At 41.7% G+C, this 507161-nt stretch overlaps 5 protein-coding genes, 3 long non-coding RNA genes and 2 pseudogenes across 21 annotated transcripts; 6 read left to right on the forward strand and 4 right to left on the reverse strand.

The window, feature by feature from the left end:
• Nucleotides 1-20333: 20333 nt before the first annotated feature.
• On the forward strand, nucleotides 20334-42397 carry INO80C (INO80 complex subunit C). Its single transcript, XM_067699337.1, has 5 exons — nucleotides 20334-20628; nucleotides 35128-35238; nucleotides 36193-36304; nucleotides 37052-37119; nucleotides 42049-42397. Exons 1-5 carry the CDS (start codon nucleotides 20473-20475, stop codon nucleotides 42178-42180), a joined length of 579 nt encoding a protein of 192 aa, XP_067555438.1. The 5' UTR covers nucleotides 20334-20472; the 3' UTR covers nucleotides 42181-42397.
• Nucleotides 42398-58928: 16531 nt separating this feature from the next.
• LOC137204115 (uncharacterized) lies at nucleotides 58929-61453 on the forward strand. Its single transcript, XR_010933427.1, has 3 exons — nucleotides 58929-59049; nucleotides 59547-59678; nucleotides 60584-61453. It is a non-coding gene; the product is annotated as an uncharacterized lncRNA (long non-coding RNA).
• A 59835-nt stretch (nucleotides 61454-121288) lies between these two features.
• LOC137203355 (zinc finger protein 396-like) lies at nucleotides 121289-128722 on the forward strand. Of its 4 annotated transcripts, none has more exons than XR_010933056.1 (5): nucleotides 121289-121400; nucleotides 123591-124081; nucleotides 124352-124496; nucleotides 125401-126550; nucleotides 128249-128722. XR_010933056.1 is itself a non-coding variant. In XM_067699335.1 (5 exons), exons 2-5 carry the CDS (start codon nucleotides 123662-123664, stop codon nucleotides 126515-126517), a joined length of 969 nt encoding a protein of 322 aa, XP_067555436.1. In that variant the 5' UTR covers nucleotides 121289-121400; nucleotides 123591-123661; the 3' UTR covers nucleotides 126518-127842. The 4 variants fall into 4 exon arrangements, 3 of the variants coding, with proteins under 3 accessions (XP_067555436.1, XP_067555434.1, XP_067555435.1); XM_067699335.1 differs by lacking the exon at nucleotides 128249-128722 and having other exon boundaries at nucleotides 125401-125742; nucleotides 126456-127842; XM_067699333.1 differs by lacking the exon at nucleotides 128249-128722 and having other exon boundaries at nucleotides 125401-127842.
• On the reverse strand, nucleotides 125333-143519 carry LOC137203358 (uncharacterized). Of its 2 annotated transcripts, XR_010933059.1 has the most exons (4): nucleotides 143383-143519; nucleotides 140121-140221; nucleotides 138362-138402; nucleotides 125333-125530 (listed from the first exon to the last, which is right to left on the reverse strand). It is a non-coding gene; the product is annotated as an uncharacterized lncRNA (long non-coding RNA). The 2 variants fall into 2 exon arrangements; XR_010933058.1 differs by lacking the exon at nucleotides 138362-138402.
• A 1149-nt stretch (nucleotides 143520-144668) lies between these two features.
• ZNF24 (zinc finger protein 24) lies at nucleotides 144669-155113 on the forward strand. Of its 3 annotated transcripts, XM_067699332.1 has the most exons (5): nucleotides 144669-144801; nucleotides 146682-147184; nucleotides 147434-147581; nucleotides 148816-148874; nucleotides 149651-149778. In XM_067699332.1, exons 2-4 carry the CDS (start codon nucleotides 146765-146767, stop codon nucleotides 148842-148844), a joined length of 597 nt encoding a protein of 198 aa, XP_067555433.1. In that variant the 5' UTR covers nucleotides 144669-144801; nucleotides 146682-146764; the 3' UTR covers nucleotides 148845-148874; nucleotides 149651-149778. The 3 variants fall into 3 exon arrangements, with proteins under 3 accessions (XP_067555433.1, XP_067555431.1, XP_067555432.1); XM_067699330.1 differs by lacking the exon at nucleotides 148816-148874 and having other exon boundaries at nucleotides 149651-155113; XM_067699331.1 differs by lacking the exons at nucleotides 144669-144801; nucleotides 148816-148874 and adding an exon at nucleotides 144854-145474 and having other exon boundaries at nucleotides 149651-155113.
• Nucleotides 155114-162486: 7373 nt separating this feature from the next.
• On the reverse strand, nucleotides 162487-163462 carry LOC137203356 (small ribosomal subunit protein uS2-like; annotated as a pseudogene).
• Nucleotides 163463-172618: 9156 nt separating this feature from the next.
• LOC137203350 (zinc finger protein 271) lies at nucleotides 172619-223816 on the reverse strand. Of its 2 annotated transcripts, XM_067699324.1 has the most exons (5): nucleotides 223716-223816; nucleotides 221909-222402; nucleotides 221492-221633; nucleotides 217845-218836; nucleotides 172619-175316 (listed from the first exon to the last, which is right to left on the reverse strand). In XM_067699324.1, the coding sequence occupies exons 2-5, from the start codon at nucleotides 222314-222316 to the stop codon at nucleotides 173598-173600; spliced, it is 3261 nt and encodes a 1086-aa protein (XP_067555425.1). In that variant the 5' UTR covers nucleotides 222317-222402; nucleotides 223716-223816; the 3' UTR covers nucleotides 172619-173597. The 2 variants fall into 2 exon arrangements, with proteins under 2 accessions (XP_067555425.1, XP_067555424.1); XM_067699323.1 differs by lacking the exons at nucleotides 217845-218836; nucleotides 221492-221633; nucleotides 221909-222402; nucleotides 223716-223816 and adding exons at nucleotides 183508-183739; nucleotides 184388-184510 and having other exon boundaries at nucleotides 172619-175609.
• Nucleotides 223817-223901: 85 nt separating this feature from the next.
• On the forward strand, nucleotides 223902-318159 carry LOC137203361 (uncharacterized). 2 transcript variants are annotated; one of them, XR_010933062.1, is made up of 5 exons: nucleotides 223902-224126; nucleotides 233519-233605; nucleotides 291703-291889; nucleotides 314525-314603; nucleotides 315044-318159. It is a non-coding gene; the product is annotated as an uncharacterized lncRNA (long non-coding RNA). The 2 variants fall into 2 exon arrangements; XR_010933063.1 differs by lacking the exons at nucleotides 314525-314603; nucleotides 315044-318159 and adding an exon at nucleotides 299206-299510.
• MAPRE2 (microtubule associated protein RP/EB family member 2) lies at nucleotides 317878-480242 on the reverse strand. 6 transcript variants are annotated; one of them, XM_067699342.1, is made up of 8 exons: nucleotides 480134-480242; nucleotides 452913-452974; nucleotides 387509-387636; nucleotides 356237-356382; nucleotides 353166-353379; nucleotides 331704-331843; nucleotides 326712-326876; nucleotides 317878-318544 (listed from the first exon to the last, which is right to left on the reverse strand). In XM_067699342.1, exons 3-8 carry the CDS (start codon nucleotides 387627-387629, stop codon nucleotides 318470-318472), a joined length of 861 nt encoding a protein of 286 aa, XP_067555443.1. In that variant the 5' UTR covers nucleotides 387630-387636; nucleotides 452913-452974; nucleotides 480134-480242; the 3' UTR covers nucleotides 317878-318469. The 6 variants fall into 6 exon arrangements, with proteins under 6 accessions (XP_067555443.1, XP_067555441.1, XP_067555442.1 ...); XM_067699340.1 differs by lacking the exon at nucleotides 480134-480242 and adding an exon at nucleotides 478636-478784; XM_067699341.1 differs by lacking the exons at nucleotides 452913-452974; nucleotides 480134-480242 and adding an exon at nucleotides 435336-435359.
• A 23024-nt stretch (nucleotides 480243-503266) lies between these two features.
• LOC137204038 (transcription factor IIIA-like) lies at nucleotides 503267-504472 on the forward strand (annotated as a pseudogene).
• Nucleotides 504473-507161: the final 2689 nt, after the last annotated feature.

Below are 507161 nucleotides of genomic sequence, written 5' to 3' on the forward strand. Positions count from 1 at the left end.
GAATTGTCTCACTTTCTGTCCTTACTTTTTGTGCAATCCATTGCTTTCTTGGATCCTTCCCAATCACCCCCAAAGCCCAAATTCTATAATAGGTTCTTGCTATTCTTACAGAGATGCTCCACAGTTCCCCACAGTGAATGTTCTCCCTCAGTGTGATGCTGGTCACCCACAGGTGTGTTCCTGGGGGCCGTTGGTTGAAGGGCACTGACATCCTGTTCATCGTTATGGGCACTTTCAATCCTAACTGCACTTTTTTTGGATAGACGGGGTGCATTAGTTACAGTTCTCCAGAGAAACAGAACCAATAGGAGATTTTATATATATATATATATATATATATATATATATGTGTGTGTAAAAATATAAATACATATAAAACAAAGGCTTTTTTAAGATTGATACATAGGTAGGTAGGTAGGTAGATAGACAGATAGTAGAAATTTATTATAAGGAATTAGCTCATGAGATTATGGAGGCTAAGTCCCACAGTCTGCAGTCAATAGCTGGAGACCCAGGAGAGCTGGTGGTGGAAGCTCCAGTCCCCAAGCAAGCAGTTTCCATACCCAAGAAGAGCCAACATTTCAGTTTGAGTCCAAAGGCGGGAGACCGATGTCCCAGCTCAAGGGAATCAGGCAGGGTGTGTGTTTTCCCCTTAGTCTTGAGAGGGTCAGCCTTTTTGTTCTATTCAGGCCTTCGACTGATTGGACGATGCCCACCCATACTGGGGAGGGCAATCTGCTTCACTTAGCCTGCTGATTCCAATGTGAATCTCATCCAAAAACACCCTCACAGACACACTCAGAATAACGTTTGACCAAATATCTGGGCATCCCGTGGCCCAGTCGAGTTGACACATAAAATTAACCATCACAGTGGGGCTTAATGTTGGCTAAAAACCTAAAGAAAGGCCTGGGTGCAGCCAGCATGCTGAAGTGTAGACCAGTGAACACGTAGATGCAGAAACAGGAAGAACCCAGTGTGACCCCTGCAGCCATGTCTGTTGCCTTTGTCCCGGGGTGCTGTGTTCCTATTTTTGAAAGTTTGTCATAGAGGAAGTTTTGTGCAGGCACAGTGTGAGATGGAAAGTGTGTGCTGGTTTAGAGACTGTCTGCTTAGCCAAATAGTTGTAAGACCCTGGAGACAGAGGGCGTCTCTGAGGCCAGGACCCAGAGGTGCCTTTCTTAGGGGCCCTTGGCATGGTCCACACAATGGAGGGAGGCTAAACGAAGGCACCTGGGAAATATGGACAGGAAATGAGACATGACCCAGGAGGGTCAAGGCTGTCCAGCAGGTGGATGCCACGTTCAGGGCCGGCGTCATGAACGTGTGGCCTGTGCAGTAACACAGTAGGGTCGCTCCATGCTTGATTTAATGCTCTGTTCCTCTGGGTTAGAACCTGGCAACTGAGGACCTGCTACTTTCCTTTTTTGCAGTTAAAGTATCTTAGTAAATTTAAAAGTAGAAATGTCAACCCCTCTGCCCCCTAAATCGTAACACCTTGTGTGTGGCCCTCATCTTTGCTAGAGGAAGATGGGGAGGCGTGTTAAGGGTGGGGTGGAGCCAGGAAGTGGTCGGTGGACACAGACGGTGGAGGAAGCCTAGCTCCGGGAAGTTCTAGAGGAGAAATGTGTGGGTTGCTCTGACTTGCTAGGAATTCCATCACAATTTTCCACCTCCCCTCCTTGTCTGCTTTATGCCCAGCACAAGGCTTCAGGATACAGGAAACAGCAGCATTCAAGCATATTAGTGGAGAATTTTAAAGTACCTGGATTTAAGCTAGTCAGTGTACCATTCCCTTGGTCAGTTTTAATAGAATATTTTTTCCATTTGGCTTCATTACCGCATTGTAACAGTATTGTTTTCTACTAGCTTGACTGCACATGAATCATAGATTTTGTTTTAGCACAGTTTTCATGTGAAACTGAATTCTGAGAGCCAACTAACCAACCTGCAAAGCTACTTTTGGAACACAACTTGTTTGTAAGCTGAGACTATGCATATTTAAAATTAGTTGAATACTGTATTGCAAAATCCCAAAGACAGTTACAAAGCAAGAATGCCCAAAATACATCCTTCGGAGAATTACAGAGGTAACCAGTCTCCATAAGGGCCTCAGTAATTGGCAATGGTGACAACAGGGAATATTTTGGGTTCAGGGTGGCTTCCTGCAGTTTTCAGAGTTCCTCCTTCATGTAAGGCCATGAAATTGTATTTGACTTCATGCTACTTGGTGAGGTCACTGGAACCAGCTTTTGGTGTCTATTTTGACAGTGGGGAAAACCGAGGTCCCTGAGAGAAAGATTCGCTGGCTGGTCCACAGGCCAAGGGCGTGCATGAGCTGAAGGAGCCATCAGATCCCCGCCCCTTAAGGATGTCAGGAAGCCAAGGATGCCTCCTTGTTCGAGCAGCCCTCGCCCTGATCTCCGAGTACTTTTTGCTTTTGACCGGTGCGTCTGGGCTAAGGGTTTTTTTTTGAGTAATCTCGACACATTTTTTGCTTCCTACATTTTCCCTCTTCCCAGCTTCTCGTCTGAGCTGGGGCTGGCCCTGTCCTCATTCCCTTTGGGAAGGATGCAGTGGGCAGGCGAGTACAGTAACCTCTAAGTCAGACTAGCTCTGTCTTCCAAAGATCTATGTTCTCAGGTCAGACCCAGATCGTCTAGAATAAACACAAAATGAGAAGGCTTTTCCCCAGGGTAGACAGTGTCTCCCGGGGCTGGAGGAAGTTGATCTATTTAGTAGCTGAACCTGCTAGGACATAAACAGGAAATGGCTTTACTTTACCTTCTTTCTCTTTCTTTAAACATATTTAGTTGAATTTCCATTCCTGACGTCTTGACATCTCAAGATTACTTTTACTTGGAGGGTGATAAATACCTAAGGCCACTTAATTTAAGATGCCAACCCCTCTCCCCCATCTAATCCTTCATCTCTCTGCTCAGGGCCGACCTCCCAGCACCATAGGGAGAAAGGAGAGTGGGCCGTCTTCACTCTCCCTCCTCCACCTCTCAGTGTGCTCCAGGGCAAGCAAAGGCCACTTCCCTCTCTGGTCACTGACAATTCTTCTCCTTCAATAGACTCTCCCATTTGAATGTCTGTCCTTCTCTTTCATCTGGACATGGGGCTGAAGGTGTATGGCCAGTTTACCTCTCTAGGCGGTTCTAGGGGGATGCCCTTGAGGATGTGAATGTGTGGAAGGGAAGGCAGGAGAGATGCACACACAGCACTCTGTGGAGGCCTGAAACTAGAGGGAGCTGTGCTGAAATGCTTGGCCCCTCTGGAGATGAGGGTGTGTCCTAAATACATCCTTAGGAGAATTACAGAGGGAACTAGTCTGTGTAGGGCTTGAATCTTTCCTCCAGAGAAAAAGCTGGCAACTGGAGGCCACAAGGCAGACTTAGTTTTAGATAGAGATGTCTTGTTTAGCACGGTGCTGTGAACAACTTGAATGTCTTTCCAGTTTGTCCTCAACCCCGAGCTCTTTAGAGTTTGGCCCAGTGGGCCTGGCTCACGTCCACTCACAGCCTGGATCCTGGAGGCCTAGAGCATGTGACCCCGCTTGGGAAACAGGGCCACAGGCTGCCACGGCCCAGATGCCCACTCCCCGAGGCACCCCGGAACAGATGCTGCAAAGGAACCCAGGTCCTGAAGAGGCCATTTGGGGACAGAGGACAAGAACTGGTTCTCCCCCACTACACATGCCCTGCTGCTGTGTAACGTGGGACAAGGACATTTAACATGGATAGCTCATGTTCTCCACCAGCCAGGAAGCTCTGGGACCAGGAGCCAGCAACTAATTTATCACTAAAAAAATCAAATGACTTTTCTTTGCAGACTTGAGTTAGTGAGAGAAAAAAATTAGAAGGTAACAATTTATCAGGTTATCTTATTCCTCATGCCATCCCTCACCCATCCTTTCAAACATCTAGTTTTTGTGGTCATCTTCACCATTAATCACAGTCATTGCTTTTAATGAATGGATTTGTTGATCCATTCGTTCTTTCATCCATTCATTAAAACCAGGCACCCACCACCTGCCTGTGATAAGGACTTAGGATAAAAACAAGCGAACCATCAAAAAATAAAAATAAAAAAGTCAGAAAGCATCCCTGCCCTGGATGAGTCCACAGCTGGAAAGAGGAGAAGGTATGATCCTCAGAAACGTGCTCGCCTCGGTCACAAGCAGACACATCCTAAATCATGGCCATTCTGCTTCTTAATCTAAAAGTTACTTATTTAATAGCACCTCGGTGTGATGGGGATGAACTGGTCCAATGGCCACTATCCCCTACCCCCAACTTCCCATCAAAGGGAGGTGGTGGGTGGAAAGGATTGAACCAGAACTGGTGCCACTCTGCCTGGGCAACAGAGAGCCACTGTTAACGGTTGGTTGTGTAGTTTGTGAGAGTATATATATATATATGTGTGTGTGTGTGTGATGTATGTGTACGTGTGTAAGATGGAATATGTGCACATTCTGTGTACACGTGTGCATAAGTGTGCATGAACCTGTAAGTATTATGTGTATAGAGGTGTATATGTATTTTGTGCATGTATGCGTGTGTGTGTGTAAGATACGATGCCAAACCTTGGGATGAGGTGGGTCATGGAGCGTTAAATGCTTCTTAGTGCACAGAAATGCAACCTGGGGCGGGGCTGCAGGGTCGGGTGAGGGTTAGGAAGGGCTGGGGTTGGCCAAGACTGGAGCTGCCAATAGGAGCCACTTTTTCCCTCCTGCTGTGGGGTCAGCCCAGTGGCCTCTGAGAGCACGATTACTTCTCTCTGTGCAGCTCCTGTCTCTGATGCTCCGAGGCCCGGCTTGCAGCTCTCCTGGAGGCCTAGCCGAGCCGAGCCTGAGTGCTCTGTGCTCCAGAGGGCGCTGTTGGGAACCTGGGGTGGGCACCCTGGCTGAGGGGGGCTGCCTGTTCCAGAGGCGACAGAGGCGCTCCTGTGCGTGGGGTCACGATCCCAGGGCAGGAAGGGGTCAGAGGGCAGGGCAGGCCTCGAAAGGCGGCCTCCTGATGCGGCTGCTGGAACCTCCAACTTCCCTCTTCCTTCACTGGGACAGCAAAGTAAATAACACTCACACAAAAACACGTGCCATAATGCGACGGGGGGAAGGGGGCTCTCCAAAATTCAGGGCTGTGAAACGCAGGGTGAAGTTAAGAGAAAATAACCAGGGAATCGGGGTGGCCTGTGAAACCACCTGACATGGGTTGACCTGGCTCAGGTCTGCAGGTGCAGTCCTGGGCTGGGGAGGGGCTGGGGCTGGGGACAGCGTGGCCCGGGAGGGGCAGAGGGCTCAGGTCTGCACAGTGGCTCCTGTGGCATTGCCATGATGACAGTTGGGGGGTGATGGGGGGTGCCTGGAGCCACACCAATGCCTCTGTGTAGGAGAGACAGCAAGATCCTACTTCCTGTTTGCTCCCTGAACTATAAAGTCACCCTGTGAGCAGTGAGAAAGAGGAACACTCATCTCTCCAGACACCATTTTCCCTCCATGAGACTCAACAGACGGGGCACTGTGCCTCTGAGAGGCCTATCACATGCTGGCAGGGAGCGAGTCACCGGATATCGTGTGGCAATCCTAGGCTCATAACTTGGTCACCTTGGCAGGTGAGGTAACCCGTGGGAAGGCCTGCATGAGTGATTAGTGGCATCTCCTGCATGTCCCCTTCCAAGTGAGGGGCTGTCTGCTGGCCTTGACAGCCTGCGGGGACACCATGGAACCAGGGAGCCCAAAGCATAGCAGGTCTGGGGGCAGGTGAAGGAGAAAGACCAGCAGCCCCATCACAGGACTGAGCTGAGGATGGATGGGACCCTGCACGTGACACGCTGGGCGCAGGGCCTGGCATGCGGGAGGTCCTCAGGACACACAACACCTGGGGACTTGCAGGTTAGGTTCTCAGGCTGAACCCCCACCTTCCCTAAATTTCACCAACTGGCTGAGCAGAGGGGAATGGAGTTGCTTATACTGGTGGCATAAAACCACAACCTGACTTCTCCCTACACGGAGAAGCAGGGAAGAGTTTAAGATTGCCATGATTCCAAATCCCAGGGGTGATTTAAAACACGTTTCGAAACAACTTTTATGGTATTTACTCATTTCCCAGTAATTCTGCAATCAAAGCCATTAATCAGTCCCAACACAGGATTTGCAGTAATAGAACACTGAGTTTTATGGTCATTACAGGACGGTTGCATTAAAAAAATGCTGTATTTGAGATGCAACTGCCTTGAGTGAAATCAAAGGGTTTCTCACCCAGGCTCCCATTTGAGTCAGTCGCTCTCCTCTGTTATGAGATGTCTAGGTGTCTGCACCCAAATGTGGTTTGACATTGTCAACGTGCCACTACCTCTGAATGAGGATTTCAAACACTTTTTGAAATCTGTCAGCAGGAAATCAATGGCACAGAGTTAGGAAAACTCATGAAGGATTCAATAAAGGAAGAATTTAAAGAGGTGCGGTTGGGTGTCAGGAAACCAGAAGGGAGAGTGCAGCTCCGGGGGTTGCTACAGAAGGAGAAAGCTTCACAGAGAAGTCTTCCTTGAGAGGACCTGGGTCCTCCAGTTGAGAGCTGTGACCTTGCCCTGAGGGAGCTGGGGGAATAAATACCCTACGTCCCTCTCCGCCACCCATCTCCTGCTCTGGTTCCCAGTTGGCTAAACCCACCTGGGCAGCAGAGGGCTAGAGAGCCCTTGATCTGCCCTTGATCTGGGTCAGCCGCCCAGGGAAGAAAGCAGGAGGAACGAGAGCAGAAGAGGGGCCTGGAAGATCATCTGTCAGAGGAAGGTGTGTTTTTCAATTTTAGATACACATATTTGGGATGTAACATATAAAGGGGTTAACACGTAAAGAAAAACTAAAAAATAACCTGAGTGGCTGGTAAGCTGAAGAGTTGCAAAAGTGCAACATGGAACTTTAAAGGCTAAAGTGTTATTTTAACTCAAACGAAACTTCAATCTAATGGGAACAAAAATATAATCACATAAAATTCGCATGAACATAATGTCAGTTAATCAACACTGTGATCTGGTACCCACTGGGCCTGGGTGTGTGCGAGCTAAGTGGCTCTGACACTCAGGATCCAGGGGTCCAAGGCACCTGCTGTGTGTTACTCAGTCTTAGGCTGACAGCTGGTCTCCAGGGATTAGGTAGGAAGGGAATAACTACGCAGACACGTTGCTGTGCTGGATTTCTCTGAGGCAAGACGTGAAGATGTGGTGCCTATCACAACACCCTCACTAGGGCTGGGCTCTGTGGCTAGGAAAGTTTCTGAGAGTCACTGTCATTCTTGACTCCTGATTGCCAAGACCTGCTGTGACCTAATGTCCAGCCAGCCCAAGTTATGACAACAATAAAAGAATGAGGAAGGCAACAAAGGCAAGAAAAGGGAAGAATAAACAAATAGCCAGGAGCCCTGGGCCAAGGCAGAGCCACAAGCAGATACAAAGAGACACTTGAGACTATAGCCAGGGAGAAACAAGGGTCAGAAGAATGGGGAACTGGAAAACAGTGAGACAAGACAGCACTTAGAGACTTCCTGGTTTTGGTAGTAGACGTGTTTATTTTAACAGTTGCTAATAGCTTGGGTTTGGGCCTTCAGAATCAATGCTCACTGCCCTTGGAAATACTGACAAACTCTCCAATGATGGAAATGACTATCAACCTATTTATTTTTGAAATGAAGGCATATTTTATCAATGAGTTTGATTAACGAGTTCTACAGATTTTAAAAAATAGAATGTGATGAAGCAGATAAAAAGGCGGGTTTTTAGAAATTTACACTTGACTAATTAATTCTGCTTGGGGGTGGGAGTGGATAGTATTCACTTGAGGATATGTTTGAATTAGACCCCGGTGGATTTCCAGGCCCAGTGCACAACGCGAGGCCTGGGGCACCGAACAGCACATGGGTGTGGGGCTCAGGGAGTGAGTGGCAAGGCCAAGTTCAGAGGAGGCAGGACAGGGCCAGGGCTGGAAAGACAGGCCTCTTAAAATATGAGCATGAGAGTTGCTCTTTCCACCTCATGGGAGAGTGTAATGAAATGTAGGCAGAAACGCTTCCGATATTGAGACACTAACTTGTCATCCATGCTTCTAGGGTTTTCATGAAGAGAAAAAACTCAGGCCCGCCATTTTGCCAATAGGAAAACCGAGTAATGTTTAGGAGATATGCAGAACTGACGTAGAACATATGCAGTCATTTATGAGACAAAGTTGTATATGAAAAGATGTTCTGCCTCGTATTTGTTTCCTAGCAGAACCACTGCTGGATGAGCAGACATCGTGAAGTTAGAAATTCATATGCCATATGCTAGGATGACTAGCCCTAAATCAGTCAACCTTCCATCAGATGTTTGAGGCAATAGAAGACACGTAACTTATAATCTAGTTAGAGGGAAACATATAGAAGAATCAACAAGAAAATAACACAAGGCAGAATTTCACAAAGAGCTTAACTGGGTAGTTCTGGCTGTCAGGGTGACAGGAATTCAAAGACAGGCCCGGGTGGGGTGTTGGCAGATTCTCAGGGAAGTCAAAAGAGATGCCAGCTAAGCCTGGAAGGATGGAAAGAATCTGAACAGTGCAAAAGAGGTCAGGGTCTGGAAGAGTTAGTACTAATTCTCAGAAGCCATTGGTTTCTGAAATGTTTGGGTCGAATGAGAAAGAAGCTCTCGGTGACTTCAGCCCCATAAAGTACCACTAGAGCATCATTCAGATGCCAGCTTCATTCCTCCTGGGAGTTGTCAGGGATGATAAACAATAATGATGCCGTCTGTTGCTGGTGAGGATGCTGATGCCAACAATAGCCATTGGGATTTCCTGATGTTGACATTTTCTGGATTATGTCTTTTTTTTTAAATCACAACCAAAAAGTATCAAAACAGCCACAGATAACTCAACAAAACATTTATGGAATAAATAATACAAAAAGTCTTCTAGAAAATTGAAGAGAAGGGAATACCTCTAAACCCAATCTATGAGGTCAGTGTTACCCTAATACCAAAACCAAACAAAGAAATGACAAGAAAAGAAACTGCAGACAAATTATGAACACAGAGGCAAAAATTCTTAACAAAATTTTAGCAAATCAAATCCAACGATATACTAAAAGGATAACACATCCTAACCAAGTGGGATTTAACCCAGGAATTCAAGATCGGTTTAACGTTCAAAAAGTACTCAATCTAATCCCTCATATTGACAGCTTAAAAAGAAAAACTATATGATGACCTCAGTAGATGCAGAACAAGCATTTAACAAAATCCTACTTCTGTTCCTGATTAAAAACTCTCAGCGAACTAGGAATGGAAGACCACTTCCTCAACTGATAAATGGCAGCTATGAAAACCCCACAGCTAACATCAAACCTAATGATCAAAGATGAACACTTTCCCCCTGTGATCAGAAAAAAGACAAGGGCGTCTGTTCTCATTCCTTCTGTTCAACATTGCACTGGAGATTCTGGCCAGTGCAATAAGCAAGAAAGAAGGATCAAAGCTTTGAGTGGCTCAGACCTGACACTGGAAGAGGGACCGGGTCCTCCAGGAATGCCTCTGATGTCCTCCAGCACCCGACCAGACATCTGATAAGTTGTTGACTCAAACCAGCTTGGCCACTATGTAGCTGTGAGACCTTAAAACATCCCCTCCCTGCCCTCCCTCTGCCTTTGGATATTATTTCATTTTATTTTTAATTCTCTTAGAGCTTCAGGTTCCTAAGTGATGGGGTGGGCATAACAGCCACCCACTGCAGATTTGTTGTGAAGACTAAATGGAATAAGCATATGCATAAACTGCAAAGGGCCACTCCAGCATCTGGTTTTGCTACATTCATGCTGAGTAGCAACGGGAACTATGTGATCTGCTAAGAATGCAGGCTGGTAGGTGTGAGGGTTTGGGACTTGAGGAGCAAAGTGTAGAGTAGGAAGGGCTGGGGCTAGAGGTGTGGGCCCAGACAGGAGCAGGCTCTGGGGCAGCCAGCTGGAGCTGTGCCTCTTCTTCTCCTGGGAGGTGGGGGTGGGGTGGGGCATGGCGGCCAGTGGGAGGAAGGGATGGGGACTCCGGAGCCGTGGATCAGATCTGTTAGCAGGTCTCCTCCTTACTCCTCGGCTCCCTTTGCTGACCTTTAGAAGCTCCCTCCACCCCTAGAGACTCCTCCTAATTCAGAGGAAAGTGATCTGATGAAAATAACCCACAGTAGGACACCAAGGGTGATGATTCAACATTTGACCTCTTCTGGGAGCATCTGCTTTTGAAAAGAGCCCCAGGACGAAGGCAGTGCCTAAAGTGACTCACCAGGAGCGTGGGGAGGGCGAGGGCTGGGCTCCTGCCCATGAGATATTTTAGGTCGTATTCTTCTGCACCGAGTCCCCTCCTCTCAGACTGAGTTGACTGCCTGCCTGCCCTGTAGCAGGAGCCAGGGGAGAAGACCTCAGGAGAGGATGAGGCAACTTAGCCAGAGGAAGCAGCATGAGGGGCAAAGGTCAGGATGCGGAGAGGAAGATGTGTCTGTTTCACCGTCCATAACTGGTCGGGTGAGGGGGACTCAGTGATACAAAGGCCAGCCAGGCTGCCCAGCCACAGGGGAGTGGCCAGGAGGGCCGGGGGCTAAGGAGGGTGACACTGGCGTGTTTACGGTATGTGTGCCTTTGTCAGTGCGCAGCTGCGCATCTGGGCAGGTGGGAGGAAGCAGATTTCCATCGCTCTTAGAATGAGCTCCCGAGGTCTTTGTGTGAAGGAGACAAACCTTTAATCGAGGAATCATGAACCATTGTGCTCCAGATCTGGGAACAAACACTTGCCCTGTTAGACAGCTGCTTCCAACAGTGGGGAGCTGCAAGGCCTTGATCTGTCCACCACTCAGCTCGGCCAGTCCCCCTGCATACCTTACGTGGTTTTGAGAAGCTGTATCACTTCTGAACATGTGACAGTTGTGGCGTGGATCTAAGGTGTGGATCCTGGGAGCTTTAACTGTAGAAAACAAGGAGGAATAAAAGAGTGTTTTAATCCTCTTTGGCTGTGATCTTTTTTAAAACTCCAGGAAGGATGATAACTGATAACTGCTTCAGCTCTTGTTACCATCAGTAACCATAGTTCTAGTGGTCCAATATCCAAACCCCTTCCTGAGCTTGGGGGCCCCTACCCTCTACAGAAACTGAAAATGCCAGGTCCTCATTCTCCAAGTCTCTCGTGCAGCTCAGGCCTGAGTACAGCCACAGGCTCCATCCACTCAAAGACAGAGCTTAGACTTTGATGCAGTGGAGCGTCAAAGGCAGGAGGCTGACCGAGGTGACAGCAGCCACCTGCCTTGCGTGGGCATAGAGGAGGTTGGTGTGTGTTGCCAAGCAGTGAGCTGACTCGCCCACAGTGGCCCCAGCATTGCCTCGTCCTTGGCTCATTTTGGACTCGGACCGTTTGTTCTGGTAGCTCAGCCGTGCTGCCTGGAACAAAATAACACCACTCTGGGCCCAAGAACTCTTCTTGCAAATGTCTCTTGCTCATTTGCCACCCGCCCTTCCTAAACCCTTCAGCGGTCAGCGTCCTTGCTCCAGTTTAACCTGTGCACGTGAAGCCGGGCATCGATGGCCCACGTGTATACATCTGTTGTTTAGCGTCCACCCAGAGCTGGTCCTGGGCCTGGCACAGGGAGACACCAGAAAGTACATGACGAATGAAGCACTTCTTATGAGAATCACAAAATGAGCCAAGTGTTAAAGGTGAAAGTGGTCTTAGAGGTCAGCTCTGCTTCAGAAATGAGGACTTCATGGTCCAGAACGATTTCACGCTTCACCTGAGGTTTCCCTTTAGCATGATTTCTGCCACACTCCACTGCTTCCTACTAGGGGCATTTATTTGGCAAACACAGTAATTCATTATAAAGTTCAATGAAAAGTTCCTTGATCATTTGGAGTAATTGGAACTCTTATTTGCTGCTGGTGGGAAGGTAAATTGGTACAATCACATGCCACAACTATTGGCAGGATTTATTAAGCCATAGCCTATGATCCAGCAATTCCATTCTTGGGATTAACAACAGAAATGTGTACATGAGTGCATCAAAAGTTATGTACAATGTTCATAGCAGTGTAATCCAACAGAACCCCCAAATCCTGGAAACCACTTAAATGTCCAGCAGAGGAATGGATACATTGTAGTGTGTTCTCACACTGGAAAACTATACAGCAATGAAAATGAAGCATGGCTACATGACTCAAAGATGAATCTTTGAGTAGTGGGGAGTAGAGAGGATTGGCAATGGGCATAGAACAGGCGGCTTTAGAGGCACTGATGATGTTCTATTTCTTGAAGGATTACCAGGTGTTTACTCTGTAAAAATTCATCTCACTGTACACTTACGATTTGTGTACTTTTTTATGTGAGTTATGCTTTAATAAAAATGTTTATTTTCTAAAAATCTCTGAAAACCCAGGTAAACAAGATTGGTTAACCCATTTTAGAGATGAAGCCAAAAGAATTTATAAGATTAAAAAAAAGAAAAAAGGTGTTTGATTCACCAAACTAAATCAAAGTCCATACACTGAAGCACATGGCCCTGGTCCCTGAATGCTCACGCAAGACCTCACTCACGGGCATCTGTGATGATTTTAGACATACTTCTAACACCTTTGGGGATCTGTCACTTTAGTCCACGGCATATTGAAAACAGAAAATCTGCTAAGTGTATGGCTGTGCTAGGAGAGAAGTCTAAAGCCAACACTTTAATGGCAGAAATGAACATCAGGAGGCAAGAACTCCAAGTGCATATTGGTCAGGGCCATTTAGTATAGGGCAAATGCCTTATACACCAGCTACAATTCATGAGAAGTTCCTTGTCTTAGAGAAGAGTACAAATGTTCAGATGTTCAATTCATACTGACGATTCCCAATCCTTACAAAAAGTTCAGATCCTTAGTGTAGTAGGTGGAGAACCAAATAGATCATTTCAGAAATTGCTCCACAACAGGATCAGAGAATTGCAGAGGTGAACACGGGCTAAGGCAAGAGGCCAGGAGCCATTCTGCACTCAGGTCCAGGGATGGGCTCAGAGCAGCTATGGCAGAGCTGGGGGGTGTGGGGTGAGGGCGTCCAGGAGCCCTGAGAGAAGCGAGATGGAGGCCAGGGCAGCTGGACTTGGTCAGGATCCATTCAACATTCAAGGGTGCCCCAGTAAGAGTTAAAAACAAAAGATAACGAGACCGGTCATAGGGCATCATAGGTAGTTTGAGATTTTATAGAATGTATAGTTTTCTAAAAAATTGTGAGCGCCATCACACATTCCATTTCTTGCTCTTCTAAACGATGGCAGGTGGAGGCCTCATCAGCTGGCCAGGCTTCCTTGGACAAGGCTGGGGTGGAGGCTTCTGTGCCCTACAGGCCTCTGGGCCTCCCCAGTGTTCCACCGATGAGGAAGGTGGCCGATGCTATTCCTTTGCCTGGAATGGGTTTCCCTCCCTCCGCAGCCCATGCGCTTTTCTGGCCCTGCCCCTGTCCCCAGAGCTAGGTACACTCTGGGACCTGGGCTGGCTGGTTCACCTGCCTTGGGGCAGGAGCAGCAATGACTCGTGAAGACGTGGAACAAAAGGCACCTGAGAGGAGGCCTCAGCTCCTCAGTCTTTTGAGGATTTCTTTGCAAGCTTAGAAAATGAACATCCCCGAGTCTCCACATCATCACTGTTTTATTCCACAACCAACTGTCCCCGAAGCTTTTGGACTGTCTCCACTACTATCTCAAAGTACAAGTACAGCTGACGGAAAAGAAAATGTCATGTGTGAATGAAAGCAAACAAAACTCAACAACGTGGCAGAAATAGGAACAATGACACGAGGGGAAGAATTGAAGCAGGCTGCCAGTTTAAGAAGGGAGGTGTTGTCACAGCCTGGGGATTAGCAAATTTGAGGTTTGCAGAGAGCAAAATAGGGAGGCAACCTCAGAGATGGCAGAATTATAGTAATTACAATTGTTTTCTTTCTCTATAATATGCACAAAGAGTAAATGCTAAAATAATAATTCATTTTAAGTAATGGGTGGGGCCTCGAGAGACAAGAGAAGGACCAGTGCTCAGAGGGGGTTTACAGGGGCAACAAGGATGAGGAAAACACCATCCCGGGAGCATGATCCTGGCTCTCAGAATTAAAGGGAAGTACTCCACTATTCGGGGAGAACTTTGTCAGCGTTTGGGGGCCACATTTGTAATGTTAAATTAGTGCTTATAGAATAGGCATGGCTTTACGGAGTAATTCCAGTAAGCATGGGGGCCCTTAAAACTATTTTCTCTCATTCAGACTCTGCAAAGCAATATTAACAGTTGAGGTCAAAATTCAGAGAGGAGATTGCGTGAGCCTGGAGCTGCCAGGTGTGACTGTGCGGGAGGTGCAATGCCTGACTCAGCGCCCGACTCGAGGGGTCGCCATCACATTGTCGTCGATGTAGAAGGTGCATCTGGAGTTGAGCTGTGCACACCCCGCCCACGGATACCTGGCAGCCACAGCAGGCCCGTGGCGCGGCCAGTTTCTTCTGAAAGTTTCCTTATCTGTCCTTTCTCATGATACTATCGAACGTAGCCTTTTCCAAACTTTCCTATGACCCTTCTCCAAGCCTCCGGCCCCCACCCGCCACCGAGCAGAAGATGTCACCTCCCCCTTCCCGGGGAAACCCTGGCTAAAGGATGGAAATCATGTTAACTTCCTGCCACCTCATCTGAATACGGCTCTCCACCTGGACCCACCTCTGCCTGTCGTTCCCCCCACCCCCCTAGCTTCAGGGGCAGCAGCCGCCTGCCCCTCACTCATGTTCCTCATAGAGGCCTTCTCAGGACTCAGACCGCAGTAGCAGGCGAGTCCCTGGCCTGCACAAGAGGGCCCTCTCCTGGCCATGCCCTTCTGCTCCCAGTGGAGGGAGGGACACACGTCCACCCTGGTTCTCGCCACCCCCCTTCCTGAACGTGCTCTGGATACCAGGGACCCCAGGACCTCCTGCCCAAATGGCCCCAGATGGCCTCTGTGGGCCTCGTCCCTGGGCTCCACGTGTACACCCCCAGGCCCAGGCGTGGTAAAGAGGAGGCTGTTTGTGAGGGTCGGGGAGAAGGTGGGCAGGTTTCCAAACATGTGCACACGTGTGGCCTCATGATGCCCAGTGCAGCAAGGGGTGAAAGGGAGGGGGCCCGGCGCTGGCATGGCTGTCCCCATGCCACAACATCTGCAGCAGAACTCCACGGAATCTGAGAATTCTAGATTGAGCTCTGGTCCTCTGAGTTGTGAAGGTGTGTTTGCTGAGGTAGAAGGTATTTTATCTTACAGTTCATCAGCTTGACTTGTGCATGTAAATAGCAAGACACGTGCTAAGTAGGCCTCCATTTGTACTCTTGCCCTGGACGCTGCAAATGTTAGCGTCAGGCCTATTTTCAATTTCTCTCTCTTTCCTGCCTTTAAATATTTCCATGCATCTGTCAGGTGAAAAATTAGCAAACAACTATGTGAACCAGGGCCCCTGCCCACCCCTCTCTGGCCTGAGCTCTCTCCTAGATAAGGTTCGTTTAAACAATAAGGCCCTCCGCAATCATCACTAGGGACTGCAAGTCTCAGGAAAACAGTGATGGACCAGAAACTGCCTCTGCCCAAGTGAGCTTGTAATCCGCGTGACATAATGTGTCCTGTGATGGAGGAAACAGGCCCCTGGGAGCGCCTCCTTGAGGGACATCGCACTCGGTTTAAAGGTGGGAACGGAGATCAGAGAAGGTCCCTGAGAGGTGATGTCCACAGAACAAATCCAGACAAGACTGTGATCATCTCTGAGGGGCTCTGTCAGCTTCTGGTTGTAGTGGGGCTAATTCGGCCTGCACATCCCTATGAACAGGCACTGCACGCTCTGCTCCTGCTCCTCTCGTGGCGGCTGTGGGTTGGGGATTTTGAGGGTCTCGACTGCAGCTTCAAGGTTACTTCGCATCATCAAGGAGTCCCATACCAACTGGAGCAGCCATCGTTCATACAGTGAGCAACGCCCATTGTACTTCACACAAGTTATCAAGAGAAGGCGGCAGCGTGTCTTCCATCCAATGATGGAAGATGATCCCAATACCCACTACTTTTCCTGAAATTGATGAGACAGTTGAGTAGATGCTTTACATCTCAGGTGAGATGGGGTAGCTTAACAAGCACATTAGAACAACATGGGGGTTGGGGGCCCACCCACGTAAAACTGAAAATCTGCGTATAACTTTACAGTCAGCCCTCCAGTTGCACGGTTCCACATTCGTTGATTCAACCAGCCGAGGACTGTATAGTACTGTAGTATGTATTTATTGAAAAAACTCCTTGTGTAAGTGGACCCACGCTGTTAATTTATCTCCAGCAATAGATATGGAAGCATGTGAGCTACACCTGAGGCAGCGCGTGTGGAGTCCCTGCCTGTGTCACGGTGTGCAGTGATGGTACCACCAAGGTGGATGTGGAACATGTTTCTCCCCAGCCCAAAGCTTCTCCTCCTTGAGTGGATGTGCTCCCGCATTTCTCTCACCCTCTTCATTGCTAATCATCTGTCACTGCTCTGCCACTCAATCCTTGATGACTCCGGCAACTGCCCACAGGGAGTTTCTGTCCAGTGGAAAAGAAAAATCTATTGTCTCTCTTCCCCTGCTAGATGGGGGGCTTCCTGAGAGCAGGGACTATTCTGTTTTGTTTGTCCTTGTCTCTATCCTCGGGGCTGGGCATACTACAACTGCTTAATTGACAGCAGATGACTAAGAGTGATGGGAGCACGGAACAGGAGTTTTAACCAAACCAGAGGGATGGGGAAGGCTAAAATAATAGCATGTCAGCCAAGACAGGAAAAGTGGGTGGAAATAAATGAGACCCCAGGAGGGTGGTTTGGGGAGAAAAGCAGCTTCCAGGCAGAAGCAGTAGCAACATGGGTAAAGGCCCTGAGGGAGGAGGGAACACAGCTGGTTGGTGGAACTGACAAAAGTGAAAACTGGACTGGAGTCCAGAGAGCTGGGTGAGAGGCGAGGTTGGAGAGGTGGGCAGCTCTCTGAAGGCCTGTAAATCCATGTTGTGGACATTGGACTTCATTCCAGGGAACATGGGAAGCCACTGAAGGGTTTCAAGTAGAGGGCACATCTGTATTGTTGAAGAGGTCATATGGAATTGTATGTGGGAACTGGGTTGGAGGGACCAGAGGTGAACCAGAAAGATAAAAAGGCAACGTAGGAGTCCTCAAGGGAGATGATGGTGGCTGGAGTGGGGTTATAGTGCGGAGGTGACCGAAGGGGAGGAGTCAAGGATGACACCCAGGTTTCCAGTTTGAACAACTGGTGAATAATGGTGGCATTTGCTGAGATAGGAAGTGCTGAAGGAGGAGTCTGTTTGGAGGAGCAAGGAGGATGAATTCTGCCTTTGCCAAGCTGAGTGTGAGATGCTGAGTGTGATAAGCATCTGAATTTATATCTAGGCAGGGAATTTTATATCTGGCTATGCATCTTTGGAGAAAGATCCAGATAAGGGATGCAAATCTGAAAGTGATCTGCATTTATATATATATTTTTTTAATTTTTGGCTGCCTCAGGTCTTTGTTGATGCGCACAGGCTTTCTCTAGTTGTGGCGAGCGGGAGCTACTCTTCGTTGCAGTGTGCAGGCTTCTCATTGCGGTGGCTTCTCTTGTTGCGGAGCGTGGGCTCTTGGCACGCGGGCTTCAGAAGTTGCAGCAGGTGGGCTCAGTAGTTGCGGCACGCGGGCCCTAGAGCACACGGGCTCAGTAGTTGTGGCTCGTGGGCTCCAGAGCACAGGCTCAGTAGTTGTGGTGTGTGGGCTTAGTTGCTCCACGGCATGTGGGATCTTCCTGGACCAGGGGTTGAACCTGTGTCCCCTGCATTGGCAGGTGTATTCTTAACCACTGCGCCACCAGGGAAGTCCCTGATCTGCATTTAGATGGTACCTGAGGCCCCATGAGTTGGTAAAATGTCTGGGGAAAGTATAAACTGAGGAGGGCAGAGGGCATTTGACCAAGCAACAAGGAACCCTCGATATGTAAGGACTGAGAAGGAAGAGCTGGTTCCAAGCCTGGCTGATCATTAGAATCACCTGGGAAACTTAAACAATGTATATCTGCTGGGGATATATATGGGGAAATGTATATCTGCTGGGGTTATGTGTCTACATAACCTATATATTTTTTTTTAATTTTATTCATTATTTTTTTAAACTATTTATTTATTTGGTTGTGCTGGGTCTTCATTGCGACATGCAAACTCTTAATTGCAGCATGCATGTGGGATCTAGTTCCCTGACTAGGCATTGAACCCGGGCCCCCTGCATTGGGAGCATGGAGTCTTAACCTCTGTGCCACCAGGGAAGTCCCACATAACCAATATTTTGAAAAAACTATAGTATGATTAGAAACCATTTGGTAGAAGGAAAAAACTGTCAAAGAAAGGATCAATGGTTAGGAAAAAGGAAAATAAAAGAATGGTGATGTTCTAGATCCCAAGGGAAGGAGTTCGGGAAGAAAGGGATTAGGCAAAATCAGGACTGAAGTTTGCACTGGGAAGCCAGATGGTGAGACACCCACTTGTCAGATTCCTCCGTAGTAGGGGACTGGTGTTTGAACTCAGAAAAATTTACTAAGGGATTATGGAAAGGTGCCCAGCAGAACACCCTGTGTTCAATGCCCTCATACACGCATGCACAGGGTAGGTGCAGGGGAAGGGGAGGGAAAGGAAGGTGCATCAGGTGGCAGGGAGCTTTTCACTGGAAGTAGCATCTGAACTGCAGCATTCCTAGGAGAGGAAATAATGGGAAAAAAACTATGATGAGTTAAGAGAATGATGTACACTCTAGGCAAGAGGTAGTCCCTGGCTGCAGGGACTTAAGTGTTGGGAATGGAGCAAGAAAAGGGGGCAGAGCCCAGTTATTAAGGATCTTATATGCCAAGGTAAAAGAGCCCTGAAGAACGTAAGAAAGTAAGTGGCACGATTAGATTTGTGATTTAGTTAGCCCATTCTGGCAGCCAATGTGAAGAATGGCCTGGGGTCAGGGAGGATTAGGAAAAGATGGAGGCTCAAACTTCCATCAAGAGGCTATGACACAATATTGTAAATCAACTATACTCCAATATAAAATAAAAATTAAAGTAAAAAAAAGAAATGAAACAAAACGAGGCTGCAAGAGGTGTCTTGCAAGGACCCAGATGAGGGGTGATGGATTCACCAGGATAGGAAGAGAAGTGAGTGGGGAGCTGACTGGAATGAGAAGAGAGTAGGCCCAAGAAGCCAGGATCAACACCTAGTTTCTGGCTAGGTGAGTAGTTGGTGGGAGATGTCAGTCTGAGATAAGGAATAAGGAAGACTAGATTTAGGGGAAGATAGGGGTGGAGACTGGAGTACAGGAGGGAACATTTCAACACTGGTAGCTTACTCCTTTCTCCAAAGGAGAAAAGATGTCAGTAACATCACTACTGGTTTCCTATTCTCTTTCTCTCACCTGTAAGTCATTCTGCAGCCTATTTCCTTCAAGTACCCAGATTCATAAATACTACTTTCCTGTATCAGAACACAGAAGCTTCACCCAATTAATGCAAGGGGTTTTCATTTTTTAATTACTTCATTTAAAAAACACTTATAATGTACCAACGACTTGCAAGGTACTCGTGAACCTGGAAAAGAAAAGTAAGCAAAACATAACTGGCCTTCCCCTTTTAGAGCTTACTTCTAGCAGAAACCAAATGAGAAAGGAACCAACCAATTATAAACCATGTAATTTATGTCACGAAGATTTGAAGAAGTACAGAGTATCATGTGGCAAATAACAAGAGGGAGGGGTGTTCCACTGAAGTTCATAAATAGGTTTTAGCAGATCTGTGAACTGCTGAAATCTGTATGTAAGATTTTGTCTGTGCCTGTATAATTTGGGGGGGGGCAGAAAGGGGAGCTGAGATGCTCAAAGGGGTCCGTGACCCCTTCAAGGTTAAGAACCACTCTACCGTTCAAATCCATCTGGGCACCAGCGTACACAAACTTGTGCGCGACAAGGCCGCGACTAAGGGGAATGCTGGCAGTCTGGCGGTCTGTCTAGTCCACAGAGAATGACCTTACCTTTACACTTAGAGACATCAAAAGCGATCAATCTTCTGACTTAACGTGAGAAGAGACAACGTGGTGATTAACTTTTTAAAAATCCAGTTGTTTTAAAAAGATCACGGGATGTTCTAATCCTCAATCCCTGGGGACGTCCAAGCACGTGCCCGGGCCCGAGCTTGTGAACAGCAGCACTCCGCCCGCCAGACACCCTCCCGCCCGGAAGGAAGAGACAGCTCCGAGCTCCGCCTTTTACATTTGGCCGAGAGAAGTCAACGAAAGCTTTCGGAGTCCAGGCCGGGTTTTCAAAAGCATTAAGACGGAAGTAACGGCGGGCCGGAAGTTCCAGGGCCTGCACTGGGACCAAGTCGGGAGGGGGTAGGAGGAAGACTCGGGGTAGGAATGGCGGCTCAAATTCCAATTGTGGCCACCACTTCCACTCCGGGGATAGCCCGGAACAGCAAGAAGAGGCCGGCCAGTCCTTTCCACAACGGCAGCAGCGCCGGGGGCTATACCGCCAGTAAGAAGAAAAAAGTGTCCGCCTCTGGCTTTGCGCAGGTACGCTGTCACTCCCCTAGTCTGCGCGTTGCCGGGGCGGAGAGCGCGTGCGCCGGGCTGCGGGGCGGGGCACTGGGAGGCGGGGCGCCTCGCGTGGGCGGGGCCCTGCAGTCGTACCTCTTGGGTAAACGCAGGTGCCTGGTGCAAATGAAACATTTTTTCCCCTTAGTTTGCATACGTGGAGTTTGGTTAAAGAATGACCCGCGTTGCATTGTCCATGAGGAGAACTGGGGAGGTGGGGAGGTTGTTATTGCCTTACTAGTAGGGACGCCCCTTCCCGTCGGGGTCGCGATTAGAGCGAGGCTCGGGACTTCTCTTTATGTGAGTTTCAGTCAACCAGAGGTTCTCCTGTCTCACCTTCGTCCATTCTGCAGACATTTACCGAGTGCCTGTGAGGTGCAGAGCGCCCTAATAAACGGTGTGGAGGAACACAAAGATGTATTGATACAGATGATTTCCCTCATCCTCAGAAAAGTGCTTTTTTGACCCTCAGTTTCCCTGTCCCAAAGTGGATTTGGTCTTACCTCATGCGGTTGTTATGAGGATTCAATGAGATCATGGTCCTAAGCTCTGAGCACAGCGCCTGGCACAGACTTCACAGCATCTGGGAGATCGGGGCTCTGCAATTGCTTCATTTTATTTAAAGCAATGAGAAAGCAAAGATGGAGTGTGTTATTTTGTGCTCTCCAACACATGGCGTGGCATCCTAAACCCAGAACGACATTCTAGAGATATTAACTGTCTATGGCTTCCTCCGTCGATAATTGGTAGTGCATTTTTTTCCTTTTAAAATACTTTATTGATGTATGATTTGCATACAGTACAATGCCCAAATCTTAAGAATAGTGATCAATGACTTTACATATGTATCCACCGATGTGGCCACCATCCAGATTAAGATAGAGAGCATTTCCAAGAGCCCCAGAATATTCCCTGGTGACCCTTTCCAGTTAGTACTCTCTTCCCTCCCTGCCAGAGGTAACCAGTACTCTGACATCTCTCACCATAGATTGACTTTGCGTTTTTGAGCAGAATATAAATGGAATCATACAGCATATTCTCTTGTGTCTGTTTGGACTTCTCTGTGAAAAAAATGTTTGTGAGAGTTATTCATTCATTCATGTTATTACCTGTATCAGTACATAGAGTATATTGTGTAAATATACCACAACTGATGGACATTTGAGTTGTTTACAGTTTTTGCTCTTATGCATAAGCTGTTCTGAACATTCCTAAAAATCTGGGTAGATACATGCTTTCATTTCTCTTGGGTAAATGGATAGTAGTGGAATTGCTGGATCATGAGGTAGACACACATTGAACTTAGAAATTGTTAAACAGTATTTCCCAAGGTAGTTGCACTATTGTGCATTCTCAGCAGCAGAGTATGAGAGTTCCAGTTGCTCTACATCCTCAACAATACTTGGCATCAAGTCTTTAATTTTAGCCATTCTGATGGTTGTGTCATGGTATTTCTTTGTTTGAATTTTTGTGTCTCAGATTACTAATGATGTCATCACTATTTAATTTGCTTTTGACCATTCCGATACCTTCTGTGAGGTGCCTGATTTTTTTCTCAATTGTGTTGTTGTTTTTTGGGGTTTTTTTTAATTGTTAATGTATAGGAGTTCTTTATATATTATTGGTTGGGGTCCTTTGCCAGATATATGCATTGCGAGTACTTTCTCCCAGTATGTGCACGGTGCATGTTGATATCCAGCTGTGCTGAGACCAAGGAATGTAGTCAGTACATATTGGGAGGAATGATTGTTTTGACCCTAAAGGTAGCATTGATCATCAGCTCCTCCACAGCAGGCTTCAGAGAGTGGACGAATGCCTTCAGGATGCTGGGAATTCCCAGTAACCCGGCTTGGTGGAAATCACAACTCTGGTGGCCTTAGAGCTCTCAGTGAGGGGACGAGCTGCCTAGGTACTCCCTGTGGGTCTTCTCCATCTCATCAGCCTCAGCGAGTCCTCAGGCTAGAAAGAGAAGGGCATTCCCTGGAAAGGTGAATTCTTTTCTTTGTTCTCCTCTTCCCAGCTGGCATTTAACTAATGAGGTATACAGTTACCTGACTCCCACCCTCAGCATCTCATGAAGAAGGAAAAAAACTTGACTTCTATCTCCAGAAAGGAGTCTTAGCTGTTTTTGTTTTTTTTTTTTCCTGCTCTAACATAGCATTCCATCCTAGTTCCCTTGTCCACAGCAAATGCAGGCATTTGCGCAATGCTGCCCTTAGGGCTGTCTGGAGTCTTCCTGAATCGACCCTTATCTGTGTTCCCTCCTCAGCCTTTCTGTCCCATTTCAATTGAGCTCAGTCAGCAAGAATTTATTTCTGTTATGTCTCCAGCAGTATGCTTAAGACATTTCAAGGGATTATAGCTTGTCCCTGCCATCCCAAAATCCTTCCAGGAGGAGAGAATGACCTACACATATTGTATTAGTTTTCTATTGCTGTCGTAACAAATGACCACAAATTTAGTAGCTTAAGTAACACCTATGAGTTCCTGGTTCTGTAGGTCAGAAGTCCTGGCACAACAAGAGTGGTTTGGTTCCCTGCTCAGGGTGTCACCAAGCTGAAATCAAAGAGTTGGCTGGGCTAGTTTGTTGCCTGGATGCTCTGGGGGAAAATCTTTTTTTGAGGCTCACTCAGGTTGTTGGCAGAATTCAGTTCTTTGCAGTGGTAGGGCTGAGGTCCCTGTCTCCTTGCTGTCGATTTGTCACTGTCCACATTCCTAGCCACATGGCCTCCTCCATCTTTATTTATTTATTTATTCATTATTATTGGGGTCTAGTTGCTTTACAATGTTGTGTTAGTTTCTGCTGTACAATGAAGTGAATCAGCTATATGTATACCTATATCCCCTCCCTCTTGGACCTCCCTCCCACCCTCTCCCCTTCCCACCCATCTAGGTCACCACAGAGCACCCGGCTGAGCTCCCTGAGCTATACAGTAGGTTCCCACTAGCTATCTATTTTACACATGGTAGTGTATATATGTCAATCCCAATCTCCCAACTCATCCCACCCCACTTCTCCCCACCCCGTGTCCACACTTCCATTTTCTACGTCTGCATCTCTATTCCTGCCCCACAAATAGGCTCCTCTGTACCCTTTTTCTAGATTCCACATATATGCCTTAATATACGATATTTGTTTTTCTCTTTATGACTTACTTCACTCTGTATGACAGACTCTGGGTCCATCCACGTCGCTACAAATGACCCAGTCTCGTTCCTTTTTATGGCTGAGTAATATTCCATTGTATATATGTACCACATCTTCTTTATCTGTGAAGCCAGCTGTGGAGAATCTCTTTTGTGTCTAATCTCTCTCACACCTCAAATGTCTCTGACTTCTCTTGTCTCTGACTCTTTAGAGAGCTTGTGTGATTAGGGCAGGCCCACCAGGATAGTCTCTTGTTTAAGATCAGCTGACTTGAGACCTTAATTATATGTCAAATATAAGATATATATTGCAAATCCCTTAAATATATCTCAGATCCCTTCACAGTGGTACGTACATTAGTGGTGCATTTGCTTAAAAATGGGGAGAAGGTGTGTGTACACCAGAGGCCGGGAATCTTAAGGGCCATCTCTGAATTCTACCTATCACATATCTGAAACAGTTAGGAAAATCTCGTCATTTCTAACCATGTCCCAAAGCCGATTATAGGTCTTCTCTTAGTGGTGGGACACAGGAAGATGAGGATTCAGCATAGGTGATGTCCATCAGAGAAGGAGAGGTGGGGAGGGAGAAGCGGGACTCGAGGTGGCCTTTGAGGGGTGGTGGGTTTGGATGGGGAAGGCCTTCCAGAGTCGGCACCGTGTACATGTATGAGTTTGCTCAAGTTTTCATCAGTGAGAAATGAGTGGGTTTTTTAATATAAATGATTGTAGTTCTTGAGTTAAAAGGGACTTTAGAGATCTTTCAGTATCGAAATTTCAGTAGTTTCTGCTATTTTGTGTCTTACAAAAAAGCAGTGTCTGTAAAACTTTCATGGGATTTAAAAATTTATAAAGGACATTTACATAGACATTAGAGTGCTTTTTGAAATTGGTGAAGATAACTCGATGGATTCTTAAGGTGGGTTTTACTTTCCAGAATGTGCATGCTATTTCTAAAGAAAATTGAGTGACTAGATGAAATTTAGAGGGCTTTCTGCTTGGAAGTCCTCAGGGGTTGAAGGGAATATTTTTGATCTAAAAGTATTCTGAGCAAAGCATTTATAGACGTCTCCTTTATGTCAACCCTAGAAAATGGTATTAAATAGTTTAACAGGACTAAAACAATATTGTTTTATTATTCCATCAAGATGAATCTTTAGTTCAACAGAAATTATTGGTGTTTATGCTTGCTAAGTTGTACACATTGTCACAGAATTACAATTCTGTGTTTGGATTTATATTTTCAGTATAAGTAATATAGTTATTGATTAATTACATCATAATCTGGAAAGTGCCATCTCCCATCCATTCTGGTCACGATATTTTGAAAATGATTAGTGTTAACTTGGGCTGGAGAACAGATACACTGTGCTGTGCTAAAGTGAAAGAAGTCATGATAAATAATAATAATATTTAGTGGGCATTTAGTGTGTACCAAATGTTGTTCTAGGCACCTTCTAAGTACTATCTCATTTAATTCTCTGTGAATTGTTATTCTGCAGGTAAAAAGACAGGAGCATAGAGAAGTTAAGTAACTTTTCCATGGTCACACAGCTAACAGGTTCGTAGGGTCAGTATTGGGACCCAGACAGACCGTCCAGAGTCCACATTTTTTTCTCTTGACTGCCTCTCTTAATATCACTCTTACCAGTCTCTACCTTAGAAGATGTAATTGGATCTCTAATGTAACCAAATCCAAGGTGCAGAGAAAAGCTTTGTGGGGGATTTTATTAGCTCAATACAGGGCATTTTAGACTTTGCAAGTGCCTATTCAAGTTAATAAAATCTACAGAGAAACCTAATTGACCTATAGACCGAGTGTTACCTAACAGGCTGATTTGTGATGGTGAAGCAGTTAGCAAAGCATCTAAATAAGTTGAGAGGCAGCAGTTGCTTCTTTAGAAGGTTAGTGCAGAGTGCAGGTGATGGTACAATCTTCTGTAATTGGAGGCATCCAGAGAACACTGGACTGATTTGATGTATTCATCTAAAAAATAATCATTCTACCCCACCTTTTAAAAAAATCATGATAATGTTAGTTTTCTTTTTTCTATTTTTAAAGTGGACACAAAACGTCAGCCAGTCTTCTTCCCCCACAATTATTATAATTTGTGTTTTCTACGTGTTGATATAGTTTTCCAGAAACTGTATTTGGTGTATAACATTGCATGCCCTGCTTTTCACTTAGCACTGTTTTCTTTTTGTTTGTTTTTGGTTGCACCACACAACATATGGGATGTGGGATCTTAGTTCCACGACCAGGGATCGAACCTGTGCCCCCTACCCTGGAAGTGCAGAGTCTTAACCACTGGACCGCCAGGGAAGTCCCACTTAGCACTGTTTCTTGACCCTTTCTCTATGTTGATAGTCTTCTCAAGGAATTAAGTGCTTTTAATTGACTTGATCGAATGTTAGGTTGCATCTCACTTTTTTGGTGTTTCAAGTAACCCTACAGTAACCCTGCAGTTTTAGACTAGGGTCAGGTATTTGAATCTAGACTACTATTAGATAGATGTAACGGGGCATTGGATTCATGAATGATAAGACAGAGGACATTTGTCTCCCTTCTGTGTAACCACAGACAGAAGGCCCCCTTTCAGTCTGAGTCAGGGCCCTGCAGGCTGCCAAGGAGACACGAAGTGGTGCATTTGGGCCTGGTCGGGCGAGCTGAGGCCTTGCTGACTCTGGAGCAGTCCTTTGATGGCGGGCCGGGTTCCTCTTCCTTGGGGCTTAATCAGTTCTTTTCGTGCTGCAAAGAGGGGACAGCCCTTAGGGCCGGGCCTCATTCCTTTCCTCTGATCTCAGGGCTTTTGTGTCTTGGGGCGGGACAGTTCAGCTCCTAAAGTCTCTTAGTGTGAATAATGGTTTAGTAACATGGAAACTATACATCATTTCAGATTGTACTTCACTGCAGCCCAGCCTCACAGACTTGAACCTCCCCTTGACAGTACGTCTCTCCCTCTCATCCCATCACTAACAGACCCGAGCGTCCAGCTTGGCTGAAGCCCAGGGGAGGGGAAGAACGAGGGCGCAGTACCATGGAGGGTGGGTTTAAAGAGGAAAGAAAAGCAGAAAACCCCGCTCAGGGCCCGGAGTCGGGTGTTCTTTTGCATCTGGTCAGAGAGGGAAGCAAGCCTTCACTGTTGCAGAGGGAGCAAGTGGCCCCAGGTTGACGTGGCCTAGCTGGTGTCAGGATGGCATCCTTTCCTGTCCCATCCTCAGCGTGACTCCTCAGCGGGGGTTTGGCCTGCTGATGAGGGAGGAGATAAGGATGGGGTGACCAGACGAACAGGAGGGTTCGGTTGTGGAAGTCAGCGCTTGAGCGCATCACCCTCACCCGCTTCTTGCTGCTGGAGCGGCTGATGCGGACTCCCGACCCTCTCTTCCCATTGCCTCCCGTCCTCTGTCCGCTGGCATGTCCTCTCCCGGGGGCGGGCGCCCAGACCTGCCAACCCATGTGGGCTGCAAGGCACCTACTTTCCTCCGCTGCCTCTGGGGCCGCACCCCTGCCCAAGTCCAGCGAGGTGTTCCTGTTGCATCCCCCTGGGTCTCCCGGGACCTGGGAGCAAACAGCCGACCTCAAAGGATGCCCTTGTTCCCTCCCGGGATTTCACTGTGCACCCGGCGCCTTTGAGCCCCCCACTAGGAGTCAGGGAAGAAGCAGACGGAGAGAGGGAGGAACGCAGGCTGTTCTGGCCCACGAGAAAAAGCCGACGTCCCTGCTGAGGACGGTGGCCTGCAACCCAGGCGTGTTCCATGGGTAGTTCTGGAATCACCATAGGAGGCCTTGGGGCCTGGTTCTTCGTTTCCCTCTAGTATCTCCTCTTTGCTTCTGAACACTTCCTTTTGTTTATTTTCTCCCAGATGGAAACAACATTATGTAAGCAGTGATTTTCTTTATGAAAAACTCAAATGAAGTTGAAACTTACAGTGGATCTGGCCCTGGGAAACCTCTTTCACATTCCACCTGTTTTTCCTGAGTTGGCCCTGGCTGGCTTGGCTTTTCTGCTCTGACGTGATGCTCACTGCATAGTTAGCAGGGTTGTTTTTCCCTCTCTCCCTTAACTTAGGCTGCCCTGGAGGCCCAGCCTCCTGGCAGCCCCCACCCACCGGACTGCTCCTCGCCGGTGTCTTGCTGTGCCCTTGTGAATTGTCAGATTCCTGGGGAAAACAGCCCCTATCCTTCTTCTGACACTGGCAGGTGGCCTGCTCACCTCACAGGCCTTCCAGCTAGTGGGCACCTCTTTTTTTTTTTTTTTTTTTTTTGTGGTACGCGGGCCTCTCACTGCTGTGGCCTCTCCCGTTGCGGGGCACAGGCTCCGGACGCGCAGGCTCAGCGGCCATGGCTCACGGGCCTAGCCGCTCCGTGGCACGTGGGATCTTCCCGGACCGGGGCACGAACCAATGTCCCCTGCATCGGCAGGCGGACTCTCAACCACTGCGCCACCAGGGAAGCCCGCCACCACCTCCTGACAGAGCAGGTCCCTGTCACTCTTCTCCATCTGCATGCCAGCCATTGCTTCCTCCCCAGGGCCCGTGGCTCATTCGCTGTTAGGTTGGCAGCTGGCTGTGTGCAGGGGAGGGTCTCACGTGGCCACTGTATTTTTTTAATCCTCTAAATATTTTAGTGTGGATTTCCTAAAACCAAAGGCATTCTCTTACATATATAACAGCAGTACAGTGGTCAAATTTAGGGAATGAACGTTGAAGCGACACTGATACCTCATATACAGACCTTATTCTCGTCCTTTGTCTGGTCCAGGATCCAGCCTAGGCTCACACTTTGCACTTGGTTGTCATGTCTTTTTAGCCTCCTGTCATGTGGAACAGTCTTTATCTTTCATGACCATGACACTTCTGAAGAGCACCGCTCATTGTTTCATAGACTCTTCCTCAGTTCGGGCTTGTCTGATATTTCCTCGTGATTAGATTTGGGTGATACATTTTGGCAGGAGCAGAGAAGGATGCTGTTCCCTTCTCCGCGCTTCATGTCGTGGAACTTGATGTCGATCCATCCCGTTGCGGGTGATGTGTCTGTGAGCACTTAGTAAGTCAGTGTCTGCCAGTTTTCTCCACTATGAGGTTATTGTGTTCCTGTTTGTATTAAAGTATCAGTGTCTTGAGACTGTGTATATCCTGTTTCTCTTCACACTTTTGCCAACCACTTTTAGTGTCTGTTGATGGTTCCTGCCTGCAACAGTTATTATAGTGGTGGTTGCCAAACGGTGATTTTCTAATTCCTTCTTTCCTTCTACAGTTATTAGAATCCTGCTGTGAGCAAGAGCTTTCTCTTCTCTCCCATTTCCTTTGCATTCTTACAATCAGTGTTTGTATTCGTCCATTCTCATTTTGTTCTCTGGGTCACAATCCATTACTAGCCTTCTTCATTCAGTCTTTCATACATTTATTTGTTTGTTTATTTGTAACAGCTTTATTGAGATATAATTTGTATACCGTAAAATTCACGCCTTTAGAAGGTACAGTTCAGTGGTTTATAATAAATTTACTGAGTTGTGCTACCATCACTACTATCTTATTGTCGAATATTTCCATGACCGCCCAAAGCAACCCCCTCCCCATTACCAGTCACTCCCCATTCCCCTGTCCTGCCAGCTCCTGATAAACCCCTCATCTACTTTCTACCTCTATGAATTTGACTACTTTAGGTACCTCAGATAAGTGGAATCATACAATATGTGGCTTTTTGTGTCTGGCTTCTTTCAGTTAGCATAATATATTCAAGGTTTATCCATGTTGTAGCATGTGTCAGTACTTCATTCCTTCTTACAGTTGAATAATACTCCATTGTATGGACAAGCCACAGTTTGTTTATGCATTCATTAGTTGATGGACATTTAGGTTGTTTATGCTTTTGAGCTATTATGAATAACGCTTCTATGACTATTTATATATGGATTTTTGCATAGACATATGTTTTCATTTCTCTTGGGTATATACCTAGGAGTTGAATTTGGGGGTCATATGATAATTCTATGTTTAACATTTTGAGGACCCAGCAGACTGTTGTTTTTTTTATTACATCTTTATTGGAGTATAATTGCTTTACAATGTTGTGTTAGTTTCTGCTTTATAACAAAGTGAATCAGCTATATGTATACATATATCCCCATATTCCCTCCCTCTTGCGTCTCCCTCCCACCTTCCCTATCCCACCCCTCTAGGTGGTCACAAAGCACCAAGCTGATCTCCCTGTGCTATGCAGCTGCTTCCCACTAGCTATCTATTTTACGTTTGGTAGTGTATATATGTCCATGCCACTCTCTCACTTCATCCCAGCTTACCCTCTACCCGCCTGCCCCCCCACCCCGTGTCCTCAAGTCCATTCTCTACGTCTGTGTCTTTATTTCTGTCCTGCCCCTAGTTTCATCAGAACCAATTTTTTTTAGATTCCATATATATGTGTTAGCACACAGTTTCTGTTTTTCTCTTTCTGACTTACGTCACTCTGTATGACAGACTCTAGGTCCATCCACCTCACTACAAATAACTCAATTTCATATCTTTTTATGGCTGAGTAATATTCCATTGTATATATGTGCCACATCTTCTTTATCCATTCATCTCTCGATGGACACTTAGGTTGCTTCCATGCCCTGGCTATTGTAAATAGTGCCAGGAGACTGTTTTTCAAAGTGATTGCACCCTTTTACATTCTCACAAGCAATGTATGAGGGTTCTAGTTTCTCCACATCCTCACCAACACATTATTATGTCCTTGAGTGTAGCCATCCTAGTGGGTGTGAAGTGATATCTCATTGTGGTTTTGATTTCTATTTCCCTACTGACTCATGATGTTGAGCAAATTGTCCAGATTTGGCCAGTGGGAACCTCTTCAAACTGACTCCTATGTCCTTTAATTTACGCCCATCACTTTTCGAGTGCTGTAATGGACTTGAACTGTGTCCCTTCAAGGTTCATATGTTAAAGTCCTAACCCCCAGTATGCCTCAGAATGTTACTGTATTTAGAAATAATGCCATTAAGGAGGTAATTAAGGTTAAATGAGGTCATAAGGGTGGAGCCCTAATTCAGTATGACTGGTATCCTTATAAGAAGAGGGAAAGGGATGGGGTGGGGAGGGCGTGTATACAGAGAAAAGACCATGTGAGGACACAGTGAGAAGATGGCCATCCACAAGCCAAAGAGATAGATCTCATAGAGAACAGACTTGTGGTTGCCAGGGGACGGGGTGGGGGGAGGATGGGTTGGGAGTTTGGGGTTAGCAGGTGCAAACTATTATATATAGAATGGATAAACAACAAGGTCCTACTGTATAGCACAGAGAACTATACTCAATATCCTGTGATAAACTGTAGTGGAAAAGAATATGAAAAAGAATGTATATATATGTATAATTGAGTCACTTTGTTGTACTGCAGAAATTAATACAACATTGTAAATCAACTATACTTCAATAAGATAAAATTTTAAAAAACAATTTTAAAAAAAGAGAGAGAGAGACAGGTCTCAGGAAAACCCAACCCTGCTGACACCTTGATCTTGAACTTCTAGTCTCCAGAACTGTAAGAAAATAAGTTTCTGTTATTTAAACCACCCAGTCTGTGGTATTTTGTTAGGCAGCTCTAGCAAACTGATACAAGTGTTTTCTTACTTTCTGGCGCCACAAGGCTCATCTTGTACTTCCCTGCCCCAGCCCTGGAATCAGCCATTTCTTCAAAGATTACTAGTTCTTGGAGAACAATATTTAGAAACCAGGATCTATACCTGGTGTCCCTATTGTTTATTGTTCCCAGCCATCTCCATGGAAGAGCTAGGAAATGTAGGGGTGTGTGTGTGTGTGTGTGTGTGTGTGTGTGTGTGTGTGTGTGTAAGCACCCCCCATGCTTTGACATCATATAGAATTTAAGAAACTCATGAGGCTAATGATAGTCTATTATATTTACCCCAGTTTTTTTCACTCATTCCATTGTTCCCCTTTTCTTTCTGAAGTTCCCAGTCTTCTGTTATTGTTTTTTTATGTTTTCATAACAGTAGGTGATATCTGGACTTTCCAGTGCCATTGGATATGAGTTTCAGGAAACACTGAGCCTGGATCACTTAATGCCTCTGTATCCATTTCTGTGTTTATCTGTCTGTATATATGTTAGAAACCATGAATTCCTATTGCTGACCTGTGATTTCCATCCAATAGCACAAGGTTCATTATAGCCGCCCCTCATTCCTTATTTGCCTCATCTTAGAAGATGTGTAGTTTCAGAATTATTAACCGGTACCCTTGTGAGAAACAAACCTACCAATTGTTCCTGGTTCTTTTTGCCTCTAACCTTAGGTTATATGGTAAGAATACTATGTTCACATCACTAACGTTATTTCTCCCTTCCTCCCCTTCAGTGTGGTTGAGTTATTCATTCAAACCTCAGTTAAATTGGTTTTTGTTTGTATTCCATTTTCTCTATCTGCTGCCCGATGCTTGCTGGTTGGTTTTATTTATTTATTTGTTTGTATGTGAAACTTTAACATGGTTCAAAAGGTCAAAACTTTACAAATAACTATACTTGGAGAAGTTTACTCCTCTCTTATCCTTTCCCATCTCCCCTTCCTCCCACCCTGTTCCCTTGTGCCCTATAGGTAACCAAGCCCAGTCGTTTCTGAATTATCCTTCCTGTGTTTCTTTGGGTTTGGCCACTGCATCCCATCCAGAGACGATTCCTTACAGTGAACTCCGGAGCATACACATCTCAAATACTGATGCTGGCATGGAGTGACGCTGCGTTGTCTTATTCCTTAACTCCAGTCAGTTAATCAGTCAGTGATTATTTGGGGCTTACTCTGTGCCAGGCACTGGGTTAGATGCAGGGCACGGAAGCCTGGGCCAGATGGTGAAGCAGGTTGTTCTGACCCCCTGTGCCTTCTCACCCTTGGAATCTGTCCCTTCCCTCATCTGCTCACCTCTCTCCTTTGTCTCTCCTTCTTCTGGTCTGTTGTTCCCTGCCTGTTTCACAAAGCTGTTGTTATTTCAGTGACTAACCAAGACTTAAATACTAACTATCAGTCATGTATCCAATTTATGATATTACTCTTACAAATAGTCAACACTAAATAACATTGACAACTGGCCAGAACTACTCAAGCTAACGTTGGTTACTGATTAAATGTGATGGGAAAAATCAAATCTTCCTCATCAGATTGGGTCTCTCAGGACACATGTATGTGCAGAAATACTATGACCATGAAGGAAAAATCCCAAGGGCAATAAAAAGTTGGTTATGTACAAAATGCTAAATCTAATCTTTGTTGCAAAAGTAAAACTGGCATGGACTAATCCCAATGGAAATTTTAGTGGAGCATAAATAAAAATGGAAAAAAATGGAAACTCTTTATGCTTACAGAAAATGACTCCATGGATTCTGGACCAGAAAATACAAAATACAGGAGGGAGGGGTGCAAGAGGGGAGGCTGGAGAGGAGGCCAGGGGGCCAGACTTGTGCCCCAGGGCAGTGGGAAGCACTGATGAGCTGTAATAGGGGAGTTACGTCAAGTTTACATTTAGAAGTGTGTCGCTGAGTGTGCTGTAGAAAACGGAGAGGGCAAGATGTGTGCTTCTGAGGCCCTCCCCTGAACCCCAGAGCTGAGGAAGGGCCAGATAAAGGCAAAGGACTGGGGAGGGAGGGGAGGATAGGAAAAGAAAGAGAGAGGGAACTGTAGCTATAGATGGTGGGAAAAGGTTGCGAAATTGGAGGCGTCTTAGTTCTTAGAGAGCTAGGCCTTGGAGGGGAGAAAAGTTAGGAAAGACCGTGAATAGGGGGAGGATAAGGTGAGGGGCAGTCCAGATAGAAGAAGGGTTGTGGGCAGAGGAGAGGGAGCACATACCCACAGGAGAGACCCTGGAGAGGAGTCTCGGAAGGTGTGTGAGAAGAAACTGTTCGGGGAACTATTGCAGCAGGGTGGGTGGTCCCTGTCTCCCCCACCCCCCAGAACTCTCATACACTCCTGCTGGGAGTGTCAAAGAGTGCAGCCGTTTAGGGAAATGATCTGTCAGTTTCTCATAAAGTTTATTCACCCTATAACCCTTTCCACTAGTAGGTATTTACCCAGGAGAAGTAAAGACACATGTCCACATAAAGACTTGTACAGAATGTTCACAGCAGCTTTGTTTATAATAGCTGAAGACTGAAAATGACCCACATTTCATCAACAAGAAAATGGACAGACACATTGTGGTACATCCATACAGCGGAATACCGCTCTGCTGAATGGTATACAAATTCTGTGAGACAATCTACCAATCTATGCAGCGACATGGACAAACCTCAGAAACTTTATGCTGAGCTAAAGAAGCCAAACACAGCAAACAGTACATGCTGTCGGATTCCACTCATATAAATTTCTAGAACAGGCCAAAGTAACGTGGTGGAAATAGAACAGTGGCTGCCTGACGTTGGAAGGTATTGACTAGGAAGGGGCATGAGGGCACTTTCTGAGATGATGGAAATATTCTGCCTCGTTAGGGACCTGGATTACACAAGTGGAAGCATTTGGCAAAACTCATGAAACGTACACTTAAGATCTGCACATTTCACTGTATATAAATTATATATCAATTATAAAACAGTCTATTGCGGTCTGGGAAGATTGGAAGTAGCATTACAAATCAGAAGTGATGTCTTCCTTTGGCTTGTATTTTCTTCCTGATTCTTGGCTTCAAAGGTTTTTTGTTTTAAAGTGCATTAGCCTGCTTGTCAGGGCGCTCTCTGCCGCAGCCAGGTGACCGTGGCCCCCAGCCTGCTCTCCCTTTATTCTCCGTGCTCAGAATGCCCACAACCTGTTGTGCCCTTACGCGTACCAGCTCCATCCTGGGTTCTCCAGCCAATGAGACCCTTAAAGGGGCTGGACCTTTTTTGTCTTAATGTTTCAAGACACAATTTGACAAGATGGGCAGGAATAGGGGCCATGTGGTGTCACGGAGATGGTGGGGCCTTTTGGAATTGCCTCCACCTGGGTTTGAATCCAGAGGTAATCCCTGTGTGGCCTTGAACCCGTATACCTGAGCCTCAGTTTTCTTCTGTGTAAACTGGGGATAATAGCACCCATCTTGTAGTAGTGAGACACCTGTGCTTGGCACTCAGGGGACAGGAAGCCTGGCGGCTGGGGTCCTGGCTGCCTCTGCTGTGGCTTCTGCACAGCGGGTGCTGCTTCCAGGCTCTCCCCCGGTGCAGGCCGCCCGCTGGGGCTCTGGGCGCACCGTCTCCCCTCGCGTGTCCGGTACTGTCATCTTACGTCTTGTTGAGAGCTGAGTTAGGAAGCTCAGCTAAAGGACGCTGACCTCGTACTATTCTTATTATGTTTTAAGGGTATCAGCATGGAAGGCGTGAGTGAGAATAAAATGGTGCCCTCCGATTTTAGCACAGGACCTCTTGAAAAAGCTGCCAAACCTTTGCCATTTAAGGATCCCAACTTTGTGGTAAGCATCTAAGGTGTTTTAGAAATAAAAACCCAAGCAACTGTACCTCGGCCCCTGATCTTGCTGGGCCTGCAGCCCAGGCAGCACTGGTGCCCCGTCTCCATCAGCCCAAGTCACCGCCTCCTCCACTGTGGGCTGTTGTAGGAGACGTAGGGGCAGGAGAAGAAGGCCCTTCCTGTTGACCTCCCAGTGTGCCAGCTCCCAAGGATTTTGGTGTCCTTTGTGGAACTCATTAAAGGATACCATCTTGAGAGTGGGTCACTTCCACGATGATTGCTCACCTTCCTTCTTCATAAGATTTAGATGAGGCTTGAAATAATTAACTGAAAGAGGAGTGCTTGAGGGGTAGGATAAATTACATGATTCAGATTATACCATTGAAGTTTATTTTTCATTAATTAGCTTTGAAAATACAGCGTTAACAGTTGTAACAGATTTTTGTATTCCTTCCATTTTATTTTGTCATCGTCATAAGACAACAAAGAAAAAAAAATTCCAGAAGGCTTGCTGTGCCATGATTGAGGCCTCCTTGGGTTTTCCTGGAGCACCAGTAATTTACAAGGTGGAGACTGGCCCTCAGAAAGGAGTTTGGAGATGTGGTCATGAGTTTAAATCTAACCCTGTAGTAAATTTAAAGTAGTGGGAAATTCATGAGTGAACTCCATAAAGTAAGACCCAACAAAGGATGTGATTTTCTATGTGCATATAAAAAAATAACCTTTTGTTTCTACTCCGTCACCAACTAACTCATATGTTTTGACAATCCAAAAGCTGTGTTTTTTTATAAGTAAGATTAAAGTGTACGGTGTAATACTTTTTTAAAAAGCCTTAGGGTACACTGACTGCTGATGGAATGAGGGGTTTATTACAGTTATGAATATGCATAAATGTCAGATACTGAAGTGATCATCTCCCCTGATTTCTGTTTCTTCCAATCCGTGTTTTCGCCTCGAGCACTCTGGCCACGGTGGCGCAGCGGCTGGCAAGAAGAATAGAACCTGGAAGAACCTGAAACAGATTCTGGCTTCTGAAAGGGCACTGCCATGGCAACTGAATGATCCTAACTGTGAGCTGACTGGAACCTCCGATGTGTTTATAATGTCAGACTAGGAACTTTCTTATAACAAACCCACATTATTGTGTTTGCATTCACGTAGAAACAATTTTTAGCTTGGGAATTTTACAGTGGCATCCACATAGGGAGATTATGTGTGTATTTCCTCATAGCTGTATTCTGTGTTGAACCTGTGTGTTTGCGTTGTCATGGACGTGTGGGTTTTAGTGTCACTGTTAACATTTCGATCTGCAGCGGTAGTATGTTGCAGTATTTCCAAATCTGTGTTAACATGTTCTGCTCAACTTCCATGGAAAGTACAGGTTCGAACTTCCTTCCATCTCTTGCCCCACTGCACGTCTTTCATGGGGGTGACTCAGACGGGTGACAACTGAACTAGTCAGTTGCCTGGGTGTGGACATTCCGGTGTCTGGATGCTCAGATCCAATTAGCGGGTTGTTTGGCATCTCATCACATCAGTCCGTGTAACTGGAGACAGTGAAAGTAGCTTGTGGGCAGATGAGCTTTCCCGTGGTTCTGCTGGAGGGGAGGGTCCCTGGGGACAGGGCAGAGCAGGATCTGGAGCCTGCACTTGGTCTATGACATCCTGCATTATTTCCCCAGAGAATTCTCTGAGTACTGAATCGCAAAGTAAAAAGTTCAGGAATATTATCAAGCAGTATTTTAGGGAAAAAGAAAGGGAAAGGGTCTGAACTTTTTAAAGCCAGTTTAGTTATTTTCTTTTTTTTTTTTCCCCAGACTTCAGTATTGATGCTCCTCCGTCCTTTAAACCAGCTAAGAAGTATTCTGATGTTTCAGGTCTTCTTGTGAGTATAATTACATCTCTGTGTCTTACAACATTGAACTGAGAAGGAGATTTCACGGTACTGTCTATTTAGAAGGTGTTGGATATTGACACTGGTCCTGCCGGAGCCCGTGTACTCTGAACAGGTAATGGGTTTGTGCGGAAGCATTCACTCAGTTATTTAAGAGTGGCTGCAACCTGGGGCACCCATGTGGGCAGCCTGGAGCGAGGGTTGCTCCCGAAAGCAGGAGACCTGAGTGTTAGTTTCCCATCCTCTGCTTGTTAACTATATGAGAGAACGTGAAAGAAACAACCATTTCCCATTTTTATTGCTGAAGTTTAAAAAAAAAATCCTGCAATTTAGAGATGATTGTATTGGGTTGGCCAAAAAGTTCGTTTGGGTTTTTCCGTAAGATCTTATGGACAAACCTGAACAAATTTTTTGGCCAACCCAATACTTAAAAAAAAAAAATTAACCTTCTTTAAAGAGGCACTATGGTAGAGATAGTGATTGTCAAATTATTTTTAAGCATCAGAATCCCTTTTCCAAACGAAATCTTTTACAGAATCCCCTGGAGCCCACCTGCCCACTGTGACCCCGTGTGGATCTGGTCCTCTGCCCTTCCCCCCACTCCCCACCCCAGGGACCCCTACGGTGCTTCTAGGGAAAACAGTTTGAAAACCAGCAGTGCAGTTGGACAAGTGGGACTTGGGTAAGTCCCCGAACCTCAGTGACCCCAGAGAACCTCGTTTCCTTGTTTGCAGAATGTGGATGAAGTGTGGAATTTTCTGCTCGCTTTCTTCATCCTTTTTCATTATTATTAAATTTGGAAGATGGGCTTCTTTTCATAACTGTAGAAATAATGAGACACCTCACTTTTTGAAGCTCATATACATCATTTAAATGCTTTACCTTTTTATGAAAATGTGTGCCTCCAACTTCTGTAGCACACTAAATTAATGATATTGGGAAAGATTTTTTATTATATTTTTGAAAATAATGTTAGTTTTCCTCTCTGAGTTAGTCATATGTTTTAGCTTTTCCTCCAAAGAGCACACACTCTTCAGAGTACTACAGACTTTTTAACATAGACCTTAAATATAATGATTCTAAAAAACAGGGAGAGCAGAAGCACTATAAAGTGATGTCTGTGTGTGTATGTGTGTGTCTGTGTCTGTGTGTCTGTGTTGGGTTCTTCTTTCTGCATCCATTCATGGGCATGTATCTTTTTCGAAAGGTCCCCTGAGGGGACTTCCATTTGAGAAAAATATTGTAGTCTTATGCTATCTCTTGTCTACTGCCTGAAAATAGTTGCCTCATATATTTGACCCATTTTAACAGTTGTTTATGGAAGGAGGGCTCATCTGGCACAAGTTATTCTGTTATGGCCCAAAGTGGAAATTTCTCCCTGTACCATTTTGTGCTGAGCTTGTAGAAGCCATGGTTTATGGCCAGACTTGGAGGGTGGCCCCTTAGAATGTAGCTTTATCCTCACCACTATCAGGCAGCTCATCTGCTAGTGGAGTGGTTTTCACACACTAGGAGGCATGAACATCATTTTGAGAAGCATTGTTCCAGGCCCATTTATGCCATTGGCAAAGGACTTGTCACGTTATACATAACTAACCTATTGCCCCACTGTGTGTAAGAATTAAGACATTCTGAATAAACAAAGAACTCTACCAAATCATTGAAAGACAATCCCATAGAAGAATCAGCTACAAGAATATGAACAGACAATTACAAGGAGGAAATACAGATGACCAATGAGCAGATGTTCAATGATAATTAGGAAAAAGACTCATCAGGTAGGAAAGAAATGAAGACATTTGGTTATATGCCTTGTCACCAACATAGACAATGGACATCCTCCTACATGGCTGTCTTGAGGTGGGAGCCACACTGGTACACATTCTCGGGAAAACGATTGGCACTACCTATCGAGACAAAAAGGTAGAGGCCTACGACCTAGCAATTTGCCTTCCAGCCAGCTCCCTAGAGAAATATTGTGTACAAGGAGCTTCATGCAGAAGTGCTTATGAGAAAATGTGTTAGCAAAATATTGGAAACAACATAAAGTTCAACCAGTGGGGTAGGGCTGGGGGGTTCATACTATTCTGTGAGTTTGATGTATAGGTAACAACATGGGTAAACTTCCAAGATGTGGTGCAAAGCAGGATAAGTAGCATGGTACCACTTCAGTAAAACTCAATACACAGTCACAAAAAATACTGGGCACTTCTCTGGTGTGTTTGTATGTGTGTGTGAGGGTATATTTATAAACAAGGTCTGGAAGGGTGCCCACCAAGCAGCACTTTCCTCAGGGGAAGACAAAGGACTTCTGGATGGTAGATGGTAGTAAAAGGACACTTTAGTCTTATTTGCAGTGTTTTCTTTTTTTTAGAGGAGAATATGTTCACCTGTTACTTGTATAAATTAAACTTACGTAATTAAAAAGTAAAGCCGGGGGCTTCCCTGGTAGTGCAGTGGTTGAGAGTCCGCCTGCCGATGCAGGGGACACGGGTTCGTGCCCCGGTCCGGGAGGATCCCACATGCCGCGGAGCGGCTGGGCCCGTGAGCCATGGCCGCTGAGCCTGCGCGTCCGGGGCCTGTGCTCCTCGACGGGAGAGGCCACAACAGTGAGAGGCCCGCGTACCGCAAAAAAATTAAAAAATAAAATAAAGCCGGGCTCATGTTTACACTGACCCATCTGTTCCAGCCAGTGGCCATTTCCCCTGTGTTGGGGCCTGGCTGGAAGGGATGCAGGGTCACACCTGTGTTTAGCCCTTGTTACCAGGCTCTGGGTGAGATGGGGGAGCAGCATATACTGCCTGTCCCCCTGTAACAAGGGAGGCGTGAAAAGCCGTGTGCTGCCTGCCCTCTGGGCAGGGGGCCTTTGCTTCATTCAGGCTGGTGGGACGGAGCCCAGAGGAGGGCAGACCGCAGGAGTCCAGTTCTTTACTTGTTCATCTCTGAGGTGTCACCCAGCCTCCTTCCCTCTGTTCAGAATACTAGGTCAGGTCTGGTCCGTGCAAGTTTTTGTTTGACCTCTTTGTTGGTGCAACAGTTCTCTGTATTCCACATTATTTGTTCAGCAGCCTTCTTGGCAGTGAGGCCTGAACTTGGGCTGGCGGGCTTGGCACAGTTTGGTGGTGGGAGTGAGGCAGCCACAGAGATGGAACCGGGCCAGGGCTGGTTCATCCATGGAGGCCAGATAATCAAAGCCAGATGCACATGCCTGCACCCCTGCTCGGAACTGCAGGGCAGCTCCCCTGCCAGATAGTACATCTAACTGCCTCATGGCCAGGAGCCCTCAGAAGGGACCTGCTGCTGTTTTTCCAGTTAAGCCTTCCTTTATATGAGTGGCATGAAAGGAAATGTGGTACAGAAACGCAATATCTAGATTAAGCCAAAGGATCAAAGTTCTGTTTTAGATAGAACTTTAATTAATCTTAGCTTTTTAGGAATAATCTCATTTTCCTAACACACAGACCTCAGATACCTTAGGGAGATCCCCAGTGATGGAACTGAAGACTTTTCAGAGCATGAGAAACCCATGACTAAGTTCCCTTCAGCTTGTTGCTTCTTCACCAAGCCTCCCTCCCTCCTTAGATCCCAGCGCGTCTGGGTCCATGCAGAGACGACCAGCACTGGTGCAAACAGTCCACACCTGAGTAATTGGCTGTTACCGGTCTAGATGTTAATGGCATCTTTTATAATTTTTTAAAGGAGCTCCAAATGACTCACCCTCATGTTTTCTGTTTCAAAATCTGTAGGAGCCATGTGCCTTGAGGTAGATAGTAAGTGAATATTGTCTCCACTCTGCACGTGGGGAGAACAGACCAAAAGAGAATTTTGATATATCAGTGGGAAACAAGTTCTCTTTTCTGTGTCTCCCCATCGTTCATTGGTTTGTTCATTCACTCATCCCTCATTCATGGTAGCTGAAGGCCCACTGTGCGCTCTGCATCGCACTAGGACTCAGTACAGCCAGGATCCAGTGATAAGCAAGCCACGGGGTTCTTGCCTCGTGGAGACTCACAGCCTAGACTTCAGGCAGAGTCCCACAGATGATAAACGTAAGAGCAACAGAGGTAAGCATTCCACCGGAGACAGGGGTACTGAGGTGAACGTGAGGATAGGGTCCTGACTGCCTGTGGGCAGATAAAGCGTCCCCGATGATGCGACTTCGGGATGAGCGGGCGGTCACTGGGCAAGGAAAGGGCAAATGGGCAGGACGGGAGGGAGGCGCTTAGAGCCGGGGTGGTTGGAACCGGACGGTGGGGACACGTGGCCGAGGCAGAGGCTCGGAAGGGGGGGCCCAGGCAGGGCCTGAGGAGCTGTGCTGCGGACTTGGGCCCTTGAAAGGTTTCACGAGGAAAGACATGATCGGAGCTGCAGGTTGTAAAGATGCCCCTGGCTGCAGGTGTCAGATGGCAGCCCTTTCCAGTGGAGGAGCGTGGGTGGCCATTCCGGCACTGCAGGGTAGCCCAGGGAGCCATGGAAGTGACCTGGGGGCGGTGAGGGGGAGCAAGAGAGCAGCGCACTGGGAGTAGGTGGTGTGGGGACGGGGTGCCCCCCTGCCCCGGCCTTGGGTGACAGAGCCGGAGCATTTGTTTGAAGCAGGTGGCGTCTGAAGGCGGGGATCAGGGAAGGATGAATTCGGTTTGGACCTGTTGCTGGTAGCCCTGAGGCACCAACCACAGGAGTCCCGGTGTCTGATGTGGTTATTCACCCTTCCTCCTGTCCATACCCTGAAGCCTTTCTCAGTTCTGGGAAGACTAATGTGTCTTTGCCAAACTGAGCGATTTAGCATTCTTGGTGACAGAGTCAGACGTGATGAAGACATTTTTCAGTTTCAGTAAAACAGAAAAATAATGTTTATCTTGATCTGAAATCTCAACTCTGACAACAACTTTCTGCCCTTCTCTGTGCCTGTCTCTCACCCAGGCCAGCTACACTGACCCCCAGAGCAAGCTGCGCTTCAGCACCATCGAGGAGTTTTCCTACATTCGGCGGCTGCCGTCCGACGTGGTCACGGGCTACCTGGCCCTGAGGAAGGCCACGAGCATCGTTCCCTGAGCCCGGAGAAACGGAGCATGAAGTGGAAAACTGTCTCAAAGGCAGACTTTGGACTCAAGATTTTGTTTTATGGAAACAAACTCATTCTGTCAATCTGGAAATGTCAGTGTTGGGCCTTGGAAAGCATGTTTGGCTTTAATTTAAGGAGGTTTTTGTGTTTTCCCTCCAAGTGTGATATATCCTGTTGAATTAAATTATACTTCAGTTGTTGCCCCAAGTGAAGTTGTTTGACAAGAAAATATAAAATTGTGCTTTTAATTTAACCCAAGTAAGTCCTCAAACTTTTGCTTCAAAGCTGTGGACTCTTGTAACATGTTTAAAGACACGACAGTGGGTCCTGACAATGAGGCTGAATTATTCCTGATCCCGGGGACTCCCTCTCTGAGCATGTTCCAATTTGTCCCTGATCGGAATGCTTGGAGGAGGTCCAGAATTGGGGCTGGAGAAGAGAGAACTGAGGAGCTCACCCTGTCACACTGGGTCAGTCCTCGTTCTAGGCCTTGGCCTCTGAATCAGCCTCTCTTCCCTTCCCGGCCTCCAGAACCGAGAGAGATACATCTGTTAGTTAAGCCACTGAGTGGTCTGTGGCATTTACAGCAGCCTGAGCTGACTAAACCAGCAGCCCCGGCCCCTTTCTGGAGGTGTGGGGTACGACCATCGTCACCCCTCCCAAGCAGGATGTCTGTCCTGGTACAGGATGCTGTCTGCTCCAGAACAGGGCCTGCCTCTGAGAAGAGGAGGCGCTCATGGGCCGGGAGAAGGAGACGGTACTCCAAGCTTCCCTGAGCCTCATTCCCAAAGGTCTCTGGGGGGCGACAGTGGAACCAGACCCTGGGGCTTCTGGGCCAGAGCTGCCTGTGCTTTGGGTGGCTTAGGCCCCCAGGTGCCTTTGCTTTCTGAGGGAGAGCCCCTCCTGCACCCCTCTGGGCACAGAGAAAGGAAAAACAGCTGAGAGTCAGCTGGGGGCAGCCTGCTGGGCGGGGGGCAGCTGCCGGGAACTTGGCTTTTCCTTTCCTCCGGGTGGGCGCAGCAGCCCCTGTGTCATTCAGCCCCTTCCCAGCTGGTGGGGAGAGTGGGAGGGGTGTGGTATGGCTTCTCCCTCCGCCACGGAAAGGGACTGAGGTGATGGCCAGGAGAGCGAGGACCTTCTCTAAGCCCGTGAGCACTGAAGCACTGGAGCCTGCAGCGCGGGGTCCTCAAGCCTCAGCGCTAACAGAACCACCTGAGGCCCCGCTGTAACACAGACAGGGGCCCGTCTCCCAAGGGTCTGATCCAGAGATTGGGGGTGGGGCCTGAGACTCTGCATTTCTAACAAATGATTCTGATGTTGCTGGCCCCAGAAACCGTACTTTGAAACCCACTGCTGACACGGAAGTTCTCTGCAGGACCAGAGGCTGCTTCCTGGGTTCTCGCTCCTGCGTCCCCTGCCTGCACTCAGCCTAGGAAACCCCCATGGGGCAGGTAAGTCAAGGGCCCTTCTTGCCTTGCTTCCACCTTCTATGACACAAAGAACATGTGGGGCGGGTGCACCTCTCTTCCGTGAAGACCCCCCGTTTGGACCATGCCCCACGATCCTGACCATTTCTAGAAATGGAAATTCTAATCATTTCTAACACTGCTTGCTGGCCGCTACCTCAGTCCTGATTTCAGACTCCCCTGGGCCAGGGCCAGGAGGACAAAGGATCCCTGCCTGGCACACAGCCACCGGGGGTTCCCACAGACCCCTGCAGGCCTCTCAGGGTTTGAGGGGGGTGGGTGTGCACCAGAGCCCTCCGTCAGAGTCACCTGGGACCTGTTAAAATGCAGATTACTGGGCCACACCCTACACCTTCTAATCAATGCAGGGAGTGGGGCCCAGGCATCTGCATTTGACAAGTATCCCAGCGTGCCTGTGACGCACAGGAGGTTGAGACCACTGCCTTCCGCAGGCAGAGGGGAAGCACGTGTGCTGGACACCTGGCTCCCTTCTTTCCTTTTCCCCTGCCAGGCCTTCCTTGCCAGCCCTTATTTTGGCCAGAGAGCTGAGTTCTGAAGGTCAGGTCACTTCTCTCACCCCAAGCAACAGGGATCCAGGCTGAGCCAAGCTAAGCTTCGAGCTGTGAGCAGCTCCAAGGAGTCCTCCCACAGGTTCTGAACAGGCAGGTAATTTGGTGCTGAAACAGCCCTCGCTGTGCATGCCTGGTCCAGTGGTTCTCAGCCCCGCTGTACATCAGCATCACCTCTGCAGGGAGACAGAGGGGTGTAGAAGGAGGTGTCAAAATACACAGGGATTCGGACTCAACTGGCCTGAGCTGGGAGGGGGCGGGGGTGTGCTGCCGGGCATAGTGTTTCTTAAACTCCCCAGATGATGGTGATGTGCAGCCAGTGTTGAGACCCTTGTTGCAACTACAAAGAGAATATTTCCCGTGGGGTATGGGGTATGTTTTCTTTTCTTTTTTTTTTTTTGCGGTACACGGGCCTCTCACTGTTGTGGCCTCACCTGTTGCAGAGCACAGGCTCCGGACGCGCAGGCTCAGCGGCCATGGCTCACGGGCCCAGCCTCTCCACAGCATGTGGGATCTTCCCGGACTGGGGCACGAACCCGTGTCCCCTGCATCAGCAGGCAGACTCTCAACCACTGCGCCACCGGGGAAGCCCAGGGGGGTATGTTTTCTAATTCACAGGTCAGCTGGCTCTGTACACCCAGGCTCATGGGCAGTTTGGAAGGGGGTTCTTCTGTGTGTGTGTGTGTGTGTGTGTGTGTGTGTGTGTGTGTGTGTGTGTGTGTGTGTGCAGGCCTGTGTGTGTGTCTATTTAGGATTCCTTTTTACGCAGCTCCCCAGCACTGGAGTCAGAAACACAAATGTCACTGAAGATTCCTCCCTGCTCCATATTCATCCCTCATGTTCAATCCGACCCAAGCCCCCTTTTTCTCACACTGATACTTTCTCTTCTTTCAGCTCTGTTCCTGCCTGACCTCACTTCCTGTCTGGATGTTTTCAGTGTCCTCTTAGGTGCTCTTTCCAACAGTCTGACCCCCACCCCTCTGCTTTCCCCTCTGCTGTCAGAGGGCCTTTCCACAACTTTGGATGAACTTGACTTTGCCCATCACGGCACATCCACTGGTTATTTGTCTGAGATACCTTGTCATTTCTGGCACTGACCTGTAGTATCCAAAGGATGAACTTGGTCCTTTAGAAGGGAAAACATTTGAAAAACCAGATTGTTTTCTTAAGACGAAACTGAGGTCCAATCTGCTCTGAGTGGAGTTTGGCTCTTTCCCAATATCTGATACTTGTCTTTAATAGGAAGAAAGCAATCTACTATTGGGAACAGTTTAGAACTAACTACCTGTAATGTTGGACAAATGCTTTCGAGAGCTGAGGGCAGTCTGTGTGGATGAGAAGGACCCATTTTGTCCCCATCTCCCAAGTTAAAGCACGCATCCATCTGGATTTTGAATGTGTTTTGTAATTGCGCTAAAAGTATTTTCAATGAGAAATGTCTCACTTCTGAATCCATGGCCATCATAAAGCAATACCAGATACTTGGTGCTGTTTCCAGCGACCTATAACTGTGAGTTGGGAATGCTTAACTTAGCAAAAACAAAAGGTAAGGAAAGAAACTGCTTGAGTACAGAGTAAAGAAACCAGAGCAAAGAGGACAGATACCTTGGGAAGAGACTGAAAATGATGTCCTCTTGCAAATGCATGAAATGATTAGTGATATTTAAAATAATGTTCTATCTGGTAGGAATGTGCAAGCCTTATTTGGATCCTGATTCAAACAAAAAGAAATTAAAACATTTTTGAAACAATTGGAAATTTGATATTTGATGATATTTAGGAACTCTTATGAATACTTTTAGTTGTGATAATGGTCTTGTCATGTTAAAAGAAAGGATTCATATCTTTTAGAAACACATACGGAAATATTTATGGATGGAATGATGTGTTATCTGGGATTTGCTTCAGGATAATATGGGAAAGAGGAAGTTGGTGTGAGTAGTGCTGAAACAAGATTGGCCAGTAACTGTTGAAGCTGAGTGATGGGTACACAGAGGTTCATTACACTATTCTACTTTCATAGGTGTTTGAATTTCTTCATAATAAAAAGGTTTTTTTTTAGAGTATGATGTTTTTATTACTAAAAATTGTGATGAATTTTTACCTAAAATTGGTGGTCTGCATGAGCGTAAAGGGGTTTATGGAAGCTGAAAGTTTGAGAAATGCTGCTGAATGGTACATGGTCTTAAGTAGAGGGAATACCCAATTCCCAAAGCATTTCACAAAGAATAGGTTGGAAGAAAAGAACAACACGTCAGGTGAAGTTGTCCTCAAGACATTGGTTAATAGAGGTCTTCGTTGTGAGTTCCATTGTCCTGGAGGCTATAAGAGTATTTCCCATGTAGGGGTAGGCGTGGGAGTAGAGAGACTAAAGACATCAGCTTCTAGTTCCTTCTGAGGAATAAATAAAACGTACTAGAGTGGGTTTGGGATGCATTAAAATGACTGTGGTTTGAGAAAATACCTGTTGATCTACTTCCTGATAGAATCTGCAATGTTTATACATCTATACAGAGAAGAAAATTAGATCTTCAAAGAACTAAGCACCTGGACAAGCTGTTTTAGTTGAAGGAAGTGCTTTCGCAGAATTTTAACTACATTTATGCTTCTGTGCCTATATTTAGGAATTGTATTGAAAGAAGTGAGGAGACACAGTCCTACAGAAATCCCTGTTGCATCTGTTGCAGAAATAGCCCTGAGGGCCCCCCACTGCCCTGCAAGGTTAGCCTCCTAGCTTGGCACCCAGACATGGAGCCTGATAGCCTAGGTTTGAATCTCATTTCTACAACTGACTAACTCTCTGGTCTTGGGCAAACTACTAACTTACTCTTAAATTCTCAGTTTCCTTATCTGTAAAATGAGTGTCATAATAGTATCCACCTGACATGATTGCCAGGATCAAATGAGAAAATGTCAGAAGAGCCTTTAACGCAGTCCCTGGCCCACATGCAAACTGTGAACTGTGATTCCTCACCTCTCCCTGGTCTCTACATTAAAAAGGCAGATCTTTTTCTGACTTGCCGATATGCACCTTCTGCCTGATTATTCTGGTTCTTTTCTTTGGCTTCTAGGACTCTTAGGCCCAAATTTGCAGCCCACTTGTAGTAACTGAACAGCATCGTCTGACAGACATTCCCGTGTGCTCATCGTGCAGCTCATTGCTGCTCTGTCAGCTGTTTTCCTTGTCTTCTTCCTTACTTATCGTGGTCATTTAGTCCATCCTTTATTCTGTGTATTTTTATAAGCTGTCTCAACATTTTTATGGAGCAAGGGAAGGGGTAAATTACTAGCTAAGTAAATAAGTGATCCATGGCTGAGGCCAGGGGAAGAGAGGAGTCGTGGCGGGGTTGGGGAGGACTCTGATGAACGAGGTCCTCCAGATGAGGAGGGGGCAATAGAAACCACTCACTGGACCTCTTCCAAACCATTCTTGCTTTATGCCTTCCTTGGTATCCACCATGTCTGCTACCACTTTTTGTTGTAATAATGGGCCGGGAAACCCTCAAGAACAAAAGTAGGCCAAGTTGCCTACTTGTTTTGGTGACAGGATTCGGTGGGAAAATGGGGGCATCTCTCTTCCCACTACAAACACGGAGCCCCTGGATTCAACCTGGTTTTCTTCCATGACTCCGTGGCCTCTGTCCACGGGTGCTTGTGTTCCAACTGCAGACAAAGGCTTTCCCGGGAAGGGGCAGCGTTTTCCTGGCCAACAGGATGCTGAGTGCTGACAGGCTCACAGTACGCACCAAACACGCCGCTCTCCTCTGCTGGGGTCAGGAAGATGAGTCACCTCCACCAGCCGCGGGGACTCAGAGCCTCGGATCTTCCCAGCAATGTCCTGGGCTTTTGCAATGTGGAATACTGCAAGGGCTTTTTTCAGGGATCCAGCTGAGGCCTCGGTGACCGATTTCTCCCCTAATAACAACTGGGGAGGAAACTGCTAACTAGAGATAAAGATAAGAGAGTTTCTGGTCTTTTCAGTACCAGACCTTGAAAGTGAGGTGTCCCCAAAGCACACACTAGCACAATTCCCCCAAACTCCATGCTTGCCTGCCTGGAAGGTTTTGTTAAAGAAACAATACCCTAAGTGTGCCCACTCATTACCATTCTCTCTGAAATTCGACACCGCTATTTCTTTGCTTATGGAGTGGCGGAGGGCCAACCTGTGGCTCAGCCTCAGAGGCACACAGGCTACAGGGGCAGAAGGCAAGGCAGAACTCCAGGGAGGGAAGGCGTCAGTGGGTCTGGGGGCAAAGGCAGCCCTCGCGGTAGCACTGCCTGGCCAGGGCCCTCCGCAGAGAACACTGTGGGCGCTCTCTCAGAAAGCTGATGTCCTAGGTCTACAGTGAGGTTCATCTTTTAATTTGTAAGAAGCCTTTTTATTTACCTTTTTTTTCTTCTTTAACCTTTTTTCTCTAATTTAGTGAATAGGGAAAAAAAATCCAGTATACAAAAAGTCAGATATAGACACGAAAAAGCACATATGGTATATTGCTAAGTGAATTTTAAAAATCACAAAACCATAGGCAAACCCCATTTTTTGTAGTGACAAAAGAAATCAGTGAGAAGGGGTGTGAAATGATTCATGCCAGGGAGTTAACAGTTGCCTCCTTTGGAGAAGGGTGTGGATTTAGGGAAGGAGTGATGAAGGAGGGGAAGTTTTTACCCTGAAATTTTGGAATTTTTGGAAAGAACATATAGTAATTTTAAAAGAGCAAAAAGCTCAATTTAGGAGCTCTGGGTTGGGAGTATTTCCCGCAGGCAGAGCTCAGGCTCGTCCTTGAGGGTGGACGCTCCTCCCCATGTTGCCTCGGTCCATGAGGGAAGTCCCCACCTCCCCACCCCACCCATCAGCATGCGGGACCCTCTCTGCCCCGCTCCAAGTCAGGAATGCTGGCTCCTCCTGACAGCGCAACGACTGCACTTAACGGAATGCAAACGGTATTTCCATTTAATGCTCACGTCGCTCCTGTGAGGCGGGTAGAGCGGCATGTCCACTTTACGCCCACGGAACCTGAAGTCCAAGAGGAGAAACGGCATGGCTACCAGCAGGCAGTGAGGGCAGTGAGCCAGGCCCCTCCATCCAGGCCCAGGGCTCCTTTCAGCCCCTGCTTCCTCTGGCAGAAGGCTGGCCTGGAGCTACCTGAGGAGGGTGAGAAGGAGCACAGGGTCTCTGCCTGGATGTACCACGAGAACGCCGAAATGACCATGCCAGGACTGTTCCGTGGCGGTTAACTCTGTGTGCAACCTGGTGGCCACAGTGCCCAGATATCTAGTCAAACAGCAGTCTAGAAGTCACTGTGAGAGTATTTTTTAGATGAGATTAACATTTAAACCAGTGAACTTTGAGTAAAGCACTTTACTCTCCATAATATGGGTGGGACTCATCCAGTCAGTTGAAGGCCTTCAGAGAAAAAGATGGAGGGCCCTGGAAGAGAAATTCTGCCTTCAGGCTGCCTTTGGACTCCAGCTGCAACCTCAGCTCTTCCCTGGCTCTCCAGCCTGCTGGCCTGCCCTTCACACTGCAGTCTTGCCAGCCCCACAATCACGTGAGCCAATTCCCTAAAATGAATCTCTCTCTTTCTACATCTACAGGTATACACACATCCAACTGGTTCTGTGTCTCTGGAGAACCCTGAGCAATACACTTTCTCTAAAGGAGAAGACTGGGTGGACACATTTCTTCTAAACCACCTTTCACTGCCATCACCACACCCAGCAGTGAGGCTTGCGCGACTTACACGCTTCACAAGTAATTGAGTGAGAACCAACAACTAGGCGGAAAATGCTTCATGGCTTTGCCAGATATGATATTTATTTAAACTACTGCTTTGTTCCCGTCTAAGTCATTGGATCTAATGGAAAAGAACAGAAATTGACTGGACTGAATCAAGGGTGGGAGTGATGAGTGGTGAGGTACCTTCCATTTCTGAAGAGTCTGTGACCCAGGATCATTCCAGAAACTATAGCTTCTGTTTTGTCTTTTAAATCAGAGTAAACGGGGACTGGCGGGGCCAGAAGCAAAGCTCTAAGCCAGGCACTGCTTCCTCTCCCTCCCACCCCATGCGCAGGTCCCTCTGTAAGGAAGGGCCCAACCCCATTCTGTCTACACACACCCTCACCATGGGCAAACACTTCCTGTTACCTATACACAATGCTGAGACCAGCATGAACTCATTTAGGTGCCTAGCAGTATCTGCATTTTACAAGAGCTGGGCCAAGAACTCAGAGAAACAGCTCCTAACTGGGGAGCATCACTGCTCCAAGTTTAACCATGAAGGAGACTGAGGCCCAGGGATATTGGGCTGTCTGCCCAGGGCTGCACAGGAGTCATGGTCCAAGCTGGTCATGAGGCTGCCGGGAAGGAGAAAGGTGTCTGGGAGGATGTGCCCTGGCTTCTCTGGAATCCTCATTCACCAAGCCTCACCACTTCTTGAGGAGCAGATCCTGATGAAGGGATGGAGACTTGGCATCCTGGTTTTACCGCAGAGCTATGTCCTGGATATGGAAGACTGCTTCTTAATTCCCATTTAAATTTCTGGCCTAATGTCTCCTTTCAAATAAGTTGTGTCCAACACAACATTTCATTTCCCACAACGTGGCGAGCTCGTTCCTTGTCTGCTACAGCTTGGAGAGTTCCCTTATCCCTCAGCACTCAGCTTAGCAGTTACCTCCTCCAGAAAGCTTCCCTGTCCCTTCCCTGTCACACACACACACACACCCGCTAGCTCTGGTGGTCCACAGGCTCCATGCTAGATGCCTTGCATGGTCGCCAGGCTGAGCCCTTTAAGGGCAGGGAGCCTGGCACTGAGAGCATCTGGCACATGGTAGAGCTTGGTAAACATTTGATGACTAAACCACGGAGAGAGTAGAAGTGAGTACACTAGGGAATATTTCCTCTTTTAGGGAAAAATGACTAGAAATTACTAATCATCTTGCGTGATACATAATGGGCATTCAATGTTTAGAGAATAATTCTTAAAAGTAAGAGGGTTGTGCTCAGAATAAATACCCCCTGACTTAAGTTATGCTGTGGGGATACTAGGCAGTCTCACTGTAATTTCTGGGTAAAAATGTCAATGGCCATGAAGAGAATGTTTTCAATTTTAAGTTTTCCTTCCATACCTTTTCCAAAACCACCATAATGTCTTGTTGCTTATCTAGAATCAAGTAATTAGCACAAAATTTAGCCCCAAATTATGTATTAGAGGTATTTTAAACTTGAAATTGAATATGACAGGATTCCAGGGGCCTGCCAGTTATCTACGAAAAATAAGATCCACCTGGTGTCAAATTTTCCAGTTAATTCAACAAATTCAAAATCACTTGCTTTAGACATTAGGCAACATTGTGTTTGTTCCCTTTCATTCATTCATCCATTCATGTGGGGAATGGAAGCCTTCTGCCATAGGAGGGTTAGTAAGGTGCTCTAGGGGATAAGACATCAACAAGCAGGAAGGTGGAGGTCAGAAGTCCACCAGTGGGTGGATGGGCGTGCACGGGCTAAACCTAAAAACATAGCTTAGACTTTTGATCAAATGGTGTTATAACCATCAAGGAAACCTAAGTTAAAAAGTATACAGATAATGCTGTGATTAGGAGTAGGGCCCAGTAGGGATGAGATAGGCTAGATCTTGATGAGAAGGATGCTGAAAAGGAAAGGGAAGAACTTAACGTATGGAAAATTTTCTTTGGCTAATAGCTGCCATTCCATGCAGGCGACAAAAATAAATCTGTAGCATTCTTGACAATAAAGGGACAAGCAACGAGATGGGCCGCACAGGGGCTGGCCCCACGCCAAGCTGGAGGAAAGGCAGCCTGGGGCCTGGGGCAATGACTCAGGCAGGAGGAATGTGGCTCAGGCCGCCTGCAGCTGTGATAAGGAGGACAGGATGGGGCACAGCGGAGGACATCCTGGAGCAGCCCAGCGACTTTCCACATAGGAGCTCATGTAGAAACCCCGGGCCTGAAAGAATTCCAGCCCCCATGCCAGGCGGAGTCCTGGAATGCGAACAAGGGGAAACGAGTAGAGATGTAACCTCCATCCCCGAGGCCTGGTGGAGAGAGGGAGCGGAGCACAGCTGAGGTCCAGTGTGCTGTGCAGACAGCCTCGTTACAGACCCAGCTGGCTGCTGCCTTCCAGCCTTGCAGCCCTGAGCCGTGCTGAACACTTTTCAGCCTAGCCTGGGATGTCCCCATGCTCTGCGCCTTCTAACACTTGGATTCAAACCTCAGGCGTGTTTCTCCTACCAGCTGGTTTTGTGCCATATCTGTATAATGCTTGTGCCTTAATTTACTTAGGATGCTCCCTTCAGGGGGCTTACATTTTATACATAGCCTCTGCCCGCTAAGCAAATATCCTTGTTCATAAATTACTCTCACCTGAACCCCCATACCCCTCCCCACCCCCCCGCAGACACAGAGGGTCCCTGGGCTTCCTTGCAGCACTGTCAAAACCCTTCCTGAGCATCGAAAGGCATCCACTCACCAGGCCCCCGATGGGACCAGGCACAGGGCACGCTTTCCCGCTTTGGAAGCAATCTCATTACTAGGCAGTGTAAACCACCGGGATTTCCCAAGAGGAACAGGTCCCTGCTTCGTCAGGTTTCTGTTCTCTGGAGCTCAGGCCCCTCCCCTACAACCTCTCCTACACACGCTTGGGGGCTGGGGTTCTGGCCCATCCTTCAGCAAGCTCCCTGCTTCCCAGTAAAGTAAAACATCATCCTATTAACATCCTGGTGGTAAGTCATGTTGCTCGCATGTACCTTGATAGGATGTGATGAGAATTACACTTCACCTCTGTGGTCTTCCTTCCAAAACCCAACAGGCCCACTCCAATTATGAGAAAAACCTCAGACAAATCCCACCTGAACAACACTCTACAAAATAACTTACCAGTACTCCTCGAAACTGTCAAGGCCATCAAAAACAAGGAAAGTCTGAGAAATCATCATAATCAGGAGGAACTTAAGGAGACATAATGATGAAATGTAATGTGATGTCCTAAATGGGATCCTGCAGCAGAAAATGACATCAAGCAAAAACTAAGGAAACCTGAAATAAGGTATGGAGTTTAGTTAATAACAATGTAACGATATTGGTTCATTAATTCTAGCAAATGTAACCTAAAAAGTTAATTATCAGGGAAACTGGGTGTGGGCTATGTGGGAACTCTGTACTATCTTTGCACCTTTTCTGTAAATCTAAAACTGTTCTAAGAGAAAAAGTTGGCTTTAAAAAAAAACGGCTTTTTTTGAAAAGTCATTCTACAACCCCCAATAGAGCAGCAACTGCTGAATCCCATATCACTGAAGAAAATCTTACTTGTGGATCCTAAATGCTGCCTTTCAAACTATAGACATGATAAAGTATCATTGGTTACCAAGTGAAAACTCACCCACTTTAACCTTCTTTACTGCTATTTTAAATATCTATTATCTATTCAAGATATAATAATTAAGAACCACTATTACTATGTCCTTTAAAAATTCTGGTTTGGGGACTTCCCTGGTGGCACAGAGGTTAAGAATCTGCCTGCCAAGGTAGGGGACACGGGTTTGAGCCCCAGTCCGGGAAGATCCCACATGCCGCGGAGCAACTAAGCCCGTGTGCCACAACTACTGAGCCTGTGCTCTAGAGCCTGTGAGCCACAACTACTGAGCCTGCTCACCTAGAGCCCGTGCTCTGCAATAAGAGAAGCCACCGCAATAAGAAGCCCACGTGCCACAACGAAGAGTAGCCCCCGCTTGCTGCAACTAGAGAAAGCCCGTGCACAGCAACGAAGACCCAACGCAGCCAAAAATAAATAATTGATTTTTTTAAAAAATTGTGGTTTGACTTATTTCTGATTCAGAAAGTAATATGTTACATGGTATGACTTGGAAAGAAGACATTGTTGCCAAAATTATTTCTCCCATAAGAAATAGTATTATTTGCAGACTTCCCATAAAAGCATTTTTGCTGACTCCACCACATTCTACCTTGTAGGAATTGTGATAACGAAGCAGTAATTTCCGGTAGTAGTGAGGTGCCGTACACCCCAAGCAAGAAGATTCCATATATTATTGTGCGTATGTGAAGTCTGGTCCATTCTTTCTTGGAGTAATTTGTGAAGTTATAAATACTTGTTACTCTGATTTCATCCCTCATTTATTTCTTGTGCTGTTGTTGTTTTATGGGGAATGGGAGGATTTGAGAAGGGGAGAGATGTTATCCGGGGGAAATTTGGGGAGAAGCTTTTCTTGTTCTCGGAAGAAATATCTCAAATATAATGCTAGTGCCTTGGCTTGCCTATGTGTGGCACAGAACACATTATGACACCATCATGGAATCAACTTATGGCAGACTCGGTTGAATGGAAAATCAACGGGCTGGCAAGTGCCTTTGAAAGACTGAAATACGCACCACGAACCCTGTCGCGCAGTCCTGCCCCGCCGCTAAAATCCGAACACCTCCCTGTTTTGTTTTACCTGCCATCTAGTCTTTTGGGCTTCCTCACACCTCAGTCCTGGCACCCATTTTCCCCCCTTTGCCAGCTGCTCCCTGGTTTCATACCCTTCCACTCTGTGTGGGTTGGGACAGAAAACTTGGCCCAAAAGGGTTAGGGCAGGGGGCTGCTGGCACAACTTCCACTGAGTCCCCTACGTGCCCAGTCCTCTGTCAAGTGATCCTCCCCGTCTGTTTCGTTTTGTTAGCAAGGGCTTTGGCATTTCAAAACGAATCAACGATTAGAAGGCTCACGATACAATCAGCCAATCAAAAAGCTGCGGAGCAACTGAGTGACTTCAACATCTTAAAGCTCGTTTCTGAGCACTGCCCACACCCAGAGCCTGCTGAGTTGGTCTCTTTAGGCAGTTTGCTCACTTCCCTTCCACTGGTAACTGGTGCTCAAAGGATCCCCAGTTTAAACAAAATCTGACTGGTCTGCTCATACTTGGAGGTCCTAGCGCTGCTTACTTTCATGAAACAAAACCTTCAGTTGCCCAGAGCCTTCGGCGGTTCCACGTTGGCTACTCACAGGGCACAAGCTCATGTTGAGACAGGCACATTGTCTGGTTGGTTCCATCACCATTCTGTAAATTCTGCCAAATGTTGTTTGCACACAGATTCACCCCCATGCTGACGAAGGAGAGTTAGTGACTGAGACTATTTGTACCATGTCCCAGGGCCAGGCCTGACAGGGAGGTGAGAAGTCTGGATCTGGAGGCCGAGGATCTGGGTTTGCACTCCACACCTCTGCTTACTAGATAGGTAAAGGATAGGTTAACAGGAATGCTCAGAAATCTTAATGTGCTCATCTGAAAATGAAGGTAATAATCCCTGTGTGTTGTGGAGCTTATGTGAAATTTCATGTCAATGTGCTTTGCGAGATATGAAGTGCTTTAGTATTCACGGTGTAAAGTTTACAGAGATGCTTCCGAGCAGGCTGAGGTAATATGCAGGCAGTTTCAGAACTGTCAATTTCATTACGATGTTAAAAATGTGACTCTTAAGGCCTTTCGTGCCACTTGGCTACCAATTGAATAGTAAAAAGGAAGTTGAGAAAACCATGGCCGATTGGTATTTGCAGAAATGTTAGTAGAGGTGTAGGCTTTGTTGTTAGACAAAAAAGCTCTTAAATTGGTCAGGGCCAAATGCAACCTTCACAACCTGTCAATCTATCAATCTAAGCGAGAGAAAAGATGGGTAGGACTTGATAAGGACTTTGCAAAGCTCCAAGCCTTTGAAGCAGGTGAGTGGGAAGCCAGCAACAGTGCTGAGGCCCTCTGCCGCTAATCAGGCTGTGATCGTCATCAGTGCTGTTCAGCCTTTTCATTCTCTGAATGGTATCTTTTGATGAACTGAATTTTAATTTTGCTGCCCTTTTATTGATCACTGTATTTCTTGTACAGTTAATGGGGTTTTTTTGTGTGTTCTAAGCAATCTTTGCCTACCTCAAGGTCATGAAGATATTCTCCCATGCTCTCTGCTAAAAGCATTTTGGTTCCCTTTTCTATTTAAGTTTGTTATTCATCTTGAATTATTTTGAGTATGATGTCAGGGTTTAGATAAATGTATTATGACATCCATCCATCATTATGGTATCATACAGAGTATCTTCATGCCCTAAAAATCCTCTGTGCTCTGCCTATTCATCTCTCCCCTCCCCCAACCCCTGGCAACTACTGGTCTTTTTACTGTCTCCATAGTTTTGCCTCTTCTAGAATGTCATACAGTTGGACTCATACACATGAGGTAGCCTTTCCAGACTGGCTTCTTTCACTTACTAATATGCATTTAATTTTCCTCCACATCTTTGTATGGCTTACTATCTCATATGACCTTAGCCCTGAATAATATTCCATTGCCTGAATGTGCCACAATTTATCTTCTCACCTACTGAAGGTCATCTTGGTTGCTTCCAAGTCTAGGCAATTATGGACAGAGCTGCTGTTATCATCCATAGGCAGGTTTTTGTGTAGACGTAAGTTTTCAACTCCTTTGGGTAAATACCAAGGAGCGTGGTTTCTGGATCATATAGTAAGAGTACGCTTAGTTTTGTAAGAAATTGTCAAACTGTCTTCGGGAGTGGCCGTACCATATTGCATTCTCCCCCATGAATGAGAGTTCTATTGTTCCTCATCCTTGTCAGCTTTTGGTGTTGTCAGTGCTCTGGATTTGGGCCATTCTAATAGGTGTATAGTGACAGTATTCACTTTTTGGTGTATAGTCCTATGTTGCATAGAATTTTTTTGACATATAATTTACATAGTGTAAAAACCTTTTTAATGTGTACAATTCAGTTGTTGTGCAACAATCACTACTATCTAATTTTAGAGCATTTTCATCATCCCCCAGAAGAAACCTGTGTCCATTAACAGTCTCCATTTCTACCTCTCCTGGCAACCACTGTGCTGCTTTCTGTCTCTACAGCTTTACCTATTCTGGATATTGTATACAAATGGAATCATGTAATGTGTGGTCTTTTGCATCTGGCTTCTTTCACTTAGCATGTTTTTGAGGTTCATCCATGTTGTAGCATGTATCAGTACTTCATTCCTTTTTATGGCTGATATATTCCATTGTGTGGATAAACCACATTTTATTTATCCATTCATCAGTTGGTGGACATTTGGGTTGTTTCACCTTATGGCTAGTGTGAATAGTGCTGCTATGAACACTCATTTACAAGTTTTTGTTAGAATAGTTTTCAGTTCTTTGGGGTATATATCTAGGAGTAGACTTGCTGCGTCATTTGGTAATTCTGTGTTTAACTTTTTCAGGTACCATCAAAATGTTTTCCACAGTGGCTGTACAGTTTATATTCCTACCAGCAATGTATGAGGGTTCCAATATTTCCATATTCTCCCCAACACTTGTTTATTTTCTGGTCTTTTTTTTTTTTTTTAGCCATCCTAGTGGGTGTGAAGTGATACCTCATTGTGGTTTTGGTTTGCGTTGCTCTAATGACTAATGATGTTGAGCATCTTTTCATTGGCTATTTGTATATATTTGTTGGAAAATGTCTGTTCAAGTCCTTTGCCCATTTTTTAAATTAGCCTCTTGTCTTTTTGTTGTTGAGTTATAAAGTTCTTTAGATATTCTGATTGCTAGACCCTTATCAGATATATGAATTGCAAATATTTTCTCCCGTTCTGTAGGTGGTCTTTTTACTTACTCTCTTGATAGTGTTCTTTCGTGCACAGAACTTATAAAATTTTGATGAAGTCCAATTTATCTATTTTTTGTTGTTGTTGCCTGTACTTTTGGTGTCATATCCAATAAATCACTGCCAAATCCAATATCATGAAACATTTCCTATATGTTTTCTTCTAAGAGTTTTATAGTTTTGGCTCTTACGCTTAGGTCGTTAATCCATTTTGAGTTAATTTTTGTATATGGTGTAAGGTAAAGGCCCAACTTCATTCCTTTGCATATGGATATACAGTTTTTCTATTACTAATTGTTAAAAAGCCTGTCCTTTCCACATTAAAGTGTCTTGACCCTTGTTGAAAATCAACTGATCATATATGTAAGGGTTTATTTCTGGGCTCTCTACTCCATTTTATTGGTGTTATATCTGTTCTCATGCCAGTACAACAGTTTTGATACCATAGGTTTTTAGTAAGTTTTGAAATCAGGAAGTGTGAGTCCAGAAACTTTGTTCTTTTCAAGATTATTTTAGTGATTTGGAATTCCTTAAGATTCCATCTGAATATAAGGCTGCGTTTCTATTTCTGTAAAAAAAATGCCATCGGGATTTTGATAGGAATTGCATTGAATCTATATGTTGCTTTTGGGAAGTATTGTCATCTTAACAATATTAAGTCTTCCAATACATGAAAATGAGATGTCTTTCCACTTATTTAGGTCTTTAATTTCTTTCAACAACGTTTTCAGCCTGCAAGTCTTTTGCCTCCTTGGTTAAATTTATTCCTAAGTATGTTATTCTATTTTATGCTACTTATGCTACTGTAATGGAATTATTTCTTCATTTTATTTTCAGATCATTCATTACTACCATCATATGCATAATTCCAACACGCCATAAACATAATTCCAACATCCCTCAATCTGACCCATTTTTTCAAATGGTATTTTTTAAATTTAATTTTTTAATTTTTGCTGCTAGTGTATAGAAATACAATTTATATTTGTATATTGTCCTTGTATTCCGAGACCTTGCTGAATTCACTTATTAGCTCTAGACAGTTTTAATTCTTTCTTTCCAATTTATATGCCTATTTTTTTTTTTGCCCTATTGTCCCAGTGAATAGTGAGCTCCAGTGCAATGTTGAAGAGAAGTAATGAGAGTGAACAGTGTTGCCTTGCTCTCCATATTAAGGTGAAAATTCCAATATTTCATCATTATATATGATGTTACGTATAGGTTTTTTTTTTTTAATTACCTCTGTCAGGTTGAGAAAGTTTCCTTTTATTCCTAGCATGCTGAGAGTTTTTATTATGAATAGGTGCTGAATTTTGTAGACTGCTTTTCCTGTATCTACTGAGATGGTCATATGATTTTTCCATTTTATTTTGATAATATGATGAATTATGTTAATATTTTTAAATAAAACAACCTCACATTCCTGAGGAAAAAAACGCTAGTTTTTGGTCATAAAAAAAAATGCTAGGCTCAGTTTGCTAGCATTTTGTTAAGGATGTTTGTGTCTATGTTCAAAAGGGATATTGGTCTGTGGTTTTCTTTTCTTGTAATGTCTTTGTCTGGTTTTGGTCTTAGGGTTGGGGCTGGCCAAAAGTTTTAAAAATTGGGAAATGATTTTCTCCTCTATTCTCTGAAACAGTTTGTGTATAGTTGGTATAATTTCTTCCTTGCAGGTTGGATAGAATTTACCAGTGAAACTATCTTTGACAGAAGTTTTCTTTGCAAAAGGTTTTTCATTGCACAGTCAATTTTTAAAATCAACATGAGGATCTTCAGATTCTCTATTTCTTCCTGTGTCAGTTTTGGTAAGTGTGTTTTTCAAGGAATTTGTCCTTCTTATCTGACTTAGTACTTTTTAGCATAAAATTGTTCAAAAACCCTTTATTCACCTTTATTAATCCTTTATCTCTGCAGAATTGCTAACAATAACCCCCTTTTAATCCTTATGTTTGAAATGTGTGTTTTCTCTCTTGTTAACTTACTCAATCTGATGTTATTTTCTATCAGCCTCAAGGAACTTGTTTAGCATTTCTTGTAGTGTGAATTTGCTAGGGATGACTCTCAGCTTTTGTTTATCAAAAAATGCCTTTATTTTGCCTTAATTTTTATAATATATTTTGGTAGTTTATAGATTCTAAGTTGCAGACATTTTTTTTCTTTCAGCACTTAAAGATTGTCTCTGGCCTTATTGTTTCCGATGAGATGTCAGCTTAATTTTGTATGCATATAATATGTCTTTTTTCTTCTGGCTCCTTTTTAGATTTTTTTATTTAACTTTGTTGTCAGCATTTTGATTACAAAGTGACTGGGTGTGATTTTCTTTATGTTCACTCTGCTTATGAGTTGCTCAGCTTCTTGGGTCTGGGGGTTTATATTTGTTTTCTTTTGTTCAACCATGTAAATCTTGGCTGCCTCCTGCCCACACTGTCTTCCTCTAGAGCAGGCCTGCTCTTCTATCTACCTATACCAGACTAGGTGTTTGCCTCAGCTGGGGCTTTTGGCTCAACCATGGGGGGCTCATTCCTACCTGAAATTCAGTTAATCAGGGCTTCCTCGCATCTACAACCTATTCACCAAATAGAAAAGTATGATTCTTCGTTCATGTAGATTTATTTTGTTGTTACCATGGTAGTGAAGGCCTTTTGCATTCTCCTTCATCCTAATCCTGAAGAAGAATTCAGGGTGTTTATTCTTATTCCCTTCATTCTAGATACATGAGAGATTGTACTTCCTGCCTCATAAAAGTTAGGTGTGGCCATGTGACTTGATTGACCAATGAAAAGTGAAGTGTGACTATTTCTGGGTGGAATATTTAAGCCTGCGTGTGATTGGACACCATCACCTCCCTCTGTGTGGTAAGCTGAATAATGGCCCCCCCAAAGACGTCCTCTTAACCCCTGGAACCTGTGAATATGTTACCTCACAGGACAGAAAGGATCTCGCAAGTGTGATTAAGGATCTTGAGATAAGGAGATGATCCCGGCTTCTCCAGGTGGGCCCAGTGTAATCACAAGGACCCTCACAAGAGGGAGGCAGGAGAGGCAGAGTGGAAGAAGATGTGACGATGGAGCAGAGGCAACAGAGAGAATTGAAAATGTTCCACTTCTGGCTGTGAAGATGGAGGAAGGCACACAGGCAGCCTCCAGAAGCTGGAAAGGGAGGGAAACAGATTCTCCCCGAGAGCCTCCAGGAGGAAAACAGTCCTGCCGACACCTTGATCTTAGCCCAATGAGACCCATTTCAGACTGTGACCTTCATAACTGGAAGACAGTAAATTTGCATTGTTTTCAGGCACTTAAGTTTGTGGTAACTGGTTACAGCAGCAATAGGAAACGAATACAGTCTGTCCCAACAACGGCAATGCTCCAAGTTGGGGAGCCTGTCAGCCTGCATTCCTGAGTGAGTGACACAGAGCAAAGCAGAGCCCCCAGCTGACCATGGCACACCTGGAGTATGAGCAAGAAGTAAAACTTTGTCCTTTTAAGCCACAGAGGTTCTGCAGGTATCTGCTTTTACAGCAAAGCTACGTGTCAGTACAAATCCCACACAAAGAATGTAACTCTATACAACTCTGCTGTGGGACTTGAACATGTTTTTCAGTGGGGCCTGAGAGTTCAGGCCCCTAGAAGTGATGAAATATTTGGGCTATTCTGACAGGAACATCAGGAATGGTTTAGAGTTAGTTCAGCTAGTCTGTTGAGGACCTGGTATGTCATAGCTCCTCAGTGCCACAGAGGACACACACAGAGATTCAGGATGTTCTGCTCTTTCACGAAAGGAGAGTAATTGGAAGGAGAATCTCTGTAGGCAGGAAGCCCAGAAGACAATACAAGGTGTGAATTCAAGTGTACTTCAGAGAGTTTTGGTAACAGTGAAGAAAAGTTACTATGGGGAAGAAAATTTGTTGAGAGAAAACAGCCTCTTTAAATGAGTAATGAGTTTTGCTAGATAATGTTGTTCAGAGGGACAGAGAACTGAGGTCGTCACTCTACTTTTGTGAGAACAAGTCAAATGACAAGAACAAAAACAGAAAAAACAAGCTGAACGCATAGGCTTCTGCAAGCAGGTATGTGTCGGGGTCTCTCCTGGGACCAGGACACATATAATCCTATAACCTCTTGGTCTGTCTGTAGAAGAGGACAACAAATGTTCCCAAAGAGCGATTCTACACTGTATAATGTAATTATGACTGCATTTTGAAGAAAGGATAAAATGTGTCTACTACATCAGTTTCTAAGGCAGTAAGGAGTGCATTACACTTTTAGAGATTTCTCTTAGGATTGAGGAGTACTAGCCCATGATAAGATCTAATGAATCATCTAATCTAATGCCCTGTGAGGGCTGGATGGGTTTTTTTCCTTTCTTTTTTTTTTTTTTTTTTTTTTTGGCAGTACACGGGCCTCTCACTATTGTGGCCTCTCCCATTGCAGAGCACAGGCTCCGGACGCGCAGGCTCAGCGGCCATGGCTCACAGGCCCAGCCGCTCCGCGGCACGTGGGATCTTCCCGGACCGGGACACGAACCCGTGTCCCCTGCATCGGCAGGCAGACTCTCAACCACTGCGCCACCAGGGAAGCCCGGCTGGATGGTTTTGACCCTGACTCTGGGTCCAGGAAGAACCCAGGGGTGGGAGTGTGTTTTCTAGGTTCTGAAGTGCAAGATTCTAGGACCGAGTCTGGAGACCTTTTCTAGGGTGGGGTTGAAGGCAGCCAAGCAGGGTGTAACTAGAGGAAGAGTGTGAACCATGATCCTCAACGGGAGAGAAGGGTAAAGCAGACACAAAGGAAGAGCACCACAGCGACAGAGACGGGAGGAGCCACTGAGAAGCAGAATGCTCAGGACTGAAATTAGGGCGCTGGAATCCATTCCAGAGACTAAGTGGGATGCCCAGTGTGATAAAGCCTGTCTTCATGAAGTGCTGGCCTCATGGTCTGGGGTAGACCTGGGGCTCAGAGAACCGGGAGGTGACGGGACTTCCTGAAGATGACATGGAGGAGGACCCTGATCCTCGTGGGCATCCATCCGCTCTCCACTCTGCCTATGGGTCCACGAAAACTTTATCCATGAACTCTTGCTTATCTTATCTACCTCAGGGCCTTTGCACTGGCTCTTCTTTCTGGCTAGAAGGCTCTTACCCCACATATCTACTTGACCCACCCTGCTCTTCTGTCTTTTCTCAATGTCACTTCCCCCATGAGGCCTTCTCTGACTGCAGTTCTAACCTGCTCCACCCATCCTGTTACTGCCCATCCCTCTTTTTCTTTTTCTTTCTTTTTTTCTTCTGTGACACCCATCTGACCTTTGGTACACAGTGCATTTTACTGATTTACTCTGTTACTGGCTCATGGTCTATTTCCTCCTGCTTAAGTGCAAGCTCCACAGGACAGGACTCTGGTTTGCTTACTGATGCATCTCTAGTGCTGTACTGGTCCAGCACAGCCGAGGAGTTCTATACAAACCTGTTACATGGGTGAAATGGACATTTCCAAATATTATCCCATTGACAACAGCATATTCCATGACCAATTCAGGTAACTGAGGGCCTAGCTATACCTTATATAACATAAATTAGGGCTGCCAGCACTATATGGGAGAATCTTGACACCTATTTGTGGCCTCCAGCTAAGTAATATTTATCTTCTTTTAAAATACTGTGACCTGGGACTTCCCTGGTGGCGCAGTGGTTAAGAACCCGCCTGCCAATGCAGGGGTCATGGGTTTGATCCCTGGTCCGCGAAGATCCCGCAAGCTGCGGAGCAACTAAGCCTGTTCGCCACAACTACCGAGCCTGCGCTCTAGAGCCCGCCAGTCATAACTACTGAGCCCTCGTGCCACAACTACTGAAGCCCACCCGCCTAGAGCCTGTGCTCCACAACAAGAGAAGCCACCGCAATGAGAAGCCCACATACTGCAATGAAGACTAGCCCCTGCTCGCTGCAACTAGAGAAAGCCCACGCGCAGCAACGAAGACCCGATGCAGCCAAAAATAAAATATAAAACAATATATATAGCCTAGAGGGGAAGATGGCAGAAGAGTAAGACGCAGAGATCACCTTCCGCCCCACAGTTACACCAGAAATACATCTACACGTGGAACAACTCCTACAGAACACCTACTGAACGCTGGCAGAAGACCTCAGACCTCCCAAAAGGCAAGAAAGTCCCCACGTACCTGGGTAGGGCAAAAGAAAAAAGAATAAATAGAGACAAAAGGATAGGGACGGGACCTGCACCAGTGGGAGGGAGCCGTGAAGGAGGAAAGGTTTCCACACACTAGGAGGCCCCTTCGCGGGCGGAGACGGCGGGTGGTGGAGGGGGGAAGCTTTGGAGCTGCGGAGGAGAGCACAGCAACAGGGGTGCGGAGGGCAAAGCGGGGAGATTCCAGCACAGAGGATCGGTGCCGACCAGCACTCACCAGCCCAAGAGGCTTGTCTGCTCACCTGCCAGGGTGGGCAGAGCTGGGAGCTGAGGCTCGGGCTTCGGTCGGAGCGCAGGGAGAGAACTGGGGTTGGCGGGGTGAACACAGCCTTCAGGGGGTTAGTGCACCACATCTAGCTGGGAGGGAGTCCAGGGAAAAGTCTGGACCTGCGGAAGAGGCAAGAGACTTTTTCTTCCCTATTTGTTTCCTGGTGCGCGAGGAGAGGGGATTAAGAGCGCTGCTTGAAGGAGCTCGAGACGGGCGCGAACCGCTGCTAAAAGCGCGGACGCCAGAGACGGGCATGAGACGCTAAGGCTGCTGCTGCCGCCACCAGGAAGCCTGTGTGCGAGCACAGGTCACTATCCACACCACGCTTCCGGGGAGCCTGTGCAGCCCGCCACTGCCAGGGTCCCGGGATCCAGGGACAACTTCCCCGGGAGAACGCACGGCGTGCCTCAGGCTGGTGTGACGTCACGCTGGCCTCTGCCGCCGCAGGCTCGCCCCGCAGTCCGTGCCCCTCCCTCCCCCCAGTCTGAGTGAGCCAGAGCCCCCGAATCAGCGGCTCCTTTAACCCCGTCCTGTCTGAGCTAAGAACAGACGCCCTCCGGCGACCTACACGCAGAGGCGGGACCAAATCCAAAGCTGAGCCCCGGGAGCTGTGAGAACAAAGAAGAGAAAGGGAAATCTCTCCCAGCAGCCTCAGAAGCAGCGGATTAAAACTCCACAATCAACTTGATGTACCCAGCATCGGTGGAATACCTGAATAGACAAGGAATGATCCCAAATTGAGGAGGTGGACTTTGAGAGCAAGATTTATGATTTTTGCCCCTTTTCCTCTTTTTGAGAGTGTGTATGTGTATGCTTCTGTGTGACATTTTGTCTGTATAGCTTTGCTTTCACCATTTGTCCTAGGGTTCTATCTGTCCGTTTTTGGATTTTTTTTTTCTTTAAAAAATTTTTAAAATTTTTCTTAATAATTATTTTTTATTTTAATAACTTTATTTTATTTTATCTTATTTTATTTTATCTTCTTTCTTTCTTTCTTTCTTTCCTTCCTTCCCTCCTTCCTCCCTCCCTCCCTCCCTCCCTTCTTCCTTCCTTCCTTCCTTTCTTTTTCTACTTTTTCTCCCTTTTATCCTGAGCCGTGTGGATGAAAGGCTCTTGGTACTGCAGCCAGGAGTCAGTGCTGTGCCTCTGAGGTGGGAGAGCCAACTTCAGGAAACTCGTCCACAAGAGACCTCTCAGCTCCACATAATATCAAACAGCGAAAATCTCCGAGAGATCTCCATCTCAACACCAGCACCCAGTTTCACTCAACGACCAGTAAGCTACAATTCTGGACACCCTATGCCAAACAACTAGCAAGACAGGAACACAACCCCACCCATTAGCAGAGGCGGCCTAAAATCATAATAAGTCCACAGACACCCCCAAAACACACCACCAGACGTGGACCTGCCCACCAGAAAGACAAGATCCAGCCTCATCCACCAGAACACAGGCACTAGTCCCCTCCACCAGGAAGCCTACACAACCCACTGAACCAAATTTAGCCACTGGGGACAGACATCAAAAACAACGGGAACTAAGAACCTGCAGCCTGCAAAAAGGAGACCCCAAACACAGGAAGATAAGCAAAATGAGAAGACAGAAAAACACACAGCAGATGAAGGAGCAAGATAAAAACCCAACAGACCTAACAAATGAAGGGGAAGTAGGCAGTCTACCTGAAAAAGAATTCAGAATAATGATAGTAAAGATGATCCAAAATCTTGGAAATAGAATAAACAAAATGCAAGAAACATTTAACAAGGACCTAGAAGAACTAAAGATGAAACAAGCAACGATGAACAACACAATAAATGAAATTAAAAATACTCTAGAAGGGATCAATAGCAGAATAACTGAGGCAGAAGAACGGATAAGTGACCTGGAAGATAAAATAGTGGAAATAACTACTGCAGAGCAGAATAAAGAAAAAAGAATGAAAATAACTGAAGACAGTCTCAGAGACCACTGGGACAACATTAAATGCAACAACATTCGAATTATAGGGGTTCCAGAAGAAGAAGAGAAAACGAAAGGGACTGAGAAAATATTTGAAGAGATTATAGTTGAAAACTTCCCTAATATGGGAAAGAAATAGTTAATCAAGTCCAGGAAGCACAGAGAGTCCCATACAGGAAAAATCCAAGGAGAAATATGCCAAGACACATATTAATCAAACTGTCAAAAATTAAATACAAAGAAAACATATTAAAAGCAGCAAGGGAAAAACAACAAATAACACACAGGGGAATCCCCATAAGGTTAACAGCTGATCTTTCAGCAGAAACTCTGCAAGCCAGAAGGGACTGGCAGGACATATTTAAAGTGATGAAGGAGAAGAACCTGCAACCAAGATTACTCTACCCAGCAAGGATCTCATTCAGATTTGATGGAGAAATTAAAACCTTTACAGACAAGCAAAAGCTGAGAGGGTTCAGTACCACCAAACCAGCTTTACAACAAATGCTAAAGGAACTTCTCTAGGCAAGAAACACAAGAGAAGGAAAAGACCTACAAGAACGAACCCAAAACAATTAACAAAATGGGAATAAGAACATACATATCGATAATTACTTTAAGTGTAAATGGACTAAACGCTCCCACCAAAGACACAGATTGGCTGAATGGACACAAAAACAAGACCCATATATATACTGTTTACAAGAGACCCACTTCAGACCTAGAGACACATACAGACTGATAGTAAGGGGATGGAAAAAGATATTCCATGCAAATGGAAACCAAAAGAAAGCTGGAGTAGCAATTCTCATATCAGACAAAATACACTTTAAAATAAAGACTATTAGAAGAGACAAAGAAGGACATTACATAATGATCAAGGGATCGATCCAAGAAGAAGATATAACCATTGTAAATATTTATGTACTCAATATAGGAGCACCTCAATACATAAGGCAAATACTAACAGCCATAAAAGGGGAAATCGACAGTAACACATTCATATTAGGGGACTTTAACACCCCACTTTCACCAATGGACAGATCATCCAAAATGAAAATAAATAAGGAAACACAAGCTTTAAATGACACATTAAACAAGATGGACTTAATTGATATTTATAGGACATTCCATCCAAAAACAACAGAATACACATTTCTCTCAAGTGCTCATGGAACATTCTCCAGGATAGATCATATCTTGGGTCACAAATCAAGCCTTGGTAAATTTAAGAAAATTGAAATCGTATCAAGTATCTTTTCCGACCACAACCCTATGAGACTAGATATCAATTACAGGAAAAGATCTGTAAAAAATACAAACACATGGAGGCTAAACAATACACTACTTAATAACGAAGTGATCACTGAAGAAATCAAAACGGAAATTAAAAAATACCTAGAAACAAATGACAATGGAGACATGACAACCCAAAACCTATGGGATGCAGCAAAAGCAATTCTAAGAGGGAAGTTTATAGCAATACAACCCTACCTTAAGAAACAGGAAACATCTCAAATAGACAACCTAACCTTCCACCTAAAGCAGTTAGAGAAAGAAGACCAAAAAAAGCCCAAAGTTAGCGGAAGGAAAGAAATCATAAAGATCAGATCAGAAATAAATGAAAAAGAAATGAAGGAAATGATAGCAAAGATCAATAAAACTAAAAGCTGGTTCTTTGAGAAGATAAAATTGATAAACCATTAGCCAGACTCATCAAGAAAAAAAGGGAGAAGACTCAAATCAATAGAATTAGAAATGAAAAAAGAGAAGTAACAACTGACACTGCAGAAATACAAAAGATCATGAGAGATTACTACAAGCAACTCTATGCCAATAAAATGGACAACCTGGAAGAAATGGACAAATTCTTAGAAATGCACAATGTGCCAAGACTGAATCAGGAAGAAATAATGAACAGACGAATCACAAACACTGAAATTGAAACTGTGATTAAAAATCTTCCAACAAACAAAAGCCCAGGACCAGATGGCTTCACAGGCGAATTCTATCAAACATTTAGAGAAGACCTAACACCTATCCTTCTCAAACTCTTCCAAAATATGACAGAGGGAGGAACACTCCCAAACTCATTCTACGAGGCCACCATCACCTTGATACCAAAACCAGACAAGGATGTCACAAAGAAAGAAAACTACAGGCCAATATCACTGATGAAAATAGATGCAAAAATCCTCAACGAAATACTAGCAAACAGAATCCAACAGCACTTTAAAGGGATCATACACAATGATCAAGTGCGGTTTATTCCAGGAACGCAAGGATTCTTCAATATACGCAAATCAAGCAACGTGATACACCATATTAACAAAGTGAAGGAGAAAAACCATATGAACATCTCAATAGATGCAGAGAAAGCATTTGACAAAATTCAACACCCATTTATGATAAAAACCCCGCAGAAAGTAGGCATAGAGGGAACTTTCCTCAACATAATAAAGGCCATATATGACAAACCCACAGGCAAAATCATCCTCAATGGTGAAAAACTGAAAGCATTTCCACTAAGAGCAGGAACAAGACAAGGTTGCCCACTCTCACCACTCTTATTCAACGTAGTTTTGGAAGTTTTAGCCACAGCAATCAGAGAAGAAAAGGAAATAAAAGGAATCCAAATTGGAAAAGAAGAGGTAAAGCTGTCACTGTTTGCAGATGACATGATGCTATACATAGAGAATCCTAAAGATGCTACCAGAAAACTACTAGAGCTAATCAATGAATTTGGTAAAGTAGCAGGATACAAAATTAATACACAGAAATCTCTGGCATTCCTATACACTAATGATGAAAAATCTGAAAGAGTAATCAAGAAAACACTCCCATTTACCACTGCAACAAAAAGAATAAAATGTCTAGGAATAAACCTACCTGAGGAGACAAAAGACCTGTATGCAGAAAATTATAAGACACTGATGAAAGAAATTAAAGATGATACAAATAGATGGAGAGATATACCATGTTCTTGGATTGGAAGAATCAACATTGTGAAAATGACTCTACTACCCAAAGCAATCTACAGATTCAATGCAATCCCTATCAAACTACCACTGGCATTTTTCACAGAACTAGAACAAAAAATTTCACAATTTGTATGGAAACACAAAAGACCCCGAATAGCCAAAGCAATCTTGAGAACGAAAAATGGAGCTGGAGGAATCAGGCTCCCTGACTTCAGACTATACTACAAAGCTACATAATCAAGACAGTATGGTACTGGCACAAAAACAGAAAGATACATCAATGGAACAGGATAGAAAGCCCAGAGAGAAACCCATGCACATATGGTCACCTTATCTTTGATAAAGGAGGCAGCAATGTACAGTGGAGAAAGGACAGCCTCTTCAATAAGTGGTGCTGGGAAAACTGGACAGCTACATGTAAAAGTATGAGATTAGATCACTCCCTAACACCATACACAAAAATAAACTCAAAATGGTTAAAGACCTAAATGTAAGGCCAGAAACTATCAAATTCTTAGAGGAAAACATAGGCAGAACACTCTATGACATACATCACAGCAAGATCCTTTTTGACCCACCTCCTAATGAAATGGAAATAAAAACAAAAATAAACAAATGGGAGCTAATGAAACTTCAAAGCTTTTGCACAGCAAAGGAAACCATAAACAAGACCAAGAGACAACCTCAGAATGGGAGAAAGTATTTGCAAATGAAGCAACTGACAAAGGATTAATCTCCAAAATTTACGAGCAGCTCATGCAGCTCAATAACAAAAAAACAAACAACCCAATCCAAAAATGGGCAGAAGACCTAAATAGACATTTCTCCAAAGAAGATATACAAACTGCCAACAAACACATGAAAGAATGCTCAACATCATTAATCATTAGAGAAATGCAAATCAAAACTACCATGAGATATCAACTCACACCAGTCAGAATGGCCATCATCAAAAAAATCTAGAAACAGTAAATGCTGGAGAGGGTGTGGAGAAAAGGGAACACTCTTTCACTGCTGGTGGGAATGTGAATTGGTATAGCCACTATGAAGAACAGTATGGAGGTTCCTTAAAAAACTACAAATAGAACTTCCATATGACCCAGCAATCCCACTACTGGGCATATATCCCGAGAAAACCATAATTCAAAAAGAGTCATGTACCAAAATGTTCATTGCTGCTCTATTTACAATAGCCCGGAGATGGAAACAACCTAAGTGTCCATCATCAGATGAATCGATAAAGAAGATGTGGCACATATATACAATGGAATATTACTCAGCCATAAAAAGAAACGAAGTTGAGCTGTTTGTAATGAGTTGGATAGACCTAGAGTGTGTCATATAGAGTGAAGTAAGTCAGTAAGAGAAAGACAAATACCATATGCTAACACATATATATGGAATTTAAGGGAAAAACATGTCATGAAGAACCTAGGGGTAAGACAGGAATAAAGACACAGACCTACTAGAGAATGAACTTGAGGAAATGGGGAGTGGGAAGGGTAAGCTGTGACAAAGTGAGAGAGAGGCATGGACATATATACACTACCAAATGTAAGGTAGATAGCTAGTGGGAAGCAGCCGCATAGCACAGGGAGATCAGCTCGGTGCTTTGTGACCACCTAGAGGGGTGGGATAGGGAGGGTGGGAGGGAGGGAGACGCAAGAGGGAAGAGTATGGGAACATATGTATATGTATAACTGATTCACTTTGTTATAAAGCAGAAACTAACACACCATTGTAAAGCAATTATACTCCAATAAAGATGTAAAATATATATAGTGATCTTTTCCAAGAGCATGAGTTCTCTTGCCCCTGTCCTGCCAGGGGTGGAAGCAGAGGTCCACTCCGATGGCTGGGAGAGCTGTCTGCAGAGAAGCCGGGCTGCCATCCCCACCCCACGTGAGTGAGGGTCACAAGTCTCTGTTTCAGCTTCTTGGGTTATCCCTTCCCAGGAGGACAGGAGAGAAAGGAGATCAGTGTTACTGCACCAAGCAAACTCTCCTTCTGCCCCACCCTAACATGCACACTCCTATGTGTGTGTACTTCCATGGAGGGCCTTGGTCTCTGGTGACATGCTGCTCAGACCCTGCTGCAGTGCATGTCACCCCCACATGGCTCCCCCAGTCTCTTAGGGGCCTTGTTCTAGACCAGGACTACAGGCTTTGGGGATAGTAGGACCCAACATGCTGGATCACAGATTCAGCTTGGGCCATGTTTCCAGCCCTTCAGAATCATAGCCAATTGCTAGAAGAACTCATGGCCATGACCCTTATCTCCAGTGGGTGTGCGCAGACAAACACACACACACACATACACACACAAACACGTGTGTGCACACTTCACACTCTTTTTTGAGGCAGGTGGCTCTCCCTCTGGTCCATGACAGCTGTGAGGTTCACCAAGCTGCCTTGCACTTTCAGGCCACATTCTGGTTTGCTCTTCAACAGCAGCAAGGGCAGAAGGCCTCTAATGTTTGTCACAAGACACATGGTGGCTCTCTCAGAGCCTAGTTTAGAGACGGATACCAGGGAGGCATAGTACCAGAGAGGGAGATGGCACTTGGGGCGGCCAACCCGGGGGCCGGCTTCCCATGACTCCACGAAAAGGTGAGGAGGTCAGTCTCCTCCTGCCTCTGCCTCCTGAGATCTCCCCTCTCCACTTCTCAGGGCTCCACCCACGTGAGCGCGTGCAAACACCACACAACCCTGTGGGTGCGCAGCATTCACCATGTATCCTCACTGCACAGGTGAGGGAAGTGGGGAGGGGATGCCTGGCTTCTCACATGCAGGCCAGTGGGCTGTCTGTGATGTACCATGGCCTACCCCTCTTCCTGTCCAGCTCTCGAGACTGAGCGCCAGCACATAGCTCCTGCGTTTGCACTTTAGCTTAATTTGGAAGGAACTCATATGTCATAATGTTCTCCATCATCAGCTGAGCTTCTGCCAGGACAGGGTCACTCAGGGCACGCTGATCCCTTTAGGGTCCCAGCCCCCACCCAGAGCAGTAGACATCCTTCATGAGCAAACCTGAACCAAACTGATGCTGGGGAATCCTGGCCTTCTTCCAGTTAGGGAAGTGGGACACCCGTTCCTAGGGAGCTGCTATGGACTGAATTGTGTCCCCCTAAATTCATATGTTGAAGCCCTAACCCACCATGTGACTGTATTGAGATATGGGGCCTATCAGAAGGTAATTAAGGTTACATGAGGTCAGAGGGTGGGGCCCCGATCCCATAGGATTAATGTCCCATTACGAAGACACACTAGAGAGTGCTCTCTGTGTGTATGCACCAAGGAAGGGCCATGTGAGGACACAGCAAGAAAGAGGTTGTCTGCAAGCCAGGAAGAGAGGCCCCCCAGAAACTGGCCCTGTTGGACTTTGATCTTGGACATCTGGCCTCCAGAATTGTGAGAAAATAAATTTCTTTTTTTTAAGCCATCCAGACTATGGGCGTCTGTTATGGCAGCCTGAGCAGATTAATACAGGAGCCACCATGAGATCGGCCAGTGTGGCCTGGTCCAGGGATCCAGGCTCTGGGGCCTCTGATTCTGAGGACAGTGGTCCCTACTGTGGTTCCTTGACCTAGAGCTGCAGGCCTGGGCAGGCACCTGCCTGTTCTCCCATCCATGGCTTGCAGTGCTCACTGAGCATTTATAGTTTAGCCTTTGAAGGCTCCCTGGGAATGGGTTTTGCTTTTCTCCCACAAGTTGCTAATCTTCCCTAGAGATCATGTTGAAGCCTGCAATAAAGCCTCCTTCCTCAGAACCCTCTCTTCACCCCAGGACACTGTTAGGAGACCACAGTGGTTGTCTCCTGTGGTTCCCATGGTCCCTCTGGGGCCCTGAGGAAGCCCAGGGTGGCCAGGTGGAACTTGCATGGAGTGGGCTTGGGCAGAGGCAGACTGGTCTGCTTGGAGGGGAACACTGAGGACTGCCCCCTGGCCCAAGCCATGCCCTGGGCCTCGACACCTCCTTCCAGTTGCCCAGGGCAACTGGGAAGTTGCAGTTCCCAGGTGAGGATGGCAGTTTACCCGCAGCTGTATTTCTATTATAGACACGGATGCTTCAGGGCTGAGGCCTAGTTGAGTTAGTGGGTTAACTGAGTTGGTTGAGCCTAGGGTTGGGGGGAGGAAAGGGAAGAAGAGGAAGGATAAAGTGGAGGAGAACAAAGGGTCAGGAAGAAAAGTGGGGAGTAGAAGTCACAGGATCGAAGCACAGAGACGTCAGATCCCACAGAGCCAGGCTGAGAGGGGACACAGGCAGCACTGATCCACAGTGACACCTGAGTCACCTCTCCAGGTGACACTTCGGATGACGAGACATATGAGTTCCCAACACTCAGAGCCACGGTGCTCCCAACAGCCTCCCAGGCCAAATCGCACAGGAGGGTATTTACGGAGGAAAAGCCTTTGAGAGCCTTGACTCATTTTGGATAGTTTGTGAGGGTTTTTTCAGCCCTGTGTGTTTTTGAGAAAGCAGCACACTAGTCAGGCTGACATCATCTGGTGTTAATGAGAACACTACAAACATTTCCACGTCGAGTCAGGCCAAAGCATTATTTTACGACATTATTTAATCATTTCTTCCGGCATTCACCTAATCAGTACAAATGTCAAGCAAATGTTCAAAATGAAAGACACCAATGTATTAAGAATAAATGAATTTATGGTAATGATAATAATAACAACAACCCCCCCAGTCAGGCTAAGTACACAAGGTTCTGGATTTCGTCCAGGGGCTTCCACAGGGCAGAGGAATGTTTTTGCTGTTCACTTACACAGCTGAGCTGGCCAGCTGCCATCACAGGCAGCTTTGTTTATTTGGTTTTCACTTTTCAGCATGAAATACAGTCCTGTCTTGCTTCTCCTCCCTCTGGGGCTCTCTGAATGTTTCTAACTAGAATCCTTTCTGCTAATTTGCAAAAAAGACTCCCTCCCCTGGAACTGGTGATGCCGAGAAACACTGCTGGGGGTGTGAGGGTCTGTGTGGACTGCAGCTCTGCTTGGTCAGGTCATAAATCAAGAGAGTTTCTAAGTTCAAACTTTCCTGCTCAGTAAGTTTTATGTCGGGATAGCGCTAATTTGTTTTTTGAGCTCAGTGTGATTTGCTTGTAAACCTAGCGGACTGCTTTAGCTGGGGAATTCGTGCACAGTCTGCCTCGTCATCACAGCCACATTAGGAGGTTCGTGGGCACATCGGCGTTTCTGTGCACTCAAGGTGTCAGCAAGCTTTGCCCTGTGCAGGGCGCCGGTCAGAGGGCCGACTCCAGGCCTGTGCCTACACAGGGGCTCCTTATGCCCACCCTGGCCCAGCACGACCCTGGGGGGGATGGGGAAGACAGATCAAATGCAATACACCTAATAAATGAATAAGCCCATTATATACTACATTAGAAAGTGAACTGCTGAGGAAAAGATGAAAGTAAAGCAGGGATAAAAGGTGTTGGATGTTTTTGGGTGTGGGGAGGGACTTTATAGATCAGGATAGAACGGCCAGAGTTTCTTTAAAAATTAAACATGCAACCAGTATGCAACCCAGCAATTGTACTCTCAGGCATTTCTCTTAGAGAAATGAACACTTGTGTCCACACAAAAACCTGTACATGCATTTCCACAGTAGCTCTTCTTGTAATAGTCCCAAACTGGAAATAACCCAGCTGTCCTTCATCGGGTGAATGATCAAATGAACTGGCACCCTCTCGCCATGGAACTACTACTCAGCAAAGAAAAGGAACAACCCATTGATATCCCCAACGACCTGGAGGAGTCTCCAGAGAATTATTCTGGGTGAAAAAGTCAATCCCGAAAGGTTACATACTGTATGATTCCGTTTAAAGAACATTATTGAAATGACAAAGTTATAGAAATGGAGCACAGATGAGTGGTTGCCGGGGATCTGGAGGGGATGGGACTGGAGGGGAGTGTGTGTGGCTATGAAAGCGACAGTAGGAGGGTCGTTGTGGGGATGGAAATGTTCTGTATCTTGACTGTGTCGATGTCTGCGTCCTGGTTGTGCTATTGTGTTGTAGGTTTGTAAGATGTCACCATTGCAGGTGAACAGTGTAAAGGACACAGGACATCTTTCTGTATTATTTCTTGTACCTATGGGTGAATCTGCAGTTGTCTCACAATAAAAAGTTTAATTTAAAAAATAGGGTGGTCCAGGTGGGCCCACTGAGAAGTTGACATTTGAGCTAGGACTTGACTGGAGAGATGCATTTATCTGGGTGGACACTGTCGCCAGCAGAGGCCCTACTGTAGAAGAGCACGCAGCATGCTCAAGGGGGGCCGCACCAAGGGACAGGATGAGCGTGGAGGAGGGCACAGGAGGTGAGTCCGAGGGGGAGCTGGGGCCTGCTGGGCACGGTGAGGTCCCGGGCTTTCGCTCTTGGTGGTCAGGAGAGGTACAGATGGTTCTGAGCAGCAGAGTGATACGGGCCAACTTCCCTTGTAACAGACCTCTCTGGCTGCTGAGTGGAGCCAGACTGTAGGGGCCCAGGCAGGAGCAAGGAGGTGGTGAGGGGGCTGCTGCAGGCACTCCGGATGACCCCTGGTGTCTCCCCAACCCTGGCAGGCCCTGTCTGTGACTCTCCTGGGTATGTGTGCACGCAGATCTTTGGTAACGTGCGCAGGAGCTTCTTAGTCCCCCAAACCCCCAGTCTACACTGGGGACCCACAGAGAGCACATCACACAGCTGAGGATGAGGGTCACGAAGGTAAAGATGAGGGGCTGCCTAAGGACAGGAACCTCAAGCTGCAACCTACTCATTGAGCCTCGGGGCCTGCGGGAGGCAGCTCTGGAGCCTAGTGGTTTAGAACAGTCAAAACAAAAACGCCCTTGGTGGTGTCCAGTTGTCTGCATGTATGTCACTATTCCTTCCAAGTAGGAATGCATTCCACAGGAGGTTTTGAGCACCTAATATGTGCTGGGGACCGGTGCCCAGTACCAGGGGTGCAGTGGGGGATAAAGCTGGCATAGCTTTTATACTCACCATGGCAAAAAACAAGTGAGCAGATGAATAAGTAAGATAGTGACAAATCATATTGAAGGTTATGAAGCAAGAAAAGAATGTGGGAGGATGTGTATTGTATGGGGAGGGGGACAATAGTGCCCCCTTAGGTAAGAAGGTGACACTTGAGTTGAGACATACAGTAGGATTAGGAGCCCAGTTAGAGTCCCCAGCAGAGGGAGCAGCCTGTGTGAAGGCCCTGAACCAGGGAGGTGGGACAGGGTCCAGAGATGCAGTCATGCCCCAGCATCACAACATTCAGCCCAGTCCCTGCTTGGCCTCCCCCAAGGACAGCACTCTGTATCCCGGACACCAGCCTCACACTCCTGCCATTTCTCTACGCAGGCTGTCAACTAGGCCTGGCTTCAATAGTGCCCAAGAAACAGCTGTGATTTCACAGTGAGCATGAAGATACTCTCCTCTGTAACATACCAGATGCTGGTAAGTGTGAGAAATTGTGGGAATAATAAAAAGACAGTCTTTTTAAAAATCTAAGTCTATAAAATGAGCCTGCTTCCCAAAGCCACTGACCCACACGTGGCATGACCATGTGGCCCAGAAGAGGACCTGGCAGCTGGGCTGGTGTCCCAGGCTGGGAACAGAGGTGGGAACTGTGAAGACAGAGAGAAGCAAATTTGACAAAGTACACATACCATGCTTATCAGTTTCCTAGGGCTGCTGTAACGAAGTACCCAAACTGGGTGGCTTAAAACAACAGAACGTCCTTTTCTCACAGTTCTGGAGGCTAGAAGTCTGGAATCAAGTTGTCAGCATGGGCCTGTTCTCTCTGAAGTCTCTAGGGGCGGATCTCCCCTTGCTTCTCCCAGATTCTCATAGCCCCAAGCGTTCCTTGGCTCACGGTAGCTTCACTCTGCCTCCATCTTCACGTGGCTGTCTTCCCTCTGTGTGTCTGTGTGTCCTGTGCCTTCACATGGTGTTCTCCCTGTGTGTCTGTCTTCACATCGTCTTCCAGTCATATTTGGATTAGGGCCCACCTTAATGACCTCATCCTAACTAATTACTTCCACAATGACTCTACTTCCAAATAAGGTCACATTCTGAGGTACTTGGAGTTAGGACTTTAACATAACTTTGGGGGGCACACATTTAACCCACAATGCAATGCTATGCCAGGAAAGGAAGAGAGCTTAGAAAGGACTGGGCAGCCATAGAACTGAGTCGCAGATCTTGCACCATAGATGCCGTTCTGAGCTAACGTCCACACCCTGGATCTGCTGACTCTGAATCACTCCCACTAATATCCTTAAAAATACGCTTTACTCTGAGTGCTTCTGTTGCATGATTTCAAGTGAAAAGAATTTTTATGCTCCTAAGGCTAGGGCATTTTTGTTAGTGGTGCAGTCATGGTCATGCAGGCCTGAATGACTGGTCTTCTCCCTGTCCCTCACCCCATGGCAATCACACTGGCCAACTGGGCAGTCAGTGGGGTAGATAAGGCCAGGCCAGGTCATGGAAGACCCAGGACCTGGACTAGCTTGGGTAGGCAGTAGGGAGCCATCCAGCCCTGAGCAGATGTCCCCTTACCCTCCTCATGGATGACTCTTTGCCCTGCTTCCAGGATCCTGGAATGTCTCAGTCCCCTCTGGGGACCATGTGGCCTCTGAGACCAGGGCTGGATGTCCTCCAGATCCTGCAGCCCCTCTTCCCATGTCCCCATCCAGAGCAGGGGCAAGAGGAATGGGCTGAAAAGGAGGAGAGCTAGAAGGTGGTCTGGCTGAGCACCTGAAATGGCCAAAATCCTGGTCTACAGGCAGACTTCTACATTCTCCTGATGCCATAGACATTGTAGCTGAATCCATTTAAAAGAGGGTGGCAAGTATGTAAATCGTGACCGCCCTGCCCCCACAAGACACCAGGAAAATATTTATATTATGCCTCAACCAAGACAGGAATACACTTGGAATTCTTCAATTTAGACTCCAGTTCATTCATATGCTAGTTGCTAAATTAAAAGTTTGAAATAATTTCCTCCTGTAAAAATATGAGACTCTTGCTATTCAGATAGAATTTTTAATCCAAGACTTGAAAACTTAGGAATTATTTCAAAATGCCTTTTGAAAAGTTTTTCTGTTCCTGATCATAAAATGTCAAAGTCACATTATTGTGAACTACAATTTTTCTACATTTGATCTTAGCCAAAAGGCTGAGAAATGATTCCATTGTTCTAAATTTAGCTTTACGTATTAGTACTCATTTATAGCTAAAATGATAATATAACATGCTTAAAATAATAAAATGCATTTCTTTAAAAATATATTGTATGTGGCTGGACTTGCAGCTATAAAGGAGTAGAGATCAACAAATCCTCCCCACTAAAATCAACCATAAAACTAGACATAGTTGCAAAAAAAACAATCATTTCAGGGCTCTGGAAATTGACCACAGGCAAACAACAAATTGAGAAACATGTAATCATGAAAAACTGTGGGGATACAGGTAAAAATAGTGGGGATATGTGGCTTTCTTGGCTGGGACTGACTCCATCCTCCATCTCAGCCCAGTCAACCTGTTCATCCAGGATAGGACTGGCCTTCACTTGATCTAGAGTGAAGAGTGGAAACCCACAGCCAGCAGCAAATGGGAAAAGTCTGCAGATCTCCTAGCCTGAAGTTGCAATTCTGGTTGGGATGAGCAGTATAAGACTGGCCAGAAATTGAATAGGGGGATCCTGGAAATGAGATAGCCACTGAGATCTTGATAAACATTTGACATAACCCTGGCTGTCTGGGAGCCTGTGCGCATGCACAGTGGAGACCCGAGAGGGCCTGGTGTTAAAGTAACAGCTAGGGCAGAGTTGAAAACTGCCAAATTTGAATACATCCCCCAATTCAAACACAGATCCACCAACAGAGGGTGGTGTTTAAGCACAACTTCTGACTGATCACTGAGTGACTTAAGCTATGCAAACACAGAGATGACCGCAAAGAAGCCAGGCCCCCACAGAAAAAATACAAATAAGAATTGAAAAAGAAAAAAAAAAAACTGAGCAGCAGGTGCATGCTTCAGGGTGACTGATTCTGCAGATCAAGTCCAGGCAAGTTACAAACAAACAAAAATCAGTAACAGCTAAGAATTTCAGAAGATAAAAGGAAAACAGAATCTAGATTTGTTATATTATCTATAATATCCAATATTGAACAAAAATTTACATGTCATGCAAAATAACAAGAAAGTGTGACATACTTGGGGTCGGGAAGAATGTCAATGGAAACTGTCTTTGAGTGGCACAGATGTTGGATTTAACAGACAAACACTTCAAAGCTATTTGAAATATTTCAAAAAACTAAAGAAAACCATGTTTTAGAAATTTCAGGAAAATATTATTAAAATGACTCAACAAGTAGGAATATCAACAAAAAATAGAATTTTTTTTAAAAAAAGGGCCAAAATGGAAATGCTAGAGTTGAAAAATACAATAACAAAATGAAAACTTTATTATATGGGATCAGCAGTAGATTCGAAACATCAGAAGAAACCAGTGAATTTGAAGACAGATCAATAGAATGTTATCCAATCTGAAAAACAAAGAGAAAAAAGACTGAAGAAAAGAGAACAATCTCAGAGACCTGTGGGACAACATCAAGCATACCAACTGCAAAATGGGAGTCCTGGAATAAGAGGAGAAAGAAAAAGAGCAGAAAAAAAAAATTGAAGAAATAAAGGCTGAAAACCTCTCAAATTTGAGGAAAGCATTAATTCATAGATCCCAAAATACCAATGAACCCCAAGTAGGAAAAACACAAAGAGATCTTCACTTAGTCATATCAAACTCTTCAAAGCAAAAAACAAAGAGGAAATCTTGAAAATAGCAAAAGAAAAACTAATCATATGTAAGGGAACAACAATACAAATAATGGCTAAATCTCATCAGAAACAATGCAGGCCAGAAAGCAGTGGAATGACATATTCAAAGCGCTGAAAGAAAAAACTGTTAGCCAAGAATTCCATATCCAGCAAAACTACCCTTCAAAAGTGAAAGTGAAATAAAGATATTCTTAGGTATGCAAAGACTGCTATAAAGTGCTGCTAACAGACATACCTCACAAAAAATACTAAAAGTCCTTCGAGAGGAAAGAAACTTACTTCAGTTGGTAACTTGAATCCACAAGAAGAAATGGAGACTAGAAATGGTAAAAATATGGGTAATTATAAAAGACTTAATGAATATATATTTTTCTCCTATTATTTCTTTAAATGGTGTAAGATTATATAAAGCAAGTGTATTTTGGAATTTATAACATATATAGTTGTAGTAATATACATGACACTAACAGCACAAAAGTGACATAGGAATAAAATGAAACTATATTGAAACAAAGTTGCTATATTTTACTAGATTAAAATATGAGATACGTTGTAATATGTTAAAATGCACATTGTGTTTCCTAGAGCAAACACTAAGACAATAACTCAAAAGTATACTTTAAAAAATCAACCAAGGAATTAAAATACTATACAAAATTATTTGTTTAACACAAAAGAAGGGAGTAAGAAGGAATAAAAAAGACATGAGGCATATAGAAAACAAATAGCAAAATAACACATATAAATCCAACCATATTAATAATTACATTAAAAATAAATATTCCTGTCAAAAGTCAGAGATAGTTAGACTGAATAAAAAAATGAAATCCAATCATATGTTGTCTACAACAGAGTTTCCCAACCCCTGGGCCATGGACCGGTACGGGTCCGTGGCCGGTTAGGAACCGGGCCACACAGCAGGAGGTGAGGGGCGGGTGAGTGAGTGAAGCTTCATCTGTATTTGCAGCTGCTCCCCATCGCTCGCATTACTGCCTGAGCTCCACCTCCTGTCAGATCAGCGGCAGCATTAGATTCTCATAGGAGCGCGAACCCTACTGTGAACTGCGCATGCCAGGGATCTAGGTTGCATGCTCCTTATGAGAATCTAATGCCTGGTGATCTGAGGTGGAGCTGAGGCGGTGATGCTAGCGCTGGGGAGCGGCTGCAAATACAGATTATCATTAGCAGAGAGGTTTGACTGCACAGAGACCATAATAAATCAACTGCTTGCAGACTCATATCAAAACCCTATCAGTGAGTGGCAAGTGACAATTAAGCTGCATCTTACGGAGAAGACTGGACATAAGCAACACACTTAGGGTATCACTGTCTCCCATCACCCCCACATGGGACCATCTAGTTGCAGGAAAACAAGCTCAGGGCTCCCACTGATTCTGCATTATGGTGAGTTGTATAATTATTTCATTATATATTACAATGTAATAATAATAGAAATAAAGTGCACAATAAAGGTAATGTGCTTGAATCATCCCAAAACCATCCCCCCGGCCCCAGTCCATCGAAAAACTGTCTTCCACAAAACGGTCCCTGGTGCCAAAAAGGTTGGGGACCACTGGTCTACAAGACACACGCTTTCAATTCAAAGACACAAATAGATTGAAAGCAAAAGGATATCTGTTCTCACCTATTCAGCATAATACTGAAGGTTCTAGCCAGTACAACGAAACAAGAAAGATCAACCAAATGCATTATATGCAAATTGGAAAAGAAAAACTGTTTTTATCCACAGACAGCACAACCCAGCATGTAGAAAATCTCAGGGTAAAAGATCGATATAAAATATATCAATTTTTCCTACAAACTCACAATGAAAAGTCCAAAAACACAGTTAAGGAAATCCCATTCACAATAGCATCCAAAAGAATAAAATACTTAGGAGTAAATTTAACTCGAGAAGTGCAAGCCTTGTAAACTAAAAAGAGAATTTTAAGAGAATACAGGACAATTTAAAGATATAAATAGAGATATATTCCATCTTCATGGATTGAAAGAAACAGTATTATTAAGATGGCAGTTCTCCCCAGATTGGCCAACAGAATCATTATCTAAATCTCAGCAGAATTTCTTATAGCAACTGACAAGCCAATCAGTTGGCTTGTATATGAGAATGCAAAGGACATAGAATAATCAAAACAATTTTTTAAAAGGAGAACAAACTTGAAGGACTCACACTACCTGATTTCAAAACTTACTACAGGGCTTCCCTGGTGGCGCAGTGGTTGAGAGTCCGCCTGCCGATGCAGGGGACACGGGTTTGTGCCCCGGTCCGGGAAGATCCCACATGCCGCGGAGCGGCTGGGCCCGTGAGCCATGGCCGCTGAGCCTGCGCGTCCGGAGCCTGTGCTCCGCAACAGGAGAGGCCACAACAGTGAGAGGCCCGCGTACCGCAAAAAAACCAAACCAAAACAAAAAACTTACTACAAAACCACAGTAATCAAGAAAATGTGGTATTGGCATAAAGATAGATATATAGATAATTGGAATAGAACAGAGAGTTCAGAAATGAACGCTTATATTTATAGTCAGTTGATTTTCAACAAAGGTTCCACAGCAGTTCTGTTGAGAAACAATGTTCTTCAACAAATGTTACTGAGACAACTGGATATCCATATGGAGAAACATGAACTTAGATCCTTACTTCATGACACATACAAAAATTAACTCCCCAAATTAATTACAGGCTTAAAGTAAAAGCAAAAACTATAAGACTTCTAGAAGAAAATGTTCTATGAAATCTTTGTGACCTTGGGTTAGGTAAAGAGTTCTTAGATGCTATTGTACAAAAAGCACAGTATGATACAAAAAGAAATAATTAATAAATTGGACTTCATCAAAATTTAAAACTTTTGCTCTTCAAAAGATACAATTCAGAAAATAAAAAGACAAACTACAGTCTGTGAGAAAGTATTTTCAATCTATGTCTAATAAAAGATTTTTATCTAGAATATATAAGGAACTCTTACAATTCAATAAGTCAAAAAACTCAATTAAAAAATGAGCAATATAAAGCAGAAACTAACACACCATTGTAAAACAATTATACTCCAATAAAGATGTTAAAAATAAATACATAAAAATTAAAAATGGTCCAAAGATTTTAATAGATATTTCACCAAAGAAGATATTCACATAATTACTAAGTACGCAAAAACATATATCTACCCAAAGACTTGTACGTGGATGTCTATAACAGCTGGGCACCAGGACAGCTGACTCTGCCCCTGTTCTTGCTTCTAGAGCTTCCAGTTAGGAGAAGAGTGTTGAGACACCCTGTGGTGCCTGAATGGATCCGAGCTACACAGACCAAATCTGTCATGAGTCGCTGTGGTAACAATGATAAGAACAACACTGTTATGTAATCTATTTATTCCTGGCAACCATGGCATTCTGTTCCAGTACAGGCTCTGCCATTTTCACGGCACTCTGATGACCACCATGTTATCTGAGCCTCACTCACCCATGGGTAAGATTCTCCCCAAGACTGGCCTACCCGGTCACCTAGTAAGCTCCTCCCCTGTCCTCCGTAACCAAGCCACTTTCTCACAGCCTGACAACAACCCAGGTGGCAACAGCCTGAGCTACCTAGTCTGTCATTCCTGAGAGAGTGCATCTTGGTTGGTTAAGACTAAGAGCTCCCGGGCTTCCCTGGTGGCGCAGTGGTTGAGAGTCCGCCTGCCGATGCAGGGGACGCGGGTTCGTGCCCTGGTCCGGGAAGATTCCACAAGCCGCGGAGCGGCTGGGCCCGTGAGCCATGGCCACTGGGCCTGCGCATCCAGAGCCTGTGCTCCGCAACGGGAGAGGTCACAACAGTGAGAGGCCCGCGTACTGCAAAAAAAAAAAAAAAAAAAAAAAAAAGACTAAGAGCTCCTACTCTCCTGATCTCTGTCTTTGAAACAAAACTCTATGTCTTATCACCCTGATGTGTCTCACAGAGAGCAGAAAGGAAGAAGAAATGAAGCATTTACTATGACTGAAGCTCCATTGCTTGGACTTTTAAAAATCAGTGCAAAACCACAGTAGCCAAAGAGGAGGGAGAAATGTGGTTTACTGAGCTTTGCTGAAAAGAAGGAATTTCTCTCATGGGACAACTTGCTTGGAAATAGGAGCTGAAGCTTAGACATGTGATTCTCATTACCAGCTACATCCTTTCAGACAAGAGGCAGATATAATTGGATCCATTTCTATTTTAATTATAATTCTTTGGCTTTAAAGAAATTGCCAGTGGAAATCTGCAAGGCACCACAAACGCCGCCATTTCAAATTCCCTGGATTCTAATGTGGCCTGGACCGCCTTCTTTAGGGCTGAGGCCGCCCGCCACAATTGGTGTTTGTTGTTGTTACAGACCTAAAGTTCTTCCCAAACAAAAGATGAACTGATCCCTTCTCTCTCTTGCTCCTTCTCTCCCTCCCTTGTTCTATTTTTTCTTTTGAAGCAAAGAGAGAGATCTTTCAGATTTTGCCAACCCTTCCCCTTAGGCAAAATAGGAGACAGAAGGGAGCCTCTTGTGATGAATGACAGCAGAGGCGGAGCACAGGGCTTCCTTTTGTTCCTCTCCGGGCTGCAGGGGCTCTCCCTCCTCCCTAGAGTCCCAGATTCAGGAGTGGCCACAAGTACTCAAGTATTGAGCAGTGCTTGAAGCTGGAGGACAGGCCCCTTCTAAAGTCAAACAGCACAACCAACACTGTGGGACTCCTGGAGTGAAAGCTCAGTTGAGCTTCTTCCCACTCACTTTCTTTCCATCAGCCTCTGTCTCAAAAACGTTCTTGGCAGAGTTGGAAGGGAAGCATGGCAAGATGGGTTCTGAGGGTAGTAAGTGCTGAGGGCAGTGCTGAGGTGCCCGTGCAGCCTCCAAGAGGGACCCTCCTCCCACATCCCTGAGAGAGGAGCCTGCGAGTGTCTGGGGTCCCTGTGTCTGTCTTCTGACACTAGCCCCAAGGAGGGTTGGTGGCTCGTTGAACATGGCCTGCGTGTGACAAAGGCGGGACTAGCCTTTCTTTTGAAGCTGAACAAATAAATAAAAGGAGCACGATCCACAACCGTGCTGGTAGCCACAGCTTTGTTTTACACTAAAATTCAGATAAAACACTTAGAAGTCTGCTCCAACGTTTTGCTTGCTCTAACTTGCCCTGCACTCAAATGTCTTACCCAACAAGCCTTTAAAAGTCACTTTAGTGTGGAAGTAGAACAGTATTTGTTTGTTTTTTTGGCTCGTTGTTTCCTTTATGCCCATGCACAAGTAAAAGTGTGTGGTGTGTACAGACACACGCACACACACACACACACACCAATACAAAGAACAAAGTGCTGCTAGTTTAATAAAACTAAACATGAGAGTTGCGCCATATTAATAATACAATTTTAGAAAACAGAAAATATGAGTGAGAAACACCAAAGTGATAGTATTTGGAAATGGTTTCTGAATTAAGCTCACAATCAAGAGGTTTTACAAATGAACAGTAAGCAGTAAGCAGCAGTGTGTATCAGTGTGAGTGTGCACGCGTCAGCAATTTCTGACGATCAGCTATTCCTGCAAGGAAGGTTTGCAGGTAAACCCTGGTTTACAAAAATGCAGTTCATGCCTAGAAACAATGCCCAAGAGACGGGTGTGGGCCAAACAACAAATTTTTGATCTTGTTTTGTTTTTTAGTTTTTCCCTCTTCCATGCAACCTGTAATGAATCTGAACAAACTAAGCCTGACGTTTCTTAACGTTTTGAAAGAAGAGATAAGAGGAAGTCATAAATCACCTCATCCAACAATATTTTTTCTTTGGTTTGTGTTCTTGTTCAGACCAGTGTGATTCACACCCAAGTCAATGTGGCCTGTTTGGAAGCTGACTCCCAGAGCGGGATGCTGGGGTCCCTCCTCTCACCCTGACGCTGTTTTCTCTCCGGGACCCTGGGCCTTCCTGACAAAGGCACGTCGGCGGCAAGTGGCAGCCACCTCACCAGTGGGCCAAAGGCTCATCATCATCATTGGTTTACATTCCTATCACTTTTAAAAGTTCTACAGTGACTTTTCCTATCACAACTAAATCCCTGTGTAGAGAGAGAAAGGAAGGACCTTACAACCACCCTTCTTCTGCAAACACACACAGCCAGGGCTGGCAAATCATGCAAAGGAGTTTCTCAGTTTTCCTTGCATCTTTTGTACCTTTTTCTCATGATTAGGGATACTGGAAGCCTTTTCCCTGAAGCTTCCTGTGTAGAACTTGAATTTCTTCTCTCATGGTTTTCCAGATACGGTTATTATTTGCTTCTCCTGGCTGCTGTCCCCAACCATACACCTAATTGAGGAGGGAGCTTGTGGCAGGCCAAATAATGGTCCCCTAAAGATGTCCACATCCCAATCCCTGGAACCTGTGACTATGTTAGGTTAGATGGCAAAGCAGAATTAGGCTTGCAGATGAAACTAAGGTTAACAGTCAGCTGACCTTAAAATAGGGAGATTACCCTGGATTATCCTGGAGGGTCCAATGTAATCTATAGGTCCTTAAAAGTAGAAGAGAGAAGCAGAAGAGACAGACAGAGAGGAAGATGTAACCACCAAATAAAAAATGGTCAGAGCCATGCAACATTTCTGACTTTGAAGATGGAGGAAAGGGGGCCATGAGCCAAGGAATGTGGGTGGCCTCTAGGAACTGGATAAGTCAGAGAAACAGATTCTCCCCCAGAGCCCCAGAAAGGAATGAAGGTTTACAAACACCTTTACTGTAGCCCACAGACACTGATTTTTGGACTTTTGACCTCCAAAACTGCAAGACAAGGTAATGAATTTGTATTAAGACACTAAAGTTGTAGTATTTGTTACAGCAGCAACAGGAAGCTAATACAGATTTGAACAGTTTACTCCTAGCCTTTCCCCTCTAATTCCACCTTATGTCTTCATGCCTAATGGTCCATCTCAAATGCTTATTAATTTTGTGAGGTGTAATAATGCCAAAGGAATAGTTTCTTTTAAAATTCCTTTAATATCCTCCTCTGGTGGTGAAATTACATGGTGGCTAGAATTTGCTTTAAAATACTCCCATGCAAAAACCAAGCTGTGAAGAAAGAGATGAAACTAGATTATTGTTGATGATGAAGCTGGTTGATGGGTACATTGACGCTCATTATGTTAGTCTCTCTATTTTTTGTACATGTTTGAATATTTCCATAATATAAAGTTGAAAATATGTAGATGGAACAAAATTTAAAATGTCCACCTTCATAGGTAGATATTTTATTCTAAGTAAGCTGGAGGGTTATTCAATTGTTTTCACTTACAGTTTAATTCATGGGACTCTTTTATTATTAGCTTCACCTGCACTAGAGAGGCTGGCCATGGCTCTGGGCTCTTGATTTTGACCTTCTTCCTGAGCAAAAAGAGAAGAAGATATTGGGGCTTCCCTGGTGGCACAGTGGTTGAGAGTCTGCCTGCCGATGCAGGGGACACGGGTTCGTGCCCCGGTCCAGGAAGATCCCACAGGCCACGGAGCAGCTGGGCCCATGAGCCATGGCCGCTGAGCCTGTGCGTCCAGAGCCTGTGCTCCGCAATGGGAGAGGCCACAACAGTGAAAGGCCCGCGTACCGCAAAAAAAAAAAAAAACAGAGTAGATATTAAACCTAAGGCACACAACAGATGCAGTGTTACTCCCTGGCACCACATTTGTTTTCACATTTTAATATCCATAAAGTAAGGGTGCATTTTATAATTAATGGAATATATATATGTTCCTGCTCCCTGAGATCAGTATCTGGGAACGTAGTAATGCCCAAGGTTGCGTACATCAAGGTCACCTTCCCACAGGATTTACAGTCATCTCAATTTGTTGACTGTTTTTTGACATTTGTGTAAGGCTCTGTGGTAGCCTTGTATTGCTGCTGTAACAAATTATCACAAACTTCATGGTGTAAAACAACACAAATACATTATCTTATGGTTCTGGAAGTCAGAAGTCTGATATATGCATCATCTTCCTAGGCTAAAAATCAAGGAGTCAGCAGGTTGCATTCTTTTTTTGGAAGTGCTAGGGAAGAATCCACTTCCTGCTCATTTGGGTCGTTGGCAGAATTCTGCAGTTGTAGACCTGAGGCCCCTGTTTGCTTTCTGGCCGTAAGCTGAGGGTTGTTGTCGACTCCTATGGGCCACCACTTTCCTCCACTGGGGGCCCCTTCTTCTGTCTTCATCTTCAGCAATGATAGGTTGAATTCTTCTCACACATTGAATCTCTCCTTTTTCTCCCCTCTCATCTCTCTGATCCAGCTGAAAGGATCTCTGCTTTTAAAGACTCATGTGATTAGGTCGGGTCCACCCAGATAATCCAGAATAATATCACCGTCTCAAGGCCTATATTTAATCACACCTGCAAAGTTCCTTTTGCCGCGTAATGTAACATATTCATGGGCTCCAGGGATTAGAGCATGAACATCTTTGGTTGAGGGGGGAGGCATTATCCTGCCTACCACAGCCTTCCTTACACAACACCTTGCCTATTAGGACAATCAATCCCAATACCTTAACCAGGAGAGAGCTTCCCCACAGATGGGGAAAACTGAACTAAAACCATATGTATGCTCCATTTTTTTTTTTTTTTTTTTTTTTTTGCGGTACGCGGGCCTCTCACTGTTGTGACCTCTCCCGTTGCGGAGCACAGGCTCCGGACGCGCAGGCCCAGCGGCCATGGCTCACGGGCCCAGCCGCTCCACGGCATGTGGGATCCTCCCGGACCGGGGCACGAACCCGTGTCCCCTGCATCGGCAGGCGGACTCTCAACGACTGCGCCACCAGGGAAGCCCTATGCTCCATATTTTGAATAAACTTTGGCCAGTAGGACACACAAGTAGGTGTACTGGGGATGGCAGAGGCTGGTGAATTTCCTGGGCGACCTCATGAAGAATGGAAATCCATAGGTCCTACTGTACCTATCTGAGCTTGGTAAGAATAAGAATGAGCAAAATTCATCAAGTTTACTTCCAAGAGGGAAACCTTGACTGAACCATATCTTTTCATCTGAAGAATGTGTTTGTGTATACACACATACACACACACACATACACTGTCCAGCATGGTGTTCTTCCATCACTTCTTTCCCAAAGACTCCTGCCAGCATCACTGTGTTCCATAGACAGCACAAGCACATTATCTCACTCCTGAGACCCATTCCTCCTGTCCCAAGCCAAACATCCCTTCAAGCAGTCTTGAGTGGAAGCCTTGGAGAGGGACGCAGTGGCAGGAATTCCATTCCAACTAAACAGATCCCAGATGTACCTGGAACCCAGAGTGGGCATGGCCCCATGCCCACCCCCCATTGGCCTTGCCACTGGGAATTTATACTTGATGATAAGTTCTCTGAGAGTAAACTGATAAAGGACTTTGAATTTTCCATGAGTCTGTGGTTGGCTGTTTCCCTTAGCTGCAGAATCGATTATGCAGGGTGGTCAGTGGCTGGCCTCACAGATCTTATGGTGGGAATTTCAGCCCCAGCTGCAGATAGGGTTTAATTACATGCAGTCATCACCCTTCTCTTGAGAGGTATCTGGCCTCCTGGTTTCATTAAGGATATTTGGAAAAGAAAAAAGATGCACTCCATGTGAGACAGAGAATCCAAGGACAACCCAGAACCAGACAGACATCAAACTTGTCAACAGCAACTACTGATGTGAGGGGATCATGGAATGCTGATTTTGAAAGTGTTACAGAAAAAGAGCTTTGAACTAGAATTTTATATCCAGCTATATTACTATTTATTTATTTTTAAAAAACCAAACTCACAGACTCACTTTATAGAAGCTTTTTTTTCGGCCATGCTGCACAGTTTGTGGGCTATTAGCTCTCTCTGACCAGGGATTGAACCCAGGCCATGGCAGTGAAAGGGCCGAGTCCTAATCACTTGACCCCTAAGGAATTCCCTATATTACTATTTAAATGTGAGGATGAAACAAAGATATCCTCAGGCACACAAAGTCTAGAGTTTTAGTAGTCAAAAAAACAAAAACAAAAAACCTTCTTGAGAGAAATCTTGGAGGAAAACTTCTAGCAAAAGACAAATAAATAGGGCTTCCCTGGTGGCGCAGTGGTTGAGAGTCCGCCTGCCGATGCAGGGGACACGGGTTCGTGCCCCGGTCCGGGAAGATCCCACATGCCGCGGAGGGACTGGGCCCGTGAGCCATGGCTGCTGAGCCTGCGCGTCCAGAGCCTGTGCTCTGCAACGGGAGAGGCCACAACAGTGAGAGGCCCGTGAACCACACAAAAAAAATATATAAATAAATAAATAAATAAATAAATAAAGAGAGGAAATTTGGAATAAGGGATATAAGGGTGAGTGCATAATTTGGTGAAGTTAACTGTGATGTAAATATAAAATTTACTACTGCGTAAGTAGGCAAGAGTTTCCACTTTTGTTTTAAAGGAATATCCTCTTAAATATGAAAGACAAACCAGAAATCACCTGACAATTTAATTTGACAGTCACCTGACACAAAATCTGGAAATCAAATAAACAGATAAAAAAATAAAATTTGGAAACAAAGACAATGAAGAGAACAGAAAAATATGTTTCAGAAGGAAGGAACAGAGAAAACTGAGGGAAAAGAACTATCAAAGAAATAATTCAGGAATGTACAAGATATTTATGGAGACTATTTAAAATCTCAAATTAAGAAAATAAAGGAAGGAATATTTGCTTCCACTCAAGAAGGAGTAACAGGGACTAGATTCTATACTCCTGTCTCAAACCAACCAACCAAGACACAATGCATGAAACAACAGGTTTAAAGACTCCAATTGGACATCAGGCAACAAGAAACATTAACCTGCAAGACAAGAAACAAATGAGGTGAGTCCTGTGGCTGTCCAGCTTCCTGCCTTGAGAGAGTTTCCAGGCTGCAGTGCAGGGAGAGGGAACCCAGGCAGCAACTAGCAGTCTCCCTGAGTTGGGGAGCTGAGAGTCACAGGCAAATCAAGGTGGCTAAAGTGCTTAGGACAGAGAGGGAATCCCAGAGATCTGCAGAGGGTCACCCTTGGGTATTCAGGAGAGAAATGACCAGCACAGGACTCAGAAAACTACCTAAAGCTAGGGGAACAAACGTATTTGAAAGGATTGGAGAACAGCATCTGGCACTAGCACCGAGCTGGGAACAGTGCCTATTCCCACCAGCCAGACTGGAAAAATTCATAATTCACAGGACATTGAATGGAATACTCAGGAAGGCCTTGCCTCAGTAAGGGGAAAAAGTTAGCCCTAAACTAAGCACTACTCTGGACCCAAAATATCGTAAAAGTAAGAATTTAAAAAATCAGACTTTTTCTAAGAAACGTAACTGTATCCCAGACAAACATGAAGAACATTCACAGATGGATAAAGAAGATGTGGCACATATATACAATGGAATATTACTCGGCCATAAAAAGGAACGAAACTGAGTTATTTGTAGTGAGGTGGATGGACCTAGAGTCTGTCATACAGAGTGAAGCAAGTCAGAAAGAGAAAAACAAATACTGTATGCTAACACATATATATGGAATCTAAAAAAAAAAAATTGGTTATGAAGAACCTAGGGTCAGGGCAGGAATAAAGATGCAGACGTTGAGAAAGGACTTGAGGACAGGGAGAGGGGGAAGGGTAAGCTGGGACGAAGTGAGAGAGTGGCATGGACATATATACACTACCAAATGTAAAATAGCTAGTGGGAAGCAGCCACATACCACAGGGAGATCAGCTCAGTACTTTGTGACCACCTAGCGGGGTGGGATAGGGATGGTGGGAGGGAGACGCAAGAGGGAGGAGATATGGGGATATATGTATATATACAGCTGAGTCACTTTGTTATAAAGCAGAAACTAACACACCATTGTAAAGCAATTATACTCCAATAAAGATGTTAAAAAAATTCACAGAACAACAAAAATAATATATCTAGCACCTGATAAGGTAAAATCCACAATGTCTCAGAAACAAAGGTCACCAGGTGATGAAAAGAAGCAGGAAACTATAATTCAAAATAAGGACAATAATCTATCAATTGAAACCAATCCAGAACTGACAGTTGTTAGAATAAGCAGACAAAGATATTAAGACAATTAAAATTGTATTGTATATATTCAAAAACTTAAATAGAAGTATGATATGTACTGATATTTTTTAAAAGACCTAAATCAAACTTCTAGAATAAAAGTTACAATGTATGAAATGAAAAATTCACTGGATGGTATTAACGGCAGGTTAGATTTGACAGAAGAAAAGAAGAAAAAAAAGACCCTCAGTGAACAGTGGGGCAATTTCAAGAAACCTAACATATATATTAATGGAGTCTTCACAGCAGAGAAGAGAATGCAAGGTCAAAAAGGCATTTAACTAAATCATGGCTGAAATTTTTTCTAATGTTTTTCAAACTATAAATCCAAAGATCCAAGGAACTCAATAAATCCCAAACATTAAAAAAAAAAAATGAAGAAGAAGAAGAAAACTATACCAAGTCACAAAATATTAGGAAAAAAAAACAACAGTGATGAGAAAATCTTAAAGGTAGCTGGGGCAGGAGGTGGAGGGATGTTAATAAAACAGAGATAAGAACCACAGAATTCTCACTGAAAACAACATAAGCAAGAAGACATGGAGCAATATCTTTAAAGGACTGAAAGGAGAAACTGTTGACCTTAAATACTACACCCAATATCTTTCAAAAAATGAAGGCAAAATATAAATATTTATAGACATACAAAAGCTGAAAGAATTCATCATCATCAGACTTTCACTTTAAAAAAATGTTAAAGGACATCCTTCGGGCAGAACTAAAAATGATGTCAGAGGTAAATCTGGATCTACACAAAGGAATTAAGGCACCAGAAATGGTAACTACATGGGTAATTATATAAGATTTTTTATTATTATTTAAATTTCTTTAAAAAACAATTGACAGTTTAACAAAAGTAATAACATTGTATTGTGGGGTTTATAACAGATGTATAAAATGAATGACATAAATGCTAGGAAGGGAGAAACATAAGTAAAGTATTGTATGTGAAGTGATATAATATCACCTGAAGATAGATTGTAATAAGTTAAAGATATACAATATAAACCCTAAAGCAACTACTCAGATATTAGAGAAGAAAAGATTCATGAATTTGAAGATATACCAATAGAAACTATCCAATATATATACATAAAACACAGAGAAAAAAGACAAAATAAATGAAGAGAGCATCAGTAAAATGTGGGATAACTTCAAGTGGTCAAATATACACACAACTGGAGTCTCTGAAGAAGAGGGGATAGAGAGGATTGGCAGGGAAAAAAATCTGTAAAAATAATGGCCAAAAACTTTCTAAAAGTGATGAAAATTATAGGCCTACAGAACTAAGAAACTCAATAAAACCCAAGCACACAAAGAAATAAGTTACACCAAGGCACATCATAATTAAATTTCTCAAAATCCATGATAAAGAGAAAATCTTAAAAATAGCTAGCAGCAGGAAAAAGACACATTACATCGAGACAAAGGACAACAGCAGATTTCCCATTGGAAAAAAATCAAGATAGAAGACAATGTAGCAACGCTTTAAAGTATTGGGGGGAAAAATCCGTCAACCTAAAATTCTTTACTCAACAAAAACACCTTTCAAAAAAGAAGGCAAAATAAAGCCTTTTTCAGACAAACAAAAGCTGAAAGAATCTGTCTCCAGTGATCTGTACTAAAGAAATATTTATGGAAGTCCTTCAGGCAGAAGGACAAAGATACCAGATGGAAACTGAATTTATTCAAAGGAATGAAGAACATCAGAAACAGTGACTGTATGGGTAAATATAAAAAAGTTTTTCATCCTTTAAATCACATTATAAGATAATTGACTGCTTAAGCAAAAATAATAACCATATATTGTGAAGTTTAGAAGTAAAATATATGACAACAATAGCACAAAGGCTGGAGGGAAGATATGGCAGTATATTGTTGTAAGGTTCCTATAATATGTATGAATTAGTATAATATCACCTGATACATTAAAATGTATACTATAAACCCTAAAGCAAGCACTAAAATAACATGACAAAGAGTTATACTCAGTAAGGCAACAAATGAGATAAGATGGAATCATAAAAAAAAAAAATCCTCATTCAATCCCAAAGAAGGCAGAATAAGAGGAAAAAGGAACAAAGAACGAATGGGACAAATAGAAAACAAATATCGAGATGAGAGACTTAAACATAACCATACCAATAATCACATAAAATGGAAATGCTCAGATTGTCAGTTTGCATAAAAAAGCAAGACCCAACCATATGCTGCTTATAAGAAATGGAATTATATTAGAAATCAATTAGAGAAAGATCTCGGGAAAACCCCAAATATTTAGACACTAAATAACACACTCCTAAATGACTCATGAATCAAAAAGAAGTCAAACAGAAAATTAGAAAGTATTTTGAAGAGAATGAAAATGAAAGCATAACATATAATTTGTGGGATGCTGCAATAGGAGTAATTAAAAGCACTAAATATCAGTATTAGAAAAGAAGAAACGTCTCAAATCAGTTATGTCAGCTTCCAACTTAAGCAGCTACAAAAAGTATGTTAGATCCCCAAACTTGTTTATCTTATAACTGGAAGTTTATACCCTTTACCCAATATCTCTCCTTTCCCCCAACTCCCCAACCCCTGGTAACTACCACTCTACTCTGTTTCTCTGAGTTTGACTTTTTTAGATTCCACATATAAGTGATACCATACAGTATTTGTCTTACTCTGTCTGATTTATTTCACTTAGCACAGTGCATTCAAGGTTCATCCAAATTGCCAAAATGGCAGGGTTTTCTTCTTTCTTATCGCTGAAACATATTCCATTGTAACTTTTTTTGGTCACTGCTTAATATAAGACTTTATTTTTCCATCTCCGTGTTTAATATGGGAATAAAAATAAAATCAGATGAAAAAATATCAGTTCATCCATTGATGGACACTTAGATGTTTCCATATCTTGGCTATTGTGAATAATGCTGCAATGAACATGGAAGAGCAGATATCTCTACAAGATCTTTATTTCAATTCCTTTGGATATATACCCAAAAGTGGAATTGCTGGATCATATGTGGAAGCTCCATACTGTTTTCCATAGTGGCTGCACCAATTTGTATTTTTACAAACAGTGCACCAGGGTTCCCTTTTCTTCACACCTTCTTCTACACTTGTTACCTCTTGTCACCTCTTGTCTTTTTGACAATAGCCATTCTAGGCATGAGGTGATATCTCATTGTGTTTTTTAAAAAATATTTATTTATTTGGCCACCCTGGGTATTAGTTGTGGCATGTGGGACATAGTTCCCTGACCAGGGATCGAACCTGGGACCCCTGCATTGGGAGCTCGGAGTCTTAGCCACTGGATCACCAAGGAAGTCCCTCATTGTGGTTTTGATTTGCATTTTCCTGATATTTATCATGCTGAGCACCTTGAGGAATCTTAAAGGAAATAGATAAAAACAGAAAATTCCAAGAGATGCAAATGAAAGAGAATGGACTAGAAAATTAAGAGTTTAGTGCAGTAGGTCAAATTATAGGGTCCTAAAAGCAAGTGCCATTGATGTAATTAAAATAAACATAAAAGAACACCGTCGTTTTCAAAGATTAATGAATTATGCAAGTATGTACACCAAACATATCAGAGTTGGACTCTGGGTTGGGGGGCAAGTGGGAGTGGCACTCAGAGGTGAGGAATACACAGTTAAAGCAAAACAGAGCTCACATGGACTGATTAAGACAGTATGGGTTTATAAGGAGTATCTCTGACCTTCTGAAGACAGAAAGGGAAAGTTAGGACTAAAAGGAATGTGGTGCTTAAAAAATGAGAAAATAATTCAAAAGGTCAGCCATGTGGAAACAACTTTGAAAGGGAACTTCTTTATTTTCGCTTCCCTCTCTGCTTTACTGTCTCACTCTGGCTCCAGAGGAACAAATCAAAGGGGAAATAAGATTCATTGCAATTGGATTATTTTAAAATGGTAATTTACTATTTCCTCTCAGGGGAGTAAAAGTATAGTGCAGGCTGAAGCTGGTACTTATCTAAATTTCATTTCACTCATAGTAAAGTAGCAAGAGACAGCATGATTTACACCTATACCAGGAAATTGTGAGAAAGAATTTTAGCAGCAGTATTCTACCAAGAAACAAGGCAAGGATGCCATAAAAACACCTTCAGTATTTCCCATCACCTGTAGGATGAGATCATTCACCATCTTGCTCCTACTGACTATTTCCAGGCTCAACTTCTATCCCAACCCTAGTGATCGTTGCCCAACTTCACCCAAACAGACTGATTCATTGTTCCACCGACAGACCTTAAGATTTCCTGACCACCTGCCTAGGAAACATCCCTTGTCAATGCCTCTTTAGTGGCCTGCTCAATCCTTATCCATCTTCTGTAATCTGTCATCTTTCTCTTGTCTTAAGTTAATGTCCCATTTATGAACTGCTGGAGCATTTGTTTTCTACACCATCCTTTGGCAGATATATTTTTTTTAGCATTTTGAAGATATCATTCCATTGTCTTCCAGATTCCACTGTTTAGAAGTCAGCTATAAATATATGGCTTAATATCTTTCATCAATTTTTGAAAATTCTCAACTATTAGTATTCTCATACTACTCCGTCCCCCTCATCCTCTCCCCTCCTTATGAGACTCCTTTCTGTAACTTCTTTGTCTTACCTTCACTTCTCAATATTGTATTCTGGATATTGTCTTCCAGGTCATTAAAAATTCATTACTTCTCTCTTCAGCTCTCTATTCCACTGTTAAACCCATTCACTGATTTACTCATTTGATTGTTGTACCTACAGTTCTAGAATTTCTCTTTTTTTTTTTTGAAGATGCTCAGTAAATGTTTATCGAATGAGTTGAATGAAGATAACTAGTTAAACTCCACAGTGCCTCAGATTAAAAACGTGTAGAAAAACACCCACAAATGAACATTTACAATGTCTTTTACACATACTTCTTTCACTAATATACTTGATGTTTTGAAAACTTTATATTTGTTTTCATTTATTTTCTAACAGCTTTGGCACTTTTATGGAATAAAATGGATTTCCCAAAACTTTATAAAAGTACACATACAAGGGTATGACCTCTAATGGTTTAACTTGTGATTATTTCCTGGGAACCAATCAGGTCCAAGATCAGAGACCCTGAGCATAGAGATGAACATGGTATACTGGACAACAAAACACTCTCTCTATTTTTTTTTTTACAGTTTATATTTCTCTGTCAAAATACTCAGTTTCATCTTTCATCTCTTAATGAACACAGCAAGCATAATTATTTTCAAGTCTGAGTTTTATAACTTCATTCTCTAGATCTTCTGTGGGTCTCTGGTTTCTGCTGGTTGTTTTGTTCCCTTGTATGCCTGGTTAGTTGGTTTTTTGTTTTTGTTTTTGTTTTGTTTTGTTGTTTTCAGGTGAAATTCACATAACAGGGACTTCTCTGGTGGTGCAGTGGTTAAGAATCCGTCTGCCAATGCAGGGAAGATGGGTTCGAGCCCTGGTCGGGAAAGATCCCACATGCCGTGAGCAGCTAAGCCCATGTGCCACAACTACTGAGCCTGAGCTCTAGAGCCCGCAAGCCACAACTATGGAAGCCCATGTGCAGCAACGAAGACCCAATGCAGCCATAAATAAATAAATAAATAAACTACCAAAAAAAAATTTCACATAACATCAAAATAACCACTTTAATGTGTGCAATTCAGTGGCATTTAGTGCATTCACAATGTTGTGCAATCACTTCCTCTATTTAGTTCCAAAATGTTTTCATCACCCCAACAGAAAACCCTGGACCTATTAAGCAGTTGCTTCTCATTTCCCCTTCCCCACCCCCTGGCAACTACCAATTTGCTTTCTGTCTCTATTTATGTCCTTATATTAAATGGATTTCTTACAGGCACCATGCAGCTGGGTCTTGCTGTGCTTGGGTCCCTTTCCCGGTACTGTCACCTGAAAATTCTCAAAGCAATAAGCTGGGGCAACCATTTGTTTCCTTTATCTCAGGGATCACTGTCCTCTATTGCCTGATGTCTAGGATCTTGAAAACCCTGTTTCATATATTTCATCCATTTTTTTTCTTTTCTTTTTTTTTTTTTTGGTTGTTTCAGGTAGGAGGGTAAACACTGTCTCTGCTACTTCACCTTGGCTAGGAGTAGAATTCTGCTACCTTTTAAAAACATAATTTATGTGCCTTGGTTTAGCAGTTAAATTCATTCTACTCAATTTTAATTTTAATTAATTAATTCAATTTTAATTTTGTTCTTTTGAGGCATGATGTCATTTGATCACATTTTAACCAATCCTGACATTTACCATCCTGAAGTCCTTCCCTGGTAGCTTGTATTGTTATAAAGTAAGCCCATTTCTTCCAAGTTAACCTCCCTTGCCTGCAACCTGAAAATGCCAGTCTCCACACCCTGTTTTCCCTGGGAGCTGGAACAAACAGCATGGGTTTATGCACTGCTGAAGGTGTCCCTAGTCATCAGATACACTCTGACTTTAGCTGGCCTCTCTCCTAAAATTGGGATCATCACCCCCACCAACGCTTGGATGTCCATAGACCCCGTGGGCTCTAGGCAAGCCTCTTAGAGCTCTGGGGAGGTTTGATACTCGTTTTTAAATCCAACATAGTTAACTTTCAGGTGTTGGTAGATTTTTAAAAATAATTTCCATTTACACGCAGATTTTTCTGAGTTTTCCTTCTCCTCTTTCCTCATCCTTGAACTTTTTTCCCATCAGCCTGTAGTGCTTCTAAATAATCCAGATGCTGTCCAATCCCACCCACACTGTCCCCGGGTGGAGCTTCATGTCAGAGCCACGGTGCTGTAATATACATGTGATCAGTTGCCGTCACGGTCTTACGGTCTTGTCAGAGGCAGACTTCCATGAGCGTCCCTACTTACAGGCTGACTAGATAATCACATCGGCTTTAACATGCTCCCACCAAGGAGCATTTAAACAGAAAGCAGGCTTTTTGTCATGCTCAAACCTTACACAACCTTCCCTGCTGTTATTGCCCCATCCCTCCCTGCCCTTTCTTAGCCAAAGTTCTTGAAAGAACTGTCTGAATTTTCTCCTTCCATTTCCTCACGCATGACCCAGTTGTCATCCACCATCTATACCACACCCCTGCCTTCCTGAGCGTATCTCGCCAGCTCCTGCAACCACCCTTCAGGTCTCGTCCTGCTTGCACCCGCACACCACACCCTTCTCTTCCCCTGCTGTCTGCCACCCCTCCACTCCTTCTGCCCCTCCCTTCATTCCCTCCCTGTTTTGTTGATGGTCTTGGGCGCTTATTCCCCAACGCTTCTCTCCTTCCTAGAGAATGGGGTCCTGCGGCTTTGATGACCCCACTCCTGGTAGAGGGTTAGGGATGAAGAATAAAGACTTTGTAGACCAGGGGAGTGTGCCAGGCCTCCTCCCCAGCAATTTGCCAGCTAATGACCTAGGCCCTGGTCAGCTCAGGCTGTGTGTGTGTGTGTGTGTGTGTGTGTGTAAGGACCAGAGCTTAATAACTGGATATCACACTGCAGCATTCCAGTCATTCCAAACATCCAAGTCCATTTCTAATCCATTTCTCTTCCCTTGAAGTTGAGCTCATGCCCTGAAGACTTTACCACTCATGACTCTCCTTGTGGCCAACTTCCACTCACCTTATTCTGCAGCAACTGCAGCACCTGACTGACTGACCTGGTCCTCTTACTGTTGCAGGAAGGGGGGCGCCTTCCAGGACCTGAGAGTGGGCTCTTGTCTAACACTTGGAAATGAATTGTCTGAGGAGACACATGTGCTGACAAAGCAAGAGACTTTACTGGGAAGGGGCGCCCGGGTGGAGAGCAGCAGGGTAAGGAACCCAGGAGGACTGCTCTGCCACGTGGCTCGCAGTCTCAGGTTTTATGGTGATGGGATCAGTTTCCAGGTTGTCTCTGGCCAATCATTCTGACTCAGAGTCCTTCCTGTTGGTGCACGCATCACTCAGCCAAGATGGATTCCAGCGAGGAAGATTCTGGGAGGTGGGTAGGACATATGGACTGACGTCTCCTTTTGACCTTTCTGGAATTCTCCTGGTCGGTGGTAGCTTTTAGTTCCATGTTCCTTACAGGACCTCCTGTTGTAAAATAACTCATGCAAATGGTTACTGTGGTGCCTGGCCAGGGTGGGCGGTTTCAGTCAGTGTTTCCCCTAACATGACCTGTCCCCTGTCAATTCCCTACAATGGATGAACCACCACACTCTGGTTTCTCAGTCCTTCCCCATCTCTACAGTCATCCTCTCCTCACACCTCAGCACCGACAGCCTAAGCCCAGGTCTTATTTTCACAAGTAGCTGCCCCACTTCAGAAGCTTGCTGGGGTGCCTGCTGTCCCGGCACCTCCAGCTCCACCCCGCTCTCTACAGACCCCAGCTCCAACACCTGGACCCACGGGGCATGGTCTGCAGTGCCAGTGTCTCCCTTTCTTCCTCATCCGATCCAGACTACCTGTGGTCCAGCATGTCACCACCTGCCGTCTAATGCCCTTCTTGCAGCCTTTCTCTACACTGTGGTGAAACCCCAATGCTTGTTAACCTTAATCATCCAGCCATCGGACCCAAGAAGCAGGTATCAAAGGGACAGAGATGTCACAAATCTCAAATGAGCAGCAGCCCTGCCCACCAGGGTCTCTGCACTCCTTGGTCACGGTCACATCCGCTCCCTCTGAATAGTCTATTTCACACCCTCCCTTCTCCTCTACCCCCCATCCTATCCAGCTCAGCAGAGATCCCCTGCTTCTGGGAGATGTGAAAAGCCCTTTGCTCGTCTTGGGGCTCAGCAGCCTGCACTAGAATAGAGCCGACAGCCACTGTCACTCCTTATGGCCACTCCATTGAGCTCCTAGCTCTGGCGTGGATTGCCAGCCTGGCCTCTATAAGAAGCAAATGGGCTTCATGGAGATGGGCTCAGACAGCATCATTCATTTCCCCTGAGGTGGGGCTAAGTTCTCCCCTGCCCCAAGGAGAAGCACTCCAGCAGCTCTGAAGATTTTTCTGGTTACTTATGAGTAACCAAAGATCCTCTAGTCACTGCAAGGCTACTAATTAAAGTATGGTGTCAGTAATAATAATAATAATAATAAAACTAAATTTCATGTTTGGGCTGGGTTTCCCATCACACCTGCAGGGGAAAAGGTCCTGATACTTCTCTCTTTTCTTGTCAACCTCCTTTATGACTTTTGCCCCACCTTTGCTGCGGTTTCTGACCCCACCCAGGATGGAGCTGAAGGTGGGGCAGGGAGTCCTCGTACAACTTGGAATTCCGTGATGCTCTGGCATCAGCTCTCTCCATGAAGCAAGCACTTTCCTGCCTGAAGTACTTTTGTGGGTTTTTCGAACACCTAGTCTCTGGGGATCTCTTTCCAGCTTGTCACTTAAGACTCCTTCCTTAGCCTTTAGGTGTCTGATGGAGCCTCTGAACTTACTCTGCTGTGGGGCTCTGCTCATCAGGCAGCCTCCTTGGTTGGGATATAAGTTGACCCCAGGCCAGCTTTCTCATTTGAGTGGCCTGAGCCTGGTCCTTGGGAAACACTCCTGCCTTCCGTCGGTCACTTGGGAAAGTAGAACCTGTCACTCAGCCTGAACTGGGCTGACGCAAGCCCCGCTTCTCAGTCCTGCCACGCTGATTTGCACGTGCAACGTGTGAAGAGTTTACTCATGGCTGCTGTTGTTCTAAAGCAGGAAGACAGCAAAATGCCAGGAAACAGAAATGTCATAAGGGGAATGGACAGTCTGACCAGTCTGACACATCAGTGAAGGTTCAGCCTCCCCTCAGGCCTGGAAACACTGTCCCATTGCAGGCTGTGTGAGATTTTGTTCCAGAATAGAAATGAAAACATTTATATACGCCGGGTGGTTTGTCATGGCAACCAATACGGTATCCTTTGACCCATATTCATATCTAGAAACCAGATTATGAGCAGAGGTGGTGATGACTCCTCTGGTTTGTCCTGTGGATGCCACTTGCCTGGAGCTGACTCCCCGGATGGTGAAGCCACTGCACCCAGAACTGAAACCACTCGCTCTTTCGAACAGCGAGGAATTTAGCGCGGAGAGCTGTTGACTGAGGTGTCCCAGGGCTGGGGTGGCATGGGGGTTACCAGAGGAGACAGACAGAGGAGGGAAGCTATAAGGATTGAGTCGCAAAACCCGTGCAGCATGTATGGCGAGTCATATTTGACAAACTCAGAGGAAAGAGCTTGAAGGAGCCTCTTGGAGATCATTCAGTCTGCCCTCGGCAATCCCACCTGAGTGTCACAGATGAAGAAATAATAATAATAGCTACATTTTTTAGCACTTCCTTTTAGTGTAAAGGATTTCCTAGATGCTTAGGAAACACTGCCTCATTTATTGTTACCTCATTTACTTCTCAGGACAATCCTATGAGGTAATTGCTCTCATTGGCTTCATTTTACAGGTGAGGAAACTGAGACTCCCAGAGTACCTTCATTTGCCTGAGTACCCTGGCCGGGAAGGTCAGCACCAGGAGGCGGGCCTGTGCATCATGACCCCTGTGATATCCATCACATCATCACACCACACGACAGACAAGCTCACTTGGAACCAGGTTTAAGAACTGAAAGGGCGGTGCAGAACTTTCTCACGTTTCAAGTTCAGAGTCCATAAGCAGTGCTACTGCTTTGGAAATATCAGACTAAAATGCCGAGGATACAGCGTGAACACCTGGCCACAAAAGGAAAAGCAGAGGTGTGAAAAGAGCGTCAGCCATATTCACCGGAGCCCCAGGGGTCCTGAGGGTCAGTCCCTTTCCAGTCCTCCAGAAAGGGAGCTGACTGGGCGACAGGTGAGAGACCAGGGGGAAGAAGGACAGGAATCCTAGTGTTGGGGAGGAAGGTCCAGGAGAGGAGAAGAGGCCTAGAGACCAGAGAGCAAACCCTCAGATAAGTGGGGAAGGCCTGAAAGAATAAGAGGAAATGGCCCTGGATAAGGAAAGGCCTCTGTGAGGAAAGGGTGAAGTGCATCTGAAGAAGGTCATGGGGGTGGGGCAGAGCGGGCAGGGGTGGTGTCTGTGTGAAAGTCATGGGCCCTTAAGGGAACAGAGCAGACTGCAAGGGACAAAGAAGGGAGAACAGACCTCAGAAACTGCCCAGTGTTTGCAGGCAGAGTGTTGGTTAAGAAACCTTCGCCTCTTTCATCATTGCCCCCGAGTTTGCTGGTGAAGGATTCCTGCGTTCCCACAGCAGCCCTGGGCCCTCAGTGCTCCCACAGTTGATCTCTCCATGTGCAGTCTATTCCATCGCTCTGCCTCATCCAATGCATCACCCCCAACCATGCCAACCTCTCAGAAGGAACACCCCAACTCATTATCTGCGGGACTCCTGGGGCCCTTAGCACGCCCTCCAAATGTATGATTTTTGTTCCCTCTGGGACCCCACTAGATTGTGAGTGCTTAAATCATGACTTCTTCATCTGGGTATCCCTTCAACAGCTCCCGGACCTCAAAGACAGTTGTTTAGATGTTAACAATAGTAGTTTGTTAACTCTACCAAAATGGAGGTAAGTGGCAGTCCGTGGTCACAGCCGAAGGCCCTGGATGAAACAATGGACTTGAAAATCGTATTCACCTTGCGCCCTCTTGTGGAGAAGAAGGCAAAGAACACTGTATTACTACTTGGAAGATGCGGATTTAGTTCTTTCCCTACCCCCACCTCCTCCTCCTCCTCTAATTATACTGGTAATACAATATTAATAAATTAAAATATATTTAACTACAAATATATCTTTCAATATTAATTTTAACTTAATATTAGTCTGTATATATAACTATTCTAAATATAGTTATAATAGGATATTAATAAATCATCTTTACCATATTATGATTTATGATTTTGTAAGTATTATTCACAGATGAACTAGAAAGTATTATATAATTATATTTTTCTCCTGGTAATATCCTTGTATGTTTTTGCTCCTGGAAGGTCATTACATTGCTTCATTTTTTTATTTGCTTAGTCTTCTAGGTATTGTCAAAATTAATGTCCACACTCTCTGATGAAGCTGTAAGGTCCGCTCAATATGGTTAAACAAATCTGGAACCTTCAAAAATGCTATTAAAAATTACTGGAACTGAGTAAGATGATGGGGGGAAATAGGTGAAGGGGATTAAGAGGCACAAACCTCCAGTTATAAAATAAATAAGCTATGGGATATAATATACAGTGTAAGGAATATGGTCAATAATATTGTAATAACTTTGTATGGAGACAGATGGTTACTAGATATATTGTGGTAACCATTTCATAATGTATACAAAAGTCTAATCACTATGTAGTACACCTAAAACTAACATAATATGATACATTAACCATATTTCAATAAAAAATTAAAAATTTAAATTGTTTATTGAAGTATACTTGATTTATAATATCGTGTTAGTTTCAGGTGTACAGCATAGTGATTCAGTATTTTTGCACATTATATTCCATTATAGGTTATCACAAGATAATGAGTATAATGGGTATAACCTATGCTATACAGTATATCCTTTAAATTAAATTTCTTTTAAATAAAAATGACTGGAGCTATCTTCAGTGCTACCACTTAAAATGAGACTAGTTATTTACCCCCTCATTTGGTGCACAGCTAAAATCCTGAGATCCCACACTTGCTTGCCTTTTCAATCTTTTGATGAATAGCAGTTCTGAATTTTAATAAGACAAATCTGTCATTTTTTTCCTTTTTTGGTTAGTGCTTTTAATGTCCTATTTTTTAAATCTCTCTCATCCCGATACCTTGAAGATGTTTTCCTACGTTATATGCCAAAATCTTTATTGTTTGCTTTGCACATTTAGGCCTAAAATTGACTTGAAAATTATTTTTGTGTATGGTGTGAGGTAGGGATAAAATTTTACTTTACTTTTTCTACATAGATAATGAATTGATCCAACATCACTTATTGAAAAGACCACCTTTCACCCACTATTCTGCAGTGCTACTTGTGTCACTCATCAACTAACGATGTATGTGTGAATCTATTCCTGGTACCTTTAATCTCTTCCATTGGTATGTTTATTCATTCTTACATTAATATCACATTTTTTAGCTACTGCAGAGTTTTAATATATCTTTATAGCCAACAGAGCAAGTCCCACCACCTCATTCTTCTCCTTTAAGAGTGTCTTGGCTCTTCTTCATACAACTCAACATCAAAAACCAACCAACCCAATTAAAAAATGGGCACAAGACCTGAACAGACATTTTTCCAAAAAGGACATTCAGATGGCCAACAAGCACATAAAAAGATGCTCAACATTGCTAATCATCAAGGAAATGCAAATCAAAACCACAGTGAGATATCACCTCATACCTATCAGAATGGCTATCATCAAAAAGAACACAAATAACATATGTTGAGCAGGATGTGGAGAAAACAGAACCCTTGTACACACTGTTGGTGGGAATGTAAATTGGTGCAGCCACTGTTGAAAGTAGTATGGAGGTTTCTCATAAAACTAAAAATAGAACTACCATGTGACCCAGCAATTCCACTCCTGGGTATATATCTGAAAAAAAAAAACCAAACCCACTAATTTGAAAAGATACATGCATCCCGATGTTCATGGCAGCATTATTTACAACTGCCAAGATACAGAAGCAACCTAAGTGTCCATCAACAATTGAATGGATAAAGAAGATGTGGTATATACATATACAATGGAATACTATTCAGCCATAAACAAGAATGAAATTTTGACATTTGCAACAACATGGATGGACTTGGAGGATATTATGCTAAGTTAAGTAAGTCAGACAGAGAAAGACAAATACTGTATGATATCACTTATATATGGAATCTAAAAAATACAACAAACTAGTGGATATAACAAGAAAGAAACAGACTCACAGATATGGAGAACAAACTAGTGGTTACCAGCTGGGAGAGGGAAGGGGAGAGGGGAAATATAGGGTTTAGGGATTAAGAAGTACAAACTATTAAGTATCAAACAGGTTACAAGGATATATTGTACAACATGGGGAATATAGCCAATATTTTATAATAACTATAAAAGGAATATAGCCTTTAAAAATTATGAATCACTATATTGTACACCTGTAACTTATATAGTATTGTACATCAACTATACTTCAATTGAAAAAAAGAAGAGTGTCTTGGTTCTTCTTAAGTCTTTGCATTTCCATATAAATGTTAGTTTCAGTTTTTTAATTTACAGAAAAAGTGTTGAAATTTTTATTGGGATTGCATGAAATCTACAGATAATTTTAGAAAGAACTGTCATTTTTACTATGTCAGGTCTTCTAATCCATGAACACAGGATGTCACTCCATTTATTTCAGTCTTTAATTTCTCTCAATAATTTTTCCACTGGTTCCTAAACAATCTCATCTATAAATTTTTTTATGGACTCTGTTAGATTTTTTAAAAGATATCAGATTATCTGTAAAAGATACACAACAAAATTTACCATCTTAACCATTTTTAAGTGTACTGTGCAGTAGTGTTAAGTATACTCATGTTACTATGCAACCAATCTCCAGAACTCTTTCCATATTGTAAAACTGAAACTTTGTATCAAACAACTACTCCCCATACCCCTTCCCCCAGCCCCTGGAAACCACCATTCTACTTTCTGTCTCTATGAATTTGACTATTCTATTGATTACACTCATATAAGTGGAATCATACAGTATTTGTCTTTTTGTGACTGGCTTATTTCACTTAGCATTATATCCTCAAGATTCATCCATGTTGTAGCATGTGTCAGAATTCCCTTCCTTTTTCAGGCTGACTAACATTCCATTGCATGTTTATGCCACATTTTGCTTATCTATTCATCTGTTGATGGACACTTGTTGGCTTCCATCTTCTGTGAATAATGCTGCTATAAACATGGATGTACAAATATCTTTTTAAGACTCTGTTTTCAATTCTTTGGGGTATATACCCAGAAGTGGAATTGCTGTATCATATAGTAATTTTAGTTTTTAATTTCTTTGGAAATACAGTATGTCATTTTAATTCTTATATAATTATTTTTAAGTAGTGGAGGAAAGTCATGTTATGATACAATGTACTAATCCAGAATAAAATATTTTCCATAAATCCCTGCTCTATAGCAAGCAAACCTTGATGAATTTTTTTAAATTTCCAAGTAATTTTGAGTAAGTTTGACATATTAATGTCAAAGGCAATCTCTAGTCAGATTAGGTTGGGAAACACTGTATTAGCTGAAACACTAAATTTGGAGCAAGAAGCAGAAAATCAGTGCGGCAAGCAAGGGCAGTTAATTAAGAGATGTTCATTGTGTGTGTATTCATGTGTGTATTTTTGGTGGATGAGGCAAAAGAGGAATGAGACATTGTCCTAAAAGAGCTGAAGATCAAATGGACTGGGGCTGGTGGAGGAGCAGTGTAATGTACCAAATAATGAGAGGAGAATTATATTCCGAGTACAATTAGATGCTATATGTGTGACATAGTCAAGTTCTTCAGGGTCATGAGAAGAACAAAATCACTATAGAATAGGGAAATTGGAAGAACCTTCATGGTGATACAAGCTGTGTCTCAAATTGGAGAGGACACGAAGAGACACTTAAAGGTTCCAAGAATAGCTGGAGCAGTAGCACAGCAGTACCAGTGAGGAGAGCCCTCTGGCTCCTCAGCCTCCACGTGCAGCCTTCTACACCGCTTCGAACTTCTGTACATCAATAAAACACTTCTAATTGTTCCCGTAACAAAATACAACTTTCTGTATTAAAAGTAAAGTTCTCACCTCTTCTTCAAAATGTAGAGGCACACAGTTCCAACAGGCACCATATCCATCAGTGGTTATATGAATCACTCCTCAAATTCAGGTGGAGTCCCACTGAATATTCTGTCATATCCATCAGTGGTTATATGACTCACTCCTCAAATTCAGGTGAAGTCCCACTGAATATTCTGTCACCTAAAGAATAAATTGTAAAGTTAATTTTCAACTACATGTATGTAACATAAAAATAGAAAGGAGATAGAAGAAGAAAATGTTTAGTACATTCAATAAACACACATGTATGTAATGAGAATATACACGAAGCTACTACTGCCATTATTTCTGTGCTTTGTTATGAGGCTGTCAATGGTACCCATCTCTTCCTTCTCCCACCGCCCAGTCCAGAAATTCAGCTGGTTGGAGTTCATTACTCACCAGAGTGACCCAAACCTTCACTCTCAAGAGGGTTTGAGTCTTCAGTCCTGCCTTTCCTGGTTTCTGTAGTTTTCCATTAACTTTCGCTATTAGGCATGGAAGTACTAAGAAGCACACCCACATAACTCCCTGGGTTTCAGACATAGTCCTCCTTGCCTGCACTGTGTAGTAGCAGCCCAAGTTCAAGTACCTCATTTAGAGTAACCCCCTCCCCTTTTTTTCTGGCCAGTTGGTGAATAGTATAAGAGGTCCAGGAGGCATTCTCACTTTCCAATTCAATTGAACCATTGTGTCGGCTGGTGGAAACATTCTTCCCCTGGGGACTATGAATTCCAAACCAGCATTGCTCAAAGTTTCTGGGGAAGGAAGAATATTTCTTCTTAGTGAGTTTAAGAGTGAAAGGAGCCACTCCCACTTCCTCCCCTTGATGCCCAGATCCATGTGTTCTGGCTACAGGAGAGAGAACATCATATAACAATCACTGATTCAAAACCTATACTCTACCCTGTAAGACAGAATCCCATGGTTCTGGGGGGGTTGTCTCCCAACTGGCACCACAACTGAATCATCCATTCCGACTTTCAATTAGGCCAACGGCTCCAGGTGATGGGGTATGTGGTAGGACCAGTTGATTCCATGGGCATAAGCCGATTGCTCTATTTCCTTTGCTGTGAAATGAGCTCTTTGATGAGAAGCAGTGCTGCGCAGAATACCAAGATGATGGATAAAGCATTCCATAAGTACACAGATGGTGGGGCTGAAGTGTTATGTTCAGGGAAGGCAAATCCATGTTCAGAGTCATGAATATTCCAGTGAGGATGAATCTCTGCTCCCTCTATGAAGAAAGAGGTCCAATGTAATCAATGTGCCCCAGGTGGCCGGTTGGTCCCCATGGGGAGTGGTGCCATTTGAGAGGCTTAGCTTTGGCCTCTGCTGTTGACAAGTTAGACACTCAGCAGTAATGCTTGTCAGGCCAGTCTTGGGTAGGTAAAGTCCGTGTTTTTAGCCCACACATAGCCTCCATCCCTGCCACTGTGGCCACTTTGTTTATGGCCCGTAGAGCAAGCACTGGGGTTACTGGGGTAAGGGACTGACTTACGTACACCGAGTCTGTCATTTTGTTTACTTGCTTAGGAGCCTCCTCTGCAGTGCAGTCATGGCTCACTGGATAGAAAGGAGTCAACTGTTGTGTCATGGTAGTGGATCTTGCTGGAAGTCTTCCCTCTAGAGGGCAAGGGAGTATCTCACTAGAGGCAGTGTGCTACTAAACTGCCTGAGAGGGTGCAGGAGAAAACTGCTGCAGGGAGAGCTGCTGCTGGATTCTGGAGAGCCACAAGCTGAGCCAGCACACCAGAACGGGGAAGGGAAACCCCTTCCTCCCGCAACGTTTCTCCAGCGACCCCAACTGACAAATTGTAACATCATGTTTGTGGGTAAAGAGAAAAAATTTAGGAGGCCAATTTCAGGTTTACAGAGCAGGCAAAGAAAGGTGAATTGCAATAAACTGCTAGAAGGCAAAGGCACTGAATTGGGTTGAATAGTGTCCTTCCAAAATTCATGTCCACCTGAAAGCTCAGAATGTGACGTTATTTAGAAATGGACATTTTTTGCAGATGTAATTAGTTAAGATGAGGTCATACTGGATTAGGGTGGGCCCTAAATCCAATGAATCCTTTAAAAGGAGCTGAGACAAGAAGCCACACTTAGACACAGAAGGAAAAAGGCCATAAGATGACAGAGGCAGAGATTGGAGTGATGCAGGATTGCCAGCAAGCATCAGAAATTAGGAAGCGGCAAAGACCCTTCAGAGGGAGTATGGCCCCGCCAACACCTTCATTTCAGACTTCTAGCCTCCAGAACCACGAGATACCAAATTCTTGTTGTTTGAAGGCACTGTTTGTGGTAATTTGTTATGGCAGCTCTAAGATACTAATACAGCACCAAATGTTCAGTTGCAGTTTGTAGAGAACCAACTCATAAATGAATACCTGGAGCCCCATGTTTCGGGAGAGAGGCAAGAAGCAAGACTCCATGTAGGCAGTGTGCTAAACACCCAAGGTTACAGCAGACTGCGAAACTCTACCATTTATCTCCCTCTCATTGGGTTTTACTGTCTTCCCAGACATGGCTGCTCAGTACTGTATGAAATGTATTATCTTCATCTCTTCACATGAAACTGTCATGAAGCCATTATGCTTTTATTGCAGTATTTGTACCCGTAGCAGCTCTCTGACCCACTGCGCTCTCCTTGTGGATTATCTGTCTTCTCTGGTAACTACACCTTTAAATCCACCGGAACACTCTTCGCTAAATTTCAGATCTAACATTTTGACTTTGTCCTTCATCACCTTCAGACCTTACCCTGGACTCCCACTACCAGTATACATCAAATTTTATATCGTTTCCAGTCCACTCCCATAATCCCATTGCTAGTGGGAAACTGACTCTTTTATCAATTTGATCCTCCTCTTTTTTATTCCTGCATTTATGGAGCATGAATTAAGTAGAGATCAATGTGCCAGCCACCATAAAGGGAATAAAGGACACAGAGAGCCCAAGGATGAATGGGACACAGACACTGCCTGACATGTACAGGAGTGAAATAGACATATCTGGAGGATTCCAGATTTCTACTGGGGGGGAATGAGTGGATGGTGGTGCTAGCTCAAGAGATAAGGAGGAAAAAGAGGTGAGTGTGGGAGAAGTGAGGAATAACTCATGTTTAGTTTAAGGTTGTCAGTAAAACAAACAAGTGGTAATTTTTTTTTTGGTTTTTTAAAATTTTTCTAACTCATTTTATATTGGCGTATAGCCAATTAACAATGTTGTGATAGTCTCAGGTGCACAGCAAAGGCACTCAGCCATACATAAACATGTATCCATTCTCCCCTAAACTCCCCTCCCATCCAGGCTGCCACATAACATTGAACAGAGTTCCCTGTGCTATACAGTAGGTTCTTGTTAGTTGTCCATTTAAAATACAGCAGTGTGTACATGTCGATCCCAAACTCCCTAACTATCCCCGGCCCTCCTCCCTTCCCCCCAGTAACCATAAGTTCATTCTCTAAGTCTGTGAGTCTGTTTCTGTTTTGTAAATAAGTTCATTTGTATCATTTCTTTTTAGATTACACATATAAGGGATATCACACGGTATTTCTCTTTCTCTGTCTGACTTAACAAGTGGTAATGTCTGATAAGCACTCAGCTCTGTGGGGAGAAGCCTCAAGGAGAATATCAGGCTCAAGATGTAAATTGGAACTGATTAGTTTAGAGATGGTTGGTGAAGAGTTACAGGTGGAAATAGATGAGCTGGCCCACAGAGAGCCTACAACATGAAAAGTGCAGGAACCAAAGGCAGAACAATGGGGAACACTCAATATGTGGGATTGCAGAGCAAGAGGAACCACTGTACAGAGCAAGAGGAACCACTGTAAAGAGTGTTCAGAAGAAGGAAGAGAACCTGAAGACGGAAGAGTAGTGAAAATGAAGGACAAAGAGTTCTAAGTGGCAGAAGTACCATAGTTAATAATGCGAAATTCTGAGAAGATGAGAACTAAAACAAGTGAATTAGATTTGGCAACAGGGAAGACTAGTAAGGGGGTGAGGGTGGAAGCCTCAATACAGAAGGCTTAAAGAGGACGGGAGGTGCAATTATAGTTTATTCTCTATAACTGATGTCATAATACATATAATTGAAAAGTCAAATTGGTCTATAAGACCTAGAATGGACAAGGGCAGTCCATTCTGCCCTTCCCCATCCCCTGCTCCCCAGGACTGCATCTACCTTCAACTCTTACAGCTGTTTCTATGGGGATTTACTTACACTTTAAAAATAACTTGTTAATACAGCTACTTCTTCTTGATATTTCATTTTAACTACTATTGACTAAGCTCATATTATGGAAGATAAGGACTTAGCTCTCTTATAAATCCACAGGCATCTTCATCACACAGGATTCTCCTCCCTGCAACCCCAATCCTCCCAATATACTTCTAACATATTTTGGTTAGATCAGAATTCAGTGTTTACATTATTATGACTATATAAATATTATCCATAGCTAAGCCTTATGATATACTATAATTAAATTTCTTATATAATATTTTGCTTACCTGGATCTAATGATAAATGATAACATTGTTTTCCCCCTTTGTTTAGTCTTCTATCCATCTACCACTAATTTTTCCACTGACTTTCAGCCAGAGTATAAATCTCCTCTCAACACTGGAACATAACAAAACAAACACACCCAGTACTCCATTGCACCATTTTTTTCCCCCTTGAAGTCATGTTCCTTGAGCTCTCCATCCCTCTGCTGCTTAACTCCGACTGCCACCTGGGACCTCCTTTCATCACCCTCTTGGGAATTTTCTTAATTATCTCCTGTGTTGAATCCTCTATTCATATCTTCTTACTTGGTTTACTCTCTTTTTGGTAGACATCCAATAGTCTCCTGAAAAAGGCTGCATGGAAGGTAACTTTTTTTTAATACTTCGCATGCCTGAAAATGTCCTTTTTCTCACTTTGCATAATGATCCAGCAGGGTTTTATTTTTTATTTTATTTTTAAATTTTTTAATTAATTTATTTATTTTTCTGGCCATGCCATATGACTTGCAGGATCTTATTTCCCCGACTAGGGACTGAACCTGGCCACGGCAGTGAAAGTGCTAAGTCCTGACCACTGGACCACCAGGGAACTTCCCAGCAGGATTTTAATTGGAAATAATTTTTCTCAAGATTTTGATGGCACTGTTTATCACCTTCTAAACTGAGAAGTCTAATACCATCTTGTTTTTCAAGTTTTAGTTTGTGGCCTGTTAGATTCTGGAAGCTTTTAGGATCTTAAATTTCTCCCAAATTTTGAGAAATTCCATAATGATATAGGTCTTCATCCCATGTGTTGAGTACACAAAGGGCTGGCCCTTTTGATCTGTGAATTCTTGTCTTTCAGTCCTGGGACATTTTCTTGAAAAACCTTTACTTAAAGCTCAACCTTTATTCAGCCTCAGAGCATACACACTGGGGACAAGTTCTGTCCTCTTAATTGATCATCAAAGAATCCACACTGGGGAGATGTGTATCATTTTCAGGTTGTTTGATCATCTTCAGATTTTTTTTTTTTTTTTTTTTGGCTGCACCTTGAGGCTTGAGGGATCTTAGTTTCCCCAACCAGCGATCCAACCCGGGACCTCAGCAGTGAAAGCACTGAGTCCTAACCACTGGACTGCCAGGGAATCCCCTCTTCAGATGTTTTGGTTAAATGATTTATGCTAAGTATCTTGGCAGCCTTTACCTCAAAAATAGTTGCTGAGTGGGCAATTAAAAACATCTCCACTCATATCTGTGAATAATTAAACTGGGTTTTAACTGGTACAAATTCACTATTAAATACCAAAGAAGCCATTTTAAAGATGGGGGAAGAAGCCTCATTTACCAATTGTTCAGTACTGCTACTAGTGCTGTGACTTCTCCAATATTCAGAACATGTCTCTGGCAGCTTGAATTTGGCTCTCCACTAAGTTATTCTATTGATAGAAAATAGATTCTAGATTCCATCAGAGCCTTGCTATTCAAACATTACCATCACCTGGGAATGTATTAGAAATGCAGAAACTCGGGCCCCACCTCAAACTTACTGAATCAGAATCTGCATTTCAGCAAGATCCCCAAGTGATCTGTATGTATTGATACATTCAAGTTTGAGAAGCGATAATCTTGGACATCTTTGAGAATCAGAAGATGAAGATTAGAAGCCTCAAACTCCACTAACCTGTAGGGGCTAGACTAGCGATAGAAATAGCAGTGGGTAGGTGGGGACAATGGCAACTGGGGAAAGCATGATCTGTCTAAAGCAGGTAGCAGATACTTTGTCCAGGAAATGTTTGCTCTGAGGGAATGCGGGATCAGTATTCCTAGATTTTTCAGTTTTTCAAAAGAAGTAGTGTGATTTTTTTTTTTTTTTTTTTTTTTTTTTTTTTTGCGGTACGCGGGCCTCTCACTGTTGTGGCCTCTCCCGTTGCAGAGTACAGGCTCCAGACGCACAGGCTCAGCGGCCATGGCTCACGGGACTAGCCGCTCCACCACACGTGGGATCTTCCCAGACAGGGGCACGAACCCATGTCCCCTGCATCGGCAGGCAGACGCTCAACCACTGCGCCACCAGGGAAGCCCGATTTTTTTTTTTTTAATGTATTGAATCAAAATGTCCATGTTAGGAACCAATTCAATTTTAAAACAGTGAGCCAATAAAACACATCAACAGGCTGGTCTTTGTCAGTGTTGGTAACTTGTGTCTTCTGTTAGACCCTGTCCCCAGAAAAGTGAACATATGCATCTAGAAACATATTCCAGGGGTGAGAAATGATGTCCATTAAAGCTTTCTACGATTGTGGACATGTTCTGTATTTGTGCTGTCCAATATGGTAGCCCGTGAGACACATGAGGCTACGAGCATTTGAAACTGGCAGATGTGACCAAGGAATTGGATTTCTAATTTTATTTAATTTTAATTAGTTTAAAATTAAACTTAACTAGCCACAGGTATTTAGTGGTTACCACATCAGGCACACAGATAGAGAGCCCATAGACCATGAGTTAGAACTCTCCTCTTAAATGCTTGTTTTTCCAAAGCTTTCCTTTTGAGGCAGCTCCTTATCTACCTAATATAGAGATTCTCAACCTTGTCTGTTGTGGCAGACCCCCCAAAAATGGCCCCCAAAGATATCAGATCCTAATTCCTGGAACCTGTAAATGTTACCTCATTTGGAAAAGGTGTCTTTGCAGGGGTGATTAAATTAAGAATCTTGAGATAGGGAAATTATCCTTGATTTTGTGGGTAGGTAGACCCTAAATGCAATCACATTTAACCTTACAAGAGAGAGGAAGAAGGAGACTTGAAGATACTGGCCTTGAAAATTGAAGTGATGCAGCCACATGCCAAGGAATGCTGGCAGCCACCAGGAGCTGGAAGAGGAAAGAAATGGATTTTCCCCTAGAGCTTCCAGAGGCAGTGCTGCCCTGCTGATACCTTGATTTCAGCCCGGTGAAACGGATTTTGGATGTCTGGCCTCCAGAACTGGGAGGGAATAAATTTCTGCTGTTGTAAGGCACCAATTCTGTAGTACTTTGTTCCAGAAGCCCCAGGAAACTGATACAGCTGTCCACTGGAATCACCTGTGGAACTTTACCTACGTACATTATCTTATTTAATCTTCACCCAATGAGATGACTACTATGATCCCTATTTTATAAATGAGGAGATGAGGAGCAGAGGATTGCAGGAACTTGCCCACAGCTAGCTTGTGGCAGAGTCAGGGCATGAACCAGGTCCCTCTGCTGACTTCTGCACCCACTGGGGGTAGTAGAATGAGGGAGAGGGAAATGTCCAAGATGAATTCTAAGATTTTTGCCTGGAGCATGGAGTTAACAGTAGTTTTCACTATCAAAGCAAGGAATTGGGGGAGCGGGGCCAGTTGAGGGTATAAAGGGAAGAACATGAACTCAGTTTGGGATGCCTCCTTAGTTGTTTCCCTAACTTGTATCTTAGTTGTTTCCCTAATTCGTATCTTCCTTAGTTGTTTCCCTAATTCGTATCTTCCACAAAGGGACACATCCAAACTCTCATAGCCATTCAGTGTGTATCCACACTTGGACTTGCTACACACACTCTATCCACCACTCTCTGGAAACTGTAGTTCAACTGCAGGCAAATTGCTTTTTATTTCTAAAGCTAAATTTCTTGACTTTCTAACCTATTATCCTTATAGAAATATGGCAGCTTGTCTCTTAACACATCTGCTTCACATACCCTGGGCAAGGAAAAAAATGGTTCTATGCACAGATGGAAACAGAGTCACACCACTAAAAGCCTTTAACTAGGTGGAAAGCAAATATGCTGGGATGAGGAATGTCGTGAGGAACGTGAATAGAAAGTTGAGGAGTGAACGTCTCTATAATGTCATTACGGCAATCAGAGAAGAAAAAGAAATAAAAGGAATACAAATTGGAAAAGAAGAAGTAAAAGTGTCACTGTTTGCAGATGACATGATACTATACATAGAGAATCCTAAAGATGCCACCAGAACACTACTAGAGCTAATCAATGAATTTGGTAAAGTTGCAGGATACAAAATTAATGCACAGAAATCCTTTGCATTCCTATACACTAATGATGAAAAAGCTGAAAGAAAATTTAAGGAAATACTCCCATTTACCATTGCAACAAAAAGAATAAAATACCTAGGAATAAACCTACCTAGGGAGACAAAAGACCTGTATGCAGAAAACTATAAGACACTGATGAAAGAAATTAAAGATGATACCAACAGATGGAGAGATATACCATGTTCTTGGATTGGAAGAATCAATATTGTGAAAATGACTATACTACCCAAAGCAATCTACAGATTCAATGCAATCCCTATCAAATTACCAATGGCATTCTGTATGGAACTAGAACAAAAAATCTTAAAATTTGTATGGAGACACAAAAGACCCCGAATAGCCAAAGCTGTCTTGAGGGGGAAAAAAAAGGAGCTGGAGGAATCAGACTCCCTGACTTCAGACTATACTACAAAGCTACAGTAATCAAGACAATATGGTACTGACACAAAAACATAAACATAGATCAATGGATAGATAGAAAGCCCAGAGATAAACCCACACACCTATAGTCAACTAATCTATGACAAAGGAGGCAAAGATATACAATGGAGAAAAGACAGCCTCTTCAATAAGTGGTGCTGGGAAAACTGGACAGCTACATGTAAAAGAATGAAATTAGAACACTCCCTAACACCATACACAAAAATAAACTCAAAACGGATTCGAGACCTAAATGTAAGGCCGGACACTATAAAATTCTTAGAGGAAAACATAGGAAGAACACGCTTTGACATAAATCACAGCAAGATCTTTTTTGATCCACCTCCTGCAGTAATGGAAATAAAAACAAAAATAAACAAATGGGAACTAATGAAACTTCAAAGTTTTTGCACAGCAAAGGAAACCATAAACAAGATGAAAAGACAACCCTCAGAATGGGAAAAAATATTTGCAAACGAATCAATGGACAAAGGATTAATCTCTAAAATATATAAACAGCTCATGCAGCTCAATATTAAAGAAACAAACAACCCAATCCAAAAATGGGCAGAAGACCTAAATAAACGTTTCTCTGAAGAAGACATAGAGATGGCCAAGAAGTACATGAAAAGCTGCTCAACATCACTAATTATTAGAGAAATGCAAATCAAAACTGCAATGAGGTATCACCTCACACCAGTTAGAATGGGCATCATCAGAAAATCTACAAACAACAAATGCTGGAGAGGCTGTGGAGAAAAGGGAACCCTCTTGCACTGTTGGTGGGAATGTAAATTGATACAGACAGCCACTATGGAGAACAGTATGGAGGTTCCTTAAAAAACTAAAAATTGAATTACCATATGATCCAGCAATCCCACTATTGGGCATATACCCAGAGAAAACCATAATTCAAAAAGACACATGCACCCCAATATTCATTGCAGCAATATTTACAATAGCCAGGTCATGGAAGCAATCTAAATGCCCATCGACAGACAAATGGATAAAGATGATGTGGTACATATATACAATGGAATATTACTCAGCCATAAAAAGGAACAAAACTGGGTCATTTGTAGAGACGTGGATGGATCTAGAGACTGTCATACAGAGTGAAGTAAGTCAGAAAGAGAAAAACAAATATCGTATATTAACGTATATATGTGGAACCTAGAAAAATGGTACAGATGAACTGGTTTGCAGGGCAGAAATTGAGACACAGATGTAGAGAACAAATGTATGGCCACCAAGGGGGGAAAGCGGTGGGGGGTGGTGGTGTGATGAACTGGGCAATTGGGATTGACATGTATACACTGATGTGTATAAAATTGATGACTAATAAGGACCTGCTGTATACAAAAATAAATAATATAAAATTCAAAAATTAAAAAAATAAATAAAGTGATTGCCCTCTTCCTTCACTGTGTTTATAAGTAGCTTATAAAATTTACAGGGAGGGAATTCCCTGGCAGTCCAGTGGTTAGGGCTCAAAGCTTTCACTGCCAAGGGCGTGGGTTCAATCCCTGGTTAGGGAACTAAGATCCCGCAAGCTGTGCCACGCAGGGAAAAAAAAAAAAAGAAAAAATTTACAAGGAGGTTAATATACAGGAGAAGCATTCAGATATAGAGTACATTTGATATTTACTTTCACATAATCTCACAAAGTGTCCAATTTTGTGTTGTGTGATTGTATGGTATTGCTTTCATCTCATTCAGACTCAGATTCAGGCTACCGAAAACTCCCCTCAAAAGTCCACATAAGCCACTGTCAAACCTACTCATACTGGTTTTTTTTTTTAAACTTCTTTAATGATGCACTATCCATCCAATGGTCAGCCTACCATCCAACAAACACCAGCCTCCCAAATATTCCCTGAATCTGCCTCCACTAGTTCAGACCTCCATCAGTTGCAGCCTGGAACCTTGAAATAGCTTCAGAGCTGGTCACCCTACCTTTAGTTTTGTCTCCACTCAAACCCATCTTTCACGTTGCCATCAGAATTTTATCTGAATTGCAGATATGCTTGAGCCAGTCGCTCAAGACCCTGCTTAAAATTTTAGTTCACAGCCTTTTACTTGGCCTGCCAAATCTTTCAAAACTAGACCCCTGCTTACTTCTTCACCCTCATCCTCAGCCACTCATGTTTTGACATCCTTCAATCCAACAAATGTAAACTTTCTGCTCTGGTCCCTCAGTCTGAAATGTATCAACACTCAGCTCTCCCCAACACCTCCCTTTCTTTGTGCTTTTGTAGTGTCCTGTAGGTAGCTCCATCAGAACATCTGCCACTTTGTTTGGAATAGTCAGTTTATATACTCTTCTCCTTAAGTAGTCTATCAGTTCCTAAAGAGCAAGAATATGTATCTCAGGACTTCCCTGGTGGTCCAGTGGTTAAGAATCCACCTTGCAATGCAGGGGACATGGGTTCGATCTCTGGTCAGGGAACTAAGATCCCACATGCCACGGGGCAACTAACCCAGAGCACCACAACTACTGAGCCCACATACTCTGGAGCCTGCGAGCCACAACTAGAGAGAAGCCTGCATGGCGCAACGAAGATCCCGCATGCCTGCAACTAAGACTAACAACTAAGACGCAGCCAAATTAAAAAAAAAAAAAAAAAGAATCTGTATCTCAGATCTGAATTCCCACTGTTTACCATGCATCTGGTATACAGCTAGATGCTTGCTCTACTAGGAGCTTGTTCCTGTTAATTGCTTTCCACCCAAACATTAAAAAAATAAAAACAAACAAACAAAAGCCTGCCCTTTATCAAGCTTACTGTGAACTATTTATTACAACCAATCTTTTACATTTGCTCCCTTTATTTTTTCTTTTCTTTTTTTGGCTGCGTTGGGTCTTCGTTGCTGCACGCGCGCACTTTCTCTAGTTGTGGCGATCAGGCGCTACTCTTCATTGCGATGCGCAGGCTTCTCACTGTGGTGGTTTCTCTTGTTGTGGAGCTCTAGGAGCACAGGCTTCAGTAGTTGTGGCACACAGGCTCAGCAGTTGTGGCTCGCGGGCTCTAGAGCGCAGGCTCAGTAGTGTGGCGCACGGGCTTAGTTGCTCCGTGGCACGTGGGATCTTCCTGGACCAGGGCTCAAACCCATGTCCCCTGCATTAGCAGGCGGATTCTTAACCACTGCGCCACCAGGGAAGCCCAGAAGCCTCCCTTTTTTAAAAGAAACTTTAGGTTCTTGGGTCCAGCTATTTGGTAGAATCCTAGCTGATGTACTCACTTCTGACTTCCTGCCAAATCACATGGCTTTTCACAGTTCCTTATTCTCCTTGCAGCTTTTGACTGCTGTCCATTTTTTCCTTAAACCACCTTCTATGACTTCACACCACTGCCAAGATTGCCCTTGAGGATCTGTTTCAGATTCCTCATTGCCTTGAGTCATTTAACCTACCCACCATCACCATAAATACATTCCCTTGTACAATTTTGGGTTGTCTTGCTATTTGTGTTAGCAATTAACTCAACAAAAAATCTTATCCCATGAAATACCGCTGTAGAAGCAAGAATTTCTTCAAAAAAATAAATTCTTCAAATTTAATAACATTGTAGGTTAATTAAGATGCAAGTTTCTCCACTAATCCCCTAGGTCTGGCATAGACTGAGTAAACCAGCCTTTTCTCTCATCACTTCAGACTTCATTACTAATATACCTTTCTTTTTTATTTGTTTGCTCATACCAAAAGGGTTTTTTTCTTCTTATTGTCGTTTATTAATTTTCAAGCATTGCTGTCCTCTCCCTGATTCCCTACTTCCCTCTATATTTCCAAGAGTCCCTAGGGAAAGTGGGTGGAGGAGGGAGCCAATATGTGGGGCTGTGGCCTTGTAGCTCAGTTAGCCTCAAATTTATTTTTAAATTTACTCAAGATTATCTGAGGACATATATATGTATATATTAGTGCCAAAATATGTGCGTGCGCGGGTTCACACCTTTTCAAGGGCCATTAGGTTCTCGTGAAAACATGGGGTGAGGATGGGAGGGTCAAACACATTTCTTACGACGATACTTGGAGCGTAGCCAGCCTCAGGAGCGCAGATGGTATTACAGAAAGTTGTGCGTAGCGGTGGAAAGCCCGGGAGTCTCCTCCGTGACCTTGGCCAAGTCACAGAAACTTTGGGTTTATTCCCTGTAAAATGGGGATAACCGTACTGGCTTATCGAAAGAGTAAACGAAATAATGTAAGTAAAAGTACTCTGAGAAAAATAATGCTGGTTTCTTTGAACGGGGATCCCAAGCAGCTGGATTCCCATCCGTCGGTATTTCGCTCTTCCCCGCAGTCCAAGAGCTACCTCTCTGGAAGCCTGAGGCGCGGGCCTCGGCTCGTCTCCATGGCAACGTCTCCGGCATCCCGAGCCCCGCCCCCCCCCACCCGCCGCGAGGACCGGAAGCGTCCTGTTGGGCGCTTCCCCGGCTTCTCCCCCAAAACGCGGGGTCGTCCTTCCTAGGCCGGAGGTGAGAGTTGAGGTCTCTTCGCTCTGCTAGGCCTCTGGGAGAAGCGACCGGCACACGGGGGGATGGGGAAGGGATGGCCGCCGGCCTGGGGCCACCTCACGGGAGCCCCACCACCACTACTAGCACGCGCCCGCGCACCCCCTCTTCATACCCCTCCCCGCCCCCACCCCGGCTACCTCTTCCTCACGCCCCCGGCGCTTCCCCGCGGCCTCCACCTTGTCCCCGCACCTCCTGGCCTCTTACAACGCGTGCGTGCACCCCCTCTCCTTGTCCGGGTACCCTGCGGCGCCTGACCCCCGCCCCCGAATCCGACCTCCTCCCATCACCCTCCGCGCGCTTACCTGACCTCCCGCGCACCCTCCCCCCGCGCCCATTCTCCTCGTGTGGTCTCGCGGAGTCGGGTCCCCGTCCGGGAGCGGCGCCGTGTGGTGGAGGAAGGTGTCCCGGGACCGTCGGGAGCAGGCTCAGCAGAGGAGGTATTTCCAAGGGAGAGTCGGTCCCCTTGGGAAAGACCCCCGGATCTGGGACTCTGGGCGAAACCTCCCCTCCAGGGACCGGGTTCGATACGGACCCTCGCGCGGTGTTGGGGGTTTGGTCTCTTGCGTGGAACTGAGAGCAATTGTGGACCCGGCACAGACTCCGCTCTTGGTGCGGGAGACGCAAAGTGCGTCCCGGTGGCCACTCCTGCGACTTCCAGAGGATGCTTTAGCTTAGGGGCCCTCTGTGTAACTCCCTTAGACGGCTCCAGACACGTGGCCTCAAACCCCACCTGTCGCTCCGGTCTCGATCCCAGATTCGGTTCCGGCTCAGGATCATATGAGTCTGCTGCCTTTCTTTGCGCTGGGACCCCGGCCACCGGCTCTGGACCGCGCAGCACCGTAGAAGGTGTGGATGGCCTGAACTCAGACCCCAGCCCTGCTCCTTTGCCTTTGGTCTCGTTACCTGAGCTTGCCCTGGCGGGTTCCTCAACGTGGGGATGAAAAGAACCTTACAGGGCTTTTGTGGGGATTTAAATGAGTTTATATTTATTAAGATCCCTAAACGAGTGCTTAGCACATAGTAAATTCTCTGCGTTTCAGTTGTGGAGCACTGTATAAAGTTGTGTCATTTATTTGGTAACCTTGTCTTTCCCGGGCTACAATATAAGCTTTATGCAGCCGCAGGCTTTGTTCGGGTCACCGCCATATCTTCAGTGCCTAGAAGAGTTCTCGGTGAAGTGGGGAAAAAAATGGTAGAGAGGAAAAATAGGGGCACATATAACAGTTTAAATTAGCTGTCAGTTACTAGTGATACATATACTAAAATGCTACTAAGGAAAACGTCTTCCCACCCCCTTCCTGCTAACAAGCTAGCGATACTTGGAGAAATTGTTGCCCCCATACATCACTATGTTGCTGGTGACACTGTGATTTGATACAGCGTTTTCTATAATCTATTTGATAATACATAGCAAGATATTTGTCCCTTTTGCTTTGACCCCAGTAAGTCAAGTCCTTGGGACATCTTTGAAGGAAATAATTTGAAAGGAGAAAAATAGTATATTTTCTGAAAATGTGCTTCCTAGCATTGTTTATAATAGTAAAAATTAGAAACAGCCTAAATATTCTACAGTAAAGAGATAATTAAGTAAATAATATGGATGTCACAGATGAGCAGTAGACATGGACATGAAAAAATGGAAATACATTAAGATGGAGGAATATGCTTTTTTCTTTTGAATGGTCCCTTTAATGCCAAAGTAATATTGTTTTAAAAATTAGTAAGCATCGAAAAAAAAATCTATGCAAAAGTACTTCTCTCGTGAGACTGTTCCTTAGAGCTCCTTGCAGCAGTCTAGAAAAAATTAACTGGCTCTTCGAGGCTGACCCAGAGTCATAACTTTCCTCAGCCTTCCCTTATTTCTGTTCTCCAGGAGCTCCTCTGCAACACTGGCTGAACTCTTATTGTGATATTTAGTCAGCCTCACGTGCATGATTTTCAGAATAAATTGCAAATTACTCATGTATATAAATTAATGCCTCTGAGCTCTTTGATTCTCTTAGAGAAGGAAGTGTTCTTTGAAAGCATGGTTTATGTTAAGATTAAGGGCAGCACTTTCTGTACAGTCTTTATGTTTCTAATCTTAGTTGTATCCTTCTAAGAAGCATTTGTCTCTGTCTTGTTTCCACTTGTCTCTTTAATCATATTTAGGAGTGTCCATAAGGAGAGTTTCACCTTCTTGAAGATTAAAGCCCAGCAGTTCTGAGCTATTCCTAGTCCAAATGTCTGCAAAATTGAGAGAGACATCAAAACTCCTTCCACAAACTTCAGGGGACCCTGACTGCATTCTGGTAATGAAGGTGGAAGAGGGAGGGCAGGCCTCTAATATGGTCTCCAGCCGCCACTGGAGCAGCTACTACAGCTCAGAGACCTACCGCCAGCGGTTCAGGCAGTTTGACTACCAAGAGTCATCTGGGCCCCGAGAGGCTCTGAGCCGGCTCCGCGAGCTGTGCTGTCAGTGGCTGAGGCCAGAGGTGCATAGCAAGGAGCAGATCCTGGAGCTGCTGGTGCTGGAGCAGTTCCTAGCCATGTTGCCTGAGGAGCTGCAGGCCTGGTTTGAAGAGAACCGACCAGAGAGTGGAGAGGAAGCCGTGGTGATGCTGGAGGAGCTGGAGAAAGAGCATGACAGGGCGGCTGAACAGGTGAGAAGGGGCTGTGGGCATGAGGGACAAGGCTGAGTCAGGAGCTCTGGCACATCACTGGGGTTAGAGCTCCCAAATTGTACTCCCACTCAGCACAACTAAATGTAGAGTGTGGTGAGTGGACTCCCAGCTGTGCCAGAAAACAGAATGCGCCTCTGCCTTTTTCCTCCCTTTTCCTGTGTCCCAGGATAGTTTCTTCTCTGTTATTTTATCTTCAAGTTCCAACCTGATTCCCTTCTTCAGCCTCAGTTAGTACCAAACTGTTTCTAGGTCTCTCTTGGACGAAATGAGGACATGCTTGCAAAGAAGCTATCAACTTGTGAAATCACTCAGGAGACACCACGTAGCCAGCTTAAGCCCACAAAAAAGCAACTGCAGTGGGCATCGAAGGAGCATCACACCTTAAGACAAAATGGTGAGGGGCAGGGTTCAGGTCATGGTTGGGGGGTGGGAAGGTGGCCTCTCAGCCCACCCATCACACACATCTAGGCTGCTTTCTGTAAGAGGTCTCCAATCTCCCCTCCTGCCTCCTGTTCCTGTGGGAACTTCCACCATTATATATCCTGCCAGTGCACTTTCTCAGTATTTTGTCCTCATTTCCTTCTCAGAGATTCTTATAATATCGTTCAGATTTTTGAATCCTTGACATCATCTCCATCCGGATTTTCAAACCTTTTTTTAAGCAGCATGGCCCTCTTCTCAATGAAATTTTATGCGGAGTTGCAATATATTAAACAGATGAAAACACAGCTACTCTGACTAAAGCAGGAACAAGCAGTGTCGTCCCACCTCTTCCGCCATCAGGCAGTCCCTGAGGCCCTTTTGAGGGACCCCCAAGGTCACAGTCTAAAGACTGATTCATTTATTTTTATAACTTTTGTTTATTGATACTCTTGTACTAAATCTTGCTTATTGCTACCCACTACCACATTTAATTCCTCTCCTTCAGTTGCTCCTCTGCTTCTCCAATAATTCCTCATCTTAGGCCCTTTCTTTTCTTCCAGACTTTTCTCAGTTTCTAATGTATCTTTTTACCCCTACCCACCATTCTACCTTTTGCACAGAGCTTTTCATCTTTTTTTTTTTAGAGCTTTTCATCTTTATAGTTGCCCGCCTCATCAGTATATAAATCTCTTTCACCTTTTGATCTTCTCAGTGTTTTCTGCCTTACCCTCTCCATCCTCCACATTGTGATGCTATATTTCAAACATGCCAGCTAAAAAATAGTCTATATATATTTCATTTGGATCATTCTATTTCGTTTTCCTTCCTTCTGGACAGAGAACTGGTTACATTTGCTTTTCCATGTATTATTTCAGATAGAGACACCGGAACTATAAATGTGAAATCAGCTTCAAGGCGAAAGACTTCTTCAGGCAAAGAACTGCATCACAAAGTTTCTAACACTCTTCAAATGAATGCTTCCCAGAGTTTCACATTTAGAGGAACCTGTGAACAAGATAGAAAGTTTGAAAGAAGACAGGGAAACCGTACTCGAAAAAAACAACACAAGTGTAATGAATGTGGGAAAGTCTTTACTCAGAGCTCAGCCCTTAATCTACATCAGAGGATCCACAGTGGAGAGAAACCTTATACATGTGACGTGTGTGCAAAGGCTTTCAGCCGAAGTGCAATCCTGATTCAACATCGAAGAACCCACACTGGGGAGAAACCCTTCAAATGTCATGATTGTGGGAAAGCCTTTAGTCAGAGCTCGAATCTTTTCAGACATAGGAAAAAACATACTAGAGAGAAAGTCCCATCAGTGCTGTGAGGGAGTCAAACCATTTATTGAGAACTTTTTCAACAGGGGAGCAGACACAAGGCACCAATACTCCTTTAGCATAAATCGGTAGTTTCAGTGGGCACCAATTTCCTTTGAAAGGTTGTAAAAGCCACAGGAGAGAATGTAGAATATTTTCTGTCAGCATTGTTTGCTTTTCTGTACAGTGTCAGTTCAGACGATTGAGATTCTAAAGCTTAAATCGGATTTCCATCCCTAGTGCAACTCTTGAAAAGATACTCTCAGACATGTTCTACTGTTTCCGTTATTAACACAAATAATGAACTAGTATGTTCCTTTTTAGACAAGTACATTTTCCCTGTTGAGAAGGAGTGTGTGAGTTAGTATATAAGTGGGTATTCTCCATTTCATTATTTGCACATTGGAGTTACTAGACCAAAGATTAAATCAGTTTTTTAAAAAAATTTCCTGGAAATTCTCTGGCAGTCCAGTGGTTAGGACTCCACACTTTCACTGCTGCAGGCCTGGATTCAGTCCCTCATCAGGGAACTAATATCCTCCAAGTCACGTGGCGTGGCCAAAAATAATAATAATAAAATATAATAAATTTCCTGTTTTATTTTCTGTTACCAGATTCAAAATATGAGAATAAGATTGAGGAGACCCAAAAGAATATGTACCTCAAGACCTAAGCTGAAATGTCCAGGGTCGTTGTTAGGAAGCAGGTGAGTAAAGGGACTTTACTCGTCTCTTACAAAAACCTGAGAACGTACATACTGTTTTGTTTCAATTTTTAAAATTGAGGTTTAGTTGATGTATAATATCATCTATACGTACTGTTGATGATACTAAGTAATTTCCTGTGTAGGAAAAAAAAAATTATCTCCTTTACAATTTATATTGGAAATATCTCAGTGAAAGCATTAAGATTTGCTCTACGTGTCTTTAGGAAGTGGCCTAAACATGATGAGTGTTCTAATAATGAACAGTTATCTGTGGGTGCTTATATAAAGTTGATGATCACCTTAACATAAAGTAATAAGGAAGATGAAGAAAAGATTGTCCAAATGAGACTGATGTTACCTGGTAAGTGCAGCACATAATGGAGAACTGTACTTACCTGGAAATGGGAACCCTTAACAGCTGGTGACTATCCTTCAGAGTTCTTCATGGCCTCTGTTCTGGCATAAATCAGCTGTGAACATGTTTCAGGCATCCCAGGACAACCTTTTCAGGGTCTTATGCATTCTTAGTAAATGAGTTTCTAGACAATTTATCATGATGTTAAGACCTTGGATTTTGATACTCTTGTACAAATGAGAAAATCACTAAAGTTCAATTTAAAGAGTCCATTGAGTTTAACCCACATTTAATTCAATCAGATTCTCTTGTTTAAAAAGTAAATGACTGGTATTTTTTTTAAGTATTCTGACAATATATAACATAATGTCCCCCTTTCCAGGGATTCTTAATAAAACTCTGTATGTATTACAAGAATACATGGATTGTCGTGTCTCCCATGGTGCCACCGTTACCCAATATGGAGGCAACCATGAGAAATGAAAGTCCTTAGAAGAAGGGAGGATAGGCCTCATGGTGAACTTTGTACCTCATGAAGGGTAAACATTTCATTATCAGAAAATCCAGTCATATCTAGTGCTTGGAGTAACTCCTGAGACAAATGTGGGATTACATGCTCTGCTTAGTTAGAATATTGATAAATATTAGATTAGTAAGGGGAGAGGAGAATACAAATTTTAATTTTAGAATTTTCTGATAGTGATTATACTTTGTAGCTCTAGTAAATATGAATGAGTATTGAGTTTTGTACATTTTCATTTATTAAAAATGTAGGAGTCTTTTTATTTGGGTCTCATTCTTTTTGTAATTAAAGAGAGGAACAAGCCATCTATTAAAGCAGCAAATGCCTCAAAAGATACATGTATTGTGAATTACTGCTTAATCATGGAAAGTTTTTTGGGTGCTATGTGAATAAAATGACAGAATCTAAATCAAGTATTCTGAGGGAAGCGTCTTTCTTCACTTGCTTCTGCCATAAACTTTGCAAGATTACATTGTCTTCAGTGTGAATAATCTGAACTTCTCCACCAGACAGTGATGTGAATCATATCATCTTAGAATAACGAATCATTAAAGGGTGTCGCTGAGTACTCTAAGTTATCTTGCACTTACACAGGTCTCCTAATAAGTAGAAGGTGCTAGTTTATCTAACTAGAGAATTAATATGACTTGGTATAACCTTGATAAAATTAGCATATTAGCACCCCATCAAACTGATTAATTTCCACAGATAGTAAATACTCCAAAATGAAATTGGTGTTTTTTAAATGAATTTCACTTCATCTGAGCCTTTATTATTATCTCTAATCCTATGTTCCCTCTTTTTCTCCCATTCTCTTCAGAGACCAGGTCAGATGTTTGTCACTGTCCTTGAAACTTCCTGTATCAGGAATGCTTCTGGATACAAAATCCACCTTTGGTGGCTTAAACAAATTAGACTTTGCAACCAGAAATCTGGAGGCGAGTGGCTGCTGGCTGTCAATCGGCAGCTGAACAATGACTTGTCTGGCTGCTGTCTCTGCACTTCTTTGGGCCTTTCCTTCATACTTATTTTCTCAGATATGCAAGAGAGCTGTCTCAGCTCTGGGAATGGCATTTGGGGTCAAGTCAGAGAGGAAGAGGGACTCCAGCCATGGCCATGTCCTCTACTAGGAAAAGGGAAAGCTTTCCAAGAAACCCTAGCAAAATTCTGCTTATGTTTCCTTGTTGCAGGTGTGTCTAGTAAAGCCAGTGTTTTCAACTCCTAGAGGGAAAGCAGCAGGGCAGATGGGGATTGGGAACCACACTGAGTCAGCCAACAGTGTTTGCCATACTCCTTCTTGGCCACTTTCCTTTTCATGAGCAGATGGCTATGATTTTGCCTCCTTCATTATCAATAAAAAAAAAAAAAAGATGAGAACTCCACCAAGTTTGTCAACTTACCTACATCTCACCCATCATTTCCTCTCCCCTTCCTTTCAGAATGAAAGAGGGGTCTCTCTTCTCTGGTCCCTCAGCATTCCTTCCCACCTCTGGAGGATGTTGGCTGCCATCAGTTATTCTCTTTTTTATTCATCCTTTTGCTTTCCTTCAGGATCCATCTCTTCAACATTCAAATATGCTGATGTGACTTTTCTAGCATATTCTTAAAAATTCAAGATGGTGGCTAATCCCTGAGTCGGGGGGAGCAAAATGGCCCTTAGTTTTGCCTCCTTCATATGCATCCATCTCTTTCAAACACAGTGATCTTTCTAAAACATAAATTTGATCATGTACCCTCCTTGCTTAAAACACAAGCCACCCATTGCTTTTTTTCCCCCCTTTGGCCAAGCCGCAAGTCTTGCAGTATCTTAGTTCCCCCACCGGGATTGAACCTGGGCCCTCAGCAGTGAAAGCATGGAGTCCTAACCACTGGACCGCCAGGGATTTCCCCCCATTGCTTTTAATATAAAATCAGAACTCCTAAACAAGGTTTTTGAGGCTTTTCATGATGTGACCACAGTTTACCATTTCAGCTTTCTCTTTTGTTACTGCCTCCTTAATACTCTATGCCAAGGACATTCTGAATTAGAAGTCCTCCTGCCTCTGGGCCTTTGTATGTGTTCCTTTTAAACTCTTATCCAGCTTCTGCACTTTATCTTAACTCCTGTGTATTCTTCAGGTTTTAGCTTAAATGCCACTTCTTCCAGGAAGCCTACTGTAACATCCTAAGAATAGGTTGGGACCACCTCCACACCTTTCTGTTGATTCCATAGTAATCTGTTCTCACCCTGGCATTACATTTATCACATGAAATACGGTATTTTTAAAATATCAAACTACAGTCGGCCATAAAAAAGAACAAAATAATGTCATTTGCAGCAACATGGATGGACCTGGAGATTGTCATAGTGAAGTAAGTCAGACAGAGAAAGGCAAATATCATATGCTGCTTATATGTGGAATCTAAAAAAAAAAAAAATGGTACAGTTGAATTTATTTACAGAAGTAGAGTCACAGATGTAGAACTTATGGTTACCAGGGGGGAAGTGTCAGGGGAGGGATAAATTGGGAGATTGGGACTGACATATACACACTACTATATATAAAATAGATAACTAATAAGGACTTACTGTATAGCACAGGGAACTCTACTCAGGACTCTGTAATGACCTATACGGGAAAAGAATCTAAAAAAGAGTAGATATATGTATATGTATAACTGATTCACTTTGCTGTACAGCTGAAACTAACACAGCATTGTGAATCAACTATACTCCGATAATTTTTTTTTTTTTTTTTTTTTTGTGGTACACGGGCCTCTCACTGTTGTGGCCTCTCCCGTTGCGGAGCACAGGCTCCGGACGTGCAGGCTCAGTGGCCATAGGCTCACGGGCCTAGCCGCTCTGCAGCATGTGGGATCTTCCTGGACCAGGGCACGAACCCGTGTCCCCTGCATCGGCAGGCAGACTCTCAACCACTGCGCCACCAGGGAAAACCGCTCCAATAATTTTTAAAAGATAAAATATCAAACTGCAAATATGGCCCAAGGAAGAGGAGGAATGATACTTTGAGAAGAAAGAAGTCACGGAATAGTAAAAGAAAAAAAAAGCCCTCCTGATCCTGGGAATGGTGAGACAAAGAGAAGGTCAGACACAGGTGACGTTTCACCTCTGCAGAAATGCTGGAGGGGGTTGGGAGAGAACTTGAAAGGGGAGAAAGCTGGGCTTACTTGTCATTGAGTGCATTGGGGTGCATTGGGAAACAATTGCTCAACAGACTTCCTGTGCTCCAACACTGGACTATTGTAAAAATGGCAATACAGAGTTAGTGAAGAGTCTACCAGCTACCATGTGATTTCGAAAATATGTAGCCGTTCCCCCTACCTGATGGGGACCTTGGAAAGGAGCTGGTTGAACCACCTGGAGAATTGGGATCATTGGACAAAGTAACTTTGTGGAACTTGTGGCCAGAACTGTGAGTCTCAGCTACACCTTAGAGGGGTGGCTAGAGCCAAGGTGGAGGCAAATCATGAAGGAAGGGATACTGGCCTCCTGCCTCACCAGAACAGATCACTTAACTGCTGCAGGTTTGGTGAGCAAGCACCTCAGACTAGCTGCCCAGAATAGAAACCAGAGAGGCTCAGGAGGATGGCAAGGCCATCTGAGACCCAATCCACAGCACCACCTCACCACAGGGAATAGAAACTCTCTTCCCAGACATCTAGATGGCAGAGAAGGGCAGAGGGAGAAATAGCCGTGATAGGGAGTTGAACTTAAAATGGACTGAATAATTTAATTCAACTCTTTCATCACTACCACTCCCCACTCAATGGGGTGGGAATTCAAGAAGCAAAAACATCAGTTATAAAAAATAAGCTCCACTTTTCTTTTCAATGTGGTAGCTTTTTATCCACTAAATTGATACTATATCTACTCCTGTATTGACCTCACTATGCTATGTTTCTCCAGAGCATGAGCTGCTTCATTCACATGTTTCTCAAGCATCAGGCACAGTACATGCCCATAACAGGCACTCAAATATTTGTGAAATGAAAATATTTGCAAATCTTAAATGTGATGATATCCAGAATATGTAAAGAACACCTATAATTCAACAGGAAAAACAACAAAACTCAACCCATTTCAAAAATGGGCAAAAGACATGAATAGACATTTCTCCAAAGAAAATATATAAATGGCCAGTAAGTACAGGAAAAGATGTTCAGTATCACTAATCATTTGGGAAATGCAAATCAACACCTCAGTGATATACCACCTCACACCCATCATGCTGGCTGATTAAAAATACAAAAAATAACAAGTGTTGGCAAGGATGTGGAGAAACTGGAACCCTTGTGCACTGCTGATGGGAATGTAAAATGGTACAGCCACTGTGGAAAACAGTTTGGTGGTTCCTCAAAAAGCTAAACATAGAATTACCACATGGTATGGCAATTCCACTCCTGGTATATACCCCAAAGAATTGAAAGCATGGACTCAAACCAATACTTGTACACTCATGTTCATAGCAGCATTATTTACAACAGCCAAAAAGTGGAAACAACCCATCTGTTCATCAATAAATAAATGGGTAAGCAAAAATATGGTATACACATACAATTGGAATATCATTTAACGTTAAAAAGCAATGAAATTCTGATACGGGTATCCCCCGCTTTTCAAAAGTTCACTTTACACCACTTCGCTTTTACGAAAGACCTACATTAGTACAGGTTTTTCCCACTATCTGAAAGTAGAGTGTTCCTATGAAACTTTTCATAAGCCGAAATGGTGTAAAGCAAAGAAGCAGTTACCGTAGACACAGCTCTAAGCTATGGCGGTTTCATGCTGAGATGCTGAGAGTCGTTCTCCAGGAAGGAGCTTGGCAGTGCCACTCTAGCTGCTTGGGCTGCTTGCTGCCTCTGTAACAGCTTGCCACCAAAACAAAGGCTGAATGCTATCATTGCTTTTTGCCTTTTTCCTTAAAAGTGAAAATCCTCCTCAGATTTATTTCAGTTAGTGAAAACAGGTACAGGTATCCTCTGCTTTTTGAAAGTTTGCTTTCCATCACTTCACTTTTATGAAAGACCTACATTAGTACCTATTTAACGGTCTGTAATAGAGGCAGTATGCTCCCCAAACGGCAAGACTGGCACAGCCAAGCTCCTTCCCTGGAACTACACCAAGCATCTCAGCATCAAGCTGCCATAGCTTTGAACTGTGTCTGTGAGCATATGTGCTTTATCTTGATTTATTTCACGTATCCGTCAGCAAGATGTAAAGTAATCGATTCTTTGCTTTACACCATTTCGGCTTCCGAAAGGTTTCATAGAAACTCCCTGCTATGGGATAGCAGAGGAAACTTGTACATGCTACAACATGAATGAACCTTGAAAACATGCTAAGTGAAATAAGCCAGACAAAAAAGGATGAATATTGTATGATTCTACTTACATGAGGTATCTAGAATAGGCAGATTCATAGAGACAAAGTAGAATAGTGGTTACCAGGGCTGGGGGGAGAGAGGAATGAGGAGTTGTTTAATGGGTACAGAGATTCTGTTTAGGGTGATAAAAAAGTTCTGGAAATGGATAATTGTGATGGCTGTACAACATTATAAATGTACTTAATGCCACTGAATTGTACACTTAAAAATGGTTAAAATGGTAAACTTTATGTATATTTTACCACAAGAGCATTGGAGGAAACAAAAAGGAAATCACTTTTCTATAATCCTGTCCTAATAACATTTATATTCTAGTAAAAAAAAAAAGGAATAATAATAATAAGAAACTCTATGGAATGCTGAAAAGCAGAAGATCTGGAAGATAAAATCCAGACGAGTGTTTGGTGAAGGGACTAACAAATAATTTTCTCTTTGCCACTAACACTTAGGACAGGCAATGATGAGACTATCCCAGCAGCCCTAAAAGAAGATTTGAATGGACTATATGGGCTACGAATCCTGGATGGCTAGTAAATAATATTAAAATTAGTTATAATTTCCATCTTGGATTCAATGTATTTCCTTATATAAAGCCATATGCTAAGTTAATTACTTTATTGATTCCTGAAATTTTAAGCTAATGGATGTATCTTACTAGCTGGCTCTTTTAATCATACTTGTGTTTGAACTTAGCTCAGATTAACTGGTTTGTCTTCAAATGAAGGATTATTTTTATTCAAAGACTACAAAGACATTGAGTGGCAGCTAAACTAAGGAACTCTACTGTCAGAGCTAATGATCAGCCAGGTAGACATCTGCAGTCTTTTCCTATGCAGCTTTGCTGGCTCCAGTCTTTTGAAGAAGGAGTTGTCAGGATTCTAGGTAGAATATCTCCAGCTGGACATGTCAGTGAGGCTGCATCAGAACTGAGTTAGTCCATTAAATTTTACTTTTGATTCATTGCCTATTAGCAGTCTTGTCACCTAGGTGTTTTACAGTTTGATTTTTTAAAATATTCATTCAACCCCAAATGATTACTCTAAGCCAATTATGATAATCCGATTCCACTTGCAAGTAATTTTGATTTAGGAACAGGCATATCACTCAATTTGGACCAATGAGACATTAGGGGAAGCCCGCTGCATGGCTTCTGGAAAAGTTTGCTTTCTTCTAAAAAAGAGACATAGGGACTTCCCTGGCAGTCCAGTGGTTAAGGCTCTGCACTTCCACTGCAGGGGGCGAGGGTTTAATCCCTGGTTGGAGAACCAAAATCCCACATGCTGCGCAGCGCGGTCAAAAAAAAAAAGAGAGACATGAAGAAGAGATGATGCTTTTCTATCTCCAGATGTTGTTGTGACTGGTTATGACAGCAGGCAGTGCTGCAACAGCTGGAAGATGAAGCAGACCCATGTGGAGGAAGGAGCCAAGAGTACTACAGACAAACAGGACTGAAGCCCTGAGGTAACAAGTTTTTTTTTTTTTTCCTGAGGTACCATTCCTTTAAATACTTATATTAGAAGAGACAAAAGACTTAAAATCAGTGATCTGATTATCTACCTTAAGAAGCCAGGAAATGGGACTTCCCTGATGGCGCAGTGGTTAGGAGTCTGCCTGCCAATGCAGGGGACAGAGGTTTGATCCCTGGTCCAGGAAGATCCCACATGCCAAGAGGCAAATAGGCCCGTGCGCCACAACTGCTGAGCCTGTGCTCTATAGCCCGTGAGCCACAACTACTGAGGCCCTGACACCTGGAGCCCGTGCTCTGCAACAAGAGAGGAAACTGCAATGAGAAGACCGCGCACCACAATGAAGAGGGGCCCCCGCTCACCGCAACTAGAGAAAGCCCGTGCACAGCAACAAAGACCCAACGCAGCCAAAAATTAATTAAAGAAAAAAAAAAGTAGAAGAAGTCAGGGAAAAAACAAAAGAGCAATTTAAAACTAAAGTAAGCCAAAGGGGGAAAATGATCAGAATAAAAACAGAGGCTCTGGTTCTAGGCAAGATGGAGTAAGTACACTCCAACCTGTCTCTCTCTAAAGAGAGATTCCCACAGAATCCTGGACAGAAAGCATGGAACTTTCATGCTGAGGACTCCTCAATGTAAATAATAGCAAGCAGACTGGGGAAGAGGACTAGAATTTCAAGTTCCACTGAATTTACCCTTTTTCCCTTTTGGTATCACCTGGCCTGGACTCAAAGGGAGCCTGAAACCCTGAAGTGCACACAGAGAAGAACTCCAAGAGAGGTGTTCTGTGTCTGGCCCAAGGGATGGGAAAGGGGCTTCTAAGGGTCCAGAAAATAGGGGAAATCCCGCATCTTTTTTTTTCCTTCAACTTCTCTCCCTATGGCAGTGGCAGTGGCAGCAGCAGCAGCACAGCAATGGCAGGGGTAACAGGGAAGTCACCTTCAACTAAGAGAGAGGGGAACCCTTCACTCTGATCAGAGGAGCTTTGGTCCCAAGAGCATGGTGCCAATCCCCATTACTTTTATTCTCTTGGTGTCCTATCACTCCTTTGACCAGGATGCAGATGTAGTTGAGAGGAGTAAATATCAGAGCAAGGAAAATAAAACCCCAGCTTTCTAGCTGGAAGACTAGTAAGGGAGGCCTCAAGGAGTGAGAAAGTGTTGCATTTGTTGCAGAGACTAGAGAGATAAAGAGTAATTCCCACAAGTAGTGTATGAACTCCTCTGCTCACCTCTAAACTATGCATGCATGGATCTGACCCTAAACATCAGAGCACAGGCATTGCGAACTGAGCTACGGGGCAGACTACCGCCCAGAATCCAGACTGGCCACTGAGTGGCATACACATAGGACTAGAAATGTTTGGAAACTGAACTGACTTTGGAAAGCCCAAACAATGCAGATCAGACCTTGTAACCTGACCCTAACAAGGGCAGCTCCTTGCTAAAACAAACAAACAAGTCAACCTTCAACTTAGGGTTTAAATGATACCCAGAATCTGATAACATAATATTCAAAATATGCAGTATACAATGCAAAATTGTTAAGCACAGGAAGAACCAGACTATCTCAATTTGCAAAGAGAAAGAAAATCAAATTATATCAAGGCCTAGATGACATAGATTTTAGAGTTATCAGAAAAAGACCTTAATCAGATATTATAACCCTGCTTAGGAAGTAAGGGTGAATGAATGGAAAGACAGGAAACATCAGCAAAGAAACAGAAGGTATAAAGAAGACCCAAATGGAAATTTTAGTGCTGAAAAATACAACCAAAATAAAATATTCACTTGATGAGCTTAATGGAACAATGTAGATGACAGAGGAAATAGCTATAGATCAGTAAAAATCATCCAATTTAAACAACACAGAGAATAAAAGATTGAAAAACAGGAAAAAAAACCAGACAGTATAAAAAAAGAAAACCACAATCCAAAATCCTTAAGGAACACAGGCACAAAATTCCTCAACAAAATATTATCAAACTGAATCCAGCAATGTGTAAAAAGAATAAAACACCTGGACCAAGTGGGGTTTATCCCAGGACTATAAGGTTGACTCAGTATTCAAAATCAAAGAAACACACCAGATTAGTAGTTGCAAAGAGAAAACACCACATGGCCATATCAATTAATGCAGAAAGAGTGTTTGACAAAATTCACCACCCACTGATAAGAAAAAATAGGAACTTCCTCAAACTCATAAAGGACATCTATTAAAAAGCTAGAATTCACTACAAACCTATTAGAATGGCCAAAACCTGGAACACCAACAACACCAAATGCTGATGAGGATATGGAGCAACAGGAACTCTCACTCATTGGTGGTGGGAATGCAAAATTGTACAGATACATTGGAAGACAGTTCGGTAGTTTCTTACAGAACTAAACATACTCTCTTGCAAATGATATGACCGATAAGGGGTAAATATCCAAAATACATAAACAACTCATAGAACTCAACATCAAAAAAACAAACAACCCATTTTAAAAATGGGCAGAAGACCTGAACAGACATTTTCCCGAAGAGGACATTCAGTTGGCCAACAGGCACATGAAAAAAATGCTCAATATCGTTAATCATCAGGGAAATGCAAATTAAAACCACAATGAGATATCACCTCACACCTGTCAGAATGGCTATCATCAAATAGAACACAAATAACAAATGCTGGCCAGGAGGTGGATAAAAGGGGAACCTTGTACACTATTGATGGGAGTGCAAATTGGTGCAGCCACTGTGGAAAACAGTATGGAGATTTCTCAAAAAACTAAAAATAGAACTACCATATGACCCAGCAATTCCAGTTGTGGGTATGTATCCAAAAAAAAGAAAATATTAATTCGAAAAGATAATTGCAGTATATCCAGACAATGGAATACTATTTGGGGCTAAAAAAGAGATGAGCTGTCAAGACAAGAAAAGGCATGGAGAAACGTTAAATACATATTACTAAGTGAAAGAAGCCAACCTGAAAAGACTATATACAGTATGGTTCCAACTGTATGACATTCTGGAAAAGGCAAAACTATGGAGACAGTAAAAAGTTGCCAGGGGTGGAGGAGAGTAGAGAGATGAATAGCCAGAGCACAGAGGATTTCAGGGCAATGAAAATACTCTTTATGATATTATAATGATGGTTATATGACATTATACATTTGTCCAAACCCATAGAATGTACAACACCAAGCGTGAACCCTAAGGTAGACTATGGACTTTGGGAGATTATGATGTGTCAATGTAGGTTCATCCTTGGTTTAAATATATATATATATATATATATATATATATATATATATATATATATATATACCATTCTGGTGAGTGATGTTGGTAATGAGAGAGGCTATGCATGTGTAGGGGCAGGGGATATCTTTTTCTCAATTTTGTTGTAAACCTAAAACTGCTCCAAAAATAGTCTTTACATAAAGCAAAAAAACGAAACCAAACAAACAAAAACCTCTAGAATTAAGATCATACTTAATTGTGAAAGACTGAATACTTTTTCCCCTAAGAGATATCTACTCTCTCCTCTCCTACTCAGTATTGAATTGGAAGTCCTAGACAGTACAATAAGGCAAAGGAAAAGAAATCAAAATAATACAGATTGGAAATTAAATAAATTTTCCCTATTCACAGATAACATGATTATCTCCATAGGAAATTTCACTGACTCTATAAAAACTCTTCAAAATGCTAATGATGGAGTTATGATGGTTAATTTTATGTGTCAGCTTGATTGAGCTAAGGGATGCCCAGATACCTGGTAAAACCTTATTTCTGGGTGTTCCTGTGAAGGTATTTCCAGAAGAGATTAGCATTTGAATCAGTAGATTAAGTAAAGAAGTTCACCCTTGTATTGGGAGTTTGGGATCAGCAGAGGCAAACTATTATATATGGAATGGATAAACAACAAGGTCCTCCTGTACATCACAGGGAAATATTCAAAATCCTGTGATAAACCATAATGGAAAAGAACATGAAAAAGAATGTACCTATGTAATTGAATCACTTTGCTGTACAACAGAAATTAACACAACATTGTAAGTCAACTACACTTCAATAAAATAAAAAAGAAGTTCACCTTCACCAGTATGGGTGGGCATCATCCAATCTCTTGAGGACCTGAAAAGGCAAAGGATGGGCATATTTGCTCTCTCTGCTTGAACTGAGACATCCATTTTTTCCTGCCTCTCAGACATCAGCCAGAATGAATTACATCTCCAACTTTCCGGATTCCCCAGTTTACAGATAGAAGATTGTGGAACTTCTTAGCCTTCATAACTGTAAGGCAACTTCTAGAACATATCTTAGATAGATAGATACAGATATATGGATATATATCCTGTTGGTTCTGTTTCTCTGGAGAACCTTGACTAATACAGGAATTTATCAAGGTTCTAGGATACAAGTCAATACACAAAAATCAATGATATTTATAAATACAGCTGTGAATAACTGGATATTTTAAAATATCATTTTAAATAGCTCCAAAAATCAGTTAATGCTCACAAATAAATTGAATAAAACATGGGCAGGATCTACACACTGAAATATACAAAATGCTGATGAATAAAATCAAAGAAAATTTAAATGGAGAGATATAATGTGTATCCATGGATTGATAGACTCAATATGATTAACATGCCAGTTGTCCATAAAATTGATCAATAGATTTAAAGCAATTCTGACAGAATTCAGTAGGATATTTTGTGTAGATATAGGCAAGCTAATTCTAAAAGTTTTATGGAATGCTAAATATATATATATATATACCTAAAATAATTTTGAAAAGAAAAACAAAGTTGGAGGACTCACACTACCAGATTTTAAACAATTATTATAAAGTTATAGTAATCAAAGATGTGGTATTGAGATAGACACAGAGATCAATGTAACATATTAGAGAGTTCAGAAAAAGATCCACACAAATATGGCTAACTGATTTTTTTTTTTTATAAAGATGGAGGGCTTCCTTGGTGGTGCAGTGGTTAAGAATCCACCTGCCAATGCAGGGGACACGGGTTCAAGCCCTGGTCCGGGAAGATTCCATATGCCATGGAGCAACTGAGCCTGTGCGCCACAGCTACTGAGCCTGCCTTCTAGAGCCCTCGAGCCAAAACTACTGAGCCCGTGTGCCACAACTACTGAAGCCTGCATGCCTGGAGCCCGTGCTCCACAACAAGAGAAGCCACCACAATGAGAAGCCTGAGCACTGCAATGAAGAGTAGCCCCTCCTCGCCGCACTAGAGAAAGCCCACGCACAGCAACGAAAACCCAATGCAGCCAAAAATAAATTTTAAAAAAAAAGATGGAAATGCAATGCAATAAAAACAAAACCTTTTTATCAAATAGAACAACTGGACATCTATATGGAAACAGACATATACACAAACTCTCAACCTATAATTCATACCTTATATAAAAATTAATGTAATATAAATCATACATCTAATATTAAATGTAAAAATATAAAACTTTTAGAAGAAAACATGAGAGAATCTTCAGGTCCTGGTGTTAGGAATTCTTAGCTATGGCACCAAAAGGACTAGCCATAAAATTTTAAAATGGATAAATTGGAGTTCATCAAAATTAAACATTTTTCTCTGTGAAACACACTATTAAAAGAATATAGAGATAGATATAATTTTTAATAGTGCTTTTCCAGATTCATACTTTATGTACCAAATATTGATTTTGGCTCAATATTTCTTTCTTTTTTTCACTTTTTAAAATTCAATGTATTCAAACTAAAAAAAGCAAAAATCATATATATTAGCTCCAGCTTCTATAACAAAATACTATAAACCGGGTGGCTTAAATAACAGGAATTTAGTTCTTACAGTTCTGGAGGTTGGGAAATCCAAGGTCAAGGTGCCAGCTGATTTGGTTCCCAGGTGAGGGCTCTCTTCCTGTCTTGCAGGTGGCCATCTTCTTGCCTTGTCTTCACATGGTGGAGAGACAGAGGAAGCAAACTCTCTACATCTCTTTTTATAAGGGAACTAATCCCATTGTGGAGGCCCCACTCTCATGACCATATCTAACCTAATTACCTCCCAAAGGGCCCATCTTCAAATACCATCACACTGTGGGTTAAGGCTTCAACGTGTGAGTTTGGGAGGCGGGCACAAATATTCAGTCCATAATACTATATGACCCAGCAATTCCACTTCTAGATATTTACTCTAGAGAGATAAAAACTATGGTCACACAAAAGCATGTCCATTAGTATTTATAGTAGCTCTATTCAAAATCGCCCAAATCTGGAATCAACCCAAAAGTCCTTCGATGGATGAATGGATAAACAAACTGACATCTACAGTAAAATACTACTCAGCAATAAAATGAAATGCACTATTGAGACATGCAACAACATAGATGAATCTCAAAGGTAGTATGTTTGATGAAAGTTATGTAAAAGGTTAAATACTTTATGATTCCATTTGTATTACATCGTGTAAAAGTCATTGATGGATTATAAATCAGTGGTTGCCATGGGTTAGGGAGTAGGAAAGTTGTGAGTACATCTTGAGGGAGTTTTGTGGAATGATAGAACTATCCTGTATCATGATTTTGGTGGTAGTTTTACAATCTGTACATGTTTTAAAACTCCTGGAGCTATCTGCTAAAACAGAACTAATTTTACCGTATATTAATTTCTTTTAAAAGGAGCAGAACTCTATGAAATAGAAAACAAAAGTAATAGAGCAAATGAACCCAAAAGTTGTTACTTTGAAAGATTAATAAAATTGATAAACTTCAAGCAAAACTGAAAAAGAAACAAGAGTATCAATTTCAGGAATGAAAAAGGGGACATCACTACTGATCCTGTAGACAGGATATTAAGGAAATATTATGAACAACTTTATGCTAATACATCTGACAACTTACATGAATTAGATAAATTTCTTGAAATACACAAACTACTGCCCCTTACATCTCATTGACCAGAACAGAATCATTTGGCCATTCCTAGCCATTAGGAAGGCAAAGTGAATACATGGCAAAGAGAAACAGAGAAGTCATGGATGGCTTAGCTCAATCACAACTTATTGTCTATGGGCTGGGCACAGTGTTGGGCCCCCAAAATCAAAAAAATGAGGGGCGTATTAGAAGTAAGGGGGAGTGCTTTATGTAGGAAGCTAACAGTGCCTGCCACAGTTACCTTTTTAGTCACTTGCAATGAAAAGATTCCTGGTGCAGTGCATTTATTAGCTAAAATGGAATATTTAACCAGTGTACTTTAAGTGCCCAGAGGGAGATACTTTTGAGCTGAGGAGAAGGTATGAGAGCTCCAAAATAATTGTTAGAGAAAATCCTAGAAAAGATAATTTTGGGATGAAATATGGTAACACCAAATCTGAAGGTCTGTGTTTTTGTTCAGCATGAAAACTTTTCTTACTCCACTTCCTCGCTCTCGGGGTGCCTCCGTTCCCCTTCAGCATACTAATTCATTTAGGTGCCCCTGCTGGTATTCTTTTTTTTTTTTCCTGCTGGTATTCTTAAGCGCTTTTACTGTAGCACTTCTACATTGTCTTGTAAATTCTTGTTTTCTATGTCTATCTCCTTGTTTTCTATGTCTATCTCCTGAACGAGACGGTAATGTTAAAAGAGGGAATCATGACTTCATTTTAATCATTTCTAGGTCTCTGGAACTCAGCCAGGTAGCATCTGTCTGCTTTTGTTTGTTTGTTTGCTTTTAATTTTTACCATTAATTAATGGATGAGATGCTTTCAAGGCAAGGTTAAAAGATTTGGCTGGTAAAGAAACAACAAGCCGTTTTTAGATTTAGATTATTACTTACAGAGACAAAGCAAGAGTAGCCAAAGGTTTCAGCTCCCCATGAGCTTTTGTCTCACACACCAAAAGGATGACACCAAAACAACAGTTGGGTGACTGCAACCTGAGATGTGGGACCCCTTGTTGCTGAGGGGCTAATGCCATACTGCGTATCTAAACCTGTGTATAATCTGCAGCTGTACTCTAGGCTGGTGAGGCAGAAAGCCTCATCACAACCTGGGAAGCCTGGAGAAACTTCCCTGACAGCCTCCTGGGAGGACAGGGAGCTGAGTGGCAAGTGGCCTATAGCAGCTCCTCATGAGCCTCTCATGTTCCAGGGGGATCACAAGGTGTTCTGCCAAGACTCAGGTCAGCTGCAGCACAAGCCTCGTCTCTGTGGCCTCTGTAGCTATGTGCAAGGTCGTCAGGCACTGGCACGGAGCTATTCCCTACACTCAGGTTGCCCAGAGGATCATGATGCTCTATCTTTTTTGTTTTAAATAAATTTATTTATTTTTGGCTGCATTGGGTCTTTGTTGCTGCGCATGGTCTTTTCTCTAGTTGTGGAGAGTGGTGGCTTCTCTTGTGGAGCACGGGCTCTAGGTGCGCGGGCTTCAGTAGTTGTGGCCCTAGGGCTCTACAGCACAGGCTCAGTAGTCGTGGTGCACGGGCTCAGTTGCTCTGTGGCATGTGGGATGTGGGATCTTCCTAAACCAGGGCTTGAACCCGTGTCCCCTGCATTGGCAGGCGGATTCTTAACCACTGCACCATCAGGGAAGTCCTAGATCTTTAAGACTAGATCTTTAAGATAGCAACAGGGTCCACCATTCAGGAAAGAGCTCACATAGTGGGGCTCAGAAGGATGGTGTTTCAAAACCGGGGTTGGTAGTCCCTGCCCTCAAACGAGTAAATTAGAGAGGAAAACTTCATCGTGGTTACCATTTATTCTCTCAGAATTAGGAATGATAGAACGAATCCCAGGCAAAGGGTTTTGTAAAATTTTGCAACATTTTTAATCTCCCCAAGTATTTCTGTTTGATGTGTATCCTTTTAGTTTTCCAACATTAATTAGATGTAAAAAAAAAAGAACTCTTAAAGCAAAACAAAAATGCCTTGAGCTAGCTTTTAGAGTCACAGAAGAGAGAAAGGTTGGGAAGAGCAGCCAGGTAGGTTGGTGGCAGTAGGCAAGCAGGAGAGAAAAAAGTCTGGATTTCGGAAACTGCCTAAATGAAGAGAGAAGAGGCATCAGAAGTCGCAGGGGTTCTGGGGAGGCAAAGCTCTAGTCAGAGAGTAGAGTAATGCTATACCATCAGCTTCTAACTCACTTGCTCTCTCATTCATGAATCCAGCAGAGACTTGAGGGCTCTTTGCAAAGGACACTTTCCTGAAGGAGGCAGAAAGCTGAAGCCTGAGGATCTTGGAATGCTTCTGGAAGGCTGGACCTGCACTTCTAACACAGAACTTAAACAACAGGGCTCTTTTGTGTGGTTTCTGAGGCCTGACATGTGATCTAGCAAAGGCAGCAATCTGAGCAGCCCATGCTTCATTCATTTATTCAATAAATATTTATTGGGTTCTCTATGTACCAGGCAGTCAGCATCCTGGGACTACTAGGTGGGGATACTGTGGTGAACAAGACAGGCAAGGTCCCTGCCCTTAGGAGACTTATGGAGAAAAACAAAAGAAAACAAAAACCAGAGAAATGAATAAGTGGGCTCACTTCTACCCAGTGCTTGAGAGTGGGGAGGCTTCTGGGAGGAAAGGTGGTCAGGGAGGCTGAGGATCCTGGGTCACAATGAGCCTAAGAGCTGGGGAGTGGGGTGGGGTGGAGATGGGATTGGGGGCAAGGAACAGATTACAGGAGGCCTTACAGACAAACGTCAGGAGTTTTTATGTCATAATTAAGGCAGTAGGGATCCACTGAAGGCCTTTAAATAGGGGATGAAATGATCTGATTTATGTTTTTAAACGATCACTTTGGCAGCTGTTTTGTAGTATAAAATGTCAAGCCTGAAGTCAGAAGGTGACCACGCATTCTGCAAATTCAATGTGCGATCATTGCCAAAGCTCTTGGTTAAGAGTCTCATTTTGTTTCCCTGACACATAAATTGGTCATACTAAAGCTCTATAGCACAGCAAGTGGGGAGGCAAAGGTTAGAGTCATGCCTTGGTTTTAAATCTTGCTTCCCACTTACTAGTTATGAGCTCTGGGCAAGCTATTTACTTGTGCCGCGATTATCTCAGCTGTGAAATGGGGATAATAAAAGTTCTTACCATCTTAGGGTTGTTGTGAAAATTAAATTACAATACATGTAAAGCATGGTGACTGTGCCTGGTACGATGTAGTTAGCATTCATAAATATTAGCTTTTGTTACTTCTGTCAGAGGATTACTGTGAGGATCACATGAGATAATGCATGCGAAAAGGCTTATGAAACCGTAAGACTATCTTAGTGGCTGAATTCTTTCTTTTCCTTGTCTTCTAAGCGGAACACAGAAGGCTGGGCTATCCGGAGGAAAGAGGCGCGAGGCCAAGCGTAGCCTCAAAGCAGTCATTGTCGTCGGACAGCCCTTCCCCCTGCCCGGAGCGCATCTCCATGGTAACGCGGTGCTTCGCCTCCCCCCGCCTCCTGGGGCCCGCAGACCGGAAGCAGTCTGCGCCGGGGGCTGCTGGGAAACCGCTCGTGAGTGGCGTTTGTGCGTCCGCCGTGCACAGCGAAGCGGCTGCGGTTCCCGAGCCCGAGGTTTGCGCGAGAGTGGGGGGAAGTGCGTGAGGGAGACTCTGGGCTACGGGCTGCGGACCGCTTTGGCAAGAGTCAGCGAAGAAGCCTGGCGGGGACCTTTCTCGGCTTCCCGGGAGGCGCGGGGGGGCAGGCCGCGGACTCCATGCCCGGCAGTTGGGGGACGGCGAGGGGTACACGGAAAGCCAGATTCGGCTTTCAGCACCTTCGGAGACTCCTCCATCCCTTGTGTCCTCCGCGACCCTTGCCTTCCCCTCCCCCATCGGGCGGTTTTGTTCTATTTCGAGGCCCTGGCATCTCGCGGAGAGTTCTGGGATTCTTTTCGGGCGGAGGTGGGAGTGGGCGGACCTCGCGCGGGGCCTGCCGGGACTTGTAGTTCAGCCGGTCGCGGGCGGAAGTACCGTGGCTTCGACGCTGTTGTGGCAGGGTGGCTTTTGGTCTAACGAAAGCCGCCGCCGCGAGTGCGGGGAAGAAGGCTGGAATCGCTGCGGTGGGGGCGGGGTTCGCAGCGGCAGTCTGCAGGAGTGAGTGGGGAACTGAGCTCCCCGCCCACGCGCCGTCGGGACAGCGAGGCTGCCCTCCCCGCACCTCCTCACGTCCCACGGGCAGGGTGCTGTATGAGAACGTAAAAGTAAGAGAAATTTATTTTCTGTAGACTGTTTGAGCCGTCGATAAGGTAGGGTCTTGGAATAGGAACAAACGAATCTGTAGGCCAAACCTACGTGTTTGTAGGGCCGCCACACTCCAGAGTGTTTAATTACACCTGTATGTATATTACCTGATAAGATATTTTCCGATTCCTAGTCTCATGGGGTTACGGGAAGTTGTTTGGAAATTACTGGCTTTCACATTCCGGGTCCTGAATAGGTACATTGAGTAGCTGCATGGCTCATTCCTAATGGGTATTGTAAACAATGGCATGGGCATGACTGTGCAAATACTAAGGAAAGGATCAGAAATAGTACAAGGTTTCCCTGAAGGTAGAAGCCGGGGAGCCTGTGAGTCACCCAGTGTAAGGACAAGAGTCTACACCACTGCACGAAGTTACGGTGTTATGAGAGTGCCTTTTCTTTGAAAAATTTTACTGTGATTAATGCCTGTCATTACAAATGTAAAGGTACTTACGGCGCGGTGGGTGACTGAATAATACTTAAGTTTTATGGCACATAGTGGTTAATTTTTGTCAACATTATGTATCTGTTACTGAGCAAGTGAATGTTTTTTTCACGTATATTTTAACTCCAGGGAGTTCTTAAACATTTTGAAAATATTTCTTAGCCCTTAAAAAACATTTGTCAAAAGAAATTTTTTAAGCGGATAATGAAAAAGCAGTCCCTGCTTTTGAGGTGACCTAAGTGTGTCAGGGAACACCAGTTATGAATTGCAAATAATGTATTCAAGGGTCAGATGCATTTAAATAACACTGAAGTGGTCTGGTGCTTACTTGGATTCTTTTGATTGTTGAAATAGGTTTTGTAGGTCACAGATAGGCAAACTTTTTCTCTAAAGGGCCAGAGTAAATACTAGGTTTTTCATGCCCTATAGTGTCTATTGCAACTACTCAATTCTGCTATTGTAGTGTGAACAAATAAAATTTATGGAGACAACTTAATTTCGTATCATTTTCACATGTCATGGAGTGTTCTTTTGATTTCTTTCAACCATGTCAAAATGTGAAAACTCTTCTTAGTACAAGCACTGTACAAAAATGGGCACCAGGCTAGATTTGGCCATGAGCTGTAGTTTGCCAACTTCTGGTTTTAGGTTATTGATTGGAATTTTTAACCTAGTAAAAGAATACATTTTTATTTCCTTTAATCGGTATGTGTCCAAATTCTTAGACTATTTGGTCATTTATATATTTTTCATTTCTTGTGCCTCAGGAGTGCCTGTGAAGAAAACGGGGTATTTCCCTGAGGCCTGTATCCTACCTTGATTGTCTTTTCTTGAAGTATTATAAATCAGGATGTCTGCACAGTCAGTGGAAGAGGATTCAATACTTATCATCCCAACTCCAGATGAAGAGGAAAAAATTCTGAGAGTGAAGTTGGAGGAGGATCCTGATGGCGAAGAGGGGTCAAGTATCCCCTGGAACCATCTCCCTGGCCCGGAGGTTTTCCGGCAGCGATTCAGGCAGTTTGGATACCAGGATTCACCTGGGCCCCGTGAAGCTGTGAGCCAGCTTCGGGAACTTTGCCGTCTATGGCTCAGGCCAGAGACACACACAAAAGAACAAATCTTGGAGCTGGTAGTACTGGAGCAGTTTGTTGCCATCCTACCCAAGGAGCTACAGACTTGGGTTCGAGAGCATCATCCAGAGAATGGAGAGGAGGCAGTGACGGTGCTGGAGGATTTAGAGAGTGAACTGGACGACCCTGGACAGCCGGTAAGCCTGCTGCGTCACGTTCCTGGGTCAGGAGCATTGGCATGGCAGTAGGCGCAGCTGCTGAATTAATTCCACTCAACTAAGTTAAAATTATGTTTCTGTGTCGTTCCCCCCCCCCCCCCGCATTATCTATGCTTGTTTGCCATCTAGGCCTCTGCAGCATATGTTTTGTATGGTTTCTTTTGTGTGCATTTAGGTTTGATTCTCATCACGTTCGTTCTCAACTGAACCAAACCCTTTCATTTCCAGGTTTCTCTTCGACGACGAAAACGGGAAGTGTTAGTAGAGGAGATGGTATCTCAAGAAGAAGCTCAGGGATTACCAAGTTCTGAGCTCGATGCAGTGGAAAACCAGCTCAAGTGGGCATCCTGGGAGCTCCATTCCCTAAGGCACTGTGGTGAGGACCCCATGTGGGCAGGAGGATGAAAGAGGGTGTGGACCTTTTGTCCGGAACTCTTTGCTTATTTTTACTGTGAGGGAGGGGGGGGATAATCACCTTAACTTGATTGCTTAGACATAGACACACTGTAGGGTTTCGATTCTTTTCTAATAACAGTTGGTTTGCTAACCTCAGGTCTTTTATTCCTCAACATTAACATCATCAGCCTTTTCTTCTCTTTTACTTCGTTCTTTGAAGGCCTATCCATTTCAGGCTGGATTTGCCTTACTCTGAGCCAGCACCCACCTGTAGACCGGGTCGCTCTGTTTCACCTTGCCATATTGCTTATTTGCCATCTGTTTCACATCCTTTTAGTCTCTTGCCTAGTGTTCCTGGTACAATAAGCTTACCTGATACCTCTTCAAATCTAGTTTTTTTGTTTATAGTTTATTACTGAAGCCTCTTCTGAATTTTTAGCTTTTTGTATGTGTTTTTTTCTTCAAACATCCTACCTAAAGTCATTTTTGTTTCCTAAGAAGCTTCTTTTGTAGAAATGATATTTAGAGAAAATTCTTCACCTTTTCTAAGTATTTATGGAAAAATATGGCTCCTAGCTATAATAAATACAAGTATAGAAAAATTAAGTAGAAAGCTCATAATTCACTAAGGCTGTTCTTTCCCAGTATCTTGGCAGTTAATGCCACATACTTACTTATTTTGATACAACCCCATATATTCCTAAAACCGCTACATTTCTTTTTCATATTTATATGAATTAAAATGAAATTTTGTTTGAGACTGCTTTGGGAATCATTCCTTGAGGTAGTTGGAGGTAATGCTAGTGTAATGAGCTCTGAGCAGGCTTCCCCTCTGAATTATGGGGCATTCTTTTGTGCAATAAAGTTTGAGAACCACTGTCTTTGGTTGTTGGAGGTGGTATCTTCCTAGGAACTTCTCCCCTGCCTGAACTTTAGGATAATTCTCGCCTCTTTTTAAGTAGCCTCATTTTAGCAGTCTGGTCTCTACCACACTTGGGAGCTCAATTCTTTGTGTGCCATTTGTCACCTTCACACTCACTTCTCTGTTCTTCAAGTCTCCAGACCTCACTGATCCCCTCTAACTCTTCAGCATCTCTTTGTCAGCCTTTTTTCTGACTATCCCTTTCTTAATCATTTGTTACAGATTTGCTCACTGTTTATAACTTTTTTGAGCAGTGCTGTTCACCCTTTAGTAACTGTGTTTATTCTTTAAGGCTTGAAGTTTCAGGAAGGTCTGAAATGAGACTCGCTCATAATCACTGCCTGCCTACAGGTGGGTCATGGTACCTCATGTTGGTAATTTGGGCCGTTCTTTCACTGAACACATCTTACTGAGGCCTGGAAGTAACAACTCGTCTAAAAACCATGACAAATACCAAATACATGAGGCTGCTTTTAAAGGAAAACTTTCAGTTATTAAAGGTGCATTGAATTTGTAAGTGTCACGTCCCAAATTAACACAGGACACTCTCGGCTTACCTTCAGCTTTTTGTCAGGACTCCTATATTCTCCTTTTAGTCTGATCTTGGCTGTGACCTGCCTTGTCCTGCTCATTTTAGAAATAGTCACTTTCTGACAGATTGGTGGTTATTTGCACATTGTATTTTGATATAATTTCTCCCTTTTTCAAAGTAAAAGAATATTAAAATGATTTAGAACGGCCAATTTTATTTTATTTTTCTCCAGACCTAGCTGCATCACTTTGACTGTCTGTAACAAACTTAGACTCTCTAAAAAATCTGCCATTTTTCTGCCCTTTGGTTTTTGACTACTACTGTATAACCCACTCCCTTATGTTACCACTTTTATTAGGATACAACCTTTTAATTTCTCATGTTCCCATGCTCTCACTTCATTAACCTCATAATCAGCCATTTCATTTTTTTTCTTTTTTGAGAGTAGGTAACCTTATCACCAGTTTTCATAGTGCTGTTTATAGACATATGCAAGCTATTTACTTTTAGTTCATTTTTTAAAAAATTTTTTCTTCAAGTTTCTTTCCTCTCAGAATAGGAAATGAGTGATATTTACATTTTCTGTTTATTTCAGATGATGATGCTAGGACTGAAAATGGAGCGCTAGCTCCAAAGCAGGAGATTCCTTCAGCAGTAGAATCTCATGAAGTTCCTGGCACTCTCAATATAGGTGTTCCTCAAATTTTTAAATATGGAGAAACCTGTTTTCCCAAGGGCAGGTTTGAAAGAAAGAGAAATCCCTCCCGAAAGAAACAACATATATGCGATGAATGTGGAAAACACTTCAGTCAGGGCTCAGCCCTTATTCTTCATCAAAGAATCCACAGTGGGGAGAAACCCTATGGATGTGTTGAGTGTGGGAAAGCATTCAGCAGGAGTTCTATCCTTGTGCAACACCAGAGAGTCCATACTGGAGAAAAACCTTACAAATGTCTTGAATGTGGAAAAGCCTTTAGCCAGAATTCTGGGCTTATTAATCATCAGAGAATCCATACTGGGGAGAAACCTTATGAATGCGTTCAGTGTGGGAAATCCTATAGTCAAAGCTCAAATCTTTTTAGACATCAACGAAGACACAATGCAGAGAAACTTCTCAATGTTGTGAAAGTTTAAGAAATGAAAAAAAAAAATCAGCACTCAGGTCTTTTTCTTCTGAAATGAAGACAAAATTAAAAACATGAAATGATACATAATAGTTTTCCTATAGACTTAGAAAATCCACTGGGAAGTGTAGAAAATTTTCACCCACTATTATTATCTTATCTTGAAAGAAATGGTGTCATACCTGCCTAGAAACTGAAATTTTAAACTTAATTCAGGTGTTAATGCCTAAATCTTCCATGTGATGTTTATATTCTTATTATTTTTCCAAATGATAAACTACCTGATTCTTTGTCCCTTTGTTAAAACTTTCCTTCTTAGACAGATATGTTATTTGTGTTGATCATTGAAATGTTCTTTACAAGGATACATTCCTTTCTACATTGAAAAGCAATGTAGGAATTGTAAAATCTGAAAACTGAAACCATTTTTTCCAAATTTACCAGTTTTCTTTTACCTAATTTGAATATGCATTTCAGAAAATAGAAGATAAAGGATGACCAAAAACCTCAAAGTGAAATGAGCCTTAAAACTCAGATAAGAAGTGATGGTGATGAAACATCAAAAAGTGAATGGGACACCTAGATTGGGGAAGATTGACAAATACTTTGATCCAAGAATTGAAGTATATCAAGAATTTATCTAGGTGTAGTTAGTTTCCTGCCTGCAGGAAAACTCAAAAATAGCTCATCTTACCTGTAATTGGGAAGCATCCCACTAATGAAAATAATGTCCTCTCATGTATCATTAGAAAGTGGACAGTCTAAACAATAAACAGTTATAAAACTATGAAGGTAGAAATTATAACACTAGGGAAAGATTTGTAGTGAATGGCAGTGTTGAAGGGCAAATGTAAATAAGAGTGATGGTCTTTCTTGGCTTTTAGAAAACAAAAGACTTGAAGATCTAAGTCATTATTTTTCCTTCATTTTTAAGGACAGAAAAATCCATGACAGGTGGGCAATGAGTATCAGGTTTGCGATTTTACTCCTTTGGTACAAAAGGATTGAACACCAGGCTAACAAAGCAGCCATGCATTTATTAAATTTTCTACCGACAAGGCACTGTGCTAGGTACTGTAACCCTGCCATAATTAGGTAGGTATTTCTTCCACTGTAAATCATTGGGGGTTGGTACAAAGCTGTTGCATGTGAGTTAGCCTCTTCCCCCACCTCTGAGATTCCTAGAGCCATAGTTGTCTTACCAGGGTGTTGTATTTGGGTAAAGGAAGACTCAGCTCAAAGAGCTAGCCAGCTCTTCAGCAATCTTCAGAGGTGAGTCCAAGATAACTATCACAGTTTGGAGGTTTGTGGGTCTTTTATAAAAAAAAAAAAAAAAACTAATCAATCTCTAGTAGCATTGAGGTTATACTTACATGTTAAGTTGAATGGGTTCTATTTAAAAAAAAAAAAAACTAGGTTATAACTAGTTTAACTGTCAGAGTTTGTGGAACTTTTTTTTTTTTCATTTTAAGTCTTAACACATTTTTTTAATGTATAAAAATAATACACATTGTAGTAGTAGGATCATATACTCCTTGTCTGAGAATCCCAAGTACTGTGGTTCTGTTTAATGGAAAACTCTGAAAGTTAAAATATAGATATGAGAAAAGGCTTTTTTATAGTGGGCATAATTGTGTGGAAAATGACCCATGTGAATAAAAATATTTCATAGTTCCAGAGGTTTTGGTTACATCTGGTACTTGGATCAAATTAAAAAATGGAAGGTGAGATTTGCATGAGCCTGTTAAAAAGCATACTAATGCGAGGCCAGCTGGTGGAGAAGTGAGGCAGAATGGAGCTTGTCTATAGATTTTCTGATAACAATTATAAGAAATGTGCTTTATAGATTAAGATTTATTGAAGTATAAATATGTAGTAATGATATAATGTATTTTAAGTTATACAAGAATATGTAGGGACTTTTGTTTGGGTCTTCTCTTTGTGGCTGAGAGGAAACAAGTCAATGTCCAATAAAGCTATAAATTCCTCCACTCTAAGATAAAACGGTCTTGGGTTGATTGATTTATTTATTTATAACTGGCTTCTTTCCAAGTAGGTTTTGAGGTGGCATATTTGGAATACTGCTGGGATGACAGAATTCTTTTATCAGAGTAGGTAAGAAGGGAATAACCTCTTGGTGGCTAGAATTTCATGGGTTTTTTTAGATCTTATTTTTCCTATATACAAAGAAGCTTCCCTGTGGTACATTTTTCATAAATGCCAAAGATGTTTGGTATAATGTGAGAGCTTAGAGAAAGTATTTGAGTTGGCAAATATGAGGTTGTCTTGCCATCTCCGATACCTGTACGTTGTTTAGAAAGGATTCTGAAACTAAGGCAAGGCTCTGGGGAAAATGGGTTGGACCCAAAAAAACTGTGTGACAATACACATGAAAAGGAAGTGATGGTCTGTGTACTCGCCATCTCTGGTTAGTCTAAGTTCCTGCTAGACAATTTGATTTTAAATAACTATTTGGTGATTTAAGATTTCATCCAGACATTCATATACGTTAACACAGATAATCATATTGGCGATTCTGGGGGGGTGCCCAGCCTCTGATGAAGTGGTGATCTGGCAGTTGCCAAGCAGTGGCATCTGTTGGGTTATCAAATGAGCAGTCATTGTTAACAGCATGCAGACTGCTGATGCCTGTCCAGTAGCCACTGAGCATTTATTTGCTCATTACTGCTAAATTTTCTTTTGGTTTTCTTGGAGGTTGAACTCCCCACATTCACACCCAGTTGGCACTTGATCATTTAGCAATATGTCTAATACATTTGTGTAAGTTCAAGGGAGAGTTCTATGTACTGAAGTAATCTGCATGCCAGACATTGGATTAGACACTTTACCTATCTCACTTAGATTTGTAGACTAGGAAAGCAAGATTTAGAGAGTGTGTGACTTGCATGTGGCCAATTAGAGCTAAAACTCAAAATCTAGTTCTGTGAATTCCAGGGATGTATATTTTTTCACAATGCAATGAATGATGGCTATTAAACCTTGATTGATAAATTTTATGCTTTTATCTTATGGTTAACAAATGTAAAAGCTATTAAAACATGCTCGTTTGAGTTTTCTACAGCACAGAAATGTAAAATGAAAAAGGACATTCCTTTTCATGGTCTGCACACAGAAGTAATAATTATTTGGTTTGCTGTTCTTCCAGACTTAGACATATACATAATTAAGCAAAAATGTGTTAATAGCTGACACTTGTCACTGTATACAAGCACTGTTGGAAGTGCTTTACCATGGATTAACTCTTAATCCTCACAGCGATCATATGAGTGTGGTAGGTACATATCCCTATTTTACGTGAACTGCACTGAGACTTGCCTCCTCCCTCCCACTTTGATGTAGATTTTTTTTATAGCTACATACTAATCCATTGCATCAATACACTGTAACTTATTTAGCCAACCCCTATTGGTAGGTAATTTGGTTATTTCTGATTCTTTATTATAGGTAAAGGTAGAGTTAACCTCCGTATATATTTTGCTGCCTGTGTTGGTATTTCTGTGGGATAAATAGCTAGAAGTGGAATTACTGGGTCAGAAAACATGCACATTTAACATTTTGAGAAATACCATCAAAAAGATTGTACCACTTTACAACTCCATCAGTAGTCAGAGTGCCTCTTTGCCTACACTCCCAACCAACACTGAATCCTTCAATATTTTTGCCACTCTGATAGGCAAAAATTTATCTTTCTTTTCTTTGTTAATAAGAAGGAACATCTTTTCATATGTTTATTGGCCATTTTCATTTCCTATTGTGAATTGCATTTCCCCATTTTTTTTAATTATGGAAGTATAAATGACTACCATCTCAGTGTACTTAACTCTTACACAAGACTGAAGAGAGACCCTTTTCTGCAGCGTTTCCTATCACATTCCACTGCCCACAGTTTAGTATACGTTCTTCTGATCTCCTTTCCATAATTTCCATGTGAATATACACATATAAATGCTGTTTTTACATAAATAGGATCATATATATGTATTCTGCAGCTTGCTTTTTTTTTTTTTTTGTCTCAGATCCTGAGGTCTTTAAATTTCTTTAATGGTTGAATAGTATTCAGTACTATGAAAATACCATTATTTAACTATTCCCTTATTTTTTCTTTTGCTATTACATTGCCGAAGTAAAGATCTCTTTCATATCTCTTTGTGCACGCGTGTGAATATGTCTTTAGAATGGAGTATAAGGTAGATTGTTGGGACAAAGGGTGCGCTCTGGTAGACCCACCTTAGCCTTCCCAAAGGCCCTCATAACTTTCTATTTTCACCAACTGTATAGAAAGTGCTCATTTCCCCATATAGCCTTACCTACACTTGATAATTTTCATCTGATGGGCAAAAAAAAAAAGGATCATTTTGCATTTCCCTGGTTAATGGTGAGGTTGATTACATATGTTTATTGGCCGTTTATAGTTTTATCATGGATTGTTTGTATCCTTTACCTGCTCTTCTGTTGGGTTATGTGTGGATATATGTTGTTTTTGTTCAGCATCTCTTTCCCCATCTTGTGATAACAGAATCCTTATTTATTGTGGGGAACCCATTCCCTGTGGCTTAGGTGAGTACATAACCAGGCCTGGCCCTCCTGAGTCCCACAGCTCCTTAGCCACAGTGATTAAAGAATGGGCATGTAACTCAAGCCAGGCTAAAGAAAGTCCTCAACAGAACTTCTGCTGGAACTCTTGGAAAGAACGCTCGACAGAGATCTCACGAACTAATGACTGTGTAAGCCTGAAAATTTGTACCATGTGAAGAGAGTCTGAGGGGAAACTCAGAGGCTAGCAGAAAGGAATGAGAACTAAGTTCTGATGTCAATTTTCTGGAGGCCCTAGATCCAGCTGTGCCTAAAGCCTGCCCTACCTCTGGACTTTAACGTTTTGTGAGCCAATAAAGTCCCTTTCTTGTTTAAGATAATTGAATTGGATTTCTGTCCTGATTAATATAGGTTATTTGTATTTTCATATCAATTTTTAGAAAACCTTTGTAATTTTAAATTCTAGACTTATACTTAATGCACCACATAGGTTAATAAAATTAGCATGGCGTTCCATGATTTGACCTCTGTCAACCTCTGCCATTTGTTACTCTACACCACACACCACACACATATACTTTAAATTCCGATAATAACTGAACATTGGTGTTGGCATTGTCTGTAGATGAAAAACTTCACACAATCAGGTCTTTGGCATTTCTCTTCTGTACTTCCTACAGATTCATTAACTTGGGACTCAGACGGGATTACACTGCTGAGTCTATGCTGTACCCACCTCCAACCATTGCTCCTGGGATGTTTCCCTGAAGCATCCCCTGTATGTGACCCTTGGACTTCCTCCCCATGGCCTCCACTCCCCTGCCTCCCCCCCAACAAGGCTCTCCGGAGTTCTCTTTTTTAAATTTTCAGGCCTGTGGATTTGAAGTTGCTCAGGTCCAAGAGTGTTCTGGGGTTTACATCTATTGATTTTGGAAACTATAGATGGCAGTGGAAAAAAAGGAAAGCATATTGTTCGACGTGATGAATGGTAAAGAGAAAATATATTGGGAAAGAAAGGATCACAAAACATCAAGGAGGAAGAGTATTGCAGTTTAGATAGGTTGTCCAGGGAAGATTTCACTGATAGTGAAATTTGAGAAAAGATACGAATGAGTATAAGGAAGTCCACGAGACTCTGGAGGAAAGATGTTCTAGGCATGGGAACAGCAAGTGCGAAGAACTTGATGTAGGAGCAATGCCTGATTTGTTCAAGAGACAGCAAGAAGGCCAGTGTGGCTGGAGCAGAATGAAAAGGGGGAAAGTAGTGGATGAAGCCAGAGAAATGAGTTAAGGGTGGAGGGTAGGGCCAGATCATGGAAGACCTGGTTAGCCATTGGTAAGGACTATGACTTTTACTTTGAATGAGATGGGAAACTATTAGAGGTTTTGGGCAAAGGAGTGTAATGAGTAGGTGCTGAGAATAGAACAAAGCAGTGTCTAGCTATCTCGTTTCTTTAAATTCTTAAAAAATATAATTCTATAATATAACTATTAATATATAAACTAATATAGGAAAAGTTTAGAAATAGAAATCACCCCAAAAGTCACCCATGAGTCCACATAGTAACAGCACATTAACATTTTTATGTTCTCTCTATGCCTATATTATTCTCTATATACCTATCCCCATCTATACCTATTATACCATGTTTAAAACAGAAAGAAAAATCTAGAAAACAGTAAACAAAATGTCCGTATCTTGGTTTGCTAATCTTAGTGCTTCTTTCCTCTTAACTTTGGATCAACTGTGCTTCTGCCTGAGGCTAGCATCTTCATTGGATCTAAGCCACCCTCTCACACCTACTCAAAGACATACCCCAATAATCCTCACCTCTTGCATTATCAAATTTTCCTCTCCTGAATTTTTTAATTAGCATGCAAACATACTTTTTAAAAGTCACTCACATAGCCTTCGGACCAAGATGACTAACCTGCCTGAACAAGTACAATACCAGACAAAATATATCAGAAGCAAAGGATGGGAGAGACGTGATCCCTGAAATGGGAAACATGAAGCAAACTTGGGTTCCCTCAGTTTACTGCCTGGAGAGAGTTTCTAGGCTACAGCACAGGGAGGGAGAACTCAAGCAGAGCTTGACCGTATCCCTAAGTTGAGATGACGGAGCAAGGCGCCCTGAGAGGCCAAGTGACTAGATTGGCAGGGCAGAGTACCAAAGAGGAGAGACCTAAACGCTGGAGGTCTGCAGAGGGTCCCTCACAAGTATTCAGTTGATTGCTGATGAACACCTGTGTAAAGAAACTACCTGAGGTGGGGGAAAGAATCATCCAGAAGAATTAGGGGGAAAAAAATCACTGGAACTCACAAAGTGCCAGTAATAGTACCATCGGCGAGGGCAGAAAACCTCCTAAGTCACAGGACGTCAGAGCAATGGCTCTCAAACGACGGCAGTTTTATGCCCCGCCCCACCCCCGCCAAGAGACAATTGGTAGTATCTGGAGACATTTTTGGTTTTCATAACCAGAGAAGATGGGCTCTACTGGCATCTACTGGGTAGAGGCCAGAGATGCTGCTAAACATCCTACAATGAATTATCCAGCCTTAAATATCAATAGTGCTGAGGTTGAGAAACTCTGGGTTCGAATAGTAGAGTCTTGCCTGCATAGGAGAAAAAAATGAACCCTAGACTAAACACTGCCTGAAAGATACTTAATAGCAAGACCTAAGAGGGTAAAACTGCCCAAGCAATTTAAACACATCCCAGAACAAAGCTCAAGAATATATATATTAAAAATATTCAGTACCCAACAACATACAATACAAAATGACTGGCATCCAATCAAAAATTGGATAACTCATAAGTCATGCAAAGAAACAGGAAAATACAACCCATAATAAGAAAAACCACTCAATCAAATTGACCCAGAAATGACAAAGAATTAGACAAGCTCATTAAGACAATTATTAAACTATTCCATGTGATCAAGAAGCTAGTGGAAGTATTGAACATGCTCAGTAGCAACATGAAAGCTATAAAAAAATCAACCAAATTAAGCTTTTAGAGATAAAAACTGCAATGTCTGAGATTTAAAAAAAAATGCACAGATGGGATTAACTGTGGATTAAACATAATAGAAGAAAAGAATAAAAAAAATCATGGTAGATAAGACATAACAAAAGAAACCATCCAAAATGAAAAACAGGCAAATAAAACACTAAGAAAAATTGAACAGAGCTGTAGTACAACTTCAAGCAGCCTAATATGTGTAAGAGTAATTAGAGTTCCTGAAGGTGAGGGGAGGGAAGAGGAATAGCGAAATATTTGAAAAAAGTAATCTCTGGGACGCAGCTCTTATTGGTAAACTTTTAGTAATGAAATACTTATAATAGAAAAAAAAAAGTCTCAATTTTTTGAGACTTCAGCTTCCACCTTAAGAAACCAGAAAAAGAATAAATTAAACCCAAAGTAAAGAGAAGAAAGATTAGATTGGAAATCAACAAAATAGAAAACAGAAAAACAGGAGAAAAATCAATTTCTGTACTCTGTTTAAACCAAAAGCTAACTTTTAAAAAAGATTAATAAAATTGATAAACTTCCAGCCAGACTGATCAGGAAAGAAAAAAAGTTGAAGATACAAATTATAACAGGAATGAGAGGTGTGACATTACTGTATATTACACAAATTCTTCTCCACATAAAGAGTGATAATCAATGGGAATTCCCTGGCGGTCCAGTGCTTAGGACTCAGCGCTTTCACTGCCGTGTCCCAGGTTCAGTCCCTGGTTAGGGAACTGAGATCCCGCACGCAAGCTGCATGGTGTGGCCAAACAAGACAAAACAAAAGAAGAGTGCTAATCAACTTTGCTAACCTCCATATTGCTAATTTCAATATTCATTTATTACTTATATTGCTTGAGCCATCAGCAGTATTTTGCATAATTGATGTATTTTCATTTGGCTTCAAGAAACAACATGCTTGGTTTTTCTCTACCTCATGGGACATTTCTTTTCAGTCTCGATGCTGGTATTTCCTCACCTCTCTGGACTTCAGTATGTTGGAGTGTCTGAGGGCTCAGTGTTCAAATCTCTTCTTTTTTCTACCTATGTTCACTTCCTAGGTAATCTCATCTGGTCTTAGATCTTTATTACCTAGGACTCCAAAATCTATATTTCAGCCTAGATCTCTTCTCTGAACTACAGGCTCATATATCGCTTTGCCTACCAGACATCTCCACTTTGATACCTGCTTTAATCTGGGTTCCTAAGAAAACAGCATAAAATTAAACCTTATTGTTAATACTTTATTGGGGTGATGCAATCCCAGAACAGGATGACTGAAGGTAAATGGGCGGTGAAGCAGGGAAAAGAGAGAACAAACACAGGTGGGTGTTACTGAGTGTCTACAGCTTGGGCACAGCTGTTTGCTTAGTCTCACTGACTATCTTCAGAGGGCAAATGGCATGAACTATGTCATCTCACCTCACCATGGGGTAGGAGGAGGGAGAAGAATTTTCTGCAGGCTCCCCTCGCTCGCCCTCTGGTCAGTTTCCACCACAGAACATCAATTCCACACTTCCAGGTGCACCATTCAGCCTCTCCAGCAGTCAGGTTCCAAGACAGTGCCATAGCACAGGAGGAGTGGCAGGCAAGAGATCCAGCGGGAGTCAGTTGCTCCCTCTGCCTGCAGCCTGGTGGGCCTGCAACCTCAAGGGTTGGTGCAGGCAGTCTTCTTAGAGGGTCGTCAGTATCACAGAGCAGAAACTCTGGCCCTGCAAATAGGAGGAGGCTTATAAACTGGGCTTGGTACAGTGACTAATTAGGCATCTTAAACCCAACATGCCCCCATCAAAATTTAATTTCTCCCCAAACATGTTCTTCTTGTAGTCTTCTTCATCTTAGAAAGTGGCAATTTTGTCCTCCCAGTTGGTCAGGCCATAGCCTCCCTGATTTCCTGCTTGCTCTGCTTCACTCAGCTCTCCCCACAGCATCCAGATCATGTTCAGACTGTGTCACTTCTCTGCTCAAAATCCTCTTCCTCCTCGCTCTGTTTGAATGTCAACGGGGCATTGTGTCTGTAACTTAAACAATTCAGGGAAAACTTAACATAGCTATAGATATAGATATATCTGGGCATATAGCATAAGTAGATAGAGAATTATAAAGCAAATGTGATAAAATAATACTTGGGGAATCTGGGTGAAGCAAATATAGGAATTCTTTGTTCTGTTCTTGCAATTTTTCTATAAGTTTGAAATTATCTCAAAATTCAAAGTTAAAGAAAACTTAATGGCCCCGAAAGGGAGAGAGTGAATTACTAAAGGAAAATCAGGTAAGGTGCTGTTATCGAGAAAGCTTGGGGCAGGGAGAGGGAGAAGGGAATATTGAGAAAGCAGTTATAAATATCCCCTACAGCCATATTTAAAAAGAAGATGAAGAGCTATGTTTATGGATGTGTAAAATATTTATGATAGGGCTTCCCTGGTGGCGCATGGTTAAGAATCTGCCTGCCAATGCAGGGGACACGGGTTCGAGCCCTGGCCCGGGAAGATCCCACATGCTGCAGAGCAACTAAGCCTGTGAGCCACAACTACTGAAGCCCACGCGCCTAGAGCCCATGCTGTGCAACAAGAGAAGCCACCGCAATGAGAAGCCAGCGCACCGCAACGAAGAGTAGCCCCCGCTTGCCGCAACCAGAGAAACCCCGCACGCAGCAATAAAGACCCAACACGGCCAAAAATAAAACAAATAAATAAATTTATTTTAAAAATGTTTATGATACAACAATGGGAAAATTTTCATTTGCCATCATCAATATCATTTTTGGAAAAAAGTACACAAATATATATATGTAGAATGGCACTCATCAAAATACTAAGTTTGCTAAGTAGGCTTCCGGAGATAAATGACTTTTATCTTTATTCTTTTACATAGTATCTTTTTTTTTTTTTTAACAGCAAGCTAGCAGCACATTTATAATCAGCAAAAAGAAAAAAAAATCAATAAAAGTTAAAAAAAATTTTCATTTAGATCATGGGTCAGCAAACATTTTCTGTAAAGGGCCAGATAGCAAATATTTTCAGCTTTGAGGGCCACACAGTTTCTGCTGCAACTATGCAACTCTGCCTTTGTAGCAGAAAGCAGTCTTAGATAACTCACAAACAAATGGGTGAGGCTGTGTTCTATTAAAACAGTGGCTGGCTGGTCTTCCTGCAGTAGTTTGTAGACCCCTGATTTAGAAGAATACTTTTTCCCTAAAGCATGGCTTACAGGAAAGGAATATTCTCATTCTTCTGGAGTTTTCTATAGGGCCCCCTTGACCAACTGACAGTCTGGGAATTCCACTGGCTCCATGTAATTAGTTATATCATTGAGTAAGCTGACTAAATAAAATTTAATGAAAGCATTTAAACAGAACCACATTTATAAACAAATAACAAACACCTTGTCTGGAGAAGTGTAGTGTAAGTGATAAATATGCATTGTATGATATTGTAGATAATTAGATTCAGTCTGCCTGCCACTGGATCCCAACTGTGAGAAAGAGATTCCTTTTAATGTGCCCTGGAGGCTCGGATGCAGCTGCCTGACAGCTGGAGTGATCAAAGGCCTGAAAGGCATCCTAGGGAGATGCGGAGAAATGCGTGTGCCAAAATCCTTGGGAAAGCCATGCCTCTTGGTCTAGTTCCAGGAAGGAAATCTTCTTCTGTAAGGAACATAATCCACAGCTTCCATAAAATTAGTTGGGTAGTGTATTGTCTTTTTCTTTTACCTTGAAGAGATTGTGTAAGATTGCTTTATTTCTTCCTTTAATGTCTGGAACTTTTCTCTGCTGAGATATCTGGCTTGGACTATTCTTTTTTTTTTTGGACTATTCTTGATGGGAAAAATTTAAGTTACAGATAATTTCCTTTTTTTTTTTTCTTTTTGGCCACCCCGGCAGTGAAAATGCCACATACTAACCACTGGGCCACCAGGGAATTCCCAATAATTTCCTTAATAGACACAGAGCTATTTAGATTTTATATTTCTTTTCTTTTCTTTCTTTTTTTTTTTTTAAAGCCATTGAGCTGGACATTTTATTTAAATTTAATTAATTAATTAATTGAGTTTTGGGCTGTGTTGGGTTTTTGTTGCTGCACACTGGCTTTCTCTAGTTGCGGTGAGCAGGGGCTGCTCTTCGTTGAGATGAGCAGGCCTCTCATTGCGGTGGCTTCTCTTGTTGTGGAGCACAGGCTGTAGGAGCGTGGGCTTCAGTAGTTGTGGCTCTCGTGCTCAGCAGTTGTGGCTTGCGGGCTCTAGAGTGCAGGCTCAGTAGTTGTGGTGCACGGGCTTAGTTGCTCTATGGCATGTGGGATCTTCCCTGACCAGGGATCGAACCCGTGTCCCCTGCATTGGCAAGTGGATTCTTAACCACTGTGCTACTGGGGAAGTCCCAGATTTTATATTTCTTATTGTGTTAATTTTGGGTAAATTTTATAATTTTTTAGGTGAAATTATGAATCATATCCTTTATATTACACTTGTAGTGGCTGTAGATCTGTGCTGATGGCCACTTTTGCATTCCTTACGTTGACAAACGGGACTTCTCTCTGTTTCTTGATCAGTTTTGCTGGGGGATTGTCAATTTAATTCTTTCTCAAAAATGAGCTTTTGGCTTTTCTTTTTTAAAATGTGTGTTTTCTATTTCAGTAATTCATGCTCTACTATTTCCTTCCTTCTATTTTCTTTTTTTTAAAGAAACTGTTGCTTTTTCATCAACTTCATTTCCATTTTCTCTTTAAGGGCTATGGGAGAACAGCTTAAAGCCAATCAGTGGTCGTCCCTCCCCATTCAGTGTCCTGAGCAGTGGGAGCTGCAGACCAGTCTTCAGGAGGGAACCGCTGAATAGGCACACAGGGGACCTACACGTCTGCAGACCAGTCTGGGATCTCAGGTTGAGTAGCAGTAAACTCAGGAGTTAGAGCCGTCCATTCGCACTGAAATTCCTCCTTGGTCACAACCTTTTCAGCAGTGGCCTGCTCTTCCTTTTCAGTCTCTTCCAGGTGTGTGTGGAAGTAGAGATCAGGCATGACCTCCCGTGGGTGTCCACGGGCGATGGTGCCACGCATGTGCAGAACTTCCAGGGTCAGCACCCACCACCTCGGACCCCCTGAGTGAGCTCCCTTGTTGCTGTAGGGAATGGCAATGCCCGCAGAACACAGAGTTGAGTCTGTGTTACACAGAGCAATGGTGGGCAGGTCAACATAAGACACCTGTGTGAGAGGCTGGTGGGCAGCCCTGGGGTCAGTAAACACCAGAAGTCTCTGCTCCTGGAAGGCTGCCTGGATCTGGTGAGTAAAGCTTCCAGGAGTGACACAGTCAGCAGTAGGAGTGGCTCCAGCGGCAGCAGCAAACTTCAGCACAGCTTGCCGGCCGGTACTTCTGGAGGACACTGATATCAGTTGAGTTTTCAGTGGCATCAATGGCACAAGCTCCCAGCAGAACCCTCTCCCAGATTCTCTTCAGATTTATGAGGCAGATGCCATCACTTTTCCTTTTGTAGAGGCACTGCTCCATTTGGAAGTCAAGGCTGGTGTCACCCTAAGTGGGTTCCTTATGTAAGGAATTTGAGGACCTCCTCTTCCTTCATTTGCAGGACATCAAGGGCTCTGGACATTGTGAATATTTCTCTTTAAGTTATGATGAGAAACCAGAACAACGCTTATGGACCTCATCCTACTTCCTTTAGATTTACTTGCTATTCTTTTTCTAACTTCTTGTGATGGATACGCAAATCATTGAATTTTAGCCTTTTTTTCCCCTAATAATATCACTATTATCCAGATAAAAATATATTCTAATTTCTATTGTGCTTTCTTCCTTTACCCATGGGTAAGTTAAATTGTTTTTCTTAATTTCCAAACATTTGGGAATTTTTTTAAGTGTGTGTGTTATTGATTTCTAGCTAATTTCATTGTTATGTGAAAACATGTGCTAAGTCTGTGCTGTCCAATATGTAGTCACTAACCAGATGTGGCTATATAAATTAATTAGAATGAATAAAATGTAGTTCATCAGGCACACATTTTAAGTGTTCAGTAGCCACATGTGGCTAGTGACCACTGTGTTGACTATGGTGTCTACTGTATTGTACAATGCAGGTAGAACACAGAAAATTCAATTGCACAGCCCTACTCTAAACAATTTCAATCTGATGAAATTTGTTGAGGCTTGTTGAATATACAAACCCGCATATGCTCAGTTTTGGAAAATGTTCTCTGTGCACCTAAAAAGAATCAAGGTTTCTGTCATTGTTGGTTGTACTGTTATCTAATAGGTCCATTAGGTCATTTTGTTAATCATATTGTCCACATATACTATATTCTTAGACATTTTTTCTGCTTGTCCTCTTTTACTAAGGGAGTTGTGTAAAAGTCTCCTACTAGGATTGTAGATTTATCTCTTTCTCATTTTAGTTTTGTCAATTTTAGTTTTATATACTTTGAAGCAAAATTATTAGATGTATACACTTTTAGAATATTTCTATTTTCTTGGTAAATTGACTCATCAATAGAAATGTCCCATTTTATCTCTAGTAAGACTTTTGCTTTAAAGTCTACTTCTTGTTTGATATTGGTACAGCGATTAGCACCTTTCTTTTGGTTAGTGTTTGAATGCAGTATCTTTTTTCCATACTTGTATTTTAAATTTCCTGGATTCTGGTAGTTGTATCTCAAGTAAGTATTACATGATTAATTTTAAAAATTCTAGTCAAGAATCTTTGTGTTGTGTCCACTTGCATGTAATATAATTACTGGTGTATTTGGGCTTACATCTGTCATGATCCTATGTGTTATCTATTTGTCTTGCCTATTTATATTCTTTTTCCCTTGCCTTCTTTGAGATTAATCAACAATTTTATTTATTTATTTATTTATTTATTTGCGGTACGCGGGCCTCTCACTGTTGTGGCCTCTCCCGTTGCAGAGCACAGGCTCCGGACGCGCTGGCTCAGCGGCCATGGCTCACGGGCCCAGCCGCTCCGCGACGTGTGGGATTTTCCCGGACCGGGGCACGTACCCGCGTCCCCTGCATCGGCAGGCGGACTCTTAACCACTGCGCCACCAGGGAAGCCCTAATCAACAATTTTTATTTCTCCATTTTACTTTTTGTTAATTTGTTAGTTATATTCCTCTTTTACTCTAGCGATTACAACATGCACCCTTGGTTTATTAGAACCTAATATAAATTAGTACTTCTACAATCTCTCTGAGAATGTATTTAGTTCCTAACTTTAGGCATTATTATCTTTTCTTACAGTTAATATTCATTTACATTTACCTTCAGATTTACACTTTCCATGGCTCTTCATTTCTTCCTAAACTGTTTTTTCCTTGTGCCTGAAGAACTCCTTTTAGTATTTTTTGTTTGAGTATGTGGGCAATGAATTCTCTCATTTTTGTTTGTCTGGAAATGTCTTCATATTGTCTTTGCTTTTGAAAGTTATACTTCCAAGATATTTCATTATCTTCTGACTTTATGTTGAGAAGTTAAACCTCAGTCTATTTGTTGTTTATTTGAATATAATGTTTTTTCCCCTTTTTTCGATTTTTCTCTTTTTCTTTGCTTTTGTTAGGTACTATGATGTCCCCAGGTATACTTTTCTTTGTAGTTTTTGTTGTCTGTGGTGCTCCTTTAATGCATGATTTGATTATTCATGAGAGTTGGAAAATTCTTGACCACTCTTTCTTTAAATATAGCCTTTGTTCCATCATCTCTTATTTCATTTTGAGACTCAGATATGTGTATGTTAGGCCTTTTTTTCCGTATCAGATATGATTCCTAGGCTCTTTGCTGTATCTTCTTCTATAATTTTGTTTCCCTCCATGTTTCAGCCTTCATGTTTTCTACTTACGTAGCTTTCACTAACTCCCATTTCAGTGTATCCAAGCTGCTAGGTACTTCATGTAAGTGGGATCATAAGATATTTGTCCTGTGCCTGGTTTATCTCACTTAGCATGATGTCTTCAGTGCTCCTCCATGATGTAGTGTATGTCAACATTTCTTTTCTCTGTAATGCTGAGTAATATTCTATTGTATGTATACACCACATTTTGTTTATCCATTTATCTGTCAATGGACATTTAGGTTGCTTTCAGCTTTTGGCTATTGTGAATAATGCTGCTATGAACATCAGTGTACACATATTTGAGTCCCTTCTTTCAATTATTTTGGGTATACACCCAGAAGTGGAATTGCTGGATCATATTGTAATTCAATGTTTACTTTTTTTTTTTTTTTTTTTTTTGTGGTACGCGGACCTCTCACTGTTGTGGCCTCTCCCGTTGCGGAGCACAGGCTCCGGACATGCAGGCTCTGCGGCCATGGCTCGTGGGCCCGGCCGCTCCGCGGCATGTGGGATCTTCCCGGACTGGGGCACGAACCCGCGTCCCCTGCATCGGCAGGCGGACTCTCAACCACCGCACCACCAGGGAAGCCCTCAATGTTTACTTTTTAAAAAATAATTAATTAATTAATTTTTGGCTGTGTTGGGTCTTCGTTTCTGTGCGAGGGCTCTCGAGCGAAAGCGGCAAGTGGGGGCCACTCTTCATCGCGGTGCGCGGGCCTCTCACTGCCGCGGCCTCTCTTGTTGCAGAGCACAGGCTCCGGACGCGCAGGCTCAGTAGTTGTGGCTCACGGGCCCAGTTGCTCCGCGGCATGTGGGATCCTCCCTGGACCAGGGCTCGAACCCGTGTCCCCTGCATTTGCAGGCAGAGTCTCAACCACTGCGCCACCAGGGAAACCCTATGTTCACTTTTTTGAGGAACCACCATACTGTTTCCTACAGTGGCTGCAACATTTTACATTCCCATCAGCATTGTGCAAGTGTTCCAACTTCTCCACTTCCTCACCAACAATATTATTTCCTTACTTCCTTCCATCCCTCCTTCCTTTCTTTCTTAAATAATGGCTATCCTGGGCTTCCCTGGTGGTGCAGTGGTTGAGAGTCCACCTGCTGATGCAGGGGACACGGGTTCGCGCCCCAGTCCAGGAAGATCCCACATGCCGCGGAGCGGCTGGGCCCGTGAGCCATGGCCGCTGAGCCTGCGCGTCTGGAGCCTGTGCTCTGCAACGGGAGAGGCCACAACAGTGAGAGGCCCGCGTACCGCAAAAAAATATAATAATAATAATAATAATAATAATGGCTATCCTAATGATTAGTGATGTTGAACATCTTTTTATGTGCTTTTTGACTATCTATATACCATCTCTGGAGAAATGTCTATTCAAACCATTTGACCAATTAAAAAATCTGGTTAGTTTTTGCTGTTGTTGAGTTGTAGGGGTTCTTTATATATTCTGGATATCAATCCCTTATCTGATATCCGATTTTCAAATATTTTCTCCCATTCCATTGATTGCATTTTCATTCTGTTAATAGTGTCCTTTGATGCACAAAAGTTTTTAATTTTGATGAAGTCCAATTTATCTATTTTTTCTTTTGTTTCCTATGCTTATGTTGTCATATCCAAGAAATCACTGACAAATCCAATTGCATGAAGATTTCTTTAATGTTTTCTTCTAAGAGTTTTGTAGTTTTCCTCTTATGTTTAGGGAAGTCCCCTTTGATCCACTTTGAGTTAATTTTTGTATATGATGTAAGGCAATGGTCAACCTTCATTCTTTTGTATGTTGATATACAGTTTTCCCGATACCATTTACTGAGAAAACTGTCTTTTACCCATTGAATGGTCTTGACACCCTTGTTGAAAATCATTTGACCGTTTATGGGTGGGTTTATTTCTGGGCTCTCTATACTATTCCATTGGTTTATACATTTGTCTTTATGCAAGTATCACACTGTTTCTATTACTGTAGCTTTGTAAGTTTTGAAATCAGGAAGTGTGAGATTTCCAACTTTGTTCTTTCTCAAGATTGTTTTGACTATTGAGGGTCCCTTGATATTCCATATCAGTTTAAGGACGGATTTTTCTGTTTCTGAAAAAAATTGTGGGGGTTTTGATAGGGATTTCACTGAATCTGTAGATTTCTTTGGGTAATATTAAACATGGGATATCTTTTCACTTATTGGTGTCTAATTTCTTCCAGAATGTTTTGTAGTTTTTAGTGTTGTTGCCTTGGTTAAATTTATTCTTAAGTATTTTATTATTTTTGATGCTATTTTAAATGGAATTGCTTTCTTAATTTATTTTTCAGGTTGTTTATTGTTAGTGTATTAAAACACAACTGATTTCTGCCTATTAATTTTGTATCCTACAACTTTGCTGAATTGATTTATTAGTTCTAAGAAGTTGTGTGTGTGTGTGTGTGTAATTTTAAGGATTTTCTACATATAAGATCATGTTATCTACAAAGAGAGATAATTTTACTTCCTGTTTTCCAATTTCAAGGCCTTTTATTTATTTTTCTTGCCAGTTGCTCTGGCTAGGAATTCCAGTACTACGTTAAAGTGGCAAAAGCAGGCATTCTTGTGAGGAAAAGTTTTCAGTATTTCACCTCTGAGTAGATGTTAACTGTGAGTTTTATTTATATGGACTTTATTATGTTGAGGTACTTTCCTTTACTATGTTGAAGTACTGTTCCTAGATTGTTGAGTGTGTTTTTAACTTTTTAATCATGAAAAGGTGTTGAATTTTGTCAAAAAAAATTTTTTTTCTGCACCAATTGGGATGATCATGTGGTTTTTATCCTTTACTCTGTTAATATGATGTATTACATTGATTGACCCATCCTTGAATTTCAGAAATAAATCCCACTTGGTCATGGTGTATAATCCTGTTAATATGTTGTTGAATTCTGTTTGGTAATTTTTTTTTTTTTTTTTTTTTTTTTTACTGCTGTGGCCTCTCCCGTTGCGGAGCACAGGCTCCGGACGCGCAGGCTCAGCGCCCATGGCTCACAGGCCCAGCCGCTCCGCGGCATGTAGGGTCTTCCTGGACCGGGGCGCGAACCCGTGTCCCCTGCATCGGCAGGCGGACTCTCAACCACTGTGCCACCAGGGAAGCCCTGTTTGGTAATATTTTGCTGAGGGTTTTTGCATCAATATTTATAGGAGATACTGGTGTGTAGATTTCTTCTCTTGTAGTGTCTTTGTCTGGCTTTGGTGTCAGGTTAATTCTGGCCTCATCAAATGAGTTTGAAAACATTCCCGCCTCTTTAATTTTTTGAAGTAGTTTGAGAAGGATTGGTGTTTCTTCTTTAAATGTTTGGTAGAATTCACCAGTGGAGCCATCTGGTCCTGGGCTTTTCTTTGTTGGGAATCTCGTTACTAGCTATAGTTCTATTCAGGTTTCCTATTTTTTGATGATTCACTTGGTAGGTTGCATGATTCTAGGAATTTGTCCAGTTTATCCAATTTGTTGGTGTACAACTGTTCCTAGTGCTCTCTTATAATCCTTTTTAATTCTATAATATTCACAATAATGTGCCCTCTTTCATTTCTGACTTTAGTTATTTTGAGATTATACGTTTTTGGAAAGAATATACAGAGCTGAAGTGACCTTATTACATCATACCAAGTGGTTCATGATATCCACACATCACTGGTGCTGTTAAACTTTAAGCAGTGCTTCTCTGGCAGGTGTAATTTTTGCCCTCAGGGGACATTTAGCAATGTCCATTTTTGGTTGTTGTAACTGGTGGGGCAGGGGGAGGATTGCTACTGGTATTTAGCGGAGAAAGGCCAGGAATGATACTTAAAATCCTATAAGCAGAAAAAATAGCCCCCATCCCCAGCAAAGAATTATCTGGCCCCAAATGTCAATAGTACTGAGGTTAAGAAAACTTAGGTTAAAGTAGTTTTTGCCAGGTTTCTCCACTGTGGTTACTATTTTTCCCTTCCCATACTCTATTCCTTGGAAGCAAGTCAACAGGTCCAGCCTCTTCTAGGAGTGGGAGGTGGGGATTAAACTTCACATCCTGAGGGGGGAAAATCTACATATATTATTTGAAATTTTTCCATAAGGAAGATTTGTCTCTTCTGCCATATTTATTTATATCAGTATGGACCCATGTATATTTATTTGGCCTTGGGAACACTTTCACGTTGGCTCCTATGCTCCTTTGACCTGCTCCCAGTGTTTTGTTTCTTGAGTTCTTGCTTACTTTCTGATGCTATAACATGCTCCTGGCTCATCTTGTATTTTCCCTGCCCTAGCCCTAGAATCAGCCATTTCTCAAAGGAGCACTGGTTCCTTTTATTTGTAGAATGCTATCTACAAACCATGATCTAGGTATGCCTATTGATACTGGAGTATCATTGCCCTGGATCCTCTCAGAGAACAGAGCTATGTTATATATGTATGTATATGTGAGATATATATATATATATATATATATATATGTTTACTAATCCATGTATACACACATTCTATAACTGTTTCTGGTCTATCCATCTGTGTGGGTGTGTAAGTGTATATTAATGTCTATGACTCTAATGATTCTGGTAGTTTTTGATTTGAACACTGGACATTGTGCATGAAAAGTTATAGTCTCTGGATGAGGTTGTCATTCTCCAGACAGGATTCACCCTCTTCTCTTCTTGTTGGCAGCTAGATTAGGAGTAGATAACTTAATTCACTAAAAGGCTGACCTGACTTGAGATTGCATTTCAGACTTTTTTTAGACTTGGTTCACACATATTTCATTCTTATTCTGAGGGTATATATAGCCTTTTAATGTTTATCCTGAAATTGTGGGGTGTTTATAAGAACACCTCCTACTTGGCATGTCTTGTATTCCCAATTTTTATCCACTATCAAAGTGAGTCTGCTGAATTCCACTTAACCTTCCAGTGTCCTTTGGTTAGATTTCTTGGCCTTTTGCCCTGCCAGTTTGAGAATCAGCAAATAAATGCCTGGGGGAAATCAACTGGCATAAAATGTCAGGTCCAATTCTCTGTGTTTCTCTTCCCATTTTACTCTGTATATTTCACTACTGTTTAAATTTTTACAGTAGGTAGTGTTATTTTTTTAACTCAGAAATGACCTAGTGAGCAAGTAGATTTAGAAAACAGGAGGAGAGTGAGGAGTGTAGGATAGCAACCAGTTATTTTATCTGGATGGCAAGGTGTTTAGTAGGGGATTCAGGAGGAAGATATCATGGGTGTGTGTCCACTTCATGAATTTGAGTTTACCTGTAGGACACTAGATAGTAACGTGTAGTAAGCAGTTGGCTCTTAACGTTTATTCTCAGGAAAGATGGCTAACCTTCAGATATAAATTTGATCATCTTATTTTTTCTTCTTCACTTTTAAAATTCCCTGGGCTTCCCTGGTGGCGCAGTGGTTGAGAGTCCGCCTGCCGATGCAGGGGACACGGGTTCATGCCCCGGTCTGGGAAGATCCCACATGCCGCGGAGCGGCTGGGCCCGTGAGCCATGGCCGCTGAGCCTGCGTGTCCGGAGCCTGTGCTCCACAACGGGAGAGGCCACAACAGTGAGAGGCCTGCGTAACGCAAAAAAAAAAAAAAAAAAAAAAAAAAAAATTCCCTAAGGAACAGACGATAATTGATTGTACGCTTTTTTTCCCTACTCACTTCTCAACCTATCATCATGTCTATGCATTTTAGCTCCTGTACTTCTGGACCTTGTGATTTTATTTCCAGACTTCCCAAATAGTTTTCCTTTCTGCTCCTCCTTTTAATTTTAGACTCTTCTGAAAGCAGGAAGATGATCATGCCATTCCCTGGTTGAGAGATCTTAATGGCTTCTCATTACCTTGAGAATAAAATGCAGAAATATGAAATCTATTCCAACCATACCTAGTACTTCTCTGTTTTACACATAACACTAAACCCCAGAAAGTTGAAGTGTCTGCTTGTTTAGCATCACATTTCTTATATTTTTAATTTTTAAAAAAATTTATTTATTTTTGTCTGCGTTGGGTCCTCGTTACTGTGTGTGGACTTTCTCTAGCTGTGGCGAGCGGGGCCTACTCTTCGCTGCGATGTATGGGCTTCTCATTGCAGTGGCTTCTCGTTGTGGAGCACAGGCTCTAGGTGCACGGGCTCTAAGCGCACGAGCTTCAGTAGTTGTGACACACCACAGGCTCAGTAGTTGTGGCTTGAGAGCTCTAGAGTGCAGCCTCAGTAGCTGTGGCACATGGGCTTAGTTGCTTCCCAGCATGTGGGATCTTCCCGGACCAGGGCTCAAACCCATGTCCCCTGCATTGGCAGGCGGATTCTTAACCACTGAGCCACCAGGGAAGCCCTAGCATCACATTTCTTAACTGTCTTTTCTCCTTCATTTTAATTTCCACTTTATTCTTACTCTTTTAAGTACATGCTTCAGTCATTATTTTCCTAAACACTTAAGCATGAGGGCAGGAATCATTTTTTCTTCAGCAGCACTCAGTACAGTGCCTGACACTGAATATTTATTGAATTAATGACTAAGCACCATACTCTACATCACTTCTTATATTTTCTTGCTTCTGTGCCTTTGTTGATTATTCCCTCTGCCTTTATGCCTCTACTCCCATCCTTCAAAACTCAAATCTCAGGAGCTCCACAAAGCTTTTCCTTTTCTTTCCAATCAGAATTGAACCCTACCTCCTGTGAGCTCTTATAAGCGTCTTGCCTAACTTTATGATTATATTGAGCCATATATTTTCTGTATACATCAGCCTTTATCACTGTACAGTACATGTTTTTTGGGGACAGTATATTCTTCGTGTATACTACAAAACCTAAAAAAATGCCTTGCACATAATAATTTAACAATGTATGTTAAATTAAAATATTAATTGGATAATTATGGGGGATAGTCAAAGTAAATGACAGTAGCAGGATTTTAACAAATGGTTAATACCACAAAGACAATTTTTCTTATTTTTAAAAACGATTTGTTTTTCAGTTGAAAACATTGTGTACACATGGCATATTATCAACATATATGTCAGAAATCAACAAACAAAACAAAGTCTGATGAATGTTGCCATTAAAAAAAAGATCAATAGGTCTTTTTATTTTTAGACAGAATATGCAATATCAATTAGTCATGTGGGTGTTACTTTAGCTAACATTTTTGTTCAATCTATAGATGACAGACAGGATAAACATAGTAGTAGAGAAATATTCACACTTTAACATATGGAATTATTTTTTAAAAAATTGTTTCACATATTTAGAAACTGTAATTAAATGGTAGTGTTGAAGAAGTAATTCCAAACCACTAAAGTTTATGGATGGGCTACATTATTAAGAGCAAAATAAATTCATGTTTGCTGTGAACACCACAGGAACTTGAAAACTCATGCTCACTAGGAAGACCAAAACTTGGCCACCCCCACAAAAAAAAGGATATTTCAGAAAATGGGGCACTAGAGTTATGCAGTTAATAAGTTTAATTCCAGAATAGCATAGCATGTTCACACAGAGGGAATTTAATAACTAATGTTTGCATAAGGTAGGATTCTCCAGCTTTCAGGAGATAAGTGGTATGCGAATTATCAGAGTGAATGCCAATTAAGATATGGGAAGGGTTTAAATTTCCCCTACATTCGCTAAAATAACTTCTGTGATATGCAATAGGTGATCTGGGCTCACAAAAGGTTTGAGATTATAACACTAATACATTTCCTTCTGATTGCACACAACACCACACTGGTTTTTACAATATCTGATAAGGTTCTGCATTAATTTGGTTAGACATTTCTTATAATGATAAAACTTTCCTCTTGTGCAGTGTTTGAATAAAAGACTAGAGCTTTTCTTACATTACAGCAGATAGAATTTTTTTCCATTGTTTCTGACATTCAGTAAAAATTTTTTCACATTGAGGGTTTTTCCAACAACTCACAGGATTCCTCCTCAGAATTTTTCTTTAGTAATGTCTGAGCTCTGAGTTAAACTTTCATTATAAAAATTGAATTAATATGTTTTCTCTCTAGTGTGTGTGGTCTTTTTTAATGTAGCACAAGAGTTGAGCATTGATTAAAACCTTTTTCATAATCATCCATAGCGTTCATAAGATTTTTTTCTGGCAGAGTGTCTCTGGTACTGAATAAAGTTGGTGTATACACTGAAGGTTTTCCCATATTCATCACATTTAGAGTGTCTTCCCCAGAATGGACTTTCTCATGATTAATAAGATCAGAGAGTTGGCTAAAATTTCTGCTGCACTGAACACACCTGTGGGGTTTCTCTCCAATGTGGATTCCCTGGTGTTCAGTAAGATCAGTGCATGCGCTAAAGGCTTTCCCAGACACATCACATTTATATGGATTTTCATTAGTGTGGATTCTTTGATGGTTAATAAGATCAGAGCGTCGACTAAAGCTTTTGCCACATTGATCACATGGATATGGTTTCTCCCCAGTGTGGATCCTCTTATGTAGGACAAGAGCTGAGCACTGACTGAAAGCCTTCCCACATTCATTACATTTATATGGTTTTTCCCCAGTGTGGATCCTCTGGTGCTTGATAAGGTCAGAGTTCTGACTGAAACTTTTGCTGCACTGTGTGCATGGATATGGTTTTTCTCCAGTGTGAATTCTCTGATGAAGAATAAGGTCAGAACTCTGACTGAAGGCTTTCTCACAACAATCACAATGATAGGGTTTTTCCCCAGAGTGTACTCTCTGATGTTTAGTGAGGTCTGAGCTTTGACTAAAACTTTTATTGCACTGATTACATGCATACGGTTTCTCTCCAGTGTGTATTCTCTGATGTTTCACAAGGTCTGAACGACGACTAAAACTTTTAGTACAATCGCTACATGGATAGGGTTTCTCTCCAGTGTGGATTCTCTGATGCAGAATAAGGTTTGAGCTTTGACTAAAGGTTTTCCCACACTCATCACATTCATAGGGTTTCTCACCTGTATGAATTCTATGATGTTTAATAAGGTCTGATCTTCGACTAAACATTTTATTGCACTGGTTACATGGGTAAGGCTTCTCTCCAGTGTGAATTCGTTGATGATTAACAAGATCTGAAAGTCTACTGAAGGTTTTGCTACACTGATTACATGGATAGGGTTTCTCTCCAGTGTGAATTCTCTGATGCAGAATAAGGACTGAGCTCTGATTAAAAGCTTTCCCACATTCATTACATTTATAGGGTTTCTCTCCAGTGTGGATCCTTCGATGTTTAATAAGGTCTGAGTTCTGACTGAAACTTTTGCTACACTGATTACATGGATATGGTTTCTCTCCAGTGTGGATTCTCTGATGTAGAATAAGATCTGAGCTCTGACTGAAGGCTTTTCCACACACATCACATTTATATGGTTTCTCACCAGTATGGATTCTTTGATGTTTTATAACATCAGAACTCTGACTAAAATGTTTGTTACACTGGTTACATGTATAAGGCTTCTCTCCAGTATGTATTCTTTGATGTTTAACCAGGTCTGAGCGCTGGCTAAAACTTTTACTACAATGACTGCACTGATAGGGTTTTTCTCCTGTATGTATTCTCTGATGTATAATAAGATCAGAGCTCTGACTGAAGGCTTTCCCACATTCATCACATTTGTAAGGTTTTTCACCAGTGTGGACTCTTTGATGTTTAATAAGGTCTGAGCTCCGACGGAAACTTTTAATACACCAATTACAAGGATAGGGTTTCTCCCCAGTATGGATTCTCTGATGCAGAACCAGGGCTGAGCTCACATTAAAGGCCTTTCCACACTTATCACATTCATAGGGTTTCTCCCAATGGGTTCTTTGATGCCTAATAAGGCCTGTACTACAAGCAAAGTTTTGCCCACATTCATCACAGTTATATTGTCTTCTTTTGAAGAGGTTCTGATCCTTTTCATTGAATTTATCCCCAAATCCACAGAATTCCCTGCATTCAGAATCCTGGAGAACATCATCTCTGGGGTTACCAGACTCTTCAGTCAATGGTTCAATTTTTGCTGTAATTTCCTCCTCGGAAGCCAGCTCTCCAACCTTGGCCTTAGTCTCACCATCTAGAACAATAAAATATAAATGGAATATGTTCTCCATACTGTAAGAAAGTTTCAGGTGAAATATATTAGTATTTTCCTATGAAAATACTGAAAATTATCTTCTGAGAGGGAAACTAAGAAGAATCAACAAGTAATGGATAATCGTCTATTGAAGTGGCTTATCAGATATGTTCTGTATATGTCTGTCACAGGAGATCTGGGAATACTGAAACCTAATTACAGTGATTAGGAAAGTTTGACTATATTAGAGCTAATACATAAACAACTTACTGACATATATAAAGTAGGCAGTATGAATGAATACTTGGGTGAAGGAGTGGGGGAGGAGGTGAAAGGGAGGGAGAGGAGGAGGAGGCAGTGGCAGCCAGGCTGTCACTGTGAGTGTATACCAACCAGGCTGGTCACATGTTGTCATTAGTGGAAAGAAAGAAGCATCAAGCTCAGGAATGGTTAGAAAAGAAGCCTGAATTTTCAAAAAGAGGTCTACATAGTCCTCCACCTCTTTTGCCCTGATTATTAGAAAGAAGTGGCCTAGAAAACATGATCCTTTTGGGAACAGCCATATTCAGTGACCAAACTTCCTTACTAAGGTATGTGGACCAGAAAAAGGTTAGGGAGGTAGGATCAGAAATCTCTTTTGAGTTGATTTTTGAGGAGATTATTCCTCTGCTCAACAATACCAGAGGCCTGTAATGGTAGAGAACATGGGCGCTCCATTGAAATTCTTGAGACTATCAGTCCATTATTAAGTGGTGTTTACTATAAAAGGCACACCATTCTCAGACTGCAAATGGTCTAGAGAGCTGAAAACATGACAAAGATTAATTTCAAGGGCTAGAGTCCAAAATCCCAAGCCTCCAAGTGGAGGCTTATCCTCTTTGCCAAAGGCAAAGGGTACTGGAAAAAGTAAAGTATTGCGGTAAATCTAAATGTGTATGTACTGAATGATATAAGCAATATGAATGTCTCATGGATTTTACAATATATACGTAGAGTTAAAATATATGGCAAAAATAGCACAAGAGGAGGGAGGTAAATAGAACTATAATATTACAAGGTCTTTGGGTTATCCTAGAAATAATAAATTAAGATAAACTGTAATAAATCAAATGTGTATGTTGTAACTTCTAAGGCAGCCTTTTTCAACTAGGGTTCCACAAGAAAATAAAAAGAAAATAATTTGCCTGACTATTTTCTTAATTCTCCCAAAGATGGTAGATAGCAAGTAAATCAATAGATGTACAGAAGAAACATTAACATGTAACTTACAGTGGATGCCTCAGAGCATTTTGGCTTAATTCTCTCACAGAATCACATTTGAGAAAGGCTGCTATTAGGTGACAATTAAATAACAATAAAAGGATGTATAAACAATAAGCTAATAGAGAAAAAAACAGAAAAATAAAAAACTTGATAACATAATTAAATTAGGCACAAGGGGAGAAAAAAGAAAAACAAAAAAGAAACAAAATATGGGAAAATAACAAAAAATAAGATGGCACATTTAAATCCAAACATCAACTATGTTACATGTAAATTAACTACTTCAATAAAAAGCAAAGAAAGACCAACAGCTAACATCATACTTAATGGTTAAACATTAAATGCTTTTGTCCTAGGAACAAGGGAGGAAAATAAGGATGCCCTCTCTTAACTACATTTATTCAATATTGTACAACTTTTACTCAATATTCATAGTAAATGCAATACGACATGAAAAATAAATGAGGCATACAAGAAGTCAAACAGTCTTATAGACTATGCAGTCACGTATACAGAAAATACTAAAGTGTCTTTAAAAAGTTATTAGAACTCGTAAATGGTTTTATTAGTGCAATACACAAAACCTGATTGTATTTCTGTATACTAGCAATGAACAATTAGAACCTAAAATTAAAAACAATTTTTTTCAATTGCACCAAAAAAATGAAATAATTAGAAACAAATTCAATGAAATATGTGCAGTATCTGCATAATGAAAACTACAAAATGTTGCTGAGAGAAATTAAAGATCTAATAAATAGAAATATATGCCATCATTTACGTATAGGAAGATTTAATATTGTTAAAGTGATGAAATTCTCCCCAAACTGATCTATGGATTCAATGCAACCCCAATCAAAATCTCAGCAGGGCTCTTCATAGAAACTGACAAACCGATTCTAAACTTTGTGTAGAAAGGCAGAGAAGGGTCTAAACAATTTTGAAAAAGAAGAACAAAATTAGAGAGCTTATACTCCCTGATTTCAAGCTTTACTACAAAGCTACAGTAATCAAGGCAGCGAGGTACTGGCATAGGATAGACATATCCATTAATGGAACAGAACAGAGTCTATAAATAGATCCAAACATATATGTACAACTGACCTTCAACAAAGTTGCCCATATAATTCAAGGGTGAAAGGGTAGTCTCTTTTCAAAAAAAGTGTTACAACTGGATATCATAATAACAAAAATTAACTCTGACTCTTTCTTTATGCTATACACAAAAATTAACTAGAAATGTAATATAAACCTAAATATAAAAGCTAAAACTATAATACTTCTAGAAGAAAGCAAAGCATAGATGACTAAAATTAATGCACAGAACTGAGAAAACAAATTTGTGTTGTTTAAGCCACCTAGTCTGTGGTTTTGTTATAGCCCTAGCAGGCAAATACAGCATGTTTTTTAACTTTATACATTTATGGAATCATACCACACGTATTCTGTGACTTGTTTTTTTACTCAACATTATGTTTGGAAGATTCATCCACAGTCATGTGTGTAGCTGTAGTCCATTCATGTTCACTATTATAGTGTGACATACACCACAAGTGATTTATCCATTCTTCTTCAATGGATAAGAACATTTTGCTATTTCAAACAATGCTGATATGAATATGCTGGTACGTCTATCTTGATACACATATCCAAATGTTTCTCTACGTTATATAAATTTAGGATCAGAACTGTTAGGTCTTCAACTAGACTTTTCCAAAGTGGTTAAGCCAATTCACACTTCCATCAGGTGTATATAGTTCACATTGCTCTATATTCTAACCAACATCAAGTCTATTCTCTTTTTAACCCAGTGCAATCAGGCTTTTATCTCCGTAACTCCATCAAAACTGCACTTATTAAAGTCCCTAATATGCTTTATCTTGACAAATCCAGTGGTCAATTTTCAATCTTATTCTTGATTTGTTTGACATAGTTGACTACTCTCTTAAATCATTTGCTTTCTTCCTGCTAACTTACCTTTCTCCTGCTCTCCATACAACAGTCAGAGTGATCTTTACATGTTATCCTGTGTAAAGAGTTCCAATGGTTTCCCATTTCACTGGGAATAAATTCTAAGTCCTTACCGTGACTTAGAAGGTTCCATATGATCTGGTCCCTTTCTTTCTCTCTGCCCTCATTTCATTCTAAACCACCCCTATCACATGTCTACCCCAGGCTTATTACTCTGTTCCTGCTATATCTATGGGCCTCTGACTTTTGCTATTCCCTCCACCTGGAAGACTCTTCTCTCAGATGGTTACATGGCTTATGCTTTCACTTTGGTTATCTCTCTAACCAACTGTTACCACCTCAGAAAGGCACAATGTTGGTGGGCCCTGCATTTTTGAGGCAACAGATACCACAGTAAATGTGCTGAAATGACCAATTTGAGTAACTTGCACAGTTGCTACTTTTGAGTGAGGCTTAGAGTAAAAAAACGTTCTGCAGTAGGACCATGTTGCAATGCAAGCTGTCCTGTCACATGACCCTTATTAACCAGGATAACCAATGGTATTGGAAGTGTCTGCAGCAGTCACGGTTGCTGTATGGAGCCTCTTGCAAGCCTCTATAAGAGAACCACACTGGAGTAAGGCCATACTGTCTTCTGCCAACAATTTTCTAAGTGAAAAGCAGATCCTGGCTTGCTTTTGGGCACTAACAGAAACTTAATGCTTGACCACAGGGCACCAAATAACTATTGCAAACTGACCACTATGTATTAGTTGTTATTTGACCCATCAATTCATAAAACTGAACATACAAACCAGTATTCCATTATAAAAGCATATCTGGAAGACAAGTATATTCCATGTGCTAGTGACTCAGATTCCCATGGTACTTGTTCCTACTGCTCCACTACCTCTCCCCCTCAACCTATATTCATGGCCCTATGGGAATTCCCTATTACCAGTTAACAGAGGAGGAAAATGTACAGAACTGGTTTGTAGATGGGCCTGCCCAGTGTGTGGGCACCACCTGAAAGTGAGTACCTTTCACTTACACCCCTACTCAGGGGTGGCCTTAAACATGCTGGTAAAGGCAAATCCTTCCAGTGGGCAGAATTTCAGGTATACACCTGGTGGTCTACTTTCCATGGAAGGCAATATAGTCTAAGACACATGTATATACTGATCCATGGATAGTGACTAATGGGTTATTTGATTAGTTAGGTACCTGGAAAGAACAAGATTGGAAGACAAGAAATAAGAATTCTGGAGGAAAAGTATGAGGATAAACCAAAGAATGACTATGTTTGTGGCCCATGTGAATCCTCACCAAAGGGCATCCACTGTGGAGAAGACTCTCAATCAGAAGGATGGACTTGGTGATCTATATTATGAATGTTAATCAGCCTTTTTACCAATGTTTGCCCAATGGACTCATGTACAAAGAGGTCATGGCAGCAGGGATGGAGGCTATATATGGGCTCAACAATACGGACCTCCACTTATCAAGATTGATATGCCTATAATCATTGCTATGTGCCCAAGTAGCCAACTGCTAAGGCCCTAATAAGGTACCATTCCCTAGAGAGGAAACAGCTAGCCACTTGGGGACAGATTTATTACATCTGACCCCTTTTATTATGGAAAGGGCAGCAACTTCAAAGGACTAAATACATAGTCTAGATACAAATTTGCATTGACTTAAGAGAATGCCGTATATATTATCATGGTACTCTCTATAATATTACCTCCAAAGGAGTCATTTTACAGGGAAGGAAGTTAAGCAATGATCTAATACACATATAATTCATGGGTCTTACCACATGTCCCATCATCCAGAAGTAAGTGGATTATGATAATGGTGGAATGATTAAATGTAGGCTTAGTTACAGTACAAGCTAGACAAGAACACCTTGATAAGTTTGGGGTGCTGTCATACAGGATGCAATATACGCATTAAACTAAAGGGTGATAAACAGTGTTGTCTCCCCCATGGCCATAATACATGGGTATAGGAACGAAGGGTGGTAGAGAAAATAATAATGTCTCTTCTTACTATATACCTCATAATCCACTTATATTATTTTTGCTTCCTATCCCTATGATCTTGGGCTTGGTGAGTTCAGGGTTCTGATTCTCAAAGGAAAAATACTTCTACCATGAGACAAAGTCATAATTTTGTTAAATTTGAAGTTGAGACTGCTTCCTGCTTCAGCATTTTGGGCTCCTCAAACTGCCAAACCAGCCCGCAGAGATGGGGTCCCTCTACCGGCCAGAATGACTGATACCAATCACCAGTGGGGAAATGGTTGCTGCTACTGGAACTCAGAGGACTCAGTGGGGGTGCCTCGTAGTTCTCTCATGTCTAATAGGCCCAGTCAATGGTTCACGGAAGTAACCTGAAAGAGACAGGATCACCAAGGACTCAGGTCATCTAGAAAAGGTTTATTTTATTTGACTAGATAAAGAACTCTGTGCCACTGAGATTCTGGCAGAAGGTAAGGGCAATATGGAGTGGGTGATGGGAGAGGATAGTTACGACTATCAGCTTAGGCTTTGCGTATGCTGTTCTCCATCCCTTGTTGATTTCTGTAATCCTTCCCATCCTCTTTATGAAACTTTGAATTACCCAATTTGAATGAGCCATCTGTTTCCTGCCAGAATCCTGACTGATACATCTTATATAACCATTATCACTATCTGACACTACACTGTATACTTATATATTTCCTATTTCCCCTACTAGAATGTAAAGTCCTTGAGGGCAAAGGCTTCTCTGATTAGTTCACTGCTACATCCCCAGAACTTAGAACAGTGGCTGATACAAAGTAAACCCTCAGTAACTAATAATATTATTATTAATGGTTAATAATCATTAATAAGCTATGATCTTATGAACTAATAAAATTTATCAACAATAAATATTTGTTGAACAGTTAATTAAATGATTTGAAGGATACATTAATGTATTAATGTATCCAGTGACTACCTCTAAATGGTGGAGTTGTAGGTTATTAAAATTTCTATTTTGTGCCTTTCTATATTTTATAAATGCACTTTAATATAATTATATTTCTTTATCATAAAAAAAGTATTTTATACACATTCTAAGAGACACAAACACATATAGTATGTATGTCAATTTAAGTAAAACAACAAGGAGGAGGCAGTGATTCTCAGGAAAGAAGACAGCTAGATGCCTTAGAATAGACTCTTAAGGAAAAACAAATTCTAAATACAGGAGAGAGAAACTAAATAAAATAAAATAAAAGATACTCCAGCGCTTCCCTGGTGGCGCAGTGGTTGAGAGTCCACTTGACGATGCGGGGGACGCGGGTTCGTACCCTGGTCCGGGAGGATCCCACATGCTGTGGAGCGGCTGGGCGCGTGAGCCATGGCCGCTGAGCCTGCACGTCCGGAGCCTGTGCTCCGCAACGGGAGAGGTCACAACAGTGAGAGGCCCGCGTACGAAAAAAAAAAAGATACTCCAAAACTAAAGACAGGCAAAAGATTTAGAGTAAAAGAAAAGAACAACAGGTTAATTTCATAGGCAAAACAGCAGTAATGGAAAGACCAAAATCAAAAAGCAGCAAAATATGATGTGGAAATGAGAGCCTGCAGAACATCTGAACAAAGTCAGCACCAAGATTATCTTACTAAAAATAACAGTGACTACCATTCGTAAAGAATTTACTACCAGCCAGGTATCTGCTCAGAGCCGTATATATGGAATCTTATCTAGTGCTTGTGGTATCTGTTATAATAGTAATGGACCCCAATGATCCTATCTCCTAATATCTATATCCTTGTGTGGTTTTCTCCCACAATGACTCTGGAATTGGTTATGTGACTTGCTTTGGTCAATGAGATAATAACAAATGTAACGCAAACACAGGTTAGAAAAGTGCTTAGCATCCCTCTCTCTTTTTAAAGACTAGCTGCCCCGTGAAGAAGTCTAGGCTAGCCTGCCGGAGATACATGACCCAAGCTATAGCCAGCACCAACAGCTGGACATGTTATGATTGATACCAACATAGACCCTGGCCCTAGTTGAGCATGAGTGATTCCAGAAGAAAACTGCCCAGCTGAACCCAGCCCAAGCCAATGACCTACAGAACCATAAGAAAATAACATGGTTGAAAAATGTCTTAGTGTTTTAGGTCACTAAGTTTTGGGGTCCTTTATTATGGAGTAATAGATAGACACAACCCTCAAAATAACTTCCAAGGTATGAGTTATTATACACTTAAAAAGTGAGGAAACAGGATTATTTTTAAAAAATGTAAGTAACTTACTGAAGCTAGTAAATGACAAAGCTAGTATTTGAATCCAGGTGTCAGATTCCAAAACTTTTAACTATGCCCCAACAGTACATGAGAAAGATGACTTGAAAAGATTTTAAAGGGCAAATACCAAACACTGACAGATTGGTAATAAGGTGATTATAATGGGAAAAATGGATGACACTGGGTACTTAAGGAGAGGAAGGAAAACCAAGAGAATTTGATTGACAGAATGTACAATAAAGCCATGGGCTTGGAGCACAAAAGAAATGGTACTGCATAATACAGTGAGGGGTAGGCAATGAGGCATACCAATAGCACTTGAAGACACTAACATAGCAAGGTAACACGGCGCCCACCCCCCAACCCACCCAAACCACTAAGAAAGATACACACTGCTTCTCACCTGACAGAAGGTAGTGTTCTTGAGCTTCATAATTGAATTGGATCTCCATAGACTGCTACTGGACACTTGACACCTCAGGGAGCAACTGGAGATTTACCATTTCCTCACTAAGCTTTTCTTGTCCACGTAGGAGTCTGAGACCTGGAGGCAACTGGGCACCACTGGACTTGGAAGGGAATCATTGCGGAGACTGGAGATATAAGTCCTGAGACTAGACCACCAGGAGCATCCTCTAGATATAAAAGAAGTTAAAGAGAAAACAAAATCTCATTTAACTTTCAAGCGCTTTTCTTTCAAATTTACTACGCTTCTTTCCCTATCATTCAGGAGTCACGCATCACCCCTCTTGGACATACATTCTCCATTCCAAACCTAGAGATCTTCAAAGATAATCAGGGGGTTAATGCTACCAAAATCAGGATATAACTGTAAAGATAAGGCAGGGGAGGGAATTTCAGAATTTTGCCCTAGCGATTAGCTAGCTCTATGTTATTCGCTGCCCCTTCTACACCGAAATGACACTACTGATCCATCATCATGATCTGTCTCTCCCTCCTTCCGTTCTTATCACACTCACGCATTCGTCCGCTGATTCGTGTGAATGCATCCAAGCTCTGGATTCCACCCGCCCCCAAAGTTTCTGGTGTTCATTCAGCTGAACCCAACGCTAGTCAAGGGCTGACCGCGTACCAAAAGCACACCAGGCCGAGAACCGACCAGCTCGCAGTGCCCAGGAGCAGCGCCTGGGGGCCACGTCGGCAGCCTCGACCCCCCACGGACTCAAGAAACAGCATACGGTTCCCCGGTGGCGCTGCAAGGCCGCTGGGGAGGGCAGATCACCCGAGTTCCTCCGCCTTCCGTGAGCCGACATCACCCATACCTCGATGTATTCTCTAAGTCACCGTCAAGCCTCACACCCTGTAAACCGGCCATCACCGCCGACCGCTCTAGGAATCTGGGAGGATTGCTCAGCTCTATGGCGCGTAGCTTCGCACGTGCGCACGCGCGGGGCGGGGGGCGGCGAGGTGAGCTGGGGGCCGGGAGTTGCCGAGATTTAACCCTGAACAGCTGCGGATCTGGCCCTAGCGGAGCCGTAGCGAGGGGCCTGGCTGGCACTATCTTCTAATTCCTTTTTTTTTTTTTTTAAATACGTGTGTGTGTGTGTGTATATACATGCACACACATAACTTAATCACTTCGGATTTTTAAAAATGAATTATTTTGGCTGCGTTGGGTCTTCGTTACTGTGAGCGGGCTTTGTCGCGGGCGAGCGGGGGCTACTCTTCCTTGCGGTGCGCAGGCTTCTCATCGCGGTGGCTTCTCTTGTTGCGGAGCACGGGCTCTAGGCATGAAGGCTTCAGTAGTTGTGGCTCGCGGGCTTTAGAGCACAGGCTCAGTAGTTGTGGTGCACGAGCTTAGTTGCTCCGCGGCATGTGGGATCTTCCCAGACCACGGATCGAACCTGTGTTCCCTGCATTGGCAGGCGGATTCTTAACCACCGCGCCACCAGGGAAGTCCCCCTATCTGCCAATTCTTGACGTGAATGTCAGAAAACATCTTTCTAGAAAGCTCCCTGGGGGCAGGGTAGGTTTTCTGACTACAAAATGAGTTCTTCCTTAATTATCTCTCTCTTTTTTTTTTAATCCCTTCCCCCACCCACCCAACCCCAAACCTGTCAATCAGATTCGCTGGTGTGCTTCCATTCTAACTTTCTTCCTGTCCTCTCTGGTTTTCCCCCCAGCACAGTGGCATGCCTCTAATAAAATACTGATTTCTGGGCCCCACGCCGGTTTAGAATCAGTAAGTCTGTCATGAGAGCCCAGGTTCTCAGGTGATCCTGATGCTGCTGGTCCTGGGACCACACTTTGAGAACCACTGCCTTAAAAATAAACAATGCTCAGGAATTAATCCCTAAATTGCTGCGAAGCTGGATTTTCACCTACTTTGCTATCAAGAAAGGCCATGGGGTCTCCTAAAATGTTTGCTTGCCAATACAATCCTCATTGTGGCTAAAGGATCAGGGTGAGAAGGACCTGAAAGGGGGTGGGGGAGGGCATCAGGGTAGGAAAGGATATTGCTGTTTCCTTGGCAATATCTTGGGAAATAAGGGCGGGGGGCAGGGGGGGAAGATATAGAAATAAGAAATAATAGAAGTATTGAGACCGGTGAGACATGTGACTTGGGTTAAGATGTCGGAGGAAAAGGTATAGGTTTGAGAAAATGGTGACTGGCTGAAGTAATGATTGAGGTAGAGGAAGAGGGTTTTCTGTTCCAGCCTAAGACCCTGTTCTGATTTATGAAATCTTAGGGATGTGTGAATGAGACCCTGATAAAATGTAAGGAGCTCGTTTGTGTCCAGCCCTCCCAAGTAGGGAGTACAGATGCTTTTTAAAAAATAGCTTTACTGATGTATAACAGGCATACAATAATCAGCAAATATTTAAAGTATACAATTTGGTAAATTTTGTCATATGTATACAACTGTGAAACCATCACCACAATGAAAATTGTGACCACATCCCCAAAAGTTTCCTCCTTCCCTTGATAATCCCTCCCTTTCCTACCACAGCCCCCAACCACTGTTCTGCTTTCTGTTACTATAGATTAATTAGCATTTTCTAGAGAGTTATTTAAATGGAATCAAACAGAATGCACTCTGTTTTGAACTCAGACTTCTTTCTAAGCATTATTATTTTGTGATTTGTCTATCTTGCTGTGTGTATCAATAGTCCACTCCTCCTTTTTGTTGCTGAATAATATTCCATTGGATGTACACACCACAATTTGTTTATCCATTCACCAGCTGATGGGCATTTGGGTTATTTATAGTTTTTTCACTATTACGAATAAAGGTGTTATGAACATTTGTGTACAAGTCTTTATATGGACATATGCTTTTTTCTCTTTCCTGGTTAAGTGTATGTTTAACATTTTAAGAAACTGCTACACTGCTTTTCAGAGTGGCTGAATCATTGTGCATTCCCACCAACAGTGTATGAGAATGCCACAGCTGACATACTTGTAATAGGTTTCCAGTAAAAGAGAATGGGAAAGTCAACCAAAGGTTAATTCTCACGTACAAATGTAAGGGTTTTGTTAATCTTTTACCCAGAAGTGATGAAGTGAACATAAATTTTCTGGGTGTTTAACCAAGAAAACCAAACTGTTCTTTCAGATTATGCTAGATTTGTTGCTTTGTGGAGTCCTACCAGAGATGTTACATTCTGTGAGTGAGTCTGAGAAACCAGCTTGGAGTTCAACAGTTCGATGGATTGGCCAGAACAAACCTAGACCCAACTGTGGTCCACTCCAGCTGACACTGAAGAGGCTCATCTCAGTAAGGTAAAAGACATTCAGAGGTTTCCAGAGAGATCGGGGTGGTAATACAGGCATGAAAATGATATCAGAGCCTCAAGAATGAAACTGATATGTTACCCCCGACCCCCAATATTCTACCTGATTTCTATTTCCTATTCCATTTCCTCTTGGGAGAAACTAGGCCAAACTAACATATGTCTGATTTAGGCATGGTTTGTAGAGTAGTGGTTCTTAATCTTTGAGATAATATAATTCCTTTGAGAATATGATGAAAACTATGGACCTCTTCCTCAGAAAGTTGAACATGAAGACCTACATGAGAACTTTTGCTTACCATGTATTACATTGCATTGGAAATTAATTTCCTTCGATACTTAGACTATATAAGCAATCTTCACAAAGAATGAACCTCAACTTAAAACTCAATCTCTAGGTTTAGGTAAAAAAGGGATATAAATCCAAATTGTGAAGGCAAATTTAAAAAAATTAACTTTCGTTTTGATCAAGTATGTATTAATGAGTAGGCTGCTGCTGTTTGTTTTGAATAAGACACCTGAATTACAACAATACAACACCTTTGAAATGTTAATGTGCGTGTCCAATTGACTTTGACTTTTCAAAAACAGAACAAGTGCTGAAAACTCAGATTCAGAAGGGGAAATAATGGCCAATATAATCAGAGTTCCCTAGGTTCACTTTGCAGAGATGGGTAGGCTTGTATCAGAAACACTAGAATTCTCCAAGACCTTTAGTGTTGAATTCAGATCAAATCATTTCTTTTGTCTTCAATCAAATGAGGTCATTGGCAACAATTTGAAGTCTTCAACTTCAAAACCAAGTCACAGTGGTTTAAACAACTCTTAGTTTGTACTTACCACACTGTTGTGTTGAATTGTGTCCCCCCCCCCTTAAAAGATATGTTCAACTCCTAACCTCTGTTACCTGAGAATGTGACTTTATTTGAAAATAGGGTCTTTGCAGATGTAATCAAGTAAAGATGAAGTCATACTGGTTTAAGGTGGGCCCTAATCCAATGACTGGTATCCATATACGAAGAGATGAATTCAGACACAGAGGGGACTCACAGAGAGAGGAGGATGCTATGTGAATGTGGAGGCAGAGACTGAAGTGATGCGTCCATAAGGGAAAGAACGCCAAGGACGGCAGCAACCACCTGAAGTTAGGAGACAGGCATGGAACCAGTCCTTCCCCAGAGCCTTCAGAGGAGCATGGCCCTTGCCAGCACCTTTGATTTTGGATTTCTAACCTCCAGACTGTGACAGAATCAATTTTTGTTGTATTAAACCACTCTGTCTGTGGTACCAGAAATGGGGTGCTGCTTTAACAAATACCTAAAAATGTAGATGTGGCTTTAGAATTGGGTAATGGCTAGAAGTTAGAAGAGTTTTGAGGCTCATGATACAAAAAGTCTAGGTTGCCTTGAAGAGATTGTTGGTAGAAATACGGACATTAAAGGTGACTTTGGCAGGGTCTCAGAAGGAAGTGAAAAGGACAGTAGAGGAATCCTCTGTCATCTTAGAGAATACATATATTGTCATGAACAGAATTTTGCTAGAAATAATGAGCATTAAAAAAATACTTCTATACAGAGTGAAGTCAGAAAGAGAAAAACAAATATCGTATATTACTGCATATATGTGGAATCTAGAAAAATGGTATAGATGAACTTATTTGCAAAGCAGAACTAGAGACACAGATGTAGAGAACAAATGTATGGATACCAAGGGGGAAGGGGGGATGGGAGGAACTGGGAGATTGGGACTGACACATATACACTACTGATACTATGTATAAAATAGAGAACTAATGAGAACATACTGTATAGCACAGGGAACTCTGCTTAATGCACTGTGGTGACCTAAATGGGAGGGAAGTCCAAAAGGGAGGGTATATATGTGTATGTATGGCTGATTCATTTTGCTGTGCAGTAGAAGCTATTACAACATTGTGAAGCAACTATACTCCAATAAAAATTAAAAAAAAAAAAACTTCTGGTGGGGGGAATTCCCTGGCAATCTAGTAGTTAGAACTCAGCATTTTCACAGCTGGGGCCCAGGTTCAACCCCTGGTCTGGGAACTAAGATCCCACAAGCCACGCGGCGTGGCCAAAAAAGAGGTCTTAGGCAGAAATGAAGAAAACATTACTGGAAACTGGAGAAAGGTGATAGATGTTAGAAAGTAGCAGAAACTTTGCTGAATCATATTCTGCTGTTGGACAGAAAACAGAACTTGTGATGACCTTGGGTAATTAACTGAGGATATTTCCAAGCAAAATGTGTAAAGTGGGGCTTGATGTTTTTTCCTTGCTGATTATAGTAAAATGTGAGAGGAAGAGATAAATTGAGGAAGGAACTGTTAAGCAAAAAGGAATCAGTACTTGATGATTAGGAAAATCCTCAGCCTACACAGATAGCATGCTCTGGAGACAAGGCCATAAGTGTAGCTGGACAACCTTTTGGTGAAGAGGTTGGATGTGTGATTCATGGATCCAATCAACCATCTCAACAGAAACCAGGAATAGAAATGGGGTTATCCATAGGAAGGATCTGTGGAGGACCCTTGTATCCAATTGTGTGGATCCCCTGATATCCATGGAAGACCAACGTGGCTCTTGAGAATGTTATAGCACCAGAAACAACACCGCCATCTTGGACCGAATTTTTTTTTTTTTTTGGCTGTGCTGCAGGGCATGCAGGATTCTAGCTCCCTGACCAGGGATTGAACCCACGCCCCCTGCAGTGGAAGCGCAGGGTCTTAAGCACTGGACAACCAGGGAAATTCCTGACAGAGACAGGACAAAATAAAGGAAAGCTGTCAGACTTCTGGGATTCTACATCCAGGGAATGGACTACCCAGAGGGTGGGTCCACTACTGAGGGCTGAGACACCAAGGCCACCTCAGCTGAGAGTGGCTCAGGGGCCAATGGGACCTATGTGGCCCAGAGACTGGGGTTGATAGTGTTTTCACTGACCCAGAGGGCATATCAAGCCACAGAGTAATTTGGGAACTCTAAAATATTTAGAAATTAAACAACCCATATCTAAATAACCTACGGTTCAAAGAAGAAATCACAAGGGAAATTAGAAAATGTTTTATGCTGAATGAAAATGAAATGCAACATATAAAATTTTATAGGGTGCAGCTACAGCAGTGCTTAGAGGAAATTTTTTAGCTTTGAAATGCCTATATTAGAAAAGAAAATCTCGTATCAGTAACCTAAGTTTCCACGTTAAGAAACTTAAAAATGAAGAGCAAACTTAACAACAACCAAAACAAGCAGGAGGAAGGAAGTAATAATGATTTGAGTAGTAATTAATGAAATAAAAAGCAGAAAAACAATTTTAAAAAAACAAACCAAAATTTGGTTCTTTGAAAATACCAACAAAAATTGACAAGCCTTTACTAGACTGACCGAAGAAAAAAGAGAGATTAACAAAATCCGAAAAGAGGGGACATCACTACCAACCCTATAGAGATTTAAAGGGATTATTGTTATGCCAACACATTACACAACATAAGTGAAATGGGCAAATTACTAGAAATATACAAATTACTAAAACTGACTGGAAAAGAAATAGAAACTGTGAATAAATATATGAAAAGTAAAGAAATTGAGTTAGTGATAAAAATTTTTCTATCAAAGTAAAGCACAAAAGCACAGGCTCAGATGACTTCACTAGTGAATTCTATCAAACAGTTTAAGAATAATACCAATCCTTCACAATCTCTCCCAGAAAATAAGTGGGGCCAGTAATTACTCTGATACCAAAGCCAGCAAAGATATCATAGGAAAAGAAAACTACAGACCAATACCTCTAACAATATGGACACAAATATCTCAAACAATAGTAAATTAAATTCCTTAATATATTAATAAATTATACACCATAATCAAGTAGAATTTATCTTAGTAATACAAGGTTGGTTTAATATTCAAAAATAAATTAATGTACTTAGAGACTTAAATACTTCACTCTGAATAATGTTCACCAATAATAAAATGTCTGAGTGTTGGCATAATCACACAATATAATATTATTAGAAGTGAAAATGTACAGTGTATATCTATAAAACAATATGAACAAATTTCACAAACAATGTTGAAGTCTGACTTAAAAGAGTGCATATTGAGTTCCATTTATATAAAATACAAAAATAGGCAAGGCCAACCTATCGTGCTCAATGTTCAGTGTAGTCTATCTTTCAGGGCTAGAGGAGGGTAGCGGCTTGAGGAGAGCACAAGGGGGTTTTCTAAGGACTGATAATATTCTGTTTTTTTATCTGAGTGCTAGTAACATGAGTGTGTTCAGTTTGTGACAATTCAACAAACGGTACATGCACATATTTACTGGTAAAATCAGCATTACTAACTGATACTACTTGGCTGGTCTGCACTCAAAGCATGACAACATAGACCAAATGCACCATTTTTTATTATAATGCTTCATCTTATTTTCTGAGACCTATCCAGTCTTATTCTCGCCCTGTCAGCTATTCCTCTTTTCTTTTATCTTCAATTTTTCTCCCCATTCACACTTTACCTTTTTTCTACAAATATAATTAGGTCTCTACCCTCCTCAGAAAACAAAGAAACACCTTTCAATCCTGTTGCCTAGACCAACCAGTGTCCTCTCTTTTTCCTTCCTGCATTATCACATTTCTTAAAAGGAATTATTATCTATTCTCAGGGCCTTACCATACACTTCTTAACCCCTGGCAAGGACATTCCTCAGGTAACATCTCTCTCTGACCCTTCTTCTGCCCTTCGCCTTAATTCCAGCATCACCTTAGTTCTCATCATCTCCAGCTCTCTGGCACAACTCCTAGTCACCTGTTCCCTCTCCTGAGATGCTCTCCTGGCTTTGATGTTTGAACCAGCTGGGCCCAACTTCCCTGAGAAGCCCCTCTTCTTTACCAACTCTTCCTCTTCCCACCCCCAGGTACTAGTATTTCATAATTCCCTGTTTATTTTCCATAAGATCTCCCTTGGTAATGTCATTCCCTTCCCCATCTTCAATCATATTTTCAGATACTAGCAAATCTTGCTAAGTTCACATTTTTAACCGCCTCTCCTCTTTTTTGCCCTTTAATCCTTTCTACAAAGTACTGTCAGATACTGCCCTGAAGTACAGTTCTGGCCATCTCACATATAAATGGTCTGCACCGTTCCTAAATGCTTTCCTAATTCCTTAGCCTGGCATTTGAAACTCTCCAAACTTGACCCCAACCCATCCCTTAGCCTAGGTTCCGGCCAACCAAGATGCTGGGCTAACTCCCCAGCGTGCCCTGTACGTCCCACCGCTGGGCTCTCGCTCCTGCCGCTCCCTACCTGGGAAACCTGCGCTCCTCCAAATCTCCGTTTTAGCCGGTCGGCAAGGCTCAGCTTGGGTACCGCATTCTACGGGAAATTACTGACCTTCTTTGGCTCGGCCCGGGTCCCCACGCCCTTGCAGTCGACGGTAGGGTTGATCTCCGCCTTGTCCCCTCGCCATGCCAGGGTACAGCCTCTTCCCCTACAGTCATCCCCGTAACTTCTAGAACTGTCATTGCAGACAGTCAACGTGTTTGTGGTGTGTGAATGTGATCTGGTCCTCCTCCCCAAATTTACAGATGATGGGTTCTATTTTTATCTCCTCGATGCTATACTAACCTCTATCTCTATTTCTTTTTTCCTCTTTCAGTCGCCTGTCAACCGTTTTCGACCTGGTGCTCTCCCCACCAGCTCCCACCCAGAGACGCGCTGCTTCTCCCGGACCCCGCACCGGTTCTCCGAACCCTGCCGTGCCCCGCCACAGAGCTGCAGTCCTCCGGGCGGCCTAGAGGGGCGCGCCGCTCTCACTTCCGGCGCGCGCGGCCAGAGGCCGATCTGCTCCCCGCCTGGGGTCGGTCCCCGCAGCCCGCGGAGCGAAGGGTGAGTGTGGTGATCCGACAGCACGGCCCTTGGGTGTTTCCCAAACCGCCCTTGACCGGCCTCGGCCTTCCTCGGCCCCGGGCAGAGCCTGCGGCTGCACCAGGTGGCCGCCCCTCGATGCTACCGTCCGTCCGCCCATCTGTCCATCAGCCCATCAGTCCGTCCGTCCATCTTTCATGCATTTGTCCGTTTGCCGGTTCATCTACCCGCCCTCGCGTCGACTGACTCCACAAGCACTTACCGGGCGCCTCCTGTGTGCCAGGCCGCTAGCAGAGGAGTCGGAGAGGCACTAATGGAATCTCTCCTCCCACTTCACGCGCCCAGAGATCGGTTTTGAGTCCGCTCTCAGACGTCCTTATTGACTTCCCAGTCTAGGTTAGATTTTTTACCACTTTCAGAGCACTTTCTGCTCTCCCTTTTGTAGTTCTTATCACGATTAAATCAGGTAGTTCCGTGCGATTTTTGTTTGACATCTGCTTCTCCTTACTATTTTTAAGTTCTGTAATGCAGGGACACTGTTTATAACTCTTTGCTCAGTGCCTAGCACAGTGCCTGCACAAAGTAGACACTCAATAAATATTGTTAGAGAAATGTGCGAAAACCACAGGCTGTCCTTAGAAGTGCTCTTGGTTTGGTGGGGGAAGGCAGATGTGAAAGGGCAGTTCAGCAGAACACATCCAAGAGTATGGACTCTGGAGTCAGACCATGTGGTTTCAAAACAGTCCAGACTACATCACTTACTAGCCATGTGACCTGAGACAAATTACATAACTTCTCTGTTTCTCTTCTGTAAAACTGTAGAGCATAGAGTGCTATGAAGGTGAAATGAAGACACTTAAAACAGGTAGACAGCACTTGACTATAATAAAAGCTCAATTAGTGTTTAAGTAAGCAGACAATGCAGATACATTATACTGCAGTAAGCAGGATTGTCCAAAAGTGCCGTGGAGGTTCTTGGGTTGAATGGACTAAGAGGTAACTGGAACCAGGATCTTATCTCCCAGAGGTGCTTCCAGCCCCCCAACTGGGTTCCCTAGACAACTCCATAAACAACTGACACTTAAATCCACACTTCTGGTCCAAAGCAGTCAACTTATGCCACACATTGGATTGGGTGTATACCACATATTGGATTGGGTGATGGTGATACAGTGGTGAGCAAAAATGTTGGTGTAGCTTACAATCTAATCATGGAGAAGATATATATTACCCCAATAGTCCTACTGAAGTATATATACTGACAAAATGAGAGAGGTGCTCTGAGGGAAAGGAATGCAATTCTCTTTCATTGTGTCTCTCATGACTCCTTGACTGGCCCAGGGTTCTCAAGCCTGCCTACACAACAGAATCACTTGTGGAATGTTTTACAGATCTAAAACCCCACCCACAAGTTTCTAGCTCAGGCTGGGATGAGGCCCAGGCATCTGCAAAGTGAGGTGACTGCAGTCAAAGAAAGCCTCACCTTGGCTAAAGGATTTTGTTTTGTTTGTCTTTTATAATTTTTATTTTATACTGGAGTATAGTTGATTAACGATGTTTTGTTAATTTCAGGTGTACAGCAAAGTGATTCAGTTATACATATACCTGTATCCTTTATTTTTTTTTGGCTATCAGATTTTTTCACACACACACACACACACACACACACACACTGTATTTTATTTTTACAAGAGATAAATAAACAGACACCAAGCATTGTAAATGGATGACCACAACAAAATCAACAATGATTCCAATTACCAAACACGAAACACTCATACTATGTCATAATATTGACATTCAGTCCAGTAATCCTCCACTGTAACAGCTCCTTTACTTTGCAGTGAAAATTGATTTGTATATTTTTTGCTTCTGAGTCCTTGTGGAATTTTTTTTTTAATATTCAAACAGAAAGTCACAAAAATTATAATCATCCTCATCAGTTCACTCGGTCCCATGTAATTAATTTTTTTTATCTTGATCTTTTGTTAGCACTTTTATGAATTCATCAATTTTCTATTAGAGTTCTGAAAATGCTTATTCATTCAGTTCAGCAATATAGTCAGTTACCAGAAACCTGTACTTGTCAGAGTCTTTTCCATGAATTCCTTGAACATGAAACCCTCTTATAGGAACATTTTTGCAAAAGCATCAGAGTACACCCAGAACTGTCTGTAAATGACAAAAGACTTAAGAATGACCACGGTTAAAGATTTGATGAAAGTTCATAATAATGCAATTGACAAGGAAATTTAGTTATTTCTGAGATATACATTTTAAAGTAATAACTAGAATTATGACATAAAATTATACTAGAACATATAAGATTTTTAGAATTTTCACGTAATGTCTGAAACAGTTATATTAACATATTTCCATACAAATAACCCAAAGAAAGTTTAGTATTAGTTGCTTTTTCTGTTTGTTTGTTTCTTTGTTTATACTGCAGTTTCTTATTAGTCATCAATTTTATACACATCAGTGTATACATGTCAATCCCAATCGCCCAATTCAGCACACCACCATCCCCACCCCACCGTGGTTTCCCCCCCTTGGTGTCTATATGTTTGTTCTCTACATCTCAACTTCTGCCCTACAAACTGGTTCATCTGTACCATTTTTCTAGGTTCCACATACATGCGTTAATATACGATATTTGTTTTACTCTTTCTGACTTACTTCACTCTGTATGACAGTCTCTAGATCCATCCACATCTCTACAAATGACTCAGTTTTGTTCCTTTTGATGGCTGAGTAATATTCCATTGTATATATGTACCACATCGTCTTTATCCATTCATCTGTCGATGGGCATTTAGGTTGATTCCATGACCTGGCTATTGTAAATAGTGCTGCAATGAACATTGGGGTGCATGTGTCTTTTTGAATTATGGTTTTCTCTGGGTATATGCCCAATAGTGGGATTGCTGGATCATATGGTAATTCTACGTTTAGTTTTTTAAGGAACTTCCATACTGTTCTCTATAGTGGCTATCTGTATCAATTTATATTCCCACCAACAGTGCAAGAGGGTTCCCTTTTCTCCACACCCTCTCCAGCATTTGTTGTTTGTAGATTTTCTGATGATGCCCATTCTAACTGGTGTGAGGTGATACCTCATTGTAGTTTTGATTTGCATTTCTCTAATGATTAGTGATGTTGAGCATCTTTTCATGTGTTTATTGGCAATCCATATATCTTCTTTGGAGAAATGTCTATTTAGGTCTTTTGCCCATTTTTGGATTGGGTTGTTTGTTTTTATTAATATTGAGCTGCTTGAGCTGTTTATATATTTTGGAGGTTAGTCCTTTGTCAGTTGCTTCGTTTGCAAATATTTTCTCCCATTCTGAGGGTTGTCTTTTCATCTTGTTTATAGTTTCCTTTGCTGTGCAAAAGCTTTTAAGTTTCATTAGGTCCCATTTGTTCATTTTTGTTTTTATTTCCCTAGGAGGTGGGTCAAAAAGGATCTTGCTGTGATGTATGTCATAGAGTGTTCTGCCTATGTTTTCCTGTAAGAGTTTTGTAGTGTCTGGCCTTACATTTAGGTCTTTAACCCATTTTGAATTTCTTTTTGTATACAGTGTTAGAGAGTATTCTAATTTCATTCTTTTACATGTAGCTATCCAGTTTTCCCAGCACCACTTATTGAAGAGGCTGTCTTTTCTCCACTGTATATTCTTGCCTCCTTTATCAAAGATAAGGTGACCATATGTGCGTGGGTTTATCTCTGGGCTTTCTATCCTGTTCCATTGATCTATCTTTCTGTTTTTGTGCCAGTACCATACTGTCTTGATTACTGTAGCTTTGCAGTATAGTCTGAAGTCAGGGAGCCTGATTCCTCCAGCTCCGTTTTTCGTTCTCAAGATTGCTTTGACTATTCGGGGTCTTTTGTGTTTCCATACAAATTGTGAAATTTTTTGTTCAGGTTCTGTTAAAAAGGCCAGTGGTAGTTTGATAGGGATTGCGTTGAATCTGTAGATTGCTTTGGGTAGTAGAGTCATTTTCACAATGTTGATTCTTCCAATCCAAGAACATGGTATATCTCGCCATCTGTTGGTATCATCTTTAATTTCTTTCATCAGTGTCATAGTTTTCTGCATACAGGTCTTTTGTCTCCCTAGGTAGGTTTATTCCTAGGTATTTTATTCTTTTTGTGGCAATGGTAAATGGGAGTGTTTTCCATAATTTCTCTTTCAGATTTTTCATCATTAGTGTACAGGAATGCAAGAGATTTCTGTGCATTAATTTTGTATCCTGCAACTTTATCAGATTCATTGATTAGCTCTAGTAGTTTTCTGGTGGCATTTTTAGGATTCTTTATGTATAGTATCATGTCATCTGCAAACAGTGACAAGTTTTACTTCTTCTTTTCCCACTTCGATTCCTTTTATCTCTTTTTCTTCTCTGATTGCCATGGCTAGGACTTCCAAAACTATGTTGAATAGTAGTGGTGAGAATGGACATCCTTGTCTTGGTCCTGATCTTAGAGGAAATGGTTTCAGTTTTTCACCATTGAGAATGGTGTTTGCTGTGGGTTTTTCATATATGGCCTTTATTATGTTGAGGTAGGTTCCCTCTGTGCCCACTTTCTGGAGAATTTTTATCATAAATGGGTATTGAATTTTGTCAGAAGCTTTTTCTGCATCTATTGAGATGATCATATGGCTTTTATTCTTCAATTTGTTAATATGGTGTATCACATTGATTGATTTGCGTATATTGAAGAATCCTTGTATCCCTGGGATAAATCCCACTTGATCATGGTGTATGATCATTTTAATGTGTTGTTGGATTGTGTTTGCTAGTATTTCGTTGAGGATTTTTGCATCTATATTCATCAATGCTATTGGTCTGTAATTTTCTTTTTTTGTAGTATCTTTCTCTCGTTTTGGTATCAGGGTGATGGTGGCCTCATAGAATGAGTTTGGGAGTGTTCCTTCCTCTGCAATTTTTTGGAAGAGTTTGAGAAGAATGGGTGTTAACTCTTCTCTAAATGTTTGATAGAATTCACCTGTGAAGCCATCTGGTCCTGGACTTTTGTTTGTAGGAAGATTTTTAATCACAGTTTCAATTTCCTTACTTGTGATTGGTCTGTTCATATTTTCTATTTCTTCCTGCTTCAGTCTTGGAAGGTTATACCTTTCTAAGAATTTGTCCATTTCTTCCAGGTTGTCCGTTTTATTGGCATAGAGTTGCTTGTAGTAGTCTCTTAGGATGCTTAGTATTTCTGCGGTGTCTATTGTAACTTCTCCGTTTTCATTTCTAATTTTATTGATTTGAGTCCTCTCCTCTTTTTCTTGATGAGTCTGGCTAATGGTTTGTCAATTTTGTTTATCTTCTCAAAGAACCAGATTTTAGTTTTATTGATCTTTGCTATTGTTTTCTTTGTTTCTATTTCATTTGTTTCTGCTGTGATTTTTATGATTTTTTTCCTTCTGCTAACTTTGGGTTTTGTTTGTTCTTCTTTCTCTACTTCCTTTATGTGTAAGGTTAGATTGTTTACTTGAGATTTTTCTTGTTTCTTTAGGTAGGCTTGTATAGCTATAAACTTCCCTCTTAGAACTGCTTTTGCTACATGCCATAGGTTTTGGATCATCGTGTTTTCATTGTCATTTGTCTGTAGGTATTTTTTGATTTCCTCTTTGATTTCTTTAGTGATCTCTTGGTTATTTAGTAATGTATTGTTTAACCTCCATGTGTTTGTGCTTTTTATGTTTTTTTCCCTGTAATTCATTTCTAATCTCATAGCATTGTGGTCAAAAAAGATGCTTGATATGATTTCAATTTTCTTAGATTTACTGAGGCTTGATTTGTGACCCAAGTTGTGTTCTATCCTGGAGAATGTTCCATGTGCACTTGAGAAGAAAGTGTAATCTGCTGTTTTTGGATAGAATGTCCTATAAATATCAATTGAATCTACCTGGTCTATTGTGTCATTTAAAGCTTCTGTTTCCTTATTTATTTTCATTTTGGATGATCTGTCCATTGGTGTAAGTGAGGTGTTAAAGTCCCCCACTATTATTGTGTTACTGTCGATTTCCTCTTTTATAGCTGTTAGCAGTTGCCTTATGTATTGAAGTGCTCTTATGTTGGGTGCATATATATTTTTAATTGTTATATTTTCTTCTTGGATTGATCCCCTGATCATTATGTAGTGTCCTTCCTTGTCTCTTGTAACATTCTTTATTTTAAAGTCTATTTTATCTGATATGAGTATAGCTACTCCAGCTTTCTTTTGATTTCCATTTGCATGGAATATCTTTTTCCATCCCCTCACTTTCAGTCTGTATGTGTCCCTAGGTCTGAAGTGGGTCTCTTGTAAACAGCATATATATGGGTCTTGTTTTTGTATCCATTCTGCGAGCTCGTGTCTTTTGGTTGGAGCATTTAATCCATTCACGTTTAAGGTAATTATCGATATGTATGTTCCTATGACCATTTTCTTAATTGTTTTGGGTTTGTTTTTGTAGGTCCTTTTCTTCTCTTGTGTTCCCCACTTAGAGAAGTTACTTTAGCATTTGTTGTGGAGCTACTTTGGTGGTGCTGAATTCTCTTAGCTTTTGCTTGTCTGTTAAGCTTTTGATTTCTCCATCGAATCTGAATGAGATCCTTGCCAGGTAGAGTAATCTTGGTTGTAGGTGCTTCCCTTTCATCACTTTATATCATTCCACTCCCTTATGGCTTGTAGAGTTTCTGCTGAGAAATCAGCTGTTAACCTTATGGGAGTTCCCTTGTATGTTATTTGTCGTTTTTCCCTTGCTGCTTTCAATAATTTTTCTTTGTGTTTCATTTTTGCCAATTTGATTACTATGTGTCTTGGCATGTTTCTCCTTGGGTTTATCCTGTATGGGACTCACTGCACTTTCTGGACTTGGGTGGCTATTTCCTTTCCCATGTTAGGGAGGTTTCGACTATAATCTCTTTAAATATTTCTTGTGTCCTTTCTAGCTCTCTTCTCCTTCTGGCACCCTAATAATGTGAATGTTGGTGCATTTAATATTGTCCCAGAAGAGTCTTAGGCTGTCTTCATTTCTTTTCTTTCTTTTTTCTTTAGTCTGTTCCGCAGCAGTGAATTACACCATTCTCTCTTCCAGGTTACTTATCTGTTCTTCTGCCTCAGTTATTCTGCTATTGATTCCTTCTAGTGTAGTTTTCATTTCAGTTATTGTATTGTTCATCTCTGTTTGTTCTTTAATTCTTCTAGGTCTTTGTTAAATATTTCTTGCATCTTCTCTATCTTTGCCTGCATTATTTTTCCGAGGTCCTAGATCATCTTCACTATCATTATTCTGAATTCTTTTTCTGGTAGGTTGCCTATCTCCACTTCATTTAGTTGTTTTTCTGGGGTTTTATCTTGTTCCTTCATCTGGTATATAGCCCTCTGCCTTTTCATCTTGTCTATCTTTCTGTGAATGTGGTTTTTGTTCCACAGGCTGCAGGATTGTAGTTCTTCTTGCTTCTGCTGTCTGCCCTCTGGTGGATGAGCTATCTAAGAGGCTTGATGGGAGGGACTTGTGGTGGGTAGAGCTGACTGTTGCTCTGGTAGGCAGAGCTCAGTAAAACTTTAATCCACTTGACTGTTGATGGGTGGGGCTGGGTTCCCTCCCTGTTGGTTGTTTGGCCTGAGGCAACCCAAAACTGGAGCGTAAGTGGGCTCTTTGGTGGGGCTAATGACAGACTCTGGGAGGGCTGACACCAAGTTGTCCTTCCCAGAACTTCTGCTGCCAGTGTCCTTGTCCCCACGGTGAAACAGAGCCACCCCCCGCCTCTGCAGGAGACCTTCCAACACTAGCAGGTAGGTCTGGGTCACTCTCCCCCGGGGTCACTGCTCCTTCCCCTGGGTCCCGATGTGCACACTACTTTATGTGTACCCTCCAAGAGTGGAGTCTCTGTTTCCCCCAGTCCTGTCGAAGTCCTGCAATCAATTCTCACTAGTGTTCAAAGTCTGATTCTCTAGGAATTCCTGCTCCCGTTGCCGGACCCCCAGTTGGGAAGCCTGACGTGGGACTCAGAACCTTAACTCTAGTGGGTGGACTTCTGTGGTATAAGTGTTTGCCAGTCTGTGAGTCACCCACCCACCAGTTATGGGATTTGATTTTACTGTGATTGCACCCCTCCTACCGTCTCACTGTGGCTTCTCCGTTGTCCTTGGATGTGGGGTATCTTTTTTGGTGAGTTCCAGTGTCTTCCTGTCGATGATTGTCCAGCAGCTAGTTGTGATTCTGGTGTTCTCACAAGAGGGAGTGAGAGCACGTCCTTCTACTCCACCGTCTTGGTTCCTCCTCCCCTGTATCTATTCTTTTTAAAATGCTTTTCCCATTAGGTTATTATAGAATATGGAGCAGAGTTCCCTGTGCTATACAGTAGGTCCTTGTTGGTTATCTATTGTTTTTGTTTTTGTTTTTGCTTTTGCTTTTTTAAAACTAGTCAGAGGAACAGGATGAGATTTGCAATTTGAAGAAGTCACTGTGGTTACACTATAAATAGACTGTGGGTTATTGTACAGTGTAACAGGAAGGATAGTTGCTGGAATGAAGAAGGTGGTGGCAGAGATGGGAAAGAGCAGATTCTGGAAATAGGAAATAAAATCAATAGGACTTAATTTGCATTAAATACAGGAAGGAGGTATTAGGAATGCTTCCAGGTTTCTGGCAGTGCAGCCGTATTGTTGTTCCTACTTCCGAGAGGGGAATCACTGGGAGAGGAGCAGGTTGGGGTGGGAGGAATCATCAGTTGATCATGGATGTGCTGAGTTTGAGGTCCTTTTGAGAAATTCAAAAAGAGTTATGATGAGGCTTCCATGGTGGCACAGTGGTTAAGAATCCGCCTGCCAATGCAGGGGACACGGGTTCAAGCCCTGGTCCAGGAAGATCCCACATGCCACAGAGCAACTAAGCCCATGTGCCACGACTACTGAGCCTGAGCTCCAGAACCTGTGAGCCAGAACTGCTGAAGCCCGCACGCCTAGAGCCCATGCTTCGCAACAAGAGAAGCCACTGCAATGAGTAGCTCGTGCACCGCAACGAAGAGTAGCCCCCACTTGCTGCAACTAGAGAAAGCCCGCGCGCAGCAACAGAGACCCAACGCAGCCAATAAATAAATAAATAAATAAATTTTAACAAAAAGAAAAAGAGTTGTGATGGATGTGAGTCACAATGGATAAATAGGGCTGGAGCTCAGATGAGAGGTCCAGACTAGAGATCGATGGTAACCGAGGGTAAGGATGAGATTGCCTGGGAGAGCATGAGAACAGTGGTGGACTAAGGGCTAACCTGTGGACCTCTGATGTAAAGGAGGATGGACTTGCGAAGGAGATGGAGAAGGAACACCGATAATTCCTCAGCCCCCCAATGGAGGACAAGTTGCTGAGGCATAGTATTTATACTGATGCATAGATCTGACAATGCATCATCATGGGATTTCTTAAATGTCAATTGTTGTAATAAGAACTAAAGAAATGTATTTAGTATTTTCCAAATACTACAAAATTAAGCAGAAAAATGTCCCCAAGTTTCTCTGTGTTTAGGTTCCTCCTCTCATTATTCCTTAACTCTGCCAAGGCTCTGGCCCAGGGTTTTTACCCTGGCCGCACATCGGAAGCATTTGTGGCACTTATTGAAGCCCCACCCATGGAGATTCTGATTCAACAAGTCTGAGGGCCATGCATGGCTGTTTCTGAGCCATAGCCATGAGCCTGGCCTTTCTGAATCACCTGCAGTTTCCTCAGTGGGCCACATCCTCTCATACCTACTGCTCCTTGCCTGAATGACCTCCCTCTACAGCTCCACCCAGCTCACTCATACCAGACTCTGCTGAGATGGTTCCCCCAGGCAGTCAGTTCTTCCTGGTCTTAGTCATCTTACCCGGCTACCTTGTCTGCTTCCCTCCATCCTTGGATGTATTGCACTGTGTTTCCCTGTTTCCCTGTCACTTTCCCTTATTAAACTAGGAGTCCTTGAAGACAGACCTCTGAATCCTGAGAGTCCTGTTCAGTACACTGCCTAGCACATAGCTCAAATATTGTTGAGATAGTGGATGAAGGAATCCATTCCTCTTTCCTTTGTGCTGTCTCAGAACCTTGTGACTTAAAGTCAGGAAAAATTCTTCCGGGCTTCCCTGGTGGCACAGTGGTTAAGAATCCGCCTGCCAATGCAGTGGTCACAGGTTCGAGCCCTGGTCTGGGAAGTTCCCACATGCAGGTGGAGCAATTAAGCCCATGTGCCACAACTACTGAAGCCTGCACACCTAGAGCCCATGCTCTGCAATGAGAGAAGCCACTGCAATGAGAAACCTGCGCACCACAACGAAGAGTAGCCCCTGCTCTCCGCAACTAGAGAAAGCCCGTGCACAGCAACGAAGACCCAACACAGCCAAAAATAAATAAAGTAAATAAATTAAAATTAATAAATAAAGAACTAAACATTTTAAAAAAACAGAAAAATTCTTCCTTTTTTTGTACATTCACCCTGGCCATTCTCCATGACCTTTTCCTAACATTTTCACCCTTATTTTTTTATTTTTATTTTTTTTAGAAAGCAGATTTTTTTTTTTTTTTTTTTTTTTTTGTGGTACGCGGGCCTTTCACTGTTGTGGCCTCTCCCGCTGCGGAGCACAGGCTCCGGATGCGCAGGCTCAGCAGCCATGGCTCACCGGCCTAGCCCCTCCGCGGCATGTGGGATCTTCCTGGACTGGGGCACGAACCCGCGTCCCCTGCATCGGCAGGCGGCCTCTCAACCACTGCGCCACCAGGGAAGCCCTAGAAAGCAGATTTTTAAAATTTTTATATATTTATTTATTTATTTTTGGCTGCGTTGGGTCTTCGTTGCTGTGCGTGGGCTTTTTCTAGTTGTGGCGAGTGGGGGCTACTCTTCGTTACAGTGCGCGGGCTTCTCATTGCAGTGGCTTCTCTTGTTGCAGAGCACGGGCTCTAGGCGCACAGGCTTCAGTAGTTGTGGCACATGGGCTCTAGGGTGCAGGCTCAGTAGTTGTGGCACACGGGCTTAGTTGCTCCGCGGCATGTGAGATCTTCCTGGACCAGGGCTTGAACCTGTCTCCTGTATTGGCAGGTGGATTCTTAACCACTGTGCCACCAGGGAAGTCCTTCACCCTCATTCTTTTTTTTTCTTTCTTTTTTTTTTTTTTTTGCGGTATGCGGGCCTCTCACTGTTGTGGCCTCTCCCGTTGCGGAGCACAGGCTCCGGACGCGCAGGCTCAGTGGCCATGGCTCACGGGCCCAGCCGCTCCGCGGCATGTGGGATCTTCCCAGACCGGGGCACGAACCTGTGTCCCCTGCATCGGCAGGCGGACTCTCAACCACTGCGCCACCAGGGAAGCCCCACCCTCATTCTTAATTTATAGTAGCAACCAAGATTGTCCTGGGCATTAACCCATTCTGTAATTTAAAAAAACAAGTGCTTTAGAGTTGGGCTACTCTAGGTTCATGTCTTGACTTTGCCATATACCAGTTTGGGGCCTTGGGCAAATTACTTAACTTTCAAGAACCTCAGTTTCCTCATCTGTAAAGTGGAGCTGATAATACATACCTATTAGTGTTATTTACAAGTGTCAAAAAATTGTATTTGTAAAGTGCCTGGCCCATAGTAGGTTTATTAAGTGCAAATTCCCTTCTTTGGGGAGACCCTATGGCTTAATAGAAAGAGCTAATAAGTCCTCTGGTTGCAGAGAGCCATTCTGCTGCTTACTGGCTGTGTGTCTTTGGTCCCCTTGTGATTCTCAGTAGCCTCATTTGGAAAATGGGCATAATTATGATTATCCTTATAGAATTATTAGGGAAATTATATTAAATTTATGTCAAGTATCTAGCTAGTGCTTGGCATCTAGTAGGTGCTCAGTAAAATGGTGGTTATTATTCTGAGAGCTGATAATATACTATAGTATTTTTCCTGATTTCCATGATTTATAAGCATTAGTTATTATCCCTAATGTTGTCTCTAACATTGTTACCAAAAATTGAATTTATTTCGGTGGTACTTTAACTTTTCCGTTTTACATCCTGAGAAAAATCCTGAATCATCTATAAATGTATTATTTACACGGAAGCTCCCTTTTAGTCAGTTTTCTTTACAGTGCTACACTTGGTGGCAACTGGTTTTCAAACACCTGAATTTATATTCTAAACACATTTTTTTCCCTGTGTGATATTAGCATTGTCCACCTCAGGAGCTCTTTGGAGAACTGGAATTCAGAAAGAATCTCTCAGACACTAGACGTCCATCCCCTCCCCGCTTCAACTAGGCAGCCTCTTCAGACTATCTCTGCCCAGAATGGCAGGAAAGTCGGCAGCCTTGGTCTACCATGCTCCAAAAGAGCAGGAAGGACTCATAATTGTGAAGGTCGAAGAAGAAAATTATGTTTGGGGGCAGGACTTTGGCCTTCAGGGCAATGCCTATAGTCAGGAGGCCTTCCGCCAGCGGTTCAGGCAGTTCGGTTACTCTGACTCCACGGGGCCCCGGGAGGCTCTGAACCGGCTCCGTGAGCTGTGCTGTCAGTGGCTGAGGCCAGAGGTGCATAGCAAGGAGCAGATCCTGGAGCTGCTGGTGCTGGAGCAGTTCCTGAGCATCCTGCCAGAGGAGCTGCAGACCTGGCTTCGAGAGAACCAACCAAGGAGTGGAGAGGAAGCCGTGGTGATGCTGGAGGAGTTGGAGAAAGAGCTTGACGAACCAAGGCAACAGGTAAGTAGGTGTTTTATTTGCTTGTTTTACTGACTGTAAGTTAATGAGGAAGCCATTCTGAGCGGCCTTGACTGGGCTCCCCGAGAATTATAAAATTTTTGTCCTTTGGGTTATTATTTGTGCACTGGGATCAAGTCACTAGAGCTTTTCGTCTTGTTGTTTTCTATCTAATCATCTGAATGAGTTTCTGATTCTGGCTGCCCTGCCCTGTTAATCTAGGGGTTTTCCTCTTGTATGTCCTCAGGATCATAGTGTTGGTACTTGATTACTCCTAGGACACAGCTCATGGCCAAGGAATGATCTGGAAGGAAATGACATCTGTGGAAGCACTGAAGTCGCTGAGTATCCAGCTCGAGCCCTTGGAGAACCAGGGCAAGAATGAGATTCAGGAGCCCCAGGGTTACTGTGAGAGAGGTGAGGCGCCACAGTCCATTGGGGGTTGAGGGCGGAGGTGAGGGCTTAAATCCGTGGCGTGGGTCATTTTCTTAATAACTGCCTCTTATGACTGTCATTAAGTGCTGTGAAAAAGCCCCCTTGCCTAGTATTCTTCCATTGGCTCTGCCTAGAACCTGAAATTCCAATATAATTTCTAATTTGGGGTTAAGAATTAAGGTCTCTAATAAAATTCTCTAATAACCTCCATAATATTCAAAGAGCAGTATTCTGGTTTTTTAATATTATGGTCCTACTGACAAGGCAGTCCCTAAGATGGAGATGCATAATGTATCAATAAGAGAAACCACATAGTAACTTGAAAAGGGAAAATTTAATGTTAAGAATTATTAATTATGACAGAGGATTACTTACTAATTAGTTTTTAAAACCCCCATAAAGTATGCAGAAATAACACATACAGGGAGTCTCTAGGGTTGAGGCAGAGCGCCCAAGAAAGGAACAAATCTGCAAGAGGGTGCTGCATCTTCCCCCTCCCTTGGCAGAACTGAGATCCAGATCTCGTTGGAGAGGACACAGCTATGGCCCACTGGATGGAGATGTTCCCTGAGTGCTTGCTGGCAGATTTGCTGGGAAACTGCTCTTTGGGGTATGAAGGAAAGCCATTCATGGGTGGGGGGAAAGTGTGTGTTCTAGAGGGCAGAACTCACTGAGAAGCTACCCTCTGGGGTGCCAGGAGCGCCCCCCCACCATGGGGAGGTGCCATGACACAGAACTTGCTGCAAAGCCACCCTCAGGGATGGTGCCCCTGAAACTGATTGGCACTGCTGGGTGCCCCACACGTTGCAGGGAAAAAGAGAGCACACCAGCACCAGGAAGAAAAGCCCCTTCCTCCTCCAGGGTCTGTTCAGCCCCTACTGTTAAAGTTCACATCGTTGTCAGCTGGCCAGGGAGAAGTGTAGCACAGGCAGGGCACTGAAGGGTGGATTTGAAGCTGACCAAAAGGGCTTCGATTATGTTATTGGCAAAATCATCCCTATGGGCAGCATGTACATCAGGCCTATTAACTTGTTCTCATTAACAAGTTTGTTACAGCCAACTACCCTTCTGATTTCATCTTTACCAAGCAATCTTATTAAATTCCTATGAAGCTTAGCTATAATAAAAACGTACATTAGTCTAGTCTGGTCTGTGTGACAGTTAAATTACTCATTGATTTTTGTTATGGTTTTATTGCTCAGTTTCATGAGCTTGGCTAATGAGAGTTAACCCCAAGAGGTAAATCTATGCATTGTATGATGATAAAGTTAGGTTTATGAGGCCACAAGGTCAAGGGCTAGATCTTGGACCTTGGCATTCACCAAAGGTATCCATGCATCTGTACACTGAGACCTCCTAGGAAACTCCCTCCCAGCCCCCCCCCCCCCACATCATTAGCCAAGTAAGCCCACTTAAATATTTTCCGCGTCAAGCAAAAACTACATTCAAGTGGATTTAAAAAAATCATCTCCTCAAGTCCCCTGCCTTAAAGTAGGTAAATATCTAAATCAGTTAGGGTCGATTACTTCTATTTCCTTCTTTTAAGGTCTTGAGGAACAGAGACTGTGCTGTAATTTTTTAAGTCGTTCTTGAGCTTTTCATACTGATATTTGTTGTGGCCTGAATTATGTCCCCCCAATTTCTATGTTGAAGCCCTACCCCCACCCAGTACCCCAAAATGTGACTGTATTTGAGATAGGGCCTTTAAAGAAGTAAATAAGTTAACCTGCGATTGTTAGGGTGAGCCCTAATCCAATATGACGGTGTCCTTGTAAGAAGCGGAGATTGGACCATAACACAAATCGAGGGACAACCGTATAAGGACACAGTGGGAAGGAGCCACTGCAAGCCAAGGAGGGATAGACCTCAAATGATACCAAACCTGCCAACACCTTGATCTTGGACTTCCAGCCTCCAGAATTGTGAGAAAATAAATTTCTGTTGTTTAAGCCATCCAGTGTATGGTATTTTGTTACAGCAGGCAGACTGGCAAACTAAAACGGTATTAAACTTCTTCTCTGTGTCCATATGAACTACTTCCAGTTTTAATTTAATTCCATTTTATTTTATTTGTTTAGCAGAATCCTCATAAAACACACCTGTTCTTGAAGGTAATGAGTACACTGCCCTTTGACTTTGTTTTAACTAAGCATCTCACTGCCTCTGATTCCATCTGTGTTCCATCTCTCTGGTCATCACAGCTCATTCCTCTGGATGTGCTTCAGTTTCTCCACATTCATTTGAAGTACAGGGATAAAAAAATAAAGTACTCTAATGAAGATCTGGTCAATTTACAAGGTAGATTCACACACAGCCCCAACTCTTATTTGTTGCACTCTATATATGTTTATTTGTTTGCCCCTTCACAGTGGTATTATGTTGTTGACTCAATCAACTTATGGCCACAGTGATTCCATCTTCCAGCCTTCCTTGGCCTTAGCAAAATGTCCTCATCCTCCGTTTATGCCTGACTCCTAAGTATATGATCTTGAATGGCCTTGACTGGGTTTCTGATAAATCTCATTATGCTGATCTTTTTTTAGTCTTGAGGGTCTTAGCTCCACCTCTGAAGAATTAATGTGGATCATTTCATATCTTTTACCTAGGTCAATAAGGATTAAATCATTGGAGGAATCCACCTTGATAGGATTGTAAGAGTTGCCATGTCATTTTTATAACCTTACACTCTTGGTTATATAATATAATATATAATTTTCCTTAGCTTCTTCACTAGCCTAGCAGTATGTTTTGCTAGAAGAAGAGCCTGAGATGGAGATTTGAGTGCAGGTGGTTTACTGAGGGCATGCTCCTCAGGAGAACTCTGTGATGGAGTGAGAGAGGTAGGGTTAGGAAGGGAAAAGATCAAGCAATGATATGGTCTCGGGTAAAACCTAGCCTTGGCTTAATCCATGAGGTGGGGCTTTGGGAGGACCCCCTGGAGCATAATTGTACTGCTGAGCTGTTCCTTCTTGAGGCGGGGTTGGGGGGCAGTGAGGGTGGAAGTAATTCCCTAGGCCAGGTGGCTTTCATCAGCCAGGGCAACGCTCCAGAGAAGAGGGAAGCTGTGGGTCGTTAGGAGCCAACACTCACAGCAGCTGGGGGAAGGAGGCACTGTGTTGGTGAAGGGGATCTGAGTGGGTAGTGGAGCATCATCTATATAGTATTAAGGCTGAATCATATTTGTCCATGTGCAATTAAAGGCCAAGTTTGAGTTAAGATGATTTTAGACCATACAGGTCACTGAAAAGGTAGGGAAGTAGTGGGATGGGGTGAGGGGATGTTATATAGAAGAGCTCTTCTACAGAGGAACCTGTGGCTTATTTCTCTTCCAAAGAGCTTCCTATAATCTGTACTCTGCCCTCCAGCATCTGGACTTTGGGCTTGATTGTAAATTATCATTCACTCTTGGAAGATATCAATTAGATTATTTGGATTATTTTTGTACCAATATTTCTAAATATTCAAGTAATCATCTCATATTCTACTTTTAATCTCTGTCATTTCCAGGAATTACTCTAGTTAACTGTTTATCCTAATTTTTAAAAATGTAATATACATATATAGTTGAAAGAATAAGAGTCTTGGTATTTTCCTGATCGATACATCTAAGGTCAAGATTTTTCTCTGGTCTCATAATTTGTCCTCATGTGATTATAGAATTTGAAGAAGTATTTTAAATCCTATAAATTACATTGCTTTTCTAATTTTCACAGCCCTAAATTTGTCCCTACACAATTTTATTGCCACTTTATACCCTTTATAAGGTATACTCTTTATAATTTGACCTATTTACTACTTTCACAAGATTTCTCATTAGGTTGTCAGGTCTCTGACTTTAACCAAGTTGGTGCTTATTATTCTTCTGCCTTTTTTTATATATTATGCTTTTATTCATAAATTTTCCCTTTTTGAACGAGCATAGCCTTGAGTAATTTAAATTTCTATTTAAGATCCAAGAACAGTGTGAATTTTAGTGTTCTGTCCTGATCTAAGAGGCAGTGTTGTCCATCTGTGATTTCTGGTAAGGAGTGAGGAAAAGGAAAGCTGGATAGCCCCCTGCTTTGGTCAGGTAATCATTGTGAGCCTTTATTGTTGTGTTTGAAGTGTGATGAACTCCAAGAATATCAAAAAGAAGTATTTGTTTTCATAGAAAAACATGACTTTTCTGAAGCTAAATAAAAATGGTTTTTAAATTAATTTTTTTTCTTAGTGCAACTACAGCCCTGCTTCCTTCCAGTAGGGAAAGCAGATGACATAGGGGGAAAGTGCAAGCCTTGATGTTAAGCATCTTTGTTAGAATCCTGACTCTATACCTCAGTGATATAGGCTATACCTCAGTGATATAGCCTCTCTGAGCCTTCATTTCCTGATCTGTAAAATGCATATAAGTTTAGAGGGCTTTGGGGGGGACGAAAGTAACTTAACAGTTCTTCAGATTTTCTTCACTCAAAATAATTGAAGTTACCTCAGCCATCATCCAGTAGTCTCCTATTCTGAGTTACTAGAAATCTAGAAATGAGAGGGGCGTGTCATGTGAGAGCGGAAGGTTTGGCACCAGGCAGTCACATCTGCCTCTTGTTTCCATCCACCATCTTTGACCATTTATACATAAAAAAGTGAACATAGAAGACTCCCACCTGGCCCCAGAATGAGTCAGGAACTCACAATATTACTTTTCTTATGCTCTGCATGTCTTATTCTATTTGCTTATAATCATTTGATCAACTTAGAACCTGCCAGAATCTGCAATTTACCTTTGTACCACCTACCTCTGTCCAATTCTAACTTCTAAAGCATTTCCTAATTGTATCTCCTGCTCTCCTATTTTTGTAGAAGCACTGCTGATTCAAGACTCTTAGACATCTGTCTTTATTCTAATTACTCTTTATCTCCTCATTTCCTTTCCCTCACTACCTAAAAGCACATCTTCTCCTCTAACCCAAGATTGTCTCCCAGCTTCCTGGTCTCTCACTGCTACTCCTGTTTATCACTATCTCCTTTAACTAATTTCTTGCCCTGTTCACCATCCCTCCTTTCCAATGCTGACTCTCATTCTAGTCTATATTACTCTCTGAGGGTGCCAACTCTCCCTACCACAGGCCACTTTTCTAAATTCTAGGTTGGGAAGCTAGTTTTTAAGAGTTTTCCTTCTAATAGGTAAATACCTATTTCATTTGGTTTATTTTCTGTTTCTGCTACAGTAAGTTCTTTTCTTACAACATGGGAAGCAAATGACACTTGCATTTTCTGTTCACATTTTTAGATGGCAAGCTGGTGGCTGACAAATTGTTGACAGCAAAGCAAGAAATTATTGAATGTGTGGCATCAGCAGCCATGATATCCTCAAGACGACTCCCTGGGGAAACTCCTTCAGGACAGGTAGTTGAAGAAGCTTTGGGAGGTCTGGACAATTTTGAGAAGCCAAAAGGAAGTGCTTCAGGGGACAAAATGAGTCAGCTCCCTTCCCAGGAAAGACATTTTAGCCTGACAAGCTTCAACAAGGAAATCTCCACAGAAGAGAGTGTCCTGGAATGTAATGAAGGTGAAGGAAGTCTCAGTCTGAACTCAAATGTTATAACACAACCGAGAATTCACGCTGGGGGAAAGCTCTATGAGTGCTTCGACTGTGGGAAAGCCTTTTGCCAGAGCTCAAAGCTGATTAGACATCAGAGAACTCATACTGGAGAGAGACCTTATGCATGTAAAGAATGTGGCAAAGCCTTTAGTCTGAGCTCAGACCTTGTTAGACATCAGAGAATTCATAGTGGTGAAAAACCCTACGAATGTTGTGAATGTAGAAAAGCTTTCAGGGGCAGCTCAGAGCTCATCCGGCATCGGAGAATTCACACTGGAGAGAAACCTTATGAATGTGGTGAATGTGGGAGAGCTTTCAGCCGGAGCTCAGCCCTTATTCAGCATAAGAAAATTCACACTGGAGACAAAGGCTATGAATGTATTGAATGTGGTAAGGCTTTTGGTAGAAGCTCTGTCCTTACTGAACATCAAAGAATTCACACTGGAGAGAAACCTTATGAATGTAATGAATGTGGAAAATCCTTCAATCAGAGCTCAGCCCTCACCCAGCACCAGAGAATCCACACTGGAGAAAAGCCTTATGAATGTAGTGAATGTAAGAAAACATTTAGGCATAGATCAGGCCTTATGCAGCATCAGAGAACTCACACCAGAGTTTAACTCTTTGGGTAAGAGTTGTACAACTATGAAATACTAGGAATTCACTTTGGGGGTGAATAATGGGATATGTATATATGATATATATGTGATATATGATATATATATATATATCATATATATATATGATATATATCATATATATATATATATATATATATATATATATATATATATATATATATATATATATATATATATATATATATATATATATATATATGGTTCTGTTGAAATGCATGTATGGCAGGGGAGTACCTAGCCTGGTCCATGAGTCACTAAAGGCTTCCTGGATGTGATGAAATCTCAGTTGAGGCATAAAAGGTGGGTAGAAGTTAGCCAGACCAAGGCAAGAAGGAAGAGAAGAATGTTACAGGCGGAGGTTATAGCACATGCAATGGCATGAACAGAGGATCTGGAGACATCCCTTCCTCTGAACTCTTCTCTCTGGCAGGAATTTTTTCTTGGGGGCCCCTGGTTCAGAAGCCAGGGTAGGTGTTTGTTCCTCTCTTCCTATTTAGTCACTGAGTTGGGTGGCCTATCCCAGTTCTCTTGGAGTACTTAGGAGAATTAGTGATGGAAGACTTTGCTGCGTTGTATGGAAAAAGGCATATTTGTACACCAAGGAAAGAATACATGTTGGAGGCTAGAGGGACAGTGGGGACTGAAGTGCTTGTGTCCCATGACCCTGGGGCCCAGGAAATGGCAAGCTGACAGGAACACGGGAATGGGAGGTCTGCCTTCCTCATTCCCTGTTCCCTCCTCTCATCACCAGACTCACAGATGCTAAGCTACGTGAGGGCAATGAATATTTGTTGAATATTCCTCAAAACTCTACTTCTCCAATTTTTATTTTGGCAGTTTTAATTAACTCACAATTGCTGAGGGCAGTTAATACCTAAGAGGAAGTTTGAGTCCTCTTCTAAGATGTCCTGATTTCCCTTCCTGATACTGTCACTTCTGAAGAAGATGTGATAATCAAAGCTGTTGTGGGTAATAGGAGAAGTGAAATTAGGGAGACAGTTTTTGTGTCCAGAGGTTGTAGGATTATTAGTGAGGCCAGTCAGAAGTCTTAAAAGATCCTTCAAATGGATAGAGAGTTGCCTTTTCCTATGGGTGACAATCAAATGATTTCATGTTTTTAATACCACTTAATGTTTTTTTAACTGATTGTGAATTAATTGTAAATGTTGATAGTACAGAAAATGAGAAAGTATAAATCACCCACGATCCCACCATCCATAGAAACTTTCTTAACATTTTGGAGTACTTCTAGATTTTTTTTTTACCCCCCATCCCTAATATACGTGTACTTTTTTTGGTGAAAATCTTGTTTGGTAAATCATTTTTAGTAACTGATTTTAACACTTATACTTTTGATTATATACTTCAACTGTTTGTTTAAAAAAATTTTTTGAAGTATAGTTGATCTACAATGTGGCGTTAATTTCTTCTGTACAGCAAAGTGATTCAGTTATATATATATATATATATATATATATATATATATACACACATATATATATACACATTCTTTTTTAATATTCTTTTCCATTATGATTTATCTCAGGATATTGAATATAGTTCCCTGTGCTATACAGTAGGACCTCATTGTTTATACTTTAACTATTTAGTATTAGAATGTAATACAAGACGTCTTCTAATAAATTTGAGTTTTAAGTTTTGCTTTGAAATTAATCATTCAGTAATAGGGAACACCGTAACACGAATGGAGATGTGCTGGGAGAATGGGGGAAGGAGTTGTGGGAAGAAGGCAGGGAATTGGTGGTCTTAGCTTTGATTCCTGGGCCAAAACATGTCTGGAAACGATGCCTAGTCCCTGGGGCTGCAGTTCACCAGTTGAAGTCACAAAATTGAGGGGGCATCTGGAGCTGCACTGTGGTTGAAAGAACATGGGAACGAGAGCAAGTAGCCTCTACAAACAGAAGCATCATCCACAAGAATCAGGACGCTTCCCCACCTTGGGAGCAAGAGCCTGGGAGAATGCCACAGCTTTCCCCTCCCCTCTCAGCAGGTCCTTAATAGACACACATGTGCAGGAACACCCCATGACCCTTTAGATCTATCATCGTTTGTGTCTGCCAACAAGAGACCTGTGAACGATAAAGTTACTGAGCAGCAACATCTGGTTTTGGGCCATCAGAGAGCAGGGGGTAGGTCTGCCTACCCCGCTCACCCTTCCTCTTGACTTTGCAGAAATGCTCTTCAGGTCAGTTCCTTCTGCATGGAAATGATTGGCAATCCTCCTTGCTCTGAGGATTCACTTTACGGGGCAAAAGAAGCAAAGTTGTTCACAGGGGGGCTTGGAGAGACCAAGGTCAGACTTGCTTAAATTTCTAATCCTCTCATCTGGACAGTGTTAACTGCAGCCTGTGGAAGTGAGGAGGGAGGAGTGGAGAGGTAGGAAACTGATATTAAGCACTTTACCTAAATTCCACATCTTTTTAAATCCATGAATCTGCACAGGACCCATTTAAGGTAAACAGTGGACTGCCTCTACGCCAAGAGAAATGAGGGCTCTGAGCAGAAAGGAAAGGGATGGATTACTTTTCCTCAGGCAACTCTGGTGAAGGAAAAAACAATTACCTTTGACATCCACCTACTTGGTGCCCCCTCTGTTTCATATAGACTGTTGAAGCTTTAACTGTAAGAGATCACCTACTTCAGCTTTCTTAAACTGAGGGTCCAGAGTTGTCAGGTGACTTCCTTATGGCTGCAGAATTCACGGAGAAGCACTAATGAGAACAGAAGTCTTCACTTCAAGGCTATTGCTTTTCTCAACTATAATCACTTTCATGCAAATAACTTATATTTGCACAGAGATTTATAATTTGCACTTTTTTTTTGTTGTTGTTGTACACTAGTCAGATGAGTATATCTGCCATTGTCACTTACCAGTTAGGAAGTCACAGATCAGTTAACGAGTTAGCTAACTGCCTAGGACTTGGAAGGCACAAAGATGCCATAGAAAGCACATGCTTTTCTTGATAACTTCTCAGCTATCCTGGGCTTCCATTCCCTTTTAAACCTTTTTTTCTCTAACTTTAGAAATTTTAGGTATTTATTGTAGAAAAAATTGGAAGACACAAACACAAGAAAAAATTAAATCTCCTATAATCTTATTATTCAGATATAACCAGTATAGCATTAAGATTATATATATTTCCAATATTTTTAATGCATAAATATATTTTTACACAAATCGTATTGTACATATCGTCTTATATTTTTACTTAAGATATGAACGCTTTCTTATTTAATATTAATCAACATCACTTTTAACAGCTTTTAAGACTTTGTATACATTCATGATGGTTTCTGAAGCATACATTTCCAGGTAGAATTTTAAAGTCAAAAGGCAATGTTTAAGGCTTCTGGTATTGATTGCCACAGACAGCATCTACTCACATCTCACCAGCAGCATTAGAGCCCCAATTTCCCTGAATCTTTGTTAATTTTATGAGGGAAAAAAAGCGCCATCTCAACTCTTGCTTTAATATACATTTTTAATTCTAGCAAGGCTAATATTTACTGTCCATTGGCATTTATTCTTTTGTGATTTGCCTATCTAAGTACTACTTTTTTCTACTGGGACTTTTTCATGGGGAGATAGTAGAGTAGTGGCTCCCCAGACACGTTCTGGATTCCTACTGCCTGGGTCTAAAGTCTGAGCTCACCACTTTGTAGCTACATGACCTTGAGTAAGCCATGACCTCAAGCCTTCATTTCTTCATCTGCAAACTATGGGCTAAGAAGTAATACATATACACAAAGCCCTTTGCAAGTACCTATTGTTTCTTACCGATATATGTAAGAGCTCTCTACATAAAGAATATTTGCCTTTTGTAATATATGTTGTATCAATTCCTACTTAACATTTGTTCTGCCCTTTTCAGTTTGATTGGATCTTCCTCTGTGGAAGAGGAATATGAGTTGAATAGCTTTACCACACTATTTTGTTATTTAACCTAGCCCTTTCTTTTCTCACATTCTCTCCAAGCTTGGGCATCTAGTCCTCCTGCCATTCTTACTGGTTAGTACATGCTCATGCCCCAACAGAAGCATTACTTCTCTATTTATCCTCATGAAAACTCTTCCTATGTGCAGGACTCGAGATTCCCAAAGGCTTGAATTTTTGGTAAGGTGTGTTGTAACTCTGACCTATTAGGTATTTTAAATAACATGTCTTTCTGTTGCTGACTAACCTATACACCTTTCTGCATTGCACTGAGAAGCACCAGTCTAGGGATCCTTTTCCTGCTGGGTCCCTCAGAAGAGGGCAGTCTCTCTGGATGGACCGTGACTATTACTGTTATTTCCCTTTAGCATGGTCTTTAACAAAGTTCACAAGACTGAAATACTGCTGATATGACAAAACTGAACACATGTGAGGCGCCTGGAGAGTAACAGACCCAGCAGTGGAGGAAGTTTTTAGTGCCTGAGCCTAGGGGTGTGCACTAGGAACTGTGGGAGTACAGACCCAGAAACCAATGATACGGCAGCCGGCAGCCGTAGCGGCTTCCGACCCGGAGCCTGGGGAGTTAGGAGGAAGCCGACAGAAGCACTGGTCACGTCTCAAGAACCAAAGGAGTCCTTATGTCTGCGAGGGTGAGATTTGGAACTCTTAAGACTCTTAACTTCTAGACTGGGCTCTGCCCTCACCCACATGGAAGGCCTAGCCTCCAGGTTGGACAAGGAAGCTACGTTTTAACCCTTCCCCTGGGGTCATACAAACCAAGACAAAGCTCCTCACCACGCCATGCTCCAAGGACTCCAGGTTTTGTCTATTTACAAATTTCTCCACTGGCTCACGTTTCACTATAGGCACTGTAGTAGAGATTCTGGCCACATGCATGCTTTTCCTACAGACAGGAATCCACTTCAAAAGGAACTCATAAAGGAATACTCCAGGCAAAATGGCCTTTTCCTTTCCTCAGATGTGCCAGACTTTCTTCCTGGCCGGCCTACCTTCCTGGCCACTCATCCTTCAGATAATTTTTCTCAGAAGCCTCCCCTGATCCAAGGTTGGGCCAGGTACTCCTTAACATCACACAGCACTGATTGTACCATAGTGTCACTCCCTATTTGTGTTGTCCGTGAAACTGAAGGTATGGTCTTATTTTCCACTGTATCCCTAGTGCCTGGCACAAAGCAGCCACTCAAAAAATAACTGTTGGATAACTTAATTTGTATTTCCTTTTCACTATCTCACTTCTGGTCTGCCATGGGCTCAATAAGTCATCGATGAAACTGTTTCCCCATATCTCGCTGCCCTGCCACTGTTCTTAACTGGTCAGTACAATTTTTGCATTCCTGAGACAAAACGTCCCTCATACTCTCCACACCACCCTCCAAATCTGGCCCACTGACAATTAGATGCAGTGACAGAGTTGCTGTGCCCTTTGTGACATTCTCATGGAAAAAGATGTTTCAATGCTATAGTCCCATCTTTCACAGTTCCTGAGTATTCTTACTGGTAAGAGAAAGGTGGAAGCAATGATTCTTCTGTCTGCTCTTCTAATTAGTCACAGGAAAAGCTTTCAGGGGACAATGTGCATGAGCACTGGCAAGTGCTGTATAAAGTCAGATTGATTCGAGACCTAGTACTGTACAACCACCTCCATGGAGTCTTACTCCAAATTAAATTAAACCCTTTTGACTAACAAAGATAGAAGCCTGACTGAAGTATGTACAGTATTCATTGTATTCATAAGTCACTTTACAGTGTGGACTCTCTGATGGCGCATGAGGACTGATCTGTGCCTGAAAGCCTTCCCACATTCACTACATATGTAAGCCTCATCCCCAGAGTGGATTCTCTGATGTTGAACAAGGGCTGAGCTCCTTTTGAAGGTTTTGCCGCATTCATTACACTGATAAGGTTCCTCTCCACTGTGAATTCTCTGGTGTCTGATGAGGTTTGAGCTCAGACTGAAGGCTTTTCCACACTCACTACATTCATAGGGTTTCTCCCCACTATGTATTCTCTGATGGGTTATCAGCTCTGAGCTCTGCCTGAAAGCTTTTCCACACTCATTACATTCATAAGGTCTTTCTCCTGTATGAATTCGCTGGTGTCTAATAAGCTTTGAGCTTTGGCTAAAGGTTTTCCCACACTCATTACACTCGTAGGGTTTCTCACCAGTGTGAATTCTTTGATGGATAATGAGATATGAACTTTGACTGAATGCTTTGCCACATTCATTACATTTACAAGCTTTCTCACCAGTATGGATTTTCCGATGTCTAATGAGGGCTGAGCTCTGGTTGAAGGCCTTCCCACATTCACTACATTCATATGCTTTCTCACCACTATGAATTCTCTGATGAATAATAAGATAGGACCTCAAACTAAAGGCCTTCCCACACTGGCTACATTTGTACGGCTTTTCTCCAGTATGGATTCTCTGATGTTGTGTTAGAGCAGAATGCTGTTTGAAGCTGTGCCCGCATACATCACACCTGTAAGGTCTCTCTTCTGCAGGAACTTTCTGATACGTTATAGAGTTTGTATTTAGAATCAACCTTCTCTGGGGCTCAGGATGGTCTTTGTTTCCTAGAGATTTGTGTGTGAAGATTACTTGACTAAAACTGCCCCCTTGGGAAGGGGATCTTCTTAACTTCTCCCCTGTAGCACTTCCTTGCTGCCACTCTGAACTGCTTTCATGTTCACTAATTCCTCCAAATGAAGGCTCCTGGGGAAGTCTTTGCGATTTCTCTCCTGAAATGTCCTTCTTTGTTGCTGATCCATTGTTCTCACAATCTGAAATGATAACAGCAAAAAAACAATTTTTTATTTCTCCACTTTCAATACTCTCTTTCTATGTGAGAGAAAATAGATGCTTCTACTTACAAACATAAAGCCATCTGCATGTATCTTTTCTTTAACTGGTCAAAATAGGGTCCCTCCTCCTTTCTAATACTAAGGCCTATATCTACAGTTTGAAATTTATCCTTTCCTGCTTCCTCTGAGACTTCAGTTGATCAGTTACCCACTATTCCTTTCCTATTGTTTTCAATCTCTTTCTCTGCTGACTCCTGTTCGTCAGCATTTAAATAAATTCAAGTCTCTCTCATTTTTTTAAATCAAGCTCCTTGCCTACACATCTCCCTCATGCAACATCACTCCCACTGAGAATAAACTTCTTCAAACGGTTGTCGGTACTCGTTCCCATTCTGCCATACCTGTGCACCTCCCACCCCCCAAACTACTCTCATCAAAATCAACTTCATAGCTGCTAAATCCAATGGCTTCTTTCTGGATCTTACTTAGTTGGCCTCTCTGTAGCACTGACACTGGGGACCACATCTTCCTTCCAGAGCCATTCTCTTCCAAATACATTAGCCTGATTTCTGTGGTTGTTCCTTCTTAGATTCAAGGTCAATCACTCGAACACGAGTTCCTCAGGGTTCTGTTCTGAGCTCTCATATATCCTCACTCCACCAACTCTCTATGTCCTAAGCTTCAATCACTACTTATGTTATAAGCTAATATCTCCCCAGATCCCCAATTCTATCCCAGTTCTATGAAGCTCTAGACTCTCGTATCCAATGCTAATTGGCCATATTACTTGTAAATATTTGACAAGCACCAAAATGTCCCAAACTAAACGCATCATCACATGTATTTTTTTCCCTTATGTTTTCCCACTTATATGAATAGCACCGCCATTAACCAAGTTGTTCAAGACCGAAACCTGAGTATCACCCTCAACTCCTCTCCCACATGCTCCACGTTTAACAATGACCAGCTACTGCAATTCAAGTTAAATGCAGAAGAACAGGAGTCAGCCGTGATCTTTCCCACCTCTCACCACAATACATCTTGATTTATTCACTGTGGCCACTTGGATTACAACTGTCTCTAACCAGACTCTACTCTTGCCTTCCTCAAATCCATTCCCGCTCTGCAACTGAGTCCTAAAACACAAATCTGATCATGTCACTCACTCGTCTAAAACCCTTCAACTGTTCCCCACTGTACTGTACAAACGAATAAGGATGACAGACACGTTTTCACAACCTGTGTCCCAGTTTCGTCTCTAGTTTCCCTCTAACCAGCTCTCCCCTAGGAGTTCGCTCTTCAAGTTAAATTGAATTACCTGCAATTCCCGGAATGGACTGTAATCTCTCACCTTCAGGATTTTGTGGACTTTGCTCATGTGATACTGTAATGTGGGAAATATAGATTTGGCCTCATCCCCAGTTCCTGGCACAGAGATTTTAAAACCCCTGAAAATTTCCTCTGTGGTAGAGACGAGAAGGTGCCGGAGGTTATGCTAATGAGTTGACTCTTGGAGGGCAGGGCGGCTGGTTGATTAGAGTGTTAGAACTTTTGGACCCATCCTCTGACCTCCAGGGAGAGGGGCTGGAGATTGAGTTAATCAATCACCAATGGCCAATGATTTAATTAACAAAACCTCCATAAAAACCTTAAACAAAGGGGTTCAGAGAGCTTCAGGGATGGTGAATGCACCCAGGAGAGTGGTGAACCCCAAACTCCAGAGAGACAGAAGCTCCTGTGCTCAGGACCCTTCTGGACCTTGTGCTATGGACCTCTTCATCTGGCTGTTCATTTCTGTCCTTTATGATGAACAGGTAATGGTAAGTAAGGTGTTTCCCTGAGTCCTGTGAGCCATTGTAGCAAATTATGAAACCTGAGGAGGGGGTTGTGGAAGCACCAATTTGCAGCCATATCGGACAGAAGTGTGGATAATCTGGGGACTCATTACATGCAACTGGCATCTGATGTGGGAGGCAGTCTCTTGGGACTGAAACCTTAACCTGTGGGGTCTGCACTGGTTCTGGGTAGTTAGTGTCAGAATTGCTTGATGGGAGGGAAAACCCCACATATGCAGTGTCAGAAATGTTGTGAGCAGAGAAACAGTTTTTCCCTTTAGCTCGGGAATCTCCTCCTCCCACCTATTACCTGGCTTTCTTCTACTCAGAGTTCAAGTCCTAGCTTAGATGTCTCTCCCTCCAGGAAGTACTCCTTGGACCTCTAAGGTGGAGTTAGGGTGGGTGCCTTTGTATGTGCCCCCCTAGTACATTAATTGTTCTGTAATTTACTACCCTATACTGTATTGTAATTGCCTTTTTGCTTGTCCACCACCCCATCTAGGCTTGAAAGTTCTTTCAGGATACAGACCCAGTGCCTACCACAATACAGACGTGTATTAGCACCTTATTAAGTCGTGAAATGAAAGAATAAGTGGATAAATGATGGGGAAACTGACAAAAGGAGGGCTGACTGCAATTCATCAGGATTGCTGAATACAAAGGTGCTCAAGAGTGAGCACCTCCACTCGAGAATAATAAACGTGAGGCTCACATGGGGCATGCTGTAAGATGTTGTTAATTTTCTACCCTCAAGACCAGAGGCCTGATAACAGTTCCCAGATGAGTTTCTATTTCTTACCGCTTCTGGGGGAAAGGCAAGCTTCCCAGGGTTTCAGCTGTGTCTTTAAAGGCTGGAGTTCGATGTTTGTTAACCCCTGGGATGCTCCAAGACATGTCAAATCCGTCCATGGCACTGCTGGTCCCTGTGGACTAGCTGGGACCTGAAATCAGTAAAATTTGTGAGAAAATTTCTTTGTGAGAAAATCCCTAGGGAAAATGCTTAGTAAAAATCTCCAAGAGGTCACCGAAGACATCTCCAGGGATGACGGATAGGAACAAAAGAACTGTTGAAGGACAGAGACAGGTATGGCCCTGGTAGTCACTTCAGGGTTATGGTTCAGTAGAGACAAATTCTCACCCCATTCTTATGATGCCGCCACATGCTCCAGGAAGTAGATTCCTTTTCCCAAAACATATCACATCTCCCTGTTCTCACCTGCTGCCCTGGATCATCAAATTCCCTCTCCAAATCCTCCAACAGAGTCACAGCTTCCTCGCCACTTTTTGGACTGTGTTGCTGAACCCAGATCTGCAGCTCCTCAGGCAGGATGCTCAGGAACTGCTCCAGCACCAGCAGCTCCAGGATCTGCTCCTTCGTATGCAACTCTGGCCTCAGCCACTGACAGCAAAGCTCCTGGAGTCGGCCCAGAGCCTCCCGGGGCCCAGGTGTCTCCTGGTAGCAAAACTTTCTGAACTGCTGGCGAAACAATTCCTGGCAGGATCGGGTACTCCCATTCTGCTTAAGTTTCTGACCCCAAGAAAGGCTTTCTTCTACTTTCACTAGTATTAGCTCTTGTTCCTGAGAATTCTGAGGTACTGGGGTTGAAACTGCTCTGGATTCCATAGCCGTTCTGGGCTGAAACAGCTTAGCAAAAAGCTCACTACAACTGGGTCCTCTACTTCAGTTGTTTTTGAGTAATCTCTTCTTTCCTGAAGGATATAAAAGCACTGTTAACTTACAGTAATGAAAAAAACCTCTAAGAGCTTACAATAATAAAGATCAGTCATCGCTCTAAGAACTTACAATAATAAAGATCAGTCATCGGAGTAATATATGGAAAGGGATCAGGTTTGAGACTGTAACTAAGTAATAATCAAATGACAAAACTAAAAATCACCTCATTCAACGTCTCTCATTTTGTAGAATTCCTACCACATTTATGCTATGAGAAATTATTTTAGAGGCAAAAGAATGCAATATTAACATGAATCACATATTGAGAAATTTCCTTTTCAATTGTCTTTCAGTCCTGTTTGTATCAAGCAGAATAGTCTGTCTTTAACACCTTCTGAAGATGTTACTTACAGAATTCCCTTTTAAATAAACTATAGGCCTCAGACTTCCATGGGTAACAGTATCTAGCTAGGATTTGATATGCTGATTTTTAAACGTTTATTTTTAGTTACCTTTAACCTATGGCACATAATGGTGCTTTTCATTTAGGTAGTAATAAAACATTTTTAAAAATCCATATTAAACATGAGTTGATTTAAATAAAAACATTGTTGGACGTTTGCCATTTGATTAAATTTAGTATTTAATGCGCTTCTTCAACATTGAGGCACTTATTATGGGCTCTGTCCCGAGCCAGGTATTAAGATACAAAGGTTTTTGCTCGTGAATAAATGAGTCTACCTAGAAATTAACCAAGAAGTATTTGTTAAATGCTTACCATGTGCGCAAATGTCAGATATTATAGAGACACAAAAGCAAAAACGTTAATCTCAACTCTCAAAAAGCTTAGAAGATAGGGGAGTAAACATTTTAAAAAGTGAAATATGGCAACAAATAATTGTTTTTAATTTTGTAATATATAGACCGATCATGATCTGATCTTTGGATGGGAGATTATTGATAGAAAGGTGTACCCCTGAATTAGCAAGACAGATCAGTACATCTGAACACTAACACTACAGTTAACTTTAGAGAACAGAATATTTAGCCTACAAATCCGTGGTTTATTAACCAGCCCTGCCGCACTAGCCTTTCTATTTTTATATCCCGGTTAAATCGCAGCATCTGCGAAATCACGGCGGTAGAGGAATAACTGCCCTTTCCGCTGGAAAGCAGGGACAGTGCTGGTCTCCTCTGCGTCCCCAGGACACTCGGAGACGCCGCCCGGACAAGGTGCCGAGACCCGGAGATGGGCAGGCCGAGGAGCGGGGCTCCTCCACCCAGCACCCACTGCCCCGGCCACGCGCCCTCCCCGCCCCCGCTCCGTCTCAGGCCCCGTGTCCCTCACCGCGAAGCTCAGGAGCCGCCAGGGTACGAGCCCCGGACCTGCAGCTGCGAGCCACAAAGACCGGAAGTGCGCGCTCGCGGCCTTCCGCTCGCGCGGCCCCCCCACCCCCGAACCTCCATCCGTCCCGCCCCGTGCTCACAGTCAGCCAATCAGCGCGTGACTCCGGCCCTCCCACCGCTTTCCCGGGGTGGCTGCGGGCCCCGTGGAGTATCGACGCCAGGGCTCGGATGCTCTAGAGGCGGGGATCTTAGGGGGACGTCGCCATCCCCTAGGGCACTGTTGCACGCCTCGGCCACCTCCTACCCTGGCTTTCTTCCTCCTGATTTGTGTCGTGTCATTTTCCTGTAATTCCTGTGCATTTCCCGTACTGCCGACAGAAGTAAACCCGTGGATGAACGCGCTGAACAAAAAGTAACAACCATTTATATTCCTTTTCCCTCTGCGTATCGTTTGAGCCTTCCAACTGCTCTGTGCGATAGCTATTTATGCTCATTTTACAGCCATAGACTCTGCCCAATGTCAGGCAACGTGTGACAAGAGACGCCGAAATCGCCGTAGTTCAAGGACACTCTGGGGCCCCAGACATTGCACCTCTAATGCAGGACTTTTCCATTTTTCACTGGAACTTAGCTGGCTTAAGTTTTATGGTTTATATTTTTCTTTGGCTGTTCAGTAGATTAAAAAATGGTGCCTCATTTTTTTTTTTTTGTGGTATGTGGGCCTCTCACTGTTGTGGCCTCTCCCGTTGCAGAGCACAGGCTCCGGACGCGCAGGCTCAGTGGCCATGGCTCACGGGCCTAGCCGCTCCGCAGCATGTGGGATCTTCCCGGACCGGGGCATGAACCCATGTCCCCTGCATCAGCAGGCGGACTCTCAACCACTGTGCCACCAGGGAAGCCCACCTCATATTTTCCTCACATGTTTACTGACCATTTATGGTTCTAAATGGAAATGGCTTTTCCCTTTTTTTTTTTTTACATCTTTATTGGAGTATAATTGCTTTACAATGGTGTGTTAGTTTCTGCTTTATAACAAAGTGAATCAGTTATACATATGTTCCCATATCCCTTCCCTCTTGCGTCTCCCTCCCTCCCACCCTCCCTATCCCACCCCTCTAGGTGGTCACAAAGCACTGAGCTGATCTCCCTGTGCTATGTGCTGCTTCCCACTAGCTATTTTACGTTTGGTAGTGTATATATGTCCATGCCACTCTCTCACTTTGTCACAGCTTACCCTTCCCCCTCCCCATATCATCAAGTCCATTCTCTAGTAGGTCTGTGTCTTTATTCCTGTCTTACCCCTAGGTTCTTCATGACTCTTTTTTTTCTTAGATTCCATATATATGTGTTAGAATATGGTATTTGTCTTTCACTTTCTCACTTACTTCACTCTGTATGACAGACTCTAGGTCCATCCACCTCGTTACAAATAGCTCAATTTCGTTCCTTTTTATGGCTGAGTAATAGTCCATTGTATATATGTGCCACATCTTCTTTATCCATTCATCCGATGATGGACACTTAGGTTGTTTCCATCTCCGGGCTATTGTAAATAGAGCTGCAGTGAACATTTTGGTACATGACTCTTTTTGAATTATGGTTTGCTTAGGGTATATGCCCAGTAATGGGATTGCTGGGTCATGTGGTAGTTCTATTTGTAGTTTTTTAAGGAACCTCCATACTGTTCTCCATAATGGCTGTACCAATTCACATTCCCACCAGCAGTGCAAGAGTGTTCCCTTTTCTCCACACCCTCTCCAGTATTTATTATTTCTAGATTTTTTGATGGTGGCCATTCTGACTGGTGTGAGATGATATCTTGTTGTAGTTTTGATTTTCATTTCTCTAATGATTAATGATGTTGAGCATTCTTTCATGTGTTTGTTGGCAGTTGGTATATCTTCTTTGGAGGAATGTCTATTTAGGTCTTCTGCCCATTTTTGGATTGGGTTGTTTGTTTTTTTGTTATTGAGCTGCATGAGCTGCTTGTAAATTTTGGAGATTAATCCTTTGTCAGTTGCTTCATTTGCAAATATTTTCTCCCATTCTGAGGGTTGTCTTTTGGTCTTGTTTATGGTTTCCTTTGCTGTGCAAGAGCTTTGAAGTTTCATTAGGTCCCATTTGTTTATTTTTGCTTTCACTTCCATTTCTCTAGGAGGTGGGTCAAAAAGGAACTTGCTGTGATTTATGTCATAGAGTGTTCTGCCTATGTTTTCCTCTAAGAGTTTGATAGTTTCTAGCCATACATTTAGGTCTTTAATCCATTTTGAGCTTATTTTTGTGTATGGTGTTAGGGAGTGATCTAATCTCATACTTTTACATGTACCTGTCCAGTTTTCCCAGCACCACTTATTGAAGAGGCTGTCCTTTCTCCACTGTACACCCCTGCCTCCTTTATCAAGATAGGGTGACCATGTGTGCGTGGGTTTATCTCTGGGCTTTCTATCCTGTTCCATTGATGTATCTTTCTGTTTTTGTGCCAGTACCATACTGTCTTGAGTATTGTAGCTTTGTAGTATAGTCTGAAGTCAGGGAGCCTGATTCCTCCAGCTCCGTTTTTTGTTCTAAAGATTGCTTTGGCTACTCGGGGTCTTTGGTGTTTCCATGCAAGTTGTGAAATTTTTTGTTCTAGTTCTGTGAAAAATGCCAGTGGTAGTTTGATAGGGATTGCATTGAATCTGTAGATTGCTTTGGGTAGTATAGTCATTTTCACAATGTTGATTCTTCCAATCTGAGAACATGGTATATCTCTCCATCTGTTTGTATCATCTTTAATTTCTTTCATCAGTGTCTTATAGTTTTCTGCATACAGGTCTTTTGTCTCCTTAGGTAGGTTTATTCCTAGATATTTTATTCTTTTTGTTGCAGTGGTAAATGGGAGTGTTTTCTTGACTTCACGTTCAGATTTTTCATCATTAGTGAATAGGAATGCCAGAGATTTCTGTGCATTAATTTTGTATCCTGCTACTTTACCAAATTCATTGATTAGCTCTAGTAGTTTCCTGGTAGCATCTTTAGGATTCTCTATGTATAGTATCATGTCATCTGCAAACAGTGACAGCTTTACTTCTTCTTTTCCGATTTGGATTCCTTTTATTTCCTTTTCTTCTCTGATTGCTGTGGCTAAAACTTCCAAAACTATGTTGAATAAGAGTGGTGAGAGTGGGCAACTTTGTCTTCTTCCTGATCTTAGTGGAAATGCTTTCAGTTTTTCACCATTGAGGATGATGTTGGCTGTGGGTTTGTCATATATGGCCTTTATTATGTTGAGGAAAGTTCCCTCTATGCCTACTTTCTGGAGGGTTTTTATTGTAAATGGGTGTTGAATTTTGTCGAAAGCTTTCTATGCATCTATTGAGATTACCATATGGTTTTTCTCCTTCAGTTTGTTAATATGGTGTATCACATTGATTGATTTGCGTATATTGAAGAAACCTTGCATTCCTGGAATAAACCCCACTTGATCATGGTGTATGATCCTTTCAATGTGCTGTTGGATTCTGTTTGCTACTGTTTTGTTGAGGATTTTTGCATCTATGTTCATCAGTGATATTGGCCTGTAGTTTTCTTTCTTTGTGACATCCTTGTCTGGTTTTGGTATCAAGGTGATTGTGGCCTCATAGAATGAGTTTGGGAGTGTTCCTCCCTCTGCTATATTTTGGAAGAGTTTGAGGATAGGTGTTAGCTTTTCTCTAAATGTTTGAAAGAATTCGCCTGTGAAGCCATCTGGTCCTGGGCTTTTGTTTGTTGGAAGATTTTTAATCACAGTTTCAATTTCAGTGCTTGTGATTGGTCTATTCATATTTTCTATTTCTTCCTGATTCAGTCTTGGCAGGTTGTGCATTTCTAAGAATTTGTCCATTCCTTCCAGGTTGTCCATTTTATTGGCATAGAGTTGCTTGTAGTCATCTCTCATGATCTGTCGTATTTCTGCAGTGTCAGTTGTTACTTCTCCTTTTTCATTTCTAATTCTATTGATTTGAGTCTTCTCCCTTTTTCTCTTGATGAGTCTGGCTAATGGTTTATCAATTTGGTTTATCTTCTCAAAGAACCAGCTTTTAGTTTTATTGATCTTTGCTATCATTTCCTTCATTTCTTTTTCATTTATTTCTGATCTTATCTTTATGATTTCTTTCCTTCTGCTACCTCAGGGGTTTTTTTGTTCTTCTTTTTCTAATTGTTTAGGTGCAAGGTTAGGTTGTTTATTCGAGATGTTTCCTGTTTCTTAAGGTAGGATTTTATTGCTATAAACTTCCCTCTTAGAACTGCTTTTGCTGCATTCCATAGGTTTTGGGTTGTCGTGTCTCCATTGTCATTTGTTTCTAGGTATTTTTTTATTTCCTTTTTGATTTCTTCAGTGATCACTTCGTTATTAAGTAGTGTATTGTTTAGCCTCCATGTGTTTGTATTTTTTACAGATCTTTTCCTGTAATTGATATCTAGTCTCATAGGGTTGTGGTCGGAAAAGATACTTGATAAAATTTCAATTTTCTTAAATTTACCAAGGCTTGATTTGTGACCCAAGATATGATCTGTCCTGGAGAATGTTCCATGAGCACTTGAGAAAAATGTATATTCTGTTGTTTTCGGATGGAATGTCCTATAAATATCAATTAAGTCCATCTTGTTTAATGTATCATTTAAAGGTTGTGTTTCCTTATTTATTTTCATTTTGGATGATCTGTCCATTGGTGAAAGTGGGGTGTTAAAGTCCCCTACTATGAATGTGTTACTGTCGATTTCCCCTTTTATGGCTGTTAGTATTTGCCTTATGTATTGAGGTGCTCCTATGTTGAGTACATAAATATTTACAATGGTTGTATCTTCTTCTTGGATCGATCCCTTGATCCTTACGTAGTGTGCTCCTTTGTCTCTTGTAATAGTCTTTATTTTAAAGTCTATTTTGTCTGATGTGAGAATTGCTACTCCAGCTTTCTTTTGGTTTCCATTTGCATGGAATATCTTTTTCCATCCCCTTATTTTCAGTCTGTATGTGTCTCTAGGTCTGAAGTGGGTCTCTTGTAGACAGCATATATATGGGTCTTGTTTTTGTAACCATTCAGCCAATCTGTGTCTTTTGGTGGGAGCATTTAATCCATTTACATTTAAGGTAATTATCGATATGTATGTTCCTATTCCCATTTTCTTAATTGTTTTGGGTTTGTTATTGTTGGTCTTTTCCTTCTCTTGTGTTTCTTGCCTAGGGAAGATCCTTTAGCTTTTGTTGTAAAGCTGGTTTGGTGGTGCTGAACTCTCTCAGCTTTTGCTTGTCTGTAAACGTTTTAATTTCTCCATCAAATCTGAATGAGATACTTGCTGGGTAGAGTAATCTTGGTTGTGGGTTTTTCTCCTTCATCACTTTAAATATGTCCTGCCCGTCCCTTCTGGCTTGCAGAGTTTCTGCTGAAAGATCAGCTGTTAACCTTATGGGGATTCCCTTGTGTGTTATTTGTTGTTTTTTTGTTTTCTTGCTGCTTTTAATATGTTTTCTTTGTATTTAATTTTTGACAGTGTGATTAATTTGTATCTTGGCGTGTTTCTCCTTGGATTTATCTTGTATGGGACTCTCTGTGCTTCCTGGACTTGATTAACTATTTCCTTTCCCATATTAGGGATGTTTTCAACTATAATCTCTTCAAATATTTTCTCAGTCCCTTTCGTTTTCTCTTCTTCTTCTGGAACCCCTATAATTCGAACGTTGGTGTGTTTAATGTTGTCCCAGAGGTCTCTGAGACTGTCTTCAGTTCTTTTCATTCGTTTTTCTTTATTCTGCTCTGCAGTAGTTATTTCCACTACTTTATCTTCCAGGTCACTTATCCGTTCTTCTGCATGAGTTATTCTGCTATTGATCCCTTCTAGAGTATTTTTAACTTCATTTATTTTGCTGTTCATCGTTGCTTGTTTCATCTTTAGTTCTTCTTGGTCCTTGTTAAATGTTTCTTGCATTTTGTCTATTCTATTTCCAAGATTTTGGATCATCTTTACAATCATTATTCTGAATTCTTTTTCAGGTAGACTGCCTATTTCCTCTTCATTTGTTAGGCCTGGTGGGTTTTTATCTTGCTCCTTCATCTGCTGTGTGTTTTTCTGTCTTCTCATTTTGCTTATCTTCCTGTGTTTGGGGTCTCCCTTTTGCAGGCTGCAGGTTCGTAGTTCCCGTTGTTTTTGGTGTCTGTTTCCCAGTGGCTAAAGTTGGTTCAGTGGGCTGTGTAGGCTTCCTGGTGGAGGGGACTAGTGCCTGGGTTCTGGTGGATGAGGCTGGATCTTGTCTTTCTGGTGGGCAGGTCTACGTCTGGTGGTGTGTTTTGGGGTGTCTGTGAACTTATTGTGATTTTAGGCAGCCTCTCTGCTAATGGGTGGTGTTGTGTTCCTGTCTTGCTAGTTGTTTGGCATAGGGTGTCCAGCACTGTAGCTTCCTGATCGTTGAGTGAAGCTGGGTGTTGGTGCTGAGATGGAGATCTCAGGGAAATTTTCACTGTTTGATATTACGTGGAGCTGGGAGGTCTCTTGTGGACCAGTGTCCTGAAGTTGGCTCTCCCACCTCAGAGGCACAGCACTGACTCCTGGCTGCAGCACCAAGAGCCTTTCATCCACATGGCTCAGAATAAAAGGGAGAAAAAGTAGAAAGAAAGAAAGAAGATAAAATAAAGTAAGGTAAAATAAAATAATGTTATTAAAATAAAAATTACTACAAAAAATTTTTTTAAAAAGTAAAAAAAAACGGACAGATAGAACCCTAGGACAAATGGTGAAAGCAAAGCTATACAAACAAAATCTCACACAGAAGCATACACATACACACCCACAAAAAGAGGAAAAGGGGAAAAAATAATAAATCTTGCTCTCAAAGTCCACCTCCTCAATTTGGGATGATTCGTTTTCTGTTCAGGTATTCCACAGATGCAGGGTCCATCAAGTTGATTGTGGAGCTTTAATCCGCTGCTTCTGATGCTGCTGGGTGGGATTTCCCTTTCTCTTCTTTGTTCTCACAGCTCCCGGGGCTCAGCTTTGGATTTGGCCCCGCCTCTGCGTGTAGGTCGCCGGAGGGCGTCTGTTCTTAGCTCAGACAGGACGAGGTTAAAGGAGCCGCTGATTCGGGGGCTCTGACTCACTCAGGACGTGGGGAGCGAGGGGCACGATGCGGGGCGAGCCTGCGGTGGCAGAGGCCGGCGTGACGTTGCACCAGCCTGAGGGCCACCGTGCATTCTCCCGGGGAATTTGTCCCTGGATCCCGGGACCCTGGCAGTGGCGACCTGCACAGGCTCCCCGGAAGGGGGTGTGGACAGTGACCTGTGCTCACACTCAGGCTTCTTGATGGCGGCAGCAACAGCCTTAGCGTCTCATGCCCGTCTCTGGGGTCCACGCTTTTAGCCGCGGCTCGCGCCCGTCTCTGGAGCTCCTTTAACCAGTGCTCTTAATCCCCTCTCCTCGCACACCAGGAAATAAAGAGGGAAGAAAAAGTCTCTTGCCTCTTCGGCAGGTCCAGACTTTTCCCCGGACTCCCTCCTGGCTAGCCGTGGTGCACTAACCCCTTCCGGCTGTGTTCACGCCGCTAGTCCTCTACCTGCGCTCCGACTGAAGCCCAAGCCTCAGCTCGCAGCCCCGCCCGCCCTGGTGGGTGAGCAGACAAGCCTCTCGGGCTGGTGAGTGCCGGTTGGCAACGATCCTCCGTGCGGGAATCTCTTCGGTTTGCCCTCTGCACCCCCGTTACTGCGCTCTCATCTGCGGCGCCGAAGCTCCCCCGCTCCGCCACCCGCAGTCTACGCCCGCGAAAGGGCTTGCAGTGTGTGGATACCTTTCCTCCTTCACAGCTCCCTCTCACTGGTGCAGGTCCCGTCTCTGTTCTTTTGTCTCTGTTTTTTCTGTTTTCTTTTGCCCTACCCAGGTACGTGGGGAGTTTCTTGCCTTTTGGGAGGTAAGGGCTTCTTCCAGCGTTCAGTAGGTGTTCTGTAGGAGTTGTTCCACGTGTAGATGTATTTCTGATGTATCTGTGGGGAGGAAGGTGATCTCCTCGTCTTACTCTTCCGCCATCTTAATAAATCTCAGGCTTTTCCCATTTTTAAAATTGAGGTGTTACTATTTTTCTTTTGTATTTGAGAGAGGTTTTTATTTGCTGAGGATATGGACTCTCATTTGTTACAAATATTTCCCCTCTTATTAGTATTTAATTTTTTTGTAAATGTTAGTACAAGATGATACATGCATAGAAACACATTCTCCTTTGTGAGCTAAGACAATTAAAACACATATTTGGAAAAAAATATTCACTAGCATTCAGAGTGGCTCACTAAATAATTCTTAATCGTTGTGCACAGACTATGGTAATTTTACAAAGCAAGAGAACAAATACAACCTTGTGTTTCAGCTGTTGCTGCCTAACAAGGCCCTCCAATAGTTAGTGACTAAAAACAGCAGGTGTTTTATTGCTCAGAATTCTGTGGTCAGGAATTCAGACAGGGCTTAGCAGAGATGCTTTATGTGTCTGTCCTCTTGGCCTAATTGGGACTGGAAGGTCCAAGATGGTGTCACTCACATTGTTGTGGTCTTGGTGCTGCCTTTTGGCTGGAGTTACTTGATTCTCCTCCATAAAGTTTCTTTCCACGTAGTGGCCCATCATTCGGGAGTTAGCCTAGGCTTTCTTACGTCATCCTGGTTTCCAGCAGTGAAGGAGGAAGGGAAGATGCTTGATCTCTTAAGACCTAGGTCTGGAACTGGCATTATATTTATATATGCATAATACTTCTTCTGTATTCTGCTGGCAGGACTAGTCTCATGGGAAGCGTCTTGAAATAGACTACCTTTTAACAGGAAGAACAGCTTGAACATAGGAGGAAATTTAAGCAGTTATTGCATTCAAAATCTACCACACCTGGTTATATTGAGAAGTCTACTATTTAGGCGCGGAGCTATTGAGAGAGAGAAGAAATGCTCTCAATTGCAGTGGTAGAAAACCTTACTAAATATCCTTAATGTTTAAGCCTTTTTATTACTTAACAAAGCTAGGTGCATGGAGGTCAGGCCATCCCCAGGGTTGGTTAATTCAATGAATTGACAATATTGTCAAGGACCCAGGTTCCTTCCCTCCTTTTGCTCCTCCGTCTTTAAGTGTGTTGGCTTGTTCTCCAGTCTGGTTTTCCTTATGGTCCTAAAATGGTCTCAGTTACAGATTACAGATAATACCCAGAGGCAAGAAAAGGGGGACACCCTTATATTCGGTCTCTTTTTAAGACTAAGGAAAACCTTTCCCCCCAGCAGATTTTCCCACATATCTCATTAGTTAAAATTGTTTCACCTGTTCATGCCTATCACTAACAAAGGGGTGAGGCCTCCAAGATAGGCTTGGCCAATTGAGATTCATATCCCAGCCTCTCCTGAAAGACACAGACAGTCTGGGGAAGGTGAACAAAATTAGGATTATGTTAAAAAGACAGAAAAAGGGGTTAGATAGATGAATAATGAGTGTGCAACAGTAGCATCTACTTCAGTAGGTAATCTTATTATAGGTAATAGGCCTATATGGGTAAGAAAGTGAGACACTTTGAAAAAATTCAAATTCCTATCATTCCTTACAAGATGGTACAGATATTTAAAATATAAACCAGTTACTTAGTTGCAAGAGATGTAGACTAGAGATTTATAGCAAATTTCTAGGGCTTGGTTTAAATTCCTAGTGGGATAGCAACTGATTACTTTTAAGAGCCTTAGTCGACAATTTCCACTTACATAGTGTCTTAGCCCATTTTGCTATAACAAAAATACCATAGACTCAGTGGCTTATAAACAACATAAATTTATTTCTTACAGTTCTGGAGGTTGGGAAGTCATGATCAAGGCATCAGTAGATTCAGTGTCTGGTGAGGACCCACTTACTCATTCATAAACTGGTGATTGGTGAGTAAAGCTATTTATTCAGTAAAGTCCGACTGCTTGAATTATGTAAATATCATTTAGCAATGCTATACTTCATGGTCTTCATCAAGTGAGGTAAACTTAACTGTAAACCACTGTTCAGTTGTAAAGATAAAGAAAATGGCTTCTGATGCTTAAAGGAAAATGTATCATTCTTTCACTCAGCAAATATTATTGAATATTAGTATATGTAAGAAAAGTGAGGGAATCAAATGAAATAAAAGATAAGTTTCCTCACTTCACTTAACAACTATAACACCTAGAGTATAAACTTCATGAGGGCAGGGGTTTTGTTTTTCTGTTGTCGTCTCCCCAGTATGACTAGCAAACAAATACACAAGAGAGAGCATTGGTTCTGTTAAAGTGATTCAATAAGGAGGTCGTTTGAGCGAGGTGGCTCTAATGCCTTGGCAGCCTGTATAAGCAAACCAAAACCTAAGCCAGAGTTGATTCGTGTAAATACCTCAAGGTCAAGAAAGTGAAACTTAAGAACAGCTAATCACGAAGAGCCAATTAGGCTTTCTCAAATGAGGCCATCACTTAAGCGATAGTCAATCAATTTCCTTGCTTCGCTTCCACGCCATGTCTGCTCTATAAACCCTTCGCTTTAGCTCCTGCAGTGGAGTGCTCCTAGCCATTTTCAGTTTGGTGCTGCCTGATTTGCTTTGATGTTTGCTCAAATACACTCTTCAAAATTTACATGATCCTTAGTTTACCTTTTAACAATACCAAAACTAGTGATAGTAATTGAAGGATTCAAAGACGTAGAATATTCAGAAAGGAAAATTTTGAATAATCTACTTAGACTCTTTATTTTAACCTAAGATTTATTTTAATCAGGTTTTGACAGACGTGCAGACAACAACCTTTGAAAGAAGAGTTTATGACTCACAGTTACCCAGAGGATGGTAGGCACCACGTGCCACATGGGGCCATACGGCGTCACTTACAGGGAGAAGTAGAGAGAACTGGGACTAAACCTTTGTTATAGTGCTGAGAAGAGCTAGGTGGAGATGTCTCCTACGGAGTGGGAAGCAGAACACACAGCTGATGCTTGTGATTGGAGGGTTTGTGACAGATTTCCGAATGCCTGATGGTGGAGGTGTTTGTAAAAAACCTTGCGTCATTAGCATGGCTCCATGACTCCAAGATTCCAAATCATTAATACAGAATATCAACAATAATTATTACACAATTAAATTCTATTACTGTTACTGTTATTTCACCAATTTAGCTTTGTATTTTTTTAGAGACATAATAGATGTATTAACAGAACAAGACAATGCTTATTTGTAGCACACAAGACAGTAAACAAAGGCCTTATTTACTGAGTTGTTTCTCTTTGCCTCAATGTCAAAGAAAGCCGTTGAGGTTGCTCATGAGGTACATTCTTTCATTTACCATGCCTAGAACAGAGATAAAGCTACAGACAGGCTCCTATTGTTGTTTACTTTTTCTTTTTTCCCTTTATGGGTTAACCACAATGACAGATCTCATCCTAGCTCTTAATCCTGCCAGCCACTTCGGAAAGATCTTCCACCAGGATTCTGTTCTGCCTTAGGGGTGATTCAACAAAGAAAGATACATTCTAAGATTGGGGGGGGGGGCGGGGAAAGGCAATGCCTTTCTAAATGAATGGATTATGAGTAATGAAAAGAACATCTCTACTAAAGAAGCTGAATGAAATATTTTCTAGTGGTTTTGTGGGTAGGAAACATTAAATTGTGGAGGGGAGGTTTTTGTTTTTGTTTTTAAAGCTGTAGGACTTAGGTGTTAAAAGGCACGTCATTTCATTATAACTGTTATTTGTGGTAAGCTGGACCTGTTTAAAAATCTAATTTGGTTGTCTTGAGCTTGTATAATTTACCTATATTCTTTTGTTGTTGTATTAATTGTTACTAGAAGGAGATTGATGTTTTAATTGAATTTTTAATCGAAAAGTGAACTTATTGAATCTTCATTGGGTTTCTATTTGGCAACAATGAGAAGTTCATTTCTTTTAATCTTGTTAGGTAACATGGTGGGAAATGACTAATATATATACTACCCAGTATTACCTCTAGGCCTCCCAAATGCCAACATATACTTTTATTTAAAAAACATTTTTCAGGAGGTACAGTCCAGTTTGCTTACTTTTTCTGGATTTGTATTGCTTTTAAAAATTCCTTATTTTATATCATCTTTTTGTGACTGGGATTATACTGCTGCAGGTAATAACACTTTCATATTGAGTAAAAGAATTTAGAACAGAAAAAAAAAGGAAGTATGTATCCTTATCTCCACACTTCCATAATTCCCCAAAATCATACTTTAATGTAAAAGTAAGTGATAGCTTTAAAATTTTTCAGTATACTCTCTTCTTATTTATTAATCCAGTTTCCTCTTACCATTCCAGTGAAGTTGAACCTTAGAAGATAGTAACCTTGTAATTGCCAAATCCAGTGACCGCTTCTCAATCCTTATCCTTCCTGAACTCAAGCACTTTGTCACTGTTGACAGCCTATCCTTTTTTTTTTTTTTTTAGTTTCTAGGGCACTGTTTTTCTCTACTACTCCAGCCGCGCGTTGCCTAGCTAGCTCCTCTTTACCACCTACTTCCTTCCTTCAGGCTTCTGCTGAGCTCATCTTCAACACTCTCCATATGTATTCCCTCTGTTGGGGGAGTGATTTCACTCTTCTACTCATACATAAATGATCTCCCAATTTGTATTTTCATTCCTGACTTGTTTACTAAAGGAAAACCATTTCTCTATTCATGACACTTCTGACACCAAATGTGTGGGTTTTCATTACCCAGCAATTCTCCAGTTCTCTGGGGACACAAACTAGCTGTCCTACAGTTTAATTCAGTTCTGACACTAACTACCCAGTCAGCACAGACCCCACAGGTTAAAGGTTGAGTCCCATAATACTGCCCCCAACTTGAGACAACAAATTTTTTTTTTTCTTTTTTTTCGGTACGCGGGCCTCTCACTGTTGTGGCCTCTCCCGTTGCGGAGCACAGGCTCCGGACGCGCAGGCTCAGCGGCCATGGCTCACGGGCCTAGCCGCTCCGCAGCACGTGGGATCCTCCCGGACTGGGGCACGAACCCGTGTCGCCTGCATCGGCAGACTGACTCTCAATCACTGCGCCACCAGGGAAGCCCCCGAGACAACAATTTTAAGTAGTGGGTTCCCAGCTTACCCACACTTCTGTCTGACTTGGCTATAAATTGGAGGTTCCCACAGTCCCTCCTGCACAGGTATGATAATTTGCTCTAACGGCTCACAGAACTCAGGGAAATACTTGACTTACTGATTTATTATAAAGGATACAAATGAACAGCCAGATGAAGATGTATATAGGGTGAGGTCAGGAAGGGTCTCAAGGTGTGGGAGCTTCTGTTCCCATAGAGTTTGGGTTGTGCCACCCTACTGGTAGCTTTCTGAACCCATCATTTAGGGTTTTTATGGAGGTTCCATTACAAAAGCATGATTGATTAAATCATCGACCACTGACGATTAACTGAATCCCTAGTCCCTCTCCTCTCCCTGGAGGTCGCTGGGTGAGGCTGAAAATTCCAGTCCTCTAATCATGTGGTTATTTTCTCTGGCAACCAGCCCTTCCAAGAGTCACTCCATTAGCATATACTCAGGTGTAGTTGAAAGGGGCTTATTATGAATAACAAAAGACACTCCTTTCACCCCACCACTCAGGAAATTCCAGGGGGTTTAGGAGCTCTGTGCGAGGAACTGGGGATGAGGACCAAATATGTCTTTCTTATTATATCTACCAAGCCCCAAATCTTAATTTCCAACCTGTGAGGACATGTATCCTGGACAGTTTACCAATTCTTCAACATTCACACAGCCAAATCCGACTTGACTACCTTCCTTCATTTTTAATCTTATTAATAATTGTTATATTATGGAATTATTAGAATAATTACTTATTAACTTGCTTTTTAAACCTCGCACATCATGGCTAAGTAGAAATTTTAGGGCCAGTGGAAGGGACTGGGAAAAATTGGTCATTTAAAAACTTTGGTCGTATTGAGGCAGGAGATAGATGGGCCCCAGGCTGAGCAGCCAGAGTTTGTCCTCTGTGACAGATACTCCAAAATAGCAGGAGGGAGGAGAAGCTGAGCCCTGCCCAGATAAGAGATAAAAGACCACATATTCCTCATTCTCCAAGTCAAGGAGACCTTCCTGACTACACAGGCGCAGAAAGTCTCCTTGGAGGTCAGTAAGGGAGGGGGCACCACCCCATAGTAAGTGATGCCAACCTACACATAGGCCTCTTTGCTAGAATCCATCTTGGCTAAGAGATGCACGCACGCACGCACGTGGGAGGACCCTGAGATATACCAAATACGGACTCAAAACCAGGCAAAGGAAGATGATTGGTCAAAGAAAACCCAGAAGAAATGCCCCATAAAAGTGATTCAAACTACCAAGAGGTGCAACTCCCTCTGAGCCCGCCCATGTGTCTATCCACAAGTACTCTTTCTCCTCCTAGTAAACACTTGGCTTGTTTCACTACTTTCCGTGTCTTTGTGGGAATTCATTTCTACAAAGCCGAAAGGCCAGGGCCTTGTCACTGACCACTGGTATAGTGGGTAGGATTCAGCACTCACTGCCACGGCCTGACTTCAGTCTCTGGCTGGGAACCGAAATCCTACTTCAAGCTGCTGCAGGCCAAGGCCACCTGAGATCAGTATTGAATCATCATCTGAAGTAGCTCAAATTTGTCTTCTTTTCCTTTTTGCTGTTTTAATTCAAACCTTTATTATCTTTCTAGTAATAGCTTCTTAATCGATCTTGACTCACATCTGCCCTCTTACTCCAGTGCACCTTGCAGATTGCTGCCAGAGTCTTAACATGAATCTGATGATGTAATCATCCTATGTAGAAATCTTTGCTGCCTTGCTGTGTCCTCAGAATATAAGGTGCACACCATTACCACGCCATTCAGCATCTTCCTCCTTCTGACCCACAGTATTGTCTCTTGTATACTAGGGCATCAAAGCTGAGGCATCATCTCTCTCATCCTGCTCTCATCCCGCTCTGTTCAACATTTTGCCTTTGCAAGATGTCTTTAATAAATTGTCTTTAATAACCTTTTTGCTTTTGGATGTAATCCTGAGCATCCTTCAAGGCTGCTTTATGTATTGTTTTCCCTTTGAAACCTTCCTCAGCACCCTAGGAAGGGCTCTGTTATGAGTTGCTCCTCTTGTATATGTCAGTATTCCTAGGATCTAGCAAAGCACTTTGAGCATACTGTTAGCTTCTTTTTAAAATTTGAAGTCCTTATTTTTAGAAACTATCCTTAAAAATGTAGTTTTTATTGCCATTTAGTTCTTTACCTGGTACATTTCCTTTGTTTGATTTCTTAGCAAACGAAACTAACATCATCATCACTGTCATCAACAGTTTGACAAACATTTAACAGATGTCTAGACTGCTTGCATGCAATTAGGGGGCAGAAAGATTTAACAGTTGGTCCTGCACCACCAGCTCAGTCAGCTCCACGGTAGCCCTGAAGTGATGTTGCGTGATTGTACTTCTTCTAGTGCTGTGCTACCATACAGCCCATGGTGAGTCCTAGCAGAGACTGTGCACAGGAAGATGATGTGCTACTAAGTCTCCAAGTTTCATTTGAAATTCAAGGTCTACCCTGATGCACACTTCACACATTTCTAAGCTTAGTGGCTACTCCCTTATATAATTTTAAACAGGTCTCAAGTCAATTTTGCAGTTAAACAAGTCTAGTCGGTTTAGTTTTGTGTTTAAATAGCAACAGATTTCTCAGTCTCCTAGGAAACTGCATGGCAACTAGGAACTCTTTAAATATAGAGCATGCCAGGATCGCTTAAATCTTTAAAAGCAAGGACACTATTAATTAACAGTTTATATAGGTAAGCATGATGACATGGCAGAATGAAATAAAGCCAACTAATGACTGAATCTAACCAAACCAAACCAAGCAAACTCAAACAAGTAATTATTTATCTTTAATATCTAACTGGCCCAATATTTTACCATAATTTTATTATTCTATAAAAGGATCACATCCTACAGGTATAATAAAATATATAAAAATGTTGAATGTCAGTCAAACAGAAGTACCTATGCCATGGGATAAATTCTGTTTTTACCGACTCGTATACTTGTACAAAGAATGAGTAATTTAAACGACCTTAAAACCCTCACTAGTTTTTGTAGTTATTTGATCGTATTATTGTTAGTATCTATGTTAATAATATAGATATATAAATGGTTAGTATTATAAACTGTAAAAGTATATCACATAGTAATCATGTTTATTAGACTGAAAGGTCATCAAATGTGCATATGAGAGGTGTTCCAGACTGCTCAAAGCATTCTTCAGTTTCTCTTATTCCCAAGCGCCCCTTGTTCCTTTACCTCTCTCCTCTCTGGCTTGGCAGGAACCTTGCTAGTTTGCGTTGTGTTACACCTGTTGTGAATTAACAAGCAGGTGATAATTAGCAACAGTGGTGACACTGGATCTAGCTGTAAAATGGTTGAAACCATCCAATGACCTCTACTGCTTTGGACATTCAGTTTGGTTGGAACCAGTAGAATAGCTAAATTTTTGTTTCCCACAGTCCAGCAATTCTTTAGTGGTTCTAAATACTCAGGAGAAACAGTCACAGGATTTTCGCGACGTTTTCCTGGAGCATGCTGCCACCTCTTGGCCAGATGAAAGCAGGGCAGCTTTTGTAGGATCCCAGTGGAGCCTGCAGTATAATTCCTCATTCCCACTAAAATTTAATGCTTTCTGAACAGAGTAATTTGGATTTTCAACATCTAGAGGATTCATCAAATATTTGAATTATAAATAAAAATCATATAACAGCCAAAGGGACCAAATAATCTGAAATACTTCCCACAGAGTTATACAAGGATGCTGCAAAAGAGTAAACTCTATTACAGCTAATTTTGAGTTATATAAACAGAAAGAAAATTAGCCTTGGAGAATTTTATAGTGAAACTCTTAAGGATCAATTCCTCTTATGCTTATTCAGTCTTATAAGTTTGTCATCTCTTTTTAACAGAGAAAGGTTTATCGCAGGACCAAAAGGGATGTCGGCTCCCCTGGCCCCGAGGGAGCCACCAACTGATAAACCTTTCTCTGTTCCAGACTCCGGCGTTTTGTTATTGTCTGGCCTCACTGTGCGTCATTGGGCACATGGACTTGCATCTTGGTAACAAAAATATCAATAGAGTCAATAGGTGCTACACCTAAATTTTTTGATATCTAATCAAATCAACAATGTCTATTAATCATCATCAAGCCAAACACTCTACTAGGTTCTGTGACTACTACAGTGAATAGAAGACAAAGGGTCCTGCCTTCTGGAAACCTGTCTAGAGGGTGTCATGGAGACATCAACAGAATTCTAGAACACAGTAAGGTGCATTATACATAGAGTACTTTGGGAGCATGCGGGAGGAACTCTCAACCCCATCTTGGATTATGGAAAATAAAAGACAAAGCAGATTAATGTAAATAGTCTTTAATAGGCACACCAGTTTGCAGCTGACTACAGACAAATTTATGTCTCCCCTAACAAAAACTTAAGCCCCAGTTTTATATTGTCAGGTTTCTATCCAAAGTGTATATTATTCATTGTAAATTTCTCTTTTTCTTCTCTTAAGGTAAAATACTTAAATTTTGAAAAATTGTGTACTCTTTCCATAGTTAAGATGTAAATCATTTAATAACTAAAGCTTAGAAATGACTAGAAGCTATGAAAGTTATATTTATAGTCTCTCTGGGTTTAATATTTAGTGTCTTAGGAATGATCACTTTTACTTTTTTATGATCACTTACCAATGTGGTAATCATGCTGCCCTCCCATTTTATAATTTAGGCTTATGTTCTGTAAAAAATTGCTTCTTTAAATAGATTTTTAGCTCTGTAGGTCTGAAAGCTTTAAGAATATAATTCCCTTCAGCTTTTAAATTTATTTTGTTTGAAATGAAAGGACAAGGAATACAGTGTAGAAGTTCCTCAGAAAACTAAAAATAGAATTACCACATGATCCAGCAATCCCACTCCTGGGCATATACCCAGACAAAACTAATTTAAAAAGATACATGCTCCCCAATGTTCATAGCAGCACTATTCACGATAGCCAAGACATGGAAGCAACCTAAATGTCCATTGACAGAGATATGGATAAAGAAGATGTGGTACATATATACAATGGAATACTATTCAACCATAAAAATGAACAAAATAATGCCATTTGCAGCAACATGGATGCAACCAGAGATTATCATACTAAGTGAAGTAAGTCAGAAAGAGAAAGACAAATACCATATGATATCACTCATATGTGGAATCTAAAATGTGGCACAAATGAACCTATCTACAAAACAGAAACAGACTCACAGACATAGAGAACAGACTTCTGGTTGCCAAGGGGGAGGGGGTGGGAGAGGGAAGGACTGAAAGTGTGGGATTAGCAGATGTAAACTATTATATAAAGGATGTGTAAACAACAAGGTCCTACTGTATAGCACAGGGAACTGTACTCAGTATCCTGTGATAAATCCTAATGGAAAAGGATATAAAGAAGAATGTCTGTATGTGTATCACTGAGTCACTGTGCTGTACAGCAGAGATTGCCACAACTTTGTAAATCAACTCTACTTCAATTAAAAAAAAATGAAATAACTTGAAAGTTATCAGTCTGGGATGAATGAATGAATGACTAAAATAAACAAGTACATAAGTAAACAAATGAATAAATAGATAAACACACACAGTACACAGATAATAAGCTGTTGGAATATTTCTCTCAAACTTTAGGTTGCTGCTTTAGTTATCTGTAGCTCTTTGGTATTTCCTACTAGTCATCTTCCTACTGCAAAACTGCTTCCCCCACCCCTGCCAATTGTCCACCTTCATTGTTGTCTTTAAACAATATATTTTTTCTCTTTAAAATAGTGTGGCATTTCTAGACCTCAGAATTTCATAAAATTCAGTTGTTAATGCCTTTAAAATTTGCTAAAATACTTTTATGATTGTTCCTATTTTTAAGTAAATTTAAACTAATTTCTTAGACTGTTGAGTGGGAAATCATTTTTCAGTATTTTGACTCAGGGGCTCTTGGTAGCATCTTAAGACCTCCCAGTCTCTGATTACGTGTTTATAAGAATATTTTCAGTCTATTCAAATTGCTTGGGATACCTTTTAATGGAGGTTAAAATGAATAAAATAATCTTTTCCTAATCTGCTTAAAAGTTGTTTTAAAAATCTAATATTTTGAACAGATAAAATTTTGAATGATTCAAAAAAGTAACAGAAAGTATAAAATGAAAAATTTTTTCTTATCTACTCAGTTCCCACCTACCTGCCTACCCCTGGATAGCCAATATAAGTGGTTTATTATATATCATTACAGAGTTTCTTTTTGCATATAAGCAATATATATATATATTTATATTTTCTTAAGTTACCCTTTTACTCAAAAGGAAGCATACCATATATTCTGTTTTCACTTTACTTTTTTAAAAAAACTAATAATAGTTTTAATAATAGATACCTTTCTGTATTATTTAACTGAAGAACTTTTCCATTTTTTCACAACTGCATAATATTCTATCATGTAAAATTTACTAAACTGTAACTTAATCAGGTTATTGCTGATGGACATTTAGGTTGTTTCCAATTTTTTGCTGTTATAAACAGTGCTACAGGAATAACCAGATATGTTTTTAAAGAGGATTATTGATCTTATTGTTTTCTGTGAATATTTTTCCTCATTTATTCTTTGCTTTTTTGCTTTTCTTCTTTTTTTTTTTGAGATTTTTTTGGTTTTGTTTTTGTCATGCAGAACTTTTTGATTTTATATAGTCAGTTTTGTTAATTGTTTCTTCTATGGCTTCTTTGTTTTGTATCATGGTAAGAAAAGCCTGCCTTACTGTAAGGTTAAAAAGAAGTTTCTATTTTCTTCTAGTACTTTCATTGCTTTATCTTCACACCTAAGTCTTTGATCCATTTAGAATTTATACTGATGTAAAGTGTGGGTCTAACCTTTACTTCCAGGTGGCTGTCCAATTGCTACAACACAGTTTATTGAATATTCCAACTTGCCCTGACCAATTTCAGATAACACCCTTTATATATACTTAACTCCCAAATGTATTTGATTTATTTCTTGGCTTCCTATTCTGTTCCTCTGGGTTTGTCTGGCTATATATGTGTCAGGTTTTCTAATTGCTTTTGATTAATTAAACAGTATGATTTTTGTTTGCTTTTGTTCAATAAATTATATGGCTAGTAAACATCCTGTGCTTTGGGAGGCATATTTTGATTCTCAAGGTAGGGTGTGAATAAAGTCAGAGAGTAGAACTGCCCATGCCTATCCTTGATATGCTCAGTGTCTAGTTCTCTTGTTTTCAGCCTGCAGGCCAACGTTTTCTTAGATGTGTTGGAGAGATGCTTAAAACATTTTATTAGTCATATAGGCTCCCTGATAAGAGCTGTATGATTTGGACATGAAGTAGATCGTGTAAATAATCAAAGATGAAAAGAGGACTTGATCTTGCCCAGCTCTACAACAAAGGAAAGTCAGAAATATGCAAATAATCACTTAGTACTCATAGAACAGTTTTTCTTATAATGTATTATTTCAGTTATTTCTTGCCATGACGTGGTAGATAATGTTATTTTGTTTAAGGATGACAAAACCAAGGCACAGATTGGTTAAATGAGCTCAAGTTCACACAGCGGGTGGTGGAGCCTGGATTTGAACTTAGGCAGAGCTTTTTCTTTGTTTTGTTTTGTTTTCGAGATAACTACAGACTCACAGGAAGCTGCAGAATAGTACAGAGAGGTCCTGTGTACCCTCTACTCAGTTTTCCCCAGTGATTACATAAGATGTAACATAACCGCTGGGGAAACTAGATACAGGCATACTTCAGTTTATTATGTTTTGCAGATATGTTTTTAACAAACTGAAGGTTTGTGGCAACGCTGCATTGAGCAAGTCTATCAGTGCCATTCTCCCAACAGCATTTGTTCACTTGGTGTCTCTGTGTCACATTTTGGTAATTCTTGCAATACTTCAAACTTTTCCATTATTATTATATTTGTTATGGTGATCTGTGATCAGTGATCTTTGATGTTACTATGGCAAAAAAAAATTACAACTTGTTGAAAGCTCAGATGATGGTTAGCATTTTTTTTTTTTTTTTTTTTGTGGTACACGGGCCTCTCACTGCTGTGGCCTCTCCCATTGCGGAGCACAGGCTCCAGACGCGCAGGCCCAGCGGCCATGACTCACGGGCCTAGCCGCTCTGCGGCACGTGGGATCCTCCTGGACAGGGGCACGAACCCGAGTCCCCTGCATCAGCAGGCGGACTCTCAACCACTGCGCCACCAGGGAAGCTCGATGGTTAGCATTTTTAAGCAATAAAGTATTTTTTAAATTGAAGTATAGTTGATTTACAATGTTTTGTTAGTTTCTGGTGTACAGAAAAGTGATTCAGTCATATATATATATATATATATATATATATATACACACACACACACACACACACACATATTCTTTTTCATATTCTTTTCTATTACAGTTTATTACAGGATGTTGAATATAGTTCCCTGTGCTATACAGTAGGACCTTGTTGTTTATCTATTTTATATATAGTAGTTTGTATCTGCTAATCCCTAACTCCTAATTTATCCCTATCCCAACCCCTTTCCCCTTTGGTAACCATAAGTTTGTTTTCTGTGTCTGTGAGTCTGTTTCTGTTTTGTAAATAAGTTCATTTGTGTCATGTTTTACATTCCACATATAAGTGGTATCATATGGTATTTGTCTTTCTCTGTCAAATTTACTTCGCTTAGTATGATAATTTCTAGGTTCATCCATGTTGCTGCAAATGGCATTATTTCATTCTTTTTTATGGATGAGTAGTATTCCACTGTGTATATGTACCACATCTTCTTTATCCATTTATCTGTTGATGGCCATTTAGGTTGCTTCCATGTCTTGGCTATTGTAAACAGTGCTGCAGTGAACTTTGGTATCTTTTCAAATTTTAGTTTTCTCTGGATATATGCCCAGGAGTGGGATTGCTGGATCACAGGGAGACTCTATTTTTAGATTTTTAAGGAAACTCCATACTGCTCTCCATAGGGGCTGCACCAATTTACATTCCTACCAACAGGGTAGGAGAGTTCCCTTTTCTCCACACCCTCTCCAGCATTTGTTATTTGTAGACTTTTTAATGATGCCCATTCTGACTGGTGTGAGGTGGTACCTCATTGTAGTTTTGATCTGCATTTCTCTAATAATTAGCGATGTTGAGCATCTTTTCATGTGCTTTTTGGCCATCTGTCTCTTTTGGAGAAATGTCTGTTTAGGTTCTCTGCCCTTTTTTTTTTTTGATTGGGTTGTTTGTTTTTTTGTTATTGAGTTGTATGAGCTGTTTCTATATTTTGGAAATTAAGCCCTTGTCAGTAACATTGCTTGCAAATATTTTCTCCCAGTCTGTAGATTGTTTTTTGTTTTGTTTATGGTTTCCTTTGCTGTGCAAAAGCTTATAAGTTTGATTAGGTCCCATTTGTTTATTTTTGCTTTTCTTTCTATTGCCTTGGGAGACTGACCTAAAAAACCATTGGTACGATTTATGTCAGAGAATGTTTTGCCTATGTTCTCTTCAGGAGTTTTGTGGTGTCATGTCTTATATTTAAGTCTTTAAGCCATTTTGAGTTTCTTTTTGTGTATGGTATGAGGGTATGTTCTAAATTCATTGATTTACATGTGGCTGTCCAGCTTTCTCAACACCACTTGCTGAAGAGACTGTCTTTTCTTCATTGTATATTCTTGCCTCCTTTGTTGAAGATTAATTGACTGTAGGTATGAGAGTTTATTTCTGGGCTCTGTATTCTGTTCCATTGATCCATATTTCTGTTTCTGTAAACAATCAAGTATTTTTAAATTAAGGTGTACCTTTTAAAAAAATAATGCTGTTGCACACTTGAGAGACAACAGTATGGTGTAAACGTAGCTTTTTAAAAAAATTTGTATTGGAGTACAGTTGATTTACAATGTTGTGTTAGTTTCTGCTGTACAGCAAAGTGAATCAGTTATACATAATCATATATCCACTCTTTTTTAGATTCTGTTCCCATATAAGTCATTACAGAGTATTGAGTAGAATTCCCTGTGCTATACAGTAGGTTCTTATTAGTTATCTATTTTATATATAGTAGTGTGTATATGTCAATCCCAATCTCCCAATTTATCTCTCCCCCCCCCAAACATAACTTTTATATGCACTGGGAAACTAAACAATTCATTACTCTCTTTGTTGCAATATTTGCTTTATTGTGGTGATCTGGAAGTGAACCTGCAATATCTCTGCAGTATGCCTATAAAAGGGTTACATCTTATGTAACCATGATACAATATTAATACTAGAAAACTGACATTGGTGCAATGTGTGTGTATAGTTCTATGCCATTCTATAACATGTAGATTTGTGTAACTGCCACTGCAATTAAGATACAGAACTATTCCTTTACTGCAAAGATTTCCCTAATGCTATCCCTTTATAGGCACGCCCACCCCAACCCTAACCCTGGTAACTGCTAATCTGTTCTCCATATTTTTAATTTTGTCATTTTGAGAATGTTATATAAGTGGAAAAATATAGTATGTGACCTTCTGAGGACTTTTTTCACCCAGCATCATGACCTTGAGTGCCATCCAAGTTGTTGTATGCAGTTTGCTGCAGACAGCGTATATCTGGGTCATGGTTTTTATCCACTCTGCCAATCTCTGTTTAAGTGGGGAACTTAGACTATTTTCATTTAATGTAATTATTGATATCTTATAGCTTAAGTATTCCATCTTATTTTTCATTTTCTGTTTGTTCTCTCTGTTTCTCCATTTTGCCTTCCTGTGGGTTGCTAAAACATTCTTTGGAATTCCGTCTTAATTCATCTATAGTGTTTTGAGTGTATGTCTTTGTATAGCTTTCTGAGTGGTTGCTCTAGGCATTGTATTATGATACATAACTTATCACAGTCTACTGGTGTTGGCCTTTGCCATTTCAAATAAAGTATAGAAACCTTACCTCCACCATTTATAATGTAATTGTCTTAAATATTGATATTTCCTCTACTTACATTTAGAACCACATCAAATAATGCTATAATTTTTTTACTTCAACCATTAAACACAGTTTAGAAAACTCAAGAGGTGAAGGAATGTCTATTGTATTTGCCTAAATTTTTACTCTTTTTGTTCTTTCTTCCTTCCTGATGTTCCAAGTTTCCTTCTTGTATCATTCCTTTCTGATTTAAGAACTTCTTTTAGCCATTCTTTAGGGTAGCCTGCTGGCAACAAATTCTCTTACTTTTCTTTCATCTGAGAATGTCTGATTTTCCTTTCATTCTTGAAGGATATTTTCATGGATATAGAGTTTTTTTCTTTCACTGCTGCAAGAATATTCAGTCTTCTTATGTGTGTTTTATATATAATGTCCCAGGATTTTAGCAATGCTTAGCAGGAGGATTAGGGAGAGGTACATTTATGCCATCTTGTCTTGGAACCAGAAACCCATTGGGCAGCTTTTAATATTTAGTGTTATTTGTATTCAGATTTGGAAAATGGAGACTCCAGGAGTTATCCAACATGTAGTTGATTTTTTCAAATATTCTAGAATTATTGTCAGTGGTACTAAAATCATATGTCCTGTATATATAATGGAATATTACTCAGCCATAAAAAGGAACAAAATTGGGTCATTTGTAGAGACATGGTTGGATCTAGAGACTGTCATACAGAGTGAAGTAAGAAACAGAAAAACAAATATCGTATATTAACACATACATATGGAATCTGAAAAAATTCGTTTAGATGATCTTATTTACAAAGCAGAAATAGAGACACAGATATAGAGAACAAACATATGGATACCAAGGGGGGAAAGTGGGAGGGGTGGTGGTGGTGGGATGAATTGGGAGATTGGGATTGACACTATTGATACTATGTATAAAACAGATAACTAATGAGAACCTACTGTATAGCTCAGGGAACTCTACTCAGTGCTCTGTGGTGACCTAAATGGGAAGGAAATCCAAAAAAGAGGGGATATATATATGCATATAGCTGATTCACTTTGCTGTACAGTAGAAACTAACACAATATTGTAAAGCAACTATACCCCAATAAAAATTTTTTAAAACATCATATGTCCTGAAGCCACCAGAAAATGATGTCAAGAACAAAGCTTAAGATATTAGATGCAAACTCTAGATGCATTTCTAAGAGGTGTAAAATAATTTATTTACCAACAGAAAAAGATATTAGAGTACAAGTAAAAAAGCCAGCTGAATATGTCCACTGTTTGTCACTCAGTCTGTTTTAGATTGATTACTTTCTGGGAGCTTAATGGAATAGCTCTTTGAGAAAGGAAAGGACTCCTTTCCAAAATTACGCGTGCAGGGTTTTAGTGAGACACACACTCATTAGTGTTGATTGGAGTTAAGTAACTCATATCACCTAGGGCATTTAGCTCGCTTTGTTAGTGTCTAATCTGGTGCCAGACTCCCAAAAGGCCCTGAATTTGGCAAGGCCACAGTAAGATGAAATGCATAGCTGTTTCTTAAAAAAAATAAATGCAGTCCAAGCTGTTCTCTATAAGTTTTAAGCTTAGATTTAATCAAGTCCAGCCAAAATTATTCCACCCAGGAGCTATTATCACATTCTTCCTTTTGAAAGCATCTAAAACCACGGAATTGTTGGCAGTCACATCCAATCCTTTAGAAACGAAAAATTCTTATAGCCTCCCAATTCCTAACTCCAACTTCCTTTTCCTGTTTAACATGTTTGTGGAGTTATTTGGGAAAAAAAAGATTTGAGTTTTAATTTGTAAATCTTCAATTTAATGCAAGGTAACTTTCTGGTAATGAAAAGGATACTGAATCTGGGAGAAAAAGTAATTGGAAAGCTGGCTTACAAAGGGATTAATACAGATTTCTCTCTCTCTCTCTCTCTCTCTCTCTTTAGTTAGCAAAAGATAACATAAGAACAAAACCCAAGAGATAATGGCAGTAACCTCAGACTGACTTTAAGAACTACCAGTTTTTATTTATTTAAATACTTTTTGAGCTGAAAAACTCAAAGCTGGACTTAGCCATAATTCCCCCTCCCCCAATCAAATCTGTTTCTTCACCTTTTTTAAAATAGATGTTTACATGAAAAAGAAAATACTTAAAGATGTATATGTTCTACTAATACCTTGTCAGAACCATCTGTGGTTTTGTTTGGGATCTCTTTCTGTTTATGCGATAGCCACCTGCAGCTTAATAAACAGATACTTTTTAATTGGTTGGGCAGTTCACATTAGGGAAGGCCTTTTAGAGCTGATCATGCGTGGTACAGGATGTGCTCATTCTAAACAAAGTTGAGAAATACATGGAAGCATGCTTTTGGCTCTTTCTTAAATCAGTACCCTCTTTCTCTTTCCTGAGTTCACCCGTTTCTACCTATCCTGAGGCCTGATTGTACTTTCACAGGGCTGTCGGCAGATCTTTGCTACCATTAGCTTAAGGTATATATACAAAATGATTTAAGTAAGGTAAGGTTCCTCCCAATGTGTTTTGCTTTTTAAACAGGATCTTTGGAAGATAAAAAGGTGCTTTTCCTCTTCCACTCTGCCTGCCTGAGGCCAGAAGGAGTTAGTTAGCATGCCATCTTGAAGGAGTATGGACCCCTGGTCTGTGCCTGTTTGATATACACATTAGACTTTTTATGAATTATGGAAGCACTTCTGGGAGGAGAAGGGCTCCAACGTGAACAAATCACTGGAGTCTAGCCATCCGGGGCTCTCAAGGGAAGAGCTTAAGCTAAAGGCCTTCCCTCACTGGGCCATCAATCCAAATCAAACAATAAATTGCAAGTGACCATCTGCTCTCTTAATCATGTGCTTCTTTCTTTCCTTGGGCAGGCTGTCATCCTCTGGTCTGGCCCCTTTTACTAATTAGCTGAAGCTTGATCTTTAGGTGAACCACAGTTTCATTTTATCCTGAATGGAATATGGGTTTATTTATTCTTCCACTTGGTTAAACCATTTGAGGGAAAATTTAAAAAATTGTTGTTACTCTGAAGTTTACAAAAGCTGGTTATTTAGAATCTGGGTTGATATTTTACTTTTGCTGGGTACCTTTGAATGCTCCCAAATGAATGGTTTTATTTTATTCCTTTTCTCAGCTTGGCAGTGAAAATGGTAATGTTTACATTTACTGTTTTTTAGAGCTAGACAGTATTCTTTGTTGTTTATTAAGTTTATTAAGTAATACATATATATCACAAAGGATCTAGTTATATTGTATAAAGGCAAAGTTTAGATAACTGGTGCTAACAGTTTGGTATGCATCCTTTTGCTATGTTTATACGAATACAAGATGAACTCAGTATTTAAATGTAGCAAAGCTATCGGGGAATATTTCTATAACGTGGTGGGGTGGGATATTGGAGTGAAGGAGGGGAGCTTTGTAGGCAAGACGGAAAACCCGGAAGCTTAAAGTCAGATCTGAACTACATTAAAAGTTGAACTTTCTGAAGACGATAACCAGTTTGGGAAGTTGTTTATGATTCCCAAACAGTTGAATGTTTATTTCACCAAGCATAGTGTTTTCAAGGTCCATCCATGTTGTAGCATATATCATGCCATTTAGGCAAGGAATTTCAGAGTCATGGGGACCTGGAGAATATTCTAGAATGGGGATGCTTTGTGCTAAGAGGAGTGGAGAGGAGGACCAGAGTGGGGGCTCAGGGTCCTCATACAGCACGTGAGGAGCAGCATTACGTTATTTATTGAAGCAAGTTATTAGAAATGTTGAACTGCCTAACAATAGAGGGAAGGTTGTGTGTATCCCCTTAATAAGAAGCCATAAACCACCAAAAACTTTAAACTTGGAGGTTATATAGCAACATGGAAAATGTTTATTGTGTATAAAATCCAATGTGAAATGTCCAGACTGTAAAATTGAATGGATACTATGACTTTAACTATAATACATAAAACATCAACTAAAGAAGTTCCATTTCTAGGAATGTATCCCACCAATATACTCTCATATCTGCATAAATATATGAGTACCAGAATGTTTGTTGTGGCATTGTTTGTAATAACAAAAAATTACAAACAAGTGATTTGGTATTTTGTAGGGACTGGGTAAATGAATTATGCTACATCGTACACTGAAATAACATGCAGGCATTAAAAAAGAGTGAGGCAGCTTTAAATACCAATACGAATGCATCTCCAAGAAATATTTTAGGTGAAAAAAAAAAGCAAGGTGCATATAATATACTCCTTTTGGTGTAAAAGAAAGGATTTTATATATATGAAAAAACAAGACTAGATGGGGATAATGCAAATGATAATAGTTTTAAGGTGGCAGGGATGTGCATGGTGATTTTTCTTCATTTTCTAAACATTCTTTAGTGTTTTTTTTTTTTTTTTTTTTGTGGTACGCGGGCATCTCACTGTTGTGGCCTCTCCCGTTGCGGAGCACAGGCTCTGGACGCGCAGGCTCAGCGGCCATGGCTCACGGGCCCAGCCGCTCCGCGGCATGTGGGATCTTCCCGGACCGGGGCACGAACCCGTGTCCCCTGCATCGGCAGGCGGACTCTCAACCACTGCGCCACCAGGGAAGCCCTCTTTAGTGCTTTTTAACTTAAAAAGGAAGATTAAGGAAAAATGAATGCCTAAGCAGCCATGAGAGGGAGGTTTAATGGGCTTTAATCACCTCTTCTTGTGCTGCTGAATTCTGGCACTACTTAAATTTCAGCAGACTTGTTCATATCACAAGTCTTCATTGTCCCTGTTGTGTTCAGAGGCAGAGTGTTATGATTTGGCTTCTATTAATAGTCATTTAAACATTGAGTATGTCTGTACGTTATAAAATGATGAAAAATATGGTTTCTGAACCTCATTATTGGGTTGCACGATGTAGCTACACTCAAGAGAGAAGGCTGAATTCTAGAGAAATCTCTGGCTTTGGCTAAGATCTACGAAACGGTTCATTTCTGTTAATGATTTCTGGCACATTTCTTACGAACAAAATAAGGCACCTGGTTGCTTTTTTTAGCTTTTCGAATTGAGCCTTAGCTTGCATCATTTTATCTTTAGATATTGTACTTCCTTTCATACCTACCCTTCTGACTCTTGATAACTGTTTGGTCCTAATAGAAGAATTAAGGCAGATAACTTCTACAACAAAAGGATCTGGTACTATTTTGAAAAGCCTGGGGTATTGTGGTGATAAAATCAATTAAATCTTCTGAGTTTCTTCATTCTCTGTGTTCTGCAAGACTTAGCAAACTCATAAATATCTATTATTGACCTGCTTGGCTATATAGGTGACATTTCAAGGGCTAAGCTGGTACTTATTTCCTATTAACAGCACCTATGGAAGTGCCTGACTTATTAGTCCATGTTAGATTTCCAGTTGGTGCTAAATTTCTACCCTAGTTCTTGCGTTCCAGTACTTTTAATTTTTTTCCAAATTCTTGGTAATAATTACATAAATAAATTACTCTTTTTTTTTGCACAGATGAAAAGGAAATGATCCTAGATTGATTAAATTTTATTCCAGGCACAGGCAAATTGTTTATGATTATAGCTTCCTTAATTGGCACATAAACTAACCTTTAACTGTAGCTTATCTCCTAAAAGATATGATTCATTAAAATTGGAGAAATTCTCTTGGTTTATGCTTACAGTTTTCATGTCCCCTTTGCTGATGCTTCATTCAAATTAGTAAGTAATCAGATTGCCAAGTTATGCTCACAACTGGTGTTCTAATTAGTTTGGGATGGCAGCTCATTCATTTGAACCCACATAATAAGCTGGGAAAAGGGTGTTATATTTTTGAATTGAATTGTTGTCTCAGATCAGAATTCTGTTGCATCTTTTACCTTCTAGTTTTTGAATTTAAAATCTCTCTATTCAAGAGACAGCACATTCTGTATATTTATTCTGTAAACTTTGCCATTTTTTCCTCTAGGAGGTTATCAGATTGATAATGGAGAGAGTAAGACATTTTATAAGCAGAGTTCCTGACTGGTTTAAAAATTATGTCTTTTCCCTTGTAAAATTTGGCAGGCAGCAGAGTATGTTAAAAACAACATGGGTTTGAAGTAGGCCAAGGTTGGAATGCTAAAGTACTAATTACTAGTTACTTTCACACAAGTTACTAGATGTGTACATTGGCAAATTAAGCTTTCTAACACACAATTGCTTCAAATATAAAGTAGGCATATAATCTTTGTCATGCTAGGAAGTTGTGAGACATAATAAGAGAATATATAAAACTCTGGCATGTATGATTTTCAGTTTGGCCTTCAATTCAATAAATACATACTACATTCTCAATATCTCTTAAAAATAAATCTTCTTGATGACTTCTTCTTTTTTTTTTTTTTTAACTGCTCCACATGGCATGCGGGGATCTTGTTTCCCCAACTAGGTCTCATACCCATGCCCCCTGCAGTGGAAGCTTGGAGTCCGAACCACTGGACCTCCAGGGAACTCCCCTTAATGACTTCTAAATAAAAGGATACGTCACAGAATACTGTGCTATAGTAAAAGAATAATTGATATTTTATCATCTGGAAACCTCTCTTATTCAGTATTTCTGCATATCTATTATATAATAACGATGATTAATGTTTATTAGTGTAACCCTGAGCCCAGAGGATCCTCCCAAATGATTAAAAATAGGGAATTCATATGATTTCCTCTTTAAGCATTTTTATTATGTTCTAATTCCTTAAAAGTCAGTAATCCAGTTGATTGGGTTTCCTTTTGGGTACAGGCAAAAAGTTCATGGTTTAATACTACGTATTACTTTTAACAATGATAAATATATATATGAAAACTATCTGCTGACTAGAATATAGCTTTTCATAATCATGCCAGATAACCAGTCCATTGAAAAGTACTAAGAATAACATAATAATACCACCCATTACCCAGTGCTTCCAATGTGCCAAACTCTTGTATGTTTCTCATCTGATCTCAACATCTAATCTTAATGTTAACTTGGACCACAAGGGATGTGTAGTATTATTCCAATTTCACAGATTAAGGAAGTCAGAGAGGTTAAATAAATTGTTCAAGGTCATACAGGAAGTGAGGGACAGAACACAGACTTGAGCCTATAGCTGTCTTACTTAGCCACCTTACTCCAAAGCTTGAGCTCTTAACCTCCGTGGAATTCTAGACTGCCTCTTATAACTAGCTTCTCCTTAGTCTTTTTCTTATGCCTTGTGGTCAAACCCCTTTCTCTGAATGATTCTGTGCTAGGAAAATGGATTGTGCCTTATTATTATGTGTTCTGATATACAAGTCAAGACTATTTCAGCAGGAGGGAAAATGTACTGGCAAGTAGCGAAACAACACCACATCTGTGAGGCTGATGGGGTAGAAAGGTCACACCAAACTTAGCATCATTGTTGAAGATGTGGGGGTTCAACAGTGTGGAAAGTCCATTGTGAGTCATTTCCCTATGTCATGGCCAGAATATAGTAATGGAAACGGTACATTTCACACCCAGTAGAAAACAAACTCAAAGAATGGGAGGGCTTGCTGGTAATATCTGCAGAGAGATGACCTGGCAACATTAACCTGTGACTGAGAAGGATTCTAATCTCTCAGTGGAGACACCCCTAAAGTTGGCAGCCATCTAGACTGTGTGATATGTGTTTTTTTTCTGGGCAGAGGGTCCAACAGCATTGTCAAATTCTCTATGGTACTCATAATGAAAATAGTTAAGAATTAGCTCATCTAAATTTAGCCTTACAAAGCGATTTTAAAAAAGTTATAAAGATATAATTGAAGATACTTTCTGAGGATGTAATTATGTATGGTTTTATGTTAACCACTCCAGATAAAGAGAACTTTATGGGCAATATTACCTAAAGTTTAAAAGCAGTAAGTTTTGGAAGTCAGTGAGTGGGTTTGAATCATTATCACGGTCCTAGCCATTTCTAACTTAACTTCTGAGGCTCAACTTCCACATCTGTAAAATGAGAATAGTAATATATACTTCAATGGGTTGTTATGGGGATTATATGAGGGAAATTGAACTGTCTGAGCAAAGAAAAATATAAATTATCCAAATAGAGCAAACAGTATGATAAGGGTTCATAGGTATTCAGTATATGATTATAGTCAGAGTCCCATAGCCTTTATTTCAAAACTTAAAACGGCTAAGTGAATCTAGCCCATGTCCAGGACACAGGAAACATAACAAAAAGAGTGAATTAGTTTAAGTCAAGGAAAGTGACTTTTCAGCAAAATTGAGGCAGGAAGTGTGAGAGAAGGCAGAGAGTTTGTTGTAGATGAAGTAAATATCCAGGTTACCTTGGGAAGGCTGGGTGGAGGCGCGAGGATTTAGGAGTGATCTGACTGAGCAGTTGCTGGAAGAATGTGATGCTGCTTTGAGGTTACCTCAGTTGCAAGAGTGGGTCACACACCATAGGTACCATGTTCAGAGCTTCAGTGTTTAATTATGTAAATGACTTCTTGAGGGGATATTCCAGCTGCTTGCAAAGCCATGCCTCATTTATTATGTCATGAACACACACAAGTCCTCATATTGAAAAATATATTAGTTTGTAATTGGGGTGGGGGTGGGGCTGGGAGATGAAAAGGAAGGCCTTGATAACTAAAAATCCTCCAGAGGTCCCATTGCCCTTAACAACAGTCAGAAGACGGGCAGGCACAATCCTTCACCTCAAGCAGGAGAGAGACTCCTTCACAGGTCAGCTTTCCTCAGCCTGCTTTTAAAAGAAGGTGTTAGTACGATATAAAAGAAATGCACTTTCACAATAAAATTAAAAATTTCCCAACAGAAATTGAAATAAGAGAAAATTTTTAATGACAATCAGCAATCTTCAAAACTTGAAGATGGAAACTAACATTTTAAATTACCTATTTCCTTAATGTAATAATTTATATTAAATTTCCTGGCATGGAGCTTGGTACATAGTAGGCTTCACATATTTTTTTCTCCCCTGCCCTTTCATATCTTTCCTGTTCAATGAAAACTTCAGAACTCAGTAGGGAACCTGGTCACAATACTACAGTGGTGTTCTCTAATGAATGACAAGGCACATTTATGTGATAAAATATCTTTTTTAAAAAACTTTCAAAATATATCCTGCATAAGATTTTCGTGCCGTTTCAGAGCTAAACATTCTCTGTTCTCCAAGAATATGAAAGCTGAAGACTTTTAACAAATAGAAACGGGATTTTTTTTTTTTTTCTGTGCAGTAAAGGCCATAGAAAAGTTTATGGACTTGTCCTTGGCTTTTATGAATGGGACGTGAAAACACCCACTTCCCTTTCCCAGAGACTGTTTCAGGGAAAACCTCTTTTCTCATTCTACTTATATTCTAAATCCTTACACAAAACTATTAATTTATATTTGCTGATTTGACTGAATGTATAATCTCAATCTTAAGGCATTTCAAGTTCTTTTTGGCAATTACAGGAAGTTTCCATGTTCCGAAAGGGATGTTCAGTTTACTTTCTTCTTTAATTATGAGTTTTTAAACCTATCAGAAGTGATACGTTTTGATTGAAAGGATATCTAGATACTATGATGGGATGGTGAGGGATAATCAAATCATGAAGACTGTTCAGCAAGCAGCAAGTTAAAATTGACCCCCCGTCCTTGGTACTATCAGAACACCAATAGCCAGGGTTTGTCTACTCTATTCAGATTTAAAGGGATAAATTCCAAACCTCATAGTAGTATCCCGTTGCTTATAGTGACAAACATCATTACTTTTCATCCAGATGACCCATAATTTTGTGTTATAAGAGGACTTTGGGCTAAATTTTTATATCTATAGTCATTAATTTTACATGAAACATGATAATTTTCTAGTGTTTTCTCTTGTATTTTAAACAGCATATTTTGGTAGCACAGTATTGTCCCAAATTATCCCTTAGGGGACACAGTAACTTCTAGGCTTATAGCAAATTGGGAAAAGATGCTGGATAAAGATCTAGAAACCTTAATAAGGTGTCTGAGAACATCCAAATGCCAGGATAGATTTGGGACCCTCGGCGTCTCCTGTGTTTCCCTTGTTAGAAGTCTCACATAGAACTATAATGAACCTGGGATCCACTTGGATGATTAGTGGCAAAAGTAATCTGCTCTGGGTACCAGCCAGACTTGGAGAGCTTCAGGAGTCCCTGAAAGGGCGGATGAATTTTTGAGAGCTCTTATCACAGTTAAAAGCTCACAGGAGTGGGTGGCAAGCTGTGGTCTCTGTGGTCAGATTGTCCGGTTTCAAGTTCTACCATTTACTGGTTGTACAACCCTGAGAAAGTTATTCAACCTCTCTGTGCCTTAGTTTTCTCATCTGTAAAGTGGGAAGATGATAACAGCAGAGTTGTTTCGAGGATTGAATAAATTAATTTTTAAAAAGCCGAATAGGGCCTGGGACATAGTAACTGTGCATGTTTAGAAAAGAAACTACCAGAGAAGAGGAAGATCAATATAGTCTAGAGCAGGAGGTGGTAAATTATCACCCGTAGGCCAAATCTGGCTTGCCTCTCTCTTTTTTTGTAAATAAAGTTTTATTGGAACACTGCTACACCTATTCATTTATGTATTGTCTATGGCTGTTTTCGTGATACAACAGAAGAGTTTAGTAGTTGTCACAGAGACCTAATGGCCTGCAAAATCTAAAATATTTACTATTTGGCCCTTCACAGGCTCTGAACTATGGTCTTCATTCTTTTACATTAGTGTATTTCCTTTATTCAATAGTAAATGCTTTTGCCACAGATCCAGCAAAAGTGCTTCCAGCCACTCTTTCCCTCTCCAAAGGCGTGGGAGTCTGTAGGTCATGAAACTCCCACGAAGCAGCATATTATACCAAGCCAACAGGCTGCCCATGTCACAGAATGAATTGTGACTGGATCTTTTGTGGTGGTACTGTGGACCATTGAGACTAATATGACAATTACCTTCTGAGTATTTATGTGAGATAATTTAATTTTAGAGCTCATAAACAAGATCAGAGTTATGTGGTTTAACAAAAGGTCTCCTTATGTGTACATACTCTTGCCAAAAACATGATGAAATCCTGAAACACGGCAAACTTAATGTGCACTTTTAGATTTACATGTGGCAAACAGAATTGAGTAGCGTATCTGTTCGTAAATATTCCTGCTGCTATTAGCTATTAGGAGGCACTTGGGAAACCTGGATAGTTCTATTCAATATGAAAATGATTTCCTCCCTCACTGTGGAGCCCCCTCCCAGTAAATACACTCATACCAAAACCCTGCAGGTGATTTTTCTTTTTAAAATTTTATGTTCACTTGTACCTGGCCTTGCTTACACTGCCTGCTCATTGTAAAAGGAACTCCTGTCTTGAGGCTGCCCTGGTGCCGTGTCTGCCAGAGGCTCCAAAAGCATAGCAGGATACAAGAAAAGTTAAGTCTGTACTGGTACTAGGTTAAAAATTAGATTTGGTTTATTTACCTAACTTTTCAGGTAACTTTAACATTAAAAACAACCTTTTTTCTTTCAACCCAATTTGAAAACACCAGGCCCAGTCATGCCTACACGTCAACTGGAAAAGAATTGGTAGAGGAAAATGTGTTCAAATTAATTCAAAGTTATTGAAGAGATACACAACCACTCAGCAATGCACTGATAATCAGGGGCTTTTTTTTTTTTTAAAGGAGATGGTTTTATTACCTTTGCTGACAGCAAAGGCCACCAGTGATCAGTTTGGTTCAGCAAGTACTTATTTAGTACAGATTCAGTACAAAGCTTGTGTGGCCATACTTCTTTAAATTAGATATAGTGGAACCAGTTTTCTAATTACCTGACTATAGATTCGAATAAAGATATTTTAGCAATTTTGATTTTTAAACATAATATATATAATATAAGCATTTAATCACTGTAAATATAATAGTATGTATGAAAAAAGGGCAGTCATCTTATGAAAAATGCATACTGTATAAAACCTCACTGATAATTAAAAGAAGCAGACCAAAATAAGATATCACTTTTTACTTACAGATTGGCAAAGTTTGATAATGTGCCATGTGTTGGGTATGAGGGGAAATGATGACTCCCATACACTGTTGGTGGAAGTTTAAATTTGACAAACCTTTTTGGAGGGCAGTTTGGCAATAGGTACGAAAATATATTCCTTTGACTCAGCAGTTCTGCTTCTAGGAGTTTATTCTACAGATATACTCACACATGTTCAAAGATACATGTACAACGATATTCATTGCAGCACTGTTATAATGGTAAAAAGCTGAAAACAGCAGAATTTATAATGCATTTGTTATGGACTGAATTGTGTTCCCCCCAAATTCGTATGTTGAAGTCCTAACCCCCAGTATCTTAGAATGTGACTATATTTGGAAATAGGGCCTTTAAAGAGGTGATTAAGTTGAAATGAGGTCATCAGGGTGGGGCCTTAATTCAATATGACTGGTGTCCTTATAAGAAGAGAAAGAGACCAGGGGGCACACACAGAGAGGAAAGGCCATGTGAAGACACAATGAGAAGGTAGCTGTCTGCAAGGCAAGGAGAGAGGCCTCAGGAGAAAACAAACCTATTGGCACCTTGATCTTGGACTTCTAGCCGCCAGAACTGTGAGAAAGTAAATTTCTGTTGTTTTAAGCCACCCGGTCTGTTGTATTTTATTGGGCAGCCCTGGCAAACCAATGCAGCATCCATCCAATGAAGTACTCTACAGTTTCAGTGTAAGGTATATTATCCTCCCATTTATTGGATTCAAAAACATTTTAAAGATATACTATGGTATGCTTGTATATTCATAAACATTTTGCAGTTTTTTGGGGGGAAAGTCCTCCTAGTGGGGCTTGGGAGTAGGTGAGGGAGGCTTTTATTTTTCATTATATACCATTTTGTATTGCTTGAATGTATTTCTAAGAACTTATAGGTTTTATAATAATAAAGCATCCGGTTAAAATAGATAAAAGCAAAACAACATTCTGCCTAGAATATGAATATTATTTGACAGATAGGGGATGGAGTACCCCCCACACACCATACATACTTATAGAATAGTGTTTGTTTTATTGTCGTTTTTTCCCATTGAATTTCAGCATTGAGGAATTTATCCTAAGGATAGGATCAGAGATAGGTAAAATGATAGATGTTCAAAGGTGCCCAATGTAGCTATGCTTATGAGAATGAAATATTGGGAATTTAAACAACAGGGTGTGGTGTAAGACCTAGAGTTAAGTTTCAAGATTATGTACTGCCTTCTGCTATATTTAAAATAGATAACCAACAAGGGCCTACTGTAGAGCACAGGGGACTCTTCTCAATATTATGTAATAACCTAAATAGGAAAAGAATTTGAAAAAGAATAGATACATGTATATGTATAACTGAATCACTTTGCTGTACACCTGAAACTAACACAAAATTGTTAATCAACGATATGCCAATATAAAATAAAAAGTTAAAAAAATAAATAAAAAGATGATGTGCTGCCTTGACATCTGAAACTGTGTGTGTGGAGAGGCTTGAATGGCTTAACTGCAAATCCCCCCCCCCCCCGCCCCCCCTGCCCAATTCTGCTCCCTCGGATAAGATACACTGGCCCAAACCTCTCCTTATCGGGGGGCCAGGCACAGTGCTGCTTATCCCTGAGTAGTGGGTTTCAGTTTCCTGCCAGTCTGCAGGATTATTCAGAGAAGCCAGTGGCACCCTCCTGCAGGAACTAGGGGTCACCTCACCCTATTGTTTCAATGGAGCCTGCCTCTCACAGACCCTGCTTGTTCACTCTGTTCCCGGGGGGTAGCCCCCAGCCGGCTCCATGTGTTATGCAGTGTCTTCCCTGGGACGTGAGTATATGGGAGCAATAAACTGTTGTTGGTCTCATCAGTCCAGGTGTCATGTATCTGGCCATCCCTGTCACCCTAGGGCAGGAATCCCTCCCTCACCAGTGGGGTGAAGTGGAGGTAAATAAAACACAGGGGATTGATGAATTAAATTATGGTACATCCAAAAGCCAAAAGGCTATACAGTCATTAAAAATCTTGTAAAATATTTAATAATATGTAAAACTGCTTATAATATATTAGGCTTAATAAGTAAACACTTTGAGATGTTGTGTCATCTGTCAATCTCTTGGTGGTTTTGAGAACTAAATGGACACAGGGGACAGTACTCGGAGGAACAACAGAAAGTCCCCCAGGACTCCAAGAGTTTGATTAATGGTATCAGACTTTTAGACTGGAAATCCACAGAGGTCACTTCTTGCCCTGATGTGTTGACTCATCTGAAAAATGAAGAGGTTGGACCGCTTCCTTTTTTATCTCTGAGGTCTCTTCTAGCTGTAACATTGTGATTCTATAGGATCAATTTCAAGGGGAATTGCATTCCAAGCAGCAATGTTAGAGTCACATTACAGTCCCCTGAGCATAGTGACAGTACTTCCTGCATTGACACAGGAACCAGGGCCTCTTTTGGGACTGCTTGTGTATGTAAGACACACACACACACACACACAACAGAGGCACACGTACAGTCTCTTTTCTACTCTCTGTCTTGGAGAATATATCAATAATTACCTGCACACTAATATGCCTAGTCAAAAATTGGCTCTTGGGTCTCGTGAAACCCCAGGACCATCATTATGACGTGTCAGAGCATTCCACAGTGTTGGTTGGGAAATGGTACTCCAGGAATAGGGATACAGAAATAAGCCCTATTCCTAGGTATTTTTTCTTTTCACCATTTTTGCCTTTCAACATTCTAAAGAACTTGAGCAGAAATATTCATAGTAGTCTTTACTGCTTAGATTCTCATAAAAGAAAGACTAAAGCCCAGACAGTTGAGACCTAGAAAGAAAAAGCATATAATTTTTTTGTTTGTTTGTTTGTTTGTTTGTTTGTGGTACGCGGGCCTCTCACTGTTGTGGCCTCTCCCATTGCGGAGCACAGGCTCCGAACGCGCAGGCTCAGAGGCCATGGCTCATGTGGGATCTTCCCGGACCGGGGCACGAACCCGTGTCCCCTGCATCGGCAGGCGGACTCTCAACCACTGCGCCACCAGGGAAGCCCCATATAATTTTTTGAGAGATCAAATGTCATTGGAAATGATTAATTTCAGAAGTATTTAAACTGATAATTCCATACCATAATATAACATGTAATATGATATAGAAGGGAATAAAGTAGTAAAGGGAAGGTCTAAGAAAACTATGTAACAGACTTGGATTCCAGGAGGCCCCACAGAGGTCAGAACTATTCTAAGGTAACACTGGAGCCCATTTACATTTATCCTGGAGAGAGAAAACCTGAGATTCCCCAGTAATTTAGGAGGTAGTTTAACATGGTGATTGAGCACATGATTTCTGGAGTCGGACTGTAATAGGGTCCCAACAGGAATCAAACTATACGTTCAAATTAGGTTAATCTATGGAGGATTTAATTCAGGGACAGTTTACAAGGATAGAAATCCCATTGGATAGTGTGTACCCAGAGCTAGTAGCAATATAGCTGTTACCAGCTCTGGCTTGAAGGGATGAAGGAGTGGGGGCATTTGGTTCCTGGAACCCTTCAGGAGAGAATCATCTAGAGAGCCACATCTTGAGAAGAGCAGTGATATCACTTGAGGGGCATAGAAACTTGAGGTGACTCCACAGGCAGGAAGCCCAGGGAATAAGCAGCCCAGCCTTAGTCTCCTTCTTCCCTCTGACCTCCTGCCTCGGCTCCTATGGGCTAAACAACTGCCATCCAGAAGGCAAGGAAGCCCACTGATGCGATTCACAGAGGTCAACCGCCTGGGTATAAAATTGGCACAATTTATCACATTGGTGCAGAGATTAGGGTGGAAGGTAGATCTGGGGGGGGCAAACGAAGAGGTTCAGCGCGAAGACCCATCTGAGTTTGGGTTGAGGCCTTGCTAGTTCTTAGCTGTGTAACTTTGGGCAAGTTATTCGGTCCTCATAAGCTTATTTCCCATATGTAAACTGGGCTTGATAGTCCTATCCCAGAGTCACTGTAAGGTTTAAGTGAGCTAATTTAGATCATGCTCTTTGTGTGATGCTCCACTTGTAGAAATGAACAGTAAACGCCAGCTATTTTCGTTGTCATCACCATATCCTCCTCCTCCTCCACAGATCATGTTTCTCAACGCACGACTACCCTGGGTTTGATTTCAAGGATCTATTGACTAAGACAAGGATCCCTTAGGGGCGGTTTTGATCCCTTGCAGAGGGGAAGCAGTGTCTCACGCTGATTTTTATGTCCTCTCAAGCCAGGGCAACAGATTTATTGTTGAAATGACCTGATATTTTAGTTACAAAAAGTTTTTTTTCTTGTGAAGATAACTTTTAAGATCTATTCTCTAAGCAACTTTCAAATATGCAGTGTGGTATTAACTATAGTCACCATGCTCTATATTACATCTCCAAGACTGCGGTACGCGGGCCTCTCACTTTTGTGGTCTCTCCCGTTGAGGCCTCTCCCGTTGCGGAGCACAGGCGCCAGATGCGCAGGCTCAGCGGCCATGGCTCATGGGCCCAGCTGCTCCGCGGCATGTGGGATCTTCCCGGACCGGGGCACGAACCTGCATCCCCTGCATCAGCAGGCAGACTCTCAACCACTGCGCCACCAGGGAAGCCCTGGTTTATTTTATAACTGGAAATTTGTACCTCTGAACACCCTTAACCCCCCTTTTTTTTTTGTTTTTAATGTTTCTTTTTACATGAATACATAATGTTGTCAGAATGTGATAATGTCTATTGTCTGGTAATAAGTTTGGAAAGTCCATCAGACACAAAATATCACCATAGTGGGGAAAAGGACCATCACTAAACATGTTAACTGCCATGATCCTTGGAATAGTTTCTGAAAAACTGTGTGAACTTTTTCTGGAGCCTACCTGTGTGCAATTCATTTTATTTTTGTTTAAAAACGTGCTGTTTTAAATTTGTGTTTAGAAAAGGTATCTGTGCACCTCATAATAAAACACAAAGTGAATAGTACATGACATTTCATTGAATGGGAAAACATTACCTTCTTGACAGTGAGTACAGCTTAATTCATCAGAGAAGGAAGATGTGTGAGAGAATTTCTTAGAGGAACATGTCTTTATAATTATGATTCCTTGGATTGTGGTTATTTTTATCATAACAACCATATATTGAAACCGTGTGAAATGAGCCAGTTAAAAATCAGGGTTCTGGGCCTCCAACTGAGGTGTCCTCCATTCACAGTTTGTCAAGTAAAGTTCTTATTACATAACCCCAAACGTCTATGGCAACAATATCCCATGATCTCTTCATACTCCCTCATAGCCTCAAAAAGTTACTATAACATGCTGCACTCGGGACCCAAGGATTAATATGTGTCCGAGAATTCTGTGCTTTAGGAAGGTCAATTGAGAAGAAAGTCTTTTCATTTCATTTCATTTCATTTTTTAATTTTAGAGAGTACTAGTTATCCCATTGCCTTTGTTAGAACTGCTTAAGGGATACACTGCCCTTTTTCACTTTAAACAGTTAATGTCAGAATGATACAAGGAGGAAAATAAAGGTTGAAAATGAAAATGTATGTCAATGTTGCATGTTTCTTTTTCTAAGAATTGAAAATACTTTTCATGATGTATAATAATTTCATAAAATATCAGATTTTAAGTAAAATCCATGTTAATCCCCTTCCCTCACTCCTCAAACACACACACACACACACACACTCACGCACGCATACATACACACACATCATGTGCCAAAAGGGAAATCAGCCATTGTCCTTAAAAATGGTGCTGGTTTGGTTAACTAAAAACTCAAGTACATCCCAGACCTCATCCAGCGTCAAAGCTGAAATGTTGTGGAAAATCAACTCCAGAAGAGCATGGGAGATATTTCCTAACTTCACCAAAGTTTTTTTTTTTTTGTAATGGAAATCTATAGTAGTGACTCATACAGTGTCCAAATTGCAAATTGATTTTGTTCCAAAAGTTCACTTGTAAGCCAGTTGTCATCGCTCAGAACTCATTTTTCCATATAAGCAATGTTTTACTGTTCCGTTCCCAGGCTGGTTCCTGAAAGCTTATTTAACACATGTGCAATTGAGCAATGCTGCTCTAGACTCGCAGATTATTAGTACCTGAAGGATCTTCAGAGATCTTCAAGTTGAGTAAAAACATTAACTCATACAAAGGATGGGAGAAGGTAAGTGACTTGTTTGGGGTTATCCAGCAGAGCCAGGACTGGATCCATGTCTGACTTTCAGGTTGTGACCTTTCCAGTGTCCTGTAATTTATAAAATTAGACCACTATTTACCAGCTTATATCTCTAAATAGTTTACTTCTGAATAAGTATGTATCGCTATAGCACTTAGAAAATGCTTTCCCACATAGTAGGCTCACAAAATCTTCACAACAATCCTATGAAGATGGTAGAGCAGATGGTCTTCCCATTTTAAGGGTAAAGACATGGAAGCTGAAAGAGGTGAAATAAAGTATCTGTCGACACACAATTAGGAAGTGGAGGACTTCGGACTCAAGCCCAGCTCTTCAGAGTCTGAGGCCAGTGTCTGCTCCTCCGTAGACATTCTGGCAGGAGTGCAGCCCAGGGCTCGCTTGCACACCAGGTGTCCCGAGCAGGGACTGGCAGCTGCTGTGCAGGCTGGAGGCTGGGTCAGTCCTGGAGCTGAGGGGCACCTGCCGAGGGAGGCTGCACGGCTGATGGGGCAGCAGAGGGGAGGAGAGAGGATGGGAGGGGAGATCAAGGGCTCCAGTGATGGTATAGCTTAGGGCAGTTCCCGGCGCCATGGTGGGGTGTAGGTGGTGCTCCGTGGCAGGAGGTTGAAATGAACGGGTTAGTTGTGCTTGTTGATCTGTTCACATCACTTTTCCTTAGGAACTGCCTATACGTAAAGGTGAGCTTTAATATATCATCTAGCATATGGTCGACAGTTTAATTTTTTAAGTTTGTGTGGATTAGACCATAGTACCTTGATATAAGTAGGCACTTGTAACGTAAATCCTTATTGAATTAACCTAACTGGAATTAACCTAAAACTTCTTTATAAACAGATGAAATGGCTACAAAGTGCCTTAAAACAAAACCAAAACCAAAACCAAAACTAATCCCCGCTTGAAGAGCAAGTGCTTAACTGGGCAATATAAGCTAATAATTTTACTAAGTCTACCTTTACAGCTTTATGGATTTTAACCACTACCTTTTTAGAAAGAAATATTTACCTATAAAAACAAACCTAATGAATATGGAAGAAAAATTGATGACGGCTACAGGGTTTTAAAGGCTCTAACATTTTTGAGCATTCTGAATGTGATTTTTAAAATTCCCTGAAAGGGAGAGCAAGAGAGAAAACTTTAGGAAGAGTGTGACTTTTCCCTGGCGTGTGTCACTGCTGCTTGCCACTCAGCCCTTCAACCTGCTGGATAAAGGTGTTGGCAGGTGTGGGTGTGGTTGGGAGCATGAAGATTCCTCCTGCCTGTTCAGTAGTAAAGATGGAGTCAGATTCCAATGTACACTGGTGGACTAAGGGGGGAAGAAATAAAGTCTGTAGCAGCAGCCTGCAGTCTGGAGGCTCGCTGCAGAACCGACAGTGCTTCCAGAACAACATCATGTTTCAGTGCCACGTGCCACATTTCTAAGCATTATGTCATGTCGGGATTTAATTTGCATTCCTCAGTGCTTAATTTTCATTGTGAGGGTCTGTTTGCTCACTGATGCTTTCAATTTATTACCCTCCTATTGCAAAATGTAGCACTCAAAGTTGCTGATCCTGTTAATGTCAGGAAAGGGAGGGGAAAACCCACATGGCAGGACATGGAACTAATTTATGAAATGATTGGAAACCTGCATCTGCCTTCTCCTTTATGTCATTCATTTTACCCCCCAACTTCTTTGTCCCACTCTTTCCTCTAATTTTTGGTTTTTTCTTGTTCTATGTTCCTTTTACTTTCTCTAACTCTTGTCTTTCTCCATCTCCAGATTTCACCTTATCTCCTAGTTCTTTTTATGCCTCCTTTATATATAATCCTTCCTCTCCCACTCTCTTCTTATTCTTTGAGTCTCAGGATTCTTTCCCATTCCTCCTCCAGAACTCACGCACAGTTACCCCCTACCCATCTACTGTCTTTGGTTTATTCATTTTTCTTTCTTTGTCCGTAATAATGCTCTTTATTTTTAATTATGTCTTGTACTATAAGAAAGAGAGTCTGGTTCTAAGCTTGTGGGCTCTATCCTAAGGTGCCATTTGAGAAGAGGGGATAATTTTCACAATCTCATGGTCTAGGATTACTGAACCATCTCAGAGACATTGGAGAAAAGGTAGTGTATGCATCCAACATACTTGCCACATTTGCAATATTATGTCTGCTAATAATAACTATGTAATGATGAGTTACATCTACTTTGCAGGTCTTCCAACTTGGTTATGTACTAGTTCAAGCAAACGTCATAGTTTCTATTTTGGAGAGGCAAGGCAGCACAATATTGTGAGAAAAAACATGGACTTTTGAGTCAAACAGATGTGAATTTAAATTTTGGTTCTGCCCTTAATTAGCACTATAACATGGGCAAATTATTACCATCGTTATTGATTTTTTTAATTATGAAGTATCTGAAGCTCAGAAAGATGTATATACAATACCATGTTTAGCCACCATTGTAACTTTGTCAGATCTTATCATTTTGCCATATTAATTTCAGATCCCTTCCTTTTTTGTTAAGAAATAAAACGTTACAGCAATTACGTAGTTGCTCGGATTTGCAGTTTCTTCTACTCTGAAATGTGTCTAATTATATTTCTATTCCAGAGTCGTTAGAATTAAACAGCATGACATATCTAAAGGGTCTGCCGTATTTTAAGACATGTAGACAAGTTGTTATGTAGACAATCATGAATAAATCACTTTAGTGGCCTTTTAAAAACTTCAAATGAATTAAAAAAAAAAGACAACATAATTTTGCTAATTCTAGGTAGACCCTAACCTTGATTTTGTTACTAGAAAAATAAAGATGATTTTCTCTACCACTGACTTAGAAAAATAACTCCAAATTTAGTATTTCCTGAGTCTAAGTTTTTCTAAGTATTAAACTTTCACAAGTATTAGAATTTTTTTCTTTAACATCTTTATTGGAGTATAATTGCTTACAATGTTGTGTTAGTTTCTGCTGTATAACAAAGTCAATCAGCTATATGCATACGTATATCCCCATAGCCCCTCCCTCTTTGTTTCCCTCCCGCCCTCCTTTTTTTCTTAACACCTTTATTAGAGTATAATTGCTTTACAATGGTGTGTGTTTCTGCTGTATAACAAAGTGAATCAGCTATACATATACATACATCCCCATATCTCCTCCCCCTTGCATCTCCCTCCCACCTTCCCTATCCCACCCCTCTGGTAACAAAGCAGAGAGGGTGGTAACAAAGGTGGTAACAAAGGTGGTAACAAAGGTGGTAACAAAGCACCAAGCTGATCTCCCTGTGCTATGTGGCTGCTTCGCACTAGCTATTTATTTTACATTTGGTAGTGTATATATGTCAATGCCACTCTCTCACTTGTCCCAGCTTACCCTTCCCCCTCCCCGTGTCCTCAAGTCTATCCTCTATATCTGCATCTTTATTCCTGTCCTGCCCCTATGTTCTTCAGAACCTTTTTTTTTAGATTCCATATATATGTGTTAGCATATGGTATTTGTTTTTCTCTTTCTGACTTACTTCACTCTGTATGACAGTCCCTAGGTCCATCTACCTCACTACAAATAACTCAATATCGTTTATTTTTATGGCTGAGTAATATTCCATTGTATATATGTGCCACATCTTCTTTATCCATTTATCTGTTGATGGACACTTAGGTTGCTTCCATGTCCTGGCTATTGTAAATAGAGCTGCAATGAACATTGTGGTGCATGACTCTTTTTGAATTATGGTTTTCTCAGGGTATATGCCCAGTAGTGGGATTGCTGGGTCATATGGTAGTTCTATTTTTAGTTTTTAAAGGAACTTCCATACTGTTCTCCATAGTGGCTGTATCAATTTACATTCCCACCAACAGTGCAAGAGGGTTCCCTCTTCTCCACACCCTCTCTAGCATTTATTGTTTGTAGCTTTTTTAATGATGGCCATTCTGACTGGTGTGAGGTGATACCTCATTGTAGTTTCGATTTGCATTTCTCTAATGATTAGTGATACTAAGCATCCTTTCATGTGTTTGTTGACAATCTGTATATCTCCTTTGGAGAAATGTCTATTTAGGTCTTCTGCCCATTTTTGGATTGGGTTGTTTGTTTTTTTGATATTGACTTGCTTGTAAATTTGGGAGATTAATCCTTTGTCAGTTGCTTCATTTGCAAATATTTTCTCCCATTCTGAGGGTTGTCTTTTGGTCTTGTTTATGGTTTCCTTTTCTGTGCAAAAACTTCTAAGTTTCATTAGGTCCCATTTGTTTATTTTTGTTTTTATTTCCATTTCTCTAGGAAGTGGGTCAAAAAGGATCTTGTTGTGATTTATGTCACAGAGTGTTCTGCCTATGTTTTCCTCTAAGAGTTTTACAGTGTCTGGCCTTATATTTAGGTCTTTAATCCATTTTGAGTTTATTTTTGTATACAGTGTTAGGGAATGTTCTAATTTCATTCTGTTACATGTAGCTGTCCAGTTTTCCCAGCACCATTTATTGAAGAAGCTGTCTTTTCTCCATTGTATATTCTTGCCTACTTTATCAAAGATAAGATGACCATATGTGCATGGGCTTTTCTCTGGGCTTTCTATCCTGTTCCATTGATCTATATTTCTGTTTTTGTGCCAGTATCATTCTGTCTTGATTACTGTAGCTTTGTAGTATAGTCTAAAGTCCAGGAGTCTGATTCCTCCAGCTCCGTTTTTCTTCCTCAAGATTGCTTTGGCTCTTCAGGGTCTTTTGTGTTTCCATACAATTGTGAAATTTTTTGTTGTAGTTATTTGAAAAATGCCAGTGGTAGTTTGATAGGGATTGCACTGAATCTGTAAATTGCTTTGGGTAGTATAGTCATTTTCACAATGTTGATTCTTCCAATGCAAGAACATGGTATATCTCTCCATCTGTTTGTATCATCTTTAATTTCTTTCATCAGTGTCTTATAATTTTCTGCATACAGGTCTGTTGTCTCCTTAGGTAGGTTTATTCCTAGGTATTTTATTATTTTTGTTGCAGTGGTAAATGGGAGTGTTTCCTTAATTACTCTTTCAGATTTTTCATCATTAGTGTATAGGAATGCCAGAGATTTCTGTGCATTAATTTTGTATCCTGCTACTTTACCAAATTCATTGATTAGCTCTAGTAGTTTTCTGGTAGCATCTTTAGGATTCTCTATGTATAGTATCATGTCATCTGCAAACAGTGACAGCTTTACTTCTTCTTTTCCAATTTCTATTTATTTTATTACTTTTTATTCTCTGATTGCTGTGGCTAAAACTTCCAAAACTATATTGAATAAGAGTGGTGAGAGTGGGCAACCTTGTCTTGTTCCTGATCTTAGAGGAAATGCTTTCAGTTTTTCACCATTGAGGATGATTTTGGCTGTGGGTTTGTCATATATGGTCTTTATTATGTTAAGGAAAGTTCCCTCTATGCCTACTTTCTGCAGGGTTTTTATCATAAATGGGTGTTGAATTTTGTCAAAAGCTTTCTCTGCATCTGTTGAGATGATCATATGGCTTTTCTCCTTCAATTTGTTAATATGGTGTATCACATTGATTGATTTGCATATATTGAAGAATCCTGGCATTCCTGGAATAAACCCCACTTGATCATGGTGTAGGATCCTTTTAATGTGCTGTTGGATTCTGTTTGCTAGTATTTTGTTGAGGATTTTTGCATCTATGTTCATCAGTGATATTGGCCTGTAGTTTTCTTTCTTTGTGACATCCTTGTCTGGTTTTGGTATCAAGGTGATGGTGGCCTCGTAGAATGAATTTGGGAGTGTTCCTCCCTCTGCTATATTTTGGAAGAGTTTGAGAAGGAGAGGTGTTAGCTCTTCTCTAAATGTTTGATAGAATTCGCCTGTGAAGCCATCTGGTCCTGGGCTTTTGTTTGTTGGAAGATTTTTAATCACAGTTTCAATTTCAGTGCTTGTGATTGGTCTTTTCATATTTTCTATTCTTCCTGATTCAGTCTTGGCAGGTTGTGCATTTCTAAGAATTTGTCCATTTCTTCCTGGTTGTCCATTTTATTGACATAGAGTTGCTTGTAGTAATCTCTCATGATCTTTTGTATTTCTGCAGTGTCAGTTGTTACTTCTCCTTTTTCATTTCTAATTCTATTGATTTGAGTCTTCTCCCTTTTTTTCTTGATGAGTCTGACTAGTGGTTTATCTATTTTGTTTATCTTCTCAAAGAACCAGCTTTTAGTTTTATTGATCTTAGCTATTGTTTCCTTCATTTCTTTTTCATTTATTTCTGATCTGATCTTTATGATTTCTTTCCTTCTGCTACCTTTGGGACTTTTTTGTTCTTCTTTCTCTAATTTCTTTAGGTGTAAGTTTAGGTTGTTTCTTTGAGAGGTTTCTTGTTTCTTGAGGTAGGATTGTATTGCTGTAAACTTCCCTCTTAGAACTGCTTTTGCTGCATCCCATAGGTTTTGGGTCATCGTGTTTTCGTTGTCATTTGTTTCAAGGTATTTTTTGATTTCCTCTTTGATTTCTTCAGTGATCTCTTGGTTATTTAGTAGTGTATTTTTTAGCCTCTATGTGTTTCTATTTTTTACAGTTTTTTTTCTTGTAATTGATATCTAGTTTCATAGGGTTGTGGTCGGAAAAGATACTTGATACAATTTCAATTTTCTTAAATTTACCAAGGATTGATTTGTGACCCAAGATATGATCTATCCTGGAGAATGTTCCATGAGCACTTGAGAAGAAAGTGTATTGTGTTGAGTTTGGATTGAATGTCCTATAAATATCAATCAAGTCCATCTTGTTTAATGTGTTTAAAGCTTGTGTTTCCTTGTTTATTTTCATTTTGGATGATCTGTCCATTGGTGAAAGTGGGGTGTTAAAGTCCCCTAATATGAATGTGTTACTGTCGATTTCCCCTTTTATGGCTGTCAGTATTTTGCCTTATGTATTGAGGTGCTGCTACGTTGGATGTGTAAATATTTACAATTGTTATGTATTCTTCTTGGATTGATCCCTTGATCATTATATAGTGTGCTTCTTTGTCTCTTGTAATAGTCTTTATTTTATTTTTAAGCATTTCCAATGACCCTCTTAATTCTTTTTTTTTAAATTAATGTTATTCATTTTTGCTGTTTTGGGTTTTCCTTCCAGTGCGTGGGCTTTCTCTAGTTGTGGCAAGCGGGGGCCACTCTTCATCACGGTGCACAGGCCTCTCACTCTCGCGGCCTGTCTTGTTGCAGAGCACAGGCTCCAGACGCGCAGGCTCAGTAGTTGTGGCTCACGGGCCCAGTCGCTCCGCGGCATGCGGGATCCTCCCAGACCAGGGCTCGAACCCGTGCCCCCTGCATTAGCAGGCAGACTCTCAACCACTGCGCCACCAGGGAAGCCCAATTATCTTTATTTTAAAGTCTAGTTTGTCTGATATGAGAATTGCTACTCCAGCTTTCTTTTGATTTCCATTTGCATGGAATATCTTTTTCCTTCCCCTCACTTTCAGTCTGTATGTGTCCCTATGTCTGAAGTGGGTCTCTTGTAGACAGCATATGTACAGGTCTTGTTTCTTTATCCATTCAGCCAGTCTGTGTCTTTTGGTTGGAGTATTTAATCTGTTTACATATAAGGTAATTAGCGATATGTATGTTCCTATTACCATTTTCTTAATTGTTTTGTGTTTGTTTTTGTAGGTCTTTTCCTTCTCTTGTGTTTCCTGCCTAGAGAAGTTCCTTTAGCACTTGTTGTAAAGCTTGTTTGGTGGTGCTGAATTCTCTTAATTTTTGCTTATGTGTAAAGGTTTTAATTTCTTCTTCATTCTGAATGAGATACTTGCTGGTTAGAGTAATCTTGGTTGTAGATTTTCCCCTTTCATCACTTTAAATATGTCCTGACACTCCCTTCTGGCTTGCAGAGTTTCTGCTGAAAGATCAGCTGTTACCCTTATGGGGATTCCCTTGTATGTTATTTGTTGCTTTTCCCTGCTGCTTTTAATATTTTTTCTTTGTATTTAATTTTGATAGTTTGATTTATATGTGTCTCGGCATGTTTCTCTTTGGGTTTATCCTGTGTGGTACTCTTTGTGCTTCCTGGGCTTGATTGACTATTTCCTTTCCCATGTTAGGGATGTTTTCAACTGTAATCTCTTCAAATATTTTCTCAGACCCTTTTTCTCTTCTTCTTCTGGCACCCTGATAATTCGCATGTTGGTGCATTTAATGTTGTCCCAGAGGTGTTTGAGACTGTCCTCAATTCTTTTCATTTTTTTCTTTATTCTGCTCCCTGGCAATTACTTCCACTATTTTATCTTCTAGCTCACTTATCCATTCTTCTGCCTCAGTTATTCTGTTACTGATTCCTTCTAGGGTATTTTAAATTACAGTAATTGTGTTGTTCATCACTGTTTGTTTGCTCTTGAGTTTTTCTAGGACTTTGTTACATGTTTCTTGTGTGTTCTCCATTCTGTTTCTGAGACTTTGGATCATCTTTACTATCATTACTCTGAATTCTTTTTCAGGTAGTTTGCCCAGTTCCTCTTCATTTATTTGGTCTTGTAGGTTTTTACCTTGCTCCTTCGTCTATAACATATTTTTTTGTCATTTCATTTTTTTTTTTTTTGATGGGTGGTTCTGTATTCCTGTCTTACTGGTTGTTTGGCCTGAGATGTCCAGCACTGGAATTTGCAGGCTGTTGGATAGAGCTGGGTCTTGGTGCTGAGGTGAGGACCTCCAGGAGGCCTCACTCTGATTGATATTCCCTAGGGTCTGAGGTTCTCTGTTAGTCCAGCTGTTTGGACTCAGAGCTCCCACCTTAGGAGCTTGGGCCCGACCTCTGGCCTGGGCACCAAGATACCGCAAGCTTCATGGCGCAGTTGGAAAAAAAAAAAGGAAGAAAGAAAGAAAAAAAGGAGTCGTACAATGTGAAAGAATAAAAAACAAAATAAAATTAGAAAGAAAAAATATATTAGGAAAAATAAAACTATAATTGAAACAACTGCAACAAGGTAAACTAAAAGCACAACAGAAAAAAGAAAGAAAAAGGGGAGGAACAAATGAAAACGAGAGAACAATAACAAAGTATAAAGAATAAAATAAAATTAGAAAAATAAAAGATTTTTTAGGAAAAATAAGAATATAAAAGAATCAACAACAATAAATCAACAAGGTAAAACAGAACCCCAATCTAAAAGGGGAAAAAAGAAAAAAAAAAAAAAACCTTGGCCATGGGGGTGGAGTTTAGGTGGGTGTGGAACTTAGGCAGTGGTGGGGTTTTGGGTGGGGCAGGACCTAGGCAGTTGTGGGGGGTGACATTTGAGTGTGGGGCAGGGCCTATGCAGGGCGAGGTTCAAGCATGGGGCAGGGCCTCTGTTTAGTACCTGCGCAGAAGGGGGGAGGCAGCACATGGAAAGGAGGGCCTCTGGAGTGTGGAGTTCTGGCGTTTGGAGGTAGGGCCCTGTGTGGGGGTGTGTGGGTGGGGTTTAGGCCTAGCGCATTGGAGGGGGTCTCAGAGGGAGTCTCCGAGTGTAGAGGTGCAGCACTGGGTGGTGGTGTAGGGGCGGGGCTTGGGCACTGCACTGCAGGAGGGAGGCTCCAAGGGCAGAGGATTAGGCTTCCCGGTCCCTAAGTGGACAGGGAAGGCACTGGCCCCGTTCCCTTCCGTTCCTTCGTGCCCCTCCCCCACTGTCTCCACCAGGGTTTCCCCCGTCCATGCTGGACCCCTAACCGTGGGTGGATCCCGCTGGGTGTAGGAACTCCTCCCCTCCCCCAGCCACCCCTCAGGGGCGCTGGTCCCGGAGGTCCGGCCTTTACTTTTGCTCCCCCTTCCCTCCCTCCCACTCCCTCAGGACTCGCCCGGCTGGAGGGGGCCTAGGTGGGCAGAGAATCAGGCCTGGGATCTCAGCAGGTTCCTGGGGGCCCAAGTGGGCAGGGGAAACCTGGCCACTCTCCCTTTTGATCCTCTGCCCTCTCAGTGGTTCCCCAATTTCCCCCTTGGGGTGTGGGGTCCCTTCCCCTCCCCCAGCCGCCCCTCAGGGGCGCCAGTCCCATCCCGCCTCCACTCCTCCTCCCCCTTCACTCCTCCCCACGTCCCATGTCTTACCCGGTCACTGGGTGTTCCTCCCGTCCCCTTAGGTGTCCGTGGCCCCCACCGGTGCCTGGTAGGTGCCCTAGTTGTGAGGAGACGTGAATTTGGCATCCTCCTAGTACGCCATCTTGACTCCGAACCAGGTATTTGAATTTTTAAGTACCAACTAGTTCCTCATTAAATGCATTTTGAAAACTCATATTTTATAGTCACTTGGCTACTTTGTAAAAAGTGAAAGAGTTACTTTTCCTGGCACATGAGGTTTGAAAGTCTTTTTAAGTGAATTTTCCAGATGTTGGGATGGGAAGTGTTTCCTTCAGTAGTTGATTCTGCTGCAGCAGCAGCTGCCCTAAAATAAGCTGTTGTCCAGGCAGATGAGGAAAGAGTGTCCCAGGTGGGGAGAGGGTGGCATGTCAGGGAGGCGTGATTGCCAGGGAACCTAGGAGGATCACTGCCTAGAAAATGCTAAGGCTGTCTGAAACCAGCTAAGCAGTGGAAGCTTGTCATTAGTTTGTGTTTATTAAGTGCTTACTGAATGCCAGGTGCTATTCTATGCACTTGGGATTCAGGGATGAACCAACGGTCAAAAACCCCTTTGTCATGGAGGTTACATTCAGAGGGACGTGGAGACGAGGAGATAATAAGTAAAAGAAATAAGTAAATTTATAGCATGTTAGAGGCAATAAGTGCTATGGAGGGGAAAAAACAAAGGAGGGGAGGGGGTTAGGAAGTGCTGGGTGGGGGCATGGTTTACAATGGCTGTGGCTTTATTTAATATGTTCATTCATTTATTCAACAAACATTTGTTGAACAACCATGTTACCTGGGCCATCTGGGTAGTGTAGCAAGACAGTTCAGGATCAGAAGTTACTTAAGGCATTTCAACTTTTTAGGGTTAGGGAGGGCTTCTTGGAAGAGGAGACAGTTTTGTTCTGTTTTTTTTCCCTCTTTTTAAAAAAATTGAAGTATAGTTGATTTACAATGATTCAGGTGTACAGCAAAGTGATTCAGTTTATATATATATGTATATATTCTTTTTCAGATTATTTTTCATTATAGGTTACTACAAGGTACTGAATATAATTCCCTGTGCTATACAGTAAGTCCTTGTTGGTTATCTATTTTATGTATAGTAGTGTGTATCTGTTAATACCAAATTCCCAGTTTATCCCTCCTCTCCTCCCCCTTTGGTAACCATAAGTTTGTTTTCTATGTCTGTGCATCTATTTCTGTTTCATAAATAAGTTCATTTGTATCATTTTTTTTAGATTCCACATATACGTGATATCATATAATATTTGTCTTTCTCTGTCTGACTTACTTCACTTAGTATGATAATTTCTGGGTCCGTCCATGTTGCTGCAAATAGCATTATTTCATTCTTTATGGCTGAGTAATAGTCCATTGTATGTATATATGTATATATATATTTATATATATATATATGTACACACACACACACACACACACACACACACACATACCACATCTTCTTTATGCATTAATCTGTTGATGAACATATAGATTGCTTCCATGTCTTGGCTATTGTAAATAGTGCTGCTATGAACATTGCGATGCATGTATCTTTTTGAATTAGAATTTTCGTCTTTTCGGGATATACGCCCAGGAGTGGGATTGCTGGATTACATGGCAACTCTCTTTCAGTTTTTAAAGGAACCTCCATACTGTTCTCCATAGTGGCTACACCAATTTACGGTTCCACCAACAGTGTAGGAGGGTTCCCTTTTCTCCACACCCTGTCCAGCATTTATTATGTGTAGGCTTTTTGGTGATGGCCATTCTGACCGGTGTGAGGTGGTACCTCATCGTAGTTTAGATTTGCATTTCGAGGAGACAGTGTTGAATAATAATAAAGAGTTGGAATCGATGGGACATAACTGGAAGTTGGGGCTGACTGAGGCAAGGTGTCCAGGACAAGGCCTAGTTCCGGCATGGCAAGCTGGGTGGCAGTGGTTCTGTCTCGTTCAGTCAGGGGATGCAGGAGGAGCTCAGTGGTTTGGGTGTGGTGATGAGCTCTGTCTAATGCCTTTGGGAATCTGGGGCAGTCGAATAGATGCGCTCACAGCAGAGAAGTCTGGCCTGGAGAAACCACGTGGTGCAGTGGGGGATTCCTGGCAGGTTGTCCAGAATGCATCGTGCTCATAAGCACAGCTCCCTTCTGTGCAGAATGACTTAGAAGAAGAAAGGGGTCTCACAGACTGCCTGGTGCACTCTTTTATGTGGGTCAGCCACAGATCTTTCTGTCCCTGCCCCTGTTCCTTTCTTATGATCTTACACTCACGCTTTAGGATTAATCTTTGGGGGAAATTAAGGAACCCTTGTTTAAGAGCTCAGGCAGGTCAGCCTTGTGGCCAGTCATACGCAGAACCTCAGCACCTATCACCTGCCTAGGACCTCGACCACCACACAATTTAATAACTGGGCCTTTATTTTCCCAGATTCTAAATCCTGTCCTGATACCAAGTCTTAGACTTTTACTCCCTTAAGACTAGTTCCCTGCTTTGACCTTAATAGTTCAGTTCCGTTTATTCCTGAGCACTTGCAAAGTATCGAGCACCAAAGGAACCATGCAAGGTGCTGAGATTCAAAAATGAGTTAAACATGGTCCCTCACAGACCTACTGGAGAACGGACTTGAGGATATGGGGAGGGGGAAGGGTGAGCTGTGACAGGGCGAGAGAGAGTCATGGACTTATACACACTAACAAACGTAAGGTAGATAGCTAGTGGGAAGCAGCCACATGGCACAGGGATATCGGCTCGGTGCTTTGTGACCGCTTGGAGGGGTGGGATAGGGAGGGTGGGAGGGAGGGAGACGCAAGAGGGAAGAGATATGGGAACATATGTATATGTATAACTGATTCACTTTGTTATAAAGCAGAAACTAACACATCATTGTAAAGCAATTATACCCCAATAAAGATGTTAAAAATAAATAAATAAATAAAAATTAAAAAAAACATGGTCCCTGCCTTTATGGAGCATATTAGTCTAGTAGGACAGCTGGTCAGATAAGCATGCAATGATGATACTGTATGATTTGGTATAATAATAGAAGATTGTTTTCTGTCTAGAGGCAGTACAGTTCTGCCGAGGAGTAGGGGTACTAAAACCCAATCCTGGCCTCAGAGCCACGTGTACCTGCTGTAAGATTTCCCTGTTGGTGGCTTCCCAACACTATTCCTCACTCTGATTTTATAGGACTGACCCATCAGTGGCTCTAAGCATTCTTTTGGGAGTCTAGACACTGTGTTTTGCCTGGTGCCTCCACTGCCTTTCTCTACTAAAGACCTGAACTGAGCAGCCTGTGTCCCTTCCCTCTGTGCCCTCCCATCTCACTTTGACCTCATGTGTACACTAGTTCCTAGTCCCCATTCTTAACATGGAAATTAACCCATGTAAGAGTCTCAAATCTGTATCAGAATTTGAATCCATTGTCCTGGAGTCCTAGCACAGTGCTCCTCCCATGAAAGCTCCTGGCCACGTATTTGAAAGGATGATGAGGAATCTGCATTTTCAATAAATACAGTACGGTGGTTTTAAAACACATCTGCAAATTCTTTGACATTCCTCCTATCAAAAGGTGGAATCTAATCCCCCTCTTTGAGTATGGACTGCCCTTTGTCATTTGATTTTAGAGAATAGAATGTGGCAGAATGACAGTGATTGACCTAAAAGGCTAGGTTAGAAGAGGTGACGTGGCTTATAGCTGGCTCTCTCTTGGGATGTTGGTGTGTGGGACCCAGATGCCATGTTGTGAGGAAGCCCAGCCACACAGAAAGGCTTTGTGCTGTGGCTCTAGTCCAGCTAAGGTCCCAGCTGACAGCTAACTTCAGCCACTGGACTTGTGATCAACGAGCCTTCAGATGCTTGCAGCTCTCAGCCTTTGTGCCATCTGAGATGGCTCTGAGTGAAACAGAAATGAGCTGTTCCTGTTGAGTTCTGACCAAACTGTATATAAGACACTAGCTTTTGCAGTGGTTTTTGATATAGCAGTAGATCATCAGAACACATAATAAACAGAATTACTGGTCATGTTAAAAGTTGTTTGTAAGGTATCTGAAACCTTGATTTTGTATAAGGAAGGCAAAGAAAAATAGCAAAACTGTTCCTTCTTGTACTAGAATTGTTTGATCATCTGTGAATCACACACATTTATAACATTCTTTTGAAGAACTAAATCCTTCTCAGCTTTTGTATGGGACTGATTTGTCTATTTGCAGTTAGTTATGCCTATCTCTACAAGTGATATAATTTCAGTAGATTCGAGCAGAAGGAGGCCAGTCTCTAGTTTCTTATGTGTTATTTTTTTAAAAAAACAGCTTTATTGAGGTATAATTGACATTCAATACTGTACATGTCTAAAGTATGTGCAGATAGTATTGATACATTTTGACCTATGTACACACTGGTGAAATCATCATTACAATCAAGATAATGAACATATCCATCACCTCCCAAAAGTTTCCGTATGACCCTTTGCAATCTCTCCCTCCTGAGAGATCTGAGGCAACCACGTTGATCTGTTTTCTGTCCCTGTAGATTAGTTTTCTAGCGTTTCATATAAATGGAATCATATTTTATATATATATATATTTGTCTTTTTTTATTCAGCATAATTATTTTAAGATTCCTCCTTGTGTTACATGTATCATTACTTCATTCTTTTTATTTCTCAGGAATATTCCATCATATGGATATATTACAATTTGTTTAACAATTCACCTGTGAGTGTGCATCTGGGTTGTTTCCAGGTTTTGGGTATTACAAATAGAACTGCTGTGAACATTTATGTACAAATCTTTGGGTGGAATGGCTGGATCATATGGCAGGTGTATATTTTACTTTTTAAGATATTAACAAATTGTTTTCCAAACTGGGTATACCATTCTACATTCTCACCAGCAGTGTATGAGTGTTTAAAGTTGCTCAGTTTACTGTCACCAACACTTGTTCCTGTGAATCTTGGTAATTTTAGCCATTCTAATAGGTGTGTAGTGGTGTCTCTTTGCTATTTTAATTTGTATTTCCCTAATTACTAATGATGTTGAGCATCCTTTCATGTACTTACTTGCTACTTGTATATCTTCTTTGATGATATCTGTTCACATCTTTTGTCTATATGTTTGTTGGATTGTTTGTGCTGTCATTTTGGAATTTTGAGAATTCTTTATATATTCTGGATACAAATCTTTTATAAGATAAATGCTTTGTAGGTATTTTCTTCCAGTCCGAGGACTGTTCTTTCATCTCTTAACAGGTTTTAGTTTTCATGAAGTCCAGTTTATCAATTTGTTTTCTTATGAATCATGCTTTTGACATTGTAGCTGAGAAATCTTTGCCTAACCCAAGGTCATAAAGGTTTTCATATATGTTTTGTTTCTGAAGTTTTATCATTTTAGGTTTTACATTTAGGTCTGTGATACATTTAAAATTAATCTTTGTATATGGTGTGAAGTATTGATCTAAGTTCACTTCTTATGCATATTCTAGCACCATTTGTTGAAAAGATCCTTCCTCCACTGAATTGCTTTCATATCTTTGTTGAAAGTCAGTTGGCCATATATGTTTGGGCCTTTTTTATAAGCTCTTTAGGCATTTCCATCGATGCACTTGTTTATCTTCATGACAATACCACACCATCTTTATTACTGTAGCTTTATAACACCTTTTGAAATCAAGTAGTGTTAGTCCTTTAACTTTGTTCTTTAAAAACACTTTTTCTATTGTTATTCTGGATCCTTTGCAGTTCCATATGAATTTTATAATCATCTTGTCCTCATCTGCAAAAAGTCAGCTGGGATTTTGATAGGAATTATGCTGAATTTATAGATCAATTTGGGGAGAGCTGCCTTCCGAATAGTATTGAGTCTTTTGACCCATAAACAATGAGCAGATTTCCAATCATTTAAGTGTTCTTTAATTTTTTTCCAGCAATGTTTTATAGTTTCAGTGTATATATCTTTAAATGTATATATCTTTTATCATTGTGTAAAAGATGTTTATATACATCTTTTTTCATATTTTTGATGCTATTGTAAATGATATTTTATTTCAATTTCCAATTATTCATCACTAGTCTATTGGTACATAGAAATACAATTGATTTTGTACATTGCTTGTATCCTGCAGTGTTGTTAAATTCACCTATTAATTCTTGTAGCTTTAAAAAGTATTCCTTAGGATTTTCTACATAGAAAATTATGTCATATGCAAATGAACACTGTTTTACTTTTTGCTTTTTAAGCCAGATGCCTTTTATTCCTTTTCTTGCCTTATTAAACTGGCCAACATCTCCTGGGACATCCCACAAATGGATTTCCACTTGGAATTTCCCCCAGTCAGTAAGCTAGGTAAATCATAGGGCTCACCTCATTTGTTTCCTATTTCTCAGGAATCACTGTCCACCACTGTGTGATATGCAGTATCTTGAAAACCATTGTTTCATACATTTTGTCTGTTTTTTGCTTTTATTTGTTAACCTTTCAGGTAGAAGGGTAAATCTGATCCTTGTTACTCTATGATGCTTAGAAGTGGAAGTTCTTATGTATTCTTAAAAAAAAAAGAAATTCATTTACAGGCTTTACTTTGACAGTAGAGTTCAGTGTTCAGTTTACTTAGCCTAAAATTTATCTTCTCTTTCACCCTTCAGACACCAGACCTGACATTACTTTCACTAAGAGATAGAGTGTTGTAATTAAAAGCTCAGATTTTCTTCCTCTTCATGAGACTTATCAACTTTCTGATATACTATATAGTTTGGTTATTTATTTTATTTATTTACTTTCTGTCCCTCCCCCTCCCAACAAGTGCTGTGAAGAAAAGGATTTTTGTCTGTTTGATTTCTGCTGAGAGTCAGATCCTAACTTTGCCACTTTTACTAACTGGACTATATACTTCACCTCTCTCTGCCTCAGAATCATCATTTATAAAGTGGGAATAATAGTGCCCATTCTCAATGTGTTGTTGTGAGGATTAAATGTGTTATGTATAGCACTTAGAACAGCGCATGGAGTATAGTAAGTCATTTTTCTTAGAGATGTTACTGAATATTCCTCGCTAGAGATTGGACAGGGTAACAGGAGATGATAAATGCAAGCTCAGCGCTCTCAGGTCAGCCACCAGCCAGTAGCTCTTAACACAGTTTGGATGGGGGTGTATATTGGAATGATCCATTTACGTATGACTATTAGATTATGTGCAGACGTAATAGCTATCCTTTTCTGAATTAAAAAAATTGAACATTGACTATTAAATTAGTAAAAGGGCTCTGATGACCTAAAGGAAGTAAATAGTAAAATTGTGTGCTTTGTGACTCTCTGTTTCTCATCAGAAAAGTAGAGATATCTGAAATTCTTGTGTCTAGGTATGTTTTAGAATTCAGATATTTTTAGATTTTAGAAAGAAAAAGGTGCATATGTAGTCTATAATACATAGTATGTTACATCCCAGTAGAGCCTGGGACTGTGCCCTCAAATCCAACACATTAACTCATTTGGCAGCAAAATGTATGGACGTTCACACCAAGTGGATAAATAAAGACTGTAAAAACCCAGTTTTGGTTCACGTTAGGTTTTGCCACAAAAAGAGTTTCCTGTATACTTAGGAAAATACATTTGGGTTTTCAGAACTTTTAAATTTTAGAATTGTGGATGTGAATTATGGACCTTTTATCATAAGATTTGGGAGAGGATTAAATATATAAAGCACCTGGAATATAATAGGAACTCAATCAGTTATTATTACCATCGTTATTCATTGCCTCAATATTATTAGTAGGAAAACGTTGTAGTAGGATAGTATTGTAGTAGTAATTATTTCAAGACTGTAGAAGTATGCAAATATAAAGAAAAATAGACAAATGGGATCTAATTAAACTCAAAAGCTTTTACACAGCAAAGGAAACCTAAATAAAATGAAAAGACAACCCACAGAATGGGAGAAAATATTTGCAAATGATGCAACTGACAAAGGATTAGTCTTCAAAATTTACCAATGGCTTATGTGGCTCAATACCATAAAACAAACAACCTGGACTTCCCTGGTGGCGTAGTGGTTGAGAATCTGCCTGCCAATGCAGGGGACATGGGTTCGATCCCTGGTCGGGGAAGATCCCACATACTGTGGAGCAACTAAGCCCACGCACCACAACTAGTGAGCCTGCACTCTAGAGGCCGCGAGCCACAGCTACTGAAGCCCACGCGGATAGAGCCCGTGCTCCGCAACAAAAGAAGCCGCCGCAGTGAGAAGCCAGTGCACCACAACAAAGAGTAGCCCACGCTCACTGCAACTAGAAAGCCTGTGCGTGCAGCAACGAAGGCCCAATGCAGCCAAAAAATTAATTAATTAATTTAAAAAAAAACCCTCATAAAAAACAAAAAACAACCCAATCAAAAAATGGGCAGAGTGGGGCTTCCCTGGTGGCACAGTGGTTGAGAGTCTGCCTGCCAATGCAGGGGACACGAGTTCGTGCCCCGGTCCGGGAAGATCCCACATGCCGCAGAGCGGCTGGGCCGGTGAGCCATGGCTGCTGAGCCTGCGCATCCGGAGCCTGTGTTCTGCAACGGGAGAGGCCACAGCAGTGAGAAGCCCGCATACCGCACAAAAAAAAAAAAAAAAAAAGAAAGAAAAAAATGGGCAGAGGCCGTAAATAGACATTTCTCCAAAGAAGATATACAGATGGCGAAGAGGCACATGAAAAGATGTTCAACATCGCTAATTACTAGAGAAATGCAAATCAAAACTACAATAAGGTATCACCTCACACCAGTCAGAATGGTCATCATCAAAAACTCTACAAACAATAAATGCTGGAGAGGGTGTGGAAAAAAGGGAACCCTCCTACACTGTTGATGGGAATGTAAATTGGTGCAGTCACTATGGAGAACAGTGTGGAGGTTCCTTAAAAAACGAAAAATAGAGCTACCATATGATCCAGCAATCCTACTCCTGGGCATATATCTGGAGAAAAACTTGGTTCGAAAGTATGTATGTACCCCAAGGTTCATTGCAGCACTGTTTACAATAACGCAAGACATGGAAGCAACCTAAATGTCCATTTACAGATGAATATATAAAGAAGATGTGGTACATATATACAATGGAATATTACTCAGCCATTAAAAAGAATGAAATACTGCCATTTGCAGCAACATGGATGGACCTGGAGATTATCATACTAAGCGAAGTAAGTCACACAGAGAAAGACAAATATCATACGGTATCACTTATATGCAGAATCTGAAAAAAAATGATACAAATGAACTTATTTACAACACAGAAACAGATTCACAGAACCTAGGGAATGAATTTATGGTTACCAGGGGAAGGGTGGGGGGAAGAGATAGATTGGGAATTTGGGATTGATATGTATACACTGCTATATTTAAAATAGACAACCAACAAGGACCTACTGTATAGCGCGCACACACACACACACACACACACACAAAAGACTATAAAAGTAAAGCCCTGTTAGAAATGTTACCCAGTTTCCTTGTTCATTCAAGCCAGGTTGAAACTATGGGTGGTGTTTTAGGGAGGGTTTAGATAGAAATAAAGGGACTGGGAAGCCCATTCTTCGTGGTCTTTCATACATTTACTGGGGATGAGGCAGAGAGGCTGGTGATAAGTGTACATAGTGGAGGTGAGTAGGAGCTCTAGGTAGCATTGGTTCCCCAGATACTGGGAACTGCCTTTTTCCTCCTCCTCTTCCTCCTCCCCTTTCCCCTTCTCCTTCTCCTTCTTTTATGTACTCAGTCTCATGACTGTCATCTCATGAGACAAAGGAAATTACTTTAGCCATGGGCTAGAGGTTGAGGTTCACATGTAGGTGGTGGAAGCCTTGAACAAAGCGTTCTTGATCCTCTGAGAGTAAAGAGATCATTCATTATTGCCTGCATGGGGGAAGGTGAGACTCAAACTTAATATGAGTTTGCATATTAATGAGTCTGCATATTAATGAGTTTGCATATTAATGCTAACAGCTTTCCAGTTACATTTCGGTCATTCACTGATTCAGTAGCACCTTGTTTTGCTCTTCTTTCCTGGATTTAGGTAATGAACAAACTGACCAACTTGGGGATTGCTAGGTTGGGGTAGGTTGCTAAGGAAGCTGGTAGACTTACGATTTTTCTAGTAGTCATCTTGTCTTAACTGGAGGGTAAGGTGGTTTATGAAGGCTGATGCCTAGTGCCTCAGAAATATCATAGGCTTTGGAGTACTTTGAATCCTACCTACCTCCTCCTTTGTAAGTGTGGGCAAGTCATTTAGCCTCTCTGAGCCTCAATTTCATGAGACATAAAGATAAAAAGAACAACAGCTTCCTTAGAGTTGTGAGAGTTAAATGTGCAAATACCTAGTATATTCTCCAGTGCATAGCATGTGCCCCATTAAAAGTAGCTACATTATCTGTATAATTTCCTAATTTTTATCTAGTAAGAACGTGCTAAGAATGATCATTTGAATTTTCTTTATAGTTAAAAAATGATGATGAATTGTAACATGTGTGTTACTCTGGTGAGGGATGTTGATAATGGGTGAGGCTATGCATGTGTGGGGACAGAGGGTATATGGGACATCTCTGTACTTTCTGCCCAATTTTGCTGTGAACCTAAAACTGCTCTTAAAAATAAAGTCTATCAAACAGTAATAAAAATATTATGATGATGCAGTAACTGCAATAGCAGCTGTAGAGATATTCAGCATTATACAGTAAAACAGGTTATTTCTCAAATAATTTAGAACATGATGCTGCTGTGGAAAGAACCTGAGGTTCAGTAACAGAATACCTGGCTTCCAGCCTGAGTTCTACTGATTGTATGAACTTGAACAAATCGCTTAATTGAATTTATCTTTACTGTCAGTAAAATGAGTATTATGATGTAGACTTTGTCTACCTCCCAGGGCTGATGTGAAGATCAAATGAGGGAATCTATATGGAAGCATTGTGTAACACTCTGATACGTCATAGAAGGGATAGGGTTTGGGTTTTGTAAACTTATTCTTTTCTTTGCCTTTTTGGCAAAAGGACCCCGGGTTCTGATCCAAGGGAGAAGGGTTAATCATAGGGTAATAGCCTGCATTCAAACGGAGTCTCCTCCTCCTCATTTCCTGCCAAAGCAACATTTTGGTTAGAAGCAGGGGAATACTGTCACTGAACGCAGTGGGAAGAGGATAGGCAGGGAAGAGCCTTTAAAAATGAAGTAAAATGAATAAAACACACAGAAATTCCCTATTTTGCCCTTTCTCATTTAATACCTAGCTCATTTCTGGCAATGTATACCTGCTTCCCTCCTCCTGCTGGTGTTTTCATTTATGTAAATTTCTTTATTTCCTTTTATATAAATCAAATTAACAGTGTCATTATTTGGAACAAAGAGAATGCTTGCTGCTCTGTGCACTGAGTGGGCCAACTTGGCTATTGTAACCCCAGATCATAGTTTTTTCTTCCTGTACTATGTTGTCAAGTGGTTTTACTTTTATTCCAAGTGCTCTCCTTATTATAATAGCCCTTGAAAGGTAGCCTAGAGTTTCAGTGACACTGACTTAATTACTAAAAGGCCCTGGGAAAGGCGGCCTGGCACAGAGGCAGGAGCACGGGTTTGGAATCCTCAGACCTGGCTTTGAATCCTGGCTCTGCCACTTGATAGCTTTGTGACATGAAAAGTCAAGTGACCTGTCTGAACCTCACCTTCCTCACGTGGAAAGTGAGGATAATACCCCTCTGCTTTTTAGGGTGGTTTATAATGGTTATAAATATTGGTTTGGCCAAAAAGTTCATTTGGGTTTTATGGAAAAAACCCAATAGCTTAGGACAGTACTCAATACAGGGAAGTCTGGTTTTTTTAATCCAGCTATAGGCAAGTCACGTAATGTTCCTGAGTGTCAGTCCACTCAGGTGTGACAAGGGGATCACAGCAATTCCTATCTACCAGGGTTATTCTGAAAATTAAAGATAATGGAATTAAAGTTCTGGGAAGTGGTGGGAACTGGCTCTTCTTAATGCTGCTTGTTCAGTGGCTGAGTTTGCAGCCAGAAGGACCTGGGTTTAAATCCTAATTCTGCCACTTAGCTCCTTTGAACATCTTCCCCTTAGAAAAATGGAGATAACATCTTCCTTGCATAGTTTTTGTGACGATTAGAGATAATGTATAGAAAACGTCTGGCACTTTGGTAAAACAGCTCACTAGATGCTAGGATTATATTGTAATATGCAGTATAAGTACATCACTAGGGTTTGATTTGCTAATTGTGATTCTTCCTTTACTGGAAAATATCCAGTAACTGACAGGAGTGTTTAAACTTTAACTCTTGTCTTTCTAGACCTGTGAGCATTGCAGCAATGGAAAAACCGAGTTCTTGATTTAGTTAAAGGAAGAAATGAGGCTGGGCAGATGGCATCTGGTCTGAAGGCGCAGTATGGGGAAAACAGTTCAAAGTTTTTCAGGCTCATGTGACAGTGGCCTCTGTTCTCACCCCCACACCTAGGAAAGGTCCAATAACCTGAGTCTCTCGGCCTCCAAGGGAATTAAGCTGAGTTTATTCCTGAAGTATAAACTTTCAAACAGTGGCTCTTTTTTTTTTTCCCTTTTAGAATATGGTTTGGAACCTGATGCCAAAGCTAAAAGGTTGATTGTATATTGAACCAGAAAGCTAGATAGCTGGTCCAGGTAACTCAAACCAGACATTTTTCTAAAATCTGAACCAATGGATTAAATGTAGTCATATAATTTTAATGGTTTTCTAAACTGTTTTTCTCCCTGTGTGAATCCAATTCAAACATATAATTGCCAATTAATAGTGCAGCATGTTTTCTGACTTTCAGCTTTGTAGACCAGCTTGCCTGTAGAAATTATAAGGCCGTTGTGTGATCCTCCCTCGTACTCAAAAGAGAGGATCTTTTTGATTCTAGAGTAGAAAGATGATTCCCTTATCCCCAGTTGAGTATCTTATCAGTGGAATGATTGTAAAGTAATAATTACAAAGTTGCTCTGGAATCAAGGCAATCAGTTAAAGAAACCTCAGTTTCAGGGCACATTGTTGCAACCTGAATAATTTGAAAATGTGGATATCTAACCAGATCTCAGCTCAATTTACTGCATCCAGATAATGGGTGCATTGGTTTCCTAGGGCTGTCATAACAACGTACCATAAACTGGGTGGCTTAAAATAACAGAAATGTATCGCTTCAGAGTTCTGGAGACAAAAATCAAAGTGTTGGCAGGATCGTGTTCCCTCTGAAGGCGCTAGAGAAGAGTTTGTTCCAGGCCTGTCTCTTAACTTCTGGTAGCCTCAGGCATCCCTTGCCTCACAGATCATCACTCCAGCCCTCTGTCCTCACATGGTGTTTTTCCTGTGTGTCTTCACAACATTTTCCCTCTGTGTATATCTGTTTCTGTGTCCAGATTTCCCCTTTTTATAAGGACACCATTCACATTGGATTAGGGCCCACCCTAATGCCCTTGAGGTCACATTCTGAGGTACTAGGGGTGAGGACTTTGACATCTCTTTCCTGGGGGACATGATTCACCCCATAATGATGGGCTTGGGTTTCTCACCAAAGAAAACTTGTGAACTTTTCAGTATTCACCCCATGACTAAGGGACTCTCTGCTAATCTCTCCCTCTCCATCAGATGCATCTCTTAAAGGCATGAAACGTTCACAAATTCCAGGGGCTATAGTTCTTATAGAATTTCTTGTAAGATAAAGAACTGAGAGTTTAGCTGTATGTATATATGACTTAAAATTTACAGAGTTGGCAAACAGAGATGCTGATGCAAATTTTTTTGTTGACTAAGTACATAAAAATCCATGGTCAATAGAGCAGAGCTAATGTAGAAAAGATTTAAGAGGAGGAGGATTTAAATTGGAGCTTGAAGTGAGGAAAAGAGGAATTTATATTGCTAGAGAGGTTGGGAAAAGTAAGTCTAAAAAGGGAACCGTGACACAGATAAAACTTCAGAGAATAGAATGGGCAAGTTGGTGGTCTGGTGGACTTTAGTCAATTAATATTCACCCAGTGTGTCTATATTCTAGGCCCTTGGAATATCTCAGTGAACAAAATATAAAAATCACTGCCCTCATGGAGATTATACTCTTGGTGTGTATGTGTGTGTTGTGGGAAGAAACAAAATAAACAAGTAAGTAAATATTAGAAGGTGATAAGTACTTTAGAGAAAAAAAAAAAAGTACGGTAGGGGAAAGAGGATTGGGAGTTGGGGAGAGGGTGGCTGCAACTTTAAGCAGGCATTCAGAGTGGGCCTCACTAAGAAGGAAACTGTTGAGCAAAGACTTGAAGAAGGTGAGGGGACCCTATGGCTCTCTGAGGGAGGAACATTCTAGAAAGAGAGAAGCACCAGTGCAAAGGACCTAAGGGAGGAACGTGCCTGAGATGTTTAAGGAACAGCAGGTGGCCTTTGTGATCAGAGCAGGTTGCTCAAAGGGGAGAGGAAGGAAACCAGTCCATTGTGAGAACTTTTGTTTTTACCTGCGTGAAACAGGTAGCCTGGGTAGTCGTTACTGAGTTGATGCGGAGGAATGAAATGATATGACCGATGTTTAAAGAGGATCCCCTTGGCTATCCAGGGGACAAGGTTGGAAACAGAGAGAGAATTTTGGAGGCCATTAGGTAACCCAGGTAAGAAATAATGGAGCCTGGATCAGGGTAGTACCTATGAAAGTGATAAGGAAACAGACTGGATCCTGGATATAAGGTTTTCTTGAGGGCTTTCTTACAGCCAATTGGATTTTTTGACAGATTGAATGTGGAGAGTGAGCGTCAAGTGTAACACTATAACTTGTCTTGAGCAACTGGAAGGATGGAGTTGTCATTAGCTGAGAACAGGAAGCCTTGTAGGGGCAGGATGTTTGTGGGATGGCGTAGGGAGAAACTGGGACTTCCATTTGGGACACAGAAGTTTGAGATGTCTATTAGACATCCAAATGGAGATATTAAACAGGCAGGTGTGTATGTAAGTCTGGAATTCAGCAGAGAGGTTGGAGCTGAAAATATAAATTTGAGAGTATCTGGAATATGAAGACGGGATGAACTCTCCAAGGTTGTGAGTGATGATAGAAAAGACATCCCAGGACTGAGCCCTGGGACCTTCCGACGTTAAAAGGAGAAAGAAGAAAAAGAGACTGAGAAGGAGTAACCAGTGAGGTAGAAAGAACAGCAATAGGATTTGTTTGACTAGCTGAGGGTTAATAATCTGCTGAGACAGGACAAGGGATAAATTGGTAAAAGGACTTGAAGACCAAGCATAGTCCCTAGATTCTTTTAGAGGCTGAAACTAAGGCATAACTTGATAAAAGATTGGTCTAAAATGACTTCATGGTAAATATCTCCTTCTAATCCCAGTCCCTTGATTCAATCAGAATCCTCATGGTTGAGGAAAACTTTGTAATGTGCAAGGTTTAGAGATATGTATCCCACTCTCCCATGGAATTCGATAGAAGAGGCTGTTTCATTCTGAGTTGTTCAGAATAACAAATTCTTCATCTACTGGGTGTGTGTGTGTCTGTGTATGTATTTCTGATCAGTGGCATTTTAGAGAAGCATCCACAGAGCCACCAAAGTTAATAGGTCAGTATTACTTTCTTCAAACGTAGTTTTACTCACAAGCTTGATAAAGGCTAGAGGGTGCAGGCTCAAAAGCCAGACTTAAGGAAAGAGTTCCCTGAATCCTGTTTCTGGTCTCATGCTCTTTTGTTTTTGTTGAGATAATTTGTCTTGCTTGTTGATCTTTGACCTGAGACTTAGGGTTTTCTTTTTTGCAGGATGAAATTAAAGTTTGAAATTAAAGACCAGTAGATTCCAAAGGAGACTGAAATAATACCTTCGGAAGTTCAAGTGTGATGTAACAGTATACTAGAGAGGAAGACGAGGAAATTCAACAATATCACACAAGAGAGTTGAAGAATCAGAGGTGGTGGTTTGGCACCTCCTATGACACACAGATCCCAGGTGGGTCATCCCGAACTTGGCAAAAGAGCATGTAGTAGAATTTTCACTAATTTCTGTTTGTGGCTCTAGGGTAATTGCTGACTAAACTGATGCTTCAAATAAGTAACTAAGTGTTGGCATTTTATAGCCTTTGAAACTTGTTTTTAGACATTTTTTGGTCTTATTTCTCTGTTGCCTTTTTGATCTAAACTCTCAAACTCTTTCAGAACTGAAGCAGGAAATTTAGATTTAACCTCAAGAGTCAATGTTTTGTCTTGTGTCTCGTCTAATATAATACAGATGTGAGGATGGCTGTATTTTACTTGAACACTTATTGAATTTCTGCCTTACTCCTTTCTCTTTCTAATGGGAAACAGTCTAACTCTAGTCCTCATTAAACTCAGAGAACCCAAGCTGTAATCTTGAGAATGTACATGGAGAGAAGATATATTTAGGTTATTTACTTAGGTTACAAAGCCTTAAACTGCTTCACTATTTGAGGAGAAATATCTCCTGTCTATGAAAGACAATGAGAAACAAAGAAAAATGTTAAAGGTTTTAAAAGTGTTAAAGAATTGAAAAAATGGCCCTTCAAAATGCTCTTTTCTGACTAGAATGAGTGTCAGTTCATTACCTGGGCAGTCTGTAATGTAGTTAGATGTCCCTTTTGAACACTCTATATTCTAGCTTGACAATGCCTATATTTCCTTTCTTTCTTTCTTTCTTTTTTTAAACATCTTTATTGCAGTATAATTGCTTTACAGTGTTGTGTTAGTTGCTGCTGTATAACAAAGTGAATCAACTATACGTATACATATATCCCCATATCCCTTCCCTCTTGCTTCTCCCTCCCGCCCTCCCTATTCCCACCCCTCTAGGTGGTCACAGAGCACGGAGCTGTTCTCCCTGTGCTATGCGGCTGCTTCCCACTAGCTACCTATTTTACATTTGGTAGTTCATATATGTCCATGCCACTCTCTCACTTTGTCCCACCTTACCCTTCCCCCTCCCCATGTCCTCAAGTCCATTCTCTACATTTGTGTCTTTATTCCTGTCCTTTCCCTAGGTTCTTCAGAACCATTTTTTTTTTTTTTTTAGATTCCATATATATGTGTTAGCATATGGTATTTGTTTTTCTCTTTCTGACTTACTTCACTCTGTACGACAGACTCTGGGTCCATCCACCTCACTACGAATAACTCAATTTCGTTTCGTTTTATGGCTGAGTAATATTCCATTGTATATACGTGCCACATCTCCTTTATCCGTTCATCTGTCGATGGACACAGGTTGCTTCCATGTCCTGGCTATTGTAAATAGTGCTGCAGTGAACGTGGTGGTACATGACTCTATTTGAATTATGGTTTTCTTAGGGTATATGCCCAGTAGTGGGATTGCTGAGTCATATGGTAATTCTATTTTTAGTTTTTTAAGGAACCTCCATACTGTTCTCCATAGTGGCTGTATCAATTTACATTCCCACCGACAGTGCAAGAGGGTTCCCTTTTCTCCACACTCTCTCCAGCATTTATTGTTTGTAGATTTTTTGATGATGACAATGCCTATATTTTCTGTCTACAAAGCTAGTTCTCCCAAATTGTGCTATTCCAGAGAACTGCGCAGACTGAATATTTCAGCAACTTTGAGGTCACCATCTCAGCTTCCTGTGGCATAAATCTTCTGTAGGTCAGTTGGGCAGAGAAGGGCCCAACTTGTCCAGTGACTGTGATACAGACAATGACACCCAGCTCCTTTGGCCGAAGTGCTACATTTATCTATCAGTACTGATCCAACAATCTGAATTTTTTTTTCAGGTTGGTGGCAAATGTATTTCAGAGGGAAAAAATACTTCATAGTGTAGACGTGTAATGTGAGCTCATTTATATGGTTTAGGAATGATTTCTTCAGTGGCCCAGTGACCTGATCTGCTTCAACTAGTCTAAACATGTGTCACAATTATGTTTGTACCTCTCTTTGGATTTATTTGATTAGAGGCTTTCTTGTTGACTTGTGTTACAGGGGAAAATAAACACGTATCCCTGTCCTCAGACCAGTCACTGGTTTGTTTACTCTGATGGTTGCAACCAATCATGAAACAGAGCTCTCCAAAGATGGCATGGTGGCCTCTCCTAGGACATAGTGAGCTTTCGGTTGGTGTAACCAGGGACAGACACGACCCTGGCATGCAGCCAGGTGGCTTCATGGCCAGGGTCTTAGAAGGAGACTCATGACTGAAGGACCAGTTGGTCTAGATGGCTTCCACATCCCCTTCTCACTCCCAGCTGCTTTGATCAGTGCATTTGATTCAATCCTTTCAGGACTGACAGTATCTGGAGAGCTTGGTTAGTAAATGAACAGTTTGGAGTCATGTTTACATCTGGTCCATTGGGTGCCAGTGAACCAGCTAATAATCACATGTGTACACTTGGCCATGGTGTGGAGAATCAGCATTCTGTGGGAGGAACATTTAAAATCACTTTTTGTTTTGGCATTGACATTTTCTTTGAAATTTAAATTTTCTATCATGTCCTCATTAGAAATGCTGGGCATCTGATTTTAAAAAAAAACAAAAACCCCAAACAACCTATGTTAGCTGGCATTTCTAAAGTAATATATATTTATAAATATATAAGAGTATAATAATAAAACTAATGATCATGTCAGCAGTACCACTACTGTGGCAGAATGCAATTTGGTATATCTGGTCAAGAATTATATTATTTTCTAATAAGACAGTAAAATATTTCTATTGTTGTCACTATGGTACACCTTACCATTGTGGAATTATAACAAATCCTCATTTGTTCCCTCCTCCCGATCCTGCCGTGTGTTCCTTGCTTTGCATAGACGTTGCATAACATTTACATGTAAGTTTAAACCTAGAAAGGTGAACTAGAAGGTACTAGAGGAAAGAGTACGGAGCTGTTGGTTCAGATTGTTCTGGGTTCGAAACTCCGCTGTGCAACTCATCAGCTGTGTTGCATAGTTTCCAACTTCTTCGATTCTTTGGAAAAAGACCCTGGGCTTCATGAAATTCTGCTTGATGTACATCCTGTGTCCAGAGGGACATCGTTCATAAGAGGGACCGTTATTCCCAGTTGGGCCTGGGGCATTAGCAGGAACAAGGCGCAACAAAGTAGTTGAGAAGCGACAGCATCCTTTTTCATCTGTGTTATTGGCTTGTCCCTTGTTCAGTGGTTGATTGGAGATCAAAGGTGGAAGGGAAACCAGGGTGTGCTTAACAACAAGGATCTTGATGTTCGTGAAAGACAGTATTTAGCTCAAATACTTCTGTGTGGCAAAGATGAATGCATATTAGAATTCTGAGAGTTTTTGTGATGACCAGGAAGTCTTCTAGTCAGTATTTGTTTGTTTTTCTTCAAAGGGCATATCTGAAGAAAGCCCCAAAGAAAGATGGTTTTTATGAAGCTTTGCTCCTTTTGGTGTTTCCTGCCTTGTTTTCCTTCCTTACTCCAAGGGCAGCCTTGCTCTATGTGACGTATGACCAGGCAGCCCAGACTTCTTTTTTCTTTTTAAAGGGTTTGTTTGTTTATTTATTTATTTATGGCTGCGTTGGCTCTTCTTTGCTACGCGCAGGCTTTCTCTAGTTGTGGCCAGTAGGGGGCTAGTCTTCAGTTGGGGTGCACAGGCTTCTCACTGTGGTGGCTTCTCTTGTTGCAGAGCACAGGTTCTAGGCATGCGGGCTTCAGTAGCTGTGGCTTGCGGGCTCTCTAGAGTGCAGGCTCAGTAGTTGTGGCGCATTGGCTTAGTTGCTCCACAGCATGTGGGATCTTCCTGGACCAGGGCTCGAACCCATGTCCCCTGCATTGGCAGGTGGATTCTTAACTGCTTTGCCACCAGGGAAACCCCAGACTTCTTATATTCATGTCTGGTGCTGCATTCTCCAGTGTGTCTGTAGAATCCCAAGGCCTTGCTAGTGTTGTTTCCCTGGCAAAGGCTCTTCCAAAGTGGAAGTGTGAGTTCTTGAACCAAGCTTGCTCTGACCAAGCCAGCCAGTATATACATTGCACATTTAGTGACGGCCTATCTTTTCAAAAGAGAGCTAGCTTCAGGCCTTCAGGTGCTGGGGATGGCAAAAGTTATTTCAGGATGCCCTTCCCATATTTGATGATCCCACATCAAGACTTGGAATTTATATGGATTTATATATAGAAGATTCTCAAAACTAAAGTTCTTGGATGCAAGGAACTTGACTTTAAATCACGCGACTTATGTGTTTTGACATTCATACCTGCTGATGATCACCAATTGTTGTGTAAGATGACTTACGGAGGATCTAGCAAAATATACTCTGAATCATGTGACATTGCTGTTCTAATTTACAATTAATTTATCATGGCATGAATGACAGATTTTAACTAGTTTGGTTAATACAGGGGATGAGAAGTCATATAGTTCAGTAGAAGCATCAGAAGGACCCTCATATATGTGATCGTTTTTGTCAGACACACTGAATCAGTGAATTCTTTCCTTCTCTTTGGGAAGATGTTGCACTTGGGTGACATAGCGGGAAGCTCAGTGATGTTGGAGAATGTCTGTAGATAAAACTGATCTGTGTCCAAACCATTCCACTTGATAGGCAAGTGGCTTGGAGTTGCAAAGACTGGGGCTCCTAGAGCTGGAGATGGGTTCAGAGGAAGGGCAGGGCTGGCCTGGCCCTTGGGCTGCAGAGCACAGAGCCTTAGGAGATTGAACAACAGCATCTAGACCAAAGCTCGAGTCGGGTGCCAGACTAGGTGAAGGAGCAAACCAGAGTAGAGAGAGGAAGACTGGGCATGAGGCTATATAGCAAGGTATCTGAGGCCACTAGACCAAGAAAGTGAGGGTACAGGGCAGGCAGGAGGCAGAACACAAGGGCCTGGGTCAGGGTCTGACAACCTAGCTAATTGGAGAGCTATGTATAACCAGCTTACTCACTTGGCAGTGAGCATGTCTTAAGGCAAATGCACTGTGCAGATCTGATCACTGGACACCCTAATTTTAATTCCTTGGGATCCCTGGGCTTGCAGATCTGACTCTTCTGGTTTTGGCAGAGTGAACTCTGGAAAGTGACTGGGTTATCCCCAAAGAAGCTGGGGAAATCTGACCCTTCCCTACTCTACCTTCCCTCACCAGTCAAAAAAAGTAGCAAACCTCATAGCAGGTCTCAGGAATGTTCATGGTTAATGGAAAATGCTGGAGAAGAGGTAGGAAATTTTGGTCCTTTATAACTGGTTTGAAGCTTTACATTCTGGCAGCTGAAGATGTATTGAGTCCTCATTCCCTGTCATCTGCTTTTACTATTTGGCCTGCAATATCATGCATTTAATGCATGTCTACTCTTGAATTTTTGTATGGGCCTATAAATACTAGAAGTTAACAGTGAAGGGGACAGGGACATTTTAGTGGAGTAAGCCGTTAGATGGTCTTGGTTTCCAGTTTCATTTCGTTAATTGATGGTCTGCTCATTTTAATCTGAAATACAAAGGAGCTATTGAAGTGGAGGAATGTTTTCATGTTCTCATATCAGAGCCACATGAGCAAAACATTAAAGAATAGTACTAGTTCAAATGGTTTCCAAATCAGTCACATTTCTCTATAATTTTCTTATTCTGATTCCTGTTTGTATTTTCTGTGGAGGCCAACTTGTGGTTGTCATAGCAATTCCTTTTTTCTACACAAATCTCTGATATTTTGATTTTTATTATTTGTACCTCATAGCAAGTCAAGATCTATTAAAATCTAAATATTTTCTTTAAAATAACCAGAATAGATCTTTAACCTTCACCTCATTACTCTTAATGTCTTTTGACCTCTGATTTATAGGATTTCTTAGGATTCTCTTTTGATGTAAGAAGAAATAGTCCCATGAACAGGGTGGTTTGAAGACGACGAAAGTCTGTGAGTCCTGGTATCCACCATTCTTCCCTTTGCTTTTAGCACCTTCAGCGGCTCTGAAGCCATTGGGTATTTCTATCATGGCTGTACACAGGTGGTCCTGGCTCAAATACCAAGAGGCTTTGCTGGATTTTGTTCCCTTTTCTTTCTCTCATCCTTATTATTTCCTTCCGTATGCTTTTAGATTTTTTTCCATGCAGTTTTCATGTATTGTTTTGACTCCACTAAAATTTTTCTATTAAAAAGTTTTGTTTGAAGCTGGCAATGATCCGATTCTTGTCAAATCCATAGCTTCTCAGAATTTACCATTGTACCTTTTCTGTGGCTTTGATATTGTTGACCAGTCAATCCTCCTTGAAGCTGTCTCCTCTGGGTTTTTTTTTTTCCTCTTTTTTGTCTTTCCATCTTCCCACCCATCCAGTGGCTATGTCATGAATACCGTGCAGGGTCCTGCATTGTTCTGGTTATCTGGCTTGGCCTTTCCCAACATCTCCTAGGCTCTTCTTTAGTTCCTGCTCCAAAAAGGAGCCCCTCATCCCAGGTTCTGCCTTGGACAGCTCCAGGTTCCACATGCACTTCCTGGGTGGGCTTATTCACCCTCTGGATGCCACCTGTCATGAGAGAAGGCTAACTAACCCTCAAATCCATATCCCTGGTTTGGACCGCTCACCTCCACTGCAGTTCTCTGTCTCCAAAGAGCGATTGAGACATTGCAGGACATCTCCACTTTCAGGACCTGCCATCTAACAGTGGGTTCATATCTTCTCTCCTAGTTCCAACCTGGCTACTCTCAACTACCAGAGGCACTAGTTTCCTGCCAGTTGCCTAGCCTAAAAACCTTTAAATCTTTGACTCTTACTGTTTTGCATTTTCTATATCCAGTTTAATATGAATGGTCGCTACTATTGGGCTGGCCAAAAAGTTCGTTCGGACTTTTCCGTAAGATGCTACCAAAAACCCGAACGAACTTTTTGGCCAACCCAATAATTACTTCACAATACTTTTCCGATCCCAGCCTCTATGTTTACTGTCACCTTCTAATGTTACAGGTGAGGCCATGGAGCTTAGAGTGCTTCTTTGCCTCTTTATCAGTTACAACATAAAAAAGCCAGGACCTGATTTCCTGATTCACATGCAAATCCCTGGTTGAAGACCATGGGTTTAGAGCAGTGGTTCTCACACTTAATGGTCTCAGACCCTGTTTAGACTCAAGAAATATTGAAGACTCCAAAGAACTTTTATTTATATGGGTTATAGTTATTGATATTTATCATTTTAGAAACTAAAACTGGGAAGTTAAAAATACTAATTCTTTTTAAAAAGCAATAATAAACATTATATATGAACAAAGAATATTTTTACAAAAAATAACTTTTTTCAAAACAAAAACAGTGAGACAAGTGATATTATTTTACATTTTTTTTGCAAATTTTCTTAAGGTCTGGCTTAGTAGAAGACAGTTGGACTGTTAAACCTGCTATTGCTGTGATGTCATCCTGTAACCCTGGGAAAGATCTGCTGTACACTGACTGGTGAAAGGATGGGAGTAAGAAAGGCAGATAACATCTTAATATCATCATGGAAATGATTTGATTTCAAGGACTCCCTGAAATGGTCTTGGAGATCTCCAAGGGTCTCAGGACCATATTTTGAGAATCACTGGCCTAGAGGGTTGCTAAGTCTTTTTCTGACTCAACATCTTCTTGTTCTTGTCATGACCTTTCCATTTTTGTTTTGAGGTTTATATAAGAAAAGTTCAAAGTCGAACATAATCACGTAATCAGAATCTAATATATATTGAGGAATTCAATCTCTAAAGCTTGAAAATACAGCATATGATGAAGTGGTAGCTTTTTAAGAATCATGATGTTAAATTTCCATGCTCATGACCAAGAGGCCACACTTCATTGTTTTCTCCAATTCTGTGTTCTCATCTCTCTAGTTCTTCTGACCACCTGGATTGTAATTTTCTTTAATATAAAGCTAAATTTTTGTTATTTGTGTTAATGGAGAGCAAAATGGAGATATAGGAAATAACTCTAAACTCTATCACGGCGCCTTTCCCCTTCTTTATTTGGTAATCAATCATACACTGAGTTTTGCTCTGTGCTCAAACTGCTCAATGCTGGGATATTAAATTTGTAGCCACAGTGGTCCCATCCCTGAATTCATACCTTGGTATGAACACAGGCTTAAACACCAGTAATCACAATATAATGTGTTAAGAGAGAAGACCTAACTCCTTTGAGAGAAACCTGTGGTGACACCAAGCAAGGTCATTCTCTCTTTTAAGACACTGCTAGATGAACAATGATCTCCAGTCCCCTTTTGGTCAAAAGAAACTGGAACATGTAGATCCAATGGTTTCCAGTGTTTAGTGTTGATCAGAAAGCTTATCATCTATCAGTTAACTGTGGAAACTTTTTTTTTTTTTTTTTTGCGGTACGCGGGCCTCTCACTGTTGTGACCTCTCCCGTTGCGGAGCACAGGCTCCGGACACGCAGGCTCAGCGGCCATGGCTCACGGGCCCAGCCGCTTCGCGGCATGTGGGAACCTCCCAGACCGGGGCACGAACCCGTGTCCCCTGCATCGGCAGGCGGACTCTCAACCACTGCACCACCAGGGAAGCCCAACTGTGGAAACTTTTATTCTTCTAGAGACTGAACATAAGCCAGAAGAGTATATCATGGTGGGTAGATTGTGGAGAGAGGAGGCAGGAATTTAAAGCTAGAAATGAAAATGGTGGTGATGGGGATCTGAAAAAAGCACTAGCGCAGGGACTGTCTCTGGATGGCTGCTTCCCTCTCTGGAGAACAGAGAGAGTATCACCTTTTCACACCACAATTCAGGCATGGATTGAGAGAAATAATACCACCACCACCACAACTGCTATTACTACTATTACTACACTACTAATTGTAGCAGGCAACAACGTACTGAGTACAGGCATACCTCAGAGATATTTGGGGTTTGCTTCTAGACCACTGCAATAAAGTAGATATAGCAATAAGGTGAGTCACACAAATGTTTTTGGTTTCCCAGGGCATATAAAAGTTATGTTTACACTACACTGTAGTCTATTAAGTGTGCAATAGCATTATGTCTAAAAAATGTACATGCTTTAAATAAAAATATTTTATTGCTAAAAAATGCTAACCGTCATCTGATAGGGTTGCCACACACCTTCAACTGTAAAATGCAATTATCTGCAAAGTGCAATAAATTGAATCACAATAAAACAAGGTATACCTGTACTGATTATGTGCCAGGTACAATGCTAAGCTCTTTGCATGCATTATTTTACTGATTGATTGAAGTATAGTTTATTTGCAATGTTGTATTAATTTCTGCTATACAGCAAAGTGATTCAATTATACATATATATATATTCTTTATTATATTCTTTTCCATTATGGCTTATCACAAAATACTGAATATACTTCCCTGTGCTATACAGTAGGACCTTATTCTGTATACAACAGTTTGCATCTGCTAACCCCAAACTCCCAATCCATCCCTCCCCCACACCCTCTCCCCCTTGGCAACCACAAGTCTGTTCTTTATGTCTGTGAGTCTGTTTCTGTTTTGTAGATATGTTCATTTGTGTCATATTTTAGATTCCACATATAAGTAATATCATATGGTATTTGTCTTTCTCTTTCTGACTTACTTCACTTAGTATGATAATCTCTAGGTCCATCCATGTTACTGCAAATGGCATTCTTTCATTCTTTTTTATGGCTGAGTAATATTCCACTGTATATGTATACCACATCTTCTTTATCCATTCATCTGTCAGTGGGCATTTAGGTTGTTTTCACGTCTTGGTTATTGTGAATAGTGCTGCTATGAACACAGGGGTGCATGTATCTTTTTGAATTATAGTTTAGTCCAGATATATGCCCAGGAGTGGGATTGCTGGATCATATGGTAACTCAATTATTAGTTTTTGAGGAACCTCCATACTGTTTTCCATAGTGGCTGCAACAACTTATATTCCCACCAACAGTGTAGGAGGGTTCCCTTTTCTCCATACCTTCCCCAGCATTTGTTATTTGTAGACTTTTTAATCATGGCCATTCTGACTGGTGTGAGGTGGTACCTCATTGGCATGCAGTAGTTTATTAAATCTTCATAACAACCCTCTGTAGAGGCAGTTTTCACTCACCAACAGGTGTATTGTGCACCTCCTATGTATCAGCTCAGGGGGCTAGATGCTAGGGCCGGAATGTTGAGCCACACAGATACAGTCTATGTGGCTATGGTGCATGGAATTTAGTAGCAATGACAAGATTAGAAATTAGCCAAATAATTACACTGATAAATATACATAGGAGATTATACACTGTGCTGAATGCTCACGTATGTAACTGTTATTTGTTGAGCACCTGTGATGTGCTAGGCTGTGGCCATACAGCAGGGCTACCATTATTCTCCCTGTTCTAGACAAGCAAACTGAGTAAGTTTTAGCAAATGGCCAAAAAACTTGCCAGGCTTCAAAGATGGGTCCTTGTACACTGTTCTGGTAGATGAATCACTGAGCGCATGTTGGGGTGTCAGGGAACGGACCGCCTGCAGGGTCACCGCCTTTGCCGTGGTTGTCATCAGACGTGGCTAAAGCAGAATGTGCTGGTGGGTCTCACTAGGCAGTTGGGAGCTAAGATCCTGATGAATGTGGCAAGGCTAGGTTTCCCCCCTGGACATTCAGAAGTTGGGAATACGGAGAAAGGTGGACAATGTGATTTCTATGTTGAAAGCGAAGAGCCAGTCCAGTGAGGTATGTTTTTAAAATTATCTCTGAACTGTTTTAAAAATGTATCCAAGGGACTTCCCTGGTGGTGCAGTGGTTGAGTCCACCCGCCAATGCAGGGGACACGGGTTCAATCCCTGGTCCAGGAAGATCCCACATGCCATGGAGCAACTAAGCCCGTGCACCACAACTATTGAGCCTGTGCTCTAGAGCCCGCGAGCCACAACTACTGAGCCCGCATGCCACAACTACTGAGCCCATGCGCTGCAACTACTGAAGCCCCCACGCCTAGAGCCTGTGTTCCGCAACAAGAAAAGCCACTGCAATGAGAAGCCCATGCACCGCAACGAAGAGTAGCCCCCACTTGACGCAACTAGAGAAAGCCTGCACACAGCAATGAAGACCCAACACAGCCAAAAATAAATAAATAAATAATAAAATTTTAAAAATCACTAAAATCCAAAGTATTTCCCATAAATAGTCTTTTGGAAATAGCCCAGGTTTTCTCAGTATAAGGAAGGCAGTTTCAGGGAAAGGAAGTTTTGGGGAGAGAGCAGCACAGAAAGAACAGGAAACTTTTATAGATAATGGCGACTTTTAGTGTGCTTCCTTTAGCCATAGCTGCCTCGCTGGTTACCTGGACGTGTGCTTGTTTGTTATTTTGATAGTGAGTGATCATCACATCAGAGCCCTTTCACTGGCTCTTTCTCCTGGCCCCATGGTCCTCTCTGCAGTTACAAGGCTTCTGGAAAGCCTAGAGGAATTGATACTTGTCCTGTTCACGGCGTCAAAAACTGTATCATGGGCTTCCCTGGTAGCGCAGTGGTTGAGAGTCCGCCTGCCGATGCAGGGGACGCGGGTTCGTGCCCTGGTGCAGGAAGATCCCACATGCCGCGGAGCGGCGGAGCCCGTGAGCCATGGCCGCTGAGCCTGCACGTCCGGAGCCTGTGCTCTGCAACGGGAGAGGCCACAACAGTAAGAGGCCCGCGTACCGCAAAAAACAACAACAACAAAAAAACAACAAAAAAACCCTGTATCATGTCCACTGCAGAGGGTGGGATGAGTATATGATCATTTTTTTCTTCTTAGGAGTGAAAAGAGGTGCCCGAAATGAGGTGGACGCAGGTGAGCCTCCATGTCCTGATTGTTGAGAGGGGGGTTTAGGAAGGTGGGTGTTGTATGTAAAGGGGACGTCCCTGTGGCCTCCACCTGCTCTACTGCCCTGGGAGGGGATACCCTGAGTGGCAGCAGGTTGGGTAGACATGCCCGTTGGCTGGAAAGCTAGTAGAGGAGAGTGAAGGGAGAAAACAGAGATCATTGTTTAACTTGTGTTGAAAATTCACTTTGAACCTGTATGTATTTACTCTTCCTTATTTCATTTGCTCAGGAAGTGACCTCAGAGCATATAAGTGAGTGAGAAAAAACAAATTAAATTAAATCTAAATACCCATGAAAGTGACATTTCAATGCAAACAACATATTTTGAGCACTGACTATGGGTAGAGGGTAGCAGCCTCTAAAAGCAGAGTTTTGTTTCACATTTGACTTTTCTCCAAATGCCTCCAAGGTAGGAACGCTAGGCCTCACTCAGGGAACTGTCCCTTCAGGGACTTGGGTTTTTGACTGTTATTTGTCGGGGGTCAGAATTTTTAAGCACCAGATTGGTCTGGCTTGTAGTCAGGCCATGTGGTCACTGGCAACCATAGGTTGACTGCCCCTGGGTTAGACGTCCACTCTGGACCATCGGCTGTGGCGGAGAGGGGGCAGGATTCTGTGGTATAATATACAGCTGCTAGGGCTGCTCCTGCAGGGGTGATAGGAGCAGTGGGCAGTAGTGAGATGTCTAGTACCAGGGTTGTAGTAGTATAATATCTATATTACCTCCCTCACAGGACTATCAAAGCCAAAACTAGTAACAGTAGCTACTATTTATTAACTATCTACTATGTGTAAGGTACTTTATACATGTAATCTCATTTATTCTTCAAAACAAGTTTGCCAGGTAGGTTTTCTCTACATATTCAGAAGAGGAAATGGAGACTAAGAAATGGTATGCGGTCTGTTGAAAATCACACAGCTAGAAGTGGGGTGGCTGGGATTTGACTTCGGGTCAGAGCATTTTCAAAGCCTATTCTCTTTTTCCTCCACGCGGTTATTTGGGAAACTATTTTGCAACCCGTAAAGGGTTTTATAGATACAGTTAAGATTTTTATTAAAATATTATCCCTTCTTTCCCTGCAGACTTAGGTTTGGACTTAGTCCACTGACAGATGGTGTTTCCTATCTCTAGGATAATTTTGAGGGTTATGGGAGTAACAGCCAGTAGTTTCATATTTGCAATCTACACTGAAAACTGCCTTATCGGTAAATTGCCAAGAATAATAGAAAAAACAGAAACTCACAAGTCAGATCTTACAATGCTCTGAGGAAAACTGTGACCCTGCGCATGGGCCTCCTGCCTTCTCCATGAGCGGTGGGGTGGCCTGCACTTCCAGCCGTGTGCCGGCCAGGCTCCTCAGCCTTCAGCATGAACTGCTGCCCCACACCCAAGGTGGGCTGACTGTCAGGAAAGGGACTGGGTCTTGATAGGTAGCCTTCAGTCCTAGAGCTGCCCTCTAGTGCCGGTCAGGTCACAGAAGGGCACACTCTCTGCCCTGCAGGGTCCACCTCAGCCTCCACGGCAAGGAGTTGAACCGGTAGCAGCCCCACCACGCACGCTGTTCCTCTGGATACTCTTAATCCTGGGATGAAGCCCGAAACTCCGGGGGCTAGTTCCACGCACAGACAGTTTTGGTCCCTGGTAGACTAGTCTTTACTGAACTGAGTCTTGGCATTATGGCATCAGGGATAGTACTGATGATTAATAGGGACAGGCCAGTTAGACCGTTACTGTATTTGCTGTGAGATACTGTGAAAGTCAGGTTCCCTGCATCGTTAATTTCTTAGGAGGAGGAGCCATGGAGAAATGTCTCTTAGGCCTAAGTATATGTACTCCTAAGCAACTGATTTGTTTTCAGCTTATGGACACTTTGGAGTGATGATTACTTCCTCTCTGTGCTGGCAAGTAGGAAGGTCAGAGATAATTTTTCCCCCTTGGTCCTTGTAAAGTCTAGAAGACCTTTAGGGCATGTGTGAGGCCACTGACATACTGCTGGCTTCATTGTTCCCTCCTTCTCTCTGATGTCCTCACTTATGTGTAATATACTGCTTTAAAAAATATGTGAACTGCTTCAGTTTACTTTCTATGGACTGAAGCAGGTATGGATTCAGAGTGCCTCTTTAGAGTATTTGAGGGACAGTGATATGATATTTTAGTAGTAAAAAGTCACTGGTGACTGCTGCGTTTTGCCCATGGTTGGTGCTCAGCTTTTGAAAACAATTAAATTAGAGGAGAAAATAAAAACACTCTTCCCTTACCCCTGCCTTCTTTTTAGCTTAAAAATTTCTTATGGGTATATCTGAGGAAGAATTAGCAGCTTTCTTGGATATGTATTTTACATATAAAGAGAGCTGTGTTAGGTAATTTTTTTCTCCCTCTATTTCTCTTGAGGAGACAGTTGAGTGAGCCTGTGAACATATACACCTTTCCATGTAAAAAATGTGCCCAGGAATAAACACCCTTTCTGTGAAGCAGCAGCCACTTCCTGTTCTGGATTCCAGGGCATGGTTTCTCCCAAGGAGCAATGTTAATGGGCCAAATGACCAAAGGCCTTCATGGTTTTGTTTTTATTTTATTTTTTAACATATGCAGATTACATTTATTCAGCACTTACTATGTGGCACATGTGATACGTGTTCTGCTTATATTTTCTTTCTTTTTTATTTTAACATCTTTATTGGAGTATAATTGCTTTACAATGGTGTGTTAGTTTCTGCTGTATAACAAAGTGAATCAGCTATACATATATCTATATCCCCATATCCCTCCCTCTTCCGTCTCCCTCTGACCCTCCCTATCCCACCCCACGAGGTGGACACAAAGCACCAAGCTGATCTCCGTTGTGCTATGCGGCTGCTTCCCACTAGGTATGTATTTTACATTTGGTAGTCTATATATGTCCATGCCACTCTCACGCCTCGTCCCAGCTTACCCTTCCCCCTCCCCGTGTCCTCAAGTCCATTCTCTACATCTGTGTATTTATTCCTCTCCTGCCCCTAGGTTTATGAGAACCTTTTTTTTTTTTTTCAGATTCCATATATATGTGTTAGCATATGGTATTTTTCTCTTTCTGACTTACTTCACTGTATATGACAGTCTGTAGGTCCATCCACCTCACTACAAATAACTCAATTTCGTTTCCTTTTATGGCTGAGTAATATTCCATTGTATATATGTGCCACATCTTCTTTATCCATTCATCTGTCGATGGACACTTAGGTTGCTTCCATGTCCTGGCTATTGTAATACAGCTGCAGTGAACATTGTGGTACATGACTCTTTTTGAATTCTGGTTTTCTCAGGGTATATGCCCAGCAGTGGGATTCTTGGGTCATATGGTAGTTCTATTTTTAGCTTCTTAAGGAACCTCCATACTGCTCTCCACAGTGGCTGTATTAGTTTACATTCCCACCAACAGTACAAGAGGGTTCCCTCTTCTCCACACCCTCTCCAGCATTTATTGTTTGTAGATTTTTTGTTAATGGCCATTCTGACCAGTGTGAGGTGATACCTCATTGTAGTTTTGATTTGCATTTCTCTAATGATTAGTGATACTAAGAATCCTTTCATGTGTTTGTTGGCAATCTGTATATCTTCTTTGGAGAAATGTCTATTTAGGTCTTCTGCCCATTTTTGGATTGGGTTGTTTGTTTTTTTGGTATTGAGCTGCATGAGCTGCTTGTAAATTTTGGAGATTAATCCTTTGTCAGTTACTTCATTTGCAAATACTCTCTCCCATTCTGAGGGTTGTCTTTTCATCTTGTTTATGGTTTCCTTTGCTGTGCAAAAGCTTTGAAGTTTCATTAGGTCCCATTTGTTTATTTTTGTTTTTATATCCATTACTCTAGGAGGTGGGTCAAAAAGGATCTTGCTGTGATTTATGTCATAGAGTGTTCTGCCTATGTTATCCTCTAAGAGTTTTATAGTGTCTGGCCTTACATTTAAGTCTTTAATCCATTTTGAGTTTATTTTTGGGTATGTGTTAGGGAGTGTGCTAATTTCATTCTTTTACATGTAGCTGTCCAGTTTTCCTAGCACCACTTGTTGAAGAGGCTGTGTTTTCTCCATTTTATATTCTTGCCTCCTTTATCAAAAATAAGGTGACCATGTGTGCGTGGGTTTATCTCTGGGCTTTCTATCCTGTTCCATTGATCTATATTTCTGTTTTTGTGCCAGTACCACACAGTCTTGATGACTGTAGCTTTGTAGTGTAGTCTGAAGTCAGGGAGCCTGATTCCTCCAGCTCTGGTTTTCTTTCTCAAGATTGCTTTGGCTATTCGGGGTCTTTTGTGTTTCCATGCAAATTGTGAAATTTTTTTTCTAGTTGTGTGAAAAATGCCATTGGTAGTTTGATAGGGATTGCATTGAATCTGTAGATTGCTTTGTGTAGTACAGTCATTTTCATAATGTTGATTCCTCCAAGAACATGGTATATCTCTCCATGTGTTTGTATCATCTTTAATTTCTTTCATCAGTGTCTTATAGTTTTCTGCATACAGGTCTTTTGTCTCCTTAGGTAGGTTTATTCCTAGGTATTTTATTATTTTTGTTGCAATGGTAAATGGGAGTGTTTCCTTAATTTCTCTTTCAGATTTTTCATCATTAACGTATAGGATTCAAGAGATTTCTGTGCATTAATTTTATATCCTGCTACTTTACCAAATTCATTGATTAACTCTAGTAGTTTTCTGGTAGCATCTTTAGGAATCTCTATGTATAGTATCATGTCATCTGCAAACAGTGACAGTTTTACTTCTTCTTTTCCAATTTGGATTCCTTTTATTTCTTTTTCTTCTCTGACTGCTGTGGCTAAAGCTTCCAAAAGTATGTTGATTAATAGTGGTGACAGTTGGCAACCTTCTCTTGTTCCTGATCTTAGTGGAAATGGTTTCAGTTTTTCACCATTGAGAACGATGTTGGCTGTGGGTTTGCCTTATATGGCCTTTATTTTGTTGCGGTAAGTTCCCTCTATGCCTACTTTCTGGAGAGTTTTTATCATAAATGGGTGTTGAATTTTGTCAAAAGCTTTTCCTGCATCTATTGAGATGATCATATGGTTTTTCTCCTTCAATTTGTTAATATGGTTTTTCACATGGATTGATTTGCATATATTGAAGAATCCTTGCATTCCTGGGATAAACCCCACTTGATCATGGTGTACGATCCTTTTAATGTGCCGTTGGATTCTGTTTGCTAGTATTTTGTTGAGGAGTTTTGCATCTATGTTCATCAGAGATATTGGCCTGTAGTTTTCTTTTTTTGTGACATCTTTGTCTGGTTTTGGTATCAGGGTGATGGAGGCCTCATAGAATGAGTTTGGGAGTGTCCCTCCCTCTGCTATATTTTGGAAGAGTTTGAGAAGGATAGGTGTTAGCTCTTCTCTAAATGTTTGATAGAATTTGTCTGTGAAGCCATCTGGTCCTGGGCTTTTGTTTGTTGGAAGATTTTAAATCACAGTTTCAATTTCAGTGCTTGTGATTGGTCTGTTTATATTTTTTATTTCTTCCTGGTTCAGTCTCAGAAGGTTGTGCTTTTCTAAGAATGTGTCCATTTCTTACAGGTTGTCCATTTTATTGGCATATTGTGACTTGTAGTAATCTCTCATGATCCTTTGTATTTCTGCAGTGTCAGTTCTTACTTCTCCTTTTTATTCCTGATTTGATCTTTATGATTTCTTTCCTTCTGCTAACTTTGGGGTTTTTTTGTTCTTCTTTCTCTAATTACTTTAGTTGTAAGGTTAGGTTGTTTATTTGAGATGTTTCTTGTTTGTTGAGGTAGGATTGTATTGCTATAAACTTCCCTCTTAGAACTGCTTTTGCTGCATCCCATAGGTTTTGGGTCATCGTGTTTTCATTGTCATTTGTTTTTAGATATTTTTTTGATTTCCTCTTTGATTTCTTCAGTGATCTGTTGGTTATTTAGTAGTGTATTGTTTAGCCTTCATGTGTTTGTGTTTTCACAGATGTTTTCCTGTAATTGATATCTAGTCTCATAGAATTGTGGTCAGGGAAGCCCCAGTCTGTTTCTTTTGGTTGGAGCATTTAATCCGTTTACATTTAAGGTAGTTATTGATATGTATGTTCCTATTACCATTTTCTTAATTGTTTTGGGTTTGTTATTGTAGATCTTTTCCTTCTCTGTGTTTCCTGCCTAGAGAAGTTCCTTTAGCATTTTTTGTAAAGCTGGTTTGGTGGTGCTGAATTCTCTTAGCTTTTGCTTGTCTGTAAAGGTTTTAATTTCTCTGTCAAACGTGAATGAGGGGCTTCCCTGGTGGCTCAGTGGTTGAGAGTCCACCTGCCGATGCAAGGGACATGGGTTCGTGCCCTGGTCCGGGAAGATCCCACATGCCACGGAGTGGCTGGGCCTGTGAGCCATGGCTGCTGAGCCTGTGCGTCCGGAGCCTGTGCTCTGCAACGGGAGAGGCCACAGCAGTGAGAGGCCCGCGTACCGCAAAAAAAAAAAAAAAAAAAAAAAAAAAAGTGAATGAGATCCTTGCTGGGTAGAGTAATCTTGGTTGTAGGTTTTTCTCTTTCATCACTTTGAACATGTCCTGCCATTCCCTTCTGGCTTGCAGAGTTTCTGCTGAAAGATCAGCTCTTAACCTTATGGGGATTCCCTTGTATGTTATTTGTTGCTTTTCCTTTGCTGGTTTTAATATTCTTTCTTTGTATTTAATTTTTGATAATTTGATTATTATGTGTTTTGGTGTGTTTGTCCTTGGATTTATCCTGTATGGGACACTCTTTGCTTCCTGGACTTGATTGACTATTTCCTTTCCCATATTAGGGAAGTTTTCAACTATAATCTCTTCAAATATTTTCTCAGTCCCTTTCTTTTTCTCTTCTTCTTCTGGGACCCCTATAATTCAAATGTTGGTGTGTTTAATGTTTTCCCAGATGTCTCTGAGACTGTCCTCAATTCTTTTCATTCTTTTTTCTTTGTTCTGCTCTGCAGTAGTTATTTCCACTATTTTACCTTCCAGGTCACTTATTTGTTCTTCTGCCTCAGTTATTCTGCTACTGTTTCCTTCTAGAGAATTTTAAGTTTCATTTATTGTGTTGTTCATCATTGTTTGTTTGCTCTGTAGTTCTTGGTCCTTGTTAAATGTTTCTTGTAGTTTCTCCATTCTGTTTCCAAAGTTTTGGATAATCTTCACTATCATTACTCTGAATTCTGTTTCAGGTATACTGCCTATTTCCTCTTCATTTGTTAGTTCTTGTGGGTTTTTACCTTGGTCTTTCATCTGCTGTGTATTTCTCTGTCTTCTCATTTTGATTAACTTACCGTGTTTGCAGTCTCCTTTCTGCAGGCTGCAGGTTCGTAGTTCCCGTTGTTTTTGGTGTCTGCCTCCAGTGGGTAAGGCTGGTTCAGTGGGTTGTGTAGGCTTCTTGGCGGAGGGGACTTATGCCTGTGTTCTGGTGGATGAGGCTGGATCTTGTCTTTCTGGTGGGCAGGACTGCATCTGGTGGTGTGTTGGGGTGTCTGTAAACTTATTATGATTTTATGATTAGCAGAGACGCAGCCTCTCTGCTAATGGGTGGGGTTGTTTTCCTGTGTTGCTATTTATTTGGCATAGGGTGTCTAGCACTGTAGTTTGTTGGTCGTTGAGTGGAGCTGGGTCTTAGTGTTCAGATGGAGATCTCTGAGAGAGCTTTCGCCATCTGATATTACATGGGGCCGGGAGGACTCTGGTGGACCAATATCCTAAACTCGGCTCTCCCACCTCAGAGGCTCAGGCCTGACACCCGGCTGGAGCACCAAGACTGTCAGCCACCTGGCTCAGTAGAAAAGGGAGAAAAAAAAGGAAAGAAAGAAAGAAAAAATAAAATAAAATAAAGTTATTAAAAAATATATTATTAAAAATAAAAAGGTAGTAAAAAAAAAAAAAGGGAGAGCAACCAAACCAAAAGACAAATCCACCAATGTTAACAAGCGCTAAAAACTATACTAAAAAAAAAAAAGAGACAGAACCCTAGGATAAATGGTAAAAGCAAAGCTATATAGACAAAACCACACAAAGAAGCATACACATACAGACCCTCAAAAGGAAAAAATATATATATATATAAAAGGAAGAGAGCCACCAAATCAATAAACAAATCTACCAATGATAATAAGCTCTAAATACTAAACTAAGGTAAACATAAAACCAGAAACAAATTATGTGCAGAAAGCAAACCCCAAGTCTACAGTTGATCCCAAAGCCCACTGCCTCAATTTTGGGATGATTCATTGTCTATTCAGGTATTCCACAGATGCAGGGTACATCGAGTTGATTGTGGAGCTTTAATCCACTGCTCCTGAGGCTGCTGGGAGAGATTTCCCTTTCTCTTCTTTGTTCTCACAGCTCCTGGGGTTCAGCTTTGGATTTGGCCCCGCCTCTGCATGTAGGTCGCCTTAGGGCATCTGTTACCCACCCAGACAGGGTGGGGTTAATGTAGTAGCTGATTAGGGGGCTCTGGCTCACTCAGGCCGTGGGGCGGGGGGGGGGGGGGGGGGGGCGGGAGGGGTACGGAGTGCTGGGCGAGCCTGCAGCAGCAGAGGCTGGCGTGACGTTGCAACAGCCTTAGGCACACCGTGTGTTCTCCCGGTTGTCCCTGGATCACGGGACCCTGGCAGTGGCGGGTTGTACAGGCTCCCAGGAGGGGAGGTGTGGATAGTTACCTGTGCTTGCACACAGGCTTCTTGGTGGCTGCAGCAGCAGCCTTAGCGTCTCATGCCCGTCTCCGGGGTCCGCGCTGATAGCCGCGGCTCGTGCCCGTCTCTGGAGCTCCTTTAAGCAGCGCTCTTAATCCCTTCTCCTTGCGCAGCAGGAAACAAAGAGCGAAGAAAAAGTCTCTTGCCTCTTCGGCAGCTCCAGACTTTTTCCCAGACTCCCTCCCGGCTAGCTGTGGCACACTAATCCCCCTTCAGGCTGTGTTCACGCAGCCAACTCCAGTCCTCTCCCTGGGATCCGCCCACCGAAGCTGGAGCCTCAGCTCCCAGCCCCCACCTGTCCTGGCCAGCGGGTGAGCAGACAAGCCTCTCAGGCTGGTGAGTGCTGGTCGGCACCGATCCTCTGTGCGGGAATCTCTCCACTTTGCCCTCCACACCCCTGTTGCTGCGCTCTCCTCCGCGGCTCCGAAGATTACCCGCCCCCCGCCCACCTGCCGTCTCCGCCAGTGAAGGGGCTTCCTAGTGTGTGGAAGCTTTTCCTCCTTCACAGCTCCCTCCCAGAGGTGCAGGTCCCTTCCCTATTCTTTTGTCTCTGTTTATTCGTTTTTCTTTTGCCCTACCCAGGTACGTGGGGAGTTTCTTGCTTTTTGGGAAGTCTGAGGTCTTCTGACAGCTTTCAGTAGGTGTTCTGTAGGAGTTGTTCCATATGTAGATATATTTTTGATGTATTTGTGGGGAGGAAGTTGATCTCCATGTCTTACTCCTCCACCATCTTGAAGCTCTCTCTGCCTCATGGTTTTTCGTTTTAAGCTCAGGTGACTGGACAGTGTCTATGTCTACAGGACAGGAAGGTCCCTGAACCTGTCTTTGAGACGGCTTAGCTTATGAGACATTTCCTTTCTCTGACATAACTTTCATGCTGGTAAAAAACTGTTCCATTGGTAGGAGGCTACATTTCACCTGCATCATAAATGTATCAGACTGGAAGAGAGTGTCCTAGTAGTAAGCTGTGAACTTGAATTAGACTAAAATTCTGAAATCATTTATGGGAACTTTTCATTACTTCTGTAATTTCTAAAGCCTCATTTAAATGGTCAGATTTGACCAATACATTTTAGTGAATAAGATAAATGTATCTTAAAAAATTTTTTTTTTTATAATATACAGGTAACCTTCAAGACTGAAAGGAATACCATAGTGTAAAATATGAGGGGCTCTTGCTACACAGAAAGAAATGTGTACTTTATTTTCTGAAAAAGAATGCATTTAGGTACTGGGCTAGTTGGTTATGAATAGCATCAATTCAAAGGTACATTATTAATGTGCTCTTGCTCTTTAAAAACAATTTACACCCTGTCTTGATAAAATAGTTACAAAATATAAAAAGAAACCTGTTTAAGAAATTAAAACTTGGCAAAAGGTTCAACATTTTAGGTCAGTGGAAAGAGAGAAAAAGGCATTCAACAAGTAAGCTCCAGCTGGGCGTTCCATTTTTTTGTTCCAATCCTAAACCCAACAGGAGGAGGCAAGGCCTTAGCAAATGCACCTTCTGTGTAAGCCCTACTGGGGTCCAGGTCACAGCCTGGGGGAAGGGTCTGCCCTTGGGCAGTCTTGTGAGCTGAAGTCCTGGTGCCATCTGAGGGTCAAGGGTTCAATGGATTTTACGCTTTGCCTTCTGTGAGGCAGTAAAGCCCGAGCTCTTCCGGTGAATGGAGAGTGTCTCATGAGTTCCCAGTTCAGCAGAACAGGAGCTGTTAGACATCCAGGGAGATGCTCTGTTCTCACACTTGGTGCTGTTTGGCGACTCAGTGACTATTTACTCATAATAGCAGCCTAAACGGTCATGGTGGCTGTGTTCTCGCCATTAAGAGGAAGCATAAGAAAGGTCAGAGAAATGAAGTTTGTGTTTAATTTTAGAGAACTGGCATCTTGTAACTCGAACTTAGTGTAAGTATATTAACTTTTTCCCCTTCCCTCTGGACTCATGGGCCTACCCATAATACCAGTAGGAACACCTCAAATTTTTATCGATGATCTCAGATTTAATAAAATGGAGCAAACATGTTATCTCACCACTTTTGAACTGTTTGTGATGTGTTTAGAGTCCACCAGTGTGCCTTTTAAGTAAAATGAATCACATGTATTCTTGAGTATTTGTGCACAAATGTCTACGATCTAGTGTTTAAAACCCTAGGGTTGGTGAACTAAATGGAAACACGTGTGCTTTGAGTATGAGCTTTCCCAACCCAGGTAACGGCTCAGACGTCCATCACGTAAGTACCCTGTGGAGTAATGTGTAGGTGGAGAGCAGTGGTGGTAGCTTTATTTTCCTGCTTCTCTGCTTTTAAAAGGAAAAGGCCTAAAGGCAAATGAATGGAAAACAGTTGCCAGAGGACAGTACAGAAACAAAACTGGGCTCTAGGTGGTGCTTGAAAGCAGGTTCAGTAAGGCTGGCATCCTTCAGGGTAAAAGGGTGTCCGCTGAACCTCAGTAACCTGGAGGCTCCTGGGCAAAGTCTTCAACAACAGACTGTCGTCACCTGTTCTACAGGGTCTCCAGGAGGGCAGTGGGCCAGTTCAAATACATTTTTTCAGTTATTCCTTTAAGGTTGGTATTCCATTTATGTCTATAAATCATCACTGTTAAAGTCAGCAAACTGGTAGGCGGGGAGGGAGGAGAATACACTTAATCAAAGAGCTTTTGCCAATCACAGGTTGTGTGGCCACAAAGCTTTACATCGAAACACCTGCCTGCTTTTGCCCAGCCTTTGTGTTGTCCAGATGGAGCAGGTGAACCTGCAGGAGCGAGGCCTTTGTTTGCTTTGCAAGTGGAATGTTTCCTAAGGGAATGAATGGTGTATCTTTCTTTTTGGTAAGAAAATATTTTTGGCAGAGTTTTAGAAAGGTAGTACAGCTGCTACATTGGATATCAAATACTAACCTGTAATTCCTGTTAAAACATTTGCCGTCAATAAAAACAAGGCCCCCCACCATGTAAATCATAATAAAATGTGGGATCTATGTGTGAATTTACATAAATAGCCAATTCGTATAACTGTGCTCACTCAAAACGAAACCTTTAGCATAAACATTTAAGACTCTATAGATCCAGGCCGATTTTAACATATACCTTTTTTTTTTATTAAATATGTAAAAAGATAAATGCAAGTCAAGTTATTCACATATTCAGAGACAAAAAACTATTCTACCATGCGACAGTAGGTGGGTAATGTAAAATGAATGTGATACATCTGAATAAGACTTTTTCATCTATTATGTCATTACTTATCTATATTTATAATTAACAATACATATGTTTACATTCCTTTCAGTTTACATTTAATATATAACAAAAGCTTTATGGTGTACTATTTAGTAAAAGTAATTTGAATGCATATTAAACCTTAACGGAATAATGGGAATACTCACCAGGGAAGGGAGGAGTTCCTGGTTCCCTTCTGGAGTTTACTTCTCTCGGGTCAACACGGTGTGTCTTTGTCTTTTCTTTTTCTGCTTTTCTGCTCTTTTCTCTTTACCCCCTGCTTCAATCACTTCCTACCTGATATGAGCAGTGGAAGTACTATAACCAGCTGCGGCGGGTGTGAAGGGGACTCCAAGACCGAAGTCTAGCTTCTGAGAGGGAGGAGCAGAGCACACACCAGGGGATGCGTCTCGGCCCAGCATGACGACACGTGACGGGGTCCACAGAGGAAAGCACGCACTGGCTGCCGAGATGAGAGAATGACGGGGTAAAGCCATCAGGGAGAAAGGAGCAGTCCTGGGAAATGAGAGGTGGTCTGCACAGAAGCTGGGGTGCAGCCGAAGAGGACCGGGATACTTAGCTGTCAAAGATTCCCCAAAGCATCAGTGATGTCCCATGCGATGCAGGGCAATGGAAGACGTTTCAGATGTTGACAGAAAGAGAAGTATATAGCTCCTCTCTAAATAAATGAATAGTCTGCCCCAAGACTCCGGGAAGGAGAAGGAAGTAGGATGACTGGCGAAAGTTGTCTTTGCCAGATATATGGCCAGTGTGTTTGTAGCTGAGAAAGTTGGGGATTTGGGGAGGAACAGAGTGGCTGAGTGTCACTGGTGAGGCTTATGCACGTTACCCAGTAATCACGTGCACCCACATGATGGGAGTGTGGTCCCCGATCCACCTGGCACTGGGTATTACTGACATGTCCAAGGCAAGCAAAGAACTGCCCAGGAACCACTGAAGGATCACCTGCATGGAATTATTTATCGTGCCTCTTTACAAGAGCTGTTTAGAAAGAAGGAAACTCAGTGAGTGCAACAGGCTTGGCGGGGCGAGGAGGGGAGGGAGGGGGTGGGGACGACACACTGTTAAGCGCGATGCTGCGTATAGCACGACCACTCCCTGTGACCAGGTGTGGGAGGATGTCACCGCCGAGAGCCAGGCCGTATTCCAGCCTGAGAGAAACGAGCTGCCGCTGTAGTGCAGAGCAAGCAGGAGAGAGAAGAAAGGGAAACCAAACCCCATGAAACATCTGTCCAGTTCTGCACAGTGTCCTGTAATAACCTCAAAAATACAAGCAATCTTTTTCACATGTTACTCAGTAAATACCACTCTGCCACAGAAGATTTATTTTGAGAAGACTTCTTTTGGTGGAAAGCTTCAATGCTAGAATTTAGGATTAGTATGTCATCAGTTAATAAAGAAATGTCAAAGCTTTATGATACGTAATTCAGAAATTTATTTTAAGCTTTTCAATTAAGAGGAAAGTGGGGTGGGCACACTTGTTTGCTGTTTTTGTTGTACCTGCTAAGTCAAATAACAAGTGAAAGAAAATCTAAAGTCAGAAACCGAGTGAAATGAATGATCCAGGAAGGGAAACCATCTGTCAAAGGGCGGGGTGGGGAAGAGGCAAAGATTTGGAAAGATACTAAGAAAATGTGCAAATATTAGTTAAAAAAAATAAGGAATGCTTTTAATTCATTACTGTTTCCTCTGTTTATGAACTGCCACGATTTAGCGAAGGTCAATGACAAGGAGGGCCATAGTATTGAAGAGGGGGAATTCTTTATTCCACAAGGCATTGGGAGTCAGATTTTCCTGTGCTGTCATTCCAGTGTCAACAGCAGACTTCAGAACCAGGATTCTCCCTTGGGCTTACGCTCCTATTCATAAGGTCTTCACTCCCAGCCTTCCAGCATGATGCGGGACCCTGCCGCCCGGGGCTGCACACCCTGAAGTCATTCTTTAGTAGGAATCCCCTAGTGTGGATGAGAGGATCTGGGCTGAAACCCACAGGAGGAGGCAGGAGGACCTGTGCCCATGCACACCCCCTCTGACTGCAGACAACTGATGACAGCTTTTGAGGAGAGTGGCTCCCCACCAAAGAGGACCCTGAGAAAGAAAAGAGCATGAGAATCTGGGTGGGGGGAGGCGAGGGAAAGGGCAAGCAGTTAGAGGGCCAAGTCGAGATGGTGTTTTCCTTGAGTGAATGTCTTTCAAAACTAACAACATACTGTGTGGTTGTCTAACATGCCGATGTCTGAACACTGCTGGGCCCTGACGTCCTAGTTTTGATTCCTTTTTTTTTTTCCCCTTTTGTTTGTGAGTAGAGGGAGAAACTGACTTGGTGTTTTTCCCCGTGAAATAAGTCACTGTCATATGGCTTTCATATCAAGTATCTCTTTCCCTTTGTTCCAATTTATTATCTGACCAAATTTATGTTCAGAGGTTAGACTTGCAAACATCAAAGCACCACAAATGTGTGTGACATCTAGTGACACTGGGTTGAGAAATGCCAATATAAATACCATATATCAAATTACCATTGTTTCACACCAGGATAAAAAGGGGGTGGGGTGGGGGTGGGGACAGTTGTTCTGGAAAGAAATGCAAAGAGCAGAACCAATCTCAAGCAGCCAGGTGGTGAAGTTGAAGGTATGTGACCCCGTGACGTCTTGGGGAGGCTGCCCACGGCCGCAGCTAGTGTGTCTTGGCGAAGGAAATGGGAACCGAGCGCGGTGGCTGGCATGGGCGCCGGCGCAGTGATGGGACAGCAGGCTGGGAACAACTGGTTTCTGATGAGCTTGAGGCCACAGGTGTTCCAATTCTCCAGAAGAAAAGTTCCCACCAGAACGGAAGTGTGGAGAGCTGCCGAGACGGTTCAGTACTCTTCCTGCTGCTGGGGCTGCTGTTCGTGGACTTGTTCCTCTGCTTCCGGCTCCTCCGGGTGGCCCTCCTGTGGGGCAGGGGAAGAGGTTTCAGCTGAAGCGGTTCACTGCCGGCAGCCCTGCAGCGTCCCCAGCCCCACCATCGCTGCACAGCACGGCATCGCCACGGCTTTTGCCACGCACGTGCCTCCCTGCTCCCAGGAGCCCAGGCACACACAGGGATGCCTTCACCTTCCTGCCCCATCAAGGAACGGCCCATTCTGGAGCGTGGCCAGCAGGCTTTAGGCACCACGTTTTCCTTCTGACCATTTTGGAAGGACGTCATCACAGAACATACGACATCCTTTCCCACCCGCTGTACGACAGTAAACCAGATGCAAGGACTCAAGAGCGTCACGATAACCACGAGTGAGCCTGCTGTGACACAGCACAGGGCCCCAGGCCCCTGCAGTGTGTCTGATGGCTTCCTGTTTCCTGCCCTGCTGTCCTCCTCCTCACCTGGTAGCATGTCTGCTAAGCAGACTCCGTGTTATAATCTGTTACTCATCTGATGCAGAGAAGCAGCTCGTTAGAGTGGGTAGGTAAGGAAAGGACAATAACTATGGTTCTGGGTTGCCCCCAGCCAGACGGCGTCTCCAACAGGGGAGCTCAGGAGCTTGTGCTCAGGGACTTCGGGACATCTATTTTGGGTATGTGAGGACTTTTTTTGCTTACTTTCTGATGGTTGAGGTGTTCCTCTACTTGGCTTCAAATGACCTATTTACTCACTTGCGTATAACCCGGGGAAGCACATCATGAACACAAAACTCCAGGGAACATAAACCCTGGTCAGCTATATCTGCCAATTCTTTTTTTTTTTTTTTAATCTCACAAAGAATAATTAGCTCTTTACTACCCAAGCAGAGGGAGCGTAGCTAATCAATAGGGCCGACTGCTCCCTCCAGAATGCACAATGCTTTTGCGATGCAGTCGGGAGCGTACGCTGGGACGTACAGACGTGCTTGTGTTCGCTTGCACTTTGCAAACCCCCATTCTGTCTGGCCCGTATTCCCTTTAGCCAAGGACACACCCGTCAAGATCCAACTCAAATACAGCAGCATCATTTCCCCCGATCCCTGAGCCAGGATTCTCTCCCTCCTCCTGCATTTTGCTTCTTCCTTGGCCTTAAAACTTCTGACTTGTAATCTTGTTTGTCTTGAACCTTGTGGCCTCGTCCACTGGATCCTGAGGATACTGAAGTCGGGATAGGGCCTCATCCATCTGTGTCAGACCTTGCTTACTGTACAACTCAATGCATGTGTGTCAGGAAGAAGACATCAGAGAGGGTGCAAGAACAGATGACCGAGACTATCAGACAAGGTCACGTGCCACTTGTCTTCTGAGAGGCAGCATAATGTCAAGGATATAAGCATGGAACTGGAGTTCATCTCCCAGATCCATTATGTACAAGCTGGGTGACTTAACTCTTCTGTGCCTCGGTTTTCTCATCTGTACAAGTGGGAGATAGGACAAAAGTGCCCATTTACCAGAGTTTTCAGTGAGTGCCATTGGTCACTGAATCGATGGAGTCACTGAGTTCAACAGAGAGCTCTGAGTTAAAACAGGTGAAGTACCTAGAACAGTGTTTGGCACATAACATAAGTGTGAGCTGTGATTCTTTTTTCTTGGTAACTCATTGGAATATGTTCTAGAAGTAAAAATAATTTTTTAAAAAACAGTCTTTTCTATGACAAGAGTAGAAAATGACATCGTATTGAAGACTTGGGCTCAAATCTAGCACCGTCCCTTACTGGCTGGGTGTCTTCAAGAAGCACATTATTTAATTTAATCAACATTAGCTCACCCCATGACCACACCCCGTCACATACCTAAAACTGCTCCACCTCTGAAATGTGAAGACCCAAATCCTACTCTCCCTGCCCACATCCTGCTGTCCCTCGGGACACCTCGCTCCTTAATTCCTTAACCACGATGTCCTCTGACCTCAGAGCCCCAAGCCCCCCTTTGCTCCCGGCTCTGCCAGCTCGTCCCCGGGCCGGCCCTGCAGTGTCCTCCACAAGCCTCTTTGCCCACCGCTCAGCACACGTGAGGGTGGTCCTCTCGGCTCAGTTAGTGCCTCAGGGACAGAGGTGCCCTCCTGGGAGCAGAAGAGCACCTCTTGCTGGGATAGAACAAGCGAGGAAGAGCCACCAGCCTCCCTCTAGTCCAGGGGCAAAGAAGGAAGGTCACACTCATGGGAATTGACCAGGATGGTGGACCAGGAGCTCCGGGTGTCTGCTCTGCCGCACACTCCTCCCCACGCCTTTCTCACTGCCTTCACCCCAGAACGGATCACTCCTCTGAGCTTTACATCCTTGATTCCTGCTTCCCTCCGGTTGCACACTGCAGCCCTGTGTGTGTATGGGCGCGTGCTTGTGTGTCCCCACTGGCTGGCTCCACGGCTGCCTCTTCAGCCAGGCTCTGAGCCTCTGAGTCCCTTAAGGGGTAGAGATGTTGTTGTATTCGTCATCCTAACCTGTTAATGCCAGTGTGGTGCCTTCCGTATCATATTGCCCAGACTTCAGCTGGTCTGAAGTGCACTTTTCTTACATAATCGTTTCTGTGAGTGTTAGGCTGCTGATGGGAAGATCGTCAGAAATGAGGATCTGTTTGACATTTTACAGAAAATCTTATTTGCTCACATCATGGACTGCAAGTTAACTGTGGGATAATGGATTTAATTCAGGACTGAGAGTCAGAAGATTTGGATTCAAGTAACTGTGGGCCTGTCAAACCAGCTGCGGGAAGAGAAACACACTAGATAAGGCTCCCCCTCGGGCCTCCTTTCCATACTTGATGAGCCAGGGGGTGGGTGTGGTGCCCTTGTCTCCAGCTGGCCAAGGGCAGCTCCCTCACTCACGGTGCACCGCTGTGAGGTCATGCATCTCATCTGCAGGAACTGCGGACCCCAGATCACTCTTATTGGGTACCGTGGCTATAAAGAACAAACGTCCTGGGTTACCAATGGATTGCTAATGCTTGGGGTTCAAATTAAGGTGCTCTGAAAGTCTGGCAGGATGCACCTGTAACTGTGAGGCAGCTGTAGCCCATCACCACTGGGAGCTCCCCACCCACGCATGGAGGCAGTCACACACCAAAATGATCTTCCTCTTATGCCCCACGCAAGACTGAAGAAGAACTTAAACGCACAGGTGAGGAGGAGGCCAGGCGAAACCTAGGCCAAACATGTGACTAAAGCACTGGGGTGCCACCTACTTAATTAAGTCTAATATTTGCATATAAATCCACCCACAGCTGTGAGTGACGCTTTGGAGTTCCTTATTCTTATAATAATCATTAGAACGAGAAGCAAGCAGGAAGACAGTACTGAAGAATGCTCTCGGCTACTGTGGGAGGAGAGCGGGGACAAAGGAGGGGAGGAGGGGGAGGGCCGTCAAGAAGCTGGGCTGCAGGGAGTGGGGAGAGGGCATGGCTCCCACCTTCCCAGATGTAGGAGGCAGCGCACAACAGGCTCATCTGCCGCCACTCACACCAGCGAGTCCGGCTGTTCTGTCCTCTCTGCTTTGTTCCTGCCATTTCCTCTGCTGAAAAAATACTCCCCCGTCTTACCTCTGTAACTGCTGACATTCCTAATCATCTTTCCACGGCCAACACAAATGTCATCTTCTCTGTGAAGTCCTTGCCTGTCCCTCCAGGCTCTCTTTATGTGCTCCCCACACAAGTTTATTTATGTCTCTATTACTGCGTTTATCACAACCTGACAAATTCCAGTTAGTGGTGTCCCTGTCTGTCTCAAGGGGACTGTGAGCTCTTCTAAGGCAGGGGCTGTGTCTGTTTTCTATAAACCCAATGCTGCGTCCAGTGACAGAAACGCAGGCTGAATTCAAAAGATGTGGCCTGAGGGGGGAGTATCTTTAGGTCATTCGACAGTGGCTTCCGTGACAGGAACTCAGGAAACAAGTGTCTCTGTATTAGCAGGTGACCCTCAGCCTACAGATCCACAGGGCAGCAGCTAACCAACCACGTTAAGCCCAGACACCTGTGGCCCCTAGTTAAGTAGTAAAGATAATGAGAATCATAATGAGAGGCACTGGACGGCCAGCTGGCCATCTGCTCTGGAAACTTCCATTAGGTTTCTGTGATTGCAAACTGAACTGCCTCTGTTTACTTCCACACTCAAAACTCTCATCTGGATTTCTACATCTTCCGAACATGTTATCCTAGGATTGCTTGATCAAGTGAATCAAAGACCAGACATCACTAAATAAAGACTGAAGGAGGAGGCCTCTCCAGGGAATGCCTCCACCTGAAGTGTCAACGTCGGGTCCATCTGTGGTGAACTGAAGAGCAGGCACTCACTGCAGCCTCTGATTCCTCAGCACCCCTCTCATCTCCAGGAGGGAGGCAACCAACCAGAAATCTCTGCCTCTCAGATGTGCACAGAAGTCCGACCGGCGGCATCATGCATAAAGTACCGGCATTTTTTCCCAGACATCATGCCCCCCGTGGCTGCACGTCCACCTAGCACTGAAGTGTGTGAATGGCCTGAAAACAGGACACAGTGTCAGGGTCAAGCACAGCGAGGGAAAAAGGAGGCTCTGAGAGCTTGCGGGTGGGTGCAGTGGCCCAGCAACCTCTGAGCACATTTTTCCCCAAGTGATGCCTTTCCTAGGCAAGCGTGGAAGCTTTTTAAAGGCTCACTGCCTCAATGGTAGAAGCTGGATAAGCTGGGAGGCTACCACAGAATCAGGACTCACTACGCTTAGGGAGGGAGGCAAACGCTTGCAGCTCTAAGGTGTCTAGGACGGTTCCATGAACCTCCAGGAAGGGAAGCAGAGAGCAGAGCAGGCCAGCCGCTCCTGAGCCTCTCGCCATCCGCCTCTGTAAGAAGTGTCATGTGTGTGCGTGTGCAGCATGGAAAATACCGTGCAGTGTCCAGGCACGTGGCAGACAGCCTTCGCCTTCTCTCTATATAGAAACCGAAGTTTAAAAAAATGGGTCTTGTCACATTCTAAACAAGGACGCTTGGCATATTCCAGCTTATTCTCTATAGAAAACTCAGCATAGCCTGATGTGTTTCTTTTGGAGCTGTCCAGACACAGAGTTGCATTAGAAGTTATCCTGGAATGAGAAGAATTAAGGCAGCAGCTGCATTTGAAGACTTTGCACTGGTAACCCACACGTGTTACGTTTGTGTTAAGTCTGTTTTCCCTTCCAGATTCCAGTAGCCTGGTTACTGCCTCTAAATCTCTTCCTGGACTTTGGATACTCCTTAGCTTACACTCAACAGTGATGCCACTGTCTCTCTCTCCTCCCTGCCACGTTTCTCTCTATTTGATGACATCAGCACAGTGCCAGTCAGAACAACGAAGGTGGGTTTAGTGACACTACCTGCCAGAAAAAAATGGAGGTTCTTGCCGGATGCTGAATTAAACAGACTGCCCAGAGAAAGAGGCCAAGACAATACTTTTGAAGGTGTCAAACAACAAAACAAGGTGAAGGGAATTATTTGGAGAAAATCCAGGCAGGAATTTGACTGCTCCCTTCTTCACATACAGAACACGTGCAACTCAATACTGTCAATTAGACAAAGTCTGTCCTGCAGTTTCCCCCAAGAGGTACCGCCTTTACTTTTTCCCTTCCCCATGGCACCCAATATACTGAGAGGCAGGGAACATAGTCCTTAAGATTCTGGGCTCTGAGTTAGAGAAACCTGGGTAGTGACGGAGCTTATTAAAGATGGGTCATTGGGCTTCCCTGGTGGCGCAGTGGTTAAGAGTCCGCCTGCCGATGCAGGGGACACGGGTTCGTGACCCAGTCCGGGAAGATCCCACATGCCATGGAGCGGCTGGGCCTGTGAGCCATGGCCGCTGAGCCTGCGTGTCCGGAGCCTGTGCTCTGCAACGGGAGAGGCCACAACAGTGAGAGGCCCGCGTACCGCAAAAAAATAAATAAATAAATAAACATGGGTCATTGAGCAAGTAATTTTTATCTGTAAAGCAGAGATAAGTAATAGTACACCACATAAGGATGTGGTGAGAAATATATATATAGAATATAAACGTAATATCTAGCACATGCTAAATGCTCAAGGTTAGCTATTACTACTATCATGTTCCCCATTTAAAAGGTGGCTCAGGCTTGGAGAAGGGAGGGCACGAACTCGGGACTCCAGTTCAAATGCAAATTACGCTGCTTATTCACTCGGGAACGTTATTTAACCTCTCGGCTGCCTTAGTTTCTCTCATCTATAAATGGGCTAACACCCATATCTACCTAATAGGATTCTCCAGACAATTAAAGGAGCTGATACATGTAAAGCCCTTGGCCTTCCCCCTCATCTCCCATCCCAAGAGTTTAAGGAAAGGACCTGCTAAACCCATTAGTCTTAATGACTGATGATACTCTGAAGTATTACTTCTTTGAGGGGCGTGTGCGTTAACTGCCCATACACTGCAAGAATGGCTCTCTGAATCCAGGCCTCGGTAAGCTGGTGCTGGTGTGTGTGCTGGAGGTGTTGGAGATATAAATGGTCTAACAGAAGCTGAGTGTAGTCATCCAGGAAGACACTCCTGAACTCTCAGGAGGCAAGAGCTCTTGCCGAAGGCCAGCCCCACCTGCCATTAGCTAGGAATTCAGTGGCCCTGCCAACCCTTAATTTGGAGTTCACCTAACGGCGCTACCTCACAACGACTCCTCCTTTGGGACAAGATCTGGCTCGAGGTTAGCATCAGAAGGCTAGAGGTTAGCATCAGCAGGGAGATTCCATCCTGCAAGCGGCCTTGCTCCCGCGAGCGGGCACCGTCCCGGATGGGCAGCAGCACGGTTCACTCGGGCTCACGGGGCTGCTGCACAGACCTCATCGAATTCAGCCTCAAACAAGCTTGTGAAGAGAATAACCATAATTCGTCTCGCGCTTGACAGATGACAAAGCACTCTCTACATACAGAACGTCATAAAAATGCCACTTTGGGTGGTGCAGATACACACACTACAAAGCAACCTTTGGTTTCTTCCGTCAGATCTGAAAATACTGAGAATATTTTGTAAAGCCGTCGCTATCTCTGGGACCTGGGCAGGTGGATCCCCAGGGCTTCAAGATCTATAGCGTGAGCTAACCGAGAAAGAGGTTTAAGAATATATACATATCCAGGGGAAACAAAAAAAGTGCTGGAGAGTCCCCAAACTCCAGACAGTTTCTTACAGTTTAGGAAAATTTCAGAGCTAGGATTTTAATCTTACACGGAGTAAACAACTGCCTGCTATTCGGCTGAAATAAGATAAAAGTAAACTTGCTGGTGGCTTCCTATGTTCTGTGGCAATACCAACACACGTGCAACTCGACCACAGAGCCCTCAGGGCACCTGCAGGCCTCCTAATCACACCTACCCAAACACTTCCTCAGCCCCAACCTGGCAGCAGGACGCCTGCAACCCTGGCCCGTGCTCTCCTGCCTTTCACTGCGCCGCCCTCATGAAAGTGAAGCCCCACGGGGCTCCCACTGCGGCTGCCAGGGCCTCTCCCTGCCTGTCTGGGTGGACTTGGGGTGACCTGCCTTGGGCCCTGCCGTGTATCCTGCCCCTTCCCCTCCTCGCTTCCTGAGACTCATGTTCCTCCGCTGCTCCTCACGTCGGCTTTCCATGCGCGGACGGAGCCACATCCTGGGTCCCCCCTCGGCACATCCACTCGTGGGGAGCAACCCTGGTGGGCAGGGCCTCCACAGAGGAGGCCTTCCAGAAGTATTTTTCCACAAAGGGCTGTCACACAATGCTGCTCTGTACTGGCAAAGTGTAACCAAGACAACCAGCTATGAAGGAAAAAACAGTTGTGGGACTTCTGGGGATGGGAAAAGCATCTAGATTAATTTTTCCTTTAACCACATTCTGATCTGTGTGAAGAATCTTTGCACACATTCTTACTGCTCATTTGCTCAGAGAGCTGAAAACCACTTGAGAGTTGGCTGTGTAAGCCTATTTTTCTCAATCGAAGCCCCCCGGTCCCCTGCCCCCAACAACTGGCAACCATCCGCGCATCTCTTCCCAGATTGATGAATGCAGGTCCCATAAGCATGGGTCAATGGATCACGACGATCGTGCTTATTCCTCTGGGCACATCACATGCACTGGCTGAGCTGCAAGCCTCACTAAGGTCCCAGGGCAGCATCTGAAGGCTCGGCGCCACTGCACTCGGACCAAGAGCATCACTCTGGGACACAAGCCTCAGGGCTCTGCTCACACTCACGTGTTCTTCCGAAGCGTAGAGGACTTCCATGAGTCGCTGCACGAGGTCATCGTTTTCCTGCCCGTGTTCCTGGCAGAGGAGCTCAATCTCTCTCAACTTTCCGAAGTAGAAATCCCTCTCCTTTTCCACGCCTTCAAGGGCAAGTTTTAACGAATGTACCTGTGAGGGAGGGAAGGTGGAAAAGAAAACCCTCAAACTACAGCATAAGAAATAAATGACCAACTGTGCCTGAGTATAAAGATGCGAAACATGAAAAGACAGATGTGCAAAAATAACCAACGTGCAGGTCCGGGGAGAGACGAGGGGCTGCTGCTGGAGCTTGAGCCTGGGCCCGAATGCCCAGCTTCAACAGCACACTTGTCACTCCTGTCAACCGACCGTTTATACCCAGAGGCCCGGGGATCCTTCTGCCCGAGACAGTTCCACCCGGGCTCCGAGTCAGCCTTCCTCTCCTGGTAACTAACCTGGGCTGGGGCACATCTTTCCCCCAACTTGTTCATCCTCTACAGGGAGGGGAGAGGCGAGAGCGGGAGGAGGGAGGGGAGAGGCGAGAGCGGGAGGAGGGAGGGGAGGGGAGGGAGAGGCTGGCACTGTGGTCCCTTCAGACGCGCTTTGCGGAACCTCCTTTCTTCACGTCACTTGAGAGCTGCCCTCAACTTTGGAGCCCTTCATACATGTTCCTGAACCAAACTAGACAAATGCTCCTACTGAGGGACTGGGGCGTGGCTGCACAAGGAAAACTGGGTGAGACTAAAAGCAGGCTGAGTGGATCTGCTTAATTCCTCTAGTTCTGGCTTCGAGCTCATCACGTGAAAGGCGGGAAGATGTGGAAGCTCCAGTCCCTCAGCGGAACAGCCCTCATTCCCTTTTTTCTCCCTTGATGCGGGTTCAAGGGCCTTGCAGCTTCTCACCGTGGTTACGGAGATGGCGCTGGTGAAGGGAAGAGGGCAAGGGTTGAGGCTGGCAGAGCCGTCACCTGGGCTGAAGAAACACCACAGGCAGTGTAGACAGATCTGGTCTCAAATTCCAGGCTGCAGGCCGAGCAGCTCCATACAGGCCCAAACCATCACCCCCTTCCTGCTCTCGGAGAATCCCTCAAGTTTTCTGAACCCTTTGATCATTTATATTTCTGCAGAGAATATCTTTAGGAGGTGAATTAGGTCTCTCATGGTTCTCCTCAGGAGAAATCTCTCTTTCAGTATATGAAAAATCACCCTTCACAGATTTCCAAAGATTACACTTGGAGTGGAAAATCTCTCTGTTTCTAGTAACTCCGGGCCTTGGTACATGCTATTTATCTGTCTGGAGTTATTGACTCATTCAAACAGATACTCAGCACATGCAGTGTCTGTCTCCTTGTGCACCTGGCAAACTTGTGTCCATCCAGTAAGACTCAAGGATATGGTTTTTCCTCAGAGTTAACCTCACTGATGCCCTCATGTAGCTGGTTACAAAGCAAAGGAGGATCAGTCGCTAACTTTTTTTTTTTTTTTTGGCCACGCCTTGCGGCTTGCAGGATCTTAGTTCCCTGCTGAGGCACTGAACCTATGCCCCACTGCAGTGGAAGCACGGAGTCTTTAACCACTGGACTGCCAGGGAATTCCCTCAGTCACTAACTTTCAACTCTTATTTCTGATAATACTATGGCTTGGACATTTGTAAAAACTGAAGGCAACCCAGTTGGCTGAATTCTAGAGGAAAGAAAACTGTTTATTCTAGAACCTCTCCCCCACCCCGCCCAGACTCGACCACAGACCCATCTCACGCCTGCACTGGTGCCACCAGCGGGTCTGTGGTAGTTTAGGTGTCTGCTGTCTGCCAGCTCCCCTTCCCTGTGTCGGGCAAGAAGGGTCTCTGGATGCCTCTGACCCACGGAAACCAGGCTTGTCAGCCTCTCAAGTGCTGTGGTCTGTACGGTGAACCAAGAGCTGAGGCTTTGTAGAAACACCCAGCCCAGGTTGGCCTGTGCTGCTATTCCAGATGCATGAGGTTAACAGATGCACAGCTATAAACTTTCCCTGGTAAAAACCAACAGGAGCTAAACTACTTGATGAAAGATCCGTTGGCAAATGGGATGCCATTTTCACAGTCCCACTCCGATGCCTCCTTGCTCCCGCACGTGTCAGAGCACGAGCCTAAGCAGTGGAGGGGATGCTGGGGATGGACCCTTGAGAAAAGTCAAGGGGAAGTTCTCTTCTCCCAATTCTCTACCGCTCAGGTGTCCACACACTGTAGATCGCCCAGCCTTCCAGTCCGAGCCACTGACAGTGTCTGTGCGGGCTAACCAGGCCCCACTCTTCAGCCCCCGTGGTCCCCGAGCACAAGCAGGGACCCCATCCCACCACCTGTTTGCTCACCTACTCTCCAGAAACAACCCCTGATTATTTTAGTCATGTCTTTTCCTCCCCTGTGTCTTTTGGTTCATTTCTGTCATTGAAATTCTCTAACACAGTGGTGCTTTCATAGCATGTCATGGGAGACTGCCCAAATCAAGGCATGAGGTCAAGTGAATGAGAATTCTTAAAGTTTACGGCACTGGTCACTTTGTCTATTACCACTGTAATTCAGTCTTTGGTCCGGGCATTTTTACTTGGCCCTTCCTCGTCTTCGTGTCCTCAATTCCAACACAGTGATGACTGTGTGTGGCTCCCCACCAGTTTTGGGGAGCACCCTGTAGGCTTCGGGGACAGAAAATGGAGGGAGCATTAACATAGCCTTGGAAATACAGCTGAAGGAGGCGCTCAGTAAACAGCTGGTGAATGAAGGCTTACAATGTAGGATGGGTCCGACCTTCCCTCTGGGGGACAGATGGAGGTGTGGGGACACTCTCCTCCATGTGAATGCATGGGGGGACAGCCCGGGAGTGAGGCCTTTGGAAGTAATGAAGGAATTACAAGCAGGAGGAGGAAGGCCACTGGAATGTGCTTCTCCGTGTCTTCTCTAGAGTGGCATTTTGGATGGGACAGCAGTTTAGCTGAAGCATCGTAGAGGGCTGGGGCCCTTGGGGCTCTGTGTGTGATTGGAGAGCTACTGGGAGCCCAGAGCCAGCCCCAAGGACAGGAAGTGGGGCTGGTTGGCGAAGGCCGTAAGCGAGAGAGGGGCAGGCAGGATCTCGAGGTTCCAATGTGTTTCTACTTTGGGTTGGTGGTTTGGGAAACTGGGTGTGGTAGGGGTAGATGAAGAAACATTTGATAATAAAGATATCAAAAGAATTTGAGTCCTACGGAGAAAAGGGTTATAAATCTGAAGTATTACAGACCCACACCCGACTCTCTTCAGGTCTACTTTGCTTAGCACCTCAGGCATGTGGCCCAAGGCTAATTAGGGCTGTCCTAACTGCCTTTTTTTAAAAAAAAAATTTATTTATTTTTGGCCGCGTTGGGTCTTTGTTGCTGCTTGCGGGCTTTCTCTAGTTGCGGTGAGTGGGGGCTACTCTTCATTGCGGTGAGCGGGCTTCTCATTGTGGTGGCTTCTCTTGTTGCAGAGCATGGGCTCTAGGCACGCGGGCTTCAGTAGTTGCGGCACACGGGCTCAGCAGCTGTGGCTTGCGGGCTCTAGAGCTCAGTCTCAGTACTAACTGCCTTTCATTCTAGAAGAACTCATTGCTGGAAATTGTATAAGGGCTCAAACTGAGAATAAGCAGGTAATTAGAACATTCCACAGTTTCTAAATCAAAGTCCTACGCAGCGATGACTTAAGGTTTTACCTTTTTCATTAAAGTGTTCAGAATTGTAAAGAAACACCCTAGTTAAGCAACTGCTTGCTTTTTAACTAGATTCTTGTTTGCAAATACACAACTATCTCAAAAACTGTTTCCAGACTCTTGCTGGCTCATCAAGAATCAGATTAATCACCGGGATCTGTCCATGCCCAGTGAGTAGCTGGGAACAGCCTGGGCACCTGGGATAATGGCTCTTCTCCCAGGGGTGGGAGTGGCCAGAAGAAGAGACTCTCCTCCTGGGCTTCCCTGGTGGCGCAGTGGTTGAGAGTCCGCCTGCTGATGCAGGGGACACGGGTTCGTGCCCCCGGTCTGGGAAGATCCCACATGCTGCGGAGCAGCTAGGCCCGTGAGCCATGGCCGCTGAGCCTGTGCGTCCGGAGCCTGTGCTCCGCAACGGGAGAGGCCACAACAGTGAGAGGCCCGCGTACAGCAAAAAGACTCTCCTAACTCAGGGCAAGGGTGGGTGGTTTCTGCACTGGGCCCTATGCTACCAATTGTTTTATTACTTTTAAACTATGTATACTCTTGGGCAAAATTAGCTATTGTTAGTTAGAAAGCGTACCTAAGCTTTTATATTGAAAATTTCGAAGGCAGTAGACCTAGATTTACTGCAATCCTAGGGATATTAGATAAAAAGGCAAGTTCTATTTAACTGTGGCCTTTCTGATGCCCTATTCCTGGGTTCAGTGCTCCTGTGTACTTTCACTCTTGCGGGAAGTGTTCGGCCATTTGGCTTTTGCTTGTGTAATACACAATGGTGTGTGGCTGCTATCTGTAAATTCTATGAGGGAAGAGAAGCTCTCTATCTTGCTGCCATTATATTATCAGCATCAAGTATAGTGTCTGTCACATCGAACAGGCTTAACAGATAGCTGCTGAAAGAAAGGAAGGAAGGAGGGAGACTAACCCCTGATGCCTTTAACACAATCTAGACTGGCTAGAAGTGGCCATGGTCTAGCCTGGAGCTCCTAACAGGCACTGAGGTGTACGGGAGGGCGAGGCTGGCCTGCATACCTGCATTTACCTAAAGCTGAGTCATCTGTCCCTCTGTCTCAATGTATAGCTTTGAGATTTGTGACTTAACATCTTTTATTCACAATGGGCCACTGATTATCTGCCCCAATAGTTCCTTTCATTCTTACTTGCTTGAAGCCACTGATTCCCGCCGCTTCCCTCCCCCTATCCCAAGCCCATAGGAGTTTGCTCATCTCACCCCCTGACACCTGTCACTGCTCCCAGAGACAGAGCTGGGGATGCCAAGTTACCTGTTCATTAAGCTGTATGACCTGTGTTTCTAAATCTCTATCAGATCTGGATGCTGAGCTGCTGGACGAAGCCCTTTTGGCTGATGAGGGACGAGAAGGTGTGGATCCTGGTTTAGATGCTGGACTTGATTTAGCCGCACCTGAAAGGACCCAGAATAAATTATGAATATTGGCAACATCAGAAATGCTTTTTAGGTATGTAGCAAAAGTGTGATATAAAAGGAATTTACTCAGACACAGAAGAGACACTGCCAGTGGTCTCTTGCCAGCACAGAAGAAGCACAGATACGCTTAGAAAGAGTGTACTCGATAAAACGACAGAATCATCCTGGGCAACTTACTTAACCTTTCTGAGCACTGGTTGTTTTTCTCAAGTGACATGAGATTAATGCAGTTGTCCCTTCTCCCTCCAGAGAGATGAGAACAGATACAAAGGGATTTTAAGTTTGTTCGTTTTTTTTAAAGAGGAAAGGTTCTTTGATAAGCTCAGAGCATCACCATAATTGAATTTCTAACACAGACCTTATAAGAGAGTAACACTTTAGGAGAAATATCAGTGCACGTCTATTTTTTCCTCTTTTAATGTATTTCCTAGTTTTAGCCATTAAAAGAGTCTAGGAGCCATGATATCTCTGTAGCAACAGGCACTCCTGGTGCCCAAGTCCTGGTTTCTAAATGTTATTCTGCAATAAAAGGGCTTCTTGAGATATGATATGGCTGATTCCAGGGCTGGGGCAGGGAAAGGACAAGGTGGGCCTGGGACATCTCATGTCAAATAGCAAGGATGTGCTCAAGGATTAATGAATGTCAGGGGCCAGCCCAAAGGGGCTCCCAACTGGCCAGACTTGGACCATTTGCATACCAAAAAGAGTGATGGCTGTAATGTATTACAATGCACTGAATAAATAAAAATCTAGTCCATAATGAGGGTAGGGGAGAGGGAGAATCCAAATATCTCCACAGAACACTGACAGCCGGTAAATGCTAAAGAAATGCTAGAAAAATCACAGTTTTGCAATACACATAACTGATTCAGGAAAGTTTCATCAATTGACTCTAAAACACTGAGAAGTGTCTGGAGGATGGGATGTTTACACGTGTCAAGGTGTTACCCTATAAGTTGCTTATAAAGGGTGAAAGATATGCCTTTACAACAGGGAAGCCTGAGGATTGGGACCTTAACCAAGTTATTCAGTAGCATCACTAATAATGATAGAAATTGGCAAAAAAAAAAAAAAAAAAATAGGACCATTGATGTCAGGTAAGAACTCATCTACCTGAAGCTCAGCTCATGACAGGCTCTCACTATCTAGAACTTGACAGACACAGGAAATGGCCTCTGCAGCCAAAACAGATGGCACAAGATAACAAGATATATGCAGTGAAGTTTATACACTCCATGGGTTTAGAAATTCAGGGTCATTACTGGGGCCCAGCCACTCCCTCTTACTCAGAACAGCTCAGTCCGGTGTAGGTGCTCCCGCTGGCCCAATTCTCCACCACAGTCCCCCCCACTCTGCTCCTCTGGTTCTTGGAGGGCAAGGAACTCATCATACTCAGCTTTGCAACCTCAGTGCTTAGCACAGTACTTGGCGGAACACATACTTGATGAAGGAACAAATGTTTAAATACACGAACAAGTAAATAAAACCTGGTTGTATGGTTTCCAATTTTACAGTTTATTGGTACTAAGAGATTAGAAAAAGGCAAGCGCCCTGGCAGCAGTTACAAGTTTCAACCAATCTCCTAATTACAAAGCAGCAAGCAGGAAGACTATAAAATTCCTATCTGTATGTCTTCAGAGTCGTGAGAGATGCAGAGTCATACACACCCTCAAGAAGCACTGACAGTAACATACCGTTTAAAATACATGCCTGTTATAAAGAAAGAAAGAATTCTTCTAAAAATACAGGGAAATGCCTAATATATGTAAAACTGAGGATGCTTAAGTTAGGAATGACTTAAAAAGTTTGAGTATTCAAACCTTCAGTGACCTGGAAACCTCAGGTCATGAAACCTTGTGCAGCGGAACTTCCCAAGTTGTCCAGAGAGCGGATGCTTTGCTTTGCTCAACAGCTGTGAGGAGGCTTCATCTCTGGAAAAGCCCAGAAAACACACTCCTGGACATAGCTTCCGTGTCCCATTGGCCAGCTTCTCTAACTCCACGCTAAGCCAACAGGGTAAAGAACACAGCGTGGAAAACAGCAGGAGAGGCAGGGCGAGGACGTGCTGACCTGACAAACAGCCTTCTCCAAGGGTGGCCACCAGCCAGCCTTGCTGGGGAAGCAGCTTTTGAAAAATCAAGTTACTTCAGACCTTTTCATGAGCACTCTGTAGTATTTTAATATAAAAATAGTCTAACAGAAAGTGGCTCAAAGACTGTCTATGACCAACCCCTCTTATTTACTAAATACGTATTTATTAAGTGCCTACCATGAGCCCTGTACTGGAAGTCCCTGCTCTACAGGAGCTCATGACCTGGTGGGAGTGGGTCATTTAAGAATGCCCACAGACAGAAAGACAAATACTCTATGTTATCACTTACATGTGGAATCTAAAAAATAAAGCAAATGAATGTATATTTAAAAAAAAAAAAAAAAAAAAAGCCCAGGCATGGCCACACTCAACATTCTCAGGAAAAAGGCAATGTTCTAGACATGACCACGGATTGGGATCGGGCTGTGTTCCCTCTGCCTGAAATTCTTCCTCCCCTCCTTTGAGTGACTATGTCTAACAGCCTTCAGGTCTCAGCTTAAATGTGGTGGCTCACACACCCTTCACACAGCACCCATCAACGGTAATGGTACAGTGATTTATTTAATGCCTACTTCTCCCATTAGACTTAATCTCCACGAGGTAGGAGTTGAGTCTGTTTTGTTTACTATTTTATGTTCCCAAGGCCAAGTACAATGCCTGACCCAGAGGAGACACTCAATAATAAGTTTTTATGACTCATGAAAGAATGACTAGGACAGGCATCTATCCAGGGTAAAGATCCCAGGGGAAGCTCGAGGAGCTGATGCCAACCTCAAAGTCACTGACAGCAGGAGCCAGCAACACCTGAAGGAAACGAAACAAAACCCACCAGCCTCCCAGAAAGAGATCTCTTACTTGGTTTCAAGTTCACCTTCCATTATTACTTAGGCCCTGTATAGATGGAGTCAAGACAGTAGTTCATGTGGGTAAATTTAAATTCAGTCAGTAAACAGTTAACTCTGAGTAGGGAGGAGCAAGATGGTTTGTGCTGGGCTGTCCTATCCAAGCCTCTGCCATGCTTCCGTCCATGCCTCTTCTGAAGAGAACAGCTCTGGGGAAGGGGCTTCCCTAGAGAGCAAGTGACCCACCCACCCAGCCTGGGCAAGCCTCCCTAAGCAGGTCAGCAGCTATGACGCGGCTGGTTGCAGGAGCTGAGCGAGGTCCACCAGACACATTCATGTTCTTATACTCTGCCTCACCCAGTCTCATGTAAATTTTCAAAGAAAAGCGTGGAAGGAATAGAAGCTGATTGCTTGTAAAACAAGGTTATCACTGATTATATTATCAGGACATCATCAAATGCAGCTTAGAAAAACCTGAAACGTTTGATATGAAGTTAAAGTAGAAGAGGTCATGGCAAGCCAAAGCCCCATGTAAGACCAAGTTATCAGGGAAAGAAAGCCTAAAAATACGCAGAGGAAGCTGGCTGGGAGGGAAATGGGGTCACGGGAGATGCCGGGTGGCTCACGGCAGAGAGGCCAGAGCTGCTGCAGTTACTGACGCTGTCCCAGTTCCAGCTTTTTCCTGAAGAAACACATCCCTTGCTACTGACAGAGTCCAACTTTACTGTGGTTCACAGGGTCTCGGCATTAAAGTGGCATCTGTGTTTCACGGATCCTGTAAAGGTCAGCTGGGGTGCAGAGCCCCAGGTCCTTCAAACTGGCACACGTGCATGCAGGCTGTGGGTCTCTGAGACGAGAAAGATGAAAGCAGTGAGAGTCAGACCTGGCATCCCCCTGCTGCAGGGCAGGGAGGGGACAGTGGAGAAGAGGGGGTCTGGTCCACGCTCTACCCCCTATGCTCCCTACACGGGGGACAGAAGAAAAGCTTCTGCCCCCAGAATATGGACAAAGAAGGGAAAACAAATTTGAAAAATTTAATAGCTCAATTAAGTAATTAGAATTTGAAATTTAAAATGAGAGGGGTTTTGAAATTCTGATTGTTTGGAAAGAAACTGATAATCGAGGGAAATGCATGTCTGATGAATGAGAATACAAGAGGTCAGCACCAAGTTAACTGTATATTTCTACCTTCTAACGAATAAACGCAAAGAAATGAAAGACCAGGAAAGACAGAGGGAGATCTTAGTATCTTCAGAGGTTAAAAGTTTTTAAAAACCACACAAAGCTCATTTTCAAAAGAATGTAAACTGAGCTCTTTGAATCCTCACAGGCTGCAATTTGATATGAACGTAATTGACCACTCACGGCTATCACGTGATTAAGGCTAAAATACTAAAATGTATAAAGATGAAAATGCAACCTTTTCTTCATTGTGTTGAATGATTTCATGGTTTAACTTATTAGAATAAATAATGATAGACAATATCCTATATTATATCATGCTCATTAGTCAGTTAAAAACTAGGTTTTTGTTTATTTGTTTTACAAGCCTTGCTACCTTCTTTCAAAACACCATACCCTAAGGAGTACCCAGCTTCTGGGGTGACAGATATTCTTTTTTCACTTACCCAGGCTGCTATAATAAGGATGTTATCAGAAAACTGTACAATGTCAGTAAATTTAACACTGATATAATACTTCTATGTAAATTAACATTCATATTCCATTTTTGTGAAGTGACCCAATAATGTCCTCTATAGTGTCTAATCCTGGCTTTAGACACTGAGGATCTCAAAAGCTGCCTTCATGCTTCCCTAAATGCCTCCAAGTCCACTGGTGATTTCACTACTGGGCCTTCCCATGCCTCTCTGCTCAACGATGCTTACACGAAAAACATTTTACATAATAGCTTTTAAAGGAAGTACAGCTACTTTGGCAATAATAATAATAATACAGATAATAGATTTTTTTTTCCTGCAGCTATCAAACGTTTCAATTTTTTTGTCGAGCTGCATTTAATGATGTCCTGAAAATATAATTAGTGGTAGTCCTGTTTTACAAGAATCATTTTTCCTCAAGCTTTTCTCTCTCTCCACTAATTTCCCCTTTCAAAATAAAAAAGGAGTTTCAGAAGCAGCGGAAAGTAGACATAAATTCCTTGCAAGTCCCTATAATTCTCTGACTTTACCCATTGGATATGGACATGATTTACAATGCTAGTCTTTGAGCAGTTGTCTTAATTAATGCCTTCAGGAGTCGGGGTATAAATATGATGCTAAAACATTTTAAACCATAGTTGTAAAATACAAAGAGTGGCCTGATTCACTGCCTTAGTGAAGCCAGAGCACTGCTGTGTCTAATGTCAATAATTAGTAGCTTGCTTAATGTTTATGGAAAATGTGCCAACATTTTGGGCCTATGAGGCCCAATGAGTTCATAACGATGAAGCAAATAAAAGCACTTTATCCTTTTTTATACTTGGCTTTATCCTTCGCAGCCAGGGCTCTGATGGAATTTAGAAATTCTTCTCACATAATCTGCCGTATTCTTTCTGCCAAAATCATAAACAGAGGAGCTAAAAATATGACATTAATACTGTTGACAAGAACCACAGAGACATTAAGAACACACACACACTCAGGAAGCAACCACGCTTCTGGTCGTCCCCAGCTTCTTCCCTACTTTGAGAGCATGCCCCCAGCCCCCCGCCACGGAATTAAAAAGCCCATGGCGGGGAGTGGGAGGGATGAAATGGGTGAAGGGGATCAAAAGGTAAAGCTTCCAGTTATAAAATAAATAAGTCCTGGGATGTAATGTACAGCATGGCATTACACAGTTACAGTAATAATATAGTTAGTAACACTGTATTGCATATTTGAAAGCTGCTAAGAGAATAGAGCTTAAAAGTTCTCATCACAAGAGGAAAATAACTTGTAACTCTGTGTAGTGATGGTTGTTAACTAGATTTGTTGTGATGATCATTTTGTAATATATATAAACATTGAATCATTGTACACCTGAAACTAATAATTTTTTTGTTTTTTTAAATTTATTTTTTATACAGCAGGTTCTTATTAGTTATCTACTTTATACATATTAGTGTATATATGTCAATCCCAATCTCCCAATTCATCCTACCACCACCCCCTACCCTTGGTGTCCATACGTTTGTTCCCCCCTTGGTGTCCATACGTTTGTTCTCTACATCTGTGTCTCTATTTCTGCCTTGCAAACTGTGAAACTAATATAAGGTTATATGTCAATTATGTATCAATAAAAACAAACCTAAACCCCACAGAACTGAAACATGACAGAAGATACCTCGTACCTACACTGATTAATCATTTGTGGATGGACCTGACATCATTTCCTTATCCCCTTTACCTTGGCAAACAGGTTTTATTGTTTAACTGAGATATGAACCAGGTTAAAATAAATAAGTAAATAAGGCCACTGCTGGGGGAGAGGGTATGGGGTTGGACTGATGAAAAGAGACAATTCCCACAGGAAGAGGGTTTCCTAAGTGACTAAACTGACACCAGAGCTGTCACACGGCGGAATGACTAACAGCTCCCACACAACCCTGACCATCACAAATTCAAGATCTCACACTTTCCTTCGAAAATGCCTCCATACCTTCACTTTGTAGGTTCTGTAGTCTGCTCTGCCCTGAGAGCAAAAAAAAAAAAAAAAAAAAAACAACAAGAAAAACCCCACCTCAGGGCTTCCCTGGTGGCGCAGTTGAGAGTCCGCCTGCTGATGCAGGGGATGCGGGTTCGTGCCCTGGCCCGGGAAGATCCCACATGCCGCAGAGCGGCTGGGCCTGTGAGCCATGGCCGCTGAGCCTGCGCGTCCGGAGCCTGTGCTCCGCAACGGGAGAGGCCACAACAGTGAGAGGCCCGCGTACCGCAAAAAAACCCAAAAAAAACAAAACCCACCTCAGAGGCCAGTGTTGTGTCCAAATGGAACTTTAACAGGGGTTCTGGGATGCCCTGATTCATGAGGTCTTTAAGAGGGTGGCTCTTTTACTCTCAAATTAGTAGTTCAGAGCCCTTATGGCTTCTGTCCCACCAGAGCAGCCACTGGCAAAACTGGGCTCTTCCTTTTTGCCACTTTGGTGTCAGCTTATAAAAGTGGGCAGCTCCACTTCTGAGCAGCTTGGGGAGGGGGTCCACACAGCCGAGACTGAACCACATCAATCCTGTGGGAATGACGACCTGGTATGAACTGGGTGTCCTTCGTCTTCCCCGAGGGAGGCAGTGGTTAAGAGCGGGGGCGCCCTGCAGCCTGCAGCCTTCGTAGTAATCCTGGCTCTGCTGCTTGCTTGGTGGCGTGACTTTTGCTGCCACCCGGATTTCTTTATGTTCTACAGAGTCAGTAGCAGTGCCTCCTTCCCAGAGCTGGGAAGAGTACCTGAGTTAATACATGGGAAGTTCCTACACAAGAGCCTGGCACACAGTAAGTGTACCCGATCATTACTACTCAGCAAACGAGGCCTGATTCAACTAATGACGAGAAAGCACACGGGTTTCCCATTTCTAGACACTAGCAAAATAAAAACTAAACTGCTGAAAGAATAAGGAAATGAGACTCATTTTATTTAAAGAAAATCTTTATAAAGAAAATCTTTATAAAAACTGGTTAACTCATAACCCACCAGTGGGCTCCCAGGCTTCGGTTCCCCCATTCCGCACTCTCTGTCTTGAGAACTGGTGGACTGTCACCCAAGTCTCTGCGCGCCTTCTGAAATTTCCCCAATTCACTCATTCCTGCCGCAAGTATTTACTGCACCCCTCCTGTGTACCTGGCAAGCTACAGGCACTTGGGATAGAACACTGAATGAAACACAAAAGACGCTGGGCCTTGTGGAATTTACATTCTAACAGGGAAATTAGATAATAAACGATAACAATAATAAATTAATAAGTGACATAATAAACTAGAAAGTAAATGCCATGGAGAGAGGCAGAGCAGGGCAGGGGTAAGGAGTGCTGGGTAGGGCTGGGTGAGTGGCGGTTTTAAACAGGAACTTCAGGGAAGGCCTGAGCACCCATCATGAGCCCCTCCAGTCTCAACCCCTCACTCAGAAGGGTCCACCCAGACCCTGAGTCCACCCAGAAGGACAGGGGTCAAAATGCCCAAGTCCCCTTGGTGACAGTCGTGCAGCAGCCCAGCAGGGATGCAAGGAGGCGAGATCCACACCGGGTGTGCGTGGGGCTCACCCCAGCTCACAGCCTCCCTTCTCACAGAAGACGACGTGTGTTGTAACAGCTCCATAGTTGCAACTTCCAGGATCCCTGCAGGGGACATGCCATTTACAGGAGTCACCTTGACTTCTTCAAGGCCTCGTTGGGAAAGTGAGATCTGAGCAAAGACCTGAGAGAGGTGCAGCTGGCCTTCCGGACGGCCAGGAGCAGAATATTCCAGGCAGAGGAAAGGCCCAGCGCCAGTGCCAAGGCGTGGCCTCGCCTGTTCGGGAGCAGGGGGAGCACGGGCGCCGCGGGAGGAGGGTGCAGGTCACCAAGGGCCTCACGGGCTACTGCTGGAGGCTGGCTTTCATTATGATGGAAAAGGGCAGCCATGGCAGGGTCCTGAGCAGAGTGACATGATCTGACTTGGGTTTTAGGAGGCCCCCTCTGCCAGCTGGGAGGCTACTGCAGTCATACCCCTGGGGACGAGCAGTGAGTGCTCAAGATGAGTTCCGGTTTTGGGAAAGCGTTTACAATGCTACAGTTTATAAAACCCTACGATATACCCTATAGAACAGGCACCAAATATCCAGGCATTTATCACAACTTAAGTTGTGCAACATCAACAGCAACTAAGAGACATTCTGGGATCAACAGCATCTGCTCTTGGTTCCAAGGGGACGGCTGAAGGAGGACGAGGCGGTGACAAGAGCTGTGAGTCAGGCGGTGTCCCTCCCAGCCTACTCCCAGCTCGGGGTCATCACACAGTGTGCTGACCGGCTCTGCCCTGCAAAAATATGCCAGGGAGCAACACCGACAGCCAGGGCCCAGAGCCCCAGTGCCGGAGGCTTCCCTGACCGGTGGCCACTGAGATGGGCGAGTGGGCCTGACTCAGCCGAGCATGTCCAGCCAGTGTGAGCATTCAAGAACTGAGCTACTTCTGCCCTGGTTACTGTCCCTGCTGGAGATGATGTGCTTATTTTTAGCCATCATGTGATTCTCCAATATTTTCCAGGCTCTGCTTGAGTCACTCTGGTTTTGGAGAATTTTTCAGAGGGAAAAAAAAAATGCAGGAAAGAACTCCTCATCTTAAAATTAGCTCAAATATTAAAAATTCTGATGTGTAAGAAGTTACACGAACATGGTATATATTTCTTTCGATAAGCTGACTTTTCACACCTCTCACACCCTGGTAGAGAATTAAGTGTGCTTTGAAACGCATTAGGTGCCAAACAATTACTATCTTAGTTCAAATTCCTGTTTTTAAATTGTTCTCAGAGCAATTTTTCTCTAGAAACGGTGAGGTTCCCTCACCGCCGTGAAAACAAGATGCACCAGAATCCCAACAATAATTGAGGGGAACACTCCCTTGCCTGTTTGCTGCAGCAGTAAGGAAAGCTGGTGATTGAAAGAGTCCAACAAACTGAGACAGCCTGCTGAGAATAAAGACACACAGGCATCACCATGACAACAACATCACTGTGTCATGCATTCCTGGCATACATCAGTCATTTAAGCAAAAAGCTTACGAACGAAGACGGCCATTTCAGGGGAACACAACTATTTAGTTCCTTTATGATGTTCAGAGTCCTGCTGATTCCATTGGCAAGACCAAGTGTTTCAGGTTGTTTTGCTGATGGTAGGAAGTCTGCTGTGCTCCACTAACACTACCTTACCGGGACTCCCTTGCAAAGAGAGACAGTCTGAGGCCACAGAGCCGCTGGAGCTCGGGGAGGTGAGAATCAGAGCTGAGCCCCACTGGAATCATCCACTCTACTCTACTCCAGCTGGCTCCCGCTCCAGGTTTTCTGCTTCCCCCAACCATTGACCAAGCCAGAAACTGTGCATCATTTATCCTTGGCTTCCCCTGTCCTTCACCTCTCATATCCCATCACCATCAAGTTTTGTTGACTAAACCTGCTTAAAAGTCTCTATAACCCACATGGCCATGACCTTTATTCAGGCCACCCTCCACTCCTACATGTTTGGCTGCAACAGCTTCTTAGCTGTTGTACTTAAAACCTTTCAGTGGGCTTCCCTGGTGGCGCAGTGGTTGAGAGTCCACCTGCCGATGCAGGGGATACGGGTTCGTGCCCCGGTCCGGGAGGATCCCACATGCCGCGGAGCGGTTAAGCCTGTGAGCCATGGCCGCTGAGCCTGCGTGTCCGCAGCCTGGGCTCTGCAACGGGAGAGGCCACAACAGTGAGAGGCCCGCGTACCGCAAAAAACAAAAACAAAAACAAAAAACCTTTCAGTGATTCCCCAGAGTCCCCATAGCAAACTGTAAACGTCTGTGACTACAGAACTTAAGGTGACTGCGACATCTTCACTTCCTGCTATTCCCACCTTTGTGCAGTCCTCTCCCCTGGAATGTGGGTGGGACCTGGGGCTTGCTTCTAACCAACAGAATATGGGAAAGGGGATGGGATGTGACTCCCCTCATACGGAACCCAATTCAAAGGGAGTATAGAAAACTCTTCAGGTCAAAACTCTTTTCTATTCCTGCCCAACATACCAAGGGACAAAAAAAGGCACCAAAGATAAAGAAAAATAGGCTCACTGGTGATCTGTGATGTTCTGCTCATGGAAACTGAAATAAATGGTAAGTTATGGCCTATCTGAGGTTTGACAAGTTTTATGGTGAGGCTGAGAAGCTAAATGCCAAGTTATTATATCTATGGAGAGAAAAGGAACGATCCATCACAGGAACACGTGCGGTTGAGTTGCAGAACTGGTTAATAGTTCAGCATGTAAAGGGAGCAGCTATATAAGAATGACCCAGTGCTGGTTATGAAAGGACCCGGCATTGTTTAAAAAAGGGCTAGGATGGCTTGCTTCCCAGGTGCAGCTGGGGCAACAATGGAGGCCCTTACCCTCTTCTGCAAAGTCCGCTGTGAGGGCACAGAGTATGACATGCTGAAATTCGGGCCAGTTTTGTCTGAAGCACTTACTCTTCACTTTGTAATCACCCAGACCATTAACTCAGAGAATTATCTGAATTGAAGGATTAAGAAATCAGAGATAAGTGATCCCACTAACCTAGGGCTCAGTTTTCTGGGCCTTATACACATTTCTACTTCGGGGCTGATAAGAGGCCTGGAACAAGTGGCTTAACGTTTCCTGCATTTACAAACATATATCAAATATAGTGACTCTCACCCAAGAGCCTATTGCAAGGATGACGGGAATGTTTTTGAACATTTAAAAATTATTGCTCTTGGGACTTCCCTGGTGGTGCAGTGGTTAAGAATCTGCCTGTCAACGCAGGGGACACAGGTTTGATCCCTGGTCCGAGAAGATCCCACATGCCGCGGAGCAAGTAAGCCCGTGCGCCACAACTACTGAGCCTGCGCTCTAGAGCCTGCGAGCTACAACTACTGAGGCCGGCGTGCCTACAGCCCATGCTCCGCAACAAGAGAAGCCACCGCAATGAGAAGCCCATGCACCACAACGAAGAGTAGTCCCCGCTCACGGCAACTAGAGAAAGCCCATGTGCAGCAACAAAGACCCAACGCAGCCAAAAATAAATAAATAAATTTATTTTAAAAAAACCCTTAAAAAAATAAAAAATAAATAAAAATTATTGCTCTTTAAAAAAATAAATGCCATTTGAATAGAACAGCATGTGCTGTTTCAAACCTTTACAACAGTGGTCGCCAACTTTTTTGGCACCAGGGACCGGTTCCGTGGAAGACAATTTTTCCACGGACTGGGGGAGGGGGGGATGGTTTAGCAGTAATGTGACACTGGGGAGCGATGGGGAGCGGCTGTAAATACAGATGAAGCTTCGCCTGCCTGCCGCTCGCCTGCCGCTCACCTCCTGCTGTGCGGCCCGGTTCCTAACAGGCCACGGACTGCTACCAGTCTGTGGCCCGGGGGTTGGGGACCCCTGCTTTATAACACTGGAGGGCCTTTTATTTCCTCCATTCAGTATGCAATTTGAATTTCGTTTGTGAAAATTTACGCGGTTCAGTATAGTGTGGGGAGCAGATAAGAACTTAACATAAGACCATATCCATGATATTTGAGAGGGGCAATATAATAATATAATGGTTAGAGAGCATCGGGCTCTGGAATCACAGGGTTCCCTATTTCCAGTGTGTGACCCTGACAAGTTGCTGAACCTCTCTGTGCCTCAGTTTCCTCAACTTTAAAATAGGGGTGTAATGGGAACTCTCTACCATTTAGGATTGTTGTGAAGCTAAACTGAGCTAACACAGGCTAAGTGTTTAGAACAATAGCTGGCATTTAGTATGTATTCAATACTTACTCCCTCTATATTTGATGACTCCCTCTACATTTTAAATGTTTTCCTTTTCCCTAACTTCCATTAAAAATTCTATTCATATTAGATTTAGATTTTGAGAGTTACACTACAATAACACCACAACATTTTGTAGGTTTTGATCTCCAAGCTTGAAAAAATTCCGGTTTTAAAAAAAACGAAACTCTGACATATTTTGATCCCCCAAAGCCAAAACAATTAAAAATTATAAACTGAATTAGTAAATTGTCTGTCAAAGGTGCTGTTTCCTTAAGCAAACTCATTGTGATGGAAATGAAAAATGCAGGGCTCTTCCTTGGAAGAAGCCCTTGGCCTCTTACACAGGCACTGCCAGAAGATTCCTATCTGAAGCTCCTGAATTCTTCATGACTCTTTGCTCCTCTCTGTGCCCAATATTCCAAACTCATAGATACTCAGTCTCCTGGCAAGGCAGAGCACTGCTCATATGTGATGCTGTGGTTTTATCAGTGTTATAGATACGGAAATGCCATTTTAATTATTCTTCGAGGAGAAAAGTATCCCAACGCCTATCTTATATATTTCACATACGATAGATGTGTAACTGGAGGAACAAAACCACCAATACCCCTCTTCTCCTTCTAGGGAGTAGGGAATGTCATCTAAGAATTTAATTAATTGGACCATCATAATTTTTTCCCATTTTCTCCAGGCCTACTTGTAGCTAAGGGTGTAGCCATTAACTGGTATGCAGCTTAGCAATGGGATGGTTTCTCAACATGAACAGGCCAAGGGCATGCAATGCTGATATAGGGCAGGGACTGAGTGAAAGATACATTGTTCAGATAATAAGGAGACGTGCTAACACCTATTTGAAAAGAAGTCTTGTTAATTACGGGACTGGTAAGAAAAATGCATTTCTTCCTTGTTATGAGTTGATATTGCATGATCTTTTAAAATTAACATTGGATCCTTGAAGTAAGTAGGTATAGGGATAGTACAGTATGTGGTTAGGTGACTGGGGACTGTGAGACAGCAGTACCAGGCAGATATACACTGGGAAGTTGTAAGAATAAACAGCCCTGACTTCTCTTTGATGGAGAGATCATGAAGGGACCAGAAAGGTGGCACTGCCTGTGCCTATCCTAACAGGGTTCTGGAAAGTAAATGCCATTATGGACTGCTTAAGTCTAAAGAGAAGACATGGGAAATATTCATTTCTTAGAGTAAATGATAGCTTTGGGGTGAGACTAACATTTATGTTTAAAGGGTGGAGTTTCTCAAAAGATAAATGAAGATTTGCATCCTGGCAATAATAAGGAAAAAGGTCTTGTATAATGGTACAGGCTTGAGGCCAAGGTTAGAACCCTTGAGTGAAATATAACTTTTTGAGTACTTTTTACTTGGACTCTGAGTTAATACCTGTTACATCAGAAACATCAACACTCTGCAGAGCAATATAACAAAATCCAGAGTCTCCATAATATAACATCACAATGTCTAGGACACAATCCAAAATTACTCAACATATGAAGAGTCAGGAAATGGTGGAATTAGCAGACAAGAACTTTAAAGCAGCTATCATAACCATTCCCAGCCAGGTAAAGTATGCTCATAATAAATGAAAGATAGGCAGTCTCAAGAGAGAAAGAAAAAAAATTAAAACTGAAAAAAAGAAGTTGAAATTTAAAAAATGCTCAGTAGTAGAATGTAGATGACAGAGGAAGAAGAGGGCTAACTTTAAGATACATTAATAGAAACCATCTAAACAATAGAGAGAATACTGGAAAAAAATGAGCCTCAGGGACCTGAGGGATAATTTCAAAAGCTCTAACATATGGAAAAATGAAGTCCCAGAAAAATAGGATAGAGAGAATGGAGCTGAAAGAAATTTGACAAAATAATGGCTGAAAGTCTCCCAAATGTGGTAAAAGACATAAACTTATAGATTTAAGAAGTCTAATGAACTCCAAAACAAGATAAGTTCAAAGAGAACATCATAGCCACACTACTGAAACCCACAGATAAAGAGTCTTGACTGCATCCAGAGAAAAACAACTTATCATTATAGGGGAAGGTGATTAGAATGAGTATGCATTTCTTATCTCTAGAGGTCACAGACAGTGGAAAGATATCTTTAACAGGAGGGAGGGAGGAATAAAAGATCAGTCTGAATTCTTTACCTAGGAAAATTTTCTTTAAGAATGAAGGTGAGGGGCTTCCCTGGTGGTGCAGTGGTTGAGAGTCCGCCTGCCGATGCAGGGGACACGGGTTCGTGCCCCGGTCCGGGAAGATCCCACATGCTGCGGAGCGGCTGCGCCCGTGAGCCATGGCCACTGAGTCTGCGCATACGGAGCCTGTGCTCCGCAACAGGAGAGGCCGCAACAGTGAGAGGCCCGCGTACCACAAAAAAAAAAAAAAAAAAAAAAATTGAAGGTGAGGTCTTCCCTGGTGGCACAGTGGTTAAGAATCCATCTGCCAATGCAGGTGACACAGGTTCAAGCCCTGGTCCAGGAAGATCCCACATGCTGCGGAGCAACTAAGCCTGTGCCTCACAACTGCTGAGCCTACGCTCTAGAGCCTGCGAGCCATGAAGCCCGCGCTCTACAACAAGAGAAGCCACCGCAATGAGAGGCCCGTGCATTGCAACGAAGAGTAGCCCCCGCTCACCGCAACTAGAGAAAGCCCACACACAGCAATGAAGACCCAACGCAGCCATAAATAAATAAATAATTAAATTTTAAAAAAAAGTGTACTTTGATGCACAGAAGTTTAAAAAACAAAAGAATGAAGGTGAAATAAAGACATTCATAGAAAAAGGAAAACTAAAAGAATTTGTTGCCATTGCACCTGCTCTACAAGAAATGCTGAAGAAAGTTATTCAGTCTCAAGAGAAATTAAATTAGTAGGGAACTCAGATGTTCAGGAATGAATGAAGAACACTGGAAATGGTAAAAATATGAAAAATAAATAAGTTTTTTCTCTTAATATCTTTAAAATTCATATGACTATTTAAAGCAGCATTGCCTAATAGAAATATAATGGGAACCATGTAAGTAAACATTTTCTAGTAGCCACATTAAAAAAAATCTTGAGATGAATTTTAATATATATGCAAAATGTACACAATATATGCAAATTATAATTTCTATGTGTAATCAATATAAAAATTATTAACTAGTTTTATATTTTTTCCCATACCAAGTCTTCTAAATTCAGCACGCATTGTGTACCTGCAGCACATTTCAAGGCAGAATAAGCACATTTCAAGTGCTCACAAGCCACGATATCAGACAGTGTTGATTTAAAACAAAAGTTATAACACTGCCTCGTGGGGTTTATAATGTAATACATATGACAGCCAAAACAAACGACAGTGGAGGGAAGGGTTGCCAGGGTTCCACATTTTACACGAAATATTAAGTACACTGTGAAAAGGTAAGAATATATACGGTAATCGTTAGAACAGCCACTGGAAAAGAAAATCTATGCAAAGCGGTACCGTTAAAAAGGCAATGGATAAATTAAGATGGAATGCTAAAAAATATTTTTAAAATTCAGAAGACAACAGGAAAAAAGAAACGGAGAAACAAAAAACAAAGGGGACAAGCAGAAAACAAATGATAGATCTAAATCCAACCAAATCAATAATTACATTAACAATGGACTGTACGCTCCAATGTCCAGAGATTATCAGAATGAATAAAAAATGCAAGACCCAATTACATGCTGTTTATAAGAGACACACTTTAAATATAAAGACAAAGATAGGTGGAAATTTACCTGTTATGGAGAAAGATACACCGCGCAAACAGTAAGCATAAGAAAGCTGGAGTGGCTATATTAATAATTAGATAAAACAGACTTCAAGACAAAGAGTATTACCAAAGATAAAGAGGGAAGCCTTATAAAATACAAAGGTCAATTCATCAGCATGACTCAACAATCAGAAATATCTACGCATCTAACAACAGAGCCCTAAATACAGGAAACAAAAATTGAGAGAATTAAAGGGACAAACCGGTAATTCCACAATAAATGTTAACACTCTCTTTGCAGCAATTGTTAGAATGAGACAACAACAACAAATCAGTAAAAACAGAGATGATCTGAATAACACCATCCACTACCTTGATACTGATATTTCTAAAACACCATACGACCAACAACTGCAGAATGCATATTCTTTTCAAGTGACACTGACCAAGGGAGACCACATTCTGGGCCAGAAAATCAAGATCAGAACAAGGATAAAAAACCCCACTGTAAACTGCTACATTGCATTGCTTCTCTTAAAAAAAAACCCCCCAAACCCCCAAACTTTTGGGGAAAGTAAAAGCAACTCTTCTTTCCGCAAAGGTGATAGGCGATGCTTACTTAAATTTCAGGTACTCAAAGAATATGCAAACACTGGTAAACAAATAAAATCAATAAACATAATCACTTTGTTAAGGTTGTACGAACAGCCTTAGAGAACCCAAAATTAAAGATAATTAAGAGTGAGAGTATTCATATACTCGATACAGTTTTTGAAAGTCGCTGTTAGGATTTATTTAAATCTCCATGTAGGAATTTAATTATGATCATTCAAATGCTTTATTCTATTCAATTCTAATTCTTAGGTTGCTTCCTTTTTGAAATCATTTTTCTAGTATTTCTACTAATCTTATTTTGAGGCTACAATGCCTAAAGGAAAGTCCCTAAGGAAAAGAGAAAGCTCAGAATCAATTTCCATAGCAACTCTAAATCCATCACACTATATTTGTATATGGGAGTTTGATTTCAATGCATTAATATATGTGGATTTGCAACATGTCTAAGCTGTGGTTGCTATAGGAACCGCAACCTCAAATTTCGTTTTAAGTTTAGTTAAGTGCTCACACATAAAAACTGATCCCGCTGACAGCTATCTCGAGTTGCAGATATGGCTCATAGCAATAAATTTATAAACATCATGACTCACGATGACATATGCACTTAATAGATATCTGTCATTATAAAAATGTGTATTTTAACATATGCTCCTTGTTGGGAGATCAAAAGCAATTCAAGATGCAATTCCTCAGGATGTAGATAGAATAAGACTTGCCAGGCAGCCATCCACCCTTAGCGACAGCCTCTGCTCATGCTGAAGCTTGTTACGGCCCAGGTAAGTCACCCAGACTTACACACAGACACGGGTTCACACAGACACGGGTTCTATGGCTTCTCTGAATCCACGGAATACTGGTGTCTATATTGAAATGGCAGAAAAATCTAGCACGTTTTATAGTCAGGACATGCAAATGACTTTTAATATTAGTTTAAGGATATATCTGGAGAGAGATAAAGCCACTGCAAAATGAACCAAATATCCCAAAGCCAAAAGGAAAAAATAATTAAAGACCATCTCCTGTTTTCGATTACACCAGACGTTGCTTGTTTCCACTAATACAGATGATTAACGGCCAAGGCCTAGAGATGGGCACAGAAATTACTGCTGAATGCTACTGACCTGGCATCACTGGGAGATGACTGGCATAGATATGTGAATTTCCCAGACAGCTGACCCTCACCTCATCGAGCACTTTAATTTGTCTTAAATTTTGGATGGACACAATCAGACCTATGTACGACGAGGATGGTCTCGAATGGTTTCAGACCAGAGGCAGACAGGCTAGTTTAGAGACTGTAAAATAATTCATGGGAGAGATGATTATAAATAGAAAATTAAAATCTTAAGAATTAGAAGGGAACTCTGAGTGTATCGATTAGTACATGCTGGTGTCATACAGATCTTGAGGGCTACTGAGAGACACGGAGCTCTTTCATTCAGCAATAGAGATCTCCGGCTGCTGGACTATTTATAAGGTTTCATTAAGATTTTTTGGCTCTTCTTTGATTGATGTTCACATTTTGTAGTGCTATCAGTATACTCCTTGCCCTAATAAGATACACGCTGAGAAACCATATCCCCATGTTTGTTATAATTATATCCAAGTCAAGAAAGAGCAAATAAAGGGGGGTCGAGAAGTACAAGTTTCCAGTTATAAACTAAATAGGTCATGCGGGTGTAAAGTACAGCATGGGGAATATAGTCAATAATATCGTATCAACTTTGTATGGTACAGATGGTAACTGGAATCATTGTGGTGATCATTTTGCAATGTGTACAAATGCCAAATCACTATGTTGTACACCTGGAACTAATACAATGTGGTGTGTCAATTAGATGTCAATTTTAAAAATAACTAAATATATATAAAAGAAAGAGCAAACAGACTCTGGGTAAGTATTCTAGGAACTCTCCCTTGTGGAAAGAGTAAAGTGTATGAATTTTATAGCACAGATTTTACAACACTTCTGATACAACAACAATTCTGACTTTTAGAAGACATTTTGACTTACACTTTCTTGGCTGTTTTCCCAAGAGTTGGATACATGACCTCCAGAAAAAAATGAGGTCTCGTTGTATTTATAGGAGCCTTTCTCCTATTATAGCTTTTAAAACAATGTTCTACATGCGATGTATACCTTGCTAGAATTTTTTCAGTATAGTTTTACTACCCCACCATGTCCAAGAGTCAGAACATGTCTCATAAAAAACCGTATGACTGGTTTGACTTCTGGAAATATCCTTCCTCCTTGATTAAGACCAATGAGGTAAACATGGTCGAGGTATCAGGAACACAAGCCTTGGCAATACTGTCTTCCAGAACATTAAAAACCAGATTTATGATCTGCTGACTTTAATGTGTTTCCTGAGCTTTGTCACCAGAGAAGTTAAGCTCTGGAAACAACGTATTTCTTTTCCAGGATCATGGACATTCTTTCTATCAAAATGGCACAAGTTTCTCTGTGGCTTTTGTGAAAGACAGATGAGGGAATTCCTTGAAAATGAGGCCAAGGCAGCATAATGACAGTTCTGTTTGGGGGCGGGGTGGGGTTAGAATGGTTGGTGCCAATTTAAGGACACGTTATGACTGTAGAAGAAAAATGTTCTGAGGCCTGTCCGGTTCCACTGCTGAAAACTTGAAAAAGTAGCAGCTGAGTTTCAAGATGAATCTGTACATCATTAGCAGCTGCAGAAAAAGAGCTTGCCGTGAGAGCTACCAGCTGCTCTTGGTTTTCGTACCTTCCTGTCCCCCAGCTCCATCTGCCTGTGTCTCCCCAGCTCTGAAGGAGACACACCACTCCCCTTCTCTATCCTGGTCCTAGAATAATGACACTTTCTGACAAAAGCTGAAGGCCTGTTTGAACTGCAATAAACTTTTGTTCCCCAAACTCCCTGTGGCTTCATTTTTACCCAAACTCTTCCCAGCACTTCTGTTCTGAAAAAAGGTAAACATTCCCTTTCCTCGCCAAACCTCTTTCGATGCCCTTGACCCCATTTTTTCCCTCCAGCCTCAGGGTCATTGTTCCACCAGTTTCCCCTCCTTTTTCCTATTATTCCTTCTCACGGACCTTTCTCCCATCTTACAAACCTGCTCCTTGTGCCGTGTCCTAAAAGCAAACAAAATCAAATCAAGGACAATACTGTTCTCTCCCCAAGCTTACTTCCTAAAGCAACTGTCAGCTTTTCCCCCGACACCAACAAAATGTTTTTATTTCCTCCACTTATTCTCCTGATTTGGAGAAGGTGGAATCTCCTCTCGCATCACTTTCACGTTTGTGTGTCATGCATGCCCTTGTTCATAAGCCGCTGCCATCTAGGTGTATGGATTCAGCATTTCTACAGACCAATTCTCTAAAGAACTCTTAATCACCTCCCAGGAGGCAGATTTCTTTCTTTGGCCTATTTTCAGGCTTCATCCTATCTGATCTCTCCAACAATTAATACTCAGCGCTGTTGGTGATCCCTCTTTCTAAAAACGTCCTACTGTTTGTTCTCTGATGTTGAGCTGGTTTTTCCCCTGATGTTCCTCCTTTTCTCAGCTTCCTCTTTTTCCTCTTGCCTCTTAAATGTATGTATTCCCAAAGATCTGTGCTTCGTTTAAGCGTATTTATTCTATGGCGTTGAAGTTGGATTTTTATGCTGTCTCAGTTTCCTTTCTCCAATTCCTCAGCCCCCTCCTGGACCCATCATTCCACTGAGTGACCCCAAAGGACCCTTCCAGTCCTCGTTGTACTTGACTCCTCAGCAGATTTAGACACTGGTGACCGTTCTGCTCCCTTCCTTCTATTTCCCTGACACGTCATTCCTTCATTTCTTTCAATCTTTCTGGTGTCTTCCCTGGTCCTATGTAAGCCCTTCCTTTTCTACCAAAACATGAAATGTACAAGTTCCTCAGGGACTCTACCCTTCTCACTGGGGACTCACTTCCAGCTTCAATTACCTGGATATGGAAGACTCACCAATGTTTACCTCTAGCCGACACTTCCTTGAGTTCCAGACACATGTCCACACAGTTTAGTATTAGTCTTGTTATAATCATTTCTAATAATTCTCATTGGAAGTTGGGCATAAATAATGAATTTGCATTCTTACAGAATTAAGGCTGTTGACTTAACAAGTGTGAACACTGGTGTTCAGGATGGAAACACATGGTTTCTGAGGATTTCATCGTTTACCTCTGCAGTGTCACAGCTGATGTTTATACTAATGACCCTCATTGGACAAGAACACATTCTGCTTGGTAAAGTCTGTTTTCTACACAAGAATGTTTGTAATGTATTTTAGAAAGATTTTTCTCTAAAATAGTTAAAACATTTTTTAAAGTTCTAGGTATTTATCCTCAGTGACTTCACTTTGGGATGAAGTTGGCTAAGTGAGGTCTTGCTGAATGTCATCACATAGAAATTGGCACTGCCCACACAGGAGACAGGATGGCTATTTCATGAATTTCCTCTGAAGGATTATAGATGATGATCTATATTTAAAAGTGTAAATCGGTTCATAGTACGGCGCAGGAGGGCCTGTGAAAGTGACTCTAGGATTTCATTGTTACGGTACCTGCTGTCGGGGAGTTTGCATGGTGAGACTTCTTGGGCAGGTTGAAGATCTGTTCGCCGGGGTCGGGAGGAGGAATTGCATCTTGCCCTTGTCGTGCTTCTACGGGGTCATACTCCTTGCCATCGTAGTTAGCATCATAGAATTTCTTAAACCACTGAATAAAATCCAGGTTGTCCTGGAAACGCCCTTTCACGAGCTTTTCCACTGGAATTACCTGCAATATAAAATCACCTGGTGAGTCACGACCCTCAGCCTTGTTTGTATTGAATACAACTGAAGTGTTCCCTAAATATAACCTTACATCCGCAATTCATGTCTGCTGGCCTCTCCCCCAGTGTCTTAGCCAGTGGTACTCCAGAATTCATATAATTTTTCATTATATTAAAGAAAAATTAAAATGTCGTAGTTGGTTCTCCTGGAATATTTAATACATCTGAACAAACCACACGAAACAAGGAATACCCTGAGCTGTCAAGAGGGGCGGATCCTCTTCGTAGAATGTTTATTGCCAAAGCATATCCCCCCCAAAACATGGGTCTGGGATGTTGTGCTGTTTCAAGGTTGAAAGGTTTTCCTTATTTCTTTGTAACACTTGGTCTAGCTGTGTTGGAATAAGCTCTTAAAAGGACTGTAGCTATTAGAGAGTACGAATGAATAAGACTCAAGTCAATGAGAACTCACACTAATCTAATGGTTCCTATGAAACAAAATGAGCTTTCACGGAGTGTCTTTACAATGTAGAGAGACAAGCATAAAATAAAAACAACTAACCACAATACAGGGCTCAGTAATTCATGGGTTACACTGGAGCACAGTTAATGTGCCAGGGGGGTACATGTCTTAAACAGGTTTCTTTTTGTATTTTGTAACTATCTTATCAAGACTGGGTGTAAATTAAGTGTTTTTAAAGGGCAGTCTAAAGAGCCAATCAGTATTCCCTTTCGAGGTCTTTTCATTGTACAAATATAAGTATTTTCATGTTTTCTGATTTATAAGTTTTGTTTATGCTGGTATTGTGATTGTTTTAGAAAGTGCCTTCTTGGAGCATAAGGCCCTTTAATTAACATGCTACTATATTTTGCTCTCTGCCAAACGTGAACATTTATAAACAGTTTTAGATGATGATGATGCATTAGCCATTCAAAGCAGGCACTTAACTTCTGTTGACTTAACTTAGCAATTCCTATCAAAATGAAAGTTCCAGGGTCATAAGTTCAAAATCTGAGGTGGCGAGGAAATATTTGTACATGTGCTTCCCACGTGCTGTCGCAGGCTATGACAAACATGAACAGGGATCACTGTCTCTATACCAGGATCTTTGGGTAGAATCATAGCATATTAAGCTAGAGAGGCCAACAAAGGTCATAAAGGTCAGTGTTCCTCCAGTACAAGAATTTTATCTTCAAATTTCTTTTTTTCTTTTTTTGGGCCACACCGTGGCTTGCAGGATCCTAGTTCTCTAACACAGGATTGAACCTGTGCCCTCGGCAGTGAAAGCTGGGAGTCCTAACCACTGGTCTGCCAGGGAATTCCCTATCTTCAAATTTCTTAACAATGGCTGACCCACTCTCTTGAGTGTACACTTCTACGGAGATATGGAGTCCCCAACTTTGTTACACAGCAAGTTCCGTCAATAAACGTATGAATGGGTGTTTCTTTCCTTTTTGATCTAGAAGCATGTATAGAAAAATGATACAGAAGTGTACAGAGAAGTGATGCTAATAAGGAAGAAGAATCTATATAACTCTGGTTTTGAATAAATACAGAAGGAGCTAATTGGAAATTAACCACAGCAAAGGATATCAAGTTGAAAAGGAGTCAAAAAATTAAAATGTTAAAGAGGATATATGTTTTGCAATAAAAATTGTGAGAAAATGAGAAGCCAAAATTTTCTTAATATTTTGATAAGAATGCTTTGATTTAGGAAGATATTAATTGCATAAATTAAAAAATATATACAGTTCAGCAAACTTTTCTTTCCTTTTTAACCTCTATCTCTTATAACCCAAAATTTAAATTTTTTTTTTTTTTTTTTGCGGTACGCGGGCCTCTCACTGCTGTGGCCTCTCCCGTTGCGGAGCACAGGCTCTGGACGCGCAGGCTCAGTGGCCATGGCTCACGGGCCCAGCTGTTCCACGGCATGTGGGATCTTCTCGGACCGGGGCACGAACCCTTGCATCGGCAGGCAGACTCTCAACCACTGCGCCACCAGGGAAGCCCCCAAATTTAAATTTTTATTTCCATAGCCTATTTATTGCTACTATCTATGAAAAGAAAACTTTCTATTTCTCCCCTGCTGTTTTTTCTCTTTTCCCTTATTCAAAATTCATTTCTTTCCAAACTATTCACTCCAAGAGCTATATCCTAAATAAAGACTATGAACGTAATATGTACTTGAATAGCAGGAAACATGCAGAGCCTGAAGGGGCTTCAGCAATAGTCCTCTATGGGGGAAAAAGGACTCTAGTCTAACTTCATTTGTATCACTCTAGAATAAAATTATGAAGTTCAAAGTGGGTGAAAGAATATTTTATGGACATTGAGTGAGAATCTGAGTGTATATACTGGACACTCTAACATGCAGTCCTCGCTTTAATTTCATAACCACAGGGAAGGGGGTTTTAGTCCCATTTTACAGATGGGTAAACTCAGACTCAAATAATTTAAATAACTTGCTCAAGTCATGGTGCTGGGATTCAAACCCGTGCCATTTCTACCGTACTATGCTATTTCTTTAAAGAAACAAAACACTCAAAGAACCACAGTGGCATCTGGCAAACATAAAAATTTCTCATCTGCAATGCTAATACAGAATAACAACATTTCAGCATTCATAATTTCTGTTAGCGTTTTTAGTCTAATGGCTACAAGTTTAGAAATCTCCTCAAATAAAAACCTCATGCAAATATGGGAAGTGAGGGTTGGTGCTTTATGCCCAGTACAGGACCCAACCTACTATAGTGATGTCAAGATATATCCCATTGACACATTTTTGGATGTTTGCATCTCTGCATAAAAACCATTTTAAGCAAAGACAGTACATTTTATGGAGGTACAAGTGTGTCTCCTACCTTATCAACATTCATTCGCTTAAACGATGCTTGCAGAAGCTTAAAATTGTGAATGTACTCATGTTCCAACTTCGCTTGAAATTTTACTTTCTTCAAACTAATGCAGCCAGGAAAGAGCATGTCCATGAACTGGCAGTAGGCTGCTCCTGGAAAGAGACAAGAAAAGGACCAGTGTGAGTCTGACTGTACCACGTGCGACTGAGGGTTGCTGGGCAGGAGGGAGCTGGGAGCCCAGAGCCCTCAGCCCTCCTGCCGTGTGTGCTCCTCTCCTCATTGCACCCACATCTCCTCATCCACCAGGGGAGGGTGCTGGTGGGCAGGGACGTGCCTTGATGCAGCTCCTGCCACTTCCCCATCCCTAACCACTGTGGTACCGACGCTGTTCACCAGAGCATCACCAGATTCCACAAACAGTGAACAGAACTTCATTCTTCAACATCAAGGAAATCAGCATATGAACAACTCTTCTTAGCTTCTATCAGAAAAAAAAGGAACATATTTTTCCTTCCATCTAGCTGCTACTGGCTCCAAATCATTAAAATACATAAGAGAAAAATAGCAGAAAATTTCAACATGAGCAAACTACATGAAATATGGAGCTCAAAAAAATATGCATACGCCGCCCGAGCTGTTTTATGTCCACCCTGCAAAGTGACTGAGGTGAAACCGTTTAACGAAGCCAACTAACAACAAGAACAGTTGTATACCGATTTAATTTCAGTCCAGAGCAATGAGGTTCCTATATTAACGTGAAGGATGGAGACATGGAGACTCTGAAACTTACAGAAGTTCAGAGTCATGCCATTTATGACTGAGAAATAAAAATAACAGACATGTTCAATGAGTTCCCTGAGGAAACAGTCATAGAAAAAGGGATATTAGTAAGTCTTTCATATATATATATATATAAAAATTTTATGCAGATCTCTTAGATCATAACAATATCAACTAGAAAATCCCAGGAAGGTCATACACATCGACTCACAAAGGCTAAAGGCATTTAGAAATTCCAAGCCAGAATGATTATTTTTCTTTTACAAGTAGGAAAAGCAATTGAGTGGTGAGAATGGAACAAATGGCCATTTCTGTGTTCTTTCTTTCTTTGCTTCTCCAGATCTCTTGGTCTGTTTCCGTAACGTGTCAACGATATGCCTTTCTGAACGTAAAGGGCTCTCCTCCATCCTTCGGTATCAAGGTTTCTGTGAGGAGCCTTTCATTCTGTTTGGGCGACTCACCTTTACACAGGAAGAGCCCACTTGGTCTCTTATGTCAAATAGATGTTGAGCATCCTTTACTGAGATAGGAATCCCAGGAAAGAGGGAACCAGATATTAAGAATCTAAAGGCTGCTACAACAGGAAATGGTGGGGCAACTCATTATTTGTAGGCAAGAGTATAAAGTGATGAAATATAGGCCACAATAAACATTACCTCCAGAATCCTTATATCTGTGATGCTTCCTTTAGATGCCAATACCCTAAGTACAAACTGGTACTTTTGTAGTCAAGCAGATGGGTTCTCTTAAAAACAAGACAAAATAAAACAAACCAAAACAAAAAACACTGGAGGAGGTGAGAGAAGCATCAATCTTGGGGGGCATTCTTACAGCCATCATCCAATTATTCAGGTCCTCCTTTTGAAGCGCCACCAGATGGAGCCAATACCAAAAGCCATTCAACATGATTTTTATACAGATGGGGGTGTCTACACACAAGTGTCTCATTACCTGCTCTTTAAAGAGTTATTTTCACTTTTGTAGTGGTTAGCATAAAATTTACTTATGGAGACACCGGTATCTATGTGTTCGTACAAATCCAGCAAGCAAATCTTCCAAATTTAAAAAGCAATAACAGCTTTTGAAACAAACAAAAAAACCCCCACCAAACTTGAATACAGAGCGTGAAGGAAGAAATGAAAAATCATCTCTGGTCTCATCATCCAGAGAAAACCACTGTTAATATTCTGGCATATAACATTCTATTTTTTAAAAAATTTAACAGACCATGGTTCCCTTTCTGGATCATTAAATATTCGCTACTGACATTTTTAATGGCCTTCTGATTTTTATATCATGCTTAGCAACTTTCCCAAGCCAAGATTACATAAATATTCATGTGTATTTTCCTTAAGTACTTTTATGGTCTCAAGTTTCACATTTACATTCTGAATAGACGTGGAATTTATTTTGGCCTATGATATAAAGGACGGTTCTAATTTTAGTTATTCCAAATGTTAGTGGAAATTTTTGGCTCCCCAGCATTTGGACACCTTCCTATCTGACTTGATGCACCAGGGCCCTGCCTCTCACCACAGTACCGAAAGTGGGCAGATATCCCTTTCCCAACACCCAGGGTAAGATGCAGGCCTGTGACCTAGGCTCTGCCTTTGGATGCTCTTGCCCGGGTCTCAGAGTCTTAAGGGAGTGAGTGAAACATGTAGGGATCATTAGAATTTGGTCATGGTGGCAGCAGTGGGATCTAGCAGATGCTTCAGGAGCACAGCAGCATCCTAACCATCCTAGTCCAGTGGCTCAAGGGAGGATCTATTCCTAGTTTCTTCACATCTTTTGGATGCTGTCACCTTCTGAGCTTGGTTCCCCACTGACTGTGAGAGCTGCCCAATGTGATTTCTGTAAATCTGTCTCTGCTTAAAGTTGCCAGAATTATTTTCTGCTATTTTCAACCACAATTGCTGACTAAGAAAGTTAGCTAGGTGTTGAACACCATAATTTCATAGATAATCTATACTTTTCCCACTGAGGAATCACTAATTTTACTCTCTCTCTGACTTTCCAAATACATGCATTTAAAGTGTCTTCAAGGTTTTTTTTTGGGGGGGGGCAGGTCCTGTCCCCATGATAGTTTCACAGTCTTCATTATTTAAATACATATATAATATGTATTACTATCTGTAGAATAATTTCTCCTCTCCTTTTTCTCAAAATTTTCTTAAATTCTGTCATGCATTCATTCTTTCCATTATAATTTTGAATTATAATGGCATGAAGAAACTAGATCTTCATTCATGGCATGAAGAAACTAGATCTTAAAAATTTAGTCATTTATTGAGATAGCCTCATCCACCAGAGGGCAGACAGCAGAAGCAAGAAGAACTACAATCCAGCAGCCTGTGGAAAGAAAACCACATTGACAGAAAGACAGACAAAATGAAAAGACAGAGGGCTACGTACCAGATGAAGGAACAAGATAAAACCCCAGAAAAACAATTAAACGAAGTGGAGATAAACAACCCTCCAGAAAAATAGTTCAGAATAATGATAGTAAAGATGATCCAGGACCTAGGGAAAAGAATGGAGGCAAAGATGGAGAAAATGAAAGAAAGGTTTAACAAAGACCTAGAAGAATTAAAGAACAAACAAAGAGAGATGAACAATACAATAACTGAAATGAAAGATACACTAGAAGGAATCAATAGCAGAATAACTGAGGCAGAAGAATGGATAAGTGTCCTGGAAGACAGAATGGTGGAATACACTGCCGCAGAACAGAAAAAGGAAAAATAATGAAAAGAAATGAAGACAGCCTAAGAGACCTCTGGGACAATATTAAATGCACCAACATTCACATTGTAGGGGTCCCAGAAGGAGAAGAGAGAGAGAAAGGACCAGAGAAAATATATGAAGAGATGATAGTTGAAAACATCACTAACATGGGAAAGGAAATAGCCACCCAAGTCCAGGAAGTGCAGAGTCCCAGGCAGGATAAAGCCAAGGAGAAATACAACGAGACACATAGTAATAAAATTGACAAAAATTAAAGACAAAGAAAAATTATTAAAAGCAACAAGGGAAAAACAACAAATAACATATAAGGGAACTCCCATAACGTTAACAGCTGATTTCTCAGCAGAAATTCTGCAAGCCAGAAGGGAGTGGCATGATATATTTAAAGTGATGAAAGGGAAGAACCTACAACCAAGATTACTCTACCCAGCAAGGATCTCATTCAGGTTCAACAGAGAAATCAAAAGCTTTACAGACAAGCAAAAGCTAAGAGAATTCAGCACCACCAAACCAGCTCTACAACAAATGCTAAAGGAACTTCTCTAAGTGGGAAACACAAGAGAAGAAAAGGACCTACAAAAACTAACCCAAAACATTTAAGAAAATGGTAGCAGGAATATACATATCGATAATTACCTTAAATGTGAATGAATTAAATGCTCCAACCAAAAGACACAGGCTCACTGAATGGATACAAAAACAAAACCCATATATATGCTGTCTATAAGACACCCACTTCGGACCCAGGGACAAATACAGACTGAAAGTGAGGGGACGGAAAAGATATTCCATGCAAATAGAAATGAAAAGAAAGCTGGAGTAGCAATACTCATATCAGATAAAATAGACTTTAAAATAAAGAATGTTACAAGAGACAAGGAAGGACACTACTAATGATCAAAGGATCAATTCAAGAAGAGGATAAAACAATTATAAATATATATGCACCCAATATAGGAGCAGCTCAATACATAAGGCAACTGCTAACAGCTATAAAAGAGGAAATCGACAGTAACACAGTAATAGTGGGGGACTTTAACACCTCACTTACACCAACAGACAGATAATTCAGAAGAAAATTAATAAGGAAACACAAGCTTTAAATGACACAATGGACCAGATAGATTTAACTGATATTTATAGGACATTCCATCCAAAAACAGCAGATTACACTTTCTTCTCAAGTGCACATGTAACATTCTCTAGGAGAACGTACACACATCTTGGTTCACAAATCAAGCCTCAGTAAACTGAAGAAAACTGAAATCATATCAAGTATCTTTTCTGAACACAGCGCTATGAGGTTAGAAATCAATTACAGGGAAAAATAACATAAAAAACACAAACACATGGAGGCTAAACAATACGTTACTAAATAACCAAGAGATCACTAAAGAAATCAAAGAGGAAATAAAAAAATACCTAGAGACAAATGACAATGAAAACACGATGACCCAAAACCTATGGGATGCAGCAAAAGCAGTTCTAAGAGGGAAGTTTATAGCAATACAATCCTACCTCAAGAAAGAAGGAAAATCTCAAATAAACAATCTAACCGTACACCTAAAGGAAGTAGAGAAAAAAGAACAAACAAAACCCAAAGTTAGTAGAAGGAAAGAATCATAAAGATCAGAGCAGAAATAAATGAAATAGAAACAGAAAACAATAGCAAAGATCAATAAAACTAAAAGCTGGTTCTTTGAGAAGATAAACAAAATTGATAAACCTTTAGCCAGACTCATCAGGAAAAAGAAGGAGAGGACTCAAATCAATAAACTTAGAAAAGAAAAAGGAGAAGTTACAACAGACAACGCAGAAATACAAAGCATCGTAAGAGACTACTACAAGCAACACTAAGCCAATAAAATGGACAACCTGGAAGACACGAACAAACTCTTAGAAAGGTATAACCTTCCAAGACTGAACCAGGAAGAAACAGAAAACATGAACAGACCAATCACAAGTAATGAAATTGAAACCATGATTAAAAACCTTCCAACAAACAAAACTCCAGTACCAGATGGCTCCACAGGTGAATTCTACCCAACATTTAAAGAGCTAACACCCATCCTTCTCAAACTCTTCCAAAAAACTGCAGACGAAGGAACACTCCCAAACTCATTCTACAAGGTCACCGTCACCCTGATATCAAAACCAGACAAAGATACTACAAAAAAAAGAGAATTACAGACCAATATCACTGATGAATATAGATGCAAAAATCCTCAACAAAATACCAGCAAACAGAATCCAAATACACATTAAAAGGATCATACACCATGAATAAGTGGGATTTATCCCAGGGATACAAGGATTCTTCAATATACGCAAATCAATCAACGTGATACACCATATTAACAAACTGAAGAATAAAAACCATATGATCATCTCAGTAGATGCAGAAAAAGCTTTTGACAAAATTCAACACCCATTTATGATAATAACTCCCCAGAAAGTGGGCACAGAGGGAACCTACCTCAACATAATCAAGGCCATATATGACAAACCCACAGCAAACATCATTCTCAATGGTGAAAAACTGAAAGCATTTCCTCTAAGATCAGGAAAAGACAAGGATGTCCACTCTCACCACTATTATTCAACATAGTTTTGGAAGTCCTAGCCACAGCAATCAGAGAAGAAAAAGAAATAAAAGGAATACAAATTGGAAAAGAAGAAATAAAACTGTCACTGTTTGCACATGACATGATACTATACATAGACAATCCTAAAGATGCCATCAGAAAACTACTAGAGCCAATCAATGAATCTGGTAAAGTTGCAGGATACAAAATTAATGCACAGAAATCTCTTGCATTCCTATACACTAACAACAAAAGATCAGAAAGAGAAATTAAGGAAACAATCCCATTCACCATTGCAACAAAAAGAATAAAATACCTAGGAATAAATCCACCTAAGGAGGTAAAAGACCTCTACTAGAAAACTATAAGACACTGATGAAAGAAATCAAAGATGACACAGATGGAGAGACACATACCATGTTCTTGCACTGGAAGAATCAATATTGTGAAAATGACTATACTACCCAAAGCAATCTACGGATTCAATGCAACCCCTATCAAATTACCAATGGCATTTTTTACAGAACTAGAACAAAAAATCTTAAAATTTGTATGGAGACACAAAAGACCCTGAAGAGCCAAAGCAGTCTTGAGGGGAAAAAACGGAGCCGGAGGAATCAGACTCCCTGACTTCAGACTATATTACAAAGCTACAGTAATCAAGACAATATGGTACTGGCAGAAAAACAGAAATGTAGATCAATGGAACAGGATTGAAAGCTCAGAATAAACTCATGCACATATGGTCACCTTATCTTTGATAAAAGAGGCAAGAATATACAATGGAGAAAAGACAGCCTCTTCAATAAGTAGTGCTGGAAAAACTGGACAGCTACATGTAAAAGAATTAAATCAGAACACTCCCTAACACCATACACAAAAATAAACTCAAAATGGATTCAAGACCTAAAAGTAAGACCGGACACTATAAAACTCTTAGAGGAAAACATAGGAAGAACACTCTGACATAAATCACAGCAAGATCTCTTTTGACCCACCTCCTAGACTAATGGAAATAAATACAAAAATAAACAAATGGGACCTAATGAAACTTAAAAGCTTTTGCACAGCAAAGGAAACTATAAACAAGATGAAAGACAATGCTCAGAATGGGAGAAAATATTTGCAAATGAATCAACAGACAAAGGATTAATCTCCAAAGTATATAAACAGCTCAGGCAGCTCAACATTAAAAAAACAAACAATGCAATCAATAAATGGACAGAAGATCTACACAGACATTTCTCAAAAGAAGACATACAGATGGCCAAGAGGCACATGAAAAGATGCTCAACATCACTAATTATTAGAGAAATGCATATCCAAACTACAATGAGGTATCACCTCACAGCAGTTAGAATGGGCATCATAGAAAATCTACAAACAACAAATGCTGGAGAGGGTGTGGAGAAAAGGGAACCCTCTTGCACTGTTGGTGGGAATGTAAATTGATAGTAGCCATTATAGAGAACAGTATGGAGGTTCCTCAAAAAAATAAAATAGAATCATCGAATGACCCAGCAATCCCACTACTGGGCATATATCCTGAGAAAACCATAATTCAAAATGACACATGCACCCCAATGTTCATTGCAGCTCTATTTACAATAGCCAGGTCATGGAAGCAACCTAAATACCCATCAACAGACGAATGGATAAAGATGTGGTACATATATACAATGGAATATTACTCAGCCATGAAAAGGAATGAAATGGGGTCATTTGCAGAGATGTGGATGGACCTAGAGACTGTCATACAGATTGAAGTAAGTCAGAAAGAGAAAAAGTAATATCGAATATTAACACATATATGTGAAATCTAGAAAAATGGTACAGATGAACCAGTTTACAAGGCAGAGACAGAGATGTAGAGACAGAGATGTAGAGATAGAGACAGAGATGTAGAGAACAAACGTATGGACACCAAGGCGGGGAAAGCAGGGTCGGCAGGGGGTGGTGGGATGAATTGGGAGGTTGGGCTTGACATATATACACTAATATGTATAAAATAGATAACTATTAAGAACCTGCTGTTTAAAAAAATAAATTCAAAAAAATTTAATCATTTATTATGTAATGATAGAGGTTTATTGAAATATAATTCATATACCATAAAGTTCAATCTTTTAAAGTTTATAATTCAGTGGTTTTTAATATATTCACAGAATCATGCACCTATCACCACTCTCTAATTCCAGAAGATTCTCATTAGCCCCCCCCCTCCCCAAACAAACCCCATACATATTAGCAGCCACTCTTGATTCTCTCCTCCCACCGGACCCTGGTAACCACTAATCTATTTTCTGTCTCTACAGATTTACTTATTTTGGCCATTTCATATAAATGCAATCATAAAATACGTGGCCTTTGTGTCTAGTTTCACTCACTTAGCAAAATCTTTCCCAGGTTCATCCATGTTGTGGCACATATCAGAACGTCATATTCCTTTTTATGGCTGAATAATATTCCATTGTATGAATGTAACACATTTTATTGATTGAATCATCAGTTGATGAACATTTGAGTTGTTTTCACTCTGGGGCTATTATTAGCAATGCTGCTATAAACATTCATGCAGATGATTTTGTGTGAACCTAATTTTCAATTCTCTTGGGATATACCTAGGAGTGGAAAATGGTACCACTGTGTTTTAACATTTTGAGGAACTGCCAGACTGTTTTCCAAAGCAGGTGCTCCATTTCACACTCCCACCAGCAACATATGAGGGTTCAAGTTTCTCCAGATCTTCACCAACACTTGTGTTTTTGATTCTAGCCATCTTAGTGTGTGTAAATTTTGATTTGATTTCCCTAATGGCTAATGATGTTGAACACCTTTTTCATATGCTTTTTTACCATTTGTATAACTTCTTTGGAGAAATGTTTATGCAAATCCTTTGCCCATTTTTAAAGTGGGTTAAATGCCTTTTTGTTGGTGAGTTATTAAGAGTTCTTTCTACATTTCGGATACAGGTCGCTTATCAGATATCTGATTTGCAAATATCTTCTCCTGTTCTGTGGACTGTCTTTTTCTTGATGGTATCCTTTGAAGCACAAAACCTTTTCATTTTGATGAAAACTTTAACCATTTTTTCTTTTGTTACTTGGCTTTCGTCACATCTAAGAAACCACTGCGTAATCCAAATGCATAATGATTTCACTTACATTTCTTCTAAAAGTTGTACAGTTTAGTTCTTACATTAAGGTCAATGATCCATTTTCAGTTATTTCTTCTATATGGTGTGAGGTTTGGATCCAAACTTCATTATTTTGCATGTGACCATTCAGTTATCCCAGCACCATTTAATTATCTTGGCACTCTTGTTAAAATCAATTCATTATAAATATATGGGTTTATTTCTGGACTCTCAGTTCTATTCCATCTATACACCTATCCTTGGGCCAGTAACACTGTCTTGATTACCGCAGGTCTGTAGTCAGTTTTGAAATCAAAAGTAGAAGTCCTGGAACTTTGTTCTTCCATTTGAAGATTGTTTCAGCTATTCTGGGTCCCACGAATTTACCTATTAATCTCAGAATCAGCTTGTCAATTGTCAATCAGCTTGTCAAAAGGTAGTTGACTACTTCTGCATCTCTATTCCTGCCCTGCAAATAGGTTCATCTGTACCATTTTTCTAGATTCAACACGGACACGGGGTGGGAGGGAAGGGGCGAATGGGATGAAATGGGAGATAGGAATTGACATATATACACTACCATGTGTAAAACAGATAGCTAGTGGGAACCTGCGGTATAGCACAGGGAGCTCAGCTTGCTGCTCTGTGGTGACCTAGATGGCTGGGATGGGGGGTGGGGTGGAAGGGAGGTCCAAGAAGGAGGGGATATATGTATACATATAGCTGATTCACTTTGTTGTACAGCAGACACTAACACAACATTGTAAAGCAACTATACCCCAATTAAAAAAAGAAAAAGAAAAAAAAAACACAGAATGTTCTTTGTGGGGAAAAAAAAAGTAGGTGAGATTTTGACAGGGACTGAATTGAATCTAGAGATTAATCTCGGGAGTACTGCCATCTTAATAACATAAAGTTTTCCAATCCACGAACATGAGATATCTTTCCACTTAAGTTCCTCCAATGATATTTTAAAGTTTTTAGTATATAAGTCTTATACTTCTTTGTTAAATTTATTCCTATTATATTCTCTTTAATGCTACTTTAAGTGGAATTGTACTCTTAATTTTATTTTTGGATAGTTAATTAATGTTAATAAGGTTGATTTTGGGGTACTGATCTTGTATCCACCAACCCTGCTTAACTGACTTATTAGTCGTAATAGTTTTTTGTTGGTTCCTTAGGATTTCTACATACAAGATCATGGCTCTGCAAACAGAGATAGTTTTACTTCTTTCTTTCTAAGCTGAATGCCTCATTTCTTTTTCTTGCCCAATTGCCCTGGCCAGAACCTCTAGTAAAATGTTGAATAGAAGTGCCAGGAGTGGACATCCTGTCCCGTTCCTTGTCTTAGTGGGGAAGCATCTATTCACTGCTAAGTATGATGATAGCTATGGGTTTTTCATAGATAGCATTATTATCACACTGAGGAAGTTTCCTTCTATTCCTAGTTTTAGTGTTTTTAATCATGAAAGGGTATTGAATTTTGTCAAATGCTTCTTTAAATATCCACTGAGAGTATCATGTGGCTTTTGTCCTTTATTCTATTAATATGGTGTATAACACTGATTGCTTTTCATATGTTAAGACAACCTTGCATTAATCCTATTTGATCATGGTGCATAATCCTTTTTATATGTTGCTGGATTTATTCTGCTAGTATTTTGTTGAGGACTTTTACGTCTATATTCATAAGAGATACTGGTCTATAGTTTTCTTGTGATGTCTTTGTTTGTTTGTTTGTTTTGGGCCACTCTGTGCCACATGTGGGATCTTAGTTCCCTAACCAGGGATCGAGCCCATGCCACCTGCATTGGAAGCATGGAGTCTTAACCAATGGACCGCCAGGGAAGTCCCTGGTTTTGTTATCAGGGTAATATTGGCCTCACAGAATGAGTTGTAAAGTGTTCCCCTCTCTTTTGCTTTTTGGAAGAGTTTTTAAAGGATTGGTGTTGGTTTTTCTTTAAATATTTGGTAGAATTCACTATTAAGTTATTTGGGCCTGGGCTTTTCTTTGTGGAAATTTGTATTGCAATTACTAATTCAATCTCTTGTTTTATAGGTCTATTCAGAATTTCTATTTAAGTAGTTTATGTCTTTCTAGGTATTTATCCATTTCATCTAGATTACTGAAAATTATTGATTTTTAAACATTTACTTCTATTGTTACAGAGTTATTACTCATGAGTGCTAATAAATTTCCAGTTATGTCTCTGGTTTTCTAGGGCCAAATCAATGCAGAAAGTAATGCCTTTGTTATACCATATATACATGTATATGGTATACAAAAAATATGTACCAACTACCTTTCCAACCACCATGGAGATAATAAAAATGGTTTCCTTCTTTGATTAATATGATCAGTCATAATCATTGATTTCCTAATGTTGAATCATCTTTGCATTCTTAGACTAGTCCTACTTGGTAATGTTTACAAAGTCTTCATTACAGTGCTGGTTTAGATTTGCAAACTCATAAGTGAGACTGTGTGCAACATTTATTGTGTGCTTTTGTCTTATTTTCTTATGGCTCTTTTAAGTTTAAAAAATAAATATAAAATATGGGAGGGACTTCCCTGGTGGTGCAGTGGTTGGGAATCCGCCTGCCAATGCAGGGGACACAGGTTCGAGCCCTGGTCCGGGAAGATCCCACATGCCGTGGAGCAACTAAGCCCATGTGCCACAACTACTGAGCCTGCGCTCTAGAGTCCACGAGCCACAACTACTGAGCCTGCATGCCACAACTACTGAAGCCCACGCGCCTAGAGCCCGTGCTCCGCAACAAGAAAAGCCACCACAATGAGAAGCCCACACACCGCAATGAAGAGTAGCCCCCACTCACCGCAACTAGAGAAAGCCTGCACGCAGCAACGAAGACCCAACGCAGCCAAAAATACATAAATAAGTAAATAAATAAATAAATTTAAAAAAATTAAATAAAAACTTGAGTGCTAAAGTTAAAAAAAATTTTGATTAGAATCCTAACTGCACAACTTGCTACCTGTATGTCCTGGGCTTTTCACACCTTCCCTATGCATTTCAGAGCCCCATGAGCATCAAATAAGCTGACTAATTTTTTCAATAAACAATGAAGAAAGGGTGGATCACATTAAGATTTCCAGTAAATGGTATGTTATATGATCATTTAGGTATAATATCGTATGCCATCTTCTAGAGTCAAAGGAGCCTCTGAGAATTTTTAAGAATTATCTTATTGACTTTGTGAACTATGCTAAAGATTTCTTGCTATTGCCTCTGGTTATGTCCATTTGGGTATTTTCAACTTCCATTCCTCAAATATCTAGTGCTTAAAGAGACATCAGGAAAAGGATACCTTGACATTAATTTTTGCTACTAAGAACATCATCAGTGGTTCTTGCAGAGCAGGAAACCACACTCAGGCATAACCTGAACAAGGCTGCCATGTTCTGATTCCCATCAAAGGTCGACCCGCCACCTCTTCTCTGGATCACGTCTCCCCTCCCATTCTCGTTGATGTCATTCCTGCAACTATCCTCACTCTCTCTTGCAATGTCAATTTCTTTCCACAGGGACTGTTCTTAACATGTGCAAACATGCTCTAGTATCATGTGACTGACAAAATAAGATTAAAAAGCTTCCTTAACTCCACATGATCCATTAGCTATTATGCTATTTATCTCCTCCTATACACAGCAAAACTTGACAAAACTGTCTATTTCCATTGTTTCATCTACCATTCAAATCAGTTCTGTTGTCTTCCAATCTTACCCTGTTCTGGTCAAGGCCACCAATAGCTTCTCTGTTACTGAATCTAACAGTCACTTTTCTTTCTTCATCCAACTCAACCTCTGAATAGTATTTGGCTCTGGTGACCACTCCCTCCTTGAAATTCTGTATTTTATTCCTTAACTAGACAAAATGGGTACCAACTAACTTGAAAATTCAGGAATCACTGCCATTGTCCTGAAAGTCTAGCCAGCCACAAATTAGAATGCTCCTCATTGAGAGGTGTAGAGATTTTGGGGTCATTTCATTAATCTCGCAATAATGTGGGCCTACATTTTACACAGATCCCACTTTCATCGAATTATGCCAAGGCTGCCGTTATTCATGTACTGCCCCTTGCTAAGGATTCCACAGTGGTTCCTATGAAACCACTACAAAATCCAAACTCCTTCCCTGGCCTGCAGTGTCCTGTGACCAGGCCTCTGTCCACCTCTCCCTGGAAGCTCCTTTCACACTGGCTTCCTTGTTACTCCATGTTCTTGCTATTCAGATCAAGGCTTGGACGTCACTTCCTCAGAGAGGTCCTTCCTGACCATCTGAAGTCACCCGCCAGTTACTCTACCACCTCATCTAGTTTTATGTCTAGTATTTTACTGTTAACTCATATGTTGGTTTGTGGTTTACTGCCCCCCTCACTGGAATGTAGGTTTCAAGAGAGTCTGCACTTTAATCGATCTTGGTCCCCTCTGTATCCAAGCCTTTACTGCAGTACCTGCCATAGTGTGGGCTTCAATAAACATCCGGTTAATGAATGGAGGTCTACAAGTTGTGTAGCAGTTGAACCACAACAAGAGATGGTAAATGATAAAATTCTAATGTTACCAAAGCCCCAAATATGAGGTATTCCTGGAAGAGTTGCTACATATTCTTTTAAAAATTGATGGGGTATGAATACATTAAAAACAGAACAAAATAAAACAAACAAACAAAAACCTAACCAAAACAAGAGCCACTCTGGAAATCAGTCTTCGGTAAAGTGAAAAATAAGCTTCAAAAGGCAAAATATTAGATATCACACCAAAGTAGAAGCATTCCAAATTGTAGGGTGTTGTGTTCACCAAGAGATTAACTATGATGGGCTATGCTCTAAGCCTATCAGCTCAAGGTGCTACTGCAGTTATGAAGGTCAGCAAGATTCTGGAAATAATCAGGAAATGAGTAGAAAAAGGGAAAAGATTCTGTCTTTGTACAGGGCCATGCTATGCCTGTGCCTATAGTCCTAAGGATGGTTTCAGTTGTTATATATCAAAAGTGACATAATGGAGCTGAAAAACTTGGGGATAGGAATCTAAAAGGAACAGTTGGGGCACTGTATAAAGGCAGAACTCAAAAATGAATCTCCACACTCAAAAGATTTGAGGACGTATGATTTCCGTGTATGAAATCATGAAAAGCATGAGAAGACAAATCATCTCATTTTTACCAGATCCCAGGACCTCAGGAGAAGAATATCAGGATAAACTGACATTTTTAAAAGGAAAATTTCAGATAACAAAAGGGAAAGGAAATATTACTTTATAAGTTTATGGACTGCATTATGGCAAGAAATATAAGAAATGAAAACACCTACATTTGTATAAAATCTATTAAAGCTTCCATATCTATTTTACACATTCTGAACCCCACAGAGATAAGTATTTTTAATTATCATCATCCTATTTTAGAGACTTGGGAACAGGCTCAGAAAGTCATTCAGCTAACAAAAGTAACAAAAGTAGAATTTACACTTTATTCTGAACTCCAGTTAAAATTTTTTTTTCTTCTTCTCTATGCTGCTTCTAGGGATTATAAAATTTTAGGGTTCAAAGAGAGTTTAGAAAATTTGCTAGATTAGAATTTTATAAGGAGTCACAAAGGAAACTGCAAGAGAACATATGAACCTTTCAGACTGACAGGAGGAGTGTCAGCCATACGTTTCCTCCTCATAGAACAATCCTGGGCTAGACAGATAGCTCATTAATCTGCTCCAAGGTCATGGTTTTATATTTTAGTATATATACTCATAATAACTTTATTTTACATATATAGTGTATATGTGTAAATATAATAAGCACATCCTTTCTCAATAATATATTACTATTCACTTTGTTGTACACCTGTAACTAATACAACATTGTAAGTCAACTATACTCCAATAAAAATTAAAATAAATAACATTCTATATTCCTTGAAAAAAAATATATTACTGCTGTCAAGATTTCACAGTACTCTCCCAGAAGTGGGACACAATCTGTGGAGAAGATATCAAGCTATTTTGGGTTCAGCCACGAACCGCTACTCAAATTGCCCATCTGATTTTCTCCCAGGCCAAATAAAACAAACAGCAGCCCTTATACAGAAAAGCCTATGTCACTGAGGTCTTCAGTTACTACTTTTCTACAATCTTACTTGGTACCGATGAAGGGTCAGAAGAAAAGAACGACAACGTCTATTCACTGGACACATCTATGCCATTATACCTTTAATTACAGAAATCATTACAGGCAAACAACTTTTTAAAAAGCTTATTCTCTCAAACTAATATCAGTGAGGACCAGGCAGGGAGCGGGAAGGATAGAGAACCAGACTGTCGGAACTTGGATCTAAGCCCCAATCATCTTGAACGGACTGTGACATGTCATCACACCCTTCTAAGCCAACAGTATTTCTAGCTGCAAAATGTCTGGTCTGGACAGATCTCTAAGCTCTAAAATTAGATGATTCTCTAATTCAAAGTCCATCACCAACTTGTCTTTTAAGGGATACTTGATATTTCTGCTAATTAGGATGCAACAATGTCTTTCATCCTCCCATGACTAAGACTTTTGCCAGCGCGCCTGCTTGTAGCCATCACCGTCCTTTGCCACAGTTGCTGTAAGAGCCAGGAGTACACAGCTGCACCTGGAGGGGTGCTCCCAGGAGCACCCAGTCATGCCCTTCCCAGATTATATCTTCCAGGTACTCCTCTCTGAGCTCTTGATATTAATACACTCAGCAACATAACCATATTTTCTGTCACCTTCAGCAGCTATTAAATATCTTTCCTGTTAGAATATTGTTTTTACACATAATCACAAAATCATTTCAGTTCTGTTTTCGCATTAAGCCCCGTCATTCCTGGAACTGATCTCACTGCAGAACTGCATATGTTACCAAAGCCCAAACCTCATGCTGAAGGCAGTATTTCCCTTTGGGAAATCAGGGCTTCCTAACGAGGAAAGTGAGGCTGCAAAACGCAGGGTTACATATTTCCAACACATCAGCAGAAATCGCTCTACCTACACAAACAGAAGCCTTGAAGAGCTTAATGGCAACTGTGAGATAATAATGCTCTGAAACATTAACATTTTAAAGGAATTTAAAATCCCAAACTTCAACTGCATTTTTCTAATACAACAAAAATATGCTGAAATTGGTAGTAGCGCTGCGCTGTTTTTATAGGCATCTTTCACATTCCTGGCATGAACAGCAGCTTCATAGCTTCAGTTACCACAGTATTATTTAACTCTGTGAAAGTGAACTTAGAACACTGTCTACTTCACCTGCCCCAAGTCACAAATGCAAAAATAAAGATCTGCAGTTCAGAAACATGGTTTCAACTGAGCTTCTTGCCGGGAATTCCCACGGTCCTCAACTGGGCTTCCTACTTCCTCTCACTGCTTGGAGTTATGTCAGAAACTTTTAATTCAAATTTTAAATGAGTCTCAAAGACAAATAGCTTTCAAACCAATTCCTTGAAGAGGAAAAGGAGTTAGAACCAGCAGGAAGATTTCAACTCCCGCAGACCTAGAGACAGAAGGCTTCTGTGGCTTGTGCCGAGTGCTGAAAGCATGCTATCCGTGCCCTTCTCCACACTCAGAGGAAGCTGTCAAAGGACATTTTCATCACCTTTCTTTTATAGAAAAAGAAATAAGCCAGCAATCATTATTCCGGCAGATGGATTTTGAAGAGTATCAGCAGATATATTAAAAATCCTTGTTAAACCACGTGGCTGGGCTTTCATCTGATACATGCCCTCAAGTTTTACTGATTCATATGATATCAAACCTTTTTAAGAATCTTATACGGCTGCAGCAAATTGCAGTTAAAGATACCAATGTTCCCTGTTCACAACCTGCCTTCAAAACCCAGGAGTACTTTTTAAAAAGTAACGTTACCTTTAAATCAGATTTTTATTAAGAAACTTGCAGAACAATGTTAAAAGGGACACCTTCCATAGAGATAATCGATCAGATATTAAGATCAATGTACTGAGTTGATTTAGTGCCTCTTCATCAAAAAATCATGGAAGAATGAAGACTGTTTTCCTCTATCTTTCAATAGGAAATTTCAATGTAGTAAAAATCTACATACCAAATAGCCCTTGATTAAGATTTAGGTACCAATATTTTTATTTAAAAAGTAAATTTTAGAGAAATAATTAGATGATAACAGATAGAAATACATAATACTCAGAACAGAGCTGGTACTTTAAGAGTGGTATTTGTGAAAATAATTTTCATAGAAATTAACTGCAACTCTATCTGTGTTGAAAACTGGAATGCAAAGCACGCTAAAGTCTAACTGGACTGTTTACAGTTGTTTTATTCAACGAAATCATAATTACCCTGTAACTTATCATCTTGCATTTGAGTGCCTTAGGGAAAAATAGAAAACTCCAAATGTGCCTGTGGATGCAGACAAAGATTCAGTCAATTGAAACAAGAAAGAAATGGCAGAAATACGAAATCATCGTATTGGTCTGAAAGATTTCTTTTTAGCTGCTAATTGACGACCCAGAGCTGGGTGTTTGGTTTCACTTCTAGTTTCTAACACCAGTGATTTCCTTTAGGGTAACGCGCTCATCAAATTTTACCCAAACAAGCTGCCTGACATATGCAGCTTCGTACCATAAGATCTGGCTTCTACGTGGGAATCATGAATGAAGGAAGGGGGAGAGGCACTTGGCGCGCAGGCAGGAATGGTGTGCAGGACAAAATGTCACTGGCTCCCAGGGAGTCTGATACCGAAACTGGCAGCGAGACATACCGAAGGCTGAAGGCCTAGAATAGAGCTGAAGTTAGAATTTGGCATTCCAGACAGGGAAGGACAAGGAGGCACCGAAAAGCCTTTATTGTGAAAAACAAGGAAGAAAGGTACATATGAAACCCATTCTGAAGGGGTCAGTTTTCTCATTAGGGTGATCAAAATAGAAAGTTCTATAAAGCTTTAGTATCAGAGGATATAAACAGTTTCTCTGTGTCTCCATTCAGGTATTTTCACACATTTGTTTGTATTACCTCCTCTACTTGAATGGACAAAAAGTTTTTTCTTTAAGTACTGAAATTACATGTGTGACTATGTAAAAATGCAAGATTTAAATTAAGAAAAGCTTGAGGAGAAGGTAAGAATCTGAAAAGATAGATTTCCTATCTAATTTCTGTGGTTACAGGCTAAAGAAACGCCCATCTTTAGGTGGCACAGAGGGATGTCACTTTGTTTATTAATCAATGAAAAACCAATAAACCAACAACTACTTATTGAGGAATATGATTTTACTCTTAAAGGACCAAGGAATTTAGTTTTGAGAGACCAGAGAAACACACATGGAAAAACTAGCAAAAGTACAAAACAACTCTAAGTGTTAACCTATGAGACACAGAAATACTAAAGGAGTTAGTTCAAAAATTCTGCCCAATAAACTCCCCCAAAAGAGTAATCAATATTAACAAATGAAGTCAAGTCAAACTTGCATGGTCATTTCCAGTCCTCAAGGACCTTGACCTCTAATGTTGAGGTTACAGGTACTCAATGACCTTAAGACTTGAAGAGGGAGCACACAGAATTTGTTGAAGGAATGGGCTGGAAGGTGGCATTGGAGATGGTCCTCAAAGGAGGCATTCCAAGCAAAAATGGGGAATTACAACATCTGATGAAAGACGAGTTTGGGCAAATGCAGGCTATGAGTAGGGGAGTCATGGGGGTAGATGCTAGAAAGATGGCTGCAGCCGGACTGTTCAAGGCTTTAAAAGCAGCAGCTTAATTTAATTTGGTAGGTAGTGGGGAACCAATGCTTATTTCTTGGCACAAGTATCTTTAGAGAAGAGTCCTAAATTGTGCCATTTTAAAGCTCCAATTGTAAGAACGTATCTATTTTAGTGACAAATGAGATTACAGATAAGTAAACTAAAGCTGTCCATCTACAGGTGAATGGATAAAGAAAATGTACACACACACACACACACACACACACACACACACACACACACACACAGAGGAATATTACTCAGCCATAAAAAAGAATGAAATAATGCCATTTGCAGTAACATGGATGGACCTAGAGATTATCATACTAAGGGAAGTAAGTCACAAAGATAAATATCATATGATATCACTTATATGTGGAATCTAAAATATGACACAAATGAACTTATTTATGAAACAGAAACAGACTCACAGACATAGAGAACAGACTTGTGGCTGCCAAGGGGGAGGGAAGGATTGGGAGTTTGGGATTAGCAGAGGCAGACTATTACATATAGGATGGATAAACAAGGTCCTACTGTATAGCAGGGAACTATATTCGACATCCTGTGATAAACCATAATGGAAAAGAATATATATAACTGATCACTTCATTGTACAGCAGAAATTAACAGAACACTGTAAGTCAACTATACTTCAATAAAGTTTTTTAAAAAATCCCTAAAGGTTATAAACTTTTCCCAATTTTTCAGGGAATTTCTACTGAATCATTGCTCATATCATTCTATCAATAGTTCTATATGCAGGCCACTATGTGAACTCTGGGTATCATAGCTGATGAAGAGGCTTTTAGTATAGTGGAAGATGCAGTGGTGTGAACTGACCAGCATAAACCCGCAGTCCATTTCTATACTATGGACCACTCGCTCAGGTTGCCTTTTGAATGGCTAAAGTCACTGTCCCTGGGACTGAGAGCTGCAGGGTTCTTCCCAGATCAAAGCCATTTCACCTGCTTTCCAAGGCTTGCAGGTGAGGGTTTCTTCTCTACTGCCACTCCCCATCACATCCAGTCTACTGGCTCTCACCAATACCAGTACCAATACCAATACCATCCCCTATTTTCCAGAGGTAAGCACTCTTCCCCACAGCTCCCTGAGAAGGGGCCTAGAGGCCACAGAAAGCCCAGAAGGCCAGGGGTGGTACCAAAGGAAGCCCCCAGCAATTACAGAGGAACTACCACGTAACATTCATGCAGACTGTGATACCTAAGACAGTATTTTTCTATAAGAAATTGCTTTCTGTATATTTTGCTGGTTAACCCCAGAACACTTTGCTTTTCTAAGCACAATTCTAGTATTAGGAGGAACCCAAATTAGTATGAGGACTGTATAAGTATTTACTTCTAAGATTCAATCACATGATCACAGAATAAACAGAAAGGCTGGAATTTAACTTTAGTTAAAAAAAAAGAACAAAAAAGGCAGGAAAGGAGTTTTTTTTAAACACTGAATTTAAACACAATTATGTGTAATTTTAAAGTTGCCATACACCATGAATTGTCATACAAATGTAATCTAAAAGAAATCATAGTGGAGAAATGACCCTCCTTATGGAGGATGTCAAGAGAAACTGCAGGAAATTGTGCTGTCATGAGTTTCACATTTACATGCTTCTTATTGTCAAATAATTTGGTCATAAGAGCTTATGAGTGTTGATACTTGGATAAGAACAAACTTGCAAGGGAGGGGACAAATAAAGAGAGGTAACTTGCAATCGGCCTGAATTATGTAATGGTTACAGGGTGGAAAAAAATCCAATCTGCGGAGTGATGGTTATTTTAAGGGGTGCCAAGCAATTCAATTCTTCTGTTTCCAGGTATGTAATTCTAACATGCCCAAACATTTGACAGTGACTTCTGACACTCCTTTTTTAACAGTGTTTACATGGCTGATAAACTGTAAATTTAAAACACAATTTGGGAAAAAATAGGTTAGAAAAAATATTTCCTTTTGAAGAACAGCAGAACTCGAAGATGCTTGGCTTCATCATCTCAATTGTGTAGAAACTGGACGGCCTACTACTGCTTCAGGTATTCAGAGCACAGACTGCCCATTCGTGTTATAAGGCCATCTGATGGTGAGACAGGCTGGAGGACCAGGACTTTTTGTTCAGGGTCCTTGCTCCACCTTTGCTTTGCACTGGGGAAAGCTGAGAAAAAGGATCTTGAATGCTCTGGATACAAATGTGTCAAAGGAGAACTTTGGTAGTAAAGGAATGGGTCCTAACTCGGTATAGTCTGTATTGCTTTTCGTACCTAGCTGTATCCCCAGATCCCGGCCCGCCTTCTGACACACTGTAGGCACTCAATAAATATCTGCTGACTTTAGGAATACATAAAGCGATATGTTAGAACATCAAAAAAATATCTGAATAGTACCTTTACTTGAAGTTCCCAACCTTCTCTTCTCAGCCTGAATCTTATCTGTATGAAAAACCTAGTTAGGAGAGCATTTCAATTAAACTCCATTTCATAAATATTTATTGACCATCCACTAAATCTGCATGGCTGTTTGGCCAAAGACCCAAGAAGCTTTTCTAGGCTGACATCATTTCCCCTTTCTTCGAATACTACGGCATTTATTACCTGCCACTTCACTGCCCCCTCTTCTGCTGCCTTGAATCCTAACTTAGGTTTCAGAGTCTCATGTGTGCATGTACGTGCATAAAATGCTGCACCTTCTCTCTGCCTTGATCAGACATTTTCTGCCTAAAATGTCACCTAATTTTCTGCCTAAAATTTGCCACCTTTTACATTTGAACAGAAATTTCTCATTTGTTAAGTTTAGCCCAAACATCACCTCCTCTGTGGAGTTTTTCTGTTCCCAGTGCAGAATTAACTGTTTCACTATAATAGCTACAGAAGCCCCGCAGTAAGTTGGACTTGCATTTTAATTAGTGATCTCTCTTAGCTGACTGCTGGGTAACTCTTTAAGACCGGGGATGGGGTACAATTCATCTCTCTACTGGGCTGGCACAGTGTCCACTATGACTATAAACCACTGGCAGCTCTAGAATTTCCTCTATGGCAAACAGATACGGTAATAAGGGGACAGAACTGGATGGGAGACAGATGACTATTCTTAAATGTTGCACCAGCATGTCCCTTTGTACAAGACTGAGAAAACATCAACTTTTCATATGAAAGGAGTTGGAGAAGTACTGACAGAGGTGCTCAGCACAGCTACAGCAATCCAGGTTCACTGAACAGAATGAAATACGTGGGAAACAGTGATTCCTTGAGTCGTAAATCCTTTGGGGGACCAAGCTGACAACAACGTTATCCTAGAAGATGTTCTTTCTTCTCAGTAGCATAGATATTGAAGAAATGAGGATGTTAATTGTCCTCTAAGGTCCAAGCTTATTAAAATAAGCCTGGGTTCAGCGTGAGGAAAGGGCCACATTCTTGGGCTTCAAATGTGCACGTGTCTCCAAGGAGCCATTATTTTGGTTACTGTTCCACTGACCAGGGATTATCCTGAGAGAACCGAATCGCTGCAGGTGGCAAACTTTCAGAGCCCCCTCATCTTGCTTGGAGGGCAAGAGAGTTTAGAGCAGGAGAGGAAGCAAGAAGAACAGACAGAGAGAAGGGGAGCCTCTTCCCCCACCCACTCTCAGCACGTAGAACTTGATAAGAGCGGGAGCAAATGTATGTTTCTACTAGCATCTCGGCTACCTTTGGTAAGAAAGTTCTTGATGTGATACTAGGTCACAGTGTGCAATCAGCCGAATTACCAGATGTGTCTCATTACCTCAATTAGTAATTTAAAGGGTGGGGATGTGGACTTCTAACTCCTCTGTTCCTAGAGATGTTCAGTGGGCTCCTGATAAGTGGATATGGAAAAAAATCAAAAACGTGCACACGCACACACCCCTCTTCCACATCTACAGCGGCTGCACACACGACGAACAAGGAGAGCGTAAGGCTGTGATCCAGGGAGGCCCCAGCTAGCATCAGCCGTGAACACTTGGCTTCTCTGGGCTTTTATCCTCTTATATAAAATAGGAATAAAAAAGTCCTATTCTTCTTCTGCACACAGTTGTTATAAGAATTAAAATAAATAATAAATATAAAAGCACAATGAAAATGCTAAAGGACGATACATAAAAGTTGAGGTCCTATGACATCATTTTGCCCCTAATGTACAAAACCATGTATTATGCGGCTGGTTAAAATAATTGGAGCTATAAAAATGAAGAGGATGGAAGGGGATTGTTTCAGCTATGAAATATGAATCTCCAAAATGCATGTTTGAGATTCAAAGGGCAAAGAACCAAAGAACAAAATGAGGTCCTTGGCCTCTCCTGCTAGCAAAGAAAGGGGATGAACACATTCCTAAGATCCTCCAGTTTATCGACTGAAAAACATTTGAGGGCTTCTCCAGTCCTTAAGTCTTTTCCCCAGATAAACATATGAGGTGCTTAAGTAATCACAAATTCATTTATAAAAGGAAATGACTATTTTCCACCAATTTTCTACTCTTCCTGTTAAAGTCTTTAGATGATTTAAACTGAAGAGGAGAAAAGGGGAAGAAAAAAATAGCAATATAAATACAAAATAATGTTTCATAAAGAATATATCCATCACATAAAGTAATAACATCTTTAGGAAAATCAAAATAACTTACAATGTGTTGGAACATACCTTTCTTTTTCCTTAAGATACTTGTTTTTAAAGATCTCGGTGAATGATTTCAAAATAAATGTATCATCATATGCTAAGCATCTTATCATAAAGCAAAGACAAAATCAGAGGAGAAGGAGCTCTAAAGGTTTCTGAAATTAGAATTATGAATCACAAAACCCAACATGTCCTTGGGCTCCAGCCCTATGATTCCCACACCCTTCACCAATATTTCTGGGGCCGTTGAGTCAGGGCTCCAGGCATAACACTAATGGAGTCAATGTTGGGGATTTGGAGATTCATTCCTTGGTCTAAGTCCTATACTCTCATCAGTATCATCTTCATCACCTGGACACACCCTACACTTCTTTTGATGACCTGCCCCCAGTACAACAATTCTCATTTCCAGACTCACAACCATGGACCCATTCATGGTTTTGGAGCAGGTGAAACCTGGCAGAGTCTTACTATAGTAGATTAGAAGAAAAAGAATCTGAACCCAAGGGGAGACTGCATGATAAAGATTTTGCGAATTAGTGATATACTTAAGAACCCTGAAGACAGGATTCATCTATGTCATCTGGGAATTTTCCCAGATAAGGGAAAACAGTAAAAGATGAAAGTCTAGGATTTAATTAAGGGTACTGCCTTGTATAAATTCCTGCAATTATTAAATTGTGTGACTTTATTGAGAATTCTCAAAGGCAATCATTAAAATTTCTAATAACATGTCACCAGTTTGCTTTGTTCCTGTTAAGTCACAATGTTAAGCTCATAGTGATTACATGTTCCTTGATTTTTTGTTAGTATATAAACTGCCAGTCTTCATCCCAGGTGATCTGTTTTCCCTGTTTTCCTTCCCCTAGTTTATGGTGTTCATCTCTACTTAGGAGGGATTCCAGTAGAAATGGGTAAGAAAAGAAACGACACATCTGTAGGTCTGTCCCTCTGGAAAATACTAACGGAGTTGCCCGAGACCTTTTCAGTTAGAGGCCTGTCCAGTTATTGTATCGCTGAGGACTGGCTTTACGGAACTGAAAATATTTGTTGCATTTCTTCCAAAGAACCGAGCAATTCTATGGTTTCCGAGAAAATCCCAGATGTACGCACAGTTTCTTCAAAGAAATAGAGAAAAAACAATTTTCACATACTCATATGATATCATCCGGAAAAACTCTACATTTCTCTTAGAGAAACAACATACTTCACGTATTTAAGGGCTGGACCTAATAAAACACACATTATCCTGCGTCCTGGTCACTCCATGTGACTCAAGAGGAGGATTTCTGAGGTGTTTCACAAACTTTGGCCATTCTTCAGCCATTCTAAGGCAGCACCCACTAACTCCCAAAGAATCTGAAGGAAGGTGTTTCTCCACAGACTCGCTGTGTTCCCCACCTCTCCTTTGTAAGCTCAAAGCTCTTCCAAATCAGCACTGGCCACAGTGTGCTTTCTAGTTTTCTGCAGGACAGTGCCCTGCCATACTGAACTCTTAGAGGACCACGACCCCATCTTATTAATCCAGATCCCCGGGGCCTAGGCCAAAGAAGGGCTCAAAACGTGTGTAAATAAAAGTAAATTGATTGTCAGAACTTAATACAGTAATGAGACAGATGAAGAGATGGCTGACTGCTTTCAGCATCAATACATATGTGTGTGTGTGTGTGTGTGTGTGTGTGTGTGTATCAATGCATATATCATCTATGTAAAAAAACAAAATTTATAGGGGCAGTTGGATAAATGGAGGTGAATGCATACATTTTTTTCCACTATGGTATTTAGCATTACAAAATGCAGTAAACCACAACAAAAACACCAATTTATGTTTACTTTTGGTAACAAAGTAGCAAATATCTATAAACAAACATGTCTAGAAGGAAAAATATACTACTGTATCCCATATTCTGCTCAAAAAATAAACTCCCTTTCGACAGGTACATTAGTGGAGACACAGGAGTGTATTATCCACTGCAACAACTGAACCCAATGTTGGATTTCCCTCCCCACCTTTTTCCAGCTCACTTTTTTTCCCACCCCCCTGCCCCGCTCGCCAATTAGGTGGTTTGCTGAGACCAAGCAAACGGATTTTAAAATTAACTTCAGCAAAATAAAATCAGAGAAAACCTGTCAGCAAAACCCCTAAAACCCCACCTCTCTACATAGTACATCGCAAATATGAATAATATTCCGCTATAATACAATTACGTCTGTAACAACAGTAACACAATCCAAGATGACTTAACTTTCTGAAAGCAAATAACAGTCTATGATTTTATAAAGCTAAGTAAGCTCTGGAGCTACCAGACATCGACGAAATATCCTTACTTGGTTTTAGTTCAAGAGAGCCAACTCTCTTGAGAAGGTCTACTAAATTTAGACTCTGAGCTGATTGCATCACTAACCTGTCCTCCTGACAGAGGTCTCTGTGGACAGGAGGAAGAAGGCATAGCGGACCCCATACTAGGGTGAGATCAACCTATTTCACAGGCACAGATGGCAGCCAAAAACGTCACAAAGAACGCTCTGCGGGGCTCAGAGCACCTGTCCTACAGGTCCCAGGCACGGCTGACAACCACATCTCTGAATCTTGCAGTGTTACTGTAAAGGCTAGCCCCTTCTGGGAGCCATGAAGGACTGAGAATTGTCATTTTTGACTATGATGTGACCAGCTGTATTCAGGAACTTTCCTGGAAGAAGAAAACACCAAAAACTTGATCCAAGACAAAGCCTGGAGCAACGTGGAGAAGCACAAAATGAAGCTGAATCGAATCCTGATTTTTCTTTTATAAAAAATTATTTATTTATTTAATTTATTTTGGCTGTGCCAGGTCTTAATTGTGGCACACGGACTCTTAGTTGCAGCACACATGCGGGATCTAGTCCTCTGACCAGGGATCGAAGCCAGGCCCCCGACATTGGGAGCACAGAGTCTTACCCACTGGACCACCAGGGAAGTCCCTCTGTCTTTTTTTTTAATGCTAGTCAAGAAAAGATCTAAAAATCTCCATTATAAAAAAATGGTTTCATCCAAACCAAATTTTATTCAAATACTAAAATGAAAATCACTGAGCTGTTATAACTAGCCTAGTGACAGTACTGGAATCTGAGCATCAGTGGTTTGCTTGTGCTGTGGACAGAGCGGGGAGGAGGAAAGGAAGGTGGCACGGAGAGAAGGGCAGGCTGCCTCTCTAGCCTCTCTCTCCCATGCATGGGAGAGTCGCTCGTCAGGTGCCCACTGGCCAAGCTCTGGCAGTGACCCAGCAGTGGACCAATGGCTCTGCTGCCTGCATCCCAGTTGAGGGGAGAGGACTGGGACACAGAAAAATAGATGTCAGAAAAAAGTTTCCAAGGAAATTTGTATGTTAGAGCAGAGGATGGCGGGTGAAGAGGCAAAGGAAAGATACATTCCTTCCACTCCCAACCAACTCCCTGCCTCATTTCTTTTCACTCTTCTGCTCCAGATAGCTCACTACCTTTCCTATCATCTCCAATATGGTACCTCGAGTCACTAAAGTGGATTTATAACCATACTGCCCATTCTCTCTCTCTTTGAAAAAAATTTTTTATTTAAAAATTTTCATTTTTCTCTTAACTATATGTCCATTCTCTCTCTTGAATCCCTTATAAAATATCTAGTAAACTGGTTTGAGCCGGTACTAAAGTAAAACCAAAATGTGTCACCCCACAAAAAGCCCTAAACATTTTATTAGGCAATTGAACTAAACACATGAAATATTTTTAAGCCAAACAAATCTGGTATTTCATGTGGTTCAATCCCCCATCCCAACGTGGGAAATCCACAAATATTCATTTTCAAATCAAATGTAGATAAGCCGTATACTGTCATATTATTATAGGCAGTATTCATACCCATTGACAGCCTGTTCATTTATACAGTCCAGCTTTTCACTTGAAACGTAAAGGTTGCTGTTCACAAGAAATGAATGCGAACTAGATATGCATATGACTGTATGACCCAGATTTCATGTCCAAAGACAATTTCATAAGGTTACATCCTTGGGATAAAATTAAGAGGAGAAAAGAGTCAGTTTCATTCTTTTGCAACTTACTGCAACGTGTTTCTAAGTGTTAAACCTCATACCATCTCTCCTTTAAAAAGCTTTTAAAATGCTTAGATGGAAACAAATGAGATGTTATATAAAGGCAGAAATTTCTGCAGAAAAAGGCACACACACGTGAAGCAGTATTTCAGTTCTTTATGAGCTAAAGGAAGCTGATGTTAGTTTTAATATTAGCTGGAGGGCAATCTCTTAGCTGGAAATTTAAAAAAAAGAAATAGGAAATAATGCAAATGGGGGAAAAATGCCAAAGGGGGACTGCTAGGATTGGAACATAAACATTTAGGAAAAAGAGTAAGGAACAATTTTATTGAACAAGAAAAAAAAATCAGTTAAATACGTGAAGGTATTTTGTGTATGTTTTTCCACAACACACTGCTAAAATAATATCACACAGAGTAAACTAAAGAAATTAAAATGAAACTGAAAGGAAAAGATATTTTCCAAGAAATCTGACTGACTACTCATTAAGTATGCTGAGGATAAATCATTTAGGTCACCAATATTTGGTTTTGTTCTTATCCTAATAGCATTGTCCTAGCTGCCTTCAATGTCTTCTAGAACAAAGAAGGGTATAAATAAATAAATTCATAAATAAATAAAAAGATAGCACTTCCTGCTAAATGCAATTGCTGAAGGCAAGAGAAAAGTCACAGACTAAATTATGAATGAGGACATCGTGCCAGATAAATTTTGGATGTTTTAACTTTACTTTTAGTGGTTTGGAGTTTCTCTAAGATGCACTGCAAGCTCTTGGCTGTAGCACAGAAGTACTTGGGATGCTTGTTAGAATGCACACTTTAGGCTTCACACATCCAGAGACACTGATTTAGAAGGTGAATGAACCCAAGAATCTGCATTCTTAAGCAGCTTCTCAGAAGATTATAAATGCACATGGGCCGCAGTTCACACTCTGATGAAACTACTGCTGAAAATAAAAGACATGTCTCTCTACTGTGGACATTGACATGTTTTTGAGCCAAAAAAACCCACAGAAAAACAAAAAAATATCCAAAAATCAAAAAACCAAGACAAACAAAAGAACGTATTTCAATAAAGAAAGGAACCTTTAAATATAATTTAAATAAATATATATTTAAATATTCTTCTGACCCATCAACCTTGTAACCTTAGGTAACTAGTGAGTTATCCTAACGGCAATTATCTATTCTCATGATCAAAATGGTTTCTACAGGTTTCATCAAGCCACGCTGGGTAGCAACATAGCTACATACGACTATAAAATGCACACCAATGCTTTCTTTAAGGAAACTGTACAAGAACTCTTCACAGATGCTACCAAAATTTTTGTTGGATTTGGCTTATGTGAAATTTGAAAGATATGCAAAGAAATTTTACATATTTATATAAATAATAGGTACACACACATACACACACATATACACGCACACATACACTCCAGCATTTATTACTGCTGTATCTAAAAATTCGAATTTGCTTCTCATTTCATTTGTCAGCAAAAACTCCCCAAGTACATTACATAGGAAGCTCCTCATGGGCTCCTTCAACACTTTAGACCCATGACTGGCGATTTTCTCTATGACTCTTTTTCTTATCTCCTTCCTTCCTGTGTCTCTTTTTCTTTGATAACCAACCCCATGACCCTTATCCACAGGTACATACAGCCAGTTTATGGGAAAGATACACAGTTTTGTCTTTGCCCCACAGCAGTTTCCAACTGATTTTCATTCATCCCAATATGACCATTTCTGACGGAAGAGTATGTGTCAGGCCGTATGGAGAAACAGACCCACAAGTACAATATAAAGTGGTACTTGCTATTAACAGAAAAGGGATGGCTAATAACAGAAAACACTCTGGGTTGCATTTCCCTCCAGCAAATTAAAAATAACATATTAGAGAGCTCCAGAACGCACAGCAAGAATGGCACCAGAAAACTTGACTGCGTGGAGATTTGCAGTTGAGGAGCGTGCAACAGGGGCTGTTTCTGTTAGTAACTTTTAGAAGTCATTTCGAGAGGCCAACAACACATATCTGGGGTGTCATCATATTCTAAGTCAGCTTTTCTCTAGCTCGTACTGCAGGGCAAAGACTGGCCGGTTAGCATCCATTATTGACCTCACAAATCACAGTATTGATATTAGAGGGCTGGGCGCAGAAAGGGTGGGTGAGGCAATGCCTAGGTTCTGGCCACCCTCACCATCTTGCTCGTGAGAAAATGGTGATGGGAGAAGAGGTGTCAGCAGATGGGAAGTCTGTCCGCTAGTCGATTCTAATCCAGTCTAGATGTGGAAAACGGAGAGTGTATTCACTGGGGGGTTGGATTCGGGCACATCGGAGAGTGACTAGTGCGGGCGTTGCAAATTCTGACGGCACCGCATGAAATCCTTCTACACGCGACCCACTGAGAAAGCCAGCAGAACGCCCTTCTGCTGCCCCAACACCACTGCACCAGCTCTATCTGATGACTATTTTGCACCTATCGTGTCTCGCGGGATTTCACATGAATACATTTCAGTAATAGTTTCTAGTAACACCATATCCGGTCAGAGCCAGAGGCAGAGAGGAAATCTCTTACCTGTTAGTTCACAAGAAGAAAATACTTTCTGTTCCCGAAGGAAGACTATTTCTTTGATAAATACTCTAACCTAAGAATGAATTACTTTACTAGTGACATGTTCTTTAACAAGCTCCTACTTTATCATTAAAGTCAAATCTTTTTTTTTTTTTAAAACAAGTTTAGCTCAATACGCATTTCCTGCAGACCTACTTTATAGCAGGCAGGCAGGGTGCCACCGCCGACACATGACAAAGGATGAAACACAGTCCTGTCCTCAAGGGCTCTGGGTACCTTCGGGGGAGTAAGAGCTGGACCTTCCAATGCAGTGCGGCATGCATTATTCTGCAAGGGTGGGCACAGCGCTCCATGAACACTGTGGAGCCTGGGAGACCTGGGGAACCCTTGGGGGGGGGGGTGACAACCGAGTTGGATTTTAAAGTGTGAATTAGATTTTACTGCAAATGAAAAGAAGGGCAAAGGGAGACTGAAAAAAAGCTGTGGGACGCAAAAGGGAAGGAGTCTTTAGGGAACAAAGAGTATTTTGTGGGACTGAGGCACAGGGGAGAGAGATGTGGAGGATGATGACACCAAGGAGATGCGTTGCAGCCAGAACAGAAAGGACCTTATCAGCCACATCAAGGAGTGGATTTTATCCTGTAGGAAGGACAATGTGCAGCCTGGAAGGTTTTTAAGGAGAGGTGTTGCAGGACCCAATCTGCATATTAGGAGGAGACATGTGGTGGCTGACAGGGAGTGACGGAGAAGAGGCTGGGAGACCAGTTACAGAGCTTAAGCGAGACCATTCATAACATGTGTCGTGGAGGCTCGATGCTCTTAGGTGGCCATCATTTTCCCCATATGTTCTTCAGTTATATCTGGGCTTTCCCCCTTTAATTACATATCAATACGGATACATATATTTTTTCCTATCCAAAATACATCATCTGTGGTCCACAGAATCCCATTCCACACGATAGGGAGTAAACGTTTATGTAAATACTTAAAAGGGTCTCTTACCTGAACAAAGCTGTTCCACTTTCGTGTAGTTTAGAGACACTATGTCATTAACCCAGGCAATGATGTCATGTCGGCTCATAGTCTCCTGGGTTATCGAGGTAGAATACACGTTGACTGCCATTCCCCAGCTAGAAAAAACAAACAAAGTTTATTTACCTACAAGGAAAAAAGTAACTCAGAAAGATGACAGACATCCATTCAAGCTCTGGATCCCTGACAGAACTCTAAGGCTTGTAAAAGTCCTGCTCTGGCTAAGCCCTTTCTCTTCCCTTTGTCTCTGTTCTACGTGTTTGCTATAATATGGTTAAATCTCACATATTGTTCGTGCAGGATCATTTTTTGTCTCCCTCAACTTGACTCAAATGTTCTTCAGGTTCTGAGATGCCTAATCTCTCATGTAATTTAGTGAGTCACTTAGAAGGTAAGTTGGGGAATTCCCTGGTGGTCCAGTGGTTAGGACTCCACGCTCTGACTGCCAAGGGCCTGGGTTCTATCCCTGGATGGGGAACTAAGATCCCATGAGCCATGCGGCCCAGGCAAAAAAAAAAAAAAAAAAAAGAAAGTGAATATTTTTTATCAGCTTTAGAGAAAAGGAAATTCACTTTAGAAACAGGTTACAAATACACTCCATTAGAAAAAAAATCCTTGGGACTTCCCTGGTGGCACAGTGGTTAAGAATCCACCTGCCAATGCGGGGGACATGGGTTCTAGCCCTGGTCCGGGAAGATCCCACATGCTGCGGAGCAGCTAAGCCTGTGCGCCACAACTACTGAGCCCACATGCCACAACTACAGAAGCCCGCGTGCCTAGAGCCCATGCTCCGCAACAAGAGAAGCCACCACAATGAGAAGCCCGCACACCGCAGTGAAAAGTAGCCCCCACTCGCCGCAACTAGAGAAAGCCTGCGTGCAGCAATGAAGATCAAACACAGCCAAAAATAAATAAATAAATTTATTAAAAAAAAAAGAAGAAGAAAAGTCCTCACCTGATAATCTCTATCAGTCTCTAAAAGCTTTGGATAAAGCCTTGAAAAAAAATATATACAAAAAGTATTTGGATAATCTGGAAGTCCTGCCTGACTGCACAAGTCTTCCTTTCAGCTATGATTGTTAATATACTCCTTCTGACCATTTCATGACACTTAATATTTCCCCCAACTTTTCGCAGGAGGAGCACACATTGGCCATAGAAAAGGTAACAGAAAAGGTTTGTTTTGCTTAAAATGCTTTGATAGCTAGAGTTTGGTGTAATTGGTCTCCTTTTCTTAATTAATAAACTTTATTTTTTAGAGCAGCTTTAGGTTCACTGCAAAATTGAGTGGAATGTACAGAGTTTTCCCACATACCCCCCTGTCCTCCACTGGTCCCCTCCAATCTCCCCAACCGGCTGGTACGTGTTAAAATTGGTGAACCTACAATGATACATTATCACCCAGGTTCCATAGTTTACATTAGGTTCACTCTTGGTGTTATACATTGTGCAGGCTGTGACGAATGTACAGTGCCGTGTATCCACCACTGTAGTACCATACAGAATAGCTTCAGTGCCCTAAAAATCCTCTGTGCTCTGCTGATTCATCCCTCCCTCCCACCATTCCTGGAAAACACTGATTTCTTTTAATGTCTCCATAGTTTTACCTTTTCCAGAATGTCGCATAGTTGGAACCACAGACTGGCTTCCTTCAGTAATGCACATTTAAAGTGCCTCCATGCCTTTTCATGGCTTGAGAGCTCACTTCTTTTTAGCGCTGAATAATACTGCACTGTCTCAATGTACCACTCACCTACTGAAAGACATCTTGGTTGCCATCAAGTTTTGGCAATTATGAATAAAGCTGCTACAAATATACATGTGCAGGTTTTTATAAGTGTTCATTCATTTGGGTAAATACCAAACAGCATGACTAATGGGTTGCAATGGTAAGAGTATGTTCAATTTTATAAGAAATTACCAAACTGTCTTGCAAAGTTGCTGCACCGTTTTGCATTCCCAACAGCAATGAATGAAAGTTACTATAGACTAGTTTGCATTTTCTAGAATTTTCTATAAATAGAATCACATAGTATATACATTTGTATGGCTTCTTTCATAAAACCGTGAGATCCATGCTGCACTGTATATCAGTAGTTCACACCTTTTCATTGCTGAGTAGTGTTCCATTGTATGTATATATTGAGTTTGTTTATTCATTTACCTGTTGATGGACATTTGGGTTGTTTACAGTTTGGGGCTATTATAAATAAAGTCATTATGAACATTAAAAAAAAAAGAAAGTTCTGGGATTTCCCTGGTGGCGCAGTGGTTGAGAATCCGCCCGCTGGTGCACGGGACACAGGATCGATCCCTGGTCTGGGGGGGATCCCGCATGCCACGGAGCAACTAGGCCCGTGCGCCTGCGCTCTGAAGCCCGTGAGCCATGACTGTGGGCCCGCGCACCTGGAGCCCGTGCTCTGCAGCAGGGGAGACCACCACGGTGGGAGGCCTGCGCACCAGCGGCGAAGGGTGGCCCCCACTCGTCGCTGCTGGAGGGGGCCCACGCGCAGTAGCGGGGACCCAACGCAGCCAAAAAATAAAATAAAATAAATAAATAAATAAAGGAAAGTTCCTATTGCTTCATATCCTCACCAAAATTTGGTACTGTCAGTATTTTGGACTTTGGCCATTCTAATAGGTGTACAGTGGTAACAAATTCTTTTTAATATTTAAATCTGGTTGAAATTTTGCAATTTTACTAATTTTGTACAATTATACCACACATAATTTTTTATAAAATGTGTGTGTATATATATATATATATATACACTTCTATTTTGAAAGTTTTCTGATATATGCAAAAGGAGAGAGAACAGAATAACAAATCAGTTGTGTTCACTTCTTGGTTTCAACAATTATCTATACTTGGCCAATCTTGTTTCATTTATATTCCCATCAACACTCCCATCCTCCCACCCTCCATCTCCCAAGCCAGATTACTTTGAAGTAAATGCCAAGCATTATATGATCTCACCTCTAAGTATTTTTGTATGTGTCTCTAAAAGATAAGGACATTAAAAAGAAAACAAAACAACAGCATTATCATACCTAAAAATAAAATTTCTTAATACCATCAAATATGCATTATAATTGTTTCAATTTGTTTGAATCTGAATTCAAATAAAATTCATACATTGTGATTCTTTGATATGTACTTTCTTTTATCTAGAGGTTTCTTCTCCATTTCTAATATTTCCCTTGCATTTAAAAAAACTGTTATTGAAGGAATGGGTTGTTTGTCTTGTAGAATTTCCACAATCTAGATTTTTCTCGCTGCATTCCATTGGTGCCTTTTAACATATTCTTCTCTCCCTTGTATTCCCAGAAACTGGTAATTTGACCTAGAAGCTTGCTCTGATTCAAGTTCTAATGGAGGAGAGGGGACAAGACTATTTCATGCAGTGTTTCAACTTCCATCAGGAGACACATACTGTCTGATTGACTCCTTAAGTGATATAGTTAGCCATTGATGGTATCTGCCTAGGTCCAACAACTCTTTAGAGACTTCAAAGTGATATTCTATTATTCATTCTTTTTTCTTAAATTGAAGTATAGTTGATTTATAATGTTGTACACATCAAAGTGATTCAGTCATACATACATACATATATATCCCTATGTATTCTTTTCAGATTCTTTTCCATTATAGGTTATTTCAAGCTATTGAATATATTTCCCTGTGCTCTACAGTAGGTCCCTGTCGTTTATCTATTTTATACTTACTAGTGTGTACATGTTAATCCCAAACTCCTAATTTATCCCTCCCCCTGCCCCTTTTCCCTTTGGTAACCATGAGTTTGTTTTCCATGTCTGTGAGTATGTTTCTGTTTTGTAAATAAGTTCAGTTGCATTTTTTTTTTTAGATTCCACATGTAAGTGACATCATGTGATATTTGTCTTTCTCTGTCAGACTTACTCCACTTAGTGTGATAATCTCTAGCTCCATCCATGTTGCTGCAAATGGCATTATTTCATTTTTTATGGCTGAGTAATATTTCATTTTATACACACACCCCCCCACACACCCCCACACACACCCCCACACCTGTCGATGGACACTTAGGTTGCTTCCATGTCTTGGCTATTGTAAGTAGTGCTGCTATGAACAATGGGGTCCATGGATCTTTTCGAATTAGAGTTTTCCTCTTTCCTGGATATATGCCCAGGAGTGTTATTGCTGGATCATATGGTAACTTTATTTTTAGTTTTTTAAGGAACCTCCATATTGTTCTCCATAGTGGCTGCACCAATTTACATTCCCACCAACAGTGTAGGAGGGTTCCCTTTTCCCTACACCCTGTCCAGCATTTATTATTTGTAGACTTCTTGTTGATGGCCATTCTGACCAGTGTGAGGTGGTACCTAATTGTAGTTTTGACTTGCATTTCTCTAATAATGAACAATGGTGAACATCTTTTCATGTGCGTATTGGCCATCTATATGTCTTCTTTGGAGAAATGTCTATTTAGATCTTCTGCTCATTTTGTATTGGGTTGTTTGTTTTTTGATATTGAGCTACATGAGCTGTTTGTATATTTAGGAAATTAAGCCCTTGTCAGTTGCATTGTTTGCAAATCTTTTCTCCCATTGTATTTTCGTTTTGTTTATGGTTTCCTTTGCTGTGCAAAAGCTTATAAGTTTGATTAGGTCCCATTTGTTTATTTTTGCTTTTACTTCTATTACCTTAGGAGACTGATCTAAGAAGGTATTGCTACGATTTATGTCAGAGAATGTTTTGCCTATATTCTCTTCTAAGAGCTTTATAGTGTCACATCTTATATTTAAGTCTTTAAGCCATCTTGGGTTTATTTATTTTTTATAAATTTATTTATTTATTTTTGGCTGCGTTGGGTCTTTGTTGCTGTGTGTGGGCTTTTTCTAATTGTGGTGAGCGGGGCCTACTCTTCGTTGTGGTGCACGGGCTTCTCATCGCAGTGGCTTCTCTTGTTGCAAAGTACAGGCTCTAGGTGCATGGGATTCAGTAGTTGTGGCACGTGGGCTCAGTAGTTGTGGCTCGCAGGCTCTAGAGCACAGGTTCAGTAGTGGTGGCGCACGGGCTTAGTTGCTCTGTGGCATGTGGGATCTTCCTGGACCAGGGCTTGAACCCGTGTCCCCTGCATTGGCAGGGAGATTCTTAACCACTGCGCCACCAGGAAAGTCTGAGTTTATTTTTGTGTATGGTGTAAGAGAGTGTTCTAACTTCACTGATTTACATGCGGCTGTTCAGCTTTCCTAACACCACTTGCTAAAGAGACTGTCTTTTCTCCATTTTATATTCTTGCCTCCTTTGTCGAACACTAGTTAACCGTAGGTATATGGGTTTATTTCTGGGCTCTCTAGTCTGTTCCATTGATCCATATGTCTGTTTTTGTGCCAATACCACACTGTTTTGATTACTGTAGCTTTGTAGTATTGTCTGAAATCCATGAGGGTTATGCCTCCAGCTTTGTTCTTTTTCCTCAGGATTGCTTTGGCAATTCTGGGTCTTTTGTGATTCCATATAAGTTTTAGGATTATTTGTTCTAGTTGTGTGAAAAATGTCATGGGTAATTTGATAGGGATGGCATTAAATCTGTAGATTGCTTTGGGTAGTATGGCCATTTTAATAATATTAATTCTTCCAATCCAAGAGCATGAGCTACCTTTCCATTTCTTTGAATGATCTTCAATTTCCTTTATCAATGTTTTATAGCTCTTAGCCTGTAAGTCTCTAACCTCCTTGGTCAGTTTTATTCCTAAGTCTTTTTATTTTTGATGCAATTTTAAAAGGGATTTCTTTTTCTTTCTCTTTCTGATACTTCATTATTAGTGTAAAAAAGCACAACAGATTTCTGTATATAAATCTTGTATCCTGATACCTTGCTGAATTTGTTTATCAGTTCTAATAGTTTTTGTGTGGAGTCTTTAGGGTTTTCTATAGAGAGTTTCATGTCATCTGCATATAATGACAATTGTATCACTTCCCTTCCAATTTGGACTTTTATTTCTTTTTCTTGTCCAACTGCTGTGGCTAGGCCTTCCAATACTATGTTGAATAGAAGTGGTGAGAGTGGGCACCTTGCCTTGTTCCAGAATTTAGTGGAAAGGTTTTCAGCTTTTCACTGTTGAGTGTCATGTTGGCTGTGGGTTTGTCATAAATAGCTTCTATTATGTTGAAATACGTTCCCTCTATACCCATTTAGGTGAGAGTTTTTATCATGAATGGATGTTGAATTTCATCAAATACTTTCCCTGCATCTATTGAAATGATCATGTGGTTTTTGTCTTTTCTTTTGTTGATGTGGTGTATCACACTAATTGATTTACACATGTTGAACCATCCTCATGACCCTAGGATGAATCCAACTTGATCATGGTGTATGATCCTTTTCATGTGTTGTTGGATCCAGTTTGCTAATATATTGTTAAGGATTTCCTCATCTACATTCATCAAAGATATTGGCCTGTAATTTTCTTTTTTGGTAGTGTCTTTGTCTGGTTTTGGCATCAGGGTGATGGTGGTTTCATAGAATGACTTAGGGAGTGTTCCCTCTTGTTCAGTCTTTTGGAAGAATCTGTGAAGGATCAGTATAAGTTCTTTTTTGCATGTTTGGTAGAATTCCCCAGTGAAGACATCTGGTCCTGGACTTGTGTTTTCAGGGAGTTTTTTAAATTACAGATTCTATTTAACTTCTAGTGATCGGTCTGTGCAAATTATCTACTTCTTCTTGATTCAGTTTGGGTGAGCTGTATGTTTCTAGAAACTTGTCCATTTCTTCTAGGTTGTCCAATCTGGTGGCATATAATTGTTCATACTATTCTCTTATGATTTTTTGTATTTCTGCAGTATTGGTTGTTATTTCTCCTCTTTCATTTCTTATTTTGTTTATTTGAATCCTCTCTCTTTTCTTCTATTCATTCTTGATTTATTAGCTAGAATAATTCTACAAACAGAAATTTGCCCTTTGAGATACTGAGCATATAGGAAAGGCAAGATAGATGCCCGATTCTTTCCTTTTATTTACAGATTTTCAAAACAATGAGGTAAGTTCCTAATATTCTCCAAACACGACCAATGAGGTTTTTATTTTTTAAGTGTAATTATGAACTCATGGATTTAAACACATTTGATACGTTTCAATCCAATGCAGTTTATGCCTTTATTCAAACTGGTTTCTAGGTTCTTTTGAGAAGATCCTAGTAGTCTTTGCTAACTTCCCTGCTTTCTGGTATGACAAAATGCTTCAGGCTTGACTTGTACCTTTGCTGCCTTAGACCTAAAACCAGTCATTTCTCCAAGGATTCCTTATTCCTTTGGTCACAAATGGTATTTAGAGATAATATTTTTAAGCACGACTATATAGGACAGAAAAATCTAGTCTTACGGGTTTTACACAAAAATCTATACATTTATGAAACAGTTGTGTTTGGAATTCTTATTAATCCTAAAGCAACAAAAATCTGCTTTTTACTTAAAGTGCTAAGTAAAGATTTTATTATTATTATTTTTTAATTGTTAACATGTTTTAATTTCTCCATTTTTCTACATATTGCTTTGCCTACTTTTTTTTTTTAAACATCTTTATTGGGGCATAATTGCTTTACAATGGTGTGTTAGTTTCTGCTTTATAACAAAGTGAATCAGTTATACATATACGTATGTTTCCATATCTCTTCCCTCTTGTGTCTCCCTCCCTCCCACCCTCCCTATCCCACCCCTCCAGGCGGTCACATATAGGTATAAAAATAAATATCCACCCATCCCCAGAAGCACCCTTGTCTCTAGATTCTCTTGCCCTGAAGATCTAAAAAAACTCCTGTCACTGACATCCCAGATAATGTGACTACAGTAACTGCTTTTCCATAACATTATTAAAAGGTTTTTCATTTTTTGGTTAATAACTTCCACTGTTTTCTTTAGTCTATCACTTAGTAAACAAAACCATTTGCTTTTAGTTACTAGTCAATTTTTAAAATCTTTAAAATTTTTTAAATTTTAAAATTTTTAAAACCTCAGAAAAAAATTCAAAATTTTAAGTGTTTTGGACAGTCTGGTATAATTTTCACATACTGGCATAACTTTTGGCAGTTCGCGTACTTTTCTAATGGCTTTGCCTATAGGCAGTAGTGAGAAGCTTTTGCTTTACCAGGCGATGTATTGATGGAGGAGGAGGCACCAAGGCCCAGAATTGTGCCAGATGGCATTAAGCCAAGTTGGGATGAAATTTTTGCTCTAGATGACTTAAAAACAAAACTAAACGCAAAGTGGGACAGACACAATCAGATCTGTGTTTTAGAAAGATAATCCATATATAAGTGAGTAAAGATGTTCTGTGGTTAAATAGAAAGAAAGGTACAACCAAAGGGCAGGTAGAAGAGTTATGATAGCTTTTAAAAAATCCATAAGAACAAGGAAGCAAGTCATTTGCTGCAGGTTCTGTCAATGAATCACACTCTTTTCTGCACCTTTATTGACAACGTTCACCAAAGGACAACAATCCTTTCATATCAAGACAGTTGGCTCACAACAGCAAGCAAAGCATTATCTGCCTTCAAGGAGCTCATTAAGATGACCAGGTAAACAGTGGAATAGCACCTGATTTTTGCTTTATGAATACTCCAGTTAATTAGTTACTAGACTCACCACTCTAACCTCTACCACATCCCCATCTCCATCTGACACAACTGCAATCCCTAGAAACCCTGCAGTAAAAACAACCATTGTTAAGGGACCTGTGGGAAAACTAGGATAGAGGACAGAGTAAGGGTGAACCAGTCAAGGTTAGGAACAGTTCCTTACATTTTCTAAAATAAAACATTAACAACACATTAAACAGATTTCCATACCTACTTCAAATTAACAGCAATGGACTCAACACAGTTAATTTCTATTTACCATCCATGCTGATTAGAATATTCTTATCATCGATCTGGCTCCGAATTTTACCAAGATACTTCTAAATTCATTTCACTTTGTGGTTATCTCTCACTCCCTTTATTAGTTCCCCATCCAAATGTGTGGCACCTTCAGGTTTTAGGAGGGAGAGCTGAGTCCTGATTCTCTCTCTGCGGAGAGGGAAGTGCTCTTCCCAACCTCTAGTAAGTCAGGGGGCAGCTAACGTGGAAAAAGAATTCTATTCCTGCTCTGCCCATCCACTTTTTTCTCCCCCTAATTCCTTCAGAAAAAAGAAAACTTTTTCTTTCTACAGGTGCAACTTCAATACCTTCAAGCCTAAATTATTCAAGTTGACTCAACAGTTTGTAGAAGAAAATTTATATTTTTCTAAATGTTAAACTCGGGGTTGGTGGAGTTTAACAGTCTTAGCTCTTCTGTAGATATCCACTAGAATCTGAAGATTTCCTTATAATTTCCTGGATGTCAACCTATATTACAATATAAAGGTGAAAGTACTGGTCCCTGCTTATTCTTCAGAAGTGTTGTGTGGATAACAAAAGGAAGTTTTCTATCATTTTAGAGTTAAAGTGATTCCATGCTTCCGTTTTGATTCTTGAAAAAATCCCATGAGGGGAGCCGGTCAGGAACGGTATTCTTCCCTGACAAATGTGGATTCCTAGTCCTTTTGAAGGTATGAATTAAAACACTTTGAAATATTAATTTTTTTAAAATGTACTGAGTAATTTCCAGAGACTCAGGCAAGCAAAGTAAGTGGCTACGAAAGGTAAGGTAATACCGAATGCTACAGAATAAGGAGCCAATGCAGTGTGCATGGTTTATTCTGTTTGGATCTTCAGCGTTATATCTTCCACAGAAATAACTGTTTATTCTTCGATGACCTGACATCTGTTCTTTAGAACAAGCATTTCTCTCATTGTCATCCTTGTAAAAAAGGAAGTCAAAGCACTGTCCTCTTATTTGTGGCTTTCAGTCGGAACTTTAACCAGATCACTATGTGTTTAAAACCTGGTAAGTACAAAAGCACTGAGAGCAGTAGGTAAGGGACAATTTTCTGGCATGTCAGTCTCTGGGTCACATATTTTGAAAATGGCATTGAAATTTTATTTTAAAATGAATTTGCACAGCAGAAATTAACACAACATTGTAAATCAACTATACTTCAATAAAATAAATTTTACAAAATGAATTTGCATCCATTGCTTCTTCTTGAAAGTAAACCAATAATCAGCATATAGTTTACACAATTTCTGTGAATGTCCAAATACCTTTCTGGGAAGCTGGCACTCTCTCTCTCTCTTCTGGGAAGCTGGCGCTCTCTCTCTCTCTCTCTCTCTCTCTCTCTCTATATATATATATATATATATATATATGTATGTGTGTGTATATATATATATGTATGTATATATATTTTATTTTTACAAGTGAGAGAAACAAAAACACAGAAAAATGAAAATCCCTTCATACCTCGAGCAGGTGAAGTCGTATTTCTGGCTTGTCTGTGGATAGTGACCACTGACACATGTGACTTCAGAAAAAGGCCAGCCTCAGGCTGAGGGCCAGTGTGTTGATTTTGCCCCATTTCAATCTTGTATTCAGCACTTGGGGGTGCGGTCAGGAAACGTACGGCAAGTTTATGCCTTGCAGCAGTCGCTCAGCCATAGAAATGAGAAATTACATTTCTGCTACTGAAACAAAAGGAATTTTATGGACTGAGACTTGAGCTCGCCTACTGAACAAAGCCTGGATAAAGACTTGGCAAGCCCCGAACCGTGGAAACCAAAACATGGATTCTACCACCTTACTAGTCATGGGCCCCTAAACCAGTTACAAAATAGTCCACAGTTGTGTCCAAGAACAAACTGGGCAAGGTTTATTCATTATTCCAGAGGAGTGTCTCTTCAAAATGTAGCAAACACGTAAAATGTCATAGCTAGCATTATAGGTGCCCTTCAACTGGAATTATTTCTTATGTAATTCATTTCATCTCTCCGCCCCACCCTTACCAATAGACCACAGCCACACTGTGTACATTTAAGGGGAAACATGACTGATCACTCCATTTGGAGGAAAACGCAGTGTTTTTTCAGCAGGGCTCACAATAAACCAGGTGTCTCAGGACCCTGGCTCTGATGCTGTTTTGGGTGCGTGGCTGTAAGGAGAGGGGCTTGAGAAATTAATTTTGGGACTGAGGCATATGGAACCTATTTTGATTTTGATTTTTTTTTTCACAACTATCGTCTGAGTTTGCCAGAATTCCCAAGTTTAGACACGACCATCTGCAGAAGAACTGCCTTCCGTAAGTGGTTGACTTCTGTCTGCTGCTCTGTAAGTAGGCTCTGTTTGGCTTTGATTTACCCCAAACGCATTTTGAAGCTGAACCTTTAAAAGCCAACCCCCCCCGCTCCCCCACCCCACCCCACACACCCTGACTTAAGTTACTTTCTTTATTTCATTCCCTAAAGGAGTCTATACACAACTGGAAATTTCATGTTCAATATAAAATGTTCTGTAAATTCACCGCCCCCCCCCATGGCAATATACTCTGTTCACACAATTTTGCGCTGACAACTGACAACTATACTCATGTCTGTGACCATCTTTCTTCTCTCTCTCTCATAACAATCTGTATTTTCACTGGGGGAAGTAATCCACCTCCACCAGCCTAAGACCGACACATGCAATCTACCCTCTACCCAGTTACAAAACAAAGAACAGACTGGAAAAGAGGTATGAAGAATAATGGCATTTTTCTTTCACCTGGGAAACACATCTTTGAGCTTGGGCACATAAGGATTTCTGAAGTCCATTAATAATCTATAATCTGAGTGGTTTCTTAAGTTACGTCTAAAGGTATCAATGCTTCGTAGGAAGCCATGTCCTGCTGGCCAAAACGGCTCTTAAGTCTCCATATATGTCAAGGTGGAGAAGTACCTGTGAGTCCCAAGAACACTTTCTTTACCAATCACTGGACTTACACTTGGTCTAGGTCAAGGCCTCACCTTTAATTCCCTTCCCACAGGGCTGTTCTTTGGTTCATATTTTTTAACATTGTCAAGGTTGGCCTGTTCCTACATACTAGGTAAAGGGAGGTGCATTATTTCAAACACACTCGTAAATGTGGCTTTTTACTCAGAAAGAAATTTGGGGGGGGGGGGTCATCCTAACAGAAATAGCCATTTTGCAAACACTTCTATGGACCCACAAGTATTATGATAAGAGTTTAAAAAGAGATCAAGACAATCACTGATCTAAAAATGAATTATTTCCTTCTCTTACAAGTGGCATCTTTCTAAAGTAACCTGTAAATATACACTGAAGAAAAGAAGTGTATATATATATATATATTTTTGCTATACGCGGGCCTCTCACTGCTGTGGCCTCTCCCGTTGCGGAGCACAGGCTCCGGACACGCGGGCTCAGTGGCCATGGCTCACGGGTCCAGCCGCTCCGCGGCATGTGGGATCCTCCCAGACCGGGGCACGAACCCGTGTCCCTTGCATCAGCAGGCGGACTCTCAACCACTGCGCCACCAGGGAAGCCCAAGAAGTGTATATTTATACCCACTGATTAAATATGGAGACAAAGGAAGGAAGTCCAAAAGTCGTTCATCAACCTGAGGGGGGATGAAGAGATTGGGTCCCAATGGCAGACACTCACTTAAATGTCAGAGTTTTCCTCTGCAAAGCTTTGTAACAACAGAAATAGATTCTGCGTGAGTGTCTGCTTCCTGGCTCCCTCCTCACAAAAGGCTGATGTGAAATCCCTGTGGCTGTCCCTGATAATGAACTGGGCATCCGTTGGGAGTAACTGGTAAGTGTCCCCTGAACCAGAAACTTCTCCGCCTTTCAGCTGTGCATAATTCATTCTCCAGATTCAATACCGTGAGGGGGAGGATTTAAACATCTCACCAAAGAAAGAGTATCTCCAGATAATTCTCGATTCATCATTTGCTCTTTATTTGCGACCCAGAATATGGGGGCAGGGGGACAGTATTTGGTTGGGGAGGGAGATCAGGATGGAGGGAAGCTGGAGTCACAGAGGGTCTCTGAAAGACAAACACTGACAAGATGAAATCTCCCTGGAGAGACATTCTGGAAACTGTACTGAGTTTCATTGAAAATTGGGTATTAAGGCGTCCACTTAACTTGTGGAATAATTGATGGCTGCATGGACTCTAGGGCTGGGAGGGGAGTTTCAGGGGTCATTTATTGTCTTCAGGTAATAATAACACACTTAAGCCATCGTGGGCAGATGTGCATCTGTTTTATTTTTACAGGGCTCTACGACTGTCTTACGGGATGAGACAGACAACGCAAAACGGACTCTTCCAGGCACCAACCCTCCCCAGAGAGCTCAGCGGGGGCAGAGGCCTGGGTGCAGTACTAACTTTAGACAAGGACAGCAGAGAAGCATCCAGATACACCCACAATTATAAAATGCATATATTTTATTAAAACACAGGATGTGAAATATACTCATTTTTCCTCGAAATTAGGCTATTCACCATTTAGAGCTAGTGAAGAAAACCAGTGTAAAAGAACTTTAATACTAAGCTGCTTAGAGAAACATTGCATAAAATATGAGTTTTATCAGAGGGCACATTAGCCTGCTCTTTATTCCAGGCTCTTCCAAGCAGCCTACGATTGCGACTATTAACGTGCCCTTCGTTATCATCCACTGCTTGATGATAATGCTTTTAATTGTGGCGCAAAGCTCCATGTCGTCTCACAATCAGAGGTCCTACCTCCAGCTAATCATTGCCATCTCCCAGAGAGAATGAACAGAAAATAATACCCTTTTGCAGGGTGTCCATCCCATCTACCATTAACTGTTCCTTTTAAAAACAGAGATCAAGCTCCTTCCTGCCACACCACCAAGTATTCCAAGGACTATTTTTTAAAAACAGAATATGATTACAACAGATTTCTCCAACCGCCTGCAAAAGGAGACTCTCTAACTAGCCTTGAAAATCAACCTCCACTTAACAGCCTCGTGGATATCTGCGTGAACCCCACCAGGTACTATTCAGTAGGTGGCTCCTTAGCTTGGCTACCCCCAATATCGTAAGGAGATGAAACAGAAATGCAATTTTCAAGATAGCATACACGTATAACGGAGTCACTTTGCTGTACACCTGAAACTAACACAACATTGTAGATCAACTAGACTTCAATAAATTACAAAACAAAAAAACACTCCTGCATGGCTCCACCCCCTAAGGTCCAGAGAGTGGTTGTTTAGCTTGTCTGAGATTTTGAGGTCATGCTGAATGATGAAAGACATAGACGATTTGTGTTCATTTATTCAATGCGTTAAAATTGCATGCTAAGTAAAATATTAATTGATTTGTTAAAAAAAAAAAAACCCAGCATATAAAGGGTTTGGGTTTTTAAATTCAGAATTAACAGTCAATTGCTACGGCCCTGAAATGACTTGGAAACTTGGCTCTTATCCAAGGAGTGAAGAAATTTGGGAATTCTAAAAGTTTTTTGTGGCATTCATAACATTCACGGACATGAATGAAATTCAACTGCGTATAACGGAAGCAAAAAGTTTAAAGCCATAAGCACACATACACACACACACACACACACACACACACACGCCATATGGTCAGAAATGCAACTGATTATAACTGATTACATTTGCCTAAATGTCCATCTGTTTCAAACAGTGAGTGGCTTGGTCCATGCTCTGAAAATAACTTCAATGACCCAGAGCTCATTCCCATGCCACAGGCTTGGCTGGCCTCCTCAGGGCACCAACTTTTGCCCAGTCCCCCCGCCCCTCCTCAACTTGGCTCCGGGTACATCCACTCGATCTGCACCATATGCCTTCTGTTTAACTTTCCTAGCCCTACTTGGCCCTGTTCCTTCTCACCCTGACCTTAGCTCTCTCCCATGATCCTAAGTCATTTCCAGTCCCAAGCCTCCCCCACCCCGCACGACCTCGGGTCAACCCTTCAGGGCATGGGTGCTGCTGCCACCATGGTGGGCGGTCATGCTCAGTTGCTAATGCCCCCTGCATAAAACCAGGTGCGTAAGACGTAGCAGAAGAGTATGTGATGACTGCATGAACACACCACCAATACCAGGCAAAGCCGGGTGGGGGGCAAATTTTGTTAGAAGTGCCCCCCACCTCCGGTTCTGAACTATTTTGTGCTCTCGGTGGTGCTGATTCCTCCTCAGGTACTTCTCATCCTCAGCTGTGTGACTTCCTGAAAACTTCGCGTAATAAAAAACAAATGAGGGACGACAGCTTCAACGCTGATCCTTAGGGATAATTGGGGCTCAAGGTCTTACACGAAGGAAGGGGTCATTCCCAGCACTTGGCACCATGGGTTACATCTCATGCTTCAGGTTCAGCTCAAATGTCACCTTCTCAGCAAGCCCTCCCTGACCACACTCTAAAGTGGCCTCCTCCAGGTACTCCTCCACCACCTGTTCTTTCCTCCGTGATACTAACACAAGCTGTGATTATCCCGTTAGTTTACTGTCTGTCCGCTACCTCTTGCCCTAATGAAGTTAGCTCTATGAAGGCAGGTTCTTTATAGAATACATTTTGTTACCGTGTGTCTCCTATGTCTAGAGCAGTGCCTGGGACATAGTGGGTGCACAGTAAATAAAACCCGAATGGATGCATGTGAGGGAGAATTTCGTGGGGAGGAGAAAGTTACAGGGTTCCCAAAATCATGCCATGTAAGGCAACTGTCAATACACGTCTCTAGTGCTGTGTGAGATGGTCAGGTGAGGATAAATTAGGGTTGAGTGAACTAAAGGACTCTGGTGTCTGCTGTCTAAAAGAAAGAAGGGAGTAGAGAAACATGCCATTCTTCATGTCTCCAACACCAGGATGAAAAGCGCACTCATTATTTGTACACATTTCAGCTTCATGAGACCGCTGATCTGGCTTCTAACCCCAGAGCTACCACCAACCAGCTAGGCGAACTTGGGCACATGTGCCTAACCTCTTTGGATCTTTGGTACGTAGTTAACACTCATCTTCTCATTTAGTCTTCACGACAATGCTATGCGACAGCTACTGCATTTCTGCCATGACGGAGGAGAAGGTACACAGACTCGGGGAGGGTTAGGCACTCGCCCAGTCACAGTTATTAAATGCAAGAGCTGGGATCTGGACCCAGGGCTGATTCCAGGAATCCTGCCCTCAACCAAGTCCCTTTCTGCTCTCGGGTTTTATGATGTCACGAGAGTAAGTGAGAAGAAGACAGACCTCCAAGTGTGAATACCACTGTGGCCTTGAATAAAAACCATTTTTCCTTTTTTAGTCCTCATTGTACATTTTCCCTTTAACCAAGATGACCTTTTAACATAAGTTTTCCTGAAGAAGAGCCTGAAATGGAGAGATTTGGGTAACTAGTTTTACTCAGTTTAATGCTGGGAATGAGTTTTGGCTCAAAAACCTGCCAGCTGTAACATATAAGCCATGCTAATATTTTAGGAATCACCACGTTTTGCATTTCTAGTTACTACGTATCTTGGACTCAAGTCTCTCAATTTTCTTTCTGTGGTAGCTTAGTCAAAATGGACAGAGACCACGTACACTATTACTGCTTATAATTTTTTTCAACTAATAAAAGGCTTCAGATTGATGTCTTGACTATGTGTTTAAAAAAACCAATTTCTTAAAAAACAAATACCAAACACAGATCTCTGGGTATCTCACTCTTAGAGACTGGTGCCTATCCAAAGGTCTGTATTTACACTGTGGCAAAATTCATTTTTAAATTTACGAGAACATTCTGAAACGGAAATGGAAACTGAAGTACCAATAAAATTAAGCCCAAAAGAAAAAGGGAAGTACAGGCCAGTGTTAAACTATGTCCCAGTGAATTTAACTCTAAAATGGATGATATACACCCACATACCCCCAGCCCTGTCCTTGCCACCCACTCTTCTTAATTCTTTCCTTAAACTTCTTAAATACCACCTTTAGTTGACAAGGTACTGATTGGCTTTGTACCTCAAACCCACTCCCCAACCCCAGAGGACATCCTGTGAATTACATCCAAGATGGCTGCAAGTCATGAGCACAGGAAATGGAAATTTCTGTCTAAGATTAGTCATGTTCAACCAAACTGGTGTAGCAGTGAGGAAATACTATCAAAACTTGGAGCACTATTTCATCACCAGTTTCCCAGGCCATCATTCCCCAAACTTCCTTTCCCAGGTGAAATGATTCATTTAGGCCAGAGAATAAACTCCCTGCTATCTGCCTACAGTTCTACCCCAGAGTCAGTGTTCATCCTTCTTTCCCCTTCCCTGGTTTCCTGCTACTCTTGTCTGGGCAACCAAACACCAATCCTATCTGCCTTGTATTGGAGTATTAAAGTTTTGTTTGTTTGTCTGTTTTAAGCCAATAAACTCATTTACTATTTATTTATGAGAATGAAGAAAGGGCTGATAGACTTGCATCAAAATACCCAACAGCCCCTGACAAAAATCAGTTCACACACACACACACACACACACACACTCGCTCTTAACCTGCAGTACCTCTCCACTCTCCTATCTGCTGCCTTTTCACAGGTCAAAAGTTAAAACATTTCCAGCCATCAGTGTAAGAACACTATGATTCTCAAAAGGAAGTGCAGGTACTGAGCATGTGAGGAAAAAGTGGATAAGAACTGTGGCATGTTCAAACTGAATCAGGTACAGAAATACCAGAGGGGCAGATACACAGTCAGACCCTTGGGTTTAGGAAAGAGTTGGATGTATAGCAGTTACTTGAATTGAAGCCTCCTGTTTTGATTCTGCAGTTCTACGGTATGAGGCCACCCAGGAGCAAAGGACAAAATTTAATATACTGTTGTAGTTTAACAAACGCGGGGGATTGTGGTCCCTGCTGAATTTGGAATGTTTTGTTAAACGTGGGATAAAGACAGAAAAATAACAGTTGATTGATGAGCACTCAGAAATTATTAAGGGAAAGGAAATTACTAATGAGAAGACTTTATGAACAACTTGACTAAATAGAGGTGTTACTAGAGACAGGAAAGTCTAAAGGCATTCGGGGAGTAAATGACATGAGTTCCAGAGTGAATGTGTATGTTAAAAACTGACCAGTATTTGAGTCAATTTGAATGGATGAAATTTGGCAAAGTGCCTCCCCATCCTGCCCCCATGCCTAGTTTCTAGGTTCCTAAGATTAATTTAACTTAGAGACTTTAAAACATATTTTAAAAATGAATTTGAATTCAGCAACTGAGTATAATTGTAACTTTTTTTTTTTTTTTGCGGTACGCGGGCCTCTCACTGCTGTGGCCTCTCCCGTTGCGGAGCACAGGCTCCGGACGCGCAGGCTCAGCGGCCATGGCTCACGGGCCCAGCCACTCCGCGGCATGTGGGGTCTTCCTGGACCGGGGCACGAACCCGTGTCCCCTGCATCGGCAGGCGGACTCTCAACCACTGCGCCACCAGGGAAGCCCAACTGTAACTTGTGTGTGTGTGTGTGTGTGTGTGTGTGTGTGTGTGTGTGTGTGTTTCCCCAGACTTAAACCAAAGGTCTGATATTATACTGGTTGACCCAAAGTCGCAAAGACCTAGTTTACTTTACTTCAGTGTTAGTTATACTAAGCATAATAAACACAATTAATACCATAAAAATATGAATTGACTCTATATATTTTTGTGTATATATGCTACAAAGGATTAATTTCTATTTTAAATTAAGGTTAAAAAATCTCATAATAGTGTGATGAAGCAAAGAAAACAATTTCAAGGTAGAATGCTAGTTTAAAAAAACTACTATTTTTAAAAAGTAGATGTCAAAGTGCTATTTTTTTATTTTTAAAAATATTTTATATTAAAAAGTCAGTACATTTTCACTAGAGAAAAAGTAGAAAATAAAGATAAAAATAAAATTAAAGACCTCTTTTATATGAGTGTGTGGGGTGTGTGTGTATTTTATACATGTACATTTATAAAAACAGTTATACACACACACACACACACACACACACAAATACGTACACTAGATTTAATAGTGTGCCCCCTGGAATTCACGTCCACTCGAAACCTCAGAATATGATCTTATTAGGAAAGAGAGTCTTTGCAGGTGTAATTAGATAAGATGACATTAGGGCCCTAAATTCAATGACTGGTGTCCTTATGAGAAGACCGTTTAGAGACCCAGAGAGACACAGATACACAGGGAAGGAAGTCATGTGATAAGAGAGCAGAGATTGAAGTGATGCGGCTACAAGCCAAGGGACACAGAGGGCAACCACGCAGAAGAGGAAAAGAATGAATTCCCTTCAGAGGGAGCAGAGCTCTTCCATCACCTTCGTTTCAGACTTCCAGCCTCCACAACTGTGAGAGAATATGTATCAAGCCACCTAGTTTGTGGAAATTTGTTATGGCAGCCCTAGGAAACCAATACAATGCACACGTATTTTTGTACTAATCAGCTTACTTCTCTTAACACATTTTGAACATTTTCCATATCTTCTTCATGTGTAGTACTTGCACTACATTTCATTGTTCAGATATACCATAATATACCCGATTCCAGATTTTATGTTAACATATTTAATTCCTAGAACTTCTAGTTTGGTCTAGTTTCCTCCCTTTTTCAGCTATTATTTCAGGACAACAGAACCAGCAGTCACTTAAATGCAAACAATGACCAAATCATTGTTGGCTCACATAAAAAGACCTGGACGTTCGTCTATGTCCTATAATTCTTTTTTTTTTTTTGTGGTATGCGGATCTCTCACTGTTGTGGCCTCTCCCGCCGCGGAGCACAGGCTCCGGATGCGCAGGCTCAGCGGCCATGGCTCACGGGCCCAGCTGCTCCGCGGCATGTGGGATCCTCCCGGACCGGGGCACGAACCCGTGTCCCCTGCATCGGCAGGCGGACTCTCAACCACTGCGCCACCAGGGAAGCCCAGGTCCTATAATTCTTTAGGTGATTTTGGAGCGAGGTTTAGTTGTTTGCTAGTTATTGTCCTTAAAGCCAAATGGACACCATCGGTTCTGGGCTCCCTTGTTAACAGGAAAGGAAGCAAGCAATCATCTTATAAAAAAAAAAGTCATGTTCTTGGCCATCGTAAACTAAGGGAATCACAGGATGTCCTGTTGAGTGGTATTTGGCTTCCTTTCATGGAACAACCTCAATTAAAGCAAAAAGAACACTTTCAACTCTCAACTGATCCTCGAGTGGCTATAACTTGCTCAGTCCTAAACAGAACACAGAAAATAATCATCCATGACCTAGACAGCAAGAGATTACTGCCATCATAGAAGCAGTAATTCAGCTGAAATCTGGCCTCACGGTTTTGCAATGAAATGAATAAGTGACAGATGAAAGAAGTTGCACTCGAAATCTACTAGTAGACCTATGGCATTTGTGAAGTCACAAGTGACCTTTATTTTATAGTATCTTTGGGTTTTGAAACATATGTGGTTAAGAAATTTGGTTTTCAGCTGCAAAGATTCTGGAAGCCAAGCATTCCTACCCTTTCAAAAATCACAAGGGCCCTCAGCAGATCCTTTCAGGTAAACCTAGGACCTTACTGAGCTTTTGCTTCCCAGTTTCTAAACTCTACTTGAGGCAATTTCTCCTTAGGGGTTTTGAGAAGTCAGGAGCCAAACTGGCAACAACAACAGAAGTGCCAGATTAGACAGAATGAAAAGGAGTGAGCAAGATTTAAAAAAAAAAAAAAAAAAAAAGGGCGGGGGAGGCATATAATGCTTTGATTATCCTGGGCAAAATTTCGAAAGTATGAAAATGGCTCCTTGCTCTCTTTAAAGAAGAAAACGTTTCTACACACATTTTCCTTTTAAATTCAATAGCAGAAAGTTTCATACAGCGTTAAGGGAACACTCAATAGAAAGAAAAGAGTATCTACAGAATTACAGGGTTCTTCCCCACAGAGTTAAAAGAGCATCTCATATCTATCAAGGCCCCAAAGAAAACACAGCTCCAAAATTTAACTCTTTAATATAACTTTTTAAGTGGATTTAGTGGTTTTTCCCTGAGTTAATATAATGATCCTGTTATTATTTTGCAGTCTTTTTTAATAGAATCATTTAATATATATTTACTAAGAGCTGGACCTAATTGCTAGAAAAGGCAGTGGGGATAAAGAACACGTAGAAAAAACTATTCTTTTTCTTGAGAGGTATTATATTCAGGTTAAAAACACAAGACTCAAATCCATTAAAATCTAAGTCAAGACTATATTATAGTATCTAGGTTATACTTTTTATAATCCTCTTATAACAATAAACCAACTAATTTTTTTAAGCAGGCAAAGCATCTGAACACACACTCCACTAAAGAATATACACAAATGGCCAATAAACACATAAAAGACACTGAACATCATTAATCATCAAAAAAACATAACTTAAAATCTCAACAGTATACCTGTACGCATCTGTAAGGATGGCCAAATTGAAAAGACTGACAATACCAAGTGCTGACAAGGATGTGAAGCCACTGGAACTCTCCTATGCTTCTGGTAGAAATGTGAAATGGTACAACCACATTGGACAACTATTTGCAGTTTCTTAAGTTTCTTAAACACCAATGATATTACCCAAACATTCCACTCCTAGATATTTACCTCAGAGAAATGAAAACATTTGCTCCACAAAGATTTATACATGAATATTCATAGAAGTTTTATTCATAATTGCCAAGAACTGGAATCAACCCAAATGTTCACAAGCTGGTAAATGATAAAATATGGTATAGCCATACAGTGGAATACTACTCAGCCACAAAAAGTAATGATGTGCTGGTAAACCCAACGTGGATGAATCTCAAAATCATTACGCCGAGTAAAAGAAGTCAGACACTAAAGAGTACAATTTGTATGATTCCATTTGTATAAAATGTAGTCTAATTTACAGGGACAGAAAGCAGAGCAGTGGTTGCCTGGGGCTGTGGACAGAAGACATATGAACTGCAAAGGGTACCAGGAATCTTTTGGGAGTGATGGCTTCAAAGGCATACATACCACCAATACTCATGGAATCATATACTTTAAATGGATACAGTTTACGGTATGTAAAATTAATTCTTAATAGAGTTGGTAAGGTGGGGGACAGCACAGTATAATTTGTTTGAATTTTTCCCAGACTGAATTTGAACTTTTAATGAACATCTGCTATGTGCCAAGTATTGTAACACGTACCGATGACACAAAGGTCATAGCTAATTATAAAGACAGGGTAAAAGGGTACATTGAAATTACAAGCAACAGTACTAGCTAACATTTTTAAAGGCATTTACTTTTGCACCATTCACTGCTTGGTATACTTTATATTGCGTATCTCATTTAAGTCCTCATTAAGAACTGTGAGGTTGATGCTATTATTATTTCCATTAGCACATTAGGAAAATGAGGCTTAGAGAGGCTAAAAAATTCACCCTGGATGAAACAGTTAGAAAGGGGTTGGCAGAGTGTCTCAGGCCAGAGACCAAGCTTTGCCTGCTACCGCTCCCTGCTTCTCTGAGCAGCAATCTGGGACTTTGAGAGCCCCAGTTGGTCTTACTGGGGGGTAGACTAAGTTTTGAATGGGAGGTGAGGTAGCAGTGACACTCATCACACAGCCTGCAATGCATGTTCACACTGACATCTTAAAGTCGGTGATATGACAATGCTATCTGCCTGTCAGAAATTCCAGGGAAAGACAAACCGGCTTCCCAAACACCAAACCTGCTTTTCCGTTTATTGTGTGTTGCCAGCCCCTCTAAGGGGTGTTGGAAAGACTTACAGGTCCCCATGCCTTCCTGTCCTCAGCCCCCTGCCTAGGCGGCTGATGACTCTCATCTTTTTTTCCTTCTCTCTGGAGAATACGTGCTGGAGGGACAGATGTACTAGGCCCACAGAAACAGAAAGAGATGGGAAGCCAGGGGGGAAGGGGAGGGGCTGACACATCCACCCCAAGAAGCCCTCATCCTGCGCTCCCCTCTCCACCCCACGGCACCCACCAATCACTCCCTCTTCCGCTTCCTCCTTTTCTAGCAGAGACCTTGGCTCACGAGCTCCGCAAGCTTTCTATTTCGTGGCTGCCGCCGGTGAGCAGCAGGTCCCTATAGCTGGGATAATGTATTCAAAGCTCTCCTATTGTTTCTTCTTAATTGGTCAGTCTCCATGGGATCCACTCAGCCTTCACCCAGACGGGCGGGGGAGGGGCTGGTGAATGCAGATGGCCTGTTTCCTAGCTGGTGTCTAGCACGACCGCGGGGGGTCCCATCAAGGCCAGATATTGTTCAATAACTTCCATAAGGGGGCGAGTCAGACTCAGAGCTGGGGGCGGGAGGTGGGGCTTGGGGCAGAGGACAGCAGCAGAGTGGCTAAGAAATGGCCATAACCCGCAATCTCACATTTTTAAGGGCCCCTACACAATACCTGACACACACCAGGTGCTCAATAAATGAGCAGAGAAACACCCAAAGCGGATACTGACAAAGAATCCTCACAGAAGATTATTTTGCAGTTAGTGCAAGATTCCTGTTGCATACTAAGCAGGCTGGCCGCATCACAAAAAAAGAACGATACTGATCACGCTCCGATGGCCTCTGGGGGAAAGGAAACAAAACATGGACTATGCATTGCTATGTGTGAAACCTCAAGGGGCGGATGCTGTGCGAGCACGTTTCATCTGTGATTTGCGACGTTTTAAAGGGCAGTACTTGCGTTAGGCAAATCTTTAATATCATCCATGTGACTTCAACAAGTCCATGATATTTTGAGATGCTTCCCAACACACTTCAGCACGTACAACTCACTGTTAAAAATCAAAACTCATTTAATTTTTAAAATGCTACTAAGGTGTTAAATGAAACACCATTGATTGATTAGGTAGTGCATTTACATAGTCGTAAGCTTTTTTGTTAAACAAAGAAAGGTACCCAGGGACGGTCTGTACAGTTCCACTGCGATTAGTCTATATTCCTTCAGTTTCTCCATGCACATCAAGGAAATATGAATATATAAATTTTCTTTACATAAAAGTTAGAATACTGTACTATTTTAAACATAGTGATGGTCAGTACAAATATAAAACTTGGCGGATCAAAAGAGATAAGCCTTTTACTTTTCCCCAAGTGACTACCTTCCCACCACATAGGTCACTCAACAATGCTCAAACCTGTGCCTTGGGGCTGTATAAAAACTTATACACAGAGGTCGTGGTAGGGAACACACACACTCAAACATAGCTTTTATTTACATGCGCCATTTCTAACAGCTTCTGAAAATTACAGGAGTGGTAATTTTGCCCTGGCCGAGCATCAGCACAAGAATCACAGAATTACTTTCTTGGGGTCAGAGGTACCTCTTCACCTCAGATTTCTTCCGTCAAGCACTGCCTTCCTGCCTGCTGTCCCCAATACTAGAGGCTTTTCAAGAAGGGGCTTTGCATGATTTATCTCTGAATTCAAGTGCCTGGCATGGAGCCTGGCGTACAGAAGGAACCCCATAAGTTTGCTCAAAGAACAGATTCTTAGACTGCCGGAATTCTCGCTTAAATTTTGTTGTTGTTATTGTTGTTTGCAATACGCGGGCCTCTCACTGTTGTGGCCTCTCCCGTTGCGGAGCACAGGCTCCGGACACGCAGGCTCAGCGGCCATGGCCCACGGGCCCAGCCGCTCCACAGCATGTGGGATCTTCCCGGACCGGGGCACGAACCCGTGTCCTCTGCATCGGCAGGCGGACTCTCAACCACTGCGCCACCAGGGAAGCCCTGGCTTAAATTTTAATACAACAATAATTGTGTAATTATTTAAAGAGTGGAAATTTAAAAGATTTTATTATTAATAACCTGAAAACACGTTTTGGCTTTCCAAAATGACAAAATGGAAGTAGACTGGGGTGGGGGAAGAGGAGCCCATGTTAGTGGCTGCGCCTTCTCCTGATTTGCTGAGCACCAAATGCAAACCTTGCGCGGAACCAGGCGGGCTCTTGCATGAGGGGAGACTACTGTTTGTAACCAAAGTAGAACTGTGAACCCAAGAACGACGCCCTGAGATGTCAATGCCGCTGGCATTTTTGACAAATTACCTCTCAGGGCTTTGCCAGAGTAGGCTCTCTTAAGAACAAAGAATTAATGTGTTATAAAAGAAAAATAAACACTACTTCTAGGAAACATAAAACAGTGTGCCTCATAGGAAGAGCACTGTCATGTTACGGATGATGTAACAAGCACTGGCTATAAACCTCGGGACCAATTCTGTACGCAAGATCCCAAGTTTTACAGACTTCTGCCAATGCACACTCTATAACGCGTGCTCTTCATTTTCAAGTCTCTTGCCCTACTCCTCTTCTGTTCCACGTCATAACCCAAATCTGGCTCTTTGGGCACATTTTACCTGCCCGAAGCAAATGAGGTCTAGAAAAAAGACAAAGACTGAGCTCTAGTTACACTTCCTTTACTAGATACATTACACAAAAGCATCCATCACTAAAAGCAGCCATCAACTTGACCATCTCATGCATCTATCACCACCTTCCGCTCCTTCAGAAAAAACAAGATAACGCTTTAAGTCAGTCCTGGTTCAAGTGAGTAAAATTCGAATTAGCCTGGGGAGTTTGGGAGGATCAAAATAGTGTAAACTCTATACAACAGCCATCTCTTTAGCCCAGTAACTATGAAGTGGGCATCTGTAAATACAGAAGCCACCATCTGACCTAAGTACCAAACCCGTTCTGGGAAGAAGTTGCCCTGATTGGTTCTACTGAGGGAAAGATGACTTGAGCCAGGAACATCTACCTACACTAGAGCTGGAGAGTTCTCTCTACTAGAGCAAGCTAAGTATTCGCTAGGAATTCTGGGCTCTGCAGGGTGGGGCACTGGAGGATTCCATTTTCCTTTCAACTCTCACTGCAAAACGGGAGATCAATTCCAGCACACACCTCTGTTTTTACTATGTTGTCTTCCAATTAATGTGCTTTCAATGGCTTTCTATTTTCAAGTTCTGGTCACCTGCCTGCCTTCCAATGCTCCTGCCCTACTCTCCGCTTCTGCCCAATATGTGCCTTGCCAGGCCCATGAAAATTCTGATTCTAAAGTCTGCACTCTCTTTTCACCCAAATTGTTGGTCTCCACCAATGTCTCTTAGCTTCCTACAGCACACTGGCCTGGAGGGTGTCTTTTTCTACTTTGAGTCACTGTGGGCTCAGGAAGTGCAATCCACTTTGGCTATCAGACCAAGCCAAATATTCACAACAAAGTAAACCTGTTACAAAATGAACAGCTCACACATCTGACTTTGAAATAGAACTCAAGGTCCTTGAAGGCACATCTGGCAGAGAACTTGGCCAGAGTACGACTCTCAAGCATTTGTCAAATTAATTCTCCAAGCCAAACGGAATATTTAGATTAGTCCTGATATTTCCCCCTCCACTGACCTAAGGGATTATTCATTGCAGCTTCAAGAGGTCTCTGTATATATAGGAAAGATACTGCGTATGGAAATCAACCTCCTAAATTCAGAGGACCATCTCAAACCACTGTTCTACTAAGATAATGTACCGTAAAGAGATAAGACCAGTGACAACCACTGCTGAGCAGGGGTGAGCCTCTCACCAAGGGCACCAGGAAGACCATCCCCTTAGCAGACGCCCTGACAAAGGACCCTGAAAAGAAGTTCAAAAATTGGGCACCTAATAATCAAAGCATCAAGTACCCTTTAAAAATACTAAGAAAAATGTAAAGGACAAAAATCACTTTTTCAAAAACCTCCTATGACAGTAGTAAACCCAGATGATACTAATATATACATAATGGAGATGTATGAAGGAGACTTCTGCTGTCTGCAGCTCCTATTCAGGGGAATGTGATCTGAAGTCTACATTCTGGTTAAAGTGAGGCGTGTTGCAATAGCTTCTATTAAACAGAACACGCTTTCACAACTATCTTTTGTGCACATGCGTGTGCACACACACACACATTATTTCTTTTTGTTTTCCTTACCACGAGTTCATTTTTCAAAACTGGCAAAGTTGGATATCAGAGCCAATGTTTTAGGCTTAAGTTTTCGTTGTGCTTTTCTTTACAGTCCATTGCCTGGGGCCAAGTAATTTATTATTATTTTTTTAAGTATTCAGAAACACATGCTACTGTAGTTGCGTGTTCTAACACCCATGTGGAACCAGTCCTCTGGACTTATACATTCATTCTTAAAAGCCTGGAGCATGCAAACAAAGATGCAGTGGGCAGAGGGCCAGTTAATAAATTTCATTTCCTACGAGCATCTGCATGAAACAGAGCTACAGAGAGTCGCCCCTCCCAGCAGAGCAAGAGCTCGACTTGTTCGCTCTGTGAATTAAACAGTCACCTCAGATGGCCCACACCACATTTATTTTTTAGGCAGCTCTTAAAATATATGGATTTCTATCGCTCATAAATGCAATGAGGAAGCTGGGCCTGAGAAGGCGATCACACAGGAGTGGACGTGAGCCGTGGAAACACGTCCAGTCAGCTCTGCTGAGCCATTTTTGCCCTTGCTCTTTTCAATTGAAATTGCTAATGGAAGGGTAATTTTCTAAAGGAAACTTGCTCTGCTAATCGAAGTGCACTCTGTTTCAATAATGATTTACCACCCCCTCTAGTTCAGTCTGTAAAAATGGGTTCTGTTTATACCAAGAGATACCTGGATCAAGATATCTGGGTTGTGAACCATATTTGATCCTTATTTATAAACAATCTCGTGCACATATTATGACAATAATGTCTCCTCCTGGGAAGAGTGACCACTTGCCCCCAGATGGGGCTGGAAAGAACAGTCTTGTTCTCTGGGTGTCTGCTTCTCCTCTCACCTGTGCTCCCAGCCAGGTGAGGGGTGTTCTTGTCCTGCAGTACCTGGAAGAGTCCCCTTTCAGTAATAACTGCGCTCATCTTATATCTACATACCTCTTAAGATGGTGTTTGTTTTAGATATTTGAAGTTAACTTCACAAAAACTTTTATAAGAATGTGATGAGAGAGTCTATATGTAATAAGAAAAGGTAGAAAATAAAGCCAAAGATTGAAGGACCTGCTGCGGCCCTACCTAGAAGTCAGTAAAGGAACCACAAAGAGAATTCCCTGTGATACTCCCAGGGCTCTCAGCTGACTCAGGCCCCTCCGTGGCACTCCAACAGAACTCTCAAGCTCACCTCATCGTTGGGGGCCAAAATGAACCTACAGCCAAAGTAAAACTTATGTGGTTAAATCTCTCCTCTGGCTTTCAAATTGCCTTCCAAGTTTCCTCAGCAATTAAATGGCAATATTACTCCAGCCTCAGGACGCCAAAATAATTATGGAACACTTCCTGGATAGAAAAACGTGTCACATTTTTCCTTCCCCTCCACCCCTCCAAAAAAATAAGTGGTAGTTATACTACGTTGGTCATCCACTTTGAAAGAAAAACAGACCAAGGAAAATATCAAGTGTGTCTGTCTCCATGTGCACTCTTTACATAACACAATACAAATGTAATTTTGGAGTCTTCTTTCATTTAACCTATGACTTCTCTCACTATAGCATCCAATACTCCTATTATATTAAATACAAAGGTGATGATGCTCTTAGTGACTTAAGATTTTGCTCAGTCAGATCTTTATTCAAATTCAGTTTTGTTCTTCACATAATTTCAGGTACCATACAGGGACTCAGACAGCAAACTGGAAATAGTTCAGGAAATGGAAATAATAACTTGGACTGAATTTAAAAGGTGAATAAATTTTTATTTTAAAGCAATAATTCATCAACAAAAGGTAGCATTTAACCTTTCTACCAAATGATTTTTCCACTGCCATTGCAAGTTCGCTCATATGACTAATAAAACCCAACCAGGCGACTGCCTTCGTTCGGCCCATGTGGTAAAATTCGAACTCTGTCTTAAAAACAACTGCTACCTAAGTGCCAGAGGTGAAATCACTGAAGAAATATGGGCTTCAAATTTATCACCTATAAGAGCAGTTTAAATAAGTGCGGTTTAAAAGCAACTCAGAGTTTTTGTTTTTGTTTTTAAATTCTACTTTAAGCTTTGGAATGTCCAGAGAAAGGTGGAGAGAAGTAAAGGAGAGAAGGGACCCAAAGTTCCAGTCTCATGGGTCTCCAAAAGGAGAGTCCCAGAGGTTGTGGACCAATTTTGGTTTATATTAAGCAAATTTATATTAACCAATTTTGGTTTATATTAAGTGCTTGGTTTAACCAGCACTTGGAATCTCTAAGGATGCCATGTCAACATATTACTTGGAACCATAGGCATGAGATTTTGGTGACCTCATGGGCACAGCCAAAATTAACTCCCACTATTTATGTAACTGCCAGAGATGACAGGGCAAAGATTGCTTATAATTTTTTTTTTTTCAGTCAGCTCATAGCATTTCTTTGGTCAAAGAGAGAGGATGTGGGGGTACTTTCGGCTCTATTTTTAAAATATGCAATATTTACACACACACAGACTAGTTTGCCCATAATACCATTTGAATGTTTAGATGAAGGCATTAAAAAAAAAAAGTTATTTCCTGTTGCTCGCTGAGAGGATGCATTTCAGAGGTATGTGCGCTCTGCCTCAAAGCAAAAGCATTGTTAGCGGTTATCAAGGTAACATTTAAAAATAACTACCCCAGTACAAAAGAACTTCAGAGGAAATATGAGCGAAGCTATCAGTCTCCCTTAAAGTCTGGCCTTGAGCTGCATTAGACTCTAGCTGCATTCTCCATTACATTGTTATCCTTATCAAACAATGCAAACAATTTTAATGAGCTTATCTACTAGAACATATTGCCAGATATGCTAATGTAAAAATGATGCCAACCGTACAGGCTGCCTCATTAATCAAAAGGCTCACAACACAATGACCAAGATCAGTCCCATCCTCAAATCAGACCTCAGCAAAATACCAGGAATTACCTTCCTACTGTAAATAAGAAGGGCGGGCTCCCCCACCCATGCGGAGGCCATAAACTCCTAAGAAAATGCATAACGGCACCCAGTTCTTTTCAGGTCCATTGCAGTCCAGTCTCTTTCTAATAATCCTTGGGTTCTATGGAGAAAATTTTGATGAATGTCTGACACCATGACCTCTGCTGTCAATCCTTGCACCAATCAGCGAGCAGAATTCTTACAAAGCTCCATCAATCTGGCGGTTCAACATCACAGACTGCAGCTTAATCTAGAGGATTCCATCTTTCCTGCACACAGGCACACCAGGGCAAGCGCAAACCTTTTCCTCACCATCCTCCTGGTTCCCTGTCTTCAGGCACAGCCTACCTCATGGTTCCTTTAAAATCTAAAAAGGAAGGAGGAAAGGAAGTGCTCCAGCCTGTCTCCCTTTGGAGAGGGGGAGAAAATTGCTTGCATTTTTAAATCAATGTGGAAGGAAAGAGATGGAGGGAGACCCCTTGCAGGCAGCAAACCTATTCACAAAATGCTTTCCATCTGCAATCGGGAAGCCTCCGTGCACACCCAACATGACACATGGAAACAGATAGCAAATAATCACAACCGCCTTTACAAACGCCCGTCTGCAGCCGGGTCCGGGGGCAGCGTCTGCTCCATTATATAACGGGCGGACTTCCGCGCGCCCGCCCGCCGCGGTCCCCCGCCCGGCGCCGCTCCCGTGCCAGCCCCATTACCTGTAGGAACGCTCCCCGCGCACTGTGTGCTTCCGGAAAGGAATGATGGTCCCGTTATCCTGGATGATGTCGTTGTTGTTCTCGCCATTTGGGGACAGGGTTTGGGTCGGCCCGGGCATTGGCGCACTCCCGAGGATGGAAACAAACCGCTGTGGGCTGGCTGGTGAGGAAGGTGGCTGCGTCTCGCCTTCCCGCTCGCCTGCTCCTCGCGCAGACCGCGCCTGCCGCCTGCTCGCTGCTCGCAGCTCCCTTCTCCTCTTCGGATCCCGCCCCGCCCTCTCGAGGCCCGCCCTCCCGGCTGCTGACGTCAAAGCGCCGGCAGCAGCACCCTGGTCACGTGGCCCGGCCCATCCCCATAGCAACCCGCTAACTCATCACCTCGTCTTGATTAGCGCTGGGCCCCGGCGTGACCACGCCAGCGGCTCCAAGCAGGCACCCGGGCAGGCCTACATCTGGCATGTAAAACCCCAGGCCACCCCCGGCCCCCCTCGCAGACTCGCCTGGGTCTGAAAACCAGCTCTTCCTCTAACCATTTCCTTTCCAACCCGAGCTCCCACTGCAGCTGTGTACACAAAAGAACGATTCAGGCAGAGGGGTGTGGGAGACCCTTTAACTCCTTCGATACCAAGTTCTTGTGTCTTGAAAATTAAACTCCGTCTGGTTTCAGAAAAATATAACACGACCTGGTAGCCTCCTTCTAGAAAGTATATCAGACTAAGGGGTTAAAACTTCCAGGTTCCTCCTCCATTCTCCAAACAGCAGCAGCCGCCTCCCCGAAAGTAGCCCCAAACCTGAAAAGCTAAGAGGAAGCTGCATTTCCTTCTAATCAATATACCTTTACGTTAATAATGAGAAGATCAAAGATTGCAAATTAAGAGATTTTCTGCACAAAAGAATCCCCAGAGTTAAAAAAAAAAAAAAGATAACCACCATTTTAGAACATCATGATTACACACGACCTCCCAATTCAAATTCTTATACTGTCTCCTGATACACATAATTAAATCCTTGTCATGTATTTTATTTCCTTTGAATTAAACACGTGAACATCCAATTTAGTATTTGGAGGCTCTCAACATTCAAGCTGTTCTGTATCATTGCAATGGAGCTTTCAAATACATTGGCTAGGAGCCAGGTACTATTATTATTACCATCCCTATTTTAAAGATGAGTAAACTAGTGAGATTAAGCAACATGCTCAAGGTCACACAGCCAGGAAGTAGTGAACTGGAACTTCAAAATGACGTGCTTTTATCAATGTGATTGGACAGTGGTGGTCTATGTTTAATGTGAACTCATAAATGTTATAGATCAAGGTAAGAATCAAGTACTTTATGTACTTCTCAACATGACCACTGTGAAAAGAGAGCCGTGAATAGAATTGCTAGTACTGTGCAAAGTGTATGGATTAGATTATAAATTCTGAACAGATTCCAGATGTGTCCAGTGCTTTCCTTCAGAAAGAAGAAGGGAGTTTGAAGGATTCTCTGCTTATCAAAAGTGGTCTCTGACCCTTTGTGGGGTGGGAAAGGAAGGAGAATTGGAATGTAAAAGACAGCATAAATATATGCCGCAGAAAGTACTAGGCTCATGCCTTCACATCATTGTATGGCTTACCAGCTTTATCATTTTTGTGATACAGATGTTAAAACAAGTAAAAAAATTTGTCATTCCTGACAATTCTCCAGCATATTTCCCTGGTAATAAGTTATTTCTGGCATCAAGCTCCTAGAATTAGAGTCAAATGGTTTACAACCCAGATGGTAATGATAATCTTAAATAAGGGGGCATTTTTTCCTATTCTGAATTCTCCTTTTGAACTATATTTTAATAATTTTATTTTCTACTTTCTCCAGTGAATTCACAGTGCACAAGTTGATTCCTTCATCCATATCTCAACTGACATGAGAATTTTTTTTCATACAATAAGGATCCAATTCTGACCTAAGACTTCACAAGGTACAACAGACAAATATCTGAGTACAAGAGATACACAGCAAGCCTCACATTGCACAGTGAGCTAAAGGGGCATGAGAGTGTAGTTACTGCTACAAAGATCAACACTTCCTCTTACTATTTCTGTTACTTGACCCATGGCTGTTAATTTCCTTACTAATTTGTTCCTCTTCACAAAAGCTTCCCCTTTCTTTGGGAACAGTCTGAAGTTAAAAGGCACAGTCTACAAATCAAATATTTAATGTTTTCCGCATACATTCTCTCATTTGGGGCTCTTTTGAATAGCTTTCTTTTCCATGATCCCATATTTAAGTAATAGGTTACATAACTGGTGTTATCCTAGGGACTATGTTTGTCAGAATTTGAATGTATGTATAGATCATTGGTTTTACCAACTAATTTTGTGGAGAGAATACTCCCACTGTTTCTGGGCTGTCCATGAAAAAGAGGACTATGGCCAGGAATTTGGGTGAATGGGCTGAAAGGGGAGGGGTAGTGAGGCAGGTGGAGGAGGTACCTAAGAGTCTTGTAAGTCTTCCTCCAGGACTGCTCTGAACCACACCACTCTAAAGGGACCCAGAGAGCCCCCAGAGACTTGTGATTACCCTCCGAGATGCAGGGGTAACAGGGGTAATAATTTGAAAATATTAAACAGATGTGTTTTCATTCCTCTCCCCATAAATCAGGTTACCTGGCAGCCATTCTCCAGTTTAGCCCTGGGGAGAAGGGGAAGGCACATTCCACTTTGGGAAGGAGGATGCTAGGACGGAGAGAAACGCCAAACAGGCAGGAAGAGGGCGGGGAGAGTACCCTTTCCAACCCCAAGGTTGGAAAGAAGCAGGTGGAAGTGGGAAAAAGCAGAATCTCCCACCTCCGGGTCCCTGAAGGGAGACGTTAGAGAGGTTTTGGCTTTGTTCTCAGCCTAAGGGAATTTCTTTTGCCTAATGAGGCAGAAGTCCCATTTGAGACTCTGGGAAGAGATGGCTTTCAAAGAGTGTCTCCCCAACACCTTCCTCCCCAATCAAGGTGCAGCCTCATCACACTAAAATCAGTGGCTTGGTACAGTTAGGCAGAGAACCCAGGGAGAGAGGAGGACATCTAAAAGACTGAATATTCACGCAAGAGACCGAGCGCTCCAAAGACAGTCTAAACTGGAAGAGGCTGTAATACTGTGAACTTTTTAAAACCTTTCATTTCCCGTCCCCCTCAGCGGGGCCAAGAGAGTCGCACAGATCACATACACACAAATAAGCTAAAATGTCTCGTGTACATCTGACTGTAGGTTAAGGTTTGTCTTACGTACACAGACGTATCTAAAATAAAGTATATCCAGACCATCATCCTACATCTCCAACTGCCCCATAGAGAAATGGCTCCTCTTACGAAGCATCCTGGATTGAAGCTGGGGCTCTGGCATCAGGCAGACTTGGGTCCCTGGCTTGGTTTCACCACCTGCGGGCTATGTGACCCTAGCAAGTTACTCTGCATCTCTAAGATTTAGTTTCCTCATCTATGAAGTAGGTGTAATAATACTGGTTTCATAGTGTTGCCGTGAAGATTAAATTACGTAATACAGTTGAAGCAATTGACATAGTCTCTGGCCTATAGCAAATGGTCTTTAGTGGTAGATGCTATTTTTAAACAATAAGTTAAGCATACTCTGAAATGTTCATTCACTCATTCACTTGACACATATAGCTGGATTTCTTGTGTACTACAAGCTGGTAACATAAGAAGAAAAGTCCCAGGCTCTGTCCTCAAGGAACTCAGAGCTGTAGACGAGCAAGAGGAAAATATTGGCAATTATGACACAACATGATGCTGTGATAACGGCACCATACAGTGTGATATAGAGCCATAGAAGATGAGCACCTAATTCAGAAAGGAAACTGGGACGTAGGTCTGAAAAGTTTCCCCAAGGAGCTATTACTTAAGCCTTGGGTGAGTAATAATTATAACCTTTTTTGTTCACTTTCTCTGTGCTAAACAGAATACAAGATCCCTTAGGGAGGGGCTTCCATTGCTTTGCCCACTGCTATATCTTTGGTTCTCAGCATAAGGGCTGGCAGGTAGTAGGCACTACATGAATACATAATTCACTGATTCAACAAATATCTGATTTGATTCTTACAATGACCCTAATGATGGCTCAAAGAGCAAAAGCAACTTGTCCAGCATGTCTTGGCCCCAAAGTTGACATGCTTCTCCACTAGGCTCTACTGTCGTTTAAAAGAGGAACGGTAGTGTAGAGGGGAGACAAAGGGCTTCTCAAGCAGATATACTTAGGTACAGAGGTACGAAAGGGTGTGATATCCCTGGGAGACAGCAAGTTGTTTAGTATGGATGGAGAACAGAATGCACGATGGCAGAGGACAGGGCCAGGACCAGGTGCAGGAGGGGCTGTGGCCAAGCTATGAAGCTTGACCTTCACTCTGAAGGTGTTTTGGAACCATGAAGTGCTTTAGGAAGGGAAATTTGTGGTGAAATTTGCATATCAAGAAGGTCTGATGCTGCAGTAGCATAGAAGACACGTTGGAGTATTTATTTATTTGTTTGTTTATTTTTGGCTTCGTTGGGTCTTCGTTGCTTGCTGCGCACAGGCCCTCTCCAGCTGCAGCGAGCGGGGGCCACTCTTCATTGCGGTGCGTGGACTTCTCATTGTGGTGGCTTCTCTTGTTGTGGAGTACGGGCTCTAGGTGCACGGGCTTCAGTAGCTGTGTCACATGGACTCAGTAGTTGTGGCTCTCGGGGTCTAGAGAGCAGGCTCAGTCGTTGTGGCGCACAGGCCTAGTTGCTCCGCGGCATGTGGGATCTTCCCAGACCAGGGCTCGAACCTGCGTCCCCCATGCTGGCAGGTGGATTCTTAACCACTGCACCACCCAGGAAGTCCCATGTTGGAGATCAAAATGCATCAAACAGGGATGAAGGCCTAAACTTAGACAGGAGCCAAGGGGTTGTAGGAGCAAGCACAGATCTGAGATATTCAGAGGGAATAACTGCTATGATTTGTTGGACTAAATGGATGTGGGCACGATGTTGATGGGGATTAAGGGTGGGCAGTGAAGGAGAAAGATATTTCAAGTGAATCCTAAGTTTGTGGCTTGGGTGACCAAGGGGATAACGATATCATTCATCAAGATGGGAAATACATGGGCTTCCCTGGTGGCGCAGTGGTTGAGAGTCCGCCTGCCGATGCAGGGGACACGGGTTCGTGCCCTGGTCCGGGAAGATCCCACATGCTGCGGAGCGGCTGGGCCCATGAGCCATGGCCACTGAGCCTGTGCGTCCGGAGCCTGTGCTCCGCAGCGGGAGAGGCCACAACAGTGAGAGGCCCGCGTACCACACACACACACAAAAAAGATGGGAAATACAGATTGAATTGTCCTTCTGGAAGAGAGATTCTCATAGCATGTTTTGGACATAGAGAAGTACCTACAGGACATCCTAGTGGTGACAGTGATTGGTCACCAGGCTTCACACACAGTGGGTGTTCGTTAAGTATTTGTTGAATAAGGGAACATGTGGGTCTTTGAACGTATATGTTTCACTTGGAGATACATATGATTTGGAGGAAATTGTCTCATGGGTGATCATTGAAGCTGAGGGTGTGGATGCCCTCACTCAAGGAGAAAGAGAAGGCCTGGGATGGAACTCTCTAAAAGCTGAGTGATAAAAAAGAAGCCTGCAAAGAGACGGCAAAGGATTTGGCCCGATGGGGCCAATCACAAGAGGGAGTGGTTTCACTGGGCCCAGGGGAGAAGTGAGTATCAGAGAGGAGGGAGGTGTCTCTTGGGCCAGATGTGTTTGAATCAGATAAGGGCAGAGAATGGGACTTCCCTGGCGGTCCCGTGGTTAGGGCTCCACGCTTCCACTGCAGGGGGCACGGGTTCAGTCTCTGGTTGGGGAACTAAGATCCTGCATGCTGCGAGGAGCGCCCAAAAAAACAAACAAAAAACAGATGAGGGCACAGAAGTGTTGACTGGATTTGATAAGGTGCTCTCAAAGGTATTTTTAAGACATTGAATTTCAGATCAGACCCATCAGTGATTACTGAAGAAAATAAAGAAATCTTCAATAAGTAGGGAAACTGTAATTCTTAGCAAGATCACTAGTATTCTGACCTAACAAATATACTGAAGGAATGAGGTGACATTAAATTACAGGTCATGTATATATTGTCAGCAACTAACTAGCATCAACAAGTATTTGCACTAAAAAGCTCTCGGCAGTATTGGAGGAGCCAATATGTTCATTAACGAGCACTTGTTAGGCACCAGATGTGTCCCCTTCTATGGGGTCAAGACCCACCCTTCCCCCCAAAAGTCAAACGAATATTTACAATGTGTGTTTGGAGAGCAGGATTATTAAGGCAGACCCAGCAGACACAGAGCAAGAGCAACGAGCGAAAAAGGAAACCAGCCGCCGTCCCAGTCCACAGGCACAATCAAGGAAGATGGAACTGGGCACCAACCCAGATTTTAATTTTCCAAGTTCCTAGGTTATAGCACAGTCCTGTTTCTCTTGAGGTTTAGGCCAGAGAGCACCGATAATTGCATCCTGGCAGAAATCATTGTCTATTTCTCCAACATGTGAGGTTTGTCTAAAACAGGGATTCTGCATTGCCTTGGATTTGAGAAATCCAAAATACAACAGTAGAGAAGATGTGAAATCATCAGCCAGGAACGGATGCTAATCCTGATTCCATCCCAGCAGTACCTGCTCCTCACGAATGCCTTTTCCAAGTTAAAATGTGTTCACTGAAGCTGATAATCACTGCTGTCAAAGGCATTCACAGCTGTCACACCACCTTAGATGGAGGGAGGGGAGCTTCCTTAGATTGTTATCGCCTCTGAATGCAGACAGAAGATTCCACTTAGCGGTCACCACTGCTGCCCTGGGACAAGCAATTTTCCCATGCATATGTCTTGATATTTTCCAGTAGGGAATGGCAGGGACAGGTTATCAATCAGTGGCTTAAAATATGCTCCACACCCAAAATGACAGCAGTGAATAAATACATGATTGGCCAGCCAGCGGCGTTGGCTCTGAAATCACATCGGTGGCATAGAGATGTACTTGAGAGTGGTCCTTGCTCGCTACTTTCACCCTGAGGCATAGAAGATTTTATTAGTTCTTTCTTTAGATCTGATGAGAAGTCTAGAATATGTATATGCCTCCTGGCTTTTAGTAATAGCGTTTTATTTAGGAAAAATTGGTAAATGTTTTCCCCCAGATGAAGAATGCCCTCCTTCAAAACCAACCTGAGCAGGTGGACTCTTCCAGGATTGACTTTTGAGATTACTTGTATCTGAAGATTATTTATCGGCCACAATTATAGCTAGGCCGATATGTCCACAAGGCAGAGTTTTGCAAGCCTCCTTCCTCTTTGCTAGTAAAAAAGCGAGGTTTCTGTAATGTCAAAATATAGAACGTGCCATTGCTTAAGGGAAGATTTCTCTGTGTGTTGGAATTTGCTTTCTAATTCGCTTTTTCTTGGATTTTCTCGAGGTTGGACTTAATTTTGTGGAATAACTCACAGAACATGATGGGAACGCAATTCACAAACTTGCAGAACATTATGATTTCTGTAACCAATCAAATCTGTGCAATTTAAGGTTTCACTCTATTAAGTAAAAATGTGCTTCTGAATTATACCATCTTGTTAAACTGAAGAACTTTAAATATGTTTTCCATAAAAATACAATGTGATAAATGTTATAACTGAAGAATGTATTAAGTAGCACAGGAAAATAGAAAAGAAAGCAACCATGACTGGAGAGACAGGAAAAGCTTCACCAAGGCCATGATATTTGTACTGGGGCTCGGTCATTCACTCAACACGCATTTACTGAACACCTACTACATGCTAGGAATAACGGGTGCTGGAGAGCCAGAAATGAGCAAAACAGGCAAAATTCTCTGCCCTCGTGAATCTTATACTTGAGTGTGTGATGTGTGTGTTGTTGGGTAGGAGGGTGGTTGTAGGAGGTGAGGGTAGAAAAGATTGCAGTGACCAGAATGTACAGGGCTTTGAACGGCCATTGTGAGGACTTTGGCTTAAAACCAAAGTTAGGAGCCATCACTCTGCAGCAGGCTTCACAGTATCTATTGGTCCAGATGCAGAATCCTCTCCAGCAACAAAGACAACGATAACAGCAAAACCTAATATTTACTGGGTACTTTTTAGGGACCAAGTGCTCTGTTTCAATTGGGTAGGTATTTTTAATCCTCACAGAAACTTATGAGGAAAGGGGGATTTTAAGTCCTGTTTGTCAGAGGAGGCAGCTAGTTAAATAACTTAGCCAGTTCATCAGCCAGGAAGTGGCAAAGCTGGGCGTGAACACACCCGCCAGGCATCAAAGCTGTCATCCTTGTTCACTAGCTCAGGCTGCCTTCCACTAGGGTCTGATAAAACCTGGGTGCAAGAATGCAGAATCTAGGGCTGGGGAGCAGCAGGGTTGAGACGTTAGGACATGGAAGCAAGAGAAGGTAGACCGCTGCCCTGAAGGCAATTCAGTCTAGGGAGCGAGGAAGTAACGCCAGGAAAAGGGTGGCGAACGAGAGAATAAGGTGGGTGGGAATGAGAGGTAGGATAAGAGAGCAGTATTCATGGCAGTAAGGGATGGAGACTGGAAGGATAGGAGTTGTAAATTATGGTTAAAGAGGGCTCCCCTGGTGGCGCAGTGGTTAAGAATCTGCCCGCTAACGTGGGGACACGGGTTGGAGCCCTGGTCCAGGAAGATCCCACATGCCGCGGAGCAACTAAGCCCGTGTGCCACAGCTACTGAGCCTGCGCGCCTAGTACCCGTGCTCTGCAACTAGAGAAGCCACCGCAATGAGAAACCCGCGCACCGCAACGAAGAGCAGCCCTCGCTCGCCGCAACTAGAGAAAGCCCGCCCACAGCAACGAAAACCCAACATAGTCAAAATAAATAAATAAGTAATAAAATAAAAGATACTAAAAAAAAAATTATGGTTAAGGGAGAGGGAGGGAGGAGGAGATACCACAACTGGGGGTTAACGGTATATGTGATTAGTAGGGAAAATTAATTTTCTTACCCTTATTTATAGCGATTAACTATTTTCTTTTTCTGAGTAAGACTCAACCATCAATATACATTTCTTTGATATCTTCTGGAGGGGAGAGGAGACCACAGGCATTTTTTGGTATTTGTTTTCAAAGCTGAAATCTGCTTTCATTTTCACTATGCTAAGACTGTGACAATTCAACCCTCCAACGCTAGACATGCCTAGTCGAACGTTCTTACCGAAATGTGTCCATGCCCAAGTTCATGAAATTCCTTTACCTCCTTCCCCTATTTTATTTCCACGTTTAAACAAAACAGGTCTTGATGAACGGGCTGGGTAGGACAACTGAGAAAGAATAAAAGGCACCTTGGGCTCGGTTGAGGGGCAAAGGAAAGGAAGGGGCAAATGTTATCATTAACAAGTAAATTATCTTCCAGAAGCCTCACAAGCTTTCAAGAGACAATTTCTTCAGGGCTATCAAAAGTTAACTAGCCCACTGGACTTTATTTCTGATTTTGATATTAAAAAGTACCAACTGAGTAAAGAGACTCCTTAATATAAATTCAAAGCCAAGGTGGAGGGATGGGAAGACAGGAGTTCTAACAGGTACCAGTGGCCTCTAGAGTTTCAGAGCTACTCAGGACCTAGGCCACCCATGGCAGGGACATTGGGAGGGAGGGTGTTCCTGAGCCTGGGGCTTCTCTGACAAGGCTGGTGTGTGGGGGGCAGAACTACGGCTCACGGGTGGCTCCTCAACAGCGTGTGAAGTGAACATGAGGCCAGCAGCTGGGAAGCAGTATGAGTAATGGAAGAGAAATTCCCCAATTTCTGACCTCATCCAAATAAAATTTTTAAAAAGAAAATTAAAAAAGCTTACTTCATTAAAAAAAGAGAGGGAGAGAATGCAACTGGAAATCATGAATTAAGATCTAAGTCTCCATAAGAAATGTTTTAATTAGCACTTACGTTTTGTTTACTCAAGAGCTTATAATGCCAAGTGTCTTTTCTCAATTCACACTCGCTATAGGGCATGAGCATGAGGGGTCCAACTACAGAGTATAGCACATAAAAGCATGAAGGCTTACCTTCAGGTAGCTTCCACTTAATTTCTATGTGAAGGAATCAGACTCCTAGGAAATCCAAAGGGATCTTAACATATAGGGAACCACGATGAGTTAACAGTCAGCTGAGAGAGCGAGATCAATTCTTGGGATTAACTCCTCACACAGCCTGCCTTTCATACCCTCCCCCAAAGGCCCATCTCCAGTCTCTTCAATGAGGATGTCATAAGCCTTCAAAGAGGCAGCAATGGAATCAATATGAATGAGACATAATGGCATGTAGTGCAAAAAGCATGTCTAGTGCATTTCTATTATTTTTGTCTTCCCCTCCTTCTTCTGGGAACTATTCCTTCAAACCTTGTGATTCTAGTAAAGCTTGCCAATTATAATATTCCATCCTCCCAGACCTAAAGATTGGTTCAAGTTTAGGTCTGTGACCCAAGCCAGGCCACTGAATATTTCTCTAGGATTAAAAAAAATTAGAACTGCAGTAGGTGTGTTTTCGAGGTGGGATATGGGAGACGGTATCTTCCTTACTGAAGATACCACTTTAGAATTAATATAGTATACTGTTAGGCAATAAAAATAAATAACAGGCATCCAAATCAGAAAGGAAGAAGTAAAACTGTCACTATTTGCAGATAGCATGATATAGTACATAGAAAACCCCAAAGACTCCACCAAAAAACTGTTAGAACTAATAAATGCAGTAAAGTTGCAGGATACAAAACCAATATACAAAAACCTGTGGCATTTTTACGCACTAATAGTGAACTGTTAAGAAAACAATCCCACTACAATTGCATTAAAAATAATAAAGGAATAAATCTAACAAAGTAGGTGAAAGACGTGTACATTGGAAAGTATGATGAAAGAAATTGAAAGAATTAAAGAATACGCAAATAAATGTAAAGATATTCCACGCTCGTGGATTGGAAGAATATTGTTAAAACGTCCATATTATCCAAAGCAATCTGCAGATGCAATGTAATCCCTATCAAACTACCAATGGCATTTTTCCCAGAAATAAATAAACAATCCTAAAATTTGTATGAAACCACAAAAAATCCCAAATAACCAAAGCAGCTTGAGAAAGAGGAACAAAGCTGGAGGTACATGCCCCAATTTCAAACAAGATTACAAAGCTATAGTAATCAAGACAGTACGGTATTGGCATAAAAACAGATTCAAAGATCAGTGGAACAGAATATATAGTCCAGAAATAAACCCATAAATACATGGTCAATTAATTTATGGAAGGGAGCCAAGAATACACAATAGGGAAAGACACTCTCTTCAATAAATGGCGTTGGGAAAACTGGACAGCCACATGCAAGAGAATGAAACTGGACCACTATCTTATGCTATAAACAAAAATTAACTTAAAATGGTTTACAGGGACTTCCCTGGTGGCGCAGTGGTTAAGAATCCGCCTGCCAATGCAGGGAATATGGGAAGATCCCACATGCCACGGAGCAAATAAGCCTGTGCGCTACAACTACTGAGCCTGTGCTCTAGAGACCGCGAGCCACAGCTACTGAAGCCTGCGTGCCTAGAGCCCATGCTCTGCAGCAAGAGAAGCCACCACAATGACAAGACTGTGCACCTCAACGAAGAGTAGCCACCACTCGCCGCAACTAGAGAAAGCCCGCGTGCAGTAACCAAGACCCAATGCAGGCACACACATAACACACACAAAATTAATTAATCAATTAATTTAAAGAAATGGATTAAAGACTTGAACATAAGACCTGAGACTATAAAACTCTCAGAAGAAAACATAGTTAGTAAGCTCCTTGACATCAGTCTTGGTGGTGATTTTTTGAATTTGACTCCCAAAACAAAGGTAACAAAAGCACAAGTAAGTGGGACTGCATCAAACTAAAAAACTTCTGCACAGGAGAGGAAACCATCCACAAAATGAAAAGGCAACCTACCAAATGGGAGAAAATACTTGCAAATCATACATCTGATAGGGGTTAATAACCAAAATATATAGGGAACTCATACAACTCAATGGGAAAAAAAACCAGCAACATGGTTTTTTAAAAATGGGCAGAGGATCTGAATAGACATTTTTCCAAAGAAGACATCCAGATGACCAACAGGTACATGAAAAGCTGCTCAATATCACTAATCATCAGGGAAATGCAAATCAAAATCACAGTGAGATATCACCTCACACCTGTTAGAATGGCTAATAAAAAAATAAGCGTTGGTGAGACTGGAGAAAAGGGAATGCTCACGCACTGTTGGCGGGAAAGTAAGACTGGTGCAGCCACTATGGAAAACAGTACGGAGTTTCCTCAAAAAATTAAAAATAGAATCACCATATGATCTAGCAATTACACTCTGGGTATTTACCTGAAGGAAACAAAAACACTAACTCGAAAAGATATGTGCACCTCCATATTTACAGCAGCATTATTTACAGTAGCCAAAACATGGAAGCAACCTGAGTGCTCATCAACAGATGAATGGATAAAGAAAACTGGCTCGCATGAGCATGTGTGTGTGCGTGCGCGTGCACGCCTGCACACTCACACACACACACACACACACAAATATTATTCAGCCATAGTGAAGAAGGAAACCTTGCCATTTGCAACAAAACAGATGGACCTTGTGGGCATTATGCTAAGTGAAATAAGTCAGACAGAGAAAGACAAATTCCACATAATTTCAATTACACGTGGAAACCGCCCCCCCAACAAAACGACAAATTCAAACTCATAGACACAAAGAACAGATTGGTGGTTGCCAGAGGTGGGGGGTGAGGGGTGGGTTTAATGGGTGAAGGGGGCCAAAAGGTACAAACTTCCAGTTACAAAATAAGTAAGTGCTGGGGATGTAATGTACAGCACGGTGCCTATAGTTAATAATACTGTATCGTATATTTGAAAGTTGCTAAGAGAGTACATCTTAAAAGTTCTCATCACAAGAAAAATATTTGGAACTGTGTGGTGACGGATGTTAACTAGACTTACTGTGGTGATCATGCCACAATGTATACAAATATTGAATTGCTGTGCTGTACACCTGAAACTAGTATGTTATGTCAACGATATCTCAATTAGAACATAAAGTGTACTACAAATTGTACATTTACTATATTTTTCACAGAAGAGAAGTGAAAAGAGGTCATGGTTTGGATTCATACAGACTTGGATTTGAAACCAGACGCTGGTTCTTAACAAGTTGAGTAACCTTCGACAATTACTTCTCCCAGCCTCAGTTTCTTCATCCGTAATGGGGGTACTAAGATTTACAAAGTAATATTTTGAGATATAATATTACAAAGTAGTATTTTGAGTAATATTTTGAGTAATATTTTGAGATATTTTGAGATATCTCAAGATATATTTTGAGATATATTTTGAGGTAGGTTCCCACTTTGTGCACTGGGGCCATAATTTTTTTTTGAATTTTATTTTATTTACTTTTTATACAGCAGGTTCTTATTAGGTATCTATTTTATACATAGTACTTTATATATGTCAATCCCAATCTCCCAATTCATCCCACGACCACCAACCTCCCAGCCACTTTCCCCCGTTGGTGTCCATACATTTGTTCTCTACATCTGTGTCTCTATTTCTGCCCTGTGAACCAGTTCATCTGTACCGGTTTTCTAGGTTCCACATATATGTGTTAATATACGATATTTGTTTTTCTCTTTCTGACTTACTTCACTCTGTATGACAGTTTCTAGATCCATCCACGTCTCTACAAATGACCCAATTTTGTTTGTTTTCATGGCTGAGTAATATTCCATTGTATATATGTACCACATCTTCTTTATCCATTCTTCTGTCGATGAGCATTTAGATTGCTTCCATGACCTGGCTACTGTAAATAGTGCTGCAATGAACATTGGGGTGTGTGTGTCTTTTTGAATTATGGTTTTCTCACGGTATATGCCCAGTAGTGGGATTGCTGGGTCATATGGTAATTCTATTAGTTTTTTAAGGAACCTCCATACTGTTCTCCATAGTGACTGTATCAATTTACATTCCCACCAACAGTGCAAGAGGGTTCCCTTTTCTCCACACCCTCTCCAGTATTTGTTGTTTGTAGATTTTCTGATGATGATCATTCTAACTGGTGTGAGGTGATACCTCATTGTAGTTTTGATTTTCATTTCTCTAATAATTAGTGATGTCGAGCAGCTTTTCACGTGCTTCTTGGTCATCTGTATGTCTTTGGAGAAATGTGTATTTAGGTCTCCTGCCCAATTTTTTTTTTTTTTTTTTTTTTGCGATATGCGGGCCTCTCACAGTTGTGGCCTCTCCCGCCGTGGAACACAGGCTCCGGATGCACAGGCTCAGCGGGCATGGCCCACGGGCCCAGCCACTCCGCGGCACGTGGGATCCTCACAGACAGGGGCACGAACCTGTGTCCCCTGCATTGGCAGGCGGACTCCCAACCACCGTGCCACCAGGGAAGCCCTCCTGCCCATTTTTTGATTGGGTTGTTTGTTCTTTTAATATTGAGCTGCTTGAACTGTTTATATATTTTTGAGAGTAATACTTTGTCCATTGATTCACTTGCAAATATTTTCTCCCATTCTGAGGGTTGTCTTTTCGTCTTGTTTATGGTTTCCTTTGCTGTACAAAAGCTTTGAAGTTTCATTAGGTCCCATTTGTTTATTTTTGTTTTTATTTCCATTACTCTAGGAGGTGGATCAAAAAAGGTCTTGCTGTGATTTATGTCAGAGTGTTCTTCCTATGTTTTCCTTGAAGAGTTTTATAGTGTCTGGCCTTACATTTAGGTCTCGAATCTATTTTGAGTTTATTTTTGTGTATGGTGTTAGGGAGTGTTCTAATTTCATTCTTTCACATGTAGCTGTCCAGTTTTCCCAGCACCACTTATTGAAGAGACTGTCTTTTCTCCATTGTATATCCTTCCCTCCTTTGTCATAGATTAGTTGACCATAGGTGCATGGGTTTATCCCTGGGCTTTCTATCCTGTTCCATTGATCTATATTTCTGTTTTTATGCCAGTACCATATTGTCTTGATTAAAGTAGCTTTGTAGTATAGTCTGAAGTCAGGGAGTCTGATTCCTCCAGCTCAGTTTTTTTCCCTCAAGACTGCTTTGGCTATTCAGGGGCTTTTTGTGTCTCCATACAAATTTTAAGATTTTTTGTTCTAGTTCTGTAAAAAATACCACTGGTAATTTGATAGGGAATGCATTGAATCTGTAGATTGCTTTGGGTAGTATAGTCACTTTCACAATATTGATTCTTCCAATCCAAGAACATGGTATATCTCTCCATCTGTTTGTGTCATCTTTGATTTCTTTCATCAGTATCTTATAGTTTTCTGAGTATAGGTCTTTTACCTCCTTAGGTAGGTTTATTCCTAGGTATTTTATTCTTTTTGTTGCAATGGTGAATGGAATTGTTTCCCTAATTTCTCTTTCTGATCTTTTGTTATTAGTGTATAGGAATGCAAGAGATTTCTGTGCATTAATTTTGTATCCTGCAACTTTACCAAATTCATTGATTAGCTGTAGTAGTTTTCTGGTGGCATCTTTAGGATTCTCTACGTATAGTATCATGTCATCTGCAAACAGTGACAGTTCTAGTTCTTCTTTTCCAATTTGTAACAGCAATCATTTTGTTATCTCTTGTTATTCTGGAGGCTGACTGGGCTCAGCTAGGTGGTTGTCACTTATCTCTCACACAATTGTAATTAGAAGGTGGCTGACTACTGAAGTCATCTTAATGCTTCCTCAGTCTCACAACTGGTGGTTGATGTTGCCTTTTGGTTGGGACCTCAGCTGGGGCTCTGGCAGAACACCTACACAGACCGCTCCTTGTGGACTGGGCTCCCTCACAGCATGGTGGCTGGGTTCCCAGCACTCTGATCCCTAAAGAGAGGGCAGAAGTGCATGGCAGTTTTAAATCTAGTCTTAGAAGTCACAGACCATAACCTCTGTCATACTTTGCTGGTCAAGGCAACCACTGAAGTCCATAAAGATTCAAGAGGAGGCTTCCCTGGTGGCGCAGTGGTTGAGAGTCTGCCTGCCGATGCAGGGGACACGGGTTCATGCCCCGGTCCGGGAAGATCCCACATGCTGCGGAGCAGCTAGGCCCGTGAGCCATGGTCGCTAAGCCTGCGCGTCCGGAGCCTGTGCTCAGCAACGGGAGAGGCCACAACAGTGAGAGGCCCGCGTACCACAAAAAAAAAAAAAAAAAAAAAGATTCAAGAGGAAGGGATATTGACTTCATTGATATGCTCAGTGGGAGGAATATCAACATTACACTGTAAGGGAAACATGTGGATGTACTGTGGCAGCCAGCTTTGGGAAATGCATTCTGCCACACACACCCTGCTTCACCTTTTTCTCCCTATTTCTTCAGCATGGGGTTGTTACAGCAGGAATTCCAGGGAAGAAAAGAATCAGGGCTGAAGCGCTCATTTTCAAAATAGACTTTTAATCCCACGGCAAATAGGATAAGCTGAAGACATTAGTGAGCCTCAGAAGTCTGATTTACAATGATGAAAGGCTTAAGACCCTTGAATGACTCAGAACCTAAAGTTCATGCCATCAGTCATAGGACTCCATGACTAGTTGGAGACAATTGAGGTAGAGGTTGGTGAGTATCCCTGAGAGGAATCCTGCCCTATGTCCAGCCACACCCCAAGCTGGCTTGGGAATTTACAAATAGAGGGAACCTGTCCTTTTTCATAGCTGGAGCCCTGAGGGATGGGAAAGCCACACAGAAGCTCCTGACTCACCACAGCACAAGGAAAGGAGGGGACAGATGTTGGTGAAGGGTTTCGGGTGACACCGATTTTTCTTCAAAGCTGCCCAATATTTCTGGGGAGGGAGGGAGAACACACCTGACCCCGTGCAGTAGTGACAGAAACGTCAGCAGCAAAGAATAGGCCTGTGTACTGACGAGCCAGTTTTCCTGATGGACAGCTGTCATGAGAGCAACTCAAAAAATCAAATCTCCACTCAGGTTTCCAGAAGTACCTCGTAAAAATGTGGTGTGATGTCTACAGTCATCGCCGCCTTCTCTCACTTACTGAAGAAGCAGACCAGAGGCAGAAGCAGAAATTAGGTTGGCGCCATTGGTTTGGACAATTCACAGTGCATTTAACGAGGAAGATTCTCCCCTACTTGGCTCCCTCTCTTTCCGCATCTCCTGCTTGAACAGACTCAAATCCAGCAATCAGTTTTGAATCCTCAGCTTTTTGCCCACCCTTCCTCCCCATCTCTCTGATTCGGTCACTTACCTGTTCATTTCACAATGTGGCATTTAGGCGTCTCCCACTTCTGACACCCCTACTGTGGACGTTATGCCTGGCTTGAGAGACTCCGGAGGGGTTTCCTTGCTTCCTGATGCTCCTCTCCGTGCTTCTGACGTATCGACACAACATCTACCTTTTCTCCCTTCTTTTCCAAAAGTCTTCAATGGCTCCCTATCACTTTCAGGATGAAAATTCCACGTTTTACTTTTGGCGCTTAGGCCCTACACAATCTAACTACCCTTAGAAACGTAACCTCCACCACATATGGTAAGAGAGGAATTTAACCTGGTTAACTCTTAACCAGGAATGCTAGTTCTGCCTCCTGGTATCAGCAGAAGAAAAGACTTCCTCTACACGTAATTAGCGGAGAGAAGCACGTAACCGTTCCGATTGCGAGTCCTTTACAAATGTTCCTGTAGAAATAGATTCTTCCATGTGATTATTGTATTGGACTAGGTTCAGTGGGACTGCGAGACCTCTAAGCTACCACTTTAAAATAACTCAGCTTGCTTCATCATAGAGCTCGGAAGACGAGATAAACTTGGTCAGGTGAATTATGATGTAAATGTAACAGTATCTGAGTTGTCCTCGCAGCGTCCCTGTCCATCCAGGACGAGGAGAGAGAGCCAGGAACATTCAGCTACTGCCATCTCATCCTTACAATTGTTCTGACTAATCAGATTACATCACTGAAGTCCAAATCACTCTGCGTTCAGCAAATTAAAATATCAGCTGAAAAATTCATAAGGCGATTATTGCTTAGAAGAAATAAAGAATTGTAGGGTTGCTATTTCCTACTGCTGGTTAGAACATTCAAAGTTCCTCAGAGGCTGGATGACAGGTCCAAAGAAAAGGCTCTTCGGCCGGTCACTTACATTTGGACACAACCCGTTAAACAGCAGCCTCATATTCTGCACGCAAAACACTCAACTCAGGGTGAAGGAAATCATTCCCCAAACGGCCTCCTCCCACATTTGCAATATTTGAGGAGAGTTCCTGAAGTCTGGACACAGTGCTGTGGAGCTGAGCCAATAAACTTCACAGCGGTTACGAAACAGCTGCAAATCCATGCTTATGTCATGCTTTGTACAAATACTATATAAAGGACACATTCAGATCAAGAGAAGAAATATGGCTTTGCTAGTGTTAAAGCAAGATGCTCGATTTCACTAGGAAGATTTAAGAAGAACCTCCAATGTTTCCTAATTATGTGGTTCTAAAATGTATAGTTAACCTGGATTACTTTTATTTTATCTTCTCCGTTTCCCCTCCTCCAAGCCAAAGAATCATTTACTTCCACCCTTTAAATTCATCACTCTAGCCATTGACAACATGGAGGGAAAAAACCCAACCACAACCCCAAACAAAAAGAATCTGTCCAAACTCTCAGAGTCTCTTCACACTGACTTTACCTGGCAAAAGACAGTGCCTTATAGTGATGAGAGATGCTGCTGTCCATAATATTGTCTGTGGTATAAAGATACTAAATTTACTGAAAAGACATTTTCTTGATTCCTTTCGAATGTCAGGCAAATGTAAGAGCCAAATTTTCTGCATAATTTTACACACGATTATAATTCTTTCCAAAATGGGAAATGGAGGTTAAGTGAACTTTTGGATCCTGTTTCACAGATCTTAGTAAATTTTATTAATCTCGAGATTCTTATTTTCATTTGCTGAAGAAAAGCAAGTTATGTAGTTATCAGAAAACATGTTTGTTTGTATAAAATGCTTTGTTCTACTGCAGTCTAAAAAAAGTGGTATTTATAGCCAAAAGCTTTCAACAAAGGATATTCCACGAGTGAGGGATGAGGTCAGGGTGTGAATGAAGGAAGAGGGACGTGAAGAGTTCGTAATTTACGTAAAAACCTTTAGTGAATAGGATCAAGCCCAGGAAGCTGCTAAAATTCCAGCTCATGGTAGCAGAGGAAGATTAGAAGCTTATTGAAAACTCAACAAATATTCTGAGCCCTGGGACTTTGAGAACTTCTAATGTAATAAAATGTGAGCACTTTCCCTCTGCCACAGATCAAATCATTGAAAGAGATCTGATCTAACAGTACACACAGTTAGCCTGAAGCATCAATTCTTGGTTGTGTATATGAAAGTTTTGACCAAAAAATGATGTTATTAACTTATTCTTTACTGTAGCCTATAGTGGTTCTTTAGTGTAATATATTTGGCATTTATGATTAAATAAAAAATATTTGGGTTATCATATTCTTATTATGATAAATATTCGACCATATTATAAATATCACCTAATAAAATGCTACATTTTCACCTTTCAACTAGCCTGGAGACATACCACTGGGTAAGAAACAGCAAGGTAATGATAAGTTTAAAAATAAGTATATTATCCTGGGTATCATTTTGTCAGTAGCTTCAGTGTAGATTACCTTGTAAAGATATTCACGAAGTGTGAAAATATCATATATCTTTGCTTCACCCTTTTTTAAAAAATCTGTCCTATTCAAATATCTGCACAACCACCAAATGCTATCAATTCTTCTCAAATTGCCTCAACATTTTTTGTTTGTTTGTTTTGGATTTTTCTTTTGTTTTTTGTTTTTTTTGTTTCCATCAAATCTGTGTCCCCTGAGAGGCAGAGAAATGTGATAGCTTCTGGGAGTCTTCCTGGCTAAACTCGTTCCTTCCAATCCATTCTATATATATGAATAGTTATTTGTAGTTTATAAAAGTAATATGCACACGTTAAGCATCAGAGGACTACAGAATGTATAATATTAAATGTGTAGTTAATGTTTTTTTAAACTATGTTTAGCTCTTGTGAGGTTACAACTGTATCTCTAAAAATTCGGCCGTTTTTATTCTTGATTTATCAACATAGTATCTATTTTCTACTATAAAAGAAATTCGACATACTTCTATTAACTTTCTCCTCTCAATTACTGTTAATATTTAAAGTTGTTCCAGTGGTTACCTTTACAACTTCAAGCAATATCCTTAAAATTTCTTGACTCATTCCAAGGAATATTACTTATTAACTCTTCATTTTATATGTTTCTTCTCAACTTTCCACTTTTATTTTTATTTATTTATTTATTTATTTATTTATTTATTTATTTATTTATTTATTTATTTATTTGCGGTACACGGGCCTCTCACTGCTGTTGCCTCTCCCGTTGCGGAGCACAGGCTCCGGACACGCAGGCTCAGTGGCCATGGCTCACGGGCCCAGCTGCTCCGCGGCATGTGGGATCTTCCCGGACCAGCGCACGAACCCGTGTCCCCTGCATCGGCAGGCGGACTCTCAACCACTGCACCACCAGGGAAGCCCTCACTTTTAATTTGCATGGTTTTACCATTATGTCTCCTTTATCGTTTATATTTACATTATGTTCTATGACTGTAGTCAAGTCTTCCTTGTTTTGACTATAGGTTGCTTCTAAACTTGAAATCTAGTAAATGGCATTTATGATTATGTAATTTCTTATTCTCTCCAAACTCAAGTGGTATTACCTTCCGCAGAGAAATAAATATGTCATTAAATCTTGAATCTTGCAGTCAAAATAATAAGATAACAAAAACATCAGGGTCAAATGAATTATCTTTTTTCACAGGCCATTAATTGTTCCAAAATATATCTCATTTTAAGACTGAACTTGAATTTTAACAGGTATGTCAAATACATAGATGTGTTATCTCTCTATATTTCTATACTGTATAGTTTATTTTTCCTAGACTTTTTTTTTTTTTTTTTTTTTGCGGTACACGGGCCTCTCACTGTTGTGGTCTCTCCCATTGCGGAGCACAGGATCCGGACGCGCAGGCTCAGAGGCCATGGCTCACGGGCCCAGCCGCTCCGCGGCATGTGGGATCTTCCTGGACCAGGGAACGAACCTGCGTCCCCTGCATCGGCAGGCGGACTCTCAACCACTGCGCCACCAGGGAAGCCCCTTTCCTAGAAATTTTAACAATTTTTTTTTTGGACAGAAGAAATATATACCATCATCTCATGATAAAAAATACTCAGATTCTAAATCTAGATATATATAATAGAATGACTTTTTTTTCTGTAAGACATTCATCATGGAACCCACTATCTAATTTGGATCAACTGATTTGATATTACTGATGGCATCCTGATATTTCTTATAATTGGACTCTTCCATTAGTTCCATAATTTTTTGGATGTTAATTTATCCTTTATTTTATTCTCTTGTATTTTCCTGGACTACATCTTCAAGTAGTTTTTTGAGAGGCTAAGAGAAGTATTCAAGGCTTTTCATGTCTGAAAATGTCTATTTGTTCTCACACTTTATTCTTAGTTGGGCTGAGTACAGAACCATGGTTTCAAAACCAATCCCCTCTGAACTTTGAACACATGGTTCCACTGTCTCCCAGTCTCCAGTATTATGTATCAAAGTTTATGCCATTCAGGTGATCACTCTTCTGTGGGTAATGCTCTCATTGTCTGACTTTTCACCCCAGAAGCTCTAAATCTCTTTTATCCTGAACTTTCACCAACACGGGTTTGGGATTTTTATATTTATTTTACTCAATGGTCAGTAGCCTCTCTTAATCTGAATCCTTATGTCTTTATTTCTTTCTCTCCAATGTCTCTACTTTTCCTTTTTTTTTTCTTAACATCTTTATTGGAGTATAATTGCTTTACAATGGTGTGTTAGTTTCTGCTTTATAACAAAGTGAATCAGTTATACATATACATATGTTCCCATATCTCTTCCCTCTTGCGTCTTCCTCCCTCCCTATCCCACCCCTCCAGGCGGTCAAAAAGCACCGAGCCGATATCCCTGTGCTATGCGGCTGCTTCCCACTAGCTATCTACCTTACCTTTGTTAGCGTATATGTGTCCATGTCTACATTTCCTTTAAGGACTCTTCTTAACCTTGAACTTCAAGATCACCTTTCCATATCACTAATACTTTTCTTACATTTTCCATCTTCTCATCTTTTGCTCTATACTCCGGAATACTCTTTAGCTACATTCAGGAAGTCTTTCTCTTGATTTTTACTTTGCAGGAACTCATGTTTTCTAACTGCTTCTTATCCATAGCTACTCTTCTTTTGAAAAGGGGGTAGTGAAGTTTAATAGATGCAATACTTTTCATACTGTCTAAGGATAGTAATTAGATTTTTTTGTTGTTTTCTTCTATCCTCAGAATTACTTTATCTGGATTATAATAATTCTGTGAATGATTTCATCTCTTCTTTTTTCATTTTTCTTTTGATTAAAAAAATTACCTAGCAATATAGTCCTATCTCTTTCTATCTTCTAGAAGTTTGTCAATTTCTGGTCCTCATTCATGTTTCCAGAATTGCCATGCTTTTATTCTTTTTAAATGTTATTTCAAATGAAGATCTGGAGAGAAGGGAAACAACCGTGTAGACTACCATCTTAAAACTAATTTTTCCATAGAGTATTGCATCATGTTCAATATTTCCTACTATCTAAAATGTAAAGTTTAAATAACAGTCTGGTATTTGGGAATTGGTGCGGTTAGAGCCCAGCTTGTCTTTCTTCTTAACCCTCCATTTATCACATTAAAGAATCAGTCATCCCCTTACCCCATTGAGAAGGGTTATGCTCTGTTCCCTGTATCTTCTGACTGTTGCCTGCAGTGTCCTTTTTCCTTTTTTTTTATTTTAATGTAATCATATTTTACAAAGGTAGGCTCAGCTCAAAGTCTGCCTCTTCTGAAGTCTTTATGAGCATCCTAAGATGGCCAACATTCTGTATTACTTAAAAACATTTGAGTTCTGTACAAATGATTGTTCTTTGAGCCAGCAATGTCAGTTTTTTCAACCAAAATTTTATCTACTATTGATATTTTTTGGACCCTAAAGTCCGAAATAATTTTACCTAAGTGGGATTAACTTTTAAAAGCAAATGTTTCATGTTTTGATATCTTACTATACAATAAAAATATCAATGTTTTGATGAGATGCAGCTTAAAAAATAGTGCGCCTGAGTTAGGCAATTTTTATTATACATTGTTTTCTTGATCAGGTGGTAAGAGTAGTTGGATATTCTTCTTTCAAGACAACTGTATAGCATTGCTACGGTGTAATTACACAATGTTCCAAGCACTCAGTTCATTTTTTTTTTTTTTTTTTTTTTGCCGTATGCGGGCCACTCACTGTTGTGGTCTCTCCCATTGCGGAGCACAGGATCCGGACGCGCAGGCTCAGCGGCCATGGCTCATGGGCCCAGCCCCTCCACGGCATGTGGGATCTTCCCGGACCGGGGTACGAACCCGGGTCCCCTGCATCGGCAGGCGGACTCTCAACCACTGTTCCACCAGTGAAGCCCATCAGTTCATATTTTTTGACAGACCAAGCAAAGTTTCTAAGCCAGGCACGGGAAAAAGATGCTAATGGTTCAATCCAGCTTATAAGCCAAAGTAATGCTGTGTGAGTGGCATTACCTCACACAAATCTGAAACATATCTCTCCCCAAGAGCAAAAGTAAAGTTAGAGACACAAGAATCCCATGAGAGAAACTCTACCAGGCAGGTATTATATAGCCTAGTCATTGCCTTGAAAAATAACAGAACACCACCTCAGCAGTTTGAAACGTCATGGTCCAGTAAAGGTTTAACACCGTATTCCAAAGCAGAAGTATGAAGTACTGGAAAATAAAAAATCCTCATGGCCTAGAATTTAGTCCTCTAGGGAGGCACTCTGAGGCTTATTCTAGCCTTGACTGTTCATGTTCCCTAATATAGTTTGATATCAACTTGATCACCTGTGATTCATTTGAAAGGATTTCTTGAAGACTCAAACATGACTAACTTTAGAACAGAGGCAAACACGTCAGTGCATGCATTTTAGGCAGAATGATATTTGAGGTAAGGGATGCTGAAAATCTGTTATCCGCAAGTCACTGGGCAACCTGATTCCAAGCCAGTTTTATAGACTATACAGAATTCAAGAAGCATATATTACGTAACTAATGTCTGGGAGAGGGGGTGGTAATTAAAATAGAATGCATCATCTGTTGCTCTTGAGAATATCACGTTTTAGAAGTTAAAAATTACATATGTGAAAAATTTGTTTAAAATCCAAGGTAATATCCAATTAGGAATTCCACAGTATAATAACTCTTCACAGGGGATGTGGAAACACACAGATAGGAGACTTCCAGCCAGGGGTATTAACCAACCAATTATGATCTATAGGTTTAAAACCTGCCGAAGTTAGTTTTTCAACAGACTCTACACATCAGACAATGGAAGGTTGGAATAATAATGGTAAGTCGACTCTAAATACTATTGTATAGATATTAACACTGTGATCATGAGTATGTGTGGCAGCATGGAAACTGCTCATGACAAAGTGAAATAAAAAGCAGTGTCCTAAAGTATGCACAAGGTATGCTTATAACTATGTCAAATTATATGAAGGGGGGCATTTGTTAGGGTAGGATCATAGGTGTTTGCTTTTCATGATTTCCACCATTATTTTCAATAGTGGACATTTTGGAAATGCCATAGAAGTAGAAGAAAATATACACGTAAGAGACATGTGAGAAGGCAGGCAGCATTTGAACTCTGGGAGATGTTTGATTAGATGACTGTAGATAATCTAACCTACCTCTCGTAAGATATATCATAAATATATAGAAGTACCAGGAAGCCTGAGACTTTGCTGTGATGGTAACTAAGCTGTTGGGATCTGTCTTTATTTCTCGAGTCAGTCCGAATGACTGTACATCTATGACACTAATAGTTGTATTTCTATGGGGGGCGTAAGCTACAATCAACATAACTGAAGTGGTAGGGGGTAGGGAGGGCAGGGAGGAGAGGTGGCACACAGGTACAACTTCTGAGATAATTGGATTAAACACACACACACACACACACACACGGAATTAAAGTCTGTGAGTACTGCTTGTGGAAATAACTTTGGATTCACACCTGCTTGCATTCGCATCTGTCTCTACCACTTACTATGTGCCTTGAACAAGCCAGTCATCTCTATGAAAACTCAATTTTCTCATTTCTAAAAAAGCAGAAACAAGGTTCACAGCGGACATATATGATAACCGAGACATTAATGTGTGAAGTTGCTAGCCGGGTGTTTGTACACAGTAGGCATTAAGTTTGTTCTCTCTCCCACACTTTTCTTTGTACACAGGACTCCAGTGTTCAGGTATCAGAGACAAAATTCAGGTAGAAATGAAGGTGACTCTCCCCTAGCAGTAGGTTGTTTTCAGATCTTGCCCCCTCCCCCATGCTTACCCTCCCATGGGCCAGCGTCCCTAGGCTATAACCAACTTGATGGCAGGATGAGGCCAGGCCAGAATTGTTTGGCCATCAAAGACCAGAGTGAGTTTCCTGGGTTAGCTCTGCTTGTATGCTGCATTTAAATTTTCTGTACTGTCTAATCTGGCTTCTAGAGATGGACGGTCCAATACAGTACCACTGGCCACATGTGGCTATTTACATTGAATTAAAATAAAATAAAATATAAAATCTTCCTTAATCACATAGCCACATCTCAAATATTCGATGGGCACATATGCCTAGGGGCTCCCCAAATAGTTGGTATAGATAGAACATTTTTATCACTGCAGAACATTTAGAACTCTGCTCTGAAGCTGTGGGGTATCAGTGGGAATAAGAAATGTCATAGGCTTCGTACTCATCATCTTTGTTCATTAATTCTTCGATTTTTTAATGACTTTCAGGCCAGAAAAATAAACTTAGAGAGTGAAGCCAGGTAGAAGAAACATATTTCCTGATTAGGGGGCCTCAATATATACAAGCATTCCAGGCACCAGCCTAGGAGACATCAATAGCATTCTTTCCACATACCACAGCCCACTTGTAAAGAAAATTGTGATAAGATATGTCAACCTCAGAGTAATTTAAGTGACACTTTTGCTAGCAAAAATGAGTATTTCTTAACCCGATCCTGGTGCTCTATGCATAAGGCAGAAATCTCCTCTAGGGATATACAATCTATGAACGGTTTGCCGAGCAGTTCGGCAGTTTTATTTCTTCACACAATGCAATGGTTGCCTGTGGCGCCACCAATGACAGGCAATACAGGTTTGTGAATGGGAGATGTGACACCAAACTACTCAATAAGCCGTTCAAAGTTTCATTCTGAACCAATCGATTGTTAATTACGGGTGGCCCCCAACAATCTATTCTGTCAGCAGGGGGCCCTCGTGTGTTAGTTACAATCCCTGTACAAATATCGAACTCATAAACCAAACAATCAAGAGCTCTTAACCCAGTCATTTGGCTCGTGCAACATTTTAAAAAGAAAGAATAAAGCATTTGCCCACTTGAAAGTAAACATATTGTCCTTGACATCAATTTCATGTTTCCCCAAAAAGGAACCCTTATAAAGTTTTCATCTACTCACTACATATGCCTTGTTTGAACTGTTGAACCCTGCTGGGGGGCAGGGGGAAGAGGCACCCTGCCTAGAAGATCAGCACAACTATAAATTCATGCCCTCCACACCTGAGTGGGTGTCAATGCTTCCAGGTCATCCTTCTGCTTCCCTACTCAGCACTCTGTCATTATTCACAAACCAGCAATTTCAATACTTTTTCAGTTTCTTCAGATCTCTGACCTTTCCACCTTCCCTCCCTCAGCAGATAGCCTTGTCCTTGACTTCAGAGGGTAATTGAAGCCATTAGACAAGAATTTAAGTTTCCTGCCCCCAAACCTACACATTTACCTGCACGGTAGTCATCTTATTCTGTTTCGGGCTTATTTAAAGCTGCCCTCTCCACGCCTCCATTTCCGCCTCACTCCTCAGCTTCCATGCTGGGTTCCACATTGGCCACGAGATTGAAATCGTCATCACCAAGATCACTAACAACCTTTTGCTTGCTAAACGAATAGGCACTTTTAGTCATTATCTTACTTAACCTCTGTGGAACATTTGGGTTTATCAATCCTTGGCTTTTGCTCAGTCTTGAAATGCTATTTTCCCTTGGCTTCCATGAGAGCATATACAACTGGTCTTTTCCCCATGTTTCTAGCTAAGCATTATCAGTCTCTCTCTCTCACTGTAGTAAAATACATATAACATAGAACTTACCATTTTAACCACTTAAGTGTAGAGTTCAGTGAAGTGGCTACTCTAGGTACCTCATATAAGTGGAATCATACAGTACTTGTTTTTTTGTGACGTTTCACCTAACATAACGTCCTCAAGGTTCATCCATGTTGTAGCATGTAGCAGAATTACTTTCCTTTTTTAAGGCTGAATAATATTCCACTGTATGTATAAACCATATTTGGTTTATCCATTCATCTGTCGATGGACATCTTGGTTGCCTTTGGCTATTGTGAATAATGCTGCTATAACCTACCCCTTAAATATTGGTGATCTTCAAGGTTCTGTTCTCCTTGGACAGTTTTACCGAGATTCACAGCTTACTGCTTACATGCTAGTGACTCCAAAAACTATACTTGTGGTTCATTTTTCCCTCTTTTGGGATTCAGATCCCAAATCTCTATATACGTACTCTTGGATGTCATGGGCACCCTCAACTCAACATATTTAATACCGAGTTTCTGATTCTTGCCATCGCACTTTCAGTGTTCCCTCAACCCTGTGTTTCCTATCTCAGTAAATACCACTAGAGCTCCCACTTACTTATATCAGGCACCTGGGCATCATCCTCTGCAAACCGCAGCACTGCCATTGGCGGAGCTCCCAGGGAAGCCCACTGAACTCCACGGTTGCCAGGTGACTACTTCTTACTTTGACATCCCTGAAGGGGGTCCCGAAGGATAATGAGTGCTTTGGCCAAAGACCCCTCTCCATTAGTCCCCTCTCTACACACCCTGTATTCCCTATAGCCCTTACCTGACTTTTCCTTCTCAGCACTGAAATAGGCTTACCACATAGCAAGCACTCAATACACGTGTTGAATGAATGAATTAGACCTTGACCTCTCCCTTACCCATGCTGGCTATTTTGCTTTCTAAACTATACTCAAACCCACCTACTTCTCTCTACCCCAGCTGCCACCATCAGCTAATCTAGATGCTCATCAACATCCTCCACTTTGTGTCTCCACTTCTAATCTTATCCCCTCCCGATCACTTTCATACAGTTGCCAGAGTGACCATCCTAAGATAAAAATGATAGAAGTTTTACTTCTCTACTTAAAACACCTCAACCATCACTTTCAGGATAACAACTCAAAGTTCTTCACTGGCCTCACAGGGCCCTTCCTGATCTGCTTGTCCATCCAACCCTCCTTTTGACTACTCCCTTGATGCTGCAGCTCGTTACTGAATGTCTTTCAATTTTGCTAAAATGTCATATGCTTCTCTTATCTTCTTTCCAGGTCTTTGAAGATGCTACTCTTTCTGCCCAAACAATCCCTCATTCCCTGCAGTCCCCCTCTCCCCAACATCTGCTAGTTCCTCCTTTTTCTTTGGGTCTTAGATGAGATGTCACTCCCTCTTGGAAGCCCCATCTGACCTCCCTGCACCAGTCGTGGCTTTGCTGTCACTGCTAGGAGGATCACAGGATGCCATGGGAGCCCCTACCATAGCCGTTAGCACCCTGTAGAGGAAGTTGCCTGTCTTATTAGTGTCCGCTATGGTGGGTCATAGCTCCATCAGTGTTGAGACCCTGACTTTCTTGCCCAAAACATACCCTCGGCACCTTGCATGGTGATGGGGCCATGGTAGAAGCTTCATATTTAATATGTAATCCTCCAAAAATAATTTGACTTGGGACATTTCAAACATCCAGAAAAGTAGAAAAAATTGTATAATAGCATAATGTACACCATACCCACCAGCTATGTTCTGTAGTTAACATTTAGCCATATTTTCTTCATCTAATCATCTTTCTCTCTTTGACAAATCATTTTGAAATAAGTCATGGAGAAAATGAATGAATTCTAAGTCTCACCAACATGTTCACAGACCATATAAAATAAGCTACTGAAGAAAAGGATAAAGAACCACAAATAAAAACCTTTAAATCTCTACTTAACTGTAGTCCAGTGAAATTCAGAAATGAGAACATTGAGCTGTGCACCAGATACTTTTTTATGAATGTACTCTCACTCCATCATTTAATTCTCCTGAGTCTCACAAGGTCACCTCATTAATAAACAAAAGGAAATCTGTCAAGAACCTGTAGCTCCAGGAGGTAAAGGAGAAAGAAAATAAACATTTGCTGAGTGCCCATAATGCATCCAACACTTAATGTTACTGCCAATTATTCTCACAACAAACTCAAGATGTAAAAACTCAGTGAGGTCAAGTTATTTGCCCAGAATCTAAGGGAGGTAAATGGCTGATGCAGGAATTTGTTCCAAGTTCCCTCTCTTTCTACCACTATTCATTACTTTTAAAATTAAAAATACTTACTTTAAAATTATTTTTTGCTGTGGTCCGAGAGAGGTAAAACACATATCGCTTCTACAGGCACAAGGAATGCTTAGGCTAACACTTTTTAGTTCTTTTTACTTCGGTGGTATAGATGAGGCAGAAGAAATGACAGCAGTGAATATGGCACAAGAGCATGTGAGAGTCAGAAGCCAGGGTTCCGGTGCCGTGGCATTGTCACCAAATATCTGACACTAGGCTAGTCACCCAACTCTCTTCACAAAGAACGTGCATCTGTCAGATGAGTGAGTTGGATTAGATTATTACTGAGGTTCCTTCCAGCTGTTAGAAAACAAAACACCCATGAAACCTTGTACTTCTTAGTGCTTTGCTTCAGTCATCAGCTGGTGAGGGCCAGGATGTAGGTCTTGCTGATCCCAGCCTTAGGCTCTGTGCATTTTCAGTTAATATGCCCACTGGGGGAACCAGCTGTAAATGTAGGCCAATTTTAATTGGAATGTTGGTCAGTACAACTAGAGTAACCTTCAAACTTCCAGAAGCAGATCTCCCACAGATTCTGACCCAATAACTGACGATGAAGACAATGCCAAAAGAGGAGCCAGGGAAAAGCTCCTCTTCAAAGAAAACCCTGGTTTCATCCCTACCTCCATGTGTATCCTCTGCTAGATAAGCCATCCCACCGATCACACTTACAATTTTATTTTTAAAGGCTGTCTACTCCACTAGAGAGTAAGCTTTGAGAGCTCTGTCTGTTCCCCTTTATATCCCGAGCTTGTAGCACAGGACTTGGCATGTAGTTGTCAATCAAGACATGCTTATGGAATGAAGGGCAAATCTCACCATCTCCAAGCATCCCAATCCAATTTACCTTCAAAGTTTGGCTCCGATGCCATTTCTACCTCCCCTCACCCCTCCCAAACGCCTTCATATTTTAACTATATTTCTCCTATGGTGTGTCTCATCTTGTGTATTTTATTACAGTTATTTACTAGGTATCTTAGCTCCCCAGTAAGGTCAAACTCAGACAGAAGCTATCTTCTGCTCACCATTAAAATCTTACAATACACAGTTCATAGTAGGCACTCAATAAATGTTTCTGGAAGGAGCACATCATTTATATATTGATACATATATGTTTACATATACACACACACACGAAGTAATTGGCGCAGTTCTTTACGTATAGAAGACATTCAATAAATATTATTGAATAAATTAAGTGCTACTTCTCACAAAGTAGTGGTGAGCCTAATACCCTCAAACTGTAAACACTTGTAAAGTACTCCAAACCTTTTAAGAAAAGATGTGGGGGCTTCCCCGGTGATACCCAGGTGGTTGGGAATCCACCTGCCAATGCAGGGGACACAGGTTCGAGCCCTGGTCCGGAAAGATCCCACATGCCACGGAGCAACAAAAGCCTGTGTGCCACAACTACTGAAGCCCGCGTGCCTAGAGCCCGTGCTCTGCAACAAGAGAAGCCGTTGCAATGAGAAGCCTGCGCACCGCAATGAAGAGTAGCCCCGGCTAACCGTAACTAGAGAAAGCCCGCACATAGAAACAAAGACCCAACGCAGCCAAAAGTAAAATAAATTAAAAAAAAAAAACATGTGGTAAACTAGATTAAAAGTCATACAAATGGTCATAGCCTTGGATAATAATCTTCTGGGATTTTGTCCTAAGGAAATAAACAAAACCAAAGAAAAAACAAACAACTAAACTGAACCAACCAAAACAATAACAAAGTCTACAAAAAATTTAGTATAGCATTTTTTAGTGAAAAATTAGAAGATATTTTATGGCACATTGATACAACATAATACTATTCTAATGATTGTTCTGATGACTCATGAAAGACGCTTGTGATTAATATCAAATAAAACACAAAATTCACATGTGCTATGTTATCCACTATAGAAAAACAGGAATACTTAAGGAAATAGCAAATATGCAAAAGAAAAAAAAAGAAAAGAAAAAAAAAGAAAGAAAAATAGTTATTTTGGGGTGGTATTGTTATGGGCGATTTTTTTCCCCTAAAGTTTCCTTTAAATTTATTATTTTTATAATAAAAATTCTGGTAGAATCAACATAAAAGTTTCCTTAATGTGGCTGTATTTCCTATAGACAGTTATTTAGTGAGGACCAAAGCATAAATTACAATGTCTGTTAATAGCTATCGCTCCAGTATTTGACACTAGGACTCAAGTGATACCTGAGTAGGGATGCTATTCTGTGTCACGAGGTACAAAGCACAGGCACGGTGTGCAGGTGCAGGAACAGATTTGGATGAGAAGAAAGCAGTTAGACCCAGCAAAGGAATCTTGGGAACCACACAACTGATGATGAAATTGCTCACTCAAGGAAACTATTAATACTAGCTTCCGAGAGGGTTAAATGAGGAGGCTGCAACCCAGAAGGGATATGAAGAGAAGGGAGAAGAATGAGGATGGCCGTCTTCTTGGTTCTCCACCATCTCCTATTTCCTTACTGTCTACTATCGCAGACAAGGCTGTACACCCTGCCAGCCAAATGCTGCTGGCTGCCTGTTTTTTGTAAATAAAGTTTTATTGGAAGCCAGCCAAACCCATTCATTTATGTTTATTATGTTTTCACGCTACAATGAATTGAATAGCTGTGACAGAGACTGTACGATCAACAAAGCAGAAAACTATTTACTATGTGGCTCTTTACAGAAAAAGAATTTGTCCCATAGCCCCATATATATAAGGAGGTTTATACACAGACACCTAATTTAGATATCAGGCCATCTTTTTCTATTACTTTTTCTTCAAACATGCCAGCTTGGAAGATAAATTATACAATCACCTTATTATCCAGACAGAATTTTGAGGGTGAAAGGGGGTGGTAAAGATGATATTCCAGGACAGCAGAAGTTAACTAGGACTGTCCTGGACACCAGATATATAGGCCCCCTCCTAGGGCACACGAGTGGGTTTCAAAGGGCACTCAGTGCCTGTCCAGGGACTGCTTTTTTTTTTTTTAATGAAGTATAGTTGATTTACAATGTTGTTTTAATTTCTGTTGTACATCAACATGATTCAATTATACATATATATATATATACACATCCTTTTTCAAAAATATTCTTTTGCATTATGGTTCATCATAGGATTTTTTTTTTTTTTTCTTTTTGCGGTACGCGGGCCTCTCACTGTTGTGGCCTCTCCTGTTTTGGAGCACAGGCTCCAGACGCGCAGGCTCAGCAGCCATGGCTCATGGGCCCAGCCGCTCCGCGGCATGTGGGATCTTCCCGGACTGGGGCACGAACCCGTGTCCCCTGCATCGGCAGGTGGACTCTCAACCACTGAGCTACCAGGGAAGCCCCATCATAGGATATTGAATATAGTTTCTCATGCTATATAGTAGGACCTTGTTTATCCATTCTGTATATAATAGCTTACATCTGCTAATCCCAACCTCCCACTCCATCCCTCCCCCAACCCCCTCCCCCTTGGCAACCACAAGTCTGTTCTCTATATCCATGAGTCTGTTTCTGTTTCATAGATAGGTTCCTTTGTGTCATATTTTAGATTCCACATATAAGTGATATCATATGGTATTCATCTTTCTCTTTCTGACTTACTTCACTTAGTATGATAATCTCTAGTTGCATCCATGTTGCTGCAAATGGCATTATTTCATTCTTTTTATGGCTGAGTAGTATTCCATTGTAAATATAATACGTACTACATCTTCTTTATCCATTCATCTGACGATGGACATTTAGGTTGTCTCCACGTCCTGGCTATTGTGAACAGTGCTGCTATGAACTTAGGGGCTCATGTATCTTTTTGAATTATAGTTTTGTCTGGAAATATGCCCAGGAGTGGGATTGCTGGATCATATGGTAATTCTGTTTTTAGTTTTCTGAGGAACCTTCATACTGTTTTCCATAGTGCAGCCACTTACATTCCCATCAACAGTGTCTGAGGGTTCTGTTCAGGGACTGCTTTTACGTGCACATGGAAAGCTCAGGCGGCTCCTCTTATTGGTTCTTCCTATTTCAATTGCCCTCAGATGCCTTTCTACTTCCCTCCCTCTGTCCCAGCTCTGTCCTAGAGCCAGTTCTGATTGTTGAAGAGGGCAGCTCTTTGGGCACCACTCAGGGTACATACAGCATCTCTACTTTCATTAGAGCAAAAGGGGCAAAGTTTACTCATCCTATTTAAATAAACCTTAATTATTTCAAATCATTACAAATAAGAATTCTGTACCTGTAAATTTCACTTGGTTTACTATCTAGGCAACTCCTTAAAATTCTACTCTTCTTTAGAATTTTCTGTTTCTCTTCTCAAATAATTCATTTAAAAATGACCATCAATCATAGCATTTATCACAAAGAGACCCCAAGACAAATATGGTCTATTACCCATTGATTTGAGCTTTTAAGACTCACCAATACTGTTTGGAGAATTATTGAAGAATGAAGTTTCTAATGTTATCCTTCCAGAATGATAAACAAAAGAAAACAACACATACCCCCCACACACCTATTTTCCCCCTAGTAAAAATTTCGATGCTGTGGGCAAAAAGTAAAACAAAAGATGTTTAGAGCACGCTTAATGAAGTCTAGGACTTTACACTTTGTGAGACTATTCTCGGTGTGAACAATAAATAGCTCAAATCTTTGAAACCTTACTGGATGGCTTTCCAAATATTGCCATCTGGTGGAATTTCAGTTAATTGTTCCTTTGTTCTAGTGAGCTCCTGGAATAGTAGGTGGAACACCAGTGGGAAACAACAGAAGGTCAAATGATTTTGTCTCAAACACAAATCCCAAACTGAAAAAATGAGGCTTCCCGAGCTTTCATCTCCTTTAAGATGCCCACCTCTACTGTAAAGCCAACAGAGCAGTTGCCTGGATTTTTAACAAATAATCCCTTCTTCATAATTAGAAATGTCATGAAGTCATTTGACTATATCTTAAATTTCTCTCACTTCACTTCTCACCAATAAGATCTCCAAAGTTCAAGTTTAACTGGCTTGAGCATTTTTAGAGGAATTGCGGATAACAGTTAATTAGCCCTTAGTACATATGGGAAATGGAATGTAGTTTGAAAAACAATGTTTTAATGAAGCATGTTTACTCGAATACTCGCTTTAACTGTATAATGGAATTTTGAAAATAAATTTGTTACAAAGGCATTAATAATACGCACTCCAATTTAATCTGTAAACAGGGAGTCATGCAACATAATTTACGTTGAAATCTTACCTTGAGCATCCAGGCTCTCTCCCTGGCTGTCGAGAAGAAATGTTCCTCTGAGAAACAGGATACTGGGATCGTAAAAATGAAAAGAAAAAAAGCATTTACTGTGCTGAAAACATCAGAGCAAAGGGTTGTTTAGTTCATTGGGTGTGGCCAGCAATGGAAGAGAAAATTAAAAAGCACACATCCAAATTCGGTTGACTTTATCATATAAGAGAGTAACTCAGCCAAACAACAGGGTTGTCAGCTACATTATTATATCAGTTCTTGGGTTGATTAATCATAGTTTGAGAGTATTTAGATAATGTCAGTCCTATGAAGAGAATTTTTTTTACCCTCCCCCCCATAGCCTCATGTGATGAGAATCATGTGTTAGCAGATAACCCAAGGAACCAATGTCCCCAGTGAGGTATCAAATGCCAACGTCAATTAAAGTATTGACTTTCCCAAACTTGGGTTAATCTGCAGACTTTATATCTAGTATCAACACAGGCTTATTCTTCTAGTTAAAAGATGTGTTTAGGGACTTCCCTAGTGGCACAGTCGTTAAGACTCCGTGCTCCCAAGGTGGGGGGCCTGGGTTTGATGCCTGGTCAGGGAACTTGGTCCCACATGCATGCTGCAACTAAGGAGCCCACGTACCGCAACTAAGGAGCCTGCATGGCACAACTAAGACCCGGCGCAACCAAATAAATAAATATTTTAAAAAAGATGTGCTTAATTTTAACAGGACAAGCATTGCCAGGATCAAACTTCAAAATATATACACCATCAAAGAATTATTTACTTTCTTTATATGAATTTGCTATTTATCTTCAAAACATGCTCTGACTAAATGATAAGACAATAAATTGATGAAGGACAGGTCCAATTCCAGAGGTTGAGACATGTGTGTGAGCTGTGGGTTTTGAGGGGCCCAGGTTGGGGGTGGGGTGGATGATAACTGGGGAAGCTGCTTGTGGCTCAAGCAGTTGCTCCTAAAAGGGACCCGAGATGCAGATGTGTGTGAGCCTTAGTGGTCTTCCCACCACACCCAAGAAACAGACTAGAAAGGACCCCTCTCCACCTGCCACCTAAGCCCTCACCCTGCACATTGCTCTTCCGTGTTTTCTGTAAATGGCCATTTCAGAAATGCCTTTGGTGCTTGTTTAGTTTAACATCAATTGTATAAAAATAAAGTATTTGTGGCAGATCCAACACAATGTGATTAATCCCAGACATAGTTCTGGAGATGCCACTGGGAGAAAGATTTTAAGAAAGGGAAGAGGGAGGCATTTTATATATATATATATATTTTTTTTTCTTTTAATAAGAGAAAGAGGAGATGGTGAAAGGAAATAAATGCAAATAACAAAATGTAAGTGCTGAGAGAATAAACAAAGGTGATAGCTGAATTTTCAATGTTATACCATTCACTAAGGGAGTTCAAAAGTAATTCATAGAATTTGGCTTGTATAAAAATCAGAAAATTTAATGTGGATGGTTTCAAGAACTGACCTCGGATAGGCTGACAATTTATTCCCTTCAGATAGAACAGGTAGAATTTCTTCACATATTTTACAGAATTTAATTTTATGAGTGTTTCACATTTTTCCCATAATTTAATGAGAGTTGATAATACTAAAAAACTCAGGTTTAAAAAAATCTGTTCCCATCCATGTCAGTTTCTTTTCCTAAGTCCATCTTTGAGATATTTTAACTGAATCAGAATAAAATTTTCATTTGCCCTCTTTATTTAACTAGTACCAGTAGCTACGTTACTAGGCGAAGTATTGGCTACCAAGCTAGGAAGCAAGAGTATAAGTTTCCTAGTTTATCTGTAAACCAGATAATTAGCCCTTAGAAAATTCGGGACCAGCTGTATACAACTGGTCTTTTCTGTTCTGACAGCAAGAGCCCGTTGCTAACATTCTCAACAGCTGCCATGGATCAGTTTGGAGAAGAATGAGACCATTTATTGAATACCCCTGCACAAGTCATTTGACATATTTTATCTAATTTAATACTCAAAACCATCTTATTACAAATGAAAAAACAGAGGCTCAGAGCAGTGGAGCAGTTTCCCAGTATCATGCAGCTCAACTAACAAGTTCTGAGTCTGACAGACTCTGCTGTTTTGTCCACACAACACCACGTTAAAAGCCAGGCCTCTGACATTGATTCGAGACACCTGGAGAGCTCTTGGTCTACTCCTGGGATGTGGTAGGTGCTCAGTAATGCACGGCCTTGTGAGGGTGGAGGTCTAGGGTCCCCACTGGTGGGGATGGCAGGGAAGGCAAACAGTGTTTTCTGTGCTGCCTGGCATAAGCAGAGCAGTTATTGTCTCTAAGTTTCACACTTTTTAAAAAGATGAACTCAAAATAGGTCACTATGTACACGTGAAATGCAGAACTATGAAACTTTTAGAAAAAATTAAAACAGGAGAAAAGCTTTGGGATCTAGGGCCTGACAAAGAGTTTTAAGTTTTTGACAACAAAAAACACAATCCATGCAAGGAAAAAATGGATAAATTGGACTTCATCAAAATTAAGAACTGTTGTCCATCGGGTGTAAATATAAGGTGTAATTAGGAGAAAATATTTGCAGACCACATAGCTGACAAAGGACAAGTATCTAGAATAAGTTAAGAACCCTCAAAACTCAGCTAAAAAAACCAAACAACTAGGAAATGGGCAAAAGACACTGACAGACTTTTCACTGAGGAGGATATACAGATAGCAGATGAAATGATATTCAATGTCATTAGCCATTAGGTAAGTGAAAAAAACAAAACCATAATGAGATATCACTAGACATTTATCAGAAGGGCCAAAATAAGGACAAGTAACAATCTGAAATTCTGATGAGGATGAGAAGAAACTAGACCATTCATATATTGCTTGTGAGGATATAAAATGGTTCAGCTACCCTAGAAAACATTTGACTGTTGTAAAAAACAAAAGAAAACAAAACCAAAAATGAAACGTGCAACTACCATACAACCCACCAACGATACTCTTGGCATTTTTCCAGAAAATTTAAAACTTTTCTTTATTAGCAGATTTATTCATAGTAGCCAAAATTGAGACAACACTGATGTCCTTTCACGGGTTAATGTTTAAACAAACCAGTAGATCCATAAAATGGAATGCTACTAATCAATTAAAAAAAGAACTACTGATACCTGCAAAATCCTGGATCAACCTCCAGAGAATTACGCTGAGTGAAAAAAGCCAGTCCATAGGTTAGATACTGTATGATTCCATTTAGCTAACGTTCTTGAAATTAGAAAACTACAGAAAGGGAGCAGAGACTCGTGGTTGCCAGGGGTTGAGGAGGGAGGCGGGGCTGGAGGGAAGAGGCTGTGATTATAAAAGGGCAATACTAGGTACCTTTGTGGTGACAGAAACATTCTGTACCTGGCACATGTATCAATGTCAATTACCTGGTTGTGACCCTGTACGTAGAGTTTCCAGATGTTACCATCGAGGGGGAAACTGAGCAGAGGGTACAGAGGTCTCTCTGTATTGTTTCTTATAGCTACATGTTAACGTACTATTGTTTCAAATTAAAAAGTTTAACTTAAAAAAAAATCAGGAGATTGGACAGCCACTAGAATTGAGCAAGATACCTCCTTTCTTTTTGGTTTTTTTTTTTTTAACCTTTTCAGAGAAGAACAAAAGCCCCAAGGCAGCGGACCAGTTGGGTCAGGAATTTGTTCCATGTTGCGCAGATCCGAGAAAAATAACCTCTCACCCACAACTTTAGCATTCAGAACTCATGCCAAGCATTTGCTGTCCAGTCTTGCCTGTCTTGGAATCTTCTCTGCTGTTATGCTCTCTTGCTCCTACATTTACCTTCCCAAACTTAAAATTCAAAATACTGACACAAATCCACACACCCCAAACCAGAAATGGCTTCTAAATGGCAGTATGATACGCTCTGCATTTTGGAAACCAACTCTTATACTTTCGAGTTCATGCTTTCCATAAATTTTCAAAATTCCCACATCTTATTGGCACAGGAATAGAATTTCATCCTTTGTGGTTCGTTGATGACAAGGCAGGTGTTCTCTATTCTAACTTGGGCCACACACTAAATAAGGCTCTAACTGTAATCACCCCACGAAGAGGAGCTGGCGGACTTTCCCTTCACCTTAGGAGAGACCCCATTGACTTTTCCCATTTTGAGCACTAGGCAGCCCTCAGAAATGAACAGCCATAAGCCAGCTGCCTTCCCCTGGCCTGTCTGTTGGATTTGTTTTCCTTAAAAAGACCAAATAGCTTTGTTAGGATAAGAGTCATGACATGGTCGGACTCTTTTAACAAAGCACATTTTGTTTTCCCTCAACCTCTGGAAATTTCAAATCCTCTTTCTTTGAACAAACTCAGAATTCTGGCATCCCATGTGTGAGGCACAGCAGAACTTCTGTCCTAGCTCCAAAATCACCCCCAAAGGCTGCTTCCTTGTCTGGCCATAAAACCGCAGGCACATAACGTATACATCAGAATGAAAACAGAGTTGTAAAAATATTGCCAATCATGCCATACCATTGAAAGGAAGAGTTCTTTTCTCAATGCTACGTATCCAGCCAATGAGGCATCTGCTCAATGCAAGGTTAAAGCATTCTCCTTGCAAAGAGCCAGGAATTATAGCCTCCTGCCAGCTGCTCCTAGCTTTTCGGAGAAGAGAACGCTGCTGGGATCTGAACCTAGGTTTTCCTACCAGGAGTTAACTCAGCTATCTTTGGATCTTCAGAATGAGCTGTATCTTGAATTCCAAACTCCCCATAGCAGCTTGGAGATACTGAATCACTCCAGTTGTAGATCACAGTCTTTAGTGTGGGAGGTCCACAGCTTTCTAGGAAGAAAGCAGCTTGGGAGCAGAAGGTCACAGAGGATGACTCCTTACACAGATCCTACTTGATGTCAGCCTTCCAGAGTGCCCTCCACCAATCACTGCCTCAATTAGGGGTCTCCAGTTGGGCTCAGGGCCTTCCCAGAGGCACCGGAGAGAGGCCAAGAGCCTGCCCAGTTCAACTCCCTCAGGGGACCAGAGGTATGACTGCCAGGAAGCAAAGAGCTGAGCACACACCAGGGAAACCAAACCCAAATGAGGTTATCTGGCAAGAAAATGTCAAACTGCACCGAATCTTGGGTATTGGATACGGTACAACGCATTCCTTGACTTAAGAAAGGCAGACTAGGGCTTCCCTGGTGGCGCAGTGGTTGAGAGTCCGCCTGCCGATGCAGGGGACGTGGGTTTGTGCCCCGGTCCGGGAAGATCCCACATGCCGCGGAGCGGCTGGACCCGTGAGCCATGGCCGCTGAACCTGTGTGTCCGGAGCCTGTGCTCCGCAATGGGAGAGGCCACAACAGTGAGAGGCCCGCGTACCGCAAAAAAAAAAAAAAAAAAAAAGAAAGGCAGACTACAAATGACCCATATTGTATATAAAAGTGCTTTTGAAAAATTGTAGCTGGCTGATAAAGGGATTTTGGGGGGATATATTAAGAATGGTAATGATGTTATAAACTTCTTATGGTCGTGTGATTTGGGCTTCTATAAAAATAAGAGAATCCCAAGAGACTATTTTATAATTAAATAAAAATTCAGTTCTTTTCATACAAACTGGGCCTAACCCTCTCTTCTAGAATACTCCTTGATCCATCTGCTACTACCTACAGAAGTAGACAGATTGACCTTTCTATTCTAGAATAGAATAGACCTTCTATTCTAGAAATTTTAAAAAATGACATGAGACAAACTACATGAGAAATACCACATTCACTGTACTTCTATGAAATATTTTTGATAACTATTTTTCACTTATCCTTTTATCCACTTTAAATCAGATATCCTTGAAAATAGAGTAGCTGGAGTAGAAGAACGGCTCCTTTGCTCATAAGTATGAACGATAATGAAATGTAGCAGAATGTTCATGAAGCAGGAAAGCAGCACAGAGAATGGTATCAGATTCACTTAGAGTCCAGGGTTCGAGCTTATTGCTCAGATCACACTGAAAACTGGAACCCTGCTTTACACGTGTCCTGGCTGTAGTTTGTTATTCCTTTGACCACCCAAAGAAGGAACGCAGTAACATGTTAAAAGTGTAAAAAGGGTAATATGAAATCTAAATAAGACTTCGGCAATGGCAAGAGCGTTGCTAAGATCTCCCTCAAAAGATGGATAGTCATTGTCTAACTTGTGCGGAAATCTTTTCAAACTCTAACATTTTCAGCAGAGTCTGTTAGAAGTCTTGGTAAGTGGACAGAACTTGTTAAAATGTGCAGGAATTTTTGCATAGCCTTTGCCCATGAGTTTTCTGTTTGAGCCATGTGGTCCCTAGAATGCTGATCTGGCAACAACTAACACTGCTCGTGGGATCCCAGCTGTGGGGTTTGGTTTACAGAGGAGTCCACTTATGAACCGTTTGGGGGCTGTCTTAGTAACTAGATTCCTTGATGGAGAAATTCATGCTGAATTCCACTCACCTGGGAAATAACCTAGTGACGTTCTAGAGCAGAAGCTAATTTTCTTCATAATTGTTTTTTCCCTAACCAATCTATTATGGGCAATAAATCCAGGTAAAATATCCAACTTGAAAATATAGCTGGACTATTTGCAGATGATGATACCATACACAGAATCCTAAAGATGTTACCAGAAAACTACCAGAGCTAATCAATGAATTTGGTAAAGTAGCAGGATACAAAATTAATGCACAGAAATCTCTTGCATTCCTATACACTAATGATGAAAAATCTGAAACAGAAAGTAAGGAAATACTTCCATTTACCATTGCAACAAAAAGAATAAAATACCTAGGAATAAACCTACCTAAGGAGACAAAAGACCTGTATGCAGAAAACTATAAGACACTGATGAAAGAAATTAAAGATGATACAAACAGACAGAGAGATATACCATGTTCTTGGATTGGAAGAATCAACATTGTGAAAATGACCATATTGCCCAAAGCAATCTACAGATTCAATACAATCCCTATCAAACCACCAATGGCATTTTTCACAGAACTAGAACAAAAAATTTCACAATTTGTATGGAAACACAAAAGACCCCGAATAGCGAAAGCAATCTTGAGAAAGAAAAACGGAGCTGGACGAATCAGGCTCCCTGACTTCAGACTATACTACAAAGCTACAGTAATCAAGACAGTGTGGTACTGGCACAAAAACAGAAATATAGATCAATGGAACAGGATAGAAAGCCCAGAGATAAATCCATGCACATATGGTCACCTTATCTTTGATAAAGGAGGCAAGAATATACAATGGAGAAAAGACAGTCTCTTCAATAAGTGGTGCTGGGAAAACTGGATAGCTACGTGTAAAAGAATGAAATTAGAATACTCTCTAACACTGTATACAAAAAGAAACTCAAAATGGGTTAAAGACCTAAATGTAAGGCCAGACACTATAAAACTCTTAGAGGAAAACATAGGCAGAACACTCTATGACATACATCACAGCAAGATCCTTTTTGACCTACCTCCTAGGGAAATGAAAATAAAAACAAAAATGAACAAATGGGACCTAATGAAACTTAAAAGCTTTTGCACAGCAAAGGAAACTATAAACAAGATGAAAAGTCAACCCTCAGAATGGGAGAAAATATTTGCAAACGAAGCAACTGACAAAGGACTAATCTCCAAAATATATAAACAGCTCAAGCAGCTCAATATTAATAAAAACAAACAACCCAATCCAAAAATGGGCAAAAGACCTAAACAGACATTTCTCCAAAGAAGATATACAGATTGCCAATAAACACATGAAAAGATGCTCAACATCACTAATCATTAGAGAAATGCAAATCAAAAGTACAATGAGGTATCACCTCACACAGGTCAGGATGGCCATCGTCAAAAAATCTACAAACAATAAATGCTGGAGAGGGTGTGGAGAAAAAGCGAACCCTCTTGCACTGTTGGTGGGAATGTAAACTGATAGAGCCACTGTGGAGAACAGTACGGAGGTTCCTCAAAAAACTAAAAATAGAACTACCAGATGACCCAGCAACCGCACTACTGGGCATATACCCTGAGAAAACCATAATTCAAAAAGAGTCATGCACCACAGTGTTCATTGCAGCTCTATTTACAATAGCCCGGACATGGAAGCAACCTAAGTGTCCATCGACAGATGAATGGATAAAGAAGATGTGGCACATATATACAATGGAATATCACTCAGCCATAAAAAGAAACGAAATTGGGTAATTTGTAATGAGGTGGATGGACCTAGAGTCTGTCATACAGAGTGAAGTAAGTCAGAAAGAGAAAAACAAATACCATATGCTAACATATATATATGGAATCTAAAAAAAAAAAAAAGTGGTTATGAAGAACCTAGGGGCAGGACAGGAATAAAGACGCAGACATAGAGAATGGACTTGAGGTTACAGGGGGGCATGGGTGGAGGGTAAGCTGGGACGAAGTGAGATAGTGGCATGGACATATATACACTACCAAACGTAAGGTAGATAGCTAGTGGGAAGCAGCTGCATAGCACAGGGAGATCAGCTTTGTGCTGTGTGACCATCTAGAGGGGTGGGATAGAGAGGGTGGGAGAGAGATGCAAGAGGAAGGGGATATGGGGATATATGTATACATATAGCTGATACACTTTGTTATACAGCAGAAACTAACACAACATTGTTAAGCAATTATACTCCAATAAAGATGTTAAAAAAATAAAGGGGAATAATAATAAAAATATATATATAGTCAGTTCCAGGAAAATACAATACGGTTCCAGGACCGTCCATGGATACCCAAATCCACACATGCTCAAGTTCCTTATACAAAATGGTGCAGTTGGCCTTCCGTGTCTGCATGTTCTGCATCCGTGGATTCAATCAGCCGTGTATTGAATTTGATCCAGAGGCTGACTATTCCTTAAAGCCTTTTCTTTTCTTTTCATCGTTATACATGTCTATAGCTCTTAAGTTTGCAAGATTCTTTCACATATACCAGGGGTCTCCAACCCCCGGGCCGCAGACTGCTACCGGTGTGCGGTCTGCTAGGAACCGGGTGGTACAGCAGGAGGTGAGTGGCGAGTGAGCAAGTGAAGCTTCATCTGCCGTTCCCCGTGGCTCACATTACTGCCTGAACCAAGCACCCCTGCCCCATGGAAAAATTGTCTTCCACGAAATCGGTCCCTAGTGCCAAAAATGTTGGGGACCACTGACATATACCATCTCCCCTAGATCTTGAAATCATAATTCTTCTACTGCTAGAGGTTCACTCTGCTTGCTTTTTGGCTAGCTGCTTTTCTCTCCTTTGTATCTTTCCTTAGGAACTCTCATCTCGTACCAAGCTGCAGAGCCAAACTTCTAATTCAGAGTTTTTTCATTATTGTCTCCCTCCCTCACCACCTGTCCACAGGGAGGTTTGAAAGATTTTTTCTGTGCCATACTACCCCTTACCCTAAAGAAATGAAATACAAAGGAATAGGATTTTGTTAGGGTTGCGTTTTGGAGGGCCACAGTCCATTCTAATACCCAATTGTCATCCCGTTGACATTGCATGCTCTGATTCAATTGAGCAAACATCCATTATGGGGCATCTCCTAAGTGCCAGGGCTGTGCTGAGAGGTAGGGATACTTTGTCAGTTACAAAACTTTTTTTTGCATAAGCCGAGAAAAAGAAAGAGGACCGCTGATCCCATTCTTCAGATGAAGAAACTGAGGCTCAGTGAGCTTGTGTGTTGTAGGAGATCACACAGCTAGTAAAGGACAGAGCTGGGATCCAAACTCTGGTCTGGTTCCAAATCGCATGCTTTCCTATAAATCCATTCTGACCCATTCCACCTTTTCCTTCTCTTACGTGAGGCGTCCTTTGCATATTGTTTTAAAATTCAATTTCATATATTTGAAGCAACAGGGCACCAAGTATTGACCATCTTTCAGTTTTTTTCTTTCCACATGAAGTTCCTATTCATTCACTTGTTCAACACTCATTGAGCCCATAACAACAGCTACTACTTACACACAGCAAGCGTGCATCGGGTGCTGCGCTACGTATGTCACAGGCATCAGCTCATTTACTCCCAATAACCCTGTGCAGGGTGCTATTTTTATTCCTATCTTATAGGTACATGAACTGAGCTTTGTGGCGGGGCTGGGATTCAAACTCAGATTTGTGGATCTCAGAGCTGAAGCTCTTGAGTGCCACCTATACACCTATTTTATCCCAGGCATTATGCAAGGTGCTGAGGCTCTAATACACAGTGCAGCCCCCAAGGCACTTACAGACACAATAATTATATCATGGGGCTGTGAACGCAATGATTGACGGGGCGCATGGAACAAAGGGGAAAAATGTACGACTGCTGTCCTCTTGGATATTATGTAGTTTGAGTTTTTCAAGAGTCACCTAGAAATCCTGTTAAAGTTCCGATTATGTTTTGATAGATCTTGGGTAAGGTCTGAGGCCACCTTTCTAAAAACCTCTAGATGCTGCTGCTGCTGCTGATCTGGGGGCCACACTTTGAGTTGCAAGGTCTCTCCACCTCTGAGCTCTTTTCACAATCTGCTGGGTGGTAATCTAGCCTGTGCTTAGTCAGATGGGCCACTCAGTCTATTTCAACTGGGATCATCTGAACAACTTACAGCTCAGACCTTGTTATCCAGGACAGATCAAAGCAAAATTAAGGAGGTAAATTCCATCCTTGGGGTACCCCATCATTTTCCTCTTGCTTCTCCTCTCTCTTCACATCCCTAATCTCCCAGGGGTCATGTACACATCCAGAGTTTTAGGTCTTTAGAGAAAGCTCTCTCCTTTCCAAGATGATACATACTTAATTGAATAATGAATCTGTGTAAATGGGTTACAGTGTGATAATAACAGACATTTGTTATTTCTTCTCTGCTGATCTGAATGGCTGGTTCTGAATCTTGTTACATGAGCAGCCTCAATGAAGCCACTGTTATTTTTCTCGTGTGTAGACCATTGATTCAGGTGAAGCCACCACACATACATCCAGTGTGCTAGAGAGTCAGGATGACGCTCGGACGACCTGCCAGACACTGGCAGAAGTATACAAGGAGCTAAAAGCTTAACTTTGCAAATACTAAGGATCTCCACAACACTACAGTGTACCTGGACCATCGTTCTGCCTCAAAGCGTCAGGTTCAAAGGGATTTTTTAAAAAAATGTCTTTATTGGAGTATAACTGCTTTACAATGCTATGTTACAAAGTGACTTTTGAGATTGCCAGCACTCTCTAACAACACTCCTGGGCGAATCAGGGCCTTGCTAGCTGCACTTGTATTTTCAAACTGAGGGAAAAGAAGTGACCATCAAGGTCTGAGTATCGGGAGACTTCATTTGCGGTCGACTGTGTACTAAAAATGGATTTGTCAACCAATTTTTTTGAAACCCCATGCATCTTTCCATGGGAAATACAAAGAGGCTAGAGGTTAAGATGTTGTTATAACTCAGTACCTTTATGGGTTAAAGGGACCACTGAGGGCTACTCAGAGAATCCGACTATCATTTGTAAATCTGCCTGGTGGAAGGAACATTGGACCTGGGATAACATTCCCTGAGGTTGAGGTTTTCCCAATTGTGTGGCTTTGGGCATGCCATTTAAACTCTCGGCCCTAAGTTTTATGGTTTTCTGTAAAGTGCAGCTACTGAGTGTTGCTGCTATGCGTAAAACTTCTTTAGCAACTGTAAATTTCTAGGTAAATGGAAAATACTTATGTTTATCATTATTACTGTTAAATAACTGAATTTGAACACATATCCCTCATCAACTGGGTCTGAGTATTAATTAGATTGTCAGGAAATATCAAAATAATATCGACTCTAGGGAAACCCAATAGCTTAAACAGAATGGGAGAGAAAGCCTGAATGAAAGAGATCTTGTAGGCGTGGCCTGGATGAAAGGGACCCGAAGGAATCCTTTCAGCAGGACCCTTACTGGCCCTTCTGACACCTATTTTGCTGCCTTTTTTGGAGGAGGTTGTAGTCTGTGACCTCAGCAAACCCCACATTTTGACTATCACCTCTCTAAGGTTGGCAGCCAAGGGAAAAACAAAACTTTATCTTTTGACCCCAAGTGGAACTTTTCTTGTAGAACCCTAGCTCATAAGACTGTTGGAGGGGTTTCAGGCTTTGTAGATATCACTTCATTTCATGCAGTGCTCATGTAATAGTCTCATTTCTTTCAAGTCTTTTGGATCCTGAGAGGCTTATTTTTCTGCCTTATTGTTCCTCCCCACCCCACAAAGTCCTTCCTGTCTGCTCCTCAAGGGGACTGCCAATGCTGAGCTGTTAGCTGAGCACCTTAACGAGGACCGTGTGCTCAAGAACCAGGAGGATGCTTAGATGACCCGCCAAACACTGTCAAAGCAAACAACGAGCTGAAAAAAAAAAAAACCAACTTTAAGACTCTGAAATTACTAAGTTTTTAGTAGGAGAAGTCTCCATGCCTCAGTTTTTCATCTAGAAAAATAATGGGATTTAAATGAGATGACTGCCAAGGCTACGTGTGGCTCTAAAAATAGAGTTGACCCTTGAACAAGGTGGGTATTAATCCGAGTATAACTTACAGTTGGCCCTCTGTATCCAAGGTTCCTCTACATCCGGGGAGTCAACCAGCCAGGGACCATGCAGTACCGTAGTATTTACTGTTGCAAAATCTCCAAGTATAAGTGGACCCATGCGGTTCAAACCCACATTGTTCAAGGGTCAACTGTACTCGGCATAATGAAGGGTCAATCCAACTTGGCATCATGAAAAGCATACAGAGAGTTAGGTACCGATTTTGTGAGACCATCTCTGCCAGAACCCACTGATGATGCCAGACCTCCAAGATGGGTGGAACACACCTGCTGTGTTTATTCCCACCAGGAGCGGGAAGGCATCCAACGGCCGTGTCTCCAGAGTCCGGCATGCAGTGACATTATGGGCCGGTCAGGGGAAGGCTTTGTTCATCATAAACCCTTCCTCAAGCACCATCTGGCATTAATGATGGTACCATAAGACAACAGTGGCAATGATTTTTACCTCTGGCCACAAATGTTGACGTTTGGCCTATCTACTTTTTCTAGCACACAACTGCAGTCTTATAAAAGGGAACGTCCTTTGTACCATGGGATGCAGGCTTTTTTGTCTTTGCCTGTATCTGGGGGCAGCACAATATAACTCAATGCTAGACTGAGTCTGTGTCTCTGCTTTACCCACGTCCTCCTTTCCCTCTAACAGGATGTGATTATATGACATCTCTATATCTCAGCCCAAGCTGATTGGTGGAGAGATGACCCAATGCCAATGACCACATGCACAGGGAAAAGTGAGCGCAGGAGGGTTTCCGAGTGGACGCTTTATAAAATGCATCCGCTCTGCTAGAAATCCCATTGCTTTCCTATTTTGGCGAGCTGCAATGGCATTCTCTGTATGTTAAGTGGAAGTTTGAATCTTACCACTGCATCTGCCTGTTACGACTTAACTCGATCATTCGATGTGCTAGTGGATTATCAAAACTATTTTCCTCATGTTTTGAACAATGTGTAGATTCTCCAGAGGAAAAAGAAAATACAGTCCTCAGTGCATTTTCTACGGTATTGTATTCTAAGAAAGCTGGATTAACAACAACCTTTCAGAGCACTGGGATATCTTGTGGGGAAAGGATAAGTTAAAGACAAGAGCCCCTCTTTACTGATGAGTTGGGGCCACAGGTGAGTTGAACTGTTTTGGATTGCCCTTTGAGCAGAACTGGGACGAGAACCAGGTCCTCTGACAATCAGTTTAAACTGACTTATTGTTAATAATAAAAACAATAAGGACAGGGCTTCCCTGGTGGCACAGTGGTTGAGAGTCTGCCTGCCGATGCAGGGGACATGGGTTCATGCCCTGGTCTGGGAAGATCCCACATGCCGCGGAGAGACTGGGTTCGTGAGCCATGGCCGCTGAGCCTGCGCGTCCGGAGACTGTGCTCCGCAACGGGAGAGGCCACAACAGTGAGAAGCCCGCATACCGCAAAAAAACAAAAGAAAACAATAAGGACAAAGTTATGCCTAATTTGCAAAGATATTAAGAGAAGAGCCTTGTTTGAATAGGAGGTTAATTAGAGACAACCATTTTTTTGGTCTTAACTCAGGTTTACTTTTCTTTTGAATATTTTGGTAGCTGTTGCTGCTGCTTCTTTGTTTATCATCTTTCTGGTTCTTCATATCTGGAATAATTTTAACTTACTCTTTTAATGTTTTAATCTCTAGAGCCTCTACTCATGATCATTAGTAACAAACATTTGTATCGTTTTTCAGATAGAGAAATCAAGGTGTAAAACTCTCTCAACCAAATTCATACAAAATTATTAACATAATCAAAGTCCAAGGTTAGTAACAAGGTTATTTAACATTTTAAAACAAACCCCCCAAATGTGAAAAACAAACAAAAAATGCACGTAGCTTTCAGAATCCAAAAGCAACCCTTAAAACACCACCAAGCCTCACAAGGATATGTTAAAAATCGCTTTCCTCTGGGATGGGACACAACTACCATGGGAAAATATGACTCAGATGGACCTAGGCTTGATGTTACAGCATGTAGAACACACGATTGTTCTGCCCATCCTGCATGGCTCACCTGCGTCAGATTACTCAACAAGATACACTCTGAAGGCAACAAATGACTTACAAACCCCACCCAAGGTCCAAAGTCTGGGCAAATTACCATGAATAGTATCATCACGGACACTCAGGTAAGCAGTTTGGGACAGAAAGACAACCTCATACACTCTTCCACAAGGGATAAACCTAACTCAGATTCACCATTCCTCTGGAGTTGGTGTCTGTGGTGATGCGTAAGTACAGGGCTAGACTCCCAAGGGGGGCGGGGCAAGCCACACATTCTTTTTTTTTTTAATAAATGTATTTATTTTTGGCTGCATTGGGTCTTTGTTTCTGCACGCAGGCTTTTCTCTAGTTGTGGCGAGCGGGGGCTACTCTTTGTTGCAGTGCGCAACGCTTCAGTAGTTGTGGCACACGGGCTCAGTAGTTGTGGTTTGCAGGCTCTAGAGCACAGGCTCAGTAGTTGTGGCGCACAATTGCTCCACGGCATGTGGGATCTTCCCGGACCAGGGCTCGAACCCGTGTCCCCTGCATTGGCAAGTGGATTCTTAACCACTGCGCCACCAGGGAAGTCCCACACATTCTTGGACATAATTATACTCCTTGTGGTCTGTGTGGCTAATTGTGAGAGCTGTTGGTAAGCAGTACCAGGAGCCTCTCGTTCCTTTCAAATATGACGAACAATAGCCCTGCAGGACAGATGCTCCTTGTTTCTGGGTACAGTTTGATTCCAAAGCCTTAATCAGTTTCCTGCTACTTCAAAACAGCAGCCTCCAGGGCTGAGCCTCCCTCCATCAGATTGTCCATCCCCACGTTCACGAAACACTCCTTCCACCATGAAAAGACTTAGTGGTTCATGAATACAGTGGAAGCTCCCCATGCTTCAGGTGTTGCCTAGTTTGAATGTGAGTTTAGAAACATCGGTATAGAGGTACCTGCACTTTGTCTACAATTTAAAAACAAACATTTGAAAAGAAAAATCGCCAGGGTAGCAGTTTAGTTTTGCTCTGAATGTAGGGGGTGGATGGAATTTGTCATAGATGAGATGCAGGATGGGGGAGAAAAGTCCAACCTGAGATTTTTTTTTTTTTTTTGGCTGCACCTCGCGGCACGCAGAACTTCCTCCACCAGGGATCCAACCCGCGCCCCCTGCAGAGGAAGCACGGAGTCTAACCCCTGAACCACCAGGGAAGCCCCATCCTGAGTTTTTTTTTTTTTTTTTTTTTTGCGGTACGCGGGCCTCTCACTGCTGTGGCCTCTCCCGTTGCGGAGCACAGGCTCCGGACGCGCAGGCTCAGCGGCCATGGCTCACGGGCCCAGCCGCTCCGCGGCATGTGGGATCTTCCCGGACCGGGGCACGAACCCGTGTCCCCTGCATCGGCAGGCGGACTCTCAACCACTGCGCCACCAGGGAAGCCCCTGAGATTTTTATAGATTAAAAAATGTGATTTTTTTAAATGGAAAAGCGTATGATTCAAGACAAAACTATTGTAACATCTGTCAGAATTAGACGTTGTTTTGCAGCATTCCACTATCTTAACTTTTCTATCACCTACTAGTGTTCCGTATCTTTTCCCGTCAGATAACCAGTATCTGTCTCTCGCTAAACACTTACCCAGACCTGCCAGCTGCTCCACCTTCAAACCGAGGGTAAAGCGCGATTCCTCTCAGAGGTGTTGGTGTTTAATAGATATTAATATTTTAAGTAAAAGAAATAAAGTTCCAGCAGTGGACTTTCAGAAATTACTTGCAGACAGAGAATCATCCCCCACCCCATAAGTTTTCTATAATAAAGACTGCAACAAACGGGACCCCCCAAACTGCAGGCCAATGGCCAAAAGAGCCCTACCTGAGTACCCCATTTCCCAGTAGGAAGAAAAACTTACTTCTGCATTTCTTCATCTGCGAAAGCAGTGGTGTTGGAAAACAATGAAACAATTCCAAATATAAAACTCTTACATGTCAAGTGCTGCACCAGGACCCGGGGATGTGGCGATGACTACGCATCCATCAACATCTCCAACCAGTTTATGCGTTGGGGAGGCCCACGTGGGGGGAATTAAAGGGCAACCGCAAGGATCCACCTAACTTGTCCTGGATGGGAGGACCAGTGGGAGGTGGTGGGAAGCAACGGTTAGGAGCTTAGGAAAGACTTTCCAGAACAATGTTTCTCAAATTTAACCCACAACAATGACACCTGTGGATCTTATTAAAGGAAAGATTCTGATGGAGAATGCCTGGGGTGGAGCCTGAGCTTTGGCATTTATAAGATGCTCCACTGGTCCGGGGAGAACACTTTGAGGGGTGGGGACCTAAAAGGATTAACACCTGTGGTAAGACAAAGGCTGGAAAACGCATCCCAGGCAAGGCATCCCAGGCAGAGGAACGTGCCAAGACACTGAAGCTAGAAACACTGTTGAATATGGGAAACAACATTCAACATGCTAAGGAAAATTTCAGGCGAAATATGGTTGAATGCGAACACAGACAATAAGAGCTTTGCACAAAAATAAAAATAGATTTGTGATAGTTGCATGAAGGTGGTAAGATGAGAAGCGCTTGCCCTCACGCCCCTCCCTCATCTTCTTCAGACCCTCACTAATGAATTTGTTTCTGTAATGAATTTATTGAAACAACAACAAAACGAATGAGTTTCTCCTCCATGGGCTGCAGGGGGTGGGTAGAATTCTGCACTGGGGTTCCTTTAACAAAATGACCAGGCAGCTTCTTCCAATCTTGGATTATGTGATTGTTTGACACCAAGCTACTTAATAACTGATTACAACAATTATATAGCGATGTGCTTATGATGACAACATAAAAACGTGTTTTCAAAGGACTAATATTTTATTTTAAAAGTTAATTAAAAATACTGAAATGCGTTTTTATAACCCATTAGAAAATTTTTCCTGGGAAAAAAAATGCAGGAGGAATTGTATAGAATTCTGGCAGCAAAAAGCCTTGTGTCATTTGACTTCACAGAGCCATGAGTGGTACCCTGATAAGGAATTCATTGCTTGGTTCCCCAGGACACGTCGCTGTCCCCAGCCAGGAGGAGAACTTTAAGTTTCTGTGGCGAAGAAGGGAGAGTTGTGCTGGCCATGGACATCAAGCTGCATGTCTATGAGATATGTGCTCGATGGTTCCATAGATGGCGCCGTTAAAATGACCACCACCTTTCTTCCAGATCAGGCGTGTTGTAGGAAACCACATCATGTAGTATTTAGTCAACGGCCAGCCGTGTCTGAAGCGGGTCACTAAACAAATCATACGACCACAGCACCATACACAACACAGTCATCACGAAAACCCACACATAGAATTATCTAATTTGATCCTTACAAGAATCTTGTGTGGCTTCCCTGGGGGTGCAGTGGTTGAGAATCCGCCTGCCAATGCAGGGGACACGAGTTCGATCCCTGGTCCGGGAAGATCCCACATGCGGCGGAGCAACGAAGCCTGTGCCTCACAACTACTGAGCCTGTGCTCTACAGCCCGCGAGCCACAACTACTGAGCCCACATGCCAAAACTACTGAAGCCCACACGCCTAGAGCCCGTGCTCCACAACAAGAGAAGCCACCACAATGAGAAGCCCACGCACCGCAACGAAGAGCAGTCCTCGCTCGCCACAACTAGAGAAAGCCTGCGTGCAGCAATGAAGACCCAAGGCAGCCAAAAATAAATAAATAAATTTATATATAAAAAAAAGAATCTCGTGAGACAATTTCAGACCCCACAGTCTCTATTTGACAGACGGGGAACAGTTTGAGGGATGGTGATGAAGGATGTTAAGGTCTCCAAAATCACCAAGTCCCGTCAGCTGCAGAACTGGTTATAAACATCAGGCCTTCTGATGTTCTCGCTCCAACATCTCTAATTCTTCCTATGATACAACCCTATAACATCTAAAAAACAAGCAGGCAAGCATAGAGAAGGAAGGTTTTTGAACTCAAAAGGGATTAAGATCTATGGGACCTTTTAAATTACTTTTTAAAACTTAGAATTTCATAAGTGTAGTTTGGAATTCGCCATAGCTCTAAACTGTATGTCCTTTGTTCAGCTTTAGAGGAACCTAGGGATACCATGAATGTGTGGTGTTGGATTACAAATATTCTTATGTGAGTTGCAATAAATGAAGTAAAAAATCACGAAAAAGATTTATTGGTGATTTGAGGGCCAGGAACTATTTGTCACCTAATTCATTCAAGGGCAACCCAGAATGTTTTAATAGGCTGTTGAATTAGTTCTAGTGAGTCTTTTTTAAACTTACATTTATCTTATTTTATTACATATGCTCATTATGAAACAATATTAGAAATGGTCATTTAGAATTTTCATGTGAATAAAATAGAAATACAATAGTTGCCTATCTTGAAGATATTTGATCAAAATAAACCATTCCTTCCTTGTGTTAAAAGAAACAGTTTCTTAAGGATTATTGCAACGTGATATTAAACATAAAGACCAATTTATGGTGAAAAAGTGGATCCTTTAGTTCAGGGCTTCTCAAACTTTAAGGTGTATACGAATCAGTTATGGATCTTGTTAAAGTGAAGATTCTGATTGAGAAGGTCTGGGGTGGAGTCCAAAATTCTGCATTTCAAGGCATCCCAGGAGATGCTGATGCTACAGGTCCCAGGACCTCGCTTGACTAGCAAGGCATCATTGGAATCACCTGAGATTGAACTTCAATCAACAATGTCCTGTGGACATGGTTAATGGGTTTCTCACGTTACCCCAATTGAGCTAATAATTTACCCATTAAAGTATCTACTTTATTAAAAGGTCTGTGAAAGAATAGAAAGTACCTTAAGATATCTTACAAATAAAAAATTGCTAATTTTCGAGATCTGGCTTTGCTTTTTATTTCCCTTCTTAATTAAGCAAAATGTGCAGAAAACTTCCGATAATGGTTTGAGTTTTCTCTTTAGTAGGTGAAGGCAGCTCAGATATTTTATTAACCCAGAAATAGAGTCTCGGATCAGATATTTTACAGACCAGGAAAGCTAGTCATTTTGAGATTATGAGATAAAAGTAGGATTGTGAAATTTAGCAAAAACAAAAAGAGAAAACAAAAATAAAACAAAACTTCAATCAACCACCATCAAAAAGATGGGATGGCCAGTTAAATTTGAAATTTAGATAAAAGATTAATTTTTTCAGTATGAGAATACCCCATGCAATATATGGGACATACTTATACTAAAAAAAAAAAAAATCACTGTTAAACTGAAATTCAGATTTAACTGGGCGTCCTGTGTTTTATGCAGCAACCATTGCTAAAAACATACCCTGGATTCTAACTTACATTTAGGTGTTAAGGGAGCAGATGCTGGGATGAAGAATTAACAGACCCACTGACAGTGTTGCTTAAACATTCCAGCTGCACAGAGAATTGCTTTCTGGACTTGGCAATACCACATGCAGTACTTGGCTATTACAGCTGTTGATTCATGGAAATTCCTTTTAAGAGATTTGTGCCCAAAAGACCACACTTAAAAAAAATCATGATAGAGGGCAAGCTGGAAGTGAAGCTAACAGGAGTCTCATATCAATAGCTTCCTTTCTGGGGAAGGACCAGGTGGTGCAAAGCAGGAAAGTGTTTCTTCTAGTTGGCTGTCTTTTCCACTTCTGGAGAACTGAAGATGCTCAGCGGGAAAATGGAGATCGTGGTTTCTTACACTCATGAGAAGTTCTTAATACATCACATTTTGGCAGGGTGGTTAGATTTAACATTATTTTCGAAGGAAGGAAAGTGTAAGGTGATTGCAGGCACTCTCTCCCTTCTTGCTTATCAGTTGCTGAAAGCCGACTTAACCAGCTTTTAAAGACGGTAATTTAGCCCTCTGATTTCACTTTTAAGTATGACAGCCAATAAAAAGTTTCAGATACTTTAGCAAAAAAAACAGGAATTACCTCATTTTCCAGCTGCCTTTTCTTGCTTATTTTCCCTTCTACTGACTTTAAATATCAATAGCATTCCTGCCATGATGTTTATGATTAACTCTAAGTTAGAAACAAGGTTTGTGTGTTAGCAAAATGCTTTTGAGTGCTTTGCCCCTGCTTAAGCAATTGACAATTATGAATTCCCTATTCTGGTAAAAATATAGTCAATCCAATTAGTTCCTAATTTTAGGAACTACTTTGGAGAGAACTATGAGTGATATATGTACGGCAGACACTATATCAAACAAAATGTATTTCATAAAAAAATTTAGTGAAATGTAAATGATGATAAGGGTGGAAAGTTAATTTCACTTGGACTAGTTCCTTACCCAGTCAGCACAGGAGTTAGACAATCTGTCTTCTGTTGTCTCCCTCCTCCCCTTCCACAATTACTCCTGTCAGGAACACTAGTGGGTTAAGTTACCTTGGAAGTTAGTTGCCTACAAGCCATTACTACCAATAGCCCTAGGATGGGATTAAATACACTTACAATCTGTTTTAGTTTTCAGAAATGATTTACCTGACCTCAGGCACCTCAAAATTTACATTACTTATAATGCAATGTTTGATTTTTTTGGTCTCTAAATTGCAGGTGTACTGATTCTGGAAGGGATGAAGAGGACACAAATTATATATAACCCTTAAAATTGCTCTATTAATCTAAGTGAAACTCACTTGCAAATAGCCTGTGACATTAACAAGTCATCAAAAAGAGGAAGTTCTCTTAAATGAAGGAAATTTTATGAGAGGCAACACTTAGAGTAAAAAATTAAGACAAGTTCCTATCAATGTAGTTGTCCTTTCCAATATTCCTTCTAGAATCTTAAGAGTAATCTGTCCAGCCTTGAGCAGAAGGCATATAATTTGAATTTCTGGATCATAATTGATCTGTTTTTGAATTTAGAAATTTCAAACTAAATTGTCCATGGCATACTGTCAGCCTTTAGTGATAAAAGTGACTATATGTATATCTGCTTATTACCTAATGATCATTGCCTTTGTAAGTAGCAAGCAATTTACCTGAAATGTATACTTTAGAAGAGTGGTGCTATTTCCCCAAGCAGCAAGTTTCCACATCATGTTTTAAGTGTATGAAGTGACAGTCAATGAAAAACATCTAAATCTGAATAGATCCTCAAATTATGCATTAATATACTAAACCAAATAAGAATATAAACGCCCTCCTAGGGTGGAAGAAAAGGAAGTTTCTACGGCTAAAGAATTGAGGCAAGTGTGACCATGGGCTTGTTGTCAAGGGTATGTTTTCCTATTTTCTAGAGTTCTGGAAACAGTGATGTAGTTCAATGTAAGTTAGTATTGCACTGTTTGGGCTGTTTAGGTTCAGAAGTTTTACAGCTGACCACATCACTAAAATTCACATATTATTTAGAAATGTACTGCTTTTGCCAATATACTCAACAGGGGAATAAATACACAGAAAAGGGGAATGTGAAAGTAAACTATCTTTGGAGATTAGTTGACCTATGTTTGGAAACAAAATTTTTCCCCTTCTCTAAAGGGGAAAAAACTGAAAAAATACCAAGGTTTTCAGTGAGCAAATTCTCATTTAAAACAGAAGTATATTGAGTTGGAATAAACCCAGGGTCTGCAAACCTTGACTGTAAATATTCAGTAAATATTTCAGGTGTTGTGGCCCATACAGTCTTCGGTGCAACTATTCTATTCCACTGCAGCAGGACAAAAGCAGCCACGGGCAACATATATGTGAGTAAGTATGACTGTAGTCCAACAAAACTATTTTGGACACTTACATTTGAATTTCACATGATTTTCCAGGGTCCACAAATGTTTTTCTTCTTTTGCTCTATTTTCAACCATTAAAAAATACAAAAACCAATCTTAATTCATAGGCTATACAAAAAGAGACATTGGGTCATAGGTGGCTGATCCCTGATCGAGTTTGCTGATCTGTGGATGGACTCATGGGTTTCAACTCAACCTAAGCTTAATGCCATTGCATGAAGTTTGTCAGTAGTCATTTCTGAAGTGCGTAGATTATTAGGTCTGTTGGAAGCAAATTTACCGATAATTCTATTCTATGAGGCTCTGGTGTAACAAACCACAATTTTGAATACTTCTCTTAAAATGTGTGGTTATAGATTTGGAGCAAAAATCTTGTGCAGTTAACAGATTTGAAATACTTTAGCCAGATTGTCCTGATTAAGGAGAATCAATTCACTTTAAACACTTAGGATGGTTGCAGGTGAACATGTAAAAGAGTTGGGTGTGTTCTTTGTGGTCTCCAGTAAGTGAATGCTGCTGAGAGCCTCCTGTGAATGGAATGTGCTGCCAGGAAGACAGTGAAGCATCCGTTGAAGGACTATTTAGTAAAGATGCTGTACCGGGCATTCACGCTTTTGCTGGATGATACGACTAACATTTAAGAACCCTCATACAAGTTAGAAATTCTTACTTTGCTTATCTGGATAAGAAGCCAACGATGTGGCTCCAATCGTTTGGGGTTGGCCTAGTTCAAAGGTTGATAATGTGAGAATAAATGAGAGCATGATATAGGTGAAGAGTTTCTCCTACTTTAAGAAGGGATGATATAATTAGAACTGAGCTTGCCTACCCAAAACCTCCAGACAAGATTACATCAAAGCTAGTCAAGAAATAGCAGGATGATAGACCAGACCCTGGAAAAGGAGTGAGGGCTCCAGATTTCTCCCCACTTTGAAGATCATTTAATTTCTGGACCTGTGCTATTTGGCACATGGGAATACTATCTACCCAACTGTGTTTAGGCCCTGATAGGTTAATAAGATCAATGGGCTGTATAAATTTAAGGTAATAAGACTGGGTGGTTCTCATCTGTTCTCAAAAACTTCAGAGCTTCTAAAGTTGAGGCTATACCCTTTCTTTGTACCTCGCCCTCTTGGGCTACTTGTAAATATCACAGAGCTAGGTTTGTACTATCCTCTCATGAACAGTTTCTGATTTATCTGAATTCGTCCCATTTTTCTAGACTATGTTTCAGCCTTTCAGTATCTTACACCTTCCCTAAAAGGAGTTGAAATTTCAGAAGTGCATTCCCAGAGAATTTTCTCAGCTACACAGAAATGAGAACGGGTCCATTTACATCATTTTGGCTTTTGGAAATTCTTATTAACATTTATTTTTGCTGGTATCCAGCAAGGAATACATCCAAATTTCCATTTTTAAATATGCTGGATATTTAAATATATTTGCGCTATTTTTAATGTAGGTAGAAGACAATAAAAGCTGTCTAACTATTAATCTGCCATTTATCCTACTCTGAAACAACTCTCCTAGCTTAATTGGTTCCTTTTGGAAAAAATACGTGTTTTTTCCATAATAATGGGTAGAGAGTGAAATTTTCATGAAGTGAATCTTGGATCCATGAGACTGTAGTTAAGTATATAACAATTATTAGTTATTCTCAGGATGCTAAATTGTTTTATGTAAAAATGTAAGCAAACAAATGAGCTACCATTTTATGGCTCTTAAGAACGGTAACAGAACTTTGGCTCCTACATATCCAGAATGTCTGTCTTGGAAAAAAATAAAAATGAATGTACTCAGGATGCTTTGCTTATAAATATTCTCCCCACCTTCTGATAATGTTCAGTACAAACACAAAAGGCCTGTGCTCTGTGCTATAGGGGCTGCAGACATTAAAGACCCCTTCTAGATAACAGAATACCAAGCAGGGTACATAGGTGTTATGAGGGGTTCAAATAAAGTTCAACAGCTGATGATACTGAATGCTTTTTATGTGATAGGCATGGTTGTTCCCCCTTAAAGAAACTGAGAATGCAGAAGAAAGCGTTTAGGCAAGAGAGTTATGATGATATAAAGAATAATGAGGAAAAGAGAGATAACTGAAGTTAATAGTAATAAAAATAAGTATTTCATAAACTGTGTACATCTATAAATAGGCTATCTTATTAGGATCATGCCTGAGGATGATTTTTTTTTAAGCAAGAAACCTTTGGTTAATAACATAAGATTCCTCGTAAAATGTTAGATGTAACCATTTCTATTTAAATAGATCCTTTAATTTACCTCTGAATGTGTAATCAGTTATTTGACTTTTTTGTATTCAAAATTTGTTTTGCAAATTCATCCTCTCTGTTTCGCATAATTGAAATAACCCAAACTACTTTCTACCATTTTTTTTTTCTACATGCCTCTCACCAAGGAAATTACAAGACGTCTATCTAGTTGGCTTTGTGTTTTACAGGGCTGGAAAAGGGAGCGGCTCAAACAAGCAAACAGATCCTGATCACATATTCAAAAGTGCTTTCAAAGGAGTGGAGTAGTGGGTGTCAATAAGCTACTCCATGTAATTACTTCCTATTCTCAGGATCCGCCTTTGAGTGCAGGCTTCTGACTCACCAGGCTGCTCCAAGTTAGTTTCTGCTGGGTTTCCCCACTGCCTGCTACACGTGAATCACCTCTGGAATGAAGTTTCTCCCGTATCCTTAACAACCGTGCAGAAACCAGGCACTGACAGTGAACTTCGATCTTTCCACTAAGAACCAGACCCTAGGCTGAGAGGGTGAAAAATGATGTGGCAGGTACCACCGCCAGCCAAGCTGCCAGATGACAGTCCCCGCGACCCCAGGCATTGGTCAGCAGCACTCCAGTTTCAGTGTGGTTTTCCTCACCCACCCAGGTAGTTATACCGGCATCTTGTCTTGCAGCTTGCAGCTGCCGGCCACTGAACTCTGCCCTTGCCTCACTGGTTCTCAAATTTGGCTGCACAGTGGAATCACCTGGAGATGAACACACACACACAAACACACACCACAACACACCACAACAACAACCCCAAACCTCACTGTCATCTCAAAACAGTCTAATTATGGTTTGGGATGAGATATGGACATCAGGATTTTTCAAAGTTCCCCAGGCAGCAAAATTTGGGAACCATTGCGTTGAAGAAGCATTGTTCTTCCCACGCAAGTGAAACTTGCCAGTTGAGCTTACCTAACGACCACTTGGTGGGCTCCCAACCCCCATATCTTGGAGATCTATTGACAGCCCCTAACCGGTATCTTAATTAATTTGGCAGCAAAGAACGCTAGCAAAGCAAGGGTCATTTCCAGAATGGAAGGTTGGCAAGGACCCCTGCCCCTGCCCCCCACCCTTGCTAAAAACTAAGCTAAATTTAGTGCTTAAGCGAAGCATCTCAAACGTTGCTATTCTTTCGGTTACCTTCTGATCTCTGTTCTGTTTCATTCCACAGTGTATTGTTCGGCAAAGTTGGAAGGCTCGGGTCCTTCAGATCGGAAGCAGGTGCTGCGTCAAACCTCAGTCGAGAGGGGACTGCACTCTTCACCTCGCTGGGACCGACCCGCCGCGTCGCAGTGCGGCCCCCAGGGCAGATACTATGCTAATCAAGAAAGTTCTTCCGTCTCCTCGCGGGCGGGCGGGTGCAGGTTTGAACACTTAACCCTTGATTTTACGTGACTGCACTACAGTGCGTTTAGTAACCTCCTCTTGCCTAGCGGGTCTGGACCACATTCCATGTTTTTGGAAAAGAAGAGGATGTGCGCAAGAGATGGAGAAACCCGCAGGGAGGGTACAGCAGTGTTGGCTGGTGCCCGGGCGAAGGGACGGCTAATGTTTGGAATATTAATTACTCTACGCGCTACTGACCCAGCGAGGACTAGCAGAAGGGGTCTGGGGGTTAAGACAAAGGCTCCTCCTGAGCTGCAGCGCCCCTGCCTCCGAGGTTACAGCTCTGCCCTCTGCACTGGGCGGCCCTTGGCACGGGACTGGCAAAGTGACTCAAGGGGTGACCTAGTCCACTGGCCCTTTCGGGGTCTCAAAGTCTGCATGACCGAGCGCTCCGGGTTCAGAAGGGAGGGTCTTTCTGTGCCCACCCCTCCTGCCCGCCCTTTGTGGGATTTGTGGTCACTGCCCAGTCCTTTGAAGGGTGGACTGAAGAATTTCTTACTTAAACAGAATGGGGAGTCGCTGAGTTGCTCCCGCCCTGAGCGCAGGGTGCTCCTTGCAGAAAACCACTTGCGATCAGAATAATAACCCGCTCTCTTTCCCACCCATCCGGCTCCCGCGTCCCGGGCGCCGGGAGCACAGGCGGGAACCGGAGTCGGAATGGAGAGGTGGGGCTGCTTTTCGCTGGAGAAGTCCCGGGGGAGGCAGCTGGGCTAGGGGAGGGCGGTCCAAGGTTTGATCCCCAGCCGGCTGTCGCCCGTGCGCTGCACTTCCTGGTCTGCCCCGAAGCGCACAGCCCCTGCCAGCGCCCCTAGTTCTCAGTCCCCGCGCCCCAACTCCGTCGCCTTGAGGTCCGCGCGCTACGGGCGCGCACTCGCAAGACCCCCTCCTTCTCCAGCGCCAAGAGTCCTGGCCAGCCCGGCTCTCAACCCCCGAGCCGGTCCACTTTGCCTCTGCCAGCGTGGCAGCCCTGATTCCCTCCCCTTTCCCGGGGTGCGCAGCTCTGGGGCCCCGAAGGAGGGATGTGGCCCGCAGGAGCGCAGCGGATGCACACGCAGGGGCCCCGGCGCCAACCCCTGCACAACTTCTTGCTGGGCTTGGAGACCCCCGGTCCCGCCGGCTGAGCGACTGGCGGACTGCAGCCCCCAGGCGGCGGAAGGAGGCGCGGCCAGCGTCTGACCTGGGAGGGACTGCGCCAGGCCTGGGGGTGTCCGGGTGCGCCAGGGCGGTACCGCTTTAAATGCACTTGACTCACCTGCTCCGGCGCCGTCGCCTCCTTCCTCTACTGACAGCTGGGGGCTTTGTTTTCTCCACCCACCCGGCCGGTCGCGCTCCGCCCCCTCCGCCACACGTGACTCGCCGTCTGCCACCGCCGCCGCCCGGCGGGGCCACCCGTGACAGCCCGGCTAGGGCCACCCCTTCCCGGGGGGTGCGGGGTGCAGGTGGGGACCGCCGCCGCCGACAGGCCTGGCCAGGTCGGAGGCGACCCGCCGGCGGGTCAGTCCCTAACGCTGGTTAGGGCCCTAGGAAGCCAGGGTGAGTTGGTGACAAGGAATAAAGTGGTAGCCGGTGAAAGGAGCCGAACTGTTGGGCCCCAGCCGAGAGGGAGGAGGCCGGCGCGGCTCAGAAAGGGGACTTAAGAGGCGACCCCACACCCTGAATTAAGTACCTGTAACTGGGGGCCTGCACACCAACCGGCTTGCATCTGCTTTTTACACCAAGTGTTTGTACTCATACCTGGGGAACAATGGATACTGCAGAGCAAACTAGTTTTGTCCTGAACATTATTAATTAAACTAGGCAATTCTAAGCTGAACAATATGATAAACAATGTAATAAGTAATAGCAAGTTCTACTGAGGTTTGAAATCTGCTTGTTGGTGCTGGTTGAGATCTGGATTCTGTTTGGGAAATGGAATCAAGCTGGAGGCGCTAACTCCAGATTATCGATGTGGGCACTTGTCCACCTGGAAGAGCACACGGAGTTTTAATGAAATGAATTGAGAAAATGTTCTGGCTTCAGGACCCAGCTCCGTATCTGCTGCTTTTGGAAGTGGTCCTGACTGTTGCTGATCTCCAGTGTTTGAAACTGCAAGAACCTGTTGTCTGAATCCTTCCTTTTGCCCTTGGAGAACACACATATACCTTTGTTCTCCCCCAAATTGCAACTCAGCAGAAAGCTTGTCCCCATCTCCCCAGCATCCATTAAAGTGAAGTCTGCAGAGTGGAGTGACTTTGCTCTGTGCTTCCCAAACTTTAATGTGCAGAGGGATCATCTGGGGGCCTTGTTAAAACCAAATTCTGTTTGAGTGGGTCTGAGGTTGGACCTGAGAGTCTGTATTTTTGCAAACTCTTAGGTAACATCAGTGTTGCTGGTTTGAGGACCACACTTTGAGTAGCAAGGTTCAGACCACCCTTTTGGCGTTGGCCAGCATATTTTGAGTCATGACTGAACCACTTAATAGCTTTGTTACTTTAGGCAAGTTTCTTTTCTTCCTTCCTTCCTTCCTTCCTTCCTTCCTTCCTTCCTTCCTTCCTTCCTTCCTTCCTTCCTTCCTTCCTTCCTTCCTTCCTTCCTCCCTCCCTCCCTCCCTCCCTCCCTTCCTTTAAAAATATTTACTTATTTATTTGGCTGTGTCAGGTCTTAGTTGCAGCATGCGGGATCTTCAGTTGCGACATTTGAACTCTTAGTTGTGGCATGCATGTGGGATCCCTGACCAGGGATGGAAGCCGGGCTCCCTGCATGGGGAGTGCGGAATCTTACCCACTGGACCACCACAGAGGTCCCTAGGCAAGTTTCTTAACACTTAAGCCTCCACAGCTGTAAAATAGGGATGCTCCAACTCAATCTTGAAGATAAAGTGAGAAAACCCATTTAAAGCACCTAGTGTAGTGCCTGGCCCACAAACCTAGGGTTTAACAAACGTTAGCTAATTAGCTCTTGGGGGCATCCTTGCGGGAGCAAAGCTGGCACAAAGTCCAACATACCAGCAGGGGAAGCAGTGTGTGAAATGGGCTCAGGGGATGAGGCAGCCTGCCCGAGGCTAAGTACTCTATGCCCAAGGGCACCTAGCACCACCAGATGTGTAGAATAAGTTTGTTAAATAAATGAACAACCATAATGCAGAGCAAATCACACATGTTTAAAAGTTCTTCTGTTTCTTCTGAAAAACTCTAAATCTTGATAAATTAGTTCTGGGACATTGAATTAAAAAATCATTTTGCTTTTTATTACAGATAATGTCCAGGTGCCTGTCGGATGGGTAATCTATTTTAATCTCCAAGGGAGTAAATGGATTATTACGGAGTAGTACATTTTTTATTCTCATTAAAAACCTTGAAATTTAACTGGAAATGAATTTATTAATGAAGATATGGTATTCTTAGCTTTCAAAATGAATGGGTATTGTCATCATAGTTCCCATATTTCCCTTCTTCGCTTCTCCTCTCTCTGCCCGTCCCCACATCACTGTTTCCTAAGACTCTTTTCTTGGCTTTTTATTTTTCTCACTTTCTGCTATTTCCCTTGGAAATTTTATTTCTATCTTATTTTCACCTTTCAAGTGTGTGGAGATTACTTCTGAATCTATACCCACATTCTTGACCCATTTCCAAGCTCCATTTCTGGATTACCAATTACTTGCTAGGCATTTCCACTGATTTTCCCCACTAACCTAGAAGTTTCAGTGTGTTCTAAATTAAACTCCTCTCTCCTCTCATAAAATGGATACCTCCTCAGTAATAAATCAAGATGATCATTTGCATTGGAAAGCCCTCAGTGCTAATTCATGGACCTGTCAGGGGTGTGGCTCACACAGTATGATTGCTCCAGCTACCTTCTTGCTGCTACCAGATATTTCTGTGAGACTCTCCTTCAATAATGACTGGGGCCAACTCATGTGTAAACACAACTCGCTAGTATGACAGCCACATATGCTGCTGTGGGCTGCTGCATAAATGGCGATCAAGGTGAACTGATCGGGTGGGAGACTGCACCCATCAGAGTAGCCTAGATTATGCTGCTGTGACAGACACCACCAAAATCTCAGTGGCTTTGCTTCATATGACAAAAATTAATTTCCCGCTCAATGCAAAGTCTCCAGGGCAGCTCTCAGGGTGAATCACCATCTAGCCTGCTTCATTCCTGTGACCTCTCCATGAGCACCACGGCAAGGGGAGAGAATATGGACAACTGTGCACCAAACCTTAAATGCTTTCACCCAGTCAAAGGAAGGGGCATGGTCATTACCTAACTTTAAGGGGGTATGTGCTCAGAAGGAATGGGGAAGTAGAAATCTTGGGGGGCATGAGTAGTGTCTACCATAGGAATCCATTCTACTACTACATAGGAGGGTTAGGGATAAAAGTAAACTGAAAACAGTCTAGTTATAGTAGAGGGTGAGTGTAGATTACCAGTTTGAGGAAGCTGCATGTGGAGCCTTTGGGAAAACAACACCATTGCTGTTATGATACAATATTGATATTCTGTAGACAGACGCTTATAAGTGAGAAATTCTGTCTCTCTGCCTGTCAGGGTCACCTTATGATTTAGTCAAGGTCAGTCTTTCCAGGAATTGATCATCCAAACTCCTCTGTCACACAAGAGTGGGGAAGTATCTTACATCTTGATTATACCCTGAGGAACACACCAACCATTAAATAAGTAAGCTTACATTGACACAAGCAAATGTGCTAATTTTGCTGACTTTGTTGGTCATTCTCTACTTGAGGAATTAACGTGTATCTCAAGAAGGAAATATTTTAGCAGTTGCAAATTGTCCCATATTTCTCCTATGATTGACTGAGACAAATTATGCCCTTGACAAAGAATGTTCTTGTCTTCAAGAGAATGTTGAAATGTAGCCCTGAGTATAAAAATCAGTTCATAAGCAAGGGGAATAAAATCACTTATCATTGGGAATAAAATAAAATCATGGTTTTCAATAAGCTTTCAGGCTTCTTTCCCTAAAGAGCAGAGATTCTGTCAACTGAACTTGCTTCCTACATCTCCCAACGCTTCACGTGCCTAAAAAGGATAAAGCATTGATGAATGCTGTAAACTCTAAGATGCTGTACAGATATAGGATATTATAATATGTTGTTGGGCACTAAAATAGTGCCTTTGATCACAACAATTTTGTATTGTCTCTGTCCACATCCATCAGTGATACCCCTTTTGAAACATTTACCTCTCATAAAACAGTTCCCAAATAAATATTTTTATATAACACCAGTATCTTCCTAAGGCTATATTCTGAAAGCTTCAATTCCACATTTCCACAAATATCTAACATGGGAGATTAAAAAGGAGAGGCAGAGTTTATCAATTAATATTTTAAATTGTTTGCTCAAATCCTTTTCATTTTATCTGATTTATTTTTAACTCTGAGTCTTTGCTAAGCTGTAATAGTGCTCTAAGTATAAATCATAACCTCAAGAGATATGCTGCAGTGAACCACTTACAAATGTATCAGTAATACCATGTAAGATGGAGATGGATGTGTTCATTACCAAGATATGATAGCATTTATCAAGATGAGCAGTAAAGGTGGCATAAGAGGACAGCTTCACAGGGATCACTGCCTTGTGATGACTCTAGTTACAGAGTAAATGTTGGAATAAAAATCAATGCCACCTTCAAAACAATGTGTGAGCTCTTATGAGTAAATATTTGTGAGTTAGCTAAAAAGCATTGTTATTTCATAGATGACGTTAAAGAGAGAACTTAAATGACTGATCCAAGTCCTCATTTCTAGCTATGCTGCTGGCAAAAAGTGCTGCCTCCATAAGATACTACAGAATGGCAGAGAGGAAATATGCTTATTATATACTACATATTGGTGTATACATCATAAGCTATGTTTAATGTACATCAAAAGGAACAAAATGTTACCTTGGCTCATAAAAAGCCATTGTGGCATAGAGGTCTATGTTTATACCACACTGAAAAAAAACTCATATACAAAGAAATAAGTTGGACATATATTTCTATATGCTGCTTAGAACACAGTAAAACAATTGTAGGAGAATCAATTGTATTCAGTATTTTTATCACAGCACATTTCGACAGCAGCTGATATACTTAATTAATTTGTTGATTAGTAATTATCTCTTAAAGGATGAAGTCTGAGGCCAAGAGATGAAACCTGTTTAAGTTTTCTATGGCAGTTCTGTGGCGCTTCTAGGGACCAGTGGGATCATCACAGTCTCACCTTGGGATCCCTTGGGAGACAATTCAGTCAATTTTTGTTGACTTGAAAGCTAGTTTTGATTTATTAAAGACTATCTTGCCAATTGCATTTTCTTTTGATTCTCCTATATCCTGTCCATGGGTTGGTCAACCAGTGTGAGAATAATAGGTAATTGATTCCTTGTGTCTTCTCAGAACCTTCTAGAAAGAAGTCTTTGATTCTTCAAAAGAAGTTTGCTCTTCTTCAGCTTTTCTAATTTTAAAATTGCTTAACTCTTGCTAAGTTGTAATTTGTCCAACAAACAGTTTTGTGATGCCTTTTACTGGGCAGTCACCAAGTTAGGTGCCTATGGTTGCCCAAATGGTCTTTGGTCTCAAGGGACTTACAGGATAGGGAAACATGGAGTGTGCATAGTGTGGCTTGAGGGGTATTAAAGGTATGAATAATATGTTAAGAGAACACTGGACAGTGAGGAAGAACATCAGAGAAGGGCTCACATTTGGGTTGAGTCTTGAAGGATGAAGAAGAGAGTACCAGGTGAGGATGCTTTGGGGTGAGACAGAGTGTGTGGGCAGAGTATTCCAGAGACGGAATGGGAAAGCAAAGATCTGATCAGAGATTGACCAGAGATACGATCAAAGAATGATGAGAAGTTCCATGTGGCTGAAGGATAGGGTGTTGGAAGGGTGACCTCAGTGGGGTAGACTAGGAAGGGCCTAGCTGAGATGTCTGGATGTAATATACTGGCCAGTGGTCTCCTAAGTGGGGTAAGAACACACTAGGGTTGTGTGAGCTGATACACCGGAGTGTGGGAAGGAAGTGTGAAAACTGAAAATATGAGAAAGGACTTAGTAATATATGGATTGACATTGGTGCCCTTGCATGTTTGTAATGTCAGACAGACAGAGGGACTTATGAGGTGCAAAGAATACTGAAGGAAGTGTTGGGATCCACAACATTGAAGAGGTGTCCCTATCCTCCTTCCTAACTCTGAAAACAACTGCAATTAATTAACATTTTATGTGTGCTTGGTTAAGTGGATCTATGTGTATTATCTCGGTTGACTAATCTAAGCCTCGTGGAATGGATAAATGACTTTCAAAGGTTGAAGATAGCATGAATAACGCAAGCATTAGTCAATTTTCACAAAAGTCCTTGCAAAATTGGTGGATGATTATGAAAAATGAGTATCACAATCTCATCCAATGATACACTTCCTCCGTTTGTATATGGGGCTCTTTGTAAAATGTATGCTGCAGCCCTGACAGCCATGAAAGTAAACATTGAAATAAACTGCACTTAGAACCAGATTTTAAGTTGCTTTATCACAAGGCGATAAATCTTCATAGAAATTACGAAGCATATTCAACCACATTACTCTCACTAAATAACATTTTAATGATAGCAAAATATTTTATCTACCATTAACAAATAGAATATAAAATAACGTATATTTTATCTTGCCCTTTAAAATTTCAAGTTTTATGATACGTTTTCTTATGTGTACAATATATTAATGCAGTAGTTGTGTATCTATATTATTTACAAATGAATATGTATATGTGAGATAAGAAATGTTTTACCTATAGTAATGTGTAGGCAGAAGGGAGCCAATAAAGGTATTAGAGCAAAGGTGCCTATGGTCAGGTTCGTTTTTAGGAAGATGACTTAGGCAACAGTGTGGAATGGAGAATGAGAGACCAGTGTTCAGAAGATCAGCCAGAAGGCTAGTATTGTGATCCAGAGGAAAGCTGATGATCAAGAAGAAAAATGATGATGGTGATGGAGAGATCATTGAAGAATGTGATCTTCAGTTAAAGTGTGTGTGTGTGTGTGTGTGTGAGAGAGAGAGAGAGAGAGAGAGAGAGAGAGAGAGAGAGAGAGAGGGATTCCCAGGTTTGTAGCTTGCTAGTCTGAGTGAATGGTGGAACTGTTACTTGAGATGAAGAAATGGGATATTGAACAAGATAAAGAGTTCAGTTTAGGATGTGTTAAGTCAGAGGTGCCCAAAGGATTCCCTGGAGACAGACTAATGGATGTTTTAAATATAATTCTGAAGCTAAGGAAAGCTTATACAGATTTTATATACCTTTAATTTCTCAATCTGTAGCCCTTTCTACAACTGCTGGTCCTAAAAATATTCCTCCACCTAGAGACAATGTAACACAACAGTTTAACATCTGTAATTATTTATAATGAAATGAAAATGATTAAGAATCAGCATACCATTGCGTAAGGGTAAGACATCATCACTAAACAGACAATCTTAGAATTTTAATTTGACATTTAGGCTAGTTCTGCATTCTACTTAACCTCTTTAAAAGTATATTGTCCTTTGGTGAATTTCCATGTTTACTCTTTTTACTATTTTGTTATTTCTCAAGTGTCACTGAGGCTATAGTTTACTGTAAGGTAGTCACTCTCTCTTACACCCATTTTGCTTTTGTGGGGGAAGGTGAGCTCCATGTCTCCTACTCCGCCATCTTGATCTCCCCTTAGTCTGCGCCACATTCTGTCTTTCCACACCTAAAACCCTGTTGTTCACATCAGCCAGTTCTTTTATTATACTGTAGAAATTGTGAATGTTTTCTGATTCTGCTGTGCATATATCCCTTCTTCAGGAATCTCGAACACTGTGAAACTCTGGTGTGATATCCTCCATCCTCTCCATGTTGTTTATTGACCAACCTGTCAAAGCACGTTTTTGCTCAGTTATAAGGATGCCTTTCATATAATGCCATTTCCCCCAGTTCCTTACCTTATAATGGGTTGGCCGAAAGGTTCGTTTGTTTTTTCTCTGTAAGATGGCTCTAGTAGCACTTAGTTGGCTTTAACTTCATTAGAAACAATTTTCTTAGATTGTATTGTGACAGCTGTCATATCAGCATGCATTAAAAAAAGACATCAAAATAGGTGAATTTTTGTGTAGCCATTTTAATATTGAAGATGGAAGAAAAAAGCAACATTTTCATCATATTACGTTTTATTATTTCAAGAAAGGTAAAAACGCAACTGAAACAAACAAACAAAAAGGTTTGTGCAGTGTATGGAGAAGGTGCTGTGACTGATCGAACGTGTCCAGAGTGGTTTGCAAAGTTTCGTGCTGGAGATTTCTCGCTGGACAATTCTCCACGGTCGGGTAGACCAGTTGAAGTCGATAGTGATCAAATCAAGACATTAACTGAGAACAATCAATGTTATACCACGTGGGAGATAGACGACATACTCAAAATATCCAAATCAAGTGCTGAAAATCATTTGCACAAGCTTGGTTATGTGAATTGCTTTGATGTTTGGGTTCCACATAAGTTAAGCGAAAAAAACCTTCTTGACTGTATTTCCGCATGTGATTCCCTACTTAAATGCAATGAAAATGTTCCGTTTTTAAAACAAATTGTGACGGGCAATGAAAAGTGCATACTGTACAATAATGTGGAATAAAAGAGATTGTGGGGAAAGCGAAATGAACCACCACCAATCACACAGAAGCCCGGTCTTTAGAACCAAAATGGTGATGTTGTGTATATGGCGGGATTGGAAGGGAGTCCTCTATGATGAGCTCCTTCTGGAAAACCAAACAATTAATTCCAACAAGTACCTCTCAATTAGACCAACTGAAAACAGCACTCGATGAAAAGCGTCCGGAATTAGTCAACAGAAAACGCATATAATCTTCCATCAGGATAACTCAAGACCGCATGTTTCTTTTCTTTTTTTTTTTTTTTTTTTTTTGCGGTACGCGGGCCTCTCACCGCTGTGGCCTCTCCCATTGCGGAGCACAGGCTCAGGACGTGCAGGCTCAGCGGCCATGGCTCACGGGCCCAGCCGCTCTGCGGCAATGTGGGCTCTTCCTGGACCGGGGCACGAACCCGCGTCCCCTGCATCGGCAGGCGGACTCTCAACCACTACGCCACCAGGGAAGCCCAAGACCGCATGTTTCCTTGATGACCAGGCAAAAACTGTCACAGCTTGGCTGGGAAGTTCTGATTCATCCGCCGTATTCACCAGGCACTGCACCTTCGGATTTCCATTTATTTCGGTCTTTACAGAATTCTCTTAATGGAAAAAAATTTCATTCCCTGGAAGACTGTAAAAGGCACCTGGAATAGTTCTTTGCTCAAAAAGATAGAAAGTTTTGGGAAGGTGGAATTATGAAGTTGCCTGAAAAATGGCAGAAGGTAGTGGAACAAAAGGGTGAATACATTGTTCAATAAAGTTCTTGGTGAAAATGAAAAATGTCTTTTATTTTTACTTAAAAACCGAAGGCACTTTTTGGCCAACCCAATACTTACTAAGAATCTGTGGATAATTTAGCAGTTTAATTTTCAGGTTTCATACAATTCTATTTTTAACCTCATAAATAAGATGTTATAAGTAAATAATGCCAAATAAGCATTTATTTAAAATTTGAAATTTCTTATATCGTGGTTTTGTGGCATTTTTATTATTTAACATCTCAAGCACTTATGCACTGTCATCGTCATTAAATTGGAATTTAATTCAGGGGCACATCTCTCGCCACTAGAGTGTAAGCCCCATGAGGGCAAGAATTTTTGTCTGTTTTGTTTACTGTTCTGTGTCCAGTGTGCTGAACTGTGCCTGGGACATGATAGATGATAACTAAATATTTTTGAATGATTGAATGAAATATAAATAAATAAAGGAACAGAGTAGACTGATAAATTTGTGTTGATTTGAATTATTTCCCTTCCTTAAAAAAAATCTAAATCTTCTTTATCATATTGTATTATTTATCTATAATTTAGCCACTCCACTAATGTTTTTTAAAACTCAGTTTAGCATAAGTTTATTGTGAGGTCATTCCTTTAACACGTACAACAACTTTAATCTTTCAGCACCTGGGAGTTTTTTCAATCTTCTTTCAGCTTACAGATATTCTAAAGACCTCAAATACATTTTACATGAGTTTCCCAGTGATATTTAGGTAGGACGGTTAAATATAGTCTTAAAAATAAAACCCAGCATTCAAAAGCAAAGTTATCTCTAAAATATGACAAATAAGTAAATAAATAAAAAGGAAATTCATAAAATATATTAAAATACTAGAACAGGAGACCTAGAAATCCGTTTCTTGAAGAAACGCTATAATCATATGCTATATTTCAATGTCTTGCTAAAATTGCATTTCACCACAGCCGCAAATTAATTGTTGTCATTAGTCTCACCATTTCACAAAATGCTTTTTTCCCTCCATCTAAAGTCTGAGAAGAGTAATTGGGAAAAAATGCCAGTTAACTGTTTCAGAGAAATCCAGCTGCTGGGAGCTGTATGTTGTCTCTGGGGACTTGCATCAGGCCCTCTGTCAATGAAGGTAATGGATGGAGAGTGAAATCTGCAGTGGCAGGGGTGTCAGGTCCAGAAACCCCCCAGGCAATTGTGCTTCGGAGAAATGCTGGTGTGGTCTGCCAGGCGGCCATATGTTTCTTTGTTCTTCAAGAATGTCCATTCTGTTCACCACTCATGAGCGCACATTCAGTTTTCTCTCATAATTAGGAGTGTGAATCAGTAAATATAGGATACAGACTATGTTCCTACTGAGATTCCATACAGGCCCATTCATAACTCGTCTTCCTCCTTTTATTTTCCTTGGTGTTGTTGTTTTCATTCTTTTGAGGATCTTGCAAGAGTAAACACATTTTTGGACAAGTCACAAACATTACTATGTACTTGAAAACAAATGTATGCCCTTAAAGTGTTGATGACTTAGGAGCAGGGACCAGAGGTCTACGTCACTGCCCCAAAGACCTTCATGGTAGGTGCAGATCTTTGTGGTTATCTCCAGAAGAGTGATATGTTTTGGATGCCAGGTCAGATCATTCTGGCTAAACCCTGCATTGGCAACACACTCTTTATTCATAATAAGCTCTAGCCAGCCCCAAGTGCAACACTTTTCTCTGACATATAAAAAGCTGTACATACTTAATTTATACAGGTTGATGAGTCAGGAGATGAGTGTATACCTGCCAAGTGCAACCCTTTTGGTCCTGACCTCTGGAGGCCTCAGATTCCAGAAGTGGCTCCTAACTGGCTTTTCACATCAGGAGAGAGGGCTGTGTATTTAGAGAATAAAATGAAATCATCCAAAAGCCCAGAAACAGTCAAACGGATTATAGTTCAGTTATGTAATGGATTATTTGGTAACTGCTAAAAAAAAATCACGTTAAAATATTTAAGGGCATGGAAAAATGATCACCTTAACAAATAAAGGGACAAAACCAAAATTCAAAAGTTCTGAGTCTTGCATATCCAGTATGATGTCATTTGAGTAAAATGTTTCCATATGTTTTTATGCATACAAAAGTAAATAAATAAAGTTGGAGAAAATATTTTAAAATGGTATTCCTGGGGGTTAGGGTGGGGAGAGTGAGAGAATGGGAGAGATTAAGGAATTGGCTCCCACAATTGTAGGATGATTGAGGGGGCTGGCAAGTCCGAAATCTGTAGGGCAGGCCAGGAGGCTGAAGACGCAGATAAGCGTTGATGTTGCATTCTTGAGGAGAATTCCTTATTCTGTGGAAAAGCTCAGTCATTTTTGAGGCCCACCCACATTATGGGGGGTAATCTAATTACGTCTTAAAAATACCCTCACAGCAACATCTAGACTAGCGTTTGGCCAAGCAACTGGGCACCAGAGCCTAGCCAAGTTGACGCATAAAATTAACCATCACAGATTTCAAGCAATTCCCCCCCTTCCCCATTGTTTTTTGTTTTTTTGGTTTTTTTCTAGCAATAGGCAGATTTTCTGGTTGGGTATTACTCCCTTCCCCATGCAGTCCGTGTACTTTTCACGTACATTTGCATTTTCTAAGCAGCAGTTACAGCTCAGGTGAGGTGAGATGATGGAGATGATCTTAAGAGTACAGGTGAATTTCAGAATTCTTGCTTGGAGTGCCAGGATAGAAGCTCTATCTTCAGTGTGGATTGAGGTGCAGATGGGACACCTGGAACCCATACCATGAAAGAAGTTTGTCTCAGGAAGGCTGACACCATGGAAGGCAGATCAGAGAGTGGAAAGAAACTTCTTTTGAGATAGCCTTCAGGCCCTGAATGAAACCAACCCTAACCTCTGTCCTTCCAATGGATTTCCAGTTACGCAAACTCTTATTTAATCTAGTTTTTCTGTTGCTTGCAACCATGTTTCTGCTAATACACAGTCTTTGGCAATTTTTCAAGAAATATGGACTCCTTTTATAATAAGACAGTAATTATTATATTCATTGATTCTAAGACATAATTTTTTTTTTCATTTTAAAATCTCTGGAATTGGGATGTGTCATGGCATGTCATAGTTTAGTAGAACTTCCTTTTGTAGTGTATATTAAAAAAATGGTGTATCTTATATTCAATAATAATTTAGACTTGATGAAAAAATATGATGTTTTACATTTGATAAAAGTTATTTTTAAGAAAGATGGAATGTAAATTCTCAGGACACTTGGAAGGATATGGCTCATACTCCTAGGACTATACGGTGAGCTGGATGTCCCTGTAGTTTTGGAATGGTTCAAGAAGAAATTTAAAAACCTAGGAGTTGGTTTTGCTGTACTGCTTAAAACTGATATAAACTAGACTGATACAGAACACTTAGTTCCACATATTGGAAATGGGAGCAAATCTTTTCCTTTCAAGGAATCTGTAGATCACTGCTTGGAATGGCCTAGTAATAGATGACTTTTTAATGTCTATTTTTCTTTTTCTTGGACTCTATCGTTTTTTATTACTTTAGTTTCAAATGGTTTCAAAATCTACCCCACCAATTTTACTATTTCAGGCTCTTCCACACATGAGTATTAATAATAATAATATCATACATTTTCTCCTCTATGTAGTATTTTTTAAAAACTTTGAAACATATTTTTGGATCTATTATGTGATATGAATCCCATAATATTTATGTGAGTTAGGCAGGTTATTATGATTCTTTTAGTGTTCAAGAGACTTACGTGCTGTCATGGAGTAGTTAGTGGTAGAGGTGGACTTCCACTGGACTAGAAAGAAAGGGCTGAAATGAAATGAAGTTTTATTGCATGAAGTTATGATCTGTGTCATTAGCAAAGACAGAATACAATTTTAGAGTTTTTGAACCCTGGTTCAAGGTTATGGTCATCAATTCATGACCATCTTTCTGTTCACATATATATTCCTGTCACTAAAAATGGTCATTGGTGACCTGAGGTCATTGTGATTCACTGGTTTTTAAAAAGCCCTATTTATTTTGCGCTCACATCATGCTGTAAATAATTCAGCAATGCACTATCCTAGGAACTAAGGTATTAAGCACTATTATAATTTATTAGACTGATTTGAATTTTAAAAATGATTTGGAATGTGTCTTACATTTACATTTTTCTAAAAGGGATCCAGCAGAAGTTAAAGATAGGAGAATGATCATAAATTAGAAATTAGGAAATAGTTAGAATGAATTCAGGGAAAAACCCCAGGTAACTACATTTTTTACTTCCAGTTGTTTTTATAAAACTCTGCTTTTATAAAACTTTACTTCCAGTTGCTTTTATAAAACTGTGAATGACAGTCCCATCTCACTCAGCTACACTTGCTATCTTTTGTTTAAATTATTTTTTCCCACATCCTCCTCTTCACTAGGCAATGCTTTTCTGGAAGGCAGAGACTGAATCTTACTTTTCTCTAGGTATATTCTTTCTAGCATACTGCCTAGTGCTTCAAGACATGTTAGCTGGATGGCTGTGCAAGGAAAGATAAGGGATAGTCTTTATTTTCTTGGTGAAGTTAGTGGTTTCATCTGCTGAGAGTTGAGTAGGATCAGACTTGGGAACTTGAAAGCATGAAAGCAAAATTTCTAAGTTTTAGTCACAGGATTTCCAAGCAACACGGAGATTCCAGATGAGGTTGGCAGCCACAGGATTTGGGCTTGGATTTGGGGTGGGGCAGATTGGGAATTCTCAACTGCCGGCTGCTTGCATTTTATATAAGAGTGGCAGTGAATCAGACAGATGGAATATTTGGGTCTTTTAGCCTCACCTTCTGACTGATTTATGGCAGTGAACAGTAACCAACACTTTTAAAAGTTTAAGTATTTTACTTATCTTTTTTTGAGAAGCCCATTACGTAAAGCAAATACAACCATTACTATTCAGAACTCCCTAGAAAAACAGGGCAATGCAGTGCTTTGTTTTATTTCCCTGGACAATGCCCTGTAACCTACTAGGAAATTCACTGAAATAAAGATTCCTTCTAATAAGGAAAGAAAATGTTTTAGCTAAGTCATTAAAGTAAAACAAAGAAAACAAATTAAAAAATTCCCACATACACCCCAAATCCTGAACATAAAACAGTTTCATTTATTTAAAGGAATTGATACTTTCCCCTCATATAATTGTAAAAATTCAGTTAATCAGGATAACAGACATAGACAATGACATTATTCTGATCATTTTAAGGAGGGGGAAAAGAAGTAAAGGAGATACAAAGTTCCCATGTGATTTAACTTGTGGATGGTTGAGGTGTAGAGAATGTCATTAGCATGGCTGTTTATAGGGTTGATCACAGTTGCAGAGTTCAATTGGAGGTCCTTTTACTATCTCTGAGACTGTGGCCTGGAGAGGAAGACTATGAAAATAATTCCAAAAAGAATCAGGCAGTAGATAGAGGAAATTCAGACAAGAGGGTGAGAGGGTTGAAAATGCAAATCATTGAGAACTTGTAATTCAGGGAACTTGGGGGCTCTAGACTGCCCCCTTTTAAGATACAAAATCCATAGTGGTTATAAACATGGTTTCACGGCATCCCACTCTTGAAAGGGTGAGTCTTTTGGTTGTCTTTGAGAGCAGGACAATTTATACTTGCTTTGATTTGTAAAACGTAATATTTGATTTATGAAAGTTGCAAATTCAAACCCCAGTTTTTCCTTCATTTTAAAATTTGAACTTATAAATACAATTATTCTGCTTATAAATCTAGTCTATTTAAAAAAATAATTCTAAGGAGTATACATAAATTTAATATATTTAATTTTTTAAAATCAGTTAAATTATCAGAACAAACACCTTCCCAGGCATTTAAATTATTCTTAAAATCTATTAAATTATATTTATAAACATGAGGATTCTAAACATATTACTTATTCTGAATGTTACAATACTACTTAAAAGTCCATAATTCTTTTATATATTTCTATTTAAAATCACAAGTCTGAATGAATTACCTAAGTGCACGTTTAAAATAGGAATCACAAGATTCATTTGACTGATCCTTTATTTTCCATTATTACACTCAATGCCAATTACACATATGTTTTTTCTAACATTTAGCGCAAGCATATTATATATTGAATTTACCTTTTCACCTTCTTCCCTTAATCTAAAAGTTTTTCCTGGGGCGGTGGGTGGGGAACAAAGAGAAAAATTTCAAGCCAGTAAATTGAGGTTACTCTACTAAGACTTTCTTAGATGGACAAGGTTGCATATCTGATGTAATTTTGTTTGGATCATAGGATGGTTGTTGTCCTGAGACACTGCCAAGGCCTCGGGGCAGCGTGAGCCCTGTGTATAGTGGCTTTAACAGGTCCTGACAAGAGTAGTATCTCAGCCCACTCAAGTCCCAATTCAGTTTATACAAAATCCAATTCTTCCTCCTTGCAGTTGCTTTACCAATTAATAGGAGTCAACTAATCTCTTTATCCCTTGAGTCTATTCTGAATTTGTCTCATATTTTTCTAACCTGATAGGGCCCAAACTTTTATAAATATTTAAATAATATCTGATTGGATTCTGCATATTCCTCATGGCTTTGCCTGGTTCTTTAGGTGCAACACTGAAGTCATATTAATGATGGATAAGACCATTTGATTTAATCTGGATGTCCCCCAAAGCAGACCCTGAGACTAGGACTGGAGATTAAGTAGGATGTAAAGCAAACTGGGAAGGGAGACAGAGAATGAAGTCAACTATTAAGAAGTGTATCATCAATCCAGTTATCACTGTGGGCTACTGGAGTTTAATGCCAATGAGGAAACTCTGGGAACCAGTGTAGAACATGCATCTCAGAGTCATCTATTCTAAGGGTGAGGGAGCTGGGGTATTTATACACCAATACCTGTTGCTCATGGGTTGAATGCTGTTCCTGGAGGTCATTAATTCCCAGTACTTTAAGTCTACTGCACACAAGGGCAAAATGGCTTCAGTGGCCAAGAATGCTCTCAGGCAAAGGAATACAGGAGCTGAGTTGGTAGGAGCATGAGTCTGCCTGTCTTTTTCTTCCTTCAGAGCTTCAATTGCACTTAACAACAACAAGCCGATTTCGTCATTCTTAATCACTGTTACCCTCAAATCTTCTAAATGCTGGAGTTACTGCATCATCCAATACATCCTCTTCCATCTGTATCATGCCCCAGTTCATTCTTGCTGAGTGGCTTATTAATTGGGTTGCCACAGCATGTCTGGGATTGTTATCACTCCACTGGCCACAAGAAATGGACCCCTCATTGTCTTTTGGCTGGTAAGTCATTCAGTTCTAAAGTCCCAGCCTGAAGATCTGCTTCTCAGGACCTCTTATCTCACTAACTGTCTTAATTTAAGCTTTCACAGAAGTAGACTATTAGAAAAAGATTGAATGCAAAAAGTTTATTTGGGAGGTGAAGCAAACCTCAGTAGGAGAATTGGGCAGTAAGACAGGGAGGGATGACAGCCAATAAAAAGGTACATTGTCCGGCCAGGTACCACTGTGGGCTACTGGGTGCAATCCCACCGGGCGGGGGGGGGGGGTGTCCTTTGGGAGCTTATGTAGAACACACACCTCCGTGTTATCTGCTCCCCTCCAGTGTAAGGGATCTGGAGTATTTATTTACTAATTCCCTTCCACATTAGTGGAGAGCTCCTGTAGAGAGAGGTTAATTCCCTGGCATTTTTGACCTGCTGCATAGTGGCTAGAAAAAGCCCTTAGGGAAAGGAACACAGGTGCTGGACACATGCACAAAGCAGTAAGGTCGAGGGATATTAATGGGGTACTCACTAGCATCCCTTATGCTATTTTTTCCCACTTAAGATATTTGCTCTAATTTAATGTTAGGTATTTATATAAATAAGAATAGTTAAAGATCAAAAAAACTAATTAAAATTTCCAAAATTGCCAAACCTTTTAAAATAACTATGAGGCATTTTCAGAGTGCTGGATAGTAACTGTGAATTTGCAGGAGAGGGCAGATTTGCTAAGCTAAGTTATTTATTTTTACTTCTACTAATAAGACTCCCAGATGTAGATGTAAAGGAATAGAATAAACATGTCTCTTGGATCACTAGAGAAAGGAAAGAATATGAGTCATGTGTATATAGACAGATGGTGATTTGTTCGGAGAGGATTAGCACTGCTGGGCATTAATACACTTATTTTAGAATAAGTAAATGAACTAGCACTGAGGGTTGAGACCCTTCTGGTACCATGTGATTGTAACAATGGAAATAGGAAAGTTTTATTTTAATATTTAGCATTATTGAATTAAGTTTTTTTTTTTAAGGAACATGTTTGGTAGAGATTAAAGCAAATTATTACCGATAATACATGAGCCAGGGCTGGTCTTGTGTTAAGGTGATGCCCATAATGAAACTTCTGGTTATCTAAAATTTTGTAAACACCTGGTTACCTAAAATTTTGTAAACACCAAAGTCAAAAGCGAGGAACATAATATCAGTTGTCAATAAAACTTTTTAAAACAACATTTTCTGTCCGAGCCACTTTCTAATTACATACATATTCTGAAGATATCATAAGGAAGTGTAATTAATTGCAGTTAGGTATTTGGATAAAGTAATAGCCCTAACAATACAAATAATTTTTCTGTGTGTAGGAAAAGCAGAACCGGTTCTTCTGATTTCCAAAATCACTTAGCAATTTGCACTCTTACTTAGCAATTTGCACTCAAGCATTAGGTTTTTAATTTACTGAAATCTATAACGTCAGTTGGCATCTGTTGTGTGCAAAGCCTTCTTCTGGGCACTATGGGTAATACAAAGTCAAGTTCCATAGCTGCTGCCTACAGCAGGCTTATGGACCAATATGAGACAAAACTCAACTCAGTTAGTTATAAAACGATGGGGACCCTTCAGACCTTTGTAGAGAGACTTCAACGATGGGGCTAGTGACTCTACCATAAAACTAGGTCCTGAATGAAACTATTGGCTGCTGAAAGAAATTATAGGCCACACATGGTTATAAGAGTGAATGGTAACCCCTGAGAAGAGTTTCTGAGTGGTCCTGTACAATGTGAAGGCTGCTAGAAAGATTCATCCCAAATGGAATCCTCTTAGGCAGGCAGTGCTCCCATGTGGAAGAAAGCTGGTCTCCTCTTCACAGCTTCTCTACGTGGCTGCAGGTATGGGGTGGAGATCCCTACGAACACTTGATACACAGCAAAATAAATTCTAGGAAAGGAGTTGAGTTTCTGCTAGATCCTTGGTCTGCATGATCCAATTTATGTGAGCCATTAGCTGTGATTACAGTTGATTGTCCTGGCCTAGTTGCCTAGTAGTCAGTAAATAGAGCTGCTTCATTATCCACTGTGTGGAATCACTGGAGAGTCAGTAGTCCTGTCCAGCTCTGTGTGTCATGGTATTAAGTAGGCGGGCAGCCAGCCTGGAGGAACTTCTCTGCACTGTCACCACAGCCTCCCTAAACCCTCTCCTGAACGGAAGCCGGATCTGAGGCTTACCCACTCTGTCATCCTCCATAGAACTGCTTAGAAAGTGGGGAGCAAATGAGTCCTGTGTAATATGCTTTCAAAAGAGCAATAAACAAAGCTCAACGTGATCTGGCAGAAAAGCTAACATTTCTTTCAGTTACCTTGCTTGGTGTGAATTTTTTTTAAGGCAGAAGCAAAACCCAGACCATAATCTGTATTTGTGCCTTGACTACCTATTAGAAGAAAACGGGTCAATCAGCACATTCAGGACAGGAGAGAGACAAACTGTTTGATTGATGAGTCTGTTATTCTGAGTAGAATAAATTGGTTGGAGTGAAAAAAAGTACCTAATGTAGGACAACACAACAGTCACTGATAAAGAGAATCAATAAGTATTTACATTTTAAAAGTAATTTGTCTTAAGCTTTTTTTTTTTAAGGAAAAACTTTTTATTTAAACATGAGTCTCTACAAGCTCAATACCACATTTTTAGATTGGAAAGGGATCTGATTTGCAAGATAACCTGATAGACATTCTTTAATACGCTGTATTTTCCTTCCAGACAGTAGTAGCAGCCCCTGGACTTATTCATCCAAACCCCAAACTTTGAGGAGTAGTGGATTCACTTAAGGAAAATAAAAGGCTTTATCCATACATCTTTCAATAATCTCCAGAGTCGGTCTGCTTGAGTGGCTGGTAGCTCTGCGGTAATGTTCTTGAGGTCAGTTGAGATAATAGTTCATCTTCCTTGAAGAGATGAAAGATCATTTTATAAAACCAGCCCATGTTTTGGAACAGCTAGTTATTTTTGCTTAAGAGAAGGTGGCAATGAAGAAAGTCTACAAGGTATGAGGAAAAGTACAACGTGACGATATGCTGCTGTCTTTTCATATTGTATGCATATTTCAGGGCATCTGTCATTTGGAATGTGGTCTTCTCCAGGTCAAAGATCAAAAGCTTTAAATATGTGTGACTCAGCATCTTACATACTCATGGCTTTTAATGTTGATTTAAAATAAACATTTATACAATATAAGGCATGTATGACAGACTTTCTTGTGTATAAAGCATTATATTAATTAAAGGTCATAGCCACATCATTCTGTACTTTAGGAATTTAGATAATGATTCTCCTCTCATTTCTTTTGTCTGCTACAAATTTTAATGTAGTCCAGTGATAAATGTTTAAGAATATGTGCTGGCAGTGTTCTGATAAAAATGACTATCAAATGTGAATACACTCCACACATCCTTCATATTCCATCACTCATTATTGGAGGAAAAAATGTGAATAGTTTATTGGTAAAAAGTTCGAATTAATCTGCTGACAACTTAAATCACGCTTAATGGTTCCTAAGGATGTGGGGCTTTGGGGAAAAAAAGGCATGCTCTTTGTTAATAAGAAGAGTGACTCCCTGAAGGACCAAGAAAATAATTTCACCTCCTACAGAAAAAGTCAGCACACAATTATCAAATCTGTTTCCTCGCAGTGTAATTATCTCAGGTAAACATTTCTTCTTTCATTACATTTATAACTGTTTGGTAACTCTAAATGTACCAGTTTTATGTGGATTCATCCACAGATATGTAATAAAGTAATATAGTTTGTTTAAAATTCTCTGTTAGGGCACTTTCAAGATGGAGGAGGAGTAAGACATGGAGATCATCTTCCTCTCCACAAATACATCAGATATACATCTACATGTGGAACAACTCCTACAGAACACCTACTGAATGTGGGCAGAAGACTTCCCAAAATACGCTCTCAGGCAACCTACACGCAGAGGCAGGGCCAAATCCAAAGCTGAACCCCAGGAGCTGTGCGAACAAAGAAGAGAAAGGGAAATTTCTCCCAGCAGCCTCAGGAGCAGCAGATTAAATCTCCATAATCAACTTAAGGTACCCTGAATCTGTGGAATACCTGAATAGACAACGAATCATCCCAAAATTGAGGTGGTGGACTTTGGGAGCAACTGTAGAATTGGGTTTGCTTTCTGCATCTAATTTGTTTCTGGTTTTATGTTTATCTTAGTTTAGTATTTAGAGCTTATTATCATTGGTAGATTTGTTTATTGATTTGGTTGCTCTCTTCCTTTGTTTATCTTTATATATATACATATTTTCCTTTTTCTCTTTTTGTGAGTGTGTATGTATATGCTTCTTTGTGTGATTTTGTCTGTATAGCTTTGCTTTTGCCATTTGCCTAGGGTTCAGTCTGTCCGTTTTTTTTCTTTTTGTATAGTTTTTAGCGCTTGTTATCATCGGTGGTTTTGTTTTTTGGTTCGGTTGCTCTCTTCTTTCTTTCGTTCTTTTTTAAATTACTTTTTGATTTTTTATTCTTAGTAATTTTTTCTATTTTAATAACTTTATTTTATTTATATTTCTTCATTCCTTCCTTCCTTTCCTTCCTTCCTTCCTTTCCTTCCTTCCTCCCTCCCTCCCTCCCTCCCTCTCTCTCTCTCTCTCTTTCTTTCTTTCTTTCTTTCTTTCTTTCTTTCTTTCTTTCCTCCCTTTTCTTCTGAGCCGTGTGGCTGACACGGTCTCAGTGCTCTGGCCGGGTGTCAGGCCTGAGCCTCTGAGGTGGGAGAGCTGAGTTCAGGACATTGGTCCACCAGAGACCTCCCAGCCCCACATAATATCAAATGGCAAAAGCTCTCCCAGAGATCTCCACCTCAACGCTAAGACCCAGCTCCACTCAACAACCAGCAAGCTACAGTGCTGTACACCCTATGCCAAACAACTAGCAAGACAGGAACACAGCCCCACCCATTAGCAGAGAGGCTGCCTAAAATCATAATAAGTTCACAGACACCCCAAAACACACCACTGGATGTGATCCTGCCCACCAGAAAGACAAGATCCAGCCTCATCCACCAGAACACAGGCACCAGTCCCCTCCACCAGGAAGCCTACACAACCCACTGAACCAACATTAGCTACTGGGAGCAGACACGAAATACAATGGGAACTACAAACCTGCAGCCTGCAAAACGGAGACACCAAATACAGTAAGTTAAGCAAAATGAGAAGACAGAGAAATATACAGCAGATGAAGGAGCAAGGTAAAAACCCACCCAACCAAACAAATGAAGAGGAAATAGGCAGTCTACCTGAAAAAGAATTCAGAGTAATGATAGTGAAGATGATCCAAAATCTTGGAAACAGAATGGAGAAAATACAAGAAATGTTTAACAAGGACCTAGAAGAACTAAAGGGCAAACAAATAATGATGAACAACACAATAAATGAAATAAAAAATTCTCTAGAAGGAATCAATAGCAGAATAACTGAGGCAGAAGAACGGATAAGTGACCTGGAAGATGAAATAATGGAAATAACTACTGCAGAGCAGAATAAAGAAAAAAGAAGGAAAAGAATTGAGGACAATCTCAGAGACCTCTGGGACAACATTAAACACACCAACATTTGAAATATAGGGGTCCCAGAAGAAGAAGAGAAAAAGAAAGGGACTGAGAAAATATTTGAAGAGATTATTGTTGAAAACTTCCCTAATATGGGTAAGGAAATGTCAATCAAGTCCGGGAAGCACAGAGAGTCCCATACAGGATAAATCCAAGGAGAAACACGCCAAGACACATATTAATCAAACTATCAAAAATTAAATACAGGGCTTCCCTGGTGGCACAGTGGTTGAAAGTCCGCCTGCTGATGCAGGGGACATGGGTTTGTGCCCTGGTCTGGGAAGATCCCACATGCCATGGAGCGGCTGGGCCTGTGAGCCATGGCCGCTGGGCCTGCGCATCCAGAGCCTGTGCTCCACAATGGGAGAGGCCACAACAGTGAGAGGCCAGTGTACCGCAAAAAAAAAAAAAAAAAAAAATTAAATACACAAAAAAAATGTTAAAATCAGCAAGCGAAAAGCAACAATTAACATACAAGGGAATCCCCATAAGGTTAACAGCTGATCTTTCAGCAGAAACTCTGCAAGCCAGAAGGGAGCGGCAGGACATATTTAAAGTGATGAAAGGGAAAAAGCTACAACAAAGATTACTCTACCTGTCAAGGATCTCATTCAGATTTGACAGAGAAATCAAAAGCTTTACAGACAAGCAAAAGCTAAGAGAATTCAGCACCACCAAACCAGCTCTACAACAAATGCTAAAGGAACTTCTCCAGGGAGGAAACACAAGAGAAGGAAAAGATTACAATAACAAACCCCAAACAATTAAGAAATGGTAATAGGAACATACATATCAATAACTACCTTAAATGTAAATGGATTAAATGCTCCAACCAAAAGACAAAGACTGGCTGAATGGATACCAAACAAGACCCATACATATGCTGTCTACAAGAGACCCACTTCAGACCTAGGGACACATACAGACTGAAAGTGAGGGGATGGAAAAATATATTCCATGCAAATGTAAATCAAAAGAAAGCTGGACAGGGCACTCAGGCCCCACCCCACTCCACCAGGGCCGCACTCCCGGAAGTGCCGTGGGGTCATGCATAGGATCTCCTGGAGCAGATGGTCAGCATCAATTCACAGCATGTGGCTCAGCATGTGGCCGAGTGTCTGGCACCAGGCATCCTGGAGCCAGACTGACTCGGTTGCTGAGGCAGTGTCATCCCTGACCATTGCCAACGTGGTCCTCGTGGCCAGCGAGAGCCTAGCCCCGGAGCCCCCGGAGCCCCCTCAGAGGTTCATCCGCTTCTTCCCCGACTGCAGCGCCAATTACAACAAGGCCAGGAAACTAGACGCACACCTGTGCAAGAACACGGGGGAGGGACTGTTTGTTTGTGACCATGAAGGGTGTGCCAAGACCTTCGTCAGGGACTACGACCTCACCCGCCAAGCCCTGTTCACACTGGAGAAAAGCCCTTTGTACAGCTAGCGGCTGTGATCAAAAATTCAACACAAAATCAAACTTGAAGAAACATTTTGAAAGCAAACATGATAACCAGCAAAAACAATATGTATGCAGTTTTACGGTTGTAAGAAGACCTTTAAGAAGCATCAGCAGCTGAAAATCCATCAGTGCCAGTACACCAATGAACCGCTGTTCAGGTGTACCCACAAAGGATGTGGAAAAAACTTTGCTTCCCCCAGCAGTCTGAAGTGACATGGGAAGGTCCACGAGGGCTATATATGTCAAAAAGACTGTTCTTTTGTGGCAAAAACATGGACAGAGCTTCTGGAACATGTGAGAGAAACCCATAAAGAGGACATAACGTGACGTATGCCAGAAAATATTTAAACGCAAGGATTTCCTGAAGCAGCACATGAGAATTCATGCCCCAGAGAGGGATGTGTGTCGGTGCCCCACGGAAGGCTGTGGCTGCACCTAAACCACCAGGTTCAACCTCCAGAGCCACATCCTCTCATTCCACAAGGAGTAGCACCCGTTCGTGTGTGAGCACACTGGTTGTGGCAAGACATCTGCCAGGAAGCAGAGCCTCAGCAGTCAAGCTGTTGTGCATGACCCTGAAAAGAAGAAAATGAAGCTCAAAGTGAGACCGTCTCGTGAAAAATGGAGTCTGGCCTCTCGGCTCAGTGGGTACACCCCTCCTAAAAGGAAACAGGTCCGGGTGTGTCTTTGTCCAGAAATGGGGAGTCGCTGAACTGCACTGAGAGCAAGGTGCCCTATGCTGTGGTGACGCTGGCCTCAGCTACACACCAGGCTGTTTTGTTTGAAGGACTGCAGACCAGCCAGCTCAGTTATTTTCTCTCAGAAGCACGTTTTTATTAAAATCACTGGTGCAGAGCATTGGGGAAAAAAAAAAAAGTAGAGTAGCAATTCTCATATCAGACAAAATAGACTTCAAAATAAAGACTATTACAAGAGACAAAAAAGGAAACTACATAATGATCAAAGGATAAATCCAGGAAGATATAACAATTGTAAATATTTATGCACCTAACATAGGAACACTTAAATACATAAGGCAAATGCTAACAGCCATAAAAAGGGAAATCAACAGTAACACAATTGTAGTAGGGGACTTTAACACCCCACTTTCACCAATGGACAGATCATCCAAAATGAAAATAAATAAGGAAACACAAGCTTTAAATGATATATTAAACAAGATGGACTTAATTGATATTTATAGGACATTTCATCCAAAAACAACAGAACACACTTTCTTCTCAAGTGCTCATGGAACATTCTCCAGGATAGATCACATCTTGGGTCACAAATCAAGCCTTGGTTAATTTAAGAAAATTGAAATCATATCAAGTATCTTTTCTGATCACAATGCTATGAGATTAGAAATCAGTTACACAGAAAAAAAACATAAAAAACACAAACACATGGAGGCTAAACAATATGCTACTAAACAACCAAGAGATCACTGAAGAAGTCAAAGAGGAAATCAAAAAAAAAACCTAGAAACAAATGACAATGAAAACACGATGACCCAAAACCTATGGGATGCAGCAAAAGCAGTTCTAAGAGGGAAGTTTATAGCAATACAATCCTACCTCAAGAAACAAGAAACATCTCAAATAAACAACCTAAACTTATGCCTAAAGCAATTAGAGAAAGAAGAACAAAAAACCCCAAAGTTAGCAGAAGGAAAGAAATCATAAAGATCAGATCAGAAATAAATGAAAAAGAAATGAAGGAAACAATAGCTAAGATCAATAAAACTAAAAGCTGGTTCTTTGAGAAGATAAACAAAATTGATAAACCATTAGCTAGACTCACGAAGAAAAAAGGGAGAAGACTCAGATCAATAGAATTAGAAATGAAAAAGGAGAAGTAACAACTGACACTACAGCAATACAAAGGATCATGAGAGATTACTACAAGCAACTATATGCCAATAAAATGGACAACCTGGAAGAAATGGACAAATTTTTAGAAAAGCACAACCTTCTGAAACTGAACCAGGAAGAAATAGAAAATATAAACAGACCAATCACAAGCACTGAAATTGAAACTGTGATTTAAAATCTTCCAACAAACAAAAGCCCAGGACCAGATGGCTTCACAGGCGAATTCTATCAAATATTTAGAGACGAGAAAACACCTATTCTTCTCAAGCTCTTCCAAAGTATAGCAGAGGGAGGGACACTCCCAAACTCATTCTACAAGGCCACCATCATCCTGATACCAAAACCAGACAAAGATGCCAAAAAAAAAGAAAACTACAGGCCTATATCTGTGATGAAAATAGATGCAAAAATCCTCAACAAAATACTAGCAAACAGAACCCAAAGCACATTAAAAGGATCATACAGCATGATCAAGTGGGGTTTATCCCAGGAATGCAAGGATTCTTCAATATACACAAATCAATCAATGTGATAAACCATATTAACAAATTGAAGGAGAAAAAGCATATGATCATCTCGATAGATGCAGAAATAGCTTTTGACAAAATTCAACAATGATTTATGATAAAAAGCCTCCAGAAAGTAGGCATAGAGGGAAGTTACCTCAACATAAAAAAGGCCATATATGACAAATCCACAGCCAACATCATTCTCAATGGTGAAAAAGAGAAACCATTTCCACTAAGATCAGGAATAAGAGAAGGTTGCTCACTCTCACCACTATTATTCAATGTAGTTTTGGAAGTTTTTGCTACAGCAGTCAGAGAAGAAAAAGAAATAAAAGGAATCCAAATCGGAAAAGAAGTAAAATTATCACTGTTTGCAGATGACATGATACTACAGATAGAGAATCCTAAAGATGCTACCAGAAAACTACTAGAGCTAATCAATGAATTTGGTAAATTAGCAGGATACAAAATTAATGCACAGAAATCTCTTGCATTCCTATACACTAATAACAAAAGATCAGAAAGAGAAATTAAGGAAACAATCCCGTTCACCATTGCAACAAAAAGAATAAAATACCTAGGAATAAACCTACCTAAGGAGACAAAAGACCTGTATGCAGAAAACTATAAGACACTGATTAAAGAAATTAAAGATGATACCAACAGATGGAGATATATACCATGTTCTTGGATTGGAAGAATCAATGTTGTGAAAATGACTATACTACCCAAAGCAATCTACATATTCAATACAATCTGTATCAAACTACCAATGGCATTTTTAACAGAACTAGAACAAAATATTTCACAATTTGTATGGAAACACAAAAGACCCCACATAGTGAAAGCAGTCTTGAGAAAGAAAAATGAGCTGGAGGAATCAGGCTCCCTTACTTCAGACTATACTACAAAGCTACAGGAATCAAGACAGTATGGTACTGGCACAAAAACAGAAATATAGATCAATGGAACAGGATAGAAAGCCCAAAGATAAACCCATGCACCTATGGTCACCTTATCTTTGATAAAGGAGGCAAGAATATACAATGGAGAAAAGATAGCCTCTTCAATAAGTGGTGCTGGGAAAACTGGACAGCTACATGTAAAAGAATGAAATTAGAACACTCCCTAACACCATACATAAAAATAAACTCAAAATGGATT

This window comes from Pseudorca crassidens, chromosome 12, assembly GCF_039906515.1.
Source record: "Pseudorca crassidens isolate mPseCra1 chromosome 12, mPseCra1.hap1, whole genome shotgun sequence".
NCBI lineage: Eukaryota > Metazoa > Chordata > Mammalia > Artiodactyla > Delphinidae > Pseudorca > Pseudorca crassidens.

What these genes read in the sequence shown, in the direction of transcription:
- INO80C (XM_067699337.1), top strand. Translation starts at nt 20,473, where the DNA reads ATGGCGGCTCAAATTCCAATTGTGGCCACCACTTCCACTCCGGGGATA. An exon ending in CCGCCTCTGGCTTTGCGCAG is followed by an intron (nt 20,629 to 35,127) that starts GTACGCTGTCAC and finishes TTATGTTTTAAG; the next exon opens with GGTATCAGCATGGAAGGCGT. An exon ending in GCAACTGAATGATCCTAACT is followed by an intron (nt 36,305 to 37,051) that starts GTGAGCTGACTG and finishes TTTTTTCCCCAG; the next exon opens with ACTTCAGTATTGATGCTCCT.
- LOC137203355 (XM_067699333.1), top strand. Translation starts at nt 123,662, where the DNA reads ATGTCTGCAAAATTGAGAGAGACATCAAAACTCCTTCCACAAACTTCA. An exon ending in ATGACAGGGCGGCTGAACAG is followed by an intron (nt 124,082 to 124,351) that starts GTGAGAAGGGGC and finishes AACTGTTTCTAG; the next exon opens with GTCTCTCTTGGACGAAATGA. An exon ending in TCACACCTTAAGACAAAATG is followed by an intron (nt 124,497 to 125,400) that starts GTGAGGGGCAGG and finishes GTATTATTTCAG; the next exon opens with ATAGAGACACCGGAACTATA.
- ZNF24 (XM_067699330.1), top strand. Translation starts at nt 146,765, where the DNA reads ATGTCTGCACAGTCAGTGGAAGAGGATTCAATACTTATCATCCCAACT. An exon ending in TGGACGACCCTGGACAGCCG is followed by an intron (nt 147,185 to 147,433) that starts GTAAGCCTGCTG and finishes TTTCATTTCCAG; the next exon opens with GTTTCTCTTCGACGACGAAA. An exon ending in CCATTCCCTAAGGCACTGTG is followed by an intron (nt 147,582 to 149,650) that starts GTGAGGACCCCA and finishes TGTTTATTTCAG; the next exon opens with ATGATGATGCTAGGACTGAA.
- LOC137203350 (XM_067699324.1), bottom strand. Translation starts at nt 222,316, where the DNA reads ATGGAATCCAGAGCAGTTTCAACCCCAGTACCTCAGAATTCTCAGGAA. An exon ending in TTGCCTTTCCCCCAGAAGCG is followed by an intron (nt 218,837 to 221,491) that starts GTAAGAAATAGA and finishes TTATCATTTCAG; the next exon opens with ATTGTGAGAACAATGGATCA. An exon ending in TATGTAGTGAATGTGGGAAG is followed by an intron (nt 175,317 to 217,844) that starts GCTTTCAGGCAC and finishes AAGTGTGGAAAG; the next exon opens with GCCTTTAATGTGAGCTCAGC.
- MAPRE2 (XM_067699338.1), bottom strand. Translation starts at nt 418,159, where the DNA reads ATGCCCGGGCCGACCCAAACCCTGTCCCCAAATGGCGAGAACAACAAC. An exon ending in AGTGGAACAGCTTTGTTCAG is followed by an intron (nt 356,383 to 387,508) that starts GTAAGAGACCCT and finishes GTCTCTTTCCAG; the next exon opens with GAGCAGCCTACTGCCAGTTC. An exon ending in AGCGAATGAATGTTGATAAG is followed by an intron (nt 353,380 to 356,236) that starts GTAGGAGACACA and finishes TTTATATTGCAG; the next exon opens with GTAATTCCAGTGGAAAAGCT.